Source organism: Carcharhinus amblyrhynchos, chromosome 6 (assembly GCF_965287045.1).
Source record: "Carcharhinus amblyrhynchos chromosome 6, sCarAmb.v2.hapA, whole genome shotgun sequence".
Lineage (NCBI taxonomy): Eukaryota > Metazoa > Chordata > Chondrichthyes > Carcharhiniformes > Carcharhinidae > Carcharhinus > Carcharhinus amblyrhynchos.
This window is the reverse complement of record NC_137329.1, coordinates 73,015,094-73,535,860: the sequence shown is the minus strand read 5'-3', so window position 1 is coordinate 73,535,860 and position 520,767 is coordinate 73,015,094. Positions and strand designations below refer to the sequence as shown.

Sequence of the window (520,767 nt, the reverse complement as noted above, 5' to 3'; positions counted from 1 at the left end):
AGACTTGCTAAATAATCACAGCCACCTAAATGAGTTCATAGTCCCTAGAATTATGGCCCAACATTTAAAAGGCATGTTTATTAGTATTAGTAAAGCTTTACAACGCCATAATACAGTCTGTGCCTGAATTGGAGCCTCACAACACACCACCCACAATTCAAATGGCCTGTGGATATCATGTGACTGATTACACTGATTAATTTATACCCACTAATTCAATCCACTAGATGGAAGTATAGAATCTTACAATACACACACAGGCCATTCGGCCCATTGTTCCATGTCAGTTACTAAAAATGCTACTTATGTAGCTGTTTACAAGTGACATTCTGTGAAATTGTGACAAAGGCACACTCCATCTCGTCCTTCTCGACATGTCTGCAGTTTTTGACATGGTGACTACAGCACCCTCCCTTGTCACCTTCCCACTGTCATACAGCTCAGTAGGAATGCACTCTCCTGGTTCCATTCTTACTTATCAAAGCCGGAGAATCAGCATCAGTGGCTTCTCTTCCTGTTGCCACAGCCGTCACTTCTAGTGTCCCCCAAGGGTCGAACCCTTCTTCCCTTCCTACCTCTCATTTACATGCTGCCCTTCACGACATCATCATTTACCCTTATGACCACAGTTCTCATCTCACCAACCCTCTCTTAACTCCTCCACTTGTCTCCAAACTATCAGGCTGCTGATCTGCCATCCAGTGCTGGACAAGCAGAGATTTCCTCCAATTAAGCGTTGGGAAGACTGATTTCAGAGTCTTCTGTCCTTCCACAATTTCCCCTCCCTTAACACCAATTCCAATACGCTCCCCAGCAAATGTCTAAGGCTGAACCAGACTCTACACAACAATATTTGACCTTGAGACAAGGGCAGTATGGTGGCACAATGGTTAGCACTGCTGTCTCACAGTTCCAGGGACCTGGGTTCAGATCTTGACTTGAGTCACTGTCTCTGTAGCATTTGCACATCCTCTCTGCATCTGCATGGGGTTCTGCTGGGTGCTCCAGTTTCCTCCTACAGTCCAAAGATGTGTGGGATAGGTTGATTGGTCATGCTAAATTGTTCCTTAGTGCCCTGGGATGTGTAGGTTAGAGGAATCAGCAGGGTAAATGTGGGTGCATAGGGATAAGGCCTGGGTGGGATTGTTGTCCCTTTATATTCAATGGGTCAAATGGCCTCTTCTACACTTACTAGGGTTTCTATGGTTTCCAATCACGTACCAACACCACAAGTAAGACTACCTATTTCTACTTCTATAACGTTTTGTCTTTCTCCTCTGCCTCAGCTCCTTAGCTGTTGAAACCCATTCCCATGCCATTGTTACCCCTTTCCTTGTATATTCTACTCTCTGTAAACTTTAGGTTAGCTAAAACTCTATTGCCCGTGTCACAAACAGTGCCTGGACTCAGAACTCTGGGTCCCACGGGTCCATGTGCCATGTTTGTGCTCCCATGGGTGCCCTCCAGATCTTAACCCACCAGAATTTCCAGGGTCAATCTTGTTTAGATGCCCAAGCCTGCGAGTGAGATTGAAACCCCAACCTTCCAGATCAGAGGTGAGGAAACCATCCCTGAGAAATTTCAACTAACTCTCCTCTTGTCATCCTGGTGGTCACATGACAATGGAGTTGTTGACTAATTGTAGCAATTAATCTACACCATAAGAACATAAGAACGTAAGAAGTAGGAGCAGGAGTAGGCCATCTAGCCCTTCGAGCCTGCCCCACCATTCAATAAGATCATGGCTGATCTGAAGTGGCTCAGTTCCACTTTCCCACTTTCTCCCCATAACCCTTAATTCCCTTGCCTACCAAAAACCTATCTGCCCGTGACTTAAATATACTTAGCGAGGTAGCCTCCACCACTTCAACGGGCAGAGAATTCCAGAGATTCACCACCCTTTGAGTGGAGAAGTTCCTCTTCAACTCCGTTCTAAACTGCGCTCCCCCCCACCCCCCTTATCTTGAGGCTGTGCCCTCTAGTCCTGCTGTCCTTTCTGAGCAGGAAGAATCTCTCTACCTCTACCCTATCCATCCCCTTCATTATCTTATACGTCTCTATAAGATCCCCCCTCATCCTTCTAAACTCCAACGAGTACAGACCCAGTCTATTTAGTCTCTCTTCATAGTTCAACACCCTTATCTCCGGTATCAGCCTAGTGAACCTCCTCTGCACTCCCTCCAAGGCCAATATATCCTTGCGCAAGTGCGGCGACCAAAACTGCACACAGTACTCCAGCTGCAGACTCACCAGTGCCCTGTACAGTTGCAGCAAGACCTCCCTACTTTTATATTCTATCTCCTTCGCTATAAAGGCTAGCATCCCATTCACTTTCTTGATCACCTGCTGCACCTGCAGACTGGGTTTTTGCGACTCATGCACAAGGACCCCCAGGTCCCTCTGCACTGTAGCATGCTGCAGCTTTTCTCCCTTTATATAGTAATCCCTCCTACTATTATTCCTGCCAAAGTGGATAACCTCACACTTGCTAACATTGTACTCCATCTGCCAGGTCCTCGCCCAATCGCTCAGCCTATCCAGATCCCTCTGCAGACTTTCCACACCCTCCACACAATTTGCTTTTCCAATCATCTTTGTGTCATTAGCAAATTTCGACACCCTACACTCAGCCCCCTCCTCCAGAGCACTATATAAATGGTAAATAACTGAGGCCCCAGCACCGATCCCTGTGGCACTCCACTAGTTACCAATCAGAATAGCACCCATTGATGCCAACTCTCTGCCTCCTATTAGACAGCCAATCCTCTATCCACGCTAACACCTTACCCCCAACTCCATGCCCCCTAACCTTCTGAAGCAACTTTTTGTGCGGCACCTTATCAAACGCCTTCTGAAAATAGAGAAACACCACATCCACCGGTTCCCCTGTCTACCGCACTAGTCGCATCCTCATAGAATTCCAATAAATTTGTCAAACGCGACTTCCCCTTAACAAATCCGTGCTGCGTCTGCTCTATCAAACAATTCTTCTCTAGGTGCCTCGCTATTTCTTTGATGACGGATTCCAGCATTTTTCCAACAACAGACGTTAAACTAACCGGCCTATAATTCCTTGCCTTTTTTGAACAGCGGCATAACATTAGCCGTTTTCCAATCTTCCGGCACTTCCCCGGAATCCAGCAAAGTTTGGTAAATAATCACTAAGGCGTCTACTATCACCTCTGCCATTTCCTTCAGAACCCTGGGATGCATTCCATCCGGTCCTGGGGACTTGTCCACCATCAGTCCCGCTAGTCGATCAAGCACTACCTCTCTAGTGACAGTAATCGCATTCAGGCCCTCAACTCCTACCATCCTTCTATCTTTAATATCTGGCAAACTATTCGCATCCTCCTCTGTGAAGACCAAGGCAAAACATTTATTTAAGGCCTCAGCCATTTCCTCATCTGCACCAATTAGTTTACAACAGTCTGACAGGAGTTGAGGTAAAGCTCAAAAGGAACTTCAGGGATTTTGTGGCAAATAACTCACCTTATGATGCCTCCAAAGTATGTCCATGATCCAAAAGACACATGTCAGGAATGTGATGGAATACCCTCCATTTGTCTGGACAAGTGCAGCTCCAATTCATGCTCAACACCATCCAGGATAAAACATTGATGGATTGCTACTCCTTCTACAAATATTCATTTCCTCGTCCAACGACACACAGTTTTGGTATTGCATACCATCTGCAAGGGTGTACTTCAGCAACTCACCATGGTTCCTTAGGCAGTACCGTCCAAAGCCAGAATCACTACCATTTAGAAGGACAAGTGCAGCAGATTCCAAAGTCAAAGCTTTGACAAAGGCTCATCTGGACTCAAAACGTCAGCTCTTTTCTCTCCTTACAGATGCTGCCAAACCTGCTGAGATTTTCCAGCATTTTCTCTTTTGGGGTCAATATTAAAGCCATTGCTGTTCTTAATATATAGTAATGACCAGGTGTACCAGGCATGATTTCAAAGTTTAGGTATAACACAAAACTGGAAAATGTAGCAGACAAATTATGAGATTAGCAACAGACTTCTGGATAACATAGACTTGTTAAATGGACTTAATATGGCAGGTCAAATATAACAGAGGTGCAAAGAGATATATTAAATTCAAAGAATGAAGGAAAGCTATAGGAGCTAAATATGATCTTAAAATGGGTGCACAAACCTAGCGGTGTATATAAGTCTTTAAAGACAAATTGAGAATACTGTTAACAGCACAGTTACAGGGAGGCGATGGCCTAGTGGTATTATTGCTAGACTGTTAATTTAGAAACTCAGCTAATATTCTGGGGACGTGGGTTCGAATCATGCCGTAGCAGATGGTGGAATTTGAATTCAAATTCAATAAAAAAGAGTCTGGAATTAAGAATTTACTGATGGCCACAACATCATCGTTGATTGTCAGAAAAACCCATCTGGTTCACTAATGTCCTTCAGGGAAGGAAATCTGCTGTCCTTACCCGGTCTGGCCAACATGCGACTCGAGAGCCACAGCAATGTGGTTGACTCTTAAATGCGCTCTGAACAAGGGCAGCAAGGGATGGGCAATGAATGCTGGCCAACCAGCATCACCCATGTCCCACAAATGAATAATAAAAAAAGCATATTTGACTTTATTAATAGAGGAATAGATATAAAAACTAAGATAATACTGCTTAATCTTTATGAAACACTGGTTAGGCTTCAGGGTTTTTCTTTGTTCAATTCTACATATTTTACTTTGAGGATTTTTTTAAAAATTAATTTTATGGGATATGGGTGTCACTGGCTGGGCCAGCACATATTGTCCACCCCTAACTTCCCTCCATTTCAGAGGGCATTTGAGTCAACCACAATGCTGTGGGTCTAGAGTCACATTTGGCCCAGACCAGGTAAGATTTCCTTCCCTGAAGGGCATTAGTGAACCAGTTGGGTTTTTAACGACAATTTGTTATACAGATACTGGAGAAGCTGAGGATTCATCTCTTTGGAGAAGGACAGGAAAAGATTTAGTGGAAGTGTTTAAATTCATGTTCAGTTTTTGAGTAAATAAGGGGTAACTATTGCCAGTGCAGGGAGTTAGTAACCAGAGGGCATGGATTTAAGTAAGCCAGGGTGACATTGGATTTAAAAAAAAAATCACAACCAGTTACTATGATTGTCTGAAAGGGCGATGGATGAAAATTCAATTGCACCATTCAAAAGTGAATTGGATAAATTTGGGAAGGAAAAAAATACATAAGACTATGGGAAAGAGCAGTGGAGAGGTATCAATCAAATAGCTCCAAAGGACCGACATAGGTAAAATGGGCCAAATAACATCATTGTGAGGTTTAGTCTATAATTCAATATTGAGTGTCCCTATTGAAGCGCATTGTGAGCAAATATTAAGTTGTGCTCCAGGTGTTCGCCTATAAAAATGCCATCATGTAGGTTAGCAAGTATAACATTGTACACATGCTCAGTGAATTTGCAGTCTGATTCAGCCTGAGACAGCAACTAGGAACATAGATGGGATGGAGTTTGTGGCAATGGCCAAAGCCAATAACTTTCATCTTTGACTGGTTAACTGATGGAAACTATAGCTGGGCATCAGATATTATAGAATCCCTGCAGTACAGGAGGCGGCCATTTGGCCCATTGAATTTGTACCGACCACAATCCCATTAGGCCCCCCACATTCCTGTAACCCTCATTCACCCTGCTAATCCCCTTGACATTAGGGTCAATGTAGCGTAGCCAATCAACATAGCCCGTACATATTTGGACTGTGGGAGAAACTGGAGCACCCGGAGGAAATCCACATAACCACAGGAGAAAGTGGAAATTCCATACAGGCAATGAACCAAGGCCGGAACTGAACCTGGGTCCCTGGTGCTGTGAGGCAGCAGTGCTAACCACTGTGCCACTGCATCACCTGGCAGACTGGTAACAAACCAACATTGGAGAGGTCACAAGGTGATGGTGATGTAGTACTGGGTGTTATCACTATCCATATGGAAACAGTTTTCAGATGAAGACATTGAAAAGCAGAATATAGATAGTAAAAATCATTGGAAGAGTCCAAGTGATATGGGGATGGCAACAAAAAGTATTGTTGGGGATTCTGTTGCTGCAATTGATTAGATAAAGTGAAATTAAACAACGTTAGTCCTACATAGCCAGATGTTGGAGATGATGGGGCTGACCACAAAAAGGCTCTAGTTAGACAAAGTAAGAAGAGGAGGCATAATGCACTGAGGTGAATGATGGAGAGTCTGATTTCCAGTAGTTCTTTTCCAGTGTTGTAGGAGGGATAGAAATCTGACTAAGTTCAGGCACCAATTCTGGTCACTTGGCTTTGGCTCAAAGAGTTAAGATGATGCTGATAAAGTTAGTTTAATAATTGCAAGTCAATCCTTGGGCAATGTTATAAGTATGGGGGCTACATCTCCTGCTGGTACCCAAGAATGAAGATGCTAGCAAAGAGAAATATCCTCAACATAACTGAATCTACAATCAGAAATGCTCATCTTTAGCATGCTTTCACCAGTGGAATGCCACCCTTCTCATTCCACACTGGAGGATCATCCAAACGAACACCATCATTACCTCATCTCCTTTGGAAAGATACAGATCAGTCAGTCTGTGATATTCAAAATTTGTTTTAATCATAAAGCTCTTGCTTCCAGTAGCATTTGTTCATGTAAATATTGTTGATGTGCGCACCAAATCAATGGCAGACAGCTGTGTTACATATAACTTCGTTGTCCAATTAGACAGCTGCTCAATAGAACGTTTTTATTCACATGTTTCCAGGCAGCGATGGAAACACTAACACTATGCAGATAGTGACATTATAAAATTTGCCCTTCTTGAGGTACATCTTCCTTGTTTTTATAAGAAAGCTGTCTTTACTGGGATGAACCTAAAATGCATTTTAACTGATTCACGTTCACATGGCTTTTAGGCTAATATTGGAAAAGAACATTTCTGAGTAGTTATTGCTCAACACCAAAGCACGCACATTTACAACAAAAGATAATCAGTTCAGCATTTAATGAAACTTGGGAGGTTAATATTATGGTAGTTCACCCTTTGAATGCAGAGGCCATTTAGAATGTCCCTAATTCTAAGATGTCAGCAACATCGGAAGCCCCCAATCTTTTAACTCCAGTGGTCATAGAGATGTAGAATTCCAACAGTACAGGAGTGACATTCAGCCCATCAAGTCTGCACCAACTCTCCAACAGACCATCTTATCCAGGCCCACACCCCATGCCACCCCCACCCTATCCCCATAATCTCCCTAAACAACACATTTTTGCACACTATGGGGCAATTTAGCATGGTCTATCTACCTAATCTGCACACCTTTGGACTGTGGGAGGAAACCTGAGCAGCAGGCAGAAATCCAGACATGGGAAGAACTCCACACAGATAGTCAACCCAAGGCCAGAATTGAACTCGAGTCCCTGGCGCTCTGAGGCAGCCAGGCTAATGACTGTGACACCACACCAATGTCATTCATAATTCACAAAATCATACTACCAGTGTGAAGCAAATAAAATCATTTTAAATTACATTTCACACCCCACCCCTTCCCCATTGAAAATCCTAACTTGCATGATTATTAATATAGGGATGCTCAACATGTTACACCATTCCTCTTTACATTATTACAAGCCATTTGCCGACTAATTGAAATTGGCTAACACCTCTGCGAGAGCACAAAAGAATTCCAGCTGAACCTTACACACCAAAACTTCAGCAAGCTAAATTTTAATGTTAGCTCGAATCAGGAATTTATTGCAAAAATTTTTCAAGATCCACAGTGATTATTTTGTAATGATGCAACCTTCAAATCAGTGGTTGCAATGTTAATTAAACTCATTATGTTGAAATGCAGTTCTATTCATCTGGATTTCCATCTAGAATGGATTTGAATGAGAAGGGGTTAAACTTGTAGCCAGCTCCACCATAGAATTTATTCTGGAACTCCACCCTAGGAGAAAAGAGTAAAACAAAAAGACAATATTAAATTATGCTCAAGGTGATAGATTTTGGTAGGAAGAACGAGATGAGACGACATAAAATAAAGGACACTAAATTTTAAAGGAGACGCAGGAGCAACGACCTGGGGATATAGCTGCAGAAGTGACATCACTGAAGGTGGCATGGTAGGTTGAGAAAGTGGTTCAAAAGGTATAGAGATAGAGTACAAAAGCAAGCTTGGTGAACCTTATAAAACCGTGGTTTGGACTCAAGTATTACTATTCCGAGTACTAGACTTTTGGAAGGATTTAAAGGCTTAGGATGCAGAGAAGATTTACAGGAATGATTCCAGGGATTTGGGTAGTTCACATGGATAGTGAAGCTTAGAGAAGAAAAGATTTGAGTTCCAGTACAGGCAGATTAGATAGAGAGAAAATGTTTCCTTTGGCAGAAGGGTAAAAACCAGAGGACAAAGGCAAGTGATAAAAAATTATCACTAGTGACAATTTTTTTTTAAATGTAGTGTGAATGGGTTTGTATCTGGAATGCACTGCCTGAGGGTGAGGTGGAGGCAGATTCAATCATGGCTTTCAAAAGGAGATTTGTGAAGCACCAGAGGAACAAATTGTGGGACTAGTTGAGTTGCTTTTGTAGAGGGCCAGTACAGACATGATGGGCTGAATGATTACAGCACAGAATCCATTCTATGATTCATGCTGATCTACTTTGAAATACATACCAGTGAAGACGCAGAGCATGTAGGAAAGCAGATAATCCTTCCATCACCAAGAGAATGGCAACTGTTAAGACGGCAAAAATTGCAAATATAATGAAGACTCCAACAAGGCCACCCCAAGAAGCACTACTCAGGCCAATGTGCATGACCATGGTCCACAGGACTTCAGATAGTTCTAGAGATAAATGGGACACATAATATTGAGATTACATCATATTTTAGTACATTTCTGAATAGAACCTCAAAATTCTGGATTCTAAGATTTGATTATTTTGTTTTAAGTTTTTTTTTTACTAGCAATTCTTATATTCCTAAGTATAGCTGACTGCAGATATACAGATAACCCTCCATCACTGGCATTCCACTATTGTTATCACAGGTGACAGGAGTCCACAGCCTATTAAAATAGGAGCTCTGCCATTGGCTTAAAGATACTGTACAGCCAAGGAAAAGATCAGCTTCAGCATGTTTGTTCTGAGTCTCCATTTAATCGGTGTGCTATAGATTGAGGGAAGGTAATCACTGAGAAAAATGAAGCCACTCTCTTCACCACAAACTCTATTGGCACCATCGTATGCCTGACAACAAATCAGACCATAAGATGACTTTCCAAATTCACATTCATACAATCACCAAGACATTTATTTCCAACCCCATAACATTGCTCGACTCTCCTCCTGCCTCAGCTGAAATCTTTATCTTGGCATTTCTTTTCCCTGAGGCTTGAATTAAGTGACAAGTAGCATACGTGACAGGCAATGGCTAAATCCAACGAGAGAATCTAACCATCTCCTTTTGACATTCAACAGCATTACCATTACAAGGCTGTTGAAGAATTAAGTTCCAACCTGTCTGTTTTAATAAAGTCAAATTTGGACTTTGTCACATTATTGTATACCAGTATTTTGAAAGTACTCACATACTTTCATTAAATAGGACATGTGAGGATCTGTCATAGTATAAAACATCTGTAAATTGAAACTAAAGTCAAAGTTTTTTTTACTTCTATTTCCTTCCCTCTCAACCCTCGCTGAACAACTGTTAGAATGGATTCTGCAACAGGAAGCTTTTCACTGCAGTTTTTTTAAAACAGTAGATGCATGGTTCCTTATGTGACAGAATGTTTGGCTGAAATCTGAAACAAAGTGAACTTTATATTTAGGGAATGTGTGTGTCTTTCACACCAGGAGTTCTGGAATCCATTTACTTCATCCATAGCCTGCAGCATCTCCATTCATCTTCACCTCAGCTGGAGCTTACCTGCATGAGCCAAGCTCAGAGCCCACAGCCGGAGATAGGATGCAGTGTTCGAGATACAGCCAAGACAGTACTCAATTGTGTGGATTGCTTGATGCACAAAGATGTCACCAAAGTTGAACTGGAATAATACAAGAGAAAGAAATATTGATTGCAGCCATTGACAAAACCATGTTCTAGTTTTGCAAAGTGTGCAACTCCAGGATCCTCCCTGGCATATCTCACCACTATGCCACCCCACCACCAGGGCTCAGCTGGTAAAGGCAGCAAGTGACTCATTGAATCATAGAATCTCTACAGTGCAGAAGGAGGCCATTGGCCATTCTACACTGACCACAATCCCACCCAGACCTATCCCCAAAACCCTACTAATCCCCTGACACTAAAGGGCAATTTAACATGGCCAATTAACCTAACCTGCACATCTTTGGAGTCAGACACGTCTTCAATCACTGGTTCTCACAGAGTGAGCTTATGTCAGAGGGAGGGAAGGAGTGAAGATGTGGACAGTAAGAGTGTTTACATCATTTGCCAAGTCCAATGAGAGAGTGATCACGAGAGCCATCACAGTGCGAGTTTGAGAAATTGTTTCAATGTGGGAAAATCAATACAACTCTAATGTAGTGCACCAAAGTTATGAGGTTTTTTTGACAAAATTACTAGATTAGTATCTGCTTTATATTTTTGGAAGCTTCAGATGCTCAGACCTCAATAAAGATGAGATGAGATGTGTGTCTGTGTCCTTGCTCACAGGTACAGGATAACGATTAAAACAGTTACCCCAACACTGCAGTTAGCAGAATTTCTAAAATTGTTCCAAAGACAGTCGGACACAGTAGTATTCCTGTCCGCATTGCTGAGATCACTTTGAACTATTTGATTTAGTTACAGATGTGCCAATTCTCAAATGCACAGACAGATTGTACATGTTTCAAGAGGACGACTTTGTATATAAGCCATGTAATGTTTGGGATTACAAACTCACTTTTCTGTATTGACATTTTGCTTTCATTGCATATATTTAAAAGTAAGCCTGTACCCCTGACAGTGCCTGAACTTGAACAGTTAGTTGGCTAGTGTAACAAGGTTGGTCTTTAATCCCTAGGCTGAGTATGCTGGACTCACTTCTTCGCTCTGATCATCACCATGGTCACCAGTGCTCCTTTGTTGGGGTTGTAGGATATCTGCCTCAATATCAGGTGAAGTATAGATATTCTCAGGTGCAGACTCCAACTAAGATGAAAGAAAAGATTATCTTAAATTACAGTGAATCAGGATTCAACCTTTCAGTGTTGGTATTATATTTTGTAAAACATGGTGCTAAGGTCTATCATTTTAACAGAGGGATACAGCACTGGTGGGGACAGGTCTGTCACTGTATAACACTGGGCACACAGCACTGGTGGGGACAGGTCTGTCACTGTATAACACTGGGCACACAGCACTGGTGGGGACAGGTCTGTCACTGTATAACACTGGGCACACAGCACTGGTGGGGACAGGTCTGTCACTGTATAACACTGGGCACACAGCACTGGTGGGGACAGGTCTGTCACTGTATAACACTGGGCACACAGCACTGGTGGGGACAGGTCTGTCACTGTATAACACTGGGCACACAGCACTGGTGGGGACAGGTCTGTCACTGTATAACACTGGGCACACAGCACTGGTGGGGACAGGTCTGTCACTGTATAACACTGGGCACACAGCACTGGTGGGGACAGGTCTGTCACTGTATAACACTGGGGTGCAGTACAGGCCAATTCAATGATACAGTAAGAATGTGCAAACAACAGTGATATTTCACTGCATCAACCTACAGGTTTGTTTGTGAATCACCTAGCACCTGAATGATTCAACTACAGCCACAGAGTTTACAATAAAATAAAAGCAAATTACTGCAGATGCTGGAATCTGAAACCAAAAGAGAAAATGCTGGAAAATCTCAGCAGGTCTGGTAGCATTTGTAAGGATTGAAAACAGCTGATTTCGAGAGTCCAAATGTTCCTTTGTCAAAGCTAAAAGGCAAAGAAAGTGGGAAATATTTATACTGCAGGGTGAGGGAATAAAAGATGAGTCTTGCCACAGAAACCAAATGAAAAAGCTGCTAATGGCAGTCTATAAAGAGAATAATAGGTGTGAATGGCCTAACAGCGGTGAAGCTGAAATCAGAGGGCAAACTGTGACAGATAAAGTTGTGGTGTGGCGGGGGGGGGGGGGGGGTGGTTGGTGGAGAGGTAAGGTTTACAAGGAGGAGGAAGGAGAAGAAAAGGCAAGGAAAAGGGGGATAAAGTAGGGGGAAGAAAAATGAACAAAGACAATAAAGAAATAAAAAAGGTAGAGAACAGTAAAAGATCAAATAAAATAAAAATAAAGGGGTCAAGGCAGGATAGAACAAATCATCAGAAGTTGCTGAATTTGATGTTGAGACTGGAAGGCTATCAAGTGCTTAGCCAGAAGATGAGATGCTGTTCCTCCAGTTTACGTTGCGCTTCACTGGAACATTGCAGCAGGTCAAGGACGGACGTGTGGAATGGCAAGCAACCGGAAGGTCAGAGCCCTGATTGTGCACAGACCGAAAGTGCTCAGCAAAGCAATCACCCAGTCTATGCTTGGTCTCTCTGATAGAGTTTCCAAGGTTTTCTGCATACTCAGTTCCCAGAAGGACAAGGCTAATTCCTTTACTGGCAAATGAACAGAGAAGTTTCTCAATTTGACAGAAATCTGGTGAAAAGTCTTTGATGTACTGATGTTCACCCAAATTTGCCAGAGAAAATGGCAGAATTTCAAACTGTGCAAGATTGATTAATGATCCTTCACTAACATTATTGCATATCTAAAAATCTAAATATTGACATGCTATGCAGTGCTGGAAGCAATTGTAAAATTGCAAGTGTCAGCATGCTGCTCCAAAAGCTATATACACATCTCAATACTGACAAAGTGTTCACATTGTACTTCACAGTCAGAAAGGTAGTCACCATATTGTTTAACACAGTCACAAAGTGGAAGAGACTTTGTCTCAAATAATCCGAGGTCAATTCTCCCAGCCTGCTGCATTGCTCGAGCAGCGCAACAGGCCAAGAGACATCAGTGGAGGCTGTTTTTCAGGCTTCCCGCTGTCTCCCAACGTAATCAGCTCCGCGTCGAAAATCAGTGCGGAACTGATAACAATATGGAAATCGTGATTTCCATTTCATTAGCCATGAAGTTACTGGGCCCACTAGTCTCTCTTTCCTACAGTGGGATTTACTCCTGCTCCCCACTAACACAGAACAGGCAGCCCAATCCTGCTGGAAGGGAGCGAGGCCATTCAGGTCCCCCCAGGAGATCGTGGATAAAGGAGGTGCTCCTTGGGCAGTGCCAGGCTGGCACTAACCAAGGGGTACCTTGGCACTGCTTACCCAGCATTGGGCAGTGCCAAAGGGGTGGAACACACTGCCACTCTGCACTTGGGATGCCTGGGAGAGGGAGGGAGGAAGATGATTGGGCTTGACCAGGGGGATCCAGGAACTAACGACAGGACGCTGCAAGGCTGGCAATGCGGGTCATTGTGGATGCACCGATCTCTGCACTGACAGATCACAGTGGCCCACTCAGTGCTATGCTGCCTGCCTCTCGGGCAGGAATAGGCCCTGCTCCCAGACTTCAAGATTGAATCTGCAGTGCTCAGACCGTGGGAGATTCATTCTGGAAATCACGCTGAATAGGCCAGTGGGAATAACTCCCATTTTCCACAAATTAGGGACTTAGAACTTTTTGGGGGAGAATCCTGGCCTACCAGTACAATGACTTATGCATTGAAATAAACAGAACATATAATTTCCATCGCAGTTAACCTGCTGATAAAACCTTCACCCAGACTTGACTATTCAAATATGCCACTGGCTTCCCCTTTGCTTATCTTTCACCCGTAGTAAATTTGAAGTCATCCAAAACTCTGTCATCCATATTTCAATTTGCTTGATGATTCATTCACCCATTACCCCTGTGCTCACTGCCTTGCACATTGGCTCCTAGCCCACCAATGCCTACACATTAAAATTCTCAACCTGGTTTTCAAATCCCTTCGTGACCTCACTAACTCTGTAAACCTCCATCAGCCCTTCAACTGTCAGGAGCACCACAGTCCTCTAATTCTGGTTTCTTGTCCATATCCTAAACATTGGCCAACATACTTCCAGCTGCCAAGGTCCCAAGCTCTGGAATTCCCGTGCCGAACCTCTCTGACTCTTTCTTCTCCTTTCATCCTTCAAACTCTTTGACCAAGCATTTGGTCACTGGCTTTAATGTCTCATTTTGTGGTTTAATGTCGGATTGTAAAGAACTTCACAGCATCAATGTTTCACTTTGAAGCCACTGTTTAAGTGTTAATTACATCACTTGCTCTCGATGAACAACACTGAAAACTGCTAAAAGCTAAAACTTTCGCAGCTATTCTTTTTGCATCTCATTTAAATACTGGGTTATAAATGTAAATGAGTAATTTCTGATCAATAATTGCTTGTACATTATATTAAACTAGATCTTTTAGCAGGAGGCAGTGCCACAGTGATAATGCAGTAATCCAGAGACTAAGGGTAATGCTCTGGAGACCGGATCCAAATCCCACCATGGCAAATGGCGAATTTTGAATTCCATAAAGATCTGGAATTAAAAATCTGATGATGATCATGAAATCACTGTCAAAAAAACCCATCTTGTTTCTAAATGTCCTTTAGGGAAGAAAATCTGTTGTCCTTACCTGGTCTGGCCTGCATGTTAAACAGCAACATAGTTGACTCTTAAACCCAATGAGCAATAAATGCTGGCCCAACAGCGACACCCACACCACATGAACATTTTTTTTTAAAAAGTAACTCTAGTAATAAATCATACTAAATCTGCAGCAGGTGGTGATGGAATCAAAAAGGGAAAAATCTACTTGATCTCACCCTCACCAATCTACCTGTCATAGGTGAATTTCCCCAAGACGGTCTTCACAAGGAATAAGAGCAGCAATAAGCTATTTAGCCCCTGAGCATACTGCGCCATTCAAGAAAATCATGTTTGACCTACTGTATCCTCAACTCTGCTTTCCTGCCTTTCCCTTGATGACCCTCAACTCCCTTATAGATCAAAAATATTTCAAAATCAATTTTGAATATAATCAATGATCGAGCCTCACTGCTCTCTCGGGAATAGATTTCTGAAGATTCATGATCTTCAGAGAAAAAATTCCTTCTCATCTCCATCTTAAATTCAACAAACCTTATTCTACAACTGTGACCCAAGTTTCAGAATCCCCAAGAGGGGTATCATCTTCTCAGCATCTATCCAATCAAGTCCCCTTAGGATATTAAAAGAAGCAATAAGATCACCTCTCATTCTTCTAAACTCCCACCAACCTTGCCTCATAAGACAACACTGGAAATCGGCCAAGTGAACTTTCATTGAATTGCTTCTCATGTAGACCAAGGATACACTCCTACTGAATGTGACACCAGTACTGAGCTTAGAAAGATTTCAAATAAATCCATCAAAACTGGATATCAATGAAGACCTGGAGGGACATTAGCAGCAGCAGAATTGTATTCAACAACGATCAATTGGCCTGGTATATCCTTCATTCCACCATAATCATCAAGCCAGGGGATTAATCCTGGTTCAAAGAAGAGTGCAGAAGATCAGGTCAGGAGCAGTGCTAGAAAATGGCAAAATGATCTGCTTTGTTCAGTCTGTCACACGCAATCTCTCAACCAATAGGTCTAGGGAAATAGCAGTGTCGTTGGACCAATAATGCAGAGACCCAGGCTAAATGATCTGGACAGATGGGTTCATATTCCACTGCAGCTGGTGGAATTTCAATTCAATTAATAAATCTGGAATATAAAGCTAATTTCAGTAATGATGACCTCGGAACAAACATTAATTGTCGTAAAGAACTATTTACTGACTTCCTTTAGGGAAGGAAATCTGTCATCCTTGGCCTACAAACATATTCAGACCCACAGCAATGTGGTTGACTCTTAACTGCCCTACCAAGGCTAGCTCACGAGCAATTAGGAATGGGTAAGATGCTGGCCTTGCCAGGAATGCCCACATCTTATGAAAGATGAAAGAAAAAAAAAGCAATCAAATCTCTGCAATCCTGTCACATCCAGTAATGAATAGTGGTAGATAATTAAACAACCAGAGAAGGCGGATCCACAATCATCCCCCTCTTCATTGATGGGGTACATCACTGCAAAATACAAAGCTGGAAGTATGTGCAACCATCTTCAGCTGGAAGTACAGAGTGAACGATTCACTTCAGTTCCTGAAGTTCCCAGCTGTTGCCTGCCTTCAGCCAATTCTATTCACGCCAGGTGAAAGCCGAGAATCGGCTGAAAGCACTGGATTCAGCAAAGGTTACGGTTCCTGATAACACTCCAGCTGGAATACAGAAGACTTGTACTGAAAAATTAGCCAAACACACAGCCAAGCTGTTCCAATATAGCTACAGCACTGGCATCCACTCGATAATATGGAAAATTGCCCAGGTGTGATGTCCATTAAAGGCAGGATAAATCCAACCTGACCAATTACCATACCTTCAGACTATTCTCATGCAATAACGATGTAATAGAAGATGTCAGTCACAGTTCTTTAATGAGCAGCATTCGCTCGCAAAGGAAGATGGTTGTGGTGATCGAGTTTCTCAGGGTCGTAACCTAGGCCCAACTATTTTCAGCTGCTTCATCAATAACCTACCTTCCATCGTAACATCAGGACTGGGAATGTTCACTGATGATGCAATGCTCAGTTCCATTTGCAATTTACCAGATGCCAAAACGGTCAGCTTCAAGACGCAAAAGACATTTACAATATTTAGGTTTGGGCTAATGAATGACACTCTGCCACACAAGTACCAGGTAATGACCATCTTGAACAAAGATGGAGCCTAACCATTTCCTTTTGACGTTCAATATAACTACCATTGCTGAAATTCCACCATCAACACTTTGGTGGCCACCAATGACCAGAAACCTAATTGAGCCAAACATATTACTGTGGCTAGAAGTCCAGCTCTAAAGGTAGGGAATCCTGTGGTGAGTAACTCATCCTGATTCCAGAGCCTATCCACCATCTACAAAGCACAAGTCAGGAGTATAAAGAAATACTCTCCACTTGCCTGGATGAGTGCACCCCTAACAGCACTTAAGTGCAACACCTTCCAGGACAAAGCTGCCTGTTTAACTGGCACCCCATCTACCACCTTCAACATCCACTCATTCTACTGCCAGTGCAGAGAGGCAGTGGTTGAGTATTTTATATACCACGCACTGCAGCATTCACCAAGCCTCCTTAAAACCTTCCAAACCATGACTTCTACCACCTCAGTTTAAGGGTTGCTAGTGCATGGAAACATCACCATGGCAAATTCCCCTCAAAGCCATATGTTATCCTGACTTGAAATTATATCATGGTTCAAAGTGACTGGGTCAAAGTCCTAACAGCACTGTGGGTTGCACCTATATCATATGGACTGCAGCAACTCATGGCAGTGGTTAGCATTGATGCCTCTTAGCACCAGGGACATAGATTCAATTCCCGGCTTGGGTCACTGTCTGTGTGGAGTCTGCATGTTCTCCTTGTGTCTGCGTGGGTTTCCTCTGGGTCTTTTGGATTCCTCCCTCAGTCTGAAAAATGTGCTCGTTAGGTGCGTTGGGCCATGCTAAATTCTCCATCAGTGCACCCAAACAAGCGCCAGAGTGTTGTAGAATTGATATAAGCCTACTTGTGATACTAATAAATAAACTTTGAAAAAAAAAGTGGCTCACCTTCTTAAGGCTAAGTAGAAATGAACAATAATGTTGGCCTTGCCAACAGCAATCACATCCCATGAAAGAATCTTTAAAAAGCTACTTTCCCAAGTTGGACAAAAAAAAAATCAATGGCTTAAAAGGATTAAATTACAAGGATAGTTTTCACAAGAATTTGTATTCCCTCACCTATAACAAGTGATTAAAATGTTGAAAGTATTTAATAGTTATCGTGAAGAGGTGGTAGTTGAGATACTGGATCAGCTGAAGATTGATAAAGAGAAGACGCTAGAAGGGTTGGCTATACGTAGAATTGAGTTAAGAGTTGTAAGGATTCTAATCTAGCAGGACCAAATGGGATAAATCTGAGGATAATGAAGGAAAGGTAGAGGTTTTGGCCATAAATCTTTCCATCTATATCAAATAAAAAGCATGTTTCTAAAGACGGTGGAGCGACAGAGAGGCTTGGGGGAACATGTGCACAAGTTGCTGACAGGGTAGTGTAGGTAGACAAAGTAGTTAACTAAGCATACAGGCTCCTGGCTTTTTAAAATAGGGGCATTAAAAAAAGCACAGAATCCATTATGAACCTTTAGAAAACATTACAATTGTGGCTTCAAAAGGGAATTCAATACGCATCAATACAGAAACAAATCAAAGGGATACAGGAAATGGACAGGGAATTGGAATGAGCTGAGTTGGACAAATTGTGAAAAGATCAAGCGATACAAGAACTGAAATGGTTCCCAGGATAGTACATCCCATTCTAATTTCTGACTCTCAAATCACCACGTTCAAATCATGGCTTGGACTATCTTCATCTTACCGCACGTTGAGCTTTCCTGTGATTCGATCGCAAGATGAAGGGCTTGAGAAAAAGCATCCAGGGGACAGCAATTATTGCAATAATCACCAGAAAACTCTGAATCTCTTGCTGTAAAAATAGAAAATTAATTTAGCAAGATATCGTGAATTTCCATTCACTGCCTGCTGAGCTCTCCTGGACTAGCAATTGGTAACAGTGCCTCATAGAATTTGCATCTCTTATCAACTCACTGAAGGGTCATATTTACAATTTGTTTCTCGGTTGGCCTCTTCTCCTTGCGCTTTGTTAGAATTCAATCCCCATGACAACAGTAACCCTTGGATATCCAAGAGATAATTTTTCACTGCGAGCACCAAGTGTTCTCAGATTATTCTGCCATGGGTACATCACAACTGAACCCAATCACCACCCAAACACTAGCTGCAACAGTCATTGGATTGTGAACTGAAACAGATATTCTGACAGATCTTTTTCCATAGCCCAGGTGAATTGTGATGCTAACAAATCACAAGCCTGCAAGCGCACCTGGAAACGTCAAGCTGTCAACCCATCCAAAAAATGAACAATGCCTTTCCAAATGTAACATTTGAGCCAGATTCAAGCTCACGGTATGACCCTAGAAGGCTACAGCACAGGAGGGCATTTGACCCATCATACCCACAGCAGCTGGCAAGTAACTAACAATCCAGTTCCATTTTCCAATTCTTGATCTGTAGCTTTATAGGTTAAGGCATTTTTAAGTGCACAATCAAGTGTTTTTTTAAAATGTTATGAGGACTACTGCTTGTGTATGAAGACTTCTGCCTGTGTCTTTCAGGAATGAGAGTTCTAAATCTTAACCACTTTCTGGGTGAAATATTCCCCCCCAGAATATCCTCCAAGTCTTCTATCCTGTCACCCAGAATGGAGCCTTCAACCAAGGAGGATAGAGCCAATGCAATAGCTAAAAAGATTCATTCAAATCAATCGGTAAACCTTTGCAGCACATCCGTTGTTGGCCAACAATTAAGTTTAGTCAAGGCATCACAGATAAAACAAGAGACACTTGCCTGATGATTGTACAAGGGTTGATTGGTAGGATCGTTGTAACTAAATAGAAACATGTTGATGAAATGGATTAGAATACTGGGAGCCATTTGAGAAATCTCGACATGGTAAAAACACCACTTAAAAATAACCATGAAGACCAGGTAACCGAATAAACTAAAAATGAAGATCATCTCAGGTATGAATTGAAGGATGATATTGATCTTGTTCTTAAAGTATCTGTAAAACAGTCAAAAGCAAGAAATGAATTATCACGCTCTAAAGACAATTTACCTTTTTCCCTTGTTAATAAATGATGTTGTATTTATATTGTGCCTTCCACCTCAGGACACATAATGGAGGCAATTTTGAACCTGTACTCTGTGTATGGGAATGGCAGTGTGCGCTCAAAATGGAGAGCGCAATTCATGCCAGTCAGTTTCCGAGTTCCAATCTTACCAACCCCTCGTGGCTGGAATGGTGTGAAACACACAGCAGGACTGCAGATTTTCCCCTCCTCACCAAATATTCAGCAGGCACCAGCGTGCCACCACAGTAACACCATTTACAACAGGTTCACCCAGTTGTGAATCTGTCATGGGGGTCTCACCCACGTCGTAAAGGTAGGAATAGCCACTAGGTTATGTTCTTTGAAAGGGAGACATGACCAGTGGCCTGGCAATAACCCACTGGTGCAGCCCCTTGGCACTGCCAGGTTGGCACCATGCCAAACAGTGCAAATGGACAGGCCCAGTTGGAGCCACATGGGGTGGGGGTTCATTTAGATGTGGTGGTGGCTGGGAGCAGACACAGGAGCAAGGAATGCTAGTGATGGCCGTTATGGGGGAAGTGAAGACCAACTCTGGGGATGGGACCCTCCGAGTACCCCTATCAAGGAGCAGCGGGGTCTTGTCGGCATGTTGAGGTCCCACCCCTTCTATAACAGTGTGAAACATGCTATTGAGATTTTTTTTGGCAGAATGTCATAAGATCTGGAGAGAAACACGTTGGTGATTTAGACGAGACACCCACTCGGCCATTTTTTGGTAAGATTTCGCCCAATGCATTTCCAGCAATAAAGGTACTTTCAAAATGTATTAACTGTTGCAACGTAAGAAAACAGGCAGCCAATTTACATATAACACTAACTCTCAATCAATTTAATCATGCCCAGTTAATCTGTTTTAGTGCTATTGGTGCTGAAATAAATAAATATTGGCCAGTAACCAAGGACAACTTCCCAGCTTTTCCTCAAAATACGTCCATGAGATCTTATACATTCACCCAAGATTGAAGATAAGCACCGAACTGTTAGAGGCGCTGTCTTTTAGATGAGATGAGATTTTAGAAAAGACAATCCATCTGCTCTATGAGGTGCCACTTAAAAAAACTATTCCTTTCTCAGAGTTACAAAGCAAATGCACAGAGTGAATAGGGCAAGCCCTTAATCCATCCCGTTGGTTTCTCCAAAAACCAATTCCAGTTCAAATTGAATCCAATTCATAGTCCCTATGAGACATACTAGAACCAAGCTAACAAGACATTACATCTGATCTCAAGCTTGACCCTGCACATTTGATCTTAGTCAAAAGGCCAAGTGAACCAACACCCTGCCTGCTGTCCTGGCCAACATTTACATCTCTTCTGTAAAGATATTGAAGCAACTCCTCCTTAAGGCGGAGTTAACCCAAAACTTATCACTTTCGCTGAAGAGCTTTTCATGTTTGTTAGCTTTGAGTGATTTTCTAATCTTTAACCTTGCTCAAGCTTGATAAGGAGGAGGCATTAAAGTAAACTGTCCGTATTTAAGTGGTTGAGCACCAGGATCAGATGAGACACATCCAAGGAAAGAGGGGAAAGAGTGTGGAAATTGCAATGGTTTTCAGTCTTCGTTAGAAATGTCACAGGGCAGCACATTGGCACACTGGTTAGCTCTGCTGCCCCACAGTGCCAGGGATCCAGGTTCAATTTGGGTCACTGTCTATGTTGAGTTTGCACTTCCTCCGTGTCTGCATAGGTTTCCTGCAGTTTCCTGCCACACTCCAAAGATACGTAGGTTAGGTTGATGCTAAATTGACCCTTGGATTAGCAGGGTAAACGTGTGTGGTTATGGGAATAGGGTTTGGGTGGGATTGTGGTCGATACAAGCTCGATGGGCAAATGGCCTCCTTCTGTACTATAGGGATTCTATGAACTGGAGATTTGCAAATGTTATATTCTTTTTCAATATAAAAGTGTAAAGTTAAGTCCAATAACTGCAGACTAGTCAGTTTAACCTCAAAATGTGTGGAATCTTCTAATACTGACAACTTTGAACAAAGTTGAATGTCACTTCAGTAAATGTGGTATAATTAAGAAAAGCCAGCATGGATTTGTTGAGAGCAAATCATTATTGACCAACTTTGAGCTCCTTGATGAAGGTACATGGTAATTCAGGTCAGAAAGCTAGGAAAGGTAGTGGAGTCACTATATTAATTAAGGATGACATTACTATAGTAGAAAAAAAACAACCTTAATTTTAAAAATCAAGATGTAGAATCAGTTTTGATAAAGAAAAACAAAGGTTACTCCCCAATTGGAGTAGTTTATAGCTCCCATAACAGTTACTGTAGGATGGAGTATAAATAATTGTGACTAATAAGAAAGATTTTGCATTATTCATGGATAATTTTAAGTTTCATATAGATTGTGTGAATCCGATTGACAAGAGAAGCCCGAAAAATGATTTCACAGAAAGTTTTCAGAGCAGTTTCTTGAAGTAGCAAGTACAAGAGCCAACCAGAGGTAGGCTAGACCTGGTAACATGCAAAGAGACAACACTAATTAATTACCACATTTTAAAGGCATTCCTAGGTAACAGTGATTAGAACATAGTTAAATTTCACATTCAGTCTGAGGAAGACAATGGGTCTAAAACTAGTATTAAAAAGTAAATGAAAGCAAAATGATCAGAAGAAAGCTTTCTTTTAATTCATTGGATGTCATTGCCTTGGGCCAGCGTTTGTTGCCTATCACTATGTGCCTTTGAACTGAGTGGCTTGCTTGGTAATTTCAGAGCACCTTTAAGTCAACCACATTGCTGTGAATCTGGAGTCACATGTAGGCCAGACCAGGTAAGGATGGAAGACTTTCCTCACTGAAGAATATTAGTGAACCAGATGGATTTTTTATAAACAGGTGAGTCCCTGATGAAGGAGCAGCTATCTGAAAGCTCATGATTCCAAATAATTTACAACAATGAATGGTTTCATGATGATCATTAGGTTTTTAATTTCATATTTTTATTGCATTTAAATTTCACAATCTGCCATGGTAGGATTTGAGTCTGGGTCCCCAGAGCATTACTCTGGGTTGCAGGATTACTAATCCAATGACAATATCACAATGACACTGCCTCCCACTTTAGGAGCCAAAGTGAACTGGGAAATTAAGATAAGAGATAGCTCAGTACGGAAATACAATGACAGACACTTAAGGAGATTATTTCATGATAATTAGAAAAGATACATTTCACTGATGAAGAAAGATTCTAAGAAAAGGATGTGGTACTTTTGGCTAATGAAGCAATTTAACAATAGTATGAAATAGAAAAAGCACAAGTTTTATGTAGATTGTTTCAGGTCAAAGGATTAGGCAAAATATAAAAACAAAAAAATTACAAGGTTAGGGAAAAATAAGAATATGGAGAGAAATCTAGTTAGAAATGTAAAAACAGATAGTAAGAATTTCTACATTTCAAAAAATGTCCTCTAGCAAGTGGGACTAGGTGACTAATAATGGGATACAATAAAATGGTAGATGTATTGAACAGATATTTTGTATTTGGCTTCATTGTGGAAAACATAACTAACATCCCAGAAATAATTGTAAATCAAGAGATGAAAGGGAGGGGAGACCTACAATCAGCTGGTGAAAAAGTAGAGAAAAATTGGCAGAACTATAGGCTGACATTTCCCCAGGTCCTGATGGACTTCATCTTGGGGTCTTGAAAAAAAGATACTAAATGAAATAGTTTTAATTTTCCAAAATCCCCTAGATTCTGGAAAGGCACCATCAGATTGAAAAATAGCTAATTCCTCTATTTAAGGAAGGAGCCACAGAAAGAAGGAAAGTACCAGGCAGTTAGCCTAACATTTTTCATAGGGATATTGCTGGAATCTATTATTGAGGTGGTAATGGGGGAGCACTTAGAAAATCCAATGCAACCAAGAGTCAACATGGTTTTGTGAAAGAGCAATAGCATTAACTAATTTAGAGTAACAAGTCATGTGGATAAAAGGGAACCTCTAGATGTGGTATACTTGGATTTCCAATTTTTGATTTCTGATAAGGCGCCACATCAAAGACTACTACAAAAATAAGTGGCTATCATGTAGGGGCAACATACTGACATGCACAAAGGATTGGGTAGCTAATAGAGAACAGGGTAGGCATAAATGGGTCATTTTCAAGGCAGTATTGAAATGGAGAGAGAATATAGTGGTACCAAGGCGTCTGGGATCCAGGTTAATGAATTATAAATATACATGTGCAGCATGTGATTAGGAAGGCAAATGGAATATTTATTTGAAGGGGACTAGAATTTGAAATGGGAAATTTTTGCCAGGGTTGTTCAGGCATTGGTGAGGCCATTTTCTTTTCAATTCACTAGACTATTAATCCAGAAGCTCAGTTAATGTTCTGGGGATCTGGGTTCGAATCCCACCACAGCAAATGGTATAATTTGAATTCAATAAAAAAAAGTATCTGGAATTAAGAATCCACTGATGACCATGAAACCATTGTTATTTGTTGGAAAAAGCTACCTGGTTCACTAATGTCCTTTAGGGAAGAAAATTTGCCATCCTCACTTGGTTTTGGCCTACATGTGACTTCAGAGCCACAGTAATGTGGTTGACTCTCAATTGCTGTCTGAACAGGGTCAACTATGGATGGGTAATAATTTTCGCTAGTCAGTGATGCCCATGTCACTGGCTGGCCAGTGATGCCCATGTTTATTTATTATCGAACCCAGATCCCTAGGACATTAGCTGAGTTTCTGGATGAATAGTCTAGTGATAATACCACTAGGCTGTTGCCTCCCCCTAGATTTGAAGTACAATGCACACTTTTGGCCTCCTTAAAGAAAATATATGAAGGCAATAGAAGCAATTCAGAGAAGTTTTGTTCAACTGATTGAGTATAGAGGTCGTCTTATGAAGAGAGGTTGGGCCTGTATCCAGAGTTTAGAAGAATGAATGATGATCTAATCATCACTGCTGCCTCAGTGCAAGGAACCTAGTTTCAAATCTGGCTTCGGATTACTGTTTACATGGAGTTCCTTCCTGCATGTGTGGGTTTCCTCTTTGTGCTCCGGTTTCCCCCCACATTTCAAAGATGTGAGCGTTAAGTGGATTCGCCATGCTAAATTGTCCGTCAGTGTCAGGGGGATTAGCAGAATAAATAAATGGGTTTACAGGGATAGATCCCGAGTGGGATTGTTGTTGGTTCAGTCTCGATGAGCAGAATGATTTCCTTTTGTACTGTAAGGATTCTATGATTCTTCTATGAAGCACACAAGATCCTGAGGGGACTTGACAGGGTGAATGTTTCCCTTTGAGCGAGACACGATAAATAAGGGACACAGTTTAAAAATAAGGAGTCTTTCATTTAAGATGGAGATGAGGATAAATTATTACTTCAGAGGGTTGTTAGTCTGTGGAACACTCCTCCCTTGAGATGAGCTGATGGCCACTGAGCCATACCATCACTAAGGCCACCTGTACATATCTCATCAGATTGTGTGACTTTTCCCATCATCTCATCTGCTGCCAAAACCTTCATTCATAATAGTTATCTGTAAGTTTGACTATTTCAACATTTGAGGAATAGGCAATAAATGGTGGTCTAACTAGTGACACCAACAAATGAATAAATAGCACATGGGCTGACCTCCTTTGTTCTAGTCTCTGTGACCTTAACATTATCCGAAACTCTGCTGCCCATGTCCTATCTCACACCAAGTCCATTCAGCTATCATCCCTGTGCTCATTGGCCCCAGGTAAGCAATGCCTTGATTTTAAAATTCTCATCTTTGTTTTTAAATCCTTTGCACCTTCCTATCAATGTAATCTCCTGCAGCCCCACAATCATCAAAGATATCTACCCACCCCTCTCTAATTTAGGCACCTTGAATGGCCCAAATTTAATTGCTTCACCATTGGTAGCCCATGCCTTCAGTTACTTCAACTCCAAGCATACCTTTCCTACACCTCTCCTTTGGTCTCCTTCTTCAACACACGTGTTGCAATTCACGTTAACCCCCTCCCCACCTGATCCCCATAACCTTGCTCATTTACCCTAACCTACACATCTTTGGACACTAAGGGGCAATTTAGCATGGCTTATCCACCTAACCTGCAGATCTTTGCAGTGTGGGAGGAAACTGGAGCTCCTGGAGGAAACCCACGCAGACACGGGAGAACGTGCACACTCCACACAGATCGTGGCACAATAATGGAATAAAATCTGGATCCCTGTTGCTGTGAGGCACCACTGTCACTATGCCAACATGGTACGATTTATTACATAAGAGAAATTATATAAATGCAAGTTGTTGTAATATATTTTACAAGTCCTTGAGTGACAGATTTGTTCATTTGTTTAGAACACAGCAACACCTACTGGTTTCCTGATGTACTGCAGGGAAGACAACTAATTGATCTGGAACCCACCAGCCTGCTTATTGAATACGGCTGTTAATTGTGGGGAAGTTCATTACTGATCTAATTGAATTCTCAGAAGAATGAAAGGGCTGCTGAGTTAGGAAGAAAGATGAATGCTCTTATTCAGCACATTCTTACAGAATTCTCACAGAAGCACTTTTTAGCACAGCATTGCTATCTGTGTAACAAATGAAACCACTTCCCAAAGGTAAACTCTAGAGTACTGATTGATTGTGACTTGTGGGTGCACTCTAGATGTGAGAGAAAAGCAGCGATTGAAAGAAAAAATGATCAAGCTGCTGAGAAAACTGATAATTTCTTTGCCCAATAACTAACCGGCAATCAATAATTATAAAGAGAAAGGAGGACTTGGATTCACCTCCTGCATTTTCCAACCTCAGGCTGTTCCAAAGCAGTTGACAGCCAATGAAGTCCTTTTGAAGTGTAGTTACTGTGTTGAGGAAGGAAATATAGAAACTAAATTTACACAGCAAGATCCCACAACAATTTAATAGTGCTGGTGGTTGGGTGATAAAGATTGGCCAGACTGTAAGGCAAAGCTCCCCCACTCCTTCATGTCATGTGATGTTTTACAATCACTCAAGAGGGCTTCAGATTAAAATCCACCCACACAGTGCATCTCCAATGGTGCAAGACTGCTTCTATACTGCAGAGGAACGCGGGTCTGGATCTCCGGTCTCTGGAGTAAGGCCATGACTTGCAGACTCAGAAGTGAGACGTTCTTTTTATTTGTTCTTGGAATGTGGGCAACGGTGATAGCCCAGCATTTATTTTCCTTTCTAATCACCTTTGAGAAGCTGGTGGTGAGCTGCCTTCTTAAACCCCTGCAGTTCACGTGGTGCAGGTACACTCACAGAGCTGTCAGGGAGGGAGTTCCAGGATTTTTGCTACACTGAGGAATTCTTGCAGTGATGTCATGGAGTAGAGATGATCAGTCTGTAACAATCACAATAATCTTCCCAAGATTTAAGAAATCACAATAAAAGTGACAGCGATATAACTCCAAATCAGGATGGTGTGCAGCTAGGAGGGGAACTTGGAAGTGGTGGTGGAGTTCCCACGAGTTTGCTGTGTGGTAGAGATGAGTTTCTGTTGAAGGAGACTTTGTAAATTTCTGCAATGCATTGTGAACGTGTAACATACTGCTTTCACTGAGTTAGTGATGAAGGGAGTGAATGTTGAAGGGAGTGGATGGAATGCCAATCAAATGGGCTGCTTTGTCTTGAAGGGAGACAAATCTCTCAGGTGTTTTTGTAGCTGCACTCATCCAAGCAAGTGAATAATATTCTATCTCACTCCTGACTTGTGCCATGTGGATGGCGAACAGGCTTGAGACCCAGAAGTTGAGTTACTCTGCAGAATTCCCAGCTTTTGACCAGCTCTTGCAGCCACTACATTTATGTGGCTGGTTCAGTCCATTTTCTGTCAATGGTAACCCCAGGATGATGATTGTGAGGAAATCAACAATGGTAATGCCATTGAACGTCAAGCAGAGATGGTTAAATCCTCTCTTACTGGAGATGTTCATTGCCTGGCATTTGTGTGGCCTGAATCTTGTCTGGGTCTCGCTGGCATAGACTGCTTCAAATACTGTGTAGTCAGTCATCGGCATATACTCCACTTCTGATCTCATGAAGAGAAAGGCATTGATAGTTGCGCCAAAGGGACTACCCCGAGGAATTTTTGCAGTGATGTCTTGATGCAGAGGTGATTTATCTTTGACAATCACAACAGTATTCCTAAGTATATTTAAGAAATCACAATTGAGCCAATCAAGTGCTGGAAGCTTAGCTGAAGTGAGAGAAACTTACAAGCGAAATATAAATTTGACACAGTTTGTATGCTACTTACATGGAAGGAGAAGGTGTGCAGAAAGCCGAGCCTGATAGTCCTCGGTCTGTGATTGCACTGGTACATTGTGGCTGCAGAATATGTGGGATTAGTAAGAGTGCAACTCACTTCCACTTCACATTGATGCAAATACCACTACTGGTTCAGCCAAATTCACACCATTGCCTGAAACTTTGGTAGAGGTTGGAGAATGGAGGTGGGTCTGGATGCCCACTGCCATCCTCAATAGAGAAATACTTTTTCTTCTACTCTCAGCCCCCTCACCATATGGAGGGAAACCTCAGGTTTAAGAACTTTTCCTCCTTCCAGCCTCTTCATTTCCAGCTTTTGAAGTTGAGGGGGGAGTCTTTACTCATGGTAAGGAAAAACAAGAAGGTTGCAGCATATTCACAAGTTGTGCCCACTCGGAGTCCATTGGAACAGCAGCATAAAGTCATTTATGCCCTTTGGCTCAAGTAGGTAGCCCATTCTTGCCCAAAAGGTCAAAAATTCAAGCCCCACTCCAGAAATGCAGACATAAAATCCAAGGGGACACTGAAGGGCTGCTGCACTGTCAGTGATGCCATCTTCCGGGTCAGGCATTAAACAGAGAAAGTGTCTGCCTGATAGGCCCATGATATACCACCCTATCTAGAAGATGAAGCATAGTTCCCAGGTGTTCAGCAAAAATTTAGACTTCAACCATCATCACCAAAACAAGTAGTCTTTATCTCTTTGTTGTTTGCAGGACTATGCTATGTACTCATTGACTGTCATATTTCTCCATAAGCGATTTAATCTTAAAACTACACCAGTGGTTCTCAAGTGTTATTCTGCGATGCCCTGTATTCTTTAAAAATGTTCTGTAAATGCTTGTCTACATAAGCACACCTAGAAATAATCTCTTGTACTTACATGTGATTGAAAATACTGAGGATGACACCAAAGATCATCTGTGTAATACCGAGGATAACTGACATCTTCATCTTGTAAGAGTTGAGGAAGGTTAGCTTGTTTGAAGCTATGTTCCAAATCTTTGGATTAACAAATAATATCTATTAGGAGTGTTGGGGCAAACAAAATATTTTCTCCTGTTATTCTTTTACAAGATGTGGGGATCATTGACCAGGCCCATCCTTAATTGCCCTTGGATCAAATGACTTGCTAGGCTATTTCAGACAGAGTCATAGAGGTTTACAGCATGAAAATGGGTCCTTCGGCCCAACTTGTCCATACTGCCTGGCTTTAGCCATTAAGCTAGTCCCAAATGCCCGCATTTGGCCCATATCCCTCTATGCCCATCTTACCCATGTAACTGTCTAAATGCTTTTCAAAAGACAATATTGTACCTGCCTCTACTACTATCTCTGACCAGCTTGTTCCAGGCATTCACCGCCTCTGTGAAAAAATTGCCCCTCTGAATACTTTTGTATCTCTCCCCTCTCACCTTAAACCTATACCTTCTAGTTTTAGGCTCCCCCTACCTTTGGGAAACGGTGTTGACCATCTAGCTGATCTGTGCCCCTCACTATTTTATAGACCTCAACAAGATCATCCCCAAGATTCCTATGCTCCTCGGGAAAAATTCCAAATCTATCTAGCCTCTCTTTATAACTCAATCCATCAAGTCCCAGTATCATCCTAATAATTCTTTTCTGCACTCTTTCTAGTTCAATAATATCCTTTCTATCATAGGGTGACCAGAATTGTACACAATACTCCAAGTATTGTGGCTTTATTATTGTCTTGTACAACTTCAACAAGATGTCTCAATTCTTGTTTTCAGTGTTCTGACTAATGAAACCAAACATGCAGAATGCCTTCTACACTACCCTGACCACCTGTGACTCCACTTTCAAGAGTTCACCACAGTAGTGTGGTTCTGGCATCATATGTAAAGCCAGGCCATTCAGGGGCAGCAGATTTCTTTCCATAAAAGACTTTAGTGAAGTAGTTGGGTTTTTATAATAAATGGTGATGGTTGTCATAGTGAGATTAGTTTTATATTCCATACATTAATTTAAACCAGCTGTCACGGTGAGATTTATGTCCTTAAAGCATTAGCTTGGGCTTCTGGATCACAAATAGTGACATTACCACTAGGCCATTATCCCCACTAGTTCAATTTGAGGATCGAAATTATCAGTAATATTACCGTGCAAACTCTCACTAAATTCCTTTCTCTGTGAACTTAACAGATGTGCAAACTCTAACAATTAATATCTGATTAATCTCTATACTGCCCCTTATCCAGTTATGGGCTGTCATTAGCTCAATCTTGGTCTTTACAAAGCATTTTCCTTCAAACTGATCAAAATGTGTTGAAAGGCCCCAAATTCATCCATTCTGACCAAAGTGCTGGTGCTGATGATTTGGTAATTTGGTTAACAGAAACTAATAAGAAACAGAGAAGATGGAACGCTTCTAGCTGTGCAGTAGGCCGTCCCATGATTGATGTTGGAAAGTATGGAGTAGGTAATATAATATTCCTCACCGGATCAATGCCGAATGGGTATGGATTTCCAGAGAATACTCCTGGCACAGCAGGATCTAACTGTAATAACAGGTTGTTTTCAATTACGTGGTCACTGCACAAAGAGTAAAATAAAAGGATAAGGAGTTATCACATTTTCCTAGACAGACAAAAATAAACAAACACTGGCAAATATAGCAAGAGGACATCAAAATTTTGGAAACATTCCAAAGGAGTGTCGCCAATTTATACCACTGTTTGTACAGTACCTTTATGTAAAAACAACATGACACATTGCGGAGATATTGTGAAAAGGGTCAAAGGCATTTTCCAACAGTTGGGTGTTAAGAAGGGTCTCAAAGATGTAGAGACAGGCAAGAGTATCATGAGGGAATACCAGAATGTGAGGCCTAGGCTCCGAAGGCATGGTCACTAATGGTGGGCAAAGTGCATGAGGGAGAGGGATGTACAATCCATTGCTTAGACTGGATGAAACGGCTGGAAGAATTAACAAGAGATGGGAGGAACTTAAACACACAGCTGTGAAATATTAAGTTTGAGGTACTGAGGCCCCTAATTGAAGGTCTCCAGTTTATCAGGACAGGATTAGGAAACTGGGGCTTTCTGCCCTGGGGAAAAATAAATCACAAATCGAGAGGATACAGTTAGGATTTTTAAAATAACAAAGGGAAAAGCTCCCCAAATAAACAGGTCGCTTCCGACTGGTGGGTCCATTCTGTGTTATGAGATTACAGCTGTCCTTAACAACCCTGGGACAGGGAAGGTGAAAATGTAGTTCAGGTTTCTGCTCCCAATTACTCCCTGCCTGGAAAATGGAAAGGTGGAGAAAAGGCAAGAGTTTTTTGGACATGCATTTATATGATTGGATCAAAGGAAAGGGAGGGGCGTGGGGGTGGGATTAGGATATCGAATCCAATGATCAGCTATGATCAAAATGAATGCCAGGCCAGTTTCAAAGGGCTGAATGGCCTAGGCCTGCTTCTAGTTTCTATGTTTCTAACTGATCTTTTATTACTGGGAGTTAATTAAAAGACTTACTTCCAGCTTCCATTGCGAAACATTGCTCGGACATGCCAAGACGATCCAAATATGTTGAAGGATTTTGAAAAGCAATCATTGTAGATGAATCCAGTGTAAATGGAAAATATGCTCATCAACAGGATGAGGTAGCGTCCACTGAAGAAGGTGTTCCAGATCTGAATTTGGGGCAAAAAGTTTCAGACTTCATTTCCAGTTAAGTACAAAAGGACACAGGTATAGAATTAACCTAACAATATTATTCCATCGAACCACAAATTTCGTGAATCACTCCAAATATTGGAAGCTCCAAGAAATGAAACAAATTTCTTGGATCATAAAAAAGATACCTGGGGTTTAAATTATTTCAAATTACAATTAAAAATCCATTTTGTAATTGTAATTATGTGGTTTTATATAAACTTCGATTGGAGAAGATTGAAGAATGTTTTATTTGGGCTGTTAAAAATAGTAACAAGCTTCATTTAGGTCAATTGTGAAATTGTTTACATTAGTTTGGGAGGAGTGATATGGAGAAAAATGGCGTACATCATCCATTTTGTAATAAAATGACAGAACAGGCTCGAGGGGCAGAACGCTCCATTCTTCTTTTTCTGTACAAGTGTCATTTCACAAGTTAAATTTAGTACAATTTGAATATAGTCGGTTGCTTCACCAATACCATCCAAAGAATGAAGCCATCCCCGCCAACATGAAGTATATAGCAATAATGGACAATAACAGCATTATACAACACAATAGGGTACAGAATGGACTTTCAACTATCACTGCATTGATGCATTAACTTCAGTCTTCTCTCATGGCCTTTTTACAAGCAGAAGGACGTAATGAGACACCAGCCCCAGCTCAGTTACCTGCTCTCTGCTGAGGTGTGACTTAAGAAAATTGTACAGAGAAAGGAGAAAGTAGTCACTTAATCAAAATTGACAATTGACAATTACCTTCTCTATTCCTGAAGGCTTGGCTTTTGGTTAGGTTACAGTTCTATATGCTTCCATTGGCACCTCACTCAAATGATCTTTAAGCCCTGACAGTAGCCTGTTCTAAAGTGAATGGGAGCTGAGCCTGGTCTATCCTCATTTGGCAACCATATCATTTGTCTGCAGAACTTTCCCATTTCTAGCTAAGACAACGTGCAGCAACTCATCATTATAATGGTTATAATCAAACAGAACAGAGACTAGAGTTCAAAGTTGGGATCTTCCTGACTTGAATGGTTCACATAATAACCATGTCAGCTAGGCATGGTGTTAGGGGGCTGTTACAATAGTTTTCTTTTTGTATTTAAAACTATCATTTCCAGAGAAAGTCACGGAATGGTTTAAAATGATTTATTAAAAGACTATAGCTATAGGACTCAATGAAATCATTCAGACTAGAGTGAAAAATTCAGAAACAGATAGGCAATTACAGTTCAGCTCCAGTTACAAGTAATTAGCATATACCAAGTATAGGCATTATCTTGATCCAATCATAGTTAAAGTTACATCATGCATAATATGCTAATATCCAATTAAAACTTGTGCATGTTATATCATCAAGAAATAGCTACATCTCTAACAAAGGTATCTTAACCTCCCATTCAATTTTTCCTTGTCCTAATGGGCAGACATGAACTGCAGCTACACATTAAATGGTCCTTGATTCTTAACCGGGTTTACTTTAATCAAGACCTGTCATTTGCACATAGTTTTTTCTGTGTGACTGAGATTCAGCTTTGAGAAATTATTAACCCTTTCATATGGTGTCCTTGACATTTGGCCCTCAGCCAACACCATAAAACAGATCATCTGATCATTATCTCACTGCTCTTTGTGGGAGCTTGCTGTGCACAAATTGATTGTTCTGTTTCCTAATTATGATCGTGACTACACGTCAAAAGTGTTTTGCTGTTTTTGAAAAGCTTTGGGCCACGTTGAGATGGTGAAAAATGCTTTCTAAGTGCAGGTTTTCTTTCTTCACACCATAACTAAGTAATCCAGGGATCACACTTAAATCCAGAATCATCTGCTCGAGAGACAGGTACAACATCAGGCAACAGGTGAAGGCACGAATAACCTCAGGCTACTGGTACCTCATCACCCAAATTTTGACCTAAACTCAGGCTAATGACATTTGTGTTTCCACTAAAAGTATACACCAAACTTTTCAAAAGTTTCACTCACCTCATTGCCACCTTTCTGGGCAGCAAATGTTTTCTCGTTAATAATCATGATGAGTGCAAAGCCCAGAAGAACTGCTCCATGCCCACAGTCGCCAAACATAACAGCAAATAGAAATGGAAAGGTGATGATAGTATAGGGAGCTGCAAGTAAAAAGTACAAAATAGTTTGACTTCTCTCAAATTGTTGTACATCACAGGGTTGTATCAAGAAGGTTAGTACATTTAGAATATCAAATACAGAATGGAATAAAAGAAATACAGCAATCAAGTTCGAAAAAGCTAAATATTTTCAGTTTTAAAGCAAACAAGACATGAGTGAGTGTGAATGGGTGCACAGAATTGGCTCAAGGCTGGTTTTAGTGTCAGTAGTCATGGGATCCAAACCAAAATCTTACTACCAATTACCATTCACTAAAAAAAAAAATCACAGCGTTTGCATGTCCTTCTGCCAGATTTCACACTACTAAAGGATTCCATTTCATTGGGAATAATTGACAGCATGCCCTTCCCCCCAGCCCTGACTATCCTTTAACCAGCCCCATGGATTAATCAATGGTATTCCAACAGTAAGTGACCTCTCATCCTAAGCCACTTCTCTGGCAAAGGGTGACATTTGTGTAACAGGAGGGGTTATCAGGTTGGCTGGGGGACATTTGTTTGCAGTAGGAGGAGTAATATGGCAGTGGACAAAAAGAAAATTTAAACCTCTTCAGGTCCACAAGAAGCCGATATAGTAAGCAGAGAAGTTTCAACTTAGGTAACTGGGCAACACAGTCAGAAAAAAGTGTATTTCCTGTGGTCAATTCACCTAGCCTACACATCTTTGAGCTTTGGGAGGAAGCTGGAGCACCTGGAGGAAAACCACACAGACATGGAGATAGTTGCCCAAGACTAGAATCGAACCTGGGCCCTGGTGTTGTGAGGGAGGCAGAGTGCTAACCACAATGCCACCATGCCACCCTTTTTGTATTTAAGGCCCCCCCTTCTCCCACATGGACATTAGGATCCTACCCCAAGCATCAGGTCCACCCTTCCACCAGAATGCCAACATTAAGGTATCACCTCACCCATCGCAGGCTGCCCCCTCCCTCTTCCTCCCCCACTGCCCCTCCCCCCCACCACACAAAGAAAACGCCACCCATTCCAACGAAGGAGGGTTACCTCCTTGCCAGAGCTCCCCTGGCACTGCCTCTGTGACACTGCCATCTTGGGTTTTCCAGGATGCCACAGAGATTGTCCCTCAATCTCCAGGACTTATAAGCACCTCCATTCCTTGGCATGGTCATCATGACTCATTTTTGCTTTAGAAAACTGATAGTGATCCACGCCAGCGTAATGACATGCCGCCAGGGAAAAGGATACATGGTGGGTAGATGCTATGGTGTCAAGCCCATTAATTATATTGAAATTTATTTAAATTTATGGATATCAGGTTCGTGCCCTCGCTGGATGGAAGACATCAAAACTATGATCTCCCAGTGCAAATCCTGTTTTTGGCTGCTCATAAGATTTAGCGGCCATTACAGGATTTACGCCCATGGTTAACAGACCGTCTAGATCACACTGGTTGCCTTTCCTTCTTCAATTCAACTTCAACACTTAACATCCTTGTGCACAGATAGAAACATTTGAAAATCGAGTTACCAGGGTTCATTTCTCGGTATGTTCCCACCCCATACGCATCCACAATGTTCTGGAACCCAGCTGTGAATTTATTCGTCCTGTTAAAGGTGGGTGGGGCCATTTGGGTTTGCACTACTGTCATGATCGGATCGACACTGGAACCACTACGCTCCTGAGGTACAAAAAAAACAGCACATTTCATTCAGTGTTCAATTAGAGGCAAGATTTACCATTCATCAACAGCACGAATACATCATGACTGAGATCACCTGGTGTGTTCGTGTATGCACACTTTCCAGCAGCAGTAGACCACGGTCACTAATTCATCATCAGAAGAGGAACTCTGGGTTGTTACTCCATTCCCAAGCTCCTACTGCCACTGCTAGCTGGGTTCAATTAACTCAAAGTAGAGATTACAAGTAGGGCCTCTTGTACGGGTAATGATAGGTTAAGCTCAGTAATGTAACAACATAATAGTTCACCCAATTTCAGATTAGATATTACTAGCAGTTGGTGGGCTCAGGTTTGTGGTAAGGGAGTGATGAATGGCACCCGCTGTTTCTTTTGACCATAAACCAGGAAACAAAATGCTGGATTGGGAGAGGGATAAAAGAGCCAATAAGTAAAGGCAAAATGTAATAATTAAAAAAAAACTTCAAGAACAATTAAAATCTGAAGGAATGAAACTCTACAATTGTCAAAGTTATTTTTCAGTGCTAGTGAGGTTGTTCAACAATAGTCGAAACCTACCCTGTTGATAAAAGGATATTTAGAATGGTTCTATCAGGAACTAGCCATGTGGCCATCAGACAAAAACAAATTAGTTTGTCCCATTTCTCCCACACTTGCCATTGACCTACTGTTTGTTTCTAGTCAGAGGCTGCACATCCTTTTCTAAAGTGTGATACCCAGCTGAAGACAAATCAGAGTTTCAGCATAACTTTCTTGCCCCTAATGAGAAAGCCCAAGGTCCTGAATGCCTTTTTAATCATTTTCTCAACCTTCCAGCTTCAATAATTTGTGTACATATGTCCTCACATCCCTCTGCATCCACTTTAGAATTGTATCTTTATTTTATATTGCCTTTCCTTATTCAGCAACATGTATCATTTCACACTTCTCTTCTGTTAAGTTTCATATATCCACCAACCTCTGTCCTGAAGGATTATCATTTCCCTCCTAGTCAAGGAAAGCAATGATTCCAGTACCAACTCTTGGAACCCCACTGTACACCTTCCTTTAGTTTGAAAAATAACCATTCACCATTACTGCTTCTTTTCACAAACTGTGTCCACACTGTCCCTGTTCTTTTATTCCAAGAGCTGGCAAAGTTACTAATGTGGCATCTTATCAAATACCTCATGTACGCAGTATCAACAGCATTAACTTAACTAATTCTCTCAGCTATGTATGAAAGTCGATTTTGTCAAGTGCATCATCTAAACCATGCTTTTTCAATTGAATCTACACTTGTCTGATATGGATCCTTTATTTCTGCTTCAGCTTATTTCCCATCTCTTTCACTATGCAGTGCACTGTACCTTTCCCCTTCCGGAAATGTACCTCAACTGTACCCAAACAATTGCCTCTATAAAGGATGGCTATTGTTCTGTTACAGTTTTGTCTAGCAATCTTTCATTCCAATTTACCTGGGTCAGGACTGATCTCAACCTATAGATTCATCTTTTTTAAATTTAAATTTCCCCATTTTTTTTCCAGAGGTAAACTCAAACTTTACTACGATCACTGTTGCCCAAGTGCTCCCCTACTGAGGCATGAACCATTTCATCCACCTCATTTTCCAGCTCAGATCTGGCAATGGCTCCTTCCTCATAGAGCCAGAAACAAGAACATTTGTCTGGATAACATAGTTGGACTAGGAATTAGACAGCAAGATGATGCTTAATGTATGGCTTATAGAGATGTGGCACATCTTGGATAGCAACTGCAGGGGTTTCACTTTGAACTGTACATCTGTGCTCAGCTGATATTACCATCAGATTTGTGAAAAAATAATAGTGCTGTTTAAAACAGCCCTGCTTTGCAGCAGAATCCAGCCCAAACTCCTTTATAAACTTTAACCTGTAATCCAATGCCTTGCAGCTCAAGGGTTTTCTTATTATTTCATGATTCTTCTTCGATTGTCCTGCAGGGATGTTGGAACTACTGAGATCATAGTTACAAAGTAGCAAACCTCAGCAATTTCTAGGCACATTTGTGCAAAATAAAAACAGGTGATATATGAATCTCCCATGAGCAAAACAACAGACACAGTAAATCAGGTAATTCCATTTTCAGCGAATTCCCTTCATTGCATTACATGCCCTCGATATGCTGCCTTATTCATAGTTCAGCTGCTCACCTTCCCTTGGTTGAGTGCCATCTTGATCCTATCCATATCAGCTACTGGACACCAGGTCTCTGCAATAAGGCACTGTTGGGTTACGTCAATGTTGCACAGGTTCAGAGTATGATAGATAGCTTTCATTTTCACAACCTTCACTTGCCAGTTTTGGAGGCTTTTTGCTGCTTCTTGCAGGACCCGGCGGCGATGACTTTCCGTCTGGTTAAGTACCTGAAGAATCAGTAAGTGAATTCACAGAAGCTTAAATGAAAATTAAACATATTTTGTATTTTAAGTTGACAAATTAATTTTGAAGGGAAAACAACAAATGAGATTGCATGTTTTATAACACCTTCTCATTTTAAAACCTGTAACTAAAAGACCGTTGTAATATCACAAAATAGAGGATTGGAAAACCACTTCGCGCACTTTGATTTTTTTCTAAGAGAACACAATAAATGCAAAATGATTATGGGGGAAAGAAGAATGATAGTAAACCACAGGCCAAGAACACTGAGAAGACACGTGAGCAAGACAATTTCAAGACATAAGGCTAGATAATCCCAGACTGATGATTTTGATGAAAAAAAGCCGATCAAGTCCAATTTGAGTTCCACTAAGAATATGTGAAGAGACACAATAAAGTCCACATTGCTTCTTCCCTTGACATTAATACTTATTAAGATCATCAACTTTGACTCAGAATGGGTCATTGATTCAAATAGCAGGATTTGCCCCAAATCTAATGAGATGGCTTGCCCCACTCTGAATACTTGTGTAGCTTTTGAAGAGATGTACAAGTTGTTTTTATTTTACCATCAACCTCTTAATATATTAAATTGCACATTGTCAACATCCCACAATGATGGTCAGTGCATCAGAGTTTTCTAACAAAAGTCTTGAAGAACAATTAACTCAGCACAGCTGAATCCTCTCTCCTAGAATCCCACTGATAATGCACCAGAGTAGTACTTGGGATGGAGTTTTATGGCCCATCCTGCTGGCAAGATCTTATGCTCGTGCTGGAGTTAGTGACGTTTTAAATAACACACAGCATCTTGCAGCCCTGCCACAAAGGTACCATTAAACTCCGCCCTTTGTTCTATCACCAGGTTTGCAGATTCTGTATACTGTAGAGAACAGGGAGGGTCCCAGACTGGCACATTAGCCACTGGAATCATGCAATATGGAGGAGGAGGGGTGGAATGGAATGATTGTGAATGGGAAGGGTGGAATGATTGACAATGAAAGTGATAAGGGGAAAACGGAGAGGGTTTAGGGATAGAGGGGAATTGAAAGGGTGCTGGATTCAAAGAACAATGCTGGAGAAGGGGCGAGGAGAGGAAGTAAATATCTGGAAGTGATAACGAAATGTGCGTTCATTGCTAATTTTTTACTTTCACACCGATCCAAGAGTTGTAAAGAATGGCTCTATTCTGCCAGTAATGTTTCACTAAGTGCAAAGGGTTTTCAATGCAACTTCAAGAGTTTGGCAATGAATTTTAAAATTCAATGGAGGAGATGTTTGCAGAATGGTGGATTGGTTTTGTATCAAAGCAGAAAGTGACATTCCCATGGTCAATTTGGGATCCATGCAAGTTCTGTAAGCAGGACTTCTCACTCGTGCTGATTGTTAGCATTTCTGCAGTGGTATCACTACCTCCAATACTTGGGATTGAATGTCATCCCAGGGTACCCTTAAAGTTGTTTCTGTGCACATATGGGACAGCAATGGCTTATGGTGCATCTGCTGGAGATCTTTTAAAAAGCACTAAGTGCTCAAAAAACTTAGCAGGTCTGGCAACATCTGCAGTGAGAGAAAAACACAGAGTCAACACCTCTAGTACAATACGACTCTTTTTCATCAGTGGAATAGGAGGTCAGGTGGGATGGAAAGTGAGGACCAGGGGAATCCTATCATGGTTCTGGGAATGAGTGGAAAGAGCAATGGTGGAAGTGCTGGAAATGTGTCAGACTCGCTTGAAGGCCCTTTCAAGCACAGGTGTGGAGGGGCGGGGAATTCCTCTGTTAAGAATAAAGGAAAACACATCAGAACTGCCATTGTGGAGGGCAGCATCATCAGAACGGATATGACCAGGATGGAGAAACTGGGAGAATGGGATGGAAGTGTTTCGGAATGGAGACCTGTGACAAATGGCATTCCTCAGGGATCAGTACATGGACCTTTGCTGTTTGTAATATATATTGAGGAAAATGTAACCAGTTTGATTAGTAAGTTTGCAGATGACACAAAAGTTGGTGGAATTGCGGATAGCGATGAGGACTGTCAGAGGATACAGTAGGATTATAGATCAGTTGGATGCTTGGGCAGAAAGATGGCAGATGGAGATTAATCCAGACAAATGAAAGGCAATGCATTTTGGAAGATCTAATACAGATGGAAAATATACAACAAATGGCAGAACCCTTAACAGTATTGATAGGCAGCGAGACTACACATACACAGGTCACTGAAAGTGACAACGCAGGTGGAGCAACTAGTCAACAAGGCACACAGCATGTTGCCTCGGCTAGGGCATTGTGTTTAAAAATTGACAAGTCATGTTGCAGCTTTGTAGAATCTTAGTTAGGCCACACTTGGAATATAGTGGTAATCAGAATTGAACACACTATCAGAAAGATGCAGCGGTTTTGAAAAGAGTATGAAAAAGATTTAACAGGGTGTTGCCTGGTATGGAGAGCATTAAGTATGAGGAGAGGTTGAAGAAACATGGTTTGTTCTCACTGGAACAATGGAGGTTGAGGGGTGATCTGATAGAAGTCTACAAGACTGAGGGGGCGTGGACAGAGTGGATAGTCAGGAGCTTTTTCCCAGGGTGGAAGAGGCAAGGTTTAAAGGAGATGTATGAGGCAGATTTTTTTTTTGTACAGAGGGCGATTGATGCCTGGAACTCGCTGCCAGAGGAGATAGTGGAAGCAGATACAATAGTGACTTTTAAGGGTCATCTGGACAATTACATGAATAGGATGGGAATAGAGGGATATGATATCCGGAAGCGTTTGGGGTTTTAGTTCAGTCAGACAGCATGGTTGGTGCAGGCTTGGAGGATCAAAGTGCCTATTCCTGTGCTGTAATTTTCTTTGTTCTTTGAGTTCTTACAGGAAGCAGGGTGTGAGGTGGTGTACGGCAGGAAGTCCCACACATTGGCAGTGGACCTATTATTAGTAAAACGTTTATCCTCAGGAATAGAGATAGGAAGTTGGACAAGAGAAGTGGTCAGGGAGGACCATATGAAGATGAGAAAAGGGTGGAATTTGGAAGCAAAGTTGACTATTTCAGCTGCAAGAGAGCATGAAACAGCATTAATACAACCACCTGTATACCAATTTCTGATACATCGGTGTCAATATCAAAGCTGCTTCATACTCTTGTCCAGAAGGAGAAAAAAAATTAGCTAAATTTGCTTTGCTCACTTTCACGTTGTCCATGTTTCTGGGGATAGGCTCTCTCCTAATATTCATTACAAGCCCACCGGCTCTCTGTTACCTTGGCTGCATCCTTCACACACTCCTTCCTGTACCTAAAGCCAGACCTTTCATTTGGAGGAAGTGATGCAAGCTAAAGGAGAAATTGTTCAGTGAGAATAAGTTCAGCTAGAGGAAGGTGGTGGTAGATGAGGATTGTTTAGTTCTCCCATTCAAGGAAAGCAGAGAGCCCTCAACCCCAAACACCACCCCCAGGAAGGGCTGGAGGCACAGACGGATTGGTCATCAATGATGAAGAGGCGGCAGCTAGGGCCAGGGAACTAGAAATTGTTGAAATGACAGAGCATCAGAAGAATCACAAATGTGGGAAGGGATTGGTCCAAGGGAGTAAAAATAGAATCAAGGTAGGAACAAATAAATTCAGGGGCAAAAATAAGTTCAGTGGCACAGTTCCAAAGAGGAGACATTTTGGACTTGAAACACTGTGGGAAATTTTGAGTCTGCTGTCAGCACAAGGCACGACACAGGCCCAAAATCTTGCAAGAGTTGGGAAACGAGATTCTTCCCAGAAAGTGCAGGAACCTCATTTCAATAAATTTAAATCTGATTATAGGGCTTCATCTTAATGTGTTCCCCTCTCTCTGAGCATTCATATCTCACCAACATGTTTACAAGTTTTAAAAACTTGAAGCTGTTGAGGGGAACCTGCGGGGGATGCAAAGGTAAGTCAAGCCCCCAGAAGAGGGACATGCCAGGCTGTGCACTTGGAAATGCCCCTTGGCTACAAGTAGCAGCAGTTTTTGGATAATAATGATATTGCAGATTCTACTTGCATGACTTTCATTTCATTTTTGTAACGTTTTGACCTGATCACTCATGTATCCCTACTGATCCTACTAGCTCCGAGAAAACATGGCCAAATTGTGAATGTTACCGTGGATTGGCACACTGGCTCCAAAATGTGTGCAGACTCACTAAATCTCTCTCAGAAATAGGATAGGACAAAAGTGGAGTTTTCCAATGTCAACACATTCAACATCTTCACCAATGACATCATAAAAGTCAGTCTTATACCTGTTTGTTCTGCACATTCTAAAACATACTGTTTATTGCACATGATACTGTATTGTTGGCAGGCATGCCTCGAGTTGTAATACATTCAATCACAAGTATTTTTGGGTTTAGAAGTAGAATTTCACTATGCACCAAAGTTCTGCAAAATCCAGTGGAGACAACAGTATGAAAGCATAAATCCACCAGGACACAAAACATCTTTCCTTGTAAGTTTTAAATAATTTGTTCCTGGGATCTGGGTGTTGCTGGCTGGGCAAACATTTATTGTCCATTCCTAATCTCCCTTGAACTGTGGCTTGTCATGCCATTTCAGAGAGCATGTTTTTCAAGAGTCAACCACGTTGTTGTGGTGACACATGCAGCCCAGATCAGGTAAGGATGCAGATTTCCTTTCCTAAAGGACTTTAGTAATCCAGATGGGTTTTAACGACAATCACCAATGGTTTCATGGTCATCATTAGACTTTCAATTCCAAATATTTCCAGAATCAAATTTCACTCTGCTGAAGCAGGATTGGAACCCTGGGTCTCTGGATTCTCCAGAGACAATACCACTGTGCCACTGCCTCCCCAATAACGATGGAATATCGAGTATAACTTCAGCTCATAAACTTATGTATCACTACACTCCATTATTAGTATTTACTTCACAGGTCATTGACAAGACCCTAGGATTTCAGTTTTTGAGGAAACAATTGGAATTACAGAACATAATACCCAAAACACAAAGTTCCTCAAATCCAATGCCATTTTGAAACAATCATCATAGACTCATGTTAGCTGTGATGAAGCTATTGCTGAACTTTTCCAGGTTTGTTGCTGTGCAGTCAGCTGATGGCCTGAATTTGTATAAGTCCAGTCCTCATTTAATTAAATTACTAAAGTTAATTAAGCTTCCCTTCTGCTCCACCTGTCCCTTCCCACTTTCTCAACAGCATAAAACCCATCACATTTCTGCCTCTGTTCAGTTTTGAAGAAGTCATATGGACCCAAGACATAAACTTGTTTCTCTCTCCACAGATGCTGCCAGACCTGTTGAGTTTCTCCAGCACTTTTTTTTTTATTCAAGTTAATAAGCGAGCTTGACTCATCAAGGACAGGAGCATGTGTTCGTGGCCACAGGCAGTATTGCTGCTTCAAATTGTTGAACTCAAGCCCTCACCTCAGACTTTAGGTTTTTAAAATAAATCAGAATGCCCACATCAATGACAAGACATTGATTGACTGTCCCCAGTTGCTCTAGAAGGTGATAATAGCACTTTCATTGAACTGCTGCAGTCTATGGGGTGGAAGTAATACCAAAAACATAGAACGTAGAACATTACAGTACAGTACAGGCCCTTCGGCCCTCAATGTCCGAGCTATGTCCAATCCCAAGATCAAGCTATCCCACTCCCTATCATTCTGGTGTGCTCCATGTGCCTATCCACTTGAAAGTTCCTAAAGTGTCCGACTCTACAATCACAGCAGGCAGTCTATTCCACACCCCAACACTGAGTGAAGAATCTACCTCGGACATCCCTCCTATATCTCCCACCATGAACCTCATAGTTATGTCCCCTAGTAACAGTTACATCCACCTGAGAAAATAGTCTCTGCACGTCCACTGTATCAATCCCCTTCATCATCTTATGAACCTCTATTAAGTCACCTCTCATCCTCCTCCACCCTGAAGAGAAAAGCCCCAGCTCCCTCAACCTTTCCTCTTAAAACCTACCCTCCAAGCCAGGCAGCATCCTGGTAACTCTCCTCTGCACTCTCTCCAATGCTTCCACATCCTTCTTATAGCAAGGTGACCAGAACTGAACACAATATTCAAATGTGGTTTCACCAACGTCCGGTATAGTTGTAGCATAACCCCATCACTCAAACTCAAACCCCTGTTAATAAACGCTAACACACTATAAGCCTTCTTCATGGCTCTATCCACTTGACAGGCAACCTTCAGAGATCTGTGGATATGAACCCCAAGGTCTCTCTGTTCCTCCACATTCCTCAAAACCCTGCTGTTGACCCTGTAATCCACATTCAAGTTTCTCCTACCAAAATGAATCACCTCACACTTATCAGGGTTAAACTCCATCTGCCACTTTTCTGCCCTGCTCTGCATCCTATCAATGTCTCTTTACAGCTTGCAAGAGCCCTCCACTTCATCCACTACTCCGCCAATCTTGGTGTCATTAGCAAATTTACTAACCCATCCTTCAGCCCCCTCTTCCAAGTCATTGATAAAAATCACAAATAGAGGATCCAGCACTGACCCCTGTGGTACACTGCTAGTAACTGGCCTCCAGTCTGAAAATTTTCCTTCCACCACTACCACCATCTTCTCTTCTTTGAGACAGCCAGTTACTTATCCAATGGGCCAAGTTTCCTTCTATCCCACACATCCTTATCTTCTTCTTGAGCCTACCATGGGGAACCTTATCAAACGCCATACTAAAATCCACGTATACAACATCAACTGCTCTACCTTCATCCACACACTTAGTTACCTCCTCAAAGAATTCAATTAAATTTGAGGCAGGACTCACTCCTCACAAAACCATGCTGACTATCCCAGATGAAACTGAATCTTTCCAAACGGTCATAAATCCTATGACCCTTTCCATTAACTTACCGACTACCAAAGAAAGACTGACTGGCCTATAATTACCAGGGTCATTCCTATTTCCTTTCTTGAAGAGAGGAACAACATTTGCCACTCCAGTCCTCTGGCACAATCCCCGTGGACAGCGAGGACCCAAAGATCAAAGCTAAAGGCTCCGCAATCTCACCCCTTGACTCCCAAAGTATCCTAGGATGTATCCCATCTGGCCCAGGGGACTTAAAGACCCTCAGGTTTTTCAAAATTGCCAATACATCTTCCCTCAGAACATCTACCTCCTCCATCCTATCAGCCTGTGTCACGCATTCATCCTCAAAAACATGGCCCCTCTCCTTAGTGAACACTGAAGAAAATATTCATTCAACACCTCACCTATCTCTTTTGACTCCATGCACAAGTTCCCACCACTATCCGTGACTGGCCCTAACCTCATCCTGGTCATTCTTTTATTTTTCACAAGAGTAAAAAGCTTTGGGGTTTTCTTTCATCTGACCCACCAAGGACTTCTCATGCCCCCTCCTAGTTCTCCTAAGCCCTTTCTTTAACTCATTTCTAGCTACCTTGTAACACTCAAGCAACCCAATTGAACCTTGTTTTTTCATCCTTATATATGCTTCATTTTTCCTCTTAACAAGACATTCAACATTATTTGTGAGCTATGGTTCCCTCACTCGGCCATTTCCTCCCTGCCTGCCAATACACACAGTATTTGTTCCTTGAAAAAGCTCCACTTTTCGTTCGTGCCCATACCTGACAGTTTCTGTTCCCATCTTATGCTCCCTAGTTCTTGCCTAATCGCATCATAATTACCCCTGCCCTGTCATGTGACCCTATCCCTCTCCATTGCAATAATGAAGGACACCGAATTGTGGTCATTATCTCCAAAGTGCTCTATGATAACCTCTGCCTCTTGAATGATGTGAAGTTCATCCAGCTCCAGCTCCCTACCGCGGTTTTTGAGGAGCTGGAGATGGATGCACTTCCCACAGGTGAAATCAGCAGGGACACTAACAGCATCCCTCACCTCAAACATCCTGCAGGAGGAACATTGCACTGCCTTTACTGCCATTCCCTCTAAATAAAAAGAAAGATCTTGCCTGATATCTCCTCACCCCCTTAGCTTAGAGGAATAAGTGAAAAAAAGAAAAAAGAAGAAAGCTTACCTGCTCTCACTCCAAGCCTTTTTTTAAGATTAGAGGAGGGGGCGGAAAAGGGTGGGAGACTCTAGAAGCGTAGATTCTCAGGATTCCTCCCCAGTCAAATTTATTGGGGGAAAAAACCTTCCCAGGTGTCACTGGGGCCGACTTCCGGTTTTACACTCCCAGTTTAGAAAAAACAAACCATCCAAAAAAAGAGTGGTGAGAAAAGAAGGGAGAGATTTCACAGATGTTGATCCAGTGACACTGCATGAATGGTGATATTCTTCCAATACAGGATGGATGAGCAACTTTGAGGAGGTACTCCTATTCATCTGCTGCCCTCATCCTTCAGAGGTTTGGAGGTGCTGTCAAATTAGATTCAGTTACTTTGACTCTAACTCAGTGCAATAAAGGAAGACAAGTGTGACTAGTGCTTACATGAAACAACAAAAGGAGCGAGTTATCCAGCCCTGATATGGCCAGCGCTTCTGGTAGCTCACTTACAGTATTTAAATCCTCAATGCGGGTTTTCACACCAGCTGCCATTTCCCGGCGCTCACTGGCAGATTCAGGACATGGATACATGGTGGCACGGAACCTGGGACGAGTCAAACAGAAATAGAATCATGGAATCTCCACAGTACACGAAAAGGCCATTTGGCCCATTGGGTCTGCATTGACTGTCCAAAAGAGCATCTTATCCAGGTCCACCAATATTCCCACCACCCCACCCTATCCCCGTAACGTCATCCATTTACCATGGCCAATCCACCTAACCTACACATCATTGTTCTGTGGGAGGAAACCAGAACACCCAGAGGAAACCCATGGAGACACGGAGAAATTGCAAACTCCACATAGTCACCCAAGGCTGGAATCGAGGTCGGGTCCCTGATGCTGTGAGGCAGCTGTGCTGTCCGCTGTAGCGCCTTCTTAAAAACTCAATCGTGTTGTTGACAAGGCCAACATTTATTGTAAATCCCAAGCTGTACTTGAGAAGATAGTAGTGGCCTTTCTTCAACAACTGTGCAAAATGCTTTGGTCAGTTAGGAATCAACCATATTATGTAGACTGGAGCCATAACTAAGCTGGAACAGGTAAAGGTGACAGATTTCCTTCCCTATCATTTATTAATGAGCCAGATTTTACAACAAGCCAACAGCTTCATAGTCACTTTAAATGATTTTAACTTCCTGCGCTCAGAACTTAATGAACTGATTTTAGACTGTTGTGCTGGGATTTGAATGCCTGCACTCCAGATTATTAATTCAAGCCTCCAAGTAATTAGTTTAATAACATAACCTTTGTCCCTTTGTTTGAATTGACATTTGTCACATCTCTTTCAACCCAATTCAACACCAGATCACATTTTAAGCTAGAGAAACTCTTGCTTTGAAGAGCAGACAAGTTATTCCCTGTGACCTGGGCAACATCCCACAATTAAAATTGCTGAAATGGATTATCTGGCTATCATTTGATTGCAACTTGAGATCTTGCTGTGCAGAAGTTGGCTGTCATCATTCCTGTGTTGCCTCAAACATACTTCATTCACGGTGAAGTATTTCAAAATCAGATGTTGTGAACAAGGTTAAAAAAATTGGCAAGCAGACTTAATAGGAAGCAGAATGGAATTGGTTAAATGCAGGATCACCGGGAGTGCCACTGAAACAAACACAAACATTGACAGCAGCTGTAAATAAATAGCTGGGATGATAGATACTGAAAAAACCTAGAGTCAGGCTAAAAATAAATCATGACCTGCGGTTGCAAAACACTACAAACAGGTAGTTAAAGAACAAAGCTATATTTAAAAAGCAGAAACCCTGGGAGCAAGATAAAAGGGAGTATTAGGAGCTGGGCTGAATAAAAGCCCAAAGTGAGAAAAAGGGGCCTTAATTATAGAAAAAGGCTGTGGCACAGTGATATTGTCACTAGACTAGTAATCCAGAGCTCCTTCCAGGGTAAGATCAGGGAACATGGGTTCAAATCCTACCACAGCAGATAGTGAAATTTGACTTCAATAAAAATCTGGAATTAAACGTATAATGACGACCATGAAACCATTGTCAGTTGTTATAAAAACCCATCCGGTTCACTAATTTTCTGTAGGCAGGGAAATCTGCTTACCTGGTCTGGCTTACATGTGACTCTCAAGTGGCTGACTCAAATGTCCTCTGAAATGGAGGGCAGTTAGGGATAGGCAATAAACACTGGCCCAACCATAAAATAAATCTAATAAAAACAGACTATTTTAGTAGAACACTACTTTATAGTCAATTAAGTTTTTTTTTGTGGTGTAGTCACAGTTGTAGGAAGCCTAGCCCCCAGTTTTCACATGTGCATAACCCACAGACAAATCCTGGCTAGCGTATTTAGGAAAAGATAGAGGAAACCTTGGCTTCTTGCCTGATCTGAAAGACTGCACCTGTGAAAATGCAGCACTCTCTCAGTACTGAACTGACAGCACCTAAGACTTTGTGTTCAAGATCATGGGGTGGGGCTTCAAGCACACAGCAGTGGACTCAAGAGATGAGTGCAGGCCTTGTGTCCCTGCAATCACATATATGACCCTGAGCTGATTCTAGTTAGAAAGAAAAGCAAGAGTATTCTTGTTATAAAGGAATCTTAGTATCTTCTCAATAGGAATCATGTCCCCCCCTCTAAAAGTAATACTAAATATTCTCATAAATAAACATTGTAATCAGTCTTGCTGCAAGAGTTCATTTGACTTAGAAAGTAAACTTACTTGCGTTAAGGGTACCGATGAACTGCAACTTTATAAACTGACCAATCAATAAAAATCAGCCAAGCTTTATACCACAATAGGACTTTTGATTAAACTTTTAAAACAAGCTGGGACTATAACGGATTTAGTATCTGAAAACAATCACATTGAACATTTCATAGCTTTGCAGAAACAGATTAGGTCAAGGTGCTTTGGGATTCGCATCAATCATTGTCACGAGTATGATCTTTGTAATACACAAACTGTGTGTTTTGGGAATGGCTTCTGGGAAATTTTGGCCATGCATTGGCATTAATCTTTTAAAAATGGAAGATGATGGCCAAAATTCTGTATAGTGCTGTCACATAATGTTTGCCGGCACGCTATTATTTTCCATCTGACATATAACTTTGTATCTATGCAACCACATAGTTGTGCAGTACCTTTTGGAAACTTGAAGGCCCTCATTTTTAAAATATAAAAGATAGGTAAAGGTCAAGCAGGGACCCACATGTTCAGATTCCCACTCTTCATTTCACTTCCAAGCTGGACCAATTAACACTATTGGGTTGCACTGGTGCAGTACAACATTGAGCCACCTCCAAAGCACATGCTCAAATCTCATGAGGTTTGGACCTTCAATTCCTTGAGAATGAACCTTCTTTCTGCTTACTGTCATGAAGTGACCACGAGTTTACTGAAATGGAGGCTGCAGTGATAAATCACCAGAAGTACAAGCTTTTAATTTATTAGTGTCTCAAGTAGGCTTACATTAACACTGCAATGAAATTACTGTGAAAATTCCTCAGTCGCCACACTCCAACTCCTGTTCGGGTACACCGAGGGAGAATTTAGCATGGCCAATGCACCCAACTAGCACATCGTTCAGACTGTGGGAGGAAACCAGAGCATCTGGAGGTAACCTATGCAGACATGATTGCATTTATAACCAGCAGCTCATTGGATTGCCAGGTTGGAGAGTGTGTTAGTGAATGGAGTTAACATTCTAGATTGGTAACCAGTTGAGATTATGGGCAGTTATATTTCATTCTTCCCAGTCATCCATCTTTTTACTCTCTGCCACACTACAGTAACTAGAAGTGAGCTCAGTGACTGGGTCACTGTACAATGTACAGTGTGATTCAATTTACTAGCAGCTCCAATTCTTTTGATCCAATTTCAAGGGAAGAAAACTTTTGTAAAAAATCAGAAGGGCCATTGGTGAGCCTTGGCACTTGACTTTAGGTTTATCAAGTTAAAAAAAAAATGAGAGCCCTGCACAGTGGTGGCATGTTATTATACCCTCTACTCTGAAGTGATCACCTTACCCCTCACAAATCTTCTTCACTTTGTGTCTCAGCTGTTCCCCTTGAAAGAAGATGATGAAAACATTCTTCTGTACCTCCACAAGCTGCAAAACATAATAATCTGTCACACAGGCAACGGGGACTAGAATTAATGCAGTACCTTATCATAGAACAGAATCCTTAATAATACAGAAGGAAGCCGCTCGCCCATCGAGTCTGTACTGACCACAATTCCACCCAGGCCGTATTCCTGCAACCTGACACATTTACCCTGTTAATTCCCCTGCCACTAGAGTCAATTTGGCATGGCCAATCAACCTAACCCACACATTTTTGGACTGTGGCAGGAAACTGAAGCGCCTGGAAGAAATCCACACAGACATGGGGAGGAAGTGAAAACCCCATACAGACGGTGACCCAAGCCAGAATTGAACCTGGATCCCTGATGCTGTGAGGCAGCAGTGCTAACCATATGTTGTATTTCTCAGCAGCATCTTCAGGTGCTTCACATGCAATTACTTTGAATAACAATCACTCTTTGTTTTAGTTTTCATGGTAGCCAAGGATGTAAAAGCATCATGATAAATGATCAATTATTTATTTGTTTTATGGGTTGGCCATTGTCTAGAGAACTGCGAGACTTCCCAGTCTTCAGTTAAAGCCCTGGGATCTTCAGAATTTTAAGAAACGTTCCTTCCGCAATGCAGCACACCTTCATTACTGTTTTGAAATGTCAGCCTGGATTGGGTGCTTACTTTCAGGAATAAGCCTTGAATGTACAACCTTCCATCTCAGATAGGAGTGCGCTACCAACTCAGTAAAGCAGGCATTAAGGAGGCACTTCACTGAACTCATTTTACCTCAAGTCTACTTCACACCAGATCAACATCAGTGCAAATATTGAAAGGTACAAATCCTCAAGGTTAAAAACTTGAAAAAGAACGTTACCTATCAGTCACAATATGAAGAGGAAAGACTGGTTGATTTTGTAAATAAAGACCTTTCCTCTTTCCGACAGCGTCTGCACTTTTGACCGGTATCTCCTGCTTCCCCCACCTTCTTATTTTCATTTCCACTCAAGGAATTGCCTCCCACTCATGTCAATTTTAAAACATTCTCCACCCAAAAGTTTCACCCAGTATTTAGGTTAAAGACTTTCCCCTAGAATTTGGGTTGCACCTTGACCCAGGGCCCAATCCCAGTGCTGCAAATGTCTAATGAGTCCAATGATTAGGATCACCAGAAAACATTGCAGAACCACAGATGTGATGGTCCCAAGATCAACAAGGTCCTCAGAAGGCCTTGGCTCGGGGTAGGGTACATGGGAGATGACTTAATGTGCAGCCAAGGCACTCTTTTGCATTTCCAGGTTCCACAATAAGGAAGCAAACAAGTGTGCACAAGATCCCAGAAGCAGCAAGAAAACAGAGCAAATTTTCTGAAGAACCTGCAGCCAAACAGTTAACTTCTCTCCTGTGTCCTCTCATTTCAGGTTTCTAACATTCAGTTCTTTTGTTTGATCTTGACATTAGAATCAACAGATTGTCCTTCATAACAATTCAAGTTAATTTAAAAGCCCCTTACTGTGCTTGGATCCTCCAAGGGAACTTCCATCTCAGACTGCTTCATGTAGACATTTCCTCTACAGGCTCTCCAGAGCAAGCGTTCGAAGGCAGCCATTCTCTCTCTCCGTATCACCCCAGCTATAAATCTGAAATAATCAGTCACCAGAAAATGATTTATCAGGGTCTTGGGAAATCTTTCCATTATTGTGGGATTGTACTTTTAGACATGGACAACATTGTAGCTTTGTTGCGATGGTAACACATGTGACAGGATGTTTGATCCAGTATGGGGGCAGGAACTGAGGTGGGCAGGTCTGTAATCTTGTGTTGCTGGCTGGCACAATCAATCCAGGAGTGGAGCGGTGCTGACAAAGCATTCTGCTCGCAGCTAGGTCTGGTGTGGAAAGTTACCTGCCCACAAACAGTGGCAAGCTTAACAAAATTTAAAGGCAACATGAAACTAATTATTAGAGGTTGACTAGAATTTCCTGTGTGGCTCCAACAGTATTGGGAGCAAGGCAGCTGCTTAGTGCCCAGGCTCTAACTGTTTGTGCGAGGGCCAATGTTTCAGGATGCATTTGAAAACCTGGCGGGGAGTGGAGGGGGCAAGGACAGGCACAGGAAAGGGGAAGAAAGAGGACAGACACTGGGAGTGAGGAAGAATCAACATGATAAAGAACGAGCCTTTCATGGTCTAAGGCAGTACTTGACTGTACAATTAAAGAGGCAAGTTTTTGAATACAATTATTTGAGGAAACTGAAGCCAATTTGCACAATGTGAACTCCCATAAACAAAGTGATAATGAGCAGATAATAAGTACATAGGCATTGAGCAGCATAGAAGATTGGAACATTCTCCGTATTAATTAAAAGGCTGTGCTTTCTGCCAATGCTGTGAATGCGCAGTCATATTCTAATAAATGGCCCCAGTTAATGTTCACCATCTTTATGGGGCAATGTGCAAAGCACCTGTACGATCATCATTGTCCCAGAGCAGTCAGGAGAGAAGGCCTGGCGCTACGTCTGGAGTTCAGTATGGAGGTTGCCAGTGACCTGGAACACCACAGCGATGGGGAGAGATCCATCAGGTGGATCACAGAACATAACAGCACAGTACAGGCCCTTCGGCCCTTGATGTTGTGCTGACCTGTGAAACCAATCTAAAGCCCATCTAAACTACACTATTCCAATATCATCCATATGTTTATCCAACGATGACTTAAATGCCCTTAACGTTGGCGAGTCCACTACTGTTGCAGGCAGGACGTTCCACACCCTTACTACTCTGAATAAAGAACCTACCTCCGACATCTGTCCTTTATCTATCACACCTCAATTTAAAGTTAAGTCCCCTCATGCTATCCATCACCATCCGAGGAAAAAGCCGCTCACTGTCCACCCTATCTAACCCTCTGATCATCTTGTATGCCTCTATTAAGTCACCTCTTAACCTTCTTCTCTTTAATGAAAAGAGCCTCAAGTCCCTCAGCCTTTCCCCATAAGACCTTCCCACCATATCAGGCAACATCCTGGTAAATCTCTCTGCACCCTTTCCAATGCTTCCAATCCTTCCTATAATGCAGCGACCAGAACTGTACGTAATACTCCAAGTGCGGCCACACTAGAGTTTTGTACAGCTGCAACATGACCTCATGGCTCCGAACCTCAATCCCTCTACCAATAAAAGCTAACACACTGTACGCCTTCTTAACAACCCCATCAACCTGGGTGCCATGCAGATAGACACCGAGATCTCTCTGCTCATCCATACTACCAAGTATCTTACCATTAGCCCAGTACTCTGTATTCCTGTTACTCTTTCCAAAGTGAATCACCTCACACTTTTCCACATTAAACTCCATTTGCCATCTCAGCCCAGCTCTGCAGCTTATCTATGTCCCTCTGTAACCCACAACATCCTTCCACACTGTCCACAATTCCACCGACTTTAGTGTTATCTGCAAATTTACTAACCCATCCTTCTACGCCCTCATCCAGGTCATTTATAAAAATGATAAACAGCAGTGGCCCTAAAACAGATCCTTGTGGTACACCACTAGTAACTGAACTCCAGGATGAACATTTCCCATCAACTGCTACCCTCTGTCTTTTTACAGCTAGCCAATTTCTGATCAAAACTGCTAAATCATCCTCAATCCTATGCCTCCGTCTTTTCTGCAATGGCCTACCATGGGGAACCTTATCAAACACATTACTGAAATCTATATACACCACATCAACTGCTTTATCCTCACCCACCTCTTTGGTCACCTTCTCAAAAGAACTCAATAAGGTTTGTGAGGCATGATCTACCCTTCACAAAAGCATGATGACTATCCCTAATCAAATTATTTCTTTCTAGACGAATATAAATCCTCTCTTATAATCCTTTCCAAAACTTTGCCCACAACAGAAGTAAGGCTCACTGGTCTATAATTACCGTCCAGTCTTCTGGCACTATTTCTGTAGGCAATGACAACATACAGATCAAAGCCAAAGGCTCTGCAACTTCCTCCCTAGCTTCCCAGAGAATCCTAGGATAAATGCCATCTGGCCCAAGGGACTTATCTATTTTCATACTTTCCAGAATCACTAACAACTCCTCATGAACCTCAATCCCATCTAGTCTAATAGCCTGTATCTCAATATTCTCCTCAACATCATTGTCTTTTTCCTGTTAGAATACTGACAAAAATATTCATTTAGCGCCTCTCTCTTCAGGCTCCACGCACAACTTCCCACTACCGTCCTGACTGGCCCTAATCTTACCCTAGTCATTCTTTTATTCCTGACATACCTAAAGGGTTTTCCTTGATCCTACCTGCCAAAGACTTCTCATGTTCCCTCCTGGCTCTTCTTACCTCTCTCTTTAGTTCCTTCCTGGCTAACTTGTAACTCTCAAGCACCCTAACTGAGCCTTCACGTTTCATCTTTACATAAGTCTCCTTCTTCCTCTTCACAAGAGATTCAACTTCTTTAGTAAACCATGGTTCCCTCGCTCGACCACTTCCTCCCTGCCTGACAGGTACATGCTCAAAGACACACAGTAGCTGTTCTTCAAATAAGCTCCACATACAATTGTGCCCATCCCCTGCAGTTTCCTTCCACATCCTATGTATCCTAAATCTCGCCTAATCGCATCATAATTTCCTTTCCCCCAGCTATAACTCTTGCCCCGCAATATATACCAATCCCTTTCCATCGCTAAAGTAAGCGCAACTGAAATGTGGTCACTATCACCAAGATGCTCACCTACCTCCAAATCTAACACCTGGCTTGGTTCATTATCCAGTACCAAATCCGATGTGGCCTCACCTCTTGTTGGCCTATCTACATACTGTGTCAGGTAACCCTCCTGCACACATTGGACAAAAACTGACCTAAAATACTCAAACTATAGCTTTTCCAGTTAATATCTGTAAAGCTCAAGTCCCCCATAACAACTACCCTGTTACTTTCGCTCCTATCCAGAATCATCTTTGCAATCCTTTCCTCTACATCTCTGGAACTTTTCAGAGGCTTATAGAAAACTCCCAACAGGGTGACCTCTCCTTTCCTGTTTCTAACCTCAGCAGACGAGTCCTCATCAAACATCCTTTCTGTCACCGTAATACTGTCCTTGACTAACAATGCCACACCTCCCCTGATCTTACTGAAACATCTAAACCCCAGAACCTGCAACAACCATTCCTGTCCCTGCTCTATCCATGTCTCTGAAATGGCCACAACATCGAAGTCCCAGGTACCAACCTATGCTGTAAGTTCACACACTTTATTCCTTCAAGCTTCAGTGGGTGGAGCTCCCCCTTGAGACTAAGAGCAGTGGCGGATGGTTCTGGGAGCACCTGACCCTCTGGCCACAATGGCAGGATCTCAGTAGATTCTGTGTTTGGAAACTCATTAATTAAGCACAGGTGAGTTTCCCTCCAACTTTTCTCAGCAGCTGATTTAACTATCTACCTTCAGCAGGTGGGTTCAAAGATCCCAGAGTCATATTTAAATACCAGTCCAGTTTATTCATGTCACTCATGCCCTATCTGGACCTCTACCCACTGAATTTCGCGCCTTCATCCATTCTCTTCCAGTAAATGGTGTTGTATCCATTTGACTCCCTTAATTGTGAGCTTTTTGTGCAGCTTTGTCAGGGTCTAGCTTCCCTCCCCTTTGCCTTCCATTGTTCATCATCCTCATACTTGCTCCTCTGCCTGCCACCCCCACACTCCTTGTACAGCCCTGCTTCCACATTGCTCCCCTGGTCTTCATCAGGCCACACCACCCGGACTCACCCTCAGTCTTTTTTGTAGTGGTGGAAAGAGTCCCGCAGCACAGTTCTGTTCAGATAAATCACTGCCACATGGCACCTAGGGGAGAAAGAGATCCCTGTACTCCCCAAGCCCAGGGTGCTGCGCTGCTCTGACTTGGTGATACAGCAAGATCCATGGGTCCAGCAGCACGATGCTATCCATGAAGACCAGCTAGGCATGGAGATAGAGGCAGGAACCAAGCTTCCTTGGCAGAGTGATGTACAGCACATCAGTAGCAGCACAGCACAATGGCAGAAAGTCACTGCATTCACCCCAAAGTTTCTGGTAAACCGAGGACCGTCTTGTGCATTCCACTCTTTAGCAATTAATTTTGACGCTGACGTAAATTTTCACTGGCAAGGCATGGTGGCACAATGGTTAGCACTGCTGCCTCAGTGACAGGGACCCAAGTTCAATTCCCGGCTTGAGTCACTGTCTGTGAGGGTCTGCATGTTCCCCCAGTGTCTGCACTGGTTTCCTTCGGATGCTCCAGTTTCCTCTCAGTCCAAAAGACGTGCTGGTCAGAAGCACTGACCATGCTAAATTCGCCCTCAGTGTACCCAAAAAGGCTCAGTGAGGCAACTCAAGGATTCTCACAGTAACTTCACTGAAGTGTTAATATAAGACTACTTGTAACACTAATAAACAAACTTTAAAACTAAATTGGAAGACATGACAGGATGTTGGCAGGCAGCTGTTTTCAATGAGCATTCATGTGTTGTAAATGGGATTTGTGCCACCTGTCAGCAGGGAGTGGGACCTGTCACCTGCCAGTGGGAGAATTATAATGGGATTTTCTGACTTTTTGACTTGCTCCTGCCCCCAAACCCATCATGGGCTGGTTGGGAAAATCCTTCCCAGTGTCTTCAAGGACATTTGTCATCTTTCTTCAGTGGTGGGTCAGTGATACTGGAAACCTATTAGAATATGCAGTGGAACATGTGCCAACATGGAAGACAGCGTAAAATTCCTGGATGCATATTACACCGGGGATGAAAGGTATGCTGTGTTTTCCCATCAGCCTCCACAGTGGGAAACACACCACATCCCCTGCCACAGGAGGGGGCCACTCCTTATTTAGGTACCCCTTAGTACACATGTACATTTTCCAATTCAGATGCTAGACAATTTCTTCCAATGTGAGCATACACTGAAAACTGTTTATGAGCAACTTAGTGATGAGTACCAAAACCATCAAAACTGAGTTGAGCCATGCCCTTTATGCCCAGTGAGGAGATTAATGTTCCAGGAATCCGACCAGAGTCAAAAGAAAAGTCTGAAGAGATGAAAAGAAAGGTCCGGTGTTAACCTAACATATCTCTCAAATCCCATGGTGATGTCTTTAACATCAATTTAAGTTGCTGTAAACTTTTGGAATTTTCATCTATGCCCTCAGTACAGGGGAAGCAGGAGGGGGTTGGGGACAGGGTATCAGGAAGGTAATTCCCCCAATAAAGCAGATCACAACGGTCCTACATCTTATAGGAAATTTTCACTGGTGTTAAATTTTAATTGATAGAAATATAAACCGTGCTTTACTGGATTAATTTCTTACTGAATTAGTTAGCAAACAACAGGTATTCCATTGAATGCTTACAACTTTTGTCAAGGTTCCATTAAATTTCAGTATTCTTTCCTCTGTGCTTTTCTTGGTCGCCTCGTTGTCAAAAGGGCATGAAAACCCAAAGTTCCAATCCAAGCCAGACAGGGATCTTCGTGAATAGATTTTCTGTTTGCCTACTTTCTCTCTAGAGGAACATCTCAATCATTGAAGTCCACAGAGTTTAGGCTCTGGTTGGAAAATGCCAAGGATTCTGGACCCCCACGTCAGTGCCAGGTAATGCCTGCAAATTGGACCAACTGCTGCTAGTTCCGGTAGGCCTCCAATATCTCGAATGGGGTTGTGTTTACCTAATTATCTGGAATTAAAAGACCCAATCCCTCCACATCGCATTAATGTGGCAGGCTGATCGGCCAATCCTCAGTAATGTCCTATCCCATGGACCTGTCTGATTCATATAATGGCTTCCTGTGTCGACAGGAGGGTGAACAAAATACAGGAAGCTGAGTTGCCCCAAGATTGATCTGGAGTCTCCAAAAATTAAAGAAGAGTTCCCTGGACACTATGCGTGCAATCCAGGTCAGTTGGACATGAAAATAAATTATTTTTTAAATGTTTTTCTTTAGCTACAAAAATATTAGTGGGAAAAGTGGTCGCTTGACTGGCAGACAAGATTTGTCCAATCAGGAAACAGAATGTTAGTATCCAATTGCTATGAAACCGAACAAGCAATGGCCAAAATGGGAGACTAGCAGGGAACATTCAGAGTTGGTGCCGTTCCAAGCACTCTACATGCTATTCACTGGGTGAACTCCAGGAGTACTCAATTGGAGGTTCAGACACTTCAATTCTTGCCATCCTAATGCTTGTGTATTTAAATAAAAGGCTACATCGCTATGGGGAAATTCCCTGCACTCATCTCAAACAAGTGGAAACCCTACTTATAACGGTTTCTTCATTGATTTAGGCTCAAGAATTGAACATTGTGATGGGGGCCACGTGACTTAAGCTGATACTTATTTTCAATGTGGTCATTTAAAGTACACGTAACAATCTGTTACCTGGACACAAAGGCTAGAAAAACTTTGGAATCGGCCTAAGTATGCAGAGCAACTGAAACCGTAAGTGCCTTCCTGAAGCTGCAACAGGTCACCATTGTATTTCACTTACCCCAGCCTACCAGGAGCAATCACTCCGCTCGCAGTCTGCAGTTCCAGTAGGTGCATTGTGTCTTCACTGAAGAAATCGTCCGTTAAATTTGCTTCAGTCTGTGAAGAGGAAATCTCTAATGACATACAGTGGCAGAACAACTTGATGGAACTTGACACAATACTCAAGATGGAGACTGTGCTTTTCTGTTGAACTACAAAAAAATCAGGTGACTGGTGAATGGCAAATCTGTGACGCTATTTAATGTCAGAACACCCTCAATGGACTGGATGGTGGAGAGAGCTTTCTGTTCAGCTGGGTCTTCGGAAAATTTCTTTTTGTGAATTTATGACTCAGCCATTGCAAATATTTTTAATAATGTAACTGTAACACAGATGGTGTTCTGTAGCATACACAAGTACTAAATTTCTGTCTGTTATGCCTGCATAGAACCCCCAAAGTGCAGGAGGTGGCCATTCAGACCTTCAAGCCCGCATTGACAACAATTGCGCCCAAGTCCTATCCCTGTGACCCTGCGTATTTACCCTGCTAGTACCTCTGACACTAAAGAGCAATTTAACATGGCCAATCAACCTACCCTACATACCTTTGGATAGTATAATGGGGCTGCAAATATTTTTTTCCCCATTGCTTCAGTCAAGGAATGATTAGTGAGAGATTGTGTCCCAGATAATTGGTAGACTGCAAAAAAGCTCCAACAGAATTGAGCACAAGCTAAAGTTTGAAGCTCAAAGGACATGTTAACAATTTGCATAGCAGCAAATCTGGGAACTTTTTTTTAAATATTTAATAACGCTGTCAAGCCTCTTAAGAATATTTTTCAAAGCGATCACTTCTCATTCTTCTAAATTCCAATGAGTGATGTCCCAACTTGTTTAATCTTTCCTAATAAGGCAATCCCTCCACACCAGAGATCATCTCTGGGGACAGTTCAGTATGAAATAATATCCTTCCTTATATAAAGGGATCAAAACTATTCTCAGTCCTCCAGATGTGGTCTCACCAGTACTTTGTACAGTCGCAGCAAGAGTTCCCTACTCTTATACTCTAACCTCTAACATTGCACGAGTCGTCCTGATTACTTGTTGTACCTGTGCGCTAGCTTTCTGTAGTGGTAGCACAGTGGTTAGCACTGCTGCTTCACAGCTCCAGGGACCTGGATTCGATTCCCAGCTTGGTCACTGTCTGTGTGGAGTTTGCACATTCTCCTCATGTCTGTGTGGGTTTACCCCAGTGCTCCGATTTCTTCCCAAAGTCCAAAGATGTGCGGATTAGGTTGATTGGCCATGCTAAAATTGCCCCTTAGTGTCCTGAGATGTGTAGGTTAGAGGGATTAGTGGGTAAATATGTAGGGATTATGGGGGAAGGGCCTGGGTGGGACTGTGGTCAGTGTAGACTCGATGGGCCAAATGGCCTGTTTCTACACTGTAGGGTATCTATGATCCATGAAGTGACCTCAAATCCCTTTGTATTGCAGCTTTCTGCAGTTTTTCTCCATTTAATATGTTATTTTGTTCTCCCTTCTACAAATGAACAATTTCAATTTTCCCACATTAACCGCCATTTGCCATCTTTTTGCCCACTTACTGAACCTATCAATACATTTTTCTAAACTGTTTGTATCCCCCTCAACTTGCTTTTCCTCCTATTTGTGTCATCTGCAAAGTTGGCTTCAGTACATTCACTTCCTTTCTCCGAGCTTTCTGGTTCTTTCTGCAGTCTTGCTGGGGCCTGCTGATGTTGCCAAAGCTGCTGACCCTCTGACTGGGCCTTCAGTCCTCATTACATCGTTGGTCCAAACACAGGCAAAGGAGCTGAATTCCAGAGGTCATTGTTCTCCGGAGCAGTGTACTGGTGGCTGGTGAGTCTTGAAATTGCGATTTACTTCATTTCTTCAGTGTATTGCCGGTTCGCGAGGTTTTTGTTTGTTTTCGCTTTCCGTAGCGGGACCTAAGCGCGGGGCCAGTCGGGAAGGAAGCGCGGGAGTACAAAAAGAAGGCCGCAATAGACAGTGGGCAGCGGAGCGAGGAGGGTGCAGAGTGAGTGCTGCAAGGGCTTTGGCTCACAGGGCTTAGGCACGGTGAGTTACCGGTCCAATTTTACCATCTGTGTCCATAATTCTAAGGGTGGTCAAATAAATGGCAGGGTCCTTGAGGAGACATGTCAGCTGCGTTAGGTGCAATATGTGGGAGTTCCTGGAGACACCACGTCTCCCGAAAGTCCACATCTGCACCAAATGTCTGGGGTTGCAGCGTTTGAGGGCCCGGGTTAGGCAATTGGAGCCAAGGCTGGAAGATTTATTTTTAGTCAGGGAGAATGAGGCGATAATGAATAGGAACCACCGTCACGTGGAGATCCCAGAGCCTGGGGGGGGGGGGGGGGTGGGGTGGTGGGTGGGTGGGTGGGTTACGGTTAGGAAGGGGAAAAAGAAGAGGAGTAATGGTCCAAAGGCTACCCCAGAGGTAGTCTCCCAAGATATCAGCGGTAAGGTGACAACTGGGGTGGAAAGGGCAAGAGAGGAAGACCAGAATGCCTCAGAGGGAAGGAAGGGGGCTGGATGTGAGATAGTGGTGGAGGATGGGAGGGTTAAAGGAATTGATAGGCAGTTCTGTGGGCAAAAGCAGGACTCCAGGATGGTAGTCTGCCTCCCTAGAGCAGGGTTACAGGGTGTGTCAGAGAGGGTAAAGGGAATCTTGAAGGGCCAAGGGACCCAGGCGGATGTAATTATACACGTAGGAGAGAAGGACGTAGGAAGGAAGAGCAGGGGGGAAATACGTAGGCAGTTCAGGGAGTTGGGGGCCAGGCTGAAGTGCAGGGCCTCCAGGGTGGCGTTCTCTGGGCTGCTGCCAATGCCCAGTAATAGCAGGGATAAAAATAATGAGATCCAACAGCTGAATGCGTAGCTGTGGGATTGGGGCAGGATAGAGGGTTTTAGTTTTGTAGACCATTGGGAAGTCTTTGTGAGGGAAGGGCACTTGTACAAGTGGGATGGGGAACATTTAAATGGGAAGGGCACACATATTTTAGCTGGAAGGTTAGCTGGAGCGTTTCGGCAGGGTTTAAACTAATATGGAGGGGGGGTGGGGAGGAGACAGATAGCTCAGTAAGCACTGGGAGTGGGAGCGGGTTGGGTGACAGGGTAAGTCTAGATGAGAGGAAAATCTTCCAGGAGAAGGAGGATCCGAGTGGGCCTGAGGGTCTTCAGTGCATCTGTTTTAATGCGAGGAGTGTGACGGGTAAGACGGATGAACTTAAGGCCTTAATGTTCGCGAGGAATTTAGATGTGGTGGCAGTGACGGAGATGTGGTTAAAGGAAGGGCAGGACTGGCAGCTAAATATTCCTGGGTATAAGTGTTTTAGGCATGACAGGGGAGGGTCAAAAAGAGGAGTTAGGGAGCACATCACAGTGGTGCAGAGGGAGGATAATAGAGGGGTTGGGAATTGAGTCTCTGTGGGTGGAGTTGAGGAATAGGAAGGGAGCGATTACTATGCTAGGGGTGTACTACAGGCCGCCCGACAGCCCACGGGCAGTGGAAGAGGGTATATGTAGAGACATTTTGGATAAGTGTAGGAAGAACAGGGTTGTTGTAGTGGGAGATTTTAATCTCCCTGGGGTGGATTGGAAGGTGCCTAGAGCTGGGGGTTCGGACAGAGGGGAATTCGTAAGATGTGTACTGGAAGGGTCCTTGGAGCAGTATGTAGATAGCCCGACTAGAGAGGGGGCTATACTGGATTTAGTTCTGGGAAGTGAGCCGAGTCAGGTGGTTGAGGTTGCAGTAGGTGAACATGTGGCTAATAGTGACCACAACTCTGTCTACTTTAGGATACGAATGGAAAAAGATGAGTGCCGTCCTAAGGGGAGGGTGCTAAATTGGGGGAAGGCTAGATACAGCCAGATTAGGTCGGAGCTTAGGGATACAGACTGGGATAGGCTGTTGGAGGACAAGTCCACATTAGGCATGTGGGAGTCTTTCAAGGGAAAACCGAAATGGGTGCAGGAAAGGCATGTGCCGGTTAGGAGGAGGGATGGGAAAGGTAGGATTAGAGAGCCATGGATTACTAGAGATATTGAGGACTTGGTCAGGAAGAAACGAGGGGCGTATGTCAGGTCTAAGCAACTGGGAACGGAGAGAGCGTTGGAGTAGTACAGAGAGAGTAGGAGGGATCTCAAAAGGGGAGTTAGGAGGGCAAAAAGGGGACATGAAATGGCCTTGGCAGGTAGGATTAAGGAAAATCCAAAGGCATTTTGCTCCTATATTAGGAGCAAAAGGGTGGCTAGGGGGGAAAAAAAAAATTGGTCCCCTCAGGTACAGACGAGGGGAATTGTGCTCAGAGTCCAAGGGAATGGGGGGAGATCCTGAATGAATACTTTGCGTCGGTATTCACAAAGGAGAGGGGCTTGATGTCTGGTACGGTCATCGAGGGAGCTGTAGACCAACTGATAAATCTCCAGGGCCCGATGGCATTTATCCTAGGCTGCTTAGGGAGGTGAGAGATGAGATTGCTGGGCCTCTGACGCAAATCTTTGTCTCTTCTTTGGACACAGGTGAAGTCCCAGAGGACTGGAGGATAGCGAACGTGGTACTGTTGTTTAAGAAGGGTAGGAGGGATAACCCTGGTAACTATAGGCCCGGTGAGTTTGACGTCAGTGGTAGGCAAGTTGATGGAGAGGATTCTTAGGGATAGGATATATGAGCACTTAGAGCGTTGCGATCTGATTAAGGATACGCAGCATGGCTTTGTAAAGGGGAAGTCTTGCCTTACGAATCTGGTAGAATTTTTTGAGGTGATGACAAAAACGGTCGACGAAGGACGAGCCGTTGATGTCGTTTATATGGATTTCAGTAAGGCGTTTGACAAAGTCCCTCATGGTAGGTTGGTAGAAAAGATTAAGGCTCATGGGATACGAGGCCAGGTATCTAGATGGGTTGCTAAGAGGAGACAGAGTAGTAGTGGAGGGGTCCTTTTCTAGCTGGAGGTCTGTCACTAGTGGTGTGCCGCAGAACTCAGTACTGGGACCTCTTCTCTTTGTAGTATATATAAATGACTTGGAAGAGGGAGTAAGTGGTGTGATCAGCAAATTTGCTGATGACACAAAGATGGCTGGATTGGTGGGCAATGAGGAGCAGTGTCTGGCAATACAACGGGATATTGATAGGCTGGTATATTGGGCAGATACATGGCAAATGGAGTTTAATCCGGATAAATGTGAGGTGATGCATTTTGGCCAGAATAATGTAGGGGGGAGTTATATGATAAAGGGTAAGCCCATAAAGAGTATAGAAATGCAGCGAGACCTGGGGGTGCAAGTGCACAAGTCTTTGAAGGTGGCAGTACAAGTGGAGAAGGTTGTGAAGAAAGCCTATGGTATGTTAGCCTTTAAAGGAAGGGGTATAGAGTATCAGAGCTGGAGTCTAATGTTGCAGTTGTATAGAATGTTGGTTCGGCCGCATTTAGAGTACTGCATCCAGTTCAGGTCACCTTACTACCGGAAGGACGTGGAGACGCTGGAGAGAGTGCAGAGGAGGTTACCGGGATGTTGCCTGGTATGGAAGGACTGGGTTATGAGGAAAGATTGAGCAAATTGGGGCTGTTTTCCCTTGAAAGACAGCGACTGAGGGGGGATCTAATAGAGGTATATAAAGATTATGAAGGGTATAGATAGGAAATAGCTTAGAGACACACAGTACGAAGGGCCATGGGCTTAAGGTGAGGGGGCAAGAGGTGTAACACGGATATTAGAGGGAGGTTTTTCACACAGAGGGTAGTGGGGGTATGGAATGCTCTGCCAAGTAAGGTGGTGGAGGCAGGCACGCTGGAGTTGTTTAACAATAACTTAGACAGGCACATGAGTGGGTTGGAGATGGGAGGATATAGGAGATTGTTTTAAATAAGGTTCATTAGCATTGCGACATCCCTGGTAATGTAAAAGGATATGGTGTGATAATAATGTTTTTTCTCTTTTAATTCACAGGTTTTAAGTCGGTCCGCCTTGTTGTCCGACGAGGGACATACACGCGATGGGTCGTACTGGGGCTGCTCTCGAATGTTCGAGAGTGGCCTAGTGCTTCATGTCGTTAGTGTGTGCTTAAACTGGGCCACATGCTGGGCAACACAACAGCTCAGTGACTATCATTGTTTGCTGTGCAGACACATGGATTTGGGCCAGTGTCTGTGGGAGTTTGCGCATTCTCCCTGTGCTTGCATGGGTTTTGTCCGAGCGCTCCAGTTTTCTCCCACGCCCCAAAGACATGCTATTAGGCTGATTGGAGGTAATAAATTGTCCCTAAATTAGTTTCCCTCTATGTGGATTGCCATAAAACAATAGATAAGGGTCATGGGTGGAGGGGGGTACTGGTAATGTTAAAATGACGGCGGGGGCTCGTTGGGCTGAAGGGCCTGTTTCCCGGGCTGTCTTTGGTCTTTGAGAATGACTATCTGTGGCACTAAGGCAACATTTGGCCAAGTGTGGTACCAAGGAGTCTTAAAATGGAAATCTATCGGAATCAGGAGGCAAGTTGCTGCACTAGTTGGAATCATGCCAAGCACAAAGGAAGACAGATATGGCTGATGGAGACCAAACATCTCAGTTCTGGGACATTGCTGCTATACCTCCTCAGTAGTGTTCTAGGCTCAACTACCTTCAGCTACTTCATCAACAACCTTCCATCCAATATAAGATCAGAAGTGGGATGTTCACACAATGTTCAGCACCATATATGACTCCTCAGATCATGAAGCTGCTCATGATCATATGCAGCAAGATTCAGGTTTGAGCTGATAAGCAGCAATGGCCATTTCCAACAAGTGAGAATCTATCACTCCTTTGTATTTAATAGTAATTAACAACTGCTGAAAGATTCATCAACATCCTGGAGGTTGCTACTGACCACAAGCTTAACTAGGCCAGTCAGACATACACTGTTGCTAATCCACAGTTTAGAGCTTGAGAATTCGGCCACAAGTAACTCTCCTGATTCCCCAACATCAGTTCACCATTTACAAGGTATGAGTCAGGTGTGTAATGCAATATCATCCACTTTCCTGGATGAATGCAGTTCAAGAAGCTCATCAAAAGAACAAAGAAAATTACAGCACAGGAACGGGCCCTTCAGCCCTCCATGCTGCTTGACTTAATTAAAACCAGCAACTCTTCCGGGGACCATACCCCTCTCTTCCCATTCTATTCATGTACTTGTCAAGATGCCCCTTAAAAGTCACTACCGTATCTGCTTCCACTAACTCCCCGGCAACGAGTTCCAGGCACCCACTACTTTCTGCGTAAAAAAAACTACCTCGTACATCTCCTTTAAACCTATGCCCCCCAGTAATTGACTCTTCCACCCTGGGAAAAAGCTTCTGACTCTCCACTCTGTTCATGCCTGTCATAATCTTGAGGACTTCTATCAGGTCTCCCCTCATCCTCCATCACTCCCATGAGCACAAACCAAGTTTCTCCAACCTCTCCTCATAGCTAATGCCCTCCATACCAGGCAATGTCCTGGTAAATCTTTTCTATACCCTCTCCAAAGTCTCCACATCCTTCTGGTACTGTGGTGACCAGAATTGAACACCATCCAGAACAAAGCAGCATTTGATTGGCACCCCAAATACTGCCTTAAACTGGTGCACAGCAACAGCAGTGTAAAACACATATAGGATGAACAGCAGAATGCACCAAGGCTCCTTTGATAGCACCTAAGCCCACATCTCTACGACCTAGAACAGTAAGGGAATGCATGGATGCATGGAAAGACCATAATCTGCAACTTCCTCTCCAAACCACACACCTTCCAGACTTGGAACAGGATTACTATCCCAGGGTCAAAATTCTGGACCTCCCCACCAACATGGTACATGTACCTACACCATTTCAAGAAGATGGCTCTCCAACACTTTCAGAAGGGAAATTAGATATGGATAACAAATACCAACTTTGCCATCACTGCTTACATCCCATAAAAAGAAAAAAAAATAGTCTGTCACAGATAAAATTATACTGTCTCACCATCCACCTGTAGGCTTAGGACCTGCTTTCAGTCCTGGCAGTGGGACAACCTAGAATTTGGAAACAGCCCGGTCGATGAACTGGTGGATAATTTACATGAGTTTTAGGCAGGTTTTTGTTTTGCCTTTTTGATTATTTCACCAGACTCTAAGGAATTCCTCCATGTACTATTTACGTGGTGATATTGTAAACTCTTAAAATGATAATCCATCATTCTAGCGCGCCCTCAGAGTACTGTTTGTGCTTAAACTTGCCTCAAAAAAGTCCTGTGTTTTTTTCAGCAGATGTTTGAGTTCAGTGAGTTCCAGAAAGTTCTGTTTCAGAGTTTGCTGGTTCTGATTCACTTCCCTCAAATCATGCTCCAGTTTTTCGAGAACGACCTATGAAGAGATAAACAATGCACGAGTCTCACTTAGCTACTTAATGACTCAGTATAGTATAGAAACAATAACAGAGATCACAACAAGGTAATCATTGCATCTCAGATATTTATGCGTTTGTGTCAGCCCTAAACCACTGTGAAGCTATTGATTTTAACTTTGGCTTTGCTCTCTGTACCCTTTAATACTTCCCTCATCAGGCAATAACGTTGGAGAGAAGAGATGCTAGGATTCAGCCCTTAATCTATGTTTGCTATCACATATTCACACAACAAGAAGAACGGATATAACAGAGGGAAGAAAAGGTGCAGAAATTGGTTTATTCAGCAGGCTTACAGACATGAGAGAGCCAGTGCAAGGTTGGGGAATGTACAGAGGTGGACACATTTTTGAGGGCAACTGAATTACATTTCACGTGGGAAATAACTGAGCCAAGAAAGGCAGGCTAGGTACGGACCTAGAGAAGAAACATTCAGGGATTAGAGATGGGAAACAGTGCGATCAGGAATAGCAAAGAAATGGCAAAGGAATAATTACTGAAAACACCAAGGTACTTATTTTTAAAAATAGGAAATGTAGGAAAGCCAATGTGGTTAGCCAAGAGATTACACAAACAAACATTGGCACTGTCCAACACAGGATAAAAGTCACAGCAATAAAGAATACATCCTGGACAAGGATAATTTTCAGAACACAGAAGATATTGTAGACATAAAATGACTTCTTTATTAGTTAAATAAATAGCCAGTCGCAGTACAAAAACAGCACATTTTCTGACAGTACACTAGAAAAAGAAAACTGGAGGGAAAACACGATGGGAGGACAAATGCAGGTCTTTTATAGAATGGCAGCTACCTGCATGGAGCTATAGCAGTAATCCTAAGGTCAGAAGGAATATTGACAGGACATATACTGACTCAAATATAAAAAATAGACATACGTTTATACAGTGCCTTTCATGATCTCAGGATATTCATTTACAGCCGATATATTTTTGAACGGTAGTCACTGTTGTATTGTAGGAAATGCAGCAGCCAATTACCAGCATTCAGGATGCCTCAAAAAAAAAGTTATAATAACCTGTTTCAGTCATTTAGTTGAGGGATGAATATTGGTCAGGGCACCAGGCAGGGAATACTGTCCTGCTCTTAGAAAACAGTGCCCCAAAATCTTTAACGTGTAACCAAGGGCAGTCAGGACCACAGTTTAATTTCTCATCTAAGTTACCCACATTCATTTATCCAGATAAGATAAATGCCACAGTAAGAATGATGGAGGCTTTAAAATCCACAGAAATGAGAATTGGCTCAAAATCAAAGACAGTGAATGACCTTCTCATGTATACTCCAAGTATTTGAGATAGAAGGGGAGTTTACCAGAAGAATTCAAATGATGAATGAGTAGCTGTTTGCTAAGTACAAGGAAAACAATGTTATCTGCATAAACAACTGGGAATCATTCCAGAACAGATGGATTATACCTAAACTAATTAGGGATAAAGAGACTGGGGAAAAACATTAAGACAGCAATAGGGGACTATTTAAACTTGTCGGGTTGTAAGAAAGACAGTGAGGATATAGGATCCCAGTCAAGACAGATTGTAGGGGGATAGATTAGCCAATAGGAATGGAGAGCAGGTGAAAGGAGGACTGGGAGACATGAAACAGTACTTCAAAGATTTGTCCAGTCCAGTCCAATACCAGGCTCCAGATCTGGCCAACTTAATTCTGGCAAAGTGTGATGTCACAGGAAAACAGGTAGCTGATTGCTAAGTGAATGTTTTCCTAACTTGTTCAAACATTTTACAGTTACAAAAATTACCCGAGTTAAAATTTCTGGAAGGGTTTACTAATAGTATTAAGGCTTATTAGATTGGCATGAGTATTTCTTATTTATTTTGACTAGGAAATTTCAGGGCTAGGAACATTAAGGAAAAGTTAATCAGCAAGATCATTAATGAATTAAATGCTGTAAAGGTGGCACAGAATGTGATGATCGATGGCTGCAGAATATGGGAACTTGTGGACAGCTGAGAGATTCAGGTCAAACACTTCTGTGGCAAATACCTCCAGCTGGAGGAACTGCAACTCAGTCATTGAGCTGAAGGCAGAGCTGCAGACACTGTAACACATCAGGAAAGTGAAAGTTACCTGGACACTTTGTTCCAGAATCTGGTCACACACTGAAGGTGGTCTTATTTTATCCATGATCACAGGGGTGATCTTATTTGGTCCACAGTCAGTGATAGGAAGGTACGGCTGTGACTGAGGCTGAGGAAGGTATGGGGACCCAAGGGCCTCAGCCGTTGCAATTGTCCAGCAGATGCAAGGTTCTTTGCAGCCTGTACAGATGAAAGCAGTGGCTGTAGGGTGACACTGTAGTACAGGAAGCCATTCAAGTGGTGGTGGTGGTGGGGGGGGGGGGGGGGGGGTGTGTGTGTGTGTGTGTGTGTGTGTGTGTGTGTGTGTGTGTGTGTGTGTGTGTGTGTGCGGTGGAGAGCAGTGTTGGGGTCAGATGGGGACAATAAAGTCATGGGGATTGGCACAGTTCTCTACAGCTGAGAGAGTGAGAATCCAGATCATGGTGTTGCCTGTCTGGTACCAGGATTCAGGTCCAGCTCTGAGCTGGAGAGGAACTTGCCACAGGATGGCGAGAGGATCCAGTTGCCATGGTCTCTGTAGGTACTAATGACATAACTCGGAGCAAAATTAAAAATCAGATTCTCAAAAGGGAATAATCTCTGGAGATAAGAGAATTGGCGGAGGGTAAATAAGATCAGAGAGTTAACATGTGGCTGTAAGCTTGGCATGGGAGAAATGGGTTTCAATTCAAATGAGACATTATATATAAACAAATATAGCCTAATTTCCGTTATGGACACGCAGCTACAGGGTGACCAAGACTGGGAACTGAATATTCAAAAGTCTTTGACATTTAGGAAGGAGGGGCAAAAGGAAAAGGAGGTGGGATTGTACTGTTAATAAGCATACCATAAGTGAGAGAGGATCTTGGATTGAAAGATTAAGATATAGAATCAGTTTGGGTGGAGCCAAGAACCAGCAATGGGCAGGAAACATTGGTTGTTGTTGTACGCAGACCAAACTATATTGGTAATATAGTGAACAGTATAAATCAGAAAATTTGGGGTGTATGTAATAAGGATAATACAGTAATCATGGGATATGTCAATCCACACAAATTGGGTAAACCGAATTAGCACTAATGCTGCAGAGAACAAATTCCTGGATGGTCTACCAGTAAAACATGTTGAGGAGCCAACTAGAGAACGGGCAATTTTAGATTGAGTACTGTGCAATTATGAAGGGTTAATTAATAATCGTGTTGTAAAGGAGTCTTTAGGGAAGAGAGATCACATCATGTTAGAATGTAACATTAAGTGTACAAGTGACGTAGTTTAATCCAAAACTAGGGTCTTAAATCTAAACAAAGGAAACTATGAAGGTACAAGGGGCAAGGTGACTGTGGCAGATTGGAAGCCTAAATAAAAAGGTATTATGATAAACAGGCAATGGCTATCATTTGGAGAGTTAATACATGATTTACAACAAACTTACATTCCTTGGAGGCACAAATTCCCAGTTGGAAGTGATCCTATCATGATTAACAAGAGACGTTGAAAATTGTATTAGATCAAAGGAAGAGACTTGTAAAGTTGCCAAAAACAAAAGTAAGCCCAGGGATTGGGAGTATTTTAGAATTCAATAGAGGACCAAGAAATGGAAAAAGAAAGAAAACAGATTAAACTAGTGAGAAAACAAACTGGAAAATCTATATAAAAAGGAAAAAGTGAGAAAAGACTAAGTGGACCCACTACAGGCAGAGACAGGAGAATTTATAATGGGGAATAAAGAAATGGCAGATAAATTAAATGAAGGCTTTGTACCTGACTTCAGAGGAAAATACAGAAATCTCCCAGAAATAGTAAAGAATCAAAGGATTAGCAAGAATTAGGAACTGAGCAAAATTAGCATTAGTAAAAACTAATGATGGTGTAGGCCGATTGCATGGATTGAATATATTCACTATAAATATATTCATTCAGCGAGAATCACTGCTCCATCAACATAGACAGACCAAGCACTATGGCCACGCTGGGGGATCAGAGGCAATTCAAGCGCTCAGTGGTCAGGGGCATAGCCGAGCAGTACCTATTGGGCAGTGCCAGTGTCCATCTGGTACTCTAGTAATGCCCAGTTGGCACCATAACTGTGTCAGGGGACTCATCAGAAGGGTCCTGATGTTGGCAACCTGTGGTGGTGTAGGGGGAGAACATGCTGCCGATGATGGGTTTTGAGGGGGGAGTTTGAGGGAAGAAAACAGGTCCAATGTGCATGGGAGGGATTGGAAGGGGCTTTCCCAGTTCACTGAGTAATCAGGGCATCCTGCGCCATGGTACCCCAAGCAGTCTTCACTGGCGCACTTACGCTCCTTCCCCTTCTTTTATCAGTGCAAATCTTCCTGCTGTCAGAAAAACTGACCGTGCATGAGAAGATTTCAGTGCCACACCCATCCGAAAAAGCTGGTATAGAACACTCTCATTTTCATACTTTTATGACACTTAGGGGGCTACCTTACTAACTCATTCCACAAAGCTGGTTTTAATATTCTGAATCTCATTAGATATAATTAGTGAATCATAGAATCCTACAGTGCAGGAGGCCACAATTCAGCCCATCGAGTCTGCACCAACCACAATCCCACGAAGCTCCATTTTCCCTAGCTAATCCCCCTGACACTAAGGGGCAATTTGGCATGGCCAGTCCAGCTAATCCCCACATCTTTGGACTGTGGGAGGAACCCTTGCAGACACCAGGAGAATGTGCAGACTCCACACAAACAGTGACTCAAGCCAGGAATTGAGCCTGGATCCCTGACACTGAGGCAGCAGTGTTAACCACTGTGCCACCCAGAGTCCTCAGGGCTCACTTGCCCTTACCTGCTCATCAGTCAAAGTTCACACCAGCAAGGTTCACCAAAGGGGACCAGATGCGATGGACTCAATGGTGGGACCGGAGACTGTTGAGCCCCCCAGGTGGTCGGGGACTGGACAGTGCCATCTTGGCAACGTCGAAGGGGACTATTCTGCATCAGGTGTGGGGGAGGGGGCGGGAGCTAGTGATGAGCCAGGGCAGCATGACTGATCTCTCAGTATACTGCATACACAGTGCACTGGGAGATGGGGGCACCTACACAATGGCATCCCTAGAACTCAGCAACCAGCTTCCTGGTGAAAATAGACTCCACCCCTTTCCCTTACTGATGAGAATCACATCTGGGCTCTTTTTAAGGTGCTGCACTATTGCATCTGGGAGCTCACCCAAAAAATTGGCGCAGTTCTCTCCCATTGTCATGCTTGTTCAGCACTTAGAATTTCTTTCTTAAGATAAGTACTGTGGAAGTGAAGTATTGTATAACTACTTGCTACACGTGTTTGCCACTTCTGCGTAATCATCACATTTGTAAACAAATATAGTTTCAGTCCGAGTGATCTGGATGGAACGTAATGGACAACCATATGACTTCTAGTGCAGTGTTCTACAGTAAAGGGTAACAGTTGGTCATATACCTGCCATCTTCTTGATGGAATGCGGAAGGATGAAAGTTTTAGTTCATGGGATCAAGAATCAGCTTGTGGAATGGTCTTATTACTGTGAATATGAGTTAATAATACAGGGTGAGGAGCTTAAATTGTAACAGACAAGCCTTTACCCAAACATTAATCCACCGTTTTTTTTTCTGTCATGTGGACTTGCTGCAACATCCTGAGATTTTGTGGACTTATACAATAAAACTTGCACTGCGACAGATGCAGGAAGTGCAGTCCAAAATAAGAATTTTAGAGTAGGTTCTTCTCAGACTGAACTCAAGTAAAATTCCAAATAAGTGCTCCTTTAAAAGGGAACACTCTTGCCAGTGAAGGTAGGAAAATGCCAGACAACCAAAAAAAAATCTACTGGTCCATCTCGTCCAACCTACACATTTGTGGACGTACATACATTTCCCATCCACAACCATGCAACCTCTTGAAAGAGTCACAAGAAGTAGAAACTCAGGTAATTTGGAGTTGTGGGTAGAAATTGGAAAATTCTTTAAGCAATCAAAATTAGAGCAAGAGATCACATTAGTTCTGGAACATAAATCAGAGCCACAAGACTTGGATAGCAGCACATCATCATTAATGGCACGGATTCAAATTAGAAGATCATATCAGGTTCAGTATCAAGATGAAGGAACATCGATGCTCAAGAATGGAGCTCCGCCGTCATATAGCAAGGGTATTCACGTCACAGACAGAGAGACAGTAATGCTCCACAATACACGTTAACCATGTCCCACCACCTGAGAAGACCACACCACATTTCTGTTAGCTTATCCACATTCTATAACAACCATCCAGCACCACTGAGTGAGACTGCTATTATATCCAATTCTCCACAGTTAAATGCACTGAGTCTGCACCCACTGGGACTTGGGTTGTGTCAACCCTAATTTGTTTTACATACAACCCTTCCAGCCAGCTAAGAGGGAACTTTGCTTTCATAATTCTAGATTTGAACCCAAGAATCAGTATAACCCGTAGGTTGAACCTAGGATAATCTGGACTCCACAAGCTTTCCCTCCTTACCTCCAGGTCAATCATATCTTTGGGAAGAGGAGCCTGAGGATTCTCTCCATCATCTTGGACAACAATCTCATCCCTTTCCATTTCAGTCTCCAGGAATCCTACAAACCAAATTCAACATAAAAGGTAAGGAAAATAAAAAACAAGTGGTGACCAGTGGTCTATCAAATCTTCTGCAATAAATCCAAGTCCAAACAATACCAATAGACATAATCAATAGGAATGTTAGAATCTCATTTTGGTCAGGCAAGTTCATATGTAACCATAACTACAAAGCATCCTCCTATGATGTTCTGGGGTAGGGGTGAGGGTGGTGTCAGGGGAGAATCACACTTACAATGCAAGATATTAAAAAATTGCCAACAAAAGAAAGGAAGATTTATATTTGACCAAACATTCTGAATGCTTGGATAAATTAACTAAGAGTAGAGCAGGGTGATATAGTGAATATGATATGCACGGACATTCAGAAGACTCTCGATAATTGGTACACAGGAGACTCAGGGCAGAAGGTGAAATCAGAAGCCAGCTGTCAGAATGGATTAAAAGGTGGCTTACAACGTAGATAGTAGAGTGTAGGAGTTAAGGGTAGTTTCTCAGTCCAATAAAAAAAATGGGAATTGGGGTCTCTCAGCACTCCAATTCCACACCATATACATAAATAATTTTGATTCTAAAATTAGCACAATGATGTCAAAACTTGCAGATGATGCCGAATTGGTTGTACAGTTAATGCCGAGGACCAGGAAGAGAAAAACAAACAATATGACCTATTCAATTCAGTACAGAGATGTGTGAGATGGGCTCATTGTGGTAGAGAGAAGGAGGCAATTTGCTGTGTTTATTTTGGGAGTTAAATGAAATAAATTGGTTAGAGGAGCAGAGAGACCAGGAAATACTCCTCCATAGTTATCTAAAAAGAAGCAACACAAATTCATAAGACAATAACAAATTCAAACAAAGCCCTTGGGTTCATTTCTAGGAGAATGTAATGTTAAATTTCTATAAAACCTTAGTTAACTGTGTGCAGTTTTGATCTCCATACTGTCAATAGGATATTGAAACACTGGAAAATGCAGAAAAGAATTACAAGGATATTATCAGAATTGAGAGGATGCAACAATCAGGAAAGATTCTTTCCCCAGGAAATAGAAAGTGAAGAAAGGATCCAACAGAGACCATAAAATTATAAAGACGTTCATGGGATGGATGTGAAGAAACTTTTTCCACATGGGTGAAGAAACAAGGAGCATAAAATAAGATAGTCAATGAGGAAGAATTTAGGAGGAATTTCTTAATATAGAGACTTGGGAACACAAAACTTGCTGCCATGTGCAGATGGTAATGATGCATTTAAGGTGCGCTGTGCTGCATACAGGAGGGAAAGGGAAGAGAGAGATCAGATCAGAAAGAAACACTTGGAATAGGGGTGAGGTAAAGTACAAATACCAGCACTAACCAGTCGGACTGGACTGGCCTGATTTTGTACTGTTCATTCCAAGAAATTTCATGCGAGAAACTTTCTTTAACTCCCACACTTTGCTCTGCGCCCTCCAGACATCTGACTACGCAAAACAATTTTCTCAATTCCATATGCCACTATCTTGCCCAAGGCACTTAAATGACTTTGCAAATCCAGGTGTACTTAAATTAAAGTCTGCTACATCACCTTGAAGTCCTAGCCCTGTATTGATAGTTGTGCTATACCTAATAAGAAAACCTTTTTACTGGACTTTTATAGTTTATTTTGCTTTTCTAGTTCTTAGACTTTCTATTCATGCAACCTTTCATTGCTTTTGTATTTGACTTGGCTTTTATTTTTGTTTACTGTTTCCTATTAGTAGACAAAGTGTGTAAGATAAGGTTAGTGAGCTGCAGGAACACAGCCATATTGGAATGTGGTGTTGAAGTGATAAGGGGGACTTGCTCAATTAGAAAGCAGGGACGGACACTAAAAATTCCTGGACACAAGGCGTTCAGGAAAGACAGTGAAGGAAAGCAAGGAGGAAGGGTGGCAGTATTGACCAAGGAGGACTTTTTTTTTCTTCACTCATGGGATGTGGGCATCACTGGCTATACCAGCATATATTGCCAATGCCTAATTGCCCTCGAGAAAGTGGTGGTGAGCTACCTTCTTGAACTCAAATCCACCCGGTATAGGTACATCCACAGTGCTTTTGGGGAGGGATTTCAGCACTTCCCAAATATTCCAGTATTAAAGATTGGGTGTCTGCATAGATCAATGTCAGAAATCTATATGGACAGAGTTAGGAAACAAGAGGGATATTGGCCGTGAATCCTCCAGCTGTTTGCTGATGGCTGATTCTCTGGTCCTGGCAGCAGCACAACCTAGCTACGGATACCTTGGTGGTGTGGGGTAGCTACATGGGAAATACCATTGATAGTGGTGGGAGAGGAAGATCCCACCACCAGCAATGGCACGCTACCTATCGCTGCCGAGAAACCCGTTGATGGGGGGCCGGAGAATTCCGGTCACTATATCGACTGGGAGAGTTCTGTACACCAGCAACTACAGGGAAAGATGTTGAGAGTAAATCAGCAAGAAAATTGCAGACATGTGCAAAAGCTACAGAGTAGTGATAAAAGGCAATTTTAATTATTCTAATATTAATACAGATAGTAATAATGTAAAAGACAGAGAGGATGGAACAGTTTCTGAAGTGTATTCTGAATAATTTTCTGGTTCAGTAATGTCACAAGGGGGAAGGAGGCATTGCTAAATGTGCTCTAGGCAATGAAGCGAATCAAGGAGATCAAAGTTCAGTAAAAGGACACTTCAGAAACCATCATAAGGTTTCCACCTACGGAAAAGGACAAGGAGCAACTTTGAGTAAAAACTTAGTTTGGAAGTGGGTCAATTTCAGTACAGAGAGAATAGAGCACCCAAAAGATATGCAGGTTAGGTGGAATAGGCATGGTAAATGCATGGGAGTGGGCCTGGGTAAGATGCTTTTTCGGAAAGTCGGGTCAGACTTGGTGGGCCCAATGGCCTCCATCTGCACTCTAAGGATTCAGTGGCTCTATTGTCCAAGTAAAGAGGAATCAGACATCAACAGGAAAAGCTGTAATGGAACAATGTGCAACAGTTGAAGGCATGAACAGTCTAAGTATATTCTCATAAGGAGGAAATGTAGGACAAGCAAAGACAGAGTTTGCCAATGACCAAAAAGATAGAATCCTGTGACTTAGACTCTGGGCACTAATTGCAGTTCCAGTCCTGTCCACTGCAGCTTCTGGTGCTGTGGGACTAGACAAAGGTAACAATCAAATTGGCTGGCTGCTCTCTGAGGAAGGACTCCCTCCGGAGGGAAGGTAGAAGTCCCACCTCTGGTCAATTAACACCTGTTGGAGCATCATATGGCCATGGGACCAACAGCATCAGCTGTTGTGTTCGCCACCAACTCCTCTGATGGTGGGAAGGGAAACCCCACCATCCTAAAGATTTTCACCATTGTAACTGAGGAATTGGCTGGGGCACTGAATGAATATTCGGCATCCATGTTTGCCAAGGAAGATGATTCTGCTAAAGTCTGGTGAAAGGGAGGCAGTTGTGATATTGGATGGGCTAAAATTAATACAGAAGGTACTAGAAAAGTAGCTTCAGTTAAAGTTGATATGTCACCAAGACCAAATAGGGTACGTCTGAGAATACTAGAGGAAACAAGCAGAAGATTGCAGAGGCATTAACCATAATTTTTAAATCCTCTTGAGATGCAAGAGTAGTGCCAGAAGACTAGAGAATTGCAAATATTAAATCCTTGTTCATCTTTGCACTGTTTTTTCACCATCACGCCAGTCAACTTAACCTCGCTGGTGGGAAAGCTTTTAGAAACGATCATGTTGGGCAAAAATAACCATTACATCAATAAATGTAGATTATTTAAGGAAAGCCAGCACAGATTTATTAAAGGCAAATCATGCTCAACTAACTTACTGAGTTTTTGGTTGAAGCAATAGGAGTTTGAAAAGGTTATGCTTCTGATAATGTACATGGACTTTCACAAGATATATGATGAAGTGCCAAGTCACAGGCTTGCCAGCAAAGTTGAAGTCTATGGAATCAAAGGGACAATAGTAGATTGGATATAAAGTTGACTGAAGGACATGAAACCAAGTACCAGCGGTGAAAATGACCATTTTTCAGACAGGACCAGCGTATGCAGTGGGATTTCCATGGGATAGTACAGTATAAAGACCACTATCTTTCCTAACAACCTAGCCTTGAATGCACAGGGCACAATTTCAAAATTTGGAGATGACACAAAATTTGGAACTTTTGTGAATTGAGGGGAGTGATAAAAGTCACTAGATGAATGGATGGACGTGACAAATTAAATTTAATATAGAGAAATACAATGTGACATTTTGATAGAATGAGGAGAGGTGATTTAAAACAAACGGTAAAATTTGGAAACTGGAATATTGTGCACAATTCTGGGCACCGCACTTTAGAAAAGACATGAAGACTTGAGAGGATGAGGACAATATGCAAGATTAACTGCAAAAAAATCTAAAGGTAACGGAGTTTCTTGCACAGAAAATTTAGGATCTTGAATGTACTGCTTGAGTATGTGGTGGAGGCAGATTTAATTATGGCTTTCACAGGAGAATTGGATAATCACACGATGAGAAAATAAATTGCATGGTTACAGGGAAAGGATAGGGTTTGAGACTATAATTTGCTCTTGCAGGGAACTGGCACAGATACGGCAGGCTGAATAGTTTCCTTCTGTGCTCTAACTATTCTATGATTCTAAATGCAAAAGGACTATTTTCTGTTACTACAAATTTAATCACATCCCTCCATTCAACTGTGGATTGCTACATTTTTTCCTTACTGTAATATACTTGATTCTCGCTTTGCCCATCTCCTGTTTCAATCTATCCTTAGGTTCAAATGTCCATAGTTTACTTGCATCCAATCATACTGGGGCAGCCTGTTTTGGGTTACAAGATATCTCATATTTACATCAAATGTCAAAACATTACAAAGTACTTCACAGAGAAATTGTTGTGAAGTCCAGTGATGGTTGACGAATGTAACAGTCATTCTGGAACAGTGAACCATCAGCTGTGAGATTAATCTGCTTCTTGACGGTTCTGGTCTCAAACATACAACAGGCAACATGAAACAGGTCATTTCGGTCAACTGGTCTATGCTAAATTTATGCTGCACACCTGGGTAAAGAGGATTTCCCTGAATTGCTTATTGGATTTAAAGTTGAGTGTCCTACCTTTATGGCCACTAGCCTCAGACTTCCCGCGAGTGACATCAGCCCTATCAAGCCCCATTAAAACCTCAATTAGTTCATCCATCAATCTCTCTTTTAGAGATGAAAACCCAGTCTATTTTTACTCATTATTATTCTGGTGTCATTCTTGTAAATCTGTTCTCTCTTTTTTTGCAAGTGCCTCTATATTAATTTCTGCAACATGTGAACTAGTACTGTACTGTTATATACCCTCTCTGCTCATCTGTTCTATTCCTCTAGAATGAACTCCAGTGCCTTGTTTGCATTTCTATTGCCTTATTAATTTGTATTGCATTTAATGAAATGTGTACTCTAGATCTCTTTGCTAGCTCTTATTGTGCATTTTCTTACCAAAGTGCACCACTCCACATTTATTTACATTGAAATTAATTCACTGTTTACACGTTCATTCTGGAAAAGTGTTGTTTTGTCAATTTTCCTCTGTTTAATGCACTTCTAAATTTGGTATCATTTGCAAATTTTAAAATGGTTTTTATGATTCCCAAGTGGTGAACAACAATGATGTCCACACCAATCCCTGTGGAGCACCACTTGCCACCTTCGGACAGTCTGAATAACCATCTCTAAGTCAATCCTCAACTTTGCAACCAGCTTGCTAATCATTTTGCTACTTACCCTGACTCCACAAACAAAAATTAGATTGAGAAAAAATGTCAGTTAGGAGACTTGGAGATCTCACTGCTTTTCCGCTTACATCATTGAGTTTTAATGTTTAAGATTTCATTGGAAGGACAGTACTTCCCACAAAAAGAAACTCCAGTCCTAGGTAGGATTCTGAGCAGAATTTACTCTAGGTGACTGGGGTCCCATGTCATGTCTATTGTGGAAGACCCAGAGAAATCAACTGATCATCAGGCACTTAACTGGTCTTGTTGCCCCCACCCCCTCCCCAACCTAATCTGGCATTCCATTCCAGGTACTTATCACCCTCTATGTAAAAAACTTGCCTCTCACATCTCCTTTTAACTTTCCCACTTTTACCTGAAACCTCTAGTAAGTGATATTTCTATCCTGGGAAAAAAGACTCTGAATATCTTTTCCATGCCTCTTAATTTTGTAAACTTCAAGTGAAATTGAGGCAAACTAAGACAAGTCAACTCAAAGGCTGAAATCTGTGGAGATGCACTTTGGTGATAACTATCTGCAATGCCGAGAAAGAATCTGTAAATCAGTGCAAAAATGTTCACAAATCTGCAAGTTGGATTTGTCATTATTTTGTATGGTGCTGTCTATCTTTCATCACAAATATAGATTTAGGAAATTTTTGTTTACAGGATCTTCTCTCTATTACGTTAACTATTTTTATACACTAAAAAGTCTATTGATCATTTGCACACTTACGAAGGATTCTCTCCATCACTTCACAACGTCTAATTTCGTTCACAAATTTCCGTTGGAATGAATTGACACTTGCATTCAGCTGTGAAAAAAGACACACAAAAGTATCACCTTCCATTATCACTTCTTGTAAACATGGAACGTTCTTAACTCCGTCACCCTGGTGTGCAGTGCCATGAAGCAGGTGTTCCAAGCACACACTATTCTAATTATCTTTTAAAAATTCATTGATGGGATGTGGGCATCACTGACTGGACAGCATTTATTCTCCATTCCTAATTGCCATTGAACTGAATGGCTTGCTGGGTCATTTCAAAGGGCATTTAAGAGTCGACCACATTATTGTGTGGCTGGGGTCACACACCAGCCAGACTAGGCAAGGACAGCTGATTTCCTTCACTAAAGTAAATTAACGTGCCAGACGGGTTTTTACGACAATCAACAATGGCTTCATGGTCATCATTAAACTTTTAAATCCAGACTTTTATTGAATTCAAATTTTACCATCTGCCATGATGGGATTTGAACCCAGGTCCTCAGAGCATTACACTGGGTCTCTGGATGACTAGTCCAGCAACAATACCACTATGTCACTGCCTCCCTCAATGGTAATCACAAATTGACCTATATTCTCCTATTTTTACTCTCACTCGAGGGTGGCACTGGGAGTAATTCAGAGACTTTTCAAAGTCTTGCTTTGTAACTTCCTCCCGCCCTCCTTTCAACTTTAACTGCAGGACTTGAAACTGTTTCCTTTATATGTCTTTCGTGGCTCCTCAGCTTCGGTGCCTTATCCTTCAGCAGAAAAATTGAGCTGCCTTTCTGATTTCCCTTGTCCTGGCACTGGAGGCTTCCCTTGTGATTGGTATTGTTCAGTTTGCTTCATATTTTCCCCAATGTTTTTGGTAGCAGAAACAGCACTGCAAAAATGATGGTAAGGGAAGAGATATACAGGAATACTCGTGAACTTCAGGTCAGATCCATCTGCACATGAAGCTGCAGCCAACTACATAAACCAAGGTTGGCTCTATGTTGGGGCTGGATTTAAATTTCACTGTATATGGCTCTTGTCCCATCCTCACAGACAAAACAAGCTAACCACTGTTTGAATAATGCCCTGTTCAGTGTTTTTTCTTGTTTCTGTTTGTGCCTGGTTTGGTTTCTCCACAGTATGATAGCTTTTGGCAAATGAGATTTGCTGAACCCTCCCAATCTTTGACAAGAGTCACATTTGTTGTTTCTGGGAGAAAGGCCCAAACTTTTCTTTTTGGTGATGACATATAATGTAATTTGTGACACAATAATCTTTCTTCATTCAATTAACGTATTTCCTGGAGCATTTCTGCCTTTCCTTGTGAAAGGCTCAGACTCTTGCAGGGGCGCCATAAAGTTCTCACCAACATCTCTCCCAGTTTTTCATTAAGAAGTTGAGTGATTTGTTCTTGTGGGGTCAGTGTGCGCACAGCAGGTTATTAGACATAATGTGCTCTTTCCAAAAGATGCTAACAAATTGGATTGTCACCCCTGGTTCAAATCCCACCATGGCAGATGGTGAAATGTGAATTTAATAAAAAATCTGAAACCAAAAGTCCAATGATGCCATTATCAATTGTTCTAAAATGCCCATCTGGTTCAATAATGCTCTTCAGGGAAGGAAAACTGTCATTCTTACCTGGTCTGGCTGCATGTGACTCCAGACCCACAGCAATGTGGTTGACTCTTAATTGCCCTCAAGGATGGGCAATAAATGCTGGTCTAGCCAGCAACTTTCTCATCCCATGAACAAATAAAAAGGGTGCAGGAAAAAAGACTTCAGATTCTTGGAATAATGGGAGCAGTTTTGTGACAGGAAGAATGGGTTTAAGATGAATATGTTGCGTTTGCACAGATTTCAGGCTGATGTGGAATCATAGAATCCCTACTGTGCAGGAGGAGGCCATTTGGCCCATTGAGTCTGTACCAACAACAATCCCACCCAGGCCCTATCCCCATGACCCCATACATTTAGCCTGCTGGTCCCCCTGACCCTGAGGGGAAATCCACCTAACCCGCACGTCTTTGGAGTGTGGTAGGAAACTGGAGCACCCAGAGGAAACCCAAGCAGGCACAAGGGGAATGTGCAAAGTCCACACAGACAGTCACCCAAGTCTGAAATTGAACCCACATCCCTGGTGCTGTATTAATCATTATGCCACCTCATTCTTCCAGGCAGGATAACTTGTGCTTTGGGAGGAGATTTAAAATTAGCACATGAATGCTGACAGTACCTTCCAACCCCATGACCTACATCAGTAGGAAGGGCATTTGTTTGGGAATTACCTCCACATACCCATTCTGACTTGAACACAGGAGTGTTCCTTTATCATCCTTTATAAGTATCTTGGAACTCCCTCTCTAATAGCAGATGGACTGCTGCAGTTTAAAAAGGGAACTCACCACCACCAACTTCAAGGGTGAAGGAGGATGGGCAATAAATGCTGGCCTCATTCATATTTAGAAATACATTTTGAAAAGTCTGCCAACTTTTACTTACATCTCGAAACTGCATAAAACCAAGCTCTCCCAGCTCAGAGATGCAGCAATAGGCAGCCTCAACCTGCAGAAAAAGCTGTGTCAGGCACATCTCCTCACTTCGAAACAATGATGCCATCCTTCTACCGTTTCACTGAGGAAGAAAGAATTAAGTGAATAATACAAATTAGAAGGATAATGTCTGCATTTAGGATACTAGAAAATGGGGGCTTGCAGGGAACAATGCCACTGGAGAATGAGGGCTCTAGGGGAGACAGACACCAGATAACAGGGAACAGGGGAGGTTGGAATGCAGAAGATTCAAAACATGGTAGACTGGAGACTCAAAGGGAGAGGGTGACTGGAGAGTGCAGCTCAGGGGAGGACAACTAGAGATAGGGACACAGGGGAGAGGGATACTGACAGGAGTAGTTGCGAGGAACTACAGCCAGAAACAAGATACCAAGGTAGTAAATGGAAACAGCACTAAGAGACATAGCCAATAAAAGGTTAGTGCAAACTTAGGACTTTACCTCCCTACTCTGGTTAGAAAGTGAAAAGTTATTCCTACTGGTGGGAGAATGGATAACCACAGGGCAAAACCAGAGTGGTGAGAGAGGGGCAAAGAGGAGAAAGCTTGTTGAACCAAGTATAATTAGACTATGAGATACCTCACCAGAGGTGACTGTTGAGATAGAGATTAATCCTAAATTGCAAAATGAGTGGAATAAATATTTGAAAAGGAGAAATATAAGAAGATAAGAATGAGTTGAGGTTGTAGGAGAGAACACCAGTACCAGAATAGCATCTTCATGTGTTGTTATTTCTATGATTTTATGAGAGACTCCTTCCTTGATCAAGTTTAGTTCAGGTTGGGCTGTGCCACCCAGTTTTAATATGTGAAGTCCAAATACTTAGCAGCTGTGACTGAAGTTCTCAATTCAGAGCTATTACCTTTAAACAAAACAAAATGCAAGGAGATAGAGAGATACCAGACCTGGTGAAAGGGCCATTGATTGAGGAAATAAAAACCAGCACAATACAGGACGACTCCAGCTATATTTTCAGAATGGCTATTAGGGGAGTTGTAGAATTACTATTAGTTGGATGATGGAGCAATAGACATCACATTACTAGAAATGTATCAACTTTCAGTACACAATTATATTACATAGTTGAATCATATTGTTAATTACCCACTCACTGGAAACCTCCTAACAAAGAACCCAACTTATTCCAGGCAAATGCAACATTTGTAAAACAAATCATGTGATCAGACATCACATGGACAGGATGTCACATGATCCACAATCCCACCTCCCCCCAGGAATGTCTCCACCCAAATTTGGTGAGTTTGATCATTATTATGAAGGTGGAGAACTCCAGGTTTTTTTCTAAGGAAAAATCTTCAGATCATCTTAAACATCTATCAGAATTGATATTTGCAATTGTATTTTTGAGATATTTTAAACTGTCCTGACACCCAGAGAAAGATGGGATTTGATCAAGTATGCAGAAAGGTTTGAGGTGTTCAGCAGCTGCCAAGAAAAGTGACTGTGTAACAAGAACAGAAGATGCTGGAAAAACTCAGCATCTATCAGAACAGAGACAGAGTTAATGTTTTGAGTTTTTTGACTCTTTGTCAGAACCGAAAGGAGAGAGAACGTAGAAACTGCAACAAAATGTAGCAACTTTAATTAGCAAAGACGGATGGCATGGTGTGGCTTGGGTGGGGGGAGGGTTGCATTGAGGCAATACACATGTGGAATACTGAAAGGGGGTTTAAGATAGATGAAAAAGGTCATAGTCTAAAGTTGCTAAACTCTACATGTAAGACCACCCTTGCCTGGGAGGCTGTCACAATCTTAATGAGTGTTAGCTCACTACAAAAGAGGATGGGGCAACAATGCCCTATCACACACCTCTCCAAGTTGATCTCTCATCCAACCACCTCACAGGTTGCCAACATCTATCACAAGGCCATCTTCACCCCCTTCACAATCCCCATGTCCCCCATTTCCCACCCGAAATCCCACTAGCTGCTATGCTCCTCACTCTAATTCCCACTCATGCTATACCTCATCATCTGAACTGGTAAGAGTCCCATGTATACTCTCCCTATCTATCTCATTGCAGGGACTTCTTGAACCTGGAGCTTCTGACCCAGAGGGTAAGGATGCTACCCACTGTATCACAAGATCCCTCCCCAGCTTCTTATCGCTTCTCAGCCTTTTGGCTAAGATCAAGTGTAGTATCGACATGCTTGTTTGAAGTCATTAGGTTACATTTTAGCTTCATTTGAAGCAATTTTTAAAAGCAGCATCTCGGCCTTTTGGCTAAGATGCAAATAAGATCAAGCCTTGGAGGAGGTACTACGCCTACTCCAATCAGTTTGGATGATGTATATCAAGCCCAAGACAGGAGGTGAGAGCCCTGTCTTGTCAGCTTGGATTGGAAATGTCTCAACTTGTTGAAACTCTGAATTGGAATTGATTTGATTGAATTGGAATAAAAACAAAAAAAAAGCTTAATAAACAGGTCCTGTAACTGTGACTCTCAAAAACCATCTTTAAACATTTTTGCCTCAACATTTTGTGCTTAACCAACAATTAGGAAAAGTAGTATCTGATTAACGTTAAGAGCTTTCCGATGACCTTTACTGAATGGCTCACGTAAAAGAGATCGAATTACAGTGACAAAATGATTTATTTCTTGAAAATGATAAGAAAACAGCTGAAACAATGATGCTAGCTTGAGAAGTTGGCAGGTGTAAATATTTGAAATTGATCTTTAACCTCTCCAGTGCAAAATGGGCTTTATGGCCTTTCAGTTATTCACTGTTTCATTCTCCGGGAGGTGTGTCTGAGGTTACAGAACATGATGTGGAGATGCCGGCGTTGGACTGGGGTAAGCACATTAAGAGGTCTCACAACACCAGGTTAAAGTCCAACAGGTTTATTTGATAGCACAAGCCACAAGCTTTCAGAGTGCTGCTCCTTCATCAGGTGAGTGGGAGTTCTGTTCACAAACAGGGCGTATAAAGACACAAACTCAATTCACAAAATAATGGTTGGAATGCAAGCCTTTACAGGTTATCACATCTTAAAAGGTACAGACAATGTGAATGGAGAGAGCATTAAGCACAGGTTAAAGGGATGTGTATTGTCTCCAGCCAGGACAGTTAGTGAGATTTTGCAAGCCCAGTCAAGTCATGGGGATTACAGATAGTGTAACATGAACCCAAGATCCCAGTTGAGGCCGTCATCATGTGTGCGGAACTTGGCTATCAGTTTCTGCTTAGCATTTCTGCGTTGTTGTGTGTCGTGAAGGCCGCCTTGGAGAACGTTTACCCGAAGATCAGAGGCTGAATGCCCATGACTGCTGAAGTGTTCCCCAACAGGAAGACAACATTCTTGCCTGGTGATTGTCGAGTGGTGTTCATTCATCCACTGTCATAGTGTCTGCATGGTCTCCCCAATGTCCTGTGCCTCAGGACATCCTTTCCTGCAACGTATCAGGTAGACAGTGTTGACTAAGTTGCAAGTGTATGTACTGTGTACGTGGTGGATGGTGTTCTCACGTGAGATGATGGCATCCATGTTGATGATCCGGCACATTTTGCAGAGGTTGCTGTGGCAGGGTTGTGTGGTGTCGTGGTCACTGTTCTCCTGAAGGCTGGGTAGTTTGCTGCAGACAATGGTCTGTTTGAGGTTGTGCAGTTGCTTGAAGGCAAGAAGTGGGGGTGTGGGGATGGCCTTGGCAAGATGTTCGTCTTCGAGTACTGGACCCTTCATCATCCAGTACTTTCCCAAAGCAGAGAAGCTATCACATCTTCTCCGGAGCCTTCAACATGTCATTGATGAAGACGAACATCATGGGCATTCAGCCTCTGATCTTCAGGTAAGCGTTCTCCAAGGTGGCCTTCACGACACACAACAACGCAGAATTGCTGAGCAGAAACTGATAACCAAGTTCCACACACGAGGACAGCTTCAACCAGGATCTTGAGTTCATGTCACACTATCTGTAACCCCCACGGCTTGCCTAGGCTTACAAAATCTCACTAACTGTCCTGGCTGGAGACAACATGCATCCCTTTAACTTGTGCTTAGCTCTCTCTCCATTCACACTGTCTGTACCTTTAAGACTTGATCACCTGTAAAGACTCACATTCTAATCATTATTTTATAAATTGAGTTTTTGTCTTTATATGCCCTGTTTGTGAACAGAACTCCCACTCACTTGATGAAGGAGAAGCGCTCTGAAAGCTAGTGGCTTGTGCTACCAAATAAACCTGTTGGACTTTAACCTGGTGTTGTGAGACTTCTCACTGTTACAGAATGTACCATTGTCAACATGGTTGCATTGAACCAAACAGACCAAGTAGAAGGAGGAGAAAGTTAGAGAGATGGGACTAAGACAATATTCCTTATATCAGGTAGCCACTCTGAGTGTGTGCAGCAATGTTTGAGATTATACATTGGTGTCAGGAGCACCCATTTAGAAGCAAGTGAATTTCGCTCATATTAAATTGTGAAAGCTTCCAGAAGAAGGTTGGCTTTAGTCATGTCTCCGCTGAAAAAAAAGTTCCCAAGCGAAATACTATGCGTGCTTTATCCACATTTAGGTCTAGGTTGATTAGACTGATTACAAGGACAGACCGAAGGCAGAGGTAAGCTGTGTCACTCTTAGTTACACTCCAAACACTCTGCATGTCATTGGCAATGTTTGTTGTTTAATACAGGAGACATCAAATAAGTTTACAAGCATAACAGATTGTATCTCTGGGAATTGCAGAGAGGGTGTCCTGTACACCACCATCCAAAAGGTCAAAATTCTGCAATGGAGAACTCCAATTATTTTCACAAAAACTCAGTTTTGAGGGATTTCTATAATGCTTCATAAAGTTGCTTATAACTTGTTGTAAATTGTACTTAATGCACATACCATTATTAACCTGTTAATATCCTAGTAATACGTGTAAGGAAGGGATGGACACGAGTTGCAAATTATAACAAATTGCTGGATTATTTGTACCTCCACACCATATGACCTGGTGAAAACCCATTATCAAGCTGCCTGTGAATGGCTGCATTTGTGCTGTTAAAATTAATTAAACTGCTGTAGAGATTTAGGCACTTAATGATGTAAGGACCCACTTAATGATGAGATTTCTGTTCCTGAAATACCACTCATTTCTCTGGCCCAGAAAGGGGACAATTTAAATGGTGTTGTTTCATTCCTGCAGCTGGTAAATTATTACCAGAAATTTTCAAAGAGTTGTTTAATTATATTTTCTTCTATTTTCCTAACTCTTTTCTCTTAATCAAATCATTCTTACCTTTCGTTTCTGATTCTGCATCTGATTTGGTTCTAGTTTACCCACAGTTATTCACCCTATTTCTTTTTCTGTCGAGTTCTGTGCTTTCTCAGTGCTTAAATATAATTAATTAGGAAGGTAGATTGTTGATCCCTTCCTTCATTAAGATTCCTGATGCCCTGTCACCCTTCTCATGCTTTTATCAGCTCACAATTCCATCAAAAGATGTTCGAGCAGGTGACAAAAGAAATTTAACAACTTGGCATTCTCTGACAAATTCTAGGCCAAAGCAACCTCCCTTTGTTCCGTAATGATCCCAGCTGCTAAATGTCTGTTCATTTCCTCTGAGTTCCCTAATTTGTCACAGAAATAGGTCATTTAGCCTATAGAGGGTCTGTGGACTGTTTTCTCCCTGATTAATGAGTCTAATTCCTCTGCCCTACTCACATGAATATTTATCTGCATGAATAAACTTCACGTTGCAGATCCTGGATTAAATTAGGATCTGCAAATGATTTTGTAAATTAAGTGAACTCCTCTAGATTACCTGCTGCAAATATTTGTTTTCATTTCATCGTTTTCCTTCATAAACCTAATTTGCAGTTTGGAGGCAGATCTGTTATAATGTTATCCATCCATCATTCAGGCGCCTGAAATTACTGTTTACAATAGTAATGATAAAGGGTTTATCCTTCATCCTCATAAAAGAAAACATTCACTTATGTAACACCTTTCATAATCATTCCAAAATACTTCATAGTCATGTACTGTATTTTTAAGTTACTGTTGCTTTACCGGAAGCCCTGGCATCCAATGTGCACACAGCAAACTCTCAAAAACAACATAGATGAATTATCTGCTATGTCTTTTGGTGGTGTTGGTTGAAGGCTGAATGCTGACCAAGACATAAGGAAAACCCACCAATCATCTATAAAAAGTGCTGTGGTATTGTTTGGCTTACATGGTAAGTGATACATCCAAATGTGTAGCATTCCCTCAGCACAACACCAAAATGTTAGCCTTGGTTCAAATGCTAACAGGAACCTTTCCAATCTCAGTGACGGTAAGTTTTCCTATGGAAACTGTAATTGCACTGGGAAAGGAAAATACATACGTGAAGAGTTTATTTGTTACAGTGTCTGTAGAATATTGAAAAGTGACCAAACATCATATCCCATCATAGGTTTGTTTGACCGTGAAGTAATAACCAGTTGCATTTATATAACACCATTAACATAAGAAAACTTCCAGGGTGCTTCATGAGGTATTGGGCAGAAACAAGTAGGACAGCATAGTGCCAGGGACACAAATTTGATCCCAACCTTGGGATAACTGTGGAGTTGGATATTGTCTCTATGTCCGCACTTGATTTTCTTCTGGGTACTCCGGTTTCCTCTCATATGCCGGTTGGGTGGACTGGTCATGCTAAATTGCTCCTTAGTGTGCACTGATGTGTGCTAAATGTGCAAGGTTAAGGGGCTAGGGTGGAGGACATGACTAGGGTGATCTTTTGGAAAGTCAGTACAGACTCGATGGGCCGGCTGGCTTCTTTCTGCACTGTAGGGATTTTGTGGTTCTAAAAGGTCAAGTAGGAATCAGGAGTGAGCAACGGTGAGGTAGATTTTGAGGTTTTTGAAAGCTGGGGAAGAAGGTGGAAAGATTAGGAAAAGAATTCCTGAATGCAGAGAGGTTACGGCTGGGATCTGTAGAGGTAAGAGTGTAAACTGCAAGAAAGGCAATGAGCAGAAACTGAAGAAAAAATTGAAAAGGAAGAAACTGAGAGAAAGGAAGACTGAAGGAAAGAGCAGAGAGAATTTATTTACTGATGTTTTTAACTTTTGCTTTCATTTACTGAAAAACAAGTAAAAGCTTGAAAACAAAAAGGCTAAAGTTTTCACGTAAAAGAGACTCTGAAGAAGCACTTCACCTGTCTTGGTGAAAATCCCAGAAATGGCCAAACTTTCTCTATCCCTCCCCCTGAACGTGGCATTTCCCATCTTCGTGTGATTGGGATTGGAGTCAGTCCAGTGCTCACACGTGCACAATTTAAATACCAGCTGCCTCCACAGAAGTGAGCACATCAGGTAAGAAGTGTCTGAGTTTGGTGGATTCTTGCCAGTGTGCCCACCAGAAGGGCTAAGGCACTGTTTGGAATGCTAAAATTACACATGATCATGCAATCTTCACACAAAAACTTATAGGAGCTGTCAAGGAACTGCCAAGTGGCTCAAGAAGTGTCAAGCTGTCAAAGCTGTCCAGGAAGTGTCCTAGATTATTAGGATGAGTTTGAGTAGAGGGAGTAATGACAAAGGATACTAGATAGGGGTAAAGATTTGTATGAGTTGGTACAAAGTTGGCTGAGGAGCCATGATGGGTAGAGAGAGGAACATGAGTTAGCCATAGCGGGTATGAAGGGCCATGGAAGGTGTGTGGGAGTTGAAGGTTAGCATGGATGGGCCACAGGGAGTGCGTGGGGTGGTGATGAGGGCTTGAGGGATGCTTTTGGTTTCATTGTTGCACTGGGCAGGCTGGGAAATCTCCTGACGTGACCCAGAGACGAAAACCTGGGCCAAAGTCTTAACATGATAGTGTTAAGACAATACAGAAAGGAATTGAAAGACCACAGTGATAAGGAACGGAAGCATGAAAAATTGCAGTTGAAGGATGAAAGCAAGATTTCCCAACCAGACACACCACGCATTAACACTCCAAACTCATTCTCAGATTTTCCTTTTAAGACTGTGAATCAACAAAGGTTATGCTTGAACAATCAAGGTTGCATTAATCAAATGCAAAACAGTTTAGCGCCAAAAGTTAAATCTAGATTGCTGGGGACTTACAACCCTGGTTAATTGGGAATGTTTCTTCTGTACACTTAAAGGGAGAAATAGGTTTGTGAAGCCCTGATGATTTTCGTAGTCTAACAACAATTTGCAACTTAAGCTCTATTGAAGTCCAAGTCAGTTCACAGGAGTGTTTTTCAAATAAAATTTGATCTCAAACTACAATGGGACATGTGTCCAAAAGTTTGGTTAAAGTAGGTTAAAGAATTGCACAAAATCACAGGATTGTCACAGGACTGAAGGAGGTCATTTAGTTTATCGTGTTTGCATTCACTGTCCAAATGAACAATTCATCTGGTGCCTTCTCCCGGTAACCATGCACATTCTTCCTTTTTAGATAACAGTCTAATTGCTTTTAGAAAGCCTTGATTGAATTGGTCTCCACCACACTCAGGCAAGTGCATTCCAGACCTTAACCATTTGCTGTGTGAATAAGTATTTTCGCATGTCGCGTCTGTTTCTTTTGCCAATTACTTTAAATTTGTACTGTCTGGTTCTTGATCCTTTCATGAGTGGGAACAGTTTAATGCTATCTCATCTGTCCAGACCTTTCATGGTTGTAAATATCTCTAGCAAATCTCCTCTCAACCTTCTGTTCTCCATGGAAAAGAATCCTAGCTTATCCAATTTTATTTTGCAACTGAAGTTCCTCATCCCTGGAACCAGTCTCCTGAATTTTTTCTGCACTTTCTCCAATGCCTTTCCTCAGGTGCCCTACACTGGATGCAATTTTCCAGCTGAGGTCAGACTAAAAAGTTCAAAATAACCTCCTTGACCTTGGATACTATGCCCCTATTAAATAAAACTAAGGATGCTGTATGCTTTATTAATTGTGCTTTCAACCTATCCTCCCACTTTTAATGACATATCCACGTATATACCTAGGTCCTGCTGCTCCTGCACCCCCTACAGAATTGCACCCTTTAGTTTATATTGACTCTCCATCGTCTTCCTACCAAAATGAACCACTTTATATTTCTCTACATTGACCTTCATCTCACACTTGGCTGCACATGCCATCAACTTGTCTGGTAGTTTTTGAGTTTTAGACTATTCTCGTCACAGTTCACAATTCTTTCGTGTTCCGTATCCATCAAGATCTGGGTCATTAATATCTATCAGGAACAGCAAGGTCTCAACAGTGATCACTGGGGAACTCCTCCAGTCTGAAAAACATTAATTAACCACAACACTTCGTTCCAGTTACTTGGTCAATTTTGAATCCATGTTACTGCTGTCCCTTTTACTCCATGAGCTATCATTTTATTCACAAATTTGTTGTGTGCACTGTATCAAATGCGTTCTGGAAATCCAGGTGTCCAATGTCAACTACATTGCCCTCTTCAAAAAACTAAAGCAAGTTAGTTCCACAGCATTTTCCCTTAACAAAATCTTGCCGGCTTTCGTTAATCAACTTGCATTTGTCCATGATACTATTAGTTTCCACCTCCCCCCCTCCTCCCCCGCCAAAATTCAGCTGACTGGCCTGTAGTTTCAGGATTATCTTTGCACCTTTTTTTTGAACGCGGGCATAATGTTTGTAATTCTCCAGGCTTCTGGAACCATCTGAGTCTAAGGAAGACTGGAAAATTATGGCTAGTGCCTCTGTAATTTCCACTTCCATGCCCCTCAATATCCTTGAATGCATCTTATCTGATCCTGGTACCTTATCAACTTTAAGTGTAGATAGCCTATCTAATATCTCCTCCCTCTGGTGTGTTAATTACCTCCTCGTTCACTGTAGCCATCCTTAGTAAAGATAGATGCAAAATATTAATTTAACTCCTCAGCCCAACCCCCTGTCTCTATACGTAAATTCCTTTTTTGATCCTTACTTGTTTAATCACTTTCGTTATGTATATGTCCATGAAAGATTTTGGGAATCCCTTTCATGTTAGCTGCAGTTCCCTCTTTGCTTCTTTCATTTGCTTTCTCACTTTCTGAACTTTCTATATTCAGCCTAATTCTTCATTGTATTATGTCAGAAGTGCATTTTTTCTTCACCACCTCATTGGAGAATAGAAAGAAAGGCACACTTGAAAGCTTTCACAAGAGAATTCCAGTGTTTAGGACTTATGCAGCTGAAGGTTGCCATCGGTGGAGGGAAAAAAATTGGGAGTATGCAAGAAGTTGGAGTTTTGGATAAGCTATAGTTTAAAGAGGGTTGGAGGCCAGACAGGAGAGTAAAGGAGTATAGAGATAATAGGCATGAATGAAGGTTTCAGCAGCAGAAAAACTAAAGCAAGGGCAGAGGTGCACAATTTTGTGTGGTTGGAAGTAGGCAATCTTTCTAATGAAGAGGATATGGAGTTGGAAACTCAGCTCAGGATCAAATAGGAAGCCAAAAATGTGAACGGCCGTGTTCAATCTTGGACAACAATGAGCGAGGTGGGGGCGCGGGGAGCGGGGGGGGCGGTGGGTGGGGGGGTGGTGGAGGGGGGAGGGGGGCGGGGTGGTGGAGGGGGGAGGGGGGAGGGGGGCGGGGTGGTGGAGGGGGGGGGGGCGGGGTGGGTGGTGGAGGGGGGAGGGGGGAGGGGGGGCGGGGGGTGGTGGAGGGGGGAGGGGGGGTGGGTGGAGGGGGGAGGGGGGGCGGGGGGTGGTGGAGGGGGGAGGGGGGGTGGGTGGAGGGGGGAGGGGGGGCGGGGGGTGGTGGAGGGGGGAGGGGGGGTGGGTGGAGGGGGGAGGGGGGGCGGGGGGTGGTGGAGGGGGGAGGGGGGGTGGGTGGAGGGGGGAGGGGGGGCGGGGGGTGGTGGAGGGGGGAGGGGGGCGGGGGGGTGGGTGGGGGGGGATGGGGGGGTGGAGGGGGGAGGGGGGAGGGGGGGCGGGGGCTGGGTGGGGGGGGGATGGGGGGGGTGGAGGGGGGAGGGGGGAGGGGGGGGCCGTTGGGGGTTGGAGTCGGGGGCTGGAGAATGTGGCTCAAACCAAAGATACTGGAGTCAGTCTTCCCAATGTGAAACAGCAGGAAATTTTGTCTCAATCATGTTAGATATCAAAAAATGGTACAAATCAGAAACAGTGGAGGTACTGGTGAAGCAATGCTGGGTATTGTCTGCAAGTGTAGAATGTGATGTGCTTTTGGATGATGTGTCTGCACATTGACAAGAAATAGGACATAAGAAACAAGAGGGAGGGCCAAGGATAGATCCTTGGGAGACTCTAAATAGTCTGTGTGGAAGTAGGAAAAGAAGATATTGCAAGTGATTCTCCCTCTACAACTGAGTATATAAGAGTGTAACTAGTTGAGGAAACCCTGCCCATCTGGACAACACCACACAACCAATTCCACAATATCTGGGCTGATTTAAAGAAGTTAGCATGTTGTTTCTCAGAGAAGTTATATTATCTTGCATTACAAAAATATCCCTTTTATACTTTTTTTCTCCTCCCTTCCTGAAGGTGTCATCTCCATGCTGAGGTCCCTGTGCACTGGATGCTCTGTGCTATTTCACCCAAGTGACCACTCTTTGCAAGTATCGCCCAATAAAATATATCACAGTTGACTCTGGACGTGCACTTGTCCAACATTCACAAATGTAAATTTTGCAATAGGAGCCATTAGGTGGTTATTTGGGTGTAGCTCATGGAGCATATCAGCCCCCTCTACCCCCACACTGTTCCTTCCCCACCCAATAAAGGAGTGCTGAGGCCAATTGTATTGACACCCACACAAAGATTCACACCCCCAGCATAGATCAGTCATCAAATCTGGGACAAGAAAATCAACACTACAGCACTTTTGATATAATAAAATATTCCATAGTAACACACGTTACTGAGCTATGTAAAGAGGTACTAACCCAGGTGACCAAAGCTTAGTCAAAGAGGAAGTTTTAAACATTGACTTAAAAGAGGAGTGAGAGGCAGAGACATTTAAGGAGTTATTTTGATAGCATATAGCCTCAGGAACTGAAGTTATATAGTTGCCAGTGTTGGAACAAGGCAACTGACAGACGCAAGAGGCTAAAATTAAAATCTGCAGTGAACTGGAGCTAGCTGAGAGTACACCCTCCCAGCTGGACAATAGGCAGAGATGTTGGAGGAGGATTGTGTTGTCAATCTTGTCAAAGCTGCAAGTAGGATAATGACAGATGGTCACAGTCATTTGAGAAGTACTGTGTAAATGTTGGGCCAGCAATACAATTATGTTTGGAAGGTTTCAAACATGGGGCAGAGGTTTACATTACATTGGGGGTAAGGTGGCAGGTATGTGGGGAATAAAAAATTAGGCATGATGCCATGGGTGCCTTTCCCAGTGCTTACCCACCTATCTCTGACCCCACCACAATCCTACATGCAACAGGCCTCCCTTAAGACAAATGAGGCCTTGAATTGAGACATTCTTCCCATGATGGGCAGAGAAGAGAGGCAGGTTTGAAGCCTGCCATGTGCTTGGGCTACTGGCGGGAAAGGGGTGATACTACTTTATTGGTCCCCAGGCATATCACAGGTTTTCCCCAATATCTGCCCCTACTGCCTGGCCTGTGTCATGGCCCACGCTCCCCTTGCCCTGCATAAGCCCTCCCAACCTATCTCTCCCTCCAGCTCTTGCTAAAGCCTGTGAGGTCGCTCATCCCTTCACCCTATCCCCGTAACCATGTGCATTTATCATAGTTAATCCAACTAATCTGGACATCTTTGGAGTATGGGAGGAAATTGGAGCATCTGGCAGAAACCCATGCAGACACAGGGAGAATGTGCAAACTCCACACAGACCAGTCACCCCAGGCTGGAATCAAACCCGGATTCCTGGTGCATGAGACAACAGTGCTAACCACTGTGCCACCGTAAGCAGTGATACTTTGTGGTGCATTACAATATAACTAAATCTTATCTGCATATATAAGTTTTGACTAGTTCACTGATAAACTGCTCCTAATTTCTCAAGTTAACAACCTCCAGATTTCATGAAAGTGCAGGCTACACTTTAATGGAATGACAAAAGTATATTTTGTGATTTGCTATCTTGTTGAATTGAGGGTTAATTGAAGAATTCTGTTGCCTTTCAGCACCAACCCCACCCTCTTAAGATTTGTTAAGCAAGGAGTTGCTGTCAAGTTTGAGTTACTGATAGTTAAATTTCTCCTTGTGGCTTGGATACTTGATACTGTTGCATAACAATTCAGCCTGTGCTAAGTAAAACAAGAAACACTTTATTTCAAGGCTCGACGCTCGAATGTTCTGTGGAAGTGGTGCATTAAAAAAATGTAGGAGAGAAAGCTTCTGGAAGAATGTCAAGACCTCAGGGAGGGTTCAAAGGAGATTTACGTAAATAAAGTCAAACACTTTCCATTACCAGGGTCAGTAAACAGAGGACACAGAAGGTAAATGATAATTAAGAACCAGAGGGGAAATGGAAATTGCTTTACACAGCAGGCTGTGAAGGTCTGAAAAATGCAGCCTTATAGTTTGGTAACAAATTCAACAATAACATTTAAATTGGATAGCGCTGAAGGGAAGAAAATTGCAACACTATGGGGAAAAAGTGGCAGGGGGTGGAACTAATTGATTAGCTCTTTCAAAGATTCCTAATATGGCTATCTTGTATGTTGTATCATTATGTGATTTGTCTGCCACCTTTCCATAATCTTCTGATACATCAAGATTATCAATATCTTGAGGGTTACATATACCCAAGAATGCAGTGCCGTTAATTACATGCTCACTGCTTTTGTGGTGTAACATTCTCACAGTTCTTAAGATCGCAGTCCCTCTTTACATTCCACTGGATGTGGTTTTCAGAATATAAGGCAGCATTGATACTGAATTTGAGTAGTAATGATTCTAAAGCAACTGTACGTACTCAGTTGATGTAGAGTTAGGCCTCCATTGTAAAAGCTCTTGGTATTGAAGACAAACTCAGAGTTAATGTGCTATGGTGTATACTCTCACAATACTCAGTACATCTCAGTACTCAACACAATGGTATACTGCACCAATATAACCACAGACTGTAGCATTCATAAAATCACTGACACACGCTGGAATTCCCAGTCTGGCAGATACCGTTTACAAATGCCATACTTTCATTGCACTGACATGCTCATGTGGTACTCTTCATGTAGGACGTCACACCATGTTCAGACTTAAAGGAATGGTGACTTAAGACCAGCTCAGGGCACTTGTCTTCACTGAAAGATACTCTCTCACAGCAAACTGGAAAGCAGATAGAAAGTTACACACTATTATGAAAGCATGCCTTGTGCTTGGCATTCCAATCTATTTAAAAAGCAAAAATAAAGTACCATTTCACCCAAGCTAAAAAGTAAAGAGGTGGTTACTGGAAAATTAAAGCAACAAGTTGAGAACTTACAGGTTTGAATGATCTTCTTCTGTTCTTAAGGTGAGCCCCAATCTGCATACGTCTGTGCTGTGCAGGTGAAGCAGTTGTGAAATTGTTGGTCTGAATGTTTTTGAGAGCAGCTCAAGCATATATGGAATGTCGAATGTGTGGGCAAAGGGCAGTGAGCGGGAGCTGGAGCTGGCTGGTGCTGAATCATTCACAATAGTATTGAGAGTGAGATAGATGAGCAATCACTGTACAGCTAGTTCAGTTTGCTTTCACATCAACAACCACACCTACCCAACTTGTAACTATACACAGTTACCCACCCCGGGTCGTAGGATCCTCGAAGCAAGAAAGACCTACACTTATATAATGCTTTTCATGACCTTAGCAAAGTGCTTGTCAGTACTATTGAAATATAGTCATTATTATAATATGGGAAACATGGCAAGCAACTTATACACAGCATAGTCCCAAAAACAGCAATTAGATAATGACCAGATTACCTATTTTAGTGATGCTGGTTGAGGGAAGAATATTGGCCAGGGCATTGGCGATAACTCCCTTGCCCTTCTTTGGAATAATGCCATGGGATTTTTTTGAATGCCTCGATTTATTGTGTCATCTGAGAGTCAGCACCTCCAACAGCATTGTACTCCCTCAGTACTGCACTAGAATATCATTCTTGAATTTTGTGCTGATGTCCTAGAGTTAAATTTGAAACCCATTTTTTCTGGTACAGAGGCACAGATCCTACCAATTCAGCCATGGCTAACAGAGGCTTAAAAGGATGAATGGCCTACCCGTGTTCATATGGATATAAAAAAGAACAGAGGTATGTCATAAAACCCCTTGATCCCACTCTGCCTTTCACTGAGGACATTGTTAATTTTTGGTCTCAATTTCTCCAAATGCTTTAAGAGTTCCTTTAAGAGTCCAAAAATTATTAATCTCTATTGTGAATCTTTTCATCAACCAAACAGTCCACATTCCTTTGAGTGAAGAAATTTCTTCACATCTATGTCCTAACTTACGGACCCTTTATCCAGAGGCTATGGGGGGTTTAAACTGGTTAGGCCTTGAAAAACCACATGGGATTGTGATGGATGATTAATCTGCACCTTTTAGGTGGAATGCAGGTATGATGCATATTCCTGCTATCTGCTCATTACAATGATTTCAGCATGCAGCCAACATGCCCAACACTGTTCCCTGGCTGAATACATCATTAGGGAGCTCAGTATCACTTGTGCTACTTAAAGTTAGCCTACACATCTTAAAGGGGACTCTATTCCCAGGGTTTTAAAGGAAGTAGGTGAGAATATTGTAAATGTTCTATTTGTAATGATCCAAATTCCTTTCGTTTCAGATCCTTTAGATTAGAAAACTTTACTCCTCAAAGATGAGAAAGGGAAATCAGTAATTATAGAGCAGTTAGCCAGATATCTGTTATCAGGAAATGGCTCAGGTAGAATTTTTAACCAATGGCCCCCTGCTGGAACAGTGAAACTATCAGCATGCCAAAAATCCACTGGAATCTCCAGTGGCCTTTGCCATGCCTCTTAAACTAACCAAAACTGGGTGGGATCAGCATCTAAGCTCTAGGTTCTCCAACCACTCAGGAAGGACTGGCAATACCATGCATCCATTTTGTAAAAAGTAGGATTAGTAATTGTAGGGTCAATTGGACATAGATTCGTGGGCAAGCGTGCCCTGCATATTCTTCAAGTGATAAACGCTTATAGGCCATTGACTATACATGCCAACCTGGGAAGCAGACATCAGCAATGACCTTCCATGAGGGTGTGGGCTTTCAAGGGCACTAACATGTCAAGAAAGCACATCCTGTGCCTGTAGACCCTGTCTTTGTGTATGGAGCTGACTGGGATCAGGTGGAACCATGCCTCCTTTTTGCTGGATCTATGTCCATCCCTGCTGGTCTGCGAAATTACATTTGGCTAAGGAGGAGGCAGCTGTTTCTTTTGGTGCTCTTGTCATTGGTGTTACTGCTCCTCCAATTTGTCATGATGTGGAGATGCCGGCGTTGGACTGGAGTAAACACAGTAAGAGTCTCACTCACAGTAAGAAGGCCACTCACCTGACGAAGGAAAAGCATTCCGAAAGCTAGTGGTATTTACTATCAAATAAACCTATTGGACTTTAACCTGGTGTTGTGATACCTCCAGTTTGTCACCAGATGTGCAAGGTGGAGCTGTGTACCAGCTGATCCCAGGCCACATGAATGCTGGCAAAGAGGAAGTGCTGCCGAAAGCAAGCAATGAGTGTGACAGGCAAGATAATTTTCAAGAGGTTAACAATCACCTATCAAGCTCTGTATAAGAAGAAGTGTTGTGAGCAGCAGCCTCTCACCTGGCTATGGCAGTTCTTCAGTTTCACGATTGTTACAAGCATTTGCTTTATTTTTTTAAAGATATAATTTCTCATTTTTCTTTTCCTAAGGATTTTTTTTAAAAAATGGAAACCTCCTAATTCAATGGAAACTCCCAGACTAGGTGAAATATATAGCTTGCATTCCACAAAATGGGATGGACAGAAAAGATATTGAAGTCCCTGGGCATCATGAAAAACACTAGGCAAAAACCTCCGTCCTCATTCATGGCTGGATTCTCCAATGCCATTGAAAATGAATGGGGTTTTGGTTGGAACACCAAATTCTCCGTTCTCACTTGCAACAGGATGAGTACGGATGATATCGGAGAATGCCACCCCAATCTTCTGTTGGCTTTACACTACACTGAAACTTTGCAAACATTCATGAGATGAGACTTCAAAATGCAATTCCCTGTTTTAAAACAATGACTGCAGCAGACATGGATGGATAGAATTTCTCTAGAATGAACAGCCAGGAGAGTTCTTTAAATTTATTAAACAAGTAAGAGGTTGAGAAATGCTGTACTGAAATAGGATGCAAAAGCTGTTTGCTCTCTTTCTGTCTCTCTCTTTCAAAAATATTGCGCCCAGATTTGCAAAGTAACCATCCTGAGGACAGAAATTTACTACAAATTGCGATCCTTTGGGAATAAAACATTGAAATCTGCTCTTTAAAACTATGCCCAGGAAGATAACAACAAAATTGCCATACCGTGAAACCATCACTTCAAGACCAACCAAACAGCAGCTAACCAAATGGGAATATAATCCTTCAGCCTATCTTCTTATTCCACCATCTGTACTAGTATGTGTGAATGGGCTCAGGTGTATGTAATGTGTTTGTAATTTGCCTCGTCTTTTTATTAATTTGGGGAATAGTTTCAATAAACTTAACTTGTTCTTTGTTTAACTTAAGAAAATCATGTCTTCCTAATTCTTTATCATCAGAAAGACTAAATAATGGAACTCCTGCAGCATTGGCATAGCACACTCTCTCTAAAAGTTTTGCTATGGTCAGACCTGGAGGAGAAGAATGGGGAATTAAAAGGCTTCCAGCCTGTTAGTTTCAGTGAAGACACACACTTTCGTGACTATACGCTAACTGTGCTGACATTGAATTCTTAGTGAAAACTGCAGTTAATTGCCTATTTGAATATTTAAATGCCTTTTCTGATAGTTGCCTTCTTGCCTTCAAACTTGCCCAGGTGATGCCCTGAAGAAGGCAGGATGATGTTGAGATTTGGATCCAATGTCAATTTTAAGGAGATCAAAGTCTCTCCATTCACCCAAAACTATCTCCTTTGCCTGTGACAATTCCACATAGAATCTTTAATTAAGATAGAGCAAATGAACACTTTACAAATCTCTCTGACCAACTGAAAATTTTCAAGATGTTGGACATACCTAATAATTGAATTTTTGAAGAGGTGGTTAAACGTAATTGACTAGGGTATTTAAATGGACTTCTCAATGTAACTTGTTAAAATCCCTTTAAAGAGACTACGGTTGGGATTTTCTGGCTCTGCCTACTCCAAGGATCTTCCAGTCCTGCTGAAAGTTAATGGACTTTTGGCCAGCATGTCACATTCCTTGCAGTGGGTCCAATACCGGCAGGGCCAGAAAACCTCAGCCTAGAAGTTAAAGACCAGAATTTTACAGTCCTGTCACGGTGAAGATGGGGCTGTAAAATGCAGCAAACCATTGAAAAATCCATTAACTTCAGTGGGATTGGAAAAGTCCAATGAAGACTTAAATTTATATAACACTTTTCACAACCAAACATCTCAATGTCCTTTACAACCAATAGAGCAGTTTTTGAAGTGTAGTCACTGTTGGATTATAGGAAGTTTACAGGAAATGACCAGAGGTGTTCACATGGATCTGTGTCAGAGCCTCAATTATTCATCATATTTATTAATGACTGAAATGATGGGGTAGAAAGATACATCCAAATTTGCTGATGACACAAAGCTAGATAGCATTGTAAGCAGTGTAGATGAAACATAAAATTACAAGGAGCTGTTAATACATTAAGTAAATGGGCAAAATTGTGGCAAATAGATTTCAAAGTGGGCAAATGTGAAGTTATCTACTACTGACCTAAAAAAGGATAGAACGAGAAACTTTCTAAATGGTGAAAATAAATTAATGCTGGCCTTCCCATCATTCACATCCCATGAATGAATTTTAAAAATCTGCTATCTAATCTTTCTTCCCACGTCACACTTCTCCCTCACATAGTGGCACTGCTGCTATCACATCACAGTTAAGGGCCCAAGTTCAGTTTCACCTTGGTCACTGTCTGTGTTGAGTGTGCACGTTCTCCCTGCTCCCTGTGTACGTGAGTTTCTTCCAGGTGCTCCAGTTTTCTCCCACAGTCCAAATATGTGCAAATTAAGTGGATTAGCCATGCTAAACAATTGTCGCTTATTGTCAGGGAGATTAGCAGGGTAAATACATGGGATTATGGGAATAGACCCTGGGTGGGATTGCTGTCAATGCAAGCTTGATGGGCTGAGTGGTCTTCTTCTGCACTGTAGGGATTCTATGATCCTATGATATTTGCTGGCAATGCCAGGAATAATTGTCCATTCCCTTGAGAAGGTGGTGGTGAACCGTGTGCCTGAACTGCTGCAGTCTACCTGATGTAGATATACCCACAATGCTGTTAGGAAGGGAGTTTCAGGATTTTAACTCAATGGCAGTGGAGGAACCACGATATATTTCCAAGTCAGGATGGTCTGTGACTTGGAGGGGAACCTGCAGGTGGTGGTGTTGCACTATACCTGTTGCCCATGTCCTGATTGAGGTTGTGGGTTTGGAAGTTGCTATTGAGGTTGAATGAGACTTGGCTAGTTTCTATAGTGTACCTTGTACATGGAATACACTCTTGCCACTGTGTGAAGGTAGTGAAGGTTTAAGGTAGTAGATGGGGTGTTAGGCAGACTGGCTGCTTTGTCCTGGTTAGTAGCAAGCTTCTTCAGTGCTGCAGAAACTGCATTCATCCAGGCAAGTGGAGAATATTCCATTAATTTGGGCCTTTTGAATGGTGAACAGGTTCTGGGGAGTCAGGTGAATTACTCTCTGCAAAATCCATAACCTCTGACCTGCTCTTGTAGCTACTAATGTTGCTGGTTCAGTTATGTTTTTATTGAATGTTAATCCCCTATGTTGATGCTGGGAATTCAACTGAGGTAACATTGTTGAATGTCAATGTCAGATTCTCTTTTGTTGGAGATGGTCATTGGCAATTGTATGGTGCAAATGTTGCTGGCCACTATTCAACCCAAGCCAGAATGTTGTCCAGGTCCACTTGCACGCAGACATGGACGGCTGCAGTATCGGAGGAGCGATGAATGTGATGGAACAATGTGAAATCATTAGAAAGCATCTCACATTCTAATCTTATGAAGGAACAAAGGTTATTAATGCAGCAGCATTAGGCCTAGCACACGAACCTGGGGAACTCTTGCAGCAATGTTCCAGAACTGAGATAGCCTCCAACAACTACACACCATCTTTGGTTGTGCCAGGTATGACTGCAACCAGTGGAGGCTGTTTCCCTGATTTCCACTAAAGAATGGACTCTTTGCCATCATGATTGATAAAATACTGCCTTGATATCAAAAGCAGTCACTCTCATCTCATCTCTGGAATTCAGCTCCTTTGTCCATGTTTGGACCAAGAAGGTCAGAAGTCAAGTTTTTTACTCATAGAATCATAGACTAGAATCATAGAATCTCTACAGTGCAAAAGGAGGCCATTGGGCCCATTGAGTCTGCACTGACAACAATCCCACCAGGTCCTATCCCCGTAACCCAACATATTTAATCCGCTAGTCCCCTTGACACCAATGGGCAATTTAGCATGGCCAATCCACATAACTTGCATATCTTTGGACTGTGGAAGGAAACTGGAGCACCTAAAGGAAACCCACGCAGACATAGGGAAAACATGCAAACTCCACAGACAGTCACCCAAGGCCGGATTTGAACCCAGGTCGCTGGCGCTGTGGGGCAGCAGTGCTAACCAGTGTGCCAGGATGTGGGTGTCGCTGACAAGGCCAGCATTTGTTGCCCATTCTAAACTGCCCTTCAGAGTCCGGTGGTGAACTGTCTTTTGAGGTTCTGCAATTCATGTGGTGTAGGTACACCCACAGTGCTTTTAGAGACCACTCCTGGTGGAACACAAAATCCACATCTCACAATCTCTTCTGACTGAGAGGCTGCAGAGGTAGTAAGAGCACAGTTCTTACTCCCTCCTCTTCCCTCACACTTCTCTCATTTTCAATTTCAGATATCAGAGAGCAAGAATCTGCCCAGGCAATGAAGGAAGAAGAGAAGAAGCAGCAAGGATGAAGGCATACTGTCACTCAGTTTCATAGTTACAGGTACTACTGGGCACAAGTGTGCTGCAATCAGGGATGGCCAAAGGATGGTGCAGCTGCCAATTACCAAAGGCAAGTTTATACACTAATTCCGCTGTATAGAGTTTAGGTGGTAACTTCAATGGGCCAGGTTACAGAAGTAAAAAGCTGTGGATGTTGAAAATCTGAAATAAAAAGTAAAAAGTGCAGGAAATATCCAGCAGGTCAGGCAGATGCATATTTCCAGCATTTTTTTCACATTAAAGTGTGTTGCATGGGAAATTCTTATTATGTCAAGGTTTGTGAAGCAATTCAGTACTAAGTTGACATAGGACTTTACACCGAACTTATCCTTTCCAACACAGAATGGTGGTCATCTCCATCAACACTGGAGCCAGCTATAATGTAGTATCTGATGGCTGTTGCCTCATCTTCCTCTGAAGCACAAGCAACATTTACATTCATGCCATTGATCATGATCTCAGTTTTTTGAGGTTAAGAGGGGATGGCATACTAAAATGGCAATGCTGGGGTCAAATCAGCTGACATCATGACCTGCCTGTCCTGTGGACCTCCTGCAGACTTTAGGTACATGTGTGATAATACCTGGAATGGGGCAAATTGACTTATGAGGAAAGGTTGGACAGACCATGATTGAATCTGCTGATGTTTAGAAAAGTAAGTGTCAACTTGATTGAAGTATGTAAGATCCTGAAGGGTCCTAACAGGGTTGATGTTAAAAAGATGCTTCCTATGAGAGAGTACGATCACTGTTTACAAATAAGGGATCACTCATTTAAGAGAGAGATGAAGAGAACTGGTTTCTCTCAAAGGGGCATGAATCTCTGGAACTCTTTTCCTTAAAAGGTGGTGGAAGCAAAGTCTGAATATTTTCAAGGCAGAGATAGATAGATTCTTGATATGCAAAGGCGGGGTGGGGGGGAGTGGTTAAAGGTTATTAGAGATAAGCAGGAATGTGGCGTTGAGATTACAATCAGATTAGCCATCATCTTACTGAATGGTGGAGTGGGCTCAAGGGGCTGAGTGGCCTACTCCTGTTCCTAATTCATATGTTCATTTGTATGATCTATATTAACCCTTTTACCTATATAGTATCCAGTATACTTCACTTGAGGGTTGCACATGTGCTGGGGATGCCATCTTGGAACCTCAAGGGGCTTTCTAGGACCCAAGGTCAGTTGCGACAAAGCCCAATTTTTTTGTAAGTCTATCAACTATGCAGTGAGGAAAATTCCATATGATAAAAGCAAATTGTATTCAACTAGCATTGTTACCATATTAAACAGCACTTGATGGAGCAGAAGTTGTAGTTATTGAAACATTAGAAAGGCTAATCAAAAGAATGGGTGAAATAACAGGTCTTGCTCAGAACACTTCCAAAGAGTAATGTTTGCAACAGCTGAAGTTGTTACTGATAGTAGAAGAGTCATCCAGACTCTCAAAACTGGCTCTATTCTCTCTTCATAGATGCTGTCAGACCTGCTGAGATTTGCCAGCATTTTCTGTTTTTGTTCCAGATTCCAGCATCTGCAGTAATTTACTTTTAGCTTTCCAATCCTTGCAGGCACAGCACTGCAGTGGCCAGAAGAGGAAGAATGAGTTGGGGGAGAGCCAGAGCTCCCATATCTTGGAAGCGAGGGTGTCAAAAATCTGAAGGGGCCTTCACACTGAGGTGGTCTCCCCACCCTGCCCAAGGTGGGAATGGTGCCTGCCAGCCTAAAAATTGAAGCTGGGTGAGAAAAGGAAATGGCTACTTAAGGGCTTTAAAAGAGACAGGGGGGACTTCCTGCCAAAGGACTCAGCTGCCCCACAGTAAAATTACATCTGGGGCAGGGCAGGTAGAAACCCAGAGGAAATCTTGTCCATGCAATTTTACAACCCCCCCACCCCAGAACCTCTGGGGGGGGGTTGGAGATTTAATTCAGGTCCCTAACTTGACGAGAATCAGTCTGATTGTACAGTAATGATCAAAGAGTTGAGTGTAGTGGCAGATTGATAGGGCGGGGTATCATCAGCCTGCAGTTCATCCCAAGCTTACAGAGGTAAATGAGGACGAGGAATCCAAGGATATGACCTTGACCTACTTCCTAACTGTGTGCTAGAGCAGAAGGTCATTGCTGGAGATTTGCTAACAATTTTGGAACTGTAGGAGGATTCATGAGAGAAAGCAGAATCATAAGGAGATGTAGTCAACTATCAAAAACAGCTCAGCCTTTAACACCATCATCCCAAGGAGACTCATCTCCAAAATTTCGTGACCTGGGGCTTGGCTCCTCCCTCTGCAACTAGATCCTAGACTTCCTAACCCACAGACCAGTCAGTAAGGATAGGTAACAACACCTCCTCCACAATCATCCTCAGCACTGGTGCCCCTAAGAGTGAGTGGCCAAATTCCTCTCCAACTCAATTTTCAAGTTTGCTGATGACACCATGATTGTGGATTGGATCTCAAACAATGGTGAGACAGAGTACAGGAAAGAGGTAGAGAATCTGGTGAGCTGGTGCAACGAAAATAATCTCTCCCTCGATGTCAACAAAATGAAGGAGATCGTCATCGACTTTAGGAAGCGTAATGGAGGGTATGCCTCTGTCTACATCAGTGTAGCCATGATGTGGAGATGCTGGTGTTGGATTGGGGTAAGCACAGTAAGAAGTCCTGGTGTTGTGAGACTTCTTATTGTACATCAGTGTAGACAATGAAGTAGAAATGGTCAAAAGCTTCAAGATTTTAGCCATCCAGATCACCAACATCATGTCCTGGTCTCCCTATGCTGATACTGTATTTAAGAGAGCACACCAACACCTCCACTTTCTCAGGAAACTAAGGAAATTTAGCATGTCTGCTACAACTCTTTACCTCTACAGGTGCACCATAGAAAACATTCTTTCTGGTTGTATCACAGCTTGGTATGCCTCTTGCTCTATCCATGACCACAAGAAACTACAAAGGGCGTGAATGAAACCCATCCATCATGCAAGCCAGCCTCCCATCCATTGACACTGCCTACACTTCCTGCTGCCTCGGCAAAGCAGCCAGCATAATCAAGGACCCCACGCACCCACAACATACTCTCTTCCACCTTCTTCTGTTGAGAAAAAGATACAAAAGTCTGAGGTCATGTGCCAACCTACTCAAGAACAGCTTCTTCCCTGCTGCCATCAGACTTTTGAATGGACCTACCTCGCATTAGAGTGATCGTTCTCTACATCCTGGCTATGACTGTAACACTACATTCTGCACTCTCTCCTTTCCTTCTCTAGGCATGGTATGCTTAGTCTGTATTGTGTGCAAGAAACAATACTTTTCACTGTACATTAATATATGTGGCAATAATAAATCAAATCAAAAAAGTACTGGAAGAGAACCAGAAAAAAATGCATTATTGCTGTAGTCATAAATGCTTTGGTTAGGCCAGAAATTGGGCTGGAGGGTGGCAGGCAGGAAATCGTGGGGGAGATGAGCATAGACTTGGATTGCAGCAATGTTATCAAGGTCCTGAGAGGGGAAAGGAGGTGTAGATAGTGTAGTCTAAAGGGTTAAAAGAATGAATATGCTAATCTATGGAGCACACGATAGTGAGGCACTGATGTTAGGCAGTCATATACTAGGCATTGTTGGGAGCAGACGGGCAGCTCAGAGGTGCGATATGCCTTCCCTGGGTTTCTACCTGCCCTGCCTCAGATGTAATTTTACTGTGGGGCAGCCGAGTCCTTTGGCAGGAAGCCCCCCCTGTCCCTTTTAAAGCCCTTAAGTAGCCATTTCCTTTTCTCACCCAGCTTCAATTTTTAGGCTGGCAGGCACCATTCCCATCTTGGGCAGGGTGGGGAGACCACCTCAGTGTGAAGGCCCCTTCAGATTTTTGACACCCTCCCCTCCAGGATGTGGGAGCTCTGGCTCTCCCCCAATTCATTCTTCCTCTTCTGGCCACTGCAGTGCTGTGCCTGCAAGGATTGGAAAGCTAAAAGTAAATTACTGCAGATGCTGGAATCTGGAACAAAAACAGAAAATGCTGGCAAATCTCAGCAGGTCTGACAGCATCTATGAAGAGAGAATAGAGCCAGTTTTGAGAATCTGGATGACCCTTCTACTATCAGTAACAGAACTTCAGCTGTTGCAAACATTACTCTTTGGAAGTGTTCTGAGCAAAACCTGTTATTTCACCCATTCTTTTGATTAGCCATTCTAATGCTCACTATGTACATAATGTGAATAAACTAGTTTTTAAGTAGATACCCTTTTATGCTGTGGCTCTTCCTGGCTACAATCCTGGAAATCACAATGTGAGAAATATTCACCACCAGTACAAGTTGGTTCTTTCCTTTCTTTTGCATTGCCACACTCGATAATTCCGTCAAGGTCAGAGTCTGCCAAAACAGTACAAAAGGTGTGAACCAGATCTGCTAGTATTTTGAGATGAATGCCTTGTGGTAACAGCACAAATAGCCAATCCTTACCTGTTCTACATGCGACACCAGATCCACAGAAAATTCCCCCTGAAATGGCCTAGCAAGCCACTCGGTTAAAGGGCAATTAGGAATGGGCAATAAATGCTGACCCAGCCAGTGAAGACCACAACCTGTAAAGTGAATGTTTTAAAAGATTTGATGTACCATGTCAACAATGTTTGTGGCCAAACAAGGTATTACCTATGGATGACATCTTCGCACAAGAGACAAACGTGAACATAGGGAATCCAGGAAGCAGGCTGCGTGCTGAATGACAACTGTGAGTTCACCAGAACCAAGATAAAATTCATCTAGCACCATGGTATTATGGTTAATCCACAGAAAATAAGGCCTTACTAAATTCTCTCAATTGATGTGCATCTCTGTTATTCAATGTTTTCTGGGGATGGTAAAGCAGGTGGGTAAGTTTATCCCTAACTTGGCCACACTCATGGAACGCTCAAGAGGCCTCCTGTAGAAGAGTCAATAGTCACTGGGGGCACTGAGCAAACGGAAAGCTTTTCAATCCACTAATGTTCGCCTAGTTTCCTCAGATGTCTTGCTGCATCACAACCCCAAGTTACCTACGGTTGTTCCTGTAGATAATTCTTCTATGGGCCTCAGTAGTGTTCTCATCCAGCTGCAAAGAAATGGTGATTAAAAAAATCCTGCCTATTTTCTTATGAGACCCCTGCTGGAAACTGAGAAAAGGCATGCTACTATTGAGAAAGAAGCACTGGCGGTTACTTGGCTACTGAGTGCTTTTCTGATTACCTGATAGGGCTTCCCTTCCAGCTGCAAAAAGACCACAAACCCCCTATAACACTCCTCAATTCCATGGGAATTTCACCTCTGGTTGATATAGTACCAATGTACAGCTATGTCCCAGGCAAGTCACAATCCATGGCTGATGTTCTTCCCGGACCTCCCAGTCGACTTCTACATTGGGGTCAAGCATTGAAGCATTTTCATCCACTGGTCATGAGCTTCCTGTCTATATCTGCCACGATGCTCCAGATTGCTCAATGTACCCAAATAGAGGATGTTGAATGCATTGAAGTGTGGGAGTTCTATCTCCAGGAGTGGTCTGAATGCAATCTTGCTGATAGTATTTGCAGATAAGACAATCAGCAACATGCCCTTTTGACCACTGTGGACTACCTCTTATTTTATGACCATCATTTGGTCATTCCGTGTGACATGTGAAAAGATATTCTTCACAGTCTCCACGAACGTCATCTCAGCATCACTAAATGCGAAGCAACAGCCCTATCGTCAGTGTGGTGGCCGGGTATCCCACAAGCCATCTAGAATTTGTCTTATCCTGCACTCTTACCCCATTCACACTTGGATGCCAATAGTTTTCCTCATCACCCATGACAGGGCGGCACGGTAGCACAGTGGTTAGCACTGCTGCTTCATAGCACCAGGGTTCGATTCCTGGCTTGGGTCACTGTCTGTGTGGAGTTTGCACGTTCTTCCCATGTCTGCATGGGTTTCCTTTGGGTGCTCCGGTTTCTCCCACATTCTGAAAGACATGCTGGTTACACATGTCACAGTGTGGTACCCGAACAGGTGCCAGACTGTGGCAACTAGGGGAATTTCACAGTAACTTCATTGCAGCGTTAATGAAAGCCTTACTTGTTTAACTTTTAAAAAATTAGGCCTCAACCTCTTTGACTTCCATGGCAAGACGTACCATGTAGTTATTACTATTCCTGGTGGTTAGAGATAATCAAGCTTCATGCAACTACAGTGGAGTTCATTATCAAAGTGCTACACATCATCTTTTATACCCATGCACTCCGTAATGAAATTATTTCATAAAACAGGCCTAATTTGCTAACAGCCATTTTCAGCAGTTTACCATTACTCTCATGCCACAGGCTCTCCTCTCCACCCACAAGCCAACAGGGAGGCTGAGCGAGTCCGCACTAGTAAGCGCCTGTTGTCTAAAAATTCACTTTGGCTGTCAGCTTTCATGTAATTTTGGGCTACTCCTGTGGTCAACAGATTCTCTCCGGCTGAACTCCTTGTGGACCGTAACACAGTGGGAAAGGTGTTGAAACTTTGGGAGAAACAATGCCAGTGGTGCAATACCAGACACAGAGCAAATGTTTTGCCACCTTTGATGCCAAGACAGCAAGTCTGAATTGGGGACAAAAATCCAAAGGCCTTATTCTCGCTAGTGCAGAGCATCCCTGTTCGTACTTGGTGGAGAAAGAGACAGCAATGTAAATAGAGTAAGAACAAAAGATCACGTGCATAATTAAAGAGATTGTTTCATCTTGTTGTACTTTTCAGGATGTGAGGATAAAAAGGTTAACAGAATGGATAAGCTAATCCAGAGTTTCCCAAAAATTCCCAAACTGGATTGCATGGTAGATCCAGTATTTGAAAAAATGCTGTCCTTCCAGTTCGTCCAATTGGAGGCAGTTTTCACACTGCAAAGACTGAATGGTTCACCTATCAGAAGCCAATTAGTAGTCATAGAATCTTAGAATCCTAGGGTGCAGAAAGAGGCCATTTGGCCCATCGACTCTGCACTGACCACAATCCCACGCAGACCCCATCCCCATAATCCCATGCATTTTACCCTAGCTAGTCCCTCCCCGTCCCCCAACACTAAGGGGCAACTTAACATAGCCAATCCATCTAACTTGTACATCTTTGGACTGTGGGAGGAAACTGGAACATCTGGAGGAAACCCATGCAAATACGAGAAGAATGTGCAAACTCCACACAGATGGTGACCCAAGCCAAGAATCAAACCCAGGTCCCTGGCACTGTGAGGCAGCAGTGCTAACCACTGTGCCAGCATGTCCAATGTACTGAGAAAGCAGCCTTTGTTTGGACAAGCTGGAAATACCAGCAAAGTCAGTTTAAACTCACAGGCAAGGTCAAGAGCGAAGGAGACTGGACAGTGGAACAAGGTAGGTCACAGCCACAGAGGCAAGAGCCTGGGGCTGGGTGAGCCAGGGTGAGGTTGGAGAGAGGCTAAGAGCGGCTGGAGCCAGAAGGCTTTAAGAGGCCAACTCAGAGGAAGTGAGAGAAATGTGTGGGTGTTTGAGAGAGGTTTGTGCACATGGTGATTCTATGTATGTATGGATGTTTGAAATGAGAATCCAGCTCTCCAACAGCACTCCCAGGATTAATTAAATGTGTCAGGAAAAGATCAGCATCACTCCTCCCATTAAAAATGGCAAAAAAGACTAAGCATTACTTGTTGAATAAGAGAACTCTTGAAATATAATAAATGTATACATATAATTGAAAAACTTTCTATAACTTAGGTTTTTGTTTGTGCCCACTGCTAAAAATCAACCTTTATTGTGGTTGAACTCTTCATCACATTAAGAATGTTTCTTGGTGATCAAAAGGGTTCCATGGCTGGAAAGGTTTGAGAAACCCAGTGCTAATCTATGGGGCAGATTATGATATTGCACTGACTTCAGACAGTGATACTCTAGCCACTGTAAGGAACCATGGGCGGCCCAGAGGAACAATGTGCCTTCCCAATAGCTCACTGTGTACATATTGTAAATGTTGTATGTAGTTTCAAGTAGATACCCTGATATGCCTGTTGCCCTTCCTTGCTGCACCTTCTGCAATAGATATGTTGGATAGAATGTGGTGGTAGAGGTTAAAGTTCCACCTACTGAGGACTGAAGTGATGATGAAAATTCAAGTTGTCACTGGGGATATTGTCTGTGCAACATCAATTTAGGGAATGAGAATGTTTACTTGTGTGGCTAAGAAGTAAACGGATGGGAATTATAAAGCACCGAGTTTGTTAATAATTGGGAAGAAGCCAAAGGACAACTTGCAGCCCAGGGTATGGTTGGATGGGTGCTCAGGGTTTCCAGGAAGAATGGAAGACTATGCCAGTTCGTGGACAATCAAAATCTTGGAGATAAAGAAATAATCCTTGCATTTATGTCCGAAAGTGAAGGCAGAATGGCTGGAAAGAGTGTTAATGTAGGTGGTTAATCATTAATAAAAGTACTTTAGATTGCCCTTTCCTTCCAGGCATTAGGGACTGACAATGGAGAGGGTGTATTGGGAAGTATATTGAATAAGCGCAATGTGTCAGGCATGATGATTTAATTCTACATTCCCAGCTGGGAAGCACACACAGAGAGGCAGGGATCTAGAGACAGGGCAACATTATAGGCTTGATCAGTACCCTCTGAGAGTGCAGATGAGACATGTTAAACCAAGTTTCCATTTCTCAGTTGCTGAGGAGAAACACCAGTAATCAGTCAGAATTCTCCTCACCCAATACTATGTAAAAACGATTGACCATTCATCTCTTTGCTGTTCATTGGGAGCTTGGAGTGAACAAAGTAACTGCTGGTTGGCTTGCCCATAAGACTGCATTGCAAAAGCAGGAATTACTTTGAGCTGTTGATATTAAAACCATATAATAAATCCATGTATTGATACTGAAACTGCAGAAAAATACAACAAAGTAATAGTAATTTGGGTTTTGAAGAGGTCATATTCACATCGAAACTTTAACTCTGTTTGGCTCTCTCCAGATGCTGCCAGACCTACTGATTTTTGTCCAGTGCTTTGTTTTTATTTTGATATATATTATGATTTATTATTTTTTGATATTGGCTTTTTCAAATTGCCTGTGTCCTTAACCAACTGGCAGACTGCCCATTCTTATTGGGACTGAAGTTACTGTAGAATAATATGATGTAAGGGTAGGTTTCTGTTGTGTAAACGGCAGTACGTAAACAACCATTACAATAGCTGCAGAAACCAACAGTGACGTTAACAAGACAACAAATGATCGAAATCTGCTCACGCAGGTGATTTATTAGTATTTTCAAAGTCACAGAGAGAATAATCAAACCAAATCTCTTTCTCAAAAATTTCTAAGCTGTGTAGCTGAAAACAGATGACATTTCCATGTCTCAAAGACCTTTACAAATATTCACTTATTTCACAATGCAACAACAACATTAGGTAGGCAACCTTTTTTTTCACTAAGTGAGATCCCACTAGCAGGAATGAGATGAAGGACCAGTTAATCCATCTTTACTGGCTGAGGGAGGAGTGTGATTCTGGAGACTGAGAGGGTTTTGTGATATTTATCAAATGCTGCTATTGAATCTGTAACAAACAGATTGGATATTGGCAGAGACTCCCATTGAAATGATGACACTTCCATCAATGCAGCAAACTCCCATGGTTGTGTTAAGGCAAGTGGGCCTTTCGTATTAATAAGAAAATAAACCTCTACATGATCATGTGCAGAATTTTGCACATGAATTAAAAGCTACCAGCAGATTCCTCCTGTTGAAATTAAATCAACGTTCAGCTTAGCAAAGCATGACTCTGATCAATGGGTAAAAGATTCTCCAAGAACAACCTGCAATTATTGTTCAATATCCAAGGACACAAATGCAGTACATGCCACACCTGTAATGTGTAGAAAACTGACCGTGATTTAACAGACCCACCCAGAGAGGAGAACTAAAAGAGGCTAGTCCCAGTTGGTGGGACAAGGAAATATAAAATTGACTTAGAGAAGCTTTGTCTTGATATTATAGAGGGTACTTCCTAATGAGATAAAAGGCACATAATGAAAAAGATGGAGATTGTGAACTTGGAACAATAACTTCACCTGTGCCAGAGAAGTAGGATAAGAGGGCGCAGTGTTAACTTGTTTTTAATACCCTATTTATTTAAATTGACTTACCCATTAATAGTGAGGTACTTTTGTCACCGTTGTAATATAGGAATAGGAAACCAGTCAAATCTGTAAGTTCCCACAAGTAACACCAAAATAAATGATCAGATAATGGGGTATAAATTTAATGGTACTGTACACACTGTTTTAAAGACATAAAAATCATAAGCATCCACAGGTGCACGATTCATTTCTGGACATGTCTCTCTCCACATTGATTGAGGTTTTTCCAAAGGTATCACAGCCACGCGAGAACTACTTAAACTACTAATTAAAATGTTCAAAATGTGCAATTAGGGCTCTATGACGTGGGGCTGCTTCAGCCCTGCACCTCACTCATAGCAATGTAAACTTACCAAACAGCTTTTGGAAACCTTCAGCAACTTCACTTAAAAGGGATTACCCAGTATATGCAAATTATTGAATTAGAATTGTTACAGTTTATAAGTATAAGTTTTTTATTAGTGTCAAAAGTGGGCTTACCTAACACTGCAATAAAGTTACTGCAAAAATTCCTCCATTGCCACACTCCGGCACCTGTTCAGGTACACCGTAGGAGAATTTAGCATGACCAATGCACCTAACCAGCACATCTTTCAGACTGTGGGAGGAAACCAGAGCACCCGAAGGACACCATGCAGACACGGCGAGAATGTGCAAACTCCACACAGACAGTGACCCAAGCTGAGAATCAAACCAGGTTCCTGGCGCTGTGAGGCAGCAGTCCCAACCTCTGTGCAGTGCAGAAGGAAGCCATTGAGCCTATCGTGCTTGTGCCTACTTTCTGAAGAACAACATAGCTAGTCCCACTTTCTCCCTAACTATGTAAAATCTCTTTGTTCTGACGTTTAATCCATTTGCGTTTTGAAAGACACATTGAATTTGTCTCCAACAGACTCTCAGGCTGTGCATTCCAGAGTAACTATTTGCCGTGTAAGGATATTTTCTCATATTGCTTTTGGTTCTTTTGCAAATCCCTTTAAAATCTCATCCTTGACCCTTGCACCAACAGGTGCAGTTTCTCCTTTCTATTCTATCTCAATGACTTATGATCTCGAATACCTCTACCAAGTTTCCTCTCAACACCAACCATGCCCTCTGCCTCCATGTATAGATCTCCCTTTAGGTCGTTTATCCTTCTTATTACACTTCTGGCATCCTACTGTGATAACCTCAGCTTGTGCTTTCATCACGTGCAAAAAAAGGTGTATGCCAGTGACAGTCTTATGAACTGTTTATGGGACATACCTGTCATGATTAAATATTTGGCATGCAGGGTCTTAGATATGAGGTGTGGGGAAATGAGGTTTATAACAGGACTGGGTATGAGGAGTAGGAGGTATCATGAAGTGTGGTGTCATGACTGTGGAAGAGGTGTGAATAGATAGTGAGAGCATTGACCTCCACTGCCACCTTGTCCTATTTATCGTGAAGATGTTGCCTGAATGGATTTCCACCTCTTTGGAGGGAATGGGGGAAATCATGATGCACTTTTTCCTTGTCACTGGGCACTATGGTGACTGGACCACTTTTAACTTTTCAACTTCTCTTTTAGAGGACCTGATTGTCTTTAAGTGGCATCTGAGGCACCAAATTTCTAGCCATCAAAGCAGGCCACACATCCCAATTGTTGAAATGAGGTTCAAGCACAATCTCTTAGGTCAATCTGTTTTTTTCTGTGGTATTGGTAGAAAGATGAATATTCAGCCAGGAGAGCTTACCCTTCTATGAATAGTACACACAAGAGGGCAGATGAGGGCTTGGTCCTTAACATGTCAAACAAAAGATGATACCTCTAACAAGATTCTGGAGTGGCGTTCTTAAACCATTGAACTTATGTCAAGAGGGAGGTGTTAGCCACTGAGCCATAACTGACACTTGTATTATTAACAATGTTGCTCAGTATCTGCAACATGATGCCAGGGTGAGTGGCCATTCCAGGACTTCATTTTAGGAACTGGTTAGAGACTGTAATGCAGTGTTATTAGAGCTGGTATTATGGGTGGGAGAGATCAAATTTACTACATTATCCCTATCTATCTGGTAATCTTAGTCGCCTGATCTTTTAATTACTTACTTTCCCCAGATGACAGCATATTGAGGAACAACTGAACAGTAGTAACTGCAGAGACATGTGGAATTGTACAATTAATCAGTCAACTCTAACTGATTACTGACCTTTATCTCAAACTTTTTAAACAAGGAAATGACAGGAAAAAGTAGGCAGAATCTGTGGCATGGTGGTATACTGGTTAGCACTGCTGCCTCACAGTGCCAGGGACCAAGGATCAATTCCAGCCTAGGGTAATGGCGTGGAATTTGTACGTTCTTCCTGTGTCTGCATGGGTTTCTTCTGGGTGCTTCGGTTTCCTCCCACAGTCTAAAGATGTGTGGGTTAGGTTGATTTGCCATACCACGTTGCCCCTTAGTGTCAGGGAGATTAGCATGGTAAATACGTAGGGTTACAGGGATAGGGCCTGAGTGGGATTGATGTTAGTGCAAGCCCGATAGACCGAATGACCTCACTGTACATTGTAGGGATTCTATGATCTTCTATTCCAATATCTAAGAACAATGCAGTAAAATCTAGTGATGGTGCTATAGTAGCAATTAAAAACCCGGAGATACCTTCCCACTTTTTTTCCCCTTCTCTACATAGACTCTCAGATTGATTTTGACAGCTGTGTTGGCACTACAGCTCAAAACTACAGGAGTTTAATCTCATTTTGATTGACTCAGATCAAACCTTTTGAGACGTTTTGAGCCCATTATCCAGTTAAAGACTGGGGAAAGGCAAATTCTTCACCCCCAGTGGCAAATCTCCCACTCTCTGAATCACTAAACCAAAATAAATAAATTTCACCCCCTGCTGGGACAACTGGAATGTCAACATATTAGTTACAATCCAGTTCTCTCAGTTATGAAATCAGACCTTCCCCAGTACAATTGTTATCAAATACCTTTATTGTTTTGGATTTCTCTGACATGGAGCGATTATGAAATTTTCCAGTATACAGAAACATTTACTTGATTACAATAGTCACAGTGAATGTGCAAAATTCTTGATAGGAGTAAATTCTTTAAGTACTTATTTTACAATCTGTCAAACAAAATATCGGGGGAATTTCCAAGAGTTCAGTTGACTGGAAATTTTTGTTGCAAAAGATGGGACAACCTATAAGAGGTTTATTTACATCAATAGTACAAAAATAAGTTACTTACACGTTAATGCAAGAAACTGAAAAAAAATAGTCTATTCTTTAGCCATTTTGCTTCTGAAGGATTGACTCTTGGAGGCATAGTTTAGTTATTAGTTGCTACTTCAGGTAGTCATTCTTCCTGCAAATCCAGACAGGGATGGATGACTGGACAGGAATAGGACGTGATCATATAGACACCTGATAGCCAGAGTTTCAAGAGAAGTCATTGAACATCCGACAGGCCAGGAACAAAGCCCCGATATTTTACCTTCCTTATCAAGAGATAACAAGGCTAATTACATTTTTTTAAAATGGGATGTGGGCATTGCTGGCTAGGTCAGCATTTATTACCCGCCCATAGTTGCAGGTGGTGGTGAACTGCCTTTCTAAATGGCTGCAATCTGCTGGGTTTGGAAGGTACTGCCTAAGGAACATTGGTCAGTTCTTTCATCTTGTAGATGATACACAAGGCTGCCAGTGTGCGTCGGTGGTGGAGAGATTCAATGTTAGTAGAAGGGGTAACAATCAAGTGGTGTTAAGCTTCTTCAGTGCTGTTGGGGCTGCACTCATCTGGCAAGTGGAAAGTAATCCATTATACTCCTGACTTATGCTTTGTAGATAGTGGACAGGCTTTGGGGGCAGGGGGGTGTGGTGGAAACGGATTCAGGTAGTGAGTTACTCATTGCAGGATTCCTAGCTTTTGACTTGCTCTGGTAGCCACAGTATTTATATGGCTATTCCAGTTCAGTTTGTGATTAATGGTAACCTTCAGAATGTTGCTGTGTCCCAGTCTTTCTTTTGCTGACAACAGCTAAGTGAAGAGAGACAAAAAATTAACTGGGACCATCTGTTGCATTTGGATCATTGTTGCCTTCAAAACATTTTGCATTGACGGGAGAAGCTATCTTTTTTTATTGCAACTTCACATTAATAACTAAATTTTGGATACCTAGATGATGCAAGAGTGTATAGCCTACACCATCTACAGGTAGAAAGGTGATTAAAATGGCAGTCACATGGAAATACCCACAGCATCACCTATGTATTCACATATAGAGCACTAATATTTTTCTTTTGATTGGAGGTTATGTTTGTTACTAGTATGCCAGCACACTTCTCCAACATTTTTGGAACAGTTGGGATCAATCCTATGAGTAAAATGTTCCAATTATAACCTAAGACAGGTTTGAGAGGGAGGGAATGGACAGTAATGCCCCCTTCACTGGCTCACTTGTTCTTCCCCCTAAGATTTGTCAATATGAGGTCTCTCAAGCCTTGTTTTAAGACTATAAATCTGATTCTCACTTGAAGTTCTCACCTGAAAACAACCTCCTGTTGTTTTAATGCCAAAACTTAATTAAAATGTGAAAGTTGTGACTTCATGGCATCACCAGTGCCTTCAATTTATCGTTACCAGGATGTTGCCTGATATAGAGGGCATTAGCTATGAGGAGAGGTTGGAGAAACTTGGTTTTTTTCTCACTAAAATGACAGAGGTTGAAGGGCAACCTGATAGAAGTCTACAAGATTAGAAGGGGCATGGACAGAGTGGATAGTCGGAAGCTTTATCCCAGGGTGGAAGAGTCAATTACTAGGGGGCGTAGTTTTAAGGTGCAAGGGGCAAGGCTTAAAGGAGATGTACGAGGCGAGATTTTTTACACAGAGGGTGGCGGGTGCCTAGAACTCGCTGTTGGGGGAGGTAGTGGAAGCAGATACGATAATGGCTTTTAAGGGGTAGCTTGACAAATACATGAATAGGATGAGAATAGAGGGATATGGTCCCCGGTAGAGTAAGGGGTATTGTTCAGTTGGGCAGCATGGTCGGTGCAGGCTTGGAGAGCATGTGTTGTAATTTTCTTTGCTCTAATCACACCTGATGGCCCACATAGTTCCAAAGCTACCAGTGAAATGTGTCGTAGGGTAGAAGAGCAGAGGAATGACACCAAATAACTGAAACTGGTTAATTTTTGATAAGGTTCCTTAGGGATCCAGAAAAAGCAGAGTACACTTTCATGGCCCACAGGAATATTTGGGCCTTTTTGTCCCAGATTTCACCTCTGCCTCAGCTGATTGATAGAGGCTCGACAAGCACTTTTCATCTTTATCTTATGCAAGTGACCATTGCCTCGAGTCACCAGTGGCATTTGGTTTCCTTCTCAATTCCTGCTCCTCAGATGTCATTCCTGATAACTTCAGGTGAGAATCAGATTTATAGTCTTAAAATAAGGCTTGAGAGACCTCATATTGACAAATCTTAGGGGCAAGAACAAGTGGGCATTACTGTCCATTCCCTCCCTCTCAAACCTGTCTTAGGTTATAATTGGAACATTTTACTCATAGGATTGATCCCAACTGTTCCAAAAATACTGGAGAAGTGTGCTGGCATACTAGTAACAAACGTAGCCTACAATCAAAAGAAAAATATTAGTGCTCTGTATGTGAATACATCTGTACTGCTGTACATGAATACATGTGTGATTACTGTCTACCCCCACTCAGGCCCCACTCCCTTAACATTCCCAGGATGCCAGAAGGGCACTGCCATGCAGGCACTGCCCAGCCATGCCTCTAAGCACTCTAGGGCTTCAATGGCTTCCAAACCCTCCCAACAGGCCATGGCAGCTGGTCCCTGTTACTGCAGTAGTGATTGATGTCACACCGGCGACGGGGAAAGCATCTGTGAGGGCGGAAGCAACCATGCCAGACCCGATGTTCGTTTATAGATGCAAACGTTAATGGCAATGAGCTTTGTGACTCTTCTGGATGCATAGCAATTCACACCTTTAAAACGGTGCCAGGAAGATAGCAATCCAATTTGTGCTCCATGCAAATGAGATTTTTGGCCTCTCACATTATCTTCCTACTTTATCACATTGATTGACCAGCACGCCAAGCTAGTAAGATTACACCCAACATTTCCATTCCTGTGTGCTTATAAAATGAGATTTAATCTCAGCAGTTAGATTCCTGACAAAACACAACCCCCGGATCATTAATCTGTCTTTTCTCTTTACAAATACTGAGAATGCTATATACTGCATATCTTTCTGTTCGTTCAGATGTGCAAAGTTTGTGGTTTTTCTTTTTTGGACTTACATGACTGTATTATGAACTGCATCTCACTGTTAACAAAAGTGTTCTAAGCATGGACGTCACTCTTGAAAATAGATAGGAGGGACAGACGAAATTGCACTTCTGTTGTGTTTCACAATCATGGAATGTCTGAAAGCTTTTTACAGCCAACAAAGTACGTTTGAAGTATTGCAGTGTAACGTAGGAATCCTGGAAAATTTCACACAGGTAAGCTCCCACATGCAGCAATGTGATAATGATCAGTTTTTTATGATGTTAAGGGATAAATATTGGTCAGAAAACTAGGGTAACTGCTCTTCTTCAAAACAGTGAGGAGGGGCCTTTTACATCTACCTGAGGAGGCAGGCAGGGCCCAATGGTTTAATGTCTCATCTGAAAGGCTATTGCCTTAAATGCTACATGATTGTGAAGCCTGCAAATTCAATAAACTAAGCCAATCTTGACATTCTTAAAAGATTCCTCTGTCTCTTTTCCTTCTTTATTTTCTTCCAACATCAACTGCTTCAAAGTGACTGTTTCCATCTACATGACTCATCTACTTAATAATAAATTCATAAATTCACTGTACCATGATATTGCAGAGAATTCTGCTTTGGTGTATGCCATAGTTCAGTGATTGGATTCTTACTTCTGAGTCAGAAGGCTGTGGGCTCAAGTCCCACTCCAAAGACTTCACAGGATCACGGGTTCTTTACAGTGCAGAGAAAGCCACTCAGTCCATCTAGTTTGCATTGACTTTCTGAAAGAGTATTCTACCTAGTCCCAATTCCCTACTTTATCCCAGTAACCTTGCATATTCTTTCTTTTCAAATGTGTGTCCAATATTTAGAGTGAAACACTGAGGCATTAGGCAAATAAGGAGGATGTTGAAGGAGTTGGCTCTGAAGAGGATAAAGATTCAGATGAGCCACATGAGGCTGCCAATTTACATGCACAATTATAGATATGCCAGTGACAACCTTCTCATCTGATTTATTATTGTCACATGTATTGGAATAGTGAAAAGTATTGTTTTTTGCACACTATACAGACAAAATATATTGTTCGTAGCATATATAGGGGAGAAGGGAAGGATAGGATGCAGAATATAGTGCTACAGTCATAGTTGGGGTGTAGAGGAAGATCAGCTTAATAAATGGTAGGTTCATTCAAAAGTCTGACAGCAACAGGGAAGAATCTGTCCTTGAGTTGGTTGGTACATGGCCTCAGACTTTTGTATTTTCTTCCCAATGGAAGATGTTGGAAGAGAGTATGTCCTGGGTACGTGGGGTCCTTGATTATGATAGCTACTTTTCCAAGGCAGTGGGAAGTTCAATGGAGTCAATGGATGGGAGGCTGGTTTGCATGACATGCTTTCTGTGGTGCAACTATAAAAGCTGGTGAGAGTCATAGTGGACATGCCAGATTTCCTTAGCCTCCTGAGAAAATAGAGGCATTGGTGGACTTTCTTAATGTGAACCTTATAGCCACAATATTCCAGAAGGGTTAAAGTTAAAACAAATTATCAAAGTTTCTATCAGCTTTTGATGCATTGGGATGCACCAACATCTTCGTTCTCAGTTTAAAAATCTCATGAAAGGTCAGAAATCTCACAATGATCAAGAAAATAGCATTAGTCACCTTCTCTCAACATTAAAATCATTCTTGGAAGGGAAAGTAGCCTTGGCAACATGTGGCTGCTGTAGAATGTGATTATTTCTCCCTAGTGCATATCTCCACATAGTCTATTCCTTTCTGCTTGGCCTCACCAAGACTGTACACATGACAGCTTTGAAACAGCTGAAAAGCCATGTCACACAGAGATGTATTCATGTCAGGATGATACCAGCTTTGTAAGACCATTCTTCAATGCTCTGTGCTTGGGCACTTCAAAAGGGAGCAGCATCTGGAGAGCTCCATTTGTCTCATCGCTGACTCTCATCAGTGTATAATGCCAAGGCATCATCTTGCTACTTAGCCCCAATCAACCTTTGTAGCTTGGATGCAGTAACTCTACATCATGCAGCAATGCTGTGCAGTTTGTTTGCAATGTCCTCACAAAGATTGTACCAATGGTTTGACTAGTTACAAACACTCAGGACCCTGCATTTGTAGGAAGCCTGACAAGTTTTTGGCCCAGATGACTTTTGCATTCGGTAGAATCCTAGCCTAATCAGTATTGACACAACAGCCAATGATAACTCCTTCATAGAAGACTCTGTTCAGGGCCTACAAAATTTGCAAATAAAACACTTTCAGAGCATGACAGTTCTCAACATAGTCCTATTCAAAAAGGTCAATCCTTTCTATGTACACTAAGCTAATGAGAGCACACTTGGCAATCATTTCTAGATCGAGCTGTGTTATGTGCCTTTATGCAAGGATTGCGAGCACCACTAAGCAGCTATCCAGCAGCAAAGTAAAATTGTTAAAGACAAGAAGGCTTCACCAAGATGAGCAGACACTGCTGGCATCACACACACTTATCCATCTTGCAGACATTTGCAAATTTCCCAAATGATCATTACTTCCTTAGTTCAGCTTCATGCTTGGAGAGAGTGGAAACTAAGCATGGAATGGGGTTCATCCTTAAACATGGAGATGGGATCTATCTACATAGAGCCATGTTCTGTTAGATTTGGACTTGGATTTGCCCACCATCACTCTAGCCATCAGTGACTAGGAGAGAGTACTTAGACTTCCCTCTGATCCTCTCATCTTCAAGGAGATAGGAAGGGGCCATTGCATACCAAAAGATGGGGTTCAAGTTTAATACTACTTTTTCCATGAACTCACTCTTATAGAGTAAATACCATTGCAAGCTAGGCATTAGAGAAACCATTAAAACATTAGATGCAATACTTATGCCTTCCACAAACAGACATCATTGCAAAAGGAGAAAGAAGGATGATCATTTATTTAAGAGGGCAGATTTATAAGGGGTGGGCCATTTAAAACTGAGATGAGGAGGGATTTCTTCACCCAAACTGGTGAATCTTTGGAATTCTCTCCCTAGAGGCTGTGGAAGCTCAATCTTTGAGCAAGTTCAAAACGGAGATTAATAGATTTCTACATATTAAAAGATATCAAGGAATGTGGATAATTTAGGAGAATTGGGTTAGGTAGATCAGTCACAATCTCATTGAAAGGTGGAGTGGACTTGAATGGTTGAATGGACTACTGCTCCTATTTCTCGTGCCTTTCATTCTTATGTTCTTATAATCACTAATTTTAATGAGGCATCTCCAGAACCCAAAGCATGTTTGTCTGAGATTTAAGCTGACAGGTACATTGGCTCTCCATCAGTATTTCCTGATGTTGCAGATGTCAAAATAAAGGCTACTGACTGTGGTGAGATGGTGTAAGATTTAATGCAACTGAAGTTCTAGATGAGATTTTTTTGTGAGGCTATGTGTTGGACCCTTAAATGATGATAGGACACTGAATTAAGTTGAGTAGCAATTGAATGCAAGAGACACGGAGAATGGTCAATTCAACATATATTTAGAGATGAAAAGTCAAAACAACGAGCAAACACCCATTCCAGCAGTATGCATTCAGAACTATGGCTATAATGTTGACTTTAAGAAAGTCCACCAACGCCTTTACTTTCTCAGGAGGCTAAAGAAATTTGGTATGTCCACTACAACTCTCACGAACTTTTACAGATGCACCTTAGAAAACATCCTTTCCAGATGTATCACAGCTTGGTACGGCGCCTGCTCTGACCAAGACAACAAGAAACCACAAAGGATTGTGAATGTAGACCAGTCTGTCACATAAACCAGTCTCCCATCCATTATCATCTGCAATTCCCATTGCTTCAGAAAAGCAGTCATCATAATCAAGGATGCATCCCCGACATTCTCTCTTCCATCTTCTTCTGTCAGGAAAAAGATACAAAAGTTTGAGATCACGTAAAACCCAGCTTGCAGGTGCAGCAGGTGGTCAGGAAGGCGAATGGGATGCTGGCCTTCATAGCGAGGGGGATTGAATATAAAAGTAGGGAGGTCTTGCTGCAGCTGTATAGGGCATTGGTGAGGCCACAGCTGGAGTACTGTGTGCAGTTTTGGGCGCCGCACCTGCGCAAGGATATTTTGGCCCTGGAGGGAGTGCAGAGGAGGTTTACTAGGCTGATACCGGAGTTGAGGGGATTGAGCTATGAGGAGAGGCTGAATAAACTAGGCTTGTACTCGTTAGAGTTTAGAAGAATGAGGGGAGATCTCATTGAGACGTATAAGATGATGAATGGGATGGATAGGATAGAGGTGGAGAGACTCTTCCCGCTCAAAAAAGACAGTAGGACTAGGGGGCACAGCCTCAAGATAAAGGGGAGGCGGTTTAGAACGGAGTTGAGGAGGAACTTCTTCACTCAAAGGGTGGTGAATCTCTGGAATTCTCTGCCCGTTGAAGTGGTGGAGGCTGCCTCGCTAAATATTTTTAAGAAGCGGGTTGATGGGTTTTTGATAAGAGAGGGGATTAAGGGTTATGGGGAGAGGGCGGGAAAGTGGAACTGAGCCACAACAGATCAGCCATGATCTTATTGAATGGCGGGGCAGGCTCGAAGGGCTAGATGGCCTACTCCTGCTCCTATTTCTTATGTTCTTATGTTATGTTCTTATGTTCTTATGTACCAACTGACTCAAGTTTCTTCCTTGTTGCCATCAGACTTATGAATGGACCTACCATATATTAAGTTGACCTGTCTCTATATCCTAGCTATAACTGTAACACTATATTCTACACCTTCTCCTTTCTTTCTCCCCTATGTACTCTATGAACAACATGTTTTGTCTGTGTAGTACACCAGAAACAATAATTTTCACTGTATCCCAATATACGTGACAATAATAAATAGAAATCACTGGCATGTCTATAACATTATGCCCATGCAATGGCAGCCTCATGTGGCTAATTTGAATCTTTATCCTCTTCAGAGCCATCCCTTCAACCTTAGCCTACCACATCTCAGTGCAGCACTTGTGTCTGCAGCAGAGGTGGAAGCAGCCTGCTTACTGCTATGTGCTGTTATTAGAGATGAATTCAGCATCCTCTGGTGGCCGAGGCCTAGAAAGCTCGGCCTGCTAAGGTCTCCTTTTCTAGGGCAGGTGCACCCTCCTTGGCCTTACCAGTGGAGCTCACAGAGCCACTGGCTGAATGGAGTGGAGTGGCAGGGCACCCTTTGGAGTATCCTGGGTAGATGCCCCTTACAGTTTCTGGCTGGTGATCCTCCTCTTTTTTGGTGTACAATGGCCCGTCCCTGTCTCCTTGAAGATAATGAGCACCTGGGGAAAGGTCCAAGATCTCTGACCCTCTCTCACCCAGCTACTGCTGGAATGCACTGATGGCTAGAGTGATGGTGTGCAAATCCAAGTCCAAATCTAGCAGCAACTGCTGAACATGAGTCTCCAAGGTGGCTGTCACCCTTCCCATGGAGACTTGGATGTGCTCATATGTCACAGCCGCAATATTAGGCATAAGGCAGTTGGAATTCTTCAATCTTCATTCCAGTCTGCTGATAGCCTCTGACAATGATGCCTGTCTCTGTATCTGCAACATTTCTCTCAAGGTTGATTCCAAAAGCTCATCATTGGACCCAGGCTCAGCAGGAGCCTGGTCTCCAACTGTCCTCCCATGTTAGTATCTGTGAACTAGATCCTACTCTAAAGTAGGTCCCATCATGGTATATGTATCTGCTTTACTGAATGGTGAAGGCACTGATGGTTCTTCAGCTGAGGTTTCCACCAAAGGTGATCTGGGTGTTGGAGCTCAGTCTTCTTTTTGAGGAAGTTCTCCACCTTTCCTTACTAATGCCTGGAGTACAGAGGAGGTAATTGGTGATTGACTAAGCAGAATCATACAATGACCACTCTCAGTCACTTCCTGTATGCTGTTGGTGTATATTGGTAGTACCCTCACTAGCCTGTTCGAGGGAGATAATCCACTCTAGACCAATCTCTTTCCTCTCCATTAAGGTTTAAGGTCTGCTCTTCAAACTTTGAGTGTCCATAATTCCAGGTCCTCAAACTTGCTGGTCATGGCTCACTGCTATCTGTTATCTGACATCTTGTCTTACAGAAAGACAGATGAATTGACTATGAACACAATGGATGAGAGAACAGTTTAGAAGTGTGTCTGTTGTATTTGCTGAGCATTCTCCAGTGAGGGATTAAAGATACTTTTGGTGCAGGAACTTAAAGTAAAAGTATTGTTTATTTATTAATCACAACTAAGGCTTAAATTAACACTGCAATGAAGTTACTGTGAAGTGCAGAATAGCCAAGTTCCACACACAAGGGCGGCCTCAACTGGGATCTTGGTTCATGTCACACTATCTGTAATCTCCATGACTTGCCTGGGCTTGCAAATTCTCTCTAACTGTCTTGGCTGGAGACAATACACATCTCTTTAACCTGTGCTTAACCCGTGCTTAACCCTTTCTCCACTCACATTGTCTGTACCTTTAAGACTTGATTACCTATAAAGACTTGCAATCCAACCATTATCTTGTAAGTTGAGTTTGTCTATATATGCCCTGTTTGTGAACACAACTCCCACTCACCTGATCAAAGGGTAGTGTTCTGAAAACTTGTGGCTTGTGCTACCAAATAAACCTGTTGGACTTTAACCTGATGTTGTGAGACTTCTTACTGATCGTGTGTGATAGCCCTGTGAACTCCTACCCTTATAGAGTACAAGTAGAGGTCTTACCCTAGCAGAGCAGAGAAGATCATTAATCTGTTTGCAGCTCTGCAGGGAAATCCTCCTGTGTGCGCCATAGGCAGTGACCTCCCCTGCAACCTCCCAGGCTAGCAGTCAGGTGAGAGGATATCCTGCTCCCTTCGTTCATATGCATGTTTATTTTTCCTAAACGGGAATCCCCAGGGAGGTTTCACTGAACTCAGGGTAAAGAGGGTTTGCTTCACTTGGATGCCATCATTTTCTTATTCACCCACAACACCTAGCTTACAGTGAGTGAATATCTTCAACCTCATGAAATAATAGTACGGCTGGTGAATCCCTGTCTAACCACCAAGATTTGCTGAGCCCCTCACTGATGCATAATCAATGAGCTAAAAAGTAGTAAAAAGTAGATCATGCGCATTCAACCATCCCACTGCCCAGTGGCAATCACACCAACTTTCCTGTCTGCCACCAATCCTAACCTCCAGAATGGAAAATTACGCTCAAGCCTCAAAATTATCTAATTGATTGGAAAGACAAAACATAGACTAGGAAATGAAAGGGTGCTCACAATCTCTTTCAGTTATGTGGCAATGATATCCAAATCACTGATGCAAAACATGGTGCCAGGATCTTCAATCTCATGGGGCATCACGGTGGCACAGCGGACAGCACTGTTGCCTCACAGCACTAGGGACTCTGGTTCAATTCTGGCCTTGAGTGACTGTGTGGAGTTTGCAAGTTCTTCGTGTGGATTTCCTCCGGTTTCCTCCCACAACCCAAAGATGTGCTGATTAGGTGGATTGACTATATTAAATTACAGGTTATGGGGATAAGGCAGAGAGTAGCGCCTAGCTAAGATTTCTTTTGGAAAGTCAAAGCAGACTCAATGAGCCAGATGTGCTCTTTTGGCACTGTCAATCTTCTATGATTCTGAGGTAATTGCAAGGTGGGTGAATCAGCAAGACCATGGAATTCTCAAGAACCCACCCAGACATCAGTAAACCAAGTTAAGTGATTTCACTGAATCTCTAACTCACATGGGATTTCCAACTTCACCTTTGAAGATCTCTCCTTGGAATCTCTCCAAAAGTCACTCCCAATCAGACAGCTTTAACAATAGCCCACTTCACAGGGTTTCAACTTTGCCTTCCACAGTTGGGATAGTTGAGAGGTTTAAAAAAAGGCAGCATGGACAAGTTGGGCCAAAGGGCCTGTTTCCATGCTGTAAACCTCTATGACTCTATGGTTAGCACTGCTGCCTCACAACACCATGGACCCATGTTCACTTCTGGCTTGGGTGACCGTGTAGAGTTTGCACATTTCTCTCAGTACCTGCTTGGGTTTCCTCCGGTCGCTCAGCTTTCCTCCCACAGTCCAAAGATGTGCAGGTTAGGTGAATTGGCCATGCTAAATAACCCCTTAGTGTCAGGGGGATTAGCAGGAGTTACAGGGATAGGGCCTTGGGTGGGATTATTGTTAGTACAGGTACGATGGGTCCAATGGCCTCTTTCTGCACTATAGGGATTCTATGATACTTTGTTCCTGGATTTCAGAGTACATTTAAACACTTGCTTACAAGCTTGCACATTCAATCTATGCCATGGCAAGCAGAACATCACTGCTCCAAGGGGACCTTTTCCCCCCAAAACCCTCCTAAGGTCAGCCCTCCCTCCCCCACAGCTCTTCCTTTACCTGAATTGGGACATGTTTTCATCCCTTTTGTCTCTGTGACACTTGATGGCTGGCAGACTGCCTCGAACTGACAGCCTCAAGAACTGTTCACTGACCCTTGAACCAATCTGATGATTTATCAAAACACTCCCAGTCCATCCCACCTTTGCTATAAGGCAGGAGCTAATGTAACAAGCATTGGAACATCCTGTATTGAAAAGTTACAAACTCCACAGACAAAACCTAGGGACACAAAAATTAATGGATTTCATGACACTATAAAAGAGTTTCACTTGACATTAGAAATCAATATTAGTCAATAGATTAAGTACAATTGCAGGGAAAATGCATTGTCATTTTCACTGGATTTTGCTTTCAACACTGAATTTCGTTACCCTTGCACTTGGTCCTTTGATGGGATTTTGTACTGGATGTTCCTGTCATACAATTGAACCACAGGACAGCTCTGAAGAACATGTGAGGTCTGCGAGAACGGGGCAAACAACTGTGCATCTCCTTAACCAGATTGAAAAATCATTAATCAGCAGCAGAGATCTCAACTAGGAAGCAACAGTAGTTAGAATATTGAATTCAATTTCAAATCACATACAGCAAATGAAATAAAAAAAGATTGGATTAAGGGTGAGGGACAAGAGAGACAAAGAATGTTTAAAAAATCTTCATTAAAAGGAATCTCCAACAATAATTAAATCTGAAGGAAAAAGACTCCAAAAAGATTGCTTAATATAAATTTATAGTTAATATGACATGAAAAATATACTTTCATTGAAATAGACAAGTCCTAAATTTTTCTGGCAAAGGTACTTATTTACTAGATATGTACAGCAACTTGATGTTCCTTGCTGGTACCCTCAACAAGATATCAGTTTAGTGAAATGTCTGGGGAGCAGGGCACTTCCTAATTTCTGCATTTAATTATCCACTGGAAGTTGCAGTCTGATTTACACATAGCCATTTGGTAATACAGAACTTAAAATATTACTTGAAAAAAGAAACAAATCAAAGTTTTACATCCTGCACTCATCAGTACTGCTACGCAAAGGCAAACAGTTTATACTGTGTGAGAAGCGAGTCCTGATTGGTTGGCAAGTTGACTCGGATTGGTAGAGGCATCACCATGGAGAATGCAGCTAAGAACAGTTAACTGCCAAGTTTTTTTGATTCAAATTCAAACCAGGCAGGTTGACCCTGATTAATAAAAGCATTACCATGGAGAATGAACCAGGGAATGGCTGTCCCAATGTATTTGTTTGGTTGGAAAAGCATGATGCATGGATACGCTCCTTCTGTCTGCAAAAGACAGGGCTCTGTGTGTAAATGTGTGGCTTCTATTGATATCAGCGAGCACAGCTAACTCATTATTAATTCTACTGCAAAATCATGCGCTAAAATCTGTTTGGTTTCACATCAGCGCCAATGATTCATATCTGTTGCAAGTCTTCAGATGGGAACACAATCCAATTTGAGCACAGCACTGTTGGTTGCACTGGAGGCACCATAGGTCACACACTGTTGTAGGAGCTTAGCTGCCTGCTCCTTCCTGCAATGGGATAATTCTGTAGTGATCTGAAGATATAGGATAGGATCTTGAGCCCACAATCACCATCCACAGGAATGCCAGCAGGGACTCAAGATTCGGCAAAATCCGGAAATTATGAATCTCAACGGCGAGATTGCAATTTTTGATTTTCAGCAGCCCTGGGCGAAAATGTAATCAGGGTCATACCCATAATGGCCGTGAACATGATCTACATTAATTTCAATATATTTACATCCTATTAAACAACCCTGCCAAATATTGAGCCTCCGCTATATTTTCAAATCTTGTCAGCAAGGTTTACAACAGTTTCACCCAAATGTGAACTTGTTGGGATTCCCATCAGGGGTATAAAGGTGAGTATAGCATCCAGGGAAGAGGCCACCAGACACTGCCCCTTGACACAGAATGGCACTGCCAGGTTGGCACCATGCCCATGTCAACTGGGGTGGTGCCAATCTGTGCCAGGGCAGTGCCAGGATGGACCCCAGTGGGAGTCTCTTGGGGGGTGGAGGAGATTCATTTATTTGTGGTAATAGGGGTGGTGGAGATGGATGGAGGGAATAGATGGAGTTGCTGGCGATGGCTGTGTGGCTGAGGGGTTGAGGGAAGGAGTCCGATGTTCAGGGAGCATGGGGTGTTGCCAACATTGACTGGAGGTGAAGGGAGTGGGGGAAGGGATGCTGGCACTGATCGTTTGGGGGGGGGGGGGGAAAGGGGTCTGATGCTGAGGGGAGGGGGCAGGGGAATATCGACATTGACTGCTGGAGGGGCGGAAGGGGTGCCTACAGTGACTGTTGGGAGGTGGATGTCAGCTCTGAAGGGGGCGGGGGGAGGTTGGGGGGCCATGAGTCACTTGCTGTGGAGGTGCAGGAGCCCCTGGGATCTCCTTGATTTTTAATCAGAGCACCCTTAAAATGTGGCACCCTAATTTCAGTGCTGCCAACTTTGCTGGAATGTCGAGGCCCCATTCCTCTACATAACAGCATGAAACACGCCCAGGTGTTTTTTTGTGACAAAGCATGGCAAGACCTGGACAGAAAACTGGCATGTTTCTCTTCCAACATTCTGCAAATTTTTCGGTAAGATTCTCCACCTAGTTTTTTTCAATTTCCACCCTTGAGTGTGGAGACGTCGGCACCAGGTGTTTCAATCATGTATAGACCATTCTCAATTGAAATCAATCTTGCATGAAATGATGTCTCACTTGAACGAATCCTTATATCTTAATTTTGTCTGCCCATCATCTCTACTGGCACTATCAAGCTCCCCATATAATGCATTGTTAGGTAGGTGACCATTGTAATCTTTTGCGATCTAGAATCCTACAGTGCAGAAGGAGGCCATTTGGCCCATCGCATCTATACCAACCACAATCCCATCCAGACCATTACCCATTACCCCATGCATTTACCCCAACTAGTCCCCCTGACATTAAGGGGTAATTTAGCATGGCCAATCCACCTAACCTGCACATCTTTGGACTGTGGGAGGGAACTGGAAGACCTGGAGGAATTCCATGCAGACACAGGAAGAATGTGCAAAGTCTACACAGTGACTAAAGCCAGGTCCTGGCTCTGTGAGGCAGCAGTGTAACCACTGTGCCACCACGCCGGGCCATGTCCAAGCCAAACCAACATAGTCAACGTTGCTTGAGCATTGCCATGAAACTCTGCATTATAAAGCTAAAGTATTTCAGTGTTGGGAACTCCGGGTTACCAATGGATCCCAAAGATATTTCTCAAGCAACGTATATGGATTGAATTCAGCCTGCATTCCTGCTTATAATGTGCAGTCCAAATTTCTGTACCATATATTATTTACTGAATATGCAAGCATTATAGGTTCTTAGTTGCGCAGCAATTGAGTTTGGGGTTTCTTCAGGCTCTTGTGTAAAGCCTTCAAAATGCTACAGCTGCACCACCAATATGCATAGATACCTCTTCAGCAAACTTCATTTCAATGAAGAATGACCTAAGTTGGCAGAATTTGGCTTAGTTATAGTGCTGCTTTGGACTAACTATCTTGAGTCATTATCAGAATCTTTCATAGGCTAATTATGACCCCAAATTTCTCTGCAGTAGTTGAGAAGGTACTTAGAATTGACTGCAGGCCTACAGCTGACAGTGGCATCAAGAACTGTATTATTGGCAAACAAGAGTTCATGTCTCACATTGGCCTCTGCCTATTCCTGCTCCTATTTCTTATGTTCTTAACCATCAGCGTGACAATTTTTTAATCTCCCTCATTCACTCTAACCTATTTCCCTCTGAACCATTCTCTCCAATATAATGCTATAATCTTTTCTTTTATTATTCATTTATAGGATATGGGTGTCACTGGTGAGTCCAGCACTTATTGACCATCCCTAGTTGCCCATCAGAAAGTAGTGATGAGCTTCCTTCTTGACAAGGATAGTGTTATTGTCAAGTGGTGTACCATCTTCTACCGAGCAGAGACTAAATGCTGACTCGCTGTTTTTGTTGTTTGATCCTGCCTTCCAACCCATCATAGTTCTTCTGCTTTGTTCAGCTTACCATCAACAATCACCCCCTCCAATTTCATAATCTATGATAAAGTCAAACTTTTTAGAATTCTGTTGAAAGGTCAAAGGTCTGAAATATTGGGCAGGATTTTTTTTTTTACACACCAACGCCGTGTTTTGTAGTGGCGAACGTGACCTGCCTTTGGCTGGCAGCGGGATCTTCTGCTGTTAACGGGGCTTCCCATTGTGTGCACTGCCGCCATTGGGAAACATATGGTGTGGGTTCACCGTCGGCAGGACCAGAAGATCCTGCCAGTGGGAGCAGCTGGAAAATTCCAGCTATTAATTCCATTTCTGTTCCCACAGTTGCTGCCAGGTCTGCTGAGCATTTCCAGCATACTCTGTTTCCATTAAAGAGAAAAAGTCCTGCTTTTGGTGTCAGCTATGGCTTAAGTAGTAGCACTCACCTCAGAGTCTTAAGGATGTGAGCACAAGTTGCAATCCAAAGGCTTGGGCACAAAACCTAGGCTGGCGTTTCAGTGCAGCACTTAGAGAGTGCTGCACTATCACAGGTGCTGGCTCTTAGATGAGGGATTAAATCCTAAAGTCCTAACTGCTCTTATAGGTGGACAAACAAAAAGTCCCACTGCACTTTAGAAAACATCAGGGGTGTAGTTCCTGGTCTCCTGACCGATACATAGCCCTCAAACAATATCAGTCAAAAATATTGCTTGGTTATTCCTGCAGTGCTGTGTGTGAGACTTTGCTGTGGGCAAACTGGCTGCATGTTTCTCCTATTACAACAGCAACAACTGTCAAATAATACTTTGCTGCAACTGACTGAGCATTTGGGGATGCAAGTTCTTTTTTGAAAAACTGCAGATCTACAATGGATACAATAGATCTACAATCTACAGTGTGTGGTACTGAAGAAATACAGCAGAGCATTAAAGGAGAAAAGAAAAACAAAGCAGCAAGTTTTTCCAATGTTGTGTGTTAATCACCTTAACTCATTCCCCAATTACACAATCTCTGACGACATTACTGTCTCGCTTGACTGCAATCAATTACCCTTTTCCAGTTAGTGCTAAATTGGGAAAGGTTATTTTGACAGAATGGAGGTGTGGCTAAACCACAGACTGAACATTAAGTTTTTTTCCACTGCAGCTTTTAAAAAGAGATTGTTGAGTGCAAAGCTAGATAAAGGATTGCTTTGAGAAAGACTGAAGCTGACTCGTCACCTCTGCTAAATCATGGATCTCAAATCTGTGAGCTGCTGCATTACTATCGCTGTTTGTTTGATTCTGCTTTGTGTAGAATGGACTTCAGCTACAGCTGGTAAGTGTTCAGACGCCAACTGCAGGAGTTTCTAATGTCTTTTATCAACAGCTTTTAATCAATCTTGAAGAAACTGGAAGAGTATTGCTTTCTTCTTTTCAGAACAAGTGGTAACTTCACTCGACAATAACTTCAAATTAACAGTGCCCAGGAAACAAAGTATGGATCAATGTGAACGATGTGAGTATGACCAGGGGCAAAATGCACACAAGTTATAGCATAAAATACTGGTCAAAACAATTCCTGTACACATTAACTGTAACAAAATTGTAGACTTGCTCTTCGTGAACAGATTTGCAACCTGGTAATTTACAACCCAAGGACGTTCTCCCCACACATCACCTCACCTGTTGCAGATGAAGTAAACAGGTGTAAAAAGATTAAACTGCAGATTAAAATAAATGTTGAAGTACATCAGCAGTTAGATGAATAATGGTCTGATATCTGAGTATTTGCATGTCCTGGGGGCGGCGGGGGGTTGTCAGGCTATGTAAAGGCAAGGACTATAATTGCATCTCAATTATGCATCCTACAGTTTGATGAGCATTAATTGACAAGCCAGTCTTGGGGTATAGATATCATGCCAGTTCAAAGCAGTTTAAAGATGCACATTGAAGCATATGTGGCATAGTAACTTGGAAGTTGGAATTTATATGGGGCATTTCATATCTTTAGGGCGTTATAAAATACTTTATAGCTAATTAAGTTCTTATGTGCATTAGCTGTTGTAATTTAGGAAATGCAGCTACAATTTGACATTATGTGGTCCCTCAAAAAGTGACGTGACAATGTCCAGATAATCTATTTGAGTGATGTTGGTTGAGGTGTAAAATACAGGCTTGATGGGCTGAATGGCTTACTCCTGTTCTTATGAAACCATAAAAATTTTAAAAATGTTTATAATTTCACTTGCAACAATTTTCATTTTAGCAGAGGTGGGAAACTGGCAGTAACTTAGTTGAAGTCAGTAAAAAGGGAAATCGTGTAGGGTATGTAATTGGTGGTCATCCCAGGCAGGGTGTATACGTGACGGTTGACACAACAGAGGAATTGGAAATAAACATTAAGACATTTTCCCTTCCCATTAACTGTACATTAAAATAAAGCTTACTTCATGTGTTAAGTACACTTTTCATACATTAGACAACATTCTATTCTCCAATGGAGTAAACCCAGCTACAGCATCAAAATACCTGTCAAAGGCAAGTAACTCACCTCCTGACCCCCCAAAGTCTCTCCACCAAGGCACAAGTCAGGAATATAATAGAATATACACCATTTGTCTTGGTGAGTGCAGCTCCAACAACACAAGAATCTCAACACCATCCAGGACAAAGCAGCCCACTTGATTACTACCCCGTCCACAAACATTCAATTCCTCCATCACTGACGAACAGTGCAGACATGTATACCATTTACAAGATGCACTGCTGGAACTCACCAAGGTTCCTTAGACAGGACCTTCCAAATTCACAACCACTACCATCTAGAAGAATAAGCAAAGTAGGTACGTGGGAACACCACCTCCTGGAGGTTCCCCACCAAGCCACTCACCATCCTGACTTGTAAATGTATCACTGTTCCTTCACTGTCACTGGGTCAAAATCCTGGAATTTCCTCCCTAACAGCACTGTGGGTATACCTGAACCTCAGGGACTGTAGCAGTTCAAGAGCGCAGCTCACCAACACCTTCTTAAGGGCAACTTGGGATGGGCAATAAAAGCTGGCCTAACCAGGGATACCCACATCCCATACAATGAATTTAAAAAAAGCATTGAAGAGAAGTGCTAAATCCATAAGAAAATCACAAATGAGTTTTTTTAACTTGACAATGCAGCTTTTAAATATCCTAATTTTAATTTGATTATTGGAAATGTTAGCACTTGTCAATGTTATTTTTTAAAATTATGTAAATTGCATCAAGAGTGAAATAATGTTCCAGCCACTCCTGTAACATTCTGTTCTTGGCACTTTTTATATTTGCTGGTAATATGAGCCTATCGGTATTTGAAGGAGCTTATCTGGTAGAATGGACAGCATGGCAATAATACTAAATGGTTAGAATATCTTTCACAGCAAGTTTTCCTCCTGAAATAGTTCTACAGACATTGTTATAACAGAGTTCAGCTGATTGGACATACTCAAGTTTCTCCTGGTTAGCTGCATTCCTGGTGTAACGAAGCTTGGATTCTAGGAACTAACGGCACCAAAACACGGCAATTCTGTCATATTTTGTTTTATAAAGTGCTTTGGGAAGTTTTATTAAATACCTTATAAAAATATGAGTTGATGTTGTGACTGGCATGTGGGTGTTAGTTTTAGTTATGCAAGAGAATGGACATGCCCTCCCGCCTCACTTGTTTAAATTGTAACCAGGTGTGTTTAGAAAGGGCAGCTTCGAACTCAGTTTAAAGCTAGCTTTTACCTGATGGGAAGGGTGGTCAATGTTGTTGGGAGAGTCAGAGGGGGAAATGATTTAAGTATGGATTTTGTTACCCTCAAGTACAGTTGTTGCACCTGGTTACAAATTACATCCCAATATAGACTTAACCAACTTGGTTAAGTCTGCTGAGTTGTTGGATACATCAGGGAACGGAAGTTGGGTCAAAAAGGAGAAACTAAGTACAGGGGTGCTAAAATTATCCATCACAGGAACCCTGATGAGTCCATCCATGAAGACAGAATGATCTTTGGACATTACCATAAGATAATAAGGAGGAACGGAATCCTTTGATTAAGATGATTTCCTTAATAATGAGCATTTTTGCCATTTAGTTAATATTCATATACCCTAACAGTTTACCCATCAGCTAGTTCTCTCTTATGACAGATATGCTACTCCACCAAGTAAAACATTTAGTTATATCAAATTACGTTGAGTGTGCAACACAGGATCAAGCTATTCTGACCAATTGATCTACATCACTGTTTATGCCTCACATAAGCCACCTTCCACCTGACTTCATCTAACCTTATCAAAATATCCTTTTATTTCTTTCTCCATGAACCAACCTACACTAATAAAAACTACACTGCGCTTCTTAAAAGTAGAATGCATTGTGGCTGAAACGGTCATTCTGCAATTGATTCTGCTAGGAGACATACAAGAGTTGCACAACACAGGGGAGAACAGACTCCAACATTTATTGATGCCTAATCGTGGTTTTAATCAAGGAAGTACAGGTGAAGAGATGTGCTCTACTCACAGGGGACCAGGAAGCCCTCCACACAAATGCTCTGAAGGCAGTGGAGAGATCTCTAAAGGACAAGATTATGGTAAAAAAATAACATTCAAGGCCTGAGAATCTGGATGCAGTGCTGTAAGAAGTTCAATGAGCTAGTGAATGGTCAAGATCAGTGGATGCATCTTCAAATGTCATGTCCCATCAATTGGATCACCAGCCTCAGACACCTCATCAATATAATATATACGCAACCTTCATAGCCTCATTTCACTCTCAGTCACTTAACACTGCTGTAGGTCTCACATCTATACTTCGTTGTCTGCCAATATTACACCTTGATAGCCACATTATCCAAGTTGATAGCACCACATTCACCAACACACTTCTTTCTCTCCTGCGGGGCAAAATGACAGTATGAGAGGCAGGGTCAGCAGCAATTGTGTGTCCTTACCCCCTGGAGGAGACAGTGCTTGCCATCATTGGAGCAGCCATTGCTGAGGCCAAGACAAAGGGTGGGGTTGAAGCAATACAAAATTACAACATACTCATTTCTAATCCTCCTTCTCACATTCTCTTCATTCCACCATTCATTTTGACTTAGAAATGCTAGATGGTCTAAGTACTTGTTTCCCCCTTCCATCACCATAACCCTACTCTTGTGCCTTTCTCCATTCAGATACCCAAGAAATACCACCAGGCCAGGGAATGGTGGAAGAGGAAGACAACAGTGATAATGAAAAAACACCATGAATCATAGCCATGAATTAATATACTAATGCAGCACCTACTTCATATAACTTAGAAATGAGATGTGCTTTTAATGAGATACTACGAATCAGAGATCTGCAGCCAAGGCAGGGACCAAGCCTAGGTACCAGCTCACTGGATATCAAAGCATATGCGTCCTGTTGCAGAGGACTTGGATGAACACTTTGATGGACAGGCTACAGAAGAAGCTGCTTGGTGCATTGGCAGGCCTACAAGAAAGTGTACATGCAATGTCAAAAAGCATCACCTTTGCTCATTTTGTGAGATTGTGGTGTCCTTTTCAGCATGACAGTGGTGGCTAACTACTAGCACAGTTGTGGCTGATGTGTTAACTTTCATTGTAGTGCCAACAGAAGCCACCCAAAGTCTAGATGCTGGAGTGGCAGGCTAGACTGCTGTAATGCAAGGTCACTTTGCTGCTATGGAAGCTTAGACTGCTGCTATTATGGTTGCAGATACCTGCACTGAAAGGGGTCAGCAGTTCAGAAATCTGTTCTCCAATAGGAATACTAGGGCCATCTGAACTTCAGGTTCTGTGAATCATGAATTTCAGCTTTGCTGCTCTCATCAACGGCGCTCTGCCCATTCCCTTGCCACTGACTCTCAGCCAGCCAATCCATGCTGAGAAGATGTCACAGTCCGAGAGTACAGGTGGAAGGCTGAAATTACTCCCTCTCAGGCAAGAGCAGCTCAAGGGTGCTTTCCTTCCAGGACATCTGAAAATTCCTCGAAGGAAAGTCATGCTTCAGCCAAGGAGGCAGCACCATGCAGCACTTGGTTAGGCAAAAGCATTTGGAAAGTAGATACTAAGGGAATTATTAGCTTACGTTTGTATAGAATATGATATTCTATTTGTATAGAATACGGCTAAATATTTTTAAGAAGCGGGTTGATGGGTTCTTGATAAGAGAGGGGATTAAGGGTTATGGGGAGAGGGCGGGAAAGTGGAACTGAGCCACGACAGATCAGCCATGATCTTATTGAATGGCGGGGCAGGCTCGAAGGGCTAGATGGCCTACTCCTGCTCCTATTTCTTATGTTCTTATGTTCTTATGGTAAGCTTTGACTTATAAACTGAGTTTGGAATGTTTAGCTTGTGTTGGCTTTTATTTATTCATTATGGGCAAGCAGATGCTATGATAGTTAGAGAGGGAAGAGAAAGAGTGGAACTCTCCATTCTTTTGTCTAAGTGCAGTGGCAGGCAATTCCAGTGGCACAGTTCCCGTTGGCTGGAATGATATTAACTCAGGCCCAATTCAACATTAGGAGCCTAGTTAATTACATACGAACAAGTATCTCTCCAAATCATCTGCTGGGTTGGCAGTGGATTTGCCTACCTACCGTTAGCCGGTTCAAAGGTCCCAGCACCACATCTAAACACTAATCCAACACATATTTGTTGTTTTTGTTGGAGAGTTTCTCCCAAAAACTTGCCTCCAGCTCCACTGTGGAGAGTGGACATAATGCAGGGGCCCCCATGATCTGTCGAGCAAGTTGACGCCTATTGTTCTTGTAGAGCAGTTGGATGGCTCTGAAAATGGCTTTCTCTTTTGCCCATTGTTTCCTCGCACCAGTGTTCCCATCATTCTTGTGCTTTCTTTTAACCTTCTTGTGTGCACTTACCTTGGTGGGACCTTCCTTCTCCTGCCTGCTTTTCTCATCGTTCATGAGGAAGTTGGTGATGCTGTCCATTAAGCCTATTTCTCGGGCATGACTATCAGGGTCGCTCCTCCCGTTCGAAAACCTCTTGGCCTGTGTAAGTTGGTCGTCCACCTATGTTCACCAGACCGTGTAAGGATGTCTGGAAGCCAGAACCAAAAGGTTAACTTCCTCAAGAAGGCAGCAGTACCCAGTTGATCCAGGGAGACTGGGTGGAGAGTCATGTCCTCTACCTGTGGAATGTTCAGGAAGCATCCAAACACCACTTCTCCAGCCTGGGAAGCAGTTGTCCAAGAGTTCAACATAGGTGGCAATCGCATCCGAAGCACAACATCCGAAGTGCAGGAAGCAGATGAATGATTTCATTCACTCTGCCAGGGTAAGTCTTCTCTTAGCTCCCTCCACTATCAAACTCTCAACATAGTTTCATGTATCTAAATGGCTACTCTCTTCAAGGACCTCACACGTCCATTAACTGGGGACACATATCACTACTCATACTTTATGGACACTTGCGCATCACCATCGTCCCATCTGTCATGTTGCTCACACCCTATCCTCCAGCTCTTCTGGGGAAGGCTTACCAGACACAGGGAATATACATTTAACCCAACCTCTTTTTGTTCTGTACCTGCTGATCACATGCATGCCTATCCTACTTCTTCATACAGACAAGATGGTGCACAGCAAGCGGGGGTGAGCTCAGGCTGGGGAGAGGGATAGTGGAGATATTTGAGAAGGTGTAAGTGAAATAATTAAAACAAAGTAGGTCTGCAGTCCATTCTTGAAAGTGGTGTACCAGCAACCTTTCATTGGTCAATGAGTGGAATGCATTCGCCACTGATGAATGGCTTTCATTGTTAACCCACCATTGCCCTTCACTGATGGGATGCCATATATAATGCAGCTGCATTTCTTTCAGTATTGGCTTCACTCTGCAAGGCTGCATTCCTACCATAAACTCTGTCAATGTTGAGTTTCTTTTAACAGCAGTGAATGAAATTATTGGCTTTCTGTTGCTTCCTAGACAATGAGGTCTCTTTATTTTGTAACTGATCTGGATCCTGTTCACCAAGTGAGCGTGTGTCCCAAGGAGGAATCTCGTAGCCAATGTAGCAGACCTTACATACAAAACTAATCTTACTTTCGTTGTTGTATGATGGCATTGTTCTGGGACCTCACGATGGTCCTGCAACACTTGTATTTCAGGACCAAGTTTGATAGTCCCTCCCCCAGTGACTGCCTGCCTTTGATTCACCTGGAACCTCATATGAGTAGAACTACCTTCTGTAATTCTCCAGCCTCCCCCATTAATATTGAATCCTACTGTCATTATGGTGCACATTCCAGCCCTCCCGGCCGAGCTCATCCCCTGCAAAGTGCCCACGCCCACGTGGACTTCTACCCACCCAATTCTGGGGCTGCATGCACTATTACTTACAGAGGATGAATGCTCCTCCGTGCGAACTTCACTTACCTGGTCTCTATATTATGTTTTCCCTATTGACGGACTGCAAATGCCCCCAGTCACTATCACCGTTCTCTCTCAGTCTGATATAGAGCCTGCAGAGCTGAGGGGCAGTGACTGTAATACAGCCCTGCATACCGAACTGTGCTTCTTTCCTGTGAAGCACACAGCCTTTTCCCCTCTCTGCAGCTGCAGTGCACTATGCTTCCAACAATTGATTCTGCTTCATGCCTACTGCATTTCTACACTGTCTCCTTCAGACTGTGAGGTCCAACTAGCCCCTGAAATTCCAGTCATCTGTGATTCCTTTCCATTTTGCAGGTGGAATCTCTGCATTCCATGACTCCATTCTGCAAGCCTCTTAACTAAAACAGGAACCTAGACATAGTTTCCCTTTCCAAAGGGGACCAAGGACAATAGTGTCCTCCCAAAGCATACCTTCTCCAAAATGGGTGCTGGTGAGAACCACCCCTAGTGTGTCACACTAATGAACCCTCACCGCCTACTCTGGAGTGTGCATATATTCCCTTCTAGTAAACAACGCCCCCTTGTCTATCAGCATTTCATGCACACTTCTCAGGGTCAGGCTTCCCATCATTAGCTAGCCCTTGTCATGAACTAGTCTTTGGCTTCCCATGGTAGCTTAAATGCAAATGGTACAGCACACTGGTGCAAAATAAAGGCGTCATGACTACTGCCAAGATACCGGATGCTGAAGAAATGGAATCCCTTTCAGTTGTGCAGTGTCTGCAAGATGACGTGCCCAGTCAGTTGCACATATACCACTGGAAAGCCTGCAATCCCCACAGAGCCATGAGTTTGTTTCATCTGCTCCTCTCTGGCAAAAGAGAATGTAGTCAACTCACTTTGAAAAGAGAACCTCAGTGCATTCTCTTGCATACAAGTAGACAGCAAAGTGTGAAATGTTGTAAATATCTCCAGCTGACAACTGGCCCAGGGTGACCTTTCAGCAACCGTTAGGAATTCAGCCCTTGCCCAACTTGTAGTTGCAGTTGTGTATGCAGCAGATTTCAGTGAGGACATTCATACTGAAGCCAAGATGTCTCTCACACACAATTACTGGCTGAAGTAGGAGTAATTGTCCCTGAACACTCTGGGTGGATATGACCTCCTGCTGAGAGCCTTTTTCCCACTCCTTCATCTTTGTATAACTTGTCCTGATGGTCATTCTCCCAGACATGCTGTCTTCCAAAGAAAATGCTAATCTGATAACCCATGTTGGCAGCAACTGATTTGTGTAAAAGACTCTGTAATGACCAAGTCCTTTAGTCACAATCCACTTCCTGTAAATCTTAGCAACATGAAACTACTACGGAAAGCAAAGATTTGTGGAGTCGTAGTAACAGCAGATAGAAATTTTTGACAAAAATTTATCAACCTGAAATGCTGGGTGCATCCCCACCATGGCTTCCCCAGCAGTATGGGGTGGATTTAGTGGGAAATCCCATTGACAGTGGCAGGTCAGAAGATCCCGCCACTGGCTAATGGCAAGACCTTCTGCCACTGAGAAACATACACAGTGGTGGGGGTGGGGCGGAGAATCCCCCCATTATCTCTGTTTCTCTCGCTGCAGAAGCTGCCAAACTTGCTGATATTTTTCACCATTTTATCTCTCTCGGTTAATAACACTTACAGGAGCTTTGATACTGTAAATAGAGATACAGAATCCAAAAACATCGCAGTTGTGCTGAACCTGTATAAAACATTAATGCAGCCTCAACCCAAGTTGGAATATCATGTTCCATTCTGGGGATCATTTAGAAGGATGTCCAGAAGAGATTTAGTAAAATGTTTCCAAAGGTGAGGGATAAGAAATTTGATAGAAAGTGTAAAATCAGAAGATTCTTGATTGATTAATCAAAGATAAATTTTTCCATGGCTGTAATGTCAGTTAAAAGTCTAAATGTCAGTTACCAGGGGAGCACAGATTAAATGCGATTGGCAAAATAACCAAATGTAACCATGAGGAAAACTGCAAGTGATTAGGATTTGGAATATAATACCTGACAGGAAAGTGGAAACAGATTGAAGGGCAGCCTTCAAAGGGATTTGGAGAAATACCTGGAAGGAGTAATTGCCGAGAAATGAGGAAATACTAACTGGATTGCTCTTCAAAAGTGCTGGTACATACCTGATGGACTAAATGGCCTCTTTCTGTGGTGTATTGTTCTCCAATTACTTTACTTGCATGCTGCAGTTTGTTATTCCATTCTAGCTCATCAACCTTCCCTTCTAGCTGGATGTTTCCAGTTCGTTATTGACATTCTTAGTCTTTAATAAGATGACCATGGATTTTGAAGTAGAAATCGTTCCTTGGTAATATTCTGCAAATTTTCTTCTCTCATTTGAGGTTTGATTTAAATGATGCGGATCTGACAATGATAAGCAAATATCACATCAACACATTTTTTAAGAGGAACTTTCAATCAAAAGAAATGCCATAATTCAGGGGGTTTAACAAGTTTCTTGATTCCTAAATCTTTCACAATTCTTCATTTTGGCGGGGGGTGGGGTGGGGGGGGGTGGGGTGGGGTGGGGGGGGCGTGGTGGGGGTGGAATCGGAAGTTGCTTGGCAAGTTGGGGAGGCGCACAGACAGACTACAGGGTGATTAGACAGATCACTGGTTGGGGAGTCATCAAGACATATTGCAGGGGGATTTGACAGATTGCAGTGGGACTGGGCAAGCTGCTGAGGTGGGGAACAAAGGGCTGAAGTAGGTTCTTCTGGGTTTAATAGTGCACCCGGGGTGAAGCAGCTGAAGCAAAGCCCTCCTATTTTTCAAGGGCTACAAGCAGTGCTGTAAAGAAACCAACCTGTTTGATTCAGTCCTTCGCCCCACCCTTCAGCTGCCAAGTTTCCTGAAGTGTTAAAAATAAATATTAATTCAAAATGGAGGCATGAATTCTCCTTAAAAAAATTAAGGATATTGAAATATCCTTAAAATAATCTTGGGAGCAGAATTATCACTATGGCGCTATGGGTCTGTTAAAACTGGAAGTTGCTAGGTCTGGGTCAGGTTGCCAAATTTAAATTTTTGATAAAAAAACTCGTAAAATGGAATCATAGAATCCCTACATTGCAGAAGAGGCTATTCAGTCCATTGAGTCTGCACTGACTCTGACAGGATATCTTACCCAGGCCCTTTGTTCTGTCTTATCCCTGTAACCCCACACACTTATCATAGCTAATCTATCTAACCTACATATCTTGGGACAGTAAGGAGCAATTTAGCATGACTAATCCACCTAACCTGTACATCTTTTATTTCCTTTCATCACCCTACAGATTTTCAGAACGGTGAGGACATTTGCGCAACAGCGAAGGCATGCTGCCAGCTTGGGGTGGATGAATACGGCTGGATTGCTGCTGCTGTGGGCTGGAGTCTCTGGTTCCTCACCCTCATCCTTATTTGTGTAAATAAAGTTGGAAAACTGAGACCTGAGGAGTCAGAAAAATACCCTTCGCCCTGAGAAAAGGGAAGAAAAATGAAACACAAAATTGGAAAGGTCCAAAGGGAGGCAGTGAGTGGCAACCAACTCTCATCAATTCAGGATGAATGAACAGGGTTTCAAATGTGTTCTTTTGCACTATGGCTTTTCTGTGGATTTATTATACCATTACCACACTACAGCAAAGAAGTGGCACGAAACAATGCAAGAATCTCTTTCAGAAATGGAATCAACAGTGGCTATTAAGAGCATTGGACTGGGTGTACATGACATTTACCAAACTTGGAAGTAACCAGCCAATTTCTTTTTAAATTAAATATCATTTTCATATCAATGAAGAACCGTGTAAGTATATCTTGTACCCCAGAACAGAATACAAAGGAAAACTGATCATCTGATACGCGATTCCTTTCTGCTCTATAGTCTTTTTCATAGTTATTTTATTGTAGCTTTTCTGTCTTGTTATTCTTAAGCTCCTCCTGTCCTGAATACGCATTTTCTTTCCTACTGTCACCACTACGCTAAAATCAAGATTGCTTCTCTAATTCCTTATGTCTCTGTGATACTTTCTTCCTGCAATCTTACAGGTTTTAAAACCCAAGCTTGGCTTTCAATTCTCAACTTACTTTGTCTTTTCTTCCACTCTTTTCAATTTTGGTGACACGTTTGGGTCTTATCCTTCATGCAAGTTTGTCTCCAAACAAGTCAGGATCCTATTAAATAGTCAAATTAACCAGGTAACAATCAGATTTGACCCACGATCCAATATTTTTAATGCACAGAGTTTATTCACAGTATAAACGATGTTAGATCCAATACTGCATTGAAATGTAATACTTTGCATTAAAAGAATCTGATTTTTGAACTTCAACTTTATTACTGAAATACTCAAAAAACATTTCAATTCACTGAAAAAGCACATGTAATAATCCTGGAGCAAAGCTGCTTCACTCATTTGAGGAAGCAATAAATGTTTGGGTTACTTTGATGCTTCCAGCAGCTGCTTCGTTCATCTACCTTTGTACCCAAAGACAGTCATACAAATCATCTTGAAGTCTACTGGACAGAGGAATGAATTTCATGGAGCAATGGACTTTTCTCATCCTTGACATTTTCTTACCTTACACAGTCACAAGATCTGTATGATTTAAGCTTGGTAATAAAATACATGAACCTGTACACCAATTTTTTTGTCATTCAAATGGTGCTATTATACTCCAAATACCCAATTAAGAACAACGCTTCTTTAAAGTAACTGGAAGCCAAAGAATATTGAGTTATACTGTCTGCTCTATAACATACATCTGGCAGTCTTGAAAGCTTTCTTCGCCAGCATTCAATTCTTGATCAAATTTATATAATTGTAAAGGCTTGACTGTCCTGTCAGGTGATGAACCAATTTGTACTAAATACTGTTAGGTTTGTGGGTGAAATAGTATATCATTTTTCTTAATCGTTTCACATGTTCCTCAGACCACTGCTGTAAACAATTTTCATTAACAATATGGACTTTGGAATCAAAAACACAATTTCTAAATTTGTGGATGACACCAAAATGGGGCATAAAGAGTGGGACGGGGTTGGAAGATAGTCAGTACTGAGGAAGATAGCAACAAATTACAGGAGGACATCAATAAGCTTGCATGAGCAAAGATTTTGCGAAGCTCACAGATAAACGCACGTACATTTTGGTCAGAGCAATTGGGAGGACACATTACTGGGCATGTGTAATTAGATATTTCTTTACCCCCAAAGGGATCTTGGAGTACAAATACAGTAAATCACAAAGTTGTGACAGAGATTAGCAAGGCCATAAAAAAACAAACCATGCACTAAGCTTGTTTTGACCAGCAAGATGATGGCTGGTTTGTAACCTAACTTGATACCAATTTCACCCCATATTTCATAATGCATTTCATTAACCCATCAATTTCAGTTTTAAAAATGAACAATAAACTGGCCTCAACTTTTGCATGAGTGTTTTAAAATTCTGCATGTAACAATGTTTCCAAACTTCAATCCTGAAAGATTAGCTCTACTTTTTCATCCCTCCACACGCCCTCCAAGTTCCTCATTCTAGATTCACCAACCAGTGGAAATAATTTCTATTCATCGTACTCCCTTAATAATCTTGAAAACAGCAATCTTCTAAATTTCAGGGACTATCAACCTAGTGTGTATGATCTTTTTTGCAATTTAACCTTTGGAGCCAATGGATCATTGATAAAACTGTGTTACGTTTTCTCCAAGGTCAATATATCCTACCTAAGGTGTGTGCCCAGAACTGAACACAGATTTGTACAGCTATAGAATGGCTTCTAATCATTTGCATTCTAGTTATCTCTAAATGATCAGCATTCCATTAGCCTTTTTTGATAATCTTTTTGTATCTAAATATACTTATGTACCAAATTCCTTTGGATCTCCATCACATCTAGCTTTTCACCATTAAGAAAGTACATTTGAATTTCCATAAACTGGGGAAACAATTATAATGTAAAGATATTTTGACACAGTAAGTAGATGAATAGGTAACTATGATTTGAAAATAAAATATAGTAATCATTTCAAATAATTGCAGTTGCTGGTTTTGCAGTATTCTCAGCCTTTCCCCTAACATGCTTACACATTTTGGAGAATTTTCTCAACTGTCCTTCACTGCTTCAGAGTCTACCTTTATTTATAACCAGAGGGTGACCATGGATTGCAGTTAAATATCACTGATGTAATCCACAACATAGAATTTCACACACACACACACAAAAGACCCAGCCAAGCTCATTCTAATGACATTGCAACTCAAAAGGATTTTTAATGCTTACAGTACAAAATTTGTCTCAATCAGCTGAAGCTTGTTAAACTCAAACAGGATTTCCTCAAGGCCTCGTGACACCATTTTGGTCACTAAGAAGAGCAGTTGAGTAAATATTGAAAGAGATGGAAAAGCAAATTACTGTGGATGCTGGAACCAGAAAACAAAAGCAGAAATTGCTGGAAAATCTCAGTAGGTCTGACAGCATCTGTGGAGAGTGAATAGAGCCAATGTTTCAAGTCTGGATGACTCTTTCGTTAGAGTTCATCCATTGCTGCTGTTTTTGTTGCGAGAGATGTTGATTCTTATAGAGATCAGACAAGAAAAGAGGCCACTTTCATCCAAAATAATCTTGTACCAAAATCATGTTTCTGAAAAGTTTTCTTCAGAATAATGTGAAGTTTTCAGTCGTGCAAATGATGCCCTTTCCGAAATGAAGTATTAGCATCAAACATTGGTTGGAAAAAGATAGAAAATAGGTTAATGTACAAAACAAAGCATTTTCCATAATAATTTAGCAACACCCTTTTACCCAAAATGAGATGAAGCTTTCCCTCTATTTCACTGATGGTGTGCTCCCAGTTCGCATAGAACAAAATCCTTTTGAGTTCAGTCCTAAAGCTGTTAATTAAATTTAAACACATCTATTTAAACACATCTGTTGACAAACATTGGGCAGGATTTTGTGTGGCAGCAGAGGTGGCCTGCCAGTGATCAGCAGTGGGATCTTCTGGTCCTGCCAATCTCCACAGGTTTTATGCACCCCTCACCACTGGGAAACCCATGGTAGGGATGCGCTATGGCAGAACCAGAAGATCCTGCTGCCATGAACGGCTGGAAAATTTTGGCCACCATCAAGATTACTGACAAATTCGTTGTCGATAAATCTGTGTCCCAAGATATCAAAATCAGATAATGTAACTAATCTCATTTTTCTAGTAAATGATGCTGTACATCAACACTACAGGGTAACAGATAGTACAGGGAGCATAGAAATTATTTTTGTAGCTGACACTCGAGTTCTGCACAACGTGTTGTGTGATGCAGGTGCTAGGAAAAAGGATATCACTTCAAGGGAAGGGGATAGGGAAGAGGTCAGAGACATAGGCCTAGGTAGGTTCCTGTTTGCATTGGGCAGGTTCAGTGATAGGAGCAGAAACCATCATAAGGAGGCCAAAGTTGCATTCTATGTCAGTGTGAAAGCTTGCTGTGACTGTCCCCTCCACCGTTCATGGCAGGAAAATCATTATAATACATTTGCATCTCATTATGTATCCCATATGCCAGAATCATTACTCCCGCCCCCAGTCAAATAATCCATTCACAGTGGTGTGATGTTTTCTTAGTGTGCGTGGGTAAGAGGATATCACATCAGGCCTCTACTGCTTCCAGGAGTCTCTCCACCTTGGCCTTGGGTGCGGATTATCTGGTAGCCATCACTTCCTGGCAACCGATGAAGTATGGCTGGTGTGCACTTCGGCCTTTAAATGTGGTGCCTTGATGACTGCAGCGCTGAGGTAATGGCAGGGCAGACAAGGGCAGTGATACAATGTGGAATCTGTGGATAAAAATGTTTGGCACTAAGTGCCACACTACATCACAGGTAATTCCACCATTGCCATCGGCAGGTTCGATACTGCTTAATTTGTGGGCCTTGGCTGATTTCTGGGAAAATCTCACTCAATGTTTTTTTTTTCCTTTTCATTCACAGGTTTTAAGTCGGTCCGCCTTGTGTCCAAGGGGCATACACGCGATGGGTCGTACTGGAGCTGCTCTTCGTTGTTCGAGATTGGCCTAGTGCTTCATGTCGTAGTGTGTGCCTAAACTGGACCAGATACTGGGCAAGACGGTAGCTCAGTGACTATCGCTGATTGCTGTGCAGACACATGGATTTGGTCTGGTGTCTGTGGGAGTTTGCGCATTCTCCCCGTGCTTGCGTGGGTTTTCTCCGGGTGCTCTGGTTTCCTCCCACACCCCAAGATGTGCTGTTAGGCTGATTGGCAGTAATAAATTGTCCCTAAATCAGTTTCCCTCAATCTGGATGGCCATAAAACATTAGACAAGGGTCGTGGGTGGAGAGGGGGACTGGTGGTCTTGAGATGGCGACGTGGGCTCGTTGGGCCGAAGGGCCTGTTTCCCAGGCTGTTTTTGTTCTTTCTTTGTTCATAGTCTGTGTGGGAGCTAATAACATTGGAAGGACAAGATCAAGATTTTGCAGCGTAAATTTCAATCGATAGCAAAGATGATTCAAAAGGACGTCAAGGGGTAGTAAATCTTTGGATTACTTCCAGTTCCATAATCTTGTGAATATACTTAATTAAAACAGGTTAATGTGCGGCATGAGAAATAGTGCAGGAGATTCTGGAGGTATTCAATCCAGTTTTGGAACAAGAATGGATAGGTGGCATCTCATTGTCGCTGGGCCCAATGTCCTCATGCGGAGGTTAATTACTGCTATGGGGAGGATTTAAAGTAAACCGATTTATTTGATAGCTTGTGAGTTTACTATCAAACAGATCGGTTGGACTAAAACCTGGTGTTGTCAGACTTTTTACTGTGCTTCAATCCTATCCAGCACTGACTCTCCAAATCAGGGCAAGAACATATATAGATATGCCTACCTCAAAAATTAATTCCTATAGCCTCCATCATGCACTACCTTGTCCAGTGAGATGCAATGTGATAAGATTACGTGCGAGTCATAGTCAAAAGCTGGTAATGTGCATTAGTTGAGGAGATCTAGGTATGAGGCTTACCGCAGTTAGAAAGTAAGATAGGGCTTTTGATATAAAGTGAATCAGGCTTCATGGTATTTTTAGGTGAGTGAAAGGTAGGGATGGAGAAGTTGACATATTTAATAGAGTGTGAGGCTCATGAGCAATGTAAGGTTAGGGCATTTGAAGATGAATTTACTGACCTTGATTACTTGTCGAGACCATTAGGTTTCTTTCCGTATTACATACAGATCCTCAGGGCTTTGACAGTGATGAGTATCTGCTTGCACTGCCTTCCCCGTGTCTATCTGAAGAGGCATCTGGTGTGTAGACCCTAAGTTCAGAATTCACTCCTGAACATTTTTGGCTCTTTCCTCCTCTTTCCTCCATATAGAAAAGGCTTTTCTTTTATCCGTTATTCTGTATTCAGAGTTTATCACTTCAAAGCAGTCACTAAAATGAGGAGGTGAGTCAGAAGAAAGAGTTGTCAGATATTTCTACAAAGGATAATGATTAAGGGCTATTATGTCTTTTAGAGAAAAAACTGATAAATATTTGAAACAGAGATGGTTCAGGGTTATGGGGAAATTGTGGGTGTTTTGGATTACTTTAGCAAACAACTGACACAGGCTTAATGGCTCAAATGGCCTCTTGTGCAGGAAGTGGGGATCAAATATTCACCTCCAAAATTTGCCCACAATAAGAAAGGAGTAAATAGATATTCAAATAAACCTAATGAGACAACCATGGTCTTGGTCCCTTTAACAGCTTCACACTGAAGGTCACTGAATACTGTATGGAATTCTCCACTCAATCCATTTGGTTGGATTAGCATGACATTTCTTGATGCATATCCCGAGATACACGTATGAAATAGTGCTTCGTAGCCAATGTGGGATCCTCTGTATGGTTTGCATTAGTTAAAAGGCTTCATTTTAAGATTTTTCGACCCACATAACTAATCATGCTATTCTTTAAAGCTAACTTGGCCATGTTTTAAAACTCAGCTTGGAATTCTGGGTTTTGAGCTTAGAAATTGACTACATTTGAAAATGCAATGTTAAGCAAAGTTTTGCATAACAGAACTTTCATAGTCACACAGCTCTGAATTGTTTTTGAAAGCAGGAGACTGCTTGTACCCAGCTCTTTAATAACACAGATAACTGTTATTAACAATATATGTATTTGGTTATATGTTCAGTTCAGTTATGTTGAATCCTGTACAAACTTTTGGATTGAGTCTGTTGTCTCTCTCTCTCTCTACCAGTAAATTGCTATCTTTCGCTTTCTGCAAATGCTAATTTTAAATGATGCTCAATAAATGAACTTTTACTTCTGACCAGTTGTGCGTATGTCTATTCTGAGAACAAAACCCTACAACCAATCAATTGCTTTTTGACAGATTGTCACCTGGGATTTAGAGATAAAATGTGTGTGTTGTAACCTGTTATTCTCTTATTCAAGTCAAAAAGTCTTGACTTCCAGAGACTTGATCACATAAATCTAGGTAGGTGCTTTAGACTCTAGGACAGTACAGAAGGAACCCTGCATTGAGATAGGTATGACATTTTCGATGGCTATCTGCCATTTAAGATAAAAGACCCCATAACACGATTCAAAACAAAACTGGAGAGTTCTCTTCTTGTCCTGGCCAACTTCAATCCTTCAATCAATATCAATGGAGTTTGCATGTTTCCTCTGAGTGCTCTGGTTTCCTCTCACACTCCAAAGACGTTCAGGTTAAATTTACCGCCATGCTCAATTAGCCCTTAGTGTCAGGGAGATGAATAGGATAAATACTAGAGTTATCGGAATCGGGTGCGGGTGGGATTGTTGTTGATGCAGGCTTGATGGGCCAAATGGTTTCTTCCTACATTGTAAGGATTCTATGATTTGGGATTCTAAATCATATTAAAACAGATTATCTTATTTTTCTCACTGCTGTTTGTGGAACTATGTGCAAACTGACTGCTAAATTTTATCATCCACAGCATTTGCACTTCTAATGTCATGAAAGGCTCTAGGCCCCGAAGCCTCGGCCTCGCGTGATGGGAGACGCGGTTCTGTTTGAGTTGCTGCACCTGGAGGTTGTGGCGCAGCTTCAAGCGGAGGCGGAGGCCGTGGAGACGGAACAGGGAAGATGCATTTCCACATTGGAAGGGATGGGTTTCCGGGCAGGACAAGGTCTGATCGAGAGGTTCACCAGAGATGCACCATCCTTCAAAGATGAACTGGACATTATGAAGTTTATCTGTAAAGAATTCTGGACCAACCTCTTCCGAAAACAGATTGATAATCTGCGAACGAACCACCAAGGAATTTATGTGCTTCAGGACAATCGCTTCCGGCTCCTCACTCCTGTCTCCAATGGGAAGCAGTACTTGGAGGAGGCACCAAAGTTCCTAGCCTTTACCTGTGGGTTGCTGAGAGGCGCGTTATCCAACCTGGGTATCAACAGCATGGTGAGTGCTGAGGTTTCAGTGATGCCAGCGTGTAAATTTCACATCGTAATGCAGAAACCCTAGGAGTGGGCTGCCCTGTGTCTGAAGTTTGAGAAACGTAGAGAGGTGACAGTGAAACTGCAATGTAGACAGGAGAAGTTTGTGCCTTACCGTTTCTGTTTAGTTGTTCCAGAAGAAATGTTAGTTATTTTTTGATGGTTTTGTGAAGGGGATTATAAGGTAAATGTGGAGAATATAAGGGGGATTATAATCAGTCAAAGCCAATGAACTGGAAAAAAAAAACCGTACCGGAAGTTAGGCCAGGGGATAGTCGTTAAGGGGGAGCGGGGGGTATAAATCGGATACTCACCCGGGGACCCACCTCATTGTTCTCCGGAGCATTGAACCTGGTGGCTGTGGCTGTGGTGAGTGACTGATTTAAAGTAAAAACCACTTTTTTCCTGTACTTCCGGTTCTCGGGGCTTGTTAGAGTGTAGTTTACTTCCGTACCGGAAGTTAGGCCAGGGGATTGTCGTTAAGGGGGATCGGGGGGTATAAAAATAGGGGTAGCAGCATAGAGCGGGCAGCGTCGGGAGGGGGCAGCGGAGTGAGTGGGAACAGAGTGAGGAGGGCTTTGGCTTGCTGGGCTTATGCGAGTGCAGGCTTAGAGAAGGTGAGTGACAGATTTCTACCTTTGGGAGCTTACAGGAGGTTGGGACATGGCAGGGAATATAGGGAGGAATGTAAGTTGTGTCAGGTGCCACATGTGGGAGTTCATGGTGGTGTCACGTGTCCCCAAGGTCCACATCTGCAGTAAATGTTTGGAACTGCAGCGCTTGAGGGCCCAGGTCAGGCAACTCGAGGGGCGGCTGGAAGATGCGTTTCTAGTCAGGGAGAACAAGGAGATAATGGCTGGGAACCATGAGAAGGAGGAGGTCTCGAGGGCTGAAGAGAAGGGAGGATGGACGACTGTGAGGAGGGGAAAGAGGAAGAAGAAGAGCAGTCAGGGTCCCCCAGCCTCCCCAGAGGCCCCCCAAGGTTCGTTGACAGGGGCACAGAAAGATAGGCAGGAGGAGGAGACTAACTTAGAGGGACAGAAGGGGGCCGGTAAGGTGATAGTGGTAGGGGACGGGAGGGTCAGAGGTATCGATAGGAGGTTCTGTGGACAGAGGCGTGACTCTAGGATGGTGGTCTGCCTCCCTGGAGCAGGGGTAAAGGACGTAACGGACAGGGTAGAAGGAATTTTGAAAGGGGAGGGGGCACAGGCTGAGGTCATAGTACATGTAGGGGAGGGGGACATAGGAAGGAGCAGTAGGGTAGAGGTACGTAGGCAATTTAGGGAGCTGGGGGCCAAACTAAAGAGTAGGACCTCCAGGGTGGCACTCTCTGGGTTGCTGCCCGGTACAAGCAGGGCAAAGAATGAAGAGATCATGCAGCTGAATGCATGGTTGAGGGATTGGTGTAGGGTAGAGGGCTTTACTTTTGTGGATCACTGGGAGGTGTTTAGGAGAGAAGGGCAATTGTACAGGAAGGGTGGGGAGAATTTGAACAGGAGGGGAACTAATGTCTTAGCGGGGAGGTTAGCTAGGGTGTTTACGAAGGGTTTAAACTAATATGGAGGGGGGGGGTGGGGAGGTGGCTGGGAGCGAGTCGGGTGAAAGGAAAAGTATCAGGGAGAAGGAGGTTCCAAGGGACACTTGTGGGTTGAACTGTGTCTGTTTCAATGCTAGGAGTGTGACAGGGAAAACGGATGAGCTTAGGGCCTTGATGTGTGTGAGGCAGTTAGATGTGGTGGCTGTAACAGAGACGTGGTTAAGGGAAGGGCAGGACTGGCAGCTGAATGTTCCTGGGTACAAGTGTTTTAGGTGTGACAGAAGAGGGTTGAAGAGAGGTGGAGGGGTGGCACTGTTGGTAAAGGAAAACATCACAGTAGTGCAGAGGGAGGACAATATGGAAGAGATAGGGATTGAGTCGCTGTGGGTGGAGTTGAGGAATAAAAAGGGAGAGATTACATTGCTAGGGGTGTACTATAGGCCACCCAACAGCCCGAGGTCAGTGGAGGAAGGTATTTGCAGGGGCATTTTGGATAGGTGCAGGAAGAATAGGGTGGTTGTAGTGGGTGACTTTAATCTTCCTGGAGTGAATTGGAGGGGGCCTAGAGCTGGGGGTACGGAGGGAGAGGAGTTTGTGAAATGTGTTTTGGAAGGGTCTCTAGAGCAGTATGTAACTAGTCCGACTAGGGGAGAGGCTATACTGGATTTAGTGTTGGGTAATGAGCCGGGGCAGGTGGGAGAGGTAGAGGTAGGTGAACATGTGGCTAATAGTGACCACAAGTCCGTCTACTTTAGGATAAAAATGGAAAGGGACGAGTGCCGGCCGAACGGGAGTGTGCTGAACTGGGGAAAGGCGAGCTATAGCAGGATTAGGAGGGAGCTGCAGGACACTGATTGGGAAGGACTGTTAGCTGGCAAGTCCACGGTTGGCAAGTGGGAGGCTTTTAAAGGCAAAATGAAATGGTTGCAGGGGAGGTATGTTCCGGTTAAGAGGAAGGATGGGAAAGGTAGGATTAGAGAGCCGTGGATTACAGGGGGTATCGAAGACTTGGTCAGGAAGAAGAGGGAGGCGTATGTTAGGTCGAAACGACTGGGTACGGAGAGTGCGCTGGAGGAATATAGAGAGAGTAGGAGGGAGCTAAAAAGGGGAATTAGAAGGGAGAAGAGAGGGCATGAAATGGCTTTGGCTGGTAGGATTAAGGAGAATCCAAAGGCATTTTATTCCTATATTAGGAGCAAGAGAGTAGTTAGAGGGAAAATTGGTCCTCTTAGGGACAAAAGCGGGGAGTTATGTATTGAGTCGGAGGGAATGGGGGAGCTCCTGAATGAATACTTTGCGTCGGTATTCACGAAGGAGAGGGGTTCGGAATCGTGTGGTCTGTTAGAGGGAGCTGAGGATCAGCTGCAGGAAATATCTATTACGAGGGAGGAAGTGCTAGGGCTTTTAGGTAGCGTAAGGACGGATAAAGCTCCGGGGCCTGATGGTATTTATCCCAGGCTGCTTAGGGAGGTGAAAGATGAAATTGCTGGGCCTCTGGCGCAAATCTTTGTCTCTTCTTTGAACACAGGTGAGGTCCCAGAGGACTGGAGGGTAGCAAATGTGGTACCGCTGTTCAAAAAAGGTAGTAGGGATAACCCTGGGAATTATAGGCCGGTGAGTTTGACATCGGTGGTAGGGAAATTAATGGAAAAAGTACTTAGGGGTAGGATGTATGAGCATTTGGAGCGTTGCGGTCTGATTGGGGATACGCAACATGGCTTTGTTAGAGGGAGGTCTTGCCTTACGAATCTGGTGGAATTCTTTGAGGAGGTGACAAAAACGGTTGACGATGGGCAAGCCGTTGATGTCATCTATATGGATTTCAGTAAGGCGTTTGACAAAGTCCCTCATGGTAGGCTGGTAGAAAAGGTTAAGGCGCATGGGATACGGGGTCAGGTAGCTAGGTGGATTGAGAACTGGCTGGGCAATAGGAGACAGAGGGTAGTTGTGGAGGGGACTTTGTCCAGCTGGAGGCCAGTGACCAGTGGTGTGCCGCAGGGCTCAGTACTGGGACCTCTCCTCTTTGTAGTCTACATAAATGACTTGGAAGAGAGCGTAGGTGGTGTGATCAGCAAGTTTGCTGATGACACCAAGATGGCAGGGTTGGCGGGTACTGAAGTGGATTGTCAGGTGATACAACAGGATATAGATAGGTTGGTGCATTGGGCAGATAGGTGGCAGATGGAATTTAATCCTGACAAATGCGAGGTGATGCATTTTGGAAGGAATAATGTAGAGAGGAGCTATGTGATTAAAGGTAGACAAATTAGGAGTATAGAAACACAGAGGGACCTGGGAGTGCAGGTTCACAAATCCATGAAGGTTGTGACACAAGTGGAGAATGTTGTCAAGAAGGCTTATGGAATGCTAGCCTTTATAGGAAGAGGTATAGAGTTTAAAAGCTGCCGTCTAATGCTTCAGTTGTATAGAACGTTGGTTAGACCGCATTTGGAGTACTGCGTCCAGTTCTGGTCACCTTACTACCGGAAGGACGTGGAGGCTCTGGAAAGGGTGCAGAGGAGGTTTACCAGGATGTTGCCTGGCATGGAGGGGTTGGGTTACGAGGAAAGGTTGGAGAAACTGGGACTTGTTCTCTTTGTAAAGACGGAGATTGAGGGGTGACATGACAGAGGTATATGATACTGAAGGGAATAGACAGGGTCAATAGTGAGAGACTGCTCCCTAGATTGGTTACGAATACAAGAGGACATGATTTAAGGGTGAGGGGGGAGAGGTATAATTTGGATATGAGAGGAAGGTTCTTTACGCAGAGAGTAGTGGGGGTATGGAACGCGCTACCGAGTGGGGTGGTGGAGGCGGGAACGTTGGACTCGTTTAAGGTTCAGTTAGATAGGCACATGAGTGAAACGAGGATGGAGGGTTATGGTAGGGGTTATTGAATAAGGGTTAGAACCTCGGGAGACACCGGAAAGGCAGGCTTGTGATTAACGTTTTTGTCTTTTCACTCCGCAGGTGGAGGTCCACCTCGTTGTCAAACGAGGGGCATGCACATGGTGGGTCGTGCGTGGGCTGCTCCTGGAGGTTCCGGGAGTGGCCTAGTACTTCGTGTCGGTGTGTGTGCTTGATCCTGGACCGGTAGACGGGCGCCGCAACAGCTCGGTGACTAGCACTGCTAGCTGTGCAGATACATGGATTTGGGCCTGTGTCTGTGGGAGTTTGTGCATTCTCCCTGTGGTTGCGTGGGTTTCCTCCGGGCGCTCCGGTTTCCTCCCACACCCCAAAGATGTGCTCTTAGGCTGATTGGTTTTACCAAATTGACACTATTCTCCCCTGAATCTGGCTAAGTCAGGGGTTCTATTTGTAGATACGCAGGGTAGAATAGGTGTAGGGTGATGCGGCGGCACGGGCTTGTTGGGCTGAAGGGCCTGTTTCCCGTGCTGGGTTGTTCTTTGTTCTTGAAAGATGCCACATGAACTCAAATTCTTCCTTTCAGATTCAAGACCCAATTTTCACACAAAATCCCACAACTGATAAATTAGATGTTTGGTTTGTCTTGATGCTACTTAAGAACATAAGAAATAGGAGCAGGAGTAGGCCATCTAGCCCTTCGAGCCTGCCCTGCCGTTCAATAAGATCATGGCTGATCTGAAGTGGATCAGTTCCACTTTCCTGCTTTCTCTCCATAACCCTTAATTTCCCTGTCTATCAAAAACCTATCTACCCGTGACTTAAATATATTTAGCGAGGTAGCCTCCACCACTTCAATGGGCAGAGAATCCCAGAGATTCACCACCCTTTGAGTGAAGAAGTTCCTCCTCAACTCTGATCTAAACTGCCCCCCCCCCACCTTATCTTGAGGCTGTGTCCTCTAGTCCTGCTACCCTTTCTAAGCAGGAAGAATCTCTCTACCTCTACCTTATCCATTCCCTTCATTATCTTATACGTCTCTATAAGATCCCCCCTCATCCTTCTAAACTCCAACGAGTACAGACCTAGTCTATTTAGTGTCTCTTCGTAGTCCAACCCCCTCATCTCCGGTATCAGCCTAGCGAACCTCCTCCGCACTCCCTCCAAGACCAATATATCCTTCTGCAAGTGCGGCGACCAAAACTGCACACAGTACTTGAAGGAGGAACATTGGCCAGAATTCTGGGCGACTCGTGTTACTCTTTGAATAGTACCCGAGACATTTTAACATTCATCTTAACTTCTGAAACAAGCAGGGAACCTTGATTTGACTGTTCATCTAAAGAATGATGCCCAAGGCAATATAGCGCTCCCCTGGACTGCAATCTATCTGGATTGCACATGAAAGTCCTGGAGTTGGTCTTGATTAGTGAATGAGACAGACATAGGCTCAAGGGGTTAAACAGTCTATACAATTTGTTTCCTTAAGTATAAAAGCCAGAAAACTTGTGCCTTTATCCAGGAACCATTGTACAAAACGGTTCGTCAGGTTTTGGAAAGTGACATCACTTAGGCTGAAAAAACTTGAACAGGAAGTTATAAATAATGATTTAAATGCCCAAGGCATTACAGGTGTACTTCAATATATAAATGCATTATGATTCAAATTGCTAACGATATATTTTCTAGAATAACAATGTTTCTTGCACATTGAAAGAGGTAGGGAACCTAGTCTAAATTGGATAAATCTTCAAAAAGCCAGCACAAGCACGTTGGGCCAGAGGTTGGGAGATTCCAGCAAATGCCTCAAAGGTGCCTCATAGATTGAAACAAAGTTCATCACTAGAAATTTGAGCCAACTGTCCAGCCATGTCAGCAGGGAATTAATGATTAAGTCTCAAATATTCAACAGAGTAACACTTGCAACCAAATTTTGTGTAATTTCATCATTTATTTTCTAAAAAATGTGAAATTCTGTCTATGTTGGAAAGATTCATTGTGGTTAAACCACAGGAAAAAGTGGTTAACCATTATTAAAATTGAATTTCACAAATTAGAAGCCAAGCCTTCACAATACACTGACGCATGGAAACTTAACCTGTAATGCTTACTGGGAAACATTTACTTTTCCAATCGTAAAACATGCCAAAGGAATAGAAGGGCAAATACATTGATCCTATGTTGCCATGGGAGAGCTATGCCTGAAGGGATCATAGCATGAAGCTGTGATACCAGGGTCTTTTTCTCTTCCTTTTGTCTGAGAAATATGCTGACTTTTGCTTAGATACAGTTCCACAAGTGCCTTCACTTTTGCCAAGTGACCTTACCTTGTGAGAGTCTCAAAAATGTCAAGAGTCTGCTTAGTTTTTGCAGGCCCAATGCTCTTCTCAAACCAGATCACCTTCTTGCTCAGGTAACTCGACAGTGGCTAATTTATGGATAAGATCAACATCGAATGGAAACTAATCCATTCTTCCATAACAATTTATATTACATGAAACAATGCAGCAATGTGAACTAGAATAAACACTTTGCCTTTGTGAAGCCCATTTTGTCTCTAGAAATTGTTTGCCTTGATATCATCTCAAATAAACCTGTGGATTAAACTGAAATTCAGGTGCTGCCCATTAACACTGTCAACAAACCACATTCCATACTGAAAAGATCCTCTTTATTCTGAAGGAAACCACTGAATCTTTGGACCAAAGAACAAAGTTTTGTAACTAATAAAAAGCACTATAGAAGGTTACAGTAGAAACCACACATCCGAAACTAACTGGAATGGCAGGGAACCAGTTATCGACATTTACTCTGAGCAAATATCAATTTTGTCCCTCCCTCCAATTCAGTTCCCCATCTCTTGAGCATGCTGATTCGTTGCTGGGTTGCAGTTCCAGAGGTGCTCATACCAGCTCACCCAAGTGTCTCTGTCATATATACAAATCCAGACAGGAAATGCAATAGGCTATTCAACCACTGAAGGCATCAAAGTTGAATCCAAATCTGTTCTTACTCCATGTCTCAAATATATATATATATTTCCAGTAGGTGTCACTGGATAGCCAGTGTGAATCTGAGTATTTTTTCTCCAATCTAGCTCAAGAGCAGAGGTAAATTCATAGCATTTCCACTGCTGAGATCTGTTTACTCAATAAAGGTGCAAGAACCAAACTTGTGTGGTTTGCTTGACTCAGTTACCCCACCTCCTTAACAAACTAGTCTTCTATTGGAAACTCAACTTTGAATGTGCAGAAATGATTTTAGTACAAGAAAAAGTACAGACTTAAAGGTTGCTCTTCATCTTATTGAACAGAAGCATTTATTTGCAAAATGGAGGCAATAGTAAGTTAATTATGTTATGATTGGAATTATGGTCAAACTCTTAGTGGTTGTAGAGAACATCACTGCACACTGGTCCCAGAGCATCAGGAGGCTTAACGCCACATGCAATGCAACATACTCTATTACTCAGCAAGTTATTGATACATCTGACGTTCAGAATTCTTTCATAGTGGTATTTTTAACCAGGGTCAAAGCTCCTGTATTGTTGCTATTGTCAATCTATGAGTAATTAACATTGTGCTGCTGAGTAACTGACCAATGTCTCTTTTAGCCTCTCCTGGGATGTTCTGTGATCTTCATACCTACCAGAAAGTGAAGTCTTGCATTAAAATGGAGGCTTTAATACCACAAAGGCCTGGAAACCCTTGCTACAGGAACATCTCAACTACTATGATATGAAACACTTCAGCACATGGGTCAATGAGCAATGTAAAGTGTATCTATAATTATAGTTCTATTCGAAAAAAATGTTTTAATACGTTTAAATTCTGACAGTTTACATTGAATTAGAGATCACCTGCTAAGGGTGAGGCCTTAAAAGAAATGAAATACGAGCCAAATGTTACTTATTTTGCCAATTCTTCTTGCTCTTTTTCTGAAGGTGTTTATTCATGACTGGGCTATAGTTCCACTTGCACTGCAAGCCTCAGACATCTTTCCCAAACATTATTCTTTGTAAGATAATCCTGATGCTTGTATCCACAGATATGGGCTTTCATTAAACAGCGACCAGGAATTGGATCCCTTGGTCACTGTCATTGTTCAAGAACACACGTCCATCATGACACCCACCCAAATACTGTCCCTAGCTAAGGTTTGTAAACTTGAGGCCAACATATCAAATTTGGGCTGATTTGTCTTAATATTACATTGGTTAACATTTTTAACTTAATGAATCATCGTGGGAACGATTTTACAGCAAGTGACCTCCAAAGGTCAATTATGCAGTTGCATATGAGAACCATGACCAGTATGAACACCTAAAAATGCACTGGATTGTGCAAGAACACAGTAACGTTACTTGGTACAGCATAAATGAGGCAAAACATTACCATTGAATTAACATCAGTATGAAACATGCAGACTAAAAATGCACTGTAAACTACATTATATTTGATTTCAGGAGAGCCATCAGTAGAAAGACATGCAAAATAAATACAAGAAAATTTCAACACAAAAGACATACAAAACACTGTTGGTCCAGCCAACATTTCAGACAATAAAACCCAAAAACATATATATCCCTCCCCTGCTCCCGGACACAAAAAAGTGAAAACAGGCATGTTAATGGAATTCTGAGTGAGCAAATACAGAAATATCCTTGTGATTTCCATCTGAGATTCAGTTGCTACATGTATAACTCCAAAAGTTGAACAATTACATAGTTGTTTGCATAGGCAGAAAATGGTCTGCTGGCTGGGAGAGGCCAATCACTCTATAAAAGCAATGCAGAGGAGTCCAACACTAAATCCTCACTGATAATTTACAACCGGAATGAATCCAGGTGAATGTGGACTGCTTTTCTATATCAATTATTGAAAAAAGGGCAAAAGTCAATGCTAGCTCACAAGTTGGGTTTGGTGGTGGATGGGAGCGGGGGGCATTAACTTTTCCCCTTCTCCTACTCCTCTGCAACATCATAACCCTATGATCACCCTGTCATCATCACTCACCTGGCCCAAGATCTAGTGAGATTACCCTCAGGTGGGTGTCAAACAGGCAGCAGTTGCTGTTTCTCTGGTAGTGCTGCCAATCACTAGCGCTTTCAGCCTCCAGCTTTCACTGAGCAAAATTTCTGCCCCTACAGTGTCAGAACCATACCATGCAGAGACTGATCATGACCAAGGTCACTAACAAACATGGCCCACTCAAATACTAGTAAAAGAGTAGAAACTACAGTAATAGAAAAAAATACAACTTATTTTGCCACCGTAATATGACTCTGCCGATGGGGAATAGTGGTGTGTTCATGTACTAAATAGAAGACCGCCAAATAATGGATACAATCACAATTAAATTCCCAAAATACTGGTTAAAAATCATGGAGCCCCATATAGAAAAAGAACAGAATCTGATCTATTCAGCCAAAGCAATTCAGTAATCCTGAACTTACTCAATTTAACAAGTCTTTTAAGGAATGTGAAGTAATACCAGTAAGATTAGTGGAATTGACTCAGCATCACTTTTTAATTCATCCAATCCTTTGAGCAAGTGATCTTCAGCTTAGTGTGCTAGTGGAAGTGGTAATAAAAATCAAAAGTGCTGGAAATAATCGGCAGATCCTGCAACACGTGTGGACAGAGAAACAGAGTTTACATCACCTGAAAAGCTAACTCTTGTCTCTCTCTCTCCACAAGTGCTACCTGGCCGGAGTATTTTTAGCATTTACTGTTCCATCGTCGACAGTACTTTGCTTTTGCATGGGAAACCTTGGCCTTTTGGCTAAGATCAAGTGTGGTATCAACGTGCTGCACTTAGCTGAAGTCATGAGGTTACATGGAGGCTTCACTTGAAGCAGTTTTTTAAAAAGATATCTCGGCCTTTTGGCTAAGATGCAAATAAGGTCAAGCCTCGGAGAAGGTGCAATGCCTGCTCCAATCAGCTTGGATCATGTAGATCAAGCCCAACAAGAAGTCTCACAAAACCAGGTTAAAGTCCAGCAGATTTATTTGGTAGCACAAGCCACTAGCTTTCGAAGCGCTGCTCCTTCATCAGGTAAGTGGGAGTTCTGTTCACAAACAGGGCATCTAAAGATACAAACTCAATTTATAAAATAATGGTCGGAATGCAAGTCTGTACAGGTAAAGCACAGGTTAAAGAGATGTGTATTGTCTCCAGCCAGGACAGTCAGTGAGAATTTGCAAGCCTAGGCAAGTTGTGGTGGTTACAGATAGTGTGACATGAACCCAAGATCCTGGTTGACGCCGTTCTCATGTGTGTAGAACTTGGCTATCAGCCTTTGCTCAGCGACTTTGTGTTGTTGTGTGTCACAAAGGCTGCCTTGGAGAACGCTTACCCGAAGATCAGAATTTGAACGCCTGCTGAAGTGTTCCCCAACGGGAAGAGAACACTCTTGCCTGGTGATTGTCAAGCAGTGTTCATTCATTCGTGGGCTTGCAAAATCGCACTAACTGTCTTGGCTGGAGACAATACACATCTCTTTAACCTGTGCTTAACTCTCTCTCCATTCACATTGTCTGTACCTTTAAGACTTGATATCCGTAAAGACTCGCATTCCAACGATTATTTTGTAAATTGAGTTTTTGTCTTTAGATGCCCTATTTGTGAACAGAACGCCCACTCATCTGATGAACGGGCAGTGCTCCGAAAGCTGGTGGCTAGTGCTACCAAATAAACCTGTTGGACTTTATCCTGGTATTGTGAGACTTCATATGTGTTTACCCCAGTCCAATGCTGGCATCTCCACATCATGATCAAGCCCAAGACAGGAAGTGAGAGGCCTGTCTTGTCAGCTTGGGTCTGAAATGTCTCACTTGCTGAGACTCTGAATTGGACTTTCATTGGATTGAATTGGATATATAAACAAAGTTGCTTTTGCGTGGGAAGTGTTCATGGCTGAAATACTGCCTTACGCAATGAATTTGCATTGTCTGCTGTGATTCAGCACTTGGCCTTTGTTTTTCCTGTTATGATTTTGAAATAGAGCCAAATGCTGATTTAATGAAGACGGTTTACTGTACATTATGCACAAGTACAATGACTTTGTATCATAGCTACTCTCTGCATCTTATTCCCCATCAGTCAGTATGTAATTACCACCTTATTCTGTCAAGAATGCACTTCAACAGAGGTCTTTTACATCAAATATTATAATCGCTCTCAGCACTACAAAACTGCGTAACTTAATCTTTCTTGGACTTTCGACTTTTCCTTCAGGCTTTTCAAATCCAAGCTCAGCTAATCGTTAATCTGATTCTGATTGCCTCATACTCAGTTCAAATTGCAGTGTGGACTATGTCCCTTCAACTTGATTTCTCAATTTAAAAAATCATTGTCAATAGCAGGATAATGACTACCAAATGCTTACTGACCCACGTGATCAGAACTAATTTCTAATTTGCATTTATTACAGATTTTTAAAAAAGTTCAACTGTCCAGGGTTAACTGCCCATTGTTTCATGTTCAAGCATTCTTTCTCTGAAATTCATCTCTTCATGTCTTGCCATCTTTTTTTCTTGCATTGACCACTGGATCCCTCTCTCAAATTCTGTGAACTTTTCCATTTATTTTCCCCATCCTGTTCTTTTCTTTTATGCTTCTTGATTTTCAAAGCTCAACAGTTCTAGGATTCAGTAGGTTGTAAGAAGCAAGGTGGGATTCTGATGTGACCAAGAGAAATTGATGTCTAAGGTAGAAAGGCAGTCTCACCTTCACTTGCTGGTGTTTTCTAGTGCTTTTGCTTTATGAAGTTTAAGAAGTTTTTGCAACAGCTAGCTGGTGTCGGACAAGCTCCAGCCGCTGTCCCTTTCCCCACAAGTTAATGTGCTATTTCCACTGAATGGATGTATTCAGTTCACAAATCGGAACATCACCAATGTAAACTGAAGAAAAGAGGGCGGCAGCTTTACTTGGAAGCACGTTGATAAAAAAAAACTGTGGTTGTGCTGGACATTTCTGTATGTCAATTGTACTATTTACCCTACAATACCACTTTTTCAGGGCCATATCTCAGATTTCCCTGCTTGGCTTCCATGGGAAGCAAATAGCTCAGAGCTCTTCCTCATCAAGATCAGCTATGAAGGTTCTGAAATGCTGACTGTTTTTGTGAGAGTCTGAGAAGCTCTTCACGGATAGCTTTGATGAGTGATGTAGAGGATTGACCAGGCGTGAGGTCTTCTGTGCAGGTGGAGCCAAAGCTTCCACTCGGGTGTTGAGCTTTGCTGTGCTGCAGGTGCAAAGATGGTGCTGAAGGGTCACGGAGGGAAGTCCTCTGCATCTGAAACAGTGGTGAGACATATTCCAGGTGTTCTCGGGTACTTGGCTAAAAAACATAATACAAAATGCTGAAAAATGGTAATTGCACAGAATTATGCTATTGAAACAAATTAAGTATCAGGTTGTGACTTCATTGCCATTGAAGGTCAACTCAAGCATCATCTCAAACTTTCGAAACTCGGATTCCACAAGCCATCGAAAAGTGACTGCTTGCCAATATTTCAAATGCTATTAAAGTCTCTTTTCCTCCTGCCTCTGCTGGGAGCTACTAACTCTTTACAGGGGCACTTTCAGAATCACACCGGAATCATCATTTTGCACGTCTAAGTATCTATTTATTCCCTCTGATCCCACCCCACTCTGTCTTGCAGCATTCCCTCCCGATCATATTGGTTCTGCTGTACTGTTCTATACACCACATTACTTTCAGCAGTCCAGAAATCTGGAATTTCATCACAGCAGATTTGTAAAGGAGATTCATCAAGAGAGCACAGTAATATACTTGACTTACAAGCTCTCTGTTTGCAACAGCCTGCATTGGTCCATCTTCAAGACTATAAGGTGACCAACTGGCATCTCCTGCTGGTCCAGGTCTTCCAATACACATATGTCCTGGCTGGGACCCCATTCTACCATCCATGCGGCTTTGTGATGCTGGATAGGCTTGAATACCTGGGAACAAATGGGATCCAAAACAGGTTCTATTTATTACACTGAAATCACAACACACAAATAGTCTGTTCGGCCTACCCACTTAATGTTAACCTTCCACATGAGAATGGGTCACAATTCCATTTTTCTGTCCTGCTCACGTATCTTTCGATCAACCAACGAATTGCACTGGATCTGTTTCGTTCATTAACTCTGGTAGTACACTCCAGTCTCAGAATCTTTTTATGAAAGTTATTCTGCTCCCTAGCTTAAATTTACACTTAATCTTTTATTCATGGCCCCTCATTCTTGGCTCCTCAATCGTGGCAAACAGACTGTTTCTTCTGACTTTGTTCAAATCTGCAGATTTCTGAAACCAAAATATGGTGTCCTGTATTAACCACTTCTTGGTGCATCTCAGTTTCTCTCTTACTCTTTTCAATATTGATGGCGTTCTGCACAATGAGTCTTGGCTCTTGACCTAGGTTTAACAAGTCATATATTCAGTGTAACCTGCCTTGTGCCTATCATTGTTGTTCTATCAATCATCTGCTCGGTGGTTTCTTACTTTTGAGGATGTATTGATTTTGGCAATTGGAAACACTGTACACAATTTAAAAATGGAGGGCAATGTAACTTGATAAATCTCATCAAAACTGCACCAGAAGAAAAAAATCAAGTAAAAATTAAATAGAAATGTGAATCAAGAGCAAAATGTAAAAACTTACAGAAAATCTAATTTTACACAAGTGACAAATGGAATATCAAAGATATCTGGGACTTCATCTATTAAATAAATCATTTGAAGACGGCAGAGTCAAGAAGTATGTTTAATAATAAACATAGGGAATTGTGATCTTTCCAATTAAAGGCTAGAGAATACAAAAGCAAAAAAGCAATACTAAACTTCTATAAATCACTAGCTTGCAACATGCAAGTTTAACTGTTTTCATAGCTGTCACTGGGGTGGAAAACAGAAGAGGACTGGGAAATCCACCAACCAAGTCAGTCACTAGCTGCAGCTGCAAGCAGCATCAACAACTCACTCTTCCCAATCACTTGTGACCTCTTTGCCTCTTTTTTTAAAATGGTGTTCAGATTCACTGCAGCTTGTTCAATAGTTGGAATTTAAAACTGTACTTTGTCAAATTCAACCCAATTGAATTTAAAGGTTTAAACAGCTGACTTCATCAGTGTGCAAAATACAGGTTTCATGGCTTGGGAATTAAAACAATGATTTGAACAGTGTTGACAACACTTACATGGGACAGAACAATGTAGCACATGATTTGAGAGAAGGCATCAGCCATGAAATACTGTATGCAGAACTGAAGTAGTTTTAGAAAAGCAGCAATGTGTAAGTGCTGCGTGGGGAAAACTGCAAAGTAAACAGGCTTAAATAGCAAGAGGAAAAGCATTAAAATGCACAGAAGGCAGAAAAAACTGCAACAAATAAATGAATGACAAAAGGTGACTTGCTATATAAAATGAGAACTGAGAGTTAAAACCTCACAATGATGATTTAATATAAGTTGATACACCCGGGAAAGAAATGATGCAGTTCTTTTTCTGGTAATGTTAAACATCTTCTTGCGCTCCTTATATTCTGCTCAACATAAACCTCTCAACGAACACTATTCAAATTAGACTTACATTGTTAATTTGACTTCCATTTGTGGAACATTATCGTATTCAAAATAGATGTGAGAAATGCTTATTGAACAGTCATGATACTTCAGAGTATTTACCATGTGTGAGGTACCGTGTGCATTTCTAAAGGACACAATAAGGTACCACGTGATTGCATAGAAACTAGAAGCAGGAGTAGGCTATTCGGCCCCAAAGCCTGTTTGGCCATTATTTTGATCATGGCTGATTATCAAATTCAATATCCTGAACCCCCCTTCCTCCCATATCCCTTGATTCCTTTAGCCCCAAGAACTAAATCTAATTTCTTCTTGAAATCAGATGTTTTCACCTCAACTGCATTCTATGGTAATGCATTCCAAAGATTCATCACTCTCTGGGTAAAGAAGGTTCTCATCACCTCAGCTCTAAAAGATTTACCCCTTATCCTCAAACTCTAGGTCTGGAGCAGAACTCGCCCCAAAAAATTTTAAGTGTTGAATTTCCATGAAAACTGGAGTAATTCATGTTGCTTTTTTCAGTGGGAGTGCAGAGAAGAATCTCCCACACTCTGTGCACTGCAGAGACCACCAGCGTATCATTACCTTTCTGGGGGCAGGGCCCCACTGGAAAGGCTGAAATCGGTATGCTGAGTGGGGTACTGCACATGCGCTGATCTGTCAGTGCCAAGATTGCATATGCACAGGGGCTCCGCACTGACAGCCTCTTGACTGCTGGCCAGCTCAATCATTGGCCAGCTCCGCAGCCCTGCAACGCTAGCTCTATGGCCCCCCCGGCAGCCTGATCGCTGCTCCCCCCCCCCCCAATCATTACCAGGACAAGCCCCAACCCCACTACCCCCATCCCACGATCTCCAGCCCCTGTCCCACTTATTGCCCCTCAATCCCGCAGTCCTGACCCACCCCTGTAGGCTGACCACCTCCACCCCTCCCAATCCCTGGCCTCTTTCTCTCTCCCTCCCTGATCACTGGCAGCTGGACCTCCCCAATCCCTCCGATCACTCCCGAGGCCTTGCCCAATATGCCCACTCCCTTAGCACTGCCTTATGCCTGATGGACAGTATCAAGATGCCCCGTGGGCAATGGTACTTGGCCCATTGGGGAGTGACAGGGTGTCAATGCCCAGCAGGCACCACCCCAGCCACTTGATCCTCTGGGGTGCCCTGAATGCCCCCTCTTCACTCCAGCAGGGTCAGGCTGCTAGCTCTCCAAAAGTGGGAAGTGTAATCCCCTTCAGAGTGCAATAATCTGGAGGGGTGGGAGATGCTAGTGGGCCCAGAAATTTCAATCCAGGCCCACAAATTGTACTAAAATTATATTACAATGACCACGTAAATGGTCTTTGTGCCTCCCCACCGATTTCCAGCGTGGAGCAGTCACCACCAGAAATCCAATGCTGGGAGACACAAACGCTCACAGGAACTCTGCAAATCAGCTGACAAGAGAATCTCCCTGCCCACCGTACTAAATAATTAGGACATGGAGATGCTGGCGTTGGACTGGGCTGAACACAGTAAGAAGTCTCACAACACCAGGTTAAATTCCAACAAGTTTATTTGATAATAAACCCCCTAGCTTTCAGGGTCGGCCCCTTCGTCAGGTGACTGGAGAGTTCTGGTCACAAGCAGAGCATATAAATGCACTGTTTACAGAATACTGCACACAGCACACAGTTTACAGACCATGCAGACGCTATGGCAGCAGATGAATGAACACCGCTTGACAATCACCAGGCAAGACTGTTCCCTTCCTGTTGGGGAACACTTCAGCGGTCACAGGCATTTGGCCTCTGATCTTCGGGTAAACGTTCTCCAAGGTAGCCTTCACGACATACGACAGTGCAGAGTCACTGAGCAGAAACTGATAGCCAAGTTCCGCACACATGAGGATGACCTCAACTGGGATTTTGGGTTCATGTCACACTATTTGTAACCCCCATGACTTGGCTGGACTTGCAACATCTCACTTACTGTCTTGTCTGAAGACAACATACATCTCTTTAGCCTGTGCCTGATGCTATCTCCACTCGTACTGTCTGCACCTTTAAGGATTGATTAGCTGTGAAGACGAGCATTCTAAATCAGCATTCTGTAAACTGTGTGTGCCTTTATATGTTTGGTTTGTGACCAGAACTCTCTACTCACCTGACAAAGGGGCAGACCCCGAAAGCTTTACAATCAAATAAACTTGTTGGACTTCAACCTGGTGTTATGAGACTTCTTACTAAATAATTAGCGCAGTGGGACGGAAGAATCGTGGCCTTGGACTCCCCCATCACTGGGAACATTCTTGCTGAACCTACCTTGTCTAACTCTTATAGAATTTTATAAGTTTCCATGAGATCCTCTCATTCTTCTAAACACCAATGAATATAATCTCAACCGATGTAGTTTCTCCTCATATGACAGACTTGCCTTCCCAGGAATCAGCCTAGTAAACCTCCGCTGTACTCCCTCTATAGCAAGGACATCCTTCCTCAGGTAAGGAACCAAAACTGCACTCAATACTCCAGGTGTGGCCTCATTGACACCCCATACAATTGCAGCAAAACATCCCTATCCTCAAATCCTCTTGCTATGAAGGCCTAACATACCATTTGCCTTCTTTACAACCTGCTGTACCTGCGTGCTTACTTTCAGTGACTGATACACGAGAACGCCAAGGTCTCGTCGAGTATCCACCTCTCTCAATTTACACTCATTCAAGTAATAATCTGCCTTCATATTATTGCTACAAAGTGGATAACCTCACATTTATCCACATTATACTGCATGCCTACACACTCAGCCTGTCCAAATCACGCTGAAGCATCTCTGCATCCTCCTTGCAGCTCACCCTCCCACCCAACTTCTTTATACTAAATATTCTTTGTTGATGCGTCAAAATCCTGGAACTCCCTCCCTAACACTGTTCTGGATGTACCCACATGGATTGCAGTTGTTCAAAAAAAAAGGCAGATCACCATCACCTTTTCAAGTGCAATTAGGAATGGGCAAAAAAAATGCTGGCATAACCAGTGACACCCGCATTCCAAGAATGAATAAATTAAAAGCAATTAGTGACTTCGTTAAACCCAAAGCTTAACTACCAATTTACAATTTCCTACCTGCCATGATGGTTAAACTGAATGTGCCTTGCTTTCGCAGCACAGGGACACGATAAGATCTTGTATTATCCAAAACATTTCCCTTTACCTTCTGCCCAGCAAACCATTAGAAGGAACAGAACTATAATAACTATTGCAACGACATCTGTATTAACGTCCTTCTCCTGCCTCTGCAAAGATCAGTGCTCAGATTTCTTCTTGTCCTCCAGGAATTGGTCTCCAGCAATTGACATTTCCCCTTCTCATATATCACCTATATTCGCAGAATGCTGTAGAGTAGATAAAAAGAATTGGGGGATGGGGGTGGGATGATGTGAGAGAGAGAGAGAGAGAGAGAGAGAGAGAGAGGAGCAGAGAATGAAGACAGACATTCAGATAGATTTACATATTTATCCTGTCTATCGAGGCATGGAAGGGAGAATGGGAAAGGAAAGAGATGGTGAAAAACAGGGGAGGGTAAGAGAGAGTATAATGGAGGGGATGTGGAGAGAGAAGGGAACAAGAGAGCATAACGAGGGGAGGAAGGAAACAGCGTAACAGGGTGGGGGGGGGGAAAGAGAGCACGTTACAAAGAACAAAGAAAATTACAGCACAAGAACAGGCCCTCCAAGCCTGCACCAAACATGCTGCCCGACTAAACTAAAATCCCCTAACCCTTCTGGGGACCATATCCCTCTATTCCCATTCTGTTCATGTATTTGTCAAGACGCCCCTTAAAAGTCGCTATCGTATCTGCTCCTACCGCCACCACCCTCTATGTAAAATATCTGCCTTGTACATCTCCTTTAAACCTTATCTCTCGCACCTTAAATCTGCTCCCTGGTAACAAACTCTTCCAGCCTGGGAAAAAGCTTCTGACTATCCACTTTGTCCATGCCTCTCATAATCTTGTAGACATTTTTCAGGTCGCCCCTCAACCTCTGTCGTTCCAGTGAGAACAAACCAAGTTTCTCCAACCTCTCCTCATAGCTAATGCCCGCCATACCAGGCAACGTCCTGATAAATCTCTTCTGTACCCTCTTCAAAGCCTTCTGGTAGTGTGGCAACCAGAATTGAACACTACATTCCAAGTGCAGCCAAGCTAAGGTTTTATAAAGCTGCAACATGGCTTGCCAATTTTTAAACACAATGCCCTGGCTGATAAAGGCAAGCATGCCAAATGCCTTCTTGACTACCTTCTCCACCTGCGTTGCCACTTTCAGTGACGTGTGTACCTATACACCCAGATCCCTTTGCCTATCAATACTCTTAAGGGTTCTGGCATTTACTGTACATTTCCTATCTGTATTAGACCTTCCAAAATGCATTTCCTCACATTTGTCCGGATCAAACTCCATTCACCATCTCTCCGACCATGTCACCAACTAATCTATATCCTGCTGTATCGGCTGATGGTTCTTGTCGCTACCCGCAAATCCATCAATCTTTGCGCCATCCGCAAACTTAGTAATCAAACCAGTTAAATTTCGCTCCAAATCATTTTTATACATTACAAACAGCGAAGGTCCCAGCACTGATCCCTGAGGAATGCTACTTGTCACAGTTCTCCATTCAGAAACGCATTCTTCCACTGCTACCCTGTCTTCTTTGACCGAGCCAGTTTTGTATTCACTTTGTCAGCTCACCTCTGATCCCATGCGACTTCACCTTCTGCACCAGTCTGCCATGGCGGACCTTGTCAAAGGCCCATTTAGAAGCCCCATTTAGACAACATCCACTGCCCTATCCTCAATCACCTTCGTCACTCCCTTGAAAAACTCGATGAAGTTCGTGACACATGACCTCCCCTTCACAAACCATGTTGCCTCTCACAAATATGTCCACTTATTTCCAACTGGGAATAAATTCTGTCTCGAAGAATCCTCTCCAATAATTTCTCTACCACTGATATAAGGCTCACCGGCCTGTAATTATCTGGATTATTTTTGCTACGCTTCTTAAACAAAGGAACAATGGGTGAAGGAAAAGACAGCGCATAACAGGGGGAGGGGAAGGGAAGGAGAGAGCGTAACCGGGGGAAGGGACGGAGAGAGCATAACTGGGGGAAAGAAGGAGACAGCGTAACTGGGAGGGGCTAGAAGGAATAATGGCGGAAGGGAAAGAGAAAGGGAGAGGTAAAGGCCAGGGTGAAGGAGAGATTATTGGGAGGGGGAAAGAGAGGAAGTGAAGGGGAAAGAGTGGGGGGTAAAGGCTGAGGGAAAGAGAGGGAGTAAAGGGGGAGGGAAAGAGAGGAGGTAATGGTGTAGGGAAAGAGAGGAGGTAATGGGGTAGGGAAAGTGAAGGGGTCAAGGGGGAGGGAAAGAGTGGGAAACAGGGGGAGGAAAAGAGAGAGATGGGATTGAGGGGAAGAGACTGGAGGCTGTGGAAACCAGGGGGTGGTTGGGTGGTGCAGAGACTGTGGATGGACTGGGACTTGGGCGAGAGTGATCAAGTACTACTCTGAGAAAGGCTTTTGCAGAATAACAGTATGATCAAGTGAGAAAGCAGCATATACTGAGACAGTAGCCTAAGGGCAGGCTATATTTTTAATTTCAATATAGCATTGTGCTGTGATAACTTGAGTACTGACCATATCCCCAGACTGGATGTTTGTCATTTTCCCAACATAGCAAGAGAAATCTCCAAATATGCATTTTAATTGTCGGTAATGTACTGAATTGAACGGCAACATTAAGAAATGTGCCTGTGTGTTCGGAACTGAAATCTGAACTGAGATGACAACAAGGCTACCAAAATGGTCCGCTGAAATACTGATAGCATTCTGTACAAGTACAATAAATGCTTTCCTTATTATCTTTGGTGTGAGATAGTAAAATTCATTGCCACCTGCAGTGGTTAACGAGAGCAGCATAAAAGCATTTAAGATATGCTTGTCCAAACTCCAGCTCGCAGGACAGATGTGGCACCCAAGACACCGATGCAGCTTGCCACGTTGTTGGACTCAATTGTTGAAGCTTCATGTACGTAATTTTGAAAAAAGCTTTGAGCCCAGTTACCTAATTGCAAGCTGGTTTCTTCAAGCTTTTAGGTGTTGACAATTATCTGTTGCAGCATGGGAATGATTGGATGTGGAAGAGCTGGACTTTGAGAGATATCAAGTGGTCTCCATTTTAATTTAATCTGAGGCAGAGGGAGGCGAGGGAGTTGAACAGAACTCAAGCCGGATTGTGGAGGTACTGTCCTCGTTATGGTGGGCCCCACAAGATCCAGGAGGGCCTTTATATGGCAGGCTAGGATAGAGCTCAGGCGAACTCCAGAAGAGCATTTTACGGCAGATCCAAGGTGGTGTTTTCAGTGGCGGGCTCCATGGAGCTTGAGTAGGCCTGAAAAGGGTCTTTGCACAGCCGACCAGGAAGTACATCTTTGTGAACCGGCACGTCATTCAGACTGTGGGAGGAAACTGGAGTACCCATGCAGACACAGGGAAAACATGCAAACTCCACACAATGACTCAAGCCAGGAATCAAAGCCAGGTCCCTGGCGTTGTGAGGCGGATTCAATTCTTGGCTTGTACGTGGGGAAAAGGGGCAATTTTTGTGCCTGGGGGGCAGGGGGGCAGCTTTTACACCAGTGGGGGTAAAGAACGTGCATCTGGTGCAGGGGTGGGGGGCTGCATGTGCGCCTGGTACGGGGGCTGCAGGGCACGTGCACCTAGGGGGAGTGGGGGGCACCTGCACCTAGGGGGAAAGGGTTCCAGTAAGGGGGCAGTGTATGCATCTGGAGGGGGCAGCATATGTATGTTTTTGGAGGGAAATTGTGCATTTGCATATTTGGGTCAGTGGACATGTGCATGAAATTGTCTCCCACTCTCAAGATTCTCACTCACCCTCACCACAACACATACTCGCACACCCATTCAGAGAGTGAACACACAAGACACTCTCATTTGGTCATTTTTTTAATTACTTTTTTTTTAGTATCATCAAATTCATGTTCTGACATTGAATATAATTAAGTAAATGCAAAACAGTGCATCACCATGCCAAATGTTGGCATGCCAAAATTTTCTGATCAGTCCCTTGAGTGAAAAAAAATCCAAATGTTCCCCCAACCCCACGCAGAAAGGTTGAGCAAGCTTGATTTCAGGGAAGTGGAAGGAAGAAATAGAAGCACATGTTGAAAGGGTAAAGTAAAACACATTGTTAATGCTCCACCTGAGCCTTTACCCACTGACATGGACTTGTTCGCCAAATGGTTCTGGGCTGTAAATTTTTATTTAATAGTAAAGTACACTACCTTATAGCAAACCTAAGCAGTTAAATGGTTAACAAAACTAGGAATACAAATAAAACGCAAAGAAGGTTGAGAGTTCAAGAATGTGGAGGACAGACCTTGCTGTAACCTGCCATGAAATTCTACATTCACTGAAAATCAAGTAAAAACACTCCAAGCAGAGCCCTGTTATTGCTGATTCAAGGATTGATAATATCACCCGCCTATCTTATAAATATTTATCCTAAACTTAAATTGCTCAGGCTCAAACCATTAAACACATAAGGTCACCTTCACAAGGTCAAATCTTCTGAAGCTGTTTTCCAGAACATGGATGACATACTTTTGGGGCTTCATCTAATCTTCTATTAAATTAATGATAAATTTGCAAATAAAAGTTAAGACTGATTTGTTGTGCAGCATTCAATGGTGTCTCAGGTGTTTCAAACACTTCTCGCACATTGAACCGCTTTAAAGGAAGAATAATAGAACTTGAATTTGTATAGTGCAGTTAACATAGTAAGCATGCCAAAGCACTTCACAGATGTATTATGGAAGAAAATAAGGCAATGTTGGTAAGTGTAAGATCTTGTACTCAAGGAATGATTGTGGTTGGGAATGGAGCACATGTCAGCATCATCGATTTCCAGATCAAGTGTAAGAATTGTTAGATAGTTTTTTTTTGACTCAAAACACACAATTTACTTCAGCCCAAACCTAAATGAAAGATCCCTGACTTTACTACTAATGTTTCTCTACCCTGCATACCAACTACAAGATTGATAACCTGGGTCCATGTTCAAAAGTAGACTATAAGAAATTATTTTACACACAAATCCTTAAAGTTAACTAGAAATGAGATTAGAAAGCAGGACCTCAAAGGTAGTAATTTCCAGCACCACGTCCTAGTCAGCATAGAATCATAGAATCCCTGCAGTGCAGAATCACACCATTTAGCTTATCAAGGCTGCACTGACAACAATCCCACCCAGGTCCTATTTCATAACCCCATATATTTACCCTGCTAATCCCCTGACACTAAAAGGGCAATTTTGCATGGTCAATCAACCTAACTGGTTGTGAAACCTATTACTCCACTCACCTGATGAAGGAGCTGCACTCCGAAAACTCATGATTCTAAATAAACCTGTTGGACTTTAACCTGGTGGTGTGAGACTTCTTACTGTGCCCACCCCAGTCCAAAGTGGACATCTCCACAATCAACCAACTTAACTGGCACATCTTTGAACTGTAGGAGGAAACCAGAGCAGCTGGGGAGAACGTGCAAACTCCACACAGCCACCTGAGGCCAGAATTGAACCTGGCTCTGTGATGCTGTGGGGTAGCAGTGCTAACCACTGAGCCATGGTGGAGTGTGTCTCAGAACTGAGACCAATGCCCTCATGAAGTCATTTGATAGTTTTGTTGGGGAACGCTTAACTAACTTGGTACGAGGCTGGGAACCAGGATTAGCATTAGAAAGTAGAAACAAGCTGCATAAAGGATTGGGAGAGACAGACGGCTCCAACATAAGAGTTAGGAACATGTTAAATGGGGTCAAACAAATATGGACTATAATAAGGTTTGAATTAGGTTTACAATGCATGTATTTAAATGCACAAAGTTTGGTCTTTAAGTTTGATAAGGTGCAGGCATAGATGATCACTTGGGAATATCATGTTGTGACAATAACAGAGGTTATGAGGTAGAGTTGATGAGGACAATGCTATTTGTTGTGGTGTACACTTCCAAATGACATTTGATAACGTGCTACATCACAAGTTGGCCAGCAAAGATAGAATAAAATAGACAGTGACAGCATGAATAGGAATTTACCAGAGTGACAGGAAATAGATCACGGGTGAACTTCTTTGGGATTAGAAGAACATAGATAATGGGGTTCCCCAAGGATTGGTACTAGGACCACTGCTTCTTTTGATATAAATTAATGGCCTTGACTTGACTGCATAATGCACAATTTCAAAACTTGCAGATGAAAGAAAGCTTGGAAGTATTGTGATCTGTGAGGAGGACAGTAATGGACTTCTCAAAAACAGACAGGCTGGAGGTATTTTCAGTAAGAAGTCTCACAATACCAGGTTAAAGTCCAACAAGTTTATTTGATAGTAAATCCACAAGCTTTTGGGGTTTGCCCCTTTGTCAGGTGAGTGGAGAGTTCTTGTCTCAAACAGAGCATCTAAAGGCACACACAGTTTACAGAATACTGATTAGTACACGAGTCTTTACACCTAATCAATTCTTAAAGGTGCAGACAACGTGAGTGGAGATAGCATTAAGCATAGGTTAAAGAGATGTGTATTGTCTCCAGACAGGACAGTAAGTGAGATGTTGCAAGCCCAGGCAAGTCACAGGGGTTACAGATAGCGTGACATGAACCCAAGATCCTGGTTGTGGCCATCATCATGTGTGTGGAACTTAACTATCAGTTTCTGCTCAACGACTCTGCACTGTCATATGTTGTGAAGGCTGCCTTGGAGAACGTTTACCCGAAGATCAGAGGCCGAATGCCCATGACCACTGAAGTGCTCGCCAACAGGAAAGGAACAGTCTTGCCCGGTGATTACTGAGCGGTGTTCATTCATCCGTTGTCGTAGCGTCTGCATGGTCTCCCCAGTGTACCGTGCCTCGGGACATCCTTTCTTGCAGCGTATCATGTAGACAATGTTGGCCGAGTTGCAAAAGTATGTGCTGAGTACCTGGTGGATGGTGTTCTCACGTGAGATGATGGCATCCGTGTCGATGATCCGGCATGTCTTGCAGAGGTTGCTGTAGCAGGGTTGTGTGGTGTCATAGTAACTGTTCTTGTGAAGGCTGGGTAGTGTGCTGCGGTCTGTTTGAGGTTATGTGGTTGTTTGAAGGCAAGAAGTGGGGGTGTGGGGATGGCCTTGGTGAGATGTTCGTCTTCAATAATGACATGTTGAAGACTTTGAAGAAGATATCATAGCTTCTCCGCTCTGGCGAAGTATTGGACGACGAAGGATACTCTATCCACAGTGTCCTGTGTTTGTCTTCTGAGGTGGTCGGTGCGATTTTTCGCTGTGGCGCGTCGGAGCTGTCGATCGATGAGTCGAGTCAACCGATGCTATATACTAGATACATCAATGACATCTTCTTTCTTTGGACTCATGGTGAACAATCACTGAAACAACTATATGATGACATCAACAAGTTCTATCCCACCAGACTCACCATAGACTATTCTCCAGAATCGGCTGCATTCTTGGACACACGCATCTCCATCAAGGATGGTCACCTCAGCACCTCACTATACCGCAAGCCCACAGATAACCTCATGATGCTCCACTTCTCCAGCTTCCACCCTAAACACGTTAAAGAAGCCATCCCCTACGGACAAGCCCTCCGTATACACAGCATCTGCTCTGATGAGGAGGGTCACAACAGACACCTCCAAATGCTGGAAGATACCCTCATAGAACAGGATACGGCGCTTGACTTTTCGATCGACAGTCCTGATGCACTGTATGATGTTCAAAATCATGAGGGGTATAAACTCTAATGTCTCCACTCTATCCTCTTGATTCCTTCTAACAATATCAGCTTTGAATATACTGAGTAAATGAGCATCCACAGCACTAAAAGGTGTGTTTAGTGTCCCATAGGAGTTCCAAAGATTTACAACTTGGAAGAAATTTCTACTGACTCAGCCCTAAAATGACTAACCATTAACCTTCATACTACAATCCCTATGTTTGGGCTTCTGAGCTAGGGGAAATGAACTTTTAGCATCCGAACTTTCAAATAATTTCAAGATTCAATGAAATTGCCTTTTGTTCTTCTAAATTACAGGTGATATTGGCCTATTTTATTCAATCTCTCGTCTCATTCCAATTTAGTACATTCTCATTATTCCCCTTCTAAAGGCAAAAATATGCTGCCTTTGAAAAGGAGATCAAAATTCTTCATAGTATTCCAGCTAGGCCTTACCAAAGTCCAGTATAACTGTAACAAGACTTACTGACTCTTACAAAGTTAATGTTTCAAATCCAAATGACCCTTTTACGGAAGAGTAGAAGGGTCATTTGGACTCAAAACGCTAACTGTGCTTCTCTCCGCAGATGCTGCCAGACCACCTGAGTTTATCCAACATTTTCTGATTTTACTGTCACATCCTTTGTCTTTTTTTGCCTGACATCTTTGTAATTTAATCTCTCTTTCATACCGCATACCAGACCTTCCCTTTTGTCCTTTCTCTTCCTTCTTTCAATGGCATAAAACACATCACATCTCTACCCCCCTTCAGCTCTAAAGAAGTCATATTGGACTTGAAATTTTAAATCTGTTTCTCTCCAGATACTGCCTAACCTGCTGAGTGTTTTTAATACTTTGTTTTTACTCCATGTGACAGTTCCATGCCCAATTTAGCTGTTCATTTCTATTTGCAGCTTTTCTGCATCCTCCCTATTGTTTACCACCTGGTTTTGCATTGTCAGCAAAATTGAAAATATTACACTTGATCTCCTCACCCAAGTCATTGATTTAGACTGTAAATAGATGAGACCCAAGCATGGATCCATGCAACACCATTCTTATTACACTTGCCATCTAAAAAAAAATGAAATGACTCTGTACTCAGACGAGGATTTATACAATTCATGGATTTATAATTCTGAAGATACTCCTATTGAAATTCTGCAGCATTAGTTTTGTTGTCAGTCACTTTTCAAACTGTAGACAATCAAGATTAAAACCAATTTTCCACTTTAAATTTGAAATTGAACTTTGTAGTCATGGTTGAGAAGGCAAAATAAACAGTGAAGAAAAATTTCAATGATAAACCAATAAATTTATTAGCAGAATCCATTCTGGAGGCTTTTCATTTAAACATCGTGAAATGCACAGCTGCTGTAAGAGATCTCAGCAAATTTTGAGCAGATATCTCAATCATGTATATTTTTCAGTAGTAAGTTGCTTCAATACATTGCATTCCAATAACAGAGGATGACTGAGATTTCTTTATAATTGTCAAATTTGTTCACTTCAGTGAGTTTGGGCCTCGTGCTGTGCACAGAAGCTATTTATGTATTTTTCTTCAGAGGTTGTCAGGTTCTTTTTAAAAAAACGGTTGTTCCTTTTAAGATGGTGAATGAAAATAAAGACGCAATAGAAAACGAGGTTTATTCTTTATTTTGTTGAAACATAGTTCTAAAAGCATTGTTTCCCTAGCCTCCTGCTTGTTTTTTGTGGTTAACTGGCGGCCAAAAGCAACACCATGTAACATCCTGAAGAATAATTACAGGTGTACGCTATTTTGTTTAGAAAAATTAGCCATCTACTCTAGCCATTTTGTATTGGTATAGTCTACTTTGTAGAATACTTCCTTGTTCTCATGCTGTATATTGCCCTAGCTCAGAGTTTTTTTTTTATACACCTCTAGCAATCTGCTCTTTGAACTTATGACACAAGGACAAGTAAGTTTCCAAATTTATTAGTTACACCTTTCAGAATATGCATTTAAATACAGTGATCATTTCAAATCACTATTCCATAAAAGAGCATAAAAGATAGGAGTAGGCCATTCAATCTATCACGCCTGCATTACCACTAAATAAGATCACAGCTGAGCTGACTGGGGCCTGAACTCCACTTTCCAACCCATCTCCATGACTCCACTATACTGGGGAAGAGAATTCCAAAGACTAACGATCTTCAAAGAAATTTCTCATTTCAGTTGTAAATGGGAGACTGCTTATTTTTAAGTGGCGTCCTCTGGTTCTAGATATCCTCTTGAGGAAACATCCTCTCGGTGTCTACCCTTAAGCCCTCTCAGAATCTTATATATTTCAGTAAAATCACCTCTCATTCTTCTAAACTTCAACCAAATTGGACCAAGGTCCAATTTGCTCAACCTTCGTGAGTAAGACAACGTCTTCATCCCAGGAACCTAGTGAACCTTCTCTGAACTGCTACCTTCCTTAAATGGGGAAACCAAAACTGTATACCATGCTCTAGATGCATTCTTTCTAATGTCCTGTACAGTTGTAGCAAGAGACTTTCCTATTTTTATGTTTCAGCTCTTTTGTACGTGCTTGAGTTAAGGTTATAATAAGGTCTGATGGAATTCTGAGCATTAGCGAGTTTATTGGTGAATAGGTGCTACTTGGTAACATTGACATCAACACTTCCCATAAATTTGCTGATGATGGAGAGTAAACTGATGGGGGCGGTAACTGGTCAGATTGGATTTGTCTCACTTGATTTTTAAAGGCAATGATATACGGTAATTTCCCATTTTGTTGGAGATATCAGCATTGCAGCTGTAGTGAACAGCTTAGTTTAAGGAGCAGCTTGTTTTGGAGCAAAACCTTCAGCCCTATAACCAGGTTGTTGTCAAGGCCCATAATCTTTGCTGCATATCAAGTTCTGAGCTGTTGAATTTTTCCTGAATTATCCCATTCAGCACAGATGAAGTGCCATACAACATTGGAAGGGTGACCTCAGTATAGATATTGGACTTCATCTCTACATAGATTTTAAGGTGGTTGCTCCTACAAACACAGTTATAGATACTTGCATGTAACCTATGGTTTGGAAAGGATGAAGTTTAGTAGGTTTTTTCCTTTAGTCAGCTCTCTCACCACTTTCTGCAGGCCAGATACAGCTGGCAGCTATATCCTTCAGGACTCAGCCTAGGATAGCACAGTTGAGCTGTTTTTGGTATTAAGGACCCTCATCTTCAGTGCATTGTGTCTTTGCTACCCTCAATACATCGTTCAAGAAGTGCTCAACATGGAAAAGCACAAATTTATCATCAGAGGAGGCAATAATAAGCTGGGGTTTCCTTCCACGTTTCTGACTTGACCATGGGTGACCCTCGGTCACTCCCACCCAACTTTATACCTTTGTGCCACAAATAGTGGGTCTATTCTGTCAGAGGAGTCTGAGACATTGCTTTCAAAATATGACTGTCAGCCTGTTACTTGACTAGTCTGGGTCAGTTCACCCATTTTTGGCACAGGGAATCAAATGTTAGTGAGGACGACTTTGCAGGATTGACTGGACAAATTGTGCTTTTGTCACATCTGGTAGCTAGGTTGATTCCCAATAGTCCACTATTTTTTTCTGAGATATTTTTGTATCAGTTTAATACAATCAAATGATTTGTTAGGCCATTTCAGAGGGCAGTTTAAGAGTCATCCACATTGTTGCAGGTCTGGACTATCTATAGGCTAGGCCTGATAAGAACAGTAAATTTCATTCCCTAAGCTACATTAATTAGCCAGGTGGGCTTGTTCAACAATCTAGTAGTTTTACATCATTTTTACTGCTTCTACCTTTTAATTCCACATTTAATCAATTAAATTTTAATTCCACACTACTATGGATCTGGTCCAGGCTTCTTGGTTACTGCTCAAGTATTGTAAATCACTCTGCTATCCTCTAAAGTGTGAAGTTCCTGAGGCAGTACAATATCTTTAGGTAGTGGCTGTAATTCTCCAGTCCACGTACACATGTGCTAATCATGCTGGGGCTGGAGAATCACGGGAAAGGGGCCACAGTGCATTTAATGTTGGGGAGAACCTCCTTTGTGATTCTCCCAGCGCTCTGTACCTCAGTGTAATCTGGATCATGCCCATGGCACTTTCAGGTTGGCACTGCTAAGGAGTGGGGCCTGAAGGGGGTTACTGAAGGGACCAGGGCCTTAGGCAACCCTATTACAGGGTTCTGCTCATGTGTGCTTTTGGGGAGAGGGGGGTGGTTTCGTGTTACTCTCATGTCTGTATGATGGGGGGCGGGGGCAGTGAAAGCGAGAGATAAAGTTGAATACCGAATATTGTGCTAGGCTTGCAAGTGAATAAATGCATATGGTTTGAGGAGGAATTACTTGCAAGCAACTAGCCTATATAAACATGACTTGCACATAAATTGTAACAGAAGAGCCAAGGACTCTGGAAACAGAATACTGCAATTGACGGAGATGAAATTTCTTCAAAAGACATCAACCCATTGTACACTCATACCTGGATTGTGTCCTGAGGGTCTTGTCTGGAATTCCTCAGCATACATAGGCCTGTTTGAGTATATTGCTTCCTGCTGGGATTGCTCCTTTCTCATCTCCTCTCCTGGCTGCATATATCCAGTGCCATGGCTAGATCAAAGACAGGAATTAGTAAAAACATAGTTTCAGCCATGCTGCAAGTGAACTTCTAAAATAATATTCCACACTGAAGGATTTGTCGTAACTGCATTACAAAGATGGTCCCAACAAAACCATTAGCATAAAACCTGGATTTCATTTGGATCCACTGTAAAAATTGGGAGTTCCAATAACATTCATAATTTTAAACTTAGCGCTGAATAATCACTCGCACTGATGCACAAATTGGACACCCCAGATGCATAGCTCATAAATCATGCAATAAGCTACAGCTAATAAATATTATTTTTAAAAAATGCTGTGCAAGTTGCAGCATTGCAGGTGAAATTGGCATTCAAATTAGTTTTGCACCACTTCTTTTCAGGTTTCTGGAGATCTTCTGCCAAAGTTACCAGTGACATTCGGAAAACCCAGTTGGAAATTCTTCCCCAGTTCATCAGTATTATAGTCTAGATTTTTTTGTAATCTAGACTTTTTCCCTGCATTTGTGGACTCTCATTATCACTTGATTTTCAGACATTACAATGGATATACATGGGAGAACATTTCGAGAAATCTCTCACAAAGACAAGTTTGAAAGTTATGACATTACATTATTTATTGCTCATTCTTTCCATGATAAAGGTTCAGAACCAGCATTATTATGTACTTCACAGGTTGAAATCAGTAAAGAATCAATAAAAATAACTCTTCATTGACTATGGCTTCAACTCGGAGCTAAGCTTAGAGCAGGGGAAAATTGAATCGTCAAGATGGAGCAAGGCAGTCTGACTGGAGCACCTGAAATACTTGTCAACATCCTTCTTAAGTATTGGGTTCTTTCTGTTGAAGTGCATTCATTTGTTCAGAGTAACCACTGTTCTTGTTCCCACCTACTCTCATGTTGTTTTGCTGAAATTAATTTGCTGAGAATTCCTTAAACCTGGGTCATGTTGTTGCCTGTTTCCCGGGGAGTGTTTCACTGTAGTGCTTACATACAAATTTGAGGTGCTTATATTTGCCCTGCCCTAAGCTTAGCTCCAGAACTTCAGATGAGTTTGTTTATTTGATCTGACCTTAGAAACCAGAACTTCAGAGGTGCTGAACAAGATTACGATGAAGGCGGTGCCCAGCTGATTTGAATGATATTAGATACAGAGTGCATTCATTCTGTTGATTGCCAAAATACACCATTGGGGCAAAAGGATGAGCATGATATAATCTGGGGAGGTTTTCATAGAGTCACAGAATTACATTCGTAAGGAAGTTGTCATACAGTCCATTGAGTTCATGCCAACTCTGTGTAGGGAAATCCAGTCAGTTCCATTCCCAAATCCCTGCAAGTTTATTTCCTGCAAATGTACATTCGATTTCATTAGACACCATTCATCATCTTCACTTTCACTGTGCTCCTTGGCAGTGGGTTTCAGGTCATTATCTCTTGCTGCGTAAAAATGTTCTTCCTCACATCTCCCAGCATTTCTTGCCAAAAGCTTAAATCTATGCTCTCTAGTTCTTGTAAGATGCTCAATGGGAACAATTTTCTTTGTCTTCCTTATCTAAACCTATCATAATCATGAACAAATGGCCCTCTATCTCCTTTGCTCCAAGGAAAACAACCCAGCATCTCAAACTGAATCTTGAAGCTCAAATAACTCTGCATACCCTTTAGAACTGTGCCATTCAGTCTATATTAACTCTGCTTATTTCTTCTAACAGAATGCATCACCTCACATTTCTCTGTATTAAATTCAATCCACCACTTGCCTGCCCCTTCTGCTAGTCTATGTCCTGTCGATTGCCACACCTCCAAGTTTGGTATCATTAACAAATTTTGCAATTTTACTCAGTATTACAACAGCCAAGTCATATATGTGTGTATCAAGTCAAAAGATGCATCAGTCCCAGCATTATTCCTCATCTTCAGTTTGCTTCCCCTATTTAATGAAATAGTCAACACAGAGCCATCCTTTCTAAATGTTATCTCTCAAGCAGCAAGTTTTGCTGACTCCAGAAATCACAGGAGAAATTCAGTTGAAATTGGATTCAGCTCATGAGGATTTTACACCAGTGCACTTTGCAAGTTTTCTTAGTTGGCATTTTTTTTTAAAGATTCAAACAGATTCATGGTCATTCCCCTAAAACAGTGCAAAGCTTTTAACAACTACTATTGTGACCGGGCTTTCAATTCTAACTGAGCAGGCATTTCCAAAACGTCATGATGTAGAAATGCTGGCGGTGGACTCGGGTAAACACAGGAAGAAGTCTCACAACACCAGGTTAAAGTCTAACAGGTTTATTTTGTAGCAAACACCACTAGCTTTTGGGGCTCTGCCCCTTTGTCAGCTGAGTGGGGAGTTCTGATCACAAACAGGGCATATCAAGGTACACACTCAATTTACAGAATACTGATTAGAATGCAAGTCTTTACAGTTAATCAGGTCTTAAAGGTGCAGACAACGTGAGTGGTGATAGCATTAAGCATAGGTTAAAGAGATGTGTATTGTCTCCAGACAGGACAGTAAGTGAGATGTTGCAAGCCCAGGCAAGTCATGGGGGTTACAAACAGTGTGACATGAACGCAAAGTCTCCAGAAGGCCGCTGCCCTCAACTTGACATGTATGCCCAAGCCATCAGGTGGTGCGTCAACACCAGATTCAACTACCGCACTCACAAGACAGCCCCGAACATCACCCAGGTACAACACAATGCCATCTGTGCTCTCAAGACCAACTGCAACATTGTCATCAAACCAGCAGACAAAGGAGGGGCCAGCGTCATACTGAACAGAACGGATTACTGCAAAGAAGTGTACCGACAACTGAACAAGGAACACTGCAGACAGTTATCCGCAGGTCCGGCCAAAGAATACACCCATCAAATCAACATTCTGATCAAGACCTTCAGGGCACCCTCCGTGCTCTCATTTGATGTACTCCCCGTGCTGGAGATCTCTACTGCCTCCCAAAGATACACAAGGCAAACACCCGGCCATCCCATAGTATCGAGCAATGGGACCCTGTGCGAAAATCTCTCTGGCTACGTTGAGGGCATCCTGAAACCCATTGTACAAAGAACACCCAGCTTTTGTTGTGACACTACGGACTTCCTACAGAAACTCAGCATACATGGAGCAGTTGAACTAGGAGCACTCCTTGTCACAATGGCACTCTACACCAGCATCCCCCATGACGATGGCATTGCTGCAACTGCCTCAGTACTCAATGCCGACAACTGTCAATTTCCAGATGCAATTTTGCAACTCATCCTCTTCATCCTGGACCACGTCTTCACCTTCAACAACCAGTTCTTCATCCACACACATGGAACAGCTATGGGGACCAAATTCGCACCTCAATAATGCCAACATCTTCATGCACAGGCTTGAACAAGACTTCTTCACCACACAGGACCTTCAACCAATGCTATACACTAGATGCATTGATGACATTTTCTTCCTTTGGACTCATGCTGAACAATCACTGAAACAACTATATGATGACATCAACAAGTTCCATCCCACCATCAGACTCATCATGGACTTTTCTCCAGAATCGGTTGCATTCTTGGACATATGCATCTCCATTAAGGACGGTCACCTCAGCACCTCACTGTACCACAACCCCACGGATAAACTCACGATTCTCCATTCTCCAGCTTCCACCCTAAACATGTTAAAGAAGCCATCCCCTATGGACAAGCTCTCCATTTACATAGGATCTGCTCAGATGAGGAGGATTGCAACAGACAACTCCAGACACTGAAAGATGCCCTCATAAGAACAGGATATGGTACTTGACTCATTGATCAACAGTTCCGACGCGCCACAGCGAAAAACCACACCAACCTCCTCAGAAGACAAACACGGGACATGGTGGACAGAGCACCCTTCGTTGTCCAGTACTTCCCCGGAGTGGAGAAGCTATGACATCTTCTCCGGAGTCTTCAACATGTCATTGATGAAGATGAACATCTCACCAAGGCCAGCCCTACATCCCCACTTCTTGCCTTCAAACAACCGCATAACCTCAAACAGACCACTGTCCGCAGCAAACTACCCAGCCTTCAGGGTAACAGTGACCACGACACCACACAACCCTGCCACAGCAAACTCTGCAAGACATGCCAGATCATCGACACGGATGCCATCATCTCATGTGAGAATACCATCCACCAGGTACATGGTACATACTCTTGCAACTCGGCCAACATTGTCTACCTGATACGCTGCGGGAAAGGATGTCCCGAGGCATGGTACATTTGGGAAACCTTGCAGACGCTATGACAATGGATGAATGAACATCGCTTGACAATTACCAGCAAGACTGTTCTCTTCCTCTTGGCGAACACTTCAGCGGTCACAGGCATTCGGCCTCTGATCTTTGGGTAAGCATTCTCCAAGGCAGCCTTCACAACACACGACAGCATAGAGTCATGAGCAGAGTTCTGCACACACGAGGACGGCCTCAACTGGAATCTTGGGTTCACGTCACACTAGTTGTAACCGCCTTGACTTGCCTGGGCTTGCAACATCTCACTTACTGTCCTGTCTGGAGACAATACACATCTCTTTAGCCTGTGCCTGATACCATCTCCACTCACGTTGTCTGCACCTTTAAGAATTGATTAGCTGTAAAGACTCCCATTCTGATCAGTACTTTGTAAACTGAGTGTGTGCCTTTATATGCCCTGTTTGTGATCAGAACTCCCCACTCACCTGACGAAGGGGCAGAGTCCCAAAAGCTAGTGGCATTTGCTACCAAATAAACCTGTTGGACTTTAACCTGGTGTGAGACTTCTTACTCCATTTTCAAAACTGCAGAATGCATAACCTTTCATATAATAATGCAAATCCAAGTCATTTTTCAGCCTCTGTTTGTAATTTCTTCTTATTTGATGACTGCCAAAGCATGTTAAGAGACGATTTTCCAATTGTTAACAAAAATGAAATTCCAAAAGAGAGATTCATAACTAGTTTTCTCATTGCTCTCGAAACTAGTTTCCTACCTCTTGCTCAACCACGTATCTGACAACCAGCCAGATTTCAGCTTTCATACCCACTCACTGTCGAGTGAGTATGAGAAGTAGAACAACTTATTTTATGACAATATTAGTTTTCCCTTTGGACAGGAGAAATGTAGTTCATGTGTGTTTAATTAATGTTGGGATACAGGGTTGTCTGCCCCAGGTTTGAACAGCCATTAGTTAATTTCTTACTTGCGTAGATGACCTGCTCCAGAAGGTGGGTTCATTCCTTTCTCTTCATATCTCTGGGGAACCAAAGAGAGAGAGAAAGAGAGAGATTGGGACTTATTACGTAATAATACTCATAGATTTCCAATCCCCAAACTTTCATTTGTAAATTGGACAGCAACTCAGTTGGGAAGCAAAGAGAAGACATCAGAGTTAAGCCAAACAATGACATCGAAAATTTTATTTGTATTTGGCATACTTTTCATCTACCCCACCCTGTACCACTGGTTTGACATCTTGGCTATTTTATATTATGGTCAGTTTGTCACCATTTTCTCCCATTGCAATTGTGATGATCATTCAGACATACAGGCCAGAATTTTATCGTCCTACCCACCACAGGAATTAAAACAGGCAAACGGCAGGATTTTATGGTTTCAGGACAAATGAGGCCATAAAATCCCATCCACAGTGTTTACTGGTTATTTGCTATGAAACTTTTTTTTTAACATCAAAAAAAAATGACTTTATAAACTAGATGTTCAACTGACTGATTTGAACAGATATCAATGTGAAATGCAGGAAACCGGAACAAGAGGACAGATTCCTGGCTTTTATTGAATGGCGGGGCAGGCTCGAAGGGCTGGATGGCCTACTCCTGCTCCTATTTCTTATGTTCTTATATCTGCTGTGATATATGACTCCGACCACCGTGAAGTATAAGTACAGTGCAGCCTTTACCTCCCTCAATCTATTGTCAAAGTTGAGTTTTTAGCACCTCAAAAAAGCCTGGTTAGATGTTAAAACACCCTAGGGTTCTAAGAAAAAAAAAGGTAGATAATAGATATACAATTCTGATTTTCCAAATTTCCCTCAATTCTAAGACAGTCTTAGTGGATTGAAATTAGTAAATGGAATGCCACCACTCAAGAAAGCAGGAAGAGACAAAACAGGGAACTACAGACCAGTTAGCCTGACATCAGTCATCAGAAAATTCTACAATCTTTTACTACAGAAACTTGAACAATACACTGAGAAATCAGTATGATCAAAGTAATTATAGTTTTATGAAAGGAAAATAGGGTTTGATAAATTTATTGAAATTCTTTAGAGAAGATAATCAATAGGGTAGCTAAAGGGGAACTACCTATAGTTATGATTTACTTGGATCTCAAAAAGAGGCATTTGCAAAGCTGCCACCAGAAAAGGCAAATACACAATATAAGGGTTCACAGAGCTGGGGGCAATATATTAGCATGGATGAAGGACTGGTAAACAGATAGGGAACATAGAAGAGGCAAAATGAGCACCTAAAAGTTGACAGGCGGTGACAATTGGCATGCTGCAAGGAACAGTGATGGGAGCTCAACTATTTCAAATCTACATACTGCAATATAAATATTATTCTTTCATTGGCTGTGAGCATTGTTGGCCAGGCCCGCACTTGTTACTCAGGCCCGCACTTGTTACTCATTCCTAATTGCTCACGAGAAGATGGTAGTGAGCTGCTTTCTGAAACAACTGCAGTCCATCTGATGTTGGTACACCTACAGTATTGTTAGGAATGGCGTTTGAGGATTTTAGTCCAAATGAAAGTGAAGGAATGGCAATCTTGTTCCAATTCAGGATGGTGTGCGGCTTGGAGGGGAACTTTCAGGTGTGGTGGTCCCATGTGTCTGCTGCTTTGTCCTCCTAGTGCAGAGATTGTGTGTTTGGGAAGTGCTGTTGAAGTAGCCTTGGTGAATTACTGCACAAGATGTTGTAGATTGTGTGCACTGCTGTCACTGTGCATCAGTGATGGAGGAAGTGAATATTTAAATTGGTGAGGGGGTAAACAATCAAATTAGCTGCTTTATTCTGCATGGTGTCCAGTTTCCTGGGTCTCACTAGAGCTGTATGCATTCAGGCAAGTGGATAGTTTTCCATCACATTCCTGAATTGTGCTTTATTGATGGTGGACAGGTTCTGGGGACTTTGCAGGTAAGCTGGTTTAATGGTAGTGTCACTGGACTAGTAAGTAAGAGAGTAGTTTGTAAGAAATAAAATCAAAGTGACAGCAACAAACAACAGAGTCAGAAGACGTAGAATCTGTGTGGGTAGAGTCAAAGAATCACAACGGTAAAAAGACTGATGGGAGTTATGAACAGGCCTCTGAGCAATATCAGGTTTGAATCCTGGTTTGGGTCATTGTCTGTGGAGTTTGCACGTTCTCCTGGTGTCTGCGTAGGTTTCCTCTGGTTTTCTCCCACATTCTGAAAGACATGCTGGTTAGGTGCTTTGGCCATGCTAAATTCCTCTTCAGCGTACCCGAAGCGGCACCGGACTGTAGTGACTGGGGGATTTTCACAGCAACTCCATTGCAGTGTTAATTTAAGTCTTTTTGTGACTAATAAATAAATTTTAGCTCAAGGTAAAGGAACCCTTAGGAGGCAGTAACCATAATATGGTGGAATACACCCTGAAGTTTGAAGGGGGGAAGCTGGAATCAGATGTAACAGTATTATAGTCAAGTAAAGGTAACTACAGAGGCATGAGGGAGGAGCTGGCCAAAGTTGATTGAGAGGAAAGACAGTGGAACAGCAATGGCAGGAGATTCTGGGAGCAATTCGGGAGACAGCAAAATTTCATCCCGAGGAAGAAAAAGCACACTATGGGGAGGATGAGGCAACCATGGCTGATGAAGGAAGTCGGGGCAGCCTAAGAGCAAACAAAATGCATACAATGCGGCAAAGATTCGTGGGAAGCCTGGGGGAATTAGAAAACCTTTAAAAACCAACAGAGGACAACTAAAAAAAGAAATAAAGGGGGGGAAGATGATGAGATATGATGGTAGGCTAGCCAGTAAAGACTGCAAGAATTTTTTTAAAGATAAATAAAGGACAAGAGGCAGGCAAGAGTGGACAGTGGGCTGCTGGAAAATGACGCTGGACTAGTAGTAATGAGGAACAAAGAAATGGCGGAGGAACTTAATAGATACTTTTGCATCAGTCTTCACGGTAGAAGACACCAGTAACATACCAAATATTTGAGAGAGTTAAGAGCAAAGGTCAGCATGGTGGTCATTACATAGGAGAAGGTGCTAGAAAAGCTGAAAGGTCTGAAGGTGAATAAATCACCTGGATCACATGGACAATACTCCAGAGTAATGAAGAAGATAGCACAATAGTGGAGATATTAATGGTGATCTTTCAGGTATCACTGGAGTCAGAGGGGGCCCCAGAGGACTGGAAAATTGCTAATATAACACCCCTGTTTAAGAAGGGAGGGAGGTAAAAGATGAGAAATTACAGGCTAGTTAACCTGACCTTGGTCATTGACAAGATTTTGGAGTCCATTATTAAGGATGAGATTTTGGAATATTTGGAAGTGCATGGTAAAATAGGTCAAAGTCAGCATGGCTTCATCAAGGGGAGGTTATGTCTGACAAATCTGTTAGGATTCTTTGAAAAGGTAACGAGCAGGTTATACAAAGGAAAGCCAGTGGATGTTATCTACTTGGATTTCCAGATGGCCTTTGACAAGGTGCCACACAGGAGCTGCTGAATAAGAACCCACGGTGTTGAGGGCAATGTATTTTATACATCAATGACTTAGGATGAAGGAACTGAGGGCATCGTGGCTAAGTTTGCAGATGTTACAAAGATAGGTGGGGGGACAGGTAGTATTGAGGAGGCGGGGAGGTTGCAGAAGGGCTTGGACAGATTAGGTGAGTGGGCAAAGCAGCAGAAAGAATACAACATGGAAATGTGAGGTTATGCATTTGGTAGGAAGAAGAGGTGTAGACTATTTTCCAAATGGGGAGAGAATTCAGAAATCAAAAGTACAAGGGGATTTGGGAATCCTAATTCAGGATTCTCTTAAGGTTAACTTGCTGGGTGACTTGGTAGTTAGGAAAGCAAATGCAATGTTAGCATTCATTTCAAGAGGACTAGCATAAAAAGAAGCAGGGATGTACTGCTGAGGCTTTATTAGACTCTGGTTAGACCACGTTTGGAATATTGTCAGAAATTATGGGCTCTGTATCTAAGGAAGGATGTGCTGACCTTGGGATACGGTCCAGAGGAGATTCACAAGAATGATCTGGGGAATGAAAAGCTTGACGTATGAGAAATCTTTGAGGACTCTGGTCTGACCTCAATGGAGTTCAGAAGGATGAGAGGATATCATATTGAAACTTACAGAATACTGAAATGGCTGGATAGAATGATCATAATGAATACAGTTCCATTAGTAGGAGAGACTAGGATACCAGGGCACAGGCCCAGAGTGATGGGATGTCCCTTTAGAACCATGCAGATGGAGGATGAGAAAGTAGGGTCCCGGACCTGTGTCCTCTGTTTGAACAGAGGGGAGTACGATAGGATGAGAAGGGAATTGGCAAATGTAGATTGGGGGCGCAGATTGGTTGGTAGGACTGCTGAGGAACAGTGGAGGATCTTTAAGGAGATCTTTCTTGGTGCTCAGCAGAAATTTATTCCGATGGTAAAGAAGGATCATAGGAGAAGGGATAATCAGCCGTGGTTAACGAAGGAAATAAAGGAGAGTATTAAATTAAAAGCTGCTGTGTTTAGAGTGGCTAGAAGTAGTGGGCGAGTAGAGGATTGGGAGAGGTTTAAAAAAATCAACAAAGAATGACAAAGAAGTTGATAAAGAAAGGAAGGATGGACTATGAAGCTAAACTAGCACTAAATATAAAAAAGGATAGTAAGAGCTTTTATAAATATATAAAGGAGGAGGAGGCTGGCTAGGGTGAATGTTGGACCCTTAGAGGATGAGAGGGGGGATTTAGTGGTGGGGGATGAGGAAATGGCTGAGGCCTTAAGTAAGTTTTTTGCCTCGGTCTTCATGGAGGAGGACGCGAATAGTTTGCCGGGTATTAAAGATAGAAGGATGGTAGGAGTTGAGGGTCTGAATGCAATCACTGTCACTAGAGGGGTAGTGCTCGACGGACTAGCGGGACTGATGGTGGACAAGTCCCCAGGACCGGATGGAATGCATTCCAGGGTTCTGAAGGAAATGGCAGAGGTGATAGTGGATGCCTTAGTGATTATTTTCCAAACCTCGCTGGATTCCGGGGAAGTGCCGAAAGATTGGAAAACGGCTAATGTTACGCCGTTGTTTAAAAAGGGTAGCAGGCAAAAGGCAGGGAATTACAGGCCGGTTAGTTTAACGTCTGTTGTAGGAAAAATGCTCGAATCCGTCATCAAAGAAGAAATAGCGAGGCACCTTGAGAAGAATTGTTTGATAGAGCAGACACAGCACGGATTCGTTAAGGGAAAGTCGTGTCTGACGAATTTATTGGAATTCTATGAGGATGTGACTAGTGCGGTGGACAGAGGGGAACCGGTGGATGTGGTGTTTCTCGATTTTCAGAAGGCGTTTGATAAGGTGCCACACAAAAGGTTGTTATAGAAGGTTAGGGGGCATGGAGTTGGGGGTAAGGTGTTAGCGTAGATAGAGGATTGGCTGTCAAATAGGAGGCAGAGAGTAGGTGTCAATGGGTGCTATTCGGATTGGCGGTTGGTGACTAGTGGAGTGCCCCAGGGATTGGTGCTGGGGCCTCAGCTATTTACCATTTATATAGATGATCTGGAGGAGGGAGCTGAGTGTATGATGTCAAAATTTTCTGATGACACAAAGATAAGTGGAAAAACAAATTGTGTGGAGGGTGTGGAAAGTCTGCAGAGGGGTCTAGATAGGCTAAGCGAGTGGGCGAGGACCTGGCAGATGGAGTACAATGTTGGCGAGTGTGAGGTTATCCACTTTGGCAGGAATAATAGTAGGAAGGACTACTATTTAAAGGGCGAAAAGCTGCAGCATGCTACAGTGCAGAGGAACATGGGGGTCCTTGTGCATGAGTCGCAAAAACCCAGCCTACAGGTGCAGCAGGTAATCAGGAAGGCAAATGGGATGCTGGCCTTCATAGCGAGGGGGATTGAATATAAAAGTAGGGAGGTCTTGCTGCGACTGTACAGGGCACTGGTGAGGCCGCAGCTGGAGTACTGTGTGCAGTTTTGGTCGCCGCACTTGCGCAAGGATATTTTGGCCTTGGAGGGAGTGCAGAGGAGGTTCACTAGGCTGATACCGGAGTTGAGGGGGTTGAACTATGAGGAGAGGTTGAATAGGCTGGGCTTGTACTCATTGGATGAGGGGGGATCTTATTGAGACGTATAAGATGATTAAGGGGATGGATAGGGTAGAGGTTGAGAGGTTCTTCCTGCTCAGAAAGGACAGCAGGACTCGAGGGCACAGCCTCAAGATAAAGGGGGGGGGGGGCAGTTTAGAACGGAGTTGAGGAGGAACTTCTTCACTCAAAGGATGGTGAATCTCTGGAATCCTCTGCCCGTTGAAGTGGTGGAGGCTACCTTGCTAAATATATTTAGGACACGGGTAGATAGCTTTTTGGTAGGCAAGGGGATTAGGGGTTATGGGGAGAGAGCGGGAAAGTGGAACGGAGCCACTTCAGATCAGCCATGATCTTATTGAATGGCGGGGCAGGCTCGAGGGGCTAGATGGCCTACTCCTGCTCCTAATTCTTATGTAACTGAGATGAGGAGGAATTTCTTCAGCTAGAGGGTGGTGAATCTATGGAATTCATTGCCACAAAAGGCAAATCATTGAGTATATTTAAGGCAGAGACAGATAAGTTTTTGATCAGTAAGTGGACCAAAAGTTACGGGGAAAAGGCAGGCGAATGGGGTTGAAAAACTTATCAGCCATGATTGAATGGTGGAGCAGGCTTGATGGGCTGAACGGCCTAACTCTATATCTTAAGGCCTAGTAGTCCAGTGGTCCAGGCTAATGCTCTGAAAGCTCAAATTCAAATTAAACGAAGCAGCTGGCAGAATTCAAATGCAGTTAATTTAATCAGAAATTAAAGGTTAATCTCAGTAATGGTTACCATGAAACTACTGGATTGTTGCAAAAACCCATTTGGTTCACCTATGAAAGAAAATTTGTGGTTACCTCATCTGTGACTCCAAACCTATACAATGGCCGAAACTCTATCAACTCGCCCGCCATGGAATTGGAGCAAGCAAGGGTCCAACAACGGAAATCTCGGTTGATCTCGGGCAGGAATTTCTGGTCTCGTCCAAACGACCATAAAATCCTGTGCAATGTGGTTGGTTCTTAAATGCTCTCTGAAATGGCCTAGCAAACCACTGTTACATCAATCTGCTAGACAAAATTCAAAAATAGAATTCACAAAAAGAAATCAAGGATAATGTATTTCAGCTTGCTGAGGGGGTGGCACGGTGGTACTATGGTTAGTACTGCTGTGTCACAGTGCCAGGGACCTGGGTTCGATTCCCAGCTTGGGTTACTGTCTGTATGGAGTTTGCACATTCTCCCTGTGTCTGCATGGATTTCCTCAGGGTGCTCCCCTTTCCTTGCAGAGTCAAAACATGTGAGGGTTAGGTGGATTGGCCATGCTAAATTGCCCCTTAGTGTCAGGGGGATTAGCTAAAGTAAATGTATGGTGTTTTGGGGATATGGCCTGGATGGGATTGTGGCCAGAGAAGACTTGATGGGCTGAACGGCCTCCTTCTGCACTTTCTGATTCTATGATATAAAGTTAAGTGTGAATGTAAGCTGTGAGCAGGAAGCAAAGAGACTGCAAAGAGATTGAAGGAGTAGATTATTTTAGCCATGACTTATCCACAATCTCTTTCTACTTATAAATGCTAATAATTGTTTGTCGCAGAGATACAATGGCAGTATTGTTGAGTAAGAGAACCAAGTAAGTTCAACCAAAATCAAAATCCAAGTCTGGTCGGTAATATTGCTCTGGTTCAAGACCCATTGCAGGGTTTGTGCATCATGGAATGGAAGGAGCGCTCATCAGGATTAACAGTTTTATTCATTCCATTATTCTACTTATCTGAAGAAGAAGAATATGCACTTCTACAGGAAGGTGGTTTTGATTGGGGGGGAGTGGGCAGTGACATTGAGTGAATTTTTCCTTCATGGACATGACAGGCTGAATGCTGTCTGTGCTGTGTCCATCCAATGATTCTTTGTGGACAGGTTAAGTGAATGGGCAGCACGTCAGTAGGTGGAGTATCATGTGGAGAATTGTAAGGTTATGTGCTTTGGTAGGAGGAATAGGAAAACAATCTTTTTTACAAGAAGTGAAACTTGTCAGTCTTAATGTTCAGAGAGACTTGGGTGTACTTGTGCGCAAGAACACAAATGTAGCATGCAGGTAAAGCAAGCAGTTATGAAGGTAAATTACATGTTGGCCTTTATTACCAGGGGATCAGAGTAAAAGAGTAACAAAGCATTTCTACAATTGTACAGAGCTTTTGTGAGAACATACCAGGAGTACTGTGCGCAGTTTTAATTTCCATATTTGTGAAAGGATACACCTGTATTGGAGACAGTATAGAACAGGTTCACTAGGTTGATCACTGTGATCAGAAGGTAGTCCTATGCTGAGTAAATCAGGCCTCCACTCTGGAGTTAGAAGAATGAGGCGTACAATATTCTGAAGGGGCTTGATAGAGTAGTGTTATCGGACAACAAATTTTATGAAATTGGGCACACAAAATGGAAGCAGACTAAAGTTACACTCAGAGTCTCTCCACTAAAAATCACAAAGTAACAGACACCGATCAGTAGGCAAGGGCATGCTTTTAGAATGCAAATGAGGGCTAGCACATAAGGGAAGCTGGACAGGATGGCACCTACAGAACTAAAATCTCCACCCCATCAAAATCAGCACTTCTAAAACAGTCAAACAACCCATGGAGACACCTAAAATTAGCATAGTTAAGGAAACGTCCGTGGCCCCTTAAACCTTTTTTGAGATCAATGACACACCTATGGTTCAAACCCCAGAGATTCTAGACCATTAATAAATCAGACAAAAACGATTAACACACACTTAAAACAATTGCTACAACACTCAAAAACATCGAGACAGGATGGCTGAAGTCAAATACTGTAAATAAAGGATTAGCATTTGAATCGCGTACTACACCGAAGTTCAGGTATAACTGTAGCCCATTGCAGGGGAGTCTTTAGTGTGCTTTCGGGACAGTCCGATTGTGTGTCCTGACTGCACCTCCGTCAACGTAAAAGAAAATAAAGCTGTGCCGCTATTGAACTACACCCTGAGTCCGTAGTGGTCATTTTGCCCACTTGCACTAACAGTAGCTATAGAATTGAAACAGCATTTGGATAATGGGTTGGCCATTTAGGATTGAGATTAGGTGAAATTTCTTCAATCAAACGTTTGGAAATTTTTGGAATTCTCTACCCCAGAGGATTGTGGAGGAACAATGGTTGAGAATATTTAAGTCTGAGATAAACAGATTTTTGATCTCCCAAGCAATATTGGGAGCAGGCAGCAAAGTGAATTGAGATAGGAGATAAGCCATGATTGTACTGAATGATGGAGCAGGCTCGAAGGGCTAAATGGTTCACTCAGGCTCCTATTTCGTATAGATTGTCATAGGGGGTCGATAGCACAATGGTAACCCGGAGGTTCAGACTAATAATCTGGAAATATGAGTTCAAATCTTGCCACAGCAGCTGGAGGGATTTAAATTTAACTAACTGATAAATCCAAACTAAAATGCAAGTTTCATTAATAATGATACAAAACTATCACCTTAAAAACCCATTTGTATCACTTGCATTCAGCGGTAAAATCTATCTTCTTTACCAGATCTGGCACACACATGACTCCAATTCACAGCAATGTAGTTGCTTCTTAATTGTCCTCGAAGTTGGCATTGTAAGTTACTCAGTTGTATCAAACTGCTAAGAAAAATACACCAGGTGTACACAGGATGTACCACATAAACTCCAGCAGCTGAAGAAGCCTTCCTGAGAACAATTAGGGATGGGCAATAAATGCTGACTTTTGCCAAGGACAAATAAAAAAAAATACAACCCAGCAAAGCCTCGTGCATCATTAATGCAGAGATGGGGTGGGCACAGTAAGAAGTCTCAACACCAGGTTGAAGTCCAACTCTCCACTTACTTGATGAAGGAGTAGTGCTCTGAAAGCTCGTGCTACCAAATAAACCTGTTGGACTTTAGCCTGGTGTTGTGTAACTTCTTACTGTCCTACATCATCAGTCTGCTGTATTCTTCATAAGGCACCCTCCAAAGAGGAAAACTGCAGCAAAAGCTTTTAGAAAAGCAACTTAAGAATGGTGCTGAGGAGTCCGAGGAGGCAGAATACAAGTACATTTGTCAGCTGCAAGACAAATTCATTGCTGCAGGCTTTAATACAGAACATTTACTTCTACAGAGTCCATACCATTTTCAAACCATCCATCATTGTTCCATCTCCTGCAGTGAATCACAATCTTAACATCTGCCACACCTCACCTCGCCTCAAGTTAATCTCTGTGCAAACCCTGTAATGACTATTTGACATTATTCTGTAACAAGCATCCTGTACAAGTGATTTCATGTCTTATTATATTGAATGCAGTGACTTAATCTGATGCTGCAATCCCTTTAGCCATAAATGAGGAGATGGTGGTTCATGGTGTTACCTGAATGGTTCAAATAGGAAAATGAAGCACAAGCTAATAGATATTGCTCTTTGAGGCCCTTTTAAGATTAGCATTGGCTCAGATCTGGAAACAATTGCTGCCTGTAACTTACATGCCTTATGATACTGAAGAGATAGGGAAAAGACTGCAGGGGTTTGGGTTTCTGACATTCTGTTTCATTACCAATATCAACGCCTGTTAGAAGCCTGACTTAACTCTACATTGGCTGGACACGGTGCCCAGGCTCTATACAGTGTAGCCAGGGCTATACCATATATTAAATTCTCATTTTAAAATGATTGGAAAGCAATACTTTTAAGAATAAAGGTCACCGAATTCTGAAAAGCTGATGGAAAGGGCTTTAATAACCCGATTAACTTGTAGATGAAGACTTGGGTCATTTACAGTCTGCAATGTAATAGCATATATTAACAACCAATGGAAAGAACTACCTTTGCTCTTAAACTGAATTATAAACTTGCTTGATTATATTGCTCGAGAAATATTAAGTGAAATCGATGATTTGTAGTGAGAATTCCAATCAGTCTAGTTGTAATTACAACAGACCTGGTGACTGAGTAGTGCAATTGGGCACTGGCCCTTCAGCGCTGGGATCTGAGTTTGAATTCCATCAAACTAATAAAATGCAAGTCCCCACCTGCATGTAAGGATCCCACTTGAACTGATTTAGGCAGCGTTAAAATCCAGTTCTGGTATCTCCAGACTTCTCCAACATCAAACATGGGCAAAAGCAATATTACTCAGATCACTGACACTTAACCATTACTGGTTATATTTCATTATTATTAACATTAGCATTCGGATAAAGATACTGAATGGAAAATTAATTAAACCAAAATAAAATTCTGGAGAATGATGAGAAAAAACATTTGAAATGGATGTCACTTCAGCATTGTGTGTCATGATGGAAAGGTTTACATATGTATGAACATATTACATACCGTGGCATATGGGTTGCTGAGATTCTGGGGTTGCTCATACACTGGAGTCCAGTGGCTGTTAGCAGACATTCTGGTTCCCCTGACAGGAGTGCTGGTGGCTTGCTGACCAAGGCAGACTGCTGAGAGGACTTTTCCAGGACTACCTGGAGCTGCCAAAGCAAATGCATCATCAAGTAGAGAGTACATCTGCTGCCTTGCCTCTTCAATGGATGGTTGCGGTGGAATATACGGTGGGGGAGCAGGAGGGGGTGGGTGTGTGTGTGACGGAGAATGAGGTCTAGGCTCCGGAGGCAGATCAGGGTCCGACTGCAAAACACAGAACCAGGTCAAGATTAGGTCAGTGGAACTGGGCAATGACAGGAGATACAATGTAGTGAAGGCAAATGGCATGCAACTATTTGGTGCTGGGCTAACCTAAAACATGTTAGTCTGACCCAGTATGAGATCTACTATTCAAAATGAAGTTCCTTTAAAGTCCTTCTTCTAATTTTTACAATCTGCAGACAGAAGGAGACAAGTGCAGAAAATGTCACGGTCTGTATGCTTTGCAAATATGGTTCAATTCACTACTGAGGAAACTTGCAAGCTGGTGCATTGGCAAGTTGATTGGAGCTTCTACAAGCTGTGCTACAGAGTAGTAGGATGCGTTGCATTGGCAATCTATTCCATAGCAAGTTCCAGGTTGCAACCATATCAATGTGAGGTGCGAAATAAAGACGAATAAAATCAACATACACACTTGCTGGTCTTCACAGATGGACTCCCTCAGCCAATGGCCCAGGAAAAAGCACATACAATTAATACATATTCTTTGGCACTTCCATTCCCCTGAATGGAATGTTTCCCTTCGCTGTAGAAGCACTTGCTTGAAAGCCTGGTTGGAAACTGCGGTCAACACTTCCACAATTGGGTAACAGTTTGAGCAGTTGACAGTCCAGTGGGAACTCAGACAGTCAATCGCAGTACTATAGAACTACACAAAATATCCATTTTAAGGTATTGGTGGCTGTCTTGCACCTCACAAATGGGCACAAGGTGGCAGCAATGATAAGATAGTGAGCAATACGTGAATGCTTGCCTTTTTGTCTGAGTGTCAAAGACAGAGATAAAACAACAACTCATGGCCTAACTTTGACTCAAAATTATTGTGTCTTTCAGAAACAGCATTCCACAAATTTCAGCCAAAGGAAAACAACTGTAATAGAGCAGTGTGATGTGACAAGCATATTGGTCAATTCCAACTAAGTGACCATGGGCTTTCTCATGACTTTACAAATAAGGTAAGCTATAGATCTCACTTGGACTGTAACAGAGAAGTGAATTAGGGAGAAAGATGATACCTGATTCAAGTTGTTCCTGCATGCTTTCCAATAACTTTAGCACAACTAGTTAAAACTAATTCATACACACAATCTGCAACATTGCAAAACATCCCAAAGTGCTTCACAAACAAGAGAAGACAATGAATAGGAGGAATAGGAAGCAAGAAAATAAGGGAAGGTAGTTAAAGATGGATCTTGGAGATCTTGGTGGGAAGAGGTGCAGCTAAGTGGAGGGGCAATAAAGCAGGTTGAGGCCAAAGTCTGTCTGTCTTCTCATTTGGAGATGATGCATCAATGAGAGGGAAAGGGGGATGGGGAACAGAAGGTTTCTTTAAGGCACATAATTTTTCATACTTACAACATAAGCTGCATTGTTCACTCCAGGTGGCCTTTTGTAGGTCCCATCACTGTCTGTGGTTATCAACCGATCTTTTTCTGCATCCATCATACTGCCGTTGACCTGATGTCTTCTTCTCTGTCTTGGAGATCTTTTAGCGCGATAACTAGAGTGGAGAAGGGCAAAAGTCTCATTGGAAATTATCTACTGCATTGTGGTCAAAACACTACTCCAAGAGAAGACTGAAATCAATAAAATACAGATTAATACATACTACTTCCATGGTGTGTTTCATGATAGCGGAGGTAGCAGCCTGCCATTGGTAGCAGTGGGGTCTTTTGATCCTGCTGTTGTCAACAGTGTTTTCTGTTCTACGTACCTCCTGCTGCTAGGCGTGTATGGGGTATCAGGGAGGGGGAACATGTCGCGTCCTTTCAGGGTGGTTTGTCCACCCTTTGTCCCATCTGGCACTCAGCTCTCACTTGCAGCTCCCCGTAGCTGTTTGCATGCAGTAGCGGCCACACTCCGGGCAAAGGCTTTGACAAGTGACTAAGGGTAGCTGACGGGTCTCAACCCTCGGTGAGATAGGGAGATGTCTATCCCAGCATTTGAAGACAAACTCTGGCAGATTGAGCAGACGAGACCTATGAAGGTCCAATGGTCAAGAAGGCAGTCTCTGCAAGCGTTGTGGAACGCCAAGGGCAGGACAAGACACAGAAGACGTCCTGGTCATCCACTGCACCTAGTCCCATCTCCAGCCGACTTGACTCTGGTCTTGCCATTGGATCCACATGGGAATTGGGAAGAGAGGCTGACGCTGCACAACTCTCCCTCACTTTAATCCAAATCAAGCGCTAGTCTAACATAACATAAGACATAGTCTCGACACCATCATCATTATCACGTGCCCTGTTCAACCTTGAAGTCCTGTGGCAATGGGTGAGCGACGAATCAGCAGGTGTGGATACACTAGGAGTTGTAGTCACAGACCTGCACACACGCGGCTCAGGTCTATTGGTCTTTTTCTGCTGACCGAAGCAGCAGTGAAACTCGGCGTCTACCTGGGGGACTGAGCAGTCCTCCTCAGTAATGCACTGCTCAACTCTGTAGAATGAGGAAGGGGTTAGAAAAGGTGCCCTAAACATTGCCTGCCTCTCTACACCCTGACCAGTCTACCGTGGCTAGCAGGGATCCCATCTTGTGGTTGAACAAACAAAATAAAACACAAGGTGACACTGCTCACCATTGGCACTTGGAATGTGTGCACGCTTTTGGACAACCCCACGGCAGACAAACCAGAAAGAACAACTTTAGTTGTCAGAGAGCTTGCAAGATACAACACTGACATTGCAGCCCTGAGTGAAACTCATCTTGCCAATGTAGGTCAATTGACTGAAACTGGAGGTGGATACACTTTTTCCTGGAGTGGTTGTGGCAGCGATAAACATCGTGATGCTGGAGTTGGATTCGCCGTCAGGAGTCACCTTGTTTGGAAACTGGATAGTCTACCCAAGGGTGTGAATGACCAGCTTATGACATTACCGCTACAGAACAGAAGTCAAGCCACCCTGATCAGTGCCTATGCCCCATATTGAACGAGCTCTACACAACCTTTGTTGACCTCGCAAAAGCCTTTGACACTGTAAGCCAACTAGACCTGTGGAGATCATGTCAAAGTTCGGGTGCCCCCTCAAATTCATTCAGATGGTACGCCAGTTCCATGATGGCATGATGGCCAGAATACTGGATGGCAGAGAATCCTCTGAGGCGTTCCCAGTCACCAATGGTGTCAAACAGGTCTGTGTGCTTGCACCCACACTGATGCATGATGTTTACTGGCAAGCTGAATAATGCCTTCCAGGACAGTGGTGCCTCAAGTACTGAGTGATGAGAAGCTCTTCAACCTGAGGGGACTTTTAAGCTATTACCAAAGTGAAGGAGACTGTTCTGAGAGACTTCCTCTTTGCCAACGACTGCGCCCAGTATATTAGCTCAGAGCCAGAGATGCAAGTCAGTATGGACAAATTTTCCACGGCTAGTGATAACTTTGGACTCACCATCAACATTAAAAAGACCGAAGTCGTGCAGCAGCCTGCTCCTCATGCACTGTACACAGAACCCATAATCACAATCAGAGGGCAGAAACTACAGGCAGTGGACCAGTTCACTTATCTTGGCAGCACCCTCTCCCAAGCAGTGACTATTGATACAGAAGTTGACTGCAGAATAGCAAAGGCAAGTTCTGCTTTCAGTAGACTGCGCTCCACTATATGGGAGTGCCGAGGAATCAGCCCAGCAACAAAACTGAAGGTCTATAGTGCAGTACTCACTACCCTCTTGTATGCCTGTGAAACATGGGCTGTGTATCAAAGGCATGGAAGACAGCTCAATCATTTCCACATGACTTGTCTTTGCAGAATATTGTGTATCAGATGGCAAGACAAAGTACCAGATGCTGAAGGTCTCTCTAGAACAAGTCTACCATCAGTCCACACGCTGCTGATGAGAGTGCAGACCTGGTGGGCAGGTCATGTCATCCATACGTCAGATAAGCGCATGCCCAAGCAGCTCCTTTCTGGGGAACTCTGCTGGAAGGTGCTCGTATAGAAGGCAGAAGAAACATTTCAAAGAGGCACTCAAGGCCTCCCTGAAGTCGCTTGACATAGACACGACCACCTGGGAAACACTGGCACACAACCGCCCTACCTGGTGCTGCCTTATCCACAAAGGTTGTCAAGCTCACGAAGCAAGGTGTATTGCTGAAGCACAACTTGAGCGCGAGCTGCGCAAGTCCACAGCCACCAGCGCAACAACTACATTGATTACACAAGTCTGTCCAATATGTGCCAGGACATTGCCTGCCCGAACTGGCCTAATCAGTCATCTTCAGACACACTGCAACCAGCCTCAAAATGACTAATGGTATCGAGGTCCTCATCCATGACGATGGACAAACAACAACAACCTCCTGTTGCCAATGTAAAATTCCAGCCAATCATTATAATGAATCCATGTGCGCAATATCTACCCAAATTTTCAGCTATAAGTTATAGGAAAAACTGCAAATTATCCTTGAGATTTATAGTATGATATTTGGATTGGGGAGGGTGCTATGGCAGTGTTTGTGAGCAAGAGGACACAGTGGGTAGGGGGTTGATATGGATTTGGGTAAGAATGTACACAATCTTTGGTGTTTTCATCATTTTAACAATATTAGTACCCATGCTCAAATAATCAATATTGAAAAACTATGTAATGGAATTAGTAACGTATTATCATATGTGTTGAATATCACATCATAGTTCACATATATTCATAAATATATCATGGTGTGAATCTGAGTATGCTGGTAGCTTCAGGCTTACCTAGTCAGCAAACTGTGCCATTAAACTATCAGTGCAATAATGTTCATCAACAGTTTGTTCCCAGTACTATAACTGATAACTTTATGTCTGATTTCAAAAGATTAATGCACTCACCATCCTACATTTTTACTTATCTAAACGGCCACCTACTGCTTCTAGGGATATTTTACGCTCAAGCACAAAGTCAAAATATTACCGGTTCAGGAAATCTGAAATAAAAGCAGAAAATGCTACAAATGCTCAGCAAGTCTGGCAGCATCCGTGGAGATAGAAACAGAATTCACGCTTCAGATTGTTGACCTTTTGTCAGGTCATGGGCCTGAAATGTTAACTCTATTTCTCTCCCCAAAGAGGCTGCCAAACCTGCTGGGTATTTCCAGCATTTTGTTTTTATTCTGTGTTTACCTTTTCCTTGGTTCCACAAGGATAGATGAACCATCAATACTGGGATCGAGGATCCTATCAATATGAACCTGTGCCCTGCGATAAGCTTTGCGCCTTTCCTTGGTGTCAATGGTACCAACTTCATCCATGATGGGGAAATCATAGTGTCCTTTCCTTTTGGCTCGCAGTCTGATCTTATTACGATGGTGTTCAATTTCAGATTTCTGTCTCAAAGCTCTCTGAACCTGTAAGAGAGGGGGAGAGAAAATATTTAGTTATTTACAGCTTGTTGTCATTCTCCAGCACCTTAGTGGTAGATCCTAAAAATGTTTAAAAGTGATCCTGAAGAAAGTTTCTTCAAAGCGTGCCCATAAATGATTCCTTTGAATTGCTGCTCTGGGCCAAAGAAGGAGAGGTGTGCTTATCTAAAGGAGCCAACAGGCTCCAGGTAACAAATCACAAAATATAGGTTGTAGTTACTCCTCAGTCTCATGAAACAGACGTTGTACCACATGCCCTTTTATTGACAATACACACTAATGTAAAACTGTCTTTAAAAGGGGGAGCGCATGTTACTATGTGCGCACACATGCGTGTCTGTGTTTGCAGGTTCTTTGTTGTAGAGAACTGCATTGCATTCAAAACTTCTACCCCATTCCCCAAGATGCTGCAACACAGTAGTTCATCCTAACTACATTTATGATCAAGATGTTCAGTTGATAAATGATATTTACTCCATCTTTATTTCCTGCTTGTTCCCCATGTTTTTAATATCTTATTAATTCAGTATTGAGCTTCAATAGCCAATTTTGTTTAATTTACTCCACAGTTCAAGCAGTTTGTGAAATGACAACTGGGTTTGCTCAAGTAATAACTGGACTTTGAAGAAATTAATTGTGTGAAGTCCCTTCTGCATGTTAGACAGACGTATTAAGACACTCCGTGAAGGAAGACATCTTGCATTTTTCACTCTTAAAATGAAAATTCCTTCAAGTTAAATTCCATGCTCCCTCTCTAGGGAAACTACAGGATCTCTCACCTCTTTATTTATTTTGTTTGTTTCAACAACTTGCTCAGGAAGCAATGGATTCTGTAAAGGAGGTGCTGGAATTGGTTGCATGGCAATGAGCTGAATCTTGCTTGGTAGCCGTTTGCCGGCCTCAGATAGGCGTGACATCCGGTCAACATGGTCAAAGATTGAAGCTGATGAAGGCTGCTCATCTGTCCTGTTCATCTGAGGAGGTCCTAAGATAGAGTGCAAGTGTCAGTCTACAGAGAGCCCTGGAAGTAAACTGACATGGGATGGGAACCCATAATCATCAGAACATAAGAAAAAGGAACAGGACTAGACCATCTGGCCACTCAAGACTTCTGCCATTCAATACAATCATGGCCAATTCTCCACTTGCCAGCCACAAGTCAATGCAAGGTCAGTTGAGATACCACACAGAATAGTTTAATGATTCTGTGGATGGACTAGCATCTATAGGCTTGGACTAATAATCCAGAGAAAAGAATTTTGGCTAAGATCAAATAGAAGTGAGGCACTGAATGGTCTACTCCCGTTCCTTATTGCACATTTTAAAATCAAGACGACAACATCAGACTTCAATGCCAGGGTGTTCTTTTAAAAAATTAATTCACAGGATGAGTACACATCTTGGCAAGGCCAGTTTCTATTACCCATTCCTGATTGTCATTAATTGCAAGAGTAGACACCAGTAATGAGATAAAAGAGCAGCAAGAGTGAGGACAGAGCAAGACCATCGGGGAAATAAAAGAGCCACACAGCAGTGCCAACAACTGGTTAGTGAACGTTTTTCCCTTTTTCTCTCTCTAAAGTCCCAGCTGAGAAATTAAAAATTTCAAGTGAGTGATTATATCAGGAAATACATTAATAAGAGCATAAGCACAGAACAGATTAATTTACTGGGACAGTAGTTTAAATTGGTACTGGTCTGTATTCAATTTATAGATTAAGCAGTTAAACTACTTGTAATACAAATAATTCTGAGAATCATTCTAAACTTGAAACTCAATTAGTTAAATCAAACACCATAAAATTGCCAGGGTATGTGAAATGTTGAAGCTACAGAATGTGGGAACTGGAGGACATGTGCGAACCACAACAGCCACATGTGCAGTAAGTATCTGTAGCTTGAAAAAATTTGACTTAGAGTTGATGCGTTAGAGTCTGAACTTTGGATACTGTGATGCATCAGAAAAGAGGATAGTTAGCTGGTCATTTCAGGAGACAGTCTTAGATTAGGTTTGTTGCTTCATGTTTGGTCCATCGTTAGTGACAGGAGAACGTGATTGCAAGTAAAGGCAGTACGGGGATCCAGGAGATTGCAATGAAGGAGTGACAGCCTTTGTGGATAAGTACAATATGTATTGACAACAGCAGGAATAGCAGGATGACCAAATTGACCACAGCACTGTGTTGCAGGAGGTCATTCAAGTGGGAGGATAAAAAAAACATAATAAGTAAGGGACAGTATAATTTGTGAGAATAGATATTCTCTACAGCCAAAAGCTCAAGTTGTGAAGGCTATATTGTCTGCCTGGTGCCAGGGCTGGGAGAGAATTTGGAGTGGAAGGGAAGGGATCCAGTTGTCGTCGTCCATATGGGGACCAAGAGCAGTACTGCACGAAGAAACCCCAAGGAAGTACTGGGCAGCTAGGAACTAAATTCAAAGATAGAACCATTGAGGTAACAATCTCTGGATTATACCACAGCCTCAAGCAAACTGACACAGGTAATACAGGATCAGAGAGTTCAATAATCAGACATTAGTGTGGGAAAAATTCAATTCCCAGGGTACTCGCAAAGATCTGAGCCATTGGGATGGTCTTCATCTAAACTGCACTGGGACAGAAGTCCTGACAAATTGTAGAAATAGTCTGTAGAGAATGCTTTAAACGAAATAATGGCAGTCAGAGATGTAGATGGCACAAAAGATATCCCAAGAATATTAAAAAATGAAGAGGCAAAATGGGTGAGAAACTAAAAGAGTTACAATCACAAGAGAAACAGTACTGGGAAAACTAATGGGGATAAAGTTTCCCAGGCCCTGACGACCTGCATCCTAGGGTCTTGGAAGAAGTGGCTGCAGAAATGCATTGGTTGTAATCTTCCATAATTATCTAGTTTCCAGAATGGAGAGCAATAGAAAGCAGGAAACTATGGGCAATTAGCATCATGTCTGTCATTGAGAAAATGCTGGAACCCATTACTATAAAGGTAGTAACAGGACACTTAGAGAGTCATAATAGAACCAAACAGAGTCAACATGGCTTTGTGAAAGAGAAATAGTGTTTGATTAATTTATCAAGAGTTCTTTTGGAGAATTTAACCAGCAAAATAGATAAAGGAGAACCAGTAGATGCCGTGTCTTTGGATTTTCAAAAGGCAATCGATAAGGTGCCATGTAAAAGTTTACAAGAGGTCATGATGCTGGTAGGGATATATTAGGGTGCTTAGAAGAATGGCTAACTAACAGGAAACAAACAATTAGGATAAATGGGTAATTTTCAACTTGGCAAATTGTGTCACATGGATCAGTGCTGGCACCTCAACTGTTTCCAACTACATTAATGAGTTGGATGAAGGAACTGAATGTCTAGTGGCCAAATTTGCTGACTATACAAAAGTAACGAAGAAAGCAAATTATGAGGAGGATGCTGCTGAATCAGCAGGTGAGGACAGGGATCACTCCTGTAGAAAAGATGAGATTGGCCACTCACAACAGGCCAGTAGGGATGAGCCTCAATGACTTGATCACATCCTGACATTCTCAGTGAGAGACATGCAATATTGTACTCAGCCCGCTCATGAGCTAAATCTATCTTCTCTCTCTTACTGGCTGCAGAAGGTACAGACAGTCAAACACTGGTAACATAAACCTCAGCCCCAGGCCGCCTCCAAGGAGGAAACTGAGGATCCATTTGAACATAGGCCAGCACAGCGCCCTGCCCGCGCCCCAGTCCAGCACAGCGCTCCGCAGCTAGTACAGTACAAGATACGAGAGATAGAGGGAAATGACATCACACTTGAAAAGTAATGTCATTGACAGGCAGTCAGATGATTGATGGATGATGTATGTTTGTTAATACCCATCCAACAGCAGAGCCTGGTCTCCACTCATCTCGGATTTTCCTGTCACATGGCCAAGACATTACATACCGGAGTTGAGGGGGTTGAGCTATGAGGAGAGGCTGAATAAACTAGGCTTGTACTCGCTAGAGTTTAGAAGAATGAGGGGAGATCTCATTGAGACGTATAAGATGATGAATGGGATGGATAGGATAGAGGTGGAGAGACTCTTCCCGCTCAAAAAAGACAGTAGGACTAGGGGGCACAGCCTCAAGATAAAGGGGAGGCGGTTTAGAACGGAGTTGAGGAGGAACTTCTTCACTCAAAGGGTGGTGAATCTCTGGAATTCTCTGCCCGTTGAAGTGGTGGAGGCTGCCTCGCTAAATATTTTTAAGAAGCGGGTTGATGGGTTTTTGATAAGAGAGGGGATTAAGGGTTATGGGGAGAGGGCGGGAAAGTGGAACTGAGCCACAACAGATCAGCCATGATCTTATTGAATGGCGGGGCAGGCTCGAGGGGCTAGATGGCCTACTCCTGCTCCTGTTTCTTATGTTCTTATGAACCATGGGGTGGTTGGTGTGCAACAACCGTCCCGTGTTAAAAGAATCCATGCACAGGCATCTCACCGCCACTCCCGCAACCTCTGCCCACCTACTCACCAAAGCAGAGACAGACTACTCCTCTACCACTCCATGCCCCCCCACACCCCCTCCCTCCCAACACTCCAATGTGTCATAATTCTGCATGAGGCTCGGGGTCACATTCTGGGAACACCTAATTTGACACATCTCCACAGCATGCAGAGGCAGTGAGATCTCTGGCACTCAGAGAACTGAATCCGAGTCAGATGATGTGTCTCTGTCACACACATGCTGTATATAGAGACAGATGATGGAATATCAGGCAGAGTTGTGAGAAAGATTCAATAGACTAGAGCAAATGATGGAGGAGTCTATCCGCATTCTGTCTGTGTTTTGAAGTCGACCACAGGGGGGCAGGGGGAGGGTCGACATAACAGTCAGTAGGCTGCCTCCACCTCTGCTGCAGGTGTCAGGGATATACCACAATGTAACTGTAAGGTATTGTAGAAGAATCTGAATGTTCTTGAGCATGAATTGCAAAATGTTAACAAGCAATTAGGAAGGCAAACTGAATACTGGCCTTTACTGCAACAAGAATGGGAGTATAAAAAGTCTTGCTCCAACAGCACAGGGTACTGGCAAAACTACACTCAGTAGTGTACACAGTTCTGGTCTCCTTACCAAAAGGAATTGGACACAGTTCAGAGAGGGTTCCCTAAGCTGATTCCTGAGATGAAGTAACTGTCTTATGAGGAAAAATTCAGCAGGTTTAGTCTATACTCAGTGAAGCTGAGAAGAACAAGAGGTAATCTTATTGAAACACTGAAAATTCTGAGCAGGCCTGACAGGCTAGGTGTTGAGGGGATGTTTCTACATGTGGGGGAATTTGCAACCAGAAGTCAGTTAAAAAAAAATTAAATTAAGACACAGGAGGAGAAATCTTTTCTCAGAGGGTCTTTAGTTTTTAGAATTCTCCAGCAGAAAGCTGGGTCATTGAATAAATTCAAGGTTAAGTAAAACAGATTTTTGATCTACAAAGGAGTCAAGAGTTATGGAAGTATGCAGGAAAGTAGAGTCAGGTCATACTCAGATCAACCATGATCTTGATCAAATGCAAAGCAGGCTCATGAAGTTCAATGCTGCTCACATTTCTCACAATCACTTCAAGTGAAGTTGTGGATTAATTACATTGTTGCTCTGAAGTCACATATATGCCTGACCAGATAAGAATAATGCATACACTTCGCTGAAGGATAGGATCAGCCAATTTGGTAGCTACATGATCCCCACAACCGATTAAGTTCAGTTAATAAATAAATGTGGAATAAAGTCCCACCTACCATGGTCGAATTTGAATTAGCGTCTCTGGATCATTAGTCCAGGCGGTTGGTGAAGATGGCATTTGACACGATGGGCCTTATCAGGGCATTGAGTACATGAATTGGGACATTATGTTACAGTTGAATAAGTCTTTGGTGAGGCTGCAGTTGAATTTTTGTGCACAGTTTTGGTCATCCTGTTATAGGAAAGACATTTATAAACTGGAAAGAGTGCAAAGATGATTTATGTTGCCAGGACTAGTGGTCCTGAGCAATAAGGAGAGGATGACCAGGCTGTAATGTAGGAGAATGAGGGGTCGCCTTATTGAAGTATATAAAATCATGAAGGGCATAGATAGGGTGAGTAAACACATTCTTCTTCCCAGGGAAAAGGGAATAAAAACTAGAGGACATAGAACCATAGAATCCCTACAGTGGAGGGGAGCATTCAGCCCATTGAGTCTGCACCGACCACAATTCTACCTAGGCCCTATTCCTATAATCCCACATATTTACCTTGCTAATCTTCCTGATACTAAAGGGCACTTTAGCATGGCCAATCAACCTAACCCACACATCTTTGGATTGTGGGAGAAAACCAGAGCACCCAGAGGAAACCCACACAGATATGGGGAGAATGTGCAGACTCTGCACAGACAGTGACCTGAGGCCGAATTTGAACCCGGGTCCCTGATGCTGTGAGGTAGCAATGCTAACCATGTGCCGCATAGGTTTAAGGTGAGAGGGGAAAGATTTAAAAGGGGCCTGAGGGGCAACTTCTTCACGCACAGAGCAGTGCGTATACGGACTGAGCTGCCAGAGAAAGTGGTTGAGGCACGTACAATAACAACATTCAGAAAGCATCTGGATAAGTACATGGATGGGAAAGGATTGGAGAGATATGGGCCAAACGCGGACAATGGGACTAGCTGGGGGGAACCATGGTCGGCATAGACCAGTTGGGCCAAAAGGCCTGTTTCCAAGCTGTATTGCTCCGTGACTCAGGCCTCTGCAACTATCCAGTAATGGAGCCATTATGATACTTACCTACATTAGACCACCTTTCAAAATCTTTGAAGCATCACATTTTTTGCACACTTTTCAAGTATCCTTCTCTCCACTCCATGTCAGTGATGATACTGACTGACCAAAACCCATTACGCCACAGAGAGGTTCCATTCATTCCACTGAGAGCAATATTTATAGACTAGTCCAGAACTGATCGAGAGTAATTTAATCATAGTATTCAATAAGGAGTGGTCTGTGTATGTTGCAAATAATGTAGAGATACCAGCGTTGGACTGGGGTAGGCACAGCAAGAAGTCTCACAACACCAGGTTGAAGTCCAAAAGGTTTATTTGATAGCATGAGCTCTCGGGATGCTGCCCCTTCATCAGGTGGTGTTCAATCACCTGACGAAGGGGCAGCACTCAGAAAGCTTGTCCTACCAAGTAAACTTGTTGGACTTTAACCTGGTGTTGTGACACTTCTTACTGTTGCAAATAACTCAACTTCTCTGGAATAGTCAACTCTGCATTGGCTCCCTGATTAACTTCGAACTCGGGAACCTTCCTAGTAAGTGAAAGTGCTGGGAAGTAGGCAGCTACATTCCATTCAGAGCTGCCTGATGTAAAGGACACACAAACTGACAGATCTAAAGCAGGTGAACAAAATCACAGATCAGGTTAGAGATCCCACAAGATACATGGTCCTTGGCTCCCAATGAAACTTACAATATACCCACCTTCAGATGAAGGGAGCAGTAGGAACCAGGAATACATGTTTAGAGACGAGCAGGAGTCAGGATTTCTCATCCAGGCATCAGCAGGAGTAAGGGTGCTAGAATGCTTTAAAAAGGTCTCACTTTTTAGCTTTGATAAACTTGCTTATACATGTTGGGATCATGACAAAGTTGTACAAAAAGAATTAAATAGAAGCTACAATCTCATCCTTACAGACGGATCTCATTATGATATTTAACTGCATTAAAACCATCCTCTCAAACTTTACACGGTCAATATGCCATCAAATATCTTGTAAAATAAATGTCAGTTCAGGCCTGTTTAGTCTGACAGCTTTCATATTGGTTGGGAAAATGCTGTTTCTGATTCAAATACTAGCAATATCCTGTTCAGGTCATGAATGAAAGGGGAAGATTCAATTAACAGGAAAAACATGAATTTGTGGAACGGCTTTTTTGTTGAAATCAGACTATTGAGTGTGTGAGAAATTATAACTATATATATTAATGCTAAATTATTTAAACTTTATCCTTGTTTCATATGGCTTGACAGTGCACATCTAAGTGGTCTGTGAAGTCAAACTGTTTCCTATCAATATTTCTTTGTGTGGTTATCCTTAGACTGAGAATAATATGGATTTGAAGCAATTGCTTTAATTTAAAACTGCCAATTTCAGTAACAACATCAAACCAACAGGGTATGCCAACACACTATTCAAACATTTAGCAAATTCTGAAAACAAGCAGATTTTTCTTTGGCACAATTTTATGTGTTGGTTCCTGTAGCTGTGGTAACCACCACCAAACACACATAATAAGAACATAAGAACATAAGAAATAGGAGCAGGAGTAGGCCATCCAGCCCTTCGAGCCTGCCCCGCCATTCAATAAGATCATGGCTGATCTGTCACTGCTCAGTTCCACTTTCCCGCCCTCTCCCCATAACCACACCTTCAAAGGTTTTGAAATTAACTTGATTATTGCTGTTTTCCAGGGAAGATAACTGTTCCCTTGATTCATAAACTAGGTCTCACAGTTACCAGTTTCCAAGGTGTTGATTTTTAGTGGCTGTGACTTTAACTTATATTTGTAGGAATTAGGCCAGTTGCAAATAAGGCTTCTGAAATACAGATTGTTTTTGTTTTTGGGGATAACTGTATAGTTTACAATATCTTGGGATACTTTCTATAATTTTGGGATACACATTGTATACAATAGTTTTGCTTGGGCACCTCAACATTTTTGATACAAATAATCTTGGGGTACATCTATTGTTTCCATAACATGGAATACAGCTAGCATCTTTTTTACATTGTAGGAGTAAATTTAATGTTTATTTAATGATATGGAGTTACACAATACAAAAGCAAAATACTGCAGATGCAGGAAATGATGTATGAGAACAGAAAATGCTGGAAACGCTCAGTGGGTCAGGAAGTGTTAGTGGGGAAAGAAACAGATTTCAGATCTGTGACCAGAAATCAGAACTCAGGCTTACTGAGCATAGCCAGCATTTTCCTAAAATTTCTACAATATCATTTGGTTGTACTTACTGTTTTTAACATGCTATGCTTATTGTTTAGATAATACTGTTTGTACACTCTTATGCCCTGAACAACATTGATAGATCTGCATTGTTTAAGATAACGATTTCATTGGAATGTACTTATTGTTCATAAAATAATCTTGCAGCATTCATTATCTACGATACTGTTACATTTGTACATGTTTACATTTGGATATGCTTATCTGGGGCACACAAATCATCCAGATGAGAACAAGAACTATCATGAGACAAGCCCAAGCCATTGCCATTCATGAGATTAGAGTTTGCCTGAAATATGTGCTACTGTACCATTTTCTCAGCTCAAAGCTAAAGAGGACAAGGCCCTTTCAAAGAATGTATGTTCAAAACAAACTTAAATACACCTGCATCACAAGCTGAACTGGGAAACAGATGGGATCATACTTGTACAGACAAGAAATGGATGTCCAGTTGCATTCTAACAGGATTAAATGATTTGCTTAAACGTACGGTGAAACAGCTCCATTTTGCAGATAGGCACAAAACTTTGCTGTTCAGAATAGGCAGCCACTGCCGAAATCAGAGTTTGAAATGGAGACAAACAGTAATGGTGCCAGAAAACACCATCTCACCCTTTAATCATTTTTTCCCCCAAAATATGATGTACACATTCACATTGCAGCTACTAATAAGTGAGGGTACAAACCATTTCTGATCACAGTGTGTCTATTGCCACCAGTGGGAGTTGAAGGGAGTCTAGGGATATCTTCAATGGACTCTCTCCCGCTGGACCGTTCACTGGCTGTGGACTCGGCTTCTGAAGGTGAAACTCTACACAGAGACACACTGGTTATTTAGGCAACAAAACCATTTTTGATTTGCATGTCCAGCAGAACCTCAATTATCCAATACTCTATTATCTAGGGTTACTGCTGGCTAGTTGCATATAAAACACTACAACTTAGTTGGATGTTTTGAATGGAATACTTTTTATATTAAGACTCCAGAAGAGGCAATCATATAATCTAAAGAGGCCAATCAGAACAACAGGTTTATGTCAGATAATTGTTCGAACATTATAAAATGGGGAAATAAGGGATCCAATAATTGGGAATACGTTCTGATAGCTGTAGGTTTAAAGGAGAAACAAGCTTTTTTTTAAGTTGAAAAAGAGACGATAGAATTATTGCTTTGATATGCTAATTGGCATAGCAAAACTGGATACACGCGTTTACCGCAAGACAAGTTGTAACAATAGAAGACGGGGATGGATTTCACATTTACATGCCAAAAGGTGAGCGCATATAATAAAGGTAATTAAGAGTAATTCCTGAGAATGTTAGATAAGGAAAGATCAAAAGGAAAAAGTATATCAGGCAAATTCACCCAATGCAGGGAGCTGTTTTGAAATCATAGTTCACACAGCAACAAGTGCGTTTATGCCCAACAGGTATTATTTGGAGAAAGCCTGTTTTGAGAAATCAGTTGTTTCTATTTCAAATCGGAAATAACCCTAGTATTCTAGGTACCTGGTACAATAACTACTGCTGGATTTTCCTTACAGTTTTCAAACCTATGGGATGCTATTTCAGGAGCTGTAGCTTGGAGGTTAGGAAAATAGAGAGGTTTTGAACTGGGTAAATTTAAAGATATTGTGGATAGCCATTAATGTAGTTAACTGTATTTTTGATTGACTTTCTTGCTGTGTGTTTTATTGTTTAATAAAATTTATTTTGTTTAAAATCAATACAAGAGAGCCTGGAATATACCTGACTGCTCTTCAAGTGTTTCCTCACATTATGCTAAATTGCATAAATCCAGTTAAGAGCAGGCATTTCAAAGTTTCCTTCTGGGTTTGAAATCCCCAAGCATTTATCAGCTGTACTCTTAACTTGATGCATGAAAACATTTGTGATTATCTGCCAATTTTACTTGATTATCAAGTCAGGTATTCTCCCTTCACCATGATGGAGAATTAAGATTCTGCTTAATGTTCAACAACAATAGTGCAATAAATGTTATAAATGATAAACTGTGACTTCAGAAAATTAAGAGCTTCAATTTACTGAAGACCCTCACTCTGGCTCTACAGGCTTGGATATCATCTTGTAAAGGTTTTGATGCTGGGATTCATGGAGGCCAAGGGACTGTACCTACATAAATAGATGGTCATTATAATGAGCACTGTGCAATTTGGGCAATGACAGGTTAAACATTTATTTTGTAGGGGATGACCTACCTGCCGAAATCATAAATCACCATTTTTGAAAAACGAGGGAATGGGAGAATTGCAGACTGACAAGTTGTTCAAAGAAAGCTAGTCATATGTAAAGGATACTGGGTTAAAGGATCTTTGCTCTTCAGCAAAAAACAGACTAATAATCTGGACACTTTCAAGTCTGGAGAGCAGAAGTCCACTGATTGATTTAGTTAATAGTATCTCTGTTTCAACGTGCCAGTCATATATCTCAACAGAATCCAGATTCAAGCTGCAGCTCATTGTAATTTCTGTGAGCCTGGGTGCAAGGATTCCTGACTGGTGTTGAAAGATCAATAATAATCCCTCAAGCAACTATATTCCCAAACTGCCTCCTGCTCCAAATACTGCCAGCATCACAGGCCAGTGCAATGATTGCTATGTTATCATGGTTGAAAACTGCCACCCATCTCCAAAGTCCTTGAGCATGTTGTCAACTCCCAAAATCATCTTTAAAAGTTGGGAGATTACCCAGTCTGATTACAACCTTGGTGTCATATTTGATCCTGGGATCTTGGAATGATCAGCTTATGAGGAACAGTTGAGCTGGTTGGATCTTTATTCAAATGAGTTTAGAAGAATAAGAGATGATATTGAGTCAGGTAGCTTTTTGATTGACATGGGATTCAAGTGTTAGAGGAGGGGGGTAGTTTCAGATAGGTGAAGTTGATGCCACAATCTGATGAGCCCTGACTTTATTGAAAAGGTGAAGCAAATGGCACACACCTGCTCCTAATTCATTTGTGTTCTTGAGAAGAGCTTCTGTTCTATTTGTACAATCACGAGAGACTGGCTACACTACTGAACAGAGGCAAATCTGTTTGGAACACTTTGCCATCTTCCATTTCTTTCTGTGTAATATTGAGGGGAAAATTTGATTTTAAGGTTTAAAAGAAAAGGTTTTTCTGTTGCCATCTCTTTGATGCTCTGAGTAATGGAATCCACTGACCTGCTTCTCTGTCGAAGGCCCTTGGAGAGTTTGGCTGCCTTAGGCTGAGGACTAGACACATCACCGTTCTCAGATGGTGTGGCATCTTTTGCTGGGGGAGGTGGAAGCCCTTCATGGATAACCAGTATGTCGTCTTTACCGTGCTGTCCAATATGCTGCTTGGCAAAGTCGAAACCTTTAACACTTGGCACTTGTAGCTGAAGAGGCAAATGTGATGGTCAATTAGGGTGGGTGGTACAGATGTCATCATATCATTAAAGGAAGTCTCTGTACTGAACTGCAATAAGCTGCAAATATTCCATCATGCCTGGTGCAGTACAAAAAGCATTTTCAATATTTTGTTTAACTCTATTCCACCATCTCCTTGGTCTTTTTTATTTTAATCATTACTTGCCAATTTACTAAGGCTTCTCTCCTGCTCTTTTCAACGTTGGTGAGGTCCTATGATTAGATTTCCTATAAATTACATGTATACTGGAAAGGGCAATTTCGTATTCTTATGTTTCACTGACGCTCCTATCTTAAAAAGTAAATATCTGATGTTTCTTTTGTCTCTCCCACATATTCAATGTTGCTTTAGCTGGAAATATAATTTATATTCAGGCCTGTTTGATTTTACAGGTACTGAAGGCAACCAAAGGGACCGTTATGATATAATAGTATGCCCAAAGAGGCAGTACTCCTCCACCAATCACACTCTACAATATAAAGGATGAGACCCATTCACAACAGAAGGAATCAGAGAACAACTGAAACCTGTATCCATGAATCTGGCTTGGTATATGCAGATTAGCATCAATCACTTTAGTGCAGAGGTATAGAAACCCGAGAAACAGGTTCTGCATCCAAGAGGTACATCTTCTTGCCATGTCCTGTTAATGGGCATTGCCTCTGCATGACTTATGATGAATAGACTGAAGTCCGTTCATAGGAAATAAGTAAACATACTGCCCACTCAGTCCCCCAGCACGATGAATACAGACAGGGCAGACTCAGAAACTGAATCCAAGATAACAGACATCACCAACTGAATACAAAGAACAAAGAACAAAAGAACAAAGAACAACCCAGCACGGGAAACAGGCCCTTCGGCCCAACGAGCCCACGCCGCCATTTCAACAAAGCATTTTCCTACACCTACCCTGCCCCGTGTGTATGTGAATGGTACCCCTAATGTAGCCAGATTCAGGGGAGAATAGTGTAGGGTCAATTTGGTACACCAATCAGCCTAAGAGCACATCTTTGGGGTGTGGGAGGAAACCGGAGCACCCGGAGGAAACCCATGCAACCACAAGGAGAATGCACAAACTCCCACAGACACAGGCCCAAATCCATGTATCTGCACAGCTAGCAGTGATAGTCTGCTGGTCCAGGATTAAGCACACACAACGACACGAAGTACTAGGCCACTCTCGAAACCTCCAAGAGCAGCCCACGCACGACCCACCGTGTGCATGCCCCTCGTTTGACAACAAGGTGGACTGACACCTGTGGATTAAAAGAGACAAACATTAACACGTAATATTACATTTCCAGTGTTGTCCCGAGGCTCTGACCCTTTTTAATACCGTCTACTATAACCCTCTATCCCTGTTTCGCTCATGTGTCTATCTAAGTAAACCTTAAACAAGTCCAACGTGCCTGCCTCCACCACCTTACTTGGTAGCGCGTTCCAGACCCCCATGACCCTCTGCGTGAAAAACCTTCCTCTCGTATCCAAATTATACTTCTCCCCCTCACCCTTAGATCGTGACCTCTCGTAATAGTTGTCCCCAATCTAGGGAAAAGCCTGCCACTGTTGACTCTATCTATTCCCTTCATTATTTTATACACCTCTATCAGATCCCCCCTTAATCTCCGTCTTTCTAAGGCGAAGAGCCCCCGTTTTTCCAATCTTTCCTCGTAACTCAGTCCTTCCATACCAGGCAGCATCCTGATAAACCTCCTCTGCACCCTCTCCAGGGTCTCCACGTCCTTCCGGTAGCAAGGTGACCAGAACTGGATGCAGTACTCCAAATGCGGTCTAACCAACATTCTGTACAACTGAAGCATTAGACAACAGCTCTTATACTCTATACAATAGTTTAATGAAGGGGGACTTTTGATGCTGTGAGCATGATCCCAGTCATTGAACCAGAAGTTCTGGGTTCCAGTCCCATTCCAAGAAGGTCCATTCATAAAGTGGCAAAACAGACAGTAAGAGTGATAAAGACCCTGGTTAGCTATACTGCAGAAGGCAATGGCAAACTATTGCAGTACCTTGCTAAGCATAGTCATAGTTCACCACAGATTACAAAAAAAGGAAATTGATGGTGGACAATGCTCTCTTAGGGTATGCTGACTGAAGAGAGTGAGTGAAATTAATGAACCCATAGTTCAGATTATAAATCCTATTGGGCATACAAGACATAGGAGCGTATGACAATTTTGCATTGTAATCCAAATACTATTATAAATACATGGCTAGTACACTTCATACAAACAATCATAACTTGGAGGTTGATTCACACACTTTCCAATAATTCAGTGAACTAATGACACTGTGTTTAACCAGGTGTTTCTTACTGTCTAAATCTGAATTCCTGCAGTAGATAACCCAAATTTGGTGGTTGTCAGTTAAGTGAATGCTGTTGTGCACTGCGAGGTGGTAGTGCCTAAATCCCGTTGCATCACATGGAAACGCATCAAAAAATTAACAGAAATAAACATCCTGTGAACGTTCATATATACTGTGCTATGTTGTGGGATGTATGCTAAATTTGCGATTTGCTATGTGCCCAAGTATATGAAAACTTTTGGCAGAAGTAGGAAGTAAAAGCAGCAATGAAGGGTTTTTGCTTCTAGAATTGAGGTGTCCTGCCTTTTGACTCTCTCCAACCATCTCTTGTAAATTCCAGACTACTTATGGTTTGTTCCCGCAAGATGGGCTAAAGGTTTACAGTATTGGGCCAATAACAAGTTCCGTGTTGCAAACACCTGTCAAAAGGCAGGCATTAATTTTTTTTTAGCTCATTCATGGCATGTGGGCATTGCTGGTAGTGCCAGCACCTATTGTCCATCCCTAATTGCCCTTGGGAAGAGAGTGTTGAGCCGCCTTCAAGCAAGAATGGTCCTTGCTAAACAAGTTCGGGAGAGGCCAGGGCCCCTGTGCAGCCAGCCTTCACAGCTGGGGCCACAGTATAAACTGTTTATGTACTTGTGGAGGGACACAAACAATGCTGCACATTACGGAGTATCCCCTTTCCAGGCTAAGCAGTGGACTGATCAACTTAAATTCAACAGATGAGGAGACTATGGTTTGGCTTTGACCATTTGCACTTGTTAAAAAAACTGATGTACTCTCCCCATCCCCACAACCCTTTCCCCAGTCTCCATCAATTCACTTGCTAGGTTGATGAGATTGTGACTTGCAGAATTTGTTCTGAATGCACAATATCCTTGTGGACTGAACGTGATCTGATCCACAGGAGAGATTGGCCAAGCAGTCTGAGAAATGCAAAATGTTGCAACTAGAAAAATAAATCAAAGCTGGATCAAAAAGAAAGGATACACTGGAATTCTGAAAATGAAACAAGAATTCCTTCCTATTAAGAGCTTCTCTTTTCTGCAAGAATAAACAAAAAATATTGCAAGTATGAAGAACCCTGACATATGTCAAACTCATGGCCATCCTACCTCACAACACATTAAATGTACACCATAACATTCAAGGAAATGCAGGCGGTAGCATTGTTTGATTTACATTTTCTCATCTAAGCCACATCTTTGGATTCATATAAATGCAAAATATTGTAGATGCTGGAAATACAAAATAAATACAGAAAATCTTGGAAAGATTTAGCAAGTCTGGCAACATCTGTGGAGAGAGTTAATGTGAAAAAGCCCATGTGGATTCAAAACTTTAAGTCTTGTTTCTCTCCACAGATACTGCCAGACTTGCTGAGTCTTTTGCAACATTTTCTGTTTTTATTTTGCATCTTTGAAGTTCTTTGCAAGGTGCTCCAATTTCTTGAAACACCAAAATTCTGTAAGAAGTCTCACAACACCAGGTTAAAGTCCAACAGGCTTATCTGGAATCAAGAGTTTTCAGAGCGTTGCTTCTTCATCAAATGAGTCTCATCTGATGATGGAGCAGCACTCCGAAAGCTCATGACTCCAAACACACTTGTTGGACTTTAACCTTGCGTTGAGACACTTCTTACTGTGCCCACCCCAATCCATCGCTGGCATCGCCACATCATGTCTACCAAAATTCAGGATACACTTAACCTGGCAAATCTCTTTGAACACAGACTTTTTTTTTGTTTTTATTCTAATTCAATCAAATCAAGTCCAATTCAGAGTCTCAACAAGTTGAGACATTCCCAATCCAAACTGACAAGACAGGGCTCTCATCTCCTGTCTTGGGCTTGATCTATATGATCCAAGCTGATTAACACAGACATTTTTTGTCCATGTTGCACTTGTGAATTAGCTTTTACCTACCCTGTCCCCTCTTTTTAGTCAGTTATCTTTTGGATGATGACAACCCATTTCTATTGCATCTCCTTCAGATTCACTATATAGGTCCTCTGTGGCCACTTGAGCTACCTTCAGCATCAGCTTTAACATTACATCTGTTTCATGTTAAAGTCATGCCTGCCCTTTTAAAGCAAAGTGGTTCTTCAATTCATCTCTTGTACTAGATCTCCCACCCCCACAGTTTAACATTGCAGTTCATGGTCAATCAGCACCCGGCCTTGTTCATAATCAAACTAAATTAATGCAATTTTCAAATTCACAAGGGGTCTTGGAATTAAGGAGATAACACTGGAATGTGATAGTTGAAGGCTCTCTCACTTCTGGAGCAGAAGGAGGATTCACTGGAGGGCAGATGGAGGGAGTAGATATCTTGAAGGGATTTGTAAACAAACAAATCTGATCTCCACCCAAACACATTAACATTTCTTTCCTTTTTCAGATCCTGAGGACTTGGGTGTGTGTTTGAAACAGTTCTTGTTTCTTTCCCTAAATTCCAGCTTATGCTTTTTTTAATGACACAAGTTTGGTTTATTTTCTATTCTGAAACATTCTACATTTTTCAGACTGCCTGTCTGGTTACTCCTGTGCACAAGGATAAATGCATTCAGAACACATCAGCATGTCACAATCCCCTCATTCCAAGTTATTAAAGACACAACAGGGACAATATCCAGATTATACCAAACTGCTGAGGCAGTCTCCAGCAAAAATCATTTTCACACTGACCCATTTCAGTTCTGTACAAGCAACGCTTCCTTTTTTTAAATCTTGTACTAATGTTATTCCTCCAGGTTATATTGTTAAAATAAGATAGCCCAGTTTTGTTTCTCATCAACTTTTTAAATGAACGACTTACGTAGAGTGCACTGATGCAAAAAGGCACCATTTTCCATCAACATTGTGGAATTTGGGTCACTGGGTGTTTAGGTGAGAAGCAAAGGAAGGGTTCTTGGAATGCTGCCGGGATAGTTTCCTTGAACTGTGTGTGTTGGAGCCGACGAGGGAGCGAGCTATCTTGGATCTGGTGTTATGTAATGAGGCAGGTAGAATTAGGGACCTTGTGGTGAAGGATCCTCTTGGGAAGAGTGATCATTGTATGGTGGAGTTTCTGATGCAGATGGAGGAGGAGAAAGTGGGTTCCCGGGCATGTGTCCTTTGTTTGAACAGAGGGGAGTACGATAGGATGAGAGAGGAATTGGCGAATGTTGATTGGGGGAGCGCATTGGAAGGTAGATCTGCTGAGGAACAGTGGAGGATCTTTAAGGAGATCTTTCTTGGTGCTCAGCAGAAATTTATTCCGATGGTTAAAAAGGATCATAGGAGGAGAGATAATCAGCCGTGGATAACGAAGGAGGTAAAGGAAAGTGTTAAATTAAAAGCGGAGGCGTTTACAGTAGCTAAGAGTAGTGAGCGAGAAGAGGATTGGGAGAGGTTTAAGTATCAACAAAGAATGACGAAGAAGTTGATAAAGAAGGGTAGGAGAAACTATGAAGCTGGGCTAGCACTTAATATAAAAAAGGATAGCAAGAGTTTTTATAAATATATAAAAAGGAAGAGGCTGGCTAGGGTGAACGTTGGACCCTTAGAGGATGAGAAGGGGGACTTAGTGGTCGGGGATGGGGAAATGGCTGAGGCCTTGAATAACTTTTTTGTTTCTGTCTTCACGGAGGAGGACATGAATAATTTGCCGGGTGTTAGCGATGGAAAGGTGGTAGGAGTGGAGGGCCTGAATGACATTATTGTTACTAGACAGGCAGTGCTCGAAAGACTGGAGGGACTGATTGCGGACAAGTCCCCAGGACCGGATGGAATGCATCCAAGGGTTCTGAAAGAAATGGCAGAGGTGATAGTGGATGCCTTGGTGATTATTTTCCAAACCTCGCTGGATTCCGGGGAAGTGCCAGAAGATTGGAAAACGGCTAATGTTACGCCGTTGTTTAAGAAGGGTGGCAGGCAAAAGGCAGGGAATTATAGGCCGGTTAGTTTAACGTCTGTTGTAGGTAAAATGTTAGAATCTGTGATCAAGGAGAAAACAGTGAGGCATCTTGAGGAGAATCATTTGATAGAGCAGACGCAGCACGGTTTCGTTAAAGGGAAGTCGTGTTTGACAAATTTATTGGAGTTCTATGAGGATGTGTCTAGGGCGGTGGATAGAGGAGAACCGGTGGATGTGGTGTTTCTTGATTTTCAGAAGGCGTTTGATAAGGTGCCGCACAAGAGGTTATTACAGAAGGTCAGGGGGCATGGAGTTGGGGGTAGGGTGTTAGCGTGGATAGGGGATTGGCTGTCAAATAGGAGTCATGTTGTGGGTATGCCGGCGTTGGACTGGCGTAAACACAGTAAAAAGTCTGACAACACCAGGTTTTAGTCCAACCTATTTATTTGATAATATACTCACAAGCTTTCGGGGTTAGCCCCTTCGTCAGGTGAATGGAGAGTTCTGGCCTCAGACAGAGCATATAAAGCACAGACAGTTTAGAGATTACTGATTAGAATGCGAATCCTTACACCTAACCTGCTGTTCAAGACCTGAAGTGGCTGATAATGTGAGTGGAAGGAGCACTGATCACAGTTTAAAGAGATGTGTATTGTCTCCAGACAGTACAGTAAGTGAGGTTTTGCAAACCCAGGCAAGTCACGGGGGTTACAGATAGTGCGACATGAACCCAAGATCCCTGTTGAGACCGTCCTCATGTGTGCGGAACTTGGCTATCAGTCTCTGTTCAGCGACTCTGCGCTGTCGTGTGTCGTGAAGGCCGCCTTGGAGAATGCTTACCCGAAGGTCAGAGGCTGAATGCCCGTGACCGCTGAAGTGTTCGCCAACAGGAAGGGAACAGTCTTGCCTGGTGACTGTCGAGCGATGTTCATTCATCCGTTGTCGTAGCGTCTGCATGGTCTCCCCAATGTACCATGCTTGAAGCATGGTACATTGGGGAGACCATGCAGACGCTACGACAACGGATGAATGAACATCGCTCGACAGTCACCAGGCAAGACTATTCCCTTCCTGTTGGCGAACACTTCAGCGGTCACGGGCATTCAGCCTCTGACCTTCGGGTAAGCATTCTCCAAGGCGGCCTTCACGACACACGACAGCGCAGAGTCGCTGAACAGAGACTGATAGCCAAGTTCCGCACACATGAGGACGGTCTCAACAGGGATCTTGGGTTCATGTCGCACTATCTGTAACCCCCGTGACTTGCCTGGGTTTGCAAAACCTCACTTACTGTACTGTCTGGAGACAATACACATCTCTTTAAACTGTGATCAGTGCTCCTTCCACTCACATTATCAGCCACTTCAGGTCTTGAACAGCAGGTTAGGTGTAAGGATTCGCATTCTAATCAGTAATCTCTAAACTGTCTGTGCTTTATATGCTCTGTCTGAGGCCAGAACTCTCCATTCACCTGACGAAGGGGCTAACCCCGAAAGCTTGTGAGTATATTATCAAATAAATAGGTTGGACTAAAACCTGGTGTTGTCAGACTTTTTACTGTCAAATAGGAGGCAGAGAGTAGGGGTCAATGGGTGCTATTCGGATTGGAGGTTGGTGACTAGTGGACTGCCCCAGGGGTCGGTGCTGGGGCCTCAGCTTTTTACCATTTATATAGATGATGTGGAGGAGGGAACCGAGCGTATGATGTCGAAATTTGCTGATGACACCAAGATTGGTGGAATGGCAAATTGTGCGGAGGGTGTGGAGAGTCTGCAGAAGGATCTAGATAGGCTGGGCGAATGGGCCAGGAACTGGCAAATGGAATTTAATGTTGGCAAGTGTGAAGTTGTCCACTTTGGTAGGAATAATGGTAGGAAGGACTACTACTTACATGGCGAAAAACTGCAGCATGCGACGGTGCAGAGGGACCTCGGGGTCCTTGTGCATGAGTCACAAAAACCCAGCTTGCAGGTGCAGCAGGTGGTCAGGAAGGCAAATGGCATGCTGGCCTTCATAGCGAGGGGGATTGAATATAAAAGTAGGGAGGTCTTGCTGCAACTGTATAGGGCACTGGTGAGGCCGCAGCTGGAGTACTGTGTGCAGTTTTGGTCGCCGCACTTATGCAAGGATATTTTGGCCTTGGAGGGAGTGCAGAGGAGGTTTACTAGGCTGATGCCGGAGTTAAGGGGATTGAACTATGAGGAGGGGCTGAATAAACTAGGCTTGTACTCGTTAGAGTTTAGAAGAATGAGGGGAGATCTCATTGAGACATATATGATGATGAATGGGATGGATAGGATAGAGGTGGAGAGGCTCTTCCCGCTCAGAAAGGACAGAGGACTAGAGGGCACAGCCTCAAGATAGAGGGGGGGTGGTTTAGAACAGAGCTGAGGAGGAACTTCTTCACTCAAAGGGTGATGAATCTCTGGAATTCTCTGCCTGTTGAAGTGGTGGAGGCTGCCTTGCTAAATATATTTAAGACACGGGTTGATAGGTTTTTGATAGGCAAGGGGATTAGGGGTTATGGGGAGAGGGCGGGAATGTGGAACTGAGACACGACAGATCAGCCATGATCTTATTGAATGGCGGGGCAGGCTCGAAGGGCTAGATGGCCGACTCCTGCTCCTATTTCTTATGTTCTTAATCTTTCAAAATGTTCTCAGCTGAAGTCATTGACTGCCTGCTGGGGTACAGCCCTTATTACCTTTTACAAGTAGTCATTTTGCAGCACGAGGCAGTCAGTTTCTCTGAATTACTCAACCCTAGAAGCCACTGCTGCTAAATCTGATCCTAGCTGATGTTCACACTGAAGCCAAATGTCATATCCAAGCCAGTTCTGCCATAGAGATCAGGTAACCTAAGCAGAGATTGGAGGCCAAACCTGGAGCTCTTTTTGGCTCAGTATAACAAGAGTGACCTTTTACCCATTGACTAACAGCCTTTCCAAATTCTAACCCCATTTTCATATGACTGCAGGAGTTCTTTAGGATAGTGTCCCGGGCCCAATCATCTTCTATTGCTTCTTCAATGACCTTCCTTTCATTATAAGGTCAGAAGTGGGATATTTGTTGATGATTCCACAATGTTCATGACAATTCGTGACTCCTCAAGATAGCAAAGAAGTCTATGTTCAAATATAGCAAGACCTAGATATGACTAAACCCATAACCGCTACCATCCAGAAGGACAAGGACAGCAGATACCAGATAACACCACCATCCTGACTTGGGAATATAATGTGGTCCTTTACTGTCACTCGATAAATCCATGAATTTGCATCCTAACAGCATTGAGGGCATACCTACATCTCAGGGACTGCAGTGGTTCAGAAAGGCAGCTTATCACCACGTTCTGATGGGCAATAAATGCTGGCCTAATGCCCATATCCCATAAACTAACCATAAAACCCAGTATAAAATGTTTTTGGCACAATTTTCAGAGTTCAAATATTTGAATATCTTCTACCAAGCAATAAATATCTATTTTATAAATTGATGTGGACAACTGCCTTTGTGCTGAAATTAGCAGGGATAGTATAGTTAGGGGCATTGACATTGTTCTGTGATCAGGATCAAGAATCCCGAAGGTTGTGTTGCCTGCTTGGTGCTCGGGTTCGGGATGTCTGATCTGGGCTTCAGAGGAACTTGGAGTGGGAGACTAGTTGTCGTGGTCCACGTAGGTATCAATGGCATAGGTAGATCAGGAACAAAGGTTCTCCTAAGAGAGTATGAACAGCTCAGAGCTAAATTAAAAAGCAGAACCAAAATGGTAATAACCTCTGGATTACTACTTGAACCATGAGCTAATTGGCACAGGGTCAATAAGATTAAGGGGGTGAATGCACGGTTCAAAGACTGGTGTGGGAGAATGGGTTTGAATTCATGGAACACTGGCACCAGTATTGGGGAAGAGGGGACGTGTTCCGATGGGATGGTCTTCATCTGAATCATGCTAGGACCAGAGTCCTGGCGAATCGTATAATTAGGGCTGTAGATAGGGCTTTAAACTAAATAATAGAGGGGGGCAGGGTTCAGTTATATGGAAAATTAGAAAATCAAAGTTAAAAGGAGAGGGTAGAGGTGCAGGTAATGGAGCTAGGGCTCAGGAGAGGTTAGTAAAGTTTCCAGACCACATAATAGAACAGAAAATATAGGTGACAGGCAGAACAAAAAAGGTGACAAGTACGAAAAGGGAGGGGGTCAATGCAGGACTGAGAGTGCTGTACCTCAATGCATACAGTATACAGAACAAGGTAAATGAGCTTGCTGTGCACATTGAAATTGTGGGCATCACAGAGATGTGGCTGCAAGGGGATCAGGATTGGGATCTAAATATCCAAGGGTATGTGTCCCATCGGAAGGACATGGCAGATGGGCAGAGGGGGCGGGGTTGCCTTGTTAGTAAAGAATGAAGTTAAATCGATAGCAACAAGTGATATAGGATCAGAAGGCATAGGACCTCTGTGAGTAGAGCTGAGGAATCGCAAAGGTAAAAAGACGCTGATGGGAGTTACGTACAGCCCCCCTAGCAGTAGTCAGGATGTGGGGCAGAAAATAAATCAGGATATAGAAAAGGCATTTAAAAAAAGGCAATATTACAATAATCATGGGGCACTTCAATATGCAGGTGGGCTAGAAAATCAGGTAGGTAGTGGATCCCAAGAAAAGAAATTTGTGGAATGTCTAAGAGATAGTTTTTTGGAGCAGCTTGTGACAGAGCCTATTAGGGAACAGGCAATTCTGGATTTGGTGATGTGTTATGAGGCAGACTTGATTAGGGAACTTAAGGTGGAGGAACCCTTAGGAAGCAGTGACCACAACATGATAGAATTTGCCCTGCAGTTTGAGAGGGACAAGCTGGAGTCAAATGTAACGGCATTACAATTAAATAAAGGTAACTACAAAGACATGAGGCAGGCGCTGGCCAGAGTTGACTGGAAAGGGAGACTAGCAGAGAAGACAGTGGAACGGCAATGGCAGTTTCTGAGAGGTATGCAAGAGGCACAACAGAAATTCATCCCAAGGAGGAGGAAACATGCTAAGGGGAGGATGAGGCATCCATGACTGACGAGGGAAGTCAACGACAGCATAAAAGCAAAAGAGAAAGCATACAAAGTGGCAAGGATCAATAGGAAGTCAAAGAATTAGGAAACTTTTAAAAGAGAGCAGAGGACAACCAAAAAAACAATAAGGGGGGAGAAGATGAAATATGAGTGTAAGCTAGCTCATGATATAAAAGATAGGAAGAGGTTTTTTTAAATATAGAAAAAGGTAAGAGGCAAAAATTGGACCACTGGAAAATAAGGTTGGAGAAGTAATAATAGGAAACAAAACAAAGACAGAGGAACTGAATAGTTACTTTGCATTAGCCCTCACGGTAGAAGACACTGGTGGGATGCCAGGCTCCAGGAGAGTCCAGGGGCACAGATGAGTATAGTGGCTATCACTAAGGAGATGGCTCTGGGGTAACTGAAAGGTCTGAAGGTGAATAAGTCACCTGGACCGGATGGACTACACCCCAGGGTTCTAAAAGAGATGGCTGAGAAAATTGTGGAGGCGTTGGTGGCGATCTTTCAGGAATCTCCGGAAGCAGGAAGGGTACCAGGAGACTGGAAAGTAGCGAATGTAACGCCACTGTTTAAAAAGGGAGGGAGGCAGCAGATGGGAAATTATAGGCCAGTTAGCCTGACTTCAGTGGTTGGCAAGATTTTAGAGTCCATTATTAAAGATGAGATTGCAGAATACTTCGAAGTGCATGATAAAGTAGGACTGAGTCAGCACAGCTTTGTCAAGGGGAGGTCACGTCTGACAAATCTGTTAGATGTCTTTGAGGAGGTAACAAGGAAGTTAGATAAAAGAGAACAAGTGGACGTGATTTATTTAAATTTGCAGAAGGTCTTTGACAAGGTGCCACATAGAAGATTGTTAATTAAGTGCCCGGATGTCAAGGGGAAGATTCTGGCATGGATATAGGATTGGCTGACTGGCGGAAGGCAGCAAGTGGAGATAAAGGGGCCTTTCTCAGAATGGCAGCTGGTAACTAGTGGTATGCCTCAGGTGTCAGTGCTGGGACCACAACCTTTTGTTCTCCGGAGCAATGTACTTGGTGGCTGTGGCTTTGGTGAGTACTGGATTTACTTGGAATCGCTTTCTGACTGCACTTCCCGTTTGCGGGGTTTGAGAGAGTGTAGTTTACTTCCGTACCGGAAGTTAGGCGAGGGGATTGTCAGGAAGGGGGAGCGGGGGGGGGGGGTATAAAAAGGAGGTAGCGGCATACAGCAGGCAGCGTCGAGAGTGGGCAGCGGAGTGAGTGGGAGCTGAGTGAGAAGGGCTTTGGCTCGCTGGGCTTAGGCGAGAGCAGGCTTAGAGAAGGTGAGTTGAAGTTTTCTAACTTTTGACGCATACAGGAGGTTGGGACATGGCAGGGGCTATGGGGAGGAACATAAGCTGTGTTAGGTGCCACATGTGGGAGTTCTTGGTGGCGTCACGTCTCCCGAAGGTTCACATCTGTGTTAAATGTTTAGAGTTGCAGCGCTTGAGGGCCCGGGTCAGGCAACTCGAGGGGCGTTTAGAGGATGCGTTTCTGGTCAGGGAAAACGAAGAGGTAATGTCTAAGAACCATGAGCAGGAAGAGGTCCCAAGGGCTGAAGAGCAGGATGGGTGGACAACTGTTAGGTGGAAAAAGAGGAAGAAGAAGAATAGTCATGGTCCCCCGGCCTCCCCAGTGGCCCCCCAAGATTCATTGACAGGGGCACAAAAGGATAGGCAGGAGGGACAGAAGGGGGCTGGGAAGGTGATAGTGGTAGGGGATGGGAGGGTCCAAGGCATTGACAAGAGGTTCTGTGGGCAGAGGCGTGACTCCAGGATGGTGGTCTGCCTCCCTGGAGCAGGGGTACAGGACGTAACGGAAAGGGTAGAGGGAATTTTGAAAGGGGAGGGGACCCAGGCAGAGGTAATAACACACGTAGGGGAGAGGGACGTAGGAAGGAGGAATAGGGTAGATGTACGTAGGCAATTTAGGGAGTTGGGGTCCAAACTGAGGAGCAGGACCTCCAGGGTGGCATTCTCTGGGTTGCTGCCTAGTACCAGCAGGGCTAGGAATAACGAGATCATGCAGCTGAATGCATGGTTGAGGGATTGGTGTAGGGTAGAGGGCTTTACTCTTGTAGACCACTGGGAGGTATTTATGAGAGAAGGACAACTGTATAGGAGGGGTGGGGAGAATTTGAATGGGAGGGGGACTAGTGTCTTAGCAGGGAGGTTAGTTGGTGTGTTTAGGAATGGTTTAAACTAATGGGGGGGGGGGGGGGGGGGGGATGTGGCTGATAGCTCATTAGACACTGGGGCCGGGAGAGAGTTGGGTGACAGGAAAATTATCAGGGAGGAGGTTCCGAGGGACACTGGTGGGTTGAACTGTGTCTGTTTCAATGCGAGGAGCGTGACAGGAAAAACGGATGAGCTTAGGGCCTTGATGTTTGTGAGGGAGTTAGATGTGGTGGCAGTAACGGAGACGTGGTTACGTAAAGGGCAAGACTGGCAGCTGAATGTTCCTGGGTACAAGTGTTTTAGGTGTGACAGAGGAGGGTTAAAGAGAGGTGGAGGGCTGGCACTGTTAGTAAAGGAGAACATCACAGTAGTGCAGAGGGAGGACAATATGGAGGAGTTAGGGATTGAGTCGCTGTGGGTGGAGTTGAGGAATAAGAAGGGAAAGATTACGATGCTAGGGGTATACTATAGGCCACCCAACAGCCCGAGGTCAGTGGAGGAAGGCATTTGCAGAGGCATTTTGGAGGTGCAGAAAGAATAAGGTGGTTGTAGTGGGTGATTTTAATCTTCCTGGAGTGGATTGGAGGGGGCCTAGAGCTGGGGGTACAGAGGGAGAGGAGTTTGTAAAATGTGTTTTGGAAGGGTCCCTAGAGCAGTACGTAACTAGCCCGACTAGGGAAGGGGCTATACTGGATTTAGTGTTGGGTAATGAGCCGGGGCAGGTGGTTGAGGTTGAGGTAGGCGAACACGTGGCTAACAGTGACCACAAGTCTGTCTACTTTAGGGTAAAAATGGAAAGAGATGAGTGCCGTCCGAAGGGGAGGGTGCTGAACTGGGGGAAGGCGCGCTATAACCAGATTAGGAGGGAGCTGAAGAACACTGATTGGGAGGGACTGTTAGCTGGCAAGTCCACAGTTGGCAAGTGGGAGGCTTTTAAGGGCAAATTGAAAATGTTGCAGGAAAGGCATGTTCCGGTTAGGCGGAAGGATGGGAAAGGTGGGATTAGAGAGCCGTGGATTACAGGGGGTATCGAAGACTTGGTCAGGAAGAAGAGGGAGGCGTATGTTAGGTCGAAACAACTGGGTACGGAGAGTGCGCTGGAGGAATATAGAGAGAGTAGGAGGGAGCTAAAAAGGGGAGTTAGAAGGGCGAAGAGAGGGCATGAAATGGCCTTGGCTGATAGGATTAAGGAGAATCCAAAGGCATTTTATTCCTATATTAGGAGCGAGAGAGTGGTTAGAGGGAAAATTGGTCCTCTTAGGGACAAAGGAGGGGAGTTATGTATTGAGTCGGAGGGAATGGGGGAGATCCTGAATGAATACTTTGCGTCGGTATTCACGAAGGAGAGGGGTTCGGTGTCATGCGGTGTCTTGGAGGGAGCTGTAGATCAGTGGCAGGAAATATCCATTACGAGGGAGGAAGTGCTAAGGCTTTTAGGTAGTGTAAAGATGGATAAAGCTCCGGGGCCTGATGGTATTTATCCCAGGCTGCTTAGGGAGGTGAAAGATGAAATTGCTGGGCCTCTGACGCAAATCTTTGTCTCTTCTTTGGACACTGGTGAGGTCCCAGAAGACAGGAGGGTAGCTAATGTTGTACCGCTGTTTAAAAAAGGTAGTAGGGATAACCCTGGAAATTATAGACCAGTGAGTTTGACATCGGTGGTAGGAAAATTAATGGAAAAAATACTTAGGGGTGGGATGTATGAGCATTTGGAGTGTTGCGATCTGATTAGGGATACACAACATGGCTTTGTTAGGGGGAGGTCTTGCCTTACGAATCTGGTAGAATTCTTTGAGGAGGTGACAAAAACAGTTGATGATGGGCGAGCTGTTGATGTCATCTATATGGATTTCAGTAAGGCGTTTGACAAAGTCCCTCATGGTAGGCTGGTAGAAAAGGTTAAGGCGCATGGGATACAAGGGCAGGTAGCTAGGTGGATTGAGAACTGGCTGGGCAATAGGAGTAAAAAGTCTGACAACACCAGGTTTTAGTCCAACCTATTTATTTGATAATATTCTCACTAGCTTTCGAGGGGACAGCCTCTTTGTCAGGTGAATGGAGAGTTCTGGCCTCAGACAGAGCATATAAAGCACAGACAGTTTAGAGATTACTGATTAAACTGTCTGTGCTTTATATGCTCTGTCTGAGGCCAGAACTCTCCATTCACCTGACGAAGAGGCTGTCCCCTCGAAAGCTAGTGAGAATATTATCAAATAAATAGGTTGGACTAAAACCTGGTGTTGTCAGACTTTTTACTGTGTTTACGCCAGTCCAACGCCGGCATACCCACATCTGGGCAATAGGAGACAGAGGGTAGTTGTTGAGGGGACCTTTTCGGGCTGGAGGCCAGTGACCAGTGGTGTGCCGCAGGGCTCAGTACTGGGACCTCTCCTCTTTGTAGTATACATAAACGACTTGGAAGAGAGTGTACGTGGTGTGATCAGCAAGTTTGCTGATCACACCAAGATGGCAGGATTGGCGGATACTGAGGTGGAAAGTCAGGTGATACAGCAGGATATAGATAGGTTGGTACATTGGGCAGATAGGTGGCAGATGCAATTTAATCCTGACAAATGCGAGGTGATGCATTTTGGAAGGAATAATGCAAAGAGGAGCTACGTGATAAAAGGTAGACCGATTAGGAGTATAGAAATACAGAGGGACCTGGGAGTGCAGGTTCACAAGTTTATGAAGGTTGCGACACAAGTGGAGAAAGTTGTGAGGAAAGCTTATGGAATGCTAGCCTTTATAGGAAGGGGTATAGAGTATAGGAGCTGCCGTCTAATGCTTCAGTTGTACAGAACGTTGGTTAGACCGCATTTGGAGTACTGCGTCCAGTTCTGGTCACCTTACTACCGGAAGGACGTGGAGACTCTGGAGAGGGTGCAGGGGAGGTTTACCAGGATGTTGCCTGGCATGGAAGGACTGAGTTACGAGGAAAGGTTGGAGAAACTGGGACTTTTCTCCTTGGAAAGACGGAGATTAAGGGGAGACATGATAGAGGTATATAAGATACTGAAGGGAATAGATAGAGTCAATAGTGATAGGCTGCTCCCTAGATTGGGTACAATTACGAGAGGTCATGATCTAAGGGTGAGGGGGGAGAAGTATAATTTGGATGCGAGAGGAAGATTCTTCACGCAGAGGGTTGTGGGGGTATGGAACACGCTACTGAGTAGGGTGGTGGAGGCAGGCACGTTGGACTTGTTTAATGTTTACTTAGATAGACACATGAGCGAAACAAGGATGGTGGGTTATAGTAGGGGGTATTAAATAGGGTCAGAGCCTCGGGAAACACCGGAAATGCAGACTTACAGGTTAACGTTTTTGTCTTTTTATTCCGCAGGTGGCGGTCCACCTTGTTGTCAAACGAGGGGCATGCACACGGTGGGTTGTGCGTGGGCTGCTCCTGGAGGTTCCGGGAGTGGCCTAGTACTTCGTGTCGGTGTGTGTGCTTGATCCTGGACCGGTAGACAGGCGCCGCAACAGCTCAGTGACTAGCATTGCTAGCTGTGCAGATACATGGATTTGGGCCTGTGTCTGTGGGAGTTTGCGCATTCTCCCTGTGGTTGCGTGGGTTTCCTCCGGGCGCTCCGGTTTCCTCCCACACCCCAAAGATGTGCTCTTGGGCTGATTGGAATACCAAATTGACACTATTCTCCCCTGAATCTGGCTAAGTTAGGGGTTCCACTCGCATACACGCAGGGCAGGGTAGGTGTAGGAGGATGCGGCGGCACGGGCTCGTTGGGCCGAAGGGCCTGTTTCCCGTGCTGGGTTGTTCTTTGTTTTTACAATTTATGTCAACAATTTGGAGGAAGGAACTGAAGGCACTGTTGCTAAGTTTACAGACGATACAAAGATGTAGAGGGACAGGTAGTATTGAGGAAGCAGGAGGGCTGCGGAAGGACTTGGACAGGTTAGGTGAGTGAGCAAAGAAGTGGCAAATGGAAGACAATAAGGGAAAATGCGAAGTTCTGCACTTCGGAAAGAGGAATGGAGGCACAGACTATTTTCTAAATGGGAAAATGCTTAGGAAATCAGAAACAAAAAGGGACTTGGGAGTCATTGTTCAAGACTCTTTTAAGGTTAACGTGCAGGTTCTGTCCGCAGTTAGAAAGGCAAATGCAATGTTAGCGTCATGTCGAGAGGGCGAGAACAGGGATGTACTTCTGAGGCTTAGAAGGCTCTGGTCAGACCCATTTGGAGTATTGTGAGCAGTTTTGGGTCCTATATCTAAGGAAGAATGTGCTGGTCTTGGAAAGGGTCAAGAGGAGGTTCACAAGAATGATCCCTGGAATGAAGAGCTTGTCGTATAAGGAATGGTAGAGGACTCTGGGTCTGTACTCGTTGGATTTAGAAGGATGAGGGAGAATCTTATTGAAACTTATAGGATACTGCGAGGCCTGGATAGAGTGAGCGCGGAGAGCATTATTTCACTGGTAGGAAAAACTAGAACCAGAGGCTAAAGGGACAGTCCTTTAAAACAGAGATGAGGAGGGATTTCTTCAGCCAGAAAGTGGTGAACCTGTGGAACTCCCTGCTGCAGAAGGCTGTGGAGGCCAGGTCATTGAATGTCTTTAAGACAAGCGATAGATAGGTTCTTGATTAATAAGGGGGTCAGAGGTTATGGGAAAAGGCTGGAGAATGGGTATGAGAAAACAAGTCAGCTATGATTGAATGGTGGAGCAGACTCGATGGGCCAAGTGGCCCAATTCTGCTCTTATGGTCTTATGAAATTGGGCTGAATTGTCCACGGGGGAATATTTTCAGGTAATTTTAAATGCTTCAATATTCTTCTGATGAGTTCAGTATGTCCAAGTGCAGACTGTTAGATCCCCCATATAAATGAGGAGGTAAAATTAAATCTATCTCAACACTGAAAGAAAATAGCCCTTAGCCATGATTTTCCCCTCTGGTGTACAGCTCATGGTACAGATTTGCTTGAGCCACTGATCTCTATATAACATAAATAATTTAAGTTTTGGCTCTATCTGTTCATCCTTTATCATTTGTTCCTTTTTGTTAAATTAAGAAATCAGCTATTTACTGAAGAAACATAAAACTTAGTAAATAAAGTGTATGTGGTGGTGGAGGAGGAAAGAGTGAATGTTTAAGGTGTTGGATGAGATGTCAATCAATAACCCGCTTTGTCCTAAATGATACTGAATCTGATGTCAATAGTGGCCGCCTGTCATTTGGGACAATAGTGTAGGGGAATGCCTGCCATTAGGGAGGACGTTCCTGGGGAGCCCCCATAATTAGGGGCACAATCCAGGTGTCCCCATTGAATATGGGACTCTCCTGGACGCCATTTACAATTGGCAAACTCCTGGGGATCCCTCTTCAGTTACTGAAATATTATCGATAACTGCGCACTCTTCAGGATCACCTGCAATAAGCAACGCACTCCAGGGCATACTCTGTAAATACAGATAGATTCCTAGCCTCCCCTACTTTAAGGAAAGAGACCCAGATACCCAAAGTAAAACAGTGTTATTTACTGCAGAACTCTGCCAAAGCCAGTCCCAGGGCTGGCAACTTTGCTGAAGTCAGTCCCAAGCCAGGTTAAAAAGGGTTGGACATGAAGATAGAACCCACACTCTGTAAAAACCCATCAGCACTAAAATAAAACAGCAAGTACCTCCTAAGTCTTATATTTCTATAACAAGAGAGTCAATGATCACAGGGGACAGAGAGGATAGCAGAGTTGAGAACACCAGCAGATCAGTATGGATCTTACTGCGTGATAGAGCAGATTCAAAGGGCTGAATAGCCTACTCCTGCTCCAAAGTAATTGCTATACCAAAGTAAGGATGACACCGGAGAATGTATGTATGATGGGATCAAGTTTGAGCTTTAGTGGGTGACAGCCAGTACACCAGCAAATCCTCACCGCCAGATTCCACACAAGGCACGTCAAAGTCACTGCTGTGCAAATTTATCTACCAACAAAGCCAGACCTGAGGAGGTGAAACATTAATTCTGCCAACTGTGGGATACGCTGGATGATGTACCCAGCCAAGATATTAAGCTACTGATCTGTGACCTAATGCTAAGCTTAATGGCAAACTGTGAGGACTGAACAGTTCGATTGAGCTCATGAGTCAGCAAGCATGTTCAATGGAAATGGCAAGTGTCTGTAACAACACGGTTGCATGGTGGTTAGTACTGCTGCCTCAGCGCCAGGGACCTGCATTTAATTCCAGCCTCAGACTGCCTTTGTGATTTTGCACATTTTCCTAATGTCAGTGTGAGTTTTCTCCAGGTGCTCCAGTTTCCTCCCACAGCCCAAAGATGTGTGGGTTAGGTTGATTGGCCATGCTAAATCATGTAGGGTTACAGGGATATGGCCTGGATGGGATTGTGGTCAGTGCAGACTCGATGGGCCATTTTAGTTTTGTTCCACGATGAACATTCAATTCTCTATACCAATAGAAGAGAGTTCATATAATTTAGCATGTTTCAAAAGGCAAAACTTTGGGGCAGCGTGGTAGCACAGTGGTTAGCACTGCTGCTTCACAGCTCTAGGACCTGGGTTCGATTCCCAGCTCGGGTCACTGTCTGTGTGGAGTTTGCACATTCTCCTCATGTCTGCATGGGTTTCCTCCGAGTGCTCCAGTTTTCTCCCACAGTCCAAAGATGTGTGGGTCAGGTTGATTGGCCATGCTAAAATTGCTCCTTAGTGTCCTGAGATGCGTAGGTTAGAGGGATTGGTAGGTAAATGTGTTGGGATATGGAGGTAGGGCCTGGGTGGGATTGTGGTCGGTGCAGACTCAATGGGCCGAAGGGCCTCTTTCTGCACTGTAGGGTTCTATGGTTAAAACTTTTCAACAGGCTTGTTATTCATTATATACAAACACACAAAGGGGTGACAAGAGGCCAAAATACAATCAAGTTGGCCAGCAGGCCATTCTATATTTGCAGAAACACAGATTAAAAAAGGAGCCAAGAGTGAAGGCAGCATGGATCTTGACCGTCTGGCATTGTGCTGTTTTCTACACTGCAACACGGTAAATTGGGGACAGGGGAGGCATCATTTTGGGTGACTATAAAACTGTATCAATAATTTGGTAAATGGGATTAGCCAGTTAAACTTTGAAGATAGAGACTTTTACATTATTAGGAAGGGAACTTTAAGAGACGATCTTAAATGAAGTATTAAAGATAGTCAAAAAGGCTCAAAGAATTATTTTCAATATTAAAGGGTGAAAGATTTGAACACAAGATGAATGAATTAACTGCTGGATTAAAATGAATTTAAGAAACAAATTCTCAAAAGAAGAACATGGCAAACGCGAAGTAATTGGCCTAGGGAGGTTGTGGAAGTGAAGTTGCAATAATGAAATAAGAAATTTACCAATGAATATGGATAGGTTAAGTAAATGGGGAAAAAAATTGACAAATGGAGTTTAACATGGATAAGTGTGAGGTTACCCATTTTGGTTGGAAAAATACAAAAGCAAATTATCTAAATGGACAGAAACTTCAGACTGCTCTAGTGCAGAGGGGTCTGGATATCCTTGTGCAGAAAATCGCAAAAAGCTAGTATGCAGGTACAGCAGGTAATAAGGAAGGCAAAATTAAATCTTGACATTTATTGCTAAAGAAATGGAATATAGAAGTAATGAAGTGTTGCTAACTGTACAATGCATTAGTGAGATTGCACTTTGAATTCGTGTGCATAATTTTGGCCCCCTATTTGAAGAGGAATGTAGTTGCATTGGAGGTGGTTCAGAGGAGGATCACAAAATTGATTCCAGAGATGAGGGGTTGTATGGAGAGACATTGGGCAGTTTAAGCCAATAATCCTGAGTACGAGAGAAGATCTAATTGAGGTGTAAAAAATGATAAGGGGATTGACAGAATAGATACGGAGAGGATATTTCCTTCAGTAGGGTAGTCTAGAACAAAGGATCATAGTTTTAGGGTAAGAGAGGGCAGATTTAAAACAGAAATGAGGTAAAATTACTTCTGTCAAAGGGTCACGAGTCTGTGAGATTCACTACCCCAGAGCATCGTGCATGCTGGGACATTGAGTATATTTAAGGAAGAGGTGGTTGTATTGTTAATTAGTAAAGGTTTGAAAGGCTATGGTGAACAAGCAAGTAAGTGGAGTTGAAGCTGAGATTAAATCAGCCATGACTGTATTAAGTGGCAGAGCTACTCCTCCTCCTAGTTTTTATGATTCTTATGAAATGTTAAAAATGGATATGGATAAATGTTTGTCAACCATCCAATACAAAACAGGACATGAAATGAGAGATTTTTGGATCAAAATCTTTGCCTGATGGAGATGGCATAAGAAATAGGGATCAATGAGAAGAAATGTGAGCCGAACTATGCCCAGTGATGCATCATGGAAAACCTCCTCCTGAAGTTCATTTCATTTCTTCAGGAGTCAGCATAGAGCCCCGCTGGAATTTAAACTGCCCAAATAATGCTTCCATCTGCCTTCCAAGAGTTAGTATTACTAGCAGCACAGTTGTGCACAAGTCTGCGAAACCCTTGAAGAGAGAGATTTGGCCTTATGGATTTTCCTCCAAGAGACTAGAGAAATGAATCAGCATTAATGACCAACTTAAATCAATTTCCCTGAAATGTGACTTTGAAGTTCACAGCGGCAGCACAAGAATCATTAATATAAATGAGTGTGATGCAGCCTCTGCTCATGTATTTCTTTTGACAGAATGGGGTTAGTTCAAATGAAAGCTGTCATTGATTGTAGGATAATATATTCTTGTTTACTAGTTTTACATGTTGAACATTTTTAAAGAAATTTATTATAAATGTGTCTCTTACTATCTGCATTGTGGCCTCAATCACTTTGTACTTTATTACTTACTTACTTTCCAATCTTGATGTTGTCAGGCAGGTTTGTGAAGAATAACATTTATCTGTTCTGACATGCAGAATAGATCACTGGTCCAATGTCAGTGCAGGGCCACCATTAGGGACACAAGCACTGCATTCCTCAGTACTGGAGAACCATGGGAACAGGCATAATTGATTTCTTTTATTTCAGAAAGCTTCTCAGAAAAGGTGCATTCAGCACAGGCCTGTCAATGATATTATCCAAAATACTAAGGGCCAACACCCACTCTCAGACAACACATGCCCTCCTGGAGTTGATACATTTACAGCCAACATCAAAGCCGAGGGCATCAGGACATATTCCCAAAAATACAGGTACATCCTGTGTTCACCCTCTACAGCTAGAAGCAATTCAACAGTTACCTTTCATTTCTTAGCATTTGATTTCCATTGGCATGGTTACACAATAACCACCACTGTCTCTCACTCTCATGTTCCACTTCTTGCAAACAATGCCCATGCTCACAGTGGGTCAAAGTTTTTGCCAAATGACCGAAGTGGCTGTTTTAGAGCATCAAACATTGCATACAAAATTGTACCATTGCTCTATCAAGATTATGGGGGTGTGTGCTTGGGGTATGTGGCCATGTGCAAAACTCCCCTAAATCCCATTTGCACTCAAGTTGTTTCAAACCATTTTAAAACTGTGTTGCACATCCTTTACTTTAAAAGGATTTGTTAGATTTTATGAAGGAAACTGAAGTAAAAATATCACAAACAATTAGAATTGAATGTAATTGTCATATAAAGATATTCACAGTTCAGAGTTCAGAAAAGGAGTTGCCCAGATGGCTTAATTGCTGGAAGTATTGAGCAGGATTTTCCAGTTGCTTGCGCCCCAAGACCAGAAATTCCTGCCTCAGGTCAACAGACCTTTAAATGTTATGCTGAAATTTCTGTCCCACCCACTATGATTTCCATGGCAGGCAAGATGGGAAAATTCCTCTTATTATGTATTAAATCACATGGGAAGGCCACAGGTTCCATTTTTGGTTTGGGAGGGTCAGCAGATTTCAGTTTAATGACTGACTTCAGCAATTGAGCTGAGCGTACAAGAAAATAATTTTTAGCGTTTCAGCAAAGTACTCCTGACCTCCTTGCAATGCCCTGAAGGAAGATATGATTGCAAACAACAGGTGAAAAGAGGGCCAGAAATGGGTTGAAACTTCCCACAACAGTCAATGCTCACCCATGAAAAATGGCCATTTGGATGTGAAATTGATGATTAACCAACCAAATTAAAGCAAAAACTAGCCAGCACTTTTAGTAGAGCAGCTGTGGAAAAGACTGACAGATAATACAACTTCCTGGAAAATGAAATACTCTATGGCAGCTTGCCAGTTTATCAGATTTATATTCCTGAGACCACAAACTAGCAACCTCACCAATCAGATGGACATCCAGATTCAAAAGGTGGGAATATATTCAATGTTCAGAATGTAATCACTAAAATTCATCCAGTAGAATAAGAACTTTGGATATCAATTAGTCAGTTATATTCAATGATGGCTCCAAGATGGTGAATTATGGAAACTCAGCCAATTCTTAGCAATCCAACGCCTGGGCAGGTTTCTTGACTGGGTACATTGAAGGACAGGCAGAATCATGGACGGGTGGTAGCTGAAGAAGCAGCAGAAAGCTTACCAAAGCTGTGCACCGTTTTAGCTCGTTACAATTCCGGTAACATCTCTGCGCACCCTCAAGATTTCCAAGTCTGCTCTCTCACCGACTTGTATTTAAGCCCTCTAGGCTTAGAATAGGATACACCCACAATGGTTAGAACGCATGCAAACAATTTCAGACAAATGAAAAAGCAATTATGGGAATTTCTCTGTAGCTTGATTCATATATTGTGATGGATTCCATGCTGGTCAGATACAAACAAAATAATCCTAAACTATAACATTTCGATCCATTATTCAACCCACTCTAATAGCTCAAATTTGCAAAATTACTTCTCAGTCCAATACCTTCTCACAAGTAGGTAGAACTTCTCTCCTTTAAACCGCTCTGACTGACTCATTGTACAATTTAATTGGAAATTGGTATAAGCTCTCAAGTTCTTTCACAGAAGATCCTTTGCATTATTGATTACTGAAGAGTTGACAGGTAACAGGACACACTGCCACTGTAAGCGAGGAATGCGTTTTCCTTTTGAACATTTAGGCTCTGTATGTGATAGTTGAAGCTAAGGCTAAGGAAGCACACCCTTTGGAAATGTGGTCAAATCAACTGGCTATATAAGAAACACTGCACTTTACTTCCTATTGTTTTTATTCTTCTTTGTTTCCCTCTCTTCCACTGCACAAATCACAAAATTCAACATTCTTCACCAATATAACATGGGATATCTATATTTGAAATGATTAATCAGCCGAATCTTTTGAGGGCCCTGAATATCACTGCATCACTTGATAGGACAAAATGTTTTGGAGTTGTTTCTCACTTCTGTGCAGCATACAAGGAAGCTCATTGCCTAACAGTCCCCTACTCTTGCCTCCATTTAAGCCTATTATGATTAGGCTTATTTTTTTTGCCACAAGTAGGCTTATATTAACACTGCAATGAAGTTACTGTGAAAATACCCTAGTCATCACACTCCCGTGCCTGTTCGAGTACACTGAGGGAGAATTTAGCATGGCCAATGCACTTAACCAGCACATCTTTTGAACTGAGGGGGAAAACTGGAGCACCCAGAGGAAACCCATGCAGACACAGGGAGAACACGGGCAGACTCTGTGACTCAAGCCAGGAATCAAACCTGAGTTCCTGGCGCCATGACGCAGCAGTGCTAACCATTGTTCCAATATGCCGCCCCCAAAATTCATTGAAACGCTGTTTTGTTGCCTGTTTGGCTGAGCCACAATGGGAAAATGGCCAGCTTTTGAAGTTCTTTCTCTTGTTCTAGATTCCAATGCGAGTTCATCGCTCTCCTTTCTTACTGTTTAAACTGCTACATCAACTCTTACCTAATTTTATTACTCATCAGAACTAGAACTGTAGAATTACTTATTCCCTTTAAACTTTCCTTATCCTTAAAAAAACAAAAATATTAGTCACCTAATCACTACCTCCTTACTTGCTGGTGCCCTGCATTATTGGCCTTGTCTCTTCATTTGATTTTTTAAAAATTTGATTGTGAAATTCTCAATTAGAAAAGCTCAACAACTCCAACGTTTCTTACTTTTTGCCGTTGTTGAATATTGCTCATGGTATCTGGTTGAAACTCCAGCTTATCTGTTCGGCAGAACTTCCAGTACAGGATTGTGATGATGACAACCACCACAATTACTGGCACCATCACTGCCATGATGATCCACAGGTTCTTGTTCTCATCTGTCGGGGAAGAGGTGGCAATGATCTCCACCGCTAAAAAGAAGTCACAAAAAAATCATAGTATGAGTGTTTTTTAAAATTATATCTAAGGATGTCAGTTATCACTGTCAAGGGCTGAAAATACTGCCTCAAGTTTCAAGGCATCTCCTCTATTCCACAAATATCCATCTTTAGAAAGTATGTGAATTACATAATAAAGATGACACAGCTAAAATTATAACATGCTTACTCTTATCTAGTGAAAGCACTATCAATCCCTTTACTACTACAAAGGAACAGCTGAATTCTGTAGGGCGTTACTGGATGGATGAATTAAGAGTGGCCTTTTTTCTCCTTTCCCAAATTTTGGTATGTATAACTGGTAGAACAGGTTGATGTCTCAATCTGTGTGCGTATGGGAATGGGTGCGCATTTCAGACCTGAGTGTCCAGCGTCTGGGGTTGGATATAGAGATGGGCAGAATACAGCTTAATACTGACATAGTTTGGGTCTCTGGCAAAAAAAGACAGTGCGAGAATGTAACACATGACAATTAAGTTCAGTGATGTGAGAGAACTTGGTGCATAGGTTTATGGAAGGACAGGTACCCAGCATAGAGTGCCACTTAAGGTTAGGAATCACCCATTTTTAGTTTCAAGTTTGGACTTGGACTTGCATCACAATTTAACCTGTTCTGGAATTTGTAGTAATAGTTCCTTCGACAGATGTCTTTCCAAGCCTATGATCTCTACTACTTAATAGAACAAGAGCTGTAGGTGTGGGAACATTGCCACATGCAAATTCCCTCCAAGTCACACCATCACATTTCTCACCACCTTCTTTGAAGTCAATTAGGGATGGACAATGAATGCTGGCCTTGTTAGTAATGCTCATTTCATGAACTAAAACAACATCAGAGCTGAGTTAATCAATCTTCACTCTAAGGCTTTTAACTTGCAATGCACAGCTTCAAGGAACAGGAGTTAAATAAGCTCAATAAACTTTTTACTGACATTTTACACTTTATAACAGTCCCATTGTTTCTATTCATCCCTTCTTTCTCCAAGGACACATCAAAATCATACACCACCTGATCTGAACATACAGCCTTCCCGTCACTGTGGCTGGATTAATATCCTGGAATTCCTATTGTTACTCCTGCTACACATCACCATTAAGATCACAGTGACTGAAAGTGACGGTGGTTTTGAGCCTTCTAATAACAATCGGGGTAGACCATAAGATCATAAAACATTGGGACAGAATTAGGCCATCAAGTCTGCTCTGCCAAACAATCATGACTGATATTTTTCTCATCCCCATTCTCCTGTCTTTTCCTCATAACCTCTGATCTCCTTATTAATCAAGAACCTATCAATCGCTGCCTTGAAGACACTCAATGACCTGGCCTCTACAGCCTTCTGCGTCAAAGAGTTCCACAGATTCAACACTTGCTGGCTGAAGAAATTCCTCCTCATCTTTGTTTTAAAGGATTGTCCCTTTAGCGTGAGGTCATGCCCTCTGGTTCTAGTTTTTCCTACTAATGGAAACGTCCTCTCCACGTCCACTTTATCCAGGTCTCGCAGTATCCTATAAGTTTCAATAAGATCCCCCCCTCATCGTTCTAAACTCCAACGAATACAGACACAGAGTCCTCAACCATTCCTCACACAACAAAGTTCTTCATTCCAGGGATCATTCTTGTGAACCTCCTCTGGACCCTTTCCAGGGCCAGAACTTCCTTTCTTAGATATGGGACTCAAAACTGCTCGAAATACTCCAAATAGGGTCTGACCAGCCTCAAGAGTCCATCCCTGCTCTTGTATCCTAGCCGTTTCGACATGAATGCCAACTTTGCACTTGCCTTCCTAACTGTTGACTGAACCTGCACGTTAACCTTAAGAGAGTCTTCAACAATGACTCCCAAGTCCCTTTGTGTTTCTGATTTCCTAAGCATTTTCCCAGTTAGAAAATAGTCTATGCCTCCATTCCTTTTTCCAAAGTGCATAACCTCACATTTTTCCACACTGTATTCCATCTGCCACTTATTTGCCCACTCACCTATCCTGTCCAAGTCCTTCTGCAGACCCCCTGCTTCCTCAATACTACCTGTCCCTCTACATATCTTTGTATCATTTGCAAACTTAGCAATAGTGCCTTTAGTTCTTTCCTCCAAATCGTTAATGTATATCATTAAAAGTTGTAGTCCCAGCACTGACCCCTGAGGCACACCACTAATCACTGGCTGCCATCCTGAAAAAGATCTCTTTATCCCCACACTCTGCCTTCAACTGGTCAGCCAATCCTCTATCTGTGCCTGGATCTTACCCTTAACAACATGGGCACTTAACTTATTTAATAGTCTTCCTATGCGGCAGCTTGTCAGACACCTTCTTGAAATCTAAATAAATCACATCCACTGGTTCTCCTTTATCTAGCTTCCTTGTTATCTCCTCAAAGAACTCTAACAGGCCCTTCGGCCCAACTTGTCCATGCCACCACCCTTTTTTTTAAAACCTCCTCTTGACGAAGTCGTGCTGACTCAGTCCTACGTTATCATGCACTTCCAAGTACTCTGTAATCTCATCTTTGACAACGGACTTTAAAATCTTGCCAATGATTGAAGTCAGGCTAATCAACTATAATTTCCCGTCTGCTGCCTCCCTCCTTTCTTAAACAGCAGTATTACTTTCGCTATTTTCCAGTCCTCTAGTACTCGCCCTACCTCCAGGTGATTCCTGAAAGAAAACTATCAATGCCTCCACAATTTCCTCAGCTATCTCTTTAAGAACCCTGGGGTATAATCAATCCGGCTCAGGTGATTTATCCAACTTCAGATCTTTCAGTTTTCCCAGAACCCTCTCCTTGGTGATGGCTACTATACTCACCTATGCCTCCTGACTCTCTTGGAGCTCTGGCATCCCACTGGTGTCTTCCACCATGAAGACTGATGCAAAGTAACTATTCAGTTCCTCTGCCATTGCTTTGTTTCCTATTACTTCTCCAGCCTTATTTTCCAGTGATCCAATGGCTATTTTGCCTCTCTTATCTTTTATATACTGAAAAAGCTCTTCCTATCTTCTTTTATATCACTAGCTAGCTTACACTCATATTTTATCTTCTCTGCTCGCTTTTAAAAGCTTCCCAATCCTCTGGATTCCCACTAATCCTTGCCACTTTGCACGCTTTTTCTTTTGCTTTTATGCTGTCCTTGACTTCCCTTGTCAGCCATGGATGACTCGTCCTCCCCTTAGCATGTTTTCTCCGCCTTGGGATGAACTTCAGTTGTGCCTCCCGAATAACTCTCAAAACCCCTGCCATTGCTGTTCCACTGTCCTCCCTGCTAAGCTCCCTTTCCAATCAATTCTGGTCAGCTCCTCCCTTATGTCTTTGTAGTTACTTTTATTTAATTGTAATACCATTACAACTGTCTCCAGCTTGTCCCCCTCAAACTGCAGGGCAAATTCTATCATATTGTGGTCACTGAGGGTTCCTTCACCTTAAGTTCCCTAATCAAGTCTGCCTCATTACACATCACCAAATCCAGAATTGCTTGTTCCCTAGTAGGGTAAGCAATAATTGACAGCAGCAGGGAAGAAGCTGTTCTTGAGTTGGTTGGTACGTGACCTCAGACTTTTGTATCATTTTCCCAAAGGGAGGAGGAAAAGAGAATGCCCGGTGTGTGTGGGGACCTTAATTATGCTGGCTGCTTTACTGAAGCAGTGGGAAGTGTAGACAGTGTCAATAGGTAGGAGGCTGGTTTGCTTAATGGATTGGACTACATACATTCACAATCTTTTGTAGTCCCCTGCGGCCTTGGGTAGAGCAGGAGCCATACCAAGCTGTAATACAACCAGAAAGAATGCTTTCTATGGTACACCTGTTAAAGTTGGTTGGAGTTGTAGCTGACATGCAAAATTTCCTTGGTCTTCTGAGAAAGTAGGAGGTGTTGGTAGGCTTTCTTAACAATAATGTCGGCATGGGGGAACCATAGGACATAACAGCGCAGTACAGGCCCTTCGGCCCTCGATATTGCGCCGACCAGTGGAACCAATCTAATGACCCTCTAACCTAAACTATTCCAATGTTATCCCTATGCCTATCCGCTGACCATTTGAATGCCCTTAAAGTTGGCAAGTCCACAACTGCTGCAGGCAGGGCATTCCATGAACTTACTACCCTCTGAGTAAAGAACCTACCTCTGACATCCGTCCTATAATTACCACCCCTTAATTTAAAGCTATGTCCCCTTGTGTTAGCCATCACCATCCGAGGTAAAAGGCTCTCACTGTCCACCCTATCCAATCTTTTGATCATCTTGTATGCCTCAATCAGGTCACCTCGTAACCTTCTTCTCTCCAATGAAAATAACCTCAAGTCCCTCAGCCTTTCCTCATAAGACCTTCCCACCATACCAGGCAACATCCTGGTAAACCTCCTCTGCACCCTTTCCAATGCCTCCACATCTTTCTTATAATGCGGCGACCAGAACTGTACGCAATACTCCAAGTGCGGCCGCACCAGAGTTTTGTACAGTTGTAACATGACCTCAAGGCTCCGAAATTCAATCTCTCTACCAATAAAAGTTAACACACCGTACGCCTTCTTAACAACCTTATCAACCTGGGTGCCAACTTTCAGGGAGCTATGCACATGTACACCGAGATCTCTCTGCTTGTCAACACTACTAAGAGTCCTTCCAATAGCCCTATATCCTGTACTCCTGTTACTCTTACCAAAGTGAATCGCCTCACACTTTTCCATCTGCCACCTCTCGGCCCAGCTCTGCAGCTTATCTATGTCCCTCTGCAAACTGTAACATCCATCCTCACAGTCCACAACTCCTCCAACTTTGGTGCCATCAGCAAATTTACTATTCCATCCTTCTATACCCTCATCTAGGTCATTTATAAAAATGACAAACAGCAGTGGCCCCAAAACAGATCCTTGAGGTACACCACTTGTAACTGAACTCCAGGTTGAATATTTCCCATCAACCACCACCCTCTGTCTTCTATCAGCTAGCCAATTCCTGATCCAAACTGCTAAATCACCCTCAATCCCATGCATCTGCATGGTCAGCTTGTTGGTGATCTGGACACAGAAACTTGAAGCTTTCAACCCTTTCTACTTTGTCCCTGTTGACGTAGACTGGGGCACATTTTCCTTTATGCTTCCTGAACTCGATGACAATCCCCCTCATTTTATTGTCATCGAGGGTGAGGTTATTGTTGCTGCACCAGTTCACCAGATTCTCGATCTCATTTCTGTATTCTGTCTTGTTATTGATTGAGATCTGACCCATTACAGTGGTGTCATCATCAAACTTGAAAAAAATCTACATGGCACAAGTCAGCAGCGTGATGGAATACTCTCCACGTGCCCAAATGAATTTAGCTCAAACAAGATTCAAGAAGCTGGGCACCATTCAGAACAAAGCAGCCTGCCTTGATTAGAACCCCACCCAACACCTTATTCATTTACTCCCTCTACAATGTTATACAATGGCAACAGTGTGTACAATCAACATGATGCACTGCAGCATCTCACCAAGACTCTTTCCAAACCCACAATCTCTGCCACCTAAAGGACAAGGACTGCAGATGTGAGAAAAACATCACCTCCAAGTTTCCTTCCAAGTCAAACACCATCCTGACTTGGAACTATATCTCTATTCCTTCATTGTTGCTGCATTAAAATCCTGGAATTCCCTTCCTAATAGCACTTCCATGTGCCCCTAAAACACATGGACTGCTACCATAACATTCTCAAGAACAACTAGGGATGGAAAGTAAATGTTAGCAGATGCAGTGATACTCATACCACTGGAATAAATTTTATATATTTAAGGGGTTGCAGATTGCCTTAAGAGCTGATCATATGATTTGATGATGTCATTAGGGTGCTTCAGAGGCTGCTGTTTTATCTTCAGTTTGAACTCTGATTCTAGGAATTTTCTCTGATGGGTCGGATTGTTGTTGGTGCTGGCTTAATGGATCAAATGGCCTCTTTCTGCACCAAAGAGATTTATCTGCATTACTATGAAAGAGAAAGCTGAGATCTTCAGCTGTGTCAAAAGGTCACCCAGGCTTGAAACGTTGGCTCTATTCTCTCTCCATAGATGTTGTCAGGCCTGCTGAGATTTACTAACATTTCTGTTTGTGTCGCGTGCGAAGTTGAGAACTATACTTGATTTGTTATTACCTCTAGAAACTTCAGAGATAGTGGAGCGTCAACAACTATCTCAATTTGCTAGATGAGAAGTGATGGTAAAACAATGCTAATTTCAACAAGAAGATTGAGTGCTGGTTTGTAATTATGCTGAGATGGGTACCAGCCATTGTCTGGCATAAAGAAGTCCAATTTCTGACAGTTCAAAATGACGATTAACTACTTTGATGACACCATGCTGACAACACTTGTCATCTCAAAATGATTTTTCTGAATCATCTCCTGAAGTATCAACTTCTTTAGTCCCTAGTGTTGTCACTACATCTATGGAAGACTTAGTTGAATCTGAGTTGTCTGATGATTGTGCCTTCGCTACTATGCCACGTGAGAATGATATAGAATTAGTTCCAAGTCTGCTGAAGTTCCAAATCATACTCTAAGGGTCAAGGACAACCAAATTTCAGAACATTGTACACAACCAAAGAGGAATAAGCATCCTCCTGGTTGACTATTTTTATTAACTGTGTGTAATGATTAATGATGCATAGTAGAGCGCCCAGACTATTCAAGTTTATTTATTAGTGTCACAAGTAGGCTTACATCAACACTGCAATGAAGCTATTGTGAAAATCCCCTCATCGCCACACTCTGGCACCTGTTCCGATACGCTGAGGGAGAATTTAACATGGCCAATGCACCTAACCAGCACATCTTTCAGACCGTGGGAGGAAACTGGAGCCATTGGAGGAAATCCACGCAGACACGGGAAGAATGTGCAGACTCCACACAGGGGTCTGATTGATACTGATTCTATGTATAATATTGCAGTAATTTGTCGTCATGACCACAGAAGAGGGAGATTGCTTTGAGAGCTGCTCACATGATTTGTTCGTAATGTCATTAGTGTGTTGCGGAGGCTGCTGTTTTACTTTCAGTTTGTACTCTATATCTAAAAAGGGGTCCTAAAATAAATCTATTGTTATTAGTTTGCATGCAAACACATTCGCTTGTTTTTGTGTAAAACCCACAACTCCTAACACAGTTAAGGCATTACTTGAATACTAAAAAGAGTCTCAAGATATTTACTTTCTGATTGAACAACATTCTGTTCCAGCCAATTTTCCTTTTACTTTTCTTTACATCCCAATGCCTCACCACAGATATTTTCCTGTTTTCCATTAAAAGATAAGTTCCTTACCAGCATGCAGCTCTTTTGGGGCCGTCTGGTAGCTTTCCATTATTGATGCATGAGCCACAATATCAATCTGCTAACTACCTCACCCGGCTCTTACATATTCAGAGAATTGTGAGGTGATGCATTTGAGGAGACGGGATAGGGAGAGGAAATGCAGGCTTAATGACACAGTGCAAAGGCACACAGAGGAATGGGAGTCATGTGCATGGATCTTTGCAGGTGGCAGGACATAGAAAAATTAATTAACAAAGGATTCATGATCTTGGGTTTCATAAATAAAGCTTTGAGTGCAAAAGCAGGGCAATTTTGTTGAACCTTTATAAAAGCTCTGATTAAGTCACAAGTAATGCATTGCTCCAGAGATAGAGCAGGGAAATGGGACTGAGTGGGTTACTCGACAGAGCTGGCATGACCTTCTTTGCTACAGTTTTGACTCTCCATCACAAAAAAAGACTCACTAAGAATAACAGTGAAATTTGGCATATCCTTCTCTCCCCAACTGAGGTATTCTCAGGCCACCAGTAGAATTTTACCATGTTTCCAAATGAGCTCAACTAACTCAATGAACGAAGGGTCAAATCTAGTCTGCATGACTTAGTTCCTTATCGATTGAGCAAGAAGCCTGGGGGTTTTGAATTTTAGCTGCATGAGGTACTAACTGAACTGTGCATAGGAATAATTAGCCTTGATCAGTGCTGTCAATTCATTCATCTTCTACACACACAGTGCCCTATCCATCAAGCATTTATAAGAGGAAGTCAAAGTATACTTACGTTGTGCCAGTGCACCCTGTATACGATAGCCTAGAACAATTGCTGCTCTTTGTATGTCCACCTTATTGATAAGGTTAGCAGCTTCGTTTGCATCAAGGCGTTCCCCGTTCTGCTTCTCCACAAAGTAAATTAGCTCAGTTGGGTTCCCATCACCATTAACCTTGGTGATATTTACGACCTGTAAAGAAACAGCTATTGCTTGAAGGCTGTATAAGAAGTCAGGATTTCAAACACGTGTTACCAAAACCAAGCAAAGCACTGGTTGATATTAGCATGCTAACTTGGACTGACAGGAATTAACTGAGTATCGGGGGGTGGCGGGGGGGGGGGGGGCACTAAGCATCTAAAAGGAGGAACCCAGCAATACTACCCATGGAGGGATGAATGAATGGCCTGCCAATACACTTGGTGAGGTGGGGAATGACAGTACATTTGACACAAGGAGCAACACCTGTCACTACATTTAGATTGAGGAATTGATAGGCAATACAATGTACAGGTTGGGGGGCAGTGGTGGGGGAGTGATGATGGAACGTCTGGGATAGAATCTGGGGCAGTGAGAGAATGCTGTGGGAGTATTTTAGTGAGAGAAATCATAGGCCCAAGTGCTTCTCTGATTTCAGCTTTCCTTATTCCTCCCTTGCCTTTAACACTACCCTTCATCATGCATGACTCCCCCCTCCACTTTCAAGCTGCACCAGCAATCACAGAAAGCTGAGTAAAATGATGCTGCCACCGCCGCCACCACCCCCCACCCCCGCTGCCATTATGACCCATTCTGCATATATAAAACAGCAGCAATGATACATTAAATTTGTGTACATCCCATAAGTGATCCCACTTCAACTATTAAAAAAAACAGTACAAATTTTAATTTAACAGCATTGTTAATTGTTAATTTGACAGTAAAATATCCCTTTGGTTATTTATAAGATTACGCAGACAGGCGCAACTTGTGGGCCGAAAGGCCTGTTTGTGCTGTAGTGTTCTATGTTCTATTACACTGATTTGTGACTGCCTCATTGACATATCTTGCCAGTTTACCTCAGTTGGTTGGACAGCTCATTCATGATGCAGAGCAAACCCAACAGCACGACTTTAGTTTCCGCACTGGCTGAAACCCACCCTTCTCAACCTTGTTCCTTGCCTGAGGAGTCGTGATACTCCAGGTAAATTACCACCCATCAGCTCTGAGCCCTCAAAGAGGACAGCAGCCTATGGTCATCTGGGACTATTGCGACTTTGCTTTTTTACATTATACAATATTTACATGGTGACAGTAAGGTCACATTTGGGGGAAAAATTCAATACTTGCTATCTAGGCAGGCTACAGTATACCTTTCAGGTTTTGTTTTATATATTTCGACTACTGTTCTGTATAGGAAAGACAATCTTCATGCTACAGCTCGTATGTTTTAATTCTTGGAGAGTTTCAAGAGAGAGGCGGAGAGGAACAGTTCCATTTATTTGCTGCTGTCTAAGCTCCCTTCTCCCTGGGGACTCTCATGTACCTCACTCAAAATAACTATCACTTAGAAGCTAAATCAATTCCCTGGGAGTAGTTCATGCTGTGGACGCAGATGACAGGTGGATCTGACCTAGCACAGGGCTGAGCGATTGTTCCTTACGCCTGCTCCAGCCTCTTGTTATTTCATTTTCTATTTCTTCTCCTTGGCCTCCTGGAAGATACCATCATTCAGTGCATCCGATGTGATTCTAATGTGCTTAAAGAGGGTTATCGTGTGAAAAATAAAAAGGCATAAGCCATATAGATGTTGCTTAGAAACTGGAAGCTCTTGTAAGGTAGAAAAGCTTCTAAGTTCCAGCTGGATACATTGCAGTTGGAGACAGGCACTGGGAGTGAACAAATGAGGGGAGATCTCATTGAGACGTATAAGATGATGAATGAGATGGATAGGATAGAGGTGGAGAGACTCTTCCCGCGCAGAAAGGACAGTAGGACTAGGGGGCACAGCCTCAAGATAAAGGGGGGGCGGTTTAGAACGGAGTTGAGGAAGAATTTCTTCACTCAAAGGGTGGTGAATCTCTGGAATTCTCTGCCCGTTGAAGTGGTGGAGGCTACCTCGCTAAATATTTTTAAGACGCGGGTTGATGGGTTTTTGATAAGAGAGGGGATTAAGGGTTATGGGGAGAGGGCGGGAATGTGGAACTGAGCCACAACAGATCAGCCATGATCTTATTGAATGGCGGGGCAGGCTCGAAGGGCCAGATGGCCTACTCCTGCTCCTATTTCTTATGTTCTTATGTAAGCTGGACAGGGCAAGGAAGTTGCAAAGATGCAGGCTTTCTAAGGAACATGATACAGTCCAGAAAACCAGGAATATGGGACAGAAAGAATGCCTTAAGACAACTAGAGGACAGAGATCAAGGTAATGTTCAGGAGAAGTCAAGGAAGACAGGGCAAAGGGTTCTGAATTAAAGAGACAATTGTGTGATGATACTGTACCTTCGAAAATGTATTTGAGTCATGTTTTTGTGCAGGATCTGTTGTAGCAGTTTTTAAAATATACTCAAGAGCCACAGGGGCGATTCTCCCATTCCAACCAGCTAATTTTTGGTGGGTCAGGCCAGGAGTTTCACGTGCGCGCCGATTCGCACATGCGTTCCCAATGCACATGCATCTCCCACCCTGGAAATCTGGTGTAGTCGAGACCATGCAGGAAACCAGCATCTCCCACCCTGCCAGTGCAATTTCATTCCGGTGGGGTTTAGAGTAGCTTCCACTTTCGGGGAACTAGAAGAAGATCCCGCTTGAGTGAATGGGGTGGGGGGGGGGGGGGGGCGGTGAGGTGAATTGGGACCCCAGATGGTTGGGCAGCTGGGGCTTGGTTCCCCTGGGCATGGGCACCCTGGCAGTGCCAGCCTCAGCACTGCCCACCAGGTATGGGGCAGTGCCAAGGGGGCGATCAATTGAGTTGGGGTGGGTCCTGCTGTCACTCTGCAAACAGGATTGGCTAGGGCTGGAAGGAGGCCAGCAATCAGGCTGGGCTGGGAGTCTGCCTCCTCTGGGGAGGTGGGGGTTCTGCTGGGGCGAGGATGTATAGTCACTGCTGGGGAGAGAGAGTGGCCTGGGAATGGTAATCAGGCCATAGAGGGTGTGGGTGGGTGTGGAGGGGCAGCAGTGTGAGGGTTCCCAAGCTGGCCAGTAAACTGCAGGCTAACAGACTGGGGCCACTGTGCATGTGCAGAGGCCAGGAACAATCAGACACTGGCATGAATAGGCCCCCAAGCTGGAGAAAATAATCTCATGGCTTGATTATCAGGCTCACAAAGGAGAGTTTGACTGGGATGCCACAGAATGATTGCCCTGATTTCACTGCATCAGAAACAAAAGGTGTTCATCTGCTCACAGTGATCAGTGATGTTTCTTCCATTAAGTCATTCTCACACCCAGCCTGCAAGGGAGAAATGTCAAACGATCTCCGCAACTAAACAGAGAGATCGAGCAACCCTGTATCACTCAGGAAAAATGAAGTGCTTTTCTTCATTGTCAGACACTCTTGTCCCTGCTTCTGATTCTTCTTGTTTTGTACAAGAAAATGAGTGTGGCTTAACACAGAAAAGTCTAAACATCAATTGTTTAAGACAAAAAGATATGAAAATGCGATATTCTTTCTAGCGCATTTTATGATCAGTAGCAAATGTAAATGCTTCGAATAGGTGGAATTATTAGATTTCAAGTGGGTAGAAATACTAGTTTTCCTTTTGTTTACCATCCAAACTGTGGACCAATGCATTTGTATCAAATCACCAAACTGATCTCATGCAACTGAGTGCATGTGATAAAGGATGAAGTCCATACTAACAGAACATGACCCAGCTGAATTATGTACACACAAAGCGAAGTGAAGGACTATGGCAGTGCTTCACAAACTATTTTCCAAGTGATCTCATTTTAATTCACCACCACCTCCTCAAGGGCAATTAGAGATGGGCAACAAATGCTGGCCTTGCCAGTGATGCTCATATCCCATAAATGAATATATTTAAAGCAGCTTGAAAATTAACATGACCCCACTCGCCAGCAGAAAACAAAACAGTAACAAGGCAGCAAAACATCATGGTAAATACTGTAACCAATGACTGAAGTTCACATATATAAAAAAATCATATAACTATGAAAATCTGTATTTTTAAAGTACTTTACACACAAATTTTCCCACTCACTCAGCAGCCTGTCTTCCCAAATCTGTTCCCCCACCCCATCCACACTCATTCGCTCATTTGGCAGACTTTCTTCCCACTCTTCCTCCGCTCTCAACTTGCTCACTCAGCAATCTCTTCTTTTCGACAACCAGAAAATACCATCAAGCTGCTTTGGAGCCATACAGACCCCCTTATGGACTAACTTTTTCAACAGCCTTACAGTAACACCAAGCTCCCCATGGTGCCTCAGACCCCTTCATATTCAGGCCTCTGACTGCAAATTAGTGCTAATTCACAATAATTAGCCAAAATGTAGGCTCTGTTACTGCCTCCAAATGGAGAGAAACTTCAGAGTGCTTCAGTACAGAGGAATCTGGGTGTTCTTGTGCATGAATCACTAAAAACTGGCATACTGGTACTGAGCAAGGCAAATTGAATTTTGGCACTTGTTGCTAAAGGAATCAAGTAAAGAAGTAGGGAACTGTTGCAACTGGATAAAACATTAGTGAGACCACACCCAGCACATTGTGCGCAATTTTGGTCCCTTTATTTGAGGAGGGATTTAATTGCTTTGAAGGCAATCCAGAGGAGATTCATTAGATTGGACTTGAAGAATTTGTCAGAAGCAAGATTGAGCAGTTTAGGGAGATTCCAAAGTGGCAGCGGAACATGGCAACTTCCTGCATGCTGTGCATAGAATAATTCTTGTTCTATGGTTCAAAAATCTTATTTTAACTCTTACGCTAACAATGCACTATTATAATCTTGCAGATTTGGCAAACCTTAGGATCCTGGACACACCTGACCTGAAACTGAGCCAGACCAGCCGACTACATGAGACCGGTGGCTAGTGTTGCAGCCCCACAGGTGGGGCTTTTCCAACTGAGGTCCTGATCGTCCAGCCCCGGCCTCCATCAACCCCAATACCAAACCAGCAAGTCTGGAGCCAGGTCCTCCACTCCAATGACCCCCAACACATCTGATAGCTGTGACTTCCTGCAGGCCCTAAGCACTCCCCCACTCTCTCCTTCTACAACTGCCCCACAGTCTTAACAATCAACTCCCAGTCCCTAAAAATCAAGAATGGTGCTCTTTTAAATTTACTTGAAGGAAGACGTCAACCCGTCAGGACACAGCCATTGGCTCACCCGCAACCGCAATCCGAGAGACATCGTCCACTTATCAGCCTTTGAGCCGTCCACACTTGGGCACAGTCTGGACTTCTGACTTCCAAAGCCAATCCGCAGCCCAACACCAACCCAGAATGCCCAACCATGCAGATCCATCTATCGATGCAGGAACTGCCAACAAGGCAACAATACCTCCACCCACAAACAAACCAAAGCAATGAACCTCACTGGGCATAAATATATAGCCCTAATACTATTCTCACCGTCTCCCAAGCCTGAACAGAAGCAATCATGCCAGGAAGTGCGGAAAACATGCAGCCCCACAGATGAGAGTGAAACAACGCAGTACCAAGGCCCCCCTCCTCAGCTTACTCCTGGCAAACGTCCAATCTCCAGGATACAAGCTAGATGAACTTAAAGGCAGACTCACTTTTCAAAAGGGAAGTGAGACACTCCTGTGCATTCTGTTTCATGGAGACATGGCTCACTGCTGCTTCACCAGACTGTGCCCTACAATCGGAGGGCTTCTCAAACCACCAAATGCACCATACAGAGCCTCAGGCAAGGCTAGGGGAGGTGGTGTCAACACCTCTTGGTGCTTGGATGTAGCAACATTGGCAAGTTTCTGCTCCCCGGACTTAGGAAACCGGACACTAAAATGCTGCCCCTATTACCTTCTGCAGTTCATCTCTTGTTGACATCAGTTCACATCCCACTCCATGCAGACATGAAGACCATGCTGCACAAAATATACAACACCACAAATAGCCTTGAGACGAAACCTCCCGAGGCCTTGTTTATTGTGGCCAGGGACTTCAATCAGGCCAAGCTCAACAGTGTACTACCAAGTTACCACCAACAAGCTTCCTATTCCACCAGAAGCCCAAACACCCTAGACTACTACCACACAAATATCAGAAATGCATACCACTTTATTGCCCGCCCACACTTTGGCAAATCAGACCACAATGATGTGCTCCTGCTCCCAGCTTACGAGCAAAAACTGAAATGGGAGAATCTGTTAAAGCAAGTTGTGCAATGTCGATCTGAGGACTGCTTTGAGTCAGTGCACTGGTTAATATTTAAAAACTCAGTGACCAGCCTGAACGAGTATGCCACTACAGTAACTGACTTTATTAGTAAGTGTGTAAAAGACTGTGTGCCAAAGAAGCAAATCCATGTGTTTCCCAACAGAAACCATAAATGAACAGGAATAGCCACAGCTTGAAGTCCAGGTCTGAGATGTTCAAGGCAGGTGACCCTGATCTGTACAGGAAATTCAGATACGTAAAATCACCAGCACAAATACACCCCCTACCCAATGAGCTCAATGCATTCTATGTTTTGAGCAAGAGGTAAGCGAGAGCTTGCCCTCCACCCCAGAAGACTCGGACAAAGCTGTATCCTAAGTCACCACTGCAGACGTCAGCGCAACCTTTCTGCAAGTCAACCCACGGAAAGCAATTGGCCCAGGTGGGGTACCCGCATGAGCTTTCACACCCTGTGCAAACCAGCTGGTGGGGTTATTTGTAGACATCTTTAACTTCTCTTTATACCAATCTGAGGTTCCTATGTGCTTCAAGATGACGACAATCATCCCGGTACTAAAAGAAAGCCAGGCAGCGTGCCTTATTGACTATCATTCGGTAGCTGACATCCATCAGTACGAAGTGCTTTGAAAGGGTAGTTGTGGCACAAATCAATTCCGGCATCCCAGATTGCCTAGATCCACTACGGTTCATCTATCACCATAATAAGTACACAGCAGACACCATCTCCGTGGCCTTGCACTCAACCCTGGAACACTCACATAACAAAAGGCACCAATGTCAGACTCCTAGTTGTTGACTACAGCTCAGCTTTCAACACCATTATTCCTACAAAACTCATCTCTAAACTCTGTGGCCTGTGACTCAGGTCCTCCCTCTGAGACAGGATTCTCAACTTCCTCACATACAGACCGCAATCAATAAGATAGGCAACAACACCTGCTTCATGATCATCCTCAACACTGGTGCCTCAGCCCCTTACTATATTCCTTATACACCAATGACTATGTGGACAAATTCAAGTTTGCTGATACCACCACCGTAATGGGTCAGATCTCAAACAATGATGAGACAGAGTATATGAAAGAGATAGAGAATCTGGTGAACTGGTGCAACAACAATAATCTCTCCCTCATTGTCAACAAATTGAAGGAGATAGTCATTGACTTCAGGAAGTGCACTGGAGGGCAAGCCCTTGTCTACATCAGTGAAGTGGCAATGGTCAAGAGCTTCAAGTTTGTAGGACAGGTAGACCACCAACCTGTCCTGGTCCGTCCTTAGGGGAGGCAATGCCTTAGTGGTATTATCGCTCGATTAGTAATCCAGAAACCTAGATAATGTTCTGGGGACCTGGGTTTGAATCCCTCCACGGCAGCTGGTGGAATTTGAATTCAATAAAAAATATCTGGAATTAAGAGTCTACTGATAACTATGAACCCATTGTTGATTGTAAGAAAAAAAAATCTGGTTCATTAATGTCCTTTAGGGAAGGAAAACTGCTGTCCTTACCTGGTCTGGCCTACTTGTGACTCCAGAGCCACAGCAACGTGGTTGACTCTCAACTGCCCTCTGAAATAGCCTAGCAAGCCATTCAGTGGGAAGAATCGCTACGAAGTCTCAAAGAAATTAAACCGGATGGATCACCTGGCATCAACTGAGGCACCGGGAAAGACAATGGCAAAACAAACAGCCCTGTCCTCCTTAGTAACATCCTGGGGGCTAGTGCCGAAATTGGGAGAGCTGTCTCACACTCTAGTCAAGCAACAGCCTGACAAAGTCATTCTCACAGAATCATACTTTACTGATAACACCCCAGGCATCACCATTACCATTCCTGGATATGTCCTGTGGTAGTGGCACAGTGGTATAAAGTTGGGAGGGAGTTGCCCTGAGTGTCCTTCACATCGACTCCGGACCCCATGAAGTCTCATGGCTTCAGGTTAAACATGGGCAAGGAAAACTCTTATTGGTTACCACATACTGTCCTCTTCTGGCTGATGAATCAGTACTCCTTCATGTTGAACAACACTTGGAGGAAACACTAGGGATGGCAAGGATGCAAAATGTACTCTCGATGGGGTATTTCAACGTCTACCACCAAGAGTGGGGCTTGGCAGCAGCACTACTGATCGAGCTGGTTGGGTCCTAAAGGATATAACTGCTAGACTGGGTTTGCAGCAGGTGATAAAGGAACCAACAAGAGGAAATAACATACTTGACCTCATCCTTACCAATCTGCTGGCTGCAGATGCACCTATCCAAGATAGTATCTGTAAAAGCGACCACCACACAGACCTTGTAGAGACGAAGTCCTGCCTTCACATTGAGAATAACCTCCATCTTGTTGTGTGGAACTATCACCGTGCTAAATGGGACAGACTTTGAACTGATCTAGCAACACAAGACTGGGCATACATGAGATACTATGGGCCATCAACAGCAGCAAAACTGTACGCCAGCACAATCTGCAACCTAATGGCCTGGCGTATCCCCCACTCAAATCATTACCATCAAGCTAGGGATCAACCCTGGTTCAATGGAGAGTGCAGGAGGGTGTGCCAGGAGCAGCACCAGGCATACATAAAAATGGTGAAGCTACAAAACAGGACCATTTGCATGCCAAATGGTAAAAATAGTTCATGATAGAGCTAAGCGATCCCACAACCAATGGATCAGATCTAAGCTTTGCAGTCCTTCCGCATCCAGTCGTGAATGGTGGTGGATAATTAACTCACTGGAGGAGGAGGCTTCACAAATATCCCCATCCTCAATGATGAAGAAGCCCAGCACATCAGTGCAAAAGATAAGGCTGAAGTATTTGCAACAATCTTCAGCCAGAAGTGCCAAGTTGATGATCCATCTAGGCCTCCTCCAGCGATCTCCAGCATCTCAGATGCTAGTCTGCAGCCAACTCGATTCACTCCATGTGTTATGGAGAAACGGTTGGAGGCACTGGATACTGCAAAGGCAATGGACCCAGATAACATTCCAGCAATAGTACTGAAGACTTGTGCTCCAGATCTTGCTGCATCCCTAGCCAAGATCTCCCAATATGGTTACATCACTGGCATCTACCCAACAATGTGGAAAATTGCCCAGGTATGTCCTGTACACAAACAGTAGGGCAAATCCAACCTGGCTAATTACCGCCCAGTCTACTTTTGACCATCAGTAAAGTGGTGGAAGGGATTATCAACAGTGCTATCATGCAGCACCTGCTCAGCAATAACCTGCTCAGTGACACCCAGTTTGGGTTTCGCCAGGCTCAAACAGCTCCTGACCTCATTACAGCCTTGGTTCAAACATAGACAAAAGAGTTGAATTCTAGAGGTGAGGTGACAGCGACAGCCTTTGACATCAAAGCTGCATTTGACCAAGTGTGGCATCAAGGTGCCTAGCAAAACTGGAATCAATGGATATCAGAGGGCGAACTCTCCACTAACTGGAGTCATACTTTGCACCTAGGAAGATGGTCGTGGATGTGGAGGGGCAGTCATCTCAGCTCCTGGACATCTCTGCAGGAATCCCTCGGGGTAGTGTTCTAGGCCCAACAATCTTCAGCTGCTTCATCAATGACCTTCCCTCTGTCACAAGGTCAGAAATGGGGATGTTTGCCAATGATTACACAATGTCCAGCACCATTCACCACTCCTCAGACACTGAAGCAGTCCATGTTCAAATGCAACAAGATCTGGACAATATCCAGGCTTGGGCTGACAAGTGGGAAATAACATTCGTGCACACAAATGCCAGGCAATGACCATCACCAATAAAAGACACTCTAACCATCACCATTTGACATTCAATGGTATAACCAGCACTGGATCCTCCACTGTCAACATCCTTGGGTTTGTCATCGACCAGAAACTCAAATGGGCTCATCACAAACACAGTGGCTACAAGACCACGTCAGAGGCTCGGAATATTGCAGCAAGTAACTCATCTCTTGACTCCCCAAAACCTATCACAAGACACCAGTCAGGAGTAGAATCATAGAACGCTACAGTGCAGAAAGAGGCCCTTTGGCCCATCGAGTCTGCACCGACCATAATCCCATCCAGGCCCTACCCCCATATCCCTACGTATTATACCCACTAATCCCTCTAACCTACGCATCCCTGGACACTAAGGGGCAATTTCTTTAGCATAGCCAATCAACCTAAGTGGGGAATACTCCCCTCTTGCCTGGATGGGTGCAGCTCCAACAATACAAGAAGCTTAACACCATTCAAGGGCTTGATTGGCACATCTACAAACATTCAATCCCTCCACCACTGATGCTCAGTAGCAGCAGTGTGTACTACTTTCAAGATGCACTGCAGCAATTCATCAAAGATCCTTAGGCGGCATCTCCAAACTCACGACTTCCACCTAGAAGGACAAGGGCAGCAGATAAATGGGAACACCACCACTTGCAAGTTCCCCTCCAAGCCACTCACATCCTGACTTAGAAATATATCACTGTTCCTTCATAGTCACTGGGATAATACTGGAATTCCCTTCTTAACAGCACTGTGGGTCAACCCATGGAACACAGACTGCAGTGATTCAAGAAGGCAACTCACCAGCACCTTCTCAAGGGCAACTAGGGATGGGTAACAAATGCTTGCCAGCCAGTGACACCCATGTTCCACAAATCCATTAAAAAAAATGCTGATGCTATAGTTAAACAAAGCCACCAATGCCTCTACTTTCTCTGGAGGTTAAGTAAATTTGGCACGTCCGCCACGATTCTCACCAATTTTTACAAATGTACCACAGAAAGCATTCTTTCTGGTTGTATCAAGCTTGGTACAGCTCCTGCTCTGCCCAAGACCACAGAAAACTACATAGGGTCGTAGACGAAGCCCAGTCCATCATTCAAACCAGCCTCCCGTCCACTGACACTGTCTACGTTTCCCGCTGCCTCAGAAAAGCAGCCAGCACAATCAATAATCAGCATAACCATGCATCCTGGACATATTCTCTACCACCACCTTCCATCGGGAAAAGATGCAAATGTCTGAGGTCACGAACCACAAACAGCTTCTTCCCTGCTGCCATCGGATTTTTGAATGGACCTACCTTGGCATTAAATTGATCTTTCTCTACCATCCTAGTTATGACTGTAACAGTACATCCTGCACTCGCTCCTTTTCCTATCTATGTATGGCTTGCTTTGTCTGTATAGCACTCAAGAAACAATACTTTTCATTCTATACTAATAGATGTGACAATAATAAATCAAATCAAAACATAATCTTTAGAGCTTAGAAGAATGAGAGGAGGTCTAACCAAGGTATATCAGATGCTAAAGGAGATTGACAGGATAGCTGTAGAGAGGATGCTCCCTTTTGTGGGGCAATTTAGAACGAGAGATCATAGTTTTAGGATAAACAGATTTAAAACAGGGATGAGGAGAAATTATTTCTCTCAAATAGTTGTGAATCTGTGGAATTCACTACCTGAGTGCGCTGGAAGCCAGGTCACTGAGTAAATCTGAGATAGATTTTTAATTAGCAATGGGTTGAAGGGTTATAAAGAACTGGAAGGGAAGTGAAGCTGAGGTTGAGACAAGATCAGCCATAATAGTGTTGAACAGCAGAGTATGTTTGAGAGGCTGAATTGCCTACTCCTGCTTCTAGTTCTTATGTTCAGTGCACACATCTCAAAGGTGAATTTGAAAAAATGCTATGCCAGTGTAAATGATTGCTGCTGAGAGACCTTCCAATAATTGACTTTTGTGTGAAGACAAATCATAAACAGATCGCATGACCTTCCAATAATTGACTTTTGTGTGAAGACAAATCATAAATAGATCATGTGATCCACTCATTACACATATGGTAAATAGCAATTTCAGCTGAAGTCCCTTTTTGCTGTTGCACTGTCATACAGGAAGTCTCAAGTTGCCTGTTGCAGTCCATGGTGTATTTACCAATGGTGGCACAGCGGTTAGCACTGCTGTTTCACAGTGCCAGGTGCTGGGTTTGATTCCCGGCTTAGGTCACCGTGTGGAGTTTGCACATTCTCCGTGTCTGCGTGGCTTTCCTCTGGGTGCTCGGGTTTCTTCCCACAGTCCAAAGGTGTGCGGGTTAGGCGGACTGGCCATTCTAAATTGCCCCTTACTGTCAGGGGGACTAGCTAGGATAAATGCATAGGGTTACAAGGAAAGGGCCGGGTGGAATTGTGATGGGTGCAGACTCAATGGGCCGAATGGCCTCCTTCTGCACTGTACGATTCTATGATAATTTTTTTCTATGATATCAAGAGTTGGTCCATTATAATTTACCTCAATATATTTGGGCTAGTGCAGGATGGAAATGTTCAATCAGGGTTCTCACTGCTAATCTCTAGTTTACTAACACTTGCTAGCTGGACTTGGCCATAGAGAACGGTCACATGGTTGCAGAATAGGTAAACAGGGACTGACTGAAAAATTTGGAAGAGGAGAAAGTAGTAATAAGCAAACAGGAAGGTTCTCATGGAATTGGGGGGGGTCCAGAGCAGAGGGTTACTAAGTAAGTGATATTTTTGAAATTGAGTGAAGCAGAATTCCCAAATTATTACATAATTTGGAATGTCAATAGATTCATTTTTTCAATTATTACCATTATAAAATCACACTTGGAACAGATTTAAAAAACATAAGAAATGTTGGATTTAGAAACAGCCATACTGCTCAAGGCCATTGCTTCCACACTTCCCAATCCCCATCTTTGTATTCTCCATGTGAATAAAACTGATCTATAAATCTTTCAGAAACAGACTTGAGAAACACAATTCATAACACAGGAGGTGGTTATTTGGCCCATCCTGTTGGTGCTTTCAATTCCCTTTCTTGACACATTTTTGAACTAGGAAAGACAGTGCAATGTTTTTTGTGCACTCATGTTTCAGTCAAGTGTTCCATGTTACCTGATGACAGAAGACGGCACAAAACCCCCTCTGTCATCCTGATATATGTGTATACATATACACTCTCACACAGACTAGATCATATGATGGTTAATCCCTACCACTAATCACCACCAGATGTCACCAATCAATCCACACCAAAGAAGGAACTGGCTCCTTGGGCTCCAATTCAGTTTTTCAGATCAAGTTTGTTTATCCACTTTTTGCTACCTCTTTTTGCATACCAGGTTCCAATATGGGCCAAGGAGCAGGAACTCCCAAGTCGGTTATTACAATGATACAGGGAGTAGTATTAGAAAAAGGGGGAGTTCCCAACCCATTTCACTTTGTTTGCAATCCATTTGGTGTTGAGTTCCACATTTTGGGAACTGTGGAGTAAAGGTGTTGAGAGCTAGGGTAAAGCATCCATCTGGTATGTGGAATAAACAGAAAGGTGACATAAAGCTGATGGTTTAACGGACAAAAACCTGCTGCCTAATTTTGAGAACTAATACATCATGAACAATAAGGTTTTTCTACGTGTTCTCTATCCTACAGAAATTGAATATAGTTAAATAAAATTTTGTTTAGAAACTAAATATACAGATACTAGAATTTTAAATTACAATGATGAACTGGGTTTTAAACCTAGAGTTGCAGAATGGGCCATCGGAATTTAAAACCTGCATTGAACATTCACAGATGAATATCCATTCCCAATAAAGACATCCTGGTGATTCAGACTATTTTGTTGTGATACTGCAGTTCTGTACAAATACTGGTTTCTGGTCTTCTCTTTTGGATCCTCTCCCTTCCAGAAGCATTGCCAGCTGAGGAAAACCTAGCTCTTAAGTACAGGCTTTAATGAGCATCACCTGCACTCAATCCATTCCGAAGCAAGAACTGGTTCACTCTTAAAGGGACCTACATTTCTAACATTAATTTTTTTTCTTAAAAGGGAATAAGACAAAGGTACACAGATTTAAATAGAGAAAATAATAAATTTCAGATCCATTACTGTTACATAGCAAGACATTCTTCTTCTCGAACCTTCAAGAATTTGATTTGAGAGTCATTCCTCTTAGTGAAACAGTCCAACAGTTGATGACTAATATCTACCCACCTTAGCTAATCTGACAGTTGAGGACTAGTATTTATTCACCTTAACTGAGAGATTTCTTTCCTCTAGAAAACCTGCTTTAAATTGGCTATGTCTATCCTAAGCCCTTTTTTCTTTATACATTTATTTAACATTCTATTACTATTGTTCTTTCAGACTTTTGTTTGAAAAACAGCATTGCCTTCAATATCTTGGAGAAATTGAATGCCATAAAAATGGCACCAATAAGAGCAAGAGTTTCAGCAGCTAATGTGCTTTTCACCACTCATCATCTTTGCCTCAGGCCAGAGGGGGTAACCTTTCTCATTCTCTCCCACAAAAAATTCACCAATCAATCCCTCCTGCACTAGAAAATTCAATCGCCAAGGTTTGCATGCAAGTCATCACAAACAATGATTAATTTCATGTTACTGAGATCACCTAAAGCCGAGAACTTCAGCATGCACTTGTCGATTAATTTTGAAAAAAAAAAATTTGCTCTCGTGATGTTGCCCATCTTCTGATTTTGCATGACAAGACCAAGTGTCAGCAAATCTAAACTTGCATTTGGTCTTGTTGGTATGCCTAATGGGTGAAACTCCCCAGCTGTAACATTTCATAGTTGGTAGAAGCTGCACTCCTCTGACCAGATTTGATACGAGTTAATTGTGATGGGACAAACATTGTTCAAGAAAGACCACTGATCTAAAATTATATCCAACTCACCCTGCTTAATCTCCAAACAACATATTTGAAGACCCCAGATGCTTGACTGTCAAATTTGAATTAATTTCTAATTCGATTAATAACATTTTCTTCATAGTCACAAATGCCCGCCTCCACACTAAAAATCATCATAAAGGTGCCCACAAGATTTCCCTCAGTGCCAATAAAACATAGCTGATGCCACCCTCAGCTGTCAACATCTTAAGTGTAACAGAACCACCTTTACCAAAAAATACTACATGCAAGAAGCACAGATTCTGGCATCATTTGGCAGTAAAAAGTCTGACAACACCAGGTTTTAGTCCAACCCACATCATGATCATTTGGCAGTACATTAAACTTGTGATGATGGATGGGCAAACTGTTCATAAAATTTTCAGATTATTCTCTTCTTGTTAGCTAAACTCTTATCAACACAATACTTCTTAAAATTCACGGGGGAAAATCCTAGTTGACTCAATGGAATACCTAGATCCAGTGAAGTCTTTTCCAAAGATCATGTCCAAATGCATCTTAGCCTTTTTCATCAAGGATGGATTCAGCAATAATGATAAGTCACTTTGAAGCATATTAGTGCTAATGAAATGCACTCTACCACCTCCCAGTCACAGAATCAGAGCGGGAGGCGAGGGGTGGACAACACTGACCTCAGGCAAGAAGTTCTGGTCTTGCTCGAGCGATGTTGTAAAATCCCACCCATTTTCTCAATTTCACATGGATGGGCCACTCTAATGTATTATTGCCCCAAATCAAAAGCAGGTAGTGCTTACACATTCCTTAACTCTTGTTATTTGGAACATCTTGACAAAGCTGATAAAAAATAGTTTAGCCAATTGACCCTAAATAGTGTTGAGGTACAGCCATTAGCTAATACAGAACAACTGAATGAATCAACAACCAAGATACTCATGGCTGATTTAAGTTTCTGTCACCAACACAATACTTTCTTGCCACTCATCCTTATTTTCATCATCGGGTTATCTGTTTTACGAGTTGCTTCAAATACTTAATTCCTGACTATTGGATAAGTCTGGACCAAGCGAGAACCCTGCCGGCCAAGGCAAGGTCTGCAAGACATAACAGGCTACAAGATGTAAAATCGCCAACTCCAACGCACCCTTCCCTAATGAGCTCAATGCATTCTACACCCGTTTTGAGCAAGAGGTCAGCGAGAGCATGCCCTCCACCCTGAAAGCTTTGGATGAACCTGAGGTCACCATTGCAGATGTCAGGGCAGCCTTCTCGAAGATCAACCCACAGAAAGCAACCGGGGCGAGTACCCGGACAAGCACTCGGATCAGCTGGAGTAATTGCAGACATCTTCAACCTCTCTTTACAACAACCTGAGGTCCTTATCTGTCTCAAGAAGATGACCATCATCCTAGTACCAAAGAAAAGCCAAGCAGCGTGTCTTAATGACTATCATCCGGTGGCTCTGACATCAATTATGACGTGCTTCGAAAGGCTAGTCATGGCACAAATCAATTCCAGCCTCCTGGACTGCCTGGATCCACTACAGTTCGTCTATTGCCACAGAAGGTCCACAGCCATCTCCCTGGTCCTGCACTCAACCCTGGAATACCTAGATAACAAAGACACCTATGACAGACTCCTATTTATTGACTACAGCTCAGCCTTCAACACCATCATCCTATGAAACTCATCTCCAAACTCTGTGGCCTGGGCCGTGGCTCCTCCCTCTGTGAATGGATCCTCAACTTCCTAACCCACAGACCACAATCAGTAAGGATAGGCAACATCTCCTCTACGATCATCCTCAATACCGGTGCCCCATAAGACTTGTTCTCTGTCTCCTCCTATATTCCTTATACGCCTATGTCTGCGTGGCTAAATTCCTCTCCAACCCGATTTGCAAATTTGCTGACAACATCACTGTTGAGGATTGGACCTCAAACAATGACGAGACAGAGTACAGAATGAGATAGGAATCTGGTGAACTGGTGCAGCAACAATAATCTCTCCAAAATGTCAACAAAATGAAGGAGATTGTCATCGACTTCAGGGAGCGCAGAGGAGAAACTGCCCCTATCTACATCAATGGGGATGAAGTACAAAGGGTCGAGAGCTTCAAGTTTTTAAGATGTCAGATCACCAACAACCTGTCCTGTTCTCCCCATGCTGACACTATAGTTAAGAAAGCCCACCAACGCCTCTAATTTCTCAGAAAGAGAATTTGGCATGTCAGTTACGATTCTCTCCAACTTTTACAGATGCACCAAAGAAAGCATTCTTTCTGCTTGTGTCACAGCTTGGTATGGCTCCTGGTTTGCCCAATGCTGTAAGAAACTACAAAAAACTATGAATGTAGTCCAATCCAACACTCAAACCAACCTCCCATCCATTGACTCTGTCTACACTTCCCACTGTCTCAGCAAAGCAGCAGCATAATCACATACCAACTGACTCAAGAACAACTTCTACCCTGCTGCCATCAGACTTAAGTTGATCTTTCTCTACACCCTAGCCATGACTGTAACACTGTATTCTGCACTCTCTCGTTTTCTTCTCCATGAACAGTATGCTTTGTCTGTATAGCACGCAAGAAACAATACTTTTCACTGTATGCTAATACATGCAACAATAATAAATTAAAATCAAATCAAAATATCTGACACTGTGATATTTAGAGTCATACTGGAAAGCTGTAGTAATTATTTCCAAAGTAATTCACTATTAGTTATCACCCCAATCTTGCTTTTTGCCTTGATCCATAAGTCTACTAAAAGTATGACCCACCTTAAGTCATCGTTAAGCAACTCCTTCTTTGTACAAGCACCTTTATAGAAGTACTAGTCTCTTGTTGAGTGAGTCACTAATCACGGAATTCTCTGTACCATTACAGAATTTCCAAAATCTCTCGATAAAATAGCTGGTAATGATTGCTTTCCGCAAATAATTTTACTTTAAAAGTAGTGGTCATTTGTTGAAAAAGAGGACCCTCACCACAAAACTGAACACCTGTCAAAACCAAAGACTTGCGCACAATCTAATAATTTGAACCCAAGTGTAGACTCTGGAATTTCTAGATCAAATTTCTTTAGTCTTTTATACAACCTCTGAAAATTCATGACATGTTATTCTATGGATTGATTGTCTTGGTGGTATACAGTACAGAAAAAATGCCTTTTGGCCCATGCTTATGTGCTGTGAAAAGACAAGTTACTTAACTATTCTGATCCTGTTTCCCAACATTTGGGCCATAGCCCTGCATGCCTTGGCATCGCAAGTGCACATCTAAATACTTCTTAAATGTTATAAGAGTCTTTGCCACCACCACCCTTTCAGGCAGTGACTTCTAGACTCTCACCACATTGTGTGAAAAAGCTTTCCCCTCACATTTCCTCTAAGCCTTCTGCTCTTACCTTAAATCAATGCTCCACAGACATTTCAAGGTGAAAAGTTTTTTCCTGTATACTCGATCAATGCCCCTCACAATTTTATATATCACTATCATATTCCCCCTCCCCAGTCTCCTCTGCTTCAAAGAAAACAACCCTAGTCTATCCAATCTCCCTTCATAACCATCCAGCACAACCTCCCTGCTCTTATGATCACTGTCTTCAAAATGCTCCCCCATTGACACTTCTAACAAGTCTTCTTCTTTTATAAATTCTGTCCATAATTGCACTGGAACCAGCAATCCCTCTTTGGTATCCAAGTCAGTTCCATACACTTCCAAAAATTTTCTTTTGAATCTTATTTCTTCCTGGTAAAGACAAGGCCAAAGCTATACACTGTTTCCTCTTGACTGCAGTTTACTTCTCCACCTCGTTTTTCCATTGTTCATATGATTTCAATTCAGAAAAGACTGGTGGCTAATCACAATTTGTGATCCTGCAACGTGACTCAGCCATTTCACCTTAAAAGCTGCTGGGAGTTTTACTTTTGTCAGAAACAGGGATTTCTTTCTGTTTTCTTTATCCTCGCATTTGAAAAAGTCGAAGTCAATCCTCTGCTACCATGTTAAACAGGTAAATATCAAGTTACCAAATTAGGCAGCAGAACTCTAACATTCTGATTATTCACAACTTTTTTTTTGTAATACGATAGTTCAACAGAAATACTGGATTCCATCTTTCCCTTTGGGATCCTCCCGCTGTCCAGAAGCACCTTCAATAGTGGAGCAACACCTGCTGTTAATCATTCTGAAGAAGGACCTGCATTCCAAACATGGTCATTGACTTGGTACATAAGTTAATGCAGTGAGATAGTTCACCATGTCAAGTCAATAATACACTGACAGATCATCTAAAATATAGAAACGTTCAGCATCCCTCAAGGCTGTTCTACCGTATGGTTATATCATGGGTGATACATTTCTTCTGAATGACAAATACCCTGTCCACAGACACATCCACTCCAACTGAATTCCAAGCCACTTACCATCCTGACTTGGAAATATATCAGTACTCCTTCGCAATCGCTGGTCAAAATCCTGGAATTCCCTCCCTAACAGCATTATGGATCAACCACAAAACATGGACTGCAACAATTCAGGAAGGTGGCTCAGCACCATCTTTTCAAGGGCAAGTAGGGATGGGGAATAAGTGCTGGCTAGCCAGCAATGCCTATGTCCCACAAATGAATAAAAAAAATTCAAAGCTTTGTGTTGCTTTATTTAATAGAATAGTTGATTATTCCTGGTACAGACCAATTTGCCCATCTTCTGAGCTGGCCTGCAGGATGAGGATTAAATTGCTGCACAATATCATTGCCATTTGTAAGATACTGCCTACCTGGACAGTGTTATTCCCCAAGGTACTGGCCCTCTTCCGACGTCTTCCTGACCTAGTTGCTTCACTGATAAGCTGGACTAGTTTTCGCTCAAGTTCAGCTTGGAAGGTTTTGTCCTGTATATGGTTGTCATGCACACCTAATAGTACTGAACAGAGAAACCATAGTCACCATGACATATTTAAAAGGAAGAAATGGAATCTGATCTGATGGTTGTGACATACTAGTGGAATTATGCAATTGCATTTGAAAGTTCAAAATGCAGATTAAAGCAGCTGCTCATTATCCAGAAAAAAAGCCTACAGCACTTCCTTCCAATTACATGCCCAGCCACTTTGAAAGATTAAGGTTTTCTACACCACTTGTTCCTTGCCAACATAAGATAGCCATTGATACCTGTCTGCCCATGCATACCAGTCTGTACATGCACAAAAAAACCAATGATATCATCGTTCGGAGAGACAGTGCCAGAAAAACCTGTCTTTAAGAAAAAATTTTGAGAATATTAAAAGAAAAACTTTGTTTTACCTTCTCAATTACATAAGCAAAGAATTAAAATACACCTGAATTAGTAACTGAAAGATGTGCTGGTTAGGTGCATTGGCCATACTAAATTCTCCCTCACTGTACCAGAACAGGTGCTCGAGTGTGGCAAAGAGGAGATTTTCGCAATAACTTCAACATTAACGTAAGCCTACTTGTGACACTAATAAATAAACTTTATGGAGGCTGTGTCTATAACTGCTGTGACAATCCTGGTTTATTGAGTTGGGGGATCAAGCAGTCCGCACACTTTGAGGGGAACTTTCCTGTTCCACTCGCCATTGGAATTTTAGTTGGTGGGGTGGACCATGCAAAGGTCCTTGGGCTAGATTTTCCGGTTTTGGTGCGCGTGTAGCCGGAAAACCTATCCCATGTTTCTGGCTCATATTTAACTGCCCAATTTATTTTGGAAACTTATTTCTGTTAAGCTGGATGCACAATCTCTTTTTGGGAAGTCGGTTAACTTATTTTTGGTTTTGATTCTGATCTCCAGAACTCATGTTGACATCACAGAGTGAAACAACACCACTGCACATGCACCATGTTAGCAGCAAAAGCAGCCTTTACACAATCATACCTACAAGACCACACCAAGGAGTTAATTGCTCTTTGTGTGAGTAAATCCTTCTTGAAATAATTCTGTTCTTTTTGTAAGTTTGAACCTGCAAACCATTTCGCTATTACCAATAGCAAAGTGGATCGACGTAACGTCGCAACTCGTCTGCCCTATACCATTTACAATATTAGATGATCATTAGCTACGAGCTAATCATTTAGGAAAGCTGAATATAATCAAACCGAGTCACCATGGTTTTATGAAAGGTAAATCATGTTTAACAAATTTGCTCAAATTCTTTGAGGATTTTGCAGAGACAGTAGGCAGAGAGGAACCTATAAATATAGTGTATTAAGATTTCCAAAAGACGTTTGACAAGGTGTCGCATAAAAGGCTGGTGTATTAAGTCCACTGAAAACTGGCTGTCACAAAAGATAACAGAGTTCGAATAAACAGGTCCTTTTCAAAATGGGATCAGTTCTTGGCCCACGATTGTTTACTATTTATATTAATAACCTGGAGGTAGTACCAGAATATAAAGTTTCCAAATTTGCCGATGATACAAAGTTGGTGGGAGGACATATTGTGATAAGGATATTGTGAACAGAAGTTGAGGCTGGCATAGATCAGCTTCGCTCAGAACACAATCTCCTAAAGCTGGGGATCAGTCTCATGGGTTGAGTACTGTACCATCTCCAGAGTTTAATTATTTGCCAGTTTTCTTGAATTTCCCCATGGGCAGGTTGCTGTGTTGACAGGTTCAAATTGTAGGTAAGTCCCGGTCAGAAATAGGGTATGCAAATGAACAACTCCTTTCCTTCTTTCTACTTTGTGAAGTATGATGGGTGCCATGCATTAACCACATCCGTCATCTGGAAGATGGCTTCTGCCACAGGCATTCTAAAATAGAACTGGGCTCAATTGGTTCATTGTGGTCAAGGTTTTGACAATGATCAACCCAAAATACAACCTGTCCTTTTGCCTTAGAGATGCTGAAACTACTGTGTATTTCCACTTTTTACTAATCAGGTATATGTTTCTAAGATTCAGGGCTTCATCTGAAGTTGCATATTTAAAAGTAAAAATCCAACAAACATGCATGAATACTTCTTCCTACATAGCTCAGAAAATGTATTTAATGAACAGCTGAGATGCAGAGACAAGGAAGTCCAAATTTCAGTTTATGCTGCGTTAGCTAACCTCAGTTTGGGACATTACATTGGCTCTTAGTGCTCAAAATTAAAAAGGACAACCCGGATCACAGTTTCCATTCTTGAGTACACAGCCACTCTTATAAGTCTATGTGTAGAATGTTTGTCTATATTACAACAGTGACTATATTTCAAAAATACTTAATTGACTGCACATTACTTTGGGACATCTTGAAATCAAAATGGTTCTACAGAAATACAAGTATTTCTTTCAAGAACAGGATCAGTCTCAGCTGCAATGAACCGTCTTTTCAACGCTCCCAGTCAAGGCTGGCACATGAGCAATGGTCACTTGTGCAAAGGATACGGTCTGATGACACCAAAGTCAATCTAGGGATTCATTCCTTAGAAATAATAAGAAGTGCAGATACACGAGTCCAAGAAATTACCTGTCTTTATCCAGGAAGCCTTCAGCAGGTGTGATCGGTTAAGTTCAGGGTAATGGATGGCTGTAAAAATTTAAAAACATACATGTTAACATGAAACTGAATACCCTGAATCAACTACTTTCTTCATCCATCCCAACACAGGAATTAAGGTAACAGTCTCATCATAAATTTCTCTGCCAATTCCTCCCCCTCCCCAAAGGTGAGAAAATGAGTTAAAGTTTTATGGGTATTAAGGTCTTATTGGCACCTCAGGCAATAATGCTACGCAATTAGTTCCAGATTCGCTCAGATCAACCCATAGCTGTGGCTTAGACTTTTATAACCAAATTATCAGATTTTGGTGTGCAATCTAAGAAACTGCCCATGCAAAGTGACAATTTGGAGGGCTCACTCCATTTTTTCTCTATCTTCTTTATGAAGACTTAATGATTAGAGTTTGATACTGGCCCAGGTTCAGTATTGATAGGAGAATAATGTTGTGTCCTGTGGTATTTTTGTACTGGGTGTGCACTTATTAAATTAATGTTTTGGTCTTAGTAAGAGAACTGTCTATATACCGCTGTAACCAGACGCGCTCTAATATGTTGATGTTTACAATTGGAAAGCTGTTGGTGTTGACTCCTTAAGAGAAGCATTTTTTTTAAACAGCCATTTGCAGTGACTATTACACTGAAAAGCTGTCAACTATTAGCTGGAGATGAGCTCTCTCTCTCTCTGAATCTAACTGCGAATGACAACTCGATTTGCTTGTAAAATTCCCTTACTTGATTTATTTTATGTGAAGCTACTTTAAAAAAAAAATCACAGGGGTGAAAACTTGAGACACATTCCTAAAGGAAGGAGCCCCTCAAACTCTTTAAAGTTCAATCGGCAGTAGCTATATTTGGCCGTAGCATTTTGAGTTAGGGAGAGAAATATAGACCACAGATCTCAGTTTATATGCAACAGCTTACTCCCGAGTTATCACTTATAATAGGCCAACTGCAATGGAAACAAATACGTCAAGAATCAATGGAGGGTCAAAGAATAGTACACCAACAGGCCCTTTGGCCCACAAAGTCTGCACCGACATGACATCTTTCAAAACTAAAGACCTTTTGCCTCTATGCAAGTCCGCATCCCTCTTTTCCTTGCCTATTCATGTTTCTGTCAATTTGCATTTTCATTGCTATGGTATCTACTTCTACGGCTTCCAGTGGCAGTGCATTCCAGGCACTTAGGATCCTCTGCGCAAAAAACTTGCCTCTCACTCTCCTTTAAATTTTCCTCCTTTTACCACATGATAGATGTGGATTTACCCTCAAACAACCTCTGATCTGTCCACAAGCAGGACCCAGACCTTCTTGTCGCTTGCCACTTCAACACACCAGCCTGCTCTCCTGTCCACATATCCGTCTGTGGCCTTTTGCAATGTTCTAGTGAAGCCCACTTCATCTTTTGGTTGGGCACTTTACAGCCTTCAGGACTGAACAGAGTTCAACAACTTCAGAGCATGAACTCTCCCCTTCATCCCATTTCCATTTATTTTATTTTGTTTCCTTTCTTCTTTTCACCTCATGCATCCATTTTTTTCATTCATGTTTCTGACTTCCATTTTTCCACTTCTCCATTCCAGTTCTCCTTCTTGTCATCCCTCTTTCTCTGCCCTCATAATATAAATTTCTACTGATTTTCTTTGCTGTTAGCTCTGACAAAATGTTGATTCTATTCTCTCATCACAGATGCTGTCAGACCTGCTGAGATTTTCCAGCATTTTCTATTTTTGTGTTAGAGAAGTTAAGAATTTCTAAATTTCTTGCTCTGTGTAGTGGATCAGACCTTGTTCCTAAAGTAGCAAACACTGTTTAATTCTAACAGTTCTCAAATAAAAGTTCAACATTTTCAAGTTCTGACATTTCCCACCTTGATGAATATAAAGAGTTTTATTTTACAGGCCTGCATAATTTCTCCTTAAATATGATCATCAGGGTTTCCCAAATCAATCCAACTCCCAGAAATGCCCTAATACATCAATGTGGCAGCTTCTGCTGTTCACCTGGAAAAGATGAGTCTTAAGTTTCATTTCTGTCAGATTAGCTAAATAAACCAGATGTCTGATCCAGTTTAATCATTTTAAGCTATTTGAGAAGTTGGTGAGCATTAATGTCACAACCCAACAAATAAAAGAGAACTTACGTTCAGCTGTCTTAAGTACAGGAAACCCCAGATAAAAACTAAATTCCACCAGGTTCAGTATCCTCAGCAAGTCGCTCACATCTGAGCCATTCAGGAAGCCTCTTGGACTGTTGATAGCAAAGGTTATATTTACAGGACCTTGCCGCGATCCTCCAAAATTCTCCGCTGCGTGGGTAACATTTATAATCTGAGTGATGAGACCAAATAAAATTAATGGGAAATCAGAGAGTTACCAGAATGTTATACTGGTGCTGAAAAGTTAAATATTGAACATTCTAAATGAATACATGATGAATAACTGTTTTCTGGCTTCTTTATTTATTCCATTTCTTATTGGGTATCTCTGAAGACAGCATCTTGGTAGACAGTGATGCTTCATAGTTAAATTATATTGAACACAGATTAATCCAATTAGGCTAATTTACATTGACAATGGAGTCAGAATGAAATGCAAATATCATTGTCCCTCAGCTACCTGTGTTAATTTTCACTTCTCCTTGATTCTAGGTTTCATTCCACAGGTCCCTCTTTTATTTAATCAAAGTGGTCCATCATTCACCACGTATAAGCAGAGGCAGCAAATGTCAACAGAAAATGTAACTATGAAAGACATTGTGTAAGATATTCAAACACAGGCCAAGAGACACAAGAACATTCATGTTGCTCTGTAGCGCCAAGTGCTTCACATGTAACAACAGTTTGCACCACTAATATTGGGTATGTTTGCAGTCATTCTATTTACCACTACAGGCAGTGAGGATGTAAATATAAAAAAAAGGCACCCGATGTAATTTTTTTTTAAAAATGGAAATTTTTCTTACTAATTGCCTCTCTTAATTGTTAGCAGTTCATTAAATCATAGAATCCCTACAGTGCAGAAGGCAGCTATTCAGCCCATGAAGCCTGCCCCGACAACGAGGTCCCTAGGTCCTTTCCCTGTAACCCCATATATTTACCCTGTTAACCCCCCAACACTAATGGATAATTTATCATGGCCAATCCACCTAACTCGCACATCTCTGGACATCAGTTAGATCCAGGATCTTATCATTAAGATGATCACTGTTCAATGAGGTACGAACAGGGGATTGAAATGATCGAATAACTATTACCTGAAATCAGCAGAACCTTTTAAATTGATACATGCAAGGCAAGTGCTACTGAACTGCTCAGAACACAACTGCACATAATAAATTTTAAACTATCTCTTCTGTAATTGATACCTAGAATAATGGCAAATTGTGCCATTCATGGCAACACAGGTAGCTGTTGAATAAGTGCAAGTCGTAAGTGGTGATGACTGTGATTATTTTCAAAGAAGTTATGTAGGTAAATCCAGCAAGAAGGTCTTATGGTGCAGAGGTATAGTCCCCACCCCTGGGGTCACAGCACAGAGGTATAGTCCCTACCTCTAGCCAGAGCGCCAGGTTTAAGTCCCACTTCAAGACTTGATGGCCATGGAAGGAGTGTTCATAACATGGCCAAACAGATTGATTCTCAGCCAGTAAATCCTTCCACCTATGGCAGGTGGTAAACCTGGGAAGGCGATAAACCTGGGAAGGCTTCCTGGCAAACCACTGCAGCACTTAAAACATAAGCAAGAACCAATCCATGGTCACCAATGCCCTCTTAAGCAATAGCACCTGAAGGAGAGGGTGGCAAATCCAGCACCTATTCTGCAGCAACAAGGTCTCACAAACATAACTTAAGTGACTAATCAGTTTTCATTCATGTCAGTTAAGGAGAAATGCCAGGGGAAAACTCAGGTATTAAAGAACTTTTGAGTTTCTAACACCAAGTCAGCATGGTAACATGGTGATCAGTACTATTGAGTCAGAGCCAGGAGCCAGCTTCGATTCCAGTCTTGGGTGTCTGCGTGGAGTTTGCACATTCTCCCATGTCCGAGTGGGTTTCCTCCAGTTACTCCTGTTTCCTCTCACAGTCCAATATTGTGCAATTAGGTGGACTGGCCATGCTAAATTATTGTCCCTTAATGTCTAAAATGCGTAAGTTAGGAGAAAAAAGGACCGTAGGAGGAGAGGTAATAAGCCGTGGATAACGAAGGTGGTGAAGTGTTAAATTAAAAGCGGAGGCGTTTAGAGTAGCTAAGAGTAGTGGGCGAGAAGAGGATTGGGAGAGGTTTAAACGTCAACAAAGATTGACAAAGAAGTTGATAAAGAAGGGTAGGAGAAACTATGAAGCTGGGCTAGCGCTTAATATAAAAAAGGATAGCAAGAGTTTTTATAAATATATAAAAAGGAAGAGGCTGGCTAGGGTGAACGTTGGTCCCTTAGAGGATGAGAAGGGGGACTTAGTGGTAGGGGATGGGGATATGGCTGAGGTCTTGAATAACTTTTTTGTTTCTGTCTTCACGGAGGAGGACGTGAATAATTTGCCAGGTGTTAGAGATGGAAAGGTGGTAGGACTGGAGGGTCTTAATGACATTACTGTTACTAGAGAGGCGGTGCTTGACAGACTGGAGGGGCTGATTGTGGATAAGTCCCCAGGACCGGATGGAATGCATCCGAGGGTTCTGAAAGAAATGGCGGAGGTGATAGTGGATGCCTTGGTGGTTATTTTCCAGACATCGCTGGATTCCGGGGAAGGGCCGGAAGATTGGAAAGCGGCTAATGTTACGCCGTTGTTTAAGAAGGGTGCCAGGCAAAAGGCGGGGAATTATAGGCCGGTTAGTTTAACGTCTGTTGTAGGTAAAATGTTAGAATCTGTCATCAAGGAGGAAATTGCGAGGCATCTTGAGAGAAAGTGCTTGATAAAGCAGACGCAGCACGGTTTCGTTAAAGGGAAGTCGTGACTGACAAATTTATTGGAGTTCTATGAGGATGTGTCTAGGGCAGTGGATAGAGGAGAGCTGGTGGATGTGGTCTTTCTTGATTTTCAGAAGGCGTTTGACAAGGTACCTCACAAGAGGTTATTGCAGAAGGTCAGGGGACATGGAGTTGGGGGTAGGGTGTTAGCGTGGATAGAGGATTGGTTGTCAAATAGGAGGCAGAGAGTGGGGGTCAATGGGTGCTATTCGGATTGGCGGATGGTGGCTAGTGGAGTGCCCCAGGGGTCGGTGCTGGGGCCTCAGCTTTTTACCATTTATATAGATGATCTGGAGGAGGGAACCGAGTGTAGGGTGTCGAAATTTGCTGATGACACCAAGATTGGTGGAATGGCAAATTGTGCGGAGGGTGTGGAGAGTCTGCAGAAGGATCTAGATTGGCTGGGCGAATGGGCCAGGAACTGGCAAATGGAATTTAATGTTGGCAAGTGCGAGGTGGTCCACTTTGGTAGGAATAATGGTTGGAAAGGTTATTACTTAAGTGGCGAAAAACTGCAGCAGGCGACAGTGGAGGGACCTTGGGGTCCTTGTGCATGAGTCACAAAAACCCAGCTTGCAGGTGCAGCAGGTGGTCAGGAAGGCGAATGGGATGCTGGCCTTCATAGCGAGGGGGATTGAATATAAAAGTAGGGAGGTCTTGCTGCTGCTGTATAGGGCATTGGTGAGGCCGCAGCTGGAGTACTGTGTGCAGTTTTGGGTGCTGTACTTAGGCAAGGATATTTTGACCTTGGAGGGAGTGCAGAGGAGGTTTACTAGGCTGATGCCGTTGAGGGGGTTGAGCTATGAGGAGAGGCTGAATAAATTAGGCTTGTACTCGTTAGAGTTTAGAAGAATGAGGGGAGATCTCATTGAGACGTATAAGATGATGAAGGGGATGGATAGGATAGAGGTGGAGAGACTCTTCCCGCTCAGAAAGGATAGTAGGACTAGGGGGCACAGCCTCAAGATAAAGGGGGGGCGGTTCAGAACGGAGTTGAGGAGGAACTTCTTCACTCAAAGGGTGGTGAATCTCTGGAATTCTTTGCCCGTTGAAGTGGTGGAGGCTACCTCGCTAAATATTTTTAAGATGCGGGTTGATGGGTTTTTGATAAGAGAGGGGATTAAGGGTTATGGGGAGAGGGCGGGAATGTGGAACTGAGCCACGACAGATCAGCCATGATCTTACTGAATGGCGGGGCAGGCTCGAAGGGCTAGATGGCCTACTCCTGCTCCTATTTCTTATGTTCTTGCGTTCTAAACGCGCAGGATTATGGGGAAAGGGTGGGGGTGGAGTGAATGGGCCTGGGTAAATTGCTCTTTCAGCCTCAATGGATTGAATGACCTCCTTCTGCACTGTAGGGATTCAGTGGTTCTATGGTTAAGATGGGGATTCAGTTTAACATTTCATTCAGAAAAAGGCATCTCTAGCAATGCAGTACTACCAGATTTGTGCACGCAGTGTCATTTATTTTACCAGGATGTCACAATGGCTAATTATATGAATCATCATGAGCCTCTGATGGCATCAAACAAAGAACACTATACCACATAGGGACTTCCATTTAAATTGAACAATACTGCACATCAGTATTTTCCAGCAGGGATTATCACACAGTGTACAGCATTTTTATAACTGGTGCCCTTGAGATGCTCGTACATTCTTCCAGTTATGAGGAGTTTCCTAATTAGCATACAAAACCACCACTCCCAGATGCAAACACCTCATGGGAAAAAGCTGACCGGTCTCTTTAACACCTAGGTGATGCAGCTTGAAATATGCTAGAAGACAACAGGCTTGAAGACAGACACACAGTAAAGCCACCCAAAAGTTGCCTCAACAAGCATCTACACCAAATATGCATGGTCAGATACAACTGGTTACTCTACCATTGAAGAACCTTCTAAAGCTATATATCATTGTTTAGCATGCAAAACCATACTACAAGGATGGCAGACCCATGACCTGTATCTGAAATTACCATCATAATGAAAGGCTCTTCTTTACAAACTCCAACTCCAGAAAGCACATCCAGTTGATTGACACACTTGACGAGCATGGGCTCCTAACGTATGAACTTCTCTAATACTCTATTCCACAATGTCTACTCCAATAAAATGTTCTGCTGCTCTCTCATAAATCTCTTGCATTTAATCTTCCATGTATGATCCTTGTTATAAACCTTTAAATTACCAGAAACAATCTGATTCTATCTGCACTGTCTCATCCCTTTGCAATTTTAAATAACTCACTGTGTAATCCCCTCCTTTTAAGAGAAACAGTCCTAACTCAAACTTTATATTGCTTCAGGTATTATTACTTCAGCTTCTTTACACTGTTGGGTCAGTTACTTCTCTAATTCCGATTCCTTTGATGTCACTGGTGCTCCAAACAACCATCATGATGAATTAAAGAACACTAATGCTTCATTGGAAAATTACAACCAAAAAAAGTACAGTAAAATTACTGTTTTCTGGAATGCTACCAACTGGACTTCCCTATCAGCCGTAATTCTGGGATCAGGTCTGCTTTTGCTTGGAGATGTCAAATGGGTAATAGTTATCGGCAATTTGGCTTCACTCCAGTCTCAGCCTCTGCAACACCATTGCTTCTCGGGTTCATTCACTTGATTCAAGTGCTCCCACACCTTCAGAGATTGAAATACCTCCATGATTATCCTGGAGCTTTCTTATTGGATGAGAATGAGGAACTCACCTCCCTCTCAGTCAACTGGCAATTCTGATTAACTGGCACCTTCCATCTTCAGGACATGCCGGATAACAGAGATTTTCCTATATTTGTAATGCTCTTAGCCTTTCCTGAAAACCTTTCATCCCTCAATTCAAAGGGATCACAGAAGTAGAAGTTTGTAATTTGTACTTTGTATTTTGTACTTACTAATATATGACAATAATGGAGTATAATGTTAGCAAGTATGAGGTTATCCACTTTGGCAGAAATAATAGTAGGAGGGATTACTATTTAAAGTGCGAAAAGCTGCAGCATGCTACGGTGCAGAGGGACCTGGGGGTCCTTGTGCATGAGTCGCAAAAACCCAGTCTGCAGGTGCAGCAGGTGATCAAGAAGGCGAATGGAATGCTAGCCTTTACAGCGAGGGGGATAGAATATAAAAGTAGGGAGGTCTTGCTGCAACTGTACAGGGTACTGGTGAGGCCACGGCCGGAATAAGAACATAAGAACATAAGAAATAGGAGCAGGAGTAGGCCATCTAGCCCTTCGAGCCTGCGCCGCCATTCAATAAGATCATGGCTGATCTGTCGTGGCTCAGTTCCACATTCCCGCCCTCTCCCCATAACCCTTAATCCCCTCGCTTATCAAAAACCCATCAATCTGCGTCTTAAAAATATTTAGCGAGGCAGCCTCCACCACTTCAACGGGCAGAGAATTCCAGAGATTCACCACCCTTTGAGTGAAGAAGTTCCTCCTCAACTCCGTTCTAAACCGCCCCCCCCTTTATCTTGAGGCTGTGCCCTCTAGTCCTACTGTCCTTTCTGAGCGGGAAGAGTCTCTCCACCTCTATCCTATCCATCCCCTTCATCATCTTATACGTCTCAATGAGATCTCCCCTCATTCTTCTAAACTCTAACGAGTACAAGCCTAGTTTATTCAGCCTCTCCCCTTAGGTCAACCCCCTCAACTCCGGCATCAGCCTAGTAAACCTCCTCTGCACTCCCTCCAAGGCCAAAATATCCTTGCCTAAGTACGGCGACCAAAACTGCACACAGTACTCCAGCTGCGGCCTCACCAATGCCCTATACAGCTGCAGCAAGACCTCCCTACTTTTATATTCAATCCCCCTCGCTATGAAGGCCAGCATCCCATTCGCCTTCCTGACCACCTGCTGCACCTGCAGGCTGGGTTTTTGCGACTCATGCACAAGGACCCCGAGGTCCCTCTGCACCGTCGCCTGCTGCAGTTTTTTGCCACGTAAGTAATAGTCTTTCCTACCATTATTCCTACCAAAGTGGACCACCTCGCACTTGCCAACATCAAATTCCATTTGCCATTTCCTGGCCTATTCGCCCAGCCTATCTAGATTCTTCTGCAGACTCTCCACACCCTCCGCGCAATTTGCCGTTCCACCAATCGTGGTGTCATCAGCAAATTTCGACACCATACACTCGGTTCCCTCCTCCAGATCATCTATATAAATGGTAAATAGCTGAGGCCCCAGCACCGACCCCTGGGGCACTCCACTAGTCACCAACCGCCAATCCGAATAGCACCCATTAACCCCCACTCTCTGCCTCCTATTTGACAACCAATCCTCAATCCACGCTAACACCCTACCCCCAACTCCATGCCCCCTTACCTTCTGCAATAACCTCTTGTGAGGTACCTTGTCAAACGCCTTCTGAAAATCAAGACCACATCCACCAGCTCTCCTCTATCCACTGCCCTAGACACATCCTCATAGAACTCCAATAAATTTGTCAGACACGACTTCCCTTTAACGAAACCGTGCTGCGTCTGCTCTATCAAGCAATTCCCCTCAAGATGCCTCGCTATTTCCTCCTTGATGACGGATTCTAACATTTTACCTACAACAGACGTTAAACTAACCGGACTATAATTCCCCGCCTTTTGCCTGGCACCCTTCTTAAACAACGGCGTAACACTAGCCGCTTTCTAATCTTCCGGCACTTCCCCGGAATCCAGCGATGTCTGGAAAATAACCACCAAGGCATCCACTATCACCTCCGCCATTTCTTTCAGAACCCTCGGATGCATTCCATCTGGTCCTGGGGACTTGTCCACAATCAGTCCCACCAGTCTGTCGAGCACTGCCTCTCTATTAACAATAATGTCATTGAGACCCTCCAGTCCTACCACCTTTCCATCGCTAACACCCGGCAAATTATTCACGTCTTCCTCCGTGAAGACCGAAACAAAAAAAGTTATTCAAGACCTCAGCCATTTCCCCATCCCCTACCACTAAGTCCCTCCTCTCATCCTCTATGGGTCCAACGTTCACCCTAGCCAGCCTCTTCCTTTTTATATATTTATGAAAACTCTTGCTATCCTTTTTTATATTGTGCAGTTTTGGTCGCTGCACTTGCGCAAGGATATTTTGGCCTTGGAGAGAGTGCAGAGGAGGTTCACTAGGCTGATACCGGAGATGAGGGGGTTGGACTGTGAAGAGAGACTAAATAGACTGGGTCTGTACTCGTTAGAGTTTAGAAGGATGAGGGGGGGATCTTATAGAGACGTATAAGATAATGAAAGGGATGGATAGGGTAGAGGTAGAGAGATTCTTCCCGCTTAAAAAGGATAACGGGACTAGATGGCACAGCCTCAAGATAAGGGCGGGGCAGTTTAGATCGGAGTTGAGGAGGAACTTCTTCACTCAAAGGGTGGTGAATCTCTGGAATTCTCTGCCCTTTGAAGTGGTGGAGGCTACCTCGCTAAATATATTTAAGTTGTGGGTAGATAGGTTTCTGATAGACAGGGGAATTAAGGGTTATTGTGCGGAGGGTGTGGAGAGTCTGCAGAAGGATCTAGATAGGCTGGGCGAATGGGCCAGGAAATGGCAAATGGATTTTCAGAAGGCGTTTGACAAGGTACCTCACAAGAGGTTATTGCAGAAGGTCAGGGGACATGGAGTTGGGGGTAGGGTGTTAGCGTGGATAGAGGATTGGTTGTCAAATAGGAGGCAGAGAGTGGGGGTCAATGGGTGCCATTCGGATTGGCGGTTGGTGACTAGTGGGGTGCCCCAGGGGTCGGTGCTGGGGCCTCAGCTATTTACCATTTATATAGATGATCTGGAGGAGGGAACCGAGTGCAGGGTGTCGAAATTTGCTGATGACACCAAGATTGGGGGAAAGGCAAATTGTGCGGAGGGTGTGGAGAGTCTGCAGAAGGATCTAGATAGGCTGGGCGAATGGGCCAGGAAATGGCAAATGGAATTTAATGTTGGCAAGTGTGAGGTGGTCCACTTTGGTAGGAAGAATGGTAGGAAGGACTATTACTTACGTGGCGAAAAACTGCAGCAGGCGACGGTGCAGAGGGACCTCGGGGTCCTTGTGCATGAGTCGCAAAAACCCAGCTTGCAGGTGCAGCAGGTGGTCAGGAAGGCGAATGGGATGCTGGCCTTCATAGCGAGGGGGATTGAATATAAAAGTAGGGAGGTCTTGCTGCAGCTGTATAGGGCATTGGTGAGGCCGCAGCTGGAGTACTGTGTGCAGTTTTGGGCGCCGCACCTGCGCAAGGATATTTTGGCCCTGGAGGGAGTGCAGAGGAGGTTTACTAGGCTGATACCGGAGTTGAGGGGATTGAGCTATGAGGAGAGGCTGAATAAACTAGGCTTGTACTCGTTAGAGTTTAGAAGAATGAGGGGAGATCTCATTGAGACGTATAAGATGATGAATGGGATGGATAGGATAGAGGTGGAGAGATTCTTCCCGCTCAAAAAAGACAGTAGGACTAGGGGGCACAGCCTCAAGATAAAGGGGAGGCGGTTCAGAACGGAGTTGAGGAGGAACTTCTTCACTCAAAGGGTGGTGAATCTCTGGAATTCTCTGCCCGTTGAAGTGGTGGAGGCTGCCTCGCTAAATATTTTTAAGAAGCGGGTTGATGGGTTCTTGATAAGAGAGGGGATTAAGGGTTATGGGGAGAGGGCGGGAAAGTGGAACTGAGCCACAACAGATCAGCCATGATCTTATTGAATGGCGGGGCAGGCTCGAAGGGCCAGATGGCCTACTCCTGCTCCTATTTCTTATGTTCTTATAAATTGAAGCAAAAAAGCATTAGTATACAGTGAAAAGTATCGTTTTTTGCATGCTATACTGGCAAAGCATACTCTTACATGGAATGGAAAGGAGAGAATGCAGCGTTACAGCCATAGCTAGGGTGTAGAGAAAGATTAACTTAGTGCAAGATAGGTCCATTCAAAAGTCTGATGGCAGCAGAGAAGAAGCTGTCGAGTTAGCTAGTAAGTGACCTCAGACTTTTGTATCTTTTTCCCCGATGGAAGAAGGTGGAAGAAAGAATAAGAGAGAATGCCTGGGGTGTGTGGGGTCCTTAATTATACTTGCTGTTTTGCTGAGGTAGCAAAAGTGTAGACAGAGTCAATGAATGGGACGCTGGTTTGCGTGATGAACTGGGCTACATTCACGACCCTTTGTAGTTACTTGCAGTCTTGGACAGAGCAGGAGCCATGCCAAGGTGTGATACAACCAGAAAGAATGCTTTCTATGATGCATCTGTAAAAGTTGGTAAGGGTCGTAACTGACATTTCCTTAGTCTTCTGAGAAAGCAGAGGCATTGGTGAGCTTTCTGAACTAAAGTTTTTGCATGTGGGGGAATAACCAGTCAAGGTTGTTGGTGATCTGGTCACCTAAAAACTTGAAGCTCTCGACCATTTCTACTTTGTCCCCGTTGATTTGACAGGGGAATGTTCTCCACTATGCTTTTGTTTTGCTGACACTGAGGCAGAGATTATAGTCACACCAGTTCATCAGATTCTCTATCTCATTCCTGTATTCTATCTCGTCACTGTTTGAGATCCAACCCACTTCGGTGGTATCATCAGCAAGCTTGAAAATTGAGTTGGAAGATAGTTTGACCACACAATCACAGGTGTATAGAAAGCATAGTAGGAGTTGAGGAGTCTAACATAGGTGTCTTTGTTATCTACGTGTTCCAAGGTTGAGTGTTGGGCCAGGGAGATGGTGTCTGCCATGGACTGTTGTGGTGGTAGGCAAACTGTAATGGACCCAGGCAATTGGAAGGCTGGAATTGATTTGTGCCATGATAAACCTTTCAATGCACTTCATAAATGATGTATGTCAGAACTACAGGACAATTGTCATTAAGGCACACTACTTGGCTTTTCTTTAGTACCGAAATGTTGGTCGTCTTCTTGAAGCAGATAGGGACCTCAGATTGGTGTAAAGAGAGGTTGAAGATGTCTGCGAATACTCCGCCAATTGGTCCGTGCACATCTGAATGCTCGTCTGAGTACCCCATACAGGCGTATCGCTTTCTGTGGACTGACCTTTGAGAAGGCTGTTCTGACATCGGCAATGGTGACCTTAGATACAGATTCATCCGAGGCTTCCAGGGTGCAGGGTGAGCTCTCGCTGACTTCTTGCTCAAAACAAGCTTAGAATGCATTGAGCTAATTGGGGAGAAGTGCACTGGAGCTGGCGATTTTAAATGTCTTGATCTTCTGGTCTGTTATGTCTTGCAGACCTTGCCATAGTTGGCTGGGTCTGTGTGGCTAGCCTGGGACTCTAGCTTGGGCCAGAACTGTTTTTGGCATCTTTGATGGATCTTCTTAGATCATGTCAGGCTTTCTTATATAAATCAGGGTCACCTGACTTGAACACCTCAGACCTAGACTTTGGCAAGCAGTGGATATCTCTGTTCATCCACGGTTTCTGGTTGGAAAACAGGCGGATTTGCTTCTTTGGCACACAAACTTCTGTACACATTAATGAGTTACTATAGTGGCGTACTCATTCAGCTGGCCAGTCTACTTACTCTCAGCAGCCCTATTTGAGATCATCCGATTCCTCAGGCCAACATTGCACAGCTTTCTTTGATGGATTCTCCTGCTTCAGTCTTTGCAAGAGCACAGCCTCGAGGTCTGATTTGTCGAAGTGTGGGCGAGCAATAGAGCGGTAGGCATGTTTGATATGTGTCGCAGTGGTCTAGGATGTTTGGGCCTCCAGTGGAATAGAATGCATGTTGGTGGTAACTTGGTACTTCACTCTTGAGCTTGGCCTTGATTGAAGTCCCCAGCCACAATGAACAAGGCTTCGGGATGTTTCGTCTCAAGGCTGTTTGTGGCAATGTATATTTCACCCAGCGTGATCTTCATGTCTGCATGGGGTGGGATGTAAACTGCCATCAGGATAACGGAGGTAAACTCCCATAGTAGGGCAGCATTTTAGCGTCAGGTGTTTGAGGTCTGGGGAGCAGAAATTCGCCAGTGTTGCTACATCTAGTCACAGTGAGATGTTGATTAGGAAGCAGACCCCACCTCCCCTAGCCTTGTCCAAGGCCACTGTCTGGTCTGTTTGGCGGTTCGAGAAGGCCTTTGGTTGCAGGGTACAGGCCGGTGAAGGAGTGAGTTATGTTTCTTTGTAACAGAGTACACAGTAGTCCCACAGTTCTCTTTTAAAAGTGAGCCTGGCTTTAAGTTTGTCTAACTTGTTTTCCAGAGATTGGACATATGCCAGGAGTACTTCAACAATGGCTGTCACATTGCAAAAAGGGCAGGAAATATATTCTGAAAGGAAAAATTTCAATGAAAATTTGGAGATCCAAAATTGACTAATGTTACACCAAGTGCAACATTATGGTGATCTGTATTGTACAAGTGACCCAGTGTACCCTTGCCTGCAGGAGAAGATGCTTCATAAAATTGTGGGATTAGGTTCTCTCCTTCATGCTACCCCACCATTAAAATTATTCTGGGCATCTCCAGCTGCAAAAGTATTAAGAGAGTGTAGAAAGATGAAGCACTGCTTCTGTCAGTGACTACATGCATTGCAAACTAGTATGATTTCCTGCCCAAAAAAAAATCAGGTCTGGAAATCATCAGTGGATTGATGTTGAAAAAACTGAGTGCATCTCAGTTATGACCAATACTGCTATTAGAATGACATGTAACAACAGCTGTCTAATGAACCAAACTGAGTTAGCATCATACATAACGTAATGCAGCTCAGCTGACCCATGCTCTGGAGGTTGGGTGAGGGGTGGGGCTGTGGGGGGTGGTGGGGGCGTGTTCATTAAAGGACTTGAGGTTGAAAAGACAATTTAGTCAGTGTGCCTAAATGTTGAAGAGAAAATGGTGAAGCCAAAAAAAGAGAGTAAAATCTATTGTCTGGGTGGCTCTATAGTAAAAAGTCTGACAACACCAGGTTTTAGTCAGACTTTTTACTGTGTTTACGCCAGTCCAACGCCAGCATACCCACATCATGGCTCTACAGTGCCATTAATAACCTCTCCCACACTATCAAATCCATCAGTTTGTGAAAGGTTACCACTTCATGTTGGTCTATGAGCAAACTGCTTTTTCCAAAAAAAAGCACATGACTCCAGCTAAATAACCAGCAAGACAGCTGTGGAGATCAGTTATTTTGTTTACTGAAGTTGAAATTTTAACATTGCTGTTGTCAGGCTCTGAGCTCCTACTGTTTGGCTGAAAAACACCTGGTTTGGGAGAACTTTTGTCTGAACATGTTTTTATTTCAACTGTGTGTGTCTTGAGAACAAACTGTGAATGAGGATTGTGCCTCCCTCAATCTTCCTGCATTACCTTAAGTCCTAAGCAGGTATTCACGTTAAGCCAGAAAATTCTCATCTCAGTATAACATGTCAGTATTTGAAAGACTGTGAAGCTGCAACAGGTGATAGTTAACAAAGGCAGTGTTTTACTGAAGATCCTTTGGAATGCACTTCCAGACAACTACCATGGCCACTAATCTGTATTTGCACACAGGAATGCCAACTCACTGGCATCAAAACCTTTTCAAATATTATCCTTTTTCATAAAGTTCTCTCTTATGCCAACCTCTGCTGAGACTTTTTTTTAATCCTTTGTTTTTGGGTACGTGTGGGGGAATTTTAGAAAGGGTAATTCATTCCGAATTACATGTTAACCAGTTTTGCAATTTATTCTGAGTTTGTTGAAAGAGGCCTGGTTAATAAAGTCACTGTTATTCTGGATCTAGCAGCAACAACAGTAAACAATTGGCTATTTTGATGAGTGAATTAAGCATTTACACATATGATTTAGTGTGGCTAACGAACTTGTGCACTCCTTTCATTGTCATAACACTGATGCATTATGATAATGAAAGGAGTTCTATTAATTTAACTGTATGGAGACTTGACTCCAAATGTCAGACAGGTCATCAAGCACATATGTTCAATCAGCAAGTCTCAACCAGCCAAGCTAATTCACACTAATATGTTTGAATATTAAACTGTTTACCCAATACAAAGAAAGTATCACGTAAGATTTGACATGGCCAAACATTCTGTTAACAAATCCATATGTACTGACCCAATACTGAATTGTATTGTGCTGCCAAGACCACATATCCTTGAAATGAAATCTAAAATCAAGAGAATCTAGTGATACCCTTCATCTTCACTACTGGTAAACATTTTCTGCTGGAGCGATAACCTATGAATCTGAATTCACTCTATTTCAGAGCTTCTTACTGAAGTGCAGCAAAACCTCCCCTCACTTAGCCATATTGATCAGGAGGAGATCTCTAGTGAGATCGTCCTGAGCTGTGTAGAGTTGACTGACCTTGGATAAGGAAACAGCTGGTGTGTTACAAGGGGTCTCAGAATCCATAGGGGCTCAGGGAGGATTAATCAGGCAGAACCCTGCTGGTATCCAGAGCTCCAAGCTGGAAAGTGATCTTACACCAACTTTGAATCAGGATAGGATCATCCTTGGTGTTGGCATCCCAACTCCCCACGATCCTGAGGAATTAGTTATAACTTGCTGTCTCATCTCATACATACAGAATAGCCTGTTATGCAAGGTACCAGAGAAATTCTATGTGAAATCAGCTTATGAATAAGTCAATGGGCAGGATCTTGAGCCAGCATTCTCTGTCTGCAAGATCACTTTTGGGGGCTCAAAGTCCAGCGAAACCCAGAAATCGTAAATCTCAGGCAAGACCATGATTTCTGATTTTTGCCGTCCCTTGCCAATGATGTAATCAGTAGGAGTGAACATGATTTTTAATACATTTCAGTAACTTTGAACGTAATTAGATACTTCCCTCGCCAGATCTTCTCCCCCCACCCCTCACTAAATTTTCATACCTCGCCAGCATGACATCACATTGGCGAGATTAACAACAGGTTCATCCAGATGTGAACCTGATGTGGGGAATTCCCAGGGGTGTAAAGATCAGTAGTGCTCTGGGAAGAGCGGCATGGCCAGGCTGCATGACAAAGAGTGCGCGTCAGAGACGAGAGCGAGCGCGAAAGAGAGCGCGCTCGCTCTCGTCTCTGATGCGCACTCTTTGTAATGCAGCCTGGCCTTGCCGAGCGCAGAGGGAGGGCGAAAGAGAGCGAGCGCGGAGGGAGGGCGAAAGAGAGCGAGAACGCGAGCAGGAGGGAGGGAGAAAGACAGCAAGGGATGCAGTACAGAAGGGAGGCGGACAGCGAGGTGGGGGCTAGTGGGTGAATGGGGAGCTTGAGGGTGGGAAATAAAGAGCTACACAGTTGAACACAGCCAGCAATGGTGGTTCAATTAAAATTAGGGATGTGCAACAGAGGAGGACAGACATGTATTAGAACTGAGAGGCTTGCGGAGATTAGAGATTGGAATGAGCAAGGCTATGAAGGGATTTGAAAACAAGAATGAGAATTTAAAAATTTTTTTTGCTTAAATAGGGGTCAGTGTAGGTTGGTGAGCATGGGACAACGGTTGAATAGGACTTGGTGCGAGTAAGACAAATACAGCATAGCTTTGGATACCCACAAGTTACCTAAGTGCATAACAACGTCAAGTTTAAAAGGTAAAAAATAATGTACTCAGGGCTGGACAGCAGATATGAGGCCATAGGGGCAGTGACAGGCAAATAATATGGAGCTGAAAATTAAGCTCAGCTTGGGCTCAATACCACACCAAGGTTGCATACTGTTTGGTTCAGGCAAAGACAGATGACTAGAGAGAGGGATAAATTGACAAGATACACCATTTGTAGTAAGGGCCAAAGCTAATGATACCATTGTTTCCAATACTTAATTAATATTAATTAAGGAATTTTCTGCTCATCCAACACTACATAGTGGACAAGCACTGATAATTTATATATGGTAGAGCAGGGAAATGCAGAAAAAAAATCAAAGACAGCTGATGGATGGCCTTGATCTAAGTGACAATGAGGTCCAAGAGCTCCTTGAACTTGTTAAAGGCACAAATATCACTCATGGATCTAAACTTCCTGAAGTGATGAAATGTGACATGAATTACAAACCAAGAGAGGCAAGAAAGAGGGGCTTAAGATGACATTTTTCAGAGAAGAGAAGCTGAGGTTATTTTTGCATTCTCAGTTGATGCTGGAATATGGAGCAACTTCAGCAGATGAGAGCAGAAGAAATTGTTCTTGACCTGTTTCAACCTGGATCTGGCGGTGAATGACCAAACCAGTTGTCCCTAATGCCCATTCAGTCAGTGTCCATTGGACCTGAGTGGAAATGAGTCCCTAACTGGGAACTAATCAGGGTGAGAGAAAGGCATGATGCTGGCATAACTATCGCACCGAAGATGGAACTGAGGGTGTAGTTGAGCAAATCAATAGCTGTGGAAATGTGATGGTGAATGGAGAGCCAAATGCTAGGCAGTTGGGGTTTTTAAACTGCCATTCTAAGTGAAATGTGGAATAGCTTTTTCCAGGCATAATGACAAAACAAAAAAGAGTTAGAAGGAAGGAAGGAAGGTGTGGATGAGGATTAATATAGGTAATTGATAAGAGATGGTCTTAGCTGTGATGGATCAGATGGAAGTAGCAATGAGAAACAAGGCAGGAAGGCCAAAGTGGTAGCCATGAATACAGTTTGAGGAGTATGCGTGAAAAGAGAGAATGGGGGTGGGGGTGGGGAGAGAGAGAGAGAGAGGTGGGTATAGAAAGTCAGTGAACTTATAGGAAAGTGAGCTGATGAATTGAGATGGAGGTTGAAATTATGAAGGACGAAATGTTAGGGACTGAGGAAGGAAAGCAGTAAAGGGATTACGGTGGGAAAGTTTTAACAGCACTGAGTGGGGTAGAAAATAAGGATTTTCAATGGGAGGGGATGAATACTTGGTTTGCTCAAAAGGAGGACAAAGTGCCAAAAGAGGGAAGAGATTGACCAAGGTGTGAAGTGGTGATTAGAATTACACTAGGACCACCATGGGTCTGGCTGGGCAAATGCAACATACAAACCAAACTCACCACAGAAAGTTAAAGTTTGTCCACTTCAATCTAAGGGGTCTTTTAATGGGTGTTAAGTCTTCATTATTGCCAAACAACCTGGCATTGAAAATTATTACAAGTTATTACAATTAATTTACCTTTTAGTGGATATTTAAACAATGTAATTTTCATTTTTAAACTGTCTCTTTTCTTCTCTCTCAATTTTATCTTTATTTCCCTCTCTTTGTTTCCTGATTTGACATTCAACACAATGATAAGCTATACTGCCTAGTTCAGACTCTGTTCTGCTCATCAACAAAATTGCAATCCAATTACTTGAAGACATATACAGTTGCTGGTCCTGTTCACTCAGGTTTTGGAAGCCCTGTAGACCAGAGAATGCTGCATTGTTTCAATTTCACCTGTAGCAACATGCTGTGCAAAAAAGCATAATGAAAATTAAAACAGGCAAGTCTAACAAAATAGCATTCATCCACCGGTAAGCTCAGACTCATTTACCAGATAAACCATTTGAATGGTGTTGGTTGAGAGATAAATATTAGACAGGATACTGGGCTGGAAAGAATTATACTGCTGTTCTTTGAATTAGCGCCATGGGACCTTTAAAATTCAGAGGTTTTATGTGAAAACATCTCATCTAAAGATGGAACCTCCAACATTGGAATGCTCTTCAATGCTGCACTGAGTTGCCAGTCTTGATTTTATACCAGACTTTGGAAGGGGAAAATGCAGTGAATGTTCTGTATACAGATATGGCATCCATTATGTTGAACAGAACAAGTTTATATGAATTGAAATGAGCTAAAGAGAAGATCCTTTGTTCATGTTTGATAGGACCTTCAGGCACTGAAAGAAGCAGAATGTCTCACCTGAAGAATGCTATTTTCTTAGACAAGTCAAATCACTCTCACCTGAACAGTAAAGCCTTCTCTTTCTTTTCGCCTTCTGTGCACTTCAGCAAAGGCCATTGTCAATCCTTTTTCAATTCTCTGAGTGAAGTTACAAAACCTCACGTCAACATAACGAGGGACAAACTGCAGAACTGAAGCGAAAGGAGAGATATTAGCTAATGCAATTTTTGAAGACGACAGAATGTGTCACAAACATGTCATTAGTTTAGAATAACTGAAATAATTGAATTGCATTTTGGTAAATGAGATTCAGGAATTTCATAATTTTTTTTGGGATCACATTACATGATGCTGCCTGTTCCATATCAAGGAACAACTGTCTCTCCGTAAGTGAGATTGTCAGAATATCATCTTTTTCATTCAAAAACTTGCCATATTTTTGTAACAACTTTGTTATATTACAAATTCTCATCTTTACACTTGCAAAGAACATTTAAACACACTCCCTAATAGGCATGCTTTCTGGCATGGAGATGATGCCTGAGAATCATACAGCACAAAAAGAAGTCATTCAATTCATTGTGCCTATGTCGACTCTTTGAAAAAATGATCCAATTAGGCCACATCCCCTGATATTTATCCTTTTACAGTTTAAATCAAATCCCCTTTGTTAGAATTTAATTTGCTTCTGGTGCTCTTCTAGGCAATGCATTCCAAAGCATAATAAACTGCTGCACAATAAAAAGTTTTCCATCTCCGCTACTCTTTTGAGAATTACCTAGCATTGTTTCCTCCGGTTACTGGCCTTCCTGCCATTGGTTGAACATTTTTTTTCTTATTTGGTTTGTCAAAATCCTTCATAATTCCAAACACCTCATTTAAATCTCCTCTTGATCTTCTCTACTCTAGAGAACAATCCCTTATTTTCCTTTAATGGGATGTGAGTATCGATGGCAAGGCCAGCATTTGGCACTGACCTTCAATTCCCCATGAATACAGAGTACTGGGCTAATGGTAAGAAAGTTGGCACCCAAATTGGTAGGGTTGTTAAAAAGGCATACGGTGTGTTATCTTTTATTGATAGAGGGATTGAGTTTCGGAGCCATGAGGTCATGTTGCAGCTGTACAAAACTCTGGTGCGACCAGCACAGTTCTAGTCGCCACATTATAGGAAGGACGTGGAAGCATTGGAACGGGTGCAGAGGTTTACTAGGATGTTGCCTGGTATGGTGGGAAGGTCTTATGAGGAAAGGCTGAGGGTTTTGAGGCTGTTTTTGTTAGAGAGAAGAAGGTTGAGGTGACTTAATAGAGGCATATAAGATGATCAGAGGAATAAATAGGATGGACAGTGAAAGCCTTTTTCCTTGGATGGAAATGGCTAGCATAAGGGACATAGCTTTAAATTGAGGGGTGATAGAAACAGGACAGATGTCAGAAGTAGGTTCTTTATTCGGAGAGTAGCAAGAGCATGGAATGCCCTGCCCAAGAGTAGTGGACTCGCCAACATTAAAGGCATTTAAATGGTCATTGGATAAACATATGGATGATATTAGAATAGTGTAGGTTTGATGGGCTTTAGATTGGTCTCACAGGTCGGCGCAACACTGAGGGCCGAAGGGCCTGTACTGTGCTGTAACGTTCTATGTTCTATGAGTCACTTGCTGGGCATTTCACAGAGCAGTTAAGAGTCAATGGCATTGCTGAGAGTCTGGATTCACATATAGGCCAGACCAAACCAAATAAGGACAGCAGAATTCCTTCCGCTAAAGGGCATAGTGAACCAGATGGGTTATTACAACAATCAGTAACTGTTTCATGGTCACTATTATGGAGACTAACTTTCAATTCCAGATTTTTAAAAAAAACGTTAACTGAATTTAAATTTCACTAACTGCCATGTTGTGATTGAACTAGTCCCCAGATCATTGTTCTGGGCCTTTGGATTATGAGTCCAGTAATATTACCACTAGCCACTGCCTCACCAACTTTTCCAGACTGACCACATCATTGAAGTCTCTCATGGCTAGTACCATTCTAGTAAATCTCTTCTGCACCCTTACCAAGGCCTTCTTCCCTCAAGTTACACAAATATGTTTATAAGTTTTGATCTGGTATTGTTTTGTAATTTTTTTTCTGCAGTAAGAAACATTAATGTCTTCAACTAGAACGGAATGCCAGAGGAAAATAAAGAGGCCTCTTTAATCTAACTGTGCGGGAGGAACTAGAGGGCCAGTTAAGTGCAATGAGAGAATTTAGGAATCTAGTTTTAATTTAATATGAAAGAAGGCAAGAGAAGTGTAGGATACAAGAAAAGCAAAAAAAGATGGAACAGGAGAAGTGAGGGACATAAAAATAATGGATTATTGGCAAAAGGACAGAAAGCAAGCCAAAGAGTTTTTTTTCCTACAACTGTTTCAATGCTAGGAGTGTGGCAGGGAAAACGGATGAGCTTAGGGCCTTGATGTTTGTGAGGCAGTTAGATGTGGTGGCTGTAACGGAGACGTGGTTACGGGAAGGGCAGGACTGGCAGCTGAATGTTCCTGGGTACAAGTGTTTTAGGTGTGACAGAGGGGGGTTGAAGAGAGGTGGAGGGGTGGCACTGTTAGTAAAGGAAAACATCACAGTAGTGCAGAGGGAGGATGATATGGAAGAGACAGGGATTGAGTCACTGTGGGTGGAATTGAGGAATAAAAAGGGAGAGATTACATTGCTAGGGGTGTACTATAGGCCACCCAACAGCCCGAGGTCAGTGGAGGAAGGCATTTGCAGGAGCATTTTGGACAGGTGCAGGAAGAATAGAGTGGTTATAGTGGGTGACTTTAATCTTCCTGGAGTGAATTGGAGGGGGCCTAGAGCTGGGGGTACGGAGGGAGAGGAGTTTGTGAAATGTGTTTTGGAAGGGTCTCTAGAGCAGTATGTAACCAGCCCGACTAGGGGAGGGGCTATACTGGATTTAGTGTTGGGTAATGAGCCGGGGCAGGTGGGTGAGGTAGAGGTAGGCGAACATGTGGCTAACAGTGACCACAAGTCCGTCTACTTTAGGATAAAAATGGAAAGGGACGAGTGCCGGCCGAACGGGAGTGTGCTGAACTGGGGAAAGGCGAGCTATAGCAGGATTAGGAGGGAGCTGCAGGACACTGATTGGGAGGGACTATTAGCTGGCAAGTCCACAGTTGGCAAGTGGGAGGCTTTTAAGGGCAAAATGAAATGGTTGCAGGGGAGGTATGTTCCGGTTAAGCGGAAGGATGGAAAAGGTAGGATTAGAGAGCCGTGGATTACAGGGGGTATTGAAAACTTGGTCAGGAAGAAGAGGGAGGCGTACATTAGGTCGAAACGACTGGGTACGGAGAGTGCGCTGGAGGAATATAGAGAGAGTAGGAGGGAGCTAAAAAGGGGAATTAGAAGGGCGAAGAGAGGGCATGAAATGGCTTTGGCTGGTAGGATTAAGGAAAATCCAAAGGCATTTTATTCCTATATTAGGAGCAAGAGAGTAGTTAGAGGGAAAATTGGTCCTCTTAGGGACAAAAGTGGAGAGTTATGTATTGAGTCGGAGGGAATGGGGGAGCTCCTGAATGAATACTTTGCGTCGGTATTCACGAGGGAGAGGGGTTTGGAATCGTGCGGTCTCTTGGAGGGAGCTGAGGATCAGTTGCAGGAAATATCTATTACGAGGAAGTGCTAGGGCTTTTAGGTAGCGTAAGGACGGATAAAGCTCCGGGGCCTGATGGTATTTATCCCAGGCTGCTTAGGGAGGTGAAAGATGAAATTGCTGGGCCTCTGGCGCAAATCTTTGTCTCTTCTTTGGACACAGGTGAGGTCCCAGAGGACTGGAGGGTAGCAAATGTGGTACTGCTGTTCAAAAAAGGTAGTAGGGATAACCCTGGAAATTATAGACCGGTGAGTTTGACATCGGTGGTAGGGAAATTAATGGAAAAAATACTTAGGGTTAGGATGTATGAGCATTTGGAGCATTGCGATCTGATTAGGGATACGCAACATGGCTTTGTTAGAGGGAGGTCTTGCCTTACGAATCTGGTGGAATTCTTTGAGGAGGTGACAAAAACAGTTGACGATGGGAGAGCCGTTGATGTCATCTATATGGATTTCAGTAAGGCGTTTGACAAAGTCCCTCATGGTAGGCTGGTAGAAAAGGTTAAGGCACATGGGATACGAGGTCAGGTAGCTAGGTGGATTGAGAACTGGCTGGGTAATAGGAGACAGAGGGTAGTTGTGGAGGGGGCCTTGTCGGGCTGGAGGCCAGTGACCAGTGGTGTGCCACAGGGCTCAGTACTGGGACCTCTCCTCTTTGTAGTATACATAAATGACTTGGAAGAGAGAGTAGGTGGTGAGATCAGCAAGTTTGCTGATGACACCAAGATGGCAGGGTTGGCGGGTACTGAACTGGATCGTCAGGTGATACAACAGGGTTTCCCGTGCTGGGTTGTTCTTTGTTCTTTTTAACTGAACTCCAAACGCAGCTTTCCCCATCACACCATGCTGTGTCATGCCACCTATAATAACTACAATACAAAAGAACAGAAAAAAAAGCAGAGAAAATTTTTTAAAAAGAGACCAATAAATCATAGTATAAAGACAACAGGTATGCAAGAGAGGTCACACTGCATCAATTGTCAGAGTGCAAATTAAAAAATACTGAATTCAATTATTTTTTGCAGAAAATTTTACAAAGATCAAAACTACGAATGGGTGAGAAGGTGGGTAAAAGCTCAACTGAATGAGTACAGAAAGTTCTTATTCTCTGCCAACCAACCATTTTGTTACTTGACTCTAATTCTGTGAGGAGACATCAACACTAAATTTACCCAAAAGTGGTTTGCACTTTGTAGTTATTGTGCAACATGAAACAATGCATAGGATCAACCTTCCCTATCCGACTTGATAAACCTCATTTGTCAATTTTCAAAGACTGAAGTAACCAAATCTAATATTCAACCTCTGCTCAAACTACTTGTATAATGTTAAATAAGAACATAAGAACATAAAAGATAGGAGTAGGAGTAGACCATCTAGCCCTTCGAGCCTGCCCCGCCATTCAACAAGATCATGGCTGATCTGAAGTGGATCAGTTCCACTTTCCCGCTTTCTCCCCATAACCCTTAATTCCTTTGTTGATCAGAAATCTATCTACCCGTGACTTAAATATATTCAGCGAGGTAGCCTCCACCACTTCAATGGGCAGAGAATTCCAGAGACTCACCACCCTTTGAGTGAAGAAGTTCCACCTCAACTCTGATCTAAACTGCCGCCACCACCGTCCCCCCCTCTTTTTTTGAGGCTGTGCCCTCTAGTTCTGTTATCCTTTCTAGGCGGGAAGAATCTCTCTACCTCATGGAATGTGGAACTAGACAATGTAATGGGTCAAATTAATCATCTTGTCCTGTAAACCTTTGTAGTTTGAGGGATCAGCCTTGCTGCCCTTTTCCCTTAAAACTGCATTGTGTTGTTTCTTTACTTCCGTGATGCTGCACAGACAAAAACTTATTTTCAAGTGCCAGACAATGACAATCTCCAACTAAAAGAATATACTCATCTCTCCTTGACAGTCAATGGCATTACTATGCTGACTCCACTGTCGTGCACATCCTGGGGGTTACCACTGACCAGGAAATAAACAAGATCAGCCATGTAAATACTGTGGCTACAAGAGCACATTAGAGGCTGGTGAGTGATTCACCTCCTGATTCCCCAAAGTCTGTCTGCCACCTCCAAGGCACAAGTCAGGCATGTGATGGAATATTATCCACTTGCTTGGATGAGTACAGCATCAACAACACTTAAACAGCTTGACACTAACCAGGACAAAGCAGCCTGCTTGATTGCTACCTCATTCAACATTCACTCCATCCATCCATGACGTATTGTGGCAATAGCGGGTACCATCTACAAAATGCACTGTAGTAACCCATCAAGGATCCTTTGAAATAACCTTCCAAACCCCTCTTGTACCACCTAGAAGGACAGGGACAGCAGATGCATGGGAACACCACCATCTTCATGTTCCCCAACAAGCCACAAACCATACTGACTGAAATGACCTTCCCTTGCCATTGGGTCAAACTCCTGGAACTCCCTTCCAAACAGCACTGTACCACAGGGCTCTCCAGCACTTCAACAAGGTAGTTCAATAGCACATCCTCAGGGACAATAAATGCTGGCCTAGCCAGTGATGCCCGCATCACATGAAAAAATATTTCAAAGGCATATTACCTATTCCTATTAATGAAGTTCTTAAAAAAAACTTGTACTTTTTCCAAATTACATTTTGGCTGAAAGGAGAGACACGCATATTCCCAACAACACACTAATAGTACTTTTCATCACTCTACATAAAAGAAGAATTCCAAGGGCACACATTGTATCAGGATGCATAGAAGGGACAAATCACAGGAACTTGAAGCATAAACGCATATGAAAAATCATAGTTCGTGCCTCATGAAAAATATCAATGTTGGAACAAGATATGAAGCTGGCTCAACATTGAACAGTATAGTCCGAGCAAATCAAAAAAAGGCTTGAGTAACAACAAAAGGCTATTCCAAATAATCTTTCTTATTCAAGGCCTAACTAAGAACAGAAACGGATCAATGTTTACTCTTGCAGCTTACTCATTCTCAGTGTTTTACATTACAGCATCACACTCACTTTCATTATAGTCAGCAGAATTTAGCAGGTTCTAGTCTAAAGAAGGTAATTTGGCACCAGCACAATGACAACTTGGTTGTTGCTTGAAACGAGCTAATAGGAGATATGCCACAAAAAAATTCACGCCCCACAAAGCTTCACTGGAGGCCAATTAGTACACAGTTCCTGCCAAGGAGGATAGGAACCCAACATATTGCAAGCTACACAACTGCTAGTGAATGAAATTGGATCTACTTCAGGTGCCAAGTTCAGTGGATTATCCATTTTGCATTAATTATAGAATCGAAAATTCATAGAGTACAGAAGAGGTTAACACAGTAGTTAGCACCACTGCTTCACAGTACCAGAGACCTGGGTTCAATGCCGGCCTCGAGTCACTGTGTGGAGTTTGCACATTCCCCCTGTGTCTGTGTGGGTTTCCTCTGGTTGTTCCAATTCCCTCCACACTCCAAAGATGTGTGGGCTAGGTTGATTGGCCATAGTAAATTGCCCCTTACTGTCAGGGGGATTAGCAGGGCAAATACATGGGGTCATGGGGATAGGACCCTTGTGAGCGGGATTCCTGTTGGAGCAGGCTTGATGGGCTGAATGGCCTCCTTCTACACTGAAGGGATTCTATGAGGCCCTTCAGCCCAAGTCTGCACCAACAAAACTGCATTAAATTTACACGAATACCACTTTCCAGCACTTGGCCCATAGCCTTGAATTTCAAGTGCTTATCCATGTACATTTTAAAGGTTCTGAGGTTCCCTGCTTCTACTAGCCTCCCAGGCACTGCATTCTAGACTCCTGCCACCATCTGGGTGAAATTTCTTTTCCTCAAATCACTTAACCTCCTGCCCCTCACTTTAAAGTCCACCCTGTCCATACCTCAATCTCTTCCACCTCAATCAGGTACCACCCACCCCCCCCAACCCTCTTCTGCTCCAAAGAAAACTCCTCAATCCTATCCAACCTCTCTTTATAGCTCAAAAGCTCCTTCCAGGCAACATCATGGTGAATCTCCTCTGCACCCTTTCCACTGCAATCACATCCTTCCTATAGTGAGGCAACCAGACTTGCACACAGTTCTCCAGCTGTGGCCTAAAGTTCTGAACAGCTCCAACATAACCTCCCTGCTCTTAACTACCTTATTAACCTGCTCTGCCACCTTCAGGGATCTGTGGACAAGCACTCCCAGATCCCTCTATTCCTCTGAGCTTCTTCGTGTCCTGCTATTCATTGAGCAATGTCTTGTTACTTCCTCTGAAGTGTTAAATCCCAACTGCTAGATCATCCCATCTGACCAATCTATTTATGTCTTCCTGCAACCCAAGACCTTCATCCTCACTATTAACCACCCTGTCAATCTTCATATCATCTACAAACTTATCCCTTCACATTCTAATTTATATCCTATGTTATATATATATCACAAACAACAAGGCACCTGAAAATGATCCCTGTAGTACGTCACTGGACACTGCAGTCACAAAAACAGCCTTCTACCACAACCTTCTGTCTCCCACCATTTAGACAGTTTTAGATCTAACTTGTCAAGTTATCCTGGATTCCGTGTGCTTTTGCCTTCATTATCAGTCTTCCATGTCAAAGGCTTTGCTGACAAATCCATGCTGACTATCCCTGATCAAACTGCCTCTCCAAGTGGAGATTAATCCTCTCCTCCAGTCGTTTCCCTACCACAAATGTGAGACTCACTGATAATGCCTTGGTTCATCTCTGCCATCCTTCTTGAGGAGTGGAAACATATTAGCTGTCCTCCAATCCACTGGCATCTCTCCTGTGGTCAGACAGGAATTAAAAATTTGGTTAAGAGCCCCTGTCGCTTCCACCCTTGCCTCCCTTAGCAGTCTGGGATTCAATCATCTTTACCTGGGGATTCGCCCACTTTTAAGCCGCCAAAGCCTTCAACACTTCCTCACTCATGTCAAACTGTTCAAGAACCTCACAGTCCCTCTCCCCAAATTCTGTACTTACATGTTCCTTCCGACTGCAGACAAATGTGAAGTACTTGTTTAACACCTTACCAATGCCTTCCAGCTCTAAGTGCAGATTGCTCCCTTGGTCACGAATGGGCCCTATTTTCCCTGGTTATCCTCTTCCCTTTAATATCCTTAGAGGAAATTTTGAGATTTTCACTAATTCTACCCACACTGCTTTTACATGCCCTCTCTCTGCTCCATTTATTGCTTTCTTAAGTTCCCCCCCTAAACTTTCTATAGTCCACCAAAGCCCTTTGTATCTGCTAAAAGCCTCTATCATTTCTTATCCAGTTCTGAATATTCCCAATCATCTATGATTCTCTGAGCTTGTTGCTACTACATTTCACCTAAAGGGCGCATATTGGTCCTGTAATCTCCCCATTTCCTTTCTGAATGTGCCCCACTGCTCTGCTGTAGATTTTCCCACAAAAAGCTGTTCCCAGTCTACTTTGGGCAGATCCTGCCTTATTGTAATAAAATCTGTTTTTTTTCCAATTCAAAACCATTTTTTGCAGACCATCTTTTTCTTTTTCCAAAACAAAAACTTAAAATTGTATGATGTGGTCACTATCATTAAAATGCTCCCCCATTGATACCTTAAACACCTGTCTGGCTCTGTTCCCCAGAATTAGATCCAACATTGCACCATCCTTTCTTGAACCTTCTACATGTTGACAGAAATGCTCTTCTAAATACATTTCAAGAAATCTGTCCCTTCCAAACTCTTTATACTGTGACTACCCCAATTAATGTTGGGGAAGTTGAAATCCCTTAATATAATTACCTTATTATTATTATTCTTATACAGCTCAGTGAACTGTCTACATATCTACTCCCCTATTGCCCACTGAGTATTTAGGGACCTGTAATACACTCCCAAGCAATGTGATATCTCCCTTTTTATTTGTAAACTCTATCCACAAAACCTCATTTGAACCATTTCAAGACCCTTCCAAGATATCATCCCTACTGATTACAGTAGCTGACTCCTTAATTAATAACGCAGCAGTCACCTTCTCTTTTAAACCCTCCCCACTTTGCCTGAGAATCCTATTCCCGAGAATATTAAGTTGCCAGTCCTGTCCCTCCTTCAACCGCGTCTCTGTAGTGGCAACAATATCACAATTCCATGTGCCAACCCATATGCCCATAATTCAACAGTATTACTTATAATACTCCTAGCATTAGAGATCATCCAGCCTCACCTTACTCTCTTGGAACTCAACATGGCTGAACTCTTTGTCTTGGTTCCTTTGCTAACGCATGCCGTGTCATTATTGTACCAACACTGTGTCCCCTCCCCCTGCTGAACTACTTTTACTCCTCACAACAGCACCAGCAAACCCACCCACAAGAATATTGATCCCATTCTGGTTCAAGTGCAAACCATCCAACTTTAACACCAAAAATGATCCCAATGATGCAGAAGTATAAAACCTCCTGCAATTTTTGAGCCACACCCTATTCTCCCACTTCTGTGTTCACTATCACGTGGTGCCGGATGTAATCCGGAGATTACAACCATTGAGGTCCTGCTTTCTAATTTGTCTCTTAGATACCTGAATTCTTGGTGAAAGATCTAATTCTTTATTCTACCTATATCAATGGTATCAACATCAATCACAGCTTCTAACTCATCACCACTTCTAACCCTTCCCCTTTAGGATGCCCTGCAGCTGTTCAGTGACATTCCTGACCCTGGCTCCAGGGTGGTAACACAACATCCTGAAATCATGTCTGCAGCTGCAGAAACGCCTGTCTCTTCCTGTAACTAATGAATCCCCTATCATTATTGCTCTTTTTTCCTTGTTCCTCCTGCATAGTCAGGCCACTTGTGGTGCCAGGAGCGTGGCTCTAACTGCACACTCTTCAGGAATCAGTGCCCTCATCAGCTTCCAAAATGAAAAACCAAGTTAAGAGCAGGACTCCATGGAACTCCTGCACTACCTGCCTGTTTCTCTTAAACAGCTGAGTGGTCATCTTTCTTTCTTCCAGTCCCTTGAGCTGCAGTGTTCAAGTTTATTTGTTAGAGTCACAAGTAGGCTTACATTAACACTGCAATGAAGTTACTGTGAAAATCCCCTAGTTGCCACATTCCGGCGCCTGTTCGGGTACACTGAGGGAGAACTCAGCATGGCCAAGACACCTAACCAGGACCTCTTTCGAACTGTGGGAGGAAATCGGAGCACCAGGAGGAAACAGATGTCTGTGTGTCACACAGGGGATAACATGAAGACTCCACACAGACAGTGACCCAAGCCAGGAATTGAACCTGGGTCCCTGGCACTGTCAGGCAGCAATGCTAACCACTGTGACCACATCTCTAAATGTACTGTGTATACAAATGAAGTTCAAGAACAATTTTTTTGTATTTTGCCAATGCAATTGTCTGGACGAATTATACGCATAAGATGTATTAATTACACTTATGGGTTGATCAGGGTCACCCAAAATGAATTTGTTATATCTAACTGACTAACAACGTTGTGTATGATAAATCTAGGTGAATGTTTTTTGAAGACAAGGGAATGTCTAGACCAGAGATAGTAGCCCAGAGTTTGTAGTCTGCAGCAAAGGAACAGGATTTTCAATTCACCTCAGTAACAGCTGTTCATAAATTTTTATGCACTTTTAGACTTGTTCTCATTTGATCCAGTGAGACACCTACCGAAAGGCATCTTTGAGCAGGACGAGAAACAGCAAGATGCTTCAACCAAAAATCCAGACTGAGAAATGCGAGTCTAAACCAGGGGTTAGGAATTAGATTTAGATTATGGACAGAAAACAAAATACAGATGGATACAAGAGAGACAGAAAGATATGAGAGTAACTTCACTGCAGTGTTAAGATAAGCACACAGTTCATCAAATTCAGCCTGAGTCACTTTGGCTGTGGCATTATCATCAAGGATATCCCATTCTAGATTAAATTTAGCACTTTTGGTTTCACAATCATCCACTCCTATCCATCAAATTGGTAATTCCACATTTTTTGAACAACCTAATGACAGTTTGTGCATTAACAGTCTCCCAATATTTGATGACATAACCACCACAAAACATCAAGTGGATCAACACACGTATTTCTACTTTTGTGAAGTCTTTTTCTCTGTCAACTATCCACACATCTAAAAGTCGAACTGCAGACTTTCAGGTGTAACTGAAATTAAGGTGTTGTTTCTTTGCAAGTTATTCTTGATCTCAGTTATACGAGATCCGAACATGTCCAACTCTACTAAGTTGCATTCTTGGTGTAGGCTACCAGATAGACTTTAATATTGTTCCGTCAGTCATGCAGGCTAATCATCACTGTGAATCTTACAGAACCATAGAATTCCAACAGTGCAGACAGAGGCCATTCAGCACATTGCATCTGCACCAACTCTCCAAAACAGCATCTAACCCAAGCCTTCCCTCAGCCTTATCCCTGTAATCCAGCACATTTACCATGGCTAATCCACCTTTGGACATGAAGAGTTAATTTAGCATGGCCAATCCACATAACCTACACCTCTTTGGACTGTGGGAGGAACCAGAGCACTCAACGGAAACCCATAAAGACAATGGGAAAATGTGGAAACTTCACAGTCATTCAAGGCCGGAATAGAACCTGGGTCCCTGGTGCCATGAGGCAGCTGTGCTAATCACTGTACCACCATGCCACCCTTTGTCTACTCATATCTTGAGGCTTTCACTAGAATAGTTTTTAAACCTTTCCACCTTAAAGTTAAGTTGATGGGCATTCCATTCATGTTGCCAACGTCCTGAAAACTGACAATTTTGGTATCACGGTCTTTTAATAGTTTCTAAGCCAACTTTGTTTTCTGCTGCAACATTAGACATTTTTGATTTTCCCCACTTTAGGTATGTACGTCCGCATTGATACATGCTTCTCAAGATCACAACCAGAAGCTGGTTCATTTTCTCATGATGCATTTGGTCTTGGTATCTTCTTTAGGGCAGATTCCTCCCCATACTAATTTTTTGCAAACTCTGAAGTTTTTGCTGCAGTTATTTGGCAAGTTAGAAAATGTTATGACTTCTAGCACAAAACTAGCTTCATACTTCATCCTTTTTCAAAAGGACCCATTTCTATTCATTGGTCACCAAGCATGATCCACTTTTGTCGTGTCAAATACCCAAACATCCTCTTGGCAACACAGCCTGTATTGCCTGTTTGATCCAATGCACTAACTTGTAACAAAAAGTACAGTTTTTCAAAGCTTAAAAATTGTGGCCAACTCCTCATATGAGTACAGCCCTAAACTTTTTCAGCCAATAAATGGAGGGGTGGTGGGGTTGATCTATACACCAAGAACAGGCCATGCATTTTGGTGCCAAAAATTTGTCTTATACATCAGAATGGCACAGTGGTTAGCACTGCTGCTTCACAGTGCCAGGGACCTGGGTTCAATTCCAGCCTTGGGTGAGTGTGTGAAGTTTTCAAGTTCTCCCCATGTCTGTGTGGGATTACTCCAATAGTCAAAAGATTAGGTGGATTAGCCAAGTTATGAAGATAGGGTGGGAGGAGGGGGGCCAGGGTCTTTTGGAGACTTGGTGCAGACACAGTAGGCTAAATGGCCTCTTTCTGCACTGTAAGGATTCTATGGTATATATACCTCACTGGTAAATGATTGCGATCAAATTGGCATGATGATCAAGATTGGGAATTAAATATTCCAGTACACAACTGTTTGCAAAGACAAGCAGAATGGAAAAGCAGGAGAAGTACAGCCCTGACAGCAAAGGATGACATAAGGACATGGATATTGACTCAGGATATTGACTCAGAAGATCAAAAAGCAAAATCAGTTCATGAAGATTATGAACAGCAAGGGTCAGAGAATTCTGGGTGGGCAGGAAAGTTTATAGGCTTTCTAACAGCAGCTTTACAGTTGTATAAAGCATTAAATAAAAAGTAAGGCAATGTAATGATTGTGGAGGACCTGAATCTTCACGTAGACTGGATCAATCAAATTGGCAAGGGTGGTCGAGAAGATCAGTTTGTAGGATTCTTTTGTGCCAGATTCCTGGAGCAACCACAGATAAAGCTTTTTTGGATCTATTGATGTGTATTAATGCAGGATTAACTCGTAATCTTACAGTAAAAGGTCCACTGGGATCATAATATATTTGAATTCCACATTAGGAATCTTAAAATGTAAAGAAACCAATTATATAGGTATGAGGGGAGAATTGGCTAGGGTTCATTAGGTAAAGAGTAAAACAAATTACAGTGAATAAAGAGGGAAACATTTAAAACAGTTCAAACTGCTCAACAAAAATACATTTCACTGAAGAGAGGACATTGATGTAGAGGAATTGGCCAAAGAAACAAAGATGACATGAGGAAAAACTTTTATGGTGAGGACTTAGGATCTGGAATGCAGTGCCGAAGAGTGTAGTGGGAGGAAGATTTGATTGTGGCGCTCAAAAACTAATTGGCTAATTAGAAGACAAATTGTCAAGGCCATAGGGAAAAGGCAGGAGAGTGGGACAGAATAGTTCTTAAAGGAAGTTGATACAGATGTGACAGGCTTCCTTCTGTGCTGTAATCGTTCTCTGGTTATATAAAAGATATTTCCATGGTTTGAGGAAAATTAAGAACAACATTAAAGGCTTTTTCTTTTAATCTAATGTTGCAAGGAACAGAAATAGATCTGAGGATTGGGAATGTTTCAGAAACCAATGGGCCATCAAAAGTTTATAAAAAGGGAATAAAGGATTGAAAGCAATATAGCAACGGTACACTAGTTTGGTTATTAACTGTGAAACTTATCTTATGACAGATGATCGCATTGAAACATAAAAGACTCTGGAAGAGCTTGGTTGCTCCCGATTGGGGAATCTAGAACATGAAGGAATAATCTCAGAATAAGAAGCCAATGATTTTGGACTGATATGAAGAAACATGTTTTCACTTGAAGGGTGGCTGATCTTTGGAACTGACTACCCAGAAGAAGGTAGATATCCTGTCACTGAGCATATTTAAGGCTAAGATAGAAAATTGTTAGTTCTCATAATTAAAGGACATATGGAGTGGACAAGAATGGGAAGGTGAGGCAGAAGATCAGTCATGACTGTATTGAATGCCAGAACAGGCTCAAGGAGTCATTTGGTCTAGTGCTGCTCCTGTTTCTCATAAAACAAAAGAAAAATGACTAGGCTGCAGAACCTCCAATCAACATCAGAACTACTGCAGCTAAAGCAGATCAGTCAGAAAACTGTGCACTTATTGGTTATATGTAGCAGCATCCAATTACAGCAGTCAGAACTCATTTAGCACAGAAAGAGAATCAATGATGAAGGCATGTTCCATTTTTATAGCATCAGCTGCCGTAGCTGTACATTATGAATATGATAAGTGGTTGCAGTACCGAGTTAGTAGGATCGGACAGTCATGTCAGGAGCCAGAGAATTTGGGGGGAGCTGGTTGTGGCATCAGTCAGGGAGTCAGTGGGACGAATTGGCAGAGGTCCTGGGGAGCAGGCCATTTGTTCACTAGAGGTTCAAACTTCCCAGTCAATTACTATGGAGGTCAGCATGTTAGGACTTCCAGTGTCCCTCTGCATATCTTTGATCACAGGTCCAGTCTCTGAGGATTGAAAGACCAGAAAATCTGGGCAACTAAGAGAATTGGCCATAATTGTCCTGGAAACTGGTTAGGATCAGAATTAGTGTCAGTTTTCATCTGAAAAAAATACTGAAATATAAGTGAACTTGTATATGCAGTGAATAATTTTATTTGTAAGTTAATCCTGGGGAAAAATTAAATAGATCCAATGTTGAGTTAAAATCACTTTTCAAAGCACATCTGTAATAAGCTGTTAACTGAAATTGGGTTCCACAGGATTGATGGAAATCTACTTAAGGAAAGTAATAACAATGAACACAAGACAGCTAATTTTCCTGCAAGCTGTGGGATTTTCTTTTACAGAGGAAGACGTGTAAAGACCTGGGAGAAACAAGCTTCTACGGGCAATGTTTGGCTCAAAAAAAAGAGTACACGGCACCTAACTGGAGTTGAAAGATCTGGGTTTAAGTCCCACTCCAGTGAAAACACGTCATAATTATTCCCTTGGCTGTAAAACCTTTTGTCAAGTCCCAAAATCATGGAAAATATAAATATGAGTCTTTCAAATTTGTGTTACTGCAATGCCAGGCAGCACTGAGACAATTAAAATGGCTAAATGCATCACTCTTCATTTCTTTGAGGCAAATTCCAAACAGCAACTTGCAATGTTGACTGGGGGATTGTCAAAATTAAGCAGCAACCCTCGGGTATAAATAAGTTGTTCATTTTGATGTAGACAAATTTGTGGTCCTCAAAATGTAGCACATTGTCTTACCCAGCTGTTAATGAGAGGTGTCCTCCATGTCCCTTCCCTATTGTGCTGGGAGCATGGAACCTATGGTTCCTTGAATCCCTTAGGTTCGCATCAGAATGATCATTCTTTATGGGTGATAGTCGACAGTGTCAACAAGCTATGTGACCACAGGCAGATTTCTCTACTGAGTTTGCTTTAGCATCGAATGGAAAGGAGAAGGAACTTGCATTTATTTCAAAGGCAACAAAATATTTTTGAAGTGTACTCATTATAGCCATTGTGGTTATGTAGGAAATGTAGCACAGTAAAATCTTACAAACGTCGACGAGGGTATTTACCAGATAATCTATTTTAGTGATGTAAATGAGGATAAGTATTGGTCAGGAAATCAGGAAGAACAACTCTGCTTCTCTTTGAATACTGCCACGAGATCTTCTACATAGAGCTGAGAACAGAGAGAGCCCAAGTTTAACATTTTTAGGTTCCCCGCCAGATTGGACAGAAACCTAATATTCAAATGCACTATTTTACATCTGATTAGTAAGCTTGAAGTCTGATTCAGTTCCCTCTTGCTATTCACCCAACTCCCCAGCAGGATCTTCACCAGGCGGGCTTTATTACTGGTCCTCACAATCAATGACAAGTAGCCCGAGAGTCCAGGGAGCAGCACCAAACCCTCAGCAATGACAGGCATCCTCCACACCATGCTGGCATGTAATTGACCCGACTAAGACCCCCCTGGTCAGTGTGCGTGTGAGTGGTGGGCGGGGGGGGGGGGGCGGAGGCACTTCAATTTTTGGGAGGAGGAGGAACTTATCTCAGATCAGAGATTGGGGCACCCTTTGAAAAGTATGTGGCTGGCTGGTGGGTTCTTCAAAATGGCTTTGTTAGCATCTTTAAAGGTAGGTGAATCCCACCTGACACTGCCATCGCAAGTGGGGAAACACTCATTTTTTTTCCCTTAGTGGCATGGACTGAGTCCTAATTTGGGAGAATAGCAGCCCTTATCTGAAATATTGCCCTCTGACAAGTGTTATCCTCAAATGCCTAGACCTTCCTATTCCAATTTTTTTTTGCTGTCATAGAATTCCTACAGTGCAGAAGTAGATTGTTCGGCCCACTGAGTCTGCACCAACTACAATCCCACTCAAGCCCTATCTCTGTAACTCTGTATATTTACACTGCTAGTTCCCCAATGCCAAGGGGCAATTTAACATGGCCAATCCATCGAACTGACACATTTTTGGACTGTGGAAGGAAACTCACGCAGACATGGAAAGAACATGCAGACTCCACACAGACTGTAACCCAAGTCGGGAATCGAACCTGGGTTCCTGGTGCTGTGAGGCAGCAATGCTGACCACTGTGCTACCATATCCTTCCACTTTACATTTTTCATATACTTGAGGCCATCCAAAACTCGATTGCCTTATCTCAACTTTCACCAATCACATTTCCCCATCATCCCACTGCTCGCTGACCGACATTAAATTGAGCTATTATCAGACGAGAAGTCAAAGTTTCTCATCCTTTTTTAATCCCTCTGTGGCCTCTTCCTTCCATATTTATTATCTCCTTCTACCCCAAAATGTTTGAAATGTCTATACTCCTCCAATTTTGGTCTCCTGAGAATCCCTAGATTTTCACTGTTCCATCATTGATGGCTACGCTTGCAATTTCCAAGGCCCCAGGCTCTGCAGATGCTGGAATTCCCTTCTTTACCTGTCCCTTCTCTAAGTTACTCCTTAAAACCTACCAATTTGGCCAAGTTTGGATCAGCTTTCTTAATATCTATTCATATGAATGTCAGCTTTGGCATTTATTCTCCTGAAAAGATCCTTGGTATGACTTATTACATTAAAGATAAGTGGGCGTGAACCTAAAACTTTCTAATTCAGGTGCAAGAATTCTACCACTGAGCCAAGGCTGACTAATTTGGTTACTGAAATAAAAGGGTTGTCCTCTGATGAGATGTAATCTTATCAATCTTTTAGAAAGCAATCAGGAGTGAGATCCTAATTTCTTTTCTTTCCTGGTTCACAAGTGCTGAGACCAATAATTGTGCAAACTTAGTATAAAGATTTGAACCTTCTAGTTTATGTGGTTCAACACCATACTATACGGTTCAGTACATTAGTAAAGCTCCATAATCCCTCTTCTTTTTAAAACATAATAAAACATTGTGACAGGTTAAGGAGATGGGATTATTGAACTTAATATAGATACCAAAAATCTTGAACTAGTGACATAATTTGAGCAGCAACAGTGCCAAAGAACGTTGTAACACATTGTAGATCCTTACCTATTTGAACCTGAGCCTGGTGGTCTGGCACAGCCAAAGCTGGCTGAAGAGAAAGGATCAGTGGGGAGTTGCCATTAACAAGCGTGGTTCGAATGAGAGAATTAAGCACAGCTGGTCCAGAGAAAACAACGGGGCCTGCAGTCACCATGAACTTGAGCTCTTGATGTGCTAGGTGAACCTGGAATTGGGAAAGGAAAGAAAATCAGCAGAGCAAAAATGATAAGGAATACAGCACAACAGTAACACAATTAACAATGCTTATCTTTGAAAGTTTCATTTCTATGATAGATTTTGAACATGAAAAGCATACTTTAATGGAATGCTATTGCACAGCACAAGTTTAACCACTGAGTAAATATAAAGTGGCACATAGAAACAGAGACAAACTTTCAGACGGACAATCTTCATAAATTTGAGAGATAATTGGATGTATTTCTGGAAAGAAAACTATCATGGGATATGCTAAGACAAGTACATTAGCACTGACTTTGAAACTGGAATGAGCTTTAAAAGTATTTTCTTCATGCCATTCAAACATCTCAGAATTCCAAGCACTATGCAAGTATTGAGAAGATAAAGTCATCAGCTTGGAATCCATCTGCAGAAACTAAAAATGTAATTGCTTTCCTAATTTAACATTGGTACAATAATTAGGAATAGAAAGGTCCAGCAGAAGACTGAAAATTCGAACAAACATTGCATGATTGCTACATTCATTGCATTTTGTCAAATACATTAATAAAACAGCCAGCAGATGGCAGCAGTGTAGTAAAGTGGTTGCCTTAGTAACCATTCATAATTTAGTTATTTCAAAGGCTTGTGGGAAAACAGCTGTACTTGTGCATTCATTTGCTGCTGTAGTTAGTTTAAACTGCAGCTCTTTCCCAATATGTGATCAGATATTGCTTATTCAAACTTTGCAATGAAGTTAAATGATTTAGAAGCATCATTACCTATCTTGCATTACTCAGCAGATGCAAGAAGCTTTTCAGGCCAGCATCTAGCCCATCAGGTTCTTTCTTAATTCTTAAGTAGCCAGTGTGCCAAGGGAGGACAATGAAAATACTTCAAAGATACTCTGAAGTTTCTCTTGATCTGTAGCAGCATTTAAATTAATGACTTTACTTTAATCATTCAAAATGTTAACAACTTTTCCACTTGGGTCACTTCATTTCCCAGCAGCAGATCCAACAGTGCCTCTTTTCCTCTCGGACCACAGACATACTGGTCAAGGAAGTTCTCCCAGTACATTTCAGAAATTACTCTCCCTCTTTGTCCTTTACTCTGGGCACTATCAGTGCAAAAATCGTAAAAGGCTAGAATGCAGATACAGCAAGTAATTCGAAAAGCTGTTATCATTTATTGCAAGGAGAATTGAATCCATATGTGGGGAGGTTATGCTTCAGTTATACAAAGCATTAATGAGACCATATTTGGAGTACTGTGCAGGGTATTTATTTAATGTACCTTATTTAAGGCAGAATTTAAATGCATTGGAAGCAGTTCAAAGAAAGTTTACCCGACTAATATCCGGAATGGGCTGATTCTTTTTCGAACAAAGCTTGGACAAGCTAGGCTACTATCCGATGGAGTTTAGATGAGAAATACTTATTAAAACATACAAGATCCTGAGGGTCTTGACAAGGTGGATAAGGAGAGAATGTTTCCTCCTATCGGAGAATCTAGAACTAGGGGTCACTGTTTAAAAATAGGGGTCAGGTCATCCATTTAAAACAGATGAGGTGAAATGTTTTCTCTTAGAGGGTCATGAGTCTTTGGAATGTTCCTGAAAAGGGAGTGGAAACAGGCTGAATATTTTTAACGCGGTGGTGGATAGATTCTTGATAAGGGGGTAATAGGTAATCTGGGGTAGGTGGGATGCAGATTTGAGGTTACCATCAGATCAGCTATGATCTTATTAAATGGTGGCATAGAATCAAGGAGATAAATGGCCTACTCTCACTCGTTGTTCATATTCTGATTGATATTTGCAAATGAAATCTCCCAATGTCACCACTCTAAAGTTTTTGAACATCTCTGAATCCATGCAAATTTTATCCTCTACTCCTCATGTATTACTTGGAGGTCTATAGAATTCCACAGTAGAGGGATCACACACTTTTGTCCTCAACTCCAACAAGCAGACTCTAAAATTTGCCCCTTCAAGGACATCCTCCCTTTCCAAGACTACAATGTCTTTCCTAATAGTAGCGGCCATCCAACCTCCCTTTTCACCTTCCCTATCTTTTCTGAACACTTAGCCTTAAATATTAAGCTCCCCATCCTGATCACGTTTAAGCCAAGTTTCTTATTGCTGCCACATCACATTCCCACATATCTGTGTTTGCAGCTCATCACTAGATTTTGTGCATTTATATACATGCATTGTAAACCTTTGTATTCCTCACTGTCCTTCTTAGTCTTGAACCCTCTATTGTACTGTCTAGCAGTCTCATTTTATGCGTCTTATTTCCCTTTCTGCCTCAATGTGCTGATGCACATCCTTTTGCCAATTTAGCTGAAATCCTCACCATCCTCAGTAATGAACCTTCCCTGTGAGAACACTGATCCCAGTCCTATTGAAATGCAAGATATCTCTTTACGTTTGATACCTCCTGCCCCAAGAAACTAAAGCCTTCCTGCACCATGCCTCTAGCCACACACCAATCCTCCCAATCTTTCTATTTCTACTCTAACTAGCACAGAGTAATCCAGAGATTACTACTTTCAAGATCCTACTTTTAACTTCCTGAAATTAAAATTAATTCCTGAAAATCAAACTGAATCATGATATCAGCTCTCTTATGTTATGTGGCAGAGAATGTTATTAAACTTCACATAATAGTGTACAATGTCATTCAAACAATGGATCCGAACTCCAAACTCAAATTGCCCCATCCAATTCCTAGGCTCTAGACATGCTGTGGCTACCTGAAGTTCCACATGCTGCTTGAAACGTTGACTCAGTACATCCTTAATTGATTGGACCACATCCTGTAGTGTTGTCACCTTGTTAGAGAGCACTGCAGAAGAAAAGATTTGCATTAAGTATCCTTTCACTTATGAACATTCTGTACCCCCATTTGTGATGTTACATACCAAGTAACGGTCTAGTAATCTTTTCTTAAGACAACAACCCGAAAGCAAAAGGTAGAAAACTAATTCTCAAGACAAACAATAACAATAATTCCACAAAATGGAGGCTAGTGTGAAATTAGGGTAGGGACAGATATAAACAAACGTATGAATTAGTAGATACAGCAGGTTAAGAATGTTCTGTTACTGAATATTTGGCACCTGTAGTATTTCCACAGCACCCAAATAAAACTAGATCATTAATTTATTTGAAATGAACAACATGAACTGAAAACAGGATTTTGATACATAGTTTAAAGCTAGCTGTTTCTCTCCAATATGTTTCCAGTGCTTCAGTTAAACATTTCTGACAATGATTTAGCAATGTTAAAGTTGTAACCTGATTCAGCTTTTTTTGAGCATTGTGTCTCATTTCCTCCTCTTTTTGCCTTTGAAATCTGCCCACACCATCATACTGTGGCTGCGTCCAAAGATATGCAAGTTAGGCAGATTTGCCAAGATAAATTGTTCCTTAGTATCCCAAGGTGCCTAAATGAGACGGATTAGCCATGGTGAATGTGTGGTTACAGAGATAGGGCAGGGGAGAGGGCCTGGGTAAGATACAATATCAGAGGGTTGGTGCAGACTAGATGGCCGAATTGTCTCTTCCGCACTGTAGGGATTCTATAATTCAATACGTCTTTCCCAACTCATATGATCATTATTAAAATTAACTTCCAGAACTTAGAACTTCAGGGCCCTTGCCTGGAGGAAATAACTTTCACACATAAGAAATAGGAGCAGCAGTAGGCCATCTAGCCCCTCGAGCCTGCCCCGCCATTCAATAAGATCATGGCTGATCTGAAGTGGATCAGTTCCACTTTCCCGCTCTCTCCCCATAACCCTTAATTCCCTTGTCCATCATATTACAAGTTACATATTAATCAATAAGATCATCCAGAAAAAACCCACATCTATCTACCAAAGCATCCAGAAGCTTCTTAAATGATGCAGCTGAGTTGCCCTTCCTAGTCATAGCAAATAGTTTTGCTGAAATAGTGTTCCGAATTAATAATCTACAGCACCTCCACTTGACAGCACTCCAGTTTCAACTTGGTCTACTTACTTGAATCAGAAGGTTTTTGTTACTTGTTCCACTTCACTTAAAGTCTAGACTGATACTGAAGTGCAACATTAAAGGAACTGCATTGCTGGAAGTGCTAGTATTTGGTTTAAACTGAAATGCTATCTACTTGTTCCAGTTATTTCCAGTGGACATTTAATACCTCAGTGAACTTTTCAAAGCAGGGTTGAAAACTTGTTTGGTTGCCACAAGAACAGGGAATTTCCTCCTTTATCAAATTACCGATTCTTCTTTGCTGGACACACACACACGGACACACACACACACACACACACACACGGACACACACACACACACACACACGGACACACACACAGAGTAATGATTAGATACTGTGGACGAGATTTCTTCACACTCTCTGTGGCTTTGTGCAGAGTTGGGGACAACCCAATATTGACCAGTGGCAGGATCTTCCAGTTTTGCTGCTGTAAATGCATTGTTCATACTCTCTGCTGCTGGGGAACCGTGACAAGAGGTCATCGTTGGTGGGACCAGGAGATCCTGCCAGCAGAAACAGCCAGAAAATCCCACCCTTGGGGGTGGAATTATCCAAAGAAAAGGTAGGTTTGGATGCATATAGGGAACAAACTGACATTGGGTAGGATCCTGACATCATCCCACCCTGTTCTGAGTTTCACCTGGATGGGAGTGAAGGCAAGCAGCAAAGTGCCCATGCAGCTGTCAAATAAGCAAATGAAGTATTCAAAAAGATCACAACGCATGGTTCTATCTCTCAATTTCAATTCTTGATTTAACAACCAGGGCACCTGCTTCCAACCAACTGGTAAACAATTCCCCACAGTCACTGAGTTAAGCACACAGAGGGCAGAGCTCTTCAGTGAAACTGAAAGAAGAATGACTTTAAATTAGTGAAACTGAAGAGATCCAGCCATGGTCAAGTCAGAAGCTACAGAAGGATGCACCTATGAGGGGTGATTGCTAACTTCCTGAAAGTCATTTTACCTCACCAGCGGCACAGCCCTTCTGCCAGCCTTCATTACAACACTGGAACAACTTATACAGCTCCACCTCAAACCTCTGACAAAGAACAAACATCATCAGTTTCTCCTCAACTGCATGCCGTTCCATAATGCAGAGGAAATGAAGACAGATTCCCACCTATAAAGGAGGTGACACCCTTACACCTGGTCTACAAGCAGAGAAGCAACTTTCCCAACATATCTGACACCTCATAGCTGACATCTGCCACCTCCCAGAACAAGATTTCTTTCCTAGCAAGGCTGTTGGGTATGCATCATCAGTGGCTGATAAGATGCTTGTGACTGCAGGAAGCCCCCACGTTCTACCCTACCACAATAGTCAAAATCTCTGCCTCTCACCAGGTTGTGTGCTTTCTTTTATAAGGAGAGAAAACAGACAGGTGTCAGTATTCATAATGGCCTATATTCCTCTCCTCCCCAATTTGCGGAAAGAGGCAGGGGCAGGCCCACACAAGGCAGGGGCGGGCCCGGTTAGTACTGCTGTCCTCTTTTTCCTGCCCTGGTGAGCGCCTGTAGTATTATATCAACCAACTTCAATCAAGCCACTTTGACATCAGCAGAGGTACCAGACTGGGAAAGGGGTGCTCGGCAGTATGTCACCATGTTTGTTAATTTGCTGAACATTTCATATAGCTTACCAAAAAGTAATTTCTCCCACTTCACCAACTCGAGAGATCACATATGATGTGATATATTCTAACATTCAAGATTCCATTGATGAGGTCTCACGTCTAACCTCTGGCTAGATTTTCCAAGATCCTGAGCAGGTAAAGGCACACGTTGGCTCATTTGGAATGCAAACACTTTTGCAGTAAATTCAGGCACATGCCCAATCCTAAAATGGATCACTCTCATCCCTTCCTTTCCAGTATGTATACCAATTAAAACAGATGGAATACTCTATCTGTTCAATACAGTGAGTGCCACAGAGAAGAATATATGTCCCAACTTTTTTTTAAAAGATATTTGTGACATTGCCCATTGTAAAAGCTGCTGCGTCAACAGGAAAGCTACCAATCATGAATATTAGCAATTTACCAAGACAAGAGATGGCCTAATTCTCCTAAAGCTCAAGTCCAACTTCAGGAATAGTTGTTTGGAATGTGGTGGAAAACGCCAATCTACCAGGCCCAATACATATTTCACAAGCCCTCTGATCCTTAATAAAAATTGCATAAAAGATTGTGTTTTCCTAACTTATTTTTGCATTGCATGAGCGTTCAGAGATCAAACTGTGTGTATTTAGTTTCTTTCTGGCTGCAAAATGACAAAGCGTCATCCAAACTCAAAACATTGATTCTATTCTCTCTCCAAAGATATTGTTAGACCTGCTGAGCTTCTCCAGCATTTTCTGTTTTTGTTTACCAGATTACTGTTTGTCAATAACCCAAAAGAGCTTGAATTTTCTAAGTTATTTTTACCCATCACACATTTGCTGATTGATGACTATTGTGCTTTAACAGTTTGATGCAAATCTATTATCACAGTAATTCATAAATTATCCATCCCTTGATCATGTGACATAAATCTGAGTGGCAGTGTTCCACTCAGTACTGAACTGAGTTTTGTACTGACAACCAATGTACCTTGATATTGCTTTAAACTGTCTAAAGCAAGCAACTTAAATCAAGGTGGGCAAGGCCTCTTAAGTTAAAATTGAACAGTGCATTCAAACTTGAAATACTGAGCTGAAACACCTACCTGCCGTTATGAGGTAAGAATCAGGTTCATTAACATCACACACAAAATTCTGAGTTGTTGCAGAAACCACTGTTCCAGCAGTCGTGGGGGAAGTGGGTTTTGAAGCTGCATTGCTGACAGGCATGGTGGTACCACTACTGTTAGGATTGGGTGTAAGATTGCCAATTTCAAGTTTGGTGGTTGATACACTCAATATTGTCACAGGAGTTGGATCCAGAGAGTTCTCAATTGAGATTTTGGTGGTAGGTTCAATCAATAGTGTCATAGTGATACCATCTGAAAAGGTTTGAACTGGTGGAAGAGATGGCGTCAGCAGCAGTGAAGTAGCAACCCAAAGTGCCTCTGTAGATGATGGAAAAATATGTGGGGTTGAAGAGGAAGAATATGGCAGATCAACAGTGGAGCTTGGAGTAACCACAGGATCTGTGGTGGCAGCAACTGTGAAAGATATAAAATCTGAATTGATTAGATTGCTGTTGTCTGTGAGACTTGATTCAAAAATGGATGGCATTAATATTGGTTGTATGACTTCAACCGAAGGTGACACTGACTCAAAAAAAGGCACTGTTTCTAAAATACTATTAGAATAGGCATTGATGAATGAAGTTTCAAGAATTACTGCAAGATTTGTCTGATTAGCAGATACTGCCAATATGTTCAATGTTGTGGGCTCTGGTTTTAGAAATGATGATTCCAGAGTTAAAATACTCGACAAGTTCTCAAGTGCCATTGTCTCAAACACATCAAATGTTTTTAGCTGTGATTCAAATAAACTTAAGTATTCTGTCACTGGATAACTGCTTGTTTCTGTTGACAAGACACTTATCAATGAGGAAACCAGATCCAGAGGTGTTTCTAATTTGCTGGTCAGTTCATGGGATTCACTTGCTAAGAGGCCTGGTAAGGATGTAGTCACTGGCAAAGGATAACTTGCATTTTCATTCAGAGGTAAAGTTGTTTTCAGATGCTCACTAGTTATGACGAATGGCAAGAAATCACTCACTGCAAGTGCCAATGTTGGAGTTTCATCGATCAACAGTGAAAGGTTAACTGTGCTGATAACTAAATTATCCTCAAAAGATGAATACAAAGGCTGATTTGAAGAATAGGTAATTGCAGGACTGATAGTGTAGTATGATGAGAGAGTCACTGATGATACAGACAAAGCTGCTAATTTTGAAGAAATTGTTGGAACTGGCCTCGTTGCAAAGTGAGTGTCATAGACTTCAGGTTCTAGCAGTTCTGAATCAAATGAATCAAAGGCCAAATTGGATGCCCGAACAAACACAGTAGTGTTTGGCACACTGAGTGTTGTAATTTCTGGATCATCACCAGATCCAAAATCACTACCAAATGATTGAGGGGGGAATATGCTGGATGGAGAAAATAAAGTTCGATGAGTAGAGAGGGATGTAAATAAACGTGTGGGAAGCACTGGCATATAAAACTCAGTCAGGACCACTTCATCAGTTAATGAATTACTGTCAGATAAAGTTGTGTCAGCAAATGTCAGCAGTTGAGGTAAGTCAGAACTTAAACTTATTTCAGATACCAGTTCTGGTATTAAAGCATTATAAATTGAAGTGTCAACATGATCAACAGTAGATTCTCCAGTGATATCAAACTCTTCTTTGCTACTTAAGATTGAAGTTGGAGAAATCTCACTTTCCTCAGTCAGATCTTCCACATGATGAGAAACGATCATCTCTGTTCTAGATGATGTACTGTCAATGTAACTCAGCAGCACTGCTTCACTGTACTCCATGATGTCCAGATCTGTCATTACTGTACTTAAGATAGGTTGCCTTGTATAGTGATTACTGACTACAATTGAAGAAAAAAGTGGACTTGGAGATTCAGAAGGTTGTTTGCTTGATGCCAGAATAGGTATGTTTGACACTGTTAAAAAGGATAATGGATAAATCAAAATGGAACCTGAAAGAAATGCTGATGAGATGGGGGGTTCTGACGATTGCCTGATGGCACTGCTTCTCAGAAAACCGATTGGAATCACTGATGTTGGTGCAATCGAATGCAGTGATATAGTTGTTTGGTACTCTTCAGTCACCACTGTAGCTAATTCTGATAACGGGGTAACTTCTAGGTTACGAATGGTTGAAGATTCAGTGTACTCAGACAGCACAACCTTCCTTGGCCAACTGAGGTCTTTTATTTGTGTTATAGCTTCTTTGGAGTTTAAATGGATTCCTTCTTTTGGGTTCAAACTTGACTGCAAAACAGATTCCACAGAGGTGCTGTTCATTAAGGGAGTGTCCATTGTCTCATTTAGTCCCAGACTTTGCTCAAGTATCACGCCTGAGAATAATGCTTCCTCAGAAAAGCGTTTGTCTGCAAGAGAACAAAAAACAAACATAGCTCTGCTGAATTTCAGTGCAATATAAAACATACCAACATGCAAAACACATTTTGTGGATTTTGGAACTATCTTGTTCTAACACCGAAATTTGTAATAATCTTGGATAGCTCAATGCAAACATTCATTCCCTCATTTCATAGAGAGGTGAATGAAAATAACAGCATTAAATAATGCAAAACATCTAAACACAGCAGTTCTTAAGCCCCAAACCCAAATTGAAGTAGTTGAATATTTTTAAATTGTGTAAAGTTTTATTCTGGCAGTCGAGCCAAAATCTTTCCTGGCTTCAAAGAAATTCTTTAGAGGGTAGCAATTGCAAAAATGAAGACAAACAGATCAAAAGAAAAATCCAAACATCCTCAAAGCATTGCAAGGTTGCACTGACTCATACTAGCATTCAATGGTACATTAGAAGCTCTCCCCTCTATTTAGGCTTTACCACATCCAATGCCACTGATCTCAACTTAGTCACCTCACGGGATTGTCTCGGTCAGTTACTACAAATTGCCAAGTTTCAGAGTCTTTATTGCCTTCCTCATTATAATGCAATTACTACATATGACACAAAACGTTTACAAAGACAAAGAGAAACTTTTCGATAATTAGGCAATTGATCTGTGTTGAATGAACCCACTTCGTAGGGCTTCTGGTAACGTGGTCATCATGAAATTGAACAAGCAATGAAGGCAATAAAAAAGTACATTCATATAGTGCCTTTAACATAACATTATGAGCAAAAGCACTACACAGGAATGCTAATAAACAGAGTTTAACAATAAGCCACAAAAGATGATAATGGCTAGATTTTGCTGTCAGCTGAGAAGTGCCAACATTCACCACTGACCATGTTGAGCAATGTGAAATTATACGTGGATGTCTTGCTGACTGAAAATTTCAATTTCTTGTACAGCGTGGTCCATTGACAAGAGTGTCAATGTTGTAGCATGATGTATGAAGCCAACCCCCTAATTTAGTCACAAACTGAAGACATAGCCCTTGAGGTCATTCATTAGGAAGACTGTTTGTAATGGTACACAAAGATGGGGGTGGTCCATGGAGTTGGGGATAAAGTGTTAGCGTGGATTGAGGATTGGCTATCTAACAGGAAGCAGAGAGTTGGAATAAATGGGTGCTTTTCCGGTTGGCAGTTGGTGACTAGTGGCGTGCCACAGGGATCGGTGCTGAGGCCTCAACTGTTTACCATGTACATAGATGATCTGGAGGAGGGGACCGAATGTAGGGTAACAAAGTTTGCTGATGACACAAAGATGAGTAGGAAAGCGAATTGTGTGGAGGATGCGGAAAGTCTGCAGAGAGATTTGGGTAGGCTAAGTGAATGGGTGAGGATCTGGCAGATGGAGTATAATGTTGGCAAATGTGAGGTTATCCACTTTGGAAGGAATAATAGTAAAATGGACTATTATTTAAATGGTGAAAAATTACAACATGCTACTGTGCAGAAGGACCTGGGGGTCCTTGTGTATGAATCGCAAAAACTCAGTCTGCAGGTGCCGCAGGTGATCAAGAAGGCGAATGGAATGTTGGCTTTTATCGCGAGGGGGATGGAGTATAAAAGCAGGGAAGTCTTGCTGCAATTGTACAAGGTACTGGTGAGGCCGCAACTAGAGCACTGTGTGCAATTTTGGTCCCTTTATTCACAAAAGGCTTTGGAGGGAGTGCAGAGAAGATTCACCAGGTTGATACCAGAGATGAAGGGATTAGCTTATGAGAAGAGATTGAGTAGATTGGGCCTGTACTCATAGGAGTTTAGAAGGCAGAGGGGAGATCTTACAGAGACATAAAAGATAATGAAGATGCTAAACAGGGTAGAGGCAGAGAGATTATTTCCATTTAGAAAGGAAACAAGAACTAGAGGGCACAGCCTCAAAATAAGGGGGAGTCAATTGAGAACAGAGTTGAGGAGGAACAACTTCTCTCAGAAGGTGGTGAATCTTTGAAATTCTCTGCCCATTGAGTGGAGGCTACCTCGTTAAATGTCTTTAAGTCACAGGTAGATAGATTTCTGATCAATAAATGAATTAAGGGTTATGGGGAGCAGGCGGGTAAGTGGAACTAGCCACTATCAGATCAGTCATGATCTTACTGAACGGCGGGGCAGACTCGAGGGGTTAGATGGCCTACTCCTGCTCCTATTTCTTATGTTCTTATGAATCACATTGATCAAAAGTGTTTTAGGTTAAAATGTAGTTAAAAGGACTGAGATGAGAGATGGTAGCTTTGATGTTTAACAACCATTTTTTGTATTACTGAATTTGGTACAATGTGAAAATTGTAGAGAAGTTACATGCAATTTAGCTATTCATAAATGCCCTACACTCGACAACAACCATCAGTTCATTGCCAGCAATGGTCGTATTCCATTGCTGTAACAAAATACAACATGATTAATCAATGTTTAGACTTAAGCACAAACCTGATCCACTCTCCAGCTCACCTTATGCCTACTAATATTAGCTCTGATTCAAAGAGCATTAAATCCAACGTTACTTGCAAGCATGTCAACCAAACTGTTGCAGTAAAGATATCATCTGCTTTTAGACAGTGGTTCGTCAACATGATCAGTGGAGGTTTAAGAGGGGCTCACTGATACATAATACAACTTCCTGTTTTTGGCACAAATGCATGCATGCCTGACATTACAATGCCATTCTGACCCTCGATATCCATGAACGTCTCAATGTTCATCACTGCTGGGGTTGCAAACCCTGGGCTGTAAAGATAGGTAACAAGCTATTTTGAGGAAGAGTCCTACCGGAGACGAGAGGCAACCAGATTTAGGGAGGAAATTCCAGAGCTCAGGTAGCTAAAGGCGTGGTGAGGAGAAGACATTACGAATCTGGATTATTGTGGACTAACAAAAGGAAGATAGCCATGAAATTTGCAGAATGTAATATAAACCCAATTGGTTCTCAAATGTGCTTCAGAGATATGAACTTTACTATTCCTATAGTATGGATGTGACTCTTAATGAATTGGGACAACTAGAAATGGGCAATGATACTGAATTGTCAATGCCACCCACCTTCTCAAAGCAAAATATAAATATAAGGATCGGTTTAATTTGATGGGTGAAAGTGTGCTGCACTAAATGTTAGGGTTGGCAAGGATCATCAAGCAAGTAAAAACAAGCTTCTAAACAACATAAAATTGCAAATTGGCTTCATGTATGGGGTGAAGAGTTTACTGATTAACTGCACAAAGGTTCCCAGTGAGATTGCCTAACTATTTGTGAAATTCTATATCTTACGCACAACTCAAATCTATTATTCTCATACCTTTAATGCTTTACAAAAGCGATCTTAAGTAATCCAGTCCATAAACATCTCCCAATTTTTTCACCACAAAAAGTATTTGGGAGATTAAGGGAAAAAAAACTTTCCTCAGACTTTTGATACCTCCTTTTATTTTCCTTCAAATTTTCTCTCTCATTCCTCTCACAAAAGCAATTGCCATAATCTCTTGCAACTCTAAATTGTTAGCCAACAACAATTAAGTTGCCCTCAAGTAATTTAACAAAGTAGTAATTTCTTTCTTGGCCCAGTAATCTGCACCAACCACAATCCCAGCCAGGCCTATCCCCATAACCCTTCTTACTTAGCCTACTCACCCCCGACAGTAAGTGGCAATTTAGCATGGCCAATCAATCTAACCCACACATCTTTGGAGTGTGGGAGGAAACCCACACAGTCACAGGGAGAACATGCAAGCTCGACACAGTGACCCAAGCCAGGAAGCGAACCTGGGTCCCTGGCACTGTGAAACAGCAGTGCTAACCACTGTGCCACCATGCCACTCATGAAGATGGCCTTGAGCCAATTATGGAAGATTAAATTCAGTTGGCTCATGGCTAACAATACGTGATCATAAGATATAGGAGCAGAATTAAATCATTCAGCACATCAAGTTTGCTTTGCCATTCAATCAGGGCTTCGTCCGCATTTTCCCCAGAACTTTCAATCCCCTTACCAATCAAGAACTGAAGTCTGTCTTAAATACACTCAGTGACCTGACCTTCACAGCCTTCAGTAGCAATGAATTCCACAGATTCACCACCCTCCGTCTGAAGACATACTTCCTCATCTCAGTTCTAAATGGTCATCCCTTGACTCTAAGGCTATGCCCTCAGATCCTAGTCTCTCCTACTAATGGAAACATCTTCCCCATGTCCACTCTGTCCAGGTGTTTCAGTAATCTGTAAGTTTCAATGCGATCGCCCCAAATCCTTTTAAACTCCATCCATTACAGACCCAAAGTGCTCCGATGCTCCTCATACGTGAAGCAGGGTGTCATGGTGGCATAGTGGTTTGGACTGCTGCCTCTCAGCGCCAAGGACCCAGGTTCAATTCCTGGCTTTGGAGTTTGCACATTCTCTCATGTCTCTCCATGGGTTTTCTCCGGGTGCTCCAGTTTCCTCCCACAGTCCGAAAGACGCACCTAACCAGCACACTGGCCATGCTAAATTCTCCCTCAGTGTACCCAAACAGGTATCGGAGTGCGGCGACCAGGGGATTTTCACAGTAACTTCATTGAAATGTGAATGTAAGCCTACTTGTGACAGTAATAAATACTCAAGTAAACTAAAAAAACTAAGTTCATTCTGCAGCTGAGCCACCTGGTCAGTTGCTGAAGAGTGTGAATAACAAGTGGTGACTACTTGTGGATAATCATTTATATGACCTATTGTGACATCCTTCTGACTACCAGATGTATTGTATCACCAACCTATGTTTTATATTTCTAACCAGTGTTCCTTTCAAACCTAGTAAAAACATTGGGCTTTGAGAGTTCTCATTTTTCATAATTCCTGTATCCTACCCAAACTATAGATTAATCTGACAAGGGTAGAAGGTTACTTCTGGTGGGTGAAATTAGAAGTGTGGGCATAGCCTCAAAGTAAGGGAGGGCAGGTTTAGGACTGAGTTGAGGAAGAACTTCTTCACCCAAAGGGTGGCAAAACTTTGAAGTTTCTTGTCCAGTAAAGCAGCTGAGGCTACCTCTTTGAATGTTTTTAATGCAAAGATAGATTTTTGAAAAGCCTACTTGTGACATTAATAATAAACTTAAAAACTTTAAAGCTTTCATTCCCAAGATCATTTTCGTGAACCTCCTCTGGACACTCTCCAAAGTCAGTACATCCTTCCTTAGATATGGGGTTCAAAATTCTCACAATATTCTAAATGTGATCTCACCAGAGCCTTATGAAACCTCAGCAGTACATCCCTGCTTTTCTATTCTAGTCCTCTTGAAATGAATGCTGACATTGCATTTGCTTGAACATAAGAACATAAGAAATAGGAGCAGGAGTAGGCCATCTAGCCCCGCCATTCAATAAGATCATGGCTGATCTGTCGTGGCTCAGTTCCACATCACCGCCCTCTCCCCATAACCCTTAATCCCCTCTCTTATCAAAAACCCATCAACCCGCGTCTTAAAAATATTTAGCGAGGCAGCCTCCACCACTTCAACGGGCAGAGAATTCCAGAGATTCACCACTCTTCGAGTGAAGAAGTTCCTCCTCAACTCCGTTCTAAACCGCCCCCCCTTTATCTTGAGGCTGTGCCCCCTAGTCCTACTGTCTTTTTTGAGCGGGAAGAGTCTCTCCACCTCTATCCTATCCATCTCATTCATCATCTTGTACGTCTCAATGAGATCTCCCCTCATTCTTCTAAACTCTAACGAGTACAAGCCTAGTTTATTCAGCCTCTCCTCATAGCTCAACCCCCTCAACTCTGGTATCAGCCTAGTAAACCTCCTCTGCACTCCCTCCAAGGCCAAAATATCTTTGCGCAGGTGCGGCGCCCAAAACTGCACACAGTACTCCAGCTGCGGCCTCACCAATGCCCTATACAGCTGCAGCAAGATCTCCCTACTTTTATATTCAATCCCCCTCGCTATGAAGGCCAGCATCCCATTCGCCTTCCTGACCACCTGCTGCACCTGCAAGCTGGGTTTTTGCGACTCATGCACAAGGACCCCGAGGTCCCTCTGCACCGTCGCCTGCTGCAGTTTTTCGCCACGTAAGTAATAGTCCTTCCTACCATTATTCCTACCAAAGTGGACCACCTCGCACTTGCCAACATTAAATTCCATTTGCCAGTTCCTGGCCCATTCGCCCAGCCTATCTAGATCCTTCTGCAGACTCTCCACACCCTCCGCACAATTTGCCGTTCCACCAATCTTGGTGTCATCAGCAAATTTCGACACCCTACACTCAGTTCCCTCCTCCAGATCATCTATATAAATGGTAAAAAGCTGAGGCCCCAGCACCGACCCCTGGGGCACTCCACTAGTCACCATCCGCCAATCCAAATAGCACCCGTTGACCCCCACTCTCTGCCTCCTATTTGACAACCAATCCTCTATCCACACTAACACCCTACCCCCAACTCCATGTCCCTCGACCTTCTGCAATAACCTCTTGTGAGGTACTTTGTCAAATGCCTTCTGAAAATCTAGAAAGACCACAACCACCGGCTCTCCTCTATCCACCGCCCTAGACACATCCTCATAGAACTCCAGTAAATTTGTCAGACACGACTTCCCTTTAATGAAACCATGCTGCGTCCGCTCTATCAAGCAATTGCCTTCAAGATGCCTCGCAATTTCCTCCTTAATGACGGATTCTAACATTTTACCTACCACAGACGTTAAACTAACCGGCCTATAATTCCCCGCCTTTTGCCTGGCACCCTTCTTAAACAACGGCATAACATTAGCCGTTTTCCAATCTTCCAGCACTTCCCCGGAATCCAGCGATGTCTGGAAAATAACCACCAAGGCATCCACTATCACCTCCGCCATTTCTTTCAGAACCCTCGGATGCATTCCATACGGTCCTGGGGACTTGTCCACAATCAGCCCCTCCAGTCTGTCGAGCACCGCCTCTCTAGTAACAGTAATGTCATTAAGACCCTCCAGTCCTACCACCTTTCCATCGCTAACACCCGGCAAATTATTCACGTCCTCCTCCGTGAAGACAGAAACAAAAAAGTTATTCAATACCTTAGCCATATCCCCATCCCCTACCACTAGGTCCCCTTTCTCATCCTCTAAAGGACCAACGTTCACCCTAGCCAGCCTCTTCCTTTTTATATATTTACAAAAACTCTTGCTATCCTTTTTTATATTAAGCGCTAGCCCAGCTTCATAGTTTCTCCTACCCTTCTTTATCAACTTCTTTGTCAATCTTTGTTGACATTTAAACCTCTCCCAATCCTCTTCTCGCCCACTACTCTTAGCTACTCTAAATTCCTCCGCTTTTAATTTAACACTTTCCTTCACCTCCTTCGTTATCCACGGCTTATTACCTCTCCTCCTACTGTCCTTTTTGACCATAGGAATAAATTTCCGCTGAGCACCAAGAAAGATCTCCTTAAAGATCCTCCACTGCTCCTCAGCAGACCCTCCCTCCAGCGCGCTCCCCCAGTCAACATTCGCCAATTCTTCTCTCATCCTACCGTACTCCCCTCTATTCAAACAAAGTACGCGTGTCCGGGAACCCACTTTCTCCTCCTCCATCTGCACCAGAAACTCCACCATACAATGATCACTCTCCCCAAGAGAATCCTTCACCGCAAGGTCCCTAATTCTACCCGTCTCATTACATAGCACGAGATCCAAGATAGCTCTCTCCCTCGTCGGCTCCAACACGCACTGTTCCAGGAAACTATCCCGGCAGCATTCCAAGAACTCCTCCTCGAGCCCACCGCATCCAACATGGGTCGATCAATCAATATGCAGATTGAAATCCCCCATAACTACGGCCGTCCCATTCCTGCACGCCGCACTTATTTGCGCGTTAACAGCCCGCCCCACCTCCAGATCATTATTCGGGGGCCTATAGACGACACCCACCAGCGTCTTCCTCCCTTTGCTGTTCCTAATCTCCACCCACAACTTGCCTGACTACCAAGTCAACCTTAAGAGAATACTGAACTAGGACTCCCCAATCCCTTTGTGCTTCCAATTTCTGAATTCTCTCCCCATTCTATGCCTCTTTTCTTCCTACCAAAGTGCATAATCTTACACTTTCCCATGCTGTATTCCATCTGCCACTTCTTTGCCCACTTTCCTAATCTGTCCAAGTCCTTCTACAGCCTCCCCGCCTCTTCGGTACTACCGGTCCCTCTGACTATCTTCGTATTATCTGTAAACTTAGCCACAATGCCCTTAGTTTCTTCATCTAGATCAAGTGAAAAGTTGTGGTCCCAACACTGAGCCCTGCAGAACTTCACTAGGCACCAGTTGCCATCCAGTAAAGGACACTTTTATCCTCACTCTCTGCCTTCTATCAGTCAGCCAATCTTCCATCCATGCTAGTACCATGCCTCTCATCTTACTCAGCCGCCTCCTATGCAGCAACTTTGTCAAGGTCTTCTAGAAATCCAAATAGATAACATTTACTGGCACTCCTTCACCTAACCTGTTCATTACCTCCTCAAAAGAATTCTAACTGATTGATCAGGCATGACGTCCCCTTGATGAAACCATGCCTACTTCGACCTATTTTACCATGCTTTTCCATCTTTAATAATGGACTTTAAAATCTTACCAATGAATGAGGTCAGACTAACCAGTCTCTAATTTCCTGTCTTTTGCCTCCCTTTCTTCTTAAATAGGGGTGTTTTGTTATATTAGCGATTTTCCAGTCGTCTGGGACCCGCCCTGATTCCAATGGTTCCCAAAAGATCATCACAAATGCCTCCACTATCACTTCAGCTATCTCCTTCAGAACTCTGGGGTGTCGTTCATCTGGTCCGGGTGATTTATCCACCTTTACACCTGTTGGTTTCCTGAGCACCTTCTCCTTAGGAATGGCGACCATATTCACCTCTACCCACTGACTCACTTTAACTTTTGGCACGTTTCTGGTGTCTTCCACTATGAAGGCTGACACAAAGTACCTATTCAGTTCCTCTGCCATTTCTTTGTTCCCCATGACTACTGCTCCAGCAAACTTTTCCAGTGGTCCAATGTCCACTATTGTCTCTCTTTTACCCTTTATAAAACTCTTGCAATCTTCTTCTCTATTCCTGGCTAGCTTACTTTCAAGTTTCATCTTCTTCCCCCCACCTTTTTTTTTTAAGTTGTCCTCTTTTGATTTTTAAAAGATTGTCCAATCCCCTGGCTTCTCATTTATCTTTGCCAAATCGTACACTTTTTTTTGCTTTTATGCTGTCCCTGACTTCCTTTGTCAAGCATAGTTGCCTCAACCTTCCCTTAATATGCGTCTTCTTCCTTGAGATGGAATTTTGATGTGAATCCCAAATTACTCTTCGAAACTCCTGCCATTGCTGTTCTGCTGTCTTTCCTGCTAGAATTCTCTCCCAAATCAACTCTGGCTAGCTCTTCCCTCACGCCTCTGTAGTTACCGTTACTCAACTGTAACATCATTACATCTGATTCCAGCTTCTCCCTCTCAAGCTGCAGGGTGAAATTGATCACGTTATGGTCACTGTCTCCTAAGGGCTACTTCTCCAAGTTCCCTTATCAAGTCTGTCTCATTACACGTCACCAAAACCAGAATTGCCTGTTCCTTAATAGGCTCCACCACAAGCTACTCCAAAAAGCCATCTGGTAGACATCCCAAGAATTCCTTTCCTTGGGAACTACTACCAACCTGATTTTCCCAGTCACCTGCATATTGAAGTCCCCCGATCACCAACCTTGCCTTTCCTATCTCCAACTGTATCTTGTCACCCACGTCCTGACTACTGCTTGGAGGCCTGCACATAACTCCCATCATGGTCTTTTTATCTTCGCGGTTCCTCAACTCTACCCACACAGATTCTACATCTTCTGACCCTACATCGTTTTTTGCTATCGATTTAATTTCATTTCTTACTAACAAGACAACCCTGCCCCCTTTGTCTACCTGCCTTTTTTGATAGGATTTGTTTCCTTGGATATTTAGCTCCCTGCCCTGATCCACTTGCAGCCACATCTCGGTGATGCTCACAATATTGTACCTGCCAATTTCAATCGGAGTTACCAGTTCATTTGCTTTGTTTCGCATACTGCGTGCATTCAAATACACTCCTTCAGTCCTGCATTAACTGCCTCCCTTTTTTCCCCATAATTTTCCATGTAGTTGAACCCACTCCCCTACATGCTAACCTGCTGCTTTGCTTCCTATCAACCAATATACTTCTTGTAGTTTTACCCTTTCCTGTACATTAATCTACTCAAGTAAACTTGAAGCAACAAAAGCAGTCAGCAACTTGGAAAAACCCAGGTGGAGGTGGAAGGAAACAGGCCTTTTTTTAATGAATATAGAGATAGAGTTTTCATTCATTCAAAATATTTTGCCCTGTGTACTCCAAGACGCACAGATCAATGATGAAGACAGAGTATTATTTTCCAATCTCAGTTCATGACGTCGATATACCAATGAAAAAGTAGTGGGAAGAGGCTGGAATAAAATTGGAACAGGGAATGCTCCACATACCTCAAAACAGATAAGCATAACTGGAATCCATGCAGATACCCATAGCCACATCTTTTGGACACAGTAATAAGTCTCACAACACCAGGTTGAAGTCCAACAGGTTAATTTGGAATCATGAACTTTCGATGCACGGCTCCTTTATCAAGTGCAGCGCTCAGAAAGCTCATGATTCCAAATATTCCTGTTCGGCTTTAACCTGGTGTTGTGAGACTTTTACTATGCCCACCCCAGTTCAATGCCAGCATCTGTACCTCATGGACATCTTTTGGAGGAAGTGAGACAAGTTAAATGAGAAATTGTTGCGTGAGGCAACAGGATCAACCAGGGGCTAAGGCGGCTGAGATAACTGAAACTCTAGCAACACATCTGAATATAAAAGACCCAATACTTTGAGAAGGGAATAAATCAAACTAGCTAAGCTTCAAGTAGAAAGCTTAGCAGTTAAGAAGCTATAGATGCAGAAAAGAGAGAATAAGAAGATTGAGAGGGGTAAAGAGAAGAAAGAGCCAACAAGAGAGTTTCAAAAGGAATTGGAAATGCGGAAGTTAGCAATGGAAAAATAGAGAAAGAGAGAGAGAGAGAAAAAACACCAAAATTTAAGTGTGGCAAATGGCACTAGGTACACAGCTGAATAAGGAACAAGGTAGTTCTAAATCAGGAAACCTGTAGGGAAATGTTCAGATTTCCAAGCGCTCCCAAAATTTGATGAAAAGGAAGCCAAGACTTTTATTGCACTCTGAAATCATAGCTAAACAGATGGCGTGGTTACAAGACACTTAGACCCTGTTCGTACTGACTAAATTTGTAGGTAGGGCTAGTTAAATATCTGCTTCTCATCGGAGGGAAGGTCTGAAGATTCTGAAGGCAGGAAGGAAAGCTATATTGAGTGCTTATGAGCTGGTACCAGAGGCTACAGTTCAGAGAGTTGTAAGAAAACAGCCTGGGCTGACGTACCTTGCATTTGAAAGAATCAAACAAAGTTATTTTGATCAACTGACGCAGTCACTGAAAATAGCCAAAAGCTATGAAGCACTTGAGAGATAATTCTGCTGGAAGAATTTTAAAACTTGTTGTCTACCATGATTAGAATGTACATTGAGCAACAAAAAGTTAGAACAACCAGACAAGCTGCAGAGTTGCAGACAAAAAGTCAGATGTTGGCATTACAATAAACTGGGCCACACTAGTGCAGTGTGCTGATGATTAAATGGCCATTCTATTGGGGTTATCAATTGTCCACAGGACCAAGAGAACTTTAGAACTGGGAAACCAAAAAAGCCAGTTGGATTGCTACACAGAGGCAAAGGGCAGACAAAAAGGATCACTTACACAGGGGCAGAATGACCAACAGGTGACAGACGTATTCAAAGATTTTCTTCTTAGCCCCCGTAGATAAGGCTATGTTCAATTTATTTGCCAATGCCATCAATTTAATTTTTGGCACTTGCTACTGTTACATTGTCCAGCTCCAGGGAAGATCAAACTACCTCCAGAGCTATTTTCTCACTTGGCTGCACGTGGTCCTTACTCTCATTAGGTTTGAAGTCAAAAATCCCTTACACCCAAGGAATTTAAATCTTTTAAAATCTTGGACTTGCATGTCATCATGGAGCAGGTGGAGAATGGTGACAAATTTCAGCAGGCATGCAAGTCGCGATCCTCACCAACTGAACCACCATAGACCAAATACACGTGCAAACTGGAGTCAACCAGGGCTGTGTCATTACACCAATGTTCTTCTCCATTTTCCTTGCAGGAACCCTTCACCCCATCACTCTGAAGCTCTCTGCTGGAGTGGAGCCAACGTACCAGACAAGCGGGAAACTTTTCAACCTCTAACCCCTCCAGGCCAGAACCAAGACTACCCCAACTTCTGCCATTGAGCTGAAGTACACAGATGACATCTTTGTGTATGCACAGTCGGAAGCTGAGCTACAAACCAGTGTTAACGCTTTACCGACGCATACGAGCGAATGGGCCTCAGACTAAACATCCAGCAAACAAAAGTTCTCTACCAGCCTGCTCCTGCCACAGAAGTATCCCCCCCACCATCAAGATCCACAGTGGGCCTCTGGACAATGTAGACTATTTCCCATATCTCAGCAGCCTCCTCTCAGTGCAAGCAGACGTCGAAGATGAAACACAGCATTGACTCCATTGACGTCTTCGGATGCTTGAGGAACAAAGTCCTAGACATCAAATCCAGTACCAAACTCACGACCTCCAGAGCAGCCGTGGTCCCTGCCCCTCTTAACATATCAGAAAGATGGATAATGTACAGCACACACCATTAATCCCTGGAGAGTCATAGAGGTTTACGCAGGGAAACAGGCCCTTTGGCCCAACTTGTCCATGCTGTCCAGTTTTTACCACTAAGTTAGTCCAAATTGCTTGCGTTTGGCCCATATACCTCTACATCATCTTACTCATGTAACTATCTAAATGCTCTCTAAAAGACAAAATTGTACCTGCCTCTACTCAGGCAGCTCATTCCAGATGCTCACCACTCTGTTTAAACAAACTTCCCCTCTGGATTCTTTTGTATCTCTCCCCTCTCACCTTAAACTTATGCCCTCTAGTATCAGGCTCCCCTATCTTTGGGAAAAGATGTTGACCATCTACCTCAACTATGCCCCTCATTATTTTGTAGGCCTCTATAAGATCACACCTAAGCTTTCTATGCTCCAGGGAAAAAAGTCCCAATCTATCCAGCCTCTCCTTACAACTCAAACCATAATGTCCTGGTAGCATCCTAATAAACCTCTTCTGCACTCTTTCTAGTTCAATAATATCCTTTCTATAATAGGGTGACCAGAACCATACACAGTATTACAAGTGTGACCTGTACTTTTAAAAAAGATATATTTGCATTTTTAATTTTGACAAATTAAGTATGTCTTATAAGAATTTAATTTTCTGATAGTCTTCATTAGAATCATGGAATCCCGAGTGCAGAAAGAGGTCATTTGGTCCCTTGAGTCCGCACCAACTCTGAAAGAACATCCCATCCAGCCCATTCCATCTGCCCTATCCCTGTAATCCCAGATATTTACCATGGCCATTCCAGCTAACCCACACATCTTTAGACACTAAGGGGCAATTTAGTATGGCCAATCCACCTAACCTGCACATCTTTGGACTGTGGAAAGAAACCGGAGGAAACCCATTCAGACACAGGGAGAACGTTCAATTGTCCAAGGCCAGAATTGAACCCGGGTCCCTGGTGCTGTGAGGCAGCGTGCTAACCACTGTGCTGCCGTGCCACCCTTGTACTGCAATGATTCTATCTTTCCTCAACGTAGCTGAAAGCCTTGCCACCAGGATTACACAAGTTCGTGTCAGCCATCCAGGCCAAAATCCACTCCAGCCACACCACATCCGTTGTATTCAGGCTGCATATATATTGTGCAATGCAAAAGGTTAAAGGAGATTGACAAAATGCCAACTGTCTTTAGGTTACCTCCTCTGCTGTTCGATTGCGGTTCCCAGCTCAGAGTTATCGCCTTCTTGCAGCAGCTCAAGCCAAACCACAGTACAAAGAGAAAGGATTAGAGCTTCCCTCCTGTTAGAATTGACTGGGGAGCCTGACTGGATCTTGCGCAGTGCAAAGGATTTCTGGGATATCACTAATGTTGCTTCCACAAAATCATGCAAATTCACTGGCAGAATAGGCACATTACCAAGAGGGTCCTTTCCCAGGCATTGGTCATGCTCGACCAGCTGCGATGGGCTGGTCTCATTATCCACATGCCCAACACAAGATTCCCTAAATAAGTGCCCTACTCTGAGCTCTGCAGTGGCAGGCTTCACAATGGCAACCGATCACGAGGAGGGCAGAGGAAACATTACTGGGGCACTCTGAAAACCTCCCTAAATAAATACAACATCCCCATCAGCAAATAGGAAACACTGGCCTAAGAACACACAAACTGGAGAAGAGCACACTGAGGCCAAGCATAAGCAGCAGAAAAAGAACTGAATCCAGAGCATCCCACTCACCTACCTCATGAAACAGCACCTGTCAAACTTATGAAGGAGTCTGCAGCCCCAGGATTGGACTATTCAGCAACGCCAGAACCTACCTCCCTGGAGTGAAAGCAAGTCATCCTTGATCCTGAGGGACTGCCAAAGAAGAAGACAGACTGCTAGATGGAATCTGCCTCCTGCAGATTACAAAGCGTTTCATATTAGAATGACAATGTACTTCTTTTGCTCTATCTACAATTACTAATTCTGTTATTACAATTCGTATCCTGTGCAATCCCTTTTGAAAGCCTGGTGGCCTTGAACCTGCTGGCACATTGGTGACAACTATAAACAATAGAGTACAAGATGGATTTTGTAATTTACATTATCCTCACAAATCTGTACACGTCTATGAAAGTGTAGGGCGTAATTGTCCCAAGTGCCTGCTGGCAGGCACAATGGGAGAATATGGCAGGAGGGCCAGAAATTGGTTACACACCAGCATGAAGTTACAACAGGATCTTGTAGTAGTGTCAATTATGGCAGGTTGAAAAACCTGTCAGAGGATGGCATGAACCTGATTTGCATCCAGTTAATTGCATGCAGATGAAGGCCTGGTCCACCATGCCCAGATTCTCTACAATGCTGTTGGGAAAACACACCAGTGTTTAACACGTTTGTTCAACCTGGCATACAGATGTCAGACTCATCTGAACAATGCCTGGCGCTGCCTCTGGAGTTCAAAATGGGAGCTGATGACAACTCTGGATCATTACAGCAGTAGCTCGGGATGCAGCTGCAAGTGGACCTTCCAGATCAGGTATCCTGGAAGGAATCCATCTTCCGGCCGCAAAACGTCCCTGGAGATTAATCTTTGTTCTCAGAGAGGTCCATCTTCTTTCTTCAATAGTGGGTCAATGATGTTGGATGTCTTTTCAATATGGCATCGACACAACAGCAGATTGCTCATCATCCAGCCCTGTCCCATGTTGGAATACTGCATAATTAATGGATTTGGGGCTGGAAGATTTGGATTGTTTTCTTGCAGCAGGCAACACTCCTTGTTTCTTCCTCCGCCAGAGCATTTCTATCTCAAAGTAGGATAATTCTGACCATAATCCTTAGAATTCCTACAGTGCAGAAGGCAGCCATTTGACTCATTGAGCTTGCACTGACAGCAATTACACGCAGGTGTTATTGCCATAAACCCATGTAATTACCTTGCTAATCCCCCTGACGCTAAGAGTTAATTAGCATGGTAATCAACTGTAACTGCACATCTTTGACTGTGGGAGGAAACTAGAGCACCAGAGGAATCGCATGCAGACACAGGAAGAATGTGCAAACTCCACATAGACATTCACCCAAGGCCAGAATCAAACCAGGTGCCTGGAGCTGTAAAGCAGCAGTGCTAACCATTGTGCCTGACTCCGACACAAGAAATACTTGTGGATGAAGGAGCAGTGTTATCAAACTTTATCTCTCCTTGTTGAATAAATGTTCTGTCCTTCTGATAAAAATTCATCTGCAAATTCCGACTCTTCAGAAGCCAACCTGCATGTTTCTAAGCAAAAAAAAAGTTAGGATCTATTAAGGCAGGTTTCATCCTGGGATCAGGCTTGTCTAGGGGTATCAACTAGGATCACAACAATACACAGGTTGAATATGCAAAAACAAGAATATCATTTTCAATTGCTAAGAAATGGCAACATATACAAAATATCAGACCTGTTGTTCAGGAATGTACTACATGGGGTGGCACACACGGTGGGATAGTGGTTAGCACTGCTGCCTCTCAGCGCCAGGGACCCAGGTTCAATTCCCAGCTTGGGTCACTGTCTGTGCGGTGTCTGCACATTCTCACAATGTCTACGTGGGATTTTTCTGGGTGCTCCAGTTTCCTCCCACAGTTTGAAAGACATGCTGGTTAGGTGCATTGGCCATGCTAAATTTTCCCTCAGTGTACCCGAATAAGTGCCAGAATGTGGCGACTAAGGGATTTTCACAGTAACTTCATTGCAGTGTTAATGTATGCTACTTGTTCCATTAATAAATAAGCTTTACTAAATCAAAAGTATCATTTTCAATTGCTAAGGAATGTCAACATATAGAGTACGTCAGACCTGTTGTTCAGGAGTGTGATATCGAAAGAGCATATTACCAGCAGATTTTTCACTGGCCAGTATCTAACTGCATGTTTCCTTTGGAAAATAAAGTAGTCTCCTTGTGTAAAAGGTTGCACGTAGCTGCATATATTATCATGGACTAATTGTAGCAGGATGACAAATGGTATACAATAACCAATAAAAGTAGGCAACTTGCATCGTCACCAAAAAAAATTATTCTTGAGCACAATGCAATTTTGCTCCCTTCTTCAAAAAGGCTAGATTCCTAATCAGGAGTGATGTAAACCGTCTCAATTAAAATAAAATAATAGGCAGTTCACCCCAGAAAGCACAGGTCCAGAATCAATCTCTGGACAGTTGAGTTAGGTAACAGGACAAGAGATTTACGCTTCTCCACATCCCAACTCTTCTTCATCCTCCATTTGACATAGAAGCATATAGTTTTGAAAAAAGGAGGAAAAAGGGAAAAAGGCCCGTGAACAGTAATTATCACACTTGCAGAACTAATGTGCCGAAGATACTATCCTGTGCTGCACTTCAACCTCGAGCAGTCACACTTACTACATGCATTTTCACTTGGTTACCTCCCACACTGACGTGGTTAGGAAACAGCTTGGTTTTAAAATCTTCATCCTTGTTTACAAATTGTTCTACCGAATTAAGGACGAGAATAGGTTCCAGAGGCTACAGGTGCAAGCAGGGCTATCTTGAAATGATGCCAGCCTCATCAGAGACAGGTATCGTCTCTGCAGTATAGGAACTGCAAGAGTACCTCCATCTTCAAGTGCACTTCGAGGAGGTTTGAACTTTTTCAAAAATCTGCCTGTGGCCAGTACTGCCTGGCCACCTCTATATAGGCGCAACCCCTCTCGTGGATGGCAGACAGATCTTGCTCTGGTCTGCGGCCTCATGTTACTCTGGTGGGAGGGGAGTAAAAGAAAGAATCACTGGTCATCAGCCCCGCCCCCCCCATCCGGCTCTGGCCTCAGTGGGGTCCTGGCACTGCTGTAAACATCCTGGTGTCCCTATTCAACCCACAAACGAACACTTAAATATTCAAATTCAGTACTCACTACCAACTGGGTAAACATTACTAGTGATGACCCACTTTTGACAAGGTTTCCCAGAGGCGGGACTGTATTGGAGCACCAACCCAATGCCCTCACTTCTAAATTTCCTCCAGGACCCATTTCAAACTGGACTTCTGTAGCACTGGAAGATTCCATAATACAAGTGCAAAAAAACTTAAGAGAATTAGGCAAACAGCTGTTTAAAAGTGAAAAGACTTTGTCGCTATATCTGTGGAGGGCAGAAAAACACATGGGACGCTCTATTTTGTGAAGAGCAAAACAGAGTACGTAACCAAAGAGATAACATTGAACTCATAAAAATCACTGTTTAGAATATGGTGTGCAATATTGTACATCCGACTTTGGCACAGAAGTCTCAGGGACAGGATTTTACAAAACAGATTACTACTGCAACACCATGGATGAGAAGTTTTGATTTTAAAGTGAGACAAGAGAAAGTGAAATAGAGATGTCCTGATAGGTGTATTCAAAATTGATGCGTTTGAATAAATGATTTGGTTTAACTATTTCCAAAGGTTGGTGGGTTTGTAAATAGAGAGCACATACTTAAGTTATCAAAAGGGAATATAGAAATGCTTTAAGGCACCCTTAAGGCCTGGAATTCCCTACCAAAAAGTTCAAAAGGAGAATTTATATTATTCATACAATATGATTTACATTAAGTTTTAAAAAGTACGTGGAAAAATTTTTTAACAAGGGAGGAAAAAGTGCTGATAAATAAAACTACAAATAATCTTTACAATGTCCTTACAGTTTCACCATTTCTGATGATAGACTGCCTACCAATATTCATTACAAGCCCAATTCCCACAGTTACCTCAACTATAATTCCTTAAACCCTGCTTTCAGTAAGGACTCCATCACATTCCCCCAGTTTCTCCATCCCGGTCACATCATTTCCATTCCAATGATGCTGCCTTCCACAAAGGTACTTCTGACATGTCTTCATTTTCTCTGAGCCTAGGTTCCCAAACCATGTGGTTTACAAGGCTCTTAACCATCTCTGACCCATTTCCTGCAACTCGTCAAGATGGCATGGTTGCACAGTGGTTTGCACTGCTGCCTCACAACGCCATGGACCAGGGTTCAATTCCAGCTTTGGTGATTGTATGGGTAGTTTGTGCATTCTCTCGGTGTCTGTGTGGGTTTGCTCTGGGTAGTCCAGTTTCCTCCCACAGTCCAAAGAGGTGAATAGGCCATGTTGAATTGCCCCTTAGTGTCCAAAGATGTGTAGGTTAGGTCGATTAGCCATGGTAAATGCATAGGTTTACAGGGATAGGGTGGAGGGAGGCCTGGGTGGGATACTCTTTCAGAGCGTCAGTGTATACTTGATGGGCCAGATGGCCTCTTTCTGTACTGGAGAGATTCTATGGACCTACGGGATTCTATTATATGATATTTCTGCTCTCGGAAACATTGAAAATAGGAGATGGAGAAGGTTATTCGTCCCTTTGAGATATGATCATCCTCCATCTCAACATCATACTGTCACTCTTCCCACTCGCGTAGACTCTTTTCACTTCTAGAAATATTAGTATTTCCTTCTTAAATATATTCAGTGGCTTGTCCCTCAGTGGTCCTCTGTGCTAGAGAATTCCACAGGTTCACCATTCAGTGAAGAAATTTCTCATCATTTCAGCCCTGAAACTGCAACCCTTTGTTTTAGACCCGGACTTCCCCCCCCGAATGAAAAACTGCACACAATATTGTCCAGGTATGGTTTCACCAATGCCCTGTACAGCTGCAGTAAGATATCTCTGCTCCTGTATTCGAGTCTTCTTACAATGAGAGCCAACACACTATTTGCCCTCCTAATTACTTGCTGCACTTGTATGCTTGCTTTCAGTGATTGGCGATAAAGACACCCAGGTCCCTTTGTAGATCAACATTTCCCAATCATCACTTAAATCATACTCTGCTATTGTTTTCCCTCACAAAATGGATAACTTCACATTCATCCATGTTATACTGCATTTGCCATGTAATTGCCCACCCAATCAACTTGTCTAATTCGCTTTGAAGCCTCTTAACATCCACTTCACCACACACATTTCCATCAAGTTTCATGCCATTAGCAAACTTGGAAATATTAAACGTGGTTCCCTCATCCAGATCATTGACGCGTATTATGAAAACATGGGGTCCAACACTGGTCCCACCAGTCACTACTTGTGACATAGAAAAATACCCATTTATTCATTCTCTGTTTTCTGCATGCTAACCAATTCTCAAACTATGCCAATGTATTTCTCCGAGTCATATATGCTTTAATTTTGCACACCAACTTATGGCGCTTTTATCAAAAGCTTCCTGAAAATCAAAATTCACCACATCCATTGGTTCTTCCTCAATTATTCTACTAGTTACATCACCAAAAAAATTGAAGTAGGTTTATCAAATATGATCTCCCTTTCATAAAACCAAGTTTATTTTGTCTAATTCAGGTGATATATTCTAAGTGTCCTGTTATCCAATCCTTTATTCCAGTATTTTTGCTGCTACAGATGTTAGGCCAACTGGTCTATAATTCCCTGTTTCCTCCCTCCCTCTTTTTAGTGGGATTATATTTGGCACTCTCCAATCTGCATCTCTAATTTCCTGTTTAATACCATCTCCAACCTCAGTAATACTGGTTGATAGCTGATGGACAAGTCACACCATTGCTTTTTAGCATCACCCAGACTGATTCCATATTTAGATTTTCTGAGTCAATATCCTCAGTGACTTCGTCCTTAATGAACAACACCATCCATCTCCTTTCCCTTTTTGCCTGTCTTTCCTAAATATCAAATACTTTTGTGTATTCACTTCCCAGATTTGGTCATCCTGCAGCTAGATCTCCATAATCACAATCATGTCAGGAACGCTTACATCTATTTGCACTGTTAATTCATCCACCTTATGAATACTCTGCGCATTTGGATATAGAGCCTTTACGGGCAGCATGCTGGCACAGTGGTTAGCACTGCTGTTTAATTCCGGCTCCAGGTGACTGTGTGTAGTTTGCACATTCTCCCATGTTTGCATGGGTTTCCTCCAGGTGCTCAAGTTTCCTCCCACAGTCCTAGATATAAAGCTTATGTTGATTAGACATGCTAAATTGCCCCTTAGTGTGAGGGGACTGGCAAGGTCCTTTTCATTTGTAAATACTGTTCAACTTAAGTTAAACTTCTTCATTTATTGGAGTTATTTTTAAACTATTATTAAATAAAGTTTGTTTTATGAGGTTACGAGGATAGGGCCTGGGTGGGATTGTTGTTGGTGCAGTCTCAAACGAGCTGAATGGCCTCCTTCTGCACTGTAAGGACTCAGTGATTCTTTAGACTTGTCTTTTTTCGTATTTTTGTACTATGGCCCTATTTGCTGCTCAACCTTGTTTACTTTGATACTACGTTTGCTTTTTATAGTGCTTAATTTTTCAGTGTTTCCCTCCCTTGTGACCCCCTGCTCAGGTTCCCATCCCCTTGCCACTCTCCTCACAGTACTCGCCAATGTCCGTGAGGATATTAGTCCCAATCCTGCTGGGAAGCAACCTGTCCAGCTTGGACCGATCCCATTTTCCCCAGCACTGGTCACAATGTGTCAGGGATCCAAATCGCTCCCTCCTATACCATCACTTGCCACGCTAGTCTGTTCTCCTATTCCTGATCTCACCAGCATGTGGTACTGGGAGTATTTCTAAGATTACGACCTTTGAGGTCTTGCTTTAATTTCCTAACTCCATACATTCTGCTTTCAGGATCTAATCCCTCTTTCACTTGTGCCATTGGTATCGATATGGAAGTCAACTGTGACTATTCACCCTTCTCCTTCAGAATGTCCTGCAACCACTCAGTGATATTCTTGACCTGGCACCAGTGAGCCAACATACTATCCTGGTGAGAGATCTGCAGCCACAGAAATGTCCATCTGTCCCCCTTATAATAGAATCCCCCACCACCCTTGCTGTTGGCCATTCATGGATTTGGCTCTTGCTGCATTCCTCTGAGAATCCATTTCCTCCAGCAGTATCCAAAACAAAAATCCCAGAGAGGAATTAGACCCAGGGGACTCCTGCACTATTTATCTAGTTGTTTTTACTCTTCTAATGGTCATCCTTTTCCTTCATGTCTCCTTACCTGTTTTTTGACCACCTCACTGTATGCGCTATACATGAAGATTTCATCACTCCACAGCGACTCCAGCCCCAAAACATGAATTTAGAATACTCAGAGTAGCTGCAGCTGGAGACACTTCCTGCACACATGGTCACCCTGGACACTGGGAAGTGTTCTTGGACGTTCCACATTACAAAGTAGAAGCATTCCTTGTGACCAAACTATCACAAACTGTCCTACCAATCCTCACCCTTCAATTACTCCCTTTCTTTTTACTTCTAGTGTACAGCATGTCAAGGACAGTAGAAATACTCACCAGGTCCTAATTACCAAGGCCGCCTCTCTTCTTTCTGAGGAAGCATAGAAGAAAAGAGCACCTTCTTCCCCTCTTCACCAAGCTCCAACTGGAGCACTCTGATGCAGCCCAAAGCAGACTGCAGTGCAGACAAAAGCAGCAGTATTGAAGCCTGCTTGTCTGATCCCTTAAGCTAGCTTCTGAAAACCTGTTTAAGCCAGTTGTCTGATTAACTATTAGTAGTTGCATGCAGAGCCCATATAATCCTTGTTTAAAGGTGGACTAAAACTCACCTTCCCAACCCAAAGAGCAACTTTTAGTTCTCTTAGATCAAAATTAACTTCACTTACCAAACTCCAAAAACAGCACTTTGGTACAAACCTTCCCCTCCCTTACTACCATGATAGGATTTCCCTTGTCCTTTTTTTCTACCCCACCAGCCTCTGCATTTAAAGAATCAACTTCCACCCATTTCCGCCGACTCCAGCATGGTACCACCACCAAACACACATTCCCCTCATTTTCCCTGTTAGCATTCTATAAGGATCATTCTCTCTGAGGGACTCTGGTCCACTCTTGTATCACTTCCCAACCTCTTACCGCTCATGCAATCATGGGAGCGGTAACATCTGCCCCTTTACCTCCTCACCATCCAAAGCCCCAAACAGTCCTTTGAGGTGAAGCAGCAATTCGCTTGCACACCTTTCAATTTAGTCTACTATATATACTGCTCACCATGTGGTCATCTTGCCACTGAAGGGACTAATTATAGACTAGGTGACCACTTTACAAAACACCTTCACTCTGTCCATAAGCATGATCTCGACCTTTCTGTCATTTGCTATTTCAATTCACTATCTTGCTCTTATGCTCACATTTCCATCCTCGGACTACTACAATGTTCCAGTGAAGCCCAACGCAAAATGGAAGAACAGCACATCATCTTCCAACTAGGCACTTTACCTTCTGTAATTGAACATTTGAGTTCAACAACTTCAGACTGTGAACTTTTGTAACTATGATATCATTTTCATTTCATCTTCCCTGAGCTCCAACCTGTTACTGACCTTTTGCTCCACCATCCCCCTCACCCCCTGCCACTCAACACAAAACCCATCACATTTCTACCTCTCTTCAGCTCTAATGAAAAGTCACATGAACTCAAAAAGTTAATTCTGTTTCCCTCCATTGATGCTGCCAGACTGGCCCTGCAACTTTCCAAAATTACCTGTTTTCACTTCTCACAAATTTGGCTCAGGAATCATGGACTAAATGCTGTGCAAGGTTGATCCAGAAGCTATGGTGGCAGTATTGCAGCTTTTGTCCACTATTAACAATTACTTCAGATTTATATGCCGTCATCTTCAGAACAGAATGATGACCAATCCTTATAATTGAAAGTTTGATCAAATTGTTCCAAAGGCCACCTCACCCCAATCAACATCTGCTTTTCTCTTATTAAAGCAGAGCAAGGAATACCAAATGATAGTAGACAACACAGCATTCTGCTGAAGCACACCCATTTTCTCACTTGTCACACATAAACAAAATACTATTAAGTAACTCTCACCTGTTGCCAAGTCCATCAGAATCTCTGATTTGCAACTACTTCACCAAATTTCTGGCATGTTCAACTATACATTCAACTGTCACGGTTGAGTCACAAATCCTTGTTTCAACATTACTTTCTATACTTTTTTTCGCCCAAATGAGTAGCACACCCTAACCTGAAGAACAAGCAAGTTCAATCATTAATAAAGAGGGGATGGTCACAGCAAAAGAGAAAAACCATCAGGTTTACATTCCCAACTGTTAGATCAGCATTGCTGAGCTTACACTATACATGCTTATAACATATAGATAACATTACGGCTAATTTCTAAAACTTTAAAAACTGAACTGCTTTTTAATTATCTGAAGCTATGTCTGTCTATGACATACATACTGTGACAAACAGATGGAGCTTTCTGGCAGGATCAGAGAAACCCACACCTTGTTTGCTCTGAAGAGACACAACTGACTCTTGTGGGCTGCAGAGACCAAATTCAAAACGAACAACTCAAATGCCATCTGCAGTTCATAAACTGGGCCTGGCCAACAGGAGGACTAAAGGACCCCACAACCTTTCTTTCAAGTCTTACTGGCTGAAAAATTTAACCATCTCTAGAACCTAGGCAGATCAAAGGCAATGTGAAGAGGTGGGAGTTTTGTGGCATGGAATCCTCCAGCTTGTATGACTAGTAAAATTGCCTTGCTATACTGAAAAAACTTCAGTCTGACATTTTTACCATCTCCAAGCAGCAGCACAGCAAAGGGGCTCAGCCCAGGCTGAATATCAAGCCCCATCTATACTGTTTCTACTGGAACTTCTGTACCATTGCCTACAAGACTGATACATCTTTGCATGCTCATCACCTTGTGTAAAGTCAATTCCACTAGAAAGGTGAATTATACAGTATTGGTTTGCAGTCTGCCAACCTTTGAAATCTCTGTTGGATTTTAATTCTGGATTTGAAACATTATTCTTTTCTCTGTACCCACATCGTGAATATGTGCAAATAAACTTAACCTTCTGAATTAAGCTTAAGTGACTTTAATGTGTTAATAGAAAATTGGATCACACTAAAACCGAGTAGTTGGGAAACATGGCACAGCTTACAAAGCAGGATGCAAATCAAAACACTGTCTGTTTATAGATGGGTGGTGATAGGAGAAGTAAAGGCTAAATTACCCCCCTCTCCTGTCCATAACACTTCTATAGTGAAAAGCTAAAGATTTTAGGGCATTTTGCACATCGTCATTTGGAGAGTGTGACGATAGTAGTATATGTGTATTTTTATGTTTAAGGGGAATGTTTTAAAAACCTGCTTTATTCTGCAAGTGGTCGGTATATCTGGTAGGAATGCACCTTAGATGCTGAGAGACCAGGATAATTATTTATTTCAGGCTTGCAAGTGTTTATGCTAAGTAGAGTTAAAAGACTTTTGTTCACTTAATTTTCCCTGGGATTTCTGATTACAGTGATTGACAGTCATGTGAAGATGATGATGTGGCTTTTGTGCAGAGCTGGATCTGTAGCAGAGAGAAATAGGCTTTTGCAGTTCTAGCTAGGAGTTGTTTTAAGGCAGAGGTTTCTTTAAGCTGCTCTGAAACTCATTTTCTCTCTGAAAGCCTCATGGCTGTCTACACTCATTATTGCAAGTATATTTATGGTAGCTAACTGTGTATTTAAATTGACATTTAAGTGTCTAAGATGAATGTTGTTTATTTGGAACTGAAACAGCAATAAGTTAGAACTTAATGTTGTTTCCTTTTCATTTGTAAATACTGTTCAACTTAAGTTAAACTTCTTCATTTATTGGAGTTATTTTTAAACTATTATTAAATAAAGTTTGTTTTATGAGAAAATATCTCTAATTTGTCAGTGGAATTACTCCTGCAGCAAAACATTCAATTTATGCCAACATAGAAAAATTGTTGGGTCTAGTCTGGTGTCCTAAGGTAACTTGGGGTTCTAGTCCAGCATCCTGACAATACTAACATGGAAGAGCAGATTCCATACCCATTCTATATCTTATCTGATTTTCATGCCATTGATTAATTTCTACAATATGCAGGTGACCAAATCCAACAAATAAGTACAAGTATATCAAGGTCAATTCCACTTTCTCACCCACTACCTATTTCATGTTGAACCTTTACTCATTGGAGTTTGAATGAATGAGGGGTGATCTTATTGAAACATACAAGATTTTGAAGGGAATTGACAGAATGGATGCTGGGAGAATAGTTCCTAGACTGGGAGACAGTTAAAAAAAAAAAGAGGTTGCCCGCTGATGAGGAGTAATTCTCATGGAGGGTCATTGGTCTGTGGATTTCTCTTCTCCAGAAAATAGTGGAGGAAGCGTCATTGAATAAGATTCAAGGGTCGAAGAGTATAGGTGATAGACAGGAAAGTCGAGTTGAGGCCACCATCAGATCAACCATGGCAGAGCAGGCTTGACAGGCTGCATGGCTCATTCTTGCTTTAATTAATATGTCTGCATGTATCCCTTAATTCCGAGAACCAGAAATTTATCTATCTCAGTCTTTAGCATTCATAGGAAGCAATCTAGTGAACCTTTGTTGTACTGCCTCCAATGCAAGTACATCTTTACTTAAATCTGGAGACCAAAACTACGTGCAGTTTACCAGCAGTATTCTCATCCAAGCCTATTCAACTGTGGCAAGTCTTTATTCCTGTACATCAATCCCCTTGCAGTCAAGGTCAAAAGTGCGACTGGCTTTATAATTGTTTGGTGCACTTGCAATCTAGCATTCTGCATTCCATGTATAAGTGCACCCAAATCTCTTGGAAGTTTCACACCTTTTAAAAATTATTCTGCTGGTCTTACTACTAAAATGAATAATCCCTCACTTCCCTACAGTACATTCCATCTACCACCATGTTGTCATTTAGTCTGTTTATATCTATTTACAGTTTCTTGAGCCCTCTTCATTGTTTACATTCCCATTAACTCTGGATTGTTTGCGATCTTTGATACACTATCCTCAGTCCCTTCAACTAAGGTATTAATACAGATTGTAAAAAGCTGAAGCTTCAGCACTGACCCTTGTGGAACAGCCTACTCAAACAGCTGAATCAAATTAAATCAACTGCAGCATCAGCTTAAACGGTTTCAATTGAGGATTACATTGGTCTGAAATTTGATACAACAGGTTCTCAACAAAATCAAATCTACTTTTAATTCTTCTTGGACACAAAATTGGCTAAGGGACAGAAAGCAGAAAGTCCTGGTAAAAGATTGCTTTTTGATCTTTCATATATATTAAAGAATTCCGATAAATGCAGAAAATACTTAACAGATCCAGTAGCATCGGTAGAGAGAGAGAGAAACGGAATTTATGTTTCAAGTGTATGACCTATCAAAACTGGAAAGTTAGAAATACAATTGGATTCAAAGAAGTGAAAGATTGAGGGTATGGGGTGGCGGAAAAAAGGGAAGGTCTGTGATAGAAGAAAAGGCAACACGCTTAAATGGCAAAAGGCTTCATGATGGAAGATCAAAAAGAAAATTATAGTGGGACAAGTAAAACAAAAAGGCATGTCGAAGGGAAATCGGAATGGCAGGATAGCTGTTGTCTGAAAACAAAATAATAGCCAAAAAGAAAAGCATCAAAGAAACCAGCAATCTAAAATTGGTGAACTCAATGTTAAGCCCAGAAGGCTGTAAAGCACCCAGTTAGGGTGCAATTCCTCCAGCTTCACTGCAACACTATCAGGACAGAAAGGGCAGGTGAAGAATTAAAGTGACAGGTGACTGGAAGCTCAGGGCCACGCTTTTGTACTGAACTGAGGTGTCCTGCAAAATAACCATTAATCTGTGTTCAGTCTCCAAAATGAAGAACACCAAGTTTACCGAAGTATACTAAACTTAAAGTACAATTGCTGGTTCATTTGGGAGGGATGTTCGAGGCTGGAGTGTGATGTGGACTGTGAGAAGGTGGGAGGTTAAGAAGGACAGGATGCAGTATTTCCAGTGTTTCCTGGTTTAATTTCAGATTTCCAGCATCATCGTTTGTTTATCTATTAATGACCTGGATTTAGGTGTATGGGACATAATTTCAAAGTCTTTGGAAAATGTAGTAAAGGACAAGCAAGGTAGTAACTGTCTTCAGGAGGTCATAATTATTGAAGTTGTACAAGGCAATGGTATGGCTACACTTGGAATACTGTGTACAGTTTTGGTCACCCTATTATAGAAAGGATATTATTAAACTAGAAAGAAAGTGCAGGAAAGATTTACTAGGATGCTACCAGGACTTGGTGGTGAGTTATAAGGAGAGGCTGGATAGGCTGGGACTTATTTTCCTGGGGCGTCGGAGGCTAAGGGGTGATCTTATAGAGGTGTATAAAATAATGAGAGGTACAGATAAGGTAAATAGTCAACGTCTTTTCCCAAAGATAGGAAGAGTCTAAAACTAGAGGGCATAGGTTTGAAGTGAGAAAGGAGAGATGAAAAAGGGTCCAGAATGGCAATTTTTTCACACTCTGGTGAGGGTGATGAGTGTTTGGAATGAGCTGCTAGAGGTAGGAAGAGTAGGTACAATTTTGTCACAGACAATTGGAATTAGCCTAGTGATAAAAAAGAGTGGCATGAACAAGTTGGGCCGAAGGACCTGCTTTCATGCTGTAAACCTCTATGACTCCATGGGCAAACCGCTGACAATTGACAGATGAATTTGAAAGAATAGGAATATGTGATGATACATTTGGTAAGAAAAATGAAAACTCACCAATTACTCGCAAGTTCCGGTGATCATTCAAAAGATTTCCTGAGATTAAACTACACCTCTAACTTATTTATAAGGCACTAATGATTAAATTCTGAAATTCAACCTCATCCTCCTGCTTCAAATTACTTCACCGATACTCTCATTCATCTTCATTTCCAGTGCCATACTCGAACAGCTAATGCAATACTAAAATCAAGTGTAGGCTGCTTGCTCCTCTAATATGCGTAAAATTAAAACCTAATCACTGCAGGTGCTTATTTGAGTGCATGTCAATGCGCTCTTATTGCAATAGACATTACTGTCCATATAGAAACTAGAAGCAAGAGTAGGCCATTCAGCCCTTCAAGCCTGCTCCACCATTCATTATGATCATGGCTGGTCATCAAATTCAATATCCTGATCTCCCTTTCCCCCCATATCCCTTGATCCATTTAACCCCAAGAGCTGTATCGAATTTCTTCTTGAAAACCAATGTTTTGGTTTACCCCATATCCTCAAACTATAATCCCTAGTTCTGGGCTCCTCCATTGTCAGCAACATTCTTTCTGAATCTACCCTGTTAGAATTTTAGAAGTTTCTATGAGATCCCCTCTCACTCTTCAAAACTCCAGCGAGTATAATCCTAACCAACTTCGTCTCTCCTCATATGACAGACTTCCTATCCCAGGAATCAGCCTGGTAAAGCTTCACAGCACTCCCTCGATAGCAAGGGCATCCTTCCTCAGATAAGGACACCAAAATTGCACACAATACTCCAGGTGTGGCCTCACCAATGCCCTATACAATTGCAGCAAAACATCCCCATCTTTATAATCAAATCCTCTCACTATGAAGGCCAAAATATCATTTGCCTTCTTTACTCCCTGCTGTACCTGCACTTACTTTTAGCGACTGATGCAAGACTCGAAGGTCTCGTTGAGTATCCACCTCTCTCAATTTACATCCATTCAAGTAATGTCTTCCTATTATTGCTACCAAAGTGGATAACCTTACATTTATCCACATTATACTGCATCTGCTATCCATATGCCTACACTCTCAGCATGTCCAAATCCTGCTGAAGCATCTTTGCATCCTCCTCACAGCTCATCCTCCCACCTAGCTTTGTATCATCTGCAAATCTGGAGATAATATATTCAGTCCCCTCTTCCAAATCATTAATACGTAATGTGAATAGTTGGGGTCCTGGCACAGATTACCTGTGGTCCCACTAGCCATTAAAATGGCTTCACATCTGCTAACCAGCTTTCTTAAGACATTATCTGCAATCCCATGTACTTTGACTTTAGTCTGTTAGCCTGTTATGTGAGACCTTGTTGAAAGTCTAAATAAACCACATCACTGGTCATCCTCGGTCAACTCTACTAGTTACATCCTCAAAGAATTCCAATATAGATTGGTCAAGCACAATTTCCCCTTTGTAAATCCATGCTGACTTTGCCTGATTATATACTGCTTTCCAAATGCTGAGTTATGAAATCCTTGATAATGGGCTCTAGCAACTTCCCCAGTACTTGCGTTAGGCTCACTGGTCTGTAATTTTTTTTTTTCTCTTCCTCCCTTTTTGAGTAGCAGGCTTACATTAGCTACCCTCCAATCCATAGGAACCAGTCCACAGTACAAAGAACTTCGGAAAATAACCACCATTGGATCTACTATTTCCAAGGTCAGTTCCTTAAGTACTCTGGGATGGAGATTTTCAGGCCCTGGAGATTTATCCACCCTCAATCCCAACAATTTCCCCAAAATCATTTCTCTACTAATGCTAATTTCCTTCAGCTCCTCACTAAAATTTGTTTCTCTCAGAACATGATATGCAACTAGGTTTGTATAGCACCTGTTTTTTTCCTGCATAAATATGCTTTTATTTGTCATTTCAACTGAGCACATTTTTAACTTTAAGTGTTTTAATGGCTACTACTTTTGGAAATATCCAATTTGATTCCAGGATTTAGTGTTTGTGAAAAGACCTTATGCTAAAATTTGCAAGATGTTTCAACAAGCAAACATTAAACATTAGCCGGAAATTGTGACAAACACACCAAAAACATAATGAAAAAAAAGTATTTCACAAGTTTTATTTAAATAACGAGTTAAAACAATGGCCTGGGAATGTCAGTTAAGATACTTTGGAGAATCAGAAAAGGCAGCTGAATGCTTGCTGTCAAATATGGGATGGCAAGGAGAGACAGACGGTTTGGACAATAAAGGTACAACAACAAAAAAAATTTGGGGGATTTTGCAATGGTATGGAGGGGCAAGGCCTAAAAAGGGACTTACATGCAAAGATGAGGATTTTGAATTTATTATCTTGATGGAGCCATTTGAAGATACGCATGGTGAAAGGGATTTTCAAGTCCTGTTAACCATATGACATACCCAGAATTTTGCATTTGGAGCTCAAGAGGCCTGACAGAGTGCATGAAACTTCAAGTTGGAAGATAACGAAAACATAGATATGGGTTTAAATAATACCAGAATGAGTTACGGGTAAAGACAAGCTATGTTATAATATTGGAAGTCAGTCTTGGTGAGGCTTGCATCAAGGGACTTGAAGCTCAGTGCAGTCTGTATGTCTATTTAAAGCTCAAAAACCTGGAGAAGTGGACCTGTAGCATCAATATCACTTGCACTTGGGTATGAATCAATGTAGTCTATCTCCTTGCTCTATACCATGTTGGTATACATGGTGGTGTTTCTCTTTCCAGGTAAAGTCATAATGACCATTACAACATGACTCCGAAACACATTTCAAAACTGCTGTCATAATCAAGAGTATGATGACAGCAGAATTAAAATTGTTAATCAGGAATTAAAGCTGTTTGCAGGACAGTGATCTTGGGTCATTGCCAATTTTGATGTTTCACATGTATAATGATTTGTGAAATGTACAAATACTATTTTTGGTAAGCCTATTAACATACCTTAAAAACTCAGATCAAGCCCCTTTCAATTCTAAGTGTTTCAATCCTCGGAGACAACTGCATCAAAAGAAGGTACTGCAATAAACAAAGCAGATCTACGAATCACACAATTTTGTAAGTTTCACATACCTCAGACTGCACCTTTGATAATAGGCCGACAAATTTGATAAACTTAGTTTGTATTGCATTTTCTCGATTGGTTTCTCCTGCTTAAACTTCATGGACTGGATGTTTGGCATTAGAAGATAATAAATCAGAGTATATAGCCCCTTCTAGCTTACACCATCATTCAGTTTGATCAGGGCTGATCTTCAGTGTCAATTCCACCTTTCTGTTTGCATTGTCCCTTAATATTATTCCCTCAGTGATAGTGAAAACTTAAGCTAATGTTCAGATATAAAATATACGTAAATTGATAAGAATACAGATTGAAGAATATGTGGTCCATGATGATCCAACTCTCTCAGAATGCTGCAGAGTTTGGAAGCTCACCCATTTAGCTTCACCAAAACGCAACAGCAGCTTCCCAGACCCAATATTTAAATTGCAGGACTAAACATATAAAATAGGTCAACAATTCACACAAAACTGAAGGAGAGATGAACTGAACAAAAGAGATTAACAAAATAAACACACTGGGTGGAATTCTTCCATTTTAAGAGTAAGTGCTGTAGCGGGGCAAGAACGTAGAGTGTCTCTCATTGTGGTGGTTGGGATGAAATCACATCAAATCTTCCAACCCCAACCTCATTAATTACACCATAGTCAGTTTCAGGGCAGGCCTGGATGGCATGTAGTCCACCATCATGACCCTTTTGAAAATGCATCCAACATCACCAACCTACGATTGAAGAAAAGAGGTGGACCACTTGACAATGAAGATGGATCCAGGAACATTCTGAGACTGGAAGACTGAACCCCCTTCAGGGTACCAATCTGGAGAGTCCACCAGTTCAAAGATATGCAGGTTAGGTGGATTAGCCATGCTAAATTGCCTCTTAGTGTCTCAAGATGTGTAGGTTAGGGGGCTTAGCAGGGCAAATTTGCCAGGTTATGGGGATAGGGCAGAGGGGATGTGCATGGAGAAGATGTTCTGTCAGGGGAGGTCTCCTTCTGCACTGTAGGGAATTCTATGATACCTGCAGATGCTTCCACAGCATTCCAGGACAGGTGGCCTCCATTCTGAACTCTGGAAGCAGCACTAGGCATTGTCCAGGTGATAACAACATCTGCACACCACATTGTTTGTAATGTGTTTAATGCCAGCATGTTTTCCTGCTGGCATTACAAGAATCCGGCGTAAGATCCAACTGTAAATTTATGCCAATTTTCCTCCTGCCAAATTCTCCCCACCATCAAACATAATGATAGGAGCTTGGATGAATTCTGCCCATTGTGTCATTCCCTTGAATGACATTTCCCTTCAGATTATACACAATCCCCAAAGTTAACCTATTTCTCAAGGTCTCGCGTGAGGGCAGGGAAATGAGATGTCCTCCACGATTCCTTTTGAAGTAAATCAGATGTGAAATTTAAAAGAAACAACACATTTGCACATCAATGACCTAGAAAGTAGAAAATGTATCATGAGCGCTTTTAAACACACCAGATTAATCCAATTTCAAAGCCCCCTCTCAAACCAATAATTTTGGTTCCAAGAAGATATTTTGTTACATAGCCCAACGGTCAAGTTTCAAGTGGAAGCTGGCAGTGCGCACCATGAGGCTATTTGTCCACAAATAGCATCACACGCAAGAACAATCTTGTCCTTATTCAAATTTTACTATTTTCCAGCAGGGAACAAGATACAAATTGACTTTTCTTTTGCTACGACATTGGAGATGAAATATAATTGTAAGACTGCTCCCTACCTTTGAGAAATCTACCCGGTCTAAAGTAATTTTATATTAGCTTTATTGAACAGCAATTCAGATTTTATGGTTCACATAGCTGGATCATCAAGAAACACAGCAGAGCTAAGACAAGCCATTTGCACATTAGTAAAAGTGAAGAAAATAGGTTTCAACTGAAATTACTCTTGCAAACTTCCTGTGATTAGTTGCAGCCAGATGGAATAGAGATTATGATTTTACATCCTTTAAGGAAGAGGATGACAGTACAGAAGAAAATGTAACAAAATTCCCTCTCCCACAACCACTATTTCTCCATTCCCCCTCTTCCACAACAACAATTTTCACTGAACTTGGTTCCATAGGTTCCAATAGATTCAATATTGTAACCAGCTTGCCATTTTAACCTTTCCCACCATACCAGACAATTGATTGGCTTTGACTAAGACAGCATCTGATCATCCCAAGGAGTTTAAGGAAAGCTGATCTCAAGCAGATTATTTTTTTCAATGCAAGCTGATCACCTGAACGATTGAATGAACATTAGGAAAGGTTCATACATGTTATCAAATATTGCTGACAAATGCAAAAAATCCAGTAAACTGGTCCTGATATTCAGTTACAATCCAAACATAACATTACTACAGATGCAGCCACCTACCCACAGAGGCAATATCCATCCAAGTATGCAAGCTACCAGAATTCAGGAGCTTTGAAGGGGGTGCTCTACCAGAGTATCACATAGTGAGACAGCAATTACCATATATGATCCCTTTCCGCATAGCTTAAGACAGCCTTGTGGTTCAGAGAAAAGGAGTTCCGCAAATTCAGTTTCAAGTCCTTCAGGGAGTAGAGAGCCTCGGATCTGCAAGGGGCACTCTGAGGAGTGGAGGATAAAAGGGAGCACAAGGCTTAGGGCCTTCACTTACCTTTGGGGAGTGGAGAACACTGGACATGCAAGAGACATTCTTCTGGAGCGGAGGATAAAGACAGCATGAGGCTCGCGGACTTGCGAAGGGTTCTCAAAGAACAACAAAACAAAGAACAACCCCAGCACGGGAAACAGGCCCTTCGGCCCGAGCCCGCGCCGCCGCATCACCCTACACCTATTCTACCCTGCGTGTCTACGAATAGAACCCCTGACTTAGCCAGATTCAGGGGAGAATAGTGTCAATTTGGTAAAACCAATCAGCCTAAGAGCACATCTTTGGGGTGTGGGAGGAAACCGGAGCGCCCGGAGGAAACCCACGCATCCACAGGGAGCATGCACAAACTCCCACAGACACAGGCCCAAATCCATGTATCTGCACAGCTAGCAGTGCTAGTCACCGAGCTGTTGCGGCGCCCGTCTACCGGTCCAGGATCAAGCACACACACCGACACGAAGTACTAGGCCACTCCCGGAACCTCCAAGAGTAGCCCACGCACGACCCACCGTGTGCATGCCCCTCGTTTGACAACGAGGTGGACCTCCACCTGTGGAATAAAAGACAAAAACGTTAATCACAAGCCTGCCTTTCCGGTGTCTCCCGAGGTTCTAACCCTTATTTAATAACCCCTACCATAACCCTCCATCCTCGTTTCACTCATGTGCCTATCTAACTGAACCTTAAACGAGTCCAACGTTCTCTTCTGGGAACAGAGGATAAAAGAAGCACGAGACTTGAGGACCTGCAAGGGACACTTCTGGGAGCAGAGGATAAAGGAACTGAGAGTTTCAGGGCCCTTGGGGAGTGCAAGATTTGAGGCTCTGCGAGGCTCGGAGCCACCAAACAGCACACTCAATTTGAAAAATCCAAGAGTGTCAACAAAGGAAAGCAGTAAGCTGATTGGCTGGTGAGTAACTGACATTCGGGACTTTTTTTTGTTTTTATTCCAATTCAATCCAATCAAGTCCAATTCAGAGTCTCAACAAGTTGAGACATGCCCGATCCAAGCTGACAAGACACCTCCTGTCTTGGGCTTGATCTACCTCATCCAAGCTGATTGGAGTGGGCATAACCCCTCCTGCAAGGCTTGATCTCATTTACATCTTAGCCAAGGCTGAGATGCCGTTTTTAAAAAGCTGCTTCAAATGAAGCTGAAATGTAACCTAGTGACTTCAACCAAGTACATCATGTCGATACTACACTTGATCTTAGCCAAAAGCCTGAGAAGCAACTATCTTTAAATGGGTGAAATTTAAATAACTAAACAAATTAACTTAGTAACTTAACAAACAGTTAAGGAACAAAGCTATGAGGATAAAGTAGTAAAGAGAAATGAACCTACGAGCAGAACTAGGTGGTTAAAAGATTGCAAGAAAGAGTGGACTGCAAGTTTACAGCTCCTGAGGGAATCTAAGCAACTGTTTGGGTGAGTTGGGTAAGTACTTATTACTACTATTGGTTATAATTGTTAAGATACCATTCTGGTAAGAAATATATTCTATAGGAGCAAAGCAGGGAAGGAGGATCCTGTCACCCCTCTAGTTTCCTAGATGTTCAATTTAAAACTAAACTCAAAAACCTTCCTAACCTAAATAATGACCCCTGGTCAGTAAGCAACAGCTTATTCTAAGCTTGTGTTTACTCTAAATACATTAAGTAAAAATCCACTTAAATCTATATCTTATTTCTAGCATCCAACACTTAAAAACTACCTGTTTCCTGACAACTGATATGTTATCACACCCCAACTACTAATAAATCAAATATTTTATTATATTATCCTCACAAATATAGAGTATTGCTTCACAGAACAATGAATTCACTGTTATATGGACAAACACAAACCAGCAATCGAACATGGAGCTTTTCTGGTCTGGATGGCTGAATGCAACAGCACAATGCCTTGATTCATTGGGTAATTGGAAAAGCTGTACATTTACACTTTGGCCTTTAAAACAATAAAGCATCAGCTGAAATTGACATCACTTGCCACAGTTTTGATCATGGAGAAACTGCTTCCAATGGCTTAAGTGTCAGCAACCAAATATAGTTCTAACACTGACAACTGATTCAGTGAGGAGTGTTTTTTCTAAAAAAAACACATTAGTGGTTTTGATTCAGAATATACTGTCTGAAATTATGGTGGAATTAGATTCAATAGTAACTTTCAAAGTGGAATTGGATATATAATTGTGCAAAGGAAAAATATGCAGGACTATGGGGAAACAGCAGGGATTGAAAGGGTGACACAATTAGCTCCAAAGAGCCTGCACATGGCATCAAATTGCCACCTTCTACAGTTTAAGATTTTACATACAATAATGTCCTAAACTGAAAGTGACATCCACTTTCCACTGTGAGCTCACCTCCTCAATTATTTTAATTAATACAATATAAAATTGTTTCAAGCAAACAGATATAATGAACTCCTGATCTTTTGCTAACCCCGCCCACCCACTACATCTGGTCATGAAGGCAAGATACTTTACTAGAGGGTAAGAGAAGCGAGGTGATGTTAGAACAATATAAAACATTAGTTAGACAACAGTCAGAGCATACAGGTCACTGCAATCATGAGAGAAAAGATTTATTAGGGTGTGGCCAGGAGTGAAGAATTTTAACTGAGAAAAATATGGGTGAGCCAAGGTTGTTTTCTTTGAAAAATAGAAAATTGAGTGGAAACAACTAAGATGGATAAACAGGAGGAGCTAGATAGAATGGGTAGGAAGAATCTATTTCATTTAGCTGAAAGGTCAATAACCAAAGAACATTGGATTAAAATAATTGTTAGAAGGATTAGAGAGAAGTTAAGGAGGAACATTTTTTCTTGCAGAGCATGGTGGGAGTCTGGAATGAACTGACTGAAAAAGATTGTAGAGGCCAAATTCCGAATAACATTTAAAAAAAAACTTAAATATACACTTGGTGTTGTACAGTAATATGGGTCAAAAGCTGAGAGGTGGAATTGAATTATATTACAGGGAAATGATAACCAAATGGTCTCCTTCTGTGTTGCAAATCTTTCTGTATATCTATGCATTTAGATTTTTAAGTATTTAAATACTATATTCTGAAAGGATACCAATGACTGAGGGAACAAATGTATTGCTTTGGATGCTGGAATGTATAATATTAATATTTTCAATCACCAATCAAGATAGAAACTGCCAATTCATCAGCTTACCTTCAGAACAACCACTAAAATACACCCCACCCCAAGATTTACATTTATGTTGCACTGTCCACAACCTCCAAACATCCCAAGTGTTTCCTTGCCAATGGAGTAGTTTTGAAATGTAGCCACTATAGTAATCTAGGAATCACAACAGCCAATTTGCATATAGCAAGCTCCCACTTATGTAGTCATAACAATCCGATAATATTGATAATCTGTTTTTTGCAATATTGGTGGAAGGAGAAGTTAATGGTCTGAACAGTGGGATAATTGCCTTAATCTTTTTCATGGTAGTTCCACGGTATTTTTACATTCATCTAAGGGCACAGAAAGGGCCATGGATTATGTTTCAAAAGAGTGTTGCACTGCAGCATTAGCCCAGATTTGTATGTTTACATCCTGGAGTAGGATTTGAACCTGCAACCTTGCAATTCATGAATCAACTGTGCTATCAACTAAGGCATAGCTGACAGAGCCAAAGGACAACTCTGTGGAAGGACTATCCTGACGAATATTTAACTGAACAGCATTTACAGCAGTTCCCACTACTCTACAATTCAAGAGCAGGAGTCAGGCTGCTCAACCAAATATACCCGCTGTAATTCAATAGGTTTAGGGCAAAATTTTCAAATTTAACAGAGGATTAAACAATGAGAAATAAGTAACAGGCTTGAAGAGGACATTTGCAAGCTGGTGAGATTGAGGTGTTGCACAACATATTAAATTCAGCACAGAAAAGATGAGGTGATAGGGAAGGAGGGAATGATCACGAGAGACAATACACATCAAGGAGATGGTTTTTGCAGTGAAGGTGGCAAAACATGTTAACAAAACAGTTAGTAAAGCTATACAATTCGGGGCACCATACTTTAGGAAGGACATGGATACTTCGAGGAAGATCAGAAGAAATTTACAAGAGTGGTTCCAGGGATAAGGGATTATGATTACATTGGCAGACTAAATAAACTGGAGTTGTTCTCTTTAGGAGATTTGATAGTGATGTCTAAAATCATAAAGGGTGTAGAGTGAGCAAATTAAGGGAAATAAGTTTCAAAAGGCTGAGGGATTAATAACAAGAGGACACAGATTTAAGGTGACTGGCAAAAGAATCAGAGGTAATGAGGATTTTTTAAAAATGTGTTTTTGAATTTGGAATAGATTGCCTTATAGTTATTATTTAATCTCCATCTACCATCTGATCATCAGGAGAAGAAATAGCTAGAACTTGGGGAAAGAGTTAGACAATGTTGTTAGTTTCAGCACAGATGTGATCTGCCAAATGGCCCCCTTCTGTGCTATACTATGTTCATGCAATCACCCTGAACACAAAAGTGTGAATTTCTCTCCAAGCCACAAATGCTTTTTGTTCTCGTTCTGATAATTTACATCTTGATGCTACTTAAATTTAGATGTTGGACTGGAATACAACAGTTTAACATCTGAAGGGTTTTAATAATGGAAGGGAAGCACAAAGAAGAGAATAGAATTTATTGGTGGTTCATTTGAAGGGAGAGCTAGTCCTTTTAAGTTTTAATTTTTTACATTCCAGATTCTTATTTTCTTCTCTTGAAGGCATACAGTTTGCGCTGAAGCAGTCAAGTTTAATGGGTGTCAGCTACTCTATAGTACCACAGAGTTGCCTGTGTCAGGAAACCATTCAACTCTTGGCATCACCATTTCCCTTGACCTTGCCTTCACTCGAAGGCCAAATATGTTTTCCAACAAGAGACAATAAATAGAGTGGTAATACTGGCTGACTTTCATGCTCCTGTGCCCAAAGTCAAATGTTGCTCCAGCTGAGATTAGCTAATTTAGTAGACCAAAACAATGATATTATCAATATATAATTTACTTAGCATGTGTGTACTGCATCTAAAAAAAAAGTCCAACATTCCTCTCAAGTACAATTTGTAATAAAAATGAACTGAGTGAGCTCTGCAGATGACATGCGTTATCTGGATGTATATTCTGAATGAGGTAAAAGGTTACTGAGTGCTCCGTTAAATGTTTTGACTCAAGTTACCAGCAACTCCTCTGGTTCATGGTTTTGTCTGCATAGGCAAACATCACCACAAAGAGGGCCACATTACTGTGATCTCTATTTGCCAGGCATACTCTTGGATACTGGAAGCAATCCTGTGTAAACAATAATCAGAGAAACATCTACAGTGCTTTAAGCAGATGGGTTGGGTTAAGACATTGCCATTAGATGAGGTAACTTCATAAAAATGGCATCCCACTACACACATACTGTTAACTCTCCGATGCTAACTTGAGTGTAAGAGGATGGGAGTTTGTATTGAGTCAGCAGCAAGGGGAACTGTGCTCCAAGTTTACATTTCAAACATTTGTTTCATAACCACCCAGTTTTAAACATTATTGGTCACATTCAGTTCAAAATCCCTCCATCATTTGTTGTATAGAAACAATGAATCATCTCAAATAACAGAACACCTGGTCAGCAAGATAACAGATCTTGTTTCTTTGAAATTGCTACTCAAGAACGATCATTTTAATGATACACAAGAAAATAAATAAAACACGATTAGATCCAGTCCCTGTTTTGCTGTGTACAATGGTCACAAAATAACTCCCTGCGCGAGTTTCATTTCCCAATTTAAATCATCTCTAAAAGAAATCAAACTTTGTCAAATTTCTTCACCCTCATAGGTTAAATCTGATTCTACCAGCCACCTGCTACCACCCGCACACCCTGACCCAGAGGACATATAAAGTGTTTATAAATGGTTATATTGCTAGTAATCCAGATGCCTGGATTGACAATCCATTACATAAGTTCAAAGCTCAGTATGACACAGATCCTTTATTAAATTTGAAACAACGAGCTAGTAGCAGTAATGGCCATGAAACTACTGAATTATCATTAAAAACTCAACTAATTCATTTGGGTCCTTTAAACCTTAAAGTTTAAGGAATTGAATTTGTTGCCGTTACCCAGTCTGACCTATAGGTGACCCCAGATCCACAGCAATGTGGCTGACTCTTGGCTGATATCTGAAATGGCCCGGCATGCCACTCCTGTCTCAAGGAAAGTTAAATGCCCACATCCTCAAATGATGAAAATAAATCCATGGTCCTTTCTCTTTCTCATCACTATACTACCCTTAAATGCTATAAGCTTCCACATTTTCTTTTCTAGGCTTTCGATCAGCTTTTCTGGAATTTCCTCCCTGAACTTCTTCAACTCTATCTCCTCTTCTATGGCCATCTTTAAAATCCAGTTCATGGATTAAGCTGTTCACCCCTGCCTCACCTCCTTCACCTTGACATCCATTTTTCTTATAAATCTGTGAAACTGACTTTGCAAGCAAATATCAACGATAATCCACCATGCTCTGAACATTTTTCTTCAAGTTAAATGTGTTTTTTTTTCCTTTTTAATTCATTACTGTCATTATTTACCAAACTGTGGAAGACAATTCTCAATTTCAATATTTACCTTAATCACATTTCACAAAAAACAAATGGTCAGAAAACATTATGCGTAATCCCATTGAAATATCATCATTGCAGCACAGGAGGGAGCCATAAACCTTTCTGCAGAAGTGCCACAGTAATTCCTCAGCCATTTGAGTACATGCCTCTAAAACATAAACTGTCACACAAATAATGGCCTAAAAGTACAAACTTGCAGATAACAGGGCACACCCATTAGATCTCCGGTTACACCCTAACCCTATACTTAATAATGCTTACGTTCAAAGACCAGTGTCGACCTTAACATAAACGAATAAATATAAAAGATAATTCAGCCAGCTCTGTGGACAGGGAGGGGTATCCCTACACATACATGCACAGTCACCGATCCAGAATGAATAAAGATACTGGGAGGGATTTTCTGGTCCCCTAGGTCTCGGCGGGTATCGCAATGGCCCAGACAATTAGGAGTCGGCAGCAAGAGGGTTCTGTGCCAGTCACCAAACCCATTATGACCCTTCCCAGCAACGCTGCGGGCCCTGACCGAGTTACTGACCTGGGCTAGTGGGAAGGCTATTAATATTCAAATACCCTTTTTAGTATCTCAATAGCATGCTAGGCCAATTCAACAGCTTCCCATGTTACTCCCGCTTCTCCAGCCAGAGGTCACACGGGCGGGAAAGGCCCTGAAAAGTGGAATCTGGTGGACTGAGCACTATTAGGAAGCAAGGAATAAAAAAAGAGTTAAACACTGGGGTATACAGTGGTATTGCAAAACACCTATGGGTAGTGGTGTCTGAACTGGTGGCTCAGGGTGGGCTTGGGGGTTCCTTTCTCTCCTCCCACTTCCGGGACATGAGTGTGGCCTGGCTGAACATCATCATTCTGAGCTCCTTTCCATGCCCTTCCCCCAATCCTTTGGCTTCATCTCCTCTCTTACAGCATTCTTCCCATTTCCCCCCTCCAGGGGTCAGCTTGGCATCACATCAGGTTGATTTGCCTGAGTTGGCTGTGTTAGCAGGTCTTATTGGAAGGCTGGACAGCGATGACAACTCACTGAGGAAAGCCGTGGTGCTCCTCAGCACCTGAAGGGCGATTACACGTGTCACTAAGGGGTAGAGGCTCAGAGGTCAGACCATTGGAGTCCTGGACTGGTGATGCTGTCAAAGACAGATGTTTAACACTGTTGCTCTTAAATACCCCCAATTAGGAATGAGTGCAGAGGCCCTGTGGGAAGGTCAGAGGCTCAAGGAGTTGATATAGCTCCCCACTTCCCCCGAGTCCCCTCTGCTTAAAGGATTGACATAATATTAATGGGTCAGTGAGTATGGAGGTGACACGTTTATTAGTTACAGTGTACAAATGATGCCACCTTCCCTGTCACTACAAGTCTGAAATTTCACCAGTGTCTATTTAGTGGTCCTCTTATCTGTCTCTTCTTTCATTTCTTTCCATTCCTAAGTGTGCCCCCAGATTGCACATCACGTGGACTGCTGGTGACCATACCCTCTGGCCTGTTGCTCTTGGCAGGTATCTTCTTAAGGGGCCTGGTTAACTTTCAGGTACCACGTGACAATGTGTCATCCTGTCCTGCCACTGTCCAGGAGAAATGTCACTGTCAAGAAGGGGGGATTCAGAAGGACTGGTAATGGCCTGAACATTGTTGAAGACCCTGGGCTGAGCTCTGGCATGCCCTTGTCCCTGGGCATGTTTGTTGGCCTCTGGGATGGAGGGGTAGCTAGAGTGAGCTTCAGAAGCCTCTCTGTCATCTGACACTGCCAGTCCTGGAGGCCCACCATTGTTCCCATGCCTCCAATCATGGCCCTTAGCAATTGGTCAATGCTGTGGGTACCCTCAGCCATGGTCCTGAGAGACTGGGCCAAGTTCTAGTGCGAATCAGCACTCTCTCGCAACGCCAATGACATGTCCATGTGCGACTGAAGAAACCTTCCAGTTTGCCCGTCCCAATTTGGAAGAATCGCGGCCACTACTTCAATAAAATTGGGAGATAAGGGAAAGAGAAATATATGCTTGGACAGATGGAGTGAAAAGACAAGAGTCTTAAAAAATGAAGTCTGATTGATAAAGAATCGAGGGAAAGAAGGGAAAAACTTTATATTAGTGAAGATAAAAATTTTGATGTAGAAGTGCATATGCTCTTATGGCGAGAAAAGAGTGGAAGTATGGATGGGAAAAGGATTGGGAGAGCAGAGAGGCTTGAGGGTGCATGCAGGAATGCACTGGGGAAGTGAAAGGAGAGAGAGACGAGCAATGTAAACTTACTTGTTTCAGTTTGTGAACTGCAGCCTAGCTATGTAAACAAAGGCATCATTTCATTTTTCCACTCAGACATTTTATTAGCACCAGTAAACTATCACTTCTAATTCCATTTACGCATTTTTCTTGACCCAGAATGAAACTGTAAAGAAATTGCAGAGCCATAAAATACATTTGGATATTTCTTATTAAATTTCTAGTATTTCAACTTATCCTTTCTCTGCTGAATCTTTTGAATTTATTGGAACTATTAAGTGATAGTGTCAGTATGGATCCTAGACTGGTAAGTTATAGCTTAACTGCTCCAAGGCAGTATAGGATTTTTTAATGTTTTTGGATGGTGTGCGCAAAGTCAATCCTCTCCACTATTTCCCATCATCTTATGAGGGGCCTTTCATCAAGGGACTTGTGGAGCGCTGATGCCACAATACAGTAAACTCCGGGAATTCGTGAGGATTATTTTTGGGGGTATTGGGACCAACATAGCTCAATAGGCTTCCTGGCTAGTAATTCTGATGTCCACTGGGACATTTTTCAAAGAGCACAACTGGTGATTGCTAACAAAGCACTTCCATTGACATAGTACCTCAAAAAAAAATTTATTCACCTGAAACCTCAGTCTTATTGAAACACATGCCACACCCTACAAATTGACAACAGCTTCACCTGTCGATGGAGGATTTCCAGGTTGACTGCAAACATCACCTATCACAACCTGGTAACTGGGTGGAGGAAAGCTCCAGATTTCAATCTTCCATTTTGGACATGCCTTAACAGCTGGAGGACAGGTCAGGGAAGATTGAACTTGAAAAATTAACTTGGCTTCTCTCTCCACAGATGCTGTCAGACCTGCTAAGTGTTTGCAGCACTAAATGTTTTTGTTTCCAATCAACACTACCCACAGTATTTTGCTTTTACTGCAATGAGAGTCCGTCTGATACACAACTCAGATCTTTAGATCAAATTCTATTTTTGGAGTTTTTGACTGAGATATACTACATTCAGTTGGTAAAGAGTACAAACGTAGAATCATAGAATCCCTGGAGTGCAGGAGATCATTCAGGTCATCAAGCCTGCGCTAACAACAATCCCACCCAGGCTCTATTCCCCAGGACCCCATGTATTTACCCTGCAAATTCCCCTGACACCAAGGGGCAATTTAGCATGGCTGATCAATCTAACCTGCTTAACTTTGGACTGTGGGAAACCCACGCAGACAGGGGGAAAACGTTCAAACTCCACACACTCAAGGCTAGAATTGAACCCAGGTCTCTAGTGCTGTGAGGCCGTAGCAATAACCACCGTGCTACCTACTTAACCTAATGACAATGTATTATTGAAATTTAACCACTTTTCTGCAGGATCCTCATCAATTTGCCCAGATCAAAGTAATCGTCCAATTTAGCACAATATCCTTGTGAATTTGCCAAGATAATAATGTTCTTAACATAATGTAATAAACAACATCTAGATAAAGAAAGTCCTCTTCCTCCGCCTCCACTACTACTATTGAAATGAGAGTAGCCTGCTAGAGAATACAGTACTTTCAACTGAGTACCCAATACATCACTGGCATTTATTTATTTCTCAAAGAAATTCAGTGCCAGTGTGTGTGATCTAACTTCAATTCGCTACATGATTCATCAGAAACTCAGAAGATTGTACATGAAAAGAGACATCCAATTTTAAAGTCTAAAGGAGTCAGAGTATATGGACAAAGGGATAAAACAATTTGTCTTTCATCTTATGGACTGAAGTTCAAATTCAAACCAAAATGATCTCCACCAATTTTTATGAATTCTACATGTAATCTAATTCCCATATTAGAAAACTACTCCCTGCACCACACTTCTTGCCTTCAAGATTTCCATTTTTTAAAATTCACAAATCATCTTTCTGCATAAGTACTATTGTGAATTGGAATTAGGTAACGTACTGTGATACTGAATGCAGTGTCATATCCTGACTTGATTGCAGAGGCAGTAGTTATTACTCCTGGAAACTGTAATTAATGTCAGTGAAGAACTGGCATTTATGTGCATCCCACATCCGCTTTATAAGGAGTATTCACTTGTGTCGACAAGTTAAATGTGTGATAAGATTAAACATTGCTTTCCAATTGTAGAATGGGCTTGTACATATTTATCATTCTTGAAATGAGTTGTGTGCCAAGTCCCAGTCTGCTTGTTCTGCTCACTCAAAAGGTGAGAAATCCAATGACATATCAGAAGAAAGGAGTGAAGCTTTCCACCACCAGATTAGATTATGTGAAGATTCTTTATATTAGCAGTCATTTGGTAGTACAGAACTAGATTATTACTGAACAAAAAGAGACATATCATTTTTCATCTTGTAGTCATCAGTATAGTCAGAAGAATACTAAATGTAAAGGAATAACAAATTATACTTCATGAGAAGGGAGTTGGACTAGCTGAATACAGTGAGTACCTTGCCTTTGCGAACAGCCAAATAGTCACTGTTTGATATGACCTGCCCTCTTCATCAACCAAGTTATACGACTCACCAGAACATTTGGTCCCAGCACTGCTCAATTGATGACTGTCCCAATGGTACAGTTCCCAGTTTGCCCAGTACAGGTGTCAGTGCCCAATAATCAAAACCCATTTCTCCCACATCAGTCTTTGAGCCACACAACTAATTTTCTAATCTAATTTACCCTATGATCATGGCTCATCTCTGGATTATTATTTTTGAGCTTCTGCTTTTTAATTTAGCCCCTGGTTGTTCATACTCCCTCAGCAGACCTCTTTCCTATGTATGAATTTGGTATCTACATCAACCACAACTACGGGGTCCTCCCCTTCCCAGTACACGTTCCTCTCCAGCCCAAAGTGCATGCCCCAGACCTTGGCAGAAGGCCACAGAGTCATCTGGACACTTGCTCTTGGCTGTACAGAGAACAGCGTCTATCCTCCTGATTATACTGTCCCTTGCTACCACTATACGCCTAGTATCAACCCTTAGCATGGGATGATAGTCAGTTTGCTCATCCACTCTGAGGCGCCAGTTTCATCCACATAGGATGTAAGAACGTCAAACATATTGAACAATTGCAGAAGGTGAGGCTTTTGAACTTCTACCTTCTTATCCCCACTCTCTCATTCACTGATACATCAGTCTACCCCTGACCATTGATTAAATCAGAAGACCCCATCCTAAATGGGTGTGCTTGCCTCCTGGAACGCCTCATGGCTCCAAGCTGAAGTTCTTCCAGCCACAGACTTGAAAGATGTGTTTGCATTGGATGACCTCAGGCATTCCCACCAAGCTTTATCACTGCTAAAACTTTATCAATACCAATTAGTCCTTAAAATTACTCATACATTACCCAAGTTTTAAAAGATAACATTAGCAAAATACTCACCTGCTACTCAATTAAATGTTTGCCTGCTGATTTTTCTCAGAACCTAATCAGTCCTCAGACCAGCTAGGTCTCAGCACCCTTTTTCTGGAAGGGAGTCTGCGCCATTCTCAGCAGCCCTTTTCAAACGGTTCTCATTCTCTATAAATACACATGGATTAACTGACAGTCACACAAAGTAATCTCCAAATCAAAAATTTGTCAATTTCCTCCCCTTTTAAATAACACTGCAACTCTGTAAGCAATTCATTGTGGAATACACATGTTTCAATAAGATAAACTAATCGGTGTATTATTTTCCTTGAATTAAAGTGTCAATTCTTCTTGCCGTTTAGTTCTGTGGTCTCCTGCCCACCCTCTGTTAAGGCAAGAGGATTCGTCAGAGTAGCTATTTTTCTGATGAGGGAATCCAGAACAAGGGAGCAAATCTTAAAATTAAGTTGGACCATCCAGGAACAAAATCAGCAAGGACTGACAGTAAAGTATAATTATCCCCTCCAGAATAATTGTAAGTTTCAAAACTGGTGACAGAGTGAACTCGATCCTGAATCTGATTGGACCCAGCATCCATCCACACACATGAAAAAAAGGAATAGAAAAGGAATTTGGTCATTTACAGTTCTACAATTGCTGTCCACATTGAGGTCAGCTGTCAGGATAGAAAATAATAATCCAAAACAGGTTAAGTTTGTGATTAGAGGTCAACTGGTTAAACACCTCTGATTGCTTAAGTTGACTATTAACAGGTCCAATCAATGGGTAGTTGGGGGATCATCCAACTCAACTCTTTGCCCTTCTTCCAATGCTATGTTCACGCCAGCTGCCTTGGAGAGGAAGCTTATGATGTCCACCTGCACAACTGAAGCCTTCCATAATCAGTGGGTGGGTACTGCAGCTGATGTGTGATTTCATTTTCTGTTAGTGTCCCTTTAATTTGTTAACTTGACCTTGTTTTGCTCAAAGCGTAATGGGGAACAGTTACAGCAGACTACGTTTAAAACAGAACCCAAGAGTTTCTGATGTGTGAAGGTTTGTTATACAACAAGTTTCATATATAATAGATGCAACCCCAATGCGGGACAAAAGGGATGTTCACTGTCCAAAGCCTTTTTGTCTACAGTTCTGTCAGCAGAAGCTGATAGAATAAACAAAAGGAACAACTACAGTTAGGCTTGTATCATTCAGTCCTGCACTGCAGTACAGGATTCAAGAGTCTGATTATAGCTGGCAGTGATAGTTCTGTATTGGAACTGCTGCAGACAGGAATAGATGAGCAAACATGGTCCAAGAGCATATTACTTTTCGTTAACTCATACATCTCCATCCTCTAGTCCTTTCACATATATTGTGGTAACTCTGAGCAGCAAGTTGGACCTCCAACTGTGGTTTCAAAATCTATTTTTAAATTATGGACTCTTTAAGACATATTTGACAATCATTTTATGTCCTTGAATTGCAAAATGCTGCACAACATCACTAGAGACGAACTGATCCATCTACACCTTCAATTATCTCTTATTATACACAGCATGCTTTCAGAATGAGTGAATGGTTTTCGCCAATTAAAATTCACTGTCATATTCTGAATGTAATTACTTGAGCGGGTATTCAAAATATAATTACGATTTCAATATTCCAATTGTCTAGATTATGAGAATAAAAGAACTTACATTTATATTGTACATTTCATGACCTCGTGTTTTATAATATGGAAGTAATGCCACTTTTGTAATATAGAAAAATAGCAAATTTGCCATGTTCTTTCCCACCCAGGGATGTTGAGGCCACTTTTAGTCCTCGCAATGTTGTGATAAGGAAAATCAGTATAGATCAATTGTTAAGCTAGGTCTATCACATTTAATGACCAGAATTTTTTAAAATAATGCTGGTCAAAGGATAAATATTCCCCAAGGCATCAGAGAGAACCCCACTGTTCTTCAAATAATGCTGTTGGACCTTTTATATCCATCTAAAAGGAAAGTCGTGGCTTGTTTAAGATAGTAAGAAATCTCACAACACCAGGTTGCAGTCCAACAAGTTTATTTGATAGTAAACCCACAAGCTTTTGGAACACTGTTCCTTCACCAGGTGAGTGGAAAGTTCTGATCAGAGAAGGACATATAAAGGCACACACAGTTTACAGAATACTGATTAGAATGCGAGTCTTTACAGCTAATCTGCTATTCAAGTCTTAAAGATGCAGACAATGTGAGTGGAGATAGCATTAAGCATAGGTTAAAGAGATGTGTATTGTCTCCAGACAGGACAGTAAGTGAGTCGTTGCAAGTTCAGGCAAGTCATGGGAGTTACAGATAGTGTGACATGAACCCAAGATCCCAGTTGAGGCTGTCCTCATGTGTGCAGAACTTGGCTATTAGTCTCTGCTCAGCACCTCTGCGCTATCGTGTGTCATGAAGGCCACCTTGGAGAACGCTTACCCGAAGATCAGAGGCCGAATGCCCATGACCGTTGAAGTGTTCGCCAACAGGAAGGGAACAGTCTTGCCTGGTGATTGTCGAGCAATGTTCATTCATCCGTTGTCGTAGCGTCCGCACAGTCTCCCCAGTGTACCATGCTTCGGGACATCCTTTCCTGCAGTGTATTAGGTAGACAACGTTGGCCGAGTTGCAAGAGTATGTACCGTGTACCTGGTGGATGGTGTTCTCACGTGAGATGATGTCTTCCTTGTCGATGATCTGGCATGTCCTGCAGAGGTTGCTGTGGCAGGGTTGTGTGGTGTTGTGGCCTCAACCGGGATCTTGGGTTCACGTCACACTATCTGTAAACCCCCAGACTTGCCTGAACTTGCAACGTTTCACCTACTGTCCTGTCTGGAGACAATACACATCTCTTTAACCTATGCTTAATGCTATCTCCACTCACACTGTCTGCACCTTTAAGACCTGAATAGCAGATTAGCTGTAAAGACTCGCACTCTAATCAGTATTCTGTAAACTGTATGTGCCTTTATATGCCCTTCTCTGATCAGAACTTTCCACTCACCTGATGAAGGAACAGCATTCTGAAAGCTTGAGAGTTTACTATCAAATAGACTTGTTGGACTTTAACCTGGAGGTGTGAGACTTCTTGCTGTGTTTACCCCAGTCCAACGCCAGCATCTCCACATCTTGTTTAAGGTAGTCAGGAAATGACATTTCCAACAGTACACAGAAGTATTAGCTTCAGCTAAGTTCATAAGTCTCTGGACGGGGGCTCGAATGCACAACCTCTGACTCAGAGGCAATGCTACCACCAAGTAAAGACTGAAACCTAGATGTGCCATGTGATAAACAGACCTAGCTTAACAATTGATCTATACTGATTTACCTTATCTCAACATTGTAAGAACTAAAAGTGGCCTCAGCATCTCTTGGTGACAAAGAACATGGCAAAAACATAAGAGTTCAAACCCCTACTTATCATGCCATGAATGGATGATGAATAGAGGGACTGCCTGATCAGGCCAAATGATAATGGACAGGTGCATGGCAAAGCCAAAGACTTGAAGAATTAACAGGTGATGAAATATTAGAGATTTCTGAAGTTAATTGAATCATACTCCATCCCACGAACTGAAAGAAAATTGGCATAGACTATTCTATTGTTTCTTAGTCAATTTCTGTTACCACCTCACACATCACACACACATGTGGTAGGAAAGAAAAGCATCACAGAAATGGAGTTCACATGATTGTCAGAGTTCAGAAAGTCACAGTTTAGTGAGAGCTCCTTCATGGAGGAACCTCAATTCAGATGGGGTCAAATAGGAGAAGTAAGATTTGCAGAATTTTTTTTCAATTGTTTGTGTCACAGAAAGACAAGTTAGTGTACAGTGGCTTGGTCTGCCTGGCGGGTGATGACAAGAATCTTCCTGTAAAACAGGCTCAGAGGCTGCTCAAACTTGATGCAGGCTCTTGCTCAGTCTAGGGTTCTAATGTGGTGTTTCCAGGCTGGAGGTTAGACAGCAGACTAGAAATATAATATTAAAACTTTCCAAAGGCCGGAAACTTGATTCATGTGATATTGTCCTTAAGTGAGTCAGTTGCAGGCTAATGACCAGGTTTCAGGCCTCTGGTCAAAATCCATTGCTCAACTTAGTAAATAAATGGTGACTTTTAGAATCTCTGCAGGTGTCACAAGTTTTGATGGCCTTCCCTTGTTACAGGACCAGGCTGGAGAGAGAGAGTGATCATCAGCTGGTCTTGGGTTTCATCGATTGTAATGTGTCCTCACAGTGAGAGATGAGTGATTCTATAAGGATAACAGTTGATCATTTGTCCTACAAAATCTGTTGGAAATTTCCAAAAACTGTAGCCAACTTGTGAATCATGTAACCTGTAGCAGCCATATTTTTATTCAGCAAGATCCACATTTTTAAATAAGCAAGAAGTAAGGTTTGATTTAAACAGTTTATGATCTCTTCAGGTCTTAGAGACATGATCTTAGGTAATAACCTTTAATTTATTCAGTTTAATTATTTGTTTTAGCTTTAGTGTAACATAACCCATAGTTTCAATTTAATCCTATGGTTTGCTTTTTTAATAAAAACTTACATCAAGCAGCACCTCTTTCCTGCCACCTCAACAAATTCCCACTCTCCCCAAAATCTCTTGTACTTTGGTGTAATCTACACTCAGCTGAAGCATCCATTTACCATTTTACTAACTCAGACTGAAAGCTTAATTTTAAGCCATAGCTAGGAAAAATAAATACTCACAAGTAATCAACTTACCTGCTCTCCTGTGATGTCACACTGGTTTCTTTGAAAGACGGCGACTGAGGGGGGATCTAATAGAGGTATATAAGATTATGAAGGGTATAGTTAGAGTAAACAGAGGTAAGCTATTTCCTATGTTAGAGACACACAGTACGAGGGGCCACGGACTTGGTGGGGGCGGGGAGAAGAGGTATAACACGGATATTAGAGGGAGGTTTTTCACACAGAGTAGTGGGGTATGGAATGCTCTGCCAAGCGAGGTGGTGGAGGCAGGCACGCTGGAGTTGTTTAAGAGTTACTTAGACTGGCACATGAGTGGGTTGGAGATGGGAGGATATAAAAGATTGTTTTTAATAAGGTTCATTAGCTTTGGGACGTCCCTGGTAACATAAAAGGATGTGGAATGATGCTAATGTTTTTCTCTTTTAATTCACAGGTTTTAAGTCGGTCCGCCTTGTTGTCCAACGAGGGGCATACACGCGATGGTCGTACTAGGGCTGCTCTTGGATGTTTGAGAATAGCCTAGTGCTTCAGGTCGTTAGTGTGTGCTTAAACTGGACCAGATGCTGGGCAACACGGCAGCTCAGGTGACTATCACTGTTTGCTGTGCAGACACATGGGTTTGGGCCAGTGTCTGTGGGAGTTTGCACATTCTCCCCGTGCTTGCGTGGGTTTTCTCCGGGTGCTCCGGTTTCCTCCCACACCCCAAAGATGTGTTATTAGGCTGACTTGGGGTAATACATTGTCCCTAAATTAGTTTCCCTCAATGTGGAATGCCATAAGCATAGATAAGGGTCATGGGTGGAGGGGGGACTGGTAATGTTAAAATGGCGGCGCAGGCTTGTTGGGCCGAAGGGCCTGTTTACCCGGGCTGTTTTTGTTCTTTTCCAAAATTTTGAACTCTTGTGCAGTCCATCCACTTTTGCTGCTGTTCCCAATTAGCTCCATAATTCTTTGGCATCCCCAAATTTAATTTCCCAAATATCTGGAACTCTCTCCACTTCTCCACATGCCTCAAAATGTGCTTCATTGATCCAAGCATTTGACACCTGCCCTAATATTTCTGACTATCAAACTATGTTAAAACATTCCTGTCAAGCATCTTGGGACACATCACCTTAAAAAGGCTATATTAATTCAAGTGGTTGCTAATGTTCACGCTTTAGTTTGGTGAATTTTCCATGATTAAAAAGAACCGAGCAACAAAAAATATTCTGCGCAATTTGTATCAGGCAGATGAATTGTAATATCATTTCAGTAAATATCAAGATAGGAATTAATCAGTGCATTATTATTACAATGATTAACATCTGTTACGTTGCTAGTCCCTGTTGTGAATGACTTGATACAGCAGACGCAGCACGGATTTGTTAAGGGGAAGTCGTGTTTGACAAATTTATTGGATTTCTATAAGGATGTGACTAGTGCGGTAGACAGAGGGGAACCGGTGGATGTGGTGTTTCTAGATTTTCAAAAGGTGTTTGATAAAGGTGCCCCATAAAAGGTTGCTACAGAAGGTTAGTGTGCACGGAGTTGGGGGTAAGGTGTTAGCGTGGATAGAGGATTGGTTGTCTAATAGGAGGCAGAGAGTTGGTATCAATGGGTGCTATTCTGATTGGCGGTTAGTGACTAGTGGAGTGCCGCAGGGATCGGTGCTGGGGCCTCAGCTATTTACAATTTACACAGATGATCTGGAAGAGGGGGCTGAGTGTAGGGTGACGAAATTTGCTGATGACATGAAGATGAGTGGTGAAGCAAATTGCGTGGAGGGTGTGGAAAGTCTGCAGAGGGATCTGGATAGGCTGAGCGAGGACCTGGCAGATGGAGTACAATGTTAGCAAATGTGAGGTTATCCACTTTGGCAGAAATAATAGTAGGAGGGATTACTATTTAAAGGGCGAAAAGCTGCAGCATGCTAAGGTGCAGAGGGACCTGGGGGTCCTCGTGCATGAGTCGCAAAAACCCAGTCTGCAGGTGACCAAGAAGGCAAATGGAATGCTGGCCTTTATAGCAAGGGGGATAGAGTATAAAAGCAGGGAGGTCTTGTTGCAACTGTACAGGATACTGGTGAGGCCACAGCTGGAGTACTGTGTGCAGTTTTGGTCGCCGCACTTGCGCAAGGAAATTTTGGCCTTGGAGGGAGTGCAGAGGAGGTTCACTCGGCTGATACCGGAGATGAGGGGGTTGGACTATGAAGAGAGACTAAATAGACTGGGTCTGTACTCGTTGGAGTTCAGAAGGATGAGGGGGGATCTTATAGAGACGTATAAGATAATGAAGGGGATGGATAGGGTAGAGGTAGAGAGATTCTTCCCGCTCAGAAAGGACAGCAGGACTAGAGGGCGCAGCCTCAAGATAAGGGGGGTGCAGTTTAGACCGGAGTTGAGGAGAAACTTCTTCACTCAAAGGGTGGTGAATCTCCGGAATTCTCTGCCCGTTGAAGTGGTGGAGGCTACCTCACTAAATATATTCAAGTCACGGGTAGATAGGTTTTTGACAGACAAGGGAATTAAGGGTTATGGGGAGAAAGCGGGAAAGTGGAATTGATCCACTTCAGATCAGCCATGATCTCACTGAATGGCGGGGCAGGCTCGAAGGGCTAGATGGCCTACTCCTGCTCCTATTTCTTATGTTCTTAATTCACATTTTAAGAGGTCTTCTGTTATGTTGTTGAGTGGGAGTACGGAGTAATCATCTACATCTTGTGTGAGGGTTGAGGATTTTTAGTTTACCTATTAAGCAATATCCTGCCAACACCTTTTCTTAAGATGTGCAGTAAAATTTGTTGACCACCTAAGTTCTGGAAGCAAATAAAAGACTGGTTTTCAAGGTGACTTAAGTGACAGCAAATCAATTTTGCCTGGTGTGTTTACACTTCAGACAAAACAGCTTGTATAGCTTGAGGCAGTTTTACCAGACATCTTTTTAACAAGTGTTTTCAGACTGACATTGTTACATTTCTGGCTTTTAAATTGAAATGGTCTTCAAGATTTTTTGCAGCTGCATTAACTCTGCTTATGCTCTGAAAAAACAGTGCTGTAACAATTAATGCTATTCTAATTAGTTTAATAGCAGGATCTGTAACCATGTGTTCAAAACTACTGCGAATGTCATTTTTTTCCCCTCATTTCTAGCTTTCTGTCTTCTTCTGAAGGTGACAATATTAGCTGGGCCTCAGTTTCAGCAACAGTAACTACTTCACAGAGACTTCACCCAGGAATTCATGTACCAGCTCAATCTGGTTCCTGGCAATTTGATGCAGGAATGTAAGAATTGTAATATTTGTAACCTTAACTTTCACCTAAATTATAAGTTAAGATTGCAAACGGGGATGGTGCTGTGCTGTTCTATAGTTCACATAAAAGGTAAGGAGCTTTCCGCCTTAGCCAGTTGCTAGGATGATTTTTAATGGCAAAAAAAATCACTAACGAAAAATTTAATGCTATGATATAACTGGCCACAAGGTCAAAGGGTTAAATAATAGAACTGAAAGCAACATGAACTGTACTTCAATGCTGTGTTTTGCCTCAATGAAAAGTTAAGACTTTAGTGAAAGTTATGTTTTTGAAAGCGTGATGAGAAATTGAGCTGGACATGAACAGCATGGAGTAACAATATCTGTTCGGTGAAGGGCAAGTGCGGAATGATGTAATTATAAAATTCAACCATAGAAATCCAGCAAATTGCTTCAAGTGTTATAAAGTTTATTTGTAAGATGACACTAGTTGACATTGCTTGATGAGTTTAGTGTTTGTTTTCTTTTGAAATGCACAGCAGTAAATTTCACAACCAAGTTTTACCGACAGAAAAAACAAGGTTCAGGGTAGCATAAAACCCATGGCTTCAACAAAGAATTCAGCATATCATTACAAAACTGTAGTGTAAATGAGATTTTGACAGGACATTGCAGAGCTAACAACAAAACATCCATATCCATCTTAGAAAGAATAAATGTCACTATGAAATAACTTCCATACGGTGGGTTTCCTCCCGGTGCTCCAGTTTCCTCCCACAGTCCAAAAGACTGCTAGTTAAGTACATCGGCCAGGGTAAATTCTCCCTCAGTGTATCCAAACAGGTGTCAGACTAGGGGATTTTCACAGTAACTTCATTGCAATGTTGACGTAATTCTGCAGTGGAGCCACCTGGTCAGTTGCTGAAGAGTGTGAATAACAAGGGGTGACTGCTTATGGATGATCATTTGTATAACCTATTGTGACATTTTTCTGACTAACAAGTATATTGTACCACCAACCTGTGTTTTATACTTCTAACCAGTATTTCTATCAAACCTACTGAAGACATTGGGCTTCGTGTGTTCTCATTTTTCATAATTCTTGTACCCTACCCAAACTATAGAATAATCTGACATGGGTAGATGGTTACTTCTGGTGCATGAACGTAGAACTAGGGGCATAGCCTCAAAATAAGGGGGAGCAGATTCTGAACTGAGTTTAGGAAGAACTTCTTCACCCAAAGGTTTGCAAATCTGTGGAATTTCCTGCCCAATGAAGCAGTTGAGGCTACTCCTTTGAATGTTTTTTTAAGGCAAAAATAGATAGATTTTTGAACAGTAAAGGAATTAAGGGGTGAGAAAGTGGAACTAAGTCCACAAAAAAGATCAGCCATGATCTTGTTGAATACGGAGGAGGCTCAAGTGGCCATACGGCCTTCTCCTGCTCCTAGTTCTTATGTTCCTTGTTACAGGAAGGATGGCACCTTGTTTACATTCAATATTCACATAATCCTACTTATGGACAGTTCATGGTGAAATTAGAGTGAGAACCTTTATCCTTTTTTCCAAACCTATTCAGTAACTACCATTACTTACTCAACCACCTCATCCCATGTAATTTATTATTGGAGAAGCTAAGACATCTGGGAAGCCAACAGTCTATTTTCAATAGCTCAAACAATATTTTCCTTGCATGCTTTTTGGCAGATGCAGTGTTTCTGAAAGATTCTTTAATGGTCAACATGACTCTTATCCAGAGAACCATGAAGGGTCCATCACAACTCCCATCTTGTACTGAGTTACACAAACTTGGCGAAGATAAAAGAAAGGCAGCTCAAGTTTAGAAAGCACACAAAAATCACAAGAACCAAACAAACAAAGCAGAAGTTGTTTGTACATTATATATCACTTCACATTGCACCTTTCAGGGATTTTGTTAATCAGTAAAAACACAGCTTTAGATATCTACTTGGTTGAAGTCAAGCCTCCTTATTTAGGGTTCTCAAGAAATGAACAAAGAAATTCAGTATTAAGTATGGCTGACTGCATTTGGCCAATCTCTTTCAATTTTAGTCATAACCTCATGTCAATCTTTATCTTCAAGTTACGCCCAGTCAATGTGACGACCTCCTTCAGGCCCAGTGCTCAATCTCCCCCAATTTATCACAAACAGGACCCTTAAAACAAACTGAGGATAGACTTTCAGAGAAACCCAAAAGAGAAAGGAAGGAATGCTAATTGCCAATGCCACCCACTTCCCAATCACATCGGTCCGCCATGTTGACCAACAAGGGGCATACACGCGGTGGGTCATGTGAGGGCTGCTCTTCGATGTTGCTTCGAGAGTTGCCTAGTGCTTCATGTTGTTAGCGTACGCTTAAACTGGACCATCTGACAGGCAACATGACAGCTCAGTGACTATCACTGTTTGCTGTGCAGATACATGGATTTGGGCCGGTGTCTGTGGGAGTTTGCACATTCTCCCCGTGATTGTGTGGGTTTTCTCCAGGTGCTCCAGTTACCTCCCACACCCCAAAGGTGTGCTCTTAGGCTGATTGGTGTAACAAATTGTCCCTAAATTAGTCTTCCCTCAATCTTCCCCAATAGGCGTAGACAAAGATCATAGGTAGAGGAGGGCACTCAATGTTAAAATGGCGGCACGGGCTCATTGGGCTGAAGGGCCTGTTTCCCGTGCTGTATTGTTCTTTGTTTATCTCTTTAGCAGCTGTTTTATTATTTGTGGATCAGCTGGCATTTTTCCAATTACTTATTTCCAGACATCTCCTTAACTTCGACATGTCAAAGTCTAGTGATGACTGCGATGGAAAAATTGTAAGTGTTCAATATCCACTCCTTCGAACATCACAATATTGCCAGTAATTACATCATCCTGTTCATTAAGCCTGCAGTTCCAGCTTCTCAGAAACACCCATTTCCATGTAAAACATCTGCAATTCTCCAAGAAGCAACACTCACTAATCATTTCAGCTATCTTCAAGCTGCAACAACCAAGAATCATTTTGAGCGAAGCTGTGACTTTGTAGTTCAAGCTAATTATTTTACAAACGTAAAAGTCTCTAAAGTGACTTTATCCTCCATCCTGAAGTAATGGCTTTGTATGACAACCTTGAATTGTAATCACTCCTCTCCCACAAGCTATTCAGCTAATATATGCCACACACCAAGTCAGAGCAGCTACAGTAACGCACTTAACCTCTACCAGCCAAAATGAGTTTGAAGAGGATTCGGATGGGGGACAGGTGTGGTGGTGGTGGTGGGGGTTGGGGGGAGAACATTAAGCCATATTTAATTTTACGAGCAATTTCATAGCATGATTGTAACATATCGCTCGAGTTCAGCTGGCTATTAGGAACAAAACAAACCAAACTTGGCTATTATGCACTGTGTAATTATCACATTCCCACAAGATGACATTATTCCAACAAGTTCCCCATCACAACATATAACAGGAAACAAAATACATTTCTATCAGTTACGATTCTCCAAGTACTTTTCTCCTTAAAATATTAATTTGTACTGGATACAGCTCCACATTTTGACAGAATTCCAACATCCCAGTAGCCAACTTACAACTGAGGCACAAGACGGCGGATCATTTACCCATTTGAAACCAAAGTATAGCCCAATTGAAGTCTCACTTGAAAAAATACAAATTATATTTTCTAATAGAAATCATTGGATGGCAGTAAGGAAAAGAAACAATAGTTGTTTTTTTTCCCCCTAACGTCAAGGCATTAAAGCCAAAGAGACAGAGTGGGAGGAGATGAAGGGATAGAGATACAGTAAAACCTTTGAAATTCTATGCATACCTGCATCCCAATGTAATCTGGTTCATGCCCAGCAAGGGCGTGAACAAGATTAGTATATTTAACTCCTCATTTAAATATGCTCTGTCAGTTTTGAACCTGATTCTCCCATCTCCAGGGGCAGCAAGAATCCAGCGTGAATCACAACTAGTTTCCAGAAATGGCTTGTTACAGCTTCGAAGAACTTTAGCAAATTATCAAACATGATTTACCCTTCATAAAACCATGCTAACTCTGATGGATTGTGTTTTGACTTTCTTAATGCCCTGTTACTACTTCTTTGATAATGGATTCTAACAATTTTCCAATGACAGACTTTAAACTAACTAGTCTGTTCTTTCCTTCTTTTTGCCTCACACTCTTTTTGATGAGGGATGTTACATTAGCATTTTGATTTGATTTATTATTGTCACATGTATTAACAAAGTGACAAGTATTGTTTCTTGCACGTTTTACAGACAAAGCGTACTGTTCATAGAGAAAGAAGCAAGAGAGTAAAAGGGGGGTAAAGAAAGATCAACTTAATGCAAGGCAAGTCCATTCAAAAGACTGACAGCAACAGGGAAGAAGTGTTCCTGACTTGGTTGGCCTCAGATTTTTGTATTTTTTTCCCCAACAGAAGGTGGACAAGAGAATGTCCGAGAGCATTTTTCCAATCCACTGGAATCTTTCCCACATCCAGAGAATTTTGGAATATTAAAACCAATGGATCCACTATTTCTGCTGCCACTTCCTTTCATACCCTAGGATGTAGACCATCAGGCCCTGGGAACTTGTCTGCCTTCAATCCCAATAGTAGTCTGCCTTCAATCCCAATAGTAGTCTGCCTTCAATCCCAATAGTAGTCTGCCTTCAATCCCAATAGTAGTCTGCCTTCAATCCTGATAGTGGAGTACTATTTCCCTACTGATGATGATTGTTTAAAGTACCATCCTTTCTATTTCCTCTGCACTACCTTTTACTATCGGAATGGTACTTGTGTCCTCTACCGTGAAAACAGAAGCAAAATATTGATTTAGTCTCCACCATTTCTGTACTCCCCACTATTAACTCCCCAGTCTCATCCTCCAAGAGACCAACATTCACTTTGGTTACTCCCTTCCCTTTAAAGTTTATTTATTAGTCACAAGTAGATTTACATTTACTGTGAAAATCCCCTAGTGCCACATTCTGGCACCTGTTCAGTTACACTAAGGGAGAATTTAGCACAGCCAATGCACCCAACCAGCACATCTTTCGGACTGTGGGAGGAAATTCATGCAAAGGGAGAACGTGCAAACTCTGCACAGTGGCTCCAGCCAGGAATTGAACCCAGGTTCCTGGCACTGTGTGCCACCCTGCAGCCCCAATGCTTGGATATTCAATTCCCAGACCTGGTCTTCTTGTAATCATGTCTCAGTAGTCGCCACCAAATCATGTCCCTTTGTCTTTATTTGCGCTGGTAATTCATTAATTTTGTTCTGAACGCTTTGCGCATTCAGACACAAAGCCTTTAAGTTTGTTCTGTTATCAAATTTCCGTACTCTTATATAATTCCTTGCCCTTCCTTCTATTTTCTGTAACAATTTGTCTCATCACTAACCTGCACTCTTTCTTCTCCTTGAAGTTTGATTTCCTAATTTTCTATACAATTGAACCCACCCCCCCCCCCACCTCCTGCAACCCATCTATTTATTTATAAAGTTCTATCTACAGCCCTAGTTATGCGATTCGCCAGGACTCTGATTCCAGCATGAGTCAGGTGAAGACCATCCCATTGGAACAGCTTCCTCCTTCCCCAGTACTGTCCCAAAATTCAAACTCATTTCTCCTACACCAACCTTTGAGCAACACATTAATGTGGTGCCAATTAGCTTGTGGTTCAGGTACAAATCCGGAGATAATTACTTTTTTGGTTCTGGTCTTTAATTTAACCCTTAGCTGTTCGTATTCCCTCAGCAGACCCTCTATCTTTGTTCTACCTATTTCAGTGGTACGCAACTGGACCACGACGACTGGAAGCTAGTGGAGCATTAATGGTGAAGAAGTGGAAATGGTCAAGAGCTTCATGTTCCGAGGTGCCCAGATCACCAACAACCTGTCCTGATTCCTCCATGCTGATACTGTTGTTAAGAAGCCAACCAATCCCTCTACTTTCTCAGGAGGCTAAGGAAATTAAGCATATCCACTACAACTCTCACCAATTTTTACAAATGCACCAGAGAAAACATCCTTTCTGGATGTATCACAGTTTGATATGGCTCTTGTTCTGACCAAAACCACAAGAAACTACAAAGGGCTGTGAATGTAACCCAGTCCATCATGGAAATCAGCCACTCATTCACTGACTCTGCCCACGCTTCCCACTGCCTCAAAAAAACAGCCAGGATAATTAAGGACCCCACACATCCTGGACACACTCTCTTTCACTTTCTTCCATCAGGAAAAAAAATGAAAGTCTAAGACGACGTACCAACCAACTCATGATCAGCTTCTTCCCAGCTGCCATCAGACTTTTGGCTGAACCTGCCATATCTGCTGATCTTTCTTTACATCCTGTGACTGCAACACTACATTCTGCACTCTCTCCTTTCCTTCTCCCCTATTGTACTCTAAGAATGGTATGTTTTATTTGTACAACATGCAGAAAATGATACTTTTCATTGTATCCCAGTACATGCAACAATAAATAATATCAAATTTACCTTCCCACTCTCAATTTCTTTGCAGCCCAGGTGAAATAAACTGAGCCTTGGCACCAGCTAAGCAACAATTGGGAAATATTGGGGAGAATTCCGCCCATCTCCACTGCTTTCCAGGGAAAAGAGCGCTGAAGATTCACAGCCTTCCAGGAGAAAAATAATTCTAAATAGGAGATCCTTTAATTTTAAACTAGTTCTAGTCTTTTCCAGAAATGAAACATCTTTTCAGCATCCATCCTGTCATTGTCTCCTCAGGAGCTTATATGCTCCAACACGATCACCTCTCAATTGTTCTGAACTCCAATGGATACAGGTCCAGCCTGTGCAACCCTTCCTAATAAGATGACATGCTCTCTTCCCGCCGCCCCCCCAATACCAAATGGCCCTGTCCAAAATAAGGAGCATTTTATAATAACTTCACACATTAACAGATAAACCACGAAGCATAAGATGGCATTCAAGAGTGTCTTTCAATTTTGTACTTATAAGTTTGAGCGGCAACTCGTTGCATCTCACCCACTAAGCTCCCTCTAATCCAACTATTTAATCATACGTATACAGAATAACACTGCAGAAATCAACCTTGGTATATCTTCAAGTTCAAAACTAAACATACAAGCGTACAAATAGAGCAGGAATAGGCCATTCAGCCCCTTGACGCTGTTCCGGCATTCAATAAAATTATGGCTGATTGCAAATCCCACCTATCCCTGGTCACCTTTCATCCTTTGGATTATCAAGGATCGATCTACCACTGCCTTAAAAACATTCAAAGGCTCGGTTTAAAGGAAGGGAATTCCAAGATTCACTACTCTCAGCAAAAAATTCTCATGTGTCTTAAATTAACAACCCTTTGTTCCATGTTGTCCCACAAGAGGAAACATCCTCACCACAACCAACCTATCAAGCCCTCTCAAATCTTACATGTTTCAATCCAGTCATCTTTTACTCTCCTACACACCAGCAGGTACAAAACTAGCTTGTCCAAGCCTTCCTCAAGACACCCTGCCCATTCCTGTTATTAGTTTAGTAAATCTTCTCTGAACTACTTCTCATGTTGTTGCATCCTTCTTTAAATAAGCAAACTAATACATCAGTTGTGATCTTACCAGCGTCCTGTGCAACTGAAGCATCACCTCTCTACTTTTATATACAATTCCCCTCACAGCAGGTAACATTCTATTAACTTTCCTAATTACTTACTGTACCTGCGTACTAGCCTTTTTGTGATTGCTGCACTGAGACACTAGATCCCTCTGCATCCCTCACCATTCAGATAATTACTTTTTTAAATTCTTCCTGCGAAAAAGCACAATTTCACATTTTTCCACATTATATTTTAGATTTTATTTATTGTCACATGTATTAGTATATAGTGAAAAGTATTGTTTCTTGCATGCTATACAGACAAGGCTTACCGTTCGTAGAAAAGGAGAGAATGCAGAATGTAGCACTATAGTCATAGCTAGGATGTAGACAACACTCACCTTAATGTGAGGTAGATCCATTCAAAAGTCTGATGGCAGCAGGGAAGAGGCTGTTGTTGGGTCAGTTGGTATTTGACCTCAGATTTTTGTATCTTTTTCCCGACGGAAGAAAGTGGAAGAGAATATGTCCGGAGTGGGTGGGGCCCTTAATTATGCTGGTTGCTTTCCCGAGGCAGCGGGAAATATAGACAGAGTCAATGGATGGGAGGCTGGTTTGCGTGATGAACTGGGCTTCATTCACGACCCTTTGTACTTTCTTGCAATCTTGGACAGAGCAGGAGCCATGCCAAGCTGTGATACAACCAGAAAGAATGCTTTCTACAGTGCATCTGTTAAAGTTGGTCAGAGTCCATTATGTGGGTATGCCGGCGTTGGACTGGCGTAAACACAGTAAAAAGTCTGACAACACCAGGTTTTAGTCCAACCGATTTATTTGATAATAGACTCACAAGCTTTCGGGGTTAGTCCCTTCGTCGGGTGAATGGAGAGTTCTGGCCTCAGACAGAGCATATAAAGCACAGACAGTTTAGAGATTACTGATTAGAATGCGAATCCTTACACCTAACCTGCTTTCAAGACCTGAAGTGGCTGATAATGTGAGTGGAAGGAGCACTGATCACAGGTTAAAGAGATGTGTATTGTCTCCAGACAGTACAGTAAGTGAGGTTTTGCAAACCCAGGCAAGTCACGGGGGTTACAGATAGTGCGACACGAACCCAAGATCCCTGTTGAGACCATCCTCATGTGTGCGGAACTTGGCTATCAGTCTCTGTTCAGCGACTCTGAACTGTCGTGTGTCGTGAAGGCCGCCTTGGAGAACGCTTACCCGAACGTCAGAGGCTGAATGCCCGTGACCACTGAAGTGTTCGCCAACAGGTCTTGGGTTCCACAGCGCCCTGATCCGGCTGGATCTCCCACTCTCTTTTTTTTAAATTGGTGAGAGGAGGAAGGAAGGGTGGGGAACTTGGGAGATCTTGGGTTCATGTCGCACTATCTGTAACCCCCATGATTTGCCTGGGTTTGCAAAACCTCACTTACTGTACTGTCTGGAGACAATACACATCTCTTTAACCTGTGATCAGCGCTCCTTCCACTCACATTGTCAGCCACTTCAGGTCTTGAACAGCAGGTTAGGTGTAAGGATTCGCATTCTAATCAGTAATCTCTAAACTGTCTGTGCTTTATATGCTCTGTCTGAGGCCAGAGCTCTCCATTCACCTGACGAAGAGACTAACCCCGAAAGCTTGCGAGTATATTATCAAATAAATCGGTTGGACTAAAACCTGGTGTTGTCAGACTTTTTACAGAGTCCATTAGCCAGATCTTTGCCCAGTCATTTAACTTATGTCTCCTTGTAGCCTCGTTATGTCCTCTTCCCAACTTAATTTCGTACCTGACTTTGTACCTTTAGAAGTTTAGCGACCATAACTTTTGTTCCTTCAACCAAGTCATTGTGACTTGTAAAATGTTGAGGCCGCAGTACTGATATCTGTGGCACACTACTTATTACATCCCACCAGCTAGAAAAAGACCCATTAATGGCTACCCTCTGCTTCCTATTAGCTAGCCAATCTTTTACCCATGTCAGTATGTTACCCCCTCTACATTATGAGATTTTATTTTCCGAATAACTTTTGTTGTGGCACCTTATCAAATGTCTATTGAAACTCTTAAGTACACCTCCTTTACCCACAATACATCTGACTCAAAGAACTCCAATAAGATGGTTAAACATCATTTCCCTTTCCCAATATCATGCTGACTTTGCCTGATTGTTTTAATTTTTTTTATAAGTGTAACGGCACTTCATAATAGTTTCCAACACTTCCTCTATGCCAGATTTAAGCTAACTGGCCTGTAGTTTCTGCTTTTGGTCTCCCTTTTTGAAAAGAAGAGCTAATTTGCTATTTTCCAATCAAATGATTCTTCCCCAAATCCAGGAAACTCTGGAAAATTAAAACCAATGCATCAATTATCTCCCTAGTCACATATTTTAAGACCTTAGGATAAAGTCTATAAGGACACAGGGACTTCTCAGCCCACAGCTCCAACAGTTTACTTCCCTGGTGATTGGAACTTTCCCCAAAGTTCCTCCCTCCCTTCAAATTCTGGATTTATAGCTATTTTCAGGATGTCCCTTGTACCCTAACAGTGATAACCTATTACAAAGCACCTGTTCAGTGATGACCAATGCAAAGCAACAGTTCAAATCATCTGTCACCTTTTTACTTTCTATTATTTGTTCCCAAACTCACTGATATAGGACAAATGCTTACTTTGTTAACTTTTTTCTATAGAAACTCCTAATGTCTTTACATTTCTAGCTAGCTTTCTCTCATATGCATATGTTTCCCTCTTTATTAAGTTTTTTTGTCATTCTTTGCTGCTCTTTATTTTCCCAATCTTCTGTCCTGCTTCATATCATTGTGCAATTGTATGCTTTTTCTTCAAGTTTGATGCTATCTTTAACTTTTTTAGTTCACCACAGATGGTGGCTCCTTTCCTTGGAATTTTCCTTTCCCGTTGCAGTGCATCCATTCTGCGTGTTCTAAAATATCCCTTTAAATGTCTGTCACTGCAGCTCAATTGACCCATCCCTTAACCTAATTTGCCAGCTCATCTTGGCTAGCTCCACTTTCATGCACTCATAACTGCCCTTATTCAAGTTTAAATTACCAGTCTTGGACCCACTCTTCTCTCCCACAGACCAAATATAAAAATCATATTATGATCACTGCTACCTAGCAGCACCTTTGTTATGGAGGTTATGAATTAATCCTATTCCATTGCACAATATCAGGTCTAGTATTACCTGTCTCTGGTTGGCTCCAGAATAGAAATAGAACCGTAGAAACCCTACAGTGCAGAAAGTGGCCATTTGGCCCATCGAGTCTGCACCAACCATAGTCCCACCCAGGCCCTACCCTATATCCTTACATATTTACCCACTAATCCCTCGAACCTACGCATCTCAGGACACGAAGGGGCAATTTGAACACGGCCAATCAACCTAACCTGCACATCTTTGGACTGTGGGAGGAAACCCACGCAGACACGAGGAGAATGTGCAAACACTACACAGATAGTGACCCAAGCCGGGAATCGAACCCAGATCCCTGGAGCTATGAAGCAGCAGTGCTAACCACTGTGCTACCATACTGCTTTGTTCTAAGAAACCTTCCCAAAAACATTCCCTGAATCCACATTTCGGCTACTCTTGCCCTTTGATTTTTTCCTAATCTGTATGTAGACTCATATCCCCCATGATTATTGCCATACTTTTCCAACAAGTTCCTATTATCCCTTCCTTTATACTATTCCAACCACATAGTTACAATTAGGGGGCCTGTACACCATTCCCACAGGTGATTTCTTGCCTTTACCATTTCTCATCTCAACCCACACCACTTTTACATCCTGGTTTCTGGAACTTAGGTCATTCCTCTCTAACGTGCTAATACCGTAACTGATTAACAGAACCACCTCTTTGCCTCTCCCTTGCTTTCTGTCCTCCCTAAAATTCACATAACCCAACAATACTCTGGTCCCAATCTATGTCATCTTACAGCCATGTCTCTAAGGCTATCAGATTGTATTTATTTATTTCTATTTGTGCTATGAATTCATCTGTTTTGTTTCAAATACTATATGAATTCAGATACAGAAACTTTGCTTTTGTCCTTTTGTTATTTTTGTAACCTTTAGCCCTGACTGTTGGTTTCTTCTTCAATTTATACTCGCCATCCCTTCCTGTCAAAGCTGATCATCATTTCACACTAATACTTTTCTCTCTTGCTTTGTCTACTACATCTTCCCAAGATTCATCTCCTGCCCCCACTACTTGGTTTAAAATCTTCTCCACTTTCCTAGTTGTGAAGCGTGCTGGAACACCAGCTTCAGCACTGTTCAAGTGTAGATAATTTCACCTTTCCCAATGCTGGTGCCAGAGCCTCACAAATCAGAGCTTTGTCCATTCTACAACAGTCTTGGGGCTATGCATTTATTTCACTAACTTTATTCACCCTATGCAAATTTTCACATGGCTCAGATAATAAAGCAGAGATTATCACCTTTGAGGTTCTGCTTCTTAATTTGGTGCGTTGCCTCATATGTTTTAGAGCTTTCCTAGTTCTACCTATGTTGCTGGTACAGACAAGCATTACAACAACAGAATCCTCCCCGTCCTTCTGCAGATTCCTCTCTAGCCCTGAGCATATGTCCCTAACCCTGGCACAGTGGTCTGGGCTGTCACTCTTTGCTGCAGAAAATAGCATCAATCGCCTTCAATATACTGTAGCCAAACACCACTATATTCCTTTTTGCACTCCCCACTTGAATGGCTTTCTGTACCAAGGTGCCATGATCACTTAGCTCATCTATCCTGCAGCTCCCAGCCATCCAAATGAGCTGAAAGATCAAACCTGTTGGATAAAAGCAAAGTCTGAGGTCCTGCCCTACGGATTCCTTTATCTGCCTCATATTCAGTGACAGTCTCCTGTCCCTCACCACAAAATACCCTATCCTAAGAGCCTCCTGGTACAAAGCATCCAGGTAACTTTCCTCTTCCTTGATGTGTTGCAGAGCGTGCAGCTCAATGACTCACCCAAAGCCCCTTGAGCCACAAACACTTGCTGCAGATGTGCCTGCCCTGTGTCACACTTGCTCCAGGTGTTCCCAAATGTGGCAGCCTTGATAGACCACCTTTCCTGGCATTCTTAATTTATTAACTATTTTATTCAATTACTTTTTTTTAATTTTTATTAACCTGGCTATCAATTTCTATTATTTTTAAAACTTAGGAATACAATACACCTTAACCACTGACCAAATATTCACCGAACAATTAGCTGCTACTTCTACAGTCAAGCAAGGACCAATTCCTACTGGGTGAAAAGGTTAGAAAAGGGAAAAGGCAAAAGAAAAGGTTTGCTTGCTTCCCCGCCTCCCCAATCTCAATTCTGAAAGACATGCTAGTCAGGTGCATTGACCCAACAGGCGCTGGAATACGGCAACTGGGGGAATTTCACAGTAACTCAATTGCAGTGTTAATGTAAGCCTTACTTGTGACTAACAAATAAGCTTTACAACTTTACAATCACATAGTTCCCAGCACTCTGTTCAAAGTCGCACACTGTGTTATGCGACACTGAAATATTTGTTCACATATCCACCTGAGACTAAGAAGTTAGCTGACCAAGTTACAGAGACACTGGTTTCAGCTACTTTCCCTAAGTTGGTAATTTCAAATGCTCTTTAAATAGAATCTTGAAAACCCTGCACAAGACTAGGAAATTTAGAACTTAGAAAGTAATTTTCAGTTAAATGCTAAATACAAATCAAAATAGATTTTTTACAAGGATATTAACACTCATTACTAACCCAAATTGCCAGCAATCAAAATACATTGCAACCTCATGTCGGTGTAGGTTTCCTCTGGGTGCTCAGGTTTCCTCCCACAGTCCGAAGATGTGAGGATCAGGTTGATTGGCCATGCTAAATTAGCCGTTGTCTCAGAGAGATCAGGAGGGAAAATATGTGGGGTTACAGTGCCTGGGTGGGATTGTGGTCAGTGCAACTCAATAGGCCTCCTTCTGCACTGCAGGGATTCTATGCTTTTATGATCCTTGCCAGTCTGGTACTCTGAAATTTTTTCTGCTGACAGTATGATGCCTTCCCATCCCCCACCATGACAGAAACGACGACTGCAGAAAGAAGGCTACTCAGGCTGGAAGCTCTGGTGGAACAGTCCTGTACCCAGCTGCTGGATCGATGCAACGAAAGACAAGGGCAGACGGTGAGCCCAAAGCATACTCTAACTTTAGACAGCATGTTTTGCAGCAAGTGTCAAGCAGCCCCAGGATGTGTGCCCTTATATGCCACAATTATAGGCAGGCAAACGTAACTCAGTAATAGACTGACGTATCCAGAATGCAGGAAAAACCAGATGATAAATCTGGCTGAGATGGCAGCTTCAAACTTAGCTATGTTTCTGTGCCTCTCCATGCTTTTTGTCTAAACTCCTTATCCCAAGCTAGTGATTCTGAACCCAAGCTATTGGCAGCTGAATCAATAAGGGGGAGGCGCTGCTCCAGCATTCAATAAGATCATGGCTGATTTGATCATAACCTCTCACCTACCTCTGGTAACTTTGGATTATCTACCACTGCCTTAAAAACATCCAAAGACTTTGCTTCCACTTCCTTTTGAGGAAGGGAGTTCCAAAGATTCACTACCCTCGGCAAATATTTCTCATCTGTCTTAAATGGATGACTCCAATTCTAGATTCTCCCACAAGAGGCAACATCCTTGCCACATCTACCCTGTCAAGACCTCTCAAATCTATGTGTTTCAATCCAGTCTCTTTTTACTCTCATAATGGTGGATTCTGAAGGGGGGGGGCGGGGGCTGCTGATTGCAGCATGTAAGGGTGCTGATTAGTGCATCATCTCATAATTTCCAATCAATGAATTTGAAAACATGCAATTTTGTCTTTGATGATATGTTGTATGTCATAGTTCTATATTTATATCCAGTTCACACACTTGTGGTTAAGCATTCTAATGTTATTCTATAATCAGGAAATCTCAGAAATCCAGAAAAGCCTTGGTCCCAAACATTCTGGATCAAAGGGGTTAGAGCATACTTACTTTCTTTTAAAAGAAGAATTGTGTTTAAGTAGTCCAGTGCTTGCATCTGTAACTGTCTGCTGTATTAAACCATTGCACTTCAAATGTCTGAAGCATATGGCCTTATTCTTTCCTTATGACAGGAAGCCAAAATATGCCTTTGAGATGAAGAGCCAAAAGTTTGTCATGAACCTCTTTGATTAAAAGATATGTTGGGCTATTCAAATTACCAAGTAGTAACAGCACAGTATCAAAACTAAAAGTACCCCCAACAGTTGAAGGTTAGCAGGCAGCACCAAAAAAAAACACCATCGCACTGGTGACTCTGCCACATGGGGATGATTAGCACAACTCCAACACAGGCCTACAGTTTGAATGTGGTTTTTAAAAGAGGTACAACTTAAAATGGAGAGCTGAAAACCAGAAGTGCGGTTTTGTTTCACACTAATTTATCTGTTTTTTTAAAAAAGAGTTGTCCAGTATAAATTCATTTTGTTTGAGATTCTTAGTTCACGTTAAGCAGACAAATCTTCAAACATGAAACCTGGTAGTAAGTGTCACCATCCAAGTTTAACTTTGCCACCATACAATTTTCTCAACGAATTTGGGTGGAAAACCTGAGTGGCTCTGAGCATCTCCTGCTCAGGAACACCAAGTTGAATTCTTGCATTCCAACTGCTATCCCAGCTAAAATCAGCTCTTAGCATAGCAAGAATTGAACCTGGCTCTTAATGGTCTGCACAATGCAGCTATTCATAATAGGGAATGTCAATATCGATGACAAAATTATGAACGATCGTACTGTCAGGAGGCCAAGATCTTTCGCTCCTTATAGATATACTCCTGGCTAATTTTAAAATTTTAATAGCTGGACAAAGACTTTAGAAAGGCTGAAACTATGTCTGCCAATGATCCTGGACAAAATAAAATTTCTGACAATATCAAAGAAACTGATAATTTATTAACTCTGAAGATGCACCAATGAACCTGTGGTCCACAGAGACCAAATTCAAAGAGAATGACACAATGGTCATCTGCACTTCATAAATCAGGCTTGACAAGCAAAGCCTCCTAGTCTGCTTGAACAAAGAACCCTGCAACCTCCGTTCAAATTCTTAATGGTTGGAGCACGTACAACCTCAGGAACCCAGACAAGGGAATATACTCCGATAAAAATAAATTATTGTAAACAAACAAAAACAGAAAATTGTGGAAAATCTCAGCCAATCTGACAATATCTGTGGAAATCTAAGCTATGACAAAGGGTCATTCAAATGCAAAAGGTTAACTCTATTCTCTCCACAGATGCTGTCAGACCTGCAGAGATTTTCCAGTATTTTCTGTTTTTGTTAAAGAGATACACCCATTTTGTTGAAGTCAAAATAAATGTGCGAATCATGCTATATAACCATGCAACTTGGAGAACCAGTTATACTGTCTTTCTGGACAACAAGACAGTGCCGTTTTTCCATTTACCAGGCAGCACACAGAAAAAGGGCTCTGTCCAGGTTTGAACACCTGGCCCCATCTGCACAGTTTCTACCAGAACTTCTATACATTGTGGATAAGACAAATTTATTTTTGTGTGCCTATCTTATCATAAAAATCAGCTGCACTGAAAATGGTAGTTATCCAGCATCAGTTGTCAGCCTGCCAACCTCTGTGAAGGAGTCCCAATTTGACTTTTGACTCTGGAATCAAGGTACACATGAAACAATAATTCTTTACTCCATGGTTGTTGCCCTGTAAATCTTCCTCTCTACCCCCCTCTTCTATTATACGAGTGAAAAGGAGTCAACGTTGCAGATTGGGGGCTGATATTTGAAGGCAAATCAACATCTGCCATGTGGGAGGCATTCAAGTTTAAGTTGATAGGAATTCAGGATTGGCACATTCCTGTCAGGCTGAAGGATAAATATGGCAGTTTCGGGAACCTTGGATAACGAGAGATATTGAGAGCCTAATCAAAGAGAAAAAGGATGCATTTGCCAAGGCTAGAAAGCTGAGAACACACAAAGCAAGTGTGGAATACACGGGAAATAGAAAGAAATTTAAGCAAGGAGTAAGAAGGGCTATAAAAATAAAGGGTCACAAAAAGGCATTGATCAGCAGGATTAAGGAAAATCCCAAGCCATTTTATACATATATAAAGAGCAAGAAGATAGCCAGGGAGATGATTGGCCTGCTCAACGACAGAGGAGGGAACCTGTGTATGAAGCCAGAGGAAATGGGCGAAGTATTAAATGAGTACTTTATGTCAGTAGGACTTGATGCATGATGAGTCTGGGCAAGGTGTGTAGATAGTTCGGGTCATGTTGAGATCAAAAGGAAGTGGTATTGGGGTTCTTGAGAAACATCAAGGTAGACAAGTCCCCAGGGCCTGATGGGATATACTGCAGAATACTAAGCAAGACATGGGAGGAAATTGCTGGGGCCTTGAGAGGAATCTTTGTATCTTCACTGGCTACAGGGGAGCCCCCAGAGGATTGGCGAATAGCCAGTGTTGTGGCTTTGTGTAAGAAGGGTAGCAAGGATAATCCAGGTAATTACAGGCCAGTGAGCCTTACATCAGTGGTAGGGAAATTACTGAAGAGGATTTTTCAAGACAGGATTTACTCCCACTTGGAAATAAGTGGACATATTAGAAGAGGCAGTATGGGTTTGGGAAGGGGCAGCTGTGTCTCACAAACTTGATCGAGTTTTTCAAGGAAGTGACAAAGATGATTGATGAGGATAGGTCAGTGGATGTTGTCTACATGGACTTCAGTAAGGCCTTTGACAAGGTCCCTCATGGCAGACTGGCACAGAAGTGAAGTCACATGGGATCAGAGATGAGTTGGCAAGATGGATACAAAACTAGCTCTGTAATAGAAGACAGAAGGTAGCAGTGGAAGGGTGTGTTCTGAATTGAGGGCTGTAACAAGTGGTGTTCCTCAGGGATCAATATGATTTGGAGGAGATGTAACCGACTTGATTAGTAAGTTTGCAGACAATATAAAGGTTGGTGGAATTGCAGATGGGGACCATCAGAGGATACAGCAGGATATACATAAGTTGGAGACTTTGGCAGAGAGATGGCAGATGGAGTTTAATCCGGTCAAATGTGAGGTAATGCATTTTAGAAGGTCTAATACAAATGGGAAATACACAGTAAATGGCAGAACCCTTAAAGGCATTGATAGGCAGAGGGATCTGGATGTAGGCATACCAGTTCACTGAAAGTGGCAATGGAGGTGAGAAGGTAGTCAAGAAGGCATATGGCATGCTTGCCTTCATAGTTCAGGGCACTGAGGTTAAAAATTGGCAAGTCATGTTGCAGCTTTATAGAACCTTAGTTAGGCGCACTTGGAATATAGTGTTCAATTCTGGTTGTTATACTATCAGAAAGATGTAGAGGCTTTGGAGAGGACACAGAAAAGATTGCCTGGTATAGAGGGCATTAGCCATGAGAGGTTGGAGAAACTTGGTTTATTCTCACTGAAACAATGGAGGCTGAGGAGATGACCTAATAGAAGTCTACAAGGTATTCAAAGGCAAGGGCGGAGTGGATAGTCAGAAGCTTTTTCCCAGGGCAGAAGAGTTAATTACTAGGGGGCATAAGTTTAAGGTGCGAGAGGCAAGATTTAAAAGAGACGTACAAGGCAAATGATTTTTACACAAAGGGTGGTGGGTGCCTGGAACTCACTGCCGGGGTAGGTAATGGAAGCAAGTACGTTAGTGACTTTTAAGGGGCGTCTTGTCCAATACATGACCAGGACGGGAATAAAGGGATATGGTCCCCAGAAGAGTAGGGGGTTTTAGTTCATCTAGGCAGCTTAGAGGGCCGAAGGCCCTGGTCCTATTCTGTAATTTTCTTTATTCTTTGTTACAACCTTCTCTTGCATTTGAACTTGTGTAAATCAACTAACTGAATTTCCCTATCTAGTGTTTCCTGTGAGGTTACTAACTGAAATTGGATCATACCATAAACTGAAGTTGGATCATACCATAAACTGAAGGGTTGAGGGAAATCAAAATCAAAAACACTTTTATGATTACAGATGATGGTGGTGGTGGTGGTGGAGGGAGTCAAAGTAACAGTACAGAAAAAGCTGCCTCGCAGACTGATCAAGCAACAGTCTAACAGCCAAATCCATGGAATCTTACTTCCCAGATAATGTCCCAGATGTCACATCACCATTCTTGGTTATGGTCTGTCCCACCATTAGGATTGACCCAGCACAGGTGGTGACACATTTGCATACAGTCAGGAAGGAGTTGCCCTGCGAGTCCTCAACGTCGACTCTGGACCCAGTGAAGTCTCATAGGACGAGGTTAAACATGAGCAGGGAAACCTCCTGTCGATTTCCTCAGCTCCTCCATGTTGAACCACTTGGAGGAAGCACTGAATGGCAAGGGCGCAGAATGTACTCTTGGTAGTTGGGGACTTCAACCGTCCTTCACCAAGAGTTGCTTGGTACTGTCAGCACAGTCAGAGGAGCTCTCTTAGTTTGGGAACACAAACAGCCATTTCTATAACTATCACAAGTCCCGTATGGTGTGTTGCCTCACTGGTGCCAGGGTAAAAGATATCACAAAGAGGGCACAGAATATTCTGCAGGGAGTAAACCAAAAGCATACATCAGTACCAACAACTCGGAAGGTGACAATTAATGAAGTCCAATGGTCAAAGACCCTCAAGAAGCAAAATTAAAAAGTTGAACATTGAAAGTTGGACTCTCTAGATTACTGCCAGTGCCATTTGCCAGCAAGAGCAGAAGGGAGGAAAGATCAAAGAATGGCTTGAAGCATGATGCAGGAGGAAGAACATTAAATTCTTGGAGAATTTTGGGGTAGGAGACACCTATTCAAAAGGGATGGGATGCACCTTAACCAGACTGGGCCAATGTTCTTGAGGAGGGGTCAACCTAGTGTGTCATAGAGGTTTACAGCATGGAAACAGGCCCTTTGGCCCAACTTGTCCATGCCGCCCTTTTCTTTAAACACCTAAGCTAGTCCCAATTGCCTGCATTTGCCCCATATCCCTCTATACCCATCGTACCCATGTAACTGTCTAAATGCTTTTTAAAAGACAAAATTGTACCCACCTCTACTACTACCTCTGGCAAGTGTGGTTGAGGAGAGTTTAAACTAAATAGGAAGCAGGGTGGGCACCAACATGCAGAAGTAGAAAAGAGAAAAATAGTGCCTTTTCAAGTTAAGAGAGTGACAGTGGAAAAGACAAGAGATAAAAACATGCTGGGAAAGGTAGGGGGAGACAAAGAAAGAAATCTAGAAGGGATGGAAGAGGCATGCAGACCGATACCAAAACATGGAATGAATTAAAGGAAAAAAAGGAAAATCAGACGGTGATAATATGTAAACAAGTAGTTTGTTTGGTTGGGAAACTCTGTCTTTCCTGAACAGTAATTACTCATATAACCACTCTAAACCCTGGCATAGTTTAATTGCTTTTTATATTAGTCAACACTTTCACATTGTGGGTGGGAGTGCAAAGGAGTAAGGGTTATGTGGGATGCTTCAGTTGGAAATATCTTTCTGCTCCTTCCTATCAAAATGTATGGGTTGGGAGTTTTTTTTAATGACATCTGGTCATTTTTTCTTAGGAATGCTTGGTTAAGAAACTGCAGCGAAAGGAAGTTCAGTAATTAATGATTGAAGGAATGGATTTTTCTTATGGAACTCGCTTATTAAAAGGCTTCCTGAATAATGCACTAATGGTTTACACTGATGGATGGAAAACCTTCTCCCTGATGTGTCTTCAATTTTATTTTGTCAGTGGCTTTGCCACAAAAGACAATTCTTTATGAAATATTTATGCTGCATTTTATTAAGCTGAAAACTCAAAAAAGAGATTTGCACAATGAACTACATTGATGTATAGTGATGTATGTGCACAAAGACAGCAGCCATTTTGTGCAGCCAACAACTCAAGTTTTTAGAACACCTTGTGATTCTTTGCATAGTGTCACAAAATCTTTAATATCCACATCCGTTTTAACATCTCAAAGAATGGCATCTCTCACAATGTAGCAATCACTCTGCACTGCAAGCCTGCATTATGTGGACAAGTCTTTCCAAAGTTACAATGTTGGCAGAAAGGTTAATCTTAACATTTTAAGTAACACTGTTTCATTTTTGACCTACAAAAGATCCCAACTTAAGCAACATTGTAGTCTATTGCATTCCACCTTTCAGAATAGCATTTCTACTGTTTCTCCAATGCACCAGCTAAATGTTTCAATGAGGATTGTCCTTCCTGCAAGTCAATTCCAAGCTCATTACCCCCTGTAAAATGAATAATTCCAGTGTATATCCTAAATGTGATATTCATGGCTTGAACTGCACACTCATATTGCTCCACTCACATTTTGAAAATGTTGGCTCGGGGTTTGCATTCTAACTCATTATGTAGTTTATATATCCCAAAGGAATAAATCAAGGTCGTAGCTCTTTCACGCTCAGTTTCATCTGCTTTATCTACTGTCCATCATAACTCAAACTCCTCTACAACTTCCATGAATGCTTCTCACACCAGAAGATGCTAAATATAAGAATATCACTTGTTTCATACAAGATTGAAATTACATCAGCTTTTCCTGGGTCTCAAGATCCTGATTAGGATTGTCCCAGAATCCCAAATTCAGCATTCACCCCTCTGACTTCACAAAATCCATCAGACATTTTTCATCTGAACAATATCAAATTGGAAAATGAATAAAGAAATTGCCAGATTATTTATCCTAAATGACTCAAGATACTAAAAATGTTGGGCATAACACTGGAGCACAAGCTCTCATGCCTGATATTGACACAAAGTGCCTGAAACAGAAAGTAGTCTATATATCAGAATGAGCTCCCTCATACAAAATTCACAAATGAGGCAAGAAATTTATAGCGATTTGGCCTTTGTGTCAAGGAGCCTCAAAAAAAAACTGTTGCTTCTCATCTTCACAATCATGTTATTTCCCTCCTAAAAATCCACCCAAGACTCATCTGACTTCAAGTAATGCCGCATCTTGCCTTTCCACTAGAAGGGTATGCCCTTGCTCCCATTTCCATATTAATCTTTCTGTGATTCGCTGTTTGGAGGAGATGACTGTAACTGTGGGCTTATTAACGTCCATGTTCTTCCTGGAACACTTAATACAGCAGAATCTTCCTCCAACACAACAGTTCCCTTATGCAGCTACAGTTAAAATAGCAGCGTCTTCTTCCAATACCACTGCTCCCTTATGTTGCTCAGTGAGACTGTCCTTTCAGTGCATGTCTAATAACAACTTTTCCTCCCCTCCATCTCAGAGTTCCACAAGCATCTATCCTTGACGCTCTTTACACTGACCTTCGCGACTAGGGATAAGTAAGTATTCATGAATATGCTGATGAAACCCACCTCTTCACCAATTATTTTGAAGTCTTAGCAGAGCTTCCATATCGTCAGAGCATTTGCCTGATATCAAATCCAAGGGTCCTAATTTTAAGCTTAAAATTATGAAAGAGCTTGATATGATAAAGGTAGGAAAAATGCTTCCACATGTGACAGAGACCAGAACAAGGGAACATAAGTATAAGATGGTCTAGCAGGGAATTCAGAAAAAAATTTACTCAGAGGGTGGTTGAAATGTGGAACTTACTACCACAAGGACTACTTCAAATGACTGACATAAATGCATTTAATGAGAAGTTAAATAAACTCAAGGAAAGGAATGAAGGCGGAGACTTCTATGGCACGTAAACATCAACATTGACTTGTTGGTCAAATGGCTGGTTTTGTGTCATAAATGCTATCTTATGCATTGGAACACAAGCACTTGCTTTGAAATTTAGCTACGTCGTACCTGATGTTGACACTGGGTGCCTAAAAAACAGAGAGTAGACCATTTACTAGAACTATCTTCCTCATACAAAATTCACAAACAAAGCAAGAAATTTATAGTGATTTGGCTTTTGTGTCAAGGAGCCTAAAAAAAAGGCTCAGTTTTAGGAGTTCACAACCCTGAGCAAGTGGGGTTGCAGGTACGATTAGCTTCAAGACTCCATCATGTGCTCTCACTGTTTTTTTTGGCTCAATTCACTGAGAGGGAAGTGAATGAGCTCTGAGGCAGCAACAATGCCTGCCATGACGGAGATCCACTGAAGATGCCAAAAGACAGTAACGGACCAAGCTAGAGTCCCAAACCAGCGACATAGACTCCCACTCACTATGGCAAGGTCTGCAAGACATAACAGGCTACAAGATGAGGGCATGTAAAATCAACGGCTCCAATGCTCCCCTCCCCGATAAGCTCAACAAATTCTGTGCCAGTTTTGTGCAAGAGGTCAGCGAGAGCACGACCTCCATCCTGGAAGCCTCAGATGAACTTGTATCCAAGGTCACCATTGCTGACACTAGAGCAACCTTCTCAAAAGTCAACCCATGGAAAGCAACTGGCCCAGCTGGGGTACTCAGATGAACACTCAGGTTCTGTGCAGATCAGCTGGTAGGGGTATTCGCAGAGACCTTCAACCTCTCTTTACATCAATCAGAGGTCTTCATCTGCTTTAAGAAGATGACCATCATCCCAGTACCAAAGAAAAACCAGGCAGTGTGTCTTATTGACTATCTTCCAGTGGCTCTGACATCTATCATTATGAAGTGCTCCGAAAGGTTAGTCATGGCACAAATCAATTCATGCCTCCCAGACTGCCTGGATCCATTACAATTTGCCTATCACCGTAACAGGTCCACAGTTGATGCCATCTCACTGACCATAGACTCAAACCTGGAATACCTAGACGATAAAGACAATGTCAGACTCCTATTCATAGACTACAGCTCAGCCTTTAACACACTGATTTCTACAACATTCATCTCCAAACTTCGTGGCCTGAGCCTCAGCAACTCTTTCTCTGCAACTGGATCCTAGACTTCACAACCCACAGACCACAGTCACTAGCACCACCTCTCCATGGTCATCCTCAACACCGTGCTCTTGCACGGCTGTGCCCTCAGCCCCTTACTATACTCCTTGTACACCTCCGACTGTAGGGCCAAAATCCTCATCAAATTGATTTTCAACTTGGCTGATGACACCACTGTTATGGGTCGGATCTCAAACAATGATGAGACATGGTACAGGAAAGAGATCGAGAATCTAGTGAACTGGTGCTATTAAAATAATCCCTTTCTCAGTGTCAACAAAATAAAGAAGATAGTCATCAATTTCAGGAAGCGTAGTGGAAAGCATGCCCCTGTCTACATCAGTGGGGATAAAATGAAAATAGTCAAGAGCTTCAAGTTTCTAGGCTTCCAAATAACCAGCTTGGTGCGGCTCCTGCTCTGTCCAAGACTGCAATAAACTACAAAAGGATCATGTATGAAGCACAGTCCATCACTCAAACCAGCCTCTCATCCACTGATATACCTCCTACACTTCCCAACGCCTCGGAAATGCAGCCAGCACAATCAAGGACCCCAGACATGCTCTCTTCCACCTTCTTCCGTCAGGAAAAAGATACATTATCCCAGACTTTTGTATCAACCAACATAAAACAGCTTCTTCCCTGCTGCCATCAGACTTCTGAATGGATCTGCCTTGCATTAAGTTAATCTTTCTCTACAAAAGAGGAAATGCTGGAAAATCTCAGCAGGTCTGGCAGCATCTGCAAGAAGAGAAAAGAGCTGACGTTGCGAGTCCAGATGACCGTTTGTCAAAGCTTTGACAAAGAGTCATCCGGACTTGAAACGTTAGCTCTTTTCTCTCCTTGCAGATGCTGCCAGACCTGCTGAGATTTTCCAGCATTTTCTCTTTTGGTTTCAGATTCAAGAATCCACAGTAGCTTGTTTTCATCTTTCTCTACACCCTAGCTATGACTACATTCTATACTCTCTCCTTTCCTATGTATTGTATATTTTGTTTAGTGCACAAGAAACAATACTTTTCATTATAAAATATAGGTGACAATAATAAAACCAAATCTATTTTTTATTTCTCTGATCCTGGTTTGCTGGGAATGGTGGGAAGAGTTCCTTCAAGTGATCCTGAACAACAGGCTCACATTAAATCAACAGGAATCCTGATTGGAAGAACAGCAAATTGTGAAGGAAGGTCAAATTGCAATGGAAGGATTGGGATAAGGAAGGAACCTCTGTGCAGGAAGTCCCAGAACTCATCACTAGCATGGTGCTTCTGTAATATGGGGCTGAACAGTCAAGCCCAATGAGTGCATAAGATAATATTTTCACAAAGTAGCTTAAAAAATGTTTTATGCATATAATGCATTGCATATTTATCTTCAATGTGCAAACTTTAAATATTGAATGTTATTATCATGATCCTGCTATTTTGTTTCTGTTGACGTCTGGAGTCACACCAATGGGAAAGCAATAGCCTAGTGGTAGTATCACTAGATTATTAATCAAGAAATTCAGCTAATATTCTAGGGTCCAGGGTTTGAATCCTGCCATGGCAGATGGTGGGATTTGAATTCAATAAAAATGTCTGAAATTAGGAATCTGCCGATGACCATGAAACCTTTGGCGATTGTTGGAAAAACCCATCTGGATCTCTAATGTCCTGTAGGCAAGGAAATCTGTCGTCCTTAACTGGCCTGGCCTACATGTGACTCTAGAGTCACAGCAATGTGGTTGACTTTCAACTGCCCTCAGGCAACTAGGATGGGCAATAAATGCTGGCCAGTGCCCAGGGACACCCATGTCCCAGGAATGAGAAAAAAATTAAAGCATATAAATGGGGTCACCATATTACGCCATTGCTTCATAAACTTTTTCCTCACCAAACAACTTCTCAACAAAAAGATGACTTTTTTTTCAGCCCAATTTTTAGGCACACTATCAAACTCAAATGATCATTTGCAAACTTGCCACCCCATTTAACATAGAGTTGAACTTCAAGCCTCAAATCCTATGCATTATAAAGATTGCATACTTAACAAAATGCAACCTCAAAAATAAGCAAGTTTTGCTTTGATCTTTCTCAAACTGCTAATTTTAAAAAACTCATTCACTATTACTTGCAACTCTCGAAACAGGATATAATATTTGTGACTTCATAGCTTCAGTAATCGGAGATCTTATATTCCAGACTGTGAGCGGATGTTTTGACACCAGACACCAACAGTCTTTACACAAGCTGGCAAATAATTGAATCCCTTGGTACACTTGCTGGAAAGCTGATTGTTTTGAATTGACTTGCATAGAATAAACCTTGTGTGCAAACAGCAGCGTCATTTTGGTGCTGGTAGCAACAAAACCCAGCTTCATCTTTCAGTCTCGAGTCACTTTGACTGAATTAATGGAAAAAGCACGACACTTGACTTTCAGTACTTTTCTCTTCACTCCTTGGAATATGTCAAAAGGAGTCCCATTTCCGATGTAGTGACATCTTTGCAAGTGTTTGATATCACCCAGAGCCTTTCCATTGCATAGTTTTGGCATTACAATGCTATTAACCTGTTAAATTTATCCTTTTGTTTAGCAGGATAAACAAGTACATCCAGCAGGACTCTTGAGGGCTCACCACAGCAGAATAAATTTTAGGCACTTCATATTTGGTCAGCAAAGTGGTTAGCACTGCTGCCTCAGTGCCACTGACCCGGGTTCGATTCCCCGCTTCGTTCACTATCTGTGTGGAGATTGCACATTCTTCCTGTGTACGCTTTGGTTTCTACCAGATGCTCCAGTTTCCTCCCACAGTCCAAAAGACATGCTAGTTAAGTGCATTGACCAAGCTAAATTCTCCTTCAGTGTACTTGAACAGTCGCTGGAGTATGGTGACTAGGGGATTTTCACAGTAACTTCATTGCAGTGTGGAATGTAAGCCTAGTTGTGACTAATAAATAAATTTTACTTTTTCAAGCGTCAATGTCATGCTGTCAGATACATCACCAAAAGACAACACACAGATGAGAAATAGGAGGGGGCCAATAATTAATTTTTGGGAGAACCAGTAAATGCTATTTACAATCTGAGTTAGAAGACAATGAAGAGAGCAATATATCCAAGTTACTTTGAATTACAAAGACAAATAACATGTTAGATATTTTAAAAATTATATATTCACAGGTTGTAGGCGTCAGTGGCTAGGTAAGCATTTATTGCCTTCAGTAAGTTGGTGGTCACAGATCATCTTCCTGAAATGTTCATGGTCAATGTGGTGTGGATCCTTGGGGGAGCCCCTCCCTCTGCAGCCCACAACAGCAGAAGGGCAAGTGGCCACCACCCCCCCCCTTGGGGTTCGAGATGTCATGTTGTCTGTGCCAGAGAGCAATGCACATTTGGCACTGCCAAGGCCATGCATGGTGTGATGGCGGTGACTTGTTATTTGAGTGATGATGTTGGGGGGGAGAGAGAGAGAGAGAGAGAGAGAGAGAGAAAAAGAGGAGGAGGTTACCCCTCTTTGCTGAGAGATTGGCAACTGTTTGGTCAGCAAGGAGAGACGGGGTGGCAGGCACCATTTCCAATTGGAGGGGGGAGGACCTGTCTGTGACCATAGACCAAAAAGGGTGCCCCAGTTTATGAAAAGGCAGGCTGGTAGGCATATTTCACCTAGTGCATAAAATTGCATCCATCACGTGACTGAATCCCACCTGAGGGAAGCTGCCAGCACAAAACCCTCCTGTTTTCCCAGAGGCAGGAGCACTTAATCTGAAAATGAGAGAATTCCGCCCTCGGTAGTGATTTATTTTAATCTTTACCCCAGGTTTTCTTCTCTCCTACAAGCAGAAACATTTCTTAACTCTTTCTCCAAACAGCCATTATTTGAAGATAACTTTGAGATAGGTTGGTTTCCTCCCAGTGCTCCAGTTTTCTCCCACACTCCAAAGATGTGTGGGTTAGGTGGATTAGGTATGATAAATTGATTCTTAGCGTCAGTAGGATTAGCAGGGTAAATATGTGGGGTTACAGGGGATAGGGCCTGGGAGAGATTGTTGTCGGTGCAGGCATGATGGGCCAATTGGCCTCCTTCTGCACTGTAGGAATTCTGTGATTCTATGATTCTATAGTGAAGGGGTTTGGAGAAGTGGCGATGAGGTAGAGTTAGTGATGGTCAGCTTACATACGGATAATGTCACTGGGAAGCAGCATGAGGATAAAAAACATGAGGAGGCCATGAATGCAACTTTGGTGCAGGGTGGGGACAACAAGAGGCAATGGTGAAGAAGTGGGAGAAGTGAATGCAAGTAATTCTCAGCCTATGGTAGATGAAGATGGATCCAGGGAAACGTAGTGCTACCCAGTTTATGCAACAATGGAAGCACTGGAAAAGGTGTGGTCAACTTTGTCATGGTTATAAACCATTTGAGAAGGACAAGGAAGGGGAAGTTACTACTTTCACAATAACATAGAATGTCAATGATGAAGTCAAAAATGTGTTCATCCCCTGATGACTCATCTTGAGACTTTCTCAAGAGCTACATTTTGATTTTTGGGGGCGACTTTTGTTTTCAGGGACCCTTTTTCCATTCTCTCTAACTCCTCTATTAGGTGATTTAGTCACATAGTATACTGTATTTGTGTTGACATATGGGGTATTTGAATTGCACAGAAACAAAATTATAATAATTCATCTTTATCCTCAACATCATTGCCCTTCCATTAAACTTAAAAGCTGCAACACACAAAATAACATTAATTTCCTAAACTGTGTTTAAACTGGCACATGACAGACAACAAGAGTTTTTTTAAAAAACTGACCCACGCGCTACTACACACAAAAAGCCATCACCATAAACTTGCATTCCACAGACTGGTGAGGTCTTCAGTTAATCCATTTCCATTGCCCATGCACAAAGTTGGAAGATTTTATCGAGGCACATTTTCCCACATCTCAGGTCTCAATCCCAGATTTAACAATTGACCAAACACTGATATTGATCTAGCATCAACTGCTGTTTGCAGAACAGAACTCCAAATTTCTAACACCTCGCTTCTGAAGGATCAGTTTCTAATTTTTAGATTACACACACTTCAACCCAGTTCCCCTTGGGGGATAGTAATTAACTCAATTGCCACTCCCCTCATCGATACTTATCTTGAAATCCAACCACTCCTATCTTGTCTGACCAAACAGTTGCCAATTTCTCAGCAAAGAGGGGTAACCTCCTCCTCTTTCTCACTTTCTCTCTCTCTCTCTCTCTCCCCCCCCCCACCCCACACCTTTCGTCTCAGGCTGGGCGAGAACTGCGTAGTGCAGCACGCTTCCAGGGTCTATAGTTGAGCTCAGCTCAGTTGCAGCCAAATAAGCCACGTCTCTTTTTTAAATAAATACCATTGGTTGCAACGAGCCAGGTAAGTTTAACAGGTCCAGCCAAGTTTGACAAGCCAAGAAGGTATGCGTACAAGATAAGTGGGTAGGGCTGGGTGTGATGGTGTCAATGTGGGTCAGTACCATAGTTGCCTACAAACTAGAAGTGGTTTCAATTCTAACTTTTACAGGGTATCTATTGCTGTAACACAGTTGAAACTATCTGAAGTTTGCAATTTAAAATCACATTTTTGGATGGTTCCTAGTGCAGGAAGATCGAAGTTCCCTGGCAACTGCTATATAATCCTTACCTGGAAATCTCTGGAGGTGGTTCCCCAACACATCTCTGGGGTACCCTCCCTGATAGAGGTAATTGATTGAGATGCAGTCTACTATTTCCTCCATTACAATAGTGGCTGCATTTCCAAAGTATTTAATTGATTATAAAGAGCTTTAGAATGTCCAAAAGTCATAAAAAGCACTACAAAAATGCAAGTCGTTCATTACCATTTATGATTTTAGTATCTGCAAAACAGTTACACGTTTACCTCAAATACACTGCACCTCAAGTAATTCACAGCATTGGAAATACTTTCAGAAGCGATAACACTTAAATGTAAACTTTTCATCACATAACACTTCGATATTAAACTATCCAATTAAGACAATGTTAATTACAATAGCACCCAATTCCTTTTTCCTCATAGTGGCACAGAATTTATGCAGCCTTAAGCTAGAGTGCACCCCCCGCCCCCCCCCCCCCCCCCCCCCACATTCATTTGCAAGGAATTCATTACCTCTGACTTCAAGTTTTCGTGGCTCCTAGTTAGCTGTGTATCCTCTTGATGGCAGATTTAAAACTTTTCCCTCTTCCTTGCAGCCCTTCTGCTTCCATTAACCTCACTTCAAGGCCTTGCATCTCACACCCCTTCCCAATTCCTGGCATCACACACTACCCCTATGTATTTTGGATGCTGCCAATGACTGTGTTGAGCATTTATTTACATAGTTATAGCAGCACAGTATATTAGAAAGAGGACTCAGAGTTAAATAGAATCAGTGGGAAAATCTATTGTGCAGTATTTGCTCCAGGGACTGGGTGTTGTCATAAGTTTGTTGTGACCTTTCATTCCTGCAGCCTTGGTTTGAATTCAGCCCAGACTCTCAGGTTATGGATTCTACACAAAATGATTTTGGGCAGCTTCAACTCAGTTTCTAGTGAGAAAATAATTACTTCATGTAATTGCAAACAATGAGCATGTACATCAGAGTTTAAAGTGATCTATATTGGGAGAGATTCACATCCTCATAGAGAGTCTGGGGATGCTGAATTCAATTCACCTTTGTTACTTCCAGAGACTATTCTAGTGCATTTTAGGCCAGTTTCTTATTCTCATCCTTTTTAATCTTAATGTCATCCTGAACTCTGTTCCATGTACCATAACATTAAAGTGGAAGCATTTTTGCTACAGCTGTACGAAACTCTTGTTTTACTACATACAAGTACTGTGTAGGTTGATGCATTGCACTCTTGTAAGGATATATTGGCCTTGGGAACAATTACAGTACATATTTCCAGAATTTTACCAGCACTCTGTAATAAGTCTTCAGAGGTAGAAGTCCCATCACCAAAATTTCTCTATTTACAATTCCAACAGCAGTACACAGAATGTGATCAGTCAGCAATCTACCTTCAGGAGTGCTAGAGGAACTGACAACCTCTTGGTTAAATAAAGGAAAAGACTCCCTGAATGGTCCATCAAATTACTCCTTAATCATAACATACACAAGCTCCCATTCACCTATCACCCATACTCGTTTATTTTTACTCCCCTTCTTGGACTTGCTTCTCCCATTTCCTCCAAGCCAACCATCTTTAAAACATAAGAAATAGGAGCAGGAGTAGGCCATCTAGCCCTTCGAGCAGCCATTCAATAAGATCATGGCTGATCTGTCGTGGCTCAGTTCCACATTCCCGCCCTCTCACCATAACCTTTAATCCCCTTGCCTATCAAAAACCTATCAACCCGCGTCTTAAAAATATTGAGCGAGGCAGCCTCCACCACTTCAACGGGCAGAGAATTCCAGAGATTCACCACCCTTTGAGTGAAGTAGTTCCTCCTCAACTCCGTTCTAAACCGCCCCCCCTTTATCTTGAGGCTGTGCCCTCTAGTCCTACTGTCCTTTCTGAGCGGGAAGAGCCTCTCCACCTCGATCCTATCCATCCCATTCATCATCTTGTACGTCTCAATGAGATCTCCCCTCATTCTTCTAAACTCTAATGAGTACAAGCCTAGTTTATTCAGCCTCTCCTCATAGTTCAACCCCCTCAACTCCGGAATCAGCCTAGTAAACCTCCTCTGCACTCCCTCCAAGGCCAAAATATCCTTGCACAAGTGCGGCGACCAAAACTGCACACAGTACTCCAGCTGCGGCCTCACCAGTGCCCTATACAGCTGCAGCAAGACCTCCCTATTTTTATATTCAATCCCCCTCGCTACGAAGGCCAGCAGCCCATTCACCTTCCTGACCACCTGCTGCACCTGCAGGCTGGGTTTTTGCAACTCATTCACAAGGACCCCGAGGTCCCTCTGCACCGTCGCACGCTGCAGTTTTTCGCCACATAAGTAATAGTCCTTCCTACCATTATTCCTACCAAAGTGGACCACCTCACATTTGCCAACATTAAATTCCATTTGCCAGTTCCTGGGCCATTCGCCCAGCCTATCTAGATCCTTCTGCAGACTCTCCACACCCTCTGCACAATTTGCCGTTCCACCAATCTTGGTGTCATCAGCAAATTTTGACACCATACACTTGGTTCCCTCCTCCAGATCATCTATATAAATGGTGAATAGCTGAGGCCCCAGCACCGACCCCTGGGGCACTCCACTAGTCACCAACCGCCAATCCGAATAGCACCCGTTGACCCCCACTCTCTGCCTCCTATTTGACAGCCAATCCTCTATCCACGCTAACACCCTACCCCCAACTCCATGCCCCCTGACCTTCTGCAATAACCTCTTGTGAGGCACCTTGCCAAACGCCTTCTGAAAATCAAGAAAGACCACATCCACCGGCTCTCCTCTGTCCACCGCCCTAGACACATCCTCATAGAACTCATATGAACATACAAATTAGGCCACTAAACCCTTCAAGTTGCTCTACCATTTCTTTTAGAAAGTTTACCTTGAATCCAGTTTTTTTATATCCCCTTAAGTAGGTCAGTGTCAAATGTTGTTTGAAACAATTTTGTGAACACCTTATGCTCTGCCCCATTAAAATCGCCACATGAATACAACTTGCTGGTGCACCTCCCTATAATTTGCAAAGTCTTGACTTTGACATTGCAGATTTGTTCTGATGATAGAAAGATGCAAGACAAGCAGGAAGGAGCTAATTATTATAACCAAATGGCAAAACATCTATTTCAGTATTAGGGTATTAAAAGGGGTCTTGCTTTGCACCAACATTAGGCAAATCCCACTGAACCAATAGAAGCTAAACAAAACAACCTTCTCCCAGGATTTCTACTCTTGATCATTATCTAGTAATCCCCACTGGAAAATACACAAAGGATTAGATCAGATTTAGGGAGATAGAGACAGGCCATTCAATCCCTCGAGCCTGTTCCATTATTCATGACGATCATGGCACACCATTTATCTGCCTCGGTTCCAAGTCCTCTTCTACCTTGGACTAGCAAAAAGCAATCAATCAATCTTAGGTTATAAATTATTGAGTTAGCATCTGCTATTTTTTGTGGGAGACTGTTCCACAATTTTACCACCAGCAGAAAGAGTAAAAAGTGAGGAATTCCCTTAGTTTGTTCCAAAATCTTCAAACCCCCAACCAACCTCTTAACTCTGTTTCAAAGGAATCCAGTTTATGTAATCTCTCATGACTTAAACCTTGGAGCATATAATGACTTCAATCAGGCCATTGAGGTTGGCCTATTGGAATATGAATTCCCTGATTAAGGAGTAATTTGATGGACCAATCAGGGAGTCTTTTCCTTTATTTAACCGAGAGATTGTCAGTTCCTCTAGCACTCCCGAAGGTAGATTGCTGACTGATCGCACTCCGTGTTCTGCTGTTGGAATTGTAAATAAAGAAATTTTGGTGACGGGACTTCTAGCTCTGAAGACTTAGAGTGCTGGTAAAATTCTGGAAATATGTACTGTAATTGCTCCCAAGGCCAATATATCCTTACAAGAGTGCAATGCACCAAACTACACAGTACTTGTATGCAGTAAAACAAGAGTTTCGTACAGCTGTAGCAAAAATGCTTCCACTTCAATGTTGTGGAGATGCCAGTGTTGGACTGGGGTAAACACAATAAGAAGCCTCACAACACCAGGTTAAAGTCCAACAGGTTTATTTGATAGTAAACGCTCCACTCACCTGACAAAGGAACAGCGTTCCAAAAGCTTGTGGCGTTTACTATCAAATAAACCTGTTGGACTTTAACCTGGTGTTGTGAGACTTCTTACTGTGTTTACTCGAGTTTAATGTTCCAGGCCTCTGGATATAAAAGCTAACATTCTATTAGCTTCTGATTTTTTTTTGTCTTGTCCACTACATTATACTGATGTATGTACATGGGTCTCCAAATCTCTCTGGACTTCCATTTCATCATTTAAAAAAACACTGAGATCCATCCTTTATTAACCCAAAATGGATGACCATACACTTAAATGCATTGAAAATCATCTCCCACAGTATAGCCACAATGTGATGGCACCCATGGTCAAGTAGGCTGTTAATACCAAATATTCAAACCTATGCATCAAGAATAACCACTTGGTAGAGGTTTTAACACCTTTACAAGACTGACTGCTGGATGTACACTGGTGATGGCATTTCTCCTCTGACAGATAAAATACTGACTAAAGTTTTCAAACTAGAACTTAAACCCTTCTCTCTGGATACTGAGATGATTTCAAAATGTCGAATAATGCTCTTAGATTTTCATTGAAACACAAAAATATTAAGGACCAGATTCAACTATTTTGATTGATCCACTAGTCAACTTTAGAATTAACTAGTAATCCACGAGCCTAGAAAGGGTGGGGGCACAACATAGTCCAGATACTCACCTATATGCAGCTTTTTATACCTCTTTATGTAGCTCAGTGTCAAATGTTGTTTAAAACGATCTTGTGAACACCTTATACGCTGCCCATTAAAATCACTATACGAATACAACTTGTTGGTGTACATCCCTAAAATTATTGTAACCAAGTGGCAAAACACCTATTTCAATATTAGGGTGTATCTGGTTATAATAATTAGCTTCTTCCTGCTTCTTAGTCTTGCATCATTCTATCAGAATAAATCTGCAATGTCAAAATCAAATTGTGATTATATATTTAATTAACACAGAAGTGATCAACATTTTGGGTTGATAACTCCAGCAACAGATCCAGACCCCACATCTGTCACAATATCTCACCTCGAGTTAGAGGGAATAAGATCAAGTTCAATTTCAGAAATTCCAGAGGCAGTGGACCATCGAAAGAAGGTGCAGCTCCCAAATGAGGCATCAAACTAACACCATGTCTGCCGTCTTAAATTAGCATCAACAATCTCACATTGTACATATGTATACAAGATAAATACAAATGGGTAGAAATATGTATTTTTAAAAATTACATGCCAGTATTCACAACAGAAGTAAGTTGCTCCACTGATCTGGCCAACATAACAAACAAATTCTTTGGTCACTTATCTCACTCTTTGTAGGAATTTGTTCTGCATAGATAAGCTGCCATGTTACTTTATTCTGTTCCCACAGGGAGAAGCTATAAACATAATAAATACAGAACTGGAAGAAACTGTACCATAAATCTGGTTCCTTCCAATATGGAAAAAATGTATACCAGTAAATCCAATAGGCAGTTCAGAAGAAACTTCTTTACCCAAAAAATGTGGAACACATAACCTGCATATCTTTGGATGGGGCAATGTTGATTGGCCATGCCAAATTGCTCATTAGTCAGGGAGATTAGCCAGGTAAATTAGGTGGGAGATAGGGCTTGGGTGGGATTGTTATCGGTGCAAGCTCGATGGGAGGGAGGAATGGCCTCCTTTTGTACTGAAGGGATTTTATAATTCTAACAAGTCATTGAGGCAAATAGATGCATTTAATGGGAATTAAAAAATTACATCTGGTAGCAAGCAATAGAAGGATATGCTGAGAGCATGAGATGAACGGGGGTGGGAAGAAACTTGTATGCAGCATAAAGGCCAACACAGATAAGTTGGGACCAAATTGTCTGTTTGATTCTATAGCACACAATGTATTTCGATGCAACTGTTTTCTCTTTAAAAATTAAATGGATGTGAAGCACTTGGGGACACCCAGATGTAGTTTTATGAAACCTACACAATAAATACATTTAAGACAAGTGAAGAGTCACTCTGAGGTATGTTATTATGATCACACAACTCTTCCTTGAGGCTTTTCCTTGGCTGATTGGTGCTCAAACTACAATGCTGAATAAAATATTTTTTATCAATAGCATCCATCTCTCTGTAGAGGATTCAGGCCAATCCATAGCCAACAACTGACTCCAAAAACTCAGCTCACATTTTGACATCTGGGACAAATTCCTCCATAGACAACCCACAACAACCTAAAAGAAAGTCAAGTATTTCCCAAAGTTAACTAATTGTTTTAAAGAAATTCCAGGACCTGGATCCAGATCATCAAAAATGAAGCAGCTCTTCCTTGGGCTGTATCCTATCTGTGTATCAAGTTTCAATAAAATCAGTCCATTACTTGAAGATATTTTATTCACAAATAGACTAACAAATGGTCTATTACCAAAGCCAGAACAATCATGTAAAGTCAGCATCTGACATTAATTGATATGGGCAGTGTTTTTTCTACATGGTTTAAATTTGAGTGGTTTGTCAATTTAGTGATTCATTACAGGTTCTTCCTTGAATCAGAAATAGAATTTGAGATGTGGGTTTTGCAAGTCAATTGAGGCACATTTGGCCTACTTGGCTCAAGTGTCAGCATGACCTAACTAGATATAACAGAAGCCAAATTTGGTCTTGCTTTGTACAGTAAAATGTCTCATATCTTTTTTCCAATAAAATTTTAAATGGTCCACTTATTGCAAACCCAAAATCAAACATTTAACTGGTTTTACAAACAGAAATATTTAGTTTTTGAGTGAGGAAGACTCAAAGACACACACAAAGACAGTATGGGGATAAATATATTTCTGTGTAACACAATTAGCCTTCTGGTAAAGTGACTGTAAACATACTAGCAATCTTTTCTGGCCTGACAATACTGGACACATGAAAGTTAAAGATGCGTAATGACAAATGATAAATCACAAAGAACTGTGGTTGGGATCAAAATATTTGTATGTAAGTTGGATGTCAAAAGCAAACAAAGTCCCAAAACATAAGGCAGAAATCAGCATTAAAAAATAACAAATTGTCTGGGTATGGGAGATCTCCTACAACCCAACCAAGCTTTTGATGCAAGTGCAGCTCCCTTTTCCTATTTTGTAGCACCTTGTCCAAAGCATAGCAAGGATCGGAAAAGGTTAGCCATACATCTGGTCCCCCTCAGCTTTTTGTTTCCATGTTTAGTAGTGAGAAATTTGTTGTGCAAATTGCACAGCAATTTGGAATGGCATTTTTTTTTGCAATATAGCACAGAAACAGGCTATTATTCGCATCGAGCCTGAAACATTTTTTTCTCTGTACAAACCATCTAGTCTCATTCAACTTTCGGGCTTCTTCCCATATTCCTCTTTTTCAAGCAACTGCCAATAGTTGATCGAAAATACTAAACTATTTCAAGTATTTTATTGCTAATTATTATTTTTTCTGTGCAATGAAAAACCATGTAAATAAGTAAGTTTATTACTTTTAGCCTAAATATGCAATCTTTTGAGCCTTTTGAAAGGGCCTGGCAGGGGCAAAACATGATCACCTGGCAGGGGGGTGCTGCTTAGCCTTTTGGCGCAGTCAAGTTCAAGATCGAGCCCAAGATGGGGTACAATGCTTTTCCTTGTCAGCTTCGATCTTGTATGCCTCTCTAGTGAGGACCATGAATTGCATTCAATTTGAATTGGTTGTCAGACAGAGCAAGGAGATGGATTCTGGTCTGCCCAGTCTGCTCTGCACATTGGTTTTGTAACTTTAAGAACAGAATGTTTTTTAAAAAGGGGTCATGCCCATAGGGTGAACAATCTGTTCACTTTCTAATACTGTATTACTGAATTACTGAGAAAGAAAAAAGAGAAATGAAAGAGTGACAGAATAAAAGAGACCCAAAATTTTAGAACTAGAATCAAATCGCAAGTCAGAAAATTGTGCATTTGAAGCCCACGCCAAAATCTGAACACTCAGACTCAGCGAACATTCTATTGCCACATTAACAGGATATTGAAATGTCCAAATTCCCATCTCTCAGGAGGAGATATTAAACTAAAGATTCTGTCCACACTTTCGGATGAAGATTGAAGCTATGGTAGTAGACAATGGCGTTAGCATTATGAATGGATGTTATCAAATAGACCATGGGTCTTTCTTATCTAAAAGTAATAATTCTCCTCCTCCCACGATGAACTAATTAAACAAGCAACAATTTTAAAGAAAAATCTACAAACTACAAGTTAATATCCCCAAAAGTCATCCCTCATGTAAATTTGTACTAAAAGAGCAACCTCAGAAGAAAAAGTGGCAATTTCATACGACAGAAACTAGTCCCACGGCCTTGGGAGGCGCAATCTCTTCAGTATGCCACAACAGCACAAGGCTTAACATTCCATGAAAGTAATCATCATTATAAAGAAACATGATTTGTGTTGTATCAGATGCAATCCATCCGGAAACTGATAACTAACAGAACTAAATTCAAACAGAACACTTGCTAATGGGATGACAGTCCCCTCTCTCTGCAGGCTACAAGGGTCCATTAGGAAACTAGGTTAATAGTCTGTGCAAAATCTAAGTAAGCATCAGGCCACAGGACAAAATTGACCTGAATTTGACAATTTAATAAGGGGAGCCACTGGTTTAATGGGAATATCACTTGACTGGTAATCTAGAGACACAGATGAAGTCTGTAGGCATAGGTTCAAATCCCACCATAATGGAATTTAAATTCATTCTGCAAATCTGGAGTTATTAAAGCTAATCTCAGTTTTAGAGACCCACTCAGTAATGTCCTTGAGGTTTGGAATTGCTGTCCTACATGCAACTCCAGACCTACAGCAATGTGGTTGACTCTTAACTGCCCTCTGAAATTCTCTAACAAGGCACTCAGTTGTATTAAATTGCTATAAAGGACCACCTGGCATCAAACAACAACAGTGCACACAACCCTATCGACTTTGCAAAGTTCTAACTACTAATATTGGGAAAGACCTATCACAAGACTTGTAAAGCAACAACTTATAGTCATAATCACTGAATAATACTTTACAATGTCCCAGGCTTTTCCGTCACCATCCAGGGTGAGAGCACAGTGGTATACAGTTAGGAATAGCAGCCCCGGGGGTCCTCAACATTGACTTCAGGCACCATGAAGTCTCACTGCATCAGCTTAAACACTGGTAAGGAATCTTCCTCTTGGTTACCACCAAATGCTTCCCCAGCCCCAGTGTCAACACATCTACAAGGTGCACAGCATGAATTTGCCAAAGCTCCTGTGATAACACCTTTCAAACCTGTGACCTTTATCATCTAGAAGGACAAGGGCAGCAGATGCATAGGCTCGTTGCCACCTGCAAGTTCCTCTCCAAGCCTGACCCCTTTCTGATCTGGATAATATTGCCATTCCTTCACTGTCACTGTATCAAAATCCTGGACTTCCCTTCCTGGGATGAAGGAAGCTAATCTCAAATCATAGTGACTGCTGTGGATGTACCTCCACCATATGACCTGCAGCAGTTTAAGGACAATTAGGGCAGGCCAATAATCTTAGATCCCATGAAAGAATTTTTAAAAATCCAATTCAGGATTGTGTTGAAAAAGTGTCACATTAGAGGTGCTCTTCTGAATGAAGGCCAGAACACCGTATTGGGGTAAACCCCTTCTAAATCTTTCTATTCTGGGAATGCTTGATGCTTACATTGGGTGTTTGAAATAGAAAGTGTTCCATTCCCCAGAAGAAAAACTATGACTTCCATTATTCACATTGTAAGTGGCAAAGTCACTGGAATAACGTTACTTTATTACTTTGCATTGACTTCACAATCATTCGTAGTAAAATGCTGCCAATGTAACTTCTGAGTTTGATTGGATCGTGACTCTAAACACATGTTTTAATCTTCTGAACTGACCTCCAACCAGCTGCAGAGCTATGTTACATCAATCATTTTATTGATTATCACTGCTGCAGTTCAAGTGCTCAAGGTGCCTTGACAAACAAAAGTTGGCAGCCTTCGCACTCATGGATATTGAGGTATTGGTCTTCACAGAAATTTGAATGCTATAAACAGATCAGACCTCAAAGAAAAGTGTCAATTTCCTCAAGACGAGTTATTTCAGTGGTTCTAAAACCTGTCAGAAAGGCTTTAACAAAGTTATCTTTAATGTGAAGAGATGATTATTGGGTTGAAATTCTTAAAACATGTTTTGGGGGATTGAGTTAAATTACAAATTGTGAACAGCGATCTGAATCTTCAAAAGCATATTACAGCTTTGCATGATTGCAAACATTTCTCATTCTCAAAAAAAAATATTTTCGTCTAGGGCGGTGGATAGAGGAGAGCCGGTGGATGTGGTCTTTCTTGATTTTCAGAAGGTGTTTGACAAGGTACCTCACAAGAGGTTATTGCAGAAGGTCAGGGGACATGGAGTTGGGGGTAGGGTGTTAGCGTGGATAGAGGACTGGTTGTCAAATAGGAGGCAGAGAGTGGGGGTCAATGGGTGCTATTCGGATTGGCGGTTGGTGACTAGTGGAGTGCCTCAGGGGTCGGTGCTGGGGCCTCAGCTATTTACCATTTATATAGATGATCTGGAGGAGGGAAGATTGGTGGAAAGGCAAATTGTGCGGAGGGTGTGGAGAGTCTGCAGAAGGATCTAGATAGGCTGGGCGAATGGGCCAGGAACTGGCAAATGGAATTTAATGTTGGCAAGTGCGAGGTGGTCCACTTTGGTAGGAATAATGGTAGGAAGGATTATTACTTACGTGGAGAAAAACTGCAGCAGGCGACGGTGCAGAGGGACCTCGGGGTCCTTGTGCATGAGTCGCAAAAACCCAGCTTGCAGGTGCAGCAGGTGGTCAGGAAGGCGAATGGGATGCTGGCCTTCATAGCGAGGGGGATTGAATATAAAAGTAGGGAGGTCTTGCTGCGGCTATATAGGGCATTGGCGAGGCCGCAGCTGGAGTACTGTGTGCAGTTTTGGGCGCCGTACTCACGCAAGGATATTTTGGCCTTGGAGGGAGTGCAGAGGAGGTTTACTAGGCTGATGCCGGAGTTGAGGGGGTTGAGCTATGAGGAGAGGCTGAATAAACTAGGCTTGTACTCGTTAGAGTTTAGAAGAATGAGGGGAGATCTCATTGAGACATACAAGATGATGAATGAGATGGATAGGATAGAGGTGGAGAGACTCTTCCCGCTCAGAAAGGACAGTAGGACTAGGGGGCACAGCCTCAAGATAAAGGGGGGGCGGTTTAGAACGGAGTTGAGGAAGAACTTCTTCACTCAAAGGGTGGTGAATCTCTGGAATTCTCTGCCCGTTGAAGTGGTGGAGGCTACCTCGCTAAATATTTTTAAGAAGCGGGTTGATGGGTTTTTGATAAGAGAGGGGATTAAGGGTTATGGGGAGAGGGCGGGAATGTGGAACTGAGCCACGACAGATCAGCCATGATCTTATTGAATGGCGGGGCAGGCTCAAAGGGCCAGATGGCCTCCTCCTGCTCCTATTTCTTACGTTCTTATGTTTGACATTTCCACACCCCTTCCAACCATAAGAAAACTGATTTACAGAAATAGAAAATCTATACATCAGTCATCTGAATTAATGGTCTTCGTTGAGTTTAGATGGCAATTATCTGCAAGCTGAATATCAAAGGCATTGCACACGACAGATTTCAACACAGGACTGTACAAGCCACAAAATGTAGACAGCGTAGAAACAGGCCAATTGGCCCATCAAACGCAAACCTTTGTTTTGCATAGGATCCATCTCATGTAATCTCTCACCATGCTCTGTAATACTGTTCTTTTCAAGCAACTATCACTATTTTAAGATGGAATAGCAATACTGTTCTACTGTATTTCCTTTGGACCTGTATTATCAACTGTTCCAAAAAGTGTACAGTCATTATTTTGTGTATAAATTAGTTTGGTTCCATGCATCAGTGGTTAGCCGGATTTTCCAGGCTGAAGTTGGGTAGGAAATGTGTAGAAGTATTGGAAATGAATCTTCAATCATTTTGAGAAAGCAAGGAGTGGGAAGATCCAAGAGGTGTTGGATTGCATGCATTGAGGCGCAAGGGGAAAGTGTAATGAGAGTCCTCAGGTTTGGGGCTGGTACATTGGAAGTGTGGAAATGGTGGGAGGATGGTCTAGAGGCGTGAAAGCAGTGGGATAGTTGCGGCTGGGTTGCGGAAAATTGCGGAGGGGGACGACAGGGGGCCAGATCATTCGGTTGGGCAGTTGTGTTTATGACCTTGAAAACTGACTATAGCTTCTCTTAGTGTTTACACTGTGTGCAGCAGATAATTTTGTGACACGCAAGACATGTTTAGTGTCTTTCATGTTGGGCATTGACAGTGGTATTAATGCATTTTAAGAAATGACTTTTTACAAGGCTACCAGAAGGGTTTACTGTCATTGGAACTAACAACTACACACATCTGAATATCAACAATGTCACATATGTTAGTCTAACGTAAGTATTAATGTAATTACAGACCAAATTCCACACAATTTATTCCCTCACAAAGTTGCAAGTTGATTTTTTTTTTACAGGTGTAGTTACTCAGGTAACTACTGTTATAACTCTGTTGGTTACAGAACTTGTATTAAGAAAATCTTTGTAATCTTGTGTGTGTTAACAGTGTGTTAACTACTTGTAACTATACATATTTTGTACAGGAAAGGAGATGTCTGCCTGTCTCTGTTCAACACCACACACACACACCTGGTCCCAGTCATGTCCTTTCTTAAATCACGGTGTGGGTGGTACGATACACAGTCCTACATTAACCATGCACAGCTGGCACAGGTATTCACAGCCATCTTCAACCTCTCTTTATATCAATCTGAGATCCCTATCTACTTCAAGAAAACAACCGTTATCCCGGTACCTAAGAAAAAACAATCAGCATGCCTTAATGACTATCAGCCATTGGCTCCGACATCCATCATTATGAAATGCTTCAAAAGGTTAGTCATGGCACAAATCAAATCCAGCCTCCCAGACTGCCTGGATCCACTACAGTTTGCCTACCGCTGCAACAGGTCCATGGCAGATGCCATTTCCCTGACGCTGCACTCAACCCTGGAAACCTAGACTCCTATTTATTGACTACAGCTCAGCCTTCAACACTATTATTCCCACAAAACTCATCTCCAAACTCTGTGGCCTGGGTCTTGGCACCTCCCTCTGCAACTAGATCCTGACTCTCAGACCACAATCAGTAAGGATAGGCAACAACACCTCCTCCACAATCATCCTCAACACCAGTGCTTCACAAGGTTATGCTCAGCCCCCTACTGTACTCCTTATACACCTATGACTGTGTGGCCAAATTCCCCTCCAATTCGATTTTCAAGTTTGCTGACGACACCTCCATAGTGGGTCAGATCTCAAACAACGATGAGACAGAGTACAGGAATGAGATAAAGAATCTGGTGAACTGGTGCAGCAACAGTAATCTCTCCCTCAATGTCAACAAAACGAAGGCGATTGTCACTGACTTCAGGAAGCGTATTATATGCTACACTAGATGCATTGATAACATTTTCTTCCTTTGGACTCATGGTGAACATCAATGTATCTAGTGTATAGCAACGGTTGAAGGTCCTGTGTGGTGAAGAAGTCTTGTTCGAACCTGTGCATGAAGATGCTGGCATATTGAGGTGCGAATTTGGTCCCCATGGCTGTTCTGTGTGTCTGGATGAAGAACTGGTTGTTGAAGGTGAAGACATTTGTGGTCCAGGATGAAGCGGATGGGTTGTAAAATTGCATCTGGAAACTGGCAGTTGTCAGCGTTGAGTACTGAGACAGTTGCAGCAATGCTGGTGTACAGCGGTGAAACATTCACTGTGACAAGGAATGCCCCTGGTTCAACAGCTCCACGTGTGCTGAGTTTCTGTAGGAAGTCGGTAGTGTTGCGACAAAAGCTGGGGATTCTTTGTACAATGGGTTTCAGGATGCCCTCAAATGTAGCTGGCTCGAACAAGACTTCTTCACCGCACAGGACCTTCAACCGATGCTATACACTAGATACAGCGATGACATTTTCTTCCTTTTGACTCATGGTGAACAATCACTGAAACAACTATATGATCTCAGCCTGATGAGGCACAGTGGATAGAATCCCTGCTTTTGAGCCCCAAGGCAGCCTTTACGACATATGACAGCACAGAGTCGCTGAGCAGAAACTGATAGCCAAGTTCTGCACACGAGGACGGCCTCAACCGGGATCTTGGATTCACGTCACACTATCTGTAACCCCCGTGACTTGCCTGAGCTTGCAACATCTCACTTACTGTCCTGTCTGGAGACAATACACACCTCTAACCTATGCTTAATGCTATCTCCACTCACATTGTCTGCACCTTTAAGAATTGAACAGCAGATTAGCTGTAAAGACTCGCATTCTAATCAGTATTCTGTAAACTGTGTGTGCCTTTATATGTCTTGTTTCTGATCAGAACTCTCCACTCACTTGACGAAGGAACAGCGTTCTGAAAGCTTGTGGTGTTTACTATCAAATAAACCTGTTGGACTTTGACCTGGTGTTGTGAGACTTCTTACTGTGTTTACCCCAGTCCACCACCAGCATCTCCACATCATGCCTATTGGGCAAAGCAGTAGTAGAAGGGTCTGGTGTATACATGGTTAATATGGCACTAAGTCCAGTACCACCCACACAGTGCTGCAAGAAGACACATGATTCAGACCTTGCGGTCAGTGTGGTGTTGAACAGAGACATTTTAAGTTCTAGACATGGAGATAGCTCCTTTCCTGTACATGTGGTTAGTAAAGACTGCAGTTTAAGGGCTGTTTACATTCAAATAACAAAGTATTAGGAAGAAGGCCAGAGAAAGATTTTAAATGGGGCTTTTAAAAGTGCAGAGAGGGACAGCAAAGCAAAGTTGTTTCAGAAGTGCATTTCAAGAGTTAGATCTGACAGAGTAAATGAGTTTGCTGCTGAGGGTAGATTAGAGAATGGGAATTGTGAGGGGGAAAGAGAGTAATGCGAAAGAAAAAGAATGAAACAACTAACCATTGAATATGGATCAGTTGGAAGGACCAGTTAGGGAGGACATAAGAATAAACAAAAGCAAAGAACTATTAGGAAGGACTTCGTTATCTTCAGGTTGGAAGGCAATTTTGCCAAAAGTTCTCTTTTCTCTGAGCTGACCTACATTGTTTCATCACAATCCTTCCTGAGGGACAGTTGTCGGGGAGGAGAGAGGTTGGGTTGATGCATGCACAAGTATGCCACGAAAGGAATGGCTTTTTTCCTTTTGGTATTGAATCTGGATTTTGAGGGAAAAAATGGGGCTTTTCAGCCACATAGGAGGTACTCAAGTACTTAAAAGTACAGGGCATCAGAAAAAATTAATACGGAGTATTGCTTTGTAAACTATTGGAATATCACTGAATCGCAGAATTATCATGGTGCAGAAGAAAGCCATTCAGCCCATCACGTCTGCACCAGCTCTTTGAATGAGCATTTCACAAAGCCATTCTCCCGTCTTCTCCATGTAAGCCTGCACACTGTTTCTTCCCTAAGGATTAGCCTTGTAGCTCATCTGAGAGCTGCCTCCAGCTTAGAACCCTAACAGAAAATGCTGGAAAATCTCAGCAGGTCTGGCAGCATCCGTAAGGAGAGAAAAGGGCTGACGTTGAGTCCAGATGTTCCTTTGTCAAAGCTAAAAGGCATAGAAAGTGGTAGATACTTATACTGCAGGGTGAGGGAACAAAAGATGCGTCATAGCCACAGAAACCAGGGGAAAAGGCTGCTAATGGCAATCCATATACAGAGAATAAAAGATGTGGAGGTCAAATAGCAGAGAAGCTGAAATCAGAGGGTGAACTGTGACGGATGAAGATATTTGGGAGGGGGCGATAGGTAAAATTTAGGAGGGGAAACAAGGGGGAGAAAAATGAAGAAATAAGTGATAGAGAACAATAAAAAATTAAATAAAATGAAAACAAAAGAGTCGAAGGGGGGGTAGAGCTACTCATCAGAAGTTGTTGAATTCAATGTTGAGACCAGAAAGCTATAAAGTGCTCAGCCAGAGGATGAGATGCCGTTCCTCCAATTTGCCTTGAGCTTCAACGGAACATTGCAGCAGGCCAAGGACAGACATGTGGTCATGGCAGCAGGATCATGTGTTAAAATGGCAAGCAACCTGAAGGTCCAGGACCTGACTGCTTTGCTGAGCACTTTTGGTCTGTGTGCAATCACTCAGTCTACGCTTGGTTTCTCTGATATAGAGGAGATCACATTGGTTGTAGCGTTTGCTGCTCCCAAATTGAAAGAGGTGCAAATAAAACACTACTTAACCTGGAATAAGCATTTTGAACCTTAGATGGTCAGCATGGAAGAGGTAAAGGAGCGGCTGCTCCACCTTCTGCAATTGCATGGGAAGCCATAAGTGACGGGTATAATAGAAGAGTGGACTACGTTATTCCAGAGAGAACGACCTCTGCAGAATGCTAACAAAGGGAGCGAAGGGGAGATGTGTTTGGTGGTGGCATCATGCTGGAGTTGGCAAAAGTGGCAAAGGATTATGCTTTGCACGCAGAGGCTGGTGGGGTGAAACGTGAGAACAAGGGGACTCCATTCTTATTCTAGGAGGGAGAGTAGGATGAGGGTTGTGGCATGGGAGATGACCACATGCTGTTGAGGGCCCTGTTGACAACTGTAGATGGGAATCCACAGTTGAGGAAAAAGGAGCACGCATTAGAAGCACCACTTTGGGAAGTGGCATCATCGGAACAAATGCAATGGAGACGAAGGAGCTGAGAGAAAAGGGATGGAGCCCTCACGAGATGTAGGATGCAGATAGCTGTGGGAGTCAGTGGGCTTGTGATGAATATTGAAAGATAGTCTATTGCCGGAAATGGAGACAGAAAGGTCAAGGAAGGGAAGTGTCCGAGATGAACCAGTGAAGGCGATGGTGGGTGGAAACTGGAAGCCAAGTTAATGACTTTTGAGGTCTGGACAAGAGCACGAAGCAGCAAAGTAGTCATTGATGTACCAGTAAAGGAGTTGTTGGAAGGACCCGGGTAGGCCTGGAACAAGGAATGTTCCACATACCCCATAAAAAGGCAAGCATAGCTAGGAACCATGCAGGTACCATTGCTACCCCTTTGATTTGGAGAAAGTGGGATGAGTTGATGGAGAAGTTGTTGAGAGATAGAACAAGTTCAGCCAGGTGGAAGGGAGTGGTGGTGGATGGGAATTGTTCAGGTCTTTTTTCAAGAAAGAAGCAAAGACTCGCAGGCCATCCTGGTGTGCGATGGAAGTATAGAGAGATTGCACATCCATGGTGAATATGAAGCAGTTAGGGCCTGTGAACTGGATGCCATAAATATGACGCAAGACATCAGAGGAATCCCAAATGTAGGTGGGAACAGAATAGACCAGAGAAGAGAGGATGGAGTCAAGATAAGGAATCTTTATACATTCTGACCTTAGTTTGGCTTTTATCTAGCTTTGAATGCCTCTCTTGCCACTCATCAAATAGAATTACTCCCTTCCAGTAGCAGAACATATTTTTTAAAAAAGAACATCCAGTTTTATTAGACTCTGCTTTTCAAAAGGCACCACCTTGAAGAATTTTACAAATCATTCACTCACAATCATGTCAGTGAAGTTACCCAATTATGGGTGACACAGTGGTTAGCAGTGCTGCTCCACAGTGCCAAGGACCCGGGTTTGATTCCTGGCTTGCTCCACTGTGTGGAGTCTGCACAGGTTTTTTCCAGGTGCTCCAGTTTCCTTCCACAGTCTGAAAGATGTGCTGGTTAGGCGCATTGGCCATGCTAAATTCTACTTCAGGCATCAGACTGTGGTGACTATGGGATTTTCACAATAACTTCATTGCAGCGTTAATGTAAATCTACTGCAAGATGAGTAAATAAACGTTATGCATTCTGACCCATCTTAGTTTGGTTGTATAACACAGCTCAAATTCATTGAAGTGTAAAGTAAAACTTTTATGACAGGTACAATGTAAATTTAGCCCTTCTTTTAACATTATTTTGCTGCACACTTGAAGCAATGAGTTCTGCCACAAAATCATATGTCTTTTCACACAACCAAATAAACAAACTCAAATTAACTTAGACACATTCAAAACTGGGAGGGTGAAACAAGAACTAATTAGAGATAAATAAATTAAACTTCCATTGGGAAACAGGCCTCTGCATTTTAATTGATGAAATTAAACCATGCCAGCAGACATAAAGCTTTTGTCCTTCTACATCAAAGAATCCCTCCCCAATCAAATTTAGCATCTACATTTTGAATTACTTTAATCTTTTTGAAAGAAAATATGAAAGAGAAAGAAAAAGGGCAATTATCATTATCCAGGAGGCCAACTTCATCAGGAACATGCACCTGTCCCTCAAATCTTGAATAGTTCATTTTGTATCTGTACTGCAACATTTTAAAACCAAGTAAAATACTTTAAAATATTTGAGCATCTGAGGCATACAGACAAAGTTCTAAACTTGATCCAAAATCTGCTCCTTTAACTGATCCCAACTAAATCAGTGGTGTGTGAGAATATAATATATTATAATGCATACCCCTTTCTCTGTACAAGCTGCTTCATTCTTGCTCAAAATCAGAAAGACTGTGAGCATCTCAGGTATGGCAAAGCATTAAGAATTTGTATTTCTGATCTCATGTAATAATACCTGCTGTAGTGACACCTGCTGGAAGTGCATGTATGTGAATGATGAGCAAAACAGCAAATTGGTTTAACTAAACACACCCCTGATTTCTAAATACATTTTAGGAGTCAAAATAACTTGATTGATTGCAGTTATTCTCAAAATAACAGCAATTTGGGTGAAGATCTCCAGACTTGGCCTCAGTCAAAGATCCATTCAAAGGAAAAAGGCTCCACAATGTCCAAGTGAATAAAGACAATGGCTTGTACGGTATTGTCATGCGGATTATCATGCAGCGTATTGTCATGCAGCTTGCAGGTGCAGCAGGTGGTCAGGAAGGCGAATGGGATGCTGGCCTTCATAGCGAGGGGGATTGAATATAAAAGTAGGGAGGTCTTGCTGCAGCTGTATAGGGCATTGGTGAGGCCGCAGCTGGAGTACTGTGTGCAGTTTTGGGCGCCGCACCTGCGCAAGGATATTTTGGCCCTGGAGGGAGTGCAGAGGAGGTTTACTAGGCTGATACCGGAGTTGAGGGGGTTGAGCTATGAGGAGAGGCTGAATAAACTAGGCTTGTACTCGTTAGAGTTTAGAAGAATGAGGGGAGATCTCATTGAGACGTATAAGATGATGAATGGGATGGATAGGATAGAGGTGGAGAGACTCTTCCCGCTCAAAAAAGACAGTAGGACTAGGGGGCACAGCCTCAAGATAAAGGGGAGGCGGTTTAGAACGGAGTTGAGGAGGAACTTCTTCACTCAAAGGGTGGTGAATCTCTGGAATTCTCTGCCCGTTGAAGTGGTGGAGGCTGCCTCGCTAAATATTTTTAAGAAGCGGGTTGATGGGTTCTTGATAAGAGAGGGGATTAAGGGTTATGGGGAGAGGGCGGGAAAGTGGAACTGAGCCACGACAGATCAGCCATGATCTTATTGAATGGCGGGGCAGGCTCGAAGGGCTAGATGGCCTACTCCTGCTCCTATTTCTTATGTTCTTATGTTCTTATTATAAATTCCCCAGTCTTTATCAATTTTCCTGAAGTCAGCGATACAAGCAATTTGAATAGTGGTAGTGACTACAACACTTTGGGGGGAGGGAGGTGAGATAAGATAATTCTACATACCCTTATGTTTTAATACACATAATTTTAAAAGTTTTAGTGTCACAAGCAGTCTTACATTAACTGTGCAATGAAGTTTCTGTGATAATCCTCGAAGACTTGGTGTCTATTCAGATACAGGGAGGGAGATGCCAGTGTGCCTAACCAGCACCCAGAGGAAACCCACACAGACACGGAGAACGGGCAGATTCCGCAGTGATCCAAGCAGGAATCAAACCCGGGTCCTTGGCACTGAGGCAGCACTGCTAACAACCATGCCACTCTTCCCTTTGTTCGAAAGTACACATTTGTGAACAGCAAAGATGACTAGGATCCCATTTGACTGCAGTTCCTGCCACAGCTGGCATGCAATGTGTTAAGCTCACACATGAAGAGCAACTCTTTGATTTGATTTATTATTGTCACATGTATTGGTACACAGTGAAAAGTACTGTTTCTTGTGTGCTGAACAGACAAAGCATACTGTACATAGTGAAGAAAAGGAGAGAGTGCAGAATTTAGTGCTACAGTCATAGCTAGGGTGTGGAGAAAATCAATTTATTGTAAGGTAAGTCCATTCAAAAGTCTGACAGCAGCAGGGAAGAAGCTGTTGTTCAGTAGGCTGGTGTGTGACCTCAGATTTTTGTATCTTTATCCCAACAGAAGAGGATGGAAGAGTGTGTGTCCGGGATGCATAGGGTCCTTAATTATGCTGGCTGCTTTTCCGAAGCAGCGGGAAGTGTAGGCAGTGTCAATGAATGGGCGGCTGGTTTGAATGATGAACTGGGCTTCATTGATGACCCTTTCTGGTTTCTTGTAGTCTTGGGCAGAGCAGAAGCCATACCAAGCTGTGATACAACCAGAAAAAACGCTTTCTATGATGCTCTGTCAAAGTTGCAGAGAGTTGCAGCGGACATACCAAATTTTTCTTCTTGTGGGAAGGCACTGCAGTGCTGACAATTCTGGTCAGTGAAAGTCAAAATGTTGATGATAAATCAAGGATAATGCTGGGTAGAGAAGTATCTTCTGATTTTCCATTTGCATATCTTGTGATCTTATATTTTTGGTCTCTAAAATATGATTTTCCCAACAAAAGGAAACATTCTCTCTAAATCCACTCAATGAAACTCAAACCTTTCATAATTTTAAAGACTTTTACAATATGAGATGATCCCTAAGTTTTTTTTAAGAAAAGCAGCCTCTCAATCCCTTTTTTGAAACGATAAATATACATCCCATTCACCCAAAACACACAAAGAAAATGCGAGAAAAGCACACAAAGTAACAGCCTGGATTACCAAAGAGGAGACAGCCTCTCAAAGTTTGTCCCAACATTTTGTATTCATTTCGGATTTGTCATGTCCAGAAGTTAACTAGCCTCATCTTCCTGCCACTCTAAGGAAAAAAACCAGTTCTGGCAAATGGTCAGTTCCTTCTCATTCTCTGAGCAGATTCAAAAATATTCATAAATCAATGATACTCACCAAGGCCCACAATTCCAAGAAGCAACTTGGTCAACGGCTACTCAAACAGGCCCATTACCATACATTAACTCTAGCTATTTCTCATTTTCAAACTGTACCATGTTACTTGTCTCTCAACTGGATCCTACAGCTGCAAAGACATTGAAAATTTGGAGATAGAAAAAGGGTATAGGAAACATAGGAAACAGTTGGGCTTGGTGGTAGGGTGAACCTGGACCAGCAGCAGATGCATAATTCCATACTGCTGGAGGGAAAGTGGGCATTCCTTGAAGTCAGGTTTGGGTGTGAGAAATCTTTAGCATGCAGTAATTTGAACCATAAAAAATACTAGTGATGTAGCAAGGAAAGATTTTGCTCTTCCACTCTTAGACCTTGGTGACGTGTTTGAGCTGTATAAACATTTGAGTGAAATACTAAGTGTAGTCTAGGATAAAAGCATTCAAAACTTCACACACGTTTGTGACCATAGAATATAATCAAGGCCGACAATTTCAATGCAATACCAAAGAGAATACTGCAATATCAGTAGCAACACCTTTTAAATGGAAGCCTTTTCTACTCCCTTAAATGAGCACCATAGTCTCATGGCACTAATCTGAGAACAGCAGAAGATATCAATGTTGCCCAGAATGCCAGGAGATACCTCAAGTAAAACAATGCAACAGATAAATTAGTCATTTATCTCTGTGCTGCAAACACATTTTTTTTCCAACATTACAATATAAACAGGTACATTCATTCTTCACTAGGAGGTTACAGGTCTATACTAATTGAGATACAGGAGGTGTCAAATTAAAAGAATTACGCAAAAGTGCTGGCTCAATATCAAAATTCTTCCTTGCACTACATTTTTCCTATATGGTGTTGTTTCTAATTCACAACATAGACCGAGTGACATGAAGGAAGGAGCAGCAGCGTACTCAAAATATCTGTACAAGAGAACCCAAGTAGAATGTGAATGGTGGATATGAAAATTTCTAATAACTTTTTATCCTACTATATTAAAGTTGAAATGGAGACCCAACTTTTCTACTGCTTCATCATTTGGTTTATATTTCAATTTGACTTGGGAGATGCCTACAAATATTGGGCTTCAATGACCCATACCACTGGCAGAACAGTCTGAAGATTTTCTGGAATCCACATCAAGTAAAAATGAGAGGTTGTACCATATTGTTACAACCACAGCAGATGCTATTTGCTAAGCAAGCCAAATCCCAGAGGGAAGCTTGTCTTACTGATCATAACCTTTTGTTTGTATTCTGAAAAAAAAAGGAAACATGCTCACAATATCTAGTCATTCTTTAAATAATTAGTTATGCCAACAGCTGGTACAAGCAGCAGAACCTATGCTTATTGCTAATTTACTCAGAAAGCACATTTGAGGAGCTTGTCTTTCATTCACAGTTAATGCCGTAAAGCAAGTAAGCAAGAATCACTCAGTTCTAGTGGCTGCGCATTAATCACTGGCTCTTAAATTCTAGGTTCAAATCCAGCTCAGACTAATGGGATGAATATTTCCTGTTTGACTGCAAGGGTCAATGAGAAATAAATTTGGCCAGTCTCAATCTAATTCCTTAGGCCTTAACACAAGTTAGTCTGAACTAGACATTTTGAGATTATGAAAAGTGCAATATAAATGCAAGCTTTTCTTTCTTTTGAGGTTGATATGATAGTGAAGGAACTTGACTCTGCAGCTGTTGTGCTATACCTGACCCAGAGACAACACTGAAATTGGAAGTCTTTCGCCAGTATTACTACTTAATGAGAAGCAGCACTTTATGGCTTTCTTTCCACATGTACCAGGGTCAAAATTACATCTTATGAAATGGCCTGATATCAAGTATTATTATTCCTGAATAACGGACTCTTATCGAGTTGGGATCTTGAAAGTTTTACTTTCATTGTTCGATATTCCTTGACAGGTAGTATCTCAAAACCAGCAGCCTGGAGACCTTGTCCTAACAATTTTTGTATCCTGAAGGTTTTCACATCGGCAGTTCAAGCTGGCGTGCCACCATGATAATGCACTTAGCCCATCAAACCACTATGTTATTTTACTTACAACAGTGAAGAAGGAAGGGCAGCAGTGGAACAATGGAAAGAGGCAGGCAATATTGAAGCTGGAGGCAAACAATGTACATTTGTGGAATTTTACACAGCATGTTTTAAACTATGCCAGTGATAGGAGCTGGTGCTGAAATCAATGTTAAGAGAGTGAAGTTGTAGATGTGGGTTATGAACAATGGTTTCACTCTTCTCAATATGAAGCTAGTGAAGACTTTTCATCCATAATCTAACATCAGAGAAGTGGTCATAGAGTTAAGGGAAATGGTGGAGAAATGGAGCTTGGTGCTTTCTATATACCCAAGAAAGCTGTTCCCATGCTAGTGAACTATATTATAATGGAATATAGATAATGAAGAGCAGACCAAGAATGGATCCATGGAAACTCAAGGTGGAATCATGGAGTCAGGAAGATAAGCAAGTGAAGCATCAGTGCTGACTACCTTAGGACAGACAAGAGAAGAATTGCAAAGGGCAGTTGCATGGACATGCAATACAAAGAACAGGTCACGTAGGGGAGCAATATAGCCAAATACACAAAGTCAGATGGAAAATAAAACAAAACAAGTTGACAGAAGGGATTCAAACAGGCAATTTTGGCAGGAATTGGAACGGGGTTAATACATATTGACCTGCTTAAGAACCTCAAGAGGAATAATGATCTACAGGTAGACAGTAGATAGAGGGGAAGAACAGATGAAAGATGCACTCATTGAAGAAATATTGATATGATGGCAACTGTCTAGAAGGGAGAAGGACACCATCTGAATTAGGAGAGCTATTAATAACATTGGCAAGAGTGGAGTTTGGGAAAAGACGTTGACAGAGGTTTGAGAGAACAGCAAGTCAGATGAATAGAACAGCTCGTCCTGAATTAAACAGGAAAGAATCATAGATTAAGAGCCAAGCAAGTCAGCGGAGAGTTTTGGGTGGCCAGGACCAGGAAAACTTCAGGAGGCAGAGTGGAGAGGGGACAAGCAGCAGAAACAGTTTTACAGAAAGTGTTCCTCCTAAGCAGCAGAAACAGTTTTACAGAAGGTTTTCCTCCTGAGGATGAAGAACTGTGGAAATGATGCTATTTAAAAAGATTTGTCTTCCACGTTGCAAATTTTAAACTGTGGTAATTATGCATCAATAAAACTTCAATTTACCTTTTTCTTTAAAGAAATAAAACAGCATTTAGTGCCTCTGAAAACACAATACTAAGTAGAGTGTTTCATAACTGTAACCTAACCTTGAGGTTGAACATGATATTTACAACACGCACAAGAAGAAAGATATCTGAAGCCTTCAATTAGATAATAACATTGCAACCCAATCCCTTGTATTCACTATGCCACATGTATTCAGTGTTGCTATTCCATTGTTTCATTCGAGACTAAATATCTCATCAGTACTAAAGCATTGACACAATGCCCAAATGCCAGGCAGGGATATGAAGAAAAACAAATGGACAAAACTTTTTAGTCTTGGACCAATCATTCTGTAACATTACCTCTACAGATGAAAATAAGATTTGTCCATTGCTGTCATGACATTAAAATTAAGTTTATAGCACAAGGCTGTTATTCCCCTCAAATGAGATTTCAATTTTCTGCACAGGCTCACTTGGGTCTACATGCAAAATTTTTTTATTGATCTCACATCTTCACACCTGTGCTGACTGACAGATCAAAAGCCCAGCTGCTGAGTTCATTCAGCTGGAATATTCTACAATAATTCCACAAATATCAATAGATAAGAGAAAGCTTCCTCTACAGGTCTAAGATGAAGCCATTGTGAGAAGTGCAAGAATGCCAGTACTGGTGGGTAAGGGAAAAATTTCGAAACTAAAATCAAAATTTAGTATCTCAGGAGGAAAACTAGTCAGTCAGTATAGATACAAACATCCATTAATATATAGCAAATATATGGGTACTCATCTAAAAATAAGGCTGGAATGTTCCCCAGCTCCCCCACCCCCAACTAGAACAATAGCACAGCCAACCAACATCAGATATTTCAAAGTAAACTTACATGCTGGTCAAAATTATATTCTTTACACAGAAGTGAATCATATAACTAGGTTCCTTCCTATTTTTGCTTCAAGTTGTCATCCTCCTCTCCCACAGCCAGTAACTGGATTGCAGTACAGTTCAGTTGTGTCAACTGCCTTCAATTAGTTACCTTGTCCAAGTGACATTCTGCAGGAATGATCTAACAATGAATATTGACACTATGAAGAGGCAAATCATTCGTCTTCATCTGATGCACACATCTGCCTTGGCCATCATGAGTCACTGAGCAACACTGAGAAACTGGAATTCTGGCTTATCTTTTCCACCCATCATCTAAACGCCAATTTGACTGGTCAGCTGGACTGAGATCTGGCAAGACTGAAAAACAATCCTGGGACACTCTCATCTGTATCGTGTCACGCAACATCCCCTGGAATTACTCACCCAGCCACTGGCATTGTTTCATTTTTCATCCATGGTAACCAGAACATAGTCAAAATCTTGCTCACAAAATAATCCACAAAGAATCTTGAAATGAGTTAGTAACGGATCACAATAGACAGTGGACCTACAACACACATTTTCAACCCCAATCTTCCCCTAAACTTCACACAAGCATAAACTCGACCAGTGCCACGTTATAAAATCTCAGGGCACACAGTTAATGTGACCCAATAGCAGCTATAATTTGGGGATCACCCAGCAAAGCCACATCACCGCTATACAGGAGAAGGAAGTCAATCGGGTTTTAAACAATACCGTTTATACGGCGCAAGCACAAAGGTAGAAGGGCGATCTCAAAGCAAATAAAGAACAGAACAAACACATAAAAAATAATCAACGGAACACAAAAATAATTGCTTGAGAGGCAATGCAAGGACCGGGTCTACATTTTAAGCGAATATAGAGACAGGGACCGCTACTTACCAGACAGGCTGCCAGAAGCCGGGAGCCATAGGAGCAGCGAAGCCACGAGCAAGAAGGAGCTGCGGTGCCCGAGGATCCGGCATCTCACCAAGCTTCGGTATCCCGACAGTAAAAAAGAGAGGCGCCATCGCCGCCACTGGGGATCAAGGATCCTTTCCATAGTTCCTCCCCGGTGGCTCGTCTTCTTCTTCTTCTTCTCCCTCCCTTCTTTCTTCCTTCTCCCCCGCTCACATCAGGCAGCTTGCGCGTGCGCAGTCGTTACTCCGGGACTCGAGAGGAGACGTTGCGAATGGCCGCGCGGGCGCCATGACGTCAACCCACACCTCCGGGCCCCGCCCCGCTGATTTCCACCAATCCGCTTCCCTCGCCCCACCCCACGCCCCAACCCCCTCGAGTGACCTGACCGTTAAGCGCGTGCTTTTTTTTATTCAGGTGTGAAGTCGTGATGTTGAAGGTTGGAGTTGGGTTGTGAGGATGACAAAATATTTAAGGTAAAACACGATCTAATCTTAGCCTACTTGTTCCATTATATCATACCTCCCCCCTCCCCCCCATTCCCTTGCTGTCCTCTGATAGGGTTGCCAACTCTGGGAAGGTATATTCCTGGATCTTTTATCGCGTGCCCGCTCAATTCCGACGAGCCCGTGCAGTCAAAAAAACTCCAACATTTTACAAGGAATGAACAAAGATGCCCAGAAGAAGGAGGAAATATAACAGTTTCTTACAATGGCTCAATGATTTTGTTCACCCAGAATTCCTGAGAACGGAGTCTGAGGGATTAATCATGAAGCATTGGCAATTCTATGCTTTACCTTTATTCTCTGGCTGTATCCCACTCTCTCAATCCTGCACTCCCTCCATTGCCGGGGAAAAGGCTGCTAATGGTAGTCCATTACCTGCTCCCCCCACATTTTCATCAGTTACAGCTTATTCTCTGATTTTAGCTTCTCTGCAATTTGGCCATTCACACCCTCTATTCTCTGGATGGACTGCCATTAGCAGCCTTTTTCCCCAGTTTCAGTGGCTACAACTTATCTTTCTTTCATAAGAACATAAGAACTAGGAGCAGGAGTAGGTCATCTGGCCCCTCGGGCCTGCTCCGCCATTCAGTAAGATCATGGCTGATCTTTTTGTGGACTCGGCTCCACTGGCCTGCTTTTTTACCATAACCCTTAATTCTCTTACTGTTCAAAAATTTATCTATCCTTGCCTTAAAAACATTCAATGAGGTAGCTTCAGTGCTTCACTGGGCAGGGAGTTCCACAGATTCACAACCTTTTGTGCAAAGAAGTTCCTCCTCAACTCAGTTCTGAATCTGCTTCCCCTTATTTTGAGACCATGCTCCGTAGTTCTAATTTCACCTGCCAGCGAAAACAATTCCCTGCTTATATCTGTTCTATTACCTTCATAATCCTATATGTTTTTATAAGATCTCTCCTCATTCTTCTGAATTCCAATGAGTATAGCCCCAGTCTACTCAGTCTTTCCTCATAAGCCAATCCTCTCAACTCTGGAATCAACCTATTGGATCTCCTCTGCACCCCCTCCAGTGCCAGTATATCCTTTCTCAAGTAGGAAGACCAAAATTGTACAGTACTCCAGTGTGGCCTCATCAGCACCTTATACAGCTGCAACATAGCCAGCTGTTTTTAAACTCCATACCTCTAGCAATGAAGGACAAAATTCTATTTGCTTTCTTAATTACCTGATGCACGTGTAAACCAACTCCTTGTGATTCTTGCACAAGGACACCCAGGTCCTTCTGCACAGAGCATATGCAGTTTTTTTACTATTTAAATAATAGTCCATTTTGCTGTTATTCCTACCAAAATGGATGACCTCACATTTACCAATATTGTACTCCATCTGCCAGACCCTCGCCCACTCACTCACTATCTATATCCCTTTGCAGACTTTCAGCATCCTCTGCACACTTTGCTCTGCCACTCATCTTAGTGTTATCTGTGAATTTTGATCCACTATACTTGGTCCCCAACTCCAAATCATCTATGTAACTCATAAACAATTGCGGTCCCAACACTAATCCCTGAGGCATACCATTAGTCACTGATTGCCAACGAGAAAAACACGCATTTATCTCCACTCTTTGCTTTCTGTTAGTTAACCTCACTCTGCAGTATAAATATCTCCCACTTTCTATACTTTTCCATACCTTTGACAAAGGATCACCTGGATTTGAAATGTCAGCTCTTTTCTCTCCTTATACATGCTGCCAGACCTGCTGAGATTTTCCAGCATTTTCTCTTTGGGTCCTGGAATGAAGAAGTTGTCTTACAATTAAAGATTGAGTAAGTTGGGTTTGTATTCGCTGGAGTTAAGAAGAATGTAAAGTTTATTTATTAGTCACAAATAAGGCTTACATTAACACTGCAATGAAGCTACTGTGAAATTCCCCTAGTCACCACACTCCGGCACCTGTTTGGATCAATGTACTTAATCAGCACGTCTTTCAGATTGTGGGAGGAAACTGGAGCACCCAGAGGAAACCCATGCAGATGCAGGAGAATGTGCAAACTCCACAGTGACCCAAGCCGGGAATCAAATGTCGGTCCCTGGCACTGTGAAGCAGTAGTGCTAACCACTGTACCATCATGATGCCCCCTGTGGGTGAATATGAAGTAGTCCTATTAAAATATATAAGATTCTGAGGCTATTCTGAGACAGGGTAGGTGCTGAGAGGATAATTCCCCTCATAGGGGAATCTTGAATTAGGGGCATCATTTTAGAATAGGAAATTGCGCAGCTAGAAAGAATTTGATTGACATATTTAAGTGATTGTAATACATCATTCTTTCTGTGATTTATTTTGTCAATGTCTCAGTGTGTATTTGCACAAGATTAAGAGCGTGAAGTGTTTGAAAGGTCTGTAATTGATACTGTGACTGGATGGCAACAACGGCAATATCAATTGTGAGGGCAATAGCAACAATGAGAATCAAGCATGCTGGGAATTTTGGTCAATGACCTGTCCTATGAGCTGTGACCTGATACTTCCAGCATTGACCAAATAAGGGTAGTTGTTTTGACTATCCAAGACTTCCTGACGCCAAAGCTTGCTACCGTGTTCCATACACGGTAAGGCTATGTGACCTCCGTGCAGTTTTGTATAAACATTTGGGAGCTGTTTACGACTAACTTCATTGGTTATGATTTAACATTGTCATCAGTTTCTGGTGATATCATTGGCTGAGTGCCAGAGAATTTTCTGGACGAATGTGAGAAGTTTTAATACAAAAGAGATGCTTGAGACTTTGTCTTTGGTGAAAATTCAAGACTCACCTTCGCAAAGTGTGCCCTGGAGAACATCTTCAGAGAATACAAAGAGACTGAGGGAAGATCTACATCGGAGAGCAGCCTGGCCACTTTATTCAATAGTATTTATTTTCAACGGAAAGCTTAGAGTTAAAATTAGAGTTAAAAGGTTAAAGTTAAATGAGCTGAAGTATTGCTACTAATGTAAGTTTGTATGCGCATTGGTACCTAATATATTGAATGAAGATAAACTTTTAGTTTAAGTAAATTTGAGTCAACTCCTGTCCTTTAGTTTGTCATACTAAGATAAGTACCTGGGAAGTTGTTTAAGTTTACAGTCAATAACACTTTAATGGTTTGTTTGATTACACTTTTATACAGTTATTTTTCAAAAGAAGATTTGTGAATAGATTTTTTTCTGAACTGTTCCACACATGCTGTTGTCACTATAGGGTTTATTTGTTCTGCATATAGCGTAGACGGGATGAAGGGGCATGGAAGGGTCATGAGTTGGCATAGAGGGTATAATAGATTATGGAGTTGCATGAAGGGACATGAAAAGGGTTTGTGGGGGGCATGAGTAATACTTTTTGAACTTACCTTTCAAAAGGTTCCTGAATCCAAACTTGGTTCACAAGTCTTCTGAGAGGCTGTGAGCCAGAAGCTGCTCTGCCTCCATGAAAATTGTAATGGCCTATGAGATGCCTACCCTTGTAATGGAACTGGCCAGATTGAGTGCAGAATGTGGTCTTGCTACCTGCACTTTTGTCCCATGCCGGAAAAAAATTGGCAATGAGGCAGGACTCCCAAACTTGAGTACTGCCTTCCATTTTTTTAATAGTAGTGCTCCCATTATGATGGCAAGTTGCAGGATTTTGACCCAGTGACACAGAAGAAACAATGATCTGTACACAAGTCAAGGATTGTGTGTGACTTGGAGGAAAATAAGTGTGGTGGCTTTGTGATATTGCTGCTCTTGTCTCTCTAGGTAATAGCGAAGTCACAGGACTAGAAAATATGCCACAGAAAACTTGATGTGTTGCTACATTGCATGCTATAGAGTTTACAGTCACAGTGCACCAGTGATGGACATTCAGTAATGTATCAGTGCACAAGTGGGTCTTCATGTGACTGGACAGGCTAGTCCTTATTCTTCAGATCTTTGGGTACATGAGGTAAGAAGACACCCCATGAGATAGTGGGATCTGGAGTGCAGGATTCCCTTCATTTTCTTCCCTTCCCTACCTCATCATTAATGTGTTTGGATCAAAACATGATGCAGCTTGAGGGACAAATTGCCCTCATTTTGAACTAATGATAAAAATCTCCTTCCCATCATTAATTTCAATGCTGCCACATTTCAAGGAGATCTTCAGAGTGTCTTTGAATCTTTTTCTTTGTTCTTCCAAGGAATGTTGGCTATAGAGACTTGAGAAAACAGGACCCGGTGGGGAAATATTTTTGGCCCTCTGAATGCATGTCCAGTCTATTGTAAAATAGAATATCTGGGGCTGTAATGACTGACCTTAACAACTATCTTCCTACTTGTCAGGTATGATTCCAGCAACTGCAATGCTTTCCCATTTGACCCCCCATTGTCCTTGATTTTGCCAGGGCTCCTTGGTGTCATGGTTAGTTGAAAGCTGCTTGAATGCTGAGGACAACTACTCTCGCCTCTCCTTGAATATTCAGTTCTCCTGTAAAAACTGATCAAGGCTGCTGGTATTTGTAAGTATAAACAATTTGAGATATTATTGGAAAAAAATCATTTACATTTTAACCTGCACCCTTCAGGGCTCCATGGTGTGCACTGAAGTGCCTCACATAGACAGGTTTTCAGCATTATCAAACCCAAGTTTGTATGATATTCAAAGTGGAGGCCCTTTAAGTTAAGATTCCACTAATCTTAAAAATAGAAAGCTATGGTATGGGAAAACTATAGTACAAGTGAGATTCATGATTTAAACAAGTAAAACAAAATCATTATCATTAGGATTATTTTTAAGAATGTGATACATCAAAATATGTTACATTTTCCAATTAAAATGAGTGAAACATCAAAGAGCTATTATTATAAACAACACATGCACTTCTAGTGTGACCAAGTCTGATAATTTATTTGTTGAAGCAAAATGTTCTCTTTTAAAAAGAATAATCTTCTTAGATCTCACCTCTTTTAACAAAAGTGAGGTTTAATCTGTTATTTCCCAAAATATTTCTGTTTTATCTCTTTTGACATGGTATTGTCACTGCCACTGTTAATAAATTGCTTCTTTTAGAATTTTCTTTGCTTTTGCCTTGGACTTGAGTTCAATCAGATGCACTTGTTCAACTGATGCTGCCACCACCCCACTCCACTCCACTGATACTTCGCATCCAGGAGAGCTGTTAAACATAATTATTGCATCAGATCAAAATTGTTTTTATCTAAATGTGCCAGACTAGCAGGTAGAATCAAGCTCCTTGACATTTTTGCCATTCTAAATGAATGAGACTTTCTTTCAAGTATAACTTCTAAATGGCTCTGCAAATAGAGTTGGATCAGCTAATTACTTAAGTGATAGAAATAATCATAATTAGTCCATTGAGAAAGAATGTTGGCTTCTTCTTGAAAGTGAATGAAGGTTCTATCTGGACTGCAGCCTCAGGATGATTTGTTCACCTTTACCTTTAGAACATGGCAGTGAATAAGAAGTCATTCAGTGCCACAGTTCTCTTAAAGATAAGGGGCTTAATTTAACAGGATTCAGTATGTATCCAAATTGATGCATGCATATTGACATCTTGCTCGTTTTGGGTGTGATCCTCATCATGCCTGGAAAACATGCTGGTAAGATGGGAACAGCGGGAAACCAGGTGCGTTTCTCATTTTTGGCTTCTCAGGCGAGCTTATGATTCACCATACTGATCGACAGGTACAATGAGATCATAAAATCGTGCCTCATGTTTCAGTAGCACTTATTTTGAAGAGGCTGATAAAATGGACTGAAATTATAATATATTTAGATTGTTATAATATATTTGGATAAATTATAATGTATTTGAATAACTTGTTTAATTTATTCAGGAACATTATATGGATGTGGTGTTTTTAGATTTCCAAAAGGCGTTTGATAAGGTGCCTCATAAAAGGTTGCGACAGAAGGTTAGGGTGCACGGAGTTGGGAGTAAGGTGTTAGCGTGGATAGAGGATTGGCTGTCTAATAGGAAGCAGAGAGTTGGTATCAGTGGGTGCTATTCTGCTGGCGGGTGGTGACTAGTGGAGTGCTGCAGGGATCGGTGCTGGGGCCTCAACTATTTACTATATAGATGATCTGGAGGATGGGGCTGAGTGTAGGGTGACAAAATTTGCTGATGACACGAAGATGAGTGGAAAAGCAAATTGCGTGGAGGGTGTGGAAAGTTTGCAGAGGGATCTGGATAGGCTGAGCGAGTGGGCGAGGACCTGGCAGATGGAGTATAATGTTAGCAAGTGTTAGCACTTTGTTAGCACTTTGGCAGAAATAATATTAGGAGGGATTATTATTTAAAAGGCAAAAAGCTGCAGCATGCTACGGTGCAGAGGGACCTGGGGGTCCTTGTGCACAAGTCGCAAAAACCCAGTCTGCAGGTGCAGCAGATGATCAAGAAGGCGAATGGAATGTTGACCTTTATAGCGAGGGGGTTGGAATATAAAAGCAGGGAGGACTTGCTGCAACTGTACAGGGTACTGATGAGGCCACAGCTGGAGCACTGTGTGCAGTTTTGGTCACCGCACTTGCGGAAGGATATATTGGCCTTGGAGGGAGTGCAGAGGAGGTTCACTAGGCTGATACTGGAGATGAGGGGGTTGGCCTATGAAGAGAGACTAAATAGACTGGGTCTGTACTTGATGGAGTTTAGAAGGATGAGGGGGGATCTTATAGAGACGTATAAGATAATGAAGGGGATGGATAGGGTAGAGGTAGAGAGATTCTTCCCGCTTAGAAAGGACAGCAGGACTAGAGGGCACAGCCTCAAGATAAGGGGGGACCAGTTTAGATCAGAGTTGAGGAGGAACTTCTTCACTCAAAGGGTGGTGAATCTCTGGAATTCTCTGCCCGTTGAAGTGGTGGAGGCTACCTCGCTAAATATATTTAAGTCACAGGTAGATAGGTTTTTGATAGACAGGGGAATTAAGGGTTATGGGGAGAAAGCAGGAAAGTGGAACTGATCCACTTCAGATCAGCCATGATCTTATTGAATGGAGGGGCAGGCTCCAAGGGCTAGATGGCCTACTCCTGCTCCTGTTTCTTATGTTCTTATATTCTTATAAAAAGAAAGTTGGGACTTGTGTATGTACACCACGGAGTAATGGCTTTATTTGTGTTTAGCAATAAATACCATTCCTTTCCAGTTGAGCTTCCTGAGTTATTAGAGTTCCATTTTGTTTTGCTTCTTTATGAATTTCTTATTTTACTGCAATAATCTTGTCTGAACTATATGGCTGTGGTGGTTTTCAGCTGATCAAAGAAGACAAGAGCCTGGGTTGAGATACCCCATACAAGACTAATCCAGAATAGGTTAATTGTTCATAGTGTCAGGCGAACCTTCATGCCAAGTTTTGGATCATATGACACATTGATCTGTTTGCAGAAATTGCCTTTTATGATGATCTTGTGTCTCATCATGGCAGAAAGCCCAAATCATAATACCTCTGAACCTGTACATGTTGTCAAAGTGTGGAATTTAAATCAATGTAATATTTTCATTGTGTGGAATTTGAATTGATGAGGGGGGGGAAGAAGATCAAATTTTGGTAAAACTGATAATTCAATTTTTTGAAACTCATTTTTTGCAGGATATAGGCATCGCTAACTAGGCCAGCATTTATTGCTTACCCCTCATTGCCCTTCAGAAGGTAACGGAGATCTGCTTTCTTGAACTGCTACAGTCCCAGGGTGCTGTTAGAGAGGGAATCCCAGGATTTTGGCCCAGAGAATGATGATTGACTTGGAAGGAAACCTCCAGGTGGTGGTGTTCCAAGGTATCTGCTGCTCTTGTCCTTTTAGATAGTAGTGATTGTGGGTTTGGAAGGTGCTGCCTAAGGAACCTTGATGAGTTCCTGCATAACATTTTGTAGATGGTATATATGGCTGCCACTGTTCATCAATTGTGTAGAGATTGAATGTTTGTGGAAGGAGTAGTAATCAAGTGGGCTGCTTTGTCCTGGAGAGTGCCATGCTTCTTGAATGTTGTTGAAGTTGCACTTATCTGGGCAAGTGGAGAGTATTCCATTACACTCCTAACGTGCCTTGTAGATGGTGGTCAGGCTTGGGGTGGTCAGAAAGTAAGTTCCTCACAGCAGGATTCCTAGCCTTTGACCTGCTCTGGTAACCACAGTATTTATATGGTTAGTGCAGTTCAGTTTCTGGTTAGTGGTATACCCCAGGATGTGAATCATGAAGAATCAGCAATAGTAATGCCATTGAATGTCAAAGGGCGAAAGTTAGATTCTCTCTTGTTGGAGATGGTCATTCCTGGCACTTATGTAACACAGATGTCACTTGCCACTTGTCAGCCCAAACTTGGATTTTGTTCAGATCTTGCTGCATTTGGACATAAATTGCTTCAGTATCTGAAGAATCATGAATGGTGCTGAACATTGTGCAGTCATCTGCAAACATCCCCATTTCTGACCTTATGGTAGAAAGAAGGTCATTGATGAAGTAGCTGGAGATGGTTGGGCCTAGGACACTATCCTGAGAAATTGCTGCAGTAATGACCTGAAGCTGAGAGATGATTGACCTCTAACAACCATAACCACCTTCATTTGTGCCAGGTACGACTCATAGGGCTTTTCTCCTCATTTCCATTGACTCCAATTTTGCTAGGGCGCCTTGATGCCATACTTGGTCAAATGCTTCCATGATATGACTTTCATCTCACTTCTGGCATTTGGCTCTTTTGCCCATTTCCTTGATTGGGTGTCTTACATGTTGCTCCTTCTTCCTTTATTTTGGGGATGATTTTCCCAAAAAAATTCGAAGTGTCCAACATGCAGAAAAACAGGAGGTTTTCCTGCCTTTTTTGGCAAACTGAGTCTCAGTAACTTATGGCACTCTTTGCAGCAAAGTTAGTCATATGATTCACACCAGTGGGGATGGAGGGGCGGAGCCTAAACCCACCAGCAAGACAGGCAGATGAATTTCTCTACTGTGCATGTGCCAATCTCGCCCCGCCAACACTGCCAGCCTCCTGATTGCCAGACCTGACCACAACCCCCCCCCGCCGATTGCCAGCCCCACCACTTGCTCCAACCATCTGATGGAAAGTCCCTTTTCCCTCCCCTTCTGTCTGGCTCCGCCCATGTGGCGCTGTCCAGTGCCCAGTGGATATTGCCATTGTATCAGGCCGACTGTACCAGGGTGTCAGGCTGGCACTCCCAGGGTACCAGGCTAGCACTGTTCAATGGGCACTGCCCCCTTGTCCACGATGTTCCAGAGGGCCTCAGTGGCCTCTGGTCCCACTGGTGAGATCATCACATGTGGTACCTATTGTTTGTGATTCCTATTGGTGGGAACCTTCATCAGGGAGGTTGGAAATCCAAGTGAGCCAGGATAATAGTGTCCAGAGCATGCTAAAGACATTTAAATCAGGGTATGAATATTTAAAGCAGTCTCACACCATTCACCAGCACAAGGCTGATTATATAGAAAAAAATGGCCTGGGAGAATTGTGACCTGTGGGACACCAAGTGGGAATCAGAATTTTAGCCTCCCACTTAAACTTCCCATTCTGTTATGCTACTCGACCAGTGTAGCGGGGAGGGGGAATCGTGCCTTTTGAAGAATAGCATATTTCAATGTGATTCAATGGAAATTTAATGCATCTTGTCGTCTTTTTCATGATTATTCCCAATATTTCCTGCATGTTGACATTTGAAATGTACAAATGAGTACAAATCAATTGCCAAAACATATTTCAACATTGCAGAGATTTTCCACCTGAATTTTATAGATTTTACTCTCAGGTACTGATGGAATTCTCACATTTTGTGTTTTACATCCAAAATCCTCTACTGGTTTGCTGATTGGTTTGACCATATTGATTGTTAAGTAAGCTTAAAGATATAGGTAATTTATTACTTTAGTGAAGAAGGAAATGTTTCTCCAGCAATACTGTATAATCAGTTTTAGGAAAGGAAGCATACAAGTTTTGCATTTTATAAATCCGATGACTAATGCTTGTTACACCGTGAAAAGACAGAATTGAACTTGGATGCAATGGTCCTTTTTCCAAGATAAGCTGAGTTTCATATATGAACAAAAGCTGTGGTCCCAGCAGGAAATCAAATCCATGAAACTCTTCTGCCTGACAGAAAATGGGAAGAAAATAGTTAATTACTGTAATTATATTTTCAGCATCTAAATTAGAATTACAATGAAGCAATATACTGTAGGAAAATATCATTGGACTAGCCTGATGGACAGAAAAGTGGCAAATAGAGTTCAGTCCAGAGGAAGTTGAGGTAATTCATTTGGGAAGGATAAACAAAGAAGCAAATACACAATTGCTAATGTACTGAAGAGTGTAGAGGATTTTTACCATCCAGTTCTTTTGGATCTGGAACTCCACCTGAAAGGGTGGTAGAGGTAGACATGCTTATGATGTTTAAAAAAAAAACTTGAAATGTTGTAACCTGTACAACAATGGACCAAGAACTGGAAAGTTCAATTAGGCAGGATCACACTTTTTCAGGTGGCACAGACGTGAGAGGACAAATGGCCTCCCTCTATGTTGTTAAGCTTCCAGCTTAAAATGGCTGTAGGTCACCAACTTTTTGGGTGATGAAGCTCCCTACTAATTCTTCAGTCAGGAGGGAAGGAGAATATGGCATCCCATAAAATCCAGTCCCCATTACAGAGAAGGAGGCAATTGAGCCCCTATTTATGTGAAGCACTTGCTGTCCTTTCAGAGGAAAGGGAGAAAATTGGGGACTAAAAAGAAAGAAACTAAAAGAAAGTAATGAATGAAAACCCTTGTCTGATTTATGATGATGTGAATTCCAATTGGTCAATTTCTCCAAAGGTATTACAAAAGGGCATTAAGCCCTTTAACAGTGCAATCCTATGAGAGAAATTAAGAACATTCAAATAATGTTTATGCAGATAGATTTTGATTTTGAGCGAAATATGATTTTTTTCATGTTCATATTATTTCATACTCATTTGGTTGAATGATGATGCTTTCCTCAAAATCAGAATGTCATTAGTTCAAGGCCCAGACTCGGGGCAAAATATATAACCCATAAAAATAGTGTTAGAGGTTACAATGTGCGATTAGCCTTTGCTTGTTCCAGTGCAGGAGACAAGCAGACTTAATGCTGCCTGCTTATTTACACATTGCAGTGTATAGCCAGCGCTAAATGCAGTTTTGTGGAACAACAATTACAACTTTAAATTATAAAAAATGGTGCATAGCCTAAAACCAAAGGACATAGCACAGAGTTAAAAATTGTCAAGTGAGACTAAAGACGGAGATGATTAATTTTACCTAGAGTAGTGAACAATAATATCTCAGAAAAATAAGTTAGTTAATTTATTCTATATTGACTTGCTTTAAAATAGAATAGAAAATGATCTAGTTAGGAATGGACTCAACTATACAGAAAGATGATCAAATATTCCTCAATTGTCTGTAAGTACCATGTTGAATTATAGTACTTGTAAAGTCAGGTTCAGATTTTGTGATTTTTCTAGAGTAACCTTAAGTGGAGGAAGGAACTACGGAGAGCTTCTCTCATGATATTAACTTATTTAAGTAGACAGGAGAGAACATTGTTGGGTTAGATGCTCCGCAAAGGCTCAACGAATGCTACCCATTTCCTGCCTTCATACGTTTCTATGTTTAGAGTAAGATGAAAAGCATATTACATGGACAAAATAAGTTCTAAGGTTTATTTGTTAGTGTCACAAGTAGGCTTACATTAACACTGCAATGAAATTACTGTGAAAATTCCTTCATTGCCACACTGCGGCGCTTGTTTGGGTACACTGAGGGAGAATTTAGCATGGCCAATGCACCTAACTAGCATGTCTTTTGGACTGTGGGAGGAAACCAACTGGAGCACCCAGAGGAAACCCCGCAGACATGGGGAGGATGTGCAGACTCCGCACAGACAGTGACCTAAGCCAAAAATCGAACCCAGGTCCCAAGTAGTGTGAGGGGCAGTGCTAACCATGGTGCCACCACGCTGCCCACAAAGCCAATGATATTTAGGTATAGCAGAAAAAGTATGAATCATCAGTAGTTACTGAAAATGAGTTAAATGAATTCCTGGGCCAAAGACCATGGCTGCAATTTTCCATCCCTTCATGGTGCTGCTGATAAGAATGGAGAATTCAATGGCTCTCTGGTCCACCACTTTTGCATCTAAAAAGTCCTCAGTCTATCTCAAATTATCCTGGAAAAGCAATGTAAGTCAAAAATTTGAACAAATTAAGAAAACTGTTTCACACTGCTACGATGCATTAACTTTGCAAGTGGTATTTTGCAACAACAGGATGCTGCCATTAATCCACAAAGATGTTCTGCTTAAAACACAATTGAGCAACGAAATGCATGAATTTCAGTGCTGCTGCAACACCAGGTATGTCAGCTTTACATCCCAGCAATTTACTGTTTGCGGTGGATTGCATGTTCCTTTGATTGTTTGTTATGTGGTACTTTGTACTCAACCAGTCAGAATGTCTGCAATTAGATGTGATTCCGCAATTGGGAAGCACTTGCTGAACAATCTTCAGTGCACTAATAGCTGCACAAAAAAAATTAAGATAATCACTTGAGCTCACATCATAATTCATGCTTGCTAGAAGTAACAGACATGCATATGCAGGGACCTGTCCTCTGCAAAGGAATATATTCAAGCCATGCACCTTTTCTGAATTACTTGGAAGCTTGGTGCCTGTAGTTCCCTGATGCTTTCTCCATGGTAATTCTCAGCCAGACTTGATATGTCAACCAATCAGCACTCTTTTCTCTGTGGTATAAATTGTAATAATTATTTGAAAATTGGTATTTTTATATTTGTTCTGGTGAATACAAGACAAAAAGCTTCAGAAACATGTGTCCTTACAACAATATTTATGAAAATGTACATTGACAACCGACATCAACTGCCAAGGAATTTTTCGGTATTTAGCATTGATGAATCTGACGCTTGGACAGGAGGGCACAGGTTCAAACCTATTATAGACATTTCAGACTGATAATAGAAATACTTTATGATAAAAGGAGTGAACCATGAAAGCAATGGATTTCCAGACTGTGTAATGATGGCAACAATCCTGCAATTATTTAAGAAGCACAAGGACGCTATGCTTGGAATATGATGATTTTTGGCTAAGCATGGGAATAACATAAGAACATAAGAAGTAGGAGCAGGAGTAGGCCATCTAGCCCTTCGAGCCTGCCCCACCATTCAATAAGATCATGGCTGATCTGAAGTGGCTCAGTTCCACTTTCCCGCTTTCTCCCCATAACCCTTAATTCCCTTGCCTACCAAAAACCTATCTACCCGTGATTTAAATATATTTAGCGAGGTAGCCTCCACCACTTCAACGGGCAGAGAATTCCAGAGATTCACCACCCTTTGAGTGAAGAAATTCCTCCTCAACTCTGTTCTAAACTGCCCCCCCCCCCTTATCTTGAGGCTGTGCCCTCTAGTCCTGCTGCCCTTTCTGAGCGGGAAGAATCTCTCTACCTCTACCCTATCCATCCCCTTCATTATCTTATATGTCTCTATAAGATCCCCCCTCATCCTTCTAAACTCCAACAAGTACAGACCCAGTCTATTTAGCCTCTCTTCATAGTCCAACCCCCTCATCTCCGGTATCAGCCTAGTGAACCTCCTCTGCACTCCCTCCAAGGCCAAAATATCCTTGCGCAAGTGCAGCAACCAAAACTGCACACAGTACTCCAGCTGCGGCCTCACCAGTGCCATGTACAGTTGCAGCAAGACCTCCCTGCTTTTATATTCTATCCCCCTCGCTATAAAGGCCAGCATCCCATTCGCCTTCTTGATCACCTGCTGCACCTGCAGACTGGGTTTTTGCGACTCATGCACAAGGACCCCCTGGTCCCTCTGCACTGCAGCAAGATGCAGCTTTTTGCCCTTTAAATAGTAATCCCTCCTACTATTATTCCTGCCAAAGTGGATAACCTCACACTTGCTAACATTGTACTCCATCTGCCAGGTCCTTGCCCACTCGCTCAGCCTATCTAGATCCCTCTGCAGACCTTCCACACCCTCCGCACAATTTGCTTTTCCACTCATCTTTGTGTCATCAGCAAATTTCGACACCCTACACTCAGCCCCCTCCTCCAGATCATCTATATGAATGGTAAATAGCTGAGGCCCCAGCACCGACCCCTGCAGCACTCCACTAGTTACGAACCACCAATCAGAATAGCAGCCATTGATACCAACTCTCTGCCTCCTATTAGACAGCCAATCCTATATCCACGCTAACACCTTACCTCCAACTCCATGCCCCCTAACCTTCTGAAGCAACCTTCTGTGTGGCACCTTATCAAACGCCTTCTGAAAATCGAGAAACACCACATCCACTGGTTCCCCTCTGTCTACCGCACTAGTCACATCCTCATAGAATTCCAATAAATTTTTCAAACACGACTTCCCCTTAATGAATCCGTGCTGCATCTGCCCTATCAAACAATTCTTCCCTAGGTGCCTCGCTATTTCTATGTAATATTTTAACTGCTTTTAAAATATCATGAAGCAATCCATAGCACTTAAATGCTCCATTGTTTTCCTTATGATCTTTGTCTACCTAGTGGTTCTTTTTAGAGATCACTCTGTAAAATTAAGAATGCCTGTCACAGTAAAATTGCTTTTTAAATTTCATACCATTCTTATATTTTGGAACATTGAGTATAAATTTTTGGTGACCAGATCAAAATTCAAGAATACGTATGGTGCAAAATCAATGAATCTGAGAAAGATTTTGGATATTTTTCTCCAGCAATCAGTGGACCATCCTGCCAAATCTCATGCAGAAATAAAATAGAGCGTTGCTCTTCTACAATTAAGACTAAAGTGAAAGTGAACAGGAAAACAGTTTATGCAACGAAAAGAAAGAGAAACCCAAAATATTAAACTGAATTGGTAAAGCAAAAGTATTCAAATATTGGGAAGAAGATCCCAAAAGTAATGCTGAACTTGGACTAAACGAGAGAAGGTGATAGATTTTCACATAAGAGAACAGGTAAAAGGATGAAATAATGCCATACAATTGGTGACCAATACAATAAAATAAGTAAAATTAGGTTAATTTTTTCATTAAATAACAGAAACACATCAAAGGAATTTCAATTTACGAGTCTTAGGAAAGTCATAAGAATTACAAATTAAGATCTATGTTCATCTTTGAATAAAAATTGTCTAACAAGAATGTAATATAAATATGAAATATAAATCTTCTGAGCCTACAAGAGCCAAGGTTGAAAGAATATATGTCATGACATGCCAGCTCATAAAATATCACCCTGTGGCACATTCATTATAATTTATTTCTGCGTCTTAAACATGATGACATTTTTTCTTTGTGAACTATGTAATATTTTAACTGCTTTTAAAATATCATGAAGCAGTCCATAGTACTTAAATTAATGTTAGATTAAAGAAAGATAGTAGCTTAAGCATGGATTGCCCGAAGGATTTAAAATAATTTTGCAACCTATGAGTTTAGACCAGAGAGCAAGTTTAATCTAACTGGGAACAAGTTAACAAATAATTGCCTTGCTTTTGGCTCTTCATTCACCATCTTACTTTGCAATTGTTGACTTGCTATTACCATGATGCTCTTATTCTCAGTAAAAGTTTTACTTTCCCTCATCCTGATTGTTCGCTTATATTGGCACTGTGCTAACTCAATCCAGTCCCAAAGATACAGATGAGTATATCTAACATACAATTGGTTTTAACTAACCATCAGTAAATTAGTAGGACAACATCAAGTGCTAGCAGGTCCCAGTCTCCTCTGTCAAAAATACCAGCTCTGCACGCCAACGTTCCGATGAGACAGGGAGGTTTTGGTAGGACAGGGGAACCATGGTGCATGAAGGTTGTGATGAACCTAGTCAGAAAGAAAAGAAAGGTGTACAGAAGGTTCAGAGAGCTAGGGGATGTTAAGGATCTAGAGGAGTATAAGGGTTGTAGGAAGGAGCTTAAAAATGAAATTAGGAGAGCCAGAAGGGGTCATGAGAAGGCCTTGGTGGGTAAGATTAAGGAGAACCCCAAGGCATTCTACAAATATGTGAAGAGTAAAAGGGTGAGATGTGAAGGAATAGAACCTATAAAAGGTGAACGCGGAAAAGTCTGTGCGGAACGGGAAGAAATGGCAGAGGTGCTTAATGATTACTTTGCCTCGGTATTCACGGTGGAAAATGATCTGGGAGGTTGTATTGCAGGTTTGCGGCGGACTGAAAAGATTGAGTATGTGGACGTTAAGAGGATGTGTTGGAACTTTTAAATTCTATCAAGATAGATAAGTCGCCGGGACTGGATGGGAGGTACCCCAGGCTACCATGGGAGGTGAGAGAAGAGATTGCAGAGCCTCTGGTGATGATCTTTGCATCGTCGATGGAGATGGGAGAGGTTCTGGAGGATTGGAGGATTGTGGATGTGGTTCCTATTTTCAAGAAAGGGAACAGACCGGTGTGTCTGACCTCAGTGGTTGGTAAGTTGATGGAGAGGATGCTGAGAGACAGGATTTATGAACATTTAGAGAAGTTTAGTATGATCTGAAGTAGTCAGCACGGCTTTGTCAAGGGCAGGTTGTGCCTTACGAGCCTAGTTGAGTTCTTTGAAAACGTGACTAAACTAATTGACGAAGAAAGAGCAGTGGATGTGGTTTTCATGGACTTCAGCAAGACACTTGATAAGGTACCCCATGCAAGACCTCTTGAAAAAGTAAGAGGGTATGGGATCCAAGGGGCTGTTGCCTTGTGGATCCAGAACTGACTTGCCTGCAGAAGGCAGAGGGTGGTTGTGGATAGGTCTTTTTCTGCATGGAGGTCAGTCACCAGTGGAGTGCCCCAGGGATTTGTTCTAGGACCCTTGCTATTTCTCATTTTCATAAATGACCTGGATGAGGAAGTGGAGGAATGGGTTGGTAAGTTTGCTGACAACACAAAGGTTGGTGGTGTTGTGGATAGTCTGGAGGGATGTCAGAAGTTGCAGTGAGACATAGATAGGATGCAAGACTGGGCGGAGAAGTGGCAGATGGACTTCAATGTGGATAAATGTGTAAAGGTCTATTTTGACAGGTCCAATGGGATGAAGGGATATAATATCAAGGGTAGGACTCTTAGCAGTGTAGAGGAGCAGAAGGATGTTGGGGTCCAGGTCCGTAGGACTCTTAAATCGGCCTCGCAGGTGGAGGATGTAGTCAAGAAGGCGTATGATGTACTAGCCTTCATTAATTGAAGGATTGAGTTTCGGAGTTGGGAGATAATGTTGCAACTTTATAATACTCTTGTCAGACCCCACTTGGAGTACTGTGCACAGTTCTGGTTGCCTCATTACAAGAAAGATGTGGAAGCTATTGAAAGGGTGCAGAGGAGATTTACAAGGATGTTGCCTTATGAGGATAGGTTCAGGGAGCTAGGTCTTTTCTCCCTGGAGAGACGAAGGATGAGAGATGACTTGATAGAGGTTTATAAGATGTTGAGAGGTATAGATCAGGTGGATTCTCAGAGGCTATTTCCCAGGGCTGAAATGGTCACTACGAGAGGACACAGGTTTAAGGTGCTGAGGAGTAGGTACAGAGGAGATGTCAGTGGTAAGTTTTCACTCAGAGGGTGGTGAGTGAGTGGAATCGGCTGCTGTCGGTGGTGGTGGAGGCAAATTCGTTGGGGTCTTTTAAGAGACTCCTGGATGAGTACATGGGATTTAATGGGATTGAGGGTTATAGATAAACCTGGTAGGTAGGGATATGATTGGTGCAACTTGCGGGCTGAAGGGCCTGTTTGTGCTGTAGTATTCTGTGTTCTATGTTCTACCCTTGTAAAGTTTTTGGTGTGTGGGAATGATGACAAAGGACTACAATTTAAATGGTTTACTCCAAGATCTTCAGCAGCTCTTAGACGCCATGCCTGTAGCCACACTGGTTAAAAACTCTCACACAATCAGCACATTACTTGTTGTGTGCAGATCATGGCAATATGTACATGAATACACTTCTATAATCCTGAAAGCAAAGAAGAAGTCCAACTTTTTTCAACACCAAACATTTCCTTATCCCCTCTTCTTTGCCGTACCATCATTATTTCCAACAATAAGTTTCAGCAATTCAGGGACTTCTGTTCATCTCTTCTAGGATTGAGAGCTTCCCTTCCCTTGTTACTTCCCTTCCCTCCACTTAAAATCTTCTCTATTTCCATTGCCCTATTTCTGGAGGGCAATGGCAGAAGTTTCTTTCCTATCCCACCACAATGCTCCCTATAAATTCATTATGCTAATGAGTTCCACTGCTACTCTATTGACTACTTTCCCATTGAACATGTGACCATTGGTGATCACCCAACTTCCCTTTCTGGGCCCATGTACTAGCTGATATTGTAAACAGATCCTTCTTAGGTAATTGTCATTTTCAGTAATCCTTTTCACAAAGATCCTGGGGGCCGGAATTCCTAAGTTCTGATCGGTCTGAAATGGATCAATAAAGTAATTACCATGACATTGCATGACCAGAGGTCCTGCTCCCTTTTCCAACCTATTTGATATTATCAAGGAAAGGGGAGATTGAGGGCTTCAGACCTAGCCCGTCCCTATTAAGTCAAGAATTAACATAATTGAAAGTTCAGTAAAAACCCATCTCCTTGAAGCTCATGAATGTTTCCAGTGGAGATTGTTGAATCAAATCAGCTTCATGAAGGTAAAGATTATGGCGCACTTAAGTCATGGAGCTGGGAAAAGTTTAAAGGCGCAAATATTCTGCACTCCTTCAGTCCTGACTTCTTCTGATTCCACATTTCCATTGGCTCACTTCTGGTAGCTGAGCCTTTGGTTGTCTAGGCCCTAGTCACTGGAATTCCCTGTCAAATCTCTCTGCTTCTCCATATGCCTCTCTTCAGTGAGCAAACTCTTTAAAAATTACCTCATATCCTCTCAGGTTTTTTTTGGCTTTTGTCTATTACGCAATATTGATGCGTTATATATCATGCAAAAGTAGGTTTGCATGAAATTTCTCTCAAGGAATAAGAGTTTCCAAAATAGTAAGCTCTGTTTCAAAAATATTTAACATAGATAAACATTCTTGACTATTGGTTCATTTGGCTTAATCCATTTTTTTCAAAAAGGAATCCACATGCTTCATATATAGGTAATTCTAAATTAGTGGGATTTTCACAAAATATTCCTTATCCTTTGAGGTGAAAACACAGTAAGTAGTCTCACAACACCAGGTTAAAGTCCAACAGGTTTATTTGGTAGCATGAGCTTTCAGAGCGCTGCTCCTTCATCAGATTTGAGGTGAAAAGGCAGCCATAATCCAATTATATGCATAATTGATAATCAATGCATATGCCAATAATTATGCATAACCTCACCATAGCTTATCAGCATTACAGAAATCACAATTACATATGAGTGCATACTGATAATGTTCTTTTAATCTGGGAAGACTGGGTTGAATCCAATCTTGACTGATTGTTGAAATTTCTAAGTGTAAGTGTCCAAATTCAAGAGTTGTGTCTTTCCAGTTCTTTGACTCTCAGTGCCTCACAGAAGTGCCCAATAATGTGATACTTGGGTCTCTTTGGTCTTGCTCCCCCAGTTTTAATCATTGTTCGTTGGTTTGTACTCATATCTACTTTGTTGCTTAAAATTAGCAGGAAAGTGTATAAGTTAAGTTGCAAATCTCTCATAGAAAAGCTCAAGAGATGAAACAATGCATAGTAGGAAATTGGACATTGGTGTAGCAATGGATGTTCCTGGCAGTTTGGGACACAACAAAGGTAATTTTTCTCTTCCTTAAGCTATGTTGTACCTACTTAAGTACTTCATGCAGGCTCCAGTGAATAAGTGGAATGAATTCCTGGGGCTAAGATCCCTTATCTTGACAAACAATGAATTCTCAAAGCAAAAAACAAAATTGCATTGAAAGCTTATCTGCTCAAATTCATGTTGAAATTCTAATCTAAATACCTCACAAAATTTCTGGGAAACTTTTCTCTAAAATGGGATGGGAATTCACTTCCTCGAAAAACATTTATTTCCACTCACAGAGGTCAGAAAAAGAAAGTATAGGTGGTATATTTTAAAATCAGACAGTGTACTCTCTTGGTTGCAGCCTGCTAATGTACACTGCAATGGTATCATGATTATTAAACTGGACACATAAGAGTCCAGAAGGAAAACATTGGTCTGAATTTTTCAGATGGCTCTGGATGCGGGAATGCATCCCCACTGACAACAACAGGCCTGTTGTCACTTTATGCTCAAAATTAGTACTGATTAGCAGCAGGTCGGACTTCTGCCTGCATTTGTAAGGACCTCCTGCCTTGGCTGTCAGCCAATCAAATTGGCTGACAGCTCTCCAACCCAATCAGGCATAGCTGAAGAGGCACCACAGCGCCATGCCTAGGACTAAGTTCTAGGACATACCTGAAGAGGGGAAGTAGCTGGCTTCAGGGGAGTGGGGGCGGGGGCGGGCAGGGGGCCACCAGTGGGGTGGTTAGGTTATGAGGGAATAAGCTGGGGTGGGGTGAGGTGGGGTAGGGGGTGGGTGGAGTGTTAGAGGAGAGACCACTCCTAGTCATAAGGCCACAAGATGGCTTCCGATGGTGAAGCCCCTCCACATTTCCACCAGAGATCCAGAATGCTAATTTTTCTTTTTCTACTCCATCAGTCTAAAAATTGAGGCTGGGCAGGAAAAGGCCATTACATGAGCATTAAGTGGCCCCTTATGGGCCTAAAATGGGACATGTAAAATGGGCTTCCTGTCCGAGGCTCTGCCCACCCCACCATAAAATTGCATCTACATTGAGGTGAGTGGAATCCCATTCACCCTGCTTCAAAATCTACCGAGGAGGGGAAGGAGAGTAAAATTCAGGCCATTATCTTTCTTCATTTATTTTGTGCAATGTTAAGCTTTGAAATGCCTTATTCTCTCATGTATAATGCTTGAAGTCATTCCCTAGATGTACTGAATAGCTGGAATTTTACTGCCATGCCTGCCCCGGGTGCGGCTCGCAGAACAGAATTCTCTGTTGGCCTCAGGTGGGATTTTACGAGCCTCGCCGAGGCGATGTCATAAAATACCAGCCAATATTTACATTCATTTATCCATACTACCAAATATCTGGATTTGTGATAAAATGACCCATGGGTATTTCAATAATGCTCCCTTGTGACCTGGACACAATAATGTTTTCTGTTGTCCTCAACTCATCTTTATGAAAACAGACTGAAACTCTTCAATCAGACAAGGATATTTATGAACCATTGGGTTTTTTCCAAGGAGGAAATTAATGTACATATGTAATCAAATCTCATGCTTGTTCAACTAAATACAGAACCCACCTTAAGAACAAGGGAAATAATACCCACCACCTGTTACATGATCTCTATTAGCAAACTTGATATTCATTTGAAAAATAAATTGTGCATGGTATTCACTGTGAGCCTGTTCTGCACAACTGACATTGACCAATTTCATTTCTGTTAGCTTAGTGACTTGGATGGAAATTGCTAGACAGCTGCAATTAATATGTTATTAAAATAAAAGCAAAATACTGTAGCTGCTGGAATCCTGAAATAAGAACAGAAAATATTTGTAAAACTCAGCAGGTCTGATGGCACCTGTGGAGAGAGAAACAGAGTTAGCAGCTGGAATTTTATCATCCTGCCCACCAAGGGAATCGGAGTGGGTGAGGGGCAGCCCATGCAAAGTTCTGTTGACCTCAGGCAGGATTTTACAGTTTTGGTATTAGTGAGGCTATAAAACCCCAGCCAGTGTTCCAAGTCCGCATGACTCTTCTTCAGAGCTGAAGAGAATGAGAAAAGTATGAGAAGGATTATGTACTGTATAAGATGAGGTGGAGCAGCGAGAGCAGAGTAGAAGGTCCGTGACTGGGAGGAGCTAGGAGAGATTGCAACAAAGGTGCGTAGGTCATGAGAAAGAGGCAATGTTAATGGCAGTAAAAGGTGCTAAGTTTAAGTTTATTTGTTAGTGTTAAGCTGGCTTGTATTAACACTGCAATGAAGTTACTGTGAAAATTCCCTAGTCACCACATTCCGGCGCCTGTTCAAGTACACTGACCGAAAATTTAGCATGGCCAATGCCTTTTGGACTGTGGGAGGAAATTGGAGCACCCAGAGGAAACCCACGCAGACATGGGGAGAACGTACAGACTCTACACAGTCAGTGACCCTACCTGGAATCCAACCCAGGTCCCTGGTACTGAGAGGCAGCAGTGCCACTGTGCTGCCCACATAGCAGTTGCATAAAGATATCAGAATGTGTTAATGGGAAAAACAGAGGTTAGTGTTCAGTGAAAGCAAAACTTAACAAGTGACAGATGGTGCAGTAGGAGAGGGGAGATTTTTGTCGCATTGGCTTCACAGGAGCATTGTAACAGGCCAGGGATGGACAGATGGACATGAAAGCATGATGCTCAGTTGAAATGATAAGTAACGGGAAGATTGGGGTCATGCTTGCAGACTGAATGAAGGTGTTCCACAAAGCAGTCACACAGTCTGCATTTAGTCTCCTCAATGTAGAGAGATTGCATTGGGAGCAGCAAATACAGCAGGCCAAATTCAGGTGCAAGGGAAATGTTGCCTCAGCTAAAAGAAGTGTTTGGGGCTTTGAACAGTGTGGAGGGGGGATGTAAAGGAGCAGATGTTGCACCTGACATAGAGGGTATCCATCACATTTCTCCCTCTCTTTAATTCTGAAGAAGAGTCACACAGACTTGAAACGTTGTGTGGGATTTTAAAGCCCCACTTGTCCCGAAACCGTAAAATCCCGCTCAAGGTCAACGGACCAGTCCATGGTCCACCCCTCGCCTGGTCTAATTCCTGTGGTGGGCAGGGTGGTAAAATTCCGGCCATTAACTCTACTTTCTGTCTCCACAGATAATGCCGATCCTGCTGGGATTTTCTCAGCATAAATAAATTATTGTCCTGAAATCCATCCATTGATAGTATTTATGGGCAGATCCCCATTCAGTCTAGAAATCACACTATCATCTTTGTTCTCATTCTGGGAATTAATCTCTGGTTGCTGTGAATTTAAAGGTTACCATTCCAGTCTACGGAATTTTTTTTATCTAACTCTTGCCAGTTAGAAGAACTAACAAGCGAGTGAGACCTTGTCAAGTGGGTTTTAACAGAGGTCAGAAAATTGGTGAATATAAAATAAACGAGACCTTTGCAAGTCCACATTTTTCTCTCTACATATTGGAGTAATTTCAAGATGTTCTCTTCCTTACCTTCCTTTGTAATTACAATCAGGTTATAAAAGAAACAGCTTTGCTTTCTGTTGTGTACTTGGTGCTTTATAGCCTAGTCAGTACACTGAAACTGCAACAAGCACAGAATACAACTCATTTAATAAATGGAATGCTTACTCATACTCAGAGACTGACTCAAAGAGTGGGAATTGCTGTTGAAATTGACCAACTGCTGAATCAGTCATTTGCTGACAGGTTTGCTGAGCAGGAGAAAAGGGTGATGAACCAATTCTAGTGGAGACATTATTCCCTCTATTGCCCAAATGACTGCACTGCAGGGATATAGTGAGAGTAATATATATTTCTACATTTCTTACAATCACCAAGTAGAATTTTGAAATTAACAACTGTTTAATTTCAGTGCGGGGTGGAGGATGGAATGGGGGTTGATAGTCATTAAGGTGACTAGATTTTAACTATTCTTGGGGTGTTCAGACATTTGTTAGATTGCTTCCCTTCATTTCTGAAATGTACATAAAGATTGTGTTGTATTGAGTAACTATAATCTCCTGTTAGGGTTCTGGGTTTTAAATAAATAAGTAAAGATATGTTTGCATATGTAGATTTAAAGTAACACACAACACGTCTATTGAAAGGACTGTGGTTCAAACTGGAAGCCTCTAAAACATCCCAATGACATCACCATTGAATCATATAACCTGCTCTTAAAGCAGATATGCAACTACTTAAATATGTAATAGTAACACACACTGTTTAACATGTACTCAGATGAAGAAATACACTAAGATTTAAGATATGACAGTAGCATCAGCACAAAGTATTTCCATTCCGGACTTAAGCCAGAAGAGATTACTGAAAAAAAACTTGAAACATTGCTTCTTTATAAATCAAATCTATCACTTAATTACAATACGTCTTTGGCACAAGGTGAAGCCTATCAATTATTATTACATTATTTTGCCCAGTATTTATTTTCCATACCTAGTTGCTCTGAGAGGATTAAGAAACATGACTTTCATTACATGCAAGATTGATATAGTTGGTTCCCTTTACCGGTGAATGTTAATGAACCTATAGCAGTACTCTGAGATTTGGCAAACCAGCAAAAGCATATAAGTTTGAAAGGTTTTGGCTACAGAAGTGTTAATCGAAATAAAATGTTCCCCCAAAATCTACCTCATTTACTAACTGTACAAATCAGAGATATTAGGCTGGTCAACATAGTCCTTGGTTGAGACTAAATGCACCACAGAAAGCAGGTAGAGCTTCAAAAAAAATTTTGTAAAATGTTTTCAGATTCAATAACATAGTTTTTGTAAGGAACTCTGAATTGTTATAGATTAAATAAATCACTAATAAGGTTTTAAAAAATAGCAGTCAATCTATATTACTTTATGATGAAAAAATAGCAATCCATTATTTTTATACTTTTTTTTGATTTGTCAATTTTTGACCCTTGATTTTTTGAGGTGGCAATGTTGTCATTCCTGTTGACTACAAGTTAGGTATTTAAGTGGTTGCAGATGGCTTCAAGAGATCCTATAAATATTTTAAGAGCTTATCATGTGCTTTGATGGTGATGTCATTAGGGTGTTGTACAAGTTGTGGTTATACTCTGTACAGCTCAGAGCTTTTAGGAGAGCATGAGAAGAATAAAAGGTGCAGAATTGTTTGTTTAAGAGAGATCTTGAGTCTTGTGCTGTCCGATTCTATACAGTTAATCATAATTTGTTTAGCTTTAGGTATTTTAAGGCAAAATTTAGCTTACCTTGACTGGCTATAATAATAACCACTTATATTTATATGCACGGAAACATCAGGAAACAGGTTCAACCATTACTAAACTAGCAATTTCTCCAGCAAGACTGTGAATATCTATTAAGTGGAGGTCAAAGCAGGGGTTACATTGGGATCAAAGGTTGAGGGCAATTTCCTCAGTAAAGTCTCATCTTCAGTTCTTGGAAATTGCATGGTGTGTCATATATCCTGGCTGAGTCAGGCAGATGAGGCCAAAGAAGGAGTATCCATGCGCCTACTCTCCTAAGGGATGCTGGGGACGAATTCCAGCCAGAATTTGAGAATCGGCTGTCATCCTTTCACAATCTCAATTTGAGAGTGGGTGTCTCGAGTTCAGTGAAGTCGAGGCTTGGGGTTGTTTGAAGACTCCGACCATTGGTCTTATGTTGTCTTGTCCCTGGTGTTTGTCGAGAGGTGTTAGAAGTGGCTGGACCTGTTGGATCCTTGTTATCCGCCGACCCTAGGCTTTTTTTTGCCAGGGTTTTAGGATGACAACATGGCGGAGGTGCAGAGACTTCAGTGAAACTCTGAATAGACCCTGGATATTGCCTGATGATCCTATCAGGGCTTTAGCTTTTTCAAGCTCCGTGAATGGTCATATTATCCTGCAGTTCATCATTAATCTTGAATTTTGTTCCCTTGAGATTATAATCCCAATTTTGTGACTCTGTCTTTTATCTTGACAGGGGTGTATGGTATATGAGCACAGAGGCATTTGTTGCCTGTCATTCTGTTATATTGCAAAAATCAGGATAGTCTATTTTGGCCGAGATTCTCTGGGAAAAAAACAACCAAGACCACCAGGGAGAAAACCAGAGCATTTCCCACTAGTGTTGTCACTGCCTCACAGGTGGGATTTACTCACCTTAGGCATTTAAAAATATGCAAAGCAGGAGACATGATGGCCAGGATCAGGGTGCCATTTATAAAGGACACACTGATCTGCATGTTCAGAGAGAGGCCTCCCCTATCTCCCATCAGGGAAATTGTGACCCCCCTCCTCCTACTGACAAGGGGAGCACCACCAATCCCACAGGAAAGAGGGGCATCCTTCTACCATCACTAAAATAACGGGTCTCCATGCCACACTGTGCAGACATGAGGGTAACCTGACACTACCGCCTCAGGCCATCCCTTGAGGTCCCCCCCCTTCAGTCCCCCTCCCCTCACATAGTTCCCTTAGGCCTGCCCCGCCCCCTCCCCTTTGCTCTCCCACGGGCCTGTCCCTCAGGCCAACCTCTTGGCACTGCCAATGAACAGTGCACAGCCCCTGGCACCCTGGTAATGATACCCTAGCCTAGTACATTGGACCATGAGGAGGATCAAGGAGATAAGTGCAGTGCACATATGCCCCTCTGCCACTGCAAAGCTGCAGAGTGGGGGTCCCCAAGGGTCCTGGGGTTGAGTGGGCTCAGACCTGGGGCAATAGTCTTCATTCTGGTCTGTGGACTGTAAAAACATTGAAGTGGGCGTTAATCTCCATGTCCCCTAGATACTTGGCAAGCCTCCAAAACCCAGCACTACTCCATTCTGCAGAAGAGATTCCCCTCTCTCTAAGAAGCTGCGGTTGTGAGAAGACGACTTTCAAGTTCTCTGATGACAGAAGTCAGTCACTTTCACTGGGGTTGGAGGGGAAATACCTTTCTCAACAGCTGCTCAGTTAGCCCCAATCTTTTAATACAACATTTATTTCAAGTCTCCGAGCTGAGCTAGAAAACTTTGAAATCTCGCAAATCTTTTCAAAAGTATAGTTTCCATTCAATTTCAATCCATTTAAGTTTCCTTTGATGGACAGCTTAATGGTTTTTAGACAGCATGAAGTCAGCTTTGTTCGTTGATCTTTCCCTTCAGTTGAATGCATCGCAAATTCCGTTCCTGCCCATCGTTCCTAACCGCAATATTTACACAAGAGGGAAACTCAAAAGCACTTAGCTGGTTTTGATTGCATGCCTTGTCCTGTTGGTTGTGGGGCCTGAATGCATGTCTGAGGGCTTTGGTTCAGCCTTGTTGGAGTCTTTATTTAGATGGGAATGAGGCTGGTTGGAGAAGTAGGTTGCCTTCACCAAGTGGTCTTACATGGAGACTGCCAGTCAGTCCGTCCTCGAGGTTTGGGCTTCCCTGTGGGCCCAGTGTCCTATTCCTTGTGAAGTTTTGCAGTTCTGTCCATGTATCTTTCCTGCAAAAGTGTATGCTGAATTTGAGTTGATTTATTGTTGTCACATGTATTAGTATACAGTGAAAAATATTGCTTCTTACATGCTATACAGACAAAGCATACCATATGCAGAGAAGGAAGGAAGAGTGCAGAATGTAGTGTTACAGTCATAACTAGGAAACAGAGAAAGATCAACTTAACACAGTTGTCTGATGGCAGCAGGGAAGAAGCTATTCTTGAGTCAGGTGGTACGTGGCCTCAGACTTTATATCTTTTTCCCAGCGGAAGAAGAGAGAATGTCCGGGGTGTAGTGTCCTTGATTATGCTGGCTGCTTTTCCAAGGCAGTGAGAAGTGTATACAGAGTCAATGGATGGGAGACTGGTTTGTGTGATGGACTGGGCTTCATTCGTGAACCTTTGTAGTTTCTTAAGGTCTTTTGACAGAACTGGAGTCATAGCAACCTGTGATGCACAATAGAAAGCATTCTTTCTGACTGTATCTGTAAAAGTTGAAGAGAGTCATAGTGGACATTCCAAATTTCCTTAGCCTCCTGAGAAAATAGAGGCATTGGTAGGCTTTTCCAACTATACCATTGGCACAGAGGGACCAGGACAGGTTACCTAGAAACTTGAAGTTCTCATCCATTTCCACATCGTCCCTGTTGATGTGGGATATGTCTTCCACAATGCTTCCTGAAGTCGATATTGTTTTGTTGTCAATGAAGGAGAGATTATTGTCCTCACATTAGTTCAGCAGATTCTCTGTCTCATTCCCATACTCTGTCTCATCATTGTTTGAGATCCAACCCACTACAGTAGTATCATCAGCAAACATGAAAACCGAGTTGGTGGGGAATTTGGCTACACAGTCTAAGATGCACAAAGAGTACAATAAGGGGCTGAGGACACAGCCTTATGGGGCGCCAGTGTTGAGAATGATTGTGGAGGAGATGTTGCCTATTCTTACTAATTGCAGCCTGTGGATTAGAAAGTCTAGTATCCAGTCACAAAGAAAGGAGCCAAGCCTAGGCCACAGAGTTTGGAGCTGAGTTTTGTCGGAGTAATGGTATTGAAGGCTGAGCTGTAGTCAATAAATAGGAGTCTGACATAGGTGTCTTTGTTACCTAGATGTCCCAGAGTTGAGTGTAGGGCCAGGGAGATGGTGTCTACTGTGGACTTCTGCAACAATAGAACTGTAGTGGATCCAGGCAATCTGGGAGGCCAAAATTGTTTCTTGTCGTGCCTAACCTTTCGAAGCACTTCATAATGATGAATGACAGAACCACTGGGCAATAGTCATTAAGGCACACTGCCTGGCTTTTCTTTGGTACTGGGATGATGGTCATCTTCTTGAAGCAGGTAGGGACCACAGATTGATGTAAAGAGAGATTAAAGATGTCTGTGAATACCCTCACCAGCTAATCTGCACAGGATCTGAGACCTTGTCCGGGTATCCCCACCTGAGCAAGAAGGCTGCTCTGATGTCTGTGATGGTGACCTCAGATACATGGATAAGGCTTCCGGGATGAGGGCCTTCTCTCGTTGACCTCTTGCTCAAAACGAGCATAGACTGCGTGAACTCATCAGGGAGGGGTGCATTGATGCCGGCAATTTTAAATGCCTTCATCTTGAAGTCTGTTGTGTTTTGCAGACCTTGCCATAGTCAGTGGGAGTCCTGAGACTCTAGTTTGGTACAGTCTTTTGGCACCTTTGATGGATCTTTGATGCCTGGCGTATATTGGATCATTTTGGTGCTCTTCTCTTTTCATCCAAGTGGAGGGGGTTTTAATATGGACTCTTATTTGTAATAGCTAACCTTACAGGATTTTTCTTCTGCCTTCTTCCATTGGGAAAAAGATACAAAAGTCTGAGATTGTATACCAACTGACTCAAGAACAGCTTCCTCCCTCAGAAGACATCAGACTTTTGAATGGACCCACCATATATTAAACTGATCTTTCTCTATGCCCTAGTGTAGTCTGCACCTTCTCCTTTCCTTAACCCCTATGTACTCTATGAATGGTATGTTTTGTCTGTATGGCATGCAAGAAACAATACTAAAATTTAAAGTTTATTTATTAGTTGAATATTACATTAACACTACAATGAAGTTACTGTGAAAATCCTCTAGTCGCCATATCCCAGCACCTGTTTGGGTACACAGAGGGAGAATTTAGCATGGCCAATGCACCTAACCAGCATGTCGTTTGGACTGTGGTAGGAAACCAGAGCACCCAGAGGAAATCCACGCAGACACAGGGAGAACGTGCAGACAGTGACCCAAACCGCGAATCAAGCCTGGTTCTCTGGCGTTGTGAGGCAGCAGTCCTAATCACTGTGCCACCAAATACTTTTCACTGTATCCCAATATATGTGACAATATTAAATCAAGTCAAAAATCAATGGTAAATACTATGGAGGGCAGAATGAGTAAAAGTAATGATTTTACTGCAAGAAGCAAAATCATTTCACATGCAAGTGGTTAGTGAGAAGAAAGTAAAAAAATCCTCTACAGGAGCCCACTGGAGTGCTATCAACAGACAAGTCTAATAAGATTGCTAGTGTCTTTTTTAACAAGCTTGAACTTTTAATACCGCTAGAGAAGGACTGCTAAAAAGTGTTTATCACTCTAATTCTAACTGAAGGGCAAAGAAAACAGCATAGGTGCACATTTTGAATCCTGAGTGAATGTTACACATGAACGTTACATATTCAACACTAGAGTTCAGAGTAAAGGTGAGTTCATTGATCACTACATCCCTGCAGTATAGCAGCTAGCAGAATTGTGAATTGGGACAGCTAAGAGATGATCTGATTAAAGATAGATTAGCTGTAGGCATTTGAGAGCCCTCAGTAACAGCAGGTACACTGGAAGATGAGGAACTGATGCTAAAGAGAGCGAAACGCTGAAGTGGTGAAATGTCAGCTAGATTTATACTTGGCAAAGCAGACCAGGAGATATGTCTGAGAGACAGTCCAAGCCAGAAGAACAGAACAATTGCAGGCAAATATGAGGATTAAATATTGCGGAGAGCAGCAAGCACAGGAAAAGCAGAATTTCTAGCAAGAGTAAAAACAATGTTTTTACTGCAAGAAGCAAAATCATTTCACATACAAGTATTTGGTGAGAAGAAAGCAAAACAAACATATACAGGTGCCCACTGGAGTGCTGTCAGTAGACAAGTCTGATGAGATTGCTACAGACTTAATTAACAAGCTTGAATTGATGAGATAGCCACGCTTTTATTACCACTAGGGAAGGATTGCTAAAATGTGTTTACCACCCTAAATCTAACTGAAGAGCAAAGAAAAGAGCACAGATTTAGACCATCTTGAATGCATATTTTGAACTCTGAGTGAACGTTACACATGAATGTTACATATTCAACACTAGAGTTCAGAGTAAAGTGTAACAGCTGGCAGAATTGTGAAGTGGGACAGCTAAGAAATGATCTGATTAAAGATAAATTACTGTTAGGCATTTGAGAGCCCTCAGTGACAGCAGATGAGAAATTGATGCTAAAGAAAGCGAAATGCGGAAGTGGTAAACTGTCAGCTAGAATATATAGATGGCAAAGCAGACCATCAGATACGATATGCCGAGAGACAGTCCAGCCAGAAGAACGGAGCAATCGCAGGCAAATGGGAGAATTAAAAACTGCGGAGGGCAGTATGCATAGGAAAAGAAGAATTTTCTAGCATGAGTCGAAGCACTGTTTTTACTGCAAGAAGCAGAATCATTTCACGTACAAGTGTTTGGTGAGAAGACAGCAAAACAAACCTATACAGGTGTCTTCTGGAGAGCTATTAGCGGACAAGTCTGATGAAGAACTGTACACAATATAACAGGTTGGTTCTGTCATGTTTATAAGTGACAGATTGTTTGTAACTGTCACCAAAATGACTGCAGAGGGAAAATATCAAGTGAACAGTAAGTCTCAGAAACAGCTGTATCGTGCAATCTAATGACTCTCACAGATCTGTGTGAAGTGGCTCAACATAGCGATCTGAAAATGATGCCCTCAGAAGTAATGTTGAGGCTATATGATGGCACAATGCTCATACTGAGGGGACAAATTCGTCTGACAGCCCAGTGCAATGGCAAGAAGTAAGATCTCGGGTCCCAATCATATTTGGGATGCAGCAGTCACTTACCTAAACTGGAGAAAGTCTAAAGCTTGGTCTTGTAACCATGAATGTTCCAACAGAAAGGAAAACAAAATATTCCAAAGGGAGACAATATGTAAGTAAACCACAAAATGATTGCTGACCATGTCAGTGCAAGGACATGCAAAAGCAGAAAGTCAATGAAGCAGTTCTACAGGATAATGTGCACCTGAGCTGAACCAAAAGATTTGAAGGTTAAGATTTGTGTTGAGTACATACCATTGAAAGTGCATTATGAACTGAAATCTTCAATAATCAAGCTGAGCAAAATCAGAACAAAATAATTTCAGAGGCGATTCAAAGGTACTGGGAGGAAAGAATAACCCACAATTCCACAGTTTGCAACTCGAATGGGAATTGAAAAGCTCAAACAGATATGTAGGTGCAACTGTATGCAGAAACGCTCAAGTAGCGAAGCTCCTTCTTTACACAAATCGGCCAGTCACGAAGATGATCAAAATCACCAGCTGTACTAATGACAGAAGTACCAACAATCCGAGAGATCTATATGCCCCCAGCAAAAGCAGTGGAATAATAATCACCAAAGCACACATGATATGGGAACAACAGTATCCAGCCAAGGAACATCAGACCTACAGCCAATGTCAACACGCACATGAACCATTAAGAGACCTGCATGATTTAAAGACAGTGAGGAGAATTTTCCCATCCCACCCGCCATGCAACTGGAAAATCCCGCTGTCTAATGCATGTGCAATAATTGACTCGTCGAACAAACAGTTGTTAATGCATGAGAATAGTGGATAACTTGCGTGTTACATTTTTCTATTGGTTCACAGGAGCTCTGCTGTATTAACATTAGGTGTGATATAACAGACCTAGTGCGGGAAACACAGGGAGAGGAAGCAGTCATGGAAGAGATCACACGCCATTAATAAAGCTCCATTCATTTTTAACAAAAGTTTGCCCTGCATATCATGTCTCCAATACACATGAAAAAAACTGGCAATGAGAACTACAAATATGCATTTGCTAGCCACCAGAAAGAAAATAATAATTGAGAAAAACTCAGAACAAAAAGAAAACTTTCAAACAGAGACAACTTTCTCTGCTATGGAGACTACAGAGGCTACAGAGCTAAGTGGACGTGAGTAAACTATACTCTGCAAGCAGATTGTAGACCTGGCTTTGATAAATAAGAGGCTGAAGTTCTGCATTAGGAATATTACAATCTCATTGTGCCAGTTTTGTGGCAGAAAATATCTTAAAATCGAGCAGGATGTGACTAGCAGGAATGGCACCTGTTTTCACGGCCGTTCCCATTTTATCAAGAAAAATACCCCGCCCAAAATGGGTGACACGTCAATTTGCATTTTTTTGCATTCATCACAAAGTTATTAGTAAGCTTCATTTCCAGTCGTCCCAGCTCATTTGCATTAACCACCTCGTCTGCTACAGCTGGTACCTCAAGTATAAAAGTCACCTTTAGGTGCTTGAGCAGTGAAGGTGAGTGAGGAGATAGGTCCCTGCTTCCAAACTGCTCTGTGCTGTTATTTCAGGGACGGCCATATTGCATTTCATGTGGCGGGAGGGAGTGTTGTTCATGGGGTCTGACTTCAGCCTCTCAGCACAGACAAGGTCAGAGCACTGACCTCAGGTCTTAGCACTGACTCGGAGTCCTAGTGCTGGCAGCAGCAAGCACTGTTGCAGGTAGGGATGGGTTGGAAACTCTCTGAAGTGGCAGTGCAGCAGCCTCAGGACTTGTCAAGTAGCACTATCTGTGGTCACTATTGCATTATTTGTGTGTGTGTTTGAGAGTCGGGAGGGAATGGGAGGGCTGTGTTGCCATTCTGGAGGCTGTGCGGGGTATGGCAGTGCGTGTGTTGCTGAGGGGATGTGGGAGGTATGTGGGGAATGTGTGTTGCTGGGCTGGGAGCAAGTAGAGTTAGTTAACTTCTCCAGCTGTCACTCCCCTTCCCCAAGCCAACCCCCCTTCAGATTGACAAGATGGCTTTTGCAGTGCAACCAATTGCTCTTGCTGTTTTAGTTGCTGCTGGAGCTGAGGAGGAGCAGGAGGCCCACTTGCAGGAGTAGAGGGAGACAGCCACTGGAGGAAAGACTTGACCCGGAGTTGGGGGTGGGTGATTTGCAGGAGAAGGAGGGAGAGGAGACCCCAGCAATTGCGCACTTAAACGTCCTTTCAGCAACTTTTGGACATTGTGTCTTGTCGACAGCTCCAGCTCAGAAAGGAGACCATAAGACATATGAGTAGAATTAGGCCACTCAGCCCATTGAATCTGCTCTGCCATTCAATAATGGCTGATATTTTTCTCATCCCCTTTCTCCTGCCATTTCCCTATAACCCTTGACCCCCTTACAATGACAGTGCGACACCTGTGCCATTTGTTGCAAGACCTGGCAACTTGAAGCATGGGTTGTATACTCACTCCTGGTGTTGTGAATGTGATGTGGAGATGCCAGCGTTAGACTGGGATAAACACAGTAAGAAGTCTCACTATACCAGATTAAAGTCCAACAGGTTTATTTGGTAGCACAAGCCACTAACTTTCAGAACGCTGCTCCTTCATCAGGTGAGTGGGATTTCAGTTCACAAACAGGACATATAAAGACATAAACTCAATTTACAAAATAATGGTTGGAATGTGACAGTTAACCACAGATCTGACCAAAGAACATACCTGTCAACTCAACAGACTGATCAAGACCTTTGACCCGGACCTTCAGAGCATCCTCCATGCGCTTATCCCATGCACTTCCCACGTTGGAGATCTCTGCTGCCTCCTGAAGAAACACAAGGCAAACACACCTGGCCATCCCATTGTATTGGGCATTGGGAGCCTGGGCTACGCTGAGGGCATCCTGAAACTCTTTGTACAAAGAACCCCCAGCTTTTGTTGCGACACTACGGACTTTCTACAGAAACTCAGCACATATGGAGCAATTGAATCAGGAGCACTCCTCACAATGGATGTCTCGGCACTCTACACCGGCATCCCCGCACGACGATGGCATTGCTGCAACTGCCTCAGTACTCAATGCCAACAGCTGCTAATCTTCAGATGTAATTTTACAAGTCATCCGCTTCATCCTGGACCACAATGTCTTCACCTTCAACAACCAGTTCTTCATCCAGACACATGGAACAGCCATGGGGACCAAATTCACACCTAAGTATGCCAACATCTTCATGCACAGGTTCGAACAAGACCTCTTCACTGCACAGAAGGAGACCTTCAACTGATGCTATACACTAGATGCATTGATGACATTTTCTTTCTTTGGACTCAAGATGAACAATCACTGAAACAACTATATGATGACATCAGCAAGTTCCACCCCACCATCAGAGTCAGCGTGGACTACTCTCCGGAATCGGTTGCATTCTTGGACACATGCATCTCCATCAAGGATGATCAGCTCAGCACTTCACTGTACCGCAAGTCCATGGATAACCTCATGATGCTCTACTTCTCCAGCTTCCAGCCTAAACACATTAAAGAAGCCATCCCCTACAAACAAGCCCTCCATATACACAGGATCTGCTCAGGTGCTGAAAGATGCCCTCATAAGAACAGGACATGGCACGCGACTCATCGATTGACAGTTCTGATGGGCCACAGCGAAAAACCGCATCAATCTCCTCGGAAGACAAACACGGGACACGGCGGACAGAGTACTCTTCATTGTCCAGTACTTCCCTGGAGCAGAGAAGCTATGACATCTTCTCCAGAGCCTTCAACATGTCATTGATGAAGATGAATGTCTTGCCAAGACCATCCCCACACCCCCACTTCTTGCCTTCAAACAATCGCACAACCTCAAACAGACTACTGTCCGCAGCAAACTACCCAGCCTTCAGGAGAACAGTGACCGTGACATCACACAACCCTGCCACAGTAACCTCTGCAAGACATGCCAGATCATTGACACGGATGCCATCATTTCATGTGCGAACACCATCCACCAGGTACACAGTACATACACTTGCAATTCGGCCAACATTGTCTACCTGATATGCTGCAAGAAAGGATGTCCCGTGGCATGGTACATTGGGGAGACCATGCAGACACTACGACAATGGATGAATTAACACCACTCGACAATCACCAGGCAAGAGTGTCCACTTCCTGTTGGGGAACACTTCAGCAGTCATGGCATTCGGCCTCTGATCTTAGGGTAAGCATTCTCCAAGGCGGCCTGCACGGCACATGACAGCGCAGAGTTGCTGAGTAGAGTCTGTTAGCCAAGTTCCACACACATGAGGATGGCCTCAACTGGGATCTTGGGTTCATGTTACACTATCTGTAACCCCCACGACTTGCCTGGGCTTACAAAATCTCACTTACTGTTCCGGCTGGAGACAATACACATCTCTTTAACCTGTGCTTAACCCTTTCTCTACTCAGATTGTCTGTACCTTTAAGACTTGATTACTTGTAAAGACTCGCATTCCAACCATTATTTTGTAAATTGAGTTTGTGTCTTTATATGCCCTGTTTGTGAACAGAACTCCCACTCACCTGATGAAGGAGCAGCACTCCGAAAGCCAGTGGCTTGTGCTACCAAATAAACCTGTTGGACTTTAACCTGGTATTGTGAGACTTCTGGCTGTGAATGTGACAGCAGCCTTAAAGTATTACCGGGCTACTGGCTCCTTCGAGACCCCAGTGGAGACCTTTGTGGCATTTCCCAATCATCCGTCTCCAAGTGTGTAAAGGAGGTCACAGATACGCTATATGTGTGCGATGACCGATGTATTAAACTTGACCTGGACCAGGTCTAGCAGGAAGCCCGAGCTGTAGGATTCGCAGTCATCTCAGGGATGCTAAATGTGCAGGAGGTTACAGACTACACCCACGACACCCTGAAGGACCCGATCAAGAATCTAGGAAGCTTCATGAACAGGAAGGACTTCCATTGAATAAATATGCAGTTGATGTGTGACCATCAACTGAATATCATGCACGTCTGAGCCAGACACTCCAGTAGCATGCATGACAGTTTTATATTGAGGAGCTCCAATGTCCGGAGGTCTTTGAGGAGGAGCCCAGGGTGCAGGATTGGCTCATGGGGGATATGGGGTACCTGATTTGGACTTGGCTGATGATGTCTGTGCGGAGGCCTGAGACTGAGGTGGAGACCCGATATAATGAGGCCTATGTAGCCACCTATTCAATAGTGGAGCAGTGCATAACGCTCCTCAAAATGCCATTCAGGTGCCTGGACTCCTCTGGCGGGGCCCTTCAATATTGTCCCTGATATAGTTCCACATTGTGGTCATGAGCCATGCCACTCAACCTGGTGCAGCAGTAAGGAGACATTTTGGAGGTTAAGGACATGGAGACAAACCAACCAAATGTCGCTGGGAAGGAGGCTGCCCAGTAGGAGGAGGAAAAGGAGGAAGACAATGGTGAACAACACCACCCAGGCACTGAAGAGCTGGCGGTAGCAAGGGTTAGGCACGTGAGAGTGGCGAGGGAGGCCCTAATCACTACATGTTTTGATCATTAGAGGCCTGTGTTGCCCCATGTAGGTTCCATTCTCCCCCCATCCCTGTGCAGTCTTACAATCTCAATGTAACACTAGAGTGGTGGGCCTAATATGAAAACACGTGAACGTGAGACTTTAAAGTGCCAAATATTCTATCTAATTTATGTTGCCTTTACTCATGCCATCTTAGCAGCACTACAACTTCTTAACTTTGCATGGGCTAGCATACGTCTTGGTGTCTCCCCAGGATGTACATCGGAGGTGGAGCTGGCCAGCTGCCTGTGATCCTCTTGGCAATTTTCCTCTGGGGGACCTGGAGCTTGAAGACCCTGGCCAATTTCCAGGTGCCAGGAGAGTATCCATGACGCCGTCTTCATTCGCAGCCCCTGAGATGCTCCGTTTTCAGGAAGGGGGCAGTCAGAAATCTAGCCACAGCCAGTCTCCTTGGTGGAAGACCCAGCACAGGCTCGAGCCCTTCCCCCTCCCTCAGGATTCCTGTGAGCCCCTGGTTACTCCGTGGGATGGTGCTGCTTCTGCAGTGAGCTCCAGAAGCTCCAGTGTTACCTGGCCCTGACAGTTCTGGAGGACCACCAGCGTTCTTGGCTCTACATGGCTGTGAGTTGGGGACCACCTGTCAATAGCAGCAGTCAGTGCCCACTGAGACTGCGCCACACTCTGTAGCCCCTCAGCCATGATCTTCTGTGACTGGGCCACATTCTCAAAGGCTGCTGCCATAACCCACTGTGTCGCAACGATATCCCACTGGGTGTCCTATAGGCTCTGCAGCCTCTCAGCCATGGGCTGCAGAACCTCGAGAAGCCTGTTCAGTCCCTCAGCTGTGGCCTTCTGGGACTCTGCCCTCGCTTAAACCCATGGTGAGGATTTCCTGCCCAAGGCTTTTCACTGTGAACCCCACCCTTTAAGTGTTGACCTGAGAACAGACAATAGCTGTTCCGCCTGAAAGCTTTGGGACTTCCCACAACAATTTCATAGTTGATCCAGTGTTGCTGTAAGCCCGTCCTGCTTAGCTCTGTTGCTACATCTCCAGCAGCAGATGGAGAAGTGATTGCAGAGGCCTAGAGTATAGCCTGGGGTCAGCTGAGCCCCCATCTCTGGCGGGCTCCTGCGTGCCAGAGGCCTCAGACGTTCCCTCCTCCACCTATGTACATCAACAGATGTGTCATGCGCACCAGAGAGTGACCCAGATGCCACGCCACTAACTTGATCCACTGATGTGAGAGTATCTGGGTTGGTGAATTGCAAGGTGAAAGCTAATGCAAAACTGATGCCAGCCTCAGATGTCCCTTCATCAGCTTCTTCTGAGGAGCTCTCCAAGCTGTCAGAGGTAGGATGAGTGGGGGTGGCAGTGGAGGCCGCAGTGCCAGATGGCAAAGGCACGTTGACATCCCTTTCTACAACATAGGACACAAGGCTAAGTGCAGGGGAAAGAGAGGAATCTGGGCTGTGTGCAAAGTACTTGAGGTATCTCCAACAAGTGGAGAATTGGCAGGTGTTCACTTCTATGCACCGGCCCAACCATGCTGTCATTCATGGTCCACATCCTCTCCTCTCCCGCAAGCTCCAGTGCCCACTCCTCAAAGTATGTGAGAATCCAAATCCCGGGCTCACCACCCCCTGTCTTTGCCTTCTGCTGGCGATTATTCTTCTCCTGTGGGGACAGGTGTAACCATGTAAAATCTTATGGCACGAGTCTTGTAGGTATCAGGGGGTGGCCCTCAGATGGCAAGAGTCGTGGTACTCCTGGGAGAGAAGAGGGAGATGCTTGGGGGTTAAGGAGTGGAAGCATGCAGGGTGCTAGGGTTGGGAGATCTGGAGGTCATTTAGGGGGAAGATGCTAGATGAGGTTAAAAACTCATCCTTGCTATCTGGATTAGGTCATTCAGTTTTTTGCAGAATTGCTTCCTGGTTCTCCTGACTTTTGCCCTAGCACAAATGCATGCTGCCACCAGATCCCAGGCGGCATTTGTTTTAAGCTTTTTCTGCGCATGTGCAGTTTGTGGCTCCGATCTGAGCTGCTGGCTGTCTGGCGAATTAAGCCCTACGCACTGACTCTTGTGGTTAGAAATGGCCTAGCCAGTATTTTCAATGACTGAGTATATAAGATTCAACATCCAAAAAACGCACCAGGAACTTCCATGTTTTCATGCCAGCTGGACACAGAAAAAGATATTGTAAAATTTCACCCAATATATGTAAGAAAATTGGGGTAGCTGCTGGAAACGTGGTTGCAAACTGTGCATTGAGGAAACCTCCTTAAGTGAAATAATGGTGGGAGCTTTTGGCATAGTGGGATCTTTTTGATGAAAATGGGAGGTAATGGAGCTCTTATATCAAGCATTCGAATATTTTGTGCAGGCAAACAAAATAGCTAAAGTTGTAACGGTGCGCACTTTACTGTACAGATTGTGGACATTCTGCAAGCACATTTTTCACCGAAACCTCTGGTGAATGCAGAGAATCAGGTCTCATGAAAATATTAAAGAAGCATACTGTTGTTATCGATGGAGAATTAGGGAGCATAAAAGATATCAAACTGAAAATAAAAAAACAAAAGCCAAGTAAAATGCTTGAAGGCAAAGGGAATGATTTTCCAACCTTGCCACGCCTTGTGCAGATTGCACCGATCCCGGAGAATAGCATACGAGCCTAAAAGTCAGTTTCACACCCGATGCCAAACAGTTTGCAAACATCCTGGTTCCTTTCTAATGGCACGAACCGATGGGATCGATTTGCATGAAATTAACTGAATTTCAGTCTCATTTGCGAGTTCAGCACGCAATCTTCCCCCCTTCCAGAATGTTCCTACCTCTCTGGCAGAACATCACACTAGATGTGAATCACCGCTGGTCCCATGAAATGTGGTTCAGTTGCAAGGGCAAGCGAGGAGGTGAGTACTGCTGAAAACCAACCTCCAGGGTGCAAGATGGCAGGTCAGCCACTGCCATGGTGCAGGATGGGGTGGGGAACCCTCATGTGCACAGTGGTCTAGGGGGTCTCAGGTTGGACCGGGGAGTCTTCAGTTCACTGTTGAGTTGGGGCTTGTGTAGTGAGCATTCTCCCTGCCTGCTGAAAGGCCCCCGAAGGGTTTATTATGAGGTCGAATTCAAATTCCCCAAAGGATCTTGGGGTCCGGGTCCACAGGACTCTTAAATCGGCCTTGCAGGTGGAAGAGGTGGTCAAGAAGGCGTATGGTGTACTGGCCTTCAATAATCGAGGGATTGAGTTTAGGAGTCGGGAGGTAATGCTGCAACTTTATAAGACCCTTGTCAGGCCTCATTTGGAGTACTGTGCGCAGTTCTGGTCGCCTCACTATAGGAAAGACGTAGAAGCTATTGAAAGGGTACAGAGGAGATTTACAAGGATGTTGCCCGGACTGGGAGGCATGTCTTATGAAGTTAGGTTGAGGGAGCTGGGTCTCTTTTAGAACATAGAACACTACAGCACAAACAGGCCCTTCGGCCCACAAGTTGCGCCGATCACATCATCACCTACCAACCTACAGACCTATCTATAACCCTCAATCTCATTAAACCCCATATACTCATCCAGAAGTCTTTTAAAAGACCCCAGCGAGTTCGCCTCCACCACCACTGACGGCAGCCGATTCCATTCACTCACCACCCTCTGAGTGAAAAACTTACCCCTAACATCACTTCTGAACCTCCCTCCCCGCACCTTAAATCTGTGTCCTCTCGTAGCGACCATTTCAAACCGGGGAAATAGCCTCTGAGAGTCCACCCTATCTATTCCTCTCAACATTTTGTAAACTTCTATCAGGTCGCCTCTCAACCTTCGTCTCTCCAGGGAAAAGAGTCCCAGCTCCCTCAACCTAACTTCATAAGGCATGCCTCCCAGTCCAGGCAACATCCTTGTAAATCTCCTGTGCACCCTTTCAATAGCTTCTACATCTTTCCTATAGTGAGGCGACCAGAACTGCGCACAATACTCCAAATGAGGCCTGACAAGGGTCTTATAAAGTTCCAGCATTACCTCCCGACTCCTAAACTCAATCCCTCGATTAATGAAGGCTAGTACACCATACGCCTTCTTGACCACCTCCTCCACCTGCGAGGCCGATTTAAGAGTCCTGTGGACCCGGACCCCAAGATCCTTCTGCTCCTCAACACTACTCAGACTTCTGCCCTTGATAGTGTACTCGTTCATCCCGTTGGTTCTGCCAAAATGGACGACTACACATTTATCCGCGTTGAAGTCCATCTGCCACTTCTCCGCCCAGTCCTGCATCCTATCTATGTCCTGCTGCAACTTTTGCCATCCTTCCAGATCATCCACAACACCACCGACCTTCGTGTCATCAGCGAACTTACTTACCCATCCCTCCACTTCCTCATCCAGGTCATTTATGAAAATGACAAACAACAAGGGTCCCAGAACAGATCCTTGAGGCACTCCGCTGGTGACTGACCTCCATTCAGAAAAAGCCCCATCCACAACCACTCTCTGCCTTCTGCAGGCAAGCCAGTTCTGGATCCACAAGGCCAAAGGCCCTTGGATCCCATGCCCTCTCACCTTCTCAAGAAGTCTTGCATGGGGGACCTTATCAAACGCCTTGCTGAAGTCCATGTACACTACGTCCACGGCACTTCCTTCGTCAATGTGTTCAGTTACATTATCGAAGAACTCAACTAGGCTTGTAAGGCACGACCTGCCCTTGACAAATCCATGCTGACTATTCCTGATCATGTCAAACCTCTCCAAATGTTCGTAAATCTTGTCCCTAGAGAGACAATTTCCCTGGAGAGACGAAGGTTGAGAGGCGACCTGATAGAAGTTTATAAAATGTTGAGAGGAATAGATAGGGTGGATTCTCAGAGGCTATTTCCCCAGGTTGAAATGGTCGCTACGAGAGGACACAGATTTAAGGTGCGGGGAGGAAAGTACAGAAGTGATGTTAGGGGTAAGTTTTTCACTCAGAGGGTGGTGAGTGAATGGAATCGGCTGCCGTCAGTGGTGGTGGAGGCGAACTCGCTGGGGTCTTTTAAAAGACTTCTGGATGAGTATGTGGGGTTTTATGGGATTGGGGGTTATAGATAGGTCTATAGATTGGTAGGTGTTGATGTGATCGGCGCAACTGGTGGGCCGAAGGGCCTGTTTGTGCTGTAGTGTTCTATGTTCTACGTTCCACTAATATCGCACTTTGGACCCTGCCATCTGTCTGCTGGGAAGCCTCTGTGGTTTCTTGTAAATATTTCATCCCAGTCCCCATTAATAGTTACAAGCACCAGATCTGGCAGGTGTCAGCCCAATCAAGAGGGTACAGCGGGTGCGAACACTGCCCTTTACCCTGCATGAACTCTGCAGTGCTCCCTACGTTAATGCGATGGGTGCCCAAAGTCAGAAGGGTGCTTCCGTACCATCGGTCTGAACTGCATGCCATGTCTGGAAGCCAGTTTGCACCGTATGTCCGGGTGGGTTCAAGCAGGTTTCTATTGCAAGGGTTCCTCGATGAGGACTATCTCATAGCCACCATTTAAATGGTAAAAAATTGCAGCATGTTGTTGTGCAGAGGGACCTGGGTGTCCTTGTGCAAGAGTCACAAGAAGTTGGTTTGCAGGTGCAGCAGAAATTAAGAAAGCAAATGGAATTTTATCCTTCATTGCTAGAGGGATGGAGTTTAAAAACAGTGAGGTTATTGTGTAGCTGTGTAAGGTGCTGTTGAAGTCACACCTGAAGTACTGTGTACTTAAGAAAGGGTATACTTACACTGGAGGGGGTGCAGAGGAGATTCACTAGATTAATTCCGGAGTTGAGAGGGTTGGCTTATGAGGAGAGACTGAGTAGACTGGGGCTATACGCATTAGAATTCAGAAGAATGAGGGGAGATTTTATAGAAACATGTAAGATTATGAAGGGAATGGATAAGATAGAAGCAGAGAAGTTGTTTTCACTGGCAGGTGAAACTCGAACTAGGGGCACTGCCTCAAAATAAGGGGGAGTAGATTTAGGACTGAGTTGAGGAGGAACTTCTTCATACTAAAGATTGTGAATCTGTGGAATTCCCTGCCCAGTGAAGCAGTTGAGGCTAGCTCATTGAATGTTCTTAAGGCAAGGATAGATAAATTTTTGAACAGTAAAGGAATTAAGGGTTATGGTGAGTGGGCGGGTACGTGAAGCTAAGTCCATGAGAAATCAGCCATGAACTTATTGAGTGGTGGAACAGGCTCGAGGAGCCTGATGGCCTACTCCAGCTTCTAGTTCTTATGCATTATGTGGGTGCAAGAGTCCTGAGCCAGTCATGCTACCGCCCATGACCTGTGGTATCAGGGGACTGTTTCTCAGTGGGGGCCTGATGGCCTACTCCAGCTTCTAGTTCTTATGCATTATGTGGGTGCAAGAGTCCTGAGCCCAGTCATGCTACCGCCCATGGCCTGTGGTATCAGGGGACTGTTTCTCAGTGGGGGCCGCCATCCGAAGGGGCAGCTTTGTGCCTTACACCAGCAACTACACACTGCAGGTGCAGAAGGCACCCTGCTGCATCATGTGAAAGGACGGTATGGTCGTGTGGCATAACATTGGCAACCATGTGGGGGAAAGGGCTATACCAGTAGCCGCTGAGGTGATGAGCGATGATGTGTTAACAATCAGCAACAAATTGTGGTGTCGCATGGCACCAGAGATGGTGTAGGGTTACCCTGGTCCAGCCTCATGGGGGCACGGGGTGCTGAGAGAGATTGGGGGTCCAGGATGGATAATATTACAGTGTCTCTCCTCCCTCTTTTCGTCCCTGACCCTCCCCAGAGCAACCATGAATATCAGAGTTGAGCCAGTAGAGCTGGCAGTAGTCGTTATTGATACTGTGGTGGTTGACAGACATCACTGCCTGCGACAAAGCCAACCCAGGCTGGAGGCTGCATCAAGAAAACAGGAGGCAATGGTCAGGGTCAGGACCTGGCCACCTATTGCTACAGGGAAGAGGCCGGAAGATAATGGAGACCTCAGCTGTACAGGACTCGCATATCCTACGATGAAGTGCAGAACACTGCGTGCCACCAAAGACTCCGCCTTAGCACGGAGACAGTGCAACACCTGTTCTATGTGCGGGTACCTCATGTCGGCGGTGGGGTGGGTGAAGGACACCTGCTCCCAGTGGCCGTGAAGGTCACAGCAGTCCTGAACTTCTATACCATTGTATCATTCTAGAGCATGAGCGGGGACTTATGTGACATCTCCTAGTCGTCAGCCTATAGATGCATCCAGGAGGTCACGGATGACCTCTGTGCCGGGCATCCCACTACATTCACTTTGACCTGGGCCAGGCCCAACAAGATGCCTCAAGTACAAGGGGCATGTCGCTCTGCCCGGTGGAATCAGGGAGTGCCCTTTGTCAATCACAAGGGGTTCCACTCCTTGAATGTCCAAATTGTGTGCAGCCACCTTGCTAACATCATGCGGGTGTGTGCATACTACCAAGGAAGCAGATGTCCTCAAGGACCACCCCAGGCTGCCGGGATGGCTAATGGAGGACAAGGGCTAGCCACTGAGCTCATGGCTGATGATAGTTCGGAGGCCGGTGACTGAGGCGGAGGTTTACCACAGTGAGGTCCATGCTACTACCCAATCTGTCATTGAGTTGTTCATTTGCTTGCTCAAGAAGCAGTTTTGCTGCCTGGACCACTCTGGCAGTGCTCTGCAGTACACCCCCCAGAGGGTTTCCCGCATGGTGGTGGTCTGCTGTGCACTCCACAATCTGCAAGCAGCAGCACAGCGGTGGAGTGAAATTCTGGAGCAGGAGGAAGAGGCAGATTCCCCTGAGGTGGAGGTGGACCAGGAGGGCAGGGAGGACGAGGCTGAGGAGGACCTGGAGGATGGGGGACTGGTGGTAGTGGAAAGAGTCTGACATGCCTGGGGACCAGGGAGGCCTTATTGATGCAAGATTCTCTAATTAGGAGGTGTGATGTCCAACAGCTTCAACCCTACCTGCCACCCCTTTCACCCTTCCTCCATGCCAGGAAGCCTCCAACCTCCAAACCCCCTTCCAGTACTCTTGTCAATGCTCCCCGATTTAGCGTTCCCCCCTCGATCCCCCTACCCCACTGACATCATGCCAAGGAAATGGGCCTGGGTTGGCTGTGCCAGCAAGTGATTTGTCCAGGTAGGAAAGTGATGATGACCCATTGTGAGGCAAGCTGTGATACTGCTCTGGTGATGTCATAAGGTACAATTGCTGTGGCTCAGTGTGTGGGTGTGTTCAATAGTCTTGTACATAATGTCTTAGATGATCGTAGTCCTGTTCGTGTCTATGTGTCTTTTCTTTATTGTAATAAATAGTCTTTAACATATGTGTTATATTATGACTGGGCTGGTGACTGTTCTCACTGGGTATCACATGTGGCCCCTTACACCATTCCTGTAGACAAAACTATACATCATCACAAACCAAGTTGGGACACCTCGCAGTTAACATCAACCGGATTTGTGACACAATGAACTCAGTTCCTTGTATCACAAATGCATTAACAAATTCTTGCTGGTCTACTGGAATACCACACGTTCAAAAACCAAGACTTTCCTGTCTTCTCGTGATAAAAAGGCAGTTGTGTTCTGCATTTGATCTTTTAAAAACTCCAAAAACTAAGACATTGCGCAACAGCAACAACAAACACAAGTAGAGTGGCAGAAGACAAAACAGTTTTCCTCCAAAGATAAGGAGTTTTGGCTTAGAACTACTCTATAGAAGAGAAATGCGTTTCTGCCACTGTCCTTGTATGGTTGGACCTGTCTTTTACACTGCCCAGACCAGAGATGACGTTACCTAGAGGAGACATGCAGACTAGTTATTGGCTGGAGACAAACCCTGAGACTGTTGAAAATTCAGGATCAGACTTAAAGTCCTGACTTGAATCTCTCTATAACCCCTATATTACCAGACACTGTTGAGGAAAGCAGCACCACCTTCTGTTCAGATGCAGAGATAAACTCTAGTTCCTATGTCAACACTGGTGTCAACCAATCACCGATGACATCAGTACGAAGGCGAAGAGAGCAGTGTTTCCCATCATTGTGCAAAAGAGAATGCCAGAGGTTTGCCGTCAACCATTCTGAGACCAACAACCTCCAGACTGTCTGACTTATTAAAGATGACTGAATTATTAAATAATGTTCATATTGAACTTGTTTAGGGATGTTCAATTTGAGGGGGGAGGAAATATTATATATCTGTATTTATTCCTTTTGGCTTGTTAGAGCTTTGCTGCATTAATGTATGCACCGGAACTGATGTAATAGACCGAGCACAAGAATAGAGAGAGAAGAAGCAGCCATAGAAGAGACTACACACCATCAACAAAGCTCCATTTATTTTTAACCAAAGTCTGTCTCACGTATCGTGCAGATGTGGACCTCTTGGAAGACAAACTCCCAGATTAAGGCAGTAAAGCCTTGTACGGTTAGGGAGCCCTGTATGTGTACACAATGTGGAGTGTCACGGTTATTGATATTCTGGCTTTATATTCTGTACAAGTATCTGTCTGAATGTTACTTACTATGCAAATAAATCTAAATTTGGTGAAGGGACACTGACTTTAGGGGAGTTATTTCAACAAAATGAAAATGTGTTTTATTTGTTAGAAAAAGGGGGATGTTTGTATCTATTGTTTGGTATGAAAAGAAGGATGTTAAGGTCTTGAAATGTAACCAGACTGGCACATCTGCCTTTCTGTCATCATGTGACTATGTCGTATGCTCTGGAAGTAACTACCTTAAGAACAATTCACTGAGGCAAGACACTGAAGTAGTACAGTTGCCGTTGTACATGAAACACGAGCTCTGCCTGTGGCCTGGAGTTTGAGATTCTCACTCATGTCACTCCTGAATCTAATTGCTAATATATTGGGCAGGTCCCCTTCTCCCCCAGGTGTAAATCCAGCCTAAACATTTTTCAGCCAAACGTAAGGAAGACTGAACACATTGTCAAAGGTTTCAATCACAAACTCTGTAGCCTTGTTACCAATTTCATTCCTATCTTTGGATACTGTCTAAGATAGTTCACAACCTTTACGTCTGACTGAAGTTCTGAATTCTTAAGACGGTTTACAGTTGAGTGGGTTTGGTAAGGTAGAAAAGAGTCTAGCCTCTTGAACGTGAGACTTCCAAGCCTCATGTATATGATTGGCATCACTCTTTCATCTGAATGTAACAGGAAACATAGAGACATAGAAGACGGGAGCAGGAGGAGGCCATTTGGCTCTTTGAGCCTGCTCCACCATTCATCGATCATGGCTAATTGTCCAACTCAATAGCCTAATCCTGCTTTCTCCCCATAACTTTTGATCCCATTCGCCCCAAGTTTTATATCTAGTTGTTTCTTGAATACATTAAGGAACACCAGTAGGATTATGATGGCCAAAGACTACAGCAGGGAAGCCTGTTGTCTAGCCTGGTGCTAAACTAAATGAGTGAAGTCTTATCAGATTGATAGAGAAGCAATTTTCATGTGGTCTGGAAGAGCATTTCTCCTCCTATCCCACAAAGAAACAAATGTAAGTACATGTACCTTTTGGGACTTTTCTGGTTCCAGGTCCTGCATCTGACAAATTTAGCCTTGAGAGCTTCCTAGTACAGATCTGAATTAAAACTGCAGTTGGTATTTTTTCAAAACAGATCATGGCTGTCTTCCAGTGAGAGTCCTGCTTGCTTGCTAAAAAGTAGGAGGTTAGACAGAGGGATCAGTGGGGTAAGTCACACTGTTATACTCAGTTTCTGCAAGATGGTGGGGAAGGTTAAATATCACCCATCCCTTATCTCCCCACAAACACAGACTGTATCACCCATTTCGTCTTTATCATAAAGAGCCTATTTCCATCTTTTGTAACATTTCCTTCCTCTGCTCCTTTTATGCCGTGGGTCAGCCTGGTGCAGCCAAGAGTAAAGAGGTTACATAAGGAGGCAGTATCTACATTGCAGTAACAGGAGAAACTTACAACAGGATAATCAGACATAGACTCTTACTTGAGTTGGACTTTTGGTTCTTTTCACTCTGGATTAGGGATGATGTCTGTTCATGCACCACTGAATGACTGAAAAATGGAAATTGGAAGTGCATGTGAATATATGAGAACCTTTCATATGAAGACAGCATCAGGTTCAGCTGTGATGTTCCTCAATGAATGGATTGGCAAATTGATCTAAGCTCACACATGATGAATGGTTATTTGATTGGGAGTACTATGGATCTGTATGCCAACAAAAGAGGAGAGAGACAAGACAACTGAAAGGAAGTAATAACACTTAAAAAAACTTCACCGCACCTTGAGGTTCAATCAATGTGGATTTCCTAAAGGCTTGTATGTTGTGTTGAGACAAGCTTTTTGCTTTCCAAGCGGAACACAGGCCCTGTTGCATTGGTTGCAGTGTTTCTCATTATGAAAGAAATGATACTTGGCATGGACTGTAACCAGTGCTGACTTTTTTTTTTAATGATTATTTCATGGGGTGTGGACATTGCTGGTTTAATTATGGATGGACTAAATTTTTGTTGCCTATCCCTAATTTCCTTTGCGAAAGTTAAAAAGTTGGTTAAAAAGAAAAAGGAGGCTTATGTTCGGATGAGACTTGAGGGCTCAGGTAGTGCACTAGAAAGCTTTAGATTGGCTAGGAGGGAGTTGAAGAGTGAGTTAAGAAGGGCTAAAAGAGGACATGAGAAGACTTTGGCTGATAGGATTAAGGAGAATCCTAAGGCGTTCTATAGGTATGTCAAGAACAGAAGGTGGGTTAGGACAAGATTAGGGCCAGTTACAGACAGCAGAGGGAAGTTGTGTGTGGAACCGGAAGAGATTGGAGAGGCATTGAACCAATATTTCTCTTCGGTGTTCACGCAGGGGGACATGAATATAGCTGAGGAGGACACTGGGTTGCAGGGGTGTAAAATAGACAGTATTGCAGTTGATAAGGGGGATGTGCTGGATATTCTTGAGGGTTTGAAAATAGATAAGTCCCCTGGTCCGGATGGGATTTACCCTAGGATTCTCTGGGAGGCAAGAGAGGTGATTGCAGAGCCTCTGGCTCTGATCTTCAGGTCGTCATTGGTCTCTGGTATAGTACCGGAAGATTGGAGGATAGCGAATGTTGTCCCATTGTTTAAGAAGGGGAACAGAGACTTCCCCGGGAATTATAGATCGGTGAGCCTTACTTCTGTTGTGGGCAAGGTTTTAGAAAAAATTATTAGGGATAGGATTTATAGTTATTTGGAGAGTAATGAATTGATTGGAGATAGTCAGCATGGTTTTGTAGCGGGTAGGTCGTGCCATACTAACCTTATTGAGTTTTTTGAGAAAGTGACCAAAGAGGTGGATGGGGGTAAGGCAGTTGACGTGGTATATATGGATTTTAGTAAGGCGTTTGATAAGGTTCACCATGGTAGGCTTCTGCAGAAAATGCAGATGTATGGGATTGAGGGTAGTCTAGGAAATTGGATCAGGAATTGGCTAGCAGATAGGAGACAGAGGGTGGTGGTTGATGGTAAATATTCGTCATGGAGTTCGGTTACGAGTGGTGTGCCTCAGGGATCTGTTTTGGGGCCACTGCTGTTTGTAATTTTTATTAATGATCTGGATGAGGGTATAGTTGGGTGGATTAGTAAATTTGCTGATGACACCAAAGTCGGAGGTGTGGTAGATTGTGAGGAAGGGTGTCATAGTTTGCAGGGAGACTTAGGTTGCAGAGCTGGGCCGAGAGGCGGCAGATGGAGTTTAATGCGGAGAAGTGTGAGGTAATTCACTTTGGTAGGAATAACAGATGTGTCGAGTATAGGGCTAATGGGAGGACTTTGAATAGTGTGGATGAACAGAGGGATCTAGGTGTATGTGTACATAGATCCCTAAAAGTTGGGAATCAAGTAGATAAGGTTGTTAAGAAGGCATACGGTATCTTGGCGTTTATTGGTAGGGGTACTGAATTTAGGAGTCGCAGCGTCATGTTGCAACTGTACACAACTCTGGTGCGGCTGCACTTGGAGTACTGTGTGCAGTTCTGGTCCCCACATTACAGGAAGGATGTGGAGGCTTTGGAGAGGGTGCAGAGGAGGTTTACCAGGATGTTGCCTGGTATGGAGGGGAGGTCCTATGAGGAGAGACTGAGGGATTTGGGGTTGTTTTCACTAGAAAGAAGGCGGCTAAGAGGGGATCTTATTGAAACATATAAGATGATTAGAGGTTTAGATAGGGTGGATAGTGATAGCCTTTTTCCTCGGATGGAGAAAGCTAGCACGAGGGGGCATGGCTTTAAATTAAGGGGGGGTAGTTATAGGACGGATGTCAGGGGGAGGTTCTTTACCCAGAGGGTGGTGAGGGATTGGAATGCCCTGCCTGCTGCAGTTGTAAATGCACCTAGTTTGGGGGCATTTAAGAGATCCGTGGATAGGTTTATGGACGAAAAGGGATTGGTTTAGGTTAGCGGGTCATTGTTTTTTAACTGGTCGGCGCAACATCGTGGGCCGAAGGGCCTGTTCTGCGCTGTAGTGTTCTATGTTCTATGTTCTAAAGTGGTGGCGACCTACCTACTTGAACCATTGCAGTCATGTACTGTAGATATACCCACAGTGCTGTTAAGAAGGGGTTCCAGGGTTAACAATGAAGGAATGGCAATATATTTCCAAGTCAGTATGGTGTGGAGATTGGAGTGGAGGTGGTAGTGTTCCCACACATCTGCATATTTGTCCTTCAGGGTGGTAGATGTTGTGAATTTGGAAGATGTTATTGAAGGAGTTTTGATGAGTTGCTGCATCTTATAAATGGTACATACTGCATTGATGGTGGGGAGAGTGAATGTTTAAGGTTGGTAGCTGAAGTGCCAATCAAGCTGGCTGCTTTGGGATGTACACACACTGGGACTTCAAGACAGTCCTGATGGGTAGCTGAAGGGTGCATCTAGTTGCTGACTATTGGGAAACTGGAAAATGAATCCATTATGACTCTTTGCAATTGCCCAATGGGTTCATAAAATCCCTACAGTGCAGAAGGAGGCCATTTGGCCCATTGAGCCTGCACTAACAATCTCACTGAGGCCCTATCCCCATAACCCATATATTTACCTTGCTAAAACCCCTGACACTAAAGGGCAATTTTGCACGGCCAATCAAGTCAACCTACACATCTTTGGACTGTGGGAGGAAAACAGAGCACCTGGAGGAAACCCACACAGACATGGGAAGAAGGTCCAAACTCCACACAGTAACCCAAGGCTGAAATTGAACCCAGGTTTCTGGCACTGTGAGGTAATAATGCTACAATGTAAACAAACCACTGTGCCGCCCAGGCTGCAGTAACATCAAAACTTTTTTTGCCTGTATAGAAACTTGAAATTTAATAATGTCAGTTAAATAAATTTACATTCAACAATACAAAAGTTGTGTTGAGCCAAAAAAAACTTTCAGCTGAAAGGATAAAGTTTTTGTTTGTTCTCAAAAAGGCACATAAAACATTTTCAGATCTATGTAATAGTGTCATCTCAAGTAAACCTTATTTTCCATATCAAATATGTACCAAACACCATATAAACTATTTCCCCAGGTCTTGGAAGCTGTTAGGGACCAGACTGGAAACGCTAAGGTATCTTATGCAGTTTGCCTCGACCTCAACTTTTGCATCTGATTTTGGCATTAGGGCAAACATAAGTTATTTCACCCTAAATATGATATAATTGACCCACTTGGAAGCTTTTATGAAAACAAACTTTATTTAAGAACACAATATAACAAAATGAATTAGCATACCTTTTACCGATTTAAATTTAACATGACAAAATATAATTGTTAACAGCTAGCTATCTCTATTGTTCCAATTCATAGCAATATCCTCATAGACTTTCAATTAGTTAGCACAAAAAGCACGTATGCTCACGTGGTGCTAGAATTCCAGCTTTTAACACTTATGGACAGAGACCCAGACAGCAGTTTCCAGAGAAGGGTATACCCTCTAACAACAGAACTTCACAGAAGTAAATCTAATCTCTGGTAGCTCCCAATCTCCAGATTTCAGAGAGGGGGAAGAAGGGGCACTGCTCACTCTCAACTCAAAGCAACTAAGCTTGAATTCCCTGTGCAAGCTTAACTCCGCCCAGTCATATGAGTTTACCTGTCAATCAATCTAATAAAGCCCTACAGTGCAAAATCTCAGGGGAGCACTATTAGCAGCAGAAGAGTATTAATTCAAAAACATGACAAAAATACATTTCTTAAAAGCGTAATATTGCCAAATAACCTTTTTCCCAAATGTTTATCCTTAGGATTAGAAAACAATATAAATCAATAATGACATTGTCAACCTCAAAGAAAAACATTCTTTGCGAAGACAGCATTTTAGATTAAACCCCAATTAACAAATCTCAGTATTTAAAAAAAAAAGATGGGCTGGATTTTACGTGTCTCTGCTGTGTGTGTTTTTGACTTGGAGGTCACGTAAAATAGGGTGGGTGCCACCCTGATCACCTTACTCTCCACTGCATCATAATGAAGTAAATAATCAGAGGTTAATTGAGCTGATAAGCAAGCCATTTGATCCCAATAACAGATTAGGCTTCTTTCAGGGCAAACCAAATAAACCAACTCAAATTAACTCAGGGATAAAGTAAAAGGGGCAGTTCCCCAAAAGGAGCGGGAATAGCCCGATCAGAACAAAAGTACAAAGGAAACTTAAAACATCTAATCAAAATGTGATTATCAGGGTCTATAATGCACGTCACTCCCTGCGGTGCCAAACGGACACAGAAGACGTCAACTGCGCCCGTGGACATTGCATGCTCCCTCTCCAGGGACACCTGGCCAAGAACATAGCCACGGTAGAGAGGCGGTCAGTCAGGATTGATGACCCTGTTGATTGCCTGCTACCTGGACCTGTTAATGGCGAGTTTCGCTAGGTCCAGGAGGGGGTTCACGAGGAGGTCACCATTCCGACCCACTCCTCTCCGCACTAGGTGTCCAAAGATCAGGAGCGTGGGGCTAAAGTGCAAACAAAACATCAATAAAAAGTTCTTTAGGAGAACAAAAAGGGATTGCAGTCTAAAACACAAAATGTGGACATGGTCCGCGTACACCACAAGGCCACAGAAGGATCAATCTTGGGAGCCCGCAAGCCCACGTAACCTATGGTTGTACGGAACTCCTGCATACATCATCCTCCACCCCAGGTCCCCAAGGAAATTGGGGGGATCCCTCCAGAGAGGGACCTCCACTGGGGACCTCCGCTGCCCGGTGGCAACAGGCGAGAATGCAGTGGTGAAAGGTGTGCAGCAGCAGCCCGTACAGGAATCGCTTCCGTGCGGTGGAAAAAGGCACGGAGGATATTTCTGTGAGGTGGCACATGCTGTGGAGCACCTGACCCAGGAGGGGGGCATAGGCTTGGGCCAATGTGGAATTCCATCCAAACATCTGGGCAGGATTCCACCGCACGTCTGTGCCGCCTCAAGACCATGTGCATATTCAAGGCCAAACACAACTGTCCTAAGGCCTCGGACAGCTTTGGCCGCATGCCAGACGGTCATCCCTGCATGCTCAGCCAGTACGTGGGGGCTCATCCAGCCCGCTCCTCCACCATCCAGCACATCCCTGATCCTGGTCACCTCGGCGTCCACAGCCCTCCTCTCTACCAGCCACCTGAAGTCATACGGCTGGAGCTGCGGATTCCTGAGCAGTGGCTCCCACACTATCATGAGTCGACAGTGTTCCAGACAGTGAGGAGGTCCTTGTAAAAGACAGGTAAATCCCATAAGGAGGTCGAACCGTGCTTCAGATTTATATGCAGTAGCTGCATGTCATAATTCAGGCCGTGCAATGGCGGAAGAAATACGTTGCCAGTGCACACTGTCGTGGAGAAGGCTCGACGTAAAGGTACCTCTGCAGGGCCTGGAGGCGGAAGGTCGCTACCTGTGTGAGAAGGCACACAAGACCTTGACTGCCCTCTGCAAGGGGGAGATGCAGAACTGCAGCAGGGACCCAGTGCAGTCAGTTGTCCTAGAAGAACTGCACAAGGGTTTCTGGAGGTTGGTGACAAAGCCAGGGGGAAGGGTTAAAGGGACCAGCCGGTACCTCAACATGGAGGCGAGCAGCTGGTTTATGATGAGAACTCGTGCCCTGTAGGACAGCAGTCAGAGCAATCCTATCCAGCGACTCAGGCAGGCGGAGACTTTGGCCTCCAGCTCCTGCCAGTTTGCTGGCCAGGATCCCTTGGCTAGGCAGAGGTGGGCCCCCAAGTGAAAGAGCTTGGTCCTGCTTCAGGTGAAAAGCCTGAGCTCCTCTGGAAGGGCTCCGTCTCCTACGAACCAACTAGAAGTCTGAAGCACCTGGCTCCGTTGATCCTGGTGGAGGATGCAGTGGAATACACCACCTGGCATTCTCGCATCCTCCGCAGGTCAACTGGGTCCGTGAACATGAGGAGCACATCATTGGCGTAAACCGACAGGACCACCCTATGTCCAGGCCGCGCAGAGCCAAACCTGACAACCTCCTCTGCAAGGGGTGCAGGAATGGCTCCGCATATATAGAATACAGTTGGCTGGACAAGAGGCAGCCCTGCCATACTCCTCTCCCAAAGTGAAGAGGCACCGTCAGGGACCAGTTGACCTTAATTAGACACTCTCCCAATTCATGCCATCCACTGCCCTGTCCCCACCTGTCTTCATGCCTTGTCCCCAAGTCAGGGACAAGGAGAAAGGAAAAAAGAACGTGCCGCCACAGTCCACCAGATGGAGCTCCCCCGGGCCAGGTGAGAGTGGGGCCCCAGTGGTCTCGTTCCACCCTGTGAATTACAGCACGACCGAGGAGTTTTTCCTTGAACTGCTGGGAGACTGCGGCGGCACCCTGTTGTTTGAGTCCCTGGGCAATTGTGGCGAGGAAGCCCCCTCTCTCTCTGTCCTGATCTCTGATGCTGGGCACCCCTGACCTCAGACCGGGGGAACTTTCCGGACCTGTGGGGTGCCCAGGCATCTGGGGCAGAGGGGGTGGGACTGAGCTGCCGTCAGCCACGGATCAACTGGGCCAAGTGTTCTGGCCTCCTGGTCAGTCTGTGGGAGACAGACCCCCATCTGGAGGAGCTCACCTGGAACAGGACCAACTTCCTCTACCTGGGGGTCCATCTGTGCCGAGCCGAGGAATCCTGGCCAGGCAGGAGCTGGAGGCCCAAAGTCTTCACCCGCCTGAGTCGCTGGACAGAACTGCTCCGAATAATGTCCTATAGGGCAAGAGTTCTCATCATAAACCAGCTGGTCGCCTCCATGCTGTGGTATCAGCTGGTTGCTTTGACCCCTCCCCCTGGCTTTGCCACAAATATGCAGAAGATCCTCGTGCGGTTCTTCTGGGACAATCGACTGCACTGGGTCTCTGCCGAGGTTCTGCATCTCTCGCTTGAGGAGGGCGGCCAAGGTCTGGTGTGCCTTCGCAGGCAGGTAACGACCTTCTGCCTCCAGACCCTGCAGAGATACCTTTACGTTGAGCCTCCTCCACGATGGTGTGCTCTGGCGACATATTTCTTCCACCAGTTGCACAGCCTCAATTATGACGTGCAGCTCCTGCATATCAATTTGGGACATATTCCGTCCTTGTTGCGGGAGTAGCCCGTTTTTTACCAGGACCTCCTCACAGTCTGGAACACCTTGCGACACAGCTCTCCCCCGCCAGAAGTAGCAGCTCTTGTGGTGCTCTGGAATCCACATCTCCAGCCTTACAACTTCAGGTGGCTGGCGGAGAGGAGGGCCATGGGCGCCAGGGTGACATGCTGGATGGCAGACGAGTGGGCTGGATGAGCCCTCATGTGCTGGCTGAGCGCGCGGAGGTGGCCGTCTGGCGCGTGGCCAAAGCCATCCGAGACCTTAGGATGGTCATCCTCGGCCCTGAGTGCGCACACGGTCTTGAGGCGGTGCAGGCGTGTGGTGGGATCCCGTCCGAGCGTTCTCCTGCTCGGACAGAATTTCACATTGGCCCAAAGCCTAGGCCTCTCCGCTGGGTCAGGCTACCCACTGCATGAGCCACCTCACGGAAATGTCCTCCGTGCCTTTTTCCACCATGCGGAGGCGTTTCCTGTACGGGCTGCTGCTGCACACCTTCCACTACCGCGTCCTCGCCTGTCACCCGGATACACCTTGGCGGGCCTTGTTGCCGCCAAGCAGCAGAGGTCCCCAACGGAGGTCCCTCTACGGAGGGATCTCCCCCAATTACTTTGGGGACCTGGGGTGGAGGATGCTGCACGCAGCAGTGCCGTACAACCGTAGGTTTTTCCAGTACATGGGCTCCCGAGACAGCCCTTTCTGTGGCCTTGTGAAGTCTGTGGACCATGTCTATGTTTTGTGTTATAGACTGTACACCCTTTTTGGTTTTGTCAAACACCTTTTACTGATGTTTTGTTTGCACTTCAATCCCACGCTCCTAATCTATGGGCACCTGGTGCAGAGAGGGGCGGGTCGGGATGCCAACCTCCTTGTCAACCTGCTCCTGGGCCTGGCGAGATGCACCATCAATAGATCCAGGCAGTGGGCGATCGAGGGGGTCATCCATCCAGACTGCCTGCCCCTCTACTGCGGCTACGTTCGCGGCCAGGTGTCCCTGGAGAGGGAGCATGTGGTGTCCACGGGTGCAGTTGATGCCTTCCGTGCCTGCTGGGCACCACAGGGGCTGGGGTGCCTTATAGACCCCAACAATCACGTTTTGATTTAATGTTTTAAGTTTCCTTTCAACTTTGTTTTTTGTTCGGGCCGTTCCCCCTTCCTTTTTGGGGGACTGCCCCTTTTAATTTGTCCCTAAGTTAACTTGAGTTTGTTTACTTGTTTGGTATGCAAAAGAGCTACTTTTATGAGTCTTAATTGATGGTTAAATCAGGCAGTCTCATGCTCCCTGTAAAAGACAGGTATGTCAGTCTTCCAGCCTGCATTCAGCAGGGAGCAAAGAACAAAACAGCACAGGAAAGTGGTGAATCTCTGGAATTCTCTGCCCGTTGAAGTGGTGGAGGCTGCCTCGCTAAATATTTTTAAGACGTGGGTTGATGGGTTTTTGATAGGAGAGGGGATTAAGGGTTATGGGGAGAGGGCGGGAAAGTGGAACTGAGCAGCGACAGATCAGCCATGATCTTATTGAATGGCGGGGCAGGCTCGAGGGGCTGGATGGCCTACTCCTGCTCCTATTTCTTATGTTCTTATGAAACAGGCCCTTCGGCCCTCCAAGCCTGCGCCACTCATTGGTCCAACTAGACCATTCTTTGTATCCCTCCATTCCCAGTCTGCTCATGTGACTATCCAGATAAGTCTTAAACGATCCCAGTGTGCCTGCCTCCACCACCCGGCTTGGCAGTGCATTCCAGGCCCCCACCACCCTCTGTGTAAAATATGTCTTTCTGATATCTGAGTTAAACCTCGCCCCTCTCACCTTGAGCCTGTGACCCCTCGTGTTTGTCACCTCCGACCTGGTAAAAAGCTTTCCACTGTTCACCCTATACATACCCCTCATAATTTTATGTACCTCTATTAAGTCTCCCCTCATTCTCTGTCTTTCCAGGAAGAACAACCCCAGTTTACCCAATCTCTCCTCATAGCTAAGACCCTCCATACCAGGCAACATCCTGGTAAACCTTCTCTGTACTCTCTCCAAAGCCTCCATGTCCTTCTGGTAATGCGGTGACCAGAACTGGACGCAGTACTCCAAATGTGGCCTAACCAACGTTCTATACAGCTGTAACATCAGACGCCGATTTTTATACCCTATACTCCGTCCTATAAAGGCAAGCATGCCTTATGCCTTCTTCACCACCTTTTCCACCTGTGCTGCCACCTTCAAGGATCTGTGGACTTGCACACCCAGGTCCCTCTGTGTGTCTATACATTTGATGGTTCTGCCATTTATTGTATAGGTCCCCCCTACATTAATTCTACCAAAATGCATCACTTCGCATTTATCTGGATTAAATTCCATCTGCCATTTCTCTGCCCAATTTTCCAGCCTATCTATATCCTGCTGTATTCTCCGACAATGTTCGTCGCTATCTGCAAGTCCAGCCACCGTTGTGTCATCCGCAAACTTATTGATCACACCAGTTACACCTTCTTCCAAATCATTTATATATATCACAAATAGCAGAGATCCTAGTACAGAGCCCTGCGGAACACCACTGGTCACAGACCTCCAGCTGGAAAAAGACCCTTCCACTGCTACCCTCTGTCTTCTGTGGCCAAGCCAGTTCTCTACCCATCTCGCCACCTACTTTTATCCCATGAGATTTAACCTTTTGCACCAACCTGCCATGAGGGACTTTGTCAAACGCTTTGCTAAAACCCATGTAGATGACATCCACGGCTCTTCCCTTGGTTGAATGGGTCAACCGTTTTTGTCATCTCCTGAAAAAACTCCACCAAATTTGTGAGGCAGCTGAAGAGCTAACTTGGTGATGGGACTTTCGCCTCCATGGAGTTATTATAGGTTGTCAGCTAACTTTGGCGTTAAAAACTTCCATCAATACGTCTACAGTATATGCTTCATCATAGTAACTGATCATAAACCATTTCTGAGACTTTTTAAAGAAGACAAGGCAGTGTTGCCTCTGCCTGGATGCAGCATTTGGCCTTGTTACTGGCAACCTATGAATACTTCCCAGAGCATTGCCGTAAGATCTGGATAGCACTGATGCACTGTATCATGTGCTGTCGCCCATAAGCCTGGCTTCGTAACTAGCTGTGGAACAGATCATGATGATCTCAATTTTTGGACCCCTTGCTGGTGTCTGCAAGCCAAATCAAGGCCTGGACACAAAAGGATCCAGTCCCATCTATATTGAAATATATACATGGGGGATTCAGGGGACAGGTCTCAGATGAAATGAAACACTAGTTGACGAAGAAAGACATGCTCAGTGTTGAGAATGGCATCATCCTCTCACTCAATGGGATGCCCAATACTTATGGAATTACACCATGGCCACCCTGGGATTTAGAAGATGAAAATATTAGCCAGGAGCTACAGATGGTGGCCCAAACTTGATGCAGAGGTTGCTGACTTGGTCAGACTTGAGTTGTATCAAAACCTCCCCCCTCCTTCAGTTTCTCTACACCCATGGGATTGGTCTGGTAGGCCCTGAGTGCAAGCTCATTTGTACGTCGCTGGGCCTTTTTTGAGTTCCATGTTTTTAATTTTGGTTGACTGGCACTCCAAATGGTTGGAGATGCATTGCATTGGCTCCACCATTTCCCATACTACCATTGAGAAATATAGAAACTAGAAGCAGGAGTAGACCAGTCCTTCAAGCTTGCTTTGCCATTCATTATGGTCATGGCTGACCATCAAATTCAATATCCTGATTCCCCCCTTCCCCATATCTCTTGATCCTTTTATTCCCAAGAGCTATACCTAATTTCTTCTTGAAATTAGACATTCTGGCCTCAATTACTTTGTGATGGTGAATTCCATACGTTCACCACCCTCTGGGTGAAGACATTTCTCCTCACCTCAATGACAAACAATGACAAAATCTTTGCACACACACAATACCCGAGATCCTAGTTTCCAGCAATGGCATTGCCTTTACAAGCACCAGGTTTCACACTGGGAAAGCATCCTATCACCCATCATTGAATGGGTTGGCTGAATGGGTGATGCAGACTTTTACACGTGGCATAAAGAAGCAATATGCAGTGTCCATAGTGATCAAACTTTTGCAATTTTTATTTGACTGTAGGACTACCCCTCACAGAACAACAGGAATTGCGCCAGCAGAATTGTTAATGGAACAGAGGCTTCAGACAAGATTAAGCCTGCTATTACCAAACCTAACAGGTTTATTTGGTAGTAAATACCACTAGCTTTCGGAACGCTGTTCCTTCTTCAGGTAAGTGGGAAGTTCTGATCACAAACAGGGCATATAAAGGCACACACAGTTTACAGAATACTGATTAGAATGTGAGTCTTTACAGACTTTTCTGATTAGAATGCGAGTCTTTACAGACTCACATTCTAATCTGTATTCTGTAAACTGTGTGTGCCTTTATATGCCCTGTTTGTGATCAGAATTCCCCACTTATCTGATGAAGGAACAGCATTCCAAAAGCTAGTGGCGTTTACTACCAAATAAACCTGTTGGACTTTAACCTGGTGTTGTGAGACTTCTTACTGTGTTTATCCCAGTCCAACGCCAGCATCTCCACATCATTACCAAACCTGGCAGGGAGGGTGGAGTCCCAACAAGAGAACCAGAAGAAGAATTATGATTCTACAAGGACAGAAAGAACATTCAAAGTCTGCGCGTGAGGAACTTCGGGATGGCTTTAATTTGATTCCTAGGATCTTAAAAGACAAAATGGGGCCCATGTCTTATAAGGTCCAAGTTAAAGGCAAAATTATCAGGTAGCACCTGAACCATCTCAGGAATAGGGAGCCCATGCCATGTATAGATCTCATTACCAGCCATGGGAACTACCCATTGCCAGCATTGAACCATGACTAGAAGTTGACCCTACACCTGACCCTTTGGCTGATGAAGACACAGATTCCGAAATGGAAGCTGATGAGACTGGCACCCCAACCGGAGAATCAGCATCAGTGGCTTTACGACAGTCCCTTGAGAAGTGAAGATCTCCAATCCACTTCACACTCCCTGATCTGGTCCTGACTCCAATCCACCCAGGCTGATTGTGAAGTAGTGAAAAGGCCCTCCTATGGAGGAGTTGCTGGGGAAGAAATGGATCTTAGAGGGAGGGATGTTATGTTGGACACAGAGAATCGTCATTAGTCACCCCATGGGCCTTGGAGAATAGAAGTTCCCCTGTTAGGCAAGTAGTAGCTCACCCAAAAGGGAAGGAGCAGTGGGAGATTTAATACAAGCTGACTCTGCCCAGGCAAATAGTCAAGAGACTTTGGGGCTGACACTTAACGGCACCTTGATCACATTGTAAAAGAGGTTGATGGTGATGGAAGATTGGCCTCAGTAAGATTGTTACACCAAGAATAATGAAATATTGACAAGTCATGATATTGACATGTCCACATGCAGCAAGACCTAAACAATATTCAGGATTGAACTAATAAGTGGCAGGTAACATTCATGCTAATGAAGTGACAGGCAGTGACTATGCTTAACAAATGAGAACTTGACCATCTTCCCTTGAGATTCAACAACATTGCCACTTGAACCTCCTCACCTCAACCTCCTAGACATTGCCATTGACCAGAAACTTCCATGTACCAGCCAGATAAATACTGTGACAACAAAAGCAAATCAAAAGTTGAGAATTGTGTAAAAAGTAACTCACTTCTTTACTCCCAAAGCCTTTCCACCAGCTACAAGACATGAGATGAAATACTCTCCACTCAGCTCCAACAACTCTTAAGGAGCTATACTCCATCCAGGACAAGGGCACCTTGTTTGATATGCACCTCACATTCTTTCCTTCCACCACCAGCATTCAACGACATAATTTATTCCCTCCACCAGCAGTGCACCGTGAAAGCAGTGTGTACCATATATAAGATACACTGCAGCAACTCACCAAGTCTCTTTCAACAACAGCACCTTCCAAACACATCACCTCAACCATGAAGCAAAACAAAGGCAGCAGCCACATGGCAACATAACCAGCAAGTTCTCTTCCAAGTCATGCACCTTCCTGACCTGGAACTATATTATAATTCCTTTACTGGTGCTAGGTCAAAATCGTGGAACCCCCTAACACCATTGTTGGTGTGTCTGCACCACACAGCATCCAGCGGTTCAAGAAGGTGGACGACTACAACTTAAAGGCAATTCAGGAAGGGCAATAAATGTTGGCCTTCTAACAATGTTCCTGTCTGATGAATGAATCGTAAAAAGTGTAAATCCATTAGAATTATACCAAGGCTTAAGAAGATTAAACGATAAGAAAGACCTTTTACAGGATTGGAGACAAATGAATAGATGTTGTAAATGATCAGATGGAGAGAGGAATAGACTGAAGAATTGAAACCAGGAAGATAGAGACACAAGGATAAGGGACAGAGGCTGAAATTTTGTAAACCTACACACCGATGAGATCTTATGATCCCATTGAAATGAATGGAGGTTTCAATGGCTCGTCTGCCGGGTTTCCCCATGGTTGTGGTAGTGGTGATGGTGGAGGTGTGGCGGGGGGAGGTGTTGAATACTGGCCATAGAGAGATAGATTGAAGAATTGGGGACAGACAGAGTGATGGAAAACGCCCAATTTGTCAAATGAAGTAAGGATGGAGATATTGGTGGCTCTGGTCAAAATCTTTCATTTTTCATTGGATATAGGCAGCTTGGTGGCACAGCAGTTAGCACTGCTGCTACAAAGTGCTAGGGAATCAGCCTTGGGTGACTGTATGTGTGAAGTTTGCACATTTTTCCAATGTCTCTTGAAGGTTTCCTACTGTTGCTCCGGTTTCCCCCCACAGCCCAAAGATGTGCAGGTTGGGTGAATTGGCCATGCTATATTGCCCTTGGTGTCCCAAGATGTGTAGGTTAGGGGATTAGCAGAATAAGTAAATGGGTTGTGGGGTTGGGCCTGGGTAAGGTGCTGGGTCACACCATAGGTGCAGATCCAATGGGCTGAGTGGCCTCCTTCTGCGCTGTAGAGATTCTATGATTCTATGTGCATTGTGCCAGAGAACTGGAATTAATGTTATCCATTACTGTGATACGGAATAACCTCCATAATTACAGACTAGTTAGCCTAATGTTATGGCAAAGGAATGTCTAGAGGCAAATTCCAGGAAAAAATTAATTGTCACTTGGATAAAAAAAAAGTTAGTAAGTGACAGCTGATAAGGATTTGTTAGAAGGAAATCTTTTCTGAAAAGCTTGATTGAGTTCTTTGATGCTTTGACAGAGAGGGTTGATGACATGAAGTTAGTATTGTGAACATGGGGTTTCAAAAGGCTTTTGATAAAGCTTGCCACACAATAGACAAGCTGGTATAACTGAAGCCTATGGGTTTTGAGCGGCAGAGATCCAAACACTCTATGAGTGTCATCCAAGCAGACTTTATCTCCATAACAGCAGTCGTCACAAAGACTGACTTAGTATCACAGCTTCTACCTGGTGAGAGCTGACATTCATTGGAAGTTACTGTTTCAGTCAAAGAAGCTCATATTCGCTCTTATCTCAAAATAGCTGTTTCAAATTGACAGAGAAGACTATATTCAGTAGTTTTTTTGAGGCATCAAGTAATAGAAAACTTCTCCACTTGTCAGAGCAAATTCAATTACTGAATTGTGTTTCTGAGAAGAAGCTTTGGAAAACCTCCCTTTATGAACATCACAAGTTTGGAAATTGCTGTGTAGAATTTTATTAGCTTCCTGTAAATGTTAAGGGCACAGCTTGTTTGTCTGACTGCCAAACCTTCCCCACTGGTTGGTTACAGCCAGTACTCACCAGCAATTGAGAAATCAGGGCACTGGCAAGTTTGGGTACTCAAGCCAAGCCCAGGCCAACAAAAACAAAATGATTGGCAACATAGACAGTGGCACCATTTATATTACTCCTCTGGTACTGCTGCCTCCAGGTTTTTCAATGATAATGATCTCATTTTATGGTTGGTTGCAGTGGTACTATGGTCAGCATTCACATTTCAGAGGCAGCCACGAAGAAAAGATTGGGTAAAGGCAAAATTCTGTGGATGCTGGAATCTGAAACAAAAACAGAAAATGCTGAAAAGGTTGGAGACTGGTAAATATTAATTTATACAGGGTGTTCAAAGGTAGTAAGCTCTTACAGTGATTCAGTTGGCAAAGCCAGCAGGTAACTGACCATACATAAGTGACCTCAGTCTTTGATGAACAGTCTGCATTTTACGAAAAGGTAGTACTTGAAGCAATATTTAATTTGTTCTGAATCAGTACAATTTGAACATCTGAATCAATGAACAGTAAACCATATTGAGTTCCTGCTCCTGGTCATAATCTCATACAAGATACTGATGTGTGAATAAAATTGGAATCAGTTTGGCTGTGGAATCCTTTGAAATATAGTGGTTATGCTAGTGGACTAGTATAATGAAATAATGATTCTGAGATGTGAGCTGAATTTCTCCATGGCAGTTAGTTCAGTTTAGAGAAAAAAGCTAATATGCATAACAGTTACAATGAAACTACTTAAAAATTAATGTGGTTCAATGATTTTTTTGAGAAAGGAAATCTGTCGTGATTACTTGGTCTGATCTAATGTAACTCCAGGTCCACAGAAATGAGGTTGACCCTGAACAGCCTTCTGAAATGGTCCAATTACTAGGCTCTAGGAAGCCACTGCTTTGAAAAAGTCCACGAGTAGAACTGGACAGATCATGCGGCATAGGTGGACTTAACAGTGAAACACAGTCACAGCCAAAGCGGGAACCCAAAACTGAGAGGTGGCTATGGGAGCATTAATTAATGTCTGGTAGCTTGAGCCTGTCAGCAGGCAATGGAGAACAACATTGGGGTCTGATTGGTGTCCGCTTAGAGTGATAAAACACTGTCTGTCCCATTTGAGAGGTGATGGTGACTTGCTCTCAAGTCGAACAGATCTCAAGTGTCTAGTCTGAAGCTGCTGAACTTTTTCTGTTAGTAAACCAGCAGCTTTCCAATATTCAGGCAGGCAGCCTGAGGCAACAGTGAAGCTGCCAATCTTACATCGAGGCACGGACCTGTGATATCTTTAGTGAGGACCAAGGAGAAGGCACTGGCTAACGGCTATTCATAGGAGCAGAGGGGGTGACTCAACCACTAGGCCAGGGCTGAGAATAGCAGGAGGGTGACCAACGAATCAACCACAGAAAGAAAGGACAGAGGCCAGAGCAGGCTAAATAAAGCCAGAGCCAGCATCAGCCAAGCAGCCAGCTTCGAGTCATCAAGGTTTGAAGCCTGGCTGCCCAAGCAAGACATGAGCTGTTGGGACTGAGAGGTGTGAGAGCCAGGCATGGTCTTCGGGGAACAGCAGGGTGACTGAACCAGTGGCCGGGCTGCAAGTGAGGAGGCTGGGTGGCAATTGGAGCGGCGAAGAACTTGCACACCTCCGAGCATTGATTGGCAAGGGAAGCATTTGCAGCAGAGGTGACCCGACCGATGACAGGCTAAGGCTGAGGAGGGCAAAGAAGCAACATCACGGGGGCCCTTGCAAGAAAGCAGAGTGTGAGGCCCCCAAAAGTGTAAGTCTGCCTCTGCCATGTGACAAAGACCAAGGTATACCCAACCCAGTCAACCCTGGAAAGTCCTCCTCAATAACATCTGGGGATTAGTAGAAAAATTGGGAGAGTGGTTCCACAGAATAGTCAACCAACTGCCTGGTCTTGTCACACTTTCAGAATCATACCAATCAGCCAATGTCTCAGAGACCTGCATCACTGTCCCACTAGCAGGACAAACCCATGAGAGCTGGTACAGTGATAGTATCCCTTGGAGAGGCGTTTGCCCTACAAGTCCTGAACATTGACTTTGAACCCCATGAGGTCTCATTTCAGGTGAAGCAGGGACAAGGAAACCCTCCTGCTGATTAACATCTCCACTGTCCTTGAGTTGATGAATTAGTGCTTCTCCAACTCTCCGACAGATCATCTTACCCAGGCCCGCCCCCTCTTTGCCCCATCTCTGTAACCCCGTGCATTTACCATGGCCAATCCATGTAACCTACACAGCTTGGGACACTAAGAGACAGTTTAGCAAAGTCAATATGTCTAACCTCCACATCTTTGGACTGTGGGAGCAAACCAGAGCACCTGGAGGAAACCCACACAGACATGGGGAGAACATGCAAATTCCATGCAGTCACCCAAGGCCAGAATCAACTCTGGGTCCCTAGCGTGTGAAGCAGTAATAACAATCATTGTGTCACTTTCCTGCCCAAAGATCTGTAGATCTGCCCATCCACTCTTGAATGGTGCTGGATCAACTAACAAGAGAAGGTGGCTCCATAAACATCTCCATTATCAATGATGTTGCCATCCAGCATGTGCATGCATACAACCGGGCTGAAGCATTTAGAACCATCTTCAGCCAAAGTGTTGAGTGGATGATCCATTTTGGCCTAGTCCTGAAATACTTATCCTCCCAGGTGCCAGTCTTCAATCGTTATGATTCATTCCACTGGGTGCACTGGTTACAGCAAAGGCTGTGAATCCTGATGACATCCTGATTATAATGTTGAAGACTTGTGCTGTTGAAGACAAGCTGTTCCAGCAGTACCACAACTGTGGCATTCACGCAATGTGGAAAATTGCCCAGATGTGTAGTCCAGAAAATGCAGGACAAATCCAATTAGATCAGTCTACTTTCAATCATAAGCAAACTAATGGAAGGTATTGTTGACAATGCTATCAACGGTACTTACTCATCTCTTCAATTTGAGTTTTACCAGAACCACTCAACTCCAGATCTTGTTACAGCATTAACTCAAACATGGGGAAAAGAGATGAATGTTAGTGGTTATGTGAGAGTGACTGCCCTTGACTTCAAGGCAGTTTTTGATTGAGCATAGCGTAATGAAGTATTAGTAAAATTCATATCAGTGGGGTGCTGGGGAACATTCTCCACTGGTTGAAATCATACCTAGCACAGATAAAAATGACAATGGCTGCCAATCTTCTAGGTCCCCAGGATTGCAGAAGTTCATCAGATCAGTGTCTCACACCCAATATATTCAGCTACTTCACACCATTATCATTATGTGGTCAGAAGTTGGAATCTTCATTGATAATTGCAAGGTCTTCAGTTCCGTTCACAGCTTTTCTGATTCTGAAGCAGCGTATGCTTGCATAGGAAAATTTGGACAACATTTAGGCCTGGACTAATAAATGGCAAATAACATTCATGCCACACAAATGCAACGCAATTACCTTCCTCAACAAGAGAGTCTGACCACTTCCCCTTGACATTCAGCATCCTGAGGGTTACCACTGACCAGAAACTCAACTAGACCAGCCATATAATAACTGAGACTACAAGAGCAGGTTAGGCAATTTTCCACATTGTTGGGTAGATCCCACCGTTGTGTGGCTGCAAATTCTGTGGCAAGTAATTCCTCCTGATTCTCTAAAGCCTATCCATCATCTACAAGGCACAAATTAGAAATGTGATGGAACACTCTCCGCTTGCCTGGATGAGACAAATCCAAAAACTCTTAAGAAGCTTGACACCATCCAGGAATAAGCAGATTGCTTGATTGGCATCCTATCCAACCAACACCTTAAGCATTCACTCCTCATTCACCAATGCACAGTGTATCATCTGTAAGATGAACTGCAACAAAACATCAAGGCTCCTTTGACAGCTTCTAAACCCATGACCTGGAAGGACAACAGATGCATGGAAACACCACCTGCAAGTTCCTCTTCAAGCCACCTACCATCCTTAATTGGAACTACATCATAGCTCTTTCACTGTCACTGGGTCAAAATCCTGGGACTCCCTTCCTGTGGATATATCTACACAACATAGACTGCGGCAATTAAAGATAATGACTCACCACCACCTTCACAAGGACAATTTTTCTCTTTTCAAGCAGATACCAGTTTCTTTGAATCTTTTGAGGACTTCCTCCAATTTGGCCCTATGCTCTTTGGGTGATGCCCCTGCGATTAAGATATTGTCCAAATACATACAGCTCTTGGCATCCCTTGCAGAAGGCTTTCCATGGCGTGCTGAAATATAGCGCATGCAGATAAAATGCTAAAGAGTAACCTCGTATATTGGATTGAGCCCTTGTGTGTATTAATAGTGACAAATTTCTTTGATTCTTGCTCCATCTCAACCTTTTGTCCGCATTACTTAAGTACAATTTGGTGTACTTGAGGCCTCTTGCCAGTTTGATGTAAAAGTCTTCTATCCTATGGATAGGATGTCTATCTATTTGGGCAGCTCTGTTCGCGGTCAGCTTGTAATTACCACAAATCCTCACTGTGCAGTCTGGTTTTAACACTGGGACTATCAGTGCCACTAACTCTGGTACAGGTTTATTTATCCCTAGATCTTCCAATTCCTTTAACTTCACCTCAACATTTTGATATTGGGCTTAAGAGGCAGGCCATGTTCTAAAAAATGTTAATGTTAACCCAGGCTTCACATAAATTTTGACTTCTTGATACTTGCACAGGAGTTCTTAGACAACCCCATCTGTGATGTTGAATATTTCCAGCCAATTCAACTTGATTTGTTTCAGCCAGTCACAGAGTCATGGAGGTTTACAGCGTGAAACAGGCCCTTCAGCCCAACTTGTCCATGCCACCCTTTTTTTTAAAACCCCTAAGCTAATCCCAGTTGCCCGCATTTGGCCCATATCCCTCTATACCCATTTTATCCATGTAACAATCTAAATGCTTTTTAAAAGACAAAATTGAACCCGCCTCTACTACTACATCTGGCAGCTTGTTCCAGATGCTCACCACCCTCTGTGTGAAAAAATTGCCCCTCTGGACACTTTTGTATCTCTCCCCTCTCACCTTAAACCTATGCCCTCTAGTTTTAGATTCCCCTATCTTTGGGAAAAGATATTGATTGTCTAGCTGATCTGTGCCACTCATTATGTTATAGACCTCTATAAGATCACCCCTCAGCCTCATATGCTCCCAAGAAAAAGTCCCAGTCTGTCCAGCCTCATCTTATAACTCAAACCATCAAGTCCCAGTAGCATCCTAGTAAATCTTTTCTTTTCTATAATAGGGTGACCAGAACTGCGCACAGTATTCCATGTGTGGCCTTACCAATGTCTTGTACAACTTCAACAAGACGTCCCAACTCCTGTATTCAATGTTCTGAATAATTTGCTGGAAACTCATTACTTATATTTTGAGCGGCCGCCGTTTCCTGTCAAATTTTGTTCACCTCGTCCTGCATACCTTACAGTTAAAAAGATCTCAGTTCAATCCTTTCAGTTGCTTCAGCTTTTTCAACTGTTTTATGAAACTAATGCGGACATTTTTGTTTCTGCCAGAAACTTCTACTGAATATTCAAACTATTAATACCATATAGAGTCATGGACCAATACAGCATGGAAACAAGTCCTTCAACCCAATCAGTCCGTGCCGAACATGGTGCCCTTGCAGCTGATCTAAATTGCCCGCATTTTGCCCATATCCCTCTAAAGAACAGAGAGACCTGGGATATAACACAATCACTTAAGGATAGGCCAAATTCGCCGTGTTCGGCCATTTGGTGAAACCTGGTGACAAAAATAGAAACTGTCTCTCCTGAGTCCCTAAGAGCTGAGTGGAATTTATATTATTACATAATAATAGAGTCAGGGATTGTAGGGGTCCGTCATGAGTGCGACTGTGATCAAAAAAATTTGTATCTGGTGCTTCTAGAGATGTAAGGCTTCTTACGAGGTTATATGTTTGTTGGCCATAACCACACGCTTGATGGCCACAAACAGATTTCCTTCTGTTTAGATAGGCGATGGTGGTTCATGTGCTTCTTTCTGATAGGCCCCAGGAGGGTCACATGACGCACGAACAACTACCCCTTAATAGGCCATGTGACCACAACTTATTTCTGCTGCCTTTGGTTACAGAGATTGAAGAGAAGTTGGAACATGGGAATATACGAAACATGCCACTATTAGCACCGCTGCATCCTTGGGAATGGCCAGAAGAGGCTTGGCAACGTTGGCTCCACAGGACCTTTTGAAGGACATATGTTCTTATTAACAGTTGATGCTCATTCAAAGTGGCCAGAAGTTGCCATAATGAAGTCAGCATTATCAGAAAAGACGTTCAGAGGTAAGCAGAAGTCTTTATTAGGTTTGGATTCCATGAGCAATTGATACCCAATAAAGGACCTCATTTTGTCTCCCAAGAATTCAAAAGTTTCTTGATAGAGAATGGTATTGAACATATTAGATTGGCACTGTACCATCCTGCTATGAACTAATTAGCAAAACATTTTGTGCAAACCATGAAACACACATTGAGAGCAGCCAACGAACAAGGTTTGCTGAACAAACATCTTAATCAGTTCCTACTAATGCATAGGAATACTGCTCATTCGACAACTAAAATCTCTCCTGCGTTATACATGATGAAGAGATAGTTAGGTTCGGCATTTGACTTGTACAAACCTTCCAAAAATAAAAGAAATCATTCAACAGAAATAAGGACAGACAGAATTGTGGGAAAGTACAACAAAACATTGTGTCTTCCATCAAGGACATAGAATGTTGGCCAGGAATTACTCCACAGGAGAAAAACAGGTTCCTGCCGTGATCCTTACACAGACTAGACCTGTCTTGTATACTGTCCAAACCAGAGATGATGTCATCCAGAGGACGCATGTAGAGCAGTGGGGAGAGCCAATCTGGTGAAAATCTGGATTCAACTGTACAAAGCCCTGACCTGAAAGTTCCTGAAATGGTGACACTGTTGAGGAAGACACCTCACCTTCAGATCAAGCACAGAGTTAAAATGGTTAAAATGTTGACACTGGTCAAAGCAACTACTGATGACATTTGTACAAAGATGAAAATGCCAGCGGTTACAACAGGTGCAAAGAAGAGGCCAGAGGTTCACTTTCAATTGTTCGGAGAGTGGCAACTTTCAAACTGCCAGACTTATAGATTATTGTTATTTGATAATTGTTAATGTTATATTGTTTGAAATTGTTGGGGATGTTCGAGTTAAACAGGGAGGAAATGTTATTTATTTTGTTAAAGATTTGTCACTTTTTACATGTAATGCAACAAATCATCAGAGATTTGTATAATATAGCATGATCATTTTTCAACAAATATGTGTAGGAAGAGACAGAAGAATGCCAACACAATTGGTTTGGATTATTCATTGTACCCAGCACCTCACTTCATACAGGTCATGAAAGTAAACATTAGGAGAATGGGGGAGCATCAGGATACCAGGATAAGACATAGTGGTGCATGCCCAAGCTTACAGGAGAAGGATGGCAGAGCTATATAATTTATGGAAAATCTTGTAGGAGTAAGTCAGACAATGTAGAACCCAGAACTTTCAAACAGGGGTTCCTTATCTTATAGAATGTATCTAATTTAGTTTGGAGTAAACAAGTCAAGAATTCCATTGGGGTACATTCCATAATAATTTTATATCAGTTCTGAATTGAAGGAGACTTATCACTAATCCAGGAGCATGGAATTTTTTTAGTGCTGCAAAGGATATTGTACAGTTTTTTCCTCTTATCATAATTTATCTTTTTATCGGGGAGACTTGGGGGTGATCTTACCAAACAAATTCTAAATGCCTTGTGACCGTGAAATAGGGCGAAATTGACGCCTTTTTTTGGGCAAATTAAAAATCGAATCTTACGTAACTATGTCAAAAAAATGAAGCCAAACCAGGTTCTTGCCAGCAAGGGGATGCAGGACCTAGCTCGCTGAAAGTCAGCAGATAGCAGCAGAAGGCACAATTGCAAGTGCTCAGATCTCTGTGTTCTGTGAACACAAAGATCTCTCAGTGACAGCATCACCCGCCCTGACCGATTGCCCCTCACCACCCCTCACCCATTGTTGTGGGGTCTGCGGCCAATTGTCCCCCTTTGTCAAGACCAATTGCCCCTCCCCACTCACCCACCCTTCCCCACAACTGTTGCGGGGTCTACGGCCAGTCCTGCCCTCCACCCATGCACTCATTGCAGATTGGCAGCGGATCCCCCCTCAATCCTGTTGCAGAGTGGCAGCAGGCCCTCCGCGATTGCTGGTTGCAGAATGGCAGTGGCCTCCCCTCCAACTGCTGATGCAGAGTGCCTGTGGTTAGCCCCACTCTGATCACTGTTGCAGAGTGACAGCCCCCCCCCATCACTGTTGCAGAATGGCAGCAGTCCCCCTCACCATTGTCGTTACAGAGGGCCCCCCACAATTGCTGTTGCAGAGTGGCAGTGGCCCTCCCCAATGGTCTTGTTCCACACTCATCTGGCCCTGCCCCCAGTTTGCCCTGCCCCTCAGTCCAGTGTGCCATGCTGGCAATGCCAGACTACCCAAGTTGGCACAGCTATCTAAGAAGCAACCCCACCCCCACCCCCCTTCCCCCAACAAATCTCTGCTCACGAACTCCCAGGGAGGCCTCAGTGGCTTCTCGTCTGAGCAGTGAGGCCATCACAACAGGTTCCCGTTGATGGGGACCATACGTGAACCAATGCCAGGGAGAACCTTCATCAGCAAGGGCACAGAGGCATGTGAGCCTGGACAATTCTGTCCTGGGCTCACTTGTAATATATAAATTCTAATTTCAATAAAATGTAAAAATTGAGATCGTCCTCCGCTTTTCACGGGATATTCAGTGTCGGTAAGATCACGAGAGGTGAGAAATCGGGTGCAGACCTGATTTCTTGGCTCTTTGGCAATCTTATTAGATTGCCCTATTCATTGGCTGACAGGCCAAAAAGGTAAGATCCCGTGCTCAGAATTAAATACAAAGGATCAAATTCTAAGGCCTTATCAAAAATCCTCTCAATCTCTCTAAGGACATTAAACCAGTAGGATTTAATTGTTACATGGGACCAAAACAATGCAGGTAGTCCCCTGCGCCCACCTTGCACTTTTGGCACAACAAGGATAGAGCAGGATCAAACCTATGTCATAAGCTTGAAGTAATATGCAGCTGGCGTAATATCTTAAGCACTCTCTTTTGTTCTAATATAAACTGATATTTTGTTGGCCTATTCCCAAATGTCTCAACATCAATATTTACTGCAAAGTCTATTTCCCAAGACTGAGGCAAGTCCAATGTATCCTCACAGAATCTAGAACATCGAGTGTCATGAAATTTACTAATTAATTGCTTTAGGCACCACCAATAGCAGGAACTTTTCCACTGGGAAAATCTTTGCATATTTATTAAGGATAATGTCCCTGGGGATGATTTTCAAAAAAAAACATCTAAGTGCACAATGGGGGAAATTTTCCCACCCATTCTTTGGCCATATTTAGTGGAATGGATTTCTGCCACTTCTGTACTTTACAGAGTCCACTGGAGGACTCACGCCAGTTGGGGAGGGGGAGGGGGGTGGCGAGACATAATCCTACCACAGAGGCCAGTATCAGCGTATTAAGAGGGCCACTGCACATGCACTGGTCTGTCAGTGGGGAGTTTGGCGTATGCACACAGGCCGGTCTCCCAATTGCCAGCTTCTCTGATTGCTTCCCCAGACCATCTCCCAAGTGCCAGCTGTATCCCCTCCCTCACCGCCTCTCACTGGGTGAGCCCCAATCACCAGCCCCCCTATGGACAGCCCTGACAACCCCTTCCCCATGGCTAGCCCAGATCGTCCTCCTCCTTCCCAACCCACCAATCCCTAATGTAAAGTGGCAACAGGTTTCTCACCCACCACCACCAAATCAGCCTCGCCCCAGAAAGCACGCCCCCATCAAGCCCTGTCTCCTTGGCCAATTTAGCACTGCTCAAGGAGCATCCCCTGCCCTTGACCTCAATGGTCTCTGTCCCCACCAGTGAAGTGTTCATGCCTGAGCCCAATTGCCTGGTGGGGGGTGAGGGGGTGGGGGGGGTCAAAACATTAGCGAGCTGATTTGGATCAGCTAGAGGACATTATATTCTGTCAAAGTCTGGCTCAAGAATGAGGCTGAGTGTCCAACCTGATCAAAATTAGGAAGAAAGAAACCTATTGTCTTTCACAAGTATATTATTGAATTAGTGTATCTTGTATGAACTGTTGTGGGGTTCTCTGGATGCTAGGTATCGGCACAAACTTCAGCCAATACAAAGACTCACAAAAGCCAGTGTCCTGGTTAAAAACGTATCTTTATTAACCAACGATCGATGGGAGAATGAGCATTGGGCAGTCCAATGCCTTACTACAAGAGAAAGCCTTGGGCATTCCAACTCTGAGGTTACAATACATCAGACAGGTCAATTATACCCTTCTCAAATTAACATTATCCACCTTCCGTTATTTATGAATCAGTGTCAATACAAACCAATCACAATTAATACCTGTCATGTACTTTAGCCAATTGCATTTATTCTTTGACCTCATGGGGTTTCATTGGTCCATAAAGTCCAGCTGCTTCCTCCCTCTGTTGCTCAGCAACCCCTGACACTTGGCCACACAAGGTCCAAGTTAAGATTCCCACCAACTCTTGCTTACGTCAATGGTGAGACAAGGCAGATGAACATTCCTCTGTCTGAAAAGGGCTACCTTATGTGGTCAATATGAACAATTCTATTCATGAGGGCCTCTAAGACAACCTGTCTTATTTGGTCAGTGTGAGCAATCTATTCATAAGGGAGTCTGAGAAGATCTACTTTATCTTGACATCATGAACTACCCTATTCATGAAGGGGCTGAGAAGACCTTACTGCTGGTAATCGTTATTGATAAGAACTTGCACATTCTGTAATTTCATTGTCCTAAAGATTGTTGTTCATCTGAATATGCCTCTTGCCCCATTAGGCTTTGAGGCAAACTGCCTTTGACTAAAGTGTACAGAATTCTTTAACAGACAGCACGGGCAGCACGGTAGCACAGTGGTTAGCGCTGCTGCTTCACAGCTCCAGGGCCCTGGGTTCAGTTCCCAGCTCGGGTCACTGTCTGTGCGGAGTTTGCATGTTCTCCTCGTGTCTGCGTGGGTTTCCTCCGGGTGCTCCAGTTTCCTCCCACAGTCCAAAGATGTGCGGGTTAGGTTGATTGGCCATGCTAAGAAATTGCCCCTTAGTGTCCAGGGATGTGTAGGTTAGAGGGATTAGTGGGTATAATATGTAGGCATATGGGGGTAGGGTCTGGGTGGGATTGTGTTTGGTGCAGACTCGATGGGCTGAAGGGCCTCTTTCTGCACTGTAGGGTTCTATGAGACTTAAAAAAGGCCTAGGAAAGTCGCTATCAGCTAGATGCTGGTTACGACTCCGCAGGCCACCCACTGGCTACAGGTATAGTGCCGGAAGACTGGGGGATAGCAAATGTTGTACCCTTGTTCAAGAAGGGGAGTAGAGACCATCCTGGAAATTATAGACTGGTGAGCCTTACTTCTGTTGTAGGCAAAGTTTTGGAAAGGATTATAAGAGATAGGATTTATAATCATCTAGAGAGAAATAATTTGATTAGGGATAGTCAACACGGTTTTGTGAAGGGTAGGTCGTGCCTCACAAATCTTATTGAGTTCTTTGAGAAGGTGACCAAAGAGGTGGATAAGGGTAAAGCAGTTGATGTGGTGTATATGGATTTCAGTAAAGCGTTTGATAAGGTTCCTCATGGTAAACTACTGCAGAAAATACGGATGTATGGGATTGAGGGTGATTTAGCGGTTTGGATCAGGAATTGGCTAGCTGATAGAAGACAGAGGGTGGTGGTTGATGGGAAATATTCAACCTGGAGTTCAGTTACTAGTGGTGTACCTCAGGGATCTGTTTTGGGGCCACTGCTGTTTGTCATTTTTATAAATGATCTAGATGAAGGTGTAGAGGATGGGTTAGTAAATTTGTGGATTACACTAAAGTCGGAGGAGTTGTAGACAGCGTGGATGGATGTTACAGTTTGGAGAGGGACATAGATAATGTGCAGAGCTGGGCTGAGAGGTGGCAAATGGAGTTTAATGCAGAAAAGGGTGAGGTGATTCATTTTGGAAGGAGTAACAAAATTACAGAGTATTGGGCTAATGGAAAGACTCTTGGTAGTGTGGATGAGCAGAGAGATCTTAGTGTACATGTGCATAGATCCCTGAAAGTTGGCACCCAGGTTGATAGGGTTGTTAAGAAGGCGTACGATGTGTTAGCTTTAATTGGTAGAAGGATTGAGTTTCGGAGCCGTGAGATCATGTGGCAGCTGTACAAAACTCTGGTGCGGCCGCACTTGCAGTATTGCATACTGTTCTGGTCGCCGCAGTATAAGAAAGATGTGGAAGCATTGGAAAGGGTGTAGAGGAGATTTACCAGGATGTTGCCTGGTCTGGTGGGAAGGTCTTATGAGGAAAGGCTGAGGGACTTGAGGTTATTTTCATTAGAGAGAAGAAGGTTAAGAGTGACTTCATAGAAGCATACAAGATGATCAGAGAATTAGATAGGGTGGACAGTGAGAGCCTTTTTCCTCGGATGGTGATGGCTAACATGAGGGGACATAGCTTTTCACTGAGGGGTGATAAATATAGGATGGATGTCAGAGGTAGGTTCTTTACTCAGAGGGCAGTAAGGGTGTGGAATGCCCTGCCTGCAGCAGTAGTGGACTCGCCAACTTTAAAGGCATTCAAATGGTCATTGGATAGGCATATGGATAACATTGGAATAGTTTAGGTTAGAGGGTCATTAGATTGGTTCCACTGGTCGGCGCAACATCGAAGGCTGAAGGGCCTGTACTGCGCTGTCATGTTCTATGTTCTATCTCCTGGCCTGCTGTGCTACTCAAGCAATGCAGCAGGTCAGGTAAATCACATCTAGGAAGTCTCAAGTATCTGTAAATGGAATGTTTCAGAATATCAAGCCGTCAACATAACTGCTCAAAAGGTAACTAGGTGGTGTCATCAAACACATTACCCAGCCTACAGAGATTTCTCATTCTCCAGATATCAAAACCATAGTCCATGAGACCTGGATTAATCCAGATTACCCTGAATGGGAGAAAGTGCGGTCATTTAGCTAGATCTCCCCTCTGACTCAAACCATCTTCATGCTTTCAAAGTATTTGGGTGACATAGTAGCAAAGTGGTTTGCACTGCTGCCTCACAGCACCAGGGACCTGGGTTCAATTCTGGCCTCAGATGACTGTGTGGAATTTGTGTGTTCTCCCCATGTTCTGTGTGGGCTTCTTCTGTGTGCTCCGGTTCCCTTCCACACTCCAAAGATGTGTGTGTTACGTGGATTGACCATGCTACAATGTCCCTTAATATTAGGGGGATTAGTGGGGTAAATATGTGGGGCTATGGGATAAGGCGTGGATTTGATTGTTGTCGTTGCAGGCTCGATAAATTGAATGGCCTCCTTCTGCAATGTAAAGATTCTATGATTCTCATTGTAATAGGATTGTCACACTTGTCTGACATAGCCTTAGCATCCTTGATAAATAAATTGATTACAAGGAGTACAAAGACTGACCAGCTTCAATATGGAGGAAGGATCTCCTCTAAACCATTCACATATGAATCTGAGGTGGGAAGTTAGTTGATACATTTTAATATTCAATGTCCCTAGACCACTTCAAAATTAGACAACAGCAACTTAGCTAGCTTTGAATGAGGCTTCTTATTCCAAACAAAAGAAGTGAATTTTTTTGAGGACCTTTGCAGACAACAGGATTGATAACATTTGCAGAGAATAGAACAGCCGAGATAATACGTTCATCTTAATCAAAGCTATCCTACTGAGCCAGGATATCGGTAAAGAAGACCAATGATGTAGGTTGCACTTAATAGAAACCAACAATGGAGGAAGTTTGCTTCATATAATTGTCTATGATGGGGGTAAAATGAATACCCAGACAATCTTGAAGGGAACCATCTAAAGGAAAAACGAGAAAGAGGGGTTACCACTTAGCTTGTCCGAGGCAAAGCTTCCGATTTTGTCAAGTTAATTACATAGCCTGAGAAAAGACCAAATTTAGCCACCACATCTATAATAGCTGGGACAGAGACACTCGGCCAAACACTGAAAGCAACACATCATCCACATACTGTTTTTATACTGTTTACCTTCACTAAATAGCCCACAAATCTAGGGGTCCCTTCTGGTGGCCTCTGTCAGAGGTTCAGTAGCTAAAGCAAACAATAAAGGAATTGAGGGGCATCCATGCCTCATCTCTCTGAAGGCTAAAGTTATTAGATCTATAACCATTTGTAAGGACTGCTGCCAGTGGGCCCCTGTAGATTACCTGTATCCACTTTTTTTTAATATTCGTTCATGGGAGACATGGGTGTCGCTGGCTGGCCAGAATTTATTGCCAGTTCCTAGTTACCCTTAAACTGAATAGTTTGCTAACCTATTTCAGAGGGCAGTTGAAAGTCAGCCACATTCCTATGGCTCTGGAGTCATAAGTAGGCCAGACAGATAAGGACAGCAGATTTACTTCCCTAAAGGACATTAGTGAACCAGACGGGGTTTTTCTGACAATGAACAATGGTTTCATGGTCATCAGTAGGTTCTTAATTCTAGATACTTTTATTGAATTCAAATCCCATCAATTACCATGGCGGGATTTGAACTTGTATCCCAGAACATTAGATAAAATAAATGTAGACCGAATGTTTCCTCTTATGGGACAATCTAGAACAAAAGGTCACAGGTATAGGTTGAGAGGCAGTAGATTTAAAATTGAGATGAGGAGGAACTACTTTTTGCATTGGGCGGTGAACCTGTGGAACTCAGTGCCCCATAGCAGCGGAATCTGAATCGTTGAATGACTTCAAGAGGGAGATAGGTATACTTCTAATTTTAACAAAACGGAAAGAGGGATATGAGGAACAGCTGTGGAGTTGGATTTAAGACCAGGGAGAGATCAGCCATGACCTGATTGAATGGCGGAGCAGGCTCATAGGGCTGAATTTGCCTATTCTGCTCCTAATTCCTATATTCCTATTAGTTGAGTTTCTGGATTAACAATCGAGGGGTCATACCACTAGGCCATTGCTTCCACTTTATGAAGTTGCCAACCAATCACATTTTTATGCAATGTGTGGAATAAATAATTCCATGCCAACCTATCAAATGCATTTTCGACATCCAAAGAAATCACCAATCCACCTTCAGCATGCTTTGAAAGACCTGAAAAATGTTCTGAAACTTCCTGACATTATTACATGGGTTTTGGTCTTTGATAAACACAGGATTTTCTCCAGGCTCATTGCCAGAATCTTAGAGGACAACTTCAAGTCAGTGTTTAACAAAGAAATAGGCTTACAGGAAGTATGATGCTCAGGACTCTTGCTGTTTTTAGGATTAAGGAAATATTTGCTTCTCAAAATGACTGGTAGCAGAACTGTTTCAAATGAATAATTGTACATACCAATTAAAGGATCTATTTACAAGTCCTTCAATTTCTTGTAAAATTCATATGCAAAACCATCAGGCCTGGAGTCCTTGCTGAAGTGACATCTGCCCCAAAGATAAAGAGTTCTCCACAAGTGCCAGAGCATCATCAGCTTATTTGATTTATATAGATTAACATGAAAACTCTTGAAAGCCCCATTGATAACCTCAACTCTAGTCTTTTTGATTTGAATTGATTGATTATTGTCACATGTATTAATATACAGTGAAAGATATTGTTTGTTGCTCGCTATGCAGACAAAGCATACCGTACCTAGAGAAGGAAAGGAGAGGGTGCAGAATGTAATGTTACAGTCATAGCCAGGATGTTGGGAAAGATCAACTTCATGTGAGTTGTGTCCATTCAAAAATCTGAGGGAAGAAGCTGTTCTTGAGGTAGTTGGGATGTGACCTCAGACTTTTGTATCTTTTTCCTGATGGGAGGAGGTGATTATGTCAGGGGTGTATTGGGTCCTTGATTATGCTGACTGCTTTTCTAAGGCAGCAGGAAGTATAGACAGAGTCAATGGATGGAGGCTGATTTGCGTAATGGACTGGGCTTCGTTCATGACCCTTTGTAGTTTCTTGCAGTCTTAAACAGAGCAGGAATCATACCAAGCTGAAATAATGCTTTTTATGGTGCACCTGTAGAAGTTGGTGAAAGTCATAGTGGACATGCCAATTTTCCTTAGCCTTCTGAGAAAATAGAGGCGTAGGTGGGCTTTCTTAACTATAGTACCAGCATGGAGGGACCAGGACAGGTTGTTGGTGATCTGAACACCCAGAAGCTTGCAGCTCTCAACCATTTCCACTTCTTCCCCATTGATTGGTATAGCACAATAGCACAGTGGTTAGCACTGCTGCTTCACAGCTCCAGGGACCTGGGTTCGATTCCCGGCTTGGGTCCAGTGTGGAGTTTGCACATTTTCCTCGTGTCTGCGTGAGTTTCCTCCGGGTGCCCCGGTTTCCTCCCACAGTCCAAAGATGTGCGGGTTATGTTGATTGGCCATGCTAAAATTGCCCCTCAGTGTACTAGGATGCTTAGGTTAGAGGGATTAGCGGGTAAAATATGTAGGGATATGGGGGTAGGACCTGGGTGGGTTGGTGCAGACTCGATGGGCCAAAGGGCCTCGTTCTGCACTGTAGGGTTCTATGATTCTCTATGTAGTCAAGTGCATGAGCTCCTCTATGCTTCCTGAGGTTGATGACTATCTCCTTCATTTTGTTGATATTGAGGGAGAAATTATTGTCATCGCACCAGTTCACCAGATTCTCTATTTTTTTTCCTGTACTCTGTTTCATCATTGTTTAGGATCCAATCCATATCATTTGCATGATGGTGTTATCAGTAAACTTGAAAATCGAGTTGGAGGGGAATTTGGCCACACAGTCATAGATGCAAAATGAGTATAGTAAGGGGTTGAGGACATGATCTTGTCGTCACTGGTGCTATGGATGATTGTGGACGAGGTGTTGCTGCTGCCTGTCTTGACTAATTATGGTCTCAGGGCTAGGAAGCTGAGGATCCAGTCACAGAGAGAGGAGCTGAGGTCCAGGACACAGAGTTTGGAGATGGGTTTTGTAGGAATAATGGGGTTGAAGGTTTCCTATCTCCCTTGGAGGCAAATACCGAAGCAATTGCCTGGTAAGAAAAGCCAAATATAAGAACATAAGAACATAAGAAATAGGAGCAGGAGTAGGCCATCTGGCCCTTCGAGCCTGCCCCGCCATTCAATAAGATCATGGCTGATCTGTCGTGGCTCAGTTCCACTTTCCCGCCCTCTCCCCATAACCCTTAATCCCCTCTCTTATCAAAAACCCATCAACCCGCTTCTTAAAAATATTTAGCGAGGCAGCCTCCACCACTTCAACGGGCAGAGAATTCCAGAGATTCACCACCCTTTGAGTGAAGAAGTTCCTCCTCAACTCCGTTCTGAACTGCCCCCCCTTTATCTTGAGGCTGTGCCCCCTAGTCCTACTGTCTTTTTTGAGCGGGAAGAGTCTTTCCACCTCTATCCTATCCATCCCATTCATCATCTTATACGTCTCAATGAGATCTCCCCTCATTCTTCTAAACTCTAACGAGTACAAGCCTAGTTTATTCAGCCTCTCCTCATAGCTCAACCCCCTCAACTCCGGTATCAGCCTAGTAAACCTCCTCTGCACTCCCTCCAAGGCCAAAATATCCTTGCGCAGGTGCGGCGCCCAAAACTGCACACAGTACTCCAGCTGCGGCCTCACCAATGCCCTATACAGCTGCAGCAAGACCTCCCTACTTTTATATTCAATCCCCCTCGCTATGAAGGCCAGCATCCCATTCGCCTTCCTGACCACCTGCTGCACCTGCAGGCTGGGTTTTTGCGACTCATGCACAAGGACCCCGAGGTCCCTCTGCACCGTCGCCTGCTGCAGTTTTTCGCCACGTAAGTAATAGTCCTTCCTACCATTCTTCCTACCAAAGTGGACCACCTCACACTTGCCAACATTAAATTCCATTTGCCATTTCCTGGCCCATTCACCCAGCCTATCTAGATCCTTCTGCAGACTCTCCACACCCTCCGCACAATTTGCCTTTCCCCCAATCTTGGTGTCATCAGCAAATTTCGACACCCTACACTCGGTTCCCTCCTCCAGATCATCTATATAAATGGTAAATAGCTGAGGCCCCAGCACCGACCCCTGGGGCACCCCACTAGTCACCAACCGCCAATCCGAATAGCACCCATTGACCCCCACTCTCTGCCTCCTATTTGACAACCAATCCTCTATCCACGCTAACACCCTACCCCCAACTCCATGTCCTCTGACCTTCTGCAGTAACCTCTTGTGAGGTACCTTATCAAACGCCTTCTGAAAATCCAGAAAGACCACATCTGCATTGTTTACTTCCAAATTCACATAACTTCTGTTCAGCGAACCTTAAACTCTTTTCAGCACACTGAGTTCGCAAGGAGTTTAATGCTAGCCTAATTACTCCAACTTTCTTCAACTTTACATAGTTAGGATCCCTACTGTATTCCCTCTCCAACTCAGCTGGATTTCCTACTGGCACTATTGCTCGAGCAACATATGTCTCTTGTTGATCGTATATGAGATGACCAAACCTCCAGCAAAGGTCTTACAGGTCTCCCAAAGGACTGAGGGGCATAAATCAGAAAGAGAATTAACCAAGCCCAAAGTAACAAATTTGGTCCTAAAGTACAAATGAATTTATGGTCCCTAAGCAAATCTACAGGATCTAGGCTGAGGGTGGGCCCCCTTGAAAATAAATTCTGTAAAGACCAGAGAGTGATCAGAGGTCACAATATCACCTATAATACACAAGGTCACTGAATGCAAGATCGCCTTTGGCATAAAAAAGTTACCAATCCTTGTGTGACGCAAATGAGGAGCTGAAAAAATGTTAAACTGTTTATCACAGGGATGTAGAGTTCTCCACACATCTAAGTACCCCACCTCTTCACAAGGCAAAGCCAATGGTCAGTGTTGCATTGTGGGGTGGGGGGGAGGGGTTCCTTGTAACAGGAGCAGGAGAAGCCAATTCAGCAAAGCCCATGAAGATCTTGGTGATAAAATCAGGGGAATAATTTGGAAGATCTTAGACATTCATTATCAATACATTTTCCCCATATGTCAGTCTCTTAATAATTACATGCCTAATAATAATTATTATTAATAATTAATTCCAAATTGAAAGGCATATTCTTATTAACCAAGACTACTAATCATCGACAAGAATTAGTCTAGGATTACTGAGGATTACTAAAGAAATGCAGAATATGATTCAAAACAGAATTTTAAGCAAAACCCGCCTCATAGCTCAGGTATAGGATCCAACCGCCCCCCCCCCCTCATCAATATTGAAAGAAAAATCCCATATTACAGGATAAATACAAAGATATAGTAAAAAGGGTTCAGTCCAGGATTAATGATGAGCTGTGGATTTAAGATTGATGTGTCCAGCCTTAGTGTTGAGGTTACAAAAATGTGGTAGTTAGCTCTCAAAAACTGTAATGGGAAGTTTACCCTTAGCTCCTTCTGAGAAACTGGTCACACAGATATTCTTCCTCAGCCCCGGTTTTCCAGGGACTATACTACCATTCTCTAAAAGCAGGCCTCAACATAGGAAGCAGCACTCTCGACATTAAGGATTCTGTCTGCTGCTTCACCGAGCCTCTTACTGATATTCTGCAGTTCATCAACGCGAGCACTGATATTCCATGTCAAAATAACCAACTTCGTCGTCAATAACTTTAACAATATTGGCAGTCATCACCTACAATGTCTTGAGAGAGCAGGACCTAGAGCTTGCTCCTCAACCAGCTTTCCATGTTGAGGGCCTAGCTTCACCTCAGATGTCTCCAACTCCTCTTTTTTATCAGAGATTTTCTTGACACTCAGCATTTTGTCACCAAAATGTCAGGATTAGGTGATTATGAGTTGTGCATCAGGATAAATTAAAAGATTAGTGGCAGAACTCACGAAACCATATCTATTCCTATGCTCGCATCTTGTGATCCCTATTATGTATTTATTTTGTGTCTTAGTAGCTGCAGTAAGCAATGTATGTTAATATATGCATGTTGTCAATGGAAATGGCGTCACTTGTTTCTAGTGTGTGAAACTGCCTGAGTGAAGAAGCAGCTTGTAGTGAACACACCTTGTAAGTGAATCTCTGTTAGTTTTAAACCCTCTGCTTTTCCTAGCGCCAATACCACAATACACATCACAAAAATATCAAGAATCTGTAACCTTGTAGACTTGTAAAAAGGAATTATTTACAAGAGCTGACCTGGCAAAAGAGCATGAACCAGTTTTAGCACAATCAGGAGAAGCATTTAAAATACAATCAATGTCCCTATCCAGAATCAGATGATGATTGAGCAAGTTATCTGAGGAGAAAAAATTGGTAAAAACAAAACTAAGTCTCATCCCAATTAAGTGCACAAAGGTTGGCCAAAACACCATTTACAGCAAAAAAAATAAGTATTATCTCCAAACAGCAAATAGTGCAACAACAGTATTAAAATTGCCATATTGAAACTAGTATCACAATTAACAACATCATAATTAAAGTCCTTCAACCTTCATGGTCACTGTTAACATCAGTCTACCATAAAGTGTTCAACATTAGTAATACTCTGTGGGCAGCTATAGAAGGGAAAATAAAATACTCAAAAAGAAAGAAAAAAGTTTCCACAGTTGAAATCCAACAGAATGTTGATGGTCATTATAGCCTATCAACCAAATCAAACAACCAGGAGCCATGTTTCATGTAATTTAGTCTTTCATTGACTTTGGATCAAGGAATATTTTCTGAATGCTATTGCTATCCATGCTCCTTAATTTGGCAGAGTAGAGGAGAGTCCTGAAAATTACTATAGGAGGCCCTTACCTTCCACAAAGTCAACTCTTTTCTTGGCAACAGTCCAAAGCTGTGTAGGTTAGTTTGATTGGCTATGCTAAATTGACCCTAGTGTTAGGGGGATTAGGAGGGTAAATATGTGGGGTTTTGGGACTGGGGCCTGGGTGGGATTGTGGTCAGTGCAGACTCAATGGGACAAATGGCCTCCTTTTGCACTGTAGGAATTCCATGATTCTGTGATTCTAACTGCCGCAGTGAAATCCGGCAGAAAAATTGGCAGAGCGCAGTGATTCTGGGCTAGATAGCCTGGCCTGTGGAATTCTCAGAGTGGGCCACACCTGTTGCTCCTGTCCTTAAGCAGAATAGCTCGGCCTGAATTTGTGAAGTTTACTGTCAATAGGGTTTCTACACTTGACAAGCACCCTATGATCCTATGCCCTGGATTGAACACATGTTTACCAGGTTAACTGGGAATCAAGCATTTTCAAAATTAGACATGAGCCATGTGTACCATCAACTTGAATTAGACAAGACTAATGTCCTTGAGGAAAGAAAATCTGCTATCCCTACCTGGTCTCGCCCACATGTGACTCCAGAGTCACAGCAATGTGGTTGACTTTCAACTGCCCTTTGAAATGGCCTAGCAAGTCACTTAGTTGTATCAATCACTACAAAGTCTCAACAAAGGAATGTCACTGGACAGATCACCTGGCATCAACATAGGCACCGGAAAAGACAACAGCAAAACATCTCAACTTTGCAAAGCCCTATCATTTGGGGGCTCGTGCCAAAATTGGGAGAGCTGTTTAACAGATTAGGCAAGCTATAGCTTGACATTGTCATTCTTATGGAACTATCATACTTTACAAATAATGTCCCAGACATTACCGTTATCATCCCTGAAGCAGGACAGACCCAGCAGAGGTGGCAGTGGTATTAAGTTGGGAAGGAGTTGCCATGAGAGTCCTCAACATTGACTCTGGACTGCATGATGTCTCATGGCTTTGGGTTAAAGATGGGCAAGGAAACCTCTTACTGGTTATCACGTACAGTCCTCCTTCGGCTGACGAATCAGTACTTCTCTATATTGAACAGCACTTGGAGCAAGCAGTGAGAGTGGCAAGGGACCAAATTTTCTATGAGTTGGGGATTTCAATGTCCATCATCAATAGTGGCTTGGCAGTAGCTGATTGAGTTGGTCAGGTCCAAAAGGATATAACTGCTAGACTGGGTCTGTGGCAGGTAGTGAGGGAACTAACTAGAGGGAAAAGCATAGTTGACCTATTCTTACCAATCTGTCAGCTGCAAATGCAAATGTCCATGGTAAGAGTGACTGTCACATAATCCTTATGGAGATGAGGTGCTGCCTTCACATTGAGAATAATATCCATTGTGTTGTGTGGCACTATCACTGTGCTAAATGGGTCAGACTTTGAACAGATCTAGCAACTCAACCTGGGCATCCATGAGGCACCACAGTGGGCCATCAACAGCAGTAGAACTGTACTCCAGCACAATCTGCAACCTCATGACCCAGCGTACCCACCTCTCAACCATTACTACCCAGCCAGAGGATCAATCCTGTTTCAGTGGAGAGTGCAGGAGGGCATGCCAGGAGCAGCACCAGGCATACCTAAAAATGAGGTGTCAGCCGAGTGAAGCTATCAAACGAGACTACTTGCATGCCAAACGGCAAGTGGTAGAGCTTTGCAATCCCAAAACCAACGGCTCAGCTCCAAGCTCAGCAGTCCTGCCACATCCAGCCATAAATGGTGAATAATTGAACAACTCACTGTAGGAGAAAACTCCACAAAAATCCCCATCTTCAGTGATGGAGGAGCCCAAGACATCAGTGCAAAAGATAATGATGAAATGTTTGCAGCAATCTTCAGCCAGAAGTGCCGAGTGGATGATTCATCTTGGCCTTCTCCAATGGTTCCCAGTATCACAGATGCCGGTCTCCAGCCAATTTGATTCACTCCACATGATATTAAGAAATGATTGAAGGCACTGTATACTGCAAAGGCAATGGGCCCTGACAAAATTCTGGTAATAGTACTGAAGACTTGTGCTTCAGAATTTGCTACTCTCCCGGTCAAGTTTTTCCATTACAGTTACAACACTGGCATCGACCCTACAATGTGGAAAATTGCCCAGATGGATCCTAAACACAAAAGGCAGGACAAATTCAAGGTCAATTACTGCTTCATTAGTCTACTCTCAATGACCTGCTCAGTGATGCCCAGTTTGAGTTTCGCCAGGGACACTCTCCTCCTGACCTCAATACAGCCTTGGTTCAAACATGAACAAAAGAGTGGAACTCCATAGGTGAGGTGAGAGTGATAGCACTTGACATCAAGGTTGGATTCAACTGAGAATGGCATCAAGGAGCCCTAGCAAAACTGGAATCAAATGGTATCAAACTCCCCGATAGCTGGAGTCATATCTGGCACATAGGAAGACAGTTGTGGTTGTGGGGGCGGGGGTCAGTCATTATAGCTCCAGGGCATTTCTGCAGGAGTCCCTCAGGGTAGTGTCTTAGGCCCAACCATCTTCAACTGCTTCGTCAATGACCTTCCCTCTGTCATAAGGTCAGAAGTGGGGCAGCACAGTGGTTAGCACTGCTATCTCAGAGTGCCAGGGTCGGTTCCTGGCTTGGGTCACTGTCTGTGTCTGCGTGGCTTTCTACCGGATGCTCCAATTTCCTCCCACAATCCAAAAATTGCCCCTTAGTGTCAGGGGATCTAGCAGGGTAAATATGTCGGGCTACGAGGATAGGGGCAGCGTAGGGTTATAGTCAATGCGGACTCGATGGGCTGAATGGCCTCCTTCTGCACTGTAAATTTCTATGATTCCCAGTGTAGCTAACCTAAAATGTTATGGTTGGGTTTAAAGATTGGAAGTGACATTTGCCGATAATTGTGCAATGTTGAACACTATTCAGGACTCCTCAAATACTGAAGCAGTCCATATTCAAATGCAAGAAGATCTGGACAATATCCAGACTTGGGCTGACAAGTGGCAGGTAACCATGCCAGGTAATGACTATCACCAATAATGATAGTCTAACCATCACACTTTGATATTCAATACTGTGACCATCACTGAATCTCCCACTGTCAACATCCTCGGAGTTATCACTGACCAGAAAATCAACAGAACTCGCCACATAAACACAAATGTTTTCAGAAGCAGATCAAAGGCTAGGAAAACTGCGGCGAGTAACTCATTTGCTTACTCCCCAAAGCCTGTCCACCATCTACAACGCACAAGTCATGAGTGTGATACAATGCTGCCCACTTGCCTAGATGTATACAGCTCCAACAACACCCAAGAAGCTTGGCACCATTCAGGACAAAGCAGCCTGCTTGATTGGTAACATTTCTACAAACATCCACTGCTTCCGCCAACAACGCACAGTAGCAGCAGTGTATACTATTTACAAGATGCACTATAAAACTTCACCAAAGATCTTTAGACAGCACTTTCCAAACTCATGACCACTTCATCTAGAAGAGCAAGGGCAGCAGATGCCTGGAAACACCACCACTTGCAAGCTCCCATCCAAGCCACTCGCCTTCTTGACTTGGGAATATATTGCCATTCCTTTGCAGTCGCTGAGTCAAAATCTGGAATTCTCTCTCTGAAGGAATTGTGGGTCAATTCACAGCACGTGGACTATAGTGTTTCAAGAAGGCAGCTCAACACCACATTCTCAAAGGCAATTAGGGATGGGCAATAAATGCTGGCCACAAGTGAATTAAAAAATAATTTAAAAAAGCCTTCCAGAAAGTCTTTGACAATTAATATGCACAAGGGCTTCTATGAGTGTACTTGCCAGCCCTTCAGGGTCTTGTCTGCACGCTCCATTTTACAATGGGTTGTCAAGGAGAACATACTCCAAGGGTTACCTCAGTAGTAATGTATCTGGATGATGTCTTGATCAGAGGAACTTTGAATATCTAACAACCTGGAAGAGATCCTACAGTGATTCTCGGAGGTTGGGGTACACCTAAAAAGGGAAAAATGTGTCCTACAACCAAGTGCCATGACCTATTTGGGCTATTGGGTGGATGGCAAGCGACATTATCCAGTGGAGGACAAGGCAAGGACCATTAAGGAGGCGCCAACTCCATGGAATTGAAATCCTTCCTTGGGTTAGTGAATTGATACAGCAAGTTTATCCCAAATTTAGCTTCTTTACTGGCCACCTTGCATACCCTATTATGGAAACATCAAAGGTGGTACTGGGAGGGTGCCATAGCTGGAGGCTTTCAACAGCATTAAACAGAAACTTTTGATTTCTTAGTTATTGGCCCATTTTGACTCCAAAAAGGACTATATTTTGTCACGCAAAAGCTACATTTATGGGATTTGGGCAGTACTGGCACTTCACTGAAGGGATGAAACAGAGAAGCCAGACTATACATCTGGGACCCTCTCTGACACTTCGTGGAGGTATTCCCAGATCGAAAAAGAGAGGTTGGCAGTTGTCATCAGCATTAAATAATTCCATCGATTTATCTGTGGTTGGTGCTTCATCGTAGTAACTGACCATAAACCATTTCTGGGATGTTTTAAAAAAGACAAGATAATAGCTCATATTGCCTCTGCCCAGGTACAGAGTTGGGCCTTGTTACTAGCAACTTATGAATACCTCTTAGAGTACCGCCCCAGGACCTGGTAGCTAATACCGATGCATTCAA

General features: G+C 42.7%; 3 protein-coding genes, 1 non-coding gene and 1 pseudogene across 8 annotated transcripts; 3 read left to right on the top strand and 2 right to left on the bottom strand.

The window, feature by feature from the left end:
• Positions 1–6,606: 6,606 nt before the first annotated feature.
• On the bottom strand, positions 6,607–97,533 carry LOC145344004 (V-type proton ATPase 116 kDa subunit a 4-like). Its single transcript, XM_080190651.1, has 21 exons — positions 97,349–97,533; positions 82,898–83,029; positions 80,368–80,446; positions 73,736–73,833; positions 66,964–67,089; positions 58,702–58,799; positions 51,686–51,812; positions 50,123–50,205; positions 46,574–46,667; positions 37,821–38,033; positions 35,480–35,630; positions 33,837–33,976; positions 31,672–31,829; positions 30,634–30,727; positions 29,055–29,173; positions 19,608–19,824; positions 18,559–18,666; positions 11,071–11,178; positions 9,949–10,066; positions 8,692–8,863; positions 6,607–7,962 (listed from the first exon to the last, which is right to left on the bottom strand). Exons 2-21 carry the CDS (start codon positions 83,012–83,014, stop codon positions 7,869–7,871), a joined length of 2,514 nt encoding a protein of 837 aa, XP_080046777.1. The 5' UTR covers positions 83,015–83,029; positions 97,349–97,533; the 3' UTR covers positions 6,607–7,868.
• Positions 85,092–85,278, top strand: LOC145344647 (U2 spliceosomal RNA). The gene has a single exon (XR_013886940.1). It is a non-coding gene; the product is annotated as a U2 spliceosomal RNA (small nuclear RNA).
• Positions 97,534–134,069: 36,536 nt separating the features above from the next.
• On the top strand, positions 134,070–145,996 carry LOC145344003 (transmembrane protein 213-like). Of its 2 annotated transcripts, none has more exons than XM_080190650.1 (3): positions 134,070–134,260; positions 134,363–134,440; positions 138,122–139,053. In XM_080190650.1, the coding sequence occupies exons 1-3, from the start codon at positions 134,176–134,178 to the stop codon at positions 138,193–138,195; spliced, it is 237 nt and encodes a 78-aa protein (XP_080046776.1). In that variant the 5' UTR covers positions 134,070–134,175; the 3' UTR covers positions 138,196–139,053. The 2 variants fall into 2 exon arrangements, with proteins under 2 accessions (XP_080046776.1, XP_080046775.1); XM_080190649.1 differs by lacking the exon at positions 138,122–139,053 and adding an exon at positions 144,648–145,996 and having other exon boundaries at positions 134,086–134,260.
• A 6,389-nt stretch (positions 145,997–152,385) lies between these two features.
• On the top strand, positions 152,386–153,036 carry LOC145344491 (trafficking protein particle complex subunit 6b pseudogene; annotated as a pseudogene).
• Positions 153,037–163,948: 10,912 nt separating this feature from the next.
• Positions 163,949–431,661, bottom strand: LOC145344002 (UPF0606 protein KIAA1549-like). Of its 4 annotated transcripts, XM_080190646.1 has the most exons (21): positions 431,480–431,560; positions 372,751–372,806; positions 319,327–321,675; positions 315,337–315,428; positions 312,406–312,583; positions 294,192–294,322; positions 276,537–276,723; positions 274,362–274,421; positions 271,665–271,810; positions 251,861–252,038; positions 243,591–243,775; positions 217,814–218,010; positions 215,314–215,438; positions 206,385–206,590; positions 205,367–205,590; positions 201,618–201,762; positions 199,938–200,243; positions 188,486–188,538; positions 183,153–183,280; positions 166,049–166,209; positions 163,949–165,583 (listed from the first exon to the last, which is right to left on the bottom strand). In XM_080190646.1, exons 3-21 carry the CDS (start codon positions 321,602–321,604, stop codon positions 165,332–165,334), a joined length of 5,232 nt encoding a protein of 1,743 aa, XP_080046772.1. In that variant the 5' UTR covers positions 321,605–321,675; positions 372,751–372,806; positions 431,480–431,560; the 3' UTR covers positions 163,949–165,331. The 4 variants fall into 4 exon arrangements, with proteins under 4 accessions (XP_080046772.1, XP_080046771.1, XP_080046773.1 ...); XM_080190645.1 differs by lacking the exon at positions 372,751–372,806 and having other exon boundaries at positions 431,480–431,661; XM_080190647.1 differs by lacking the exons at positions 372,751–372,806; positions 431,480–431,560 and adding an exon at positions 368,022–368,109.
• Positions 431,662–520,767: the final 89,106 nt, after the last annotated feature.

Bases quoted from the DNA above. Each gene is read 5' to 3' on its own strand.
- LOC145344004 (XM_080190651.1), bottom strand. From the start codon at position 83,014: ATGGCATCATTGTTTCGAAGTGAGGAGATGTGCCTGACACAGCTTTTT. The intron at 51,813-58,701 runs GTAAGTGAAATA...TGATTATTTCAG, and splicing joins ATTGCTCCTGGTAGGCTGGG to ATTTATAGCTGGGGTGATAC. The intron at 11,179-18,558 runs GTAAGATGAAGA...CTTTCATCTTAG, and splicing joins ACAGGAAAGCTCAACGTGCG to TTGGAGTCTGCACCTGAGAA.
- LOC145344002 (XM_080190645.1), bottom strand. From the start codon at position 431,639: ATGGAAAGGATCCTTGATCCCCAGTGGCGGCGATGGCGCCTCTCTTTT. The intron at 252,039-271,664 runs GTAGGCAGTATC...GTTTCTTTACAG, and splicing joins TGGGGAATAACACTGTCCAG to GTCGTAAATATCACCAAGGT. The intron at 206,591-215,313 runs GTTTGTACCCTC...ACTCTATCTTAG, and splicing joins ACACACTGTGATCAGAAATG to GACCTCCTCAGATGAACAGG.
- LOC145344003 (XM_080190649.1), top strand. From the start codon at position 134,176: ATGGATCTCAAATCTGTGAGCTGCTGCATTACTATCGCTGTTTGTTTG. The intron at 134,261-134,362 runs GTAAGTGTTCAG...TCTTCTTTTCAG, and splicing joins ATGGACTTCAGCTACAGCTG to AACAAGTGGTAACTTCACTC. The intron at 134,441-144,647 runs GTGAGTATGACC...ATCACCCTACAG, and splicing joins TATGGATCAATGTGAACGAT to ATTTTCAGAACGGTGAGGAC.